The sequence below is a fragment of the Temnothorax longispinosus genome, chromosome 2 (assembly GCF_030848805.1).
Source record: "Temnothorax longispinosus isolate EJ_2023e chromosome 2, Tlon_JGU_v1, whole genome shotgun sequence".
Lineage (NCBI taxonomy): Eukaryota > Metazoa > Arthropoda > Insecta > Hymenoptera > Formicidae > Temnothorax > Temnothorax longispinosus.
Window position 1 is genome coordinate 4,831,962 of NC_092359.1, and position 467,089 is coordinate 5,299,050.

The 467,089-nt window shown below is 40.8% G+C and overlaps 12 protein-coding genes and 2 long non-coding RNA genes across 19 annotated transcripts in view; 6 read left to right on the top strand and 8 right to left on the bottom strand.

Annotated features, from left to right (window-relative positions):
• LOC139807928 (uncharacterized) overlaps window positions 1-39,040 on the top strand; it is an 89,405-nt gene extending 50,365 nt beyond the window's left edge. For both annotated transcript variants that reach the window (XM_071769439.1, XM_071769437.1), the window contains exons 2-7: window positions 19,526-19,638; window positions 26,104-26,151; window positions 26,458-26,931; window positions 27,012-27,293; window positions 27,415-35,188; window positions 35,474-39,040. In XM_071769439.1, coding sequence (XP_071625540.1) covers window positions 19,548-19,638; window positions 26,104-26,151; window positions 26,458-26,931; window positions 27,012-27,293; window positions 27,415-35,188; window positions 35,474-35,579 — 8,775 coding nt within the window. In that variant the 5' untranslated portion in view covers window positions 19,526-19,547 and the 3' untranslated portion in view covers window positions 35,580-39,040. The remainder of the gene's footprint in view (window positions 1-19,525; window positions 19,639-26,103; window positions 26,152-26,457; window positions 26,932-27,011; window positions 27,294-27,414; window positions 35,189-35,473) is intronic.
• A 3,452-nt stretch (window positions 39,041-42,492) lies between these two features.
• Window positions 42,493-398,388, top strand: Mib1 (mind bomb 1). Its single transcript, XM_071797793.1, has 15 exons — window positions 42,493-42,744; window positions 43,202-43,549; window positions 43,629-43,829; window positions 43,906-44,025; window positions 44,105-44,434; window positions 44,541-44,688; window positions 44,785-45,026; window positions 45,112-45,309; window positions 87,220-87,371; window positions 392,840-393,059; window positions 393,328-393,638; window positions 394,027-394,204; window positions 394,688-394,889; window positions 395,783-395,940; window positions 396,448-398,388. Exons 1-15 carry the CDS (start codon window positions 42,643-42,645, stop codon window positions 396,586-396,588), a joined length of 3,051 nt encoding a protein of 1,016 aa, XP_071653894.1. The 5' UTR covers window positions 42,493-42,642; the 3' UTR covers window positions 396,589-398,388.
• On the bottom strand, window positions 55,080-64,201 carry LOC139808705 (uncharacterized). The gene is made up of 3 exons (XR_011730928.1): window positions 63,721-64,201; window positions 55,730-56,160; window positions 55,080-55,618 (listed from the first exon to the last, which is right to left on the bottom strand). It is a non-coding gene; the product is annotated as an uncharacterized lncRNA (long non-coding RNA).
• LOC139809010 (uncharacterized) lies at window positions 373,923-375,052 on the bottom strand. Its single transcript, XM_071771602.1, has 3 exons — window positions 374,725-375,052; window positions 374,607-374,617; window positions 373,923-374,525 (listed from the first exon to the last, which is right to left on the bottom strand). The coding sequence occupies exons 1-3, from the start codon at window positions 375,050-375,052 to the stop codon at window positions 374,316-374,318; spliced, it is 549 nt and encodes a 182-aa protein (XP_071627703.1). The 3' UTR covers window positions 373,923-374,315.
• Window positions 377,951-379,309, bottom strand: LOC139808020 (uncharacterized). The gene is made up of 2 exons (XR_011730777.1): window positions 378,364-379,309; window positions 377,951-378,259 (listed from the first exon to the last, which is right to left on the bottom strand). It is a non-coding gene; the product is annotated as an uncharacterized lncRNA (long non-coding RNA).
• Window positions 398,389-398,493: 105 nt separating the features above from the next.
• On the bottom strand, window positions 398,494-402,904 carry Dlic (dynein light intermediate chain). 2 transcript variants are annotated; one of them, XM_071797795.1, is made up of 10 exons: window positions 402,740-402,904; window positions 402,477-402,550; window positions 401,960-402,076; window positions 401,616-401,846; window positions 401,183-401,393; window positions 400,906-401,094; window positions 400,699-400,813; window positions 400,474-400,590; window positions 399,629-399,794; window positions 398,494-399,564 (listed from the first exon to the last, which is right to left on the bottom strand). In XM_071797795.1, the coding sequence occupies exons 1-10, from the start codon at window positions 402,832-402,834 to the stop codon at window positions 399,449-399,451; spliced, it is 1,431 nt and encodes a 476-aa protein (XP_071653896.1). In that variant the 5' UTR covers window positions 402,835-402,904; the 3' UTR covers window positions 398,494-399,448. The 2 variants fall into 2 exon arrangements, with proteins under 2 accessions (XP_071653896.1, XP_071653895.1); XM_071797794.1 differs by having other exon boundaries at window positions 400,450-400,590.
• Window positions 402,905-403,165: 261 nt separating this feature from the next.
• Mrpl15 (mitochondrial ribosomal protein L15) lies at window positions 403,166-404,758 on the bottom strand. Its single transcript, XM_071797799.1, has 5 exons — window positions 404,623-404,758; window positions 404,108-404,259; window positions 403,867-404,032; window positions 403,627-403,786; window positions 403,166-403,537 (listed from the first exon to the last, which is right to left on the bottom strand). Exons 1-5 carry the CDS (start codon window positions 404,725-404,727, stop codon window positions 403,236-403,238), a joined length of 885 nt encoding a protein of 294 aa, XP_071653900.1. The 5' UTR covers window positions 404,728-404,758; the 3' UTR covers window positions 403,166-403,235.
• Window positions 404,759-404,940: 182 nt separating this feature from the next.
• On the top strand, window positions 404,941-407,738 carry Wwox (WW domain-containing oxidoreductase). Of its 2 annotated transcripts, none has more exons than XM_071797798.1 (7): window positions 404,941-405,079; window positions 405,208-405,272; window positions 405,465-405,701; window positions 405,768-405,963; window positions 406,040-406,225; window positions 406,303-406,558; window positions 407,147-407,738. In XM_071797798.1, the coding sequence occupies exons 1-7, from the start codon at window positions 405,006-405,008 to the stop codon at window positions 407,345-407,347; spliced, it is 1,215 nt and encodes a 404-aa protein (XP_071653899.1). In that variant the 5' UTR covers window positions 404,941-405,005; the 3' UTR covers window positions 407,348-407,738. The 2 variants fall into 2 exon arrangements, with proteins under 2 accessions (XP_071653899.1, XP_071653898.1); XM_071797797.1 differs by having other exon boundaries at window positions 404,942-405,084.
• A 252-nt stretch (window positions 407,739-407,990) lies between these two features.
• LOC139825235 (glyceraldehyde-3-phosphate dehydrogenase 1-like) lies at window positions 407,991-409,587 on the bottom strand. Its single transcript, XM_071797800.1, has 4 exons — window positions 408,999-409,587; window positions 408,781-408,882; window positions 408,413-408,667; window positions 407,991-408,121 (listed from the first exon to the last, which is right to left on the bottom strand). Exons 1-4 carry the CDS (start codon window positions 409,071-409,073, stop codon window positions 408,014-408,016), a joined length of 540 nt encoding a protein of 179 aa, XP_071653901.1. The 5' UTR covers window positions 409,074-409,587; the 3' UTR covers window positions 407,991-408,013.
• Window positions 409,588-414,376: 4,789 nt separating this feature from the next.
• On the top strand, window positions 414,377-421,572 carry LOC139809122 (fatty acyl-CoA reductase wat-like). The gene is made up of 4 exons (XM_071771795.1): window positions 414,377-414,434; window positions 419,530-419,669; window positions 420,869-420,998; window positions 421,223-421,572. Exons 1-4 carry the CDS (start codon window positions 414,377-414,379, stop codon window positions 421,456-421,458), a joined length of 564 nt encoding a protein of 187 aa, XP_071627896.1. The 3' UTR covers window positions 421,459-421,572.
• A 1,323-nt stretch (window positions 421,573-422,895) lies between these two features.
• On the bottom strand, window positions 422,896-430,633 carry LOC139808500 (uncharacterized). 3 transcript variants are annotated; one of them, XM_071770550.1, is made up of 10 exons: window positions 429,237-430,633; window positions 427,897-428,322; window positions 427,408-427,795; window positions 427,027-427,255; window positions 426,824-426,923; window positions 426,155-426,734; window positions 425,257-425,446; window positions 424,804-425,173; window positions 424,366-424,732; window positions 422,896-424,219 (listed from the first exon to the last, which is right to left on the bottom strand). In XM_071770550.1, the coding sequence occupies exons 2-10, from the start codon at window positions 428,189-428,191 to the stop codon at window positions 423,838-423,840; spliced, it is 2,901 nt and encodes a 966-aa protein (XP_071626651.1). In that variant the 5' UTR covers window positions 428,192-428,322; window positions 429,237-430,633; the 3' UTR covers window positions 422,896-423,837. The 3 variants fall into 3 exon arrangements, with proteins under 3 accessions (XP_071626651.1, XP_071626652.1, XP_071626653.1); XM_071770551.1 differs by lacking the exon at window positions 429,237-430,633 and having other exon boundaries at window positions 427,897-428,391; XM_071770552.1 differs by lacking the exons at window positions 426,155-426,734; window positions 426,824-426,923; window positions 427,027-427,255 and having other exon boundaries at window positions 429,237-430,630.
• A 1,067-nt stretch (window positions 430,634-431,700) lies between these two features.
• Window positions 431,701-435,618, top strand: Tango6 (transport and golgi organization 6). Its single transcript, XM_071769535.1, has 8 exons — window positions 431,701-431,937; window positions 432,048-432,150; window positions 432,229-432,466; window positions 432,543-433,067; window positions 433,174-434,373; window positions 434,442-434,646; window positions 434,935-435,086; window positions 435,158-435,618. Exons 1-8 carry the CDS (start codon window positions 431,892-431,894, stop codon window positions 435,461-435,463), a joined length of 2,775 nt encoding a protein of 924 aa, XP_071625636.1. The 5' UTR covers window positions 431,701-431,891; the 3' UTR covers window positions 435,464-435,618.
• On the bottom strand, window positions 434,442-466,344 carry Rab3gap1 (RAB3 GTPase activating protein subunit 1). Its single transcript, XM_071769534.1, has 14 exons — window positions 465,864-466,344; window positions 465,170-465,452; window positions 464,952-465,088; window positions 464,632-464,845; window positions 464,022-464,427; window positions 463,386-463,597; window positions 438,635-438,692; window positions 438,434-438,524; window positions 438,208-438,352; window positions 437,677-437,857; window positions 437,498-437,597; window positions 436,708-437,027; window positions 436,293-436,496; window positions 434,442-436,091 (listed from the first exon to the last, which is right to left on the bottom strand). The coding sequence occupies exons 1-14, from the start codon at window positions 466,057-466,059 to the stop codon at window positions 435,864-435,866; spliced, it is 2,775 nt and encodes a 924-aa protein (XP_071625635.1). The 5' UTR covers window positions 466,060-466,344; the 3' UTR covers window positions 434,442-435,863.
• Haf (leucine-rich repeat and fibronectin type-III domain-containing protein hattifattener) lies at window positions 458,280-463,367 on the top strand. The gene is made up of 6 exons (XM_071769536.1): window positions 458,280-459,216; window positions 459,456-459,771; window positions 460,113-460,693; window positions 461,237-461,669; window positions 461,964-462,140; window positions 462,225-463,367. The coding sequence occupies exons 1-6, from the start codon at window positions 458,527-458,529 to the stop codon at window positions 462,506-462,508; spliced, it is 2,481 nt and encodes an 826-aa protein (XP_071625637.1). The 5' UTR covers window positions 458,280-458,526; the 3' UTR covers window positions 462,509-463,367.
• Window positions 466,345-467,089: the final 745 nt, after the last annotated feature.

Here is a 467,089-nt window from a genome sequence, read left to right on the forward strand (position 1 = left end):
CGTCGTCGGAGTAGACCGCTTCGGCGTTCTTTCCGATGATGATGGAGAGAGACACGCGTGAATAAACGGGACATTCCTGCGGTGGATCGAATTCTCCTCTCAATCTCACGGAAACCATGACGGCGACGACGACGACGATCACGGCGACGACAACCATCGGCAATGCTGCATGACGCGGCGCCTCGCGTTCGAGCACGTGCAACCGCTGTTGCTGTTACGTTCGCGGTCGATTGTTGCTATTTTCCTGGACGGTGCGCCGCGATCTCGTCGTTCGCGAAGCAATCTTGCTCCACGCAAAAACGAACGGTCGGCAAATCCGTCACGGTCGACGTGCGTCCGATAGCTCGCCTATCGCGTAACGATCAACGGGCGTGATATATTAAATCGCCTTTCAACGGAAACGCGAGGTTTCTGCGATGAACAGTTAACTCTCTGCATATCGACCATAATAACGCTGCGATCCTCGTAGCCAAGTGCGAGATGTTGCGTTCTAATACACAGTACTAGTTAGGAGGCTTACAATATCTGCGTCGCTACCGTAACTTTGAACGTTAGAACTAATGTTTCTCCAACGATTTTATTCTCGCTCTTTATTTCTTAATGTATGACTGAACGTTAACTAGAAAATTGCATTATTTATATGTCGTGGAAAGCTTTTTCCACGTACGCTACCAAGTCATTACTTTGGCACTATATTTATTTGAAATTCAGTCACTAATTTGTTTAACTGAATTAATTAAAAATTACCAAGTTGTGAAAAGATTCAACGTCTGAGAAAATTTTGCTTGTAAGGAAAAATGGATTCCGCAGAATCCATATATAAAGGGAAATACCGGGAATACGCTACAAAGTACTCATTATTGAACGTTAATTAGGAAGATCAACCTGTGTCTACAACAATGTTCGCGCGCTTGTTACGTAGAACGACGAAAATGAAACGTGTTAATGGAGTGTAAATAAGAATCGTGTCTTGGCAGACACGCGATCTTAGGAAGGGCAATAACCGGAGAGAGAATCCGAAGTTTGTTGGTCCATAGATAGACGGTGAGAGCGTCCTTAAGCCGCTGAATGATTATTTTGCGATCAGCCCACAAGCCAGCAGTGCTGAGTCGCGCAACTTCTCGATAGGACATTCGCTATTTCCTTTCCTTAGTACTGTTATCCACATACTCGATGCTTCGACTAAGATTTTGCTGGTTCATATTTTTTTATACATTTTTTTTATTTCATAACATTTGATTATTTACATTTTATTCTGATAAGTGTAATTTTTCACTCGACAAGTCTGTCTTTTAAATAAATTTTCCTCGTTTTTTTATTTACATTATATTTAATCGTAAAAAATCATCTTGCAAACTAAATAATAATTTGTAAAATTAAAGTTTATGAAATGAATTAACGGTTCACGATTTTTTCCATCGGATTAATAAAAAAAAAATCACGCAGAATATCACACCTAAAATATCGAGGTCTTATAATGGTATCATTAAATTCTATGCGAAATGTCGTACGTGTCTACGTCAGGCCCGCTTTAGATTCTCACTTGACCGAAAGCTCGAATCGCATATTCACGAAACGGTAAAAATGAGAAAGGCGAACGGTGTGTGCCGAAGCAATGTATTCGTCATGAGCACACGCTACAATAAGTTTCAAAAGGACGAGGCGCGTGTCGGATCGTCGCCGTCGTCGGACTTTGAATGACGGACGCTTCACGTGACTCTCAAAGCGATCGATCGTATGAGTGTATTGAGCCGATAATCTTCCCGATAAACAGTGTTGCGGATAAAAAAAAATAACAACAACGGGAGACGCTTGGACGGCCGTCGGCCTCCAGTTATAAAAGAACAGCGCGTTACAAACAACGTGTATAAAAATACCGAGTACATCTATAGGCTCGCTCCTATAGCGCGTGAAATGAGCTCGCGGATTCAATCGCACGCATCAATTCTTCGGTCACGTAGGACAATACCGTAGAAATCGGATGGTTTTGCTGAATTTAGTTGATACTTTGGGAAATCGATCAAAGTCCTGGGACGTTGACCCGCAGCTCTGCAGACGAGACGAAATAGGAACGTGCGAAAATACCATTTGGAAATTTGGTATTGCAAAATGCACTCGGTATGTGTGTGTGTACCTTCGATCAATAAATCGAGTTGGACATTCAGTCGTGAAATATGGATGATAAATTATCGGGTTTCTGTTATCCGCACAACGAGGTGTGACACTGCTCCAGACACGCAAGAATTTTGAGCATCACGTACGAGAGCCGTGCTCTATCGGCTGTCGCGGTATCACAGACGCGACACTGCTTCTAGTACGCTCGCGGCCGTCATTAAATATTATTACGCGAAACACTTGTCCATTCTTCTCGACGTTTATCAACGGTATTTTTTTTTCCTTTTTATTTCGCCCATTGACGTCCGAATGGTTTCTCTCTCGTCCGATCGAAATATCGCGAATGCGCGTCCGGTCGAGTACTTTTTTATTCCGCGTGTGTTCGACCGTTCTTCGATATCGAATGCGGTTTATGACTTCTGTCCGGTAACCAGTCATGTACTCGATAAAAATCGGCTACTCGGTCTCGGCGAGATCGGAGAGAATTTCAATGCGCGCACGAATCGCGCCCCACGCCACCTTGGAACCCGTCCCACGTATAATGCACGATCTCACGAACGGTTTTCAGGACGCTAATCGGCATATAGGCGCGGTTTGATTTCCCCGTTCATTCAATATCATTTTTTACGCTTCGTGATTTTTTCGTGATTACGATAAAATGTTAAGTAAGTACGTAATTAATGCTAGACCAAGGAATATACGAATTATAATCAACAATGTATTATAATAAAATGTATGAAGAAAATATGCGAGAAAAATTATTGTATACTAAAAAGTTATAAGCTTCTATTTTTTGTAATGGTTATGTTACATAAAATTATTCTGCAATACGCTATTTATATGCTATTAAAAAAGATAATTTATATAATAATTTGGAAAATCTGTTGTAACATATAATTTAAAGAGACATATATATTATACATAGATATAATATGTATGTGTGCATTGATTAACTAATATGCTAAAGGATTATGTAGAGTACAATTATATTGTAATACTACTAAAATATTATTTCTTAAAGAAATAAACACAAGATACGTGGAGATAAATGTCACATAAATGTCATATAAAAATGAAAAGTCATATCGCTTGGGAGGTCACGCACATTCACTCAGTTACGCGGTCGAAATATTTGAGAAATACTTTTATTTCGGTATAAACGAAAATAAAGGTAAACCCACAATTTACGTTGTGGGTTTTATTTTTTCTTCTTTTAGCGAACCTGCACCGTTGGCCTAGTTCCGCTAATAATATAAGAGTACCTGTCGGCCTGTGCGTCGGTCGACCGTCGGAATTGTCACCGGCAACTGGTCGGTGACCTGTCTGCGTCTCTCTTCTTCGCGACACGCGCCTCCTCCGTTCCTTCTTTCGCGGCCTGTCCTTTCTCCTCGTGAATCAGCATGCAAACAGGGACAGGAACAGGTCGCGAATACGAGTGCACGCGACTCGCCGATGACTTATCCGCCAAATAATTCGTAACATCCGCGTCGACCTAGTAGCGATAATTTATGAGTGGGACGACAGCGTGGATAGACAGTGCAGGTATACTGCTACCGAGCATACTAACGAATACCATATAACCGTGAGATATGGGCCGATATACTATGTTAACTATGTGGATCGTCGCAGGTATCAGCGGCCTGTTAGCAGGTTGCCGTTGGTGTGTCTGCTCTTATCGAGCACGATTACCCTCTCACGACTATACTTAGTAGAGGTGGGTTAACGTCTGCTCGATATCGAGAATTAATCTCCATTGGTAATCGGTTTCTTGTATGGTAACGGTAAATTATCCGTCCAGGCGTTCAGCCACTGCGCTCTCGCTGTTCACTGTTCACTCTGTTCTTGATTATCGTCGTGGGGTTTGTAATTAGCCGGTTAATTCGCTATGTGACACGATCATATTATCGCGACGTTCAATACGCGTGAATATCCTGAAGGAATGCGAAAAATAGAAAAAAAGAAACATATACAGATTTATCCGCCGAAAAAATAGAGCGTGACTGTGACGCACGGGAAATCCCCGCAGAGCGCTGTCACTACTAAACGCTCGTGGTCCTCGCCTACCTACAACTTCCTACGATTGTTGTCAGAATATTCGCACGATTATCTCTTGCGAGGCAAATGAGATAGATATCCCGGAGAGCGAGCTAATCGAAAATGATGTAACGAGTCACGTTCTATTTTCTTCCCTAACTACTCGCCATTTATAGATTGAAAATGAGAAAATCATCAAATTTGTTTAATTAAGTTTTAGAAACATAGACATAGATAAAGGAATTTCATTCGTAGTTTAATTAAAGAAATGTGCCAAACAAACATATTTTTTTCAAGGAAAAGGCGATTCTAAATTCGTCGAAAAGCCGATTGTTTAAAATATTATTTGCAAATTTGGGTAATTTTCTTCTTTTTGTTAATTGCCACTATTGACTCATCCTCATGATTTTACGAAAACTGCTTGCGACGCTCTCCCGCACGAAACTTATTGGTATCATTTGTCCTTGACGAAGGGGATGATTCGCGACAACCCCTCACTTTTAACTTTCTTGAGCGGTTGCTCGTTCCCGTGGAAAGAGGAACTGTCGCTTAACGAGCACAATCGTTAATCGTCCGCGTGTAGTATACAGGCGAAAGTCGCTCGACCGTGAAGAACGAACTCTGGAACTCGTGGCGTTGGTACCCTCGATCTATCTATTCTGGTATACGCGACGGAGCCACGACCGTCGCTGCGCGTGACGGCCATTCCGAGATTAATAACGTCGAAGAATCTCACCTTCTTATTCTGCCTCTCATTGGCGAGTGGAGCCTCCACGGTTTCGCCGACTCCTTCACCGCCGCGGCGCGGCGGACAACGAAGGAAGAGCAGAAAGGAAAAAAAAAGGAAAGAAGAAAAAAAGGACGAGGAAAAGGGGGCAAGGGAAGAGAAGGGCAGGGAGGAAAGGGGAGGGAGCAACGGGAGGAAATGCCGGCCTAGTGGAACACGATCTTACCTTGATGAAGACCATTTACGGAGCCTTGTAATAAGATAGTAACAGACTGCAGCTCCTCCTCGATCGTTCTATCTCGAACGTATGAAGAATAGCAGCTCACCTTCTTCTCTCGTTTGCTCTTCCCTTCGTTTCCTTGTCCTCTGCCGCGCTACGCCGCGCGCCGCGTCGCTCGGCCTGTTCGCTCATTCTTTCTCTTTCACTTGTTTTGTTCTATTTCGCTTCGTTTCGCTACATTTTCTAGCCTTTCCCCGGTAGACCGCGTCCAGCTGGCGGTCGCGGTGCGCGCAACGCCGGCTGGCACTCGGTGGGGTTTCCAGAGGGATATTGAGGTAGAGAGGTTCGCGAGAGAGGCTCTTCCGGGTTTCGCGTGGAGGGCGACGCAAAGCACGACTCCGAGATGCCGAACCGCATCGGGTTGATCCAAACGTTGCTACAATATCAATGTAACCGGTCCGTTTTCAATTGCAGGCACGCACTCGAGGTAACCATAGGTACATATCACAGCAATGATCCCTCGTCATAATTGAGGATCATTGAGGACGTACCTAGCGATTGCTCGAGGTTGCAGCATTAGACCGTCCGGTATTCTGAGATCGACAATCGTCATAAGGATATGAATCCCACAATGATCGTTAAATCATCCAGGATATATCTCCAGCAACGATAGATATCAAGCATACTTCTGATCATTTTTACGAGATATGGATTTAATCTTCTTCGTTATTAGCATATTGAGTAGTTATTAAGCTAAGACGGTAGCGTCAGTGGGACAAGGACTAATCGGGATAAAACCAGTCCGTCACGTAGCGTCCGCGCTACTTCGCACCGCAACTTAACGACGTGCCGTTTCGTGGGTGTCCCCGGCGGCGATTATCGTCGTTCCGAGGCTTGACAACGTACGAGCCTCGTCGACAGGATTTGTCGTCCCGCGAGCCCGCCTCGGAGCTATAGGCCCGCAACCGGCCAGAAGTCGGCGAAGATCATATCTCGCGTCTACACCGGGTAAGACAACTCCACTGGCAACTGGCGCTGGGTGGCTGCTCCTCGTGGTCCGCGTGGCCTCGCATCCGGTTCGCCATCGTTATATTATTTCCCGTGTGCGCCTTGTCCCCCTGGACTAGAAGGTGATCTTTACTGGCGTGTAGCCGGGTGAACTGGCAGCCTCTCTAGCGCACTATTTATTTATACAGAGAAGCGAAGGTGATCCCCTGCACCTGGGCATAGGTCACAATGACGTTCCGTTGTACGCCTTGAGCACGAGCCGAGCATGGTCGTCACGCTCTTTTACTTCATCGATCCTTCGACACCTGAGGCCGCAATGGCCGCATACGTGATTGTATCTTTGATACGCTCGAGAGCTTGATTCACGAGGAGTCTCTTGTGAAGCTTTCTTAATTATTTTCGATTTTATTTAACGGCAGAAAATGCTCGTTTGCTCTCGCGAGCTTTGCTCGAGTTATTTGTTCTTATACTGTCTTTGTAAGGTAATATCATTATAAAATCTCGTTTATCGTTTACCGCAGTAAAATAAATTTGATTGATCTCTTAAAGGAGAATCGAAAGAAAGAAATGATATAAAATAATATCCTGAAGAGTAATTTAATCTCCCGTTATGTGACCAGAGATTCACATTTTAGGAAAATAAATAAAAGTCGCGACATGTACTCCAGACTTTCGCACACACTCGTGAGCGCTTCCTAGAAGTTAAGAATCGTTCAGCGATCGTCCTGCATTTCCTTGTACTGGTTTCCTAGTCGGGACGTCGTGTCGGTCGATCTGGAAACCTCGTATAAGAAATCACTATCGTGACTCGCTAAGGCCATCGAGCGTGTTACTTCGGTAAAGCCCAGGCAGGCACAGATGCGCATGTCTCCTCCTGGCAGAGAATAGAATCACCGTTTCTTCAAACGCGCCTCCTGCCCTTGCGCTGTCCCGTCATTATAGTTCCTTCACCTCGGCATTACGTGGAAATCTGCACGCCGAGGTCACCCTCCGTGGGATTTTTCCGAATCATTTATCGTGGAAATATAGTATTTGACAAATCTGTAATTATAACGTTCTCGTAAAACGTCTCGCTGAGCAGGCGCGCTTTATCAAATCCTCCTGCGTCTGCAATCGAAAAGGCGAAAGGAAGGAAGAGGAAGACGTTTGCCGGCGCTGAATACACTTCCACTGTGCGGCTGAAAGTCCGAAAGACTTTCCCATGGCACATTGGTGTTTGCCCAACGTCGATTCGCCCGCTAAGTGGCGTGGCACCCCGACTTGTTAAAGGACTCCGCTTTTCCGGTTCATACGATACAACGACGCTCCGCGCGCTGCCGCGTCGCGTCGCGCCGCGCCCAAAGCAAACTCGGCTGTGTTTCAGGGATTCCGTGTAAACGGCAAGGCAAACAGGCGATGAACGCCTTGCGCGCCCGCGATGAACACCAACTTGGAGAGTTTCCCCGATGTGTACACAGGCACATCGAGGGCGAAGAAAAGAACTCCTGCTCCCACGCGCGGCAACTCGTTCACCGCTCGTTCGTCCGCTCGTCGCGCAGGGAGACACGCTGTTATGACTGCCATTATTATTGTAATTACTTCAGAACCCCTATCTACACGCAATGCACCGCGGCGCATTTGCATGAAATTCTGCGCTTCTGCTGGACGTAACCAGCATGTCGAGATAGGCTGTGTTTAAGAGAAGTAGCATAAGTAGGATAAAGGCTCGCATATACCTTAAAAGCCTGCCGCACCAACGACGGCAAGTTTCATACGAAATGTAACCAGATTTCCAGATCTGTGCTCGAGAATATTCATTGTAAGTACTCGAAGAATATACCGGATAGGCCAAAATAACCTATAGGATTAGCTAAGACAGGAGCCCATGAATTTATTCGCCCGGAAAATTATCACGGTAATAATCATAGGCGCGTCCGGTTCGCGGGCCGCTTTTACTGTTTTCTCGAGGAATTATGGGACGCGGTCCATGAAGCCCGTATACGCTTCGCATCGCGACGTTATCGACATCTGCTGATAATTATTACACTGTACGGAACTGACATGTTTATGTCACGTCGGCTCATTATATTTGGCAATTATTTGCCACATAAATCAGGGATCTACGTACGCGGCCGGCAATTTCCGCATTCGATCTTGCGGCGCGAGCGTGTCGGCAAATATTTGCGATTACTTACCCGCGGTCATTCGCGCTTCATGTTCCTCGGTACTTCTCCTGCCTGGGTCCTCCCATTATACTCGGTTGAGATTCGAGAAGACGTTAAGATACTCTCTCGAGAGTGCTATAAGATAATCCACCATCCTCGGAACGTCCAATCGACATTCTAGAATCATCGAAGGCTACACATAGTACACATACTCGATGTACGTACAATCATACAAGTTTATCATTCCACAAAGTTGTATAATGTTACGATCAAAATAACATCCAGAAAAAAATTATTTTACGTACAACATAATGTATTTATAAGCCATCGTAAAATGATAGAGCGCTTATGAAAATAAATTCTCTCTTCCGGAGTACATATTCGATCTTATACTCCGTACGCGTCACCTAATTTAGAAGAATGACGATGGCGAATTCCATCGATAGCGGTGCCACCGACAACCCTATTTACATATATTTAATGTTTTTTTTTCTGCCCGAAAGAATTATCATACCATTTTGCCACGCCGCACGCTATTTGGAGTGATTCGCGATCGCGTTGGCCGAACCTCGCGGCAGAGCTTCTCATTTGATAGGTGCGAAATGATGCCTAACCACAGAGAGGCCTAACATCAACGATGGATTGATGGTAGCGTTGGGCTACCAAGGCGATGAAAGCTCGCGCTCGCGAGAGCAGTTCGCCGTGATGCGTTAGAATACCGAGCAGCCGCGACGGCGGCGGCGTCGGCATCTCCTGCCTGGCTACGCCAAAGGACGGGGAATGTCGGTACCGCTAGTTTGCATAATAATTAATCACCGGTGCTCCTCATAACGGGCGATTTCCGCCGCTCCTTGAGATTGTAGCTAGGCTACGGCAACCAATAATATCGCGGCGGCGGCGGTGGCGGCGGTGGATAGCGGACGAACCGGCTCTTAGCGAAAACCCGAACAACGGAGGAAGGAAGAGAGAGATGCATCGACAGCCGGCGCGGGAATAATCAAGCATTAACCAGTACATCCGTGCGGCGTTCGATTAGGCTCGAGGATGATCCCCGTCATCTCTGAAAGGAAATCGGCGAACGATTAACAGAACGGAAAGATAGCGGGCACGCAACATATCTCGCGCGGAATTGCGCTCCCTTTATTCGCGAAGCGCCTCGGACACGTTAGATTTCTCTCTCGAGAGGAATAAGAATGGAAGTGAGAAAGGGTACCCCAGTTTGCTTTTTCGTGCCTTAGGCTCAAAATGTATGTTACATTAACGCAGTTCATCGATGTTCATCGAGCAACCACGCCTTCATTTGGTGTCAGAGTTAGATCCGGAGCATTGTTTCTTCGTCGGGCTTTAAGAGAGATTCCTTATCGATATCTACCGCACGATATATCATTCGTTTATCGCTATCGGGACGGCATTCGATACAACGAGCGTAAAATAGAATACATGGGATTAATCGTATTTCATTCCGCCGGGGGTTACTGTTAGCAGGATGTACCGGTTCCTCCGTTGGTGATATTACATATACGTTTGATTAAACGGCCACGATTATGTTCCTACGATAATTAAGTGGGTACCGTTGTTGTTCGGAATCTCAGATCGAAGATATTGTTCTTACCGTAATTACGATGGCGCGTTACATATTCATCGACGCGATGCCGTAACGCATACTCGTTTTGAAATTTTGCCCACGATCGAGGGTGTGCAAAAAAATGATCGCAACGCGCGATGCGATTAAGGTGTCTGGACGGTATCCGAAGATGCAAAAAAATTCTAATCGAGATTCATCGCGTTGGAATTTTCGACTGGTCCATTAAATCGCGTGCCTTTCCAAGAATCTATTAACTCAAACTTGGTCCAGCTCAACGGCCATTATCACGGGAGTATCATCCTGAATTATGCGCCTTGCAGACGAGCACGAGATGCTGCCTTGTTGGGGGAAGGGTGTGCGTAATTGATGGGCTTTAATGGGCTGAAGATTATAACGTGCCGTGTTTTAATTACCGTGATCGTAGCGTGTCTTCCTGTTATTATGCGGCCTGATATGAACTGGCGCGATTGAACGCGCCCTAAACTTTATGATTACTCGCGACGCACTCTTCCTGCCAATAAATGTGACGGCGACACCATTCTGCTCGCCGCGATCTTCGATTAACGATTACTCTCCGCGGTAATAATTTACCACGCACATCAGCTCTCGATCTCGCGTGGACTTCTTACGTAGTAATTCATGGTTAACGTACTCCTAATCGACGTAATTGCCTTGCCGAGACGAAAGTACGAGACTAATAATTCACATTCTTTAACGCGTTTTATTGTATATATTATTTATACGTCGTATATTAGAAAGTCGAATTATTATTTAATTTTTTACAAATAACTTTAATTTTAATTTTAATTCTGATTTTTTCATTGCGATAACATACGTTTATTTTATAAAAGTAATCTAATATAATTCTAATTGGCATTACATACAAAATGATAAATTTAATAGACTCTGATAATACTTTAAATGCTGCGTAACTATTTTCGCGGAAACAATATTTAGGAGCATGTGTAACGAAAATGCAGCGCGCAAGAATGGGCGCTACGTGCCGGATAAAACAGCCACTTATGGATTATCCGTGAAGAAGTCGTTGCATTCCCGAGGCTTTCTTCGTGTTTACACGAGCGTGGCATTTCTCGCTGGAAACTTGCCGCTTGCTCCGTAGGTTTGCTCTCAAAGGGCCCGTTCGTGAGTAAATGGTGCGACGAACAGGAAAAGACTATCAACATGGAAAAGGAAGCAGCATCGTCGTAAAATCATTTGTCAATAGTTTTGAAAAGAAGAGGATAGGATATTATCCTTTATAAATTTAATGTCATCTTTAAGCGTGACAAAACGAAAACGAGGAGCTTCGAAATGCAGAAGAGTTGAAATATCCGCGGAAAGGGAAAACGAAATAGGAGGTAAAACGGAAGTTGCTTAGCTTCGCGTGAATTTTTTAGAATGAAGGGGAAAACGAAGAACGGACCGTGTAAGTACGTCTCGTATCAACCAAGAAACTCAGAGCATGACGGACGAACGAGGAAGATGAGATTACACCTTCATTAATTTTTTTCTCCTCCGATATATGTCGGAGATATACGCAGGCGTACGGAGCTTAGACGAACGTAAAGAAGTAACTTACAGCCGAGTTATGTGCATGGTATTAATATCTAGTTAATTGCGTAGTGGTGAGAGGCGTATCTTACGCTGGTGAGTAAATATAAAATGAGTAAATATAAAATGCAATATTCCGAGGTATTTGAATGAGAGCATGTTTAGATCGAGTTCGTGTCTGGAAGCATCGTAGCTCGATTGCATATATTTAACGTACTTTACTAGTATCAGCAGCTCTATTAGTAGAAATTTTACGATCAAGCGAAATGTCTTGATCTTGTACTAATCTTATGATTTGTGATGACATCTGTTAAACCAAGCTGGTCACGATGATCACAATGCTGATGAAAAAAAAGCTAATAATATTATTATATATTTAGCTTGCGATGTGATAAATAAAAGTATCAGGAATATTATTTATTTAAAAATGCTGGCTATGTTTAAAAGAAAATTAGCATAAATTACTTTATTGGTGCAAATGCCTTGAAAAATGTAATCATAGAATCTTTCCGAGCGGTACAAATGTATATGCGTTTATTAGCTGCGCATTTGGCGGGAATGAAGAGAGGAAGCAGAAAAAAAGAAACGAGGAAGATGCGTATCTCGCGAGGTTGTAGGCGAGGAAGATGCGTCTTTCTATGAGATATTACGATATCGATAAAGAGGCGTAGGTATCTTGCGATAATGCGCGTTATTACGTGCTGCCGAGCAAACCAGCAATCGATGGAACGACCGATCGATCGATCGAGGGGACGTTTCAATCGCGACCAGCGGATGATAGGCGTGTACCTATACCCTGTATCACAATGAGTCCTCTCGAGTTTCTCATAGCACAGTTGAACGACTGCTATCATAAAAAAATGGGATAAACGAATTTACTGCGTAAAAACCGATTAGCCTATATACCCAAAAGTTATTTTTAGCTGGATATTCTGATGGCACCGCAAAGAATATTAACGGAACTAAAATTACGACTGTTTGGTGTGTGTGTGCACTATGTCCCGCTAAAGACCAGAGATCATCCTACCGGTAACAAAGTAGAGAGCGTGTCTCCACAACATTTAATTTCTTATTACGAGATTTCTACCGTACTATCGTGGTTTTCTTGTCTTGATTATTTCGAAGATAGCTCAAGCATCTTTGAGCACTTGTTTTACCCTATTCTTTTATTTTTCCTCCACGTTCCGATTAAATCAAATTAACATCTCGTATAACGCGATAAATGAATTTAACTCACAAAGATTTGTCTCAAATTGAAAAAATCTGTGGCAAGTAGCGGATTTAACGCCTTCCTGTATTCGCCATAGACTGACGGGTAAAACATGAAATCGCGCGTTTTGACGTCTGAGATTAGTAGCAGGTAAAATGCGAACCGCCGCGCCGTAAACGCGCGAACGGGCCTGATATGGGCGAGGGTTGCGCCGCGCCGTCGGGGACCGCGGGAGAACACGAGGAGTCCGGGTGGTTTATCCTGCGCAGCGCGTAATTCTAGCTCAGGTAGGTTTATAAATAGAGGCCGTGTACGTGTTGCTGACCTGTTGCTCGAGAGCACCCTCGTGTGAACGTCGGGGCCCTGAGTAATCGAACCCCGTTGTTCCGAGAGTGCCTTCTCTCCTCGCCGCCTCACGTACCGTCCGTTCGTGTCCAAAAGCACTCGCGCCGAGCCGAGCTGAGCTGAGCCGAGCCGAGCCGCGCGCGCCTAGGAGAGATCATTAGGCGTAATGAATACCCGATAGTCCCTTAACTCGCAATATAATCGCCTCGGAGAAACTCCAAACACGATCGCGGGCATTCGGTGTTCTGCGCGCTCCGAACAGCCTCACGCCGAGCATTCCTGCGATAATGACCGCTCCGCGCGAACCACGCTGCGAATTTCAACGATGACCACCATGTAATCGGCGAGGAACACGCGACCTCACAGCTTACATGGAAACACGTGCGACGTGTCTTATAACCGCGCACAAATGAAATCCATACGGGACAGCGCGGGACATGGGTCGCTAGAGTTCTCCGTGTCGCGATCTCTCGCGTCTCGATGACTTCTCCAAATAGCAACGGTCAGTTTCAAGCTCGAGAGATTGCCCGCTGATGATCGCGTAACAAGGTCCTCGCCGTCAACTTGTCCTGCCGCCGGCCGCACGCCGAGAGACTGTTCAGTTTACCTGGCACGCGGAAGTCACCTCTTCAGGGACCGCGAGGGCTACCTCGAGCGCCAAACTCGGCATGCGACCATATGTACCATGCGGCATGCGATACAAGCGAAAAACAAAGAAGCGAAAGAGAGAAAAAGGGAAAATGGGGAAGAATACGCGGCATAGGCATTTTCCTGTTAATTGTCGTAATTAATCGTGCAAGAGTTCCTCGAGACAAACGGAGGTTGGAGAATATCTCTAATAGTGGAAGAGTCATGAAATTTCATCGTTCATTCTGCAATCTGCACGGCGTCAGTCGTAATTACTCGTAACACGTTTGATACGCTACGGATTCGCCTCTTTGATCCCATGATCCATCCGTTCACTATTTGCAGCCGTAAAATTAGAAATGTGCGCTACGTTCGTAGACGTGTGTTTCCTCCGCTCGTTTGTCGAGATTCACTGTGTATCAGATACAGTGAATTCGTCCTGCGCGATCCTCACTCCGACTTCCTTCGCGCCGGCATTCAAAGCGCCTTCCTATTAACGGAACTAAAATTACGACTGTTGCACTATGTCCCGCTAAAGACCAGAGATCATCGTACAGTACCGGTAACAAAATAGAGATCGTGTCTCTCACAATATTCTTTGTACGCGCGGCTATGTAATTTTATACTCATTGAAAGATTCCACGTTTCCTTGGCATGCCGATTTTATCGATAGCTGTCTTTCGTATTAGTTAAACCTTGTCATTCAGAAAATTGCTTGTTCTTTTCCTACATAACTCTCACGCAAATAAAAATAGTAACCAAATTGTTTGGCCAATTTAATATAAATGCTAAATTTTGTAAAATATGAGATACACACACATAGATTCTTCGTATTAATTTGAAAATCTCAAATTACGTAGGTGATATATACTCATTCCTGTAGAACTCTCAAGGACACGATAGAGACATTATTTATGTACGCTAGACCGACATACTGTTATGCCAATAAAGCGCTCGGGATGGACCAGTACTCGCGCTGTCAATTATCGGGTTTTTAGTCGTCGAAACTTGCGTAGTCCTCAAAGAAGATGAAGCAGCACGTCGGCGGCTCGAGCATCGGATATCCCTTTTACGAGAGGCGGACAGGTCCGTTATTCATTCCCCGACTCGTACGATACCAACGTGTACGAAGTACCACCTTGCCGGAAGTACGCGCTTTCAGTCGCCGAGCATTTGTTGTCATAAATTGTTAACCGCGTCATTACTCGCGCGGACGTCGTAAATAAAACAATGTTGCAGTTGTACAAATCAATTTCAGAATTTTCAATGGGCGTTTCGTGGCACGCGGCGGTAAGGAAGATCCGCGAGCTTAAACAAGAGATTAAGCAGCTTCTTTACGAGAAATGTGTATTTCGTTACGTCTCTCTATAAATTGATATGTCCACGTCGCACATTCGCGCAATCAGTTCCCGCTCCTTAAACTACGCGCACGAACGCTCGCACGCATATGCACGCACTCACGCACGCGCACACCGGTTATCGAACTGCGGATTTGCATAATGTGCAACGCGAGACGCGTGATTAAATGAACTGCACGTGCCGATGACGACAAGCGCCAAAATACCATGCTCAATCGTTCTGTATGCAGATCTGAGCCGTCGAGCCGATTCTAAACGGTGGCGGTGATGCGTCTCCTCTCTGAAAGTCGGTCGATCTGACTGGTTCCAATCTGATTAGTGAACGCGAACGGCGAGCAAAACCGGGACACGGCATCCACGACGCGAACTTCGCCCACGGTCTCCTTTGCCGGTCGGTTGTATATAAGGAGGTTTGTTCCCAGGTGAAGGTAATCATATTCCGCGTTCCACGATAATGGTGAACGAACGCAGCCTCTGGGCTGTAACGGAACCTCTGCCACCAGCCTGCACCCCGGCCTCTGTGTCGGACCCGTGTGGGTGCACCTATAGCTTAGCTGCACCTCCATACCCTCTCTAAGCCAAACTCCTATGTTGCTGCAATTATCGCACGACCGGCTGTTATCTCGGCAAGCACCGTCCTCCTCCCCCACGATCGTTATCGTTACCATCTTGTTCCTAAGCGCGGACAAGGCGGACTAGCCTTTGAACTTGACCTGACCTCGTGACCAGCCGCAATCGGGCCTGGCACCGGCCGGCAACGTACAACGCGAACGCTAATAACAATTAATTTGCTGCTATCCACAATTCAATGAATACTTACTCCGCCATCGGCGGCTGGAAACCTCACGTGAAAAAGGATCCCGTTGCGGTTGCAGGAGCTCGATAGCGATCGTTATTATTACTCGGTGTGAGGGTTACCTCAGCGTGAACAAGCCGGAGAGTAATACGCTCGCGGGATAATCACGAAGCATTAATTAGTGTATTAATTAGAGCGGAGGCGTTGCCTTACTTCGCGTTTAACGTACTACACTACTCACTCTCGTTGTTGTTGCTGAGAGTGGTATTACTCGCCGTTCTGAGCCTCGTCCAACGTAATTTATCGTGAGCGTGAAAGTAAAATCGGGCAAGGCTCTCTTTGCTTCGACATTCGTTAGCGTTGCCGTTTTTGAAGTTCCTCGTAAATTATTGTCGACAATACCATTCTCGTCGATTCAGAATGCTCGTGCTGAGAAACCTGATGACTGTTACAACCGGATTGATCATAAATTATCTGTGACTGTGCTAACTGTTCATGCTCGTTAAATGTGCAAGCTTATTTGAGAAGAACTCTTATTTAAAAAAGTACATTAGTTTTATGACATATTTCTTAAAATATGATTCAATTCTTCAATTGAGTAATAACTTCTTTGTTGAGATTTATAAAAATTAGATCATTTTTAATAGACGATTCTTGTAGGAATTGTCTCTAAATAAAATTTATATACAAATACGAGCTCCAGTATTTGGGAAAAATATGTAATGGAGAAGAATAGCGATGTTTTTGAATTCATTGCGCCAGATATTAAATATTTAGAGAACGGAGAAAACATTTCTTTATATTTTGAATAATTCACGCGTAACCGCAGTAAATTATAATCGACAACTCGGAGAGGAGCGGATCCCGTTACGAGCGGGCACTCGAGCTCTGAGTTACGAGGATTCGGAGAGAGTCAGTGGTTTCCAGCGCGTGCATACGTAGCACGTAGCACGTATACGATCGGTGGTCGTCAGCGCGTGCTGCAACCGGAAGATGTCATCGCCGGCAATTACGACCGGAACGAACGCAAATTTATCGGCGACAAACATGCCGCGCGCAGCTCGCAGGCCAGACGCGACGCCGCCGTCTGCAACGATGCACTTGGATGCGCGTCGCGCCTTGTAAACGCGCGCATCCGAAGACACGGTGCCTTCCGTCGCGGCGCGGCCGTACCGAGAGCGCAAGTGGAATTAGTCTCGGTTCGACGGACGCGCCTACCGCTCGTTTCTGGACGAGAGCAAGATGGAAAGTAATGCACCTTACGACGAATCAGGGTGAATCGACGAGAATGCCGATCGTGCCGATCGAGGGAAAGAGAGAGAAAGAGGGAGACGAAGACCGGCCGGTGCCGGAATGGAGCCGGGCCGATATTTCCATTCACAACGCATCACCACACGGGTGTGTCGTTTCTGGGTTGCGAACACGGCCCGCACGCACCTACCGAACGTGAGATACGGCAGAAATGTGGTCTTATCGGGAGTCACTTCTCGGAAGAACAGACGAATGGGTATGAAAATTAAAAGAGATTAATGACTCGCTCTGAGTATATTATTAAAAATCCCTTCGCTTAATATCTTCAGAGATTTTATTTATTAAAATCCTATTTAGGAAAGAGATCAGAGTTGGCATTTAAATTATATCTTGAGGACAGAATTGGGTAACTTTAAATTTGTATGTATGTATATTGCAAGTGAAGTGAAATAAGAACTTGGACCATGTAAATTTAGAAGCTATAATTGTTTCGCGGATTACCGCGAATAAAGAAGCTGCAACGACAGTCGAGTATTACATTTGTAAAGTTCGCGGAAGAAATTCGTATTTCTACAATGCTCATGCGATCCGACCCTGGCCAGCACTCGGGCTGAAGCTATAGAGGTGCGTGCGCGTATTAGCGGTATGCGCTCGTACCCATTCACCGAATTCCCCTGTTCAATGGGCTGTACCGTGAATACGCAATGACGTAAGGGTCCCCGTTGCTTCGCCAGATAGTCTCAACGCATTGCGGACTCAAATGTCCGTGTCGCGGCGTAGCTCATAGCGCGGAAATATCTCGCGGACTTATCCATTGGTGCGAGATTCATTACGATCGGCCGGGATGTAATTTACTGCGCGGCTAGTATGAAACGGACGTTAACGAGCGAGCGCGAGTTTAGGTGTCGCGACTCGCATTGCTTCTTTTTCCATTTCTTCTTCTTCTCCTCCTCCTCTTTTCCTCCTTCTCTGGACTACAATGAGCTGCCGGTGGATGTTCCAGGGGAAGAGTGGCAGAGGAGGAAATATACGTAGGGGAAAAGATGAAGTCGACAGGTAGAAGAGAAACTACCTACGCGCTCTCGCGCGCGCTTCTCTCTTTTATCTCGGTACCGCTTTGTATTAGGCCGCTGTCGCACGGTTGGTATGCGCCGCCGGCTTCGCCAAAGTCCTTCTTTTCTTCCTGCCCAGAGATTCTTATTTTTCCTCCTCCTCTTCCGCCTCCTCCTCTTCCTCCTTCTTTATCGCGTTTACCAGCTAACTCAGCGCTCCTAAGTAATTTCTTTCGGTCAAGAACCCGCAGATACGATCATCGCCTCTTTCCTCTTTCCTCCCTCTACATTGGAACGAAGAAATGTAAACGCGCTGACATTCAATTTTATAGCGCCCATTTGAAAATTGAACTTTTATCATGAAAATTTTTTTTTCACTCACGCTCTTTTTCGCGCGTCTATTCCCTTATCGGGCGAGCGAGGCTCTGCACCATCCCGCTGGCCAGCGGTATATGAACGAAGGAGGTTGAGCACACAGCGGGCTCGTGCAAACATGCGTGCTCATTCCCACGCACCCACGCCTCTCATAGCTGGCTTACGCTCCAGGTAGACAGACGAATCGCATTTAGCCTCCCGCCGCGACGCGAATGCGTCAAATGTTTTCTCGCGTTGCGAATTTCGCGTCTTGACACCGTGATACATTGTATACCTTAAGGCTAATTCTACCAACACCGATTAACTCTCTACAGCGTTTAACCGATTAACTCTGTTCTTTTTCTCGTGACTGTCTGTTTTCCTGACACTGATTACATACAGATATACTAATATATAATTATTAATATATTGTTATTGCTTTATATTATACATATGTTCATTTACATAATTAATACTTAGTCCATTATGTATATTATATCTTATATTGTTAGTCGCGTATGAGATCGAGCTGTGTGCGGCCTGCAGGCTCGCGAGAAGCGATCGGTCAAAGTGCAGAGGTGCGTCTAGCTCCAGACGCGACCACTGTGTCCGTCCAGCTGTCATCCTGTCAGATCAGGGCGAGAGTTACATGGTAGAATGCCACGTGACGAGATAGATATGCCTTTAAGCCGCCTCATGATAGAATAGATAACCGTACAATGGCTCGTTATACTTTCGCGCGTATGCAGATAACGTGAAAAAATTCTCAAAGCCGTCTGAGTAGGTTTGAATCTAAGCGATGAATCGAGCGATTGCATTTGTGATCTAATACTAAATGATATAAGGCGCCACCCATGTTTGCGTTAGAGAATTTTAATATTATTCATTGGCAGTTGATGATTATTGAATAATCGATTATGTAAATAAACTTCAATTATATTTAAACGAAGACATATATGGAGAATACTTAGTATTCTGTAAGTAACAAATAACTTAAACTTTAAATAGAATTTCGTAATCCTAGCTTCTTCTTAAATTAGCTCTTAACCTAGCCCGACCGCACATTTTATATGTAGCCGCACAAGAGACCAAAGTTTATGTTCGCATGGGTAATGTAAGCTAACGAAAGCATCATTTACGTGTTGCAGGGTACGGAAGAAGAGTGCCGACATGTCGGCGTTGAACGCCGCGCTTTGTAGACGCGGAATAATCCTCTGGCTGGCCGCCGTCCTACTGCTGGCGTCACGATCCACGCATTCTGGTGAGTTTTTGCAGAAATGCCTCAGTGTACTTCTAGCTCTCTTTCTTTCGTCTGGCTTCAACGCCTTGGACACGCTTGAGCCGCCGTACAAAACGTGAGTCATTTATTTGATAGAGAGACCGTGAACGCGCGGACTCCCACGAGGAAATAAGAGGTAGACAGGCAAGAAATATTTTCGCTCGCCCGAGAAGACGCGATCGGATTATTTCTGCTTGTGGCTTGCTCGAAGTCAGATTGTATTCCACCGGATCATCCATAAATGCTGTCCATAAATGTAGCAAAATATGCTGGAATCGTAAAAAAAAAAGAAAAGTTTTTGCTTCCACTTTGATGTTGTGTTTACTCTTTTTACACTTTGAATACTGACAAGAAGTTGAATATTGCGGTAATAGAGACCAAAGAGAAAAAGAGAGTAAAAGTAATCTCGGATGAAGATGAGAAAAGTCTTTCTCGTAACTCAAGCATGTTTTATTGCATTTATGATGGAAACTAGTTTTCTGAAGGGCAAAAGAAGAGTGATTCTATTAAAGTACGCATATCTCGCGATAAATAGAGTCGGGCGTAAATGCGCGTATACCGTGCATTGAAATTAATTTCTGAAAATCAGAGTCGAGAGCAGAGACGATCACTTCCGTGACCGTCTTTCTTGTACCGTCTGGTGTGACTAACGCAGAGTCGGCCAGCCAATGTTTGAATGAGCGAGCCACGTTCTGTCAGGCCGTCGAACCTATCCGTGTGTCTCCCTTCTTCTCTGGCAACGGGGAGAGCATTACCTCATAATGCTCACCTCTGGCATCGGTCGTGTCGAGGCCCAAGGTGCTTTCCCATGGACCTGGCACACCATATTCGTTCTTCGACCACTCTCGGGTCGCCTTTAGGCGGTCGGTCGCCTCCTTCCTATCGTGAACCTCGTTCCGCCAGGTTCCGCGAACTTCTTCCCTTTACGTCGAGCTGGTTTAAAACGGTACGCCTGGACCTCTCTCGAGTTCTGGTATCGATATCAGAAGAAGACGATCCAGTTAAAACGGGGCCTTCAATTGTCGTCGCTCGTGTCATGAATTATTTCCGGGTATAGAAAAACGATGATAGATTCAGTAGCCGCAGTAATCGACCGCAAATTCGTAAAATGCGTCTCGGTGTCGACAGAAAACGTCTTCGTCATTCCCGTAATTCGTTATTCGAGAAAGTAATTTCGCATCTTGTGGTCAAGAGGCTGCAAAGAAGACGAACCTATTTCGCACAGGCGTCATGACGCTCGATCGATTGATCGATCAGCCGATAGGGGAGCGTTCTCAGAAAAGCTATGATACTATGAACACGACGACGTGCAAAAACGTTGCATCGTCAATGAAGGCTTATTGAAGATGCGTCAGTTTTGCCTCTCCCCTTCATCAATCGGCCGTCGGTGTTTCAGCGAAGAGCAGGTGTGGTTAAACCGACGGAATCGATTGAATTCCACGACTCACCCGGCGTGTCTTCCCTCGTTCTTCTTTCCCTCCTTCCTTCCCTCCGCTTGGAAATCGCTAGGCGATTCTGTGACTCTCTATCGCATGCACGCTCGTATCCTTTTTGTTCCTCGGGCTTTTCTCGAGCGGGCAGCAAGGACGATCGAGATCGACGCGTTCGATCACCGGCGATCCATCAGGCGGCGGACAAGTTTTACTGGATTATGTATCTTCCTTTGGACGCAGCGGGCATTTGCGAGATACTTGCATTCAAAGGAAATCAGCAATATCGCCGGCTTCGAGAGGCAACAGGTTTCCATTGTAAAAAAGCGTTTACCTATCGTGTTGTATTACCACTCGCGTAGCAATAATTTTCTTCTCAAGTCGACTGTCTCGAGATTATCAGAATTACTTGATATATTAAATTGCATTTGACGGACTTTTCAAATTGGATTTAAAAAACAGCGAAAAACTACAAGCGACATTCGTCTCTTATGATTTTTTGCAATCGTGTCAAATTGTTACATGTTTGTGCGATCATAATTATTATGCGCGATCGGAGATATGGCAGTTATTAAGTATCGTATAGATATCACTTCTTAGTAATATATAAATAAACGTTATTATCGAAATTCCTTGAGACAATCATTTATCACACTTGACCAGAATTGATGTTCGATCGGTATTAGTACGGCTCGTGAGTTCCGTTAATTCCCTTCGTCTCTTTCACTTCGTTCAAAATTTCACAAATCGTTTCTTGCATTAGCATCGAAAAAAAAAGAAAGAAGAAAGAAGAAGAAGAAGAAGCAAGAAATACGGCACAATAAAATTTATTTTTTCGGTAAGCGGAGGAATCAATTTCGGAGTCCCACCCGGAAGTGATCTAAGTCTCTGAAGTCAATCGAGAGAAAAAAAACGCGTCTCGGCGCACGGTCCTCCGCGTAGCGGTTCCTCCAACGGCTGCATCCACGTGATGCTGTGTGAATTCTGGTCAAACCTGTAAGCCCTGAGGAGCAATCAGTCGACATGCCCACATCAGGATGTCATTGACCGCGTACCTCACCGTTCGCCACTTACGGTCCACCGTACGTTATATATCCACCGGAGTCGCATCTGACCCCTAAGGCGTTCCATATTTATGCTTAATGCTTAGCAAAGTGTCGTTATCGTCGAGTATCATCAAACTCTCTCGTGGCGAGCTCGACGCGTCGCAACGGCGCGGAGTAGAATCCGGATGGTATTGCACGCGGCGCGGAGCGCAATAAAAATTCGCCGAGATATATGGTGACGTGGATCGCATACAGTTACGCACATATTAAATCTACTCGAGTGTCTTGTGCGAGACGTAATTGTACAAATCAATCTATAAACCTGCTCGAAAGACTTTTACACGTCCGAAACTGAGCGCTCTGCATAGATCCTCCGAATTACGGATCGCGAATGAAATCAGATCATACGAAATTCATCAGAAATGAAATCCCCGAAATAAATCTATCGTGCACGGGAGCAAAATAATGAGAGTGTTAAGGGGATCTAATGTGTTTTTGATAGCGAGTGCGAATAAATTTCGCGCTGTCAATTCAGACGAGAAAGAGCTCTCGCCCTAAGAGGGTATAGAAAGGACCCGTTGTAACCGGTACGTCATAAGAGGACTCCACTCCCTCGTCCTCGCGCGCGTACTCTTCAGAGCTCTTCTCTCTTTCTCTCTCGTCTATGTACCTTCTTGACTACTTACTGAGATGGTGAGGTCAGCAGCGGTCATTCGACGAAAGGTATAACGGAACGCGTGGGTGCAACGTCAGCGTGACACGGATTAAATCGGTCGCGATAGATTCATTTTGGAAAATGGGTGTTTCGCTTTCGCAAGGCATAATTTAAGGGCGATATCCGCGTATCCACGGCATCGCATTCAACGTCGGCTAGATCCAATCGCACATACGAAACATTCTCGCGCAACGAAGTGAATCGCGGTTCAAAGATCTCGAGCCCCTTATCGGAAATGAGTGTTTCTTTCCCGAGTCGGGAATTATTCTCATTACCGGACCTAACGGTGCGCGGACTCGCATCATAATGTAGGAAGTGGCAATGAACTCGATCCCGTGTGATTGGGAAGATATAATTTATGATTGTCCTCGAAAGGGGTACCACCGCGCTAGAAACAGTACGGCGCGTATTACGCCAGAACCGGTCGGCCAGGTTTCCACCGCGTTACCTTCCCGATACCCATGACATTGACATTAACATTCTCGTCGATACAAACAAATAGCGTTATTTTTCTGCTCCTTCCCCGTACTTAGTTGGAATTTATTTCGATAAAGTTACACGGCGAGTGGGTTGTGTAATTTCCGAGTAGCTGGCGGTCTTTCGAGATGGGCTTTGCCGAGGAAAGTTCCGTCATGACAAGTCTTTCATCTCGCGTACGCACACGCGCGCGCGCGCACGTGCACACACACAGGGAAATTATTCCATCATCTTTTTCATCAGTGTGCGAAAAGACTGTCTTGGTGAGCGCGCAACGGAGGAAACCGCGACCTTGGAGAATGCGTAATGCAGAATTTCGTGCACGCAATACGCCAGGGGCTGGCTGCGGTGCCAGGTGTTCATCGGAGCGTGTGCGGTTGATGGTAATGAACTTTCGCGAGGCAAGGCCGCCGGGAATGATTTCATAACGCGAGCGCAACAGCCCCGTGTTCTCCTGTTCTCCGCGGTGTGTAACAGCATCGTTCGCGCGCGCGTACGCGGAGAAAGGAACGGGTCAGGTCGCGGCACGTTGCGGGAGGAATCGAGAGGGTCGCCCTCGAAGCGGGAGCGAGACAATTGCGGGTGGGGAAACGACACACGGAGAGGAAACAGGAGGACTCGGCGGTACGTTGACTTACATAATGACTCCCCGCGACTCCTCGAGATACACGTATATGTGTGCATGTGCACGCGATATGTATAAGCGCGATCCTCTGTCCTTGATTACGAGCGAGGCGGCCGAAGAACGCATAAATCTCGCGCGCGGAAATTATATTCGAGGGAAGATACGTTTATTGTTGATACCGATAAACTCCCCCACATTGTCCTTTTTCTATGTGACCAAGATTGATTTAGAGTCTACGTTCCGCATACACCTCGAGAGAAATTTGCGCGAGAGATCTTTAGAGCGTACCTTAGCCGATGCACTTCCGCGCGCGGCTTTGTACAATCTGTTTTATTCGGAACTGCATTTTTGCATCCAGAGGGAACGGAACATTATCTCGCCGCGTGAGATTTATTGGACGACTCTCACTGCACTTCTTCCGAGAGAGGTAATGCGCGATTCGCGCCTTTCGATTTCGAAAGGGTAAGAAATAAATGTCAAAAACCGAGCGGATCGACGATCGAAATCATTGTGCTTCATCGCGATGCAATTTGCCGTTATTACAGTCGAAATGCGTCGCGATTTTTTTGTCAGCATCTCCCGGTTGTATGTGCTCAATGTCCCGTTAGTCCGTCGACGGTAATTTATCGTTACCGGTGAAGAAGCGAAGAAAATGCTTGCTCGCGCGGCAAAAAGTTGTCTTTCAGTTTTTGGTGCGCATCGTCGTAAGACTCGATGGACCGTTCAAAAGATGCGACAATTCTCCGCTGATTCCAGGAAAGAATCGAATCGATGATGATTGCAGCGAACATCTTTCTCTCTTCCTCCTTCAATTTTCTGTCACGGTATCCGATAAGCTTCTTTTATTCAGTAACAGTCCAATTGTCTCATTATGCGTTTAATTACCACGAGTGCATACCGTTGTTCGTATTGAATGATCATATTGTGTCGTTGTAGTTAAACGCTCGCATAATGAAGATCACGTACAGAGATTACAATCGTGTACACGAAGCCTCGACACCTTGACCGTGGTCTCCGTGAAGGGAGGTGCGACGTAATAATTTAGTCTGACCATTGTGCGAGACAAGAATCGTCTCGGTAGGCCACGCGTACGTGATGGGTTCGTATAACGTGGAGGCACGCGGCTCGGGCTCCGGTTTGCTCGTGGGACTGACGAGACACAACCAAGCCTCCATTCAACCATCGTTGGGCTTCCCGGTACAAGTTCAGTTCACTGGAAATCACCTGCATCGCGGAATGCTAATTCTTGAATATCGCGAAACTCGCTTCCATGTGTTATGTAAAGGTACATTGATGGATAATGAGTTCTTGGAAAAGATGTATGTATCGAATATAAAGTCGATATCTAATCTTGGAAATGTATTAATAAATTTTAATAAAATAATATTTTTTTTATATATGTTTGGATAAGTTACAGCTATCTTTTACGAAAATCTAAATGATACTTTTTTCATCCGTACTTTATATACGTTGCACGGATGTCGTTTAGAATTTTTCATGTAATATAAAGCTAAATGCTACTTCGAAGATGAGAGAGCAAGAATGAGGGCGGTCGGACCGGTATAGATAAGGCTTATTGTGCGATTTCTCGGTGAAAACATCTCAGTGATTGTACTTCGGGAGAGTATCCTGTCATGTTTCAGGAACAATCGAACTCAAGTCCTGGGCGCGACACTCCAATTTCAAAAAGAAGATTGCAAAAGGCATAGTCGCGTAAGAAAAGAATGGGCTCGCAAAGGGAGACACGCGATTATTGTACGCGAATGTCCGCACGGATTGCGCGCAAGAGGAAGAGCCAAATGGAATTCACTATTCCATGCGCACTCACCATGCAACTCATATGACTAGGGCGAGGGTGTTAACGAGAATTCGCCCACGTGTATTTCGCGCCATATGACGCTTCCACTCGTTCCGTTGTTAAGCCCCGGTACACCCTCGAGAGACGACGAATGCGTCCCGCCAGTAATTACTATGATAAACTGCACGCGGGAGACGCATTGACGTCCACCCCTGCAAATTTCCCCGAGCTTATTCGGCAATCCCGTTTTATGCTTTTCATTAACTTCAACTTCACGTACACGCCCGCGCCCGTAGTCTACCTGTCGCGGCAAGCTCGATCGCATAGCACTAACAGTTGTGTTTCTTTCATTGCAGCGCCGGTATATGACCAAGATACCACACAGATTGCAGAGTACGATGGAGGTATGTATATCACACCTGGTTTTGTTGCATTTAATTAACTGTCACGTACGCCAGCAATGTGACATTAATTGTAATTTGAGAAGTCCCACGCGTCATACTTTAATTCAAAGTCAAAGGATTAAAAGATAATTATTATACATGATTTTTATACATTATAAAATAAAAAATTTTTCTGAATTTTCCTAAATTGAATTTATTCGTTGCATTTCACAACAAATATAATAATGTTGCGAAAATTATAATTGCGTTGTGTAATTACGATATTTTAGAGACTCGGTATCTAATTAATGTTAAATTATTCTCTAGTCACCGCTGGATGTTACTTCAACTACCAGCGGTATCAAGAAGGCGACAGGATCATGACGAGTGAACCATGCCTGAACTGCACATGCCACAATCGGATGTTGATGTGCTACTTGAAGGTCTGCCCCTTCACGAAAGCGATCGGTCAGGATTGCACGGTGGAGAAACGTCCGGATCAATGTTGTCCCGTGATCAACTGTCCGGAAGTACCGGTTCAGTTGTTAACGTCGACGACAAGCGCACCGGCGACCTCGGACTCCACGGAAGTCGGTTTCCACGACAATTATGGCTGTCATGTCGACGAAAGGTTTTACGCAGACGGCGCTATGCTGCCGTTGGATCATCACAATCCTTGTGAGCTTTGCTACTGCATTAGAAATAGAACCACTTGCGTCATGCAAGAGTGTACTTTACGAGTGGCTGGATGTAAACCGGTCTATCAACCGGGTGTATGTTGCCCGATCAAGTACAATTGCGGTAAGTAATTGCGTCGTCCTATGATATCGCGGTGTTATTTCGTGCTGGAAAGTGCTCATAATTATTGATTCTTTGCGCAGAATACGATGAGGAACCTAGCACCACGGTTGGTCCAACTCCCGGTCTCATTATGACCACAACGCTACCTCCTGGCGTGTTACCTCAGTGTTATTATGAGGATAAAGTCTACGAAGACGGCGATCTGATTTATTCCACTCAACCTTGCCAGCATTGCTATTGCTTCCGAGGCGAAATCGCTTGCGCGGTGCAAAATTGCGGAACGCCGATGCAAGAGCATGGAAAGAATTGTACAGCCTTACCGCCACCGGAAGGAGAATGTTGTCCGACCACATACCAGTGTGGTAAGTAATTTCACGTAATAACTAATAGTTGCGATGTATTATGTAACTCAACGATCTAATAGGCGTTATTAGTCAATGAATATTACGCATTAAAGGATATGCTCGTGTATGCTTATTACAGAAGAAGAAGGAATTACCACGGTACAAGATGAAGGTGAAGAACAGCTTCCGGAACAAGTACCACGTGACCAAATTACCGAATCCCCGGCGCTGATTGACCAGGAAGATCAGCAAGTGAAGGAAGAACATCCTCAGGAGGAAATATTCCCGGGTATAGACAATAATATACCGCAAGAGGGAGAAGAAGAGAAAACTCTTGAAGGAACTATCGAACATATTACTCAGGGACCCGTTCCGTCTACCGAAAAACCTGAACAACAACCTGAAGAACAGCCCGCAACATTACCAGCAGAAGAGATAGAAACTACTACTATTGAGAAAGAATCCACTCCTTCTCACGAACATGTTACCGAAATTTCTGCTGAAATAACATCGGAAGAGCCAGGATCAGCGGAAGTGCCCTCTGAAGTAAAAACAGCAAAACCGGAAGCGCCTACGACAGTACAAGAAGCTGAAGAAAGTTTAGTTACTGAAGCACCTGCCACTAAATTACCGGAAACTTCATCTATCGCGGAAAGCTTACCAGAAGAGGTGTTAACGACAGAACATGTACCTGAAGAACACGTAAGCACAGAAGAGAATATAATTGAAAAGGAACATGGTATTTCTATTACTGAAAAGGAACAACCGATTGAACCTTCCATTACTGAAGCAACGCAGACTGAAGGTCCAATAAAAGAAGAAGAAACTACTAGCCCGCAAGAATTATCAACGCAAACACAAAAAGAGATAACCGAGGTAGAGAAAACGACAGAAGAAGAACAAATTAGCGTAACGCAAACGCCGGAAAGACCGGAGATTTTAACAGAAATCATTGAGGTAACATCGTCAACTGAAGAGCCTGGTATCAGCACTGAATCGGTCAGCAAGCAGCCAAAGGAAAGTGAAAGTAAATCAGAAACTATTCCAGGTGAATTCTTGGCAACGCAAACGGAATCACCGAAAGAAGAAGAAACTGTGACTGTCGCTCATGAGATATCTAGTACTGAACAAATCATCACTGAGAAAGAAACAGAATCGTATCCAACGGAAACCGCTGTTACGGAAGAGATTCAATCAACTGAAGTAAGCGGTCCTTCTACAGAACAACCTGCCGAAGAACAGAAACCAGTAGTATCTGAGGTTGAAAAGGAACAACGGCCGGAAGAGACATCTGAGCATGCAATTGAAGAGCAAGCTACTGTCGCCGCTAAGAAAGAAGATGCCGGGTTGACTGAGAGTCCAGTGACGGGCGAAGGAGAATCAACTCCAGAAATTCCAATTCAAGGTCCAACTGGCATACCGATTCCCGAACGAAGCCCAGAACAGAAGGCAGAAGACCAGAACGTGTATCATGTGACGGAAGACTATCACGGTGTTACGCATCCAGAAATTAGTCCCGATAATCTTATAACTGAGTCTCCGCAAAAAATACCTACAATGTATCCCCCACAGGAACAAGATACTACGCTAGCCCCATCAGAAGGAACTGTAAAACCGATTGTGACGGAAGGTGCTGAAGTATCGACGGTAGGAACCGCGAAGCCGATACTAGAACAATCTACAGAAATAAACTTATCAACTCAGCGTAAACCTGAAACCACTACAATCTCTGAAGAAACGAAAACGGAAAGCACACCTGTTGTCATCGAAGTTCAGGCTAGCACGGAATCTTCTGCAACTACTATCGCTCAAGAAGTATTAGAAGAAGAAGCTAAGAAATCTAGTGTGCCAGAAGAGACAGGAACTAAAATACCACAAACGGAAATTCAATTAACAGAAAAGACTCCCAGTAGTGAGGAAATTCTTACAAAAGGACCTAGCGTCGAAGAATCTAGTGAAAGTTCTGAGGAAGTCAGTGGCGAGAAAGGTGAGAAAGAAGTGCAACCAAAGAAGGAAGAGAAAATAGAAACGCAACCTCCAATCGTAACAGAACCAGCTTCCGAAACACCCGCATCAATCCCAGTGGAACATTCGACAGTGCCTTCGGATCTTGAAAAAGAACATGCTACGGAAGGTGAACATGTTACTACTGTAAGTCCTTCTGAGCAATCAACGCACGTGCCAACGCAAGTCGAAGAGAAAGAAACTGAAATAGTTCCTGTTGAAAAAGAACCAGTTACTGAAAAACCAGTTGAGGAACGTGTTACAGAACATCCCGTTGCAACACCAGGCATAACTGGCGAAGAAGAAAAAGAATTACAAACCGAAGAACCTGTTTTGAAAGAGGAGCAAACCACGGAAGCGATAAAGACGATAGGAGCTAAAGAAAAACTTACAACGCAGATACCTGCCGTCGAAGAAAGAATAACTGAGCAACCTGAACAATATTCTACAGAGAAAGCTTTGGAAGAAGTTGTTACAGAAAGCCATGGTCCGGAGGAAATAAGTACGAAAGACGTGTCAACAGAAAGTGCAGAACAACAAACTGCAATAACGATAACAGAAAAAGCACCATTTAAGGAAACTGTAGAATTGAAACCAACGGAAGTTACTCCAATTGAACAAACAGAATTGCCCGTTGAACATCCCACCGAAGCAGGTGAAATTGAAAAAGAAGGTGAAGAAAAGATTTCTATGCCTGTATCCACGGAAGTGCAAACAGAAATTCCTGCAGTTGAAATTGGAGTCACTGAGACAACGGCCGTGGAAATAGAAAAGACTGAGCCATCCGTCAGCGGAGAATATATACCAAGTCAGCCTTCGATTCCTTCAGATCGCAAGGAGGATCAGGGACCTATTGAACCAGAACAAATAACGCAGAAACCAGAAAAAGAAATAACTGAGACGCCCGAAGAACCACAGAAGCCGACAGTTCCTTCTGAAGAGGAAACATCTCATATTCCATCTTTGGAAGGTGCTGTTACCGAATCTGTTCTGCCCGAAGAAAAACCGGCCGAGGGTAGCACAACTGAATCTGCTGCTGTTAGCGAAACTGTTATACCGGAACAGCCTGAAATATCGAGCGAAGAACCGGAAAAAGTCGCAACCGAACCATCCAGACAGGAGGAACAAACTCAGGAACCAATCACTGAGGAACAGCCAGAGGTACATGAAACATCCAGTCCTGTACCTCACGAAGAGTCTTCCATAAATCCTGAAATTCCTGAAAAACCAGTTGAAGGCGAAGAAGTTAGTAAGACAACCGAAATCGCAGAAGGAGGTACGACAGTACCAGTATTAATTTCTGAGGCATCAACTGAGCTGCCTGGATTTGAAGAAGCTACGAAGCCCGAAGTTCCTATCGAAAAGGAAATTACACCTGCGACTGAATCTGTATCTCCAGAAAAAAAGCAACCGGAAATACAAGAGCAAGTCACGCAACCATCGATAAAAGAAGAAATACCAAGTAAGGAAAAAGATGAAACAACAGGCCCAGTTGAAATATCCACTGAAGAAAGTATAACTCCTGAAACATCTGAAGTGCCGATTATTAAGGAACAACCACAGAAACCCGAAGAAAAAATTATTAAAAAAACTACCATCACGGAGGTGCCTGTTCATGAAGAAAAAGAGGAATATTCAACGGTTGCTCCAAAAGAAACACCTGAGGTGACAATTATTACTGAAATACCACCAAAGGGAGTACTTCAATATACAACGAATATTCCTGAAGAGACTTCTGTAGAAGGAGAGAGTACGTCGGAGATCGTGCCTCGTCCAGCGGGTATTCCAGGAGAAGGTAACTGCCTCGTTGAAGGACAATCTTATAGCAATAATTCGGCGGTTCCACCGGCAAACGCGTGTCAGACCAGTTGTCGTTGTATCAGCAGCATTGTACAATGCGAACTCGTGCAATGTCCTGCCCCGCCAACGCACCTATCGAATTGCATGCCAGTTCACACGAACGGTGAATCTTGCTGCCCAATGTACGCTTGTGATTTTACACCGACTGACAAATTGGAATCTGACAGTCATGTAATCGAACCTCATGTTCCCGAAGCAGAAGGAGAAATTCAGAAAACTGTCCCGCCTACGGAGATATCAACAGAAGCTGCGGCAGAATCGAGTACGTTAGCTGGTGAGATTAGTACGCCAGAATCACGACCCGTGGAAATTACTGTTACTCCATCTGAAGAAGAGATAGCAACTGAGAGGCAGCAAACCACTCTCAAACCTACTGAAATAGTTTATGAACAGCCAACTACACTTAGGCAACCTATCGAGCAATATCCTGAGGAACAAACCATTAGTCCGGTGTCTGAAACATCACAAGAATCTGCCAGTCAAATACCCGAAGAAGAACATACCGTGCTACCTAAGGTAGGAGAAACTACCGAAGGCAAAGTTATCGAAAAAGGTATAACAGAATCAGGAGTTTCGACCGAGCAACCGCAGGAGGAGATTGGGGAGAAGCAGGTTACTGTTAGTGGCGAAGTAATTACTTCCACGCATGTACCTATAGAACAGGAACCTCACGCCACCGAAGAAACTGTTACAATTCCAAAAGAGAAAGAGTCTTCTGTTCCTGTCGAAGTAGAAGTTACGACCATAGCCGCTGGTAAAGATGAAGAAACTATTACGCCAACCAAAGAGGAGAAACCTACTGAGGATAAAGGTATCGAAGAACAACCTACGATTAAACCAATTGAAGAAATCGAAAAAGAACAACCAGAAGAAGAAAAAATTCCACTAAAGCCAACCTCTGAAGAACCTGTTATTGTTGAGGAACACGAAATATCTACAAAACCGGAAGAAATTGTGACAGGAAAACCAGAAATTTCAGAGGAACAACAAACTGTCAAACCAACCGAGTATGAGAGTACTTCCGTTCCTGAAATTCAGTCGACGACTGAGTATAAACCCGAGAGTGAAATACAAGAGACAGTCACATTAACTGAAACTGAGGCACCAGAAGCCCAAACAAAATTGCCTGATATCGTTCCAAGCGAAACAGAAACACAAAAGCCAATTATACCTGTTGAATCAACGACATTGATACATGATCATACGGTAACTGAGGGGGCGCCGATAGAGGAATATACGACTATAAAATCTTTGGAAGTTTCTACGGAAGAAAGCACGAAGACGGAGCCGGGAATTTCAACTCAAGCTCCTGTAATTGAAGAAGAGCACGTTACCATTCCTGTCTTGCCTGTTGAATTGCCTGGTGAGGAAACCACCACTAAACTAGTCGAAGAATCTACTCCTGCAGTTTCCCATGAAGAAGTATTGCCAGGAATAACGGAAAACGCAATAGAAAAAGAAACTACAGAACACGCTGAAAAGCATACAGAACCATCGGTTACAGAACCATCGGTTACAGAACCATCGGTTACAGAACCATCAGAACCCGAAGAAGAACCATTAGCCACAAAATCTCCTGAAGAAAAACCATTCGAAACTGAATCTCCAGTCATAACCGAGGAACCAGCCAAAACTACTGAAGCAGAAGCAGAACACGAGAAACCTACTGAAACCAGCGTTCCTCACGAACCAGAAAGTACGCCAGTCTCGGTTGAGAAGCATCCGGAAACTACACCAGAAATTGAATCTCATACGCCTGAATTACCTACCGAAAAACCCACTATAGTCGAAGAAATATCAACAGCGTCTGTATCTGGAGAAGAAGCTGGCGAGCAAGCCACTACATCGATCGTAAAAGAAACTGAGCCAAGTCTGAGCGAAGTGACTAAACAGCCGATTATTCCAGAATCCGAAACACCAGTTGTAGAGGAAGAACACGTCACCGTCCCGATCGAAGAACAAACTCCAAAATCCGAGGAGTCTCCTGTCGAGGAACAAACTGTTGCTTCTCCTAGTCCCGGTGAAGAAGAGATAACGGAGAGTGGTGTTTCGACAGAAGTGGCCGTACCGGTAACGAGTCAAGAGGAACAGACAACTGAAAAGGCTATAGAAATTGTCAAACCAGAAACGCAATTGCCCGATTTAACGGAGGAACATACCGTTATTCCTGAAATTTCCAAGGAAGAGCAGAAACCTGAAATTGGAATAACGGAAGAACCTGGTAAAGAGGAACCGACTACGATTCCGGAACTAACGGAAGCGGACAAGAAAGAAACGGAAGAAGCTGTTAAGGAGGAAGCTGTGACGCCTGCTAGTACTACAGAGTACAAACAAGAAGAAATTGAACCAGTTGTGAAAATTCAAGAACCAATAGAAACAACGACTCTTCCAAAAGAACAGAAACCAGAAAAGGACAGTCAAGTTACCGAGGCTAGTTTACCGGAACATCCAGTGAGTGAAGAAGCGACAACTGTGGCAAGTTTGATACCCGAAGAACATCCAACGATACCGGTAAAGACAGAAGAACAAAGCACCCTTGAACCTGAATATCAGACAACGTTATCTACTGCAGAAGAAGAAGTATCGAAACCAGCGACTGAGATTAGTGGAGTGGAGAAACTTCCACCCGAAGGAGAAACCGTTACAATTGAAAGTACGGAGAAGCCGGAGGAACCTGTTACGAAACTCGAAGTAAGTTCAACTGAAAAGCCTGAAGAAGTTCCATTCGAAACGGAAAAGCCGGCTGAACCAGAACCGGAAACAGAGTCGCCCGAGCAAGGTGAAACTACTACGAAAATAATTGAAAGTGCAGTGACAAAAGAAACATTACCGGAAGAAGTGGTTCCAGTTGAAGTAACTCCAAAAATTGAAGAAAAACCAACAGAAGTTTCTACAATAGGAGGAGAAGAAGAAGCACATGTTACGGAACCTATTTCAGTTGAAACGACTTCCGTTCATGAGGAAGAACAACCATCGATAATCAAATTACAGCCTACTGAAAGGCCTCTTCCTTCTGAGGAAGAAACTCCTGCGGGAGAAATTCAGCCTAGCCAACCTGAAGAAGGAGGAGAAGCTCATCCAACTGTACCCGAAGAGAGTCATCCGAGTACAACTGAAGAACCTCAGTTTACCACGGAACATGCGCCCGAAGAAGTTATTACGATAAAAGCAGAAGAACAGCCAGCAACTTCTTCAGAAGCTGTCACTACTGTTGAGGGTCCAATCAAGGTTTCTGATGTGAAACCAACTGAATTGCCTGAGGAGACAGCTACCGTCGGACCGGTAGTACCAGAAGAACCTGAATCTCAGATCCCGATAAAGTCCGAAGAAATTCCGCAACCGGAAACGCCAATCGAGGAACCTATCATAAAGACGCAGCCGTTACCTACGGAATTACCAAGCGGAGGCATTACGGAAGAAATTCCCGAAGAGGAATCTATTCATCCACAAGAAGGCGAAGGTCATCCTCACATCGTTGACCATTTCCCGGAGGCTACTCCGAAACCTGAGACCGATTATAACTTCCCCGAGCAAAGACCGGCGACCACCTTGGCTCCCCATATTCCGGAATATCCTGATCAACCCGGAATATCGGGCGAGGACACTCATTTCCCCATGCCCGGTGGTAGCTATCCGAATCCCGACGACGATTATGGCGAGGAGGATTATGGTGGACCAGGCACCTGCCGATACGGCGGCAAGGTCTACGTTTCAGCGCAACAGATACCCAGGGACGACCCGTGCGACTTCTGTTTCTGCTTCAGGAGCGACATTATCTGTCTTCAACAGAGCTGTCCACCGCCTATTCCGGGCTGTCACGAGGAACCAATCAGCGGTTTCTGCTGCCCCAGATACGAGTGCCCTGTATCGATGGCCACGGCTCTTAATTTGACCACTACCACCACCACGACTACGACCACGTTACCACCGCTCTTCCACCCGCACGCTTACAAAGGTTCCGCGAGACGAAGTGGCTGCCAGGTTCGTGGCCAGGCCTATCGAGTGGGAGAAGTTATTAAGTCGGCGTCTGGACCCTGTCTCCGCTGCATGTAAGTTTATGAAAAAATATTTCTCTATATATTCCCTACACTGAGAATATATTTACTTAATATAATACATATATTTATTTAGAATTAGATAATTTTACTTAATTTAAATAAAAATATTTAATTCTAAATAAATATGTGTATTATATTAAATAAATAAGCTATTGGCAGCAATCTAAATAAACATTTTTTTTCTCAGTGCAGTTACCTCTCTATAAATTGCCTTTTATATTACTCTATGCGTGTTATTTCTAAAATAACCTAACGCGAATTGTTGTAAAATTTTAGTTGCGGAGGTGACGGTAACATGAATTGTGACCCACGAGTATGCAGTCCGGAACCGATGCTGAGGCAAATGATTGCTGCGACTACAGATGCCAAGAAGAGGAGATGAGCCGCCGAGTTAAATCATGGGATTCATCTCTACAAGGAAGCACATAGGACGAGCACGAGGACTAGAAAGTCGACAGCAGGAAAAAAATCCAGTGTTGTATAAAAGTGAATTAAAATTATTCTAAACTGTCTAAACGTCGCGCGGAACACAGACAATAGTGTGCTTCGGCGATCACGAACTGAGTGGCCAAAACGTAAACGTTTATATTAATAATATTATATTATGTTATATAAAAAGAGAAAGACCGACGGGGTGAGAGAGAGAGAGAGAGAGAGAGAGAGAGAGAAAGTAAAAGAGAGAAAGAGAGAGAGAGAGGAAGGAAGAAAGCAATAATACCGGTCAAAGAATCGTAGGAGATTAATTGTGTATCGGTGCTAATATGCGAACACGGAAGAAAAAAGCAGCGTGAATGTAAAAAATACAGGCAAAAAAAGAAGAAAAAAGAAAAAAATCGTGATAATTCCGCGTTCTATTTCGCGTGGGATATTTTATACATGCCCTAAAAAGACAAGAAAGAGAGGAAATTACTGAACGTACGAGACTTATGACTGTGCCTTTGTCAGTGTCGAATATCAGCGGCACTGCTTTCGTTTCGGCAACGAGCGCCGTCCGCAGCCACGGTCATCGTCGTCGGTATTAATAAAAAAAAGAAAAAGGAAACACGAAGAAAGAGAGAGAGTTGCAATCGGCGACTCCTAGGTGACGGGAGAAAAAGAAGGTGAGAAGAAATGCGACGAATGCGTTTTATACGACGCACATGAAACGAAAAAAAAAAAAGAAAGAAAAAAGAAGAATAAGAATAGAAAGAAAAATTTAATGCGCCGACCGAATGGGTCATGCAGTGATACTGAAACAGCGGAGGATTCGTATATGAATCGTACGAAGGATACCTCGATTCGCAAATCGTCTAGCATAGCTAGAAGCTTTTTTAAATGTTTTTTTCTACCGCAAACTATACATACGTCCACGGTATCCCTCCTACGACGTAACGCCGTAAATTGGAAAATATGGGAGAGAAATGAGATTACGATATCCGCGGCATGTCCTCACGGCTTTTACGGTGTCACTGCGACAATCTTAAGCGACGACGATATATGTCATTATTTGCTACGCGTGTTCTGAATCGTTTATTCAGCTGCTACGTGTGCCCCGATGATCGGGACACATTACTCAAGTTTGCTGACATTCACGCGCACTCGGACACGATCGAGATTAATGGATCGGCATAACCAGAGCCGACCGTGCTTCCAGTATTTTTAAGCCGCGAGGATCCAAAGATCCTTTTCTTTTCAAGGAAGAACTTTCGATCGAGCCATCTTTTTTTCTTCTTTTTTCAATCGATCCGTCAATACCATACATATATAGTGCCAACGATCGTGTCCTAGTGCGCGCGCGAGTATGTGTATGTGCGTGAGTGTGATGCATGTGATATGTTAAAGAAGAGATAGAAAGAGAGGGAGAAAGAGAGAGAGAGAGAGAGAGAGAGAGAGAGAGCGAGAGAGAGAGAAAGCCAGAGAGACGAAAGATACACGCATCTCAAAGCTCAAACAGCGGCTCGCGCGGAGGACCGATCCGAGAATTTGCTTCTCCGGCGAGCTGGCGTCATTATACATAAATATAGATATAAATATATATATAAATATATATACATTTATATAATTCTTTATATACACTGTACCCTCCTCTGATAATAATACTTAATGATAACGATGTTCTATACGTTTGTACGAAAGTATAGCTGTTAAGAGAACGAGATGAGAGATAATCGCCCGTACCGGTTCTCCAGTCTCAAAGTATCGCGTTAGAAAAGAGAAAACGATAAGAACTTTCGGGATCTCTTTCCAAGTCAATTATTTATCTCGGTAGCGATGATACTCGACTCGCACGATCGTCGTCTAATAACGAAACCAACGTCACGCTTTGAGACTCTGGAACTCCGTGGGCTCTCTTTAGTGTAATTGTAATAAATAGAACGAATGTTTTATATATATATATATAAATTGTCGCACGAAATACTGCGCATACTGTCTGTATAATAATCGAACGAAGACGAGTCAACGTTCGGTCTTCCTGATATCAGCGGCCCGTTAATCCTAGTTACTCGTTTATTAATAACTAAGCCCGTATCTGCCCCTCCGGGAGAACAGCTTCTTGCGAAGAACTATTATGAACGTGTTTTTCCTCTTTTTCTTCACGTAAAGGATCTCTTTCGACTTGAAAGACCAACGTATTCATGGAGCTTCCACGACAACTTGATCGTGATATACAAAGTGGCCATATTATTACTGTCACTGTTCTCAGACGTGAATGAAACAAATCTCTCATGCAATAATCGATAATAAATTTTTTGATATACGAAACGTTTTTGTGTTTTATGATTATAATGAAGTTACAAAAATGATAAGCCAGCTGCGACGTTCTCGTGGAGAAAAAGTTGAGCCGAAAGTTTTCAAGTACTCGTATATAAACTTTTGTAAATCTTTTCACAATCGGGCGAATGTACGTTCGAATAGGTCGAGAAGAGAGAAAGTATCGGTGTCATAACTCTCAATTAACTGAGATAACGTTGACGAAATAAGCGCGCGATTTTCGTGCTTGTCTTCCATCGAGATGAAAATTTATCACGCCGGCGAGCAACGCGAAAGTAACTAAAACCTATTTGCTCAAGGCTCATTGAAAGTTTATACGTGGTTGTAGTCGAGTCAGTTCTTCCCAAGCCAATATTCACTAGCGATTGTAGTCCAAACCTAGTATTTATATCTCGATATCAACCCTTTTCCTCTTCCCCTCAATCATAGCGAGATCATAATAATAATCGAAGGTAAATATGAGTGTCGAGTGTTTACGATAAGTACGATATTATGCATGTAGGCGTAAGGTGGACGTACCGTGCTGGATATACGTAGAACGCATGTAAGACTAGCGTCAAAGACAGGCCGGGCGGCAGCGAGGAGTCCGCACATATCTACGTACGCATCAAAGCGCACGAAGCGAACAATTCCTGTTTGTTCAGCATCAACTGCCTCAGCGTGATCGAACGATCGAAGGTTCTCACGTTGGGAGACTTTCTCGCGATCCGACATGATCACAATGACGGAAGGCTTTGAATCGGTATGCTCGCGCATAAGCGCGCATAATCTAATACGGCGCGTGGCGCGGTTGACGAAATGACGAGGGACGCTTGATCCTTCCGACGGATTTCTCGACGCCTCTTTTTTACACGTGAGTACGATCGCAGTCGCGAGCTGCTATGCGGAATGTAACTCGACATCGTTCGCCGCGTATTATACTATGTGATAAACGGGATAAATGAGAGCGAGCCGGGAGAGAGAAAGAGAGAAAGAGAGAGAGCGAGAGAGAGAGTCCCGGCGGTGTCGACTGTATGGAAATAGGCTATAGGTTCGACAGTACGTGCTAGTATAAAGTGTCCTTTTATATGAATAAAAGATTTTGTATGTCAACCCTGTGTATCTCTGTGCGCCTCGTGCATTTTGTGCAAATAACCTGCCATTCAAAGATTTTAGTTTCATCGAAAATAATATAACAGAAAGTAATAAAAATAATATTAACTATTTTATAAAATTTAATTAAATCGCTTTGCAATACTTGGCAATTAAAGGTAAGACTGCATATATCTCGCGGTGAGGCATTATCAATTTGCTTTTCACTAAAAAAAAAAAAAATTCTGACTTACCAACCCGATGCGCAACAGGCGGAGTTACTCAGCCACGTAGCTACGATGATACTGTAACATAGAAACATAAGATTTAAATTAAAGAAGCGCTCAAAATAATCAACATTTCAAAAGATAATTCTTAATTCATTATATTGGCCTCTAATCATCTTTCAATAAAATATTTAGCAATGCAATTACTGTTTACCGAAAAAGATTTTTATAAGAATAAAATTTTAGATAATTTCTCTGTCTTTAATTACTTTTAACTTATCGAAATAAAACAATTCGAATAAATAGAAACGAATTATCAATTTTATAATGTAGCTAAGAGATGATACTTACCCCAAGGTTGCTCCGCCGGTGGCCGATGTCTCTCTCGGACCTCCTCCTCCTTTCAGGACGTCAGGTCTCTCCTCCTTTCTCCTCTCACCGCACAGGACACTCGCGAGAAACACTCGCGGATAACAAATTACTGTCGCGCGCGGACTAATTATCACTTATCAGTAAAAGTCTTTCTCGCGCGATGATACTGTACGGCACTCCCGTTTATAAAGTCCATGAGAAGAATATTCCGTCAAGTACGCCGTAATTTAATATTCTTCAAATAGGCTTTGAAAAAGTCTTTTAGTCCGAATACTTGTACGGCACTCCCGAAACAAACGCGACGAACCGGCTGCGGTTCGTTTGATCAATTAAATCGGCGGACGGAGAGTACGTTAGCTTCCCCGTTTTTGGATTTTTATCCAAGCAGAACGAGAGTTTTGCTTGGGCAAAATTCTCGTACTGGGTACTGGGTCTTCCCACCTCGCCAAGGTCGTACCCATGGGGAAGGAAATACTTTACTCTGTAATATAAAAGCAGATAATATAAAATTAAATTATACAAATATGATATATTTCCTAAAATGATTTCACATTTTCTAACACGGATTTTTCGGGAAAATTTGAAAGAATCGTGACGCCGATTGCCCCGATTCGTTCCGCGTTCATCACCGCGTTACGTTAATGACGACGAAATAATGTTCGAAGATGTCGGTAACTTACTGGCGCGACACCACGCGAATCAAGTAGACGGCTAGTAAAGACACGCAGTTAATTAATCAAAAATACAATAAAAATTAAATATCGCACGCACAGTACGGGATCGAGCACGATAAATCTCGCGAATGTAAAACTTTACTATTAATACCTCGCACGAGAAGTCGCGGATTGTTAACTTACGCGCGGCACGACGAAATACACGAAAATAAGAAATATTAAATGAACTGCGGTGTTGTACGTATCACGGCGCGTGCTATTACTCGAATTACTCGATAGGATTTCACGTTGTCACTCTTTTCGAAAAGAATCGGAGATAGCTCGCATTACAATTCCGGCACAGCGTTCATGCAAAGCACGACACGTCGAGACTGTCGAGAGTCCAGATGGTGGCGAGACCGCGAGACGAACGATTATCGCCCGTGAATGCACAACGAAACGGCAAATCACTCACAAATCACATAATTACAATTGCAATTGCCATACCTTTGCCTCGACGCGGACGTCTCCGTCTCGAGCGATTCACACGACACATTCCGATTAATTCCGACACTGTCCGACAGACACTTTCGATACATTGCGAATTCGCTAATGGCTTGAGCGCGTAGTCGATTATTCCCGCAAAACGAGGAGCAGGAGTGCCAATCGCAGGAAAAAGCGCGTTCCGAAAAACACACAGCTGACAGCACCCACAGCCATCAGCATTGAGCACGGCGACGGACGGACGCACGGAGCAGCGTGAGCACGAATACTTCACAATAACTGGCCGAAATTTACCGGGAGAATGACCGAATGATTTCCGCAGGTAACGATACTCCGAACACCGAAGAAAACAAGCGGCAAGGCCGCTCACCGACAAGCACAATCGATCGCGCGCCGACCTCGAAGGTACGTTCGTCTGGATTACTGCCGCTGCGCCGCGCCGCCGCGCCGGCGGCTCGGAGCGGCGGAACGTGATTGGTCAGATCCGGAGGCTCGACTCGCGAGCCAATCGCCTTCGAGTCTCGCCCGACCGTGCGGCGGCAACGGCGCGCGCAAGCGGCGCAAGTAATACACGACATGTTCAACGTCGGTGCGAGACGTAGTCGGTCCTGTAATTTCCTTCTCGTGAACGAGAAGAAATAATTTGGTTACGGGGTGTTGCAAGCTGAACGTACGCCGGATATTCCGTTCCTTCTTCGTGTCGACTGAAACGAGTGAGATCCCGTCGCTAGACGAAATGAACGTCAAATGCCGTGCTGGACGCCGTACATATCACCCTGCCGGCTGTGATTTGGCGGGTCTCCTGCAGTGCGCCGACGCTGGTGATTGAATGGTGAGTGAATTATACATATGTTAGAAATAAATGATTCGCAGCGCGATATACATTCGAATCTTAATGGAATCGTTGTTCCGCGTGTCGCAGTGAAACGACCCAGTGAGAAATGACCCGTCGTATTGACGTCTATCGACGGGTCATTTCTCACTGGGGATAACCTCGGAATTCACATCTCCTGTCTCCGGACTCCTTTTCGGTTTCTTCGAATGAGTGAATCGCGCGGGAAGACGCTTCAATAATGAATAACTTTTGAACCTCTCGTGCGGGAATTAATAATTAATTAAGTGATTAAAGAGAACGATCGCGCGTTTGACATTCGCATTTTGCTTGCCGCGATCGCAATAACGATCGCGAACGAGGGAGCATGCTCCGAAATGCGTATGAATATCGAGTATGAATAAATTGTATCGTTTGTAAAAATTTCGTCGCAATCGTTCTTACAGCGCGGTGATCGCGCATACCATAAAAGATGATAAATCGTCGTCGTCAAGATACTTAAAAATTATAAAACATTTTCTGTTGCTTGTTTCTCAAATATTATTCGTTTTGCTTACAAAATTTTCCATAAAGGATAAAGACCTATTGTCTTGTATTCGAGTATTTAAATTGATAAGAGTTTGAGTTGTTTGAAGTTCCGTCGAGTTTATATTAGGGCTGCCAACATCAGGAAACGAATTCTACATTTTCGCCGGCTACGCAAGCAGATTCTGCTAAAGATAAAGGTATATACGGACTATACGGAGGGATATTGCTGTTTTATGCGGATTGTTCAAGAGACAAATAAGCGAAAATGTAAACGTACGCTTCTGTAAAATAAACGCAGTAGGAGAGGCGTAACTGGAAAAACGTTTCAAGTCGGTAATCGCGAATATCGGGTGAAGGGTTACGTTCCTAGACGAGCGCGCGTTGGCAACGCGTGTTTTGACGCATTGTCAAAGTGGTGATATATCTCTCGGTGTTTGCGCTGACAAGAGACATCGTGTTCCGCGATTTTTCGAACGAGATACGCGAAGGAATCGTTGTCAACGAGCGATGGAGGCCGGTGCGAGTACGGGTACTCGTACGACGCGTTTTATGATGGAGGGCGTCGGCGCCCGAGTGATTCGTGGACCGGAATGGAAATGGGGAAAGCAGGTTAGAACTGAGAGGTTAACTGAATTAAACGCGATATTTTCCGGAGCACGCGATACTCTCCTTCCGCGGAATTACTCGCGACAAATGCTCTCCCGCTCTCCCTATCTTGTGACGACAATTCGAAAATTTTTTCGAAAAAAATGTGTCTGTAAAAGACTAATTTAGTTTGGTGTAAGGTTACTCCGATATTGTTTATTTCATGTAACATTTCGTAAATAATTGCATCACAGGTGCATTGCGTATTTACTTAAATTACCATTAGCTTTTACAATATTATGTACAAAATATATGTAATTTTTAATGGGCAGATGATTGTACAATAATGGGAGTAACATCTGTATTTGGAGTCATGTATATTTTACTGGCAAGCATAGCCATATTGTTAGAAAGATTTCTTACATTAGCAACAGAGATCTAAAGGGTATTTTAATTATTATGGTTGTATCGTGTTTAATAGGATGGCGGAGAAGGTCACGTGGGTACCGTCAGAAATTTTGAATCGCCAGAAGAGGTTGTGGTTGTCTGGGATAATGGCACAGCAGCTAATTATCGATGTTCCGGAGCCTTTGATCTGCGTATACTGGATTCTGCACCAACAGGAGTGAAGCACGATGGCACAATGTGCGACACTTGTCGCCAGCAGCCTATCTTTGGAATAAGGTGGAAGTGCGCTGAATGCGGCAACTACGATCTTTGTTCCATTTGCTACCATGGGGATAAACATCACCTGCGACACAGATTTTTTCGTATTGCTACACCAGGAAGTGAAAGAGTTTTGCTAGAACCTCGTAGAAAAAGCAAAAAGGTATAAACAATGACTCTCAATTTTATTATTTGGAAATCACTTACTATGTTGTGTTTTGTTAATTAATATTTTAATATAGATTGCAATTCGTGGTATATTCCCTGGTGCAAGAGTTGTTCGAGGTGTGGATTGGCAGTGGGAAGATCAAGATGGTGGGAATGGTCGTCGCGGAAAAGTTAATGAAATACAAGACTGGTCTGCAGCTAGTCCACGCTCAGCGGCTTACGTTATTTGGGATAATGGCGCTAAAAATTTGTATAGAGTCGGTTTTGAAGGAATGGTTAGTATTATAACATTAATTGCTTTATAATAAAAATAGCTTTATATTGATATATAATGTATAATATATATTTCAGGCTGACTTAAAAGTGGTTAATGATGCCAAAGGACAAACAGTATATAGAGATCATTTGCCATTATTAGGTGAGCAAGGTCCAGGCCGAACGGGACCTCATGGTCTGCAAATTGGTGATCAGGTGAATAGTTTATTCTTTATTTACAATTTGTTATGCACAAAGTATGTAAAAAATTATAACTATTTCTTTATATCTACAGGTTAATGTTGATTTGGAATTAGAAATTGTACAGTCACTACAACATGGCCATGGAGGTTGGACGGACGGCATGTTTGAATGTCTCGGCACTACCGGAACGGTCGTCGGTATTGATGAAGACCATGACATTGTTGTCTCTTATCCAAGTGGTAATCGATGGACTTTCAATCCTGCTGTACTCACTAAAGTCCAGATACCCGTCCCTGTTACTAGTTCAAGTTCCGACAATCAGACATTTGCTGTCGGAGATTTGGTTCAAATTTGCCATGATATAGAAAAAATTAAATTACTCCAGCGTGGTCATGGAGAATGGGCTGAGGCAATGGCTCCAGTAAGTATTTTTAAATAATAAAACTGAAATTTTCATTTTTGTTTATTTTTATATTTTATTAGTCTTAATTCTGAATCAGCATTTAATTCTGAATGATCTTTTTTAGACCTTGGGAAAGATAGGTAGAGTACAGCAAATATATCATGATGGAGACTTAAAAGTAGAAGTTTGTAGTACATCATGGACGTATAATCCTCAAGCTGTCACAAAAGTTGCTAGTAGCGACGGAAGTGTTCCAGGAAACAGTAGTGGTGGTAAGTGTACAATAAACTGAACTAATTACCTATTTCATAAATCATATACTTCGAATTTAATATGTACTGTAATGTGTGTATTGCTTTATTTTCTAGAACGGTTGTCAGCATTATTAAAGAAATTATTCGAGACACATGTCTCTGGTGACGTCAATGAAGAATTAGTAAAAACTGCAGCGAATGGCGACGCTGCTAAATGCGAGGAATGCTTAAAACGGCCAGAAGCCGATGTTAACGGTGTATTTGCCGGCCACACTGCCTTGCAAGCTGCAAGTCAAAACGGTCATTTAGAAGTTATTAAAATACTTCTCCGGTTCAGCGCGGATGTAGAAATGGAAGTAAGTATTTTTTTTTTACAAATTGAATGAAGATATCAGATGTACACCGGACTACATTTACTTATATCGCGTTTTTGGAAAATAGGACAAAGATGGTGATAGAGCCGTACATCACGCTGCTTTTGGAGATGAGCCTGGTGTTATGGCGCTTCTCGCTGGTGCCGGCGCCGATCTAAACGCTCGAAATAAAAGGCGTCAGACAGCTCTTCATATCGCAGTTAATAAAGGACACGCTGGTGTTGTGCGAACTTTGTTGGAATTAGGCTGCCATCCGAGTCTACAGGTAAGTGCATGCAATTTTTGTCATATTTCATATTTGCACCGATATTCTCTAGCATTCGTTTTCAGAATGTTGTATGTCTTATTAAGCGTTTATTATGTATTATACGAGTTGAAAACTATGATTGTATCAGACATATTTTGGATATGCAATTAAAAATATTTTAATTATAAAATTTCGCAAATAATAATCTTATTTTGCTTACATAAGCTTACGTAATATTTAGGCAATTATAACATTTTATAGTAATTATTTACAATAAAATCATAGAGGTCATTTTAATATTTAAAATACAATGATGATGAACGATAATGTTTCTATTTTCTTGCTTAAAAGTTTATCATACTATATACATATAGTAAATTATATGTATTAATTATTAACAATGTATTAATATTTTATTAATAATTATGGTTAGAAAAATTGCATAGAATCAACTCTGATACATAGCTTAAACGAGATATCTGTTTATTCAGTCACGAAGTAAATCAACGACTTAGAGAAAACCACGGGTTTATTGTAGGAGATTGTACTGGAATGAAATCTCGTGAAATATAACCAAAAGCGGAGGTTTCGGTGGTGGGCCGCAAGGGAGGATAAAGGAAAGAGGGTGGGGGTTGTTTATTTTATTCTTGAACTGTCTGAACATGATATATTTGTGGTATTCCGCCCTCCAATGATTTATGCCGGTCTGAAACTGCGTAAACGAACACCTCCTACTACAACCCTTTTTCCTCTTCCAACATTTTGCTTCTCGTTTTCCTTCTCTCGTTTCCGACGATGTTCAGCTCTTTTCTGAGGATGTAACCTAATAGTACGATGTTTGTTTAATATATAGCCAGTTTAAGTCTTTTATTTTGATAAATCCGAAGCTTTATATATCTTACAAGCCTTACAAAGAGATTTTCTTAAACCTTTCTTAAAATTTTCGTAGTTTACTGTTATATTATTTATAATTATTAAATTAAGGAAATAGAAAAGAGAAAAAGAAAGAAGAATTTTTACGAAGTAGTTTTTAATTGAGTATAGATATATTATACTTGCAAGTTTACATGATATAAGATATAAGACAATGATCATACACATATTGAAAAGATAAATATTTATCTTTCTTCTTTTTCGTAAAAGCATTTTTCATAAAGCACTGGTACATGCAACGGTACCGTGCAAACGCGGTTTATTTGGAATAAAGAAAATAAATTTGAGTCTGAGGCGTGAAGGAGACGTAATAAGGGCAAAAAGCAAGAGAGAGGGAGAGAGCAGAAGGATTGCGAAAAAGGAAAAAAGGTGTTGGTGGGTAGTGTTGAAGAAGGAGGGAGATTCCAATCAGGATATATCGGCATATATATTACCCTTCTTGCCTCGATATTTGAGAGCAAAGTCTGCGAAGCTGGCGGGTATAGCCGCACACAGCTGTATTTTATTATTGATGGCATCGGAGATGCTTATAAATCTTCCTCGCGTTGAATGGTCAACCGTGTGGCTGTTTATTGATATTGCAAATGCTTAAAGCATTGACATCACATTTTCTCATCTTCACACCCGCGGTTGTACTACATTTAGTTTAGTTTCTTCTTGTATCATATTCGGTTTTATCGTTTAGATTATTTTACTCCTATAATTTTATACGTCGACCATTTCTCAGCGTTTTTTGACACCGACGCGATATTTGCGCACGAGTGCCGGATATACGAATGTGAATTAGTGTTAATTCACCTTTGTTACACGGGTATCTCCTCATTTGCAGGAGACTTAATTAATTCAGTTATCTGACTCGAGGAAGCCTCGAATTCCACCTGCGTTACGAGTGTCGCGGGATTGTGTTTGAGAATACGTGTTGCGCATAATCAAGACACGCTGTGTATATTTGGTGCTCCAGCAATGGGGTATAACACTGCGGATCCCTATTTCCCTTCGAAACAATTCGAAACCTGAAGACAACTAGAAACGTTTTCTGCGATAAACAACATTTACGTGTTTGGCATTTATTATATATATAACGATCGCTTTTTCCATTTTTTAAATATATTTCTTCCAAAATTTATCTAGAACACTAAAAAGAATTCTTAGTTTAAATGATTTTTCATTCATCTTTTTAATTTAGAAGCAGACAATTTTTTAATATAAAGTAGTCTTTTGATAAGCATTTTATAAAAGAAATTTGTTTGAAGAGTTTGTTAGAAAAGTACATATAAGTAATTACATTAAATTATCGCAAAAGCTTTTTCTTATAGCGCTCGCCAACAGTTTAGAGAAGTAATTAAGAAAGTTAGGCAATAGCCTTCTCATTTTCATAATCACCGCACAAAATGGTATAAATTAACAGTAAATGTAAATCAACGATGTTTTTACGCGGTGCCAGGGTGTATTGCGACCGTCGTGAAATACCGTTCATATATTTCATCAAGCCAGGAGCATAAGACTCGCGAAAATATGCTTGCATTAGCGCTCGCAGAATTACGGTTCATGTCTGTTTCTTCTCAGCTATGCTCTTATTCCACATTTACAACCGACATTTGCATAATTGCACTTTTTAACAGCGCTAAGAAATTTTTTGATGAAAAATTATTTAGGAGTTGTATTGTTGAAACCCCAAGCTTTTAAAGAGTTTTATTATTTAGCTAATTTTTATAGGATTCTTTTATGAAAATCGCAAAGTTACAATTGATGTGATGTATTATCATTTTTATTCGACGTTTATATATAAGTTTTGTTCTACGGTAACAGTTCGACGATTCTCTTGCGATCTTATTTCTTTCTTTCGCAGTTTTCGAAAAAAAAAAAAAAAAAAAAAAAACCCCTTTTTTCCGCGTTGCACATCGCCGAGCGTACTTTTCGCGAAGAAATAAAATTTCAACGATCACGTACGTATGTACCAGACAAGAAAGAGCAGACTTTCGCGTTCAGCACGTGCGCGAAATTCCGACAAGTCGATCCGACAATACCGGCGTGGGCGGCGGGAGGGAATGGGAAGGGCGAGGAGAATTTTTGCGATCGCGCTATCATCCTGTCTGCTTCGTTGAAGGATCGGACTAATCGAAATACCGGACGTCTTTGGAGCTGTTACGTGTATAGGTGCTCCCTGCGGGTGTAGCAACCTCTTGTTGCTACCGTTAAAATCGGGCTAGTCATCCTTACGGCTTCCACTGTTCATTTCGAGATATCCGAGGAAAAATATCGACATGGTCTAGCTTTTATCTGCGATATCAACTTCTCTCCTTCGTCCTCTCTCCTTTTTTACGATTATACGATTGAAAGATAATCGGAAAATTATCGTGAAGGTCTGAGTGAAAGAGATCATCTGTCTACGAATTTTATTCTTGATATAGTTAAATAAAGAAAATAGATTTTTGGTAATGTTTGTATCGTACATGACAAGAAACCGATTGTGTCCGATATAACAATTGTCGACGGTATGTATTGCGTGCATTTTGGCCAATGAGGATTAATCGCTTTGGAGAAACGTCGCTCTCTCATAATTCTGTACAACTCAATATATTCGACATGACGTTTCAGCCGAGACCATTCTATTTTACGAGCGCAGTCAGAACATACTGTACACGCTATAATTGAGTTTAATTGTGTTCGCTATGCGGCTAGTACCGTTGAATAAATACCTGAAACAAATCGTAGACAATCCGTGCTACGTGAATTCGATTGAATATTATCAATAATAACTGGCGCTTCGATTTGTTACAGAAATTCCTATTTGTTTTAGCACTCGTACATCGTACAGTTATCCTATCGAACCGTAAATAATTGCGCGATTTATGAGATGAATTTTTGATTCCTTCGTTAATCGTTTCCTTCAGGCAGTAGTATTCGCGAGAGGAAAATTCTTGAGGAATAACACAAATACAATTCGGTAGTTCTTTACTCCATCGTGCGAATAATGCATTCAATCGAACCGATAGTCCTTGTGCCGATGCGACCGTCTTATACGTGGAGAAAAAGTGGTTGGTTTCGGAATGGGAGATGCGACGCTCTGCGCGCGGGGGGTTGAAATCGGAGAAAGAGTGCCTATAGCTCTGTGACCCCTATTACAAATCCAATACCCACCTAGTACGTGTCTCCCTCTTTCGCTCCCTGTCTTTCTTTCTCTTCTCGATCCATCTCGATGTTACCGCCTATAGCCGCATCCTAGCTACGACGTTGCTATAAAACATATTCGCTGACAGAGACAATATTCCCTTCGGTACTGCAGACTCGACAGAAGTAACGTTCTCGGGCCACATATTCACGCAGAAAATGCCTGCTTCACTCGCGTAAGAGCGATCGCGCCGACATTTGATTGTTTGCGAACATAATCCAGCAATCCAGGAATACCTATATACGTTATTGTATTTAACAATATATATTGTGCTACTAATAAAAACTAATGGAGTTACTTTATACTATTTTATTTTGCAATTTTTCCGCACTTAGATTATAATGGCGGTACAGAAAGATATTGTGTTCAGTTTTCTTTTTGTCTCTTTTTTCATTTTTTTGCCTCACTGATTTTTTATCATGGCACATTGTTCCAATCTCATTTTATTCTGATATTTTTTATAGCAATATTGTTCCCTTTATTTCTTAATAAACTATTCTTTATTTATGTGAAGTTAGCAATCTATTTTCAGGATCTTGATTAATTTATAGAATTCTGGTTTTTCCCAATAAACTTCTCTAGAATCATTAGACATTTGAAAAGGATTCTTAGCGATTAAATCATTAATTTTACAAGATTTATTCTTCATTTTTCAGTACTTTGTATTTTTTATGTATATGTTGATTTAATGTCAATATAATTGTTCAATTAGAGACAAATAATTTTTATGTTCTTCAAAAACTTCGGAAATAAATATTTCGTCTACATTGTATCCCTGTCTAAACCGAAAAGCTCTTGAGGCCGATAGAATTCAGAAGCTTCTTTTTCAAAGAATGTGATATACTTCTATGCAGCTGCTGCGTACTATTCCCAGCATGCATTGCCATTCGCTTCCTTCCGGAATAGCGAACTACCTCGTTGGTAGTCGAAAAATGCCTCGGTCCCAAGCCAATCCCTCAAGAAGAACATGGACAGAGCGTTTTAAATAAATACCTGAATAGATTCCCCGTGTAAACGGATTTAACACTTCGCTTTTACAACGTAGGAGATACGACTCGAAATGTATTCTTGCATTTTGCATGCGTTTTCGTGAGCAGAATCTCGTTCTGATTGCAGTCCTTTGATACGTTTGTACCAGACGTAAAGCAGATATATGATCTGTTTTCCATTTCTAAAATCGCGCACTTAAATTTGATGTATCTTTTAAATTGTTGAAATTTTCCTGAAAAATGCACGTCGTTGATAGAACGTAATTCGCTGAGCGGCTTGATCTTCGGACGACGGAAATGAATGTAATCCGAATACTCATTGATGGTTAGTTCATGTCGACATTTTTGTTTGAAGTTGAGCTAGTATGTATTCGGTTGATGTAAGGGATCATGACAAAAGCTTTCCTTTATACATGTACCGTAGCTAGCGTAATGTCGGGCTTAGAACGTCAGTAGAAGAGGGTCGTAAAACGGGAAGCGTATTACATGAGTAGTAACGAAGCGGGCGAAGTACACGTTGATTATTTTTACAGTTACGGCTGTGTTCTGCGTTTCTAGACCACGGGTTTATAAAATGGATATTTCAAAATAGCTCTGATGCATCGCAGAAGTTCATTATTCGATACGACGCTATAAAGGCGTAGAGTGTATTCTCTTCTCAAAATATCAGATTGATTAAAAAACCGATCCTCTTTTGTATGATCCTTGTATTAAAAAGAAGAACAAAAAAAAATAGAAGAGGAATACAGTACATGAGGATGGTATATGAATTTTGTTGCATTTCTCTCTTCGATATTATATTGGAAAATAAAATTATAAAACGGGATATTTCTGCCCGTACGATGGATAGGATGGCTGGATAGATTCGTTATTTGCTTACACTCGAAAAATATGTCGAGAAATGTTCGTTAAAGACCACAATAACAATGCGACTCGCGTTGTTCGGAGCGACATTAAACTTGCCACGGTGATTAAGGGGTGGTTCTGCCTGGCGACGGAGGTAACGCAAGAACAAGAAACAGCAACAAACTCTTAGGCGGTGCCTGCTGTACTCAAGTACTTAGGCGGAGAGTCCCTTCGTGGAATAGCGACCGTGCAAGTGACGGGCTGCAGCACTCAACCTCCAAAACTTAAGCGTGTTTATGCTAGCCTCGCCACTTGCGGCTCTCCGAGGGGTGATTCGGCAGCTGCCTCCCAAGGATTAACACAGAGTCCTTCGAGACGTCGCTTTGATAACACGCGAGTGGCTTTTTCATAAGCAAGCTTGTAATGACCATCGGTTTTCCTCCGCGCAAATTATTTCGCTTTTGTAAAAAGAATTGAATCTAGATTTTTATTCTATTGTTATGGATATATTACTGCGATCGATGATATGTCTATTTTGCCGAGTAGATAAGTTTATTCAGTTTATTCGAGGTGTAAAATTAAATATTTGGCAAGTTTACGGGCAAACGAGCAACGAGGAGAATTCCGAATTGGTGAATAATCCTCGATTCTCTGGTTATGGGCCGTGACATCATATTCGAAGTTTCGGATGAAACTTCTGATACAATGACAGTCGGTATTAACATTCGATATTCCACAGTCGTAAACCTAGGGAAAGGTCTGCGGATGTGCAGCAGCTTTCCCTCTGTTACTTCTCCCTTGCCATTTCTCTCTCTCTCTCCTTTCCCTTCGATTTGCTTAGGTATTCGTAAGTGCGTTTATGTGTTAGCACACGTTTATATGACGCTATTGTGTATTAACACGGCTTGACGCGAACTCAACGAAGTCTAGAAAGTTAGCTCGTAAATTCCGCCTGATATTCGTACATGGGATGCGTCATAGTCTGCGTTATCGATGATACTAAATGAAGGTTTGTAACTTCGATAATAAAATTTTGCCTTGTAGTCGCGTAACTTGTACGAGCTAACACCCGAGCTATTGCGCATTTGCATGCAAAAATGAATGTGGCGCGAATACTGCGTGTACGAATGATCTATACCGACGTGTATTGATTACATATACGACGTGGAAAATGGTAGCGAAATTTATATTGCCACATTTACAATTTTATGTAAAACCATAATATTGCGTTAACCGAACGCAAGAGTTATACATACATTCTATACAGATTTGCAGTATTTGCAGTAACTTCGAATTTGCATTGCGCCAGAACCTTTGCGTGTTGTTCTAAAATGGATCGAGGCAGATTGCCTGAAATAACAATGGTATCAGGAGATAAAGTATTACCGCCCCACAGCCGGTTGTTCTATCCTTTTCCTCTGGTGTCCCTCGTTTCAGTCCCTCTGTGTGATCGCCTGAAAATCACATTTTAAAACTTTTTAAATTTTAGTTTACGCATGTTAAAAATTAATATTCTTTTGTCGAGAGATTTTTTTTATTCCACCATGTTATTGCAATTAATTTTATTCTTGCTGACATTTTAATTGAATTATTTATTCGTGTTCGTGTTCAAAAGAAGAATTAGGAGAGTAGAAGTGCTTTATCCATGCTATATAATTGAAATTTATCACATTTTCTTTATCATGGAATACGGATTATATATAAAATGAACGAATAGGTTTGGTCAGGACGACTAAATGTTGCTGAGATTTGTGATCGTTTCACGTAGTGCTTTTATTTCTACTCAATTGGTACCCCGATACGATGTAACATTGCTACATGACAGGATTTATTCGCGTGTTGGACATTAAATGTTTCATTGCGCGTATCTTTAACGAGATTGGAGCAATTTGAGTATTTTACAGGGCCTTATATTCGTCTTTCGAATTTCCTGGCGGAATTCGTGCAGGTAATCAAATTTTATAGACACGAACACGGTTTCTCTCTCCCTACGTGCTTTAGAACGAAGCAATTTTGCGAGAACAAAGAACGTATTAATATCTTTAAGTGAAACTCAAATCGATTTTATTATGCTACGCTATCACGTACTAAATCCATTTACTTAATTGATCAAAGTTATTTCGTTAATTAGAAATATTTGTATTTACGATGATATTTAAGTTTTATCTTGCAAACATGTTCAAAAGTAATCTTGGTATCTTGATTTATGGATGTATGCGTACCAATATGACGCATAAAATGTAAACACGGGGAAAGTTTTTAAGGGCTCTCTCGTTCAATGTTGAGGAAGTTTATTTGCCTTTTATGTGCCTTCGGAGTCTCGTTGTTCGGGCTCTTGCGCTACACAGTAACAAATTGTCTCGGTATAAGTATACATTCTTATGTATGATGAAAAGATGGATAATAGCGGCACTTGAGATTGATAGTATTGTAGGTACTTGACCTCTCGATTTGTTTTTGCATCTAATTCTGTAAATACGCCTTGATATTTTATTCGCCTGTGTGAGAATATATTTAATTTCTTTTATTTCTAATAATTGCAAAAATACATTTCTATATTATCGTTCCTTTGCAAAGTTTTAAAATGAAACGTACATCGGCATCATTAAAAGTCTCGAGATTATAGTTTCGTTCTGTTTTTTATGCGGCCTTTTTGCACCCGCTACACTCGTGCAACGTTTCATCGAGATTTTTATAGCTCTCTTGAAAATATTTCACGTACTAAATCCTTGAGATAATAATCTGCTCGTTTTTGAGAAGTATTCTTACATTACAGCGGGATAAAAATTCATGCCCGACGAAACTCTTAAACTAACTTGCAACTTTGAATATCGTTACGTCACATTGGAGTTGGCAAACGGGGAAGATGCACTATCCCTAAGGAGATGGCATAAAATTGTCATGTATGTCGAGACACCACCTCGCGATCGTTTTGCCACTTCGTAGCCCAGAACAACTGCTAAACACTTAAGAAGTTTACGTAGACTAGTAACATACGAAATAGCGTCTTGTTTGTTAAATTCGCGACTCACGTGCCTTGTAGCACGTGCTGTAATTTAATGTCTTATTCTGAAATGCCATTGCTTTAATCATATCTTATTACGCAGTTCCTTGACGAATTTATGTAACTGGATTTTAATGACAATAATACAATCAAAATATTGGAAGTAATTTTCTGTTACAGAGACTTATGTATGTGATCAATAATTTTTAAGGGTATTTAAATATATGGAGCATTGTTCTTAATTATTTTTTAAGAACATGTGACATATTTTATTTTTTAATTGTTTTTTTCTATTACGTTCGCTGTGTTTCGACTTTCTTTTTATTGTAAGTAAACAAGAGAGAAAATTCAATGGAATGCACTAAAGCGAAATAAGAGCGCGCGGTTTTATGAAGAAACGAACATTCGGAAATATGCATTAGCTTATTGTGACGGCTAAAGTCATCGGAGGGGTAAAAGCGAAATTTATATATCTATCTCTCTTGTTTTTCATGGTGAAACTCGGGGATTAAACTAACCCCGCCGGCTTCTTTCTACATCGACTTCGCGCCGCTCGCTCTCATCTCCGATCCGGCGTCGTCTACTCTTAATAGGCCATATTATCTCTCATCCGGAAAGCTCGGGTAATTTTAAAAGTTTCCCTCGTATCGGCCCCATAGTGATGCTCCTGGCGCTTTCCCGGGGAACGACAGATAAAAGCGTAGTGAGGGTGGACGAAGAAACGTGGCATTGTGTATGCAGAAAAAAAGAATGCTTTAAAAGAAGAGAGATACTCATATAGATTTTTAGTGTATTAAAACAATTTTATTAATTTTTATTAATTTTTATTAATTTTTATTGCGCGATAGTCAGACGAATTCAGTGTGTTAAATAACTTACAATTAGATTAATGCACGCCAACTGGCATCCAGATATATTTAGCGATAAAAGTTTGTATGAGACAAGCATTAGTAATTTTATCGCATTTGTACTTGTTGAATTCTCTATCGGAGAGATGTACCGGGCACACTCAAGATAAATCGTCGTCTATATTCTCTTTGTCGAGTAATTACATCTGCTCTGACTTGTGGCATGCTGCGCAGTGATACGCTAATGTTACGTAACCAGCAAGAAAGACTACTGTCCTATTTGTCTGTACGACGTATCCCATGTTGGCGACGGTCCTTCTTCGTCTTGAATTCGCCGGAGGCTACCTCACAAAAAGCAAGAGATTCGTAGACGGTGTGTGTAAAGAGAAAAACAGCGTGTACGTTGATACACGTAGCGTGGAGCGAGATAGGTCAAAGATCCGAGGAAGATGCGGCTGAGACGTAGACGAACGTTGTAGGTAGCTACCAGGTAGCACATCTTCCCGCTTGCACAGCTTGAACTACGTGCGCAAATCTACAAACGAGTAGACGTATACAAACCAGAGCATACGCTCACGCACCGAGCTGACGCTATTCCGCCGGCAATGCTTCTGCATTATAATGTTTGCGCCCTTGTTTATTTTACCTTGTTTATGCTGTTGTGGTCCGTAGAGGAGTGCCTGGCATTATTTTGCACGAGAGATAACTAATATTACTCCCTTGCTCTCCTTTTCTCTCTTTCTTCTCGACATCAATCTTCTTAATACTCTTTCGCTGCGCTATCTAACTTTTCGTTATTCCTCTTCGTTAGATGTCTCTCTCCATTTCGCAGATACAAACCGGTGTATACGTATACAATGCTGCAAAAAAAATATTGATTAGAATTTTTGCAATTATAATAGGTAGCAATTTTAGAAGAATCTACTGAGTAGACTTTGTCGAAGCTGAAAAGCTACTTTCCTCTCTAAGTATAAGACGACATTCTTCTCGGTGAAAATTTAAAATTCCCGTTGATCCGTCGGGAAATTCCTTTCCTTCCCGTGAGGTATGTTGCTTCCTTCGTCGCGTTCATCGTGCCTCAGTGAAATGAGAAAGAAGAAACATTTTGAAATGCATTGAACGTCACGTACGAAGACAAATGTTACATTGTTAAGTCTGTTCCAAGTCAATGTCGGCAAATCAACAGTTTTTCCGTCATATTTTATCGGGACAAAATTTCGATTCATAAATTTTCCACGTGATATAATATACATAGAATGACTCACATTAAAAGCACAAAAAGATACATAAATTGTATTTGTTTCACATCGCGGATGCGCATCATGGTAAAGGACACACGATTACATTTACAAACGTGAAAATGATAGCACGATAATTTTTGTTTCTCCAAATGCGTTGTCGCCATAACTCAACGATGCGGGATACGATCGTGTATCCAGTGCGCCATTAGTTCCCGAGTGTCTAAACACTTTGGGACACAGTGGTAAATGGCAGACGGTAGTATAGCGCAATGGATCGTTTAACTAGGGTTTATCGGTAAGTAAGCAAGATCCACATTAATATTTCATTCACTAATGCGCGACGTTAGTCGAGGTTCTCTCCGTTCTACCACATGTAATTTAGATTTATAGCAGTAATGTTATTTTCTTTCTAAGCAATCGGGAAAGCTTATAATCTTTTTTTCTAGTCGAAAGATTTTGGGATTTTAATAACATTCTAGTGATATTTAGAATATTTTTTATTTTGTTCTTGAAATTTATTATTTTGTCAAATATATTCTTTTTTTTATCGCTGTTTTTTTTAATTTATATGATAAATCGGTTAGAAAGTTTGCTAGGTCTGTCACGTAATTGTGAATTTATAGAGTATTCTTTATCGATCCCAGCGGCATCTTCGATTCTACCCCCTTTTCCGTATTAACGCAGTAATGTTCGTTCCAATCTTCTTTGGCGCAACCGACTTTTTCAGTCCGGCAGCACTTATTTAGCCGAGACTTAACGTGGATTAATGCGTCCCTTACGGGGACGATGCTCTGTATCCGTGGAATCCCCGCGTGGCCTTTTAGTTGACTTCCGTAGACGGTCGTGCACGCGACGACGTAAATTTTCGGAAGTTTCTCTCTCAGTTAAGATTTACCAGACCCATCGGATCACGTCGGCGTGTCTCCATAGTTGCCGCTCCGAACTTCTTCCGTATCATTTACAGAAGTATCGTTCAAACGGCGATTCGAATGTCGTCTTCTGACATGCATCATCCACCGGCCCCGTTGCCATCGCGGACGTATCTGCGAACTTTTGGTGACTTCCGTTAGAATTCTTTTTACGTAACTGCGTGCGAGGACTGACATAAATTCTCGGGCAAGTTTCTGCGCGTACATCCAGTAGCATCGGTGTTTTCGCAGGAACTTTTTTCTGGATTTTCTCGGTCCGTACGGACGAAACTGATGCGAGTTTCATTCGCAGGCCTGTCGACCGTTGTTCGAGACTCTTCAGGCACTCTTACCCTCGAATATCTTCTTTCGGGGTACGTTTCAGACTGAAACGTTGAGAAGGCGAGAAAAGTACGGGAGAAGTGGTCGTTGTTTGCCGGAAAATGGAACGTTTCGTTCTGAGTGAACTACGTAATAGTGTTCTAGCGTTTACAACTTCGCTCGCTATCTTGGTTTTTACTCTACCGTTTTACTGATTTTTTCCAGCATCGTAAGTCATGTGTATATCACATGCTTACTCTTTTTTATTAAACGTACGATTATTTAATCTGTTTTTCATGGTTTAAATTGGATGTCCGGAATGGAAAACTAAATATTATCGAAACGGTTATGTCACGAGTAAAATTGTTCAATAGTTGTTTGAGAATCGACCCTCAAAATGTTCTGCAACTTTAAATTTAATCGATATTAAATTTACGTAATTTTGCTAACAATCTTAATCCATTAGAAACGAGAGGTCATTTTATGTTCACACATACACATGCAGTATGCACACACACACATACATAGAGATAGAACGTACTTTTGCACCTGTACATTATCGCGTGCATTATCGTGAACCAATCTTCATTCTCTCTGTTACCGTTAAACCATCTGCGGAATTTTAACGTAATGTTACGATTAGAATTTACTACTGCCAATGAAGAATTTTGCTATGACGCAGATCGACGAAACGAATTGATTCCTGCGTATTTCTATTTGCATTTTTTCTTTTTCTTTACTTCTCTGTTTCTATATCTGTTTGTCGTAAGGACATTCGGATAAGGTATTCTTCGAATACAGTAGTGCACCCGTATCGGAAATGAAATGAGTAGGAAAATCGAGTGAATTGAATTTGAATTCACTTTTCGTTAAATTATTCGTATCGTCGCAGTCAAGTGATCAGTGCCGTAAAACTGAACCGGCTTTGTAAGTCATAAACAAAATTGAGGTTCATGGCTGCATCTAATGTCTTATACACATGAAAAATTGAGAGATTTTTTTAGCTTACATTTATTAGCGATATGAATTTATATAAGTAAGTTTTCAACATTCATACTGATTAGATTGAAGTTATGATATTGAATGATGTTATTAGTCGCTAAAGTTTTCGTAACAGGAACAGAGAAAGATAGCGGTAATATGGTATGCCAACTCTTATGGATGGTACCATATATCTTTGCTCGAATGATTAAGGAGTCACAATATCTGAGAAATTCTACTTGTAATATTCCGTATTTGACAAACAGGATAACTATATATTGTTGTCAAGAGACACGGTAGTGTCTCGCGTCAAGTACACGCGCAGCGCGAGACCGCCGTGACTCTTTTACGCACGAGTTGCATATTTATTAATCGAATACATTATTTTTAAGTGATGTTTTTTTAAGTAAGAATTTAATTGGTGTAATATAGGCTAACATACAAATTTTAGTAATCGTTTGACGAGAAGATTTAACAATAAAAATATTCTGTTAAATGTATGACCGTAATTATTTATCTAATAGTCTTAATTAAACTGAATTTTTTCTTCTTTTATTTTTTACAAGTTTTACGCAAACGCAATAAACGATTTTGTCTATTTTTACTTTTTGTTTTATTACTTTTCGTACATTACGTCTTACAATAGTCGAGGTTACACGAATAACGATTTAAGGATGTCTCCTGGTTACGCTTCTCATCCCCTGATTTCTGAAACAAGATAGTCTTCTCGAATTGTAGAAATCTGGCCATGTTCGGCCTTTTTTCCAGATATAACTCTGCCGTTGTGGATGGACGAGGAGACCGTTCCTTTTTCTCGTTTTTTTCCCCCGTAGTTCCTCCGCCGTGTCTTCTTCTTTTCGCCCCGTCTTTCCATCTCGGCGAAGAAACAGAGGGATGCGTTTATCTCTGATGAATTTATGCCTCTTTTTATAAGGACACGCCGCGTTTCCGTTCGCCGAAACCTCACTACACACTTATCCCGCGCCATCCTCCGACTAGTTGAAGTATCCGGGCTTCATTTCTTTATGCCAGACTATCGTTGTTTATTCGTGTTCCGTGAGGCGGATCGCGATTTCGAGATAAAGGCTCGGGAAGCCGGATAAAGCTGGTCCGCGGGATCAGGAAACTCCCTGTTTTTCAGCGGATTCTTAAAGGGGTGAATTTATTATGGGCGTCACTCTTGGCTCGGTCTTGGCCAGCTTGATACGTGATGTACGAGATTGCTTCCGCGAAAATTGCTTCCGGATATAGGAGCTCGGGATTTCGTAGCTAAAATGACGACCTATGTGGACTCCTTGATAAATTGACGTTAATAATCAACGTACCGAATGCAGAACGCGGATTTACGGATGGTTTTAAAATTAAGAATTAATATTCGTTTACAAGTTTCATCTTTGCATTAGTATGCGCAAGTAATTGTTACCGCGTCGAAAATTCTGCAAATGAGTTACCGCGTTATCGTTTTATCATTTCCTCAATTAAAACTCGTGGGTATGGTATTCTCACAGAGAGAGAGAGAGAGAGAGAGCTTTTATCGGGTCAGCCGTCGAATGGCTGCATAATATCTCGGAAATTTACATAATGCCGATAGCGGCTGCGAGCGAGCCTCTTCTTTTATATTACTGCATGCCTTTCTTCTAGCAAGCTGCCGTAAATGGAGCTGAAGTTTCGCGTGTCGCCAATTTAGGACTACGTCCCATTATCGATAGTTTGCAGTCTGTAATTAGTGGAAGCGTCGTTATCTTTGGTCCTGCCAGGCCGTTACGCCCTCTCGAAGACGAGGTCGGTACGGTGACTAACAGGAATTTTAGATTAAAGATGTCCCGTAGTCAAACTAGTTAATAAAAAGATTAATGCGCGCGTAGTAGCTGAAGGCAGACGCGGAGTTTATATTAGCTTTGCGAGAAATCAATTTTCTCGTGCCTCTTAAATATTTTCTTTTCGATCTATAAATATCTTCGTTAATTACTTGGAAATTGTTTAGTGTCTTGCAAGTTTCCGGACTTACTCATTCACTCAGCAAGTGCGTATTTAAATATTATCAAGGAAAGTAACCATTAAGATATTACGTTTTTTTTTTTAATAATCTTATATTTTATCTCCTTTTTCTTTATCTCTTGTTCCATTGCTTTATTAATTATTCACGTAGGTTCTTCTACAAGATTTTTTAACGGTGAAACTTTCCGTTTTTCTGCGGATGTTATCTCATGTCCATGATACGAGGCAAATAACATTTTCGGGTACACCCGGTCGGAAGTGTCGTTCAATCTACCCTCGGTTAGATCGAGCTTCTCTCGACTCCTCCGAAACAAAGGATGCGCTCAGCGGCTTAGTGTGTTTCGCGTCTTAAAGAAATACATCCGCGGATATATACGATTTCTATGAGAATGGTTAGCCTTCTCAAATGCAATTCGAGAGTATACGCTGCATCGTCAGCATTGCTTCGTTTTCCAGTCGATACGACCGCGGCCTGAAACGATGACGACGACGAAGACGACGGCGGGGACCAATAGCAGATGGCATTCCATTCGGTCAGTCACGTACCACGTCCAGTACGAGGTATTCTCGTTGATTCGGATCGTGGAAAGAGCCCGATTGGCGTTCAAGCGCAACCGTTACCGCGCTGTCGGAATTACGGTCTGAGAGCCGTTCCGGGGCTCCTGCCACACGTTCGTAACAATAATGGTAATGATATCAACCATGTGCCGCGGCGTATGGCGCGATGTCACGGGTCGCGACTCGCGACACCGTGTGGCGAATGTCTTTCGGATTAGGAGAATTGGATAATGTCAAGCGATCCGGCCTCATAAACGACTTCGAGCTGTATCTATATAATTTACAATTAGAGTAGCTTCGTAGCGTCAAGTATTCGACTGTGCGTTTGTGTGTGGCGTGATGTATGAATGTGTCGATATTATACTGCGAGAGAAATTTGATCGAATATCTTCCTCGGTTATCGCGACATAGCTCGGTGTGCAGCACAGCTCGATGATGTGCGCATATGCGTTTGATATTAAAAATTATTATTTCTCGTAATGGTATGCGGTGGTTCTCTTTCCACAGTGCAATTATCGGTTATCGACTAAGGGTCGAGTCGATTTGATCTCCGCGGTTAATTTCTACGCTTGTGCTCGGTGTATACGTATGCTTGCTCCATTTTTTCTTCTCTCGATAGAGCACAGCGCGTTATGGGCGCGTGCAAACATACTGGATGAAGATTGCACCTTCAGCTTCGTGTTCGAGTTTGCTCTCCGGGTCTGCACGAACACGTACATTCCTGACGAGTTTGCACTTGTTCAACAGCGGCCAAGAGTGATGCACAATTGCGCTATAGCGTCACCGGTAGAGTTTTCCTGCTAATTACGTCGAATGTTAGCCTAGTCCGGTAATGCACGCGTGCAAGCTCGAAATAATCTGCCAACTTTCCAACGTTGCTCGTTTGCATTCTACGATCCATTCATTCTGCACCGCAGCCGCGTTTGCTTTCGTCGTGGAAAATCGCGGATCGGTGGGTCGCTCAAAGTGAACTGTTGCGCGCTCCCAATTTGCAGTTACCGAGATTTAGGATTCCACGAGAGTCATGGGACGATGCCTGACGGTGTTGACGCATACGAGGATCGACGAATTTATTTCAGGCTAATTAAATCGCTGATTTTCCGGCAAGAGCACAGTGAAGTTAAACCGCAAAGTTAATCTCGTGAAAAATGTAGAAAAGGAACGTTGTTATTTCACACTTATGACAATTCACGTTATTTTATGTAATGCATATAATGATATATATATATTTTGTTGGGACGATTAACGCGTAATGTTTTAAGATATAATTATTTTGCATCACAAATTCGTATTTTTTTTTTAGAATAAATTAGACTGCAATTCAAATTCGCATTCTCGTTGAATCGATCGATTCCGCAAACGTAATGTTTCGAATCCAACGTGAAAATTATAATACGCCATGTGCGACGCGCATTTACGTTTCGCGAGGGAATTACTCTCAATTGTTATAGATAATTCTATTTGCTAGTTACATTGTCCGAGCAGTACTAATGAGATGGGCGAATCGAAATATGTTTCGGTAACAAATTGTACGCTCGCAGTAACCGTATTACGAAATTATCGCGAAGGTAAATCAGACGGCGTTGTATCGTACACTGTAAACGTGTCGTATCCAACGTCGTTTGCGTTTCGTTTGCACCCAGACTGACGCTGATTTAGAGGCGCGCGTCGTACCGTTGCGAAGTACTTCTCTTTATCTTAATACCGTAGCCGGTAATCCCCGTTGCGCGCACACCGATCTTCGGGCTCTCGTCCATTGTTGCGATCGAACAAATAGCTTCCTGATGCCACGCGATCCATTCAGCTTAGCCCAATTCGCTCGAATGGGCCCCGGAGTTCCTCTCGGCGCGGCGATACGAATGGGAATTGCTTACCGCATTCGCAGGAACGACGCCAGCGGTCGCATAGAGGCGCACGTTAAAATCGGGATGTAATTGTCGTCGAATTCAACCGCGTACATTCGCGTCGTCATTTGTTCATTCGTTAGAATCCCCGGTCTCTCCGGTGTCGCGCGCAATTTCCCGATCTCGGACGTGGCCGAACTACCGTTTCTCGTTCAACAGAATCATCGGACAAGCTGAATTTTCGCCTTTAAATTGAATCGGACACGCGCAGTAATCAAGCGAATTAAAGATGGAATTACAATTTTTCATATCTCGTCATTGTAAGATTTTATTCCAGTATTGAAATTAGTTGATTTTACTGAAATGATAATTACGAGAAAATATTCATATTTTAATTTATAATTAAAAATACAATCGATTTTTCGTTGATTCCGATTTTATTTTAAAGTAAATGAAAATTTTTCTTTCATTCGTACAAAACGTAGTATCAGCTGGTTACGAATTTATATCTTGATGTTTATCAAAGTAAAAATCTTTAAAAAGCATGATTTTAGTGATATTTTTGAGATCAAATTTAGAAGCGAAAGAGAGATTGAAGATAACTTTGCGATAGGGCAAAAAATACACATGTGTAAAATAGAGGAAAGATCTCTCGTGAAATGTAAGATAAAAAGAATCCAAAGAAGAGAAAGAGAGAGAGAAAGACTGGTCTCGAAGGCCCCAGTCACGTGGAGGTTTAATCCTGTGCAATAAACTGGCCCGTCACCCCGTGGACTGCTGGTATACCTGCGTCACTATCCGTTACGTCCGTCGTTCCATCAAGCAGAGCCACCGTTATCTTCTTCCACCTACTCCCGTCTCTACATCTCCTTGCACTTTGCACCCTGTTGCGACGAATCAGTAGATCCGTCGGTACCACGCATGTATCCTTCGGGTTCCTCGGATTACCTTCGCATTCCGATTGTTTCTCGCTAAAACAGACCACCGAGGTTTTGCTGTAATATTTATTTGATTATTTGATATCTTTAGAAACTCCAATTTTTATTTCTTATGAAAGATAGTTGAGCGGTGTAATTTGTATGAAGTTATTTTAGAACATCATTAACGGAATATAATTGTGAAAAGATGCTGTAAGAATTTTTTAGACGTGAATTTTTTCCACGTAAAGTTACGTTTCTTGCAGAATAATAGAACATCGAAGATCAAATAATACTTCTGTCAATATTCTATGTTTAAAATCTCATAAGTTTGAAAATAAATATCTGATTTTTCTTAATACAGAATATGTCTAAAAATCTTTTTAGACAGATTCTAGATCTTAAAAGTTGATGCAAAGACAGAGAGGGAAATACTAACAATATTTGAATTAACACTTGATGAGATTAACTTGCTTCTAGATAGATCCTAATTGGAATAAGATTAGCAGTACAATACTATCCAAATATAATTTCGCTAATTGCACGTTGAAAGCAGTTGTCACCATAGTGTAGCGTTACGAATCGCTAGAATTTAGCCTTGTAATGTTATAGCTTCGAGCTTCTGTAATGGCGTAACCCATTCTCCCTTGGATACAAGGCATGGTTTACTATTGCTTTGCTGCACATAGGATTATCGGGTTACATTAATAATGCGTAGCAGCATGAGCGAATTGCGGTTATGTAGAATTGATACGGATGCTTCACTTATCTTTTAATTTTTGTTACCATAACAGAATCATGCTTTTTATGTTTAACTCCATATGGAACAGTATAAAAGTAGCTTTTTCTAAATTCATAATGAAGGGATTAAAAGTCAGATTTTATCCAATTTCGAATTTTTTAATTACACTTGATTATCCTCTCTTTCGATTATCAAAAAACAGTAGTTCAACGGCTATAATTGTGATTAAATTTTATTAATATTTATTAATATAGTAAAACGGCGGTGCACTTTAAATTTCGATTCGTCTTGCGTATCGATTTACATGAACACTAGATTAAAATGATAAAAAATCATGTACATTGCATTATGTAATTCAATCACGGTCGGAAATAAATACCATCGAAAATTTTGCAATTTTGTGGAGGTGATTATTCCCTCAGTCGTCGCACCACCGGTGCAATATCGTTATCGAGATTATTGTATCTTAATAAACTACAGAAGTATCTTAGACAAGAAAGGGAGAGAGAAAGAATCGCTTCTTTTTTATTCTTTTTCCGCTCGTTTCGCCACTGTTACGCTGGCTCGTCTGCGACAGCGGTCGGCGAGTGCGCCGGGCGTATTTAATTCTCAAGAAAATGGTCTGATCGTTTGTCACGTCACCTGACATTTCCTAAGTCGCTAGAAATGTATCCGGCGAAAATAATGAAACCTCTATTTCATCTCTTTTTATTTCATTTCGCCTCGTCGCACCGGCTCGTCTCATTTGATCTATCATTGGGGTCCGAGATATTTTGGGAAACATGATAATCCTGTCCCCAATTAGGGTGACACAGATATGCATCAAAAGAATTAATCTTGATCTTCTCTTTATAAAATTAAAATAATCTGTTCTCGTATTTTTCTCCCTCATTTATTTTGAGATGGGATTGTATTTAATTATTGTATGTATTTAGTTAACACAGAGTGAGTTGTTTTTTAATAAAAATGTTGAGATACCAACAGTATAGAAATTATAGATAATAATCAAAGATAATTATATTATTCTGTAAATGAAGTTTATTTTATCATTTAAAGATGAATCTATGAAGCTTATCGTTTTTTAACTACAATATAAAAAAATTAATATTTTCTTTTGTTATTCTAACGTTTCTAACTTAGCGCGACAAATAATACAAGTTCGTATTTTTTTTCAGTTCTAACTTTGTTTGGCAAGTTTCTATTACATGCAATATATCAGATTATTGTTGTTTTGCAGAATAAAAATGCAATGTTCATATAACGAAACGCAAAACGGTGCTTTCGATAATTCTCCGCGGGCTCTTTATGTTTACGTGACGCATCATGCCGAGCAAATGTTAAATTTTACCGTATTTGTCGTCATTAAGCTATTACGTTCCAACACTGGAGTTTCGCGACTGGTAATGTTTTCTACTCGACATATATGAGGAAAAGTGGATATAAAATACCGGCTATTTACTCTACCGGAAATTTAATCTTCCCACTGCCTGCGCTTATGGTTAACAAATATTAAAACTCTTTTATCTGAAAATTCCATCAAGAATATTGCAGAGTTTTTATTGTTATACACATAAATTTATGGAAATACCTTTTTTCTTTTAATAAATGAATGTTGGTATACCAATCTGTAATTGTCCTCTATAAAGATAAAAAAGATTGAGACTAAACGTCGTAAAGTACATTACAAATAGCCGATTGCGACTTGATATCGCAGCTCGGACGTACGTGATTGCGAGTAGTGCACAAAGCGATACCATTCCGTTGGCATTCGATAGTTTCGTTTTGTCATCTGGTTTCCAAAAAGTTACCGACATTGTCGCTTTATCGCTGGTTTATGGACGCTTTTACGTCCGATATGCCGGAGATTGGTTCTTCGTCCTTATCGAGAGATAGTGGGACGAGGATAGACCGTCATAGAGATGCAGCGAACAGACTGCAGTCCTGCCGGAATCACTCGGCGATCCGATTTGGCAGTTTCGTGGGGAAATGGGAATTCCAATAACCGTCGTCTTACAATACTGACATACTGAGAGAAGTCACTCGGTCTTAATGCATCATAATTTTTAGATTTGTCAGTTTTTTCATCGAAGAACTTGCCCGTTTTCCGTGACCTCTTCTCTCCGCTTCTGGCCAATTGTAATTGTTAGAAAAGCATCCTCGCTTTCTTATGCGAAAGCAGATGCTCGCTCTTTTAGTTACGCAAAGCAAAAAGATAGTTATTGCTTCGTAGAGAAGAGTAAGAGCTTTGTTTTTCGGTTGGCACACGTATGTAATAGTGGATATAAGCAGTAATACCAGGATGAAGGGAAATGAGAGAGAACGCGAGAGCATATGGGAGCAAACGCGTTCTAAGCTAGACATCTTGGCATGAACGCGTTGCATACTTTTCGCGTTATAATATTTATAGTAATTTTACTCTCCAGTTTGCATTGTTCCGTAATGGGCAATATGCACTCTCCGAAATTAGTACATAGAACGCAAAAATATCTTGCCTTGCCGTACTCTTGGCTCGATATAATTTCCGTTTGCTCTTTGCCTTACCTCTTCTTTTTTTTTTCGCCTTGACTTTTCGTCGTGCTCCAACTTTCCCGACGTGACAATGCACCTGCTGACGGATAAATGTTTCACGCAATAGAGCTCTGTTGAAACTTTTATATTCCCGAAAACCATGTCACTCCCATTTTCATATTTTTCGCTCGAGTCAACGTGGACTACGTACCTTTTTTAGCACAATGTTAGATCGTGAATACGGCTTGCGTCTATTTTTAGAATTTGTGTGCTGTTTTTCGAAAGATTGAACGAATCCATTTACAGCTCTCTCTCTCTCTCAGAACGATTCAGTCCATTATTTTTCCTTAATAAGGTAATTCAGCGATCACTTTTCGAAAGCTCGACTGGACGAGACGAGGATAATCCTGACAGAGCAGGTTCTCAAGCATAAACAAAGCGATCCTGTCGCATCATTAGGGTGCTAGGTTTGAATAACGGTCGAACGGGGCCGTTTTACTGTCCGGTTCTAATTCGGTAACTCAATCTTTGTCAAGTAAATCAATTTGGGCGACGTTGGAGCCGCATCAGTTTACCGGCTCATTGCATCACCGGTCCCTTTTACCCTTTTGCTCGTTTACTCTTCCCTTTGGTCTGCTGTTGACCACCACCCAGCCAAAGCTGCCGGATTTTGCTGGCATTAGCGTTAGTCCTCATCTAATCAGAGACTTCGACAATCGCGGTTATACTGTAATTGTCCGAGTTTAACCTTCTCTTATTCTTTTCCGTACTTTTCAATTTTAATTAATTGCATAACGATGTAATACAATTAAAATATATTTTTATTTATAATTTTATAACATAATTATTTAATGTGTGCACAATTATTAGAAATTAATTACTTACTGACTTGACTTATTTGAACATGAAATTTACAATAAAATTAACATAAGTATTTTTGTTCTTTTAATTTTTTAAATTATTTATCAATTAATTTTTGTCATTTTGTGAGAAATTTTATTAATTTAACCTAATGAGTTAGTTTTACTGAAGTTTCTCTCAATATGTAAAGTTTGATTTTATCATAATAATGACGGCAGTCATTAATTTAGATAGCGAGAACGATCGTCACGGAAATAAAAGGTCCTGATGATGTAACGTTATTTACGCGTCGGTATCCTATCGTTTCTTCGTTCTTTTTATCAACCTGTTAGCTTCGCTCGAGATGAATCCATAAAGCACCTCTAGACAGAGGCTGCTGAGTGAAGCTGACGTGCGCGAAGGGTATTCTGGGTGATTTACGACGTTTAAAATTAACGGCGAGTCTCGCAAGGTAGGAGACGGTAGGAAACGACCATTTTCTGCTGTTGTCGGTACTTTTCTTGCTGCTCGAAATGTCACGCAGTTCCCGGCTCTCTAATTGAAAATAAGCGAGCCGAAAAACGTACATTTCTTTGTTTTCTATATAACTCGCTGCTAATTATGATTCGCGCGAGAGATAAAGAAAATGTTGCAATTTTGAAGCAATAACGTTTAATCTTGTTAGATTTTAGAAAAAAATCAAATAAAAAACATTATTTGAGCATGGAAACTTGCACTTGTTTAATGAAGGTGAAAGTATATTTAATTTTTTTTTAAGTATTACGTTAAACCAAGAAAAATGTATCTACATTGTTTTTAGAATTGATCTAGAATTCTGTATATGTAACTCGAGATTTTTCTTTTCTTTGTTTTTTCCTGCAAGATTACGATAATGTGTATACTGTGATAACTTGGGCATCGATGTCAATTTGATCGGCGATATATACGTTGTATGTGTAAGTTAATGTTATAGACAAGATATTGACGCGCGACACGCGGTTAAATGCAACCGTATCGTCGTACACGCGCCGGAAAGAGGATAAAAGAAATAGGGGATGATCGATGGGCGAGGTGCGATCGCAGTGAGCGTACCATGTGGGGTTAACGAAACGAGAGTAACCCCCGGGCAATTACACCAGTTAACTCGAGCAAAAGCGTTAGCCCAATAAGCCCGTTGATTGTCTCGAGTTATCCCGGACTACTCCCGCAGGGGACGGGTTTATCAATTTTTATGACCTGGCCGTGGAGGCAGTAATATCTGGCAACCTGATACAGTTGTGTAATAGGACCGCCAATGACCGGAACCCCGCCTCGTTTTGTCGAACCAGTATTCAGGAGCGAATAATACAGTATACTTCCAACGAAACGTTTCCTAGGCCATAATAGGCGCTCACGCCTCACCATTTACATTCTTCGCATCAATTTCTGCGATGCTTTAGTTACATGTCATTGTTTGCGTGGTAAAGGCTGTTATTCTTCGAAGTAGCGAGAAGTCGAGATGTCGAATATCACGTTGCTGTGTAACAATCTAACCACCGTAGTATGCAGTTATATGATTTTTTGATATGACGAGGAAAAGAGATATTTTTTAAATTCATTAGGGTTTTTTGATATGATGAAAAAAGAGATTTTTAAAATTTATTAGGGGGACACTACAATAATGATTTCATACCTTTTCTTCTTTTTCTGAATTAAAAAGAGATTTTTTAAATTTATTAGGGAGACATTACAATAATGATTTTTACTTTTTTTTTCTTTTCTGAATTAAGCGTCTCCCATGTAGACGCATAAAATGGTAACGATCATGCCTCCTCAGTAGAGCGGGACGCATTGTGTACCAGGGCGATCCAAGCGAGCGTTACTCTCGCGCACCATAAATTACGGCGTCCGAGCACGTACAGAGGCGTTTCAGAAATTATTCAACTGTCTCCGCGGGATTGCCGGGCAAAAATACAAAGGCATGATTTATATTCGATCGTGCTTCTTATGCATTGAATGTTCGCGATGCCGGGCACGTGCGGCTAAAGAAATGGAAAGAGCGCATAGAACGTGTTCGCGTCTTCTCGTTTCTCGACCTCACTTCCTATTACAGCGATTTCCAATATTTGACCGAGCTTATGCCTAAACATGGAGCAATGACCGCGTTGCTAAACGTCACCAAGCGAATCTCTTATGTCGAATTTTTAACGTATCGATGACCAATCGAATAGGCGTGATCTATAGGATTAAAGAGATTAAAAAACAAGTGACATAGCGTTGCGAAACGAAGATCAGAACGTCTTCGTCCACGCCTTCTCGATGTAGAGAGTATCTGAGAGTAGACGGAAGAAAATAGGAGAGAATCCGAAAGGCGGAAGATGCGGAATAGGACGAGACAGAAGTGGAGAAACATCCATCGCGCTTGCGGAGTGGCGTTACGGAGGCAGAAGTGGCTACGTAACTTATACTCTGATTTGTTACACTTTATGCATCGTAATGTTCGCTACTCCATAAAATGTTCAGCGCGCGGAAAGACAACCACGGCATGGATCCTCGTCTGTATCGCGAGTTTTCGCGGAAAGGGTCTCATTATTTACTTAAGGTGCACGACTTGCCTTTTACTCGCTTTTCGTCGGCCATATCTACGAAGAAAGAGAGTGTCGGGTAACGTCGATGTCGAAGAATGTAGACAAATTACAAACGTAAAATATTGATTAGATTTTATAGACACGAATTTATCTTCAGTAAGGACTGTAAGTAAAACTAGATTGTTACGGGCTATTTAGGATATCAATAAATTTTGGTATTCGACTAAAATTAGTCGAATTTATTCTTGATTAAGAAACGAATAACTGAAAAAAATATTTAGTTAACTAATAAAAAAAAACTAATATTATTGGATTGGCATTTTTTCTCAGTGTACGGCTTTTAGATATCTTGGTACGATAAATTTTTTTTACATTTATATTTTTTACAATAAATATTTTATTAATTGAATAAAGCATATCTATTTTAAATACATATATTTAAAATTAATATTTTATTAATAAATAAAAATATAAATTTAAATAAATAAAAAAATAAATAAATATATATTAGGAGGCTCCTAATAAATATTTTTTTGGATTTTTTCTCAATGTATATATGGGAAATATAAAATGCAATCAAAGCTTAGGAGACAATGGATGAAATCGGAAAATAAGCGAAAATCTAAAAAATTATGGTATACTTTATTTGAAAATATGTATATTATACAGATAAATTTGTTATTCTTCACAGAGAAATGGAATTTGCTGCTGGTTTATAATAATAAATTGGCATAGGAAAAAAAGGATTAATTAGAAATTTGTGGAATTAAATTTTAATAATTGTACAATCCATTTCGGAAAAATATTTGTGATTCACGAGGCACGACGAAAATCCGCAGAATTGGAGAAATTTCCATCATCACATCAACTGACCTATTTTTTTTTTTTTTGAGAGCCTGTCGAATATTTTCGTTGTTAAAATGGACATCACCGCGTGCGTTGGCCATAATACTCCTGCGTGTTATGCGAGCAATTCGCACGATCTACATCGTCGTTTCAGCTCGTAAAATCAATTCGGCCTTTATCGACGGATTAGAGTATCTCCCCTGATTCGAGAGCGATAGTAACGCTCGGGTGGACAAGCGGTGTCACCGTGTAAACCATACAAATCGCACGCCCGTATAACAATTCACGGTCCAACGCCTCCTCTCTGGTTGCACGCTTTACCCGGCTCGATTTTTGACACGAAAACATTATAGGCGTTGTGCTCATCGGAGCGTTTATCGACAAGAGAGGTCGATCTCTTGCTCGCCTTTGAAGCTGACGCGCGGTGGCTCAACAGTCGTACTGGCAGTAATGAGCGACCTTTCTAAACATTTCATTACGAGTAAAAAACATGATGTAGATGATTCACGCCGAACATATGTGAATATTTGGATGAAAGATCTTGAACATTATTTTTAATTGGTTGCTATAATATCGTTTTTTGTCACAATTTGAATTTTGTAATCTATTTTGCAAAATGAATACGAATTGCATACGAATAGTATAAATAAAGCGATGAAAAAGCATCGGTCAATCTAGACCTGACCACAGGGAAACTCTTTTCCTGGTGTTTTAATAATTCCAATAATCGAGCCGGTAGAATAGTTAGGCAAACCGCAGTTTTCGCGATACGCGGTCGGTTGGCGGTCGCGATTCACTTTCTATTATTTTCTCGATGGCGCAGCGGGAGATTAATGTAGGTTGAACACCGGTGCGGAGAGCGTGCCTGCACTACTAAACCATAGTCGTAGGTAGCTCTCGGCAGCTAGTGGCAGTCGGGACTAGCAGCTATAGACTCGTCTAGTTGGTAGCTGCGGCGCGTCTCGCTCGTTATAACCACAGACTTGCTACTGGTCGAGGGAGGGTGGGTGGATGGAAATACAGGGGTTGGAGAAGCCAACTGGAGAGATGTATATAAGTCCTACATGCGAGGAATAAACATTGCATGCTGGTAGCGTCCACGCCCCACGTCCAGGGCGCCTGTAATATGTCGGTTAGGTCAAGCGGATTCTGTCGTGCGAACGAAACGGTGGCTATGCTCCGACTGTATATAACCACAAGGTGTGACGAAGTTGAACTGATTTCAGAATGGTCAAAGGTGTGACTAATTATTTCCACAGTTATATACACGGGCGAGAACACGCGGGAATATCGATTTGCAGAAACACAACCATCAAGCCGTTACAAATTCTTTCCACAATATTGTTGACTTTATAAGAAGATAGTTGAAAATTTATATTTTTTAGTTTATCTTATACTCACGGCAACGATAGATTTCTTGATGTCGAGACCTTTATCGCGTTGCATATATAGGCGTACCGTCATCGAATCTTACGCGCCGAAACTGCCGACGTGATAGAAGATCGGTAGAAATCTTCTGTGCTATAAAGCACGGAAGCTTCGAGATATTCGTCGAACTAGCGCTCGTTACAGCCTGACGCCTCGTCGTTGGCGGCGGCGGAGACGACGGTGAGGTGGTGAGTGGATTTAAACGTTCACACTAGATTACGCAAATGGGACGATAATGCGGCGAATCATTTCCGCGCGGAACCATCGAATAACTCGATCCACCTTCCACGATAGGTTTTTTACCCCTCCCTACTGAATGTTCTCTCTCTCTCTCTCTCTCTCTCTCTCTCTCTCTCTCTCTCTCTCTCTCTTCCTCCCTCTCTTCCCGTTTCAACCTGAGTCTTTCGACAGGGATCCTCTCGATGTCGTACGGTGTTACTTACCGACTTGCATGGAAACGACTTGCCCGGGTCGCTTCAGAATTCCATGCAAATGGTAACGGCCTCGCCGTTCCTAGACCGTCCGAGACCATTTGGCCGGCATAACGCACGGCCGGGACAACTTTACGGTGTCTAACATCGGGGAAATGCAGCTGTTTTTATTTTGCGAAATATTCTTGGCACAGATGCGCTTTCGTGGCGATAAAGAACGATAATTCCAGTTCGTGAACCAATATGATACATCTACATTATATCTCGAGATGAAACCATACATTATCCTTTGAACATTCTAATGATTTTATATGACGTTTCGCAGACGAAAGTTTATTTCGATGTATGCGTTTTAATAACTCTGCATACGTTTAGAGAAGTATCTTTCAAAGCGCAACATCCAGCGTAACGCCTTTTTGAAATCCGTCGAACCGCATGATATGGAGTAGGGTTACGAAGTTCGGGCGCACATGCTGCTATCATGTTCCGCGCAGAAAGCAGTTACGTTAAAGCGTAGGAGGTGGGTGCAACCTACAGAATTACGTATGCAACTAGGTGCGCTCACCAAAACGACTTACCTGAAATTTAATGCGCCAGGTTATCTTTTGGAAACTCCAATTTCTATGGATTGCCTTTACGATCTTCTTCATGACCGCAAACTGGATAGATAATCGAAGTGATTAACGTTACAAGCATATAAACGGTATCATTACGACACAGAATTTCTTAGAATTATTACTTGCAATTAATATATATATATTCGCGATGGTGGCATATACGATTCATTTTAGTTTTTCATTTTATATCATTCGCGCTTGAATGAGCTTAGCTTTTAGAAATATGGAGGGACGACGAATGTGCCTTCGATCACGTAAAGACGTTACTTTGATCGAAGGAATGGCCGTCGACTTTACGGAGAAAGCCAACAAGGCATTTTTCGCGGGAGAGCACTATTTCATGCAGATGGAAGACTCTCCGGAGGATGATTTATTCGTTGCACGTAGGAAATACCGAGGGAAATGGAACTTATACAAGCCGAACGACGGAACGTATCGTGAATGTTCTTCGGCATATTTTTTTTACGATAGATTTGTCAGGGGATATAGTTGGTTATATTCGGCGGTTCCAATTCTGTCATGCAAATTGATAAATATTTTAAATTCAAATTCTTTATCGGCTTATTTTTATCTCGACTGTAACAATAGATTAAATTCTACAATAAATATGTTAAATTCCCAGCTTTAATGGTGCTTTTTCGTTTTTTTTTTCATAAAATAATATATTTTTAGAGACTCGCCGCAGAGAACAAAGAACAAATTTTCCTAGTTATTCAGCATCAACGAAACGTAGAATATTCCTCGTCTTCTATCCTTATATGATACATTGTCAGTTTCAGTTACGGTTGTAGAACGATGAGATATTCTCACGATGCATATAAGTCAGAGAGACTGCAAGGATGATAAATCCCACACGTGCCTTTAGGTTGGCCGTGTTATTGCTGCCGAGTACGGGGCGAGATGAATCCGGGGATGACGATGGTCTCGCGTGTCTTGTAATTCCGTACATTCGCGATCGCCCTTCTTCGTCGCCGTCCTCTTGGACCCTTCACCCTCACTTCGTCCCTTTTCGGTAGATCTCTCTTGGCTGCCGGATATGTCGGCTATCCTGATATTCGTCCCGTGACACTCAAACGCCCCGAGTACCGTCGTCGGAACATATACAGCTCACGTACCGGTTTAATATAGGCACGACGGTAACACTGGGACTGTTCCATTTCGCGCACAGTACGCGCCGCCGCATACATGCGTTTGTCAAGTGGTAGGAAGGCGCCGATGTGTCCTCGAGAAGAGCGACCAAAGGACCTCGCCAAGACTCTCGCCATTATTATCGTCGAGCATTTCGACGACCCGCCACGTACGTGCCTCCGTTCATGCGACAAGTATTTGACAGGTGTCAACGGTCCAGGCATGCGAGAAGCACCGAAAGTAAAATCGACACGGTTGAAACATGGAATTTCTTTACGCAGCACGCTTGCGGTTACCGTTGAGCTCCGAATTCTTTAGCGACACTAAAGACTGTCGCGTGTCACGTATGCTTATACGAGTTTAGTAATTTGCATAACGCGACACGCTCACGCGCCGACGACAGATCCGCGGTTTTTGAGGCAATAGTTGAGGCAGTGTCATGTACCGGGACTGTAAATCAGACACTGCCGACGTGACCCTCGCTTCGCGGCTCACGGGAACGGAACGCTGCATTGACAGCCATAAACATGTCACCGTGGAACATCTCTGGTGCGGGCTCTGATGTATTGCGTATTATTTTGGTTATTGGCATCCGCGAAGGGACACTCGGCCCAAGTATGATTTCCCAAATGGACTCGCTCGCGAAATGTGACGATTTATGAAATGTTCACGTGGAATTAATTAGTTGTTGCATTATTGTACTCATTTTTAACCTTATATGAATGCCAGTGTTAACAACGAGAAAGGAATGATAGTTTAGTTTTGCATTTGGTCAGGAAGCAGATAATTAATTGTTAATTAGATCGTAAACATCTTTCCAGCCGTGAAAATTTGTCGGTAAGCGGTTTGCGTGAATCCGGCAGATTACTTTTGAGCAATGGTCGGTTGGGCATCTACATCCCGCGGCGATTATAACACCCGTGGAATTAAGCAGTATAAAATATTCATGGGTAACCTTTATGAGCGGGGGCTATGCGCGAGCGTATATTATTTTATTACCTAGTGGACGTTGCATAATGTTCACGCAGCACGTAGGCGGGGACGCGGGGTCGATTGTTACGATGTCCTCTATTGTTTTATATATATTATAATTTGTCACCGCGCTGTCCAACCGTCCAAAGCATCGCCCATCCTACCGACCTAGCCGGCTCGGCATTTTGCCAGATATAATTCGACTTTTCAGTAGAGATTCACGCGTGTTTGCGCGCCGCTATAACGTTATATTCGTTCGAAATCTAATTCCGTGATAACAAATCAACTTAATCGGAAACGTGGTATTAAATGGCCGAGATAGATGAACACAGACCGTTGAATTGCAATAAATTTAGATACGTTTGGAATATTGATCACTGTGCAAATGTAATTGCACTGTGCGTTATTCAATATCATTTATTATTAATGGATCAATTGCGGATATGAATTATTGTACCGTGCATGCGAGGATTTGTCTCGCTCGAAATTATGTTATTCCGAACATGCGCTACGCGCGTTATAAGTAACCAATTTTAAACTTCAATTAATTGTGATTACCGTAGAATGGTGTTGTGTTCCAGAAATGTTCTTTTTGTCTCCCGAATACAAATATTGCTATATACGCTACAATATTTCCGTCAGCCGGATCTGCCGGATAGCTGCCGCGCCGGAACTCCGATTCCGATTTCCGCAATATTTGGACACATAAATTACAATTTGTACGTAATGAGATAAATAATTTGGTCAGCTGTTGTACGACGAATCGATATCGGTGACGATATCGGTTTCTTTTTGCCTCGCAGATCGTCAAGTATCGGTCGGATGTGGCGACGCATAAAAGCTCGACGCAGAGAACTGCTACGCGGCGAGAGGGTGATCGAAACTAGAGAACCTTTATAGGGGGGGGGGGGATGAGAAAAGACGACGCGCGCGCAGCTCGTGTAGAAGTTTACGTGTGCGTATAAGGAGGTGGAATTGTGTGCGAGTGGGTCCAGTTAGGTGCTATTTTACGGGCAGTAACTGCCGCCATAAACATAGCAAACACAGCCAGGGCAGGCCACGCTTTTGGCCCCATGGTCTCAATCGGTACAGCACACACTCTCCTCATACCTCTCTCGCCACCTTTTTCCAATTTTATTTTATCCTCACCAGCAAGAATGTCTAATCGCTACATTCGCCCGTCCGTCCGCCCGCTCGTCTCTTCGTCACCGACCGATCGGTCGGGAGATCGCTGCACCTGGGGGTGAGTTTGAAATGAACTCTCGACCCCTTTCGGACTGTCCCATCAGAGAGGATTAGATTTTATGGGTCGTTAGTCGGAATGAGACTGTCTATAATCGCCGAGAACTTAGAAATAGAGCGTGGCTGATTTTCGAGGCCATTAGTGTTTAACTGGCCGCCATTCAGTACGTTGTGTTCTTACGTGAATTTATCTTCTCTTTTGCAAAGATTTTTTCAGATTTTCCAATTACGCGATTAAACACTGCTATCGTGTTATGGAAGCTAAGAATTTAAGGTATAGAATTTTATCACTTTTGTTGGTCGATAGCGGTAACAATATTCACATATTCACAGGGTTATAACCTTTGAGATATTACGGTGCTAGAATTCGTAATATAAAAAGCATTAGGGTTAAGGTACCTTTTTACAGTTCTGGAAACGAGGTCAATTGCATCCAGACTTAAGCTTTGTTCGTACGTGACGCAAACGTTTTCAGCGTTCTCCAAGATACGATAGGTTACTCCGGGAGTAATTCTGGCTGTGTGACCCGCCGCGTCGCCCTCTTGCCCGTCGAGTTATCTCTGCAGTATCTGCCGCATAAATCAGGAGCCGTGGATTACGAAGCTAAGACCGCGGAAGTAACGGGATTAACGTGCATCGCCGGTTAAGGGCGGGCGCGGGCGCGTTGCGCTTCGTGGTGTGGCGTAAACTCCATAATTAGAAGGATGAAACGCGGCTGCGTTACGTGTCTATGAGCTATCACTTACCCGCTTGTCCGAATTATGTGTATCCGCTTGAAATTTTCCGCGAGCCATTATTCGCCAGTGATTATTTGTGTAATCCGAACATCGCAAAGGCATCTGTAGCCCTGTGGCTCGTAGATGAGAAGCGTATAGATGAGAAGTACCAGGGGCGATCTATCCCTTCAGCACTGAGACGAGTTTGTTTCCTTACGTAAGAACCGTATCGCGCGACCTGGTTTTCGTTGTTATAGTACCATGTCTCCGGAGTCGCGCGATACTCTGTTGGTTCTTGCCATTAGACCGAACTAGCGGTCTATTCTCGTAAACACCAACCCGCGTTTCTTATCCCGATTCTCTCGACTTTCTAAAGTAATTTTGGAATTAGCTGCCGAAACTGTAGATTGCGAGGAAGCTCATTCTACTTTGAACGGCGGAGTTTGCAAACATATAAACTTAGTTGTCAAGGTGTTACTTCAGCTCGCCCACTTTCGGCTGATGAGAAGTTTCTGTCGCGAGAGCAATGCAATTTTCGAAAAAGAAGCAACGATCGGTAGTATTTTCTTAGGGGCTAATGTAATTAAAATTTACGACAAACAACGATCGGGTCTCGACAGCGAGAATAAAGACTTAACGGCGATGTTTCATCGATTATTCCGTAGTCCGTACTCCGCTATCGAAACAAACTAGACACTTATATTTATGTCATGGTTATATATCGACGATAGAAGCATTGCGGGAAGATATAGAGCACAACAGGCGTGGTCGACGGTTAACAGTTGGGTCACGTTGTTCTTGCAGTCGCAAATACTTTAATCTCGTGCTCATCCTACCAGTCGCTTCGCGAGCTTTTCGTCCGCGCCGAGACTTCCTTTTCCTTCGTTCGCGTCGCGTGGTGAGAATGTCCTCGTCTAGCCGATGTCGGATAGACTCAAGGTAGAAACGAGCCGGTAAGCCTCGCTTCTTAGCCAGCTTGGAGAATAACGCGGCGCCCTCGGCGCTCGAAAATCCTTCTCGCGTGAGCATCGGGGTCTCGCGTGTATTGTTCGATCCCCGATGTATGACCAGAATTAGAGATTTACGCGAATTCGCCGGAATTTATGTACGTATTCGTGAAAATTGACGCTGAGTTAGAGCTCTAGTACCGCACGCTAGGCGGTGCGGTAAACTATAAGTTTCGACATTTATAGCAGAGCTGAAATTTATGTCGCGAGTCGAAATCGCGTCAGCGTACTTTATTAGCGCGACGAAAGTAATATATTTGAATAGGGGGTGGATCTAATCGTATAATTGTCGGGACTCGCGTCTCTTCCAGCTAGATGGTACATTCTCCATTATTCCGACGAAAAGTAAATTGCAATGGTTTGGACGGTTACCAAGAAACGGTACGAATGCGAGTTAGCGGCAGGGAAATAGATCTCGAATACGCGGCAACTGCACGAGCAACGTGTAAACCGGGGTTTCTGGTTTCAGCGGATTATTTACGATAGTTCGCCGTAACATTTTTCAGAAGTTTAATGTGGCGAAATATTCACGATTCAGCGCTCTCCCAAAAATTCGAATGGAAAGGTTCATGTTTGTGTTTTCAAAGTTCTGACATAAAATCTTCTTTATACTGTTGCGTAGCGATACATTAGTGCTTTGTTGCGAAAGTATTATAGATTATGATACATATAGAATATAATAACTGATTCAGAAATAAGTTGATCATAATATACAGATTTGTATTTATCTCAAATACAAATGTTTGTTTAGCTTTACTTGCTTACTCTAATGTGTATGTCATTTTTGTTTAATTTCTCGGATATTGACATCAATTTCAAATTAAATAAAACAGGTAAATATCATCTTAGAAAGAGCGAAGTAAACAACCAGAGGCAATGAAACTCCCGTGTCCGTTGTGCCGTTGATCTTTTCTTTTCACTCTATCTCTTCTGTCGTCCTTTACTCTCCTGCGCCACAAACGGACCACTTCTATTTCTCCGGTCCAGGTCGGTCACCGTTTTCCAAGACCCCTCCACTCTTGACGCTCGAGAGAATAATTTAGAGAGCACTTTGGTGGTGACGGCGACGGCGACGGCGACGGCGGCAACGGTGGCGGTGGCGGTGGCGGTGGCGACGACGACAACGACGACTCTACCCAACCAGCAACCCACTCCGACCGAAGATGTCTTTCCACTCGCTTTTCCACTTTCTTCCTTTTGCCGCGCCCGCTTTATGAATTGTCTGGTCCGAAGTTATGGCCCGCCCGGGAAACCGTAAACTACCGGCAGCGCCGTCGCGAATCAACCGGAGGTGGACTGCCGGTGACGTTCGCGGGACCCTTTCGCAGAGAATCTTCGACAGACTTCCGGTTGCTAGCGTCGGTTGCACTTTGCTAGCGTCGGTTGCACTATCAGCGGTATCGCCGTCTTTCTTAGCGAGGGTTACCTCGACTTAGAATCGAGTGATCGTCAAATGTTCTTCGACTTATGGACAATCCCGACCTCTTTCTCTCGTTTAAAATAATCATTTAAAATAATCGCTCCGACATTTGTTTGCGCGTTTCCTACAATATATGACAAATGCGATTTATACACAGTATCATATTAATCCGGATTATATAGACGAGAGAAAAAATACATTAACCACATGCAATATAACGCGCAATGCGTAAGCGTCGCGATCGATCATTGCGCAATTAAACGTAGTAGAGAGCGAAGCGAGATGACATCTGGACGTTGCAAGCTTTCTCTGATGGATGACAGTTCTTGCTGCTTTGGGCGACGCACCGATACTCGATGATATTTTGATAGCCAGATCGACGTTGACACAATGACAAGTTTGCTTCTGATGCGCGAGAGAGAACGCGGCGGTGCCGCAGAGTAGTATCGCAGAGAGACAAGAGCATGACTAAACCAATACTTTGATGGATGATGCCATCACTCGAGCATGACATCAATACGAATGTTTGAAGGAACGCGCTGTCGGAAAGAAAATAGGTGTCGCGAGAAAACATTTTTATACCGCCACGCGTTTTATAAATGTGATGTACGTATTATTGCAAAGGGATAAAGTCTTGTTTTACATTTTTGTATTTGTTTTGTATTTATCTATTTATAAGATATCTCGATATCTCACAAAAATTTTTACTTTAGCAAATTTTTTTTGCAAATTAAAGTGTTAGTACATGCTAAACATTCATATAAACATGTTGCGTCTCTGACAACGACCACGATTTTAAATTTACTTTTTCTCGAGCTTATTCGTTAATTAATCTTTGTTTTTGCGCGTGCAATGCTAAAGGGGGATCATATTTGTCCGATCACTGGCGCGGAAACGCGTGACATACATCGGCGCAACGGTCTCCGATAAAGTTACGCGTCGTCCGTCTCTCTATGACTCTCGTTTTATGAGTACGGAAAAGAAGACTGGTCAAAGAGAAAGAGAGGAGACGATGGTTTTCGTGACCACGAAATATAGTCGGGACCCTTTTGTCGCTACAAAGAGCGAGCCCGCGGCGAGGAGCTCGGCGGAGCGAGGGGCGCGTTAATACTAAAAGCAATAAGCAAGGAGTGGTCACGGTTTGGACGGGGTGCGGATACAGGGTTTTCCGAAGTTATTGTTGTGACCACCACTATTCCGCCCGGCTAGCATCTCCACTACCCTTTCTTGACTCGCCTTGCTAAATGAAATTTTGCCCCGTGTGCGGAAGACTACGTAACAAAGATCGGGAAAAGTTTGTTGGCATCGAGAGAAAATTATACAGGGTATAATTTTCTGATCCTCTTGAGTATTTTTACATTAGCGTATTTCTTGAACAGGAAAACAGTTTTCGCTTTGCCGTTTTTTCTCGGTGTAAAATAATAGTGCATCCAGGTTCATAATAAATAAATATTTTTGCGTACCGTCGATCAACTCGCGCTCGCTAAAAATTTGAGTGATCCCGAAGTAGAGAAATGTCTATATACTTCTCTAGCGCATGCATGATTGTAAACCGCAGAAAATGGCGCATTCATTTGAAAATGATATCTTTTTGACGATATAAAAATGTTTTTTCATCTTGGTTTATTCTCTGCCTTTTTATTTTGAACCGATTTCACAATATTTTCGCTTGTATGATATTTTCTCTTGAGTCCAATTTTCCTTCGTTTTTCCTTTTTTTTTTATATCGCTGTATACCGGTGTATCGTACCGCGCGGCGATTCAGCAAGCACGACGAGTTACGGACTCTCTCTGTCATAAAGTGCAGAGCGGCGAACTCGCGCACGACGTGCTCAGAAAAAACGATCTCATCAGGATGTTTCGATTCGGGAGAATTGTATTTGGCGGCGCCGTGTCCGGGATTAAGCGTCGCGCGACTCGACTCCGAAAGAACTGGGTCATCGATCCCCAATATAATTTTAAATTAGCGCACATGGTCAGTATACCATATCGCGCGTATTGCCTCCCCGGATTCGGAAAAGATCAGTCGAAGAAACAATTTCAATATGACGCGTCTCACCTTGCGTTTCGTTTTCCCTTGTTATCCGGCTCGGCATTTCGAAATTTTTTATTCGCGACGATCTATCAGTTTAATCGGCTCCCGGCCGATTCGCGCAGTACACAACGAATCGCAGCATCACGGCATCGCCGCTCTGCGTAATCCTCGCGCCGGCAATTTATATTAATTAGCCCGTTCGCGCGCGGGACCATTCGCGCTCAACATAAATTACCGCTGCTAATGATGAATGTCAGATATAAACGTAATATTATGCAACCGTGCAGCTGTGTACGAGTGCCGCGCGTCCGGGGGTTGCCTTCACCCTCACGCTGCCAAGTAGATCCGGGTCGTTAGAGGCGCGCACCAGTCAGCCATACGTGACAGCGCGTACGTGTATGCACATACACTCGTCGCCAAATCAACGTTTCTGTATGATGATTACAATCCGTCGACACGCACAGTAACACGGCTACGATTCGACATTATCTCCAACCGCGGTGATTACAAATCATTGATCAAAAATTAGCGAACCGCGCAATGATTGCCGTTTTAATAAGTGCTTCTATTTGAGCTCATCTATGTCATTTGCTCGTTACATAATGTATCGCTATAGCTGTGCGATTTTGAAGCGTATGGCGAATGTAAATGTAGTGAAGATTTAAAGTACGGATGAGATATAAATAAGTTAATTTTTCCGGTATAATTTATGGTTTCCTAGCTATTATTATAGCCTATATATTATAGAAATTAAATGTTAACTAAAATCTTACATGACATGCTGTTTTATTCTCGTGATTAAATCTCGAATTTCTAACTGCATTGTATTTTAGTAATTTAACCTAGATTCGCTTGATGGGGCAATTAGCACAATCGCGACGTTCTGACTTGGCGGAGATAAGGGAAATACACGAGGAATTTGCGTAAGCGCAGATATCGTGAATATTTTGACAGATGTCTAGCTTTATTTAGCGTGCTCCGCTTACTGACGGACAAGGCGTCATAAACGCCTCCGTGCGCATTTAAGAGTCGAATAACAAGTCCGGGCACGATCAGTGTAACGAGTTAGCCAAACTCTTGTTTTTAGCACTTGCCACTTTTATCCAGCCAGCCGAAGAATCTTGCAGCCTCTGCATTTCCACAGTCTACTCGGAAATCCACCAGCCTTCTTCTTCTTCTCTCTTCTCCTGTCTCCTCCTCTTCCTCCGTAGGCGTTCGGGTCCGTACACGACCCGCATACCAGTTCTTGTCTTTGCGAAGCGCCTTTACCCGATTTCGTCTCGTTGGTGCATCGGCCAAAGGAATCCCCGGGCCTCCTTCTCAAAAGTGGAAATACTGGGTGGGAAAGGTTGGTTGCAATCAAGCGCGGGCACGGACTTTGAGGGTGCTCCATCCCGTTTTCTCACGGTCTGCATTATCTTCCCAGACTCCTGTCGCGACTCGAGCCTTACCTTACCCCTCTTCCCCCAAATCGAAGAAATCAGGGGCTGAGGTAACAACGGAGGTGAAAGGGACGCTCTTCTCTCTCTTTCTCCATCTCTCAGTACTCTTATCGTCCCTTCGTCCCTTCTCATCCTTCGGTTTTAGCGAAATCGATCGTCGTTGTGAAAAAGGAGTTAAGCTTACTGCGGGATTCGCCTTTGCGATCATTCCTAGTTACATTAGATTTGACGAGGATGCGGTCTAAAAGCTCGCTCGAGCGGATAGTCAAACACTAAAATTCGGTTTGACATTTGTTCGAATGGATTGCTTTTATCTGAGACTCGATAGTACGGAACAAGCTTCGTGTAATCATCGTCGAAATACTGAATTATGTGCAATATATTTGAAAAATGTTTCATCAATGGGAATATAAACATACATGGAATGCAATAGTAATATTCTGTCTATAAATCTAACAAGTAGTCATACAACAATTTAATTCAATGCAGTATATACATTTATTAGAGAAAGCGATACCTAGTATTTGGAATACCGTTAACTCTCTGTAACAATGGAAACAGCAGCTTCTTCGCTACGTTGCAATCGTCAGTCACGTTGAATGATTGTTCCTCCGATTTCGAGTGATGACCGCATTGAAATCCGAGTTCGCTTTACGTTTTGCTGATGTCTTAGAGCTCTCATTAGTTAGCTCGTCGTCTTCGACGAGCCAAACGGCGGGGGGCGGGGGGGGGGGGAAGAATTAGCGATGTCAATATTTGCGGTGCAATCAACTCGCTTCGGCTTCCCGTCCCCGTCGTCGATTTATCTCCCCCTCCACTTCTCCTCCGTCCTGGCTTCGACACCGACGCTGATTGTCATCCACACTTCCAGGCTGCTCGCCTGCGTTGTTGCTGTTGTCTTTTCTCATTTCGCCGGCTCGTTTACCTGATCTGTACATATATAGCGTCACCGACAGCAACGAGCGCCGACGCCCAGGTATCCGTTTTAGCCTGAGTAAATTTGAGGAACATGCTCTTTCGCGGGACGGATATCCGCAAACGTTTATTTGGTTTTCCGAATGTGCCTGTATCTTCATCGTTCTCAATTTATTAAGTAGCGAGTAGCATTACTTCGCGTCGCGTAAATATTTTTTTATTTTTATTTTTAACCGTGTTATCTAGCAAACTACAACGATATGTGACAAAGTTACGCGCAGTAGAATCCGCGTACGGACCATTTGTACTTCTTACATTTGACAAGTCTCTAGCAATTTGTCGGCGTTAGGAATGATCGAGCGTCTCGGAACGGATCGTGACGCCTGGGATGGCCGGCGGCGGTGAATCGCGACGGTCGCGGCGTGAAGGAAGAAGAGAAATGTTGAAATTAAAGTTTTCGCAAGTTATTTGAACGCTATCTGTGGCGCGTGTGGTATGAATCGAATGTCATTTGTTGGACTTAAACGAGTGGGCGGCGGTGAGATATAAAGAAGGAGAATTGCTGGAGAGACAGACGGAGTAGAGGGGTTATAATGCAAACTCTTTCCCAGAAGGAACTGCGGGGGCGTTGAATGGGAGAAGGACCACATCGGTGGAAAAGCGCGCGTCAGCGTCGCAAATTGAAAGTCCGCATTCAGGGACCCACTATTTTCTCGTCTCTCTCTCTCGTACAAATCTTTGTTTGCGGTCTAAGTCGTTGTAATCCTCAGAAATCAAGGATGCTGCCGATAGTCATCACAGTTTTCGAAAGGTAGCAGTCATTATTTATTGACGGATTGATTACTGGAACGTTATCTGTAATGTGATCGAGTCCATAAATGTTTCTATAAATTGTAATTTTTTTAGATACTGTAAAATTGCTCGTAAAATTGCTCGCTTAATTGCGTATTCATACAATAATTAATGCAATTATATCTCGCGATTTCTCTTGATTGCTCTTTCTTAGTGAGGATAATAGCCGAAAATAATGTACGAGATTCTGAGATCAGGTAAATAAGACAGGGTCCCGCGACTGTCGCACGATCTTTGCCCCCAACTAGTTCCATTCGCCTTGACGGCATTTTCCCTCGACCTCTCGCTTTCCTCTTCGCTTTGCCTCCATTTTCAGCCCTGCCTTCTCTCTCGTCCACCTTTGCTACTTCTCTCCCTCTCTCTCTCTCGTTATCTCTCTCTTTCTCCCCTTTACCCTCACCTAGTGGCGTGACACATGGCCAGCATTTATAGCGCGAGATAGCGCCGGCGGTTCTCGACAGCGCCGGCAGATTTATCCTCCACGGTTATTGGAGTTATACAAAGGATTTTTCCAACTGATCCCATAAAGTATCTGTGCCTGATGCCCTATTATTTACGCAGCCGGCAGCGGCTGATGCCGCGAAAGTGCGCTCTAGCTTTTCGCTCTTCCTAGTTTTTGCGCCGGAATGCGAGCGTCGTCATGAGCTTGTCGCAGATGCTATTTTACGCTCCGTCGTTTTCGATTTATCGTAAAAGCGGTACCTCATCGATATCGCCTTTTCATCGAGTGAATTATTGTCGTTGATGGGCGTCGACGGCATAGAGCATGCGAAATTATCTTTCTCTGAAGAGAATTTAGTAGATTCATTAGTTCAACGACGCTGAATGTAAATATATTTAACGTTATTTGTTATTCCAAACGAAACAATTATCAGTCACAGCGAAAAGAATATCTAGAATTATTGTTTCAAGCGCTTGTTAAAAGCTTTTGTGGCAACCATTCTAAAGTCCATCATTCTTATCACGCGTGTTTTTCAAACGCAAATACTTGCATTGTCTGCAAACTGCACGCGTTACACCGGCCCATCGTTGTAGTGTTTATCCCTATGCTCGCTCGTTCGTTCGTTCATCCATTTGTTTGCTAGCGACGAGTTCGTACCGCGTTGTTCGGCATTAATGGATGGCCCCTGTTTCCGTACGTTTTATCGCCAACTGAAGCTCATAGGTATCGTTCGAATCGTAACCGCCGGAGCCAAAACTGGCCGAAGCATTGATCCAGTTCTGTAGAATCCAGGTGAATTGTGCGGTTCCACTCGTTATCTACGGTGATCCTGTCTTTGAATTCTTTCGGGTTAAAAACGACTTACAATTCTGGAAAGATTAACGATACTGGTGGAACAGAGAGAAACGATAGAATCAGATTAAAAGCACGTATAAAATGAGACATACGTGCATTATATAATTGACATTTAACACGAATGGAAAATATTTTAAATATGGTTAAACTATTTTGAAAAACAAAATATTTTAAATGAAATAAATAAAAATCAATATTTCTCTTTAATTTGTTCAATAATACTTATAATCTCGTGTTACCAGTGATTAAAATTCTACGTTGCGTAACATATCTCGGGATATTTTATCGGTTTTTATTTTCGTGCACTTTAATTATCGGAAAATGGAATATACGTAACAGAAGAGAATATTTTCTTGCTTGCAGGACTCTGAAGGCGACACACCCCTTCACGACGCGATCTCTAAGAAACGGGATGACATGTTGGCTCTGTTGTTGGACCACGCCGCAGACATCACCCTCACCAACAACAATGGCTTCAACGCTCTGCACCACGCTGCTCTTCGTGGCAACCCAAGGTGAGTGCTTCAACGTTTTCAGATGTGATGCTTTTGTCCGCGACGCTGAATGCGCCGTCGTTCTAGAATTTAACCGTCAGGTAGCGAGAGCTGTGGCGAAGAGAGATACCAATAAACAGCTTGCGCCGGATAACAATTACGCGGCGCGCCTCGCTTCGTAGGACTAATGGATCACCGTGTCCATGTATTTTGAGAATCCGCACTAAAATGCGAGAAATATCGCGTTAATCTGACGCACGTTTGATTACCATTACGTTTGTGCGTTAATTGATATTTTACTTATGCGCACGATTGTGACCAAGAATTTTAATCAATATGATAGAGAGATACCAGTCTCTTTATCCGAGATACGAGCGTTTAAGCTAAACGTCGGTCGTGTACAACGGGTTTTCTGGTACGGGGCTTTTTTTCCGCAAGAAGTTACGAGTGAGATTTTCCAACGGCATGTCCAATCGGCTCGTTCTTTCTTCCGCCTTCTTTGTTCTCTTGTTCGACGAATCATAAAAGAACGTCGAACCACAGATGTTCCCGAAGCTGTCGTCGTCGTCGTCGTCGTCGTCGTCGTCGACGTTCCTGTCGTCGTCTCGACGAAGTCTAATCGATCCGGTCATTCTAGAGAGGTAGCGAGTCAATTTTACCTCGATTCTCACCTCCCGTCCTCCCGTTCAATTTAGCCACGCGGACTCTCGGAGCTTTTCGAGATTTGCCCACTTCTAGTTATTACTTCTCGAGACGCAAAGACGGAGTAACGAGAATGATACGAACAGATATTCCAATGAGGGCGATATCTAGTTTGAAACTACATTGCTTCGGCTGAAATAACATTATTTCGTAACGACGATTCGGTTTGCTTATCCGTCCGAAATGTCATCTTTTACAAAGGAGAAAAATAATACTAGAAATTAGAGAGTTCTTTACAGTTTTTAAAAAATAAATATGTGGCTCTGTCTTGTGGCAATCTTATTTTTTTTTATCGTTTATTATGTTTGTTTTCGTTCGAGAGAATGCGGATATTAACAAATTTGGAAACTTTCAACAAATTTACTCTTTTATACTTTTTTGTATCTCTCTTCTTCATCTCGTTTCGTCTGTCTTTCTTCTCGTTTTTCTCGTACGAGAGGTTTATTTCAACATTTTGCATCTGCTCCTGGATTCAGAAAATCGGGGCATTAGATGCATATAGTAGTCCTATGGTCACGATTATGGGGCATTTATTTTTAACCTTTCAGTCGGATCATGTAAATGTCGGTGATTCGCAGTTACTTTTGCTCTGCGACGATGCTATCGCTGAAATAACAGAAAAATTTTCACCGTGCAGCAAAAAAGAGACGATATCGGAATTCGCAGATCATTTGCATAGATTTCCTTAATTTTAAGTACATTAACAGTACCGTGAAATGAAATACCGTGGAATTAGAGTAAATGTAATTCTCGCCACAATAAAGATTTTAAAATATATATTTATATGTATATATTAGAACAGCTAATTGATTATATTATATCTTATACAAGAAACTGCAATCTTTATTAATTACAACATAAAGTTGTACTGATGTGTAATTTTATCTTACTATATTTTTATTTATATAAAGGTTCTTTTTTTAGAGTTGATTGCGCGATAAATTCTTATTTAGTCGTATTGTCATGTTTTAATTGATAATAAGGAAGAGTAAAATATCGTGGAACAAATTTCTCCGATAAATCAACTCATATTTCATACTTCTATTGTCATATCAATGTACATAAGACTAACGTGTATTGGTACGCGGATATTTACTTTGTTCCGTTATTATCAACTGGAAAAACAGCGACAAAAGTGATTTAATAAGGTCAAAAGGCGAAAGGTTTCCGATTAAATAGGCGATAGATTCGGATATCGCTTTGATCGAATGTCCCGATGATTCGGTATATACCACCTACATTATAATTCGAGACAGGCATTAGTGAGAACTCGATATCGTTATAATTATTCCTATCTCTCTGAGCGAACGATAAGGATAATCGTCCGAGGAGTATCTACATCGAGAAATGTCAACCTCGCCGCCAGTCACGTCATAGCTGGGGTAATTATATAGCGACTATCTTATGTAGGAAAGACGCTCGAGGGTGACTCGAAACTAATTCAGACTAGGATAGTCTGCGGTAAATGAGTACTCGAAACCGATGAGGTTTACTTTGCCTGTCATTATATAGACCGAAGAGCGAACGTTTCGCGGTGCGGAATACCTTCAAGTAAGGCACCGCAATCACAGAAACGTATTAGCGCCAAGATAGACGGAACGTACTTAAAGCGTGCCGTACTATCAAGGATCGTTTACTCTTCGCGAAGAAACAGTGATCTCTGATAAACACCATGACTATAACTATCATAGTATTCGCGCGCGTTTGATACAAGCGCGATACGGGTTAGTCGTTGTAAAAGTATAGCGTCTCGTATACGTGATTGTTCGGTCCGAATGCGAGTTTAAAGCATCAGCGTCGTCCGTGTTCATTACATCGGTGGCATTCCTAAAGTACATTTATAGATAAAGACGAATGTCGGGTGTATTCACTGCGACCAATTTCGCTCTCCTTCATGCCCCAGTATTCTTCAGTCTTGCTCCCGGTCATGGACGGGCCGCAGTCTTTCTTACGGCTCTCTCAGCTGCCCTTTCCTGACCTCTGCTCATGCCCTGTCGGTCTTTTCCCGCGTTTGCACTCGCCTTCCGAAGGAGAGCCGTCGGTTTCTCTCAAGACCTATGCTGTAGCGCTCTGTAGCCGAACGAACGGACGTCCGGAGACGTAATTTCCTGCTCTCTGGTGCGGCCTGCCGACTCCCGTTCTCCCTCCATTGCCCTTGCCTCTCGCCACGTCTGCCGCTTTGTAGGGTACATTCTCCGAGGGTTGTCGACGAAACTTCTCTCGTTTTCCATGCTTCTGCCCACGGTTTCTGTACGCTTCCGAATTAGGGTCGACCGGCCAAACGTGATTGCGAACACTCGCAAAGGCATTCGTGCAACATTTACAAAGCCTTGCAATTATTATAAATCAATCATATATGTTATTAATTATATCTGGTGACAGGAAAAGTCAATGTGTTATTTTTACCGAACAATAATTGAGAGATCGATGGATCGTTCTAACTAAAAAAATCTTTGCATTTTTAAATTATTTATATTTAGGGAAATTTGATTGAAATATCTATTATTAATTATTCAAAATACATACTCCGTGAAACTTCATTATTATTACACTAAATTGTTAATTATATTGTATTTATGTATATTATTACTAAATCCATTGTGTCTCTGCTAAACCTTTTCAAAGGATTATTGCCACAACATAATAAATTTCCACTCTACTCTGTGGGAGCAGAGCAGCGTGAAGTTACTGTATAATAAATAGTGCATCAGCGTTACATTATCGACGATGAGTATTCTATGAGCCATAATATTTTTAAGGCTATCGAAATACAGTAAACCCGATTGCAATAATGCTTTATCGTTGTAAAAATAGAGTACGGTCAATACGCGGGCGTTACAGTGGAAGGGCACTAAAATTTGCCGTTTATGCTATCCCTTTGTTATTGCCGTATCACAATAGCTTGTTATTCAACCGTGATAGTCTAATCATTATGCTCGCGGACAGAGATACAAACACGAGTTATATACTGCATTTTGCCACATGAATCGGATCACCCCCTCCGGCGTTAAACATTGCGGTACCATCCGCGTGTCGATCTCTGATTGACGTAAATCACGAAATTGATAGTTAAAATTGTCATCCTTTGTAACGCCTACCATTGTAAAGAAATTGTGTAACTGCCTCGCCTGTGTAGATTAACGCTTTGAAAATGTACGTATATACGTAAATATATACGAGTACGTGCACGATGCAATACATTGCACTTTCGCAAATTTTCAAAGAACGAAATTTTCTATCGACCTAATGCACATATTTTTTAATTATAACTTCGTTAATTACAGTTTTTAATGCGATCGTTACATTTTGCGATATCGTATTCTATACTTGTATTTTTTATCACCGACGTACGCGAGGTCGTGACAGTCCACGACGAAGTTATACCGCTAATTCGGCCCCGCTCTGATGTCTCGCGCGGCTTGATTATGTTAGTCACACACGCGGCACTCGGTGCCGTTGATCCAGTAACGTGCACACATCGCACGCCCGTGAGCCGCTTTGATCTTCCCTCGTAGAGCCGTATTCTGATTGTGACACGCCGAGTCAGAACAGCGCGCAAGATCCCCGCTCCGGCAGTCAATTCCGCTTGTTTTGTATTATTTCGTCAGGACGACGCGACGGTCACGTATATGTTCTGCCGAAGAGCTTTGCCAGGGGACGAGAGTCCAGTGGTGGCTCGTGATTAAAATTTTGTTACCACGTAGCCTCGTGACTGATTTCGTGCGGCTTTGTACATTAACGTGTCGCCTATCCATTCAGGTAGTTCAAGTAGTTACACACATCGAGGTAGGCTTCTCTTTAAACGTCAGACCGGACAGCGGTTGTTTATTCTGATCTCTACGCAAGTACACTTAATTATCGCCGACATTTCTTTCAATCTGGGCCGATTTGGTTACGCCTCGCTTAAACTGTCATCCCCGTTTCTTTTCTCCCGAAGGAGTAAAATACTGGAGAATTCATTCCACGCTATGCGCGGACTTTCGAGTTCTGGCAGGACTTTCGTGCCGCGTTTCAATTGGTATTCCCGGGCACGCTCGCGCGCGAAGAAATAACGGCAGTAGAAAGCAGTAGTAGTCGTAGTAGTAGTAGTAGTAGTAGAAAAAGAAAACGGAGAGAAGCACAGAGAGGAACGGCAGAGAAACTCGCGGGTATTCGGCCGTACATTTCGTTTCGCGCGCTAAGACGTTCCGATCGACAGCCGTAAACTTCGGAATAGTTGTCGGAATAATTAGCTTCGGTTCTCTCACTACTTGGATGCCCGTCGTAGCTAAGTCAGGGTTTTGCTCCATAGGAAGCACGGCGCGGAAGGATAGAAAGGGTTTGCGCGGAATGGTGCTAACGATAAAGGCAGGAGATAATCATTTAAATAGCTCGTCGAGCGCAAGCCATTTAATTTGCTTCGGCGAGGATCTAATTACTTCCAATAGTTTGTTAATTTCATTCGCCTACTTTGCCACCATTAAATAATTATTACGGCACAACGGTGGCGCGAGCGGGGGGGGGGGGAGAGAACGAAGCTCGTCGCAGACGATACGGGACGCTATAAGAGAAAGCAAGTTCAAGGAGTTCCGAAAACGACGACGACCCCCATTTCCGCATACGACTCCCGTGCGCCGCGTTAAGGAACGAGTCCGTTCAGTGCAATTCAATTCAGTTTGACTTTAGTCTTAAACGAAAAACTCTCTATGTTACATGCAATGTTACGAATTGATCTGAACCGATCGAATGCAGTCCGTTTGCTGCTTAGGTCATAATCGCGAATAAAGGGGGAAATGAAAAGGGGGCAAAGTTTCGCGAAGCGCGTATCATAACGGAATCTTGTATCTTATAAGCAGAATTTTATGTATTCGATTTTACAAGTCGCAGGTGTATGATGGAAATGCTTAGTTTATTTTGTGAAGTTCGTAAACGAGCATGCACATCTTTCGCAATTTCGAGTTAGTTTGGGTCACTTCACAAATGTTAACCGAAACGAAAGCGCTGAGAGAGGGAGAGAGAGAGAGAGACAGAGAGCGTAGAGTAATACCTGTAAGATATTCTCGACGCACGATATGCTCGCGTCTGTGTACATGTTATATTGGCGAATGTGCAAGAATGTCTAAGCTCGCAAGCAGAGCTTTCCGCGCGCGCGAGCACGCGCGGTACCGTTCTCCAAGGCTTAAACTACAATGGCACGCTAACTACAGTCGTAGTCGTGGTACATAATAATGCGATGGCACCACAGAGACGAGCACGACCGATAATGTGCGCCGCGAACGCGCGCGCGCGCGCGGGCGTGGGCGATTATGCATGTGCGCGAACGAGAGGCGGGATGCACCAACCGCGTTATATCTATATCGAGTTATAATAGTTCTCGTGTTAAATCGCATGAGAGCCAAATCGCTTGGAACTAACCCCAGAGTATTCCCGCACCTCCGCGATCTCTCTCGTTGTCTGTGCCTCACCTCGCCTCCTCCCATCTTTCCGGTCTCCCGCAACCTTTCCCGCCGGCCTTAGGATATAATGCTGCCGTTTTCCACTAAAAATTATGCATTCAACCGTTGTTGGAACCTTTCTTTCTCGCTCTGCTCCCGATGGCTCTCCGGCCATTAATTAGGAACCGTAAGAAGCCACGACTTCTCCAGATTCGATCGAGTTACAACGTTATATTCTCCAAGATATATCGCCGGTGAAACCATAAAAAGCGTCAAGCTCTTTCACGAAAACTTTTTATCGTCCCCTAAAGCCGTCTGTTCCCGTAGAGGTGTAAAATATCGCCGCAGTAGGAGTTCCCGTTAGTACAACAGTAATTTTCTAATGATGGAAAGGGTCCTCGTATTTTTTGCCTATTTCTGCCACATGTCTTAGAATTGCCGGGCTTAGAAAAATTTCGATGGTTCGAGTTTCAATTTATCACGCCTAATTCGCAACAATAAAGCGGCTATTTTTACTCTCGCCGCACTGTAGTTAGACGGAACATCGAGTTTCCAGGACCGTATTTTTTGCGAGAAAATTTATTTGCGCTCTTTAGTGGGACGGCTAGCTCGCTGGATACGCGCGTTGAGAATTACTTTCTCAGCAATGTTAATTACGACGATTCTACTATGGTGAGATTGATAGCGAATTGAGCTATTTTGCGAATATTCTTCCATAAGTAAGAATTATAGATTTTTCTTCTCAAAATTATAGATTTTTCTTCTCAAAATTTTGAATTTATTACTTTTTGAAGACACATATTGCACACACTTTCTTTAAAATTAATTAAATGACGTGATGTTTATTCGCTTAATACTGTAGTTTGTTCTTACTATATTTGACTAACTGTAATTTTTTGTAACTAAGATTACATTGTTTTCTAATTAACACAATTTCTAGTAATTCGCAATTGTGATACTCGTTAACATCATTACCGAAATAATAATCAAGAGTCTCATTAAACGATATAAAATAGCACGGTATTTCGTCGTATTTATAGCCACGGGTTCCTAATATTCTCTCAGCGAATACTCGTGAAGATTTTCGGCCGAATAATGAGACGCAATGTTCCTTGAAAGGATTCACAGGGTTAGAAAACATTCCGCGAAACGTACGAGCCACGACACGGTTTTCGTGCGAAGATTTGGCTTCGGATTAAACGACCTACCCTGAATTCGCGGCGTTCTCTCGTAAATTGCACCGAAGAATCCGATATTAACGGTAGCTAGAATCGCGCGCTCGTGGTATGGAACCTGAGCCGAGGTCGTGGATACACGAGGTCGGCGATTGCTTGTTCTGCCGAAGTATGGGAGACGGGGGAGGGTATACCGGGGATATGTATTAATGCCTCAGACGCCGATCCAGCTGACAAAGCACGATCAGTGCAGTCTGGCGAGTTCGAGGTATTCCAACAAGAGGATCACGATGGTTTTGAGCGCGCGGATACGGGTACATGCGACGAGATCGCCTACCCCAGGCATAGCTTGTAAACCAAATTCGAAAGATCCAGATTACCTTGCGATAGGAATGATGTCACAGAAGATACGAATAAATGAATGATTATTGTAATTAGACAAAATCTAATTGAGACATGCGATTTAACAATCAAATAATTGTATATTTTAGTATGCAATTCTTAGGAAGTATGCTATTCGTATGATTCGTAATTGCGAAATACCGATGCTTCTGTTAGATGGTGGGAAGGTCACATACATCTCACGTTGAATCAACGCTCGTCGACTTGTATGTCCTATGTACAACTTTGCGGGATGATTGTAAGAAGTGACGTCAGCGTTTATCAAATCTTTCGAAGGTTTCGACTTAGGAAGCCAGTTTCCAGGTCGCTAGACTGCTAAGCCGCTATTCCACCTCCTTTTTCTCTTCCTGTTCTTCTTAAATCCCTTTTCCTTTCCCTCTATTTCCTACGTCTTCCTCCTCCTCCTCCTCCTTAGAGCTTTTCTTTTTACTTTATCCCTCTCGCTTTCGCACCGTACGTTTCTTTTTCTCTCTACTATTTTCTCGGAAATTGGTTAGTTGCTTCCAATTCTGCGCAGGACTAAGGAAAGGAAGCGCGGAGCAGCATTCCTTTGTTTCTTCTACTTTGTCTTCGGCCCCGTTGAAACTTTCGTATCCGGAGTTACCTCAACTTTTTTTTCTTCTACACCATCCGTCGATCCTTCTCTTCTCCTCGCCTACCGCGCATCGGCATCGTCGCGAAACTTATTCGGTTAGCGTCTCCATCGCGTCCGCTTGATCGTCGACGAGCAATTCTGTGATCGAACAAAGGCAGTGGTTTTTATTTAATTGATTTATTTATAGTTTATTTATTTAATTGACTTTACAATTGATTTTTTAAATTATTTAAATAGCCATATTATTCGAAATTATACATGTATTCTCATAAAGAGGAAAGATTAATCGGCGAAGTTTCTAACATTTATTTAAATTTGCTGCGAAATTATCAAGAGTTTGGACGGAGCAAGCGCTCGGATAATTTTTCTGAAATTTTTGGAGTTGCGCTCTGTCACGTGTATCACTCCACGTGCGTCCGGTGCAACATCGTATTTCACGTCGTCGCACTACACTTGCGGATAAGTGATTTCGTTTTAAATTCGCCGCACGCGCCTGTAATTAGTTTAACTCCGTTCCGAGAATTTATTAAGAAGAGAAGAAGGTGCTGCGAGACACCCTCGCGCTCTTTTACGTTCCGCGCGCGTTGCAAGCCGACGCTGCTGTTGCTGCTCAACCCCTCCGAGGATAGCTACGTGCTCGGAGATTTACCTCGACTCGACCGAGCGCTAGTTCCGTCACTTCCGCCAGAATTGTCTGAGAGAGATTTTTAAAGTTCGAGAGTACTTCAGAGTCCTCATGTTGTACTCTACAATCGTGCCGAAGTGTCTACACGTGTCCTCGCGCACGCGTGCCTTGTTTGACTCGGCCATTTTGTTTCCGATTGTCTTTCTCTTATTCCCGATTGTGCATTATAGTACTGAAGATCCACAGGAAGGACAGAAACGTGGAAGAAAGACCAGGACGACGATGCGTGCATTTCAATTAAGCTATAGTTATAGCGATGCTTTTTTTCGTTTCGTCTTAACCTAAATCGCGAGTTTTTTTTCCTTGAAGATCGTCCGAAAAGGGATTTTACGTTGTCCGTGTACGTTTAGTAAATTCTTGACAAAGGTGCGAAGAAACGATGAATTTTTAACTTTCGAAAACGAGAGCTATATAAATGAGGCATACACAGAATTGCGAGAGCAGCGCGTCTCCAAATAATCCCTTTCACCCGTCGCCAAAGGAAATAGGTTTCCGAGTTCGCACGGAACATCCTCTTCAATATCTCTCTTTCTGTGCGCCCGGTAATAAATCGCCAGCGAACTAATATTCCTGCGGCGATATTGCTGGTAATATTACCATGGTAAATGATCTCGATCACCGGTTCTCGAGGGAGCCCTGCACATCGATATTAAAATAGGAATCCACATAGTTCTCGAGGAGATTTAATTTAATTTAACGTATGCAACATGGGTTATTCTTACAATGATCGATTTTACACTGCGTTTAATCGGAAATATTTTCGTTTAATTAAACGCGTTATTTTTTGCCGAGTTAGTTATTTATTGTTGATTTAGTTTCTGAATATCTTAACGACGTTTTCTCTCTCTCTCTCTTTCTCTTTAATTAGTCGTAATTATTATTTTTCGAGATAGCGCGTTCTTATTAGATAACCAGGTAATATATTTAACGAGAGGAACGATTAAGACGACAGCGATATTGCGCCGCGTGTTCGCGAAGTAATTGCATCCTCGGCGCGTAGCGCTTCTTGACTCTAAACGGATCGGTTTTCGTTCCTGGTCTTCTCTACTTAGGATACATTCAAGTGCCTAGTTAAATCCTCGTGATCTTAAATTTAAGTGCAATACCGGGAGTTGTTAAGCCGCGTTTTATAGGATCCCGTTGCTGCCTTTACGGAGGCGTCATTTGCCGTTTCTCGAATCTGAAGTAGGAGGGTGGGAGAGTGGACGAGAGTCGACGAAGGCGACGAAGAACGATGAAAGATATATAGGAAAGGGAGAAAGATCTAATCTCATAGAAATATCACTCTGCTGCTGCAATTTCGCAATCAATCGTTAATGCTCAAAGGGAACGCTTTCGGCTGATCCTTATCGTCTTCCTTCCTCTTGTGCTCTCCTTTGCTTTCCGCTCGCTCTCTTTGTCTCCTCGAGTGAAACGATTATTTATGATGCGCCACGTTAAATCGAACTCTTTTGCTCGCCGTGGCGATATCTTGGATTTCAGGATTGACCGAAACTTTGTCCCGATTATAGATCTAGTGGAGCGTAAGAAACGACGATCGTTTTAGGTCAACTTATCTACGAGTTTGCAGTTTTAGATGTGCATCGAAGATTCACGCGAGATTATGTTGTCAAGACCGGCAAATGGATGACTTTCGTTACGCTGATTAAAGTTTCGCGTGTTGTTTAGTCGGACGGTAATTACGTTATTTGCGTTCAATGCCGCAGAAGTTAACTGATAGATGAACAAAAGTATGCCGACTAATTCGTAGCAAGCGCGAAACAGTTTTAGATCAATTCGTTAATTCTATAAAATTATTTTATATTCGCTATTTTTATGGCGATTTTAAATAAAGTTGGTTAAACTCAGTAACAAGTTTGTTATCTAATTTTGAACGTCGCAAGACATTTAATAATTGCATGGACATCAAGAGTTCATTTGTAGGATTTTATTTTACCTAAAAATTCTGACGTTAAATTTTCTAAAATACCGACCAGCAAGCACGCGCGCTCATCTTTCCGCTCGGATGTTCTTGCTTACTTGTTCGTTATCGCAGAAAGCGATCTCCACCCCGGATGACGCGGAGGTGCGAAATGTAAAATGGGCCGTTTTATCAAAGACGAAATTCGCCCGGAGACTGAAATTTGTCCAACGTAGCGGAAGCCCTGGATTACGATGGCGGGCCTGACTCTTTCTCGCTCCCGTCCACGGCTGCTCCGTACCTTGCTCATTTTCATCTTCCTTCTCGCGTCCCGGTTTCTTACGCCCTTCCTTCTTTGAGAAAAAGGGTAACAAAGTGTTAAAGTTTTAATCCGAGAAGGAGCGCGCCGCGCACGGACGAGGAGCGAGAAACTGCGGGTGGAAAGGACCGTGAGAAGACTGGAAAGAATGAGAAATAGAGAAAAGAACGAAAAAGAACGGCGGCAAGAGGGGGACAGAAAAGAGGACAGAAAAGGGGAGCGGTTACAAAGTTACAGACAGCGAGAAGAAGACGAGACGACGACGGAAGGAGTAAGGAACTGCGATAGAACGGAGGAGAGAGGACGTAAGAAGGAAACGCGGGGCGGCGTGTTGGGGAGAGGGGTGCGCCAGGAAAGTCTTTGTAATCGCAGTTTTCTACTTTTTCCTGGAGTCGTAGCGAAGGGTGAGGTAGTCGAGCCTGGGAGAGGTGAATCTAGATTCCAGGTAAGTGGGTGGGGTAGATGGAGCGACGAGGACCGGGCGAGAGAGGGTAGTGCTGGTGGAGAATAGGGACAGCGGGGACGCGGAAGAACGGGGAACCCTCGGTAATGGTAAGGGTAGATGGGTCGGTGCAAGAGTGTGCTTGAACAGGGATTTACGGAATTTATCACTTGAATTCCCTGTAAAGGATTAGCAGACATTCCCTCGCTCCGGTGGAGACGTAGGGGGTTACTGCAGTGGGTTACCTACCCTACGAACTTCTTGGGACGATGGCGCCGCCTGCTGGCTCTGCGAATCCGATTCGCCCCACCCATATATGCCCCTCGAATTTCGATTGCGGTCACTGAAACGCATCGAGGTCCATTATTTTGTATCATTAATGTATACGATTTAGTTTTCACTGTACAAAGATTGAATGTCGTCATATTATCTCACTGATTTTTGTTAGGCTAGCTTCATTATAATATTTTATTTTGAGAAACGACAATGTAGAAGTCTAAAATTCTCTCTATTAAACTCTATTTAAACTTTATTAAACTTTATTAAACTTTATTAAACTTTATTAAACTTTATTAAACTCTATTGAACTCTATTAATTATACAAATTCTATAAATTCCCATAAATAAAAATATTAATGACTATGGTGATAACTTTTTTTTCCGTCGATGCATTAAAAGAGAAGACTGCATTGGTCTGATATCGTTAACAGCTGTCGAATCATTCGCAGCATCCGTAATCGTGGGGAGTGTTTGAAAACTGATCGTATTGAAATATCTTGCGATGTTATCGGACGATACTGCCGTTCCCTCCGCCTGCATGGTATTTCTCGAGTGAGTATTCAGCACCAGTTGGATTTCCTCAGGACGACCCTTCGCGTCGTATCGTCTGCATTTTACGAGTCTCGAATTGTCCGACTCGGAACTTTCTTCTTGGATTCCGCCACACGCCGCATGAAGCGGCCATACGAAGTTAGAATATCCAAGATTTTTCTTCATGATCCGTGGAATTAGAGGCGACAGGCAACGTGACAATTCTCGGCGATCTGTTTTCACAATTTTTTAATTTTATTTTCTCATTTGAGAGATACGATGTTGATTTCGGTGTACTTCCCAAATAATATTTTCTATAACGCTCAGATATTCCATGCGAATGCATTATATTGTAATTTTAGAAGACACAGTTTTAGATTGCAAAGATGTAAAATTTGCGTAATGTGCACACATTATTTTTGAAACTTTCGGACTTTTGACATTGATATAATTGTTTTTGTCCATTTCGTTGCAACATTTATATTTTTTGTGATACTATAAATTATAGATAATTTTAATTTTAATTAAAACAACATATAGCAACTTGAAGCACGCTAGCTTCGAGTTTTTTGTTCTTCTATGGATGTGTCATCGTGCGGCAGAAGGACAAAGTCATCGTGCCTAAAGAGCGCGATTCTCAGCGGCGTTGTGTGTCCCGGCAATTCGATCGACTCGACTCCCGCTTTTCTGCCGATTTGCTCTCACAACATCTCGAAGAGAAAATATCTGTCGGGAATAAGCGTCCGCGTTCCTCTTTTTTTCTCTCTATTTCTTTACCGTTCCATCTCACCCTGCGTCCGTATCAATCGACGACAGTCGTGACCGTCCCGGCGGAGGCTAAAGCAAACCTTGGCCCGATCTCTTTGCGCGGTCCCATCTATCCCCTAACGTAAACGTAAACACGATATCTATATACAAGGAAGACCATTCGAGCGGGAGCGAGGTTGCACCACGTGCCGGGGTAATATATCGACGGCTAATAAAATATGAAAGGCTCCCTTCTGTATACACGATTTCTTACCTTTCTCTCTTGTCGCGCGAGAAAATCGAGGGTCGAATGCGTCGAGAGGCGACAGGTGCTACGAACAAGAGGCGTCGTTGCTCCGGCGAAAATTCACTAAAAGGATGGACAGATTGTAAATTTTACAATTTTCTCAGAGATTTCCTTTGGATGAAATCCCAATAATATTAAAGTCAATCTTACGTAATGTTGTTACGTAAATTTTGTCTCTAATCGAAGAGACATTTGACAAAAGCCAGGTTTTCGGACAAAGGAACTTTTTGGAAGCTTACGCGTTAAATTTGCGGGATAATTATTTTTAAATTTATATTTCTTGCTTCTTACGAATTCGTTGAAATAGCGAGGATCGAGCTGGCGTGCGCGGAAAATGAAGAAAAGCGGAACTTCACGACGATAAAGTACCCATTATTAGAATTACTCATTGCTAAAAACGAGAGGACTAGGAGGAAAACGTGGTATATGCGAGGAGAGAAGTTGAGGAATTATTCCGCGCCGCGGCTTTTCTAAGCGACGCGTAATGCCGGCCGAGCTCGCCGAGTAATCAGGATGCGCGTTGCGAATTCCGGGGTTTCTTCGCGAACCAGCAACCTCGGAAGTAACCGCTCTCGCGTAGAGCAACGCACGTTCGAAACTAACACAATGCGGATACTTCTATCCTGTGCGCACTAAGGCGAAGGGGGAGAGAGGACAGGGATAGAATGTTACATAGAACGGCGTACATACAACGCGTATATAAGAGGAACTCGAAGTACGGCCATATCGTGCGGCAGCAGGGCAATTCGAACTCAAAAGCTTCCAAACATCTTCAATATAAGTTAGGGAACTGTACTTAGGTTACCTCCGTAACCAGGCCCGCGCATACGAAACAGTCCTCGAATAGTTGCGCGGTATTCTCCTTATTGCAAATAGTACATCGCTTCTTGCCCGTGGCCTCTCCTCTCCCGCCTCGCCTCCTCCCTCGCCTCCTCCCTCTAATTAGCTCTTGAATTAGACGCGCGAATTAATTGACCGTTGCGTTTCGAAAACGAACCGAGATATGTCGATGGCACGCAACACGGACAACATGGGTAGAATCCCAACGCGGGGAATGCGGACGCGGACGCGGGTCCGCGTATGCGGGTTGCGCGATTTTCCGAACGCACAGCTCGCGGGGCATCGGACTGATCGACTCGCCGTGGGGTTAATTTCGTTGCTCGCCGATTCTGCGCGCGATGTGTTGAAATGGCGTTGATGATGTTCAACACGCGCGGCCGAGTTCATTAAGTTTGACGCCCACACCGCCTGATTACGGACGAGCAGATTTAATCATCGCAATTTCACGGTCCGTCGTTCGCGGTCGGTGTTATCGTAAACTATCAGAATATTCCGGTACTATAATGTGCGTACCGGCCGGCCCGATTCAAAGATCTATTGTGCGCACGGCGACGCGTCGAATTAATTTAGCGTTCAACGAGAGCTCAACTCGATCATTAATCGCGATTAATGTAATCGATCCGCCCGTTTTGACGAGCGCGATTAATTACGTCCTTGACGAATCGTGTCTCGCAAATTAGAAAACGTTCTTCGAAACTTGTTAATGGAGAAATTACACGTGTGAGCGCGACTCGTGCCGATTCGTTACCGCGGCGTTCGCGTGCGATGACAGTGAGCATTTTCGCAGACAATTATAATAGTTTACTCTGTGCTAAGACTAGAAGCCTGTCCTTGGCGGCATAGGTGCATCGATTGCACATTTGCGCCTCTTTCTCTCTATCTCTTTCTCTCGCGATATATGTATAATAGCTTATGCACGCTCGGCTTGCTTGGCGTATATCCGCATTTGCATGGCTATGTAAATACACATTATAATGACAACCGGCCGGTACAGTATTGCCTCGGCTACACAGCTACGCTCCCTCACGGAGCAAACACGAGGACGGACCGTTACTCTTGCTTCCCGGAAGTAAATCGAAAATCTCACGAGGACGGAGGAAGATGCAATCTTCGGGTTGCTGTCTTCGGTGCGAAGGGGAAAATAGCACGCGATGCAATAATTTCGCCATCCAGTAACGAGGAGAAGCCGTGATAGGTAGCTAACTAAAATATTAAAGCGCTGTCAAAGAAAGTTAGAAGAACTTTCGCAGTAATATATTAAAATTGTCGTATAAAAGGTTTTCAAGCTTTCAAGTGAATATCCGTTAAATTACAATTTTTGCTTTTGATTTGCATATCTACTTTTAATTTAAAGTTTTTCTGTTCTGAATTTTTAGTAAAATGTTGTATGACATCGGGTAATTTTAATAGGTGTCTGCTTGCGCGTAACATTATACTCGAGAATAGTTTATTATTACGGACTTCTGTGTGTTATCAAGAAAGGGTCTCGTTTTAAATTATCATACATAATACCTATCACGCGCACTTATCATTCTGGAAACTTTGACTTTGGCAAGTTAGATACGCGAATCTACATTTTTCCCCGAGCGGGACACTTGCGCTCGCTTATCTGCATTTTTTAAAGAGGGAAGCGCGATACTTGGCGCTTCTTATCTTCGATATACATGGAACTGCACACGCCGGCCGAAGTCAAGAATATTTAATGGGGCGTGGAGAAGCACCGGCAAGCGCGCAAATAAATTCGCGGTGAGTTTATCGTCTGTGAAAATGTACTTTCGATTCCTCTCAATTTCACGAATCCCTCCGGCGCATTTTCGTATCAAACGCAAAACGAATTTTCATTGTCACGCTCGGCGGGGTAGAATGGCTCGCGCCGATCGTGATACATTTTCTCGCGGGGCCAGGCGCGCACCGATCCAGCAGATCGCCGATCGTGTTACTTCCAGGAGCTCGTTCGATCCGCTATCCGTTCGGCGTCTCAGTTAGCGATCCATTCCGCGTGGGATTCGCGTCGCTGTGAATCACCGTTTGATCGGACGACGGCGATTTGTCGTTTCGTTTGCTGACCACAGATCGCCGGAAGAATGGCCTCGGAAGTGCTACCCGCTGAAGTGTCCGTCGATTCCATTGGACTCATCCCTATTTATCTCCCTCAGGTTTTTCAGTCGTCTCGACGGGTCGTCGTGAACTTGCTTGCTGGCGAATTCAGAGAGGAGGGAACAGGGGAAACTCACTCGCATACATCGAACAGGAACTGTTTTCCCAGCGAGCGGGAACCGTAGACCATGCGGAGGTCGCACAATGTATCTTTCCTCCTCGTCCTCCGTGCTTTCACGAAAAGTTTTTCCGCACGCCAGCTTCTGGGCAACACGGCCGGACGGACGGCGACAAAACATCTATCCGCGTCGTTGACGTCCGCGTCGGCGTCGGCGTCGGCGTCGTGCGCGAGCACGAGCGCGACACGTGCGAGTTTTCTGTTTTGCCGGAACTACTTTCCCGGAAGAGCTTTTTGTCTCATTTCTGCCCCTTGCCGTTTCCTCTTCGTCGGTATCGTCGTTCTCTCCTCTTTCTACGAAAAGAGAAGCGTCCTGGTGAGTTTAAGAAAGTTGTTCCATTCCTGGCGCAAGTATGACACAAGTGAATCCACCGAAGCTTCCCGTGAAAGAGCACGGAAATGCTTTTTATCCGCGTTTCTGGCTTCCCTTCCAAGTCGCTCAGACGTCCTGTGTCTTCGTGAGAAACCGTCGAAACCGCGTATTGCACGTCGATGATTGGTTTGTTGAAATATAATTTACGTACACGCCGTGGCTTACTATCCGCGATCAAAGAAGTATCTGTTTTCTTTGGTTTTTCGAGGAATCGCTGATGATACATCGCGGACTTTGTTCGAAGAACTTGTTTGTCGCATTGTCGCTCGCCGGAATTCGCGCAGCTTTAAATTACGTAGCGTGACATTTGCTGTGTTCGCATCCTCCTTCACGAGACTAAGATATCGTCGCACGAGGTGCCTGGCTTACCGAAGTTCCATTTCGCGGAACTTGGAGTAGCTCCGCTGCCGTCGATGGGAATGAGGCGGGGGCGGCCAAGAGGCAAAAGCACAACTTGCGAGACAGTGCAGCCGGAAGTTCCACGCTGAGTCTGGCGAGAACTTACTTTTGCCGGTTGTTTCTTCGTCTTTCTCGTTCTTCTCTCAATCCTTCCATCAGTTTTCCTCTTTTGGTTTATTCGATTCTTTTTTTCTCTTTATCTCTTTTCTACGCACCGACGATCGTACAATTCATCTTCGAAAATTCGTTCTGTGTCATAGATAATAATTTTCACATAGTTTTATTTTAACGAATAACTCGGGGTTATGTACAGGCATGTATGTATACTCGGTTAACGGCCCGCAGATTCGCGCAATTACGAGTTCTACTGCTCCGCCAATTTGATCGCGTGCGATCGTCCAAATTACCTCGAAATGGCGCGCAGAACTACCGTCCGCGATTTACATGTAAATCGCGGGAACACGGTGAACAGCCTTCGTATTCTCTCCTGTCGTTGCCGGTTTTTCTATTTGTCCCAACGAGGTCCTCCGTCGAAGTGTTATAGCGTGCGAATGGAAAAAAGGGATATGCTCCTTCACCGTCGCCGCGTCGTAATAGAGAGATCTTTTCTCGCAATCGCGCGATTTAACGCTGAATACTCCGCGCGTTAGAGCGCGGCTTTCGTGCGGAGTTATCACCGGCGGTGATTTGCGGCGCACAGGATTCCGGTTCGCGGTCGGTCGATGCGAACGTGTAATGGGGGCCGTGGAAATTTTCGCTGACGTTATAGAAATCTAGGACAAGTTTTAGAGTGAGCGACTCTAGAAATAAGTATTTAACCTCGATCCTTGCCATATCCAACTATTCTAAATCCAGTATGCAAGTGGAGTAGATAGCTGATAGGAGATACCAGATAGCGAAGTGCAGCGTTGCATGCATCCACCTGCGACGGGAGGGAGCTGCCTCGGGGACGGGGAGCGAAGAGAACCGAGACAGACTCGTTCGAAGTAGCCTGAATGGACACGAAATAGGTCGAGTCGATGTTGCCTACGTGAGCTGCCTCAAGGAGAAACATTCGTAATGCTCGCTTTGAGGGCAGATATCGGCCGCCGCGAAGTAGCCGGACGCGGAAAAAAAAAAAAAGCGTGACGGAGGTTACTTAGCGATAACGTATCGGTTTAATGCGTTCATCGCCAAAGACTTTCTTCGTTAACTTTACAGTATTTATCCAAATTTCTTAGATTTACATAATTCTCTCTTTCTCTCTCTCTCTCTCTCTCTCTCTCTCTCTCTCTCTCTCTCTCACTCACTCACTCACTCACTCACTCTCTCGGTATACTGTAATGAAAGCGACCTGAATAAGTAATCGGTGCAAGATAAACGGTGCATTTTGTTGTACAAAAAAGAGGTAGAAAATGTGCTTTTTCAAGTTAGAACGTTCCGCTGCGAAACCTTCGAGAATTTCCACGTAGAAGATTCCGTTGTCGAGCTTACATAGTATCGCGAAATCGCATTTAAACTTATCGTCATTTTATAAATGTCGCAAGAAGCAGACAGTGAAGCGGAAATAAAAGGGACCGAGGAGAAGTCCGTACTTCGTGGAGATCGTGATCCGAAATAACAGTCACTTCGATCCGCGTGGCTTAAGTTCCAAACTTCGGAAATGGTTCTACTGCAGATTGAACCTTATATTATCTTCAGGCAAAAGGATAACGATTTCAAGTCTGGAACCTTCACTTTCTGAGGGTCGCCAAGTTGTAGAACGATAAAGACGTTAGAAAATGTCGAGTTAGTCTCAAGAGACAGTAGAGATTTCGCGCACGTGCGCAAAGAAAGAAAATGGCGCGACATTAGAAAACTAACATGAAAGTCGTACAGTTTTAAGAACGAAATCTTCTGTTATAGAATTGCTACGCTATTCTAGTGTGTTATATTATAGTTTGTAAATTGTACTTCCCTATGGCTGCTCTCGATCCTCGCCGCTTTCAGGATAGAACCGCGTCGTTTCTTAAACTAATACGGTAATCACCGTCGCGGAACGATCGTTGATGCCACGGCCGGAACGACAGTGGCGGAGGCAATGGCTGCGGTCGCCGGCATTAGGGGTTTTAGGGAGGCTTTGCAGGTTCGAGGGCGCAGAGATGTAGGCGGGCAGAAGAGGGAAGCAGAATGGAGGGCCAGCTCGGGATTTTGGTCGGAGGTCGGACCGAGCTTGCACTGTTCACGGCGATTAATTCATTGCCGCTTACCGCATACCGCTTTTTGCTCCTCGAATCGCTTGCTTCTCCTACTTGCGTCTGCCTTTCTCAATTCTCTTCGTCGTCCCACGCGCGCAGTCTTCGTTCTCCGCTCCGTTGTCCGGTTCTATTGCCGCGGCTATTCGAAACAATCTCGGTGTTTTCTTTCTCAGGCACGTATCGCAAGAACGTGGTCCATGGCTGGCTGAAGCCGCGTTAAGCCGAAAGTGGTGGGAATCGATGCGGCCCGCTTGCCTGTCTGCCACTCGCGATGCTCGTACACACACGCGTGCACACACGTTGAATTTAACCGGTCGCTTTGCTCGTGGGAATTTGAAATGCAAAACGGAAACGCGAGCGGACGCCGATAGCGCAGGCAGGCTGCCGCGTGGAATTTTCTGTGGTCGCGACGTCCCCGTGCGCTTTGCTGTCGGCGGTGGTATCGGTGTGGCGCGTTAACACTTTTTGATTTCGCCGATGCTGTCGCAATTGACGAGAAGTTGATTGGTACAGCGTGCAAAAAGTGCCCGTGTATCACGCTGTATTCGCTGATAAATCTATTGTTGTATATAAGTCTGGCGTATTTATTCTCTACAATATTTTACTTGCGTGTATACAGACACATTTATTCTTGCGCATTGTTTCTTCCCCTTTTCACCGTTATATGCTTTTAATTATGCGAAACTAAAATTATTCACATTCTAGATTAAATTATAATAAAGGAAATTATCGAAAGTAATTTTATTACTTTACCATAGATAATAGAAGGGTTAAGGATTCCTGCAGAACCTGGACGGATTAGTATCGATTTCTCTCAATGGTGTTCGTATCTCGATAGAATTTTAAGGGCGTAAAAGCGGGGCAATGAGAAAACGCGCTTTCAACGACGTATCCGTCAGTCGCATTATCGAGCGTAACGAGGGAGGGAAGGGGGAAGAGAGGAGGGAACCGGGAATTACGGTTTCATCCATCGTGCCACGACCAAGTCAAAAGAGAGAGATTTCCGGTAATTTCCGCGCCCTAAAACGTTTCCGCCAATGGCGCCAGATATCGCGGAATAGCGAGTGTGGCACGACGTGAGTTTCCTAAGGCCGCTGATTTCTATGAACCGTGATTTATCGCCTTTCAGGAGCCCTTTCCACCACCGCACCGCCCAGCGACGACGACGTGATTCGGCATCGAGCGAAGCGTGAATCATTTCAAAATTTCTCGTATTCCGTGGCGAAAAAAGCGCCACGATTCTCCTCGTTTCGTCATTTTCAAGCGCATCGACCCCCCGATAAATTTACGTCGTCCTGATATTTATGATATCCATAAATAAATAATTCCGGGACGCGTTCCATCCGAAATGTGTCCGCTGGACGCATAAATAATCGACGACAGAGGATATCCGTTTTGTAGAACGGGACATCCATCGCGATCGGGGAGCTATCGAACCTTATTTTTAAATATAAATAAACAAAGGCTGGTTGCCCAACCAACAATCGTTCGTCCGGAAGGCGATGTGCGAACTCGTAACGAAGTCGCGCAATAATCGCGATCAATTGATTTGACGTTAATGGAATAGACGTTTACGATGTGTCAGGTTTGCAAGATTGTTGGACATGTTCATAAAAATAATCCTGGTAATTGACAGTAAAAAAACTGTGGCAACAAATATTAATTTTATCCCCCATAATAGCCGTGCCATCGTGCTTTTTATCACTTCCCTGTCCCTTCGCGCCTTGATCAACGTATACAGCCGCCATGGCCCTTCGCGTCATTCGCGCGCCCTGTTTCAGCCCTACATTACGCCCTTCGCAATCTTCTCCCCTTTCACCTTTTTTTTCTCGTTCGTTTTGTTATCGTTATTTCGTCCCTCCCCGTTTCGTCTCGTCTATCTGCTACTATCTCGTTATTCTTTCCTCCCCCTTCGCGCCTGGTCTTTCGATTCCTGGGCAAATATCTCGGTTAGCCCGTTGGCAACTTCAGCTGAACGGTGCAATTTTTCACCCCTTTAGAAACACCCTCGATAAAAACTATCATTGAACCATATTCGTCTCCCAGCTGGCTTTGTGCACAGGGCCTTTTAGCCTAGCATATTGCTGGATCCACGCCGGAGATTTGACAGAGTAATGCAACCCTATGCACAATCAGTCTAATGACAATGGATTAATTAATCACTGCGTTGGAACGCTCGACGTACATTGGAGAAAGTCGGTCGTTAGGGAGATCGATTTTGAAGTTTCTATCTAAACGTGTTTCAAAGTTTTTTGTGCTTGACGATTTTATTTGCGCGAATATATCCTGTTTCGTATAATATTTAGATCACAAAAAATGCAAGAAAATTTATCATTTAACTGTCTATAAATATATCGTCAAGTCGTATCTAAAAATACTGTTTTACATTTTTATATATAAACCGTCATTTTATATCAATTATAAAAAATCCAAAAATATTAATTAATTTAAACGTACTTCAGTTTCTTTGGCTATTGAATTGAGGTAGTATCAGGTAGTCTAAATTAAAATATGCAATATTTAAAATCTTAAATTTATTGATTTTCGCGGTATTACCGGCTTCTGCGGATCGCGGGATTTTATACGGCACCTTCAGGGAAATTGACTCGCAAAGCGTACGTACTGTTGGTACAAAGAAAGAAGAGATTCATAAGGCAGGACTGCGGAATATCTCATAAGATAAACCAATATTATAAATTATTCGGATCCATTTCAAGGAGCCGCGGCAAAGGCGAAGCTCCGAGCGAGTGGCTTCCGCATAATGCGAAATGGTATAATAACTGGCACGACGGCGACCTTCCATCAGCCGCTGCCATCTTGAATTTACGGAAAAATTATCTTATCACCTCGTTCTTCATTTCTCGCCGCGAAATGAATCCCCGACCATTTTCGAAGACGCGTTTACCTTCGTCGGACAAAGACTTAGTGGTTCCGGCAGAAGAGAAGCGAGATCGAGAGAACGCATAAATTTTATTGCCGGTCTTCTATTATCGCGGGACGTATCCCAAATGAATATAAACCGCCGCTCGAAAAATGACATGCTTGATAAGACGGCCTCTTTAAGTTACGGTGTTGAGAAAAGCGCGTCGGAGCGCGACATCCATTGTCCGTGGCAGGAATCCCACCCATTGTGCATCGAAACAGTATCCGATGGCGGCTTTAGCGAATCTTCAGACACCGAAGTAGCTTCTGTCTCTCGCACGAAAGCGATTCTAAGACCTTTAGATACCGCGGACGCTGTTGCGGTGAATGCACATTGAACGGCATTCAGTTAACTACGGGGCAGCTTCTCTCGCGGCTTCGTAAGGGAGGGAGGATTTCTCAAGATAGATCCTGCGGAGAGGTCGGCCAATGCCGCCACAACACCGCAAGGCTCAACTCGGATGGTCGCATGGGGATTTGGGGTTTTACGTTGGTCAGGTTGCATCAACAAGCCTCGAAACCTTATCTCGAAATCGCCGCTGGCTCGGGCCATCCCATAGGATCGCCCCAACAGCTGCTCCGGTTCGCCGCGATTAACGACGGCTTATAAAACCAATGTTCCTCCGTCTCAAATTAGAGTACGAAGTACGGCCAGCCATCGCGAAACTTTCCGCTGGATCTGGAAATTGGATCCGCACCGAACTGGGAGGAAGGGGGGGAGGAGAGCGCGACCCAATTATACGAGAGGTTCTATCTCGGTTGTAGATTCGTTAACCGGCCGAATTATCGCCAAAGAAAACTTCGCGTCTGTATATATATCGCTACAAAGCGATATACAGTAAACGCGTCGCCTGGAATCTGATTAATTTTCGCGAACCGATTCAGGGCTAGTTGCAAATATTGTCCTTCCGTCCGGCACTTTTGTAGTCCTTGACGCCGCGCGAGAGCTTCGAGTACACCGGGAAAGAGTAGCGAACGGCTGATTAAACAGCACGCCCCATGTTCCGTCTCGAGTAATTAAAGAACCCCCGCGGAGCCTCCGGGTCTCGAGCACGCCGAATAAACTTCGTATCCCGGTTGCCAGGAACGAGAGGTATCCACCGACACTGCAAAGACTGCGATGTCTATCTGGTCCCACCCTCCGTTTTCCTCCTATCACCTTGGCTTGCCGCACGTCCTCTCTTTCTCTTTCCGCCATTTCTGCCTCTCTTATCCGCGCGCACGAGAAGTTGGATTAGATAAGTTTGCCGTTTAGCTAGCTGCGAATGGGCTTGGCTTAGCTGATCCGTGCCGAGTCTCTCCGATTTCGGTTTTGTTTGATTTGCCTCAGTTTGGCGCGAGAAACGAAGTCTCCCCGGCTGTCTGAGAGAAGTGCCGTCGCTCAAGTGGTTTCCGGCCTGTTATTGGCCCGGCAGCCTCGCGCGACGTCGTGTCGCGGGTTTTCCGCCTGCGAACTTTTGACTTGACGAATACCCCGGTCCCTGTCCCGGCGATACGCCGTATTCAATTTCCATCGATACGTAAGGGCCGTATTGCATGCGCGGTCTGCGGAAATCTCGAGTTTCCCTATATACTCGGATTGACCGGGTGTAGCGTGTAAAACAGGGTCGCTCACTCTATCGGATATATAGAGTGAATTTGGTTTCATTGGCTCTAACTTTCTATCTTTTTTACCATTTCTACGCACAACGAGCGAATATAAATATTTATCGACTTTTTCTAGTCTCGTCTTAGTTCGTGTATGATATCATCGAACTTTACAATAGCAGTTTACCTTTGAATACGTAGAATAAATGTCATCGATGGAATATTAAATATGAAGCAGGTAGACAAAACTGTTTTATCGAATACGAAATAAGAAAGAAACAGAGTGGTAGCAACATTTTTCTCTTTTCATAGAATGCAAGATTATGTTTTGCTTATATTTGCTATGAATATGCAATGAAACAAAGAAGTAAGAACAGTCGATGTTCTAAATTTTTATACAGTACCGAACATGAATGTACAGAACATGAATGTTACATTTTCTTCTCTATTTTTCATGTTTTATAATTTGTGAGTTTGTTTACACGTTTCTCGAGGTCTCATTAAAGAAATACGTTAGCGCAATTAATTTATTCCACGATCGAGTGACTAATCTTCTCGAATGTCGATTTTAAAGGCGGCTACGTGTAATTTGCGAAAGTACTAAAGGAATCCAGTCGGTCGTCGAGCAACGGGATTACTCTATGCTAACTAATCCCCGTGTGGTGGATCCTGCGAAGATGTCGACTTAATTTCTCGGTCCCCCGAGTAATTTGTTCCGGATAGCGGCGGGCATTAAGTAGATGTAGACCCATCTAGGCTCCATGACGGGCTTCCCCTCATGTCTCACCGCGCTTCGGCAGCTGAAAAGGGGTCTCAACGTATCTGCGAAAGTGGGGGACGAACGATAGCCAGGAGTAATTTTACGGGGGCCGAGCAATCCACCTTACCATGACCTCTCTTCTCTAGGACCGTCCTTTCTTATCTTCCTCTATCCACCTTCGTTCTCTCTTGCCCTCCGTTCGCCCGTCGCCGCCTCGAGCTCCTTTTCCTTCTCGTATAAGAGCTTAAGTGGTTATTTTCTCCGGAGATATGGGACGTGCACGACGAGCGATGAAAGCCCTCTGTAGGACACCGCTCTGTTCTTACCGCGAACAGGTGAAGATAGCTCGCGTACGCCATCGCGAGTAAACCGAGCACCGAATGTTATGTGAGATAGGGATAATGTTTCGTGTTTTTGCCAGTCTGAAAATACTTTGCGCAGTCCTAGACACGATGTCGTCTCTCGACTGACATTGTCGCGACATGATAAAATGTAAAGCTCGAAACATGCAAGGATTTGCTAGAAATGTCACAAGAGTATAATAAGGTGTAGTATTTGCATCAGGGATGCCTTGCGTGATAACATTGCGTCATTTTTTGTTAAAAAATTCTGGATTTATTAGGTTTGTTAATTATACATTGTTTTAATTCAAACTAATTATTGTTCACGATAGAATCATCGTGTTATTGTTATCACGACGGAATAATGCGATCTTGGAAAACGAGGCTGAATACCGTTAAATCTCGTTGACGAAGATCGACCGACATTTAGTTAGCATAATTACTCTCATGTAGGCCAAGCGCTATCGCGGCGAATCTCTCGAGGTAGTGATAAAGCGTGAACGGAAGGAGCCTAACGGAGGTCAGGGAGAGACAACAATGAGAGAAGCCCCTTATCGGATTCGCAGTCGTCGTTAATTAGAAGGTTTACGGCGGGAGGCGATATTCGGAAAAAGAAGTAGGATGGAAACGCGCGAATGCTGGCTGTTTCGCTAAAACATATACATATTGGCAAAAGGCTCATTGGCCGCGAGCCCAAGAGCGGATGCTTTCGCGGTCTAACTACGTTACTAATTTGATGTTACGCGAATTAAAGTTAATAAATAACACAGTTTGCGCGCAACCTGAATGCTACCGTGTTCTTGTGACCGGTAATGACTGGACATTACGTCCGCAAAACTAATTCCTTCGGTATAATAGCGAGGCTGCACGCCAAATCGTTAACGATGCCTGGCTCCGTATCTGCTTATTTTACACATATACACGTGCGTAGTGGCATATTGATTACGTTTCTTTTTATCATTCCCAGATTAGCGAATAGCATCCGTATACTTACGCAGAGCTGAATTAGCTATATTCTTGGGTTAATTTAGAATTGATCTTTTTTGCAAAACAAAATACTGAGATATTTTTCAAATTATAAACGGTTTAAAATTTTTCAAAAATTTTATGAGGGGTAAAAGCGCGATACATGATGCGCCTCAATGCATCTTATGCGTGGAATAAAAGAGCTTTTACTTTTCCTCTTCGTAATTTTGTTTGACTTTATATCTTCGGGAAATAATATTAAAAGTAGTAAACTCGATAATCTTATTCTTAGCTAGAATTATGATGGAGAAGAGGACTACACAAGCTATTGCGATAAAAAGTTCTTGTAAAACTGTATTTATGTGAGTTTCACGTCGACTTTACACTGATGGGAGTTTCAGTTTTTAACATTATCCAGGTTACAGCGTCATGCCTGAGAGCATTAGGAACTTCAAGATCCGCGACGTTTGCGGATTTACCATCGCCGTTGAATTTTAATATTTTAAAGCGAACGGATAACGCATTATTCATGGCAGGCGCGGCGCATAATGCGTATTCATGACGATGAATGATTAATTCGATTATTACGGGCAAGCGTATCGACAAGTGCATCACCGTCGTCGTCGGTCGAAGAGTAATTACGGGCCGCGCATTTCAAAACAGCCCGGTTTCTTGCATATTAACACGGCTTGTGCCGCACGGAGGCAGGAACGTTAATAATCACTTAACGGGCTTTAAAGTTACATCGCGCCAGCCTGGCTAGGAGCTTAGTTTTGTTCGAGATTTATGGGCCGAGCGCAGTTTCGAGAACACCCCAACAGTGTTATAGGTATACATGCGCCGCCATTTCGGGAGAGCCCGGTTTTCACCATAGCTTTAGCGGATACGCACCGGAACATTCATCGGGATTAGTACCACGGAACGGTGGTACCGCGTATACGTGTATACTTGCCATGCGGATCCTGCAAACATTTTCCGTTAATATATTAATTCTCAAGTGTCGCCGAAGGAAGCCGACAGGATGCAATAAAACGCGCACGGGTTGATTGTGTTTATGGTTGTCTTGAAGTTGGTTTTGAAAATCAATTAGATTTTTTCAAAATATTTTCGTAATGTTGCCACGATCAATTATCTAAATTTTGCATCCATCAGAAAACCTTTCAATTTATAATGTATATACACAAAATATTCTCGAAATGGTTTAAACGTGTTTTTGCAACACTCCCGCGATTGTTTGCCTCTGGGATCTCTCACGGTGTCGAGCGGTTTCAAGGGACGCCGTATTTACCTTCTCGAAAGAGGGAACAGGGAAGCTAGCTGCGTGATATGTCAAAACGGATGCCATGTAGATCGCCGAGTCTCCACATCGCGTTCTCTTTCGACACTACGCAACGCGTCTTGAGAATTCAACGAGTACCACAAAAAGGGATCCCGTGAAAGAAAGTCACGGTTTCGTCGGCTAGGCGTTTCGCATGGATGTGAGATGATGCATCGCGGACCGGTTAGGTAAACGTTGCATTTGCATCTAAAAGAGTCTGCCAGTAGTTTATATGAAAATGTAAAATGAAACAGTATTTCACATTGGATCTCTTCCGCGCTATGTTCTCTCTTTCTCTCTCTCTCTCTCTCTCTCTCTCTCTCTCTCTCTCTCTCTCTTCCTCTCTTCCTCTCTTCCTCTCTTCCTCCTCTTTTCTTCTTCGTTCTTTGTTCCGTTTCCTTCCGATCTCACTTCTCTCTTCTAAGCTGCTTGGCGAGCACTGTCTGCACGAACTGCACCACAAACGTAGCCAGTAGAATCAATTTTCTTCCTTCACTGGGAGGAATTGGAAGGTTACTACAAATATTTACCCAGACCTATTAAAGGCATGCAACGCGCCATCGCGGAAAACGATTGGTAGTCTGCAATCGATAATCGCCGGTCGATATCTTTATGCGTACTGTTTTTTGAAACAGCAGATATATCGTAATGCGAGTTTTTTCTGCAGACTTTCGACTGTGCATTGATAGCATGGGAAAAATATCGCCTTGTATAAAATTCATCCGCGAAGTGACGCTTCACGACCAAGATGGAAACACTTTGCGTTGTATATCTTTAGATACATACAGGTCGAGAGATGGAGTCGTTACCGGCGAGACACCATCTGTTCCCGGCAGAAATTTCATCCCCGCGTAAAAAGCGAGCGCAAGGATCGGGGAAGGGTGGATATAGCTAGCATCTACACGATGACCCGACAAAATGTTGTTGGCTCTCTGTATAGCGCCGCGGTAAATCCACCGGTTCGTTGGGTGCTACCTGATCCGAACCAAGTGGTGGATTTACTCTTGGGCTCTAAGAGGCGATAACTTGCGGTTATGTTATCGGAATTGCGCTTTAACGCGGAACCACCGGAGCGCGAATCGCCGGTACCTTATAATGGAAAATGTGGCGGGACTCGTCGCTACCGTCGATGTATCAATGTATCCCTCAAATCATTCGCACAATCACTACTGATATAAATTAACGAAGGAAATTTAGACTCTATCTGTTACCGTTACGCTGCGAATTCTTTTCTCTTAGAATTGCAGAATATCTAAATTTTGTGCATAAATTTGTATGAATTTTCTAAACGCGCACGCGAGAGGTAGAATCGTAAAAACGAAATATATTCGACCCTCGCAAAACGCATACGGAATACAGACGTCGTTGAAGTTAACCGGGGCAGCGGATAGCGCACGCGTTTCAGACATAATTGCGAGATGGCGTAGAAAAATAGGTGAATAGGTACGCGAAGTGGTGAAGAGAGTTTTCTTTGCTGTCCCTTGTCGACCGTAACAGGAATGACCCTCTATTACCCAAAAGCGCCCGAGGTAGCGCGGTGAGAGAGCGACTTTGATAACGCGCTTAACTAAGCGACTAAACGGATGTAAATCTATGCAGATTGCCTGCTGACAAAAATCTCGCGTACTCGAGAGCTCGCGCGGGCTCGCCTCCGCGGGCTGCTCTCCGACTCCGACGGTAGTTTCCTGCAGGCGGAGTGTGCACTTAAAGGACACCCTTGGGACGAATTAGGTCGCTAATGGCGCGTCGTCGGGTCGCGATAGGTACCAACTTCGGGGACGCTTCTCGTTGTTTAACGGCGCGTCTATTCCACGCGAATCCGCAGCGCCGTGTCTGATTCCCGCGTCCGACTTCCACTTTCCAGTGTCGCGCGCGCGCGCGCACACGCGAATTATCGCCGCTACGAGACACAACAATACGGAGTGTGGCGTTATTCGGGCACGTGTATATGTCTGTGAGCTCTTCGAGCTCGAGGCTTGTCGTACGACCGCATATTTCCGGCCCGATTGTCAGCGCCTCTCTCGCTACCGCGCGATTAAACGCGACCGAAGGAAGGTTTTCCTTTGTCCCGGCAAAATAAAAGGCACCGCGAATCGACGCTTTTTCCCACGGGACTCAGATCCTAGGTGATCGTTTAATTGGCAATCCACGAGGGAGAAAGGGCGCAGCGGCGCACCAACCCACGAAATAAAACGGCCGCCGGCAACCGTAGATACCGACTCCCAACCTAACTCGATGGCTCGTTCGGATTGGCGTGGTTTCACATGGGGGTGAGAGAAAGAGAGAGAGAGAGAGAGAGAGAGAGAGAGAGAGAGAGAGAGGGTTGGACCGGATAACAAAACCCGTGCAATGTAAATGTATGTAGATTGGTCGCTCTTTTTGCGGCACTGTGTGTGCAATCTAGCACCGTGGCACTTTCCACCCTCGTCTACTCTCTCTCTGTTCAGCCTCGTCCGTCTTTCTCTCTCTTTCCTACACATTCCTATGCTATCATTTTCCCTCTCCCTTTTCCTACACGTCCCTTTTATCCTCACTCGCTCTTTCCCGCTGTCTCCGAATAATCACCTTCTCTGGTAATTACACCCCCGCCTATCGCTGACCCCCGAGTTCCCTGATTTATGCCGCTCTGTTCGCTGACGTCTAACGACCTCCAACGTTACGTATCGGCATTTGCCTCGGCGCTTTCCCAATGCCAGAATCACCGGTGGCTACCAACGCTCCCGTCATCGTTCCTATCGGAATGCGATCATTCATCCGCGCGGTAACGCTAAACGTTGCCACGCCGTTGAACGCTGCACCCCGCTTTATTCCACCCCCAAACGTATCCCGCATTCGGACACGACGGCGCGGCGTACGGCGTGCAACGATGATATACCGTGAACGGATGTAGAAGCTATGCGACATTAGTCAGCTTTTATGGATTAAATTGCCCGTGGACTTTAGTCGCTCATTTTGTATGAAAAATAAGCTTAAAATTCTTATTTTGTTCTGTACTTATATATCATTATTTACTTTAAAACAGAAATCCATTAATCTGAATTTGATCGATTTTTCTTCATAATTCTTTGATCGATCCTCGTTCTCTCTCTCTCTCTCTCTCTCTCTCTCTATATATATATATATATATATATATATATATATATATATATATATATCTTTCAACGCTACGATTTAAGCGCGATGAAAATTTCATTGAATCTAATCACATTACAAAAATCTAATCTTTCATATCGTTACTGACGGTCTCTCAAACTATTGATTTTTTGAAACGCTCGAGACTAACGAATGCTGCACGTGACGTGAAAATAAGTCGTCGCCGTTTTTTCTTGGTAGGCAGTGTGAGATTCTCCTTTAAAGGCGATGCAACCTAGGTTGCCGTCGGAAGGTAGGATAACGTTGGTTCATTAATAAAACCTCTAGGAGAAGTCTAGCGAGAGAGAAAGAGAGATCGAAAACTCGAGGATTTGAGCTGGTAATCGGCAAATAAACGACATGGACACGCGGACTAACCAGTAATAACGCGCGCAAGTGGTTTAATCCATCACTGATATCGGTGGAAGCTATATTAATGGCCGAGCACTCCCGCGGACTACAAGAAACGATCATAATGAAGTAAGTGATCTGCCATGGAATCGTTCATCACGAATTGCGGTTAAACTTTCAATCTCTTAGTTTAAATCTTCTATGGAGAAGAGAATCTAAAGAGAATAATTGCATTTAAATAATGTAGTAAAGTTGTATTAAAATTTATCGAAAGACTCAAATGGAATCGAAAACTTTGATTTTATTATACATTGTGAATCATTCCCATGTAATCATACAAAGAATATTTTTTTTATATAGGCAATATTTTTTTATGACCTTAGAATTTTATTTCGTCGTCAAACTGTCGCTAATGCGTAGAGATCGAAAAAATTGTTCTGCTTTTCTTTTCTTCGAAGGTTCAGAATCACTGAACTCTGTCGTCACGGCATCGCGATTATTTGTCGGAGGACAAGAAGCCGCCGTCGAAACGCGTGCGTGTTTGCGTAATGGCGTTACCATGCCTAGTCCTTGACGTGTCGGGTATACGGGGCCCCTACACGTCGCGGTTGCGCTCCGAGTCCCATGGAATCCCAGAGTGTGCCTAGGAAGCAATTCGGTCCTAGGAAACTCCATCAATCAGCCCGCGGTGCAGACGGTTTAAAAGCAGTCACTTTCTCGGCCGACGTTACCGGCTCGTACTTCATTCGGTCTGTACCGACGCCCTCCTCGTGCTCCCTGTTCCTCTTCGATCCGCCTTCCTCATCAATCTACGCACCCATGCCGTCTTTCTCCCTTTCTCTCTCTCTCCCCCCTTTTTTTGAGATTTCGAACCGACGCAATTTCATATTTTGCATATTTTTTTAGGTAAGCTAACAAGTTAATATATGTTAGGTAAAGATGGAGAGATAGATAGGTGGATAGATAAATAGAGAAAGAGAGAACATTTATGTGTTGTAACATTGCCTTTGTTTCATTGTTAAACCAATTATTTTAGGAAGCAAGGAAAAAATATTTTTTTATGTAAAATGAAATTTAAGGCTATATATAATAAGCTACATAGAAATAAATCTATTCTTTTTACTTTTAAGAGAAATTTTTTAGCTTAAACTAAAAAATATTTTTTACTCCGACCAAACCGACTTTTTTTACGTACGCTTTTAAAGTCCTTTTGACTTGAGCGTTTATCTCGGTACATAAAGGGTAAGTGTAGTCGAAGTGCGTTTTATTGCGACATCTTGGTAAATTATTTTCATCTCGCCCTCGCGCATCTAAGTGAGAAAACGAGAGACGAAAGTGTGGCGGCGACGAGCAGGAGACGAGCCAATATTGGTTGCCTGTCGGTGACGTACGCGACTGCATTTACAAGACTTAATGGAGGAAAGGTTGTTCGAAACGCGTGCACGTACATATATTCCCGCGCACGATGGAAATATTCCGATAACTCAGCAAATCGATCGAAAATTTAATCTGTTTTAGCGAAAATTTACCAAATTTTGTTTCAGTTTATTGGAGATAAATTTATTTCGAGTTAAATGTAAATGTCGCGAATGAAAATCCGTAGGATTAAGGAATTAATTTAAAAAATACGATTTCCGAGAGATATTCTTGGATTTATAAATTGGAAATACCGGCAGATGTGACAACGAGGGAAATAATTTTCAAAATTTTGATTCAAAACTGATGTCGCGACGAGGATACAATCTCGTTACGTCGATCCGCCGTTCGGAATCGCCACGCGATAACTATATGTCTCTATATACATATGCAACGCCTGCATATTCTAGATAAATACGAGTTTGTAGAACTGCGCCGCTCTATTCGTGAGACCGCAACAAAAGCAATTACATATTGCTGGACGGTATGAATGGACAATGGGCACGCATAATGAACATATTGCATCGGCATCAACGGTGGTTAGTTGTGTCGGGCGACGCAGTAGTTTCGCTGAACCGCGCCGCAAAATGAGTGCGTGCCACATTTATGCGGATTCGTGGACAATTTGACCGGAAACCGCATTCGGTCGTACGGGTGTAGAATTTCGTAATTATGCGATTCACGCTTCCTGGACACGCACTTGTCTTTTCGTTTCGCTGTTATCTCGTGTCTCTCGCTTCTGATCGTGCCTCAGAAACTTTTTTTTTACAAGGATAATACGTGCCAGCTGCATGTAAGCCTTATTGCGACGAAACGCTATGCACGCGCAAATATAGACCATTAATTTTAGCACATGTACGTGTACGTGTAGCTCGGGTCAGACGTCTTTTTCTACTATTTTTGCGCCATCAGCGTCGTAATATCGCGCCGGCAGATCAGGCGTGTAAGGCATAAAAATTTCGACTCGCGAACGAGAGCGAGAATACAAAAATGAGACTGCTCTCTCGTCTGAAGATGGGATAACGAAGAAGGGATCGAAGATCGTTCGGAGGCGATGCGGGCGATCTCGAGCCGGGTGGAAATTCGAACGGACGCGAACGGTAGAGAAATCTAGGGGCGAGCAGAACGGAGAGAACGACGAGGGGAGAGGAATACGAATGCCGCGAGTTGTCAATTCTACGGATCTCTTTGGCGAATCGAGCTTTCGAGTTTCGTCCGTACCGAAGGGCGAGAGGGCATTGCAGCGACCGATAGTCGGCGATAGCGATAGTCGGTGAAGTCAAGAGAGACACGAGGGGAGAAAAGGGCACGGCATAGATCGCAGATAGCCGCAAAGGAAGGAGGAACTCCTCGGCAAGAAAACCACGATAAATCTATCGGCGGGACACTCCTACGACCGTGGATAGAGAGAGGCTCCCCGGCTATCTTACATCTATTGTAAGGTTCGGAACGGCCTCGTAGCCACTGCTATTGTGAGCGCGATCCTTAATTCCATCCGATTTCTATCGGCGCCGCCGAATGTAAAGAGGAAGAATCGAGTGAGGGTAAGGGAAAGAGACTGCGGCGCGCGAAATCCCTTAAAGCCAGTTTCACTTTCGAATGAGACAACGTCGTCTAATCAGCAGGAAGAATGCGCGTGGCATTGGCGGTTGAGAAAATTAGTTTCAGTATACTATAAATCTCCAACATCTTTGTGTCTCTTCGTTTGTTCGACATGAAATATGACAGGAAATAAAGACTTCTGAGACATTAAACCTGAGAGATGCGCGACGGGTGAAATTATCACCTAAATTTCTGTAATATAAGGGTCATTCATTTATTATTTGTTCGGTCTCGTTATCGTAGCAGAGAATACATAACTGGAACAGTGTAATTTTTAATAAGTAGTAATTATCGTTCGCACGATCGCAGCCGATTTAAATTTAATCGAGCATGCAGTTTTATTAATAAGAAATCATTGAACGGAGGCGGGGATCATAGAACAATGGCGACGATTTACTCCCTTGATACTCCCAGTTTCAGCTCAAGTTTTACCTTCGAAATCTTCCCCGCGCGCTGAGAGAGAAGCGCCGATGAATATGCATTTTACCGTAACTTTGCACATAAAACGGTTTATCTTATATACCGGTCTTCACGGACGCTCGTCGATTCGAGATTTTCAAGTGGAGAGGGTCTATAGCAGTTTGTAGAACGTACACCTCGAAGCAGGCTAGTTCGCAGCGTTCGGTTCGCATGATATACGACAGAAGTTATCCGAAGTCTGGATATTGGAATTTTAATATGCGTTACAATCGACCGATCCTATCCTCCCTCGGACCCTCTCTCTCTCCCAACCACCGACGTTGCCGCCATCTATTCCCCATCGCTGTCTCTCGTCGTCCTCCGACATTAGTTTGCGATCTTCTATCCTCTCTCGATCTTCCTCGTGTGCACGTCCTCTTTCCATGTCCGCGTGGAAAGTAGGACGCCATTAATCCAAGGATTCTTTCGTTCGAGCGCTACTTCGGCCGAGAGAGTGGATAAATCCTTTAAGCGCGCACGGTCGCCGACTGTTCCGCAACATTCGGCAGCGCGGCAGCGCAAAAATTTATAGAGAATTTCGCGAAACAAGAAAGAGAGAAAGAGAGAAAATGCCGGCGTTTAAAGTGTCGCTGAATTTTGCTCGCAACCGCTCGCTATAAAATAGAGTCATATATTTTTAACACATTTGCATCGTCGAACAACTTTTTAGATTACTAGACACCACAGACGCGCGCTTCGCACGCGCTATTTAGCTTTAACATTATGCTTACTATTACACCATTAACTCCTTGATACACACAACTGTCAAAATATATGATGACAGCTGCAAATGAAGTAAATGCAGCGAGAGAACTAATCGGCATCGCGGAAAAGCGACAACAATAAACTTCGATAGATTCGAGTATTGACATTACATGTCTTTTTTAGATATGATGATTCTTCGTTAGTCATCGCAATAGAATCTCTTTGAATAAAATGGGATATCTCTCTTTATGTTTATTCTAGCTATCTGAGGGAGATAAATTTCAACACATAATTTATATTATAATATATAAATTGTTTCTATTAATTTTTGATTGATCTCTACAATTGCATCTCTACAACTGCCGATTATGGCTAACATTTTGTTATATCAATTATTGAATTTGAAAGCAATTATTGAATTTAAATCGAGCTAAAGACAGAACTTCTCAATTCAAAAGATAAGTCTTTGATAAATCTTGAGAGTTTATATAATAACACTAAATACAACTTTTACATGTTGACCGAAGTTGACGGAAGATTCAGTGGTTCGCTCGGTGTGTTATGGGGGTTTTCTATTTATCGAAAAGGCGAGCGGTTTATTTCGGCCATAAATCAATTGTCCATGCATGCGATGCATCAGAATGGGTGGGTATGCATTCGGTATGCATAAAACGGCATTGGCCACCTCTCGCGCGTCCCAAACCCCATTTCCACTCCCACAACAGCCTCCCCTTCCCACACCAATCCTTTCCGCTGTTCCGGCGCGTCGACCTTGTTATATCGACAAACGTATAGTGCTACTGCTGGTACAGTACAACATATCTTTGACTGCAAGAGCGTGCAAAATGTAGTTGAAATTATCATAAAATTTCGTGAATCTAATTTATCCTAAAAGCTGTGCTATTCTTCACACGCAATAAATTCTTACACTGAAATATATTTTTATAACTGATTTTGTCTTAAAATTAATAATTAAACAGTTTCCTTTTTCATCGAAATGCGTTAAATCAAAATTAGGGAATGTGATTATGTATTATTATTTTATATCCGACGTATCGATATTACTCTTTTATTTGTTCGAAATAGAAATTTTGATATTCATAAGGGTACCATCGTTCCGGTGGATAGCCGTCTGTCTCGTCGTTATACCACCTTTCAATCTAGCGCGTCGCATAGCCGACTTTTGATATGAATACGTGGATTGCGATATGAAACGAATACCGGGCCGACGTTTTCTCAATGACCATTTATCATACGTGAAAGCACGTCGGAGAGCGACATAGGAAGATGCCCCGTCAGCCCCCGACGTCGTCGTCGAGGGGGCAATCTTCTCTTTCTTCCATCGCGTGGCGGGCGGCGTCTGCCGGGGGGGGGGGGAAATCAGGGCCAGGAGTGCGTCCCCTTCAATAAGGATCGATATTTTTGCGAGGTGTATACGTCAAAGCGCCGGTGAATTATGGGCATAATAACGCCGTGCCATCGACGCGGCGCGCGGCGGGACGCGAGAGAGGGAATAAGTGTTGTGCCGAGCGCCCTGGAACGGCATATATCAAGTCGAGGATTGGGCCAGTTAACAGCTCCGCCGCGGCTGTACATCACTTTGGGTACAATAAGCAAACGTGGATTTGATGTCCTTCGCCGGCATATCTGGAATTGCGATTAGCCGGCGATGCCGCGAATGCCGGTACGTGTCCGGTTGAATTTGCAGTATCAAGAGCCGGCCGAAAACAATGGTGCATCTGGGGCAGTTCGTAATTGCACGCGGTATCTTTGCTAGCTCGTTCGCGAGATGAAACTGCCGAGACGCATGGGCCGAGCGTGCATCGATCGATTCGATTAATTTCCGTTATCCCGTGATAACGACCGTATCGGTATTGCCACGAAGACTTCTAAATTAATCGGCGTTTCTTCTCGGCTTTTCGATTTATGTCCCTATAGCCGTGCCAGGGAGGAACGCGAGTCCTCCAACGAGCTAAGAAAGCGAACCCGAAGGTTTCCGTAGCGAGAGGTAGAGGGGGGGGGATTGTAATAGCGGTATAATGAGTTTTCTTCCGCGGCATTGTTTTGCCGCGAGTAATTCTGTGCTGCCAAGCTCCCGGTGTGGGATTCGCGTTTGCGTATCGCGCATTACGCGGGAGGGCGCGGCAAGACGTAGGACCAAAAACACGGAATTGCTACTGGACTGGTAGGTCGCAACGGGTATAGCGCGGTGCAACATAGCGCACGTCGCCACGAGTTATACCTAATGAGTAATACAGGTAATCACCATTATTTTTAAATCTCATTAACGCCTCCCAGTGTACATTATTCTCCGCGGCTGAACAAACACACATGGGGCCAGTTTGTCCCGCCATTTCCCCTGTCGACGTCGTCCCTTTTCTACCCGGGCGCAACCATTTTCACCTCCACACCTCATCCCCCGGCCTCGAAATTTCATTATTTAATACAATTGCAGCGATATTAAACGCATAAATCATGATAATGAGCAACCGGTGTTTCGCCAATAGAGGCCACGGCGCGCTGATTGGTAATTCTCGTATTACCGCAGCGAAATCGAATACCGAAAGTCGAGATGACTATTCGTTTCTCCGATCCTCGATTGTAGCACAGAACTCGATATCTCAAAGATATACAGTTTGTACTTCAGACAATCATATAAACGAGAAAATAAAGTTTTTATTGAATGAAAGAGAATCGTCTTGCAATCTTTTTGTTACACTTATCACTTTGATCTAGTATATATTTTGACAATTCAGTCGAGATACTTTTTATTCTATAACAATTGAGAAGTCTGTAAGATGTCCTAAATATGATCTACAACAATCGCGCAACTGTTAATAATTATATTATTTCTCTATAGGTTAATTTAAAATTACTTTAAATAGGTAATAGGATGTTATGCAAAAGATTATATCCGCAGATATGTGAGAGATCAGAAATTTATATTATTTATTATAACACTGAAACAATCGTTAACAATGTTTTAGCGAAAATGATCGTTCGCCCGTGTACAAGGTACAGCTAACGCTGACCATGTCCATCGTTACGGGCTTCCGATTTCGAGCCCGCGCGGATTTACTAGGTGACCAAGCATCCAAGTAACAAGGATCAGCGTAAATGTGCGAGATCGCGTCAGAGCTTTATCCGGTTAATTAACTGCCGGGAATTGCTGGTTTCTACGATACGCATGAATTTACAGCCAATTTCCAGCAATATTCTCAATTAGGATGGGGACGCCCGAGCGTAAATTGTTACGGGACCTGCACTGACTCGATCAGCGATTGATGGTCGAAAATAGCTGTCTCCCTTATGCAACCAGCTCGCACCCAATTTGCATACATTTCTTGTCAACGCTTGTATCGCGCGTCCGTTCTATTAGGATCTTTTCTGAGATCCTGAATATTCTAATAATAAAGAAAATTCCTAATAAGTTAAATATCTTAATAATATCTTAATGAAATATTAGGGTTTTCTCTGAGATTCTATTATTATTTTACGAGATCATAAATTGAGGTTACATTTTTTATTACGCATAAGCAAAATATATCTACATATAATTTTTCAGAAAATAATATATAACAATGTAATAAAATAGTTTGAGCATTTTACGAAAGCATTCTCAATTTTTATTAACGTAACTGTCGACAATAGATCTCTTGATGAATCTCGAACCAATCTTCTTTTATACGGGACTTTTTCAGACTTCGTATAAACTTCTTTAGAGAAAGTGACGATCAAATGGTTTATAGGCATTATTCGCATGTCGAACTTATCGCGAAAGATCTTCGAAAGAAATTTCATCAGCGGCGCGGAAAATCGCGGTACGGATAGCGATGATCGATAGGAAGATCTCAGGAGCGGTTCGGGGTTACCGATTGTAACGCGGAAAAAGTTTTGGTCACCGTTGACGGCCAGGATAATATACGGAAGCGCGAAAAATACTAAAAATTGCAGCTCGCTAAAAAGCTCTAAGTGAAAAGTTCCCAAGCACTGCGGCCATCGTTGTCGTCGACGTCAACATCATCGTCGCGAAGTGGCCCAACGACACTCCCCGCCACGTTACGAGAAAAACCATCGCCCCTTCGTTGCACTGAGGGTGAGACTATGCCGTCACTGAATGAGGAACGCTGGGCGGTCCAGGGATAAATATAAACAACTCCACTTTGGAGACCGACCACGTCGTACGACATAATTTAATACGCAACGAGAAGTTTTGCGCTTAGACACACACACACACACTCTCTCTCTCTCTCTCCCTCTCTTTCTCTCTCTTCCTCTCTCCCTCCTCCTCTACCTTTCTCTCTCTTTCTCCAATGGTGAAGATTTGTATTAAGGTTAGTATCTATCCGAGAAACTTGGTTGTGGACAGTTCAAACCACTCTCACCTCGTTTCCTACCCTTATAATTTGTTGCAACGACGAATCCACGACTAAATTAAATTATTCCCGAGGTATTTCTTTACGCTACTGTCTGCCACGTTGTCTTTTTATTTCTTTGTAAATTAAAGCTATTGAATAATCGATACCATTATTTTCTTTGAACATTATCTGCAACCTAAATTTAATAATTTTAGAAAATGTGCCAATATATATACGGTCCCTAGATCTTTTGTGTCTAATAATGCATTGTAATTTGCTGTGTTTTTCAAGATACGTATGGGTATCGGTTTTATTAAATTGATTATCAATTTAATTATATATTATATGATGGTACTATTCCAGCTTCAGCTTGAAACTGCGTTTCAAGACCGACAGTATTTTGGCGCGTAGTTTGCGAAGTAGACATTCTACATAAATTAACGCGAAAAATATTACTAGGCACAAAGAATACAGCCAGATCATTTGGCATATTGGCACATTTTCTATTTACTTCATTGTTATCTTCTTAATTGTCTTAATTGTTATCTTCAGTCATGTTTCACTTATTATGATCAATAATTTTATTTAGATCAATTTTCGACTTGTACAGCTTTAATGAGATGTATCTAATATTTCGCGCGTCCAAAGATATCATTATTCTTTTCTTCTAAAAAGCATTTATATGTATAATTATTAACTAATGAAAATTGATATCAATGTATTTTACAAAAGTGTAGGAATTTCGAAATTATCAAACACAAAACAATATTAACGCAATTAACGTCTATTTATTAGCGTATTGATTTAGTTTTCATATATTTTGCATCTCATAATCAGTCTATGAATAACAAAAAATTTTCTCTGCTCGATCATTTTATCGATAATACGATTTAGCAATGGATAGTAATTTAACATACCTAATAAACGGTATAAAGCCGCCGGGCGCGCAATAACAATTACAACAACGATGTACCGGCGCGGCAGTTTCGGTTCAGAACTTCGAACCGTAAGCTCGTTGAAAACTGCCGCGGCGTGGCTCATGATCGGTAATGCATATTATACCGCGTGCATTTACATACATATGTAAATATGTACACGCACGTACAACGCGTATGTACGTATGACTTTGTAGGCGTCTATTATGCAAATACATATGCAAATACGACGCATGCGAAATACACTGTTTCGCGTGCTCGTGGGAAAATGTATGGACTCGCTATTCACCGTGGTATTCGCTGTCGTATCCGCGATAATTATACTTCTTCGAAATTCATTGAGCTCGCGGGATGATCGTATTCTCTCTTTCGCGGTATCTCCTTTCAGGGAACGGAAGAAGGGGGGGGGCGACTGCATCCCAAATGCGATTGCTCCATCAAAATGCCGTCCGTGTCTTGGCCCATTATTAACTTTGTTTTAAAAATCGCGCGAACCCTACGCTCGGAGAATGTCGGTGATGGTTAACGATCTTTTTGGTCGATCGTGGCGGTGCTTAAAAAAAAAAGCTTCAAATTAATGGCTCTACGTGCTTAAACGCCAGTAAAGAAAAATGACGGCGCGTCCTCTTTCCCTCTCTCGCCGTCTCGTCGTCGCTTCTTTTCGTCTCGTCCGCATTTGCTCGTTATGCTCGTCGGTCCGTGGCGTCGGAACCACGAGCGAGTTCCCTAAAAAAAAAAAGAGCGACGAGAAAAAAATAATAAGAATTAGGCCTTGCCGCCATCGCTGTCCGCCTTGTTGTTATTTTACCGAGTTGGCTCGGCGAAATGAAGAATAACAGGTCTAAAGCCATACAAAGCGAAGACACAAGTATTGAACGTTATGCTCAATTACAAAATAGGGTGTATTTTGCGAAATGGAAGCCGAATGTGATCCGAGCGTCTAAGGAAGGCCGGAATTGCTTTTCTCGCGTATTAGAGAACAGAAAGAAGTTTAGTCACTTCAGGAAGTGGAAAATCGTCCGAGGGAACTCTACTTACGTATGCCAAGTTTAAATTGTGGCAGTTTCTTTTATCGTCCTCGTAACCGTTAAAGGAGCGGTGGTTTCGCGCGAGGGTGACGCTTTTTCACTTTTCTTCTCTCCGCCCTCTTGTTCCTTGCGTTTCGCAAGGCTTCTTCCCTGGATAGTGGTTTGTTCAAGGAAGACGGCCTGAGACAGAATCTATATTCTCGTAAATCTTTATTTTGCTACGTATGGGCGTATTTTTACGTACAAAAACCAATACCTTTGCAGAAAAAGGAAGGGAAGAAATAGAAATGGTGATTTGATATATAAAATGTAATACCGTAGATCTTGAATGGCAAGTACTAAATGAGTATATATTGAAAATGTTAAAAAATACAAGGTATTATTATCGCTATCGATTGTTCGTCAAAACATCAAGCGACGCATTTTATCTATTTCTTGTATGCGCTTTCGAAGACTGCGAGTTTCCATCTACTTTGGTGGAAACGAAGAATAACAACTCTGGAAAAAAGCTCTCTCCTTCTCTTTACGACGGCGCTGATCCGTGCGCGAACAAATGTTCGGTATATTAGTACGACGAAATGAGTTGTGCAAGTGTTTCACCTCGCGTAAGATCGAGTGCCGTAAAACAAATGGCAAACTACGGATTGCTGACGCATTTTCGCCCCCGCCGCGCCTGCCACCGACGACGAGTACTTTTCCATCTGCACGCTGAAAGTCTCGAAGTGATATTACCCCACGCGAAATAAAGTGTCGGGTGTGCTACGAGCGACGGTCAAGTATCGGAACGAGGTAGCAAGATGACGGAGAATCTTAGCGCTTTTACGCCAAGGAACACGTCTTTTTTTCACTGCGAACTTTCGCACATATCGCATATACACCCTTTCTCCGCATTTGCAGGGATACGTTTTATTTTACGATTTTAAATCTTTTTTTTTTAGCACTTTGTCTGCAATATTTTTAATTAGAATAATAAATGAAGTATAATTTCTCTTATGGATATTTGCGTATTATAGAAAACACCTGTGTGCGTGTTTCTATGGAAACATTATGACTTTGGCGTTCATCGGAAAAGAGAGAATGAAAAAGGAGGAGAGTGAGAAATCGTGTCGCATGTGGGTCGATCGCATGACCACGGGCAATTGCTCTTCCACAATTTGAAGCTTATCGACCTGACATGGGCCAAGTTTCGATATACAACGACTGCCCCGTTCTCCGTCAGCTAACAAAGGGAATTTTATCTCGTAGCGATTTAATTGCTCGCCGTGGAGCCTCTTTTTCCCTGTTCCAGTTAATTCGAAGTTTACGTGAGGGTGGGCGAACGCGGCAGGAGGAGGCAGAGACGGTGGAAAGGACCTTAAATGCAAGACGAATTTAGGTAGATTTAAATTTAACACGGTTAACGACCTTACGGCGCACTTTGCTACCCTCGAGGCTGCTTTACGTTCCGTTATCTCTCTCTCTCTCTCTTTCTCTCCTCCCTCATTTTCTCTCTTTGTCCGTCTCTCTCGTTCATATGCAAGTGCACACTTGCGCGCATCGCATTTTCTAGGGGCTCACGCCCCATAGAATTTATACGGTCTTCCGCATCAGCACTTTGGGACATTTTGCAGATTAGGACATTTCGCGAGCGACGTATTCGCCAAGGCGAAACGAAACAGTAGCTACTTTGGATTCATTAAAGAGACCCTCTCCACTTCGCGTACGGGTAAGGCAACCCCGTCGCGACACCCCGATTTTCCCCGAGCGAAGAGGGGGGTTTGTGAGGCGTGGAACGCTGTTTGGATTACCCTCTCGTCGAGCACGTTTGATTGCTCTTTATCATTAATTATTCCGCCATTTAACGTGCGACATTGAATTTTCAGAAAATATTCAGACCCTTTTCCGATTGCGCAAGGGTTAAATAATTCTTATTGCGTAAAACACGATTTATTAGACTCACGTCTCATAGGATTGATCGCGATTCCTCAACCCTTCGCCTCCATTGCGTAATTTAATTAAAATCAGGTCGTTTGAAAATATGGTCGAGCTGTGAAACGTTATAGACGACATAAACGTCATTTGCGTTCCTACTCGCCATTGAACAGAGAATGTCAATAAGAGAGATAGAGAATCAAACGGTCGCAACGGTAACGAAATTCGGCAAAGAGAAATTGCTTTCGAAAATGAGTGTGTCGTTACAACACAAAGGGTTGGAAAGAAGTTCTCTTCGCAAGAAGGAACAACCGGATGAAGAAAGGCATATTACGGCTACTATGATATCTTTTGTAATTATTTTTCTGCACACCTTTCTCCGGAGATATTGTCGATTTTTATGTTTATTATATTCATTATTTTTTATATTTACCGCTTAAGCTGGACAACAAGAATTTAAAGACATTGTGACGCATCGGGTGGCTGCATGACCAACTAGGTAGTGGGTTAAAATTTTAATCAAGACTTTTATGTGACCAGCACCGTAGCGCCGCGCGGTCGAAGTCTGAGAGAGACAAAAGACCTGTGGCAGAGAGAGCTGCTCCGCGTTCTACGATGCTGGTCCGTTGGCTGCTTCTTTTCGTCGTAAAATGCATATTGGATATTTTTACGACAACGGTAGGGAGAGCGCGCAAAGGCGATTAGCTGTTTTTAGAGACATCAGTTTCGCGGAGGGTGGATACTCCGCGTTTTTCGGATCAGGCGATTTCAACGTTGGGAAAAAACGGTCTCGCTTTTCCCCTCTTAAAGGTTAACCGTAACTTTGAGATTTTAATGCAGAAAAGCGGAAACGTACTTAACAATTTTTCTAATTTGATGAATGTTATATAAGAAACTCGTTAAAGAAATAGGAATATTTTATACGAAACTTTATATGAGTTTTCAACTGGAAGTTTTATTAGCAAATTGAATTTAAAACATTTTAGATATTTATCAACTTATTATTGCTCTATTTTACTTGATGCAATTATTTGAATCTAAATATTTTAGTTTGAAAGAAAATAAAAATGTCAACTAGCGATTTTAATTATCAGTCAACAAGAACGAGAGAAATAACGAATGAATGGGAAGAATACGCGGCGGACTCTGCGACATTTCACGATCGTCGTCCTCCCGATATTCTATCTCGGTCACATCTTGCATGACATCGCCATCGCGGCATCGAGTTTGTTTTACACGCCAGCTCGGCAGAACGTGACCACCCTCGAGTTACTAATATCAAAGCCCTTTATATGCGGTGATGAACAAAGGCACGGAGAGAAAAAAACGGTACGTGACAACGAGAAGTATCAGGGCTCGAAGGATTAACGCTTTATTACGAGGTCGGCTTTAAGTCGAAGTCTTTTAGCCAGTTATCCGGGCCAAAGGCTGTTTCTTTTGTGCATCAAGTTTTTGCAAGGTACATCAAACTCGTTCTTGACTATAATTTTTCACATAAATACAAAGTATTGTGTCGTGGGCGAATTCGAGGCGCAAGGATTAAAGTTTGATAACTTTGAGCGAATACAATACTGTTAAATGTACACTTAACACTTAAGAAGAAACTGTACCTTTACGTTTCGCGTGCCAAATCACGAATCCAAAACTGTCGTTTGCACGATAAAAGAAGAGCGCGTCCGTAATTGGGATACAGTGATCTAAGTGTATCGCTATCCCGTATTTTGAACATGATTTTGTAACTTTGATGTTCGCCTACAGTGTATAAAATATCGTGTTTTATGAAATTTCCAAGAATATACATTATACGCGACAGAGAAACTCGAAGAGCTGTTCCCTGAGCGCGTGCTATGAAACTACAGGGTATTGTACATTCGATACTCCGTATCGTTTAATGAAATTCTATCGACGCGCAGAATGTTCGGAAAATATGAGGCGCGACAGGACGAGAATTTAATATTCCGTAGGCGGGGTGGCCGGATTTGCAAATGTTACTACCATCGGCGCTGTGCGAAAACGTCGTGCGAACTTCTCCCGCTTGACATCCGAGAAACGCAACGACGCGCAGAAATTCGGCATGCGTCTTATGGAAGATGATTCCGGAGAGATTTAAAATATTAGCTCGCACACGAAGTTCGAGGGTAATCCTCTTGCGAATCAGCGTCATTTTCCGGCTTGTCGCGTCCAGGCGCACCGACTTCGATTCGAAACTTCGATTATCGCGTTTTCATTCGGCGGCAATGCGAAACCGTGACGCGGGAACTGTGAATCGCGCTCCTATAGTAGTCTGCCGTTCTTAATTATTCGCGCGAGAAAGCATCACCGCGAAATTATTGCCGCGGAACGCAACGTGCCGAGATGACACACACCGCCCGCAGTTACGGTGGCGGGTAGATGCGCGGCGGGTGATACGAGAAACACGAGCCGACGCGACGCGGAAAGCGGTGTCTTGGCTTGCTGATGCTGTTTCCCCGGTATTATACTCGGCGTTATGCACCAACAATTCGGGCCGCGTTTAATCAACTGAGCATCGCACCCCAATTGTGCAGATGCCGTCGCGCGCTTGCCTCGCGTCGCGTCGCGTCGCGTCGCGTTACTCACAAGCACCGGGTTTCACAGCATGTTTCGTGGATGGATTAAATTTTTGAGATACGCGTCACCTGCGTTGCTCTGCCGAGCAGGCATAATTGCACGCACCGACTGTCGAGATATTAATTATGGCGGTGTCACGTAATTTGTTTGTTATGATATGGGTATTTACTGTGCCGTTTTTCGGTGCCCTCGCTGCTATTTGAATTTGTTGAGGGACAGTAAAAGGACAGTAAACACATGAAAATTTCTGTGTCAGATTTTTTTCAAACATTTTTACAATTAAAATATTTTTACATATTATATTACGGAAAAAGATGCTGGATTTTAAAGATTTATTATCTGCCGCGACTGCCACCTTTCCTTAATGAATTGGTTTTCATTTTGTTCTAACAAGCATATCTACTCTGTTATATTTTTTTATTGTGGCGAAAAAGGTCGTCGACAATGATCATTCTATAAAGTCGCTGGGATATAACCACGAATTGATAATGGATTCGTAAATCGAGATAGAATTCAATTTCGTTGCATATGGAATCCCTTTTTTATAACGAGTTGGATCACATCGAAGATGAAACTTGATGGACCGTGTATACCGCCAATACATCCAAAACGTCTTGTTTGGATGTTTTTTTTATATTTCCATTTTTGTACATTTTTTTAATCATGCCGATGTATTATCGGCATCGCCAACTATAACGAGAAATAAAAGACACTTTTCTATCGCAGATGATAAGTAAGTATCGAAGATTACACAAGATTAAATGCAGCATCAGCTTTAACGATCGAAGAGAGCACTCCCTGAGCAATTTTATTTTATTCTTCTTTTTTTAATTACCCTCCTGCGTTTCATCCTCGTTTCATTTGAGGGAGGTCAGATATTTTCAAGGATGATCACATTGTCAATTCTTAGTATGAATCACGAATTTCTATTTTCCATGATTCGCCGAAGATGATAATGGACTGAAACGGTTGCAGAGATGCAATTCGGAGATACAATGAAGTCTCGAGATGAAAAGTCGAGGTTTATTATTTGGTCCTATTTGTCACACCTTTATCTTCGTATTTTATTATGTACCACGGCCTTTGCATTTCTTCTTCGTTCAATAATCCACGCATTTCACTAACTCTTACACACGCGAGTCTTGGATTTTCTTTTATACTCGCCGCTATTAGTCACTGCTTGCACAATCTCTCCCGCTCTTCTACATATATATTACATGCACAGCCTTTTTGATCTATCCCAATACTTTGCTTATTCAAAGATTTTCCTTTTTTGCGTTCCTTTGTAATTTTTGCCATACTGTGAGAAGAAATTCTATTCAGTGTGTTGTATCTAATGATGCATTTTTACGCATTTTTTTCACGATTAATTCAGTTTTGCATTATTTTACATTCTGAGTATAAGGACATTATTCATTTATAACTGATATTGCATTTTCTATAGAGATTCCGCAGAAAATGAAAATACTCCTATTGTTGTATTATAATAAAACTACACACAGCTAAATATATTTCTCCCTTATATAACGTATTTCTACATTTTGGAAAATAAATCTTGTAGCTTTTAAAACGTAGAAACTAGTTTAGATTGAAAACAATAATTTGCTTCTCATCACGAAGAGTTCCAAGATCAATCATCGAGGAAGACAAGATATAATTTCTACCCACCTACGGTACGTTAAGTACTTTTAGACAAAGCAATGAATTAGCAGGGTTGTAGAAAAAGGAAAGAAGAACCGATCTCGCAGAGGGAAAAGTTCTCATCCATCTTTACCGCGAGGACAGCATAATTATAGATTTTTAATCAGCCGATTGAAATGCAAATATCTGCCTATAGCGAAGGTTGGTTCGTAATGCTAGGATGAAATTGTCGAGACAGAGAGGGAGAGAGAGAAGAGTGGGAGGGAGGGGAGAAAGATAGAGAGAGAGAGAAGAGAAGGCATGAAATCCGTAATGCCGACATAAACTTTCAGCAGGGAGAGAGGAACGAAATCAATACTTCAATATCCGCAGTAATAGCAGCCGGAGTTAACAAGGGTCTGATTGAGCCGGAGTTTGCTCGCGAGTTAGCGATGTTTCGAGTCTCACGATCCGAGGAATCGGATTTATACGCCATTGTACCTGCTCGTTTGTCCCTTGCGGAGAATACCGTATTGCTTGTCCTCTCTGCCGTTCTCGTACTTTTGTTGCGGCAAAACGTCGCGTCGCGTCGCGTCACGTCGAATTTGCGCGATCGACGAAAATATCGATCGACGAAAAATACGCCAAGTCGAGGACTGGCTGCTCTTACATCGATTTATTTAGCACACCTGCAGCGCTATACAACGGTTTGCTTCGGGCTTGAGTTTAATGCACGCTCGACACGTCCCGTGTTTGTTTGCAAAACAGTATTTGCGAGCACCACGGATCGCCGGATCGGCGAGTTAATTCGGTCGATAATCCTTCCCTCGTTTCTTCCGTCAGTAAGGAAAAACAACCAAAGGGACATTGGCGAAGTTTCTGATTAATGGAAGGGTCTTTTGTGCTTTTTGTAGTTCGAAGCAAATAAGTGATCCATTGTGAGTAGCTTGCGAGATGGAAGTCGAATTGGGAATACAGACAAAGCAAAAGCTATGGACCGAACGGCTCGTCAGTTCATTATCGTCTTTGTAGCCCATATCCGATAAGTCCAAGCGAATAGCGGAACGACTCAGCATCCTTCAGCATTGATCCACTCCCGCTTTTGGAGATACAAAAACATTTTTAATATTTGATAGTAGTATTCTGGCACTGACCGACACATATCCGGGAATCTTCTGAGGTGCTCGCGCTTCGTCCGTACATCAGATGCGGAAATAAATCTTCTTTTCTGCGTGGAAGAGAACTCCGCGGACTCGGACTATTTTCAAAAGGATAGACGGGATATTTTTACAAAGCTCTTTTGTAGCGCAAGATATAATTTCCCCGTTATCTTGTGTAAGAAGCTATTTTTCCATAAAGTAGTATATATACCTACAATAGTATACTTTGGACATACCTTTCAAAAGCCAAGTTCATTATTGAACTGTATATGTTTCGCGTGTAGTATTTTTCCCCGAGTTTATAATACTTTGTTGCAGCAAATAATTCGGTCACTCGCTGTTTTTATCAAACGCAGTGACCAAACGCAGCAGCTAGCCGCGCCATCGGAATTCCGGTTAATTATTCGCTTCACTACCTCACCGTATATGCTATGCGGAACCCGTAATGCGAGAACCGTATATGCTATACGAACGAATGACGCCGGGCGCTCGGTTCTTTCCGTTGTTTTCGGATGGGCGATCCGGCGTAACTATGCCCTATTCGTTATGCGTCGCCGTAAGTCTCTCTTGCCGGACAGCGGCGCTTAATCGCGCGCAAAACGCTCTCGCATGCCGGGGAATAAACGATGCGAGACCTCGGGTTTACGAGCGTCGGCAATAAAATCCGCCGCTGGGAAGTAGAAAAATCGAGAGCAAACTAAGGTCATCGTCTCTCACGCGCCGCTGCTTATTTGCATACCTGTTTACGGAGTCGCTATGTGCAAACACACGGCGCGGTGTGACGCGTGACGGCTCAATTATACTGAAATTACTCCAGATTTTGCGCGCGAGTCTCGTGGCGACTTGCCACGAAGCGAAAGGGTGCGCGCTAATTATGGTAACGTGACGAGTCAGGCGAGTATTTTAACGGCTGATGTCTATAATAGATACGAAAGTTAAGAGAATTGATAAGAAAAATTAATCCTTGCAATGCAGCAACCAAAAAATCTTTTTTACTGAACAGTCGTCTTAATAAAATATATACAAGAGATTTTACGTTACTATATTTTTTATATTAAACTTTGCAGTATGTGTTTTACAATATATGAAAAACAAATATTAATTACACATATCCTGTGACCATGTGACATTTGATCTGCAGCTGTAACTGTGTCCAGTGATAATATGGAAAAATAATAAACACAGTGAAATTTTTCAGTAACTGCCTCTCAGTGCCATATCAACTTCAAAAAAAAACTGGCTTGTATTATTGTTAAGTCATTTAACTACCAACTCAGCTTGTTTTTTTTTTCTAAACACTTTTTACATTTATCCGGCCAATCTGGTCAATACAGCAGATCATACTGATTCATCATACTGATCATACCTTCAGATCATACATCTGAACTGATGATTCCACCTCGCGGCTTCGCGATCGTTCAAAGATAATAGGATTGCCGGCACACTTCCGTGAGCTTAGAATCTTGCGACCCCGAAGAATTTCCTCTCGAATCCACCCCCATCGTATTAATACAAATGCGCAAGTTGGCGGGAGAGAGATGGTTGGGATGTACGGAAAAGGTGCACTAGAGGATAAACGCGCTAGAGTCTGAGGAAATTGCATTCCCCGCATCAATCTCTGTCGTGAGGGGGGCCAGGGAAGGGTGCGGGGAAGGGACAGGGTAGTTGCTCGTGAAACGACGACCGGGGGCGAAGACGGGGAAAGGGCCTTTGGAATTTTTCAATATACCTATGCCGTAGCGCATTGCCCTCCCTCTCTCTCTCTCTCTCTCTCTCTTACTCTCTCTTTCTCTTTTTTATCTCTCTCTTTCTCTCTCGTATTGTTTCACATAATTACGGGTACGAGAAAAACTAGCAGCCGTAGCACGCTTCGGAATCGCCGGAAAGATTTCGTTTTTCTGGATCGATGACTGCACACTCGATTCCGCGTGCCTGCCGTTTGTTCAAAAGAACGGCGCGAAATGTTGCGAAAAGCTCCGTTCGAGTTTGTCCGTGCTTTATCCCCTCATGATACAGCAGCTCTTTCTTTTTTTCACTCTTTTTTGCGACTTATCTGTCTTTTTCGAAATATCCGTCAATTTCGGGAAAAAATGTGAGACCAACAGAGATTGGATATGACGAAGTCACGTAACTACATCAAACACGTAATGCATCGGGGCGACAGCGAAATGTAAAATCGAAATGAATACCGAATATCGGTGAATCCGGAGTGTTCCGTTAATTAACGGTCTTTGAGCAACGGAATTACTATTGATGAGCTCTCGGATCCCCGTGATGGAAGCGTCGATGCGACCGCAGTCTCTACTAATATAGATCGACGAGCATGGCTCTTGCAATACACCTCTACCTTTCGACGGAATAACGATTGATTCACATTATAGTTTTATTTATACGAGCAAGCTTTCCTGCGATATTACAGACAAATTCCTAGCGAACTTTTAATACTTCTTTCGAGACATACATTATTTATAACCAGGAGGTAGATATACTGGCGGTTTTCCATGATATTCCATTCGACGTCATTTGTTTCACCTGCAAAAAAAAAACAGTGGGGTTTCTCGGCCACGAAGAATAGGGAGCGGTGCAGAAATTAAAAAGGCACGAAAGCGTGAATAGGCAAACGCGACGATAGGTCACGACGACGGGACTCGAAGAAACGGGCGGAATAGCTGTGCAATATGCGCGCGGCGAGCCGGAGGGTGCACCGGAGTTCAATATCGGCACGCACACACGCACGCGATCACACGACATCGACGTGAGTGCGAACAGAAGGCGGGCCGAGAGTCTCGGTTTGCTTTTATTGTAATATGTGTCGCGACGATTATTGAAAAGCGCGCGAGAAAGTGTTTTCTCGCGGCGGGGGACGCGCCACTGCGTGCTGTTCTCCAATCGCGACCACTCCTGACCGAGAAGTTATTGGCTGTGTTTCTTCTTAACGCCATCCAATATCAAAGTTAATATTGCCGCCAACAACTCCTTGAACCCCCACCGCCACCGCGCCCACGGCACCGCCGCCGTCGCACCCTTCCCAGGCCGCGTGATTAGGCGAGGTCCGCTCTCGAGTTTCTCGCTCCCAAAGCTCCCGCCCCTGGGGTAAAACTTCCGCGACTCCGTGATGTGTTACTATAACCCCGACGTGGGATGCAGGGGGAGGATCGGGGAGCGAGTTTTATCGGATATATTGGGAAATCTTCATCAGCCGCGTGGGAGCTTAAGAGTCTCGTGGCTTCGAGGGTCGACTTCGTAACCGCCGCCGGTATTACGTGCGAGTTATAAGTTACTGATTTTGTGTGTTCCGCAAATCGCCCCCGCGATGCCGATCCCCTCGCGAGAGAGATGTTGTGACAGGATTTCATTTTCTTTCTTTTTTTCCAAAATATGTCATTAAATATTGCTCTAATACTAATTGATATAATCTATAAAATGCAATATTTTATATAATTTGTTTGAAAATTGTATTTATATATTCTATCGCGACCACAAGAAATGAATACTGCACGCTTATCGAAGATTAGTATTGTCGCGAATAATACTCGGAGGATAAATATAGTCTTCTTATGAATATCCATCACGTTTCATGAGAATTCTCCTTTATCAGCCTCATAAATGACCGTCGGTTTAAACTGACGGAAACTCCCGGGGGCGAAAAAGGGTGACATATCACCATTCGTTGACGTGCCAGTTCGCGTTTCGCATACGGTAATTCCGATAACACCTCTAACGACACTTTTGTAATTTCGGCAAAACAATCCTCGGGGAACGAGAGAGAGAGAGAGAGAGAGAGAGAGAGAGAGAGAGAGAGAGAGAGAGAGAGAGAACGCGGCTCCGCTGCTGTTATAATGAGCAGCCATAAGCACGTAACGCAGCGTGAGGCCACACATACTTCCGCCGCCACCGCAGCGGGGCCTTATGTTACGACTTACGTTAGGTACGTGCTTACGGCTTACCATTACGATCACGCGGCAGCTTAAGACGCGGCGGCTAAGCTAAGCACGACGGCACCGAGCACGTTTATCAACAAACAGTTCTTGCAACAGCCTGTTCCTAATAATCTCTCTAATTTATCAACCCTCTCGCGAAACGTGGGACAACTTTCGCTCGGAAATTTCTGGCGCTACGTGTTCCGATAAGTTATGCGCGCGTGCAACGGGACCGAGCGTGCCGTCCGTAAATCACGGCGTTACGTTCCACACATTAAGATGTAATTCGACTTGTGAGCCAGTCGCACCGTGACCGTTTACGCTCGAGTGAAAAAAGATACCTTTGTCCTGCTATGTTTACCCGATTTGTCTGACAGTCTGCTATATCGTAACTAATTTGATAAAATTGATAATATAAAATACCTTATCGTTTTGACGATGAACGGATGGTATTTTCTTAATGCAAATTTTGAGACGTGACTAATAACGCAAATTTTCTACAATTCTTTCCATTGATCTTTTTCTCTCTCTCTCTCTCTCTCTCTCTCTCGTAGTTTTTATCTTAGGCGCGATACCGCCAGCTCATCAGAAACTCGTGATCTTCGTTATCGTTCTTCGCTCGGCGGAGTCTCGGACGAATAGCGAGAAAATGTTAAAACGTGGAAAGAGTCGGTGTCGCTTAGACCGAAGAAGGAACGGAGAAGTCTAGGAGAAGACTTTATCTAAACACGACGGGGTGTCGCGTGATGGATCACTGCCAGCGTACGGCTAGGCGGATTCAGCGGAGACCACACCGCGATCTTTCTCTACGAAGATCACTCGAATGCACTTCGGAGAGTTATCTAGCCGTGATAGCGATAACAACTTGCCGTGAGCGTACGAGCCTTGCTTCTTCGTCATTCTATGCGGCGCGCGCTCGCCTGCGGAAACTTTTCGCAGTAAAACTTAGATGTAGTCCCTGTAGGCATCTAGTTTCCAACGAGGATTTCTCTTATGTCGACTTTGGGAGCTCGTTACGTGGTGAAGTAATGAGTAGACGTTTCAACTCACCGTAAAGGATGATTCGCGTTTTCTTAAGCTGGTTTCCCGGCTCTCTCTCTCTCTCTCTCTCTCTCTCTCTCTCTCCTCTTTGTCTAACGCGTGTCTTGTTGAAATGATTTATCGATTATATCTGCACGATATTGTACAGCAGAGTTCGAGTACGCGTGGGTGCAGTTTTCTCGGAATGAAGAACTTCGTTAGAAAGAATGTGTATGCCTACTTTATTACAAGTCCGTTTGGAAATTGAAAAAGTTCCCGATATAACGGCATATATATAGACAATGCTCATTGCTGCAGCTTGCAAAGTTTAAATTGATTATACTTTCGGCTTCGGGAAGATTCATTCGAGGACAAGTTGATAGTCTCGAATGAAACGTACAATGAGATAAGCCTCGCGTATGTTGTAACAATAAGATCGTAGACGAGGCCGGCCGGGAAAGAAAGTATTGTATTTGAGAGAACAATAGATTTCAAGATTGCCGCAGTGCCCGACGTTAACATTTGCTTCGATTCCGTTGAACAAGCGAATTCTCTAAAGAACGCAAAAGTAAATTCCATTTCCATGATCCACTATAATTGGATTAAATTTTTCAGTGCTTGTACGATTTTTTTTCCCTTGCGTTATTGCGCGTAGTTATACATTTGCGTGGCTTTAAATTCTCGGCACACCGAGTCCAAGGCTTCTCGATATAGGAACTTTTAAAAATTATAACTTTGTACATCTCAACATAACGAAACAAAAATGCTAATCTTTGAATACGATTTATTCGCCAAAAGCAATATCATTCGGCGAGCAAAAGCTTCCTTTTCTCGTGCGATTGCTTTTGATCAATTCAGTCGATTGCCAGGATACACGCGCTGCTTTGATACTAAGGCCCGATGACTTATTCATCGTGTGCTTTTTGCCGAGTTTATACCATCTTTAACGACTAAGTAAGTGCGCAAAGCGAAAGAAAATGGTAGAAAATCCGAGACTCAGTCACGCCGCCACAGTTGCAAAATACAAGCTATCTTCTTTTAATTTCTTACTTTGTCCTTTTCTTCATTAATTGTAAGTGTAATTTTATAATAATTGCAATCCTATGAGATATTTTTTTAGATTATTTGAGAGGTTTTGTAAATTTTCCGATATGCTGCATTTTGAAATATAGTTTGTGTAATTTATGTTCTAAAGATTCACAAATTCACAAATATTATTAAAACATTTACAAAAATTCTGTGAAGATACGAAAAGTTTAATAACGAATAATTAACTCCTTTGATGCTCTTAAAATACCGAAAAGCTCCTGAGTATATTTGGCTGTGAGTATGTTTATTGGGAATTGCATGCGGAGCGTCCAAAACATAGTTTCCATAAACGCAAAATAAATGAAACGGAAAGAAAGAAAATTTGCGCGCACAAACACACGCATGTTTCGGTGATCTCGCGCAAGAACATTACCGAATCGACGAAGCCTCAGACCATTTATTTAAAAAACTTACTCCGAGGATGGTAGGTAAGCGAAGGGGACCGCTGCTGGACCGTTTCGGACTGACGTACGAGTATTACTCTGCGGCATAATTGCGCCGTAACTCAGTCGACGCCTCCCAGCGACTGTTCTAATAACGATGATACCGTGGGACGAGCTAGCCAAGGGAATTTTTAACTGCGGTGAATTTGGTTAGTACGCGATGTACGATCCCCTGGTTGGTTCCTCCACGCAGACGACGCAACCCTCCCACGCGATTCTCCCACCCTATTCCACCTTTTTGACAGAAAAAAAATCTAGAAAGTTTCGGAAAAGCGTCTCTCCCTTAATGGAAAGCAGAATGGTCCAAGTTCCGACCTTCTCGTAGAAATTATTGCCAAGTTCGTGGACGCTCCTTTGCCGTTATAGAGGACCAAAAGTGGCCCGGACGAGGGCAGGGTGGTCTGGGTTAAAGGCCGGCCTGAGGAAAATAACGGCGATAAAAAGCCGATCGCTCTCGCGGACTATGCATTTCCTCTGCTTCCGCCAGTGCCTGTCTAACGTAGTGATTTATTGAGAGAGAGAGAAAGAGAGAAAAGGAAAGAGAGTCGACGATTGGATATCGATCATTGTAATTCTCATATATTCGTGAATGTCACGAATAGAGAGCGATTGCTACACACAACGAATCAGAATGATTCTTAATTTAGGATATTTTTTTATCGCTCTGGAACTGAATGCCGTAAGACAGGAGATTTGTTAAATGTGTTCGCTATTGAGTCACGGTGGCGAAATAAATGGACTGAAATAATCGCAAAATTTTCTTCTTCTGCATATTCCGTCGAACTTCAGTAATTCAGGAATTTTCGGAAAACATCTGTCGATGCCATCGATCAGGGTCCGCTCGCTCGTGTAACTGGGTCAACGGGTCTCTCCTAGTTTCACGATTTTGGTTGCGTTTCAGAAGATTCTTGAAAAGCCGTTACGCAAACAACGCGAAAGAAACTGGAAGAAGGACATTCTTTTATTTACGTAGAAATTCGCGGAGACTTGGTGGATCTTTAATTAAGCTTAATTAATATTATGAATCTTTACAGAAATACCTTAGTAAGAGAAGAATAGGAGAAACGCAAGTTATTTGTCAATTTGTAAAATTTTACATTTCTAGTTTGTTAATCATTCTTAACGCTGTATATCGGTAATAGAAATATATATTACATAATATACTTAAATTAAATTTACGCAAACGCATTGCTAAAGAAAACTGCAATTCAAGAATCTGCGACTTGTAAAAGCCTCATGATTTTGTGGCGATATAATCGCCATCAACATTCAACTTGGTCCGCGACAGCCTTCGAGGTACATTAATCTCTGCGGCTGCAATAGAGAGAGGAGGGGGATAAAGAGAAAAAGGAAGCGTATCAACGTGCGAGGAATGAAACTCGCGAGGACTGATCGATAAGACGAAGAAAAGAGAGAAAGAAAAAGAAAGAGAGAGAGAGAGAGAGAGAGAAACAGCTGCAACGGTAGCGGCAGTAAGGAAAACTTTTGCTCGGCGCGGATGCAGGGTGTCGCAAAAAGAGACGTCACGTACGCGGCACCTGACTACCGCGCCAGGACGCATCCGGCACTATCGTCGTCGTCGTGGTCGTAGTCGTCGTCATCGTCGTCGTCGTCGTCGTCGTCGTCGTCCCTCCTCCGAGGAGTCGTTTCCACCCCATCGAGATCACGAGGAAAGTACCGTCGCTAGCCGGGCTAATTCCGAGCCTCGTCTCCAAGTCCGTTCCCGTCCTCCATCCGTTTCCGCCGTTCGTTCGTAAAGTATCCTGCTACGTGACGTCGCATCGCGTACAGTTAGCGGCAGAAACGAGCGGCACCGCCCCGATGCTTCGACGAGCTGTCCTCTGCGTCGCTGGTCGTCGACGAAACAAACTGCCAAGAAGAATGCACGGACAAAAGCGTAACGAGGACGATCCCGTGCGACATTCGCCTCGAGGCGACAGACAGGCGAAATAGTCCTGCATCCTTTGCACTCTGGTAAAGGATCAAGGAGACACATTGAGAATGATGTTTTTGCACCCAAGTGAAGAAGACACGATAAAAGTGTTATTTATCCATTATATTCGAACATTTTGCGAGATTTGGTGTTTTTTTTTTAATTTAAACTATTTAAAGGAATAGCTCCTACGGCATACTTATATATCAAGAAGAACGAGCACGCTGAGACGGAAACGAAACGACGCATGATTTTACGTATTACACGAGTCCTTGAAACGAGAATATGAAATGTAATCTTACGGGGATTCCTTGCCGCGGTTTCGCCATCGGCTGAATGAATGCTGATTAGACTGCCAGACGCTTGCGCTTGCCCTAAATAAAGTTCGTTATCGCGCCGGTTCTTTAATATGAATGTCGATGAAAATGTAGAGAGAGATGGAGAAAGAGCGTTCCTTGCGCGCCCTTCTTCTTGTAACTCGTCTCCGACTGTAATGATGTTACCGGAGTTCAGAGACAGAGTTTATTCTCGCCGCGCCGCCGGGAGGAGTACGTGGCAGCCGACGGAGGCAAGGTAAGGTAGGTAGGTAGGTAGGTATCTCCTTCCTGGAGCTTCTCCCGGTGTTTTATAAGCCTGATGAATGTGGATTAGACTTCTCGGGCGTTCCCATTCTCTTCAGCGCCGCTCGTTTTGTCCTTGCACGTCTGGTTTTCTTCTTTATCATCGTCTTCGCCTCTTCTCTCTTAGCTTCTCCCTCCTCCTCCTCTCCTCTCCTTCTTCCCCCGTTTTCTTCTTACACGGAACTCCTTCAAGATTATGCAGATCCGACATCCTTGCCACTATTTTCTTGCGCCACCACGGCGAGAAGCTAATTTTTGCACTAACCGTTCGGTTCTGAAGATAAATGTTGGCTGGCTGCACTTCATTCTAAGGGAAAAAACGATCGATCGCCGCCCCGTCGTATTTAGGTATTGAACGACTATCGAGAACGCTTTTAACCCAGGTTCTACGATCGTCCAGCAGATTTATGCATGGCCACGGGATAAAGAACCACCTTGGGTTTCAACGTTGCGCTCGTGTTCTTACACTGATACAACGAAACGATAATTTTCTAAAAAGAGAAAACGAGAGAATAGAAGATACAAAGATATCCTGGGGCTATGTGTATCGAGCGGCAAATAACATGGCCCGGAAATCGATAATCCACTACCGGACACTGTAGTCGGTACTCTCCACCGCGGAAATCCCTTGAAAATTCCGTTCGCTATAATCCGGAACAATTGGCGGAAAATGCTTGGGAAAATCAATTTACGGTTATAAACCGTCCGACAAAATCCGGGATAAATGCGTACGATAAAGCCGTACGGGGAGGACGATCTTCCACACACCATTGACGATCGCGGCGTAATTAGCGACGCGGCCGACGATCCCCAATCTTTTCATTCTCTCCCCTCACTCGCTATTCTGTCCAGTCTTCCTTTCTCTCGCGGCAACCGTTCACTTCAATCTTTTCAGGAAATAACGAGGAGTCCAGCTATCCGGCCGGATGAAAAATGCTCCTTGAAACACGAAGTGGGCGACACCGGCAGATGCCGGTTAGAACGACTCTCGAGGCAGAAGACAGATGTCAAGCCGTTACGTGAGGTCCCGCTAACTACGTAATTACATCATTCCCAGCTCGCCGGACCGCTGTCTCTTTTGCATCTCGACTATCTCTCTCTCTCTTTCTCTCTCTCTCGGCTCCTGTCCTCCGCGCGTGTCTCGCGTCCGTCCGAGAAACGCTAAAATTACCAAATATTCAGGGCAGAATTGCTGACGCGTGTGCTCTCCGACTGCCAACGACTCGCTTCACTCTCTCCGACTTGCCGCCGTTGTCGCGGACACGCCGCCTATGCGAGATTAAATGAAAATTTCGTTCGCGGAGAATCCCTCTCGGATTCGGGTGAATCTCAGATATGCGGTGAAATATGTTGGCGACACATATTTCGTTAGATATGTTTGTTCTTAAAATTATCGGACAATCTCTTGCTAACTCGAGTTTGATTTTTTTGCTGAATAAGATTTGGCTAAATTTTACTTTAAACCTCTTTTTTTTTTACCAAAAAGTCTATTTTTTATGATTCAAATGTTTTATTTCAATATATTTTTATGATACTACTGTTTTGTCTGCGATATGTTCTCCGTTTTCATCACGAAATCGTTAAGTACTACAAAAGTTTCTTTATACGCGGCAAGCCTCTAATTACTTTGCGAAGAATTTTGCAACAATTATGCCTTCGTCTGGCAGAGACAACGATTATACGATCAAACAATTAAGTATGGTTACTTGCCAACGACTCATGCATACATGCATGAAGTGGCTAAGTGCTGGTCGTGTAATCATTAGCATAATGATTAGCATAATTAATGCCGTCGGGGGTTAGTTTACCGCGTTATCGTCAATAATTAATGCTGACTTATCTCCGGCGCGCGATGATAATATAGCGAGCATTAATTATAACCCGTAGTCTTAGGACGCGCGAGCGCGCAGTCGGTTGTCTATAGTTCCAGGATCTTTCTGCGAGTCCCCGAAATCTCAACGTAATTAAATTGCAAACGTTCACAACGACACGTTGGACAAAAAGCAACTGACACGATTAAAAATGTTGATCGCGATCGATCTCGTTAGTTAATCATTCGGAAATCAGCTTTATCATGCTTTTACTCGCCGAGGAAAGAAACGTAGACGGGATTGAGTGCCCCGGGATTGATTGCTCAACGACCGATGTTCAATGGCGAAGTTAAAATGAACATCTACGCCGGCAGGACCGGTTGACTTTTCCGGTTAATTAATTTACACACCGTGTGCCGAATTACCGCGTAGCGACGCGACGTGAGCGATGGCTCCTATCGTCGGGAGCCGATAGGATCCCGTGCTCCAGATGCTAATTGTTTGCCCACTTCGATTAATTAACCGGCCGTTTATCAATGAATAACTGTCGCCGATTGTAAAGTGTAATTAATTGGCCGCATGACGTAGCCGCCGCCACCGACCTGCTCGTAATTTCGTGGAATTGTCGGCTTTGCTCTCTCCCTCATTTTCTCTCTTGTCCACCCTTTCTCCAATCTCTCGCACATTCCCACCCTCTCTTGCTCTTTCTCTCTTTTCCTGTCTCTGTCTATTGGCAAAATTGCAGACAACTGTGCTTCGCAGTCGTTTCCGCGCGATAGCATCGATACCCAAAAGTTACGAGCGACATCGCGCGATAAAATCGGCAAATTGTAATTGAAAAATCGCCGGCGCCTCTATTCCTACTAATTTATAAATTGTGTTGCTACCGCGCCATTGCCTTTAAGCTGATTAAAGCCATTAATCGTTGATAAAATTGTGTATACGCTGTCATTTGGATTTTGCACCGCTCGCATGAAATTCCTCAATATCTGATAAATCTTCATGCAAATATTTATGCGCATAAATGAAGCCGGTATTTAAAAACATATGCGAACACTCTAAGTACCTATTGTACAAATAATTTATATATATTTCGTTGTTTAATAACTTTAATAACTGGAAAATTCTTTATTTTAGCATTCTTGACGCATTGATCACATACACACACACAATGGTTATCGACAGTTCATATAAAACTAATGCTCGAGCTTATCATTATAAAATACTGACCATTTATGAAAAATATTGACTCGATAAATATATATCGAATAATGCAGCGACCCAGGATATGAAATCGCGTGAAGTATAAATAACGCGCGCCAGCAAAGATATAACCGTAATTCTTGCTCGACGTAGATTCCGTTCCATCTCAGTCGCTTTAAAGGATTGATGCAAATAACGCAAACGTTTCGCTTCTCTGAAAATCCTCGCCAGGGAAATATTCCTAGTGAATTGAATGCTTCATCGTTTAGTATTATCATATACTCGCGCGTTTAATACCCGAGAAGTTAACAACGGCTCTTCAAGAAGATTACAGAAAATGCATCGAGACACGCGATTAATGATTCTTCGTTGCGCGCTTTTGTGAAGAGATATCTCAAAATCGCGACTGTGACTGATTATCGCTGGAAGAAACCGCTTCGCTTTACGCTTTATGAATACATCTATAATGTAACAATGCGTGCGGGCTTTCAGTTTTATCCGATCGTAGGAGAACTTCCGCCAATTCATCCGCCACGTCCGTATATACAGCATGCCTGCATGACTCGCGAGAGACCGGAGATTCATAGGACAGACGTATCTGGCGGATGTTGAAGAGTACCTATGTCGTTGAGAAGAGCAACGCGGACGATAGTCGGGGCGAGCCACGGGATCTCGCAGTAATTAGGCAGGTTAATCACCCCCGGCCACGTTATCTTAATGGTCGCCGTTATGCCGTGACGTCGCAACTACCCCTTGTCTGTGCTGGTATAGTTTAATTGCTCCGATAGGTTTCGTGCCATCTCCCGGAGCAGAGAATATCAGACCGATGTCGATGGGTCGTCCGCAATGGGCGCGAGGCGTATCATTTTCCGGTTCCGGTCTGGTATCTGTTGCGAAAACAATTTTTGGACTGCGCCTGCATTAGGAATTCTGTCGCGCGTGCGACGTGAGTAGCGTTACAAAGATGAATCATGATTCGCTATCGTACGTGTCCAATACCGGATTCTTTCCAATTTTATTCGAAATCCTTCAGCACCAACAAGAACTAACTCTTTTGATATTACAAACGGTCAAAATTATACAAATGCAACATATAAGAATGATAACATTTGTATACGAATAATAATATACCTTGATTTTCTTGACTGTGGTTAATAACGATAAATAGATTATAAAATTGAACCAGATGCTCTGAGAAAATTACTGACAGTCAAATGTAATAATGGCTTATAAAAAAAGAATAAATATCTTTCTTAATAAATAAAGATTCAATATTGATATAATTAATAGAGCGTTATTGAATGCCAACGGATTTCACTGAACATTAAGACGTATCCGCTGACACGTAAAAACGACGCCGCTGTCTGCCGTTCATCGAGAGACCAACTCGCTTACACGTAAACGCAATTAACTCCGAGTCAAGTGAAACCAGGTCAAACGTAACGTTACGTCGGCACCATGCTGTAGCTAGATGTTCGAAGTTCCGTCGCAACGAATCACTGTATCACTATATGCAAAGGAATTATCTACTAATTTACATTAATGTTGCGCTTTGTGTCTACGATAATAACCACATCCGACGATGCGCGGGAATGAAATAAGGGATAAAATTATGCGGTAAAGTTTTCACGGATTTTGATCGATGCAATTTGCATTTATTATTCATGATTTTTTATCGATTACTTCCTAAATGCACCGAAGTGACAGATTTATTTGACCGTTTAACTTGCGTAATAAAGCTATGAATACGAGATGGACACGAGTTTACGCTACAGGAAAGATTGGACAACGTTGATTAAATTCTATCGCGGATTGTTTCAAATTTCCATCTCATTATCACTGACATCCCCAGACCGGATCACTGCTTATTGAAACGGGCAATATCATTCAATCTCAGCTGGCATACGTTTGGTGCACCGTTTGTCAAATCACTTATTCTGGAAACTATGCTACCATTATCGATATTTTAATTTTCGAAAATATAAGCTCACTTGTTGTCATAAAAAGGTAATCGTGAAATCAGAGAAGCACTGAAATATCAGTATTTCGGAGATTATCTATATAGAGAAACTAAGAAGAGTTGTAAGTCAGGAAGCAATTTCATTACTTCGTCTAGAATTGCTATCCAATTTAAAAGAAACTGCTATTTTTAAAGCGAATTATAGCCCACTGATATCGAAACGAATAGCAGACGAATAGCAAAGGCAAGCTCTTATTGGATTTTATCTCACGTGCGTCCTATGAATAGACATTAGAAAAGTTAGAAATTTGTAAACCCTAATGCTCTTTTCGATATTTGTACTCTACGTGCATACAGATTGTTCCAAAAGTTACAAATTTCCTCTTGGCTACAAATACTAATTTTATTTTCTGGCAAAAATAATCAAAAGATTAAAAAATTGTTAAGATGATATCCAATTGGATTTTTGTTACAAGTATTAACTCTGCGGAAAGTTTGATTGACTTTTCATACAAACGCGTGCTCCGTATAGCAGCGCAATTTTTGCATCGGTCGCATTTCTCTCGCGCACAGCGCAAGACAATTCCGTTGAATTTCGAGTCACATACGCCTCATGAATCGACATTTACGAAATTGCGAAATGCAGAGAGACCGCCTGTTTTACCTCGTTGTGTGTTTGCAACTTACTTAGGAAAATAAACTGCATCGCTGGCGCGTACAGCAGACGACGCGCTCTTTTTGCCGTGTCGCGCAATTCCGGATGAATAAATAATTCGCGGAATTTCGAATCGTATGATGCTTCTTACGGGAAGGCGTAACGCGAGATTCGGCAACGCCGAGCATTAGCATTTGCGAAGTCGACGTTCGTGTTTGGTTTGTTCTTGTGGCATAAACGCACCTTTAAGTTTCTCATTTTGCAAAAAAAAAAAGAAGAAAAAAGGATGGAAACTGGCGTAACTCGCGCAGAAATGCCTTCTGTTTTTTTTCCGGTGACATTTGCGCGCAGATGTCCGTCATAACCCGCAACCGTATTTTTCCGCGGCGCGACAGCGCGGCGTTTCGTAATAATAATTCTGGTGAAATTTAAACAAGAGATTTTATTTTCATTATGCGCCCGGGCGTTGGAATGATTCGAAATGAAACACCGCACCCGCGGACTAGACCGTTTTATGAATATTAACAGCGCGACGGTATCGCAATGTTGACAAGCGCGCATCAACTTTTGACAATAATTTCGTTCATGGACGAATATCGACCGTAATTTTTCTTGATCCGCGAGAACCGTACGAATAAAACTTTATTTTTCAATTAATTCCAAAATTATTTCAATTACGCCGCGGAAAAGAAATGATTTTAATGCAAACAAATTTTCGGAGTGCACGTTTTATTTTACAATTCCAATATTTAAGGTTGGTTAGAACAGCGGTCCGATGGCGCCATTTTTCTCTTTTTCTCTTTTTCTTTCAATTTCCCGTTGCTCCTAGAACGAATGTTCGATTACCGTAAGTTTACCGTGGCAGGAAAAACAGAGAGCCAAAATCCAAATTGTGTCGGCAGAGCTTACATCCCTCTGCCGAGAGTTAAATCTTCTTTTTCCGATTCCAACCAAGGTTCTTCGGAAAAGAATCTTGTCTTTATCGCTCGCCCGCGCCTTTAAGTCGCACCGCTCTCCTGGAGCTACTTTAATGACCGAAATAATGATTGAATATTACGGTAACGGTATTTAACTTCTCCCGCGCGAGAGCGGGTCGCTAGAGATGAGAAAAGTTGAAATGGGAAATGGAATTGGATGCATAACCGCCTGCCCTGCCTGGAGTGGAGAACGCGACGAAAACTAGAGAGATTCAGGCGGACTCTCACACTCGCCACTTCCATCCTCGACGTAGCTTTTTCGTCCTCCACGTTTATACCCGTCGTCCCCTGCGCCGCGTTACGACCATAATCTGGCGCCCCCCCTCACACCAATAATGTCACCCCACCGAAGGGGCGCGAGTAATTCTTTCGACTTGAACGTTAATTGAAGGCGTTGCCAGCGTGACACCGTAAAAGTTTTCGTATTACCGCCTACAGCGTTGTGAAAAACCTCTCGGAATTAATTTTCTAATGAGTTACGATTATCTGGCGAATACGTGGAGAGAATTTGGAGTAATTAGTTGTAGGAGCGGCTATTCTCCATCCCAGCTGCGCCATGCTGCTCCTTTTTTTTGTTTTAATTATTTTTACTTTTCTCATCTACCGAGATTTGCACGGTAATTTCGTCGTATCTTCGAAACAGCGAATAGATCTTTCGACTTTAACGAAGGTTAATTGAAGGTGCTGTTAGCGCAAGGAGAAAGTTGCTTGATTTCCTTGCCGTGATTTTTTAATGAAGACACAGATCACAACCCGCGTTTATTAAAAATGACAGGGCGAAGCATTATAGCGGTATCGCGCGCTAATATCATTAAATTTGCGTCTTCCATGGGCTTTTTTCTGATGTTTTATGAATAGAAGAGAAATAAATATTCGAACTTCTTAATTAAATTTTCGTTCGCAAATCGTCTTTGTGTTAAGACATTAAATGTCTACGCTTATGATTGATCGTGGCAAAGCACGATTAATATTACGCTAAACCACCTCAAGACTTACGTGCAAGAACTTATAACGTCAGGATCACTCGACGTATCACACTAAAACCATGATCGAGGATAGAACACAAGCGGCTCAAAGGGCAAGAGTTGGACAGTCTATTCTGACTTGGGATTTAATCAAACGAGAACATATAACGATGATAAGTTAGATGTTCTCCTAACTTAATTAACTAATATGCGCTTAACATATAATTAGATATAGGTACTTTACATGAAAATATACTATTCAAAGTTATTTTTAATAAAAGAATACGATAACTTTTTTTCTCTATGGCTTGGGTATATTTTATAGACGATAACCTTTGTATTATTTGTCTTGAAGCCAAAATTCGGTAAATAAACAAACGTTGTTATTCTATTAATTTAGAAATAGCTTCTCCAATGAAAGAAATAAAATAATAAAAAATGATACAATTGCCCGAATAAAAATTCGCGAATTGGAGAGAAATTTTTGTTCGATGAGAATTTCTTAACGAAGGGATAACTTTATGAGTTTTAAAAAATCAACTTTTATAAGTTAGTTCCACTTGTAGTCGAATATTAATTATCTACATGAGCCATGCGAAATCATTAAACGTCAATGTCTTCAGTAAACCTCGAAGACGAGGCCCCCCGTCCCTATATCCCCATGTCCCATCGGTCCTAAAAGTTCACGGAGATTATCCTAAACCGGGATTATGGCCGTCGATATATGACTTACCAGCGAGCGTCACATCCGTTCCCCTGCGGATAGCATCAATTATTTTCACATTTAAGAGATCGTAGGAGATCGTTATTATCAAATAGACTTTCCTTAAAGCCATTATTATTATCATGCTCGAATCGGGTAGTTACTAATAATGTCGCATTATATCACTAATTTCGTATCCTAAGCATATTAAAATTATGCACTCAGTTTTTGTTGTTCAGTTTTATTAATTTATTATACGCTTTTTCCGCGCGAAAGAGTACATTATAAATTTCTGTAGTAAAGATTCCTGTGATAAATTCACGCTGTTTGTCAATGTATATCTAATTGTCTATTTGCCGTAAATATTCCTATTTTAATTTTAGGCTCAATTTATAAAACATTTAATATTGGAAATTAAGAAGTTGAAAAGCATCGTCTGATTGAATTTTTGAGAAAAAAAATTATTTTCTCCAGTTTCAAGAAATGTAACTGGTTTTACAACTTGCACATTATATTTCTCGCGCAATTACTACTTTCATAAATCTGTTCTGGTTTATTATTTTTCTTCGTTCCTCGCGTAACAGAGTCGTAAAATAAGTAGAAAGATACATATGTATATTTTTTCATATTCTCGTTGCAATGCGCGTTCTGTGTATTTATATTAGCAAGATTTAATGTGTTTTTTGCATATTAAATCATCTTAGCTCTTGTGAATTCGCGTGAAAAGTTTTTCTCGATTCTTAACAATTTGCAAGTATCGAATGGTCATAAATCTCATCGTGGGGAAACGATAATCGCGAACCGCTCGTAAATCCAGTGGACCTCATTTTCCAGGTATCTGTATCTACCATGAAATATGTTTTTCCATGGCCATTAACATGCTTCTAAGCAATCTACGGCATAACATTTCTGCTGAAATATAAGGTAACATAAACACCTTTGAAAGCTCGAAACGTAATTTGTTTTTTTCCATAAAACCGTTCTATCCTGTTTACATTGATTTGAAACGCACTTTAAAAAATGCCTAAAAAAACAGGCCGAAAAAACCTCTGTTACGTTAATATTTTACTTTGCAAATAATCTCATATGCGTAATATAAATTTTTATAATATTATACGTGATAATTTTATAGTGTATTGATGTTTCCACGATAGTGTAAATATTTTCTTGGTTTTTCGATTCTGCCATAACGTGAACAAGGGGGAAAAACGCGCGTTTGTGATTACTGTTTAAAAAGCAAGATATCGTTTTAATTGCTTCCAGTATTGGCCGGCGTTTACATTCGCTTTGACGCGAGTGTAACGCGGAAAAAAGAAAGATAAACGAGCTTTGGCTGACAGCCGGCTCAAAATTTCGTTTAAAAAGATCCAATTTAATTCCTGAAAATGCGTGGTTACGTGCGCGTAAGCCGACTATGTGGCGCGGCTTTCGGACGGATCTTTTCAAATTTACATCGACGTATTAAATCACATTGAATTATGCGCTATCACGTAATACCATGTGATCGTTTCGAGTTGCCATCGGCGCGCCCGAATACGTCTGCATAAAACGGTGTTGCACGATGAACGCGCTATTTAAAGCGTCGCATTTTGCAGAATTGTAATAAAGAAATTAAATGTGAAAAGAAATTTATAATTTATTTTGCTGTAATGTTAACGACATTATAATGTACATTATATGGTACACATTTATTGCCTTGTTCTTAATTTTTTCAAAGATTGAAGTTTTTATTTATTGAGAGAGAGAGAGAGAGAGAGAGAGAGAGAGAGAGAGAGAGAGAGATATGTAAATTTATTGTTAATTATTTCTACGTGGCTACAGAAACAGTTATTGAAGATTTTTGTATGCTTGATCACAGATCTGAATTATAATTGATTGTGTGATAAATAATTTATATCATTTGAAACAAGTTATATTTGTTAAACTGCAGTACTATTGTAGAAGGATATTAAATTCTGTTTACAGAATATGTTTTCAAAAATACACACAAAAATTAAGTAACTAGCAAAAGAATGAAACAAAAATCAGTGAAGCTTACACGTCTTTATAAATAATGATTTTATTGATATGAAGAAATGGAATAGGGATTCAAGTCTGTAATTGAATTTCGTTTGACTAGATGTGAGTAAAAGGAAATGTCCTAGATGGAAAATATAAGACACGTCGACATTGGTAGTAATAAAAGTCGTTGTTACCCGTATATTACTACGTTTCAGCAGGTAATTATAAGGCAGTTAAATTGCGCAGCATATGTCGCAGGTAATCTTGTGGAAGGACGTTGCCGTGCATGGTAAGCGCGTATAGCACGGCGGGTTTCCGAATTGTCGCGGCAGTTTCTTGATCCCGAGGCTAGCTTCGATCCCGCCTGTTTGGCAGCATGCCAGACCTCGGTGGACCAGGAACCGGACGCGCCCGTGCAACGACCGATGTCGAGCCTTGTTTCGCCACGTGTCCGGAACTCGCGCGACTCACAAGGAGAATAAATTCTCCAACGGACTGCGGTAACGATTGTGACGACGACGGCGTAATTCTCCGGCGAAACGCATGAATTAATTAATAAATCGAAGTAGTGTGCGATCAGGTCTCGCATTGTGAATATAAGAATACACGTAATCCGTTTGCGCGGGAGGATGATTTTTAAAAATCGCCGACCCCTCACGGTGCGGTGGGGCAGCCGGCCAAACTTTTTTCCTGAGAAAGGAACGTTCGTTGTTACAACCGCCACGCATAAACTCCTCTTTACTTACGTCCGGCTGCTAAGAGAAACACGGTCGCGTGGCAGTTGCTCGGAAGCCTGTTCGTTTCCCTCGAAACAGGACATCGCCAAAACTCGAGCGATTTAATGGTCCAAGACTCCGTTACATGTATCGCCGTTACTCTCCGCGCGCGAAACTTTTTCTTTACGGTGATCTACCTCGCCCTCGCCGAACTCACGAAACATGCCCCATTTGGAAATCAAAGTGAGTTACTGGTTTCGGCAAAACTTCTCGGTGGAATCAGCAGACTTCTCTACTTTCTTTATCCCTATCCTTGAGAATATTATTATCCTAAAGTACATTTGTAAATCGCTAACAATATAATAAACAATTAGACTTTTATTTCATCCGACTACAATTGGCAAATAATCATCGTGACGATTCGACTATTGGTTTTAGTCCCTTAATCGTCAAGAGGATTAATCGAAAATGAGATGCTTATATATATATATAAGTATCAAAGATACATTTGATGAAGATACATTGTATAAAGTATACATTTGTAAATCGCTAACAATATAATAAACAATTAGACTTTTATTTCATCCGACTACAATTGGCAAATAATCATCGTGACGATTCGACTATTGGTTTTAGTCCCTTAATCGTCAAGAGGATTAATCGAAAATGCTTTTATATATATATATATATATATATATATATATATATATATATATATATATAAGTATCAAAGATTATGAACGTCTTGACGATTAAGGGACCAAAACCAATGATCGAATCGTCACGATGATTATATTATTTGCCAATTATAGTCGGATGAAATAAAAGTCTAATTGAATATTATTATCACTTAGAAATCTTTATGGTCATATTTATAATCATCTCGGCAACATAAGTTTTTTTCTTGGCGTCTGGACTAAATATGGCTAACATTTTATTTATACATGAGTATATATTTTATCTTGTTTATTTATCGGAGCATGAAGTATTTATATAAAGAGATGATTAAATTTTAAATGGTTAACTATTTCAATATCAATTACGTTAACGTCTGTAAGTAAAGCTTAATAAAATCGATTAATATTTTAATTGCGGATATATTTGTAAATTTCTTTTTCTCCAAAGTTATTACTTGCTGTTAATGGTACATTATTTGAGTTCCGTCCGCTATACCTGAATTTTATTCGCGGCAATATTACCCACGAATACTACCAGTCACGTCTATTTTATTTCTCGACTTTTCGCCTCAGTGCTCCAGAACGACATCGATGCGCTACAGCTGAGCGAAACAGCTCCAATCGTTTTCGCGAAACACGATGGTACCCAAAGTTCTTCGATTTAATGTGCCTTGACTTCGTTACGTATTACTATTGTTGTACGCCATGGCCGTTGCGCTCTTCGTTGGAGGCTGTAACAGTTGTTAACTTCGTGAAAGCGCGGCTTTTATTGTCGTTTGAAAACAGGCTTTGTTTCGAACTTACATTTTCTCTCGAGTGCATCAAGCATCCTTGAATAGCTAACACTTGTTCTCTCGTATCCATCGTTAAAGTATCTTAGTATTTACGATTACGATCGCGCACGCGCGACCGAATTACTTCAAGTTTCCTGCAAAGCAGTTTTTAGTATTTTATCGTTATGTGCTTTTGAAGAAAAATGCGGTTATTCTCTGTAAATGTCTCAGATTTCTACAAATCAGATCTAGCTAAATTAATAAAAGACTTATTAAATAAATCAAACTGACTTTTCATAAATCAAGGATTAGATATTATAGTATTAATACAAAGGGATGGTTCTTAAAAAAAAACCAACGAACTACACTTACATCGCCTTGAGTTGGGATATCCGCGATATCGTGACAAGCGATTCACGAAAGAGAGGGCGAAAATTGTTGAGGGGGACAACTGCAGACAAGCGCGGAAGACGGGGAGCTGAGACAGTGCAGCGGCGGCGGCCTGGTAGCTTTGTCTTCGATGAACGGTAACTGGGGAAACGGTAACGTCCGACGGACAACAATGGGTTATTGTGTAAAGGTAGAGACGTGCTAGCATAGCGTCTCTACCGCTGATATACAACCCCGCCGGCGTGCAACTCCGGCTACGACACCGAGGAGCCATCCCGAAGGGCATCTAGGTTCGCCAACGGCTAGGACGAAACCATGCAGCATCTCGATGCAAGACAGAGAGAGAGAGAGAGAGAGAGAGAGAGAGGGAGAGAGAGAGAGCCCTAATTACCATGCTACATGGTTAATCTTCGAGATCCAGAATGGCGACGGGACTGGGAACAATGTTCGCTTCCCTCTCAGTCCACCCTCTCGCCCCGTTCATTCCGCTATCTCGCGATAGCTGTAACATAAATGCTCCTTTACAGCACCGAAGGACTACGACGACCTCGATTAGAGGTCCTATAGCTTTTCACCGTGGACAACTCAATGTTTCTGGGAATGTCGATACGACGCGTAGCGTAACTTCGTATTTAAAAGATTCAGCCTCTTAAAAAGGAAAATGTTGATTTTGTATACTTGGTGTAATAATAATTCATATGTATGGGTGTGTATGTGTATATGAGTGTGTGTGTGTGTGTATATGTATATCATCTGCAACTTGGTGAGAACTGTTGGCGGAATTTTACGTACTACGTTTCATCTCTTCCCTTTATTTATGTTACTCTCTGCGGTCGGGACCAAAAGGGTTGCCGCACTCAACGAGTAATTATTCAAACAAGTGGTATTACCGTCTATCTCTCAGCTATTTCCACCTCTTTCGCCCCGCGTACCAAGGGCGAAATTGGTGGTGCGAAATATTCGGCTCGCCGGAAGACGTGGATGCGGACTCGCGCGGAGATGTCTGCGCTATATAGAGCCAAACAGCGGTGTACGCGTGATATAAAGTTAGGGGAAAATGACGGGAAAGGGGAGAGGAAGTAAGTTACAGTTATACCGGCTAACGTTGCGAATGAAGAGTTATGCCGAGCTCTCCTTGACTTACTGGCTGGCTCAGCAGGGATTAAAACGCCTCTAACACGAGGACCATCTTTATTCACCCTCCCATGGGCCACCAACCCTATTGCGAAGCTTGTGGCGTTGGCTGGCATGATAATGCACATCGTCTAATTTCGCAAAGTCTCGCTCGCGCGAGCATACTCGATAACTCCTTTGCCTCCTGTAATGCCTACACAATTCGCGTCGAATCAGAAAGCAATGTTTAATGTATATTTGCCGTGAGAAATGCCAATCAATTATAAAAAAAATTAAGAAACGCGATATTTCTTAATATAATATTTGTTTATTTCGCAAAACACACGCGCCGAAGAATTAGATGATTTTACACTGTAAAATCATCGTTTTTCTTCTAATGACAAATAATTATAAAAGAAAATGCTATTTTTGGAATTTAAAAGTAGTAGTGCAACGTAAATTCTATCCATTTTAGAAAATGGAATTTGAGAGCCTCACAAGCATATGTCGGACGGTCTTCTAACCCCCTTCGCGTCTGTGTTAGCCGATGGTAATTAGAGTAATCGCTAGTCCTGGTGATAATAAGAGGCATGCCGAGACAATCTTGCGGCTTGCACGCTCAGATTAACCCGACTGTGTTGCCCGTAGTGTGTCGGACTAAATTTTGAGGAAGCGACTTAGGGCGCAACGCCGGCACATACAGTTAGCAGAGCAATATACTTAATTGGACGCATTTTAGAGACGGAGAACCGTTAGCCACGGATTTAGAATTTATTGCACTGACCGTACTCTCCGTTAAGAATGTTATTTATATTGCGTATCCGCCATCCCTGTGGTATAATATAGCAAATTAATAATTAATCCCACTTTTTGACAAAAATAGTTTTTAAATGTTTGTACATATACATGTATGTATATGTATTACAATCATACAAAATTTTGAAGTATATACGTATACTATATAATTCACAAAGAGATACATATATTTATAAAATATTTTTAATAGTAATAGTCTCAGAATTTATATTACTAAAGCGACCGAAAGAATGTCTCCGACGGATTTAAGTTGCGTTCGGAAAACTGCAATAAGGCGATGCAAAATAATTACAGAGAGGTCGGCGCGTATACGCGGGTGACGTACGCTTGAATACGTAACAAAGATGATGAATGCTTTCTGGTTTCCATTTCCTCGATTCCCGCCTCGCTGATACGCCGGTGCCGGCGCGCATTACCATAAAGCATTAATATGCCAGACTCCACAGAGGCTGTCTGCGAAAGTGGCGTCGGTATCTCCGTGGAACGGTGGAAGAACTTGAGACAGAAAGAGAGCCCGCCTGGCTGTGCTAGATACGTGCGGGCGAAGGATCCTTAAAAGACACATCCATCGGCAGTTTTTCACGCGCGGTACCTATCTGCCAGAGTATCTTACCAAGCCTGCGATATAAATGCATGCCAATGTCGCGTCTTTCGCGAGATGGAATGAATTTGTCAGCCGGTCGTAGATATCGCTTGAAGAGTCGGTTCTCGCGTCCAAGACCTTCTCGTCCTGGATTGGATCTTTTCCGATCTCACCCATCGGGTGTCCATGAATGGAAAGGGAAAGATCGATCCGCGTGATAACGCGCGTCTCGAAGGATCAAAGATCAAGTAGAAAGCTTGGAGCGACGAAGAAGTACACACGGAAGACAATGACGATGGGATTCGGAAATGTAGAGAGAACCGCGGAAAGCGGAGAGAACTAGCTACAGAAAGAAAGAGAAGGAGAGGGAAAGAGTGTGAGAGAAACTTGGCAGTGAAAACAGGTTGAAGAAGAGACGAAAACGTGAGAATCGAAGAGACGAGAGGACAAACGCACACAGTAAAAAATAAAACGTAATTTTAACATTTTTTACATGGCCCAGAAAGACCACTCTAAATTTTAAGTTAAAATAACTCATTCACCATGTGTTACTTTTTGACAAATTAAAAATGTTAATTAATTGACACTATACTTTACATTTATATTTGTTCTTTTGATTTTATTTTTCAAGTTATATTAACACATGATATTAATTATTTTACAGATTTTATTTAAATTATGTGTAGATTTCATTTAAATGATGTGTAATAGAAACATTTAATTTTAGTAAATTTAATTATTTTGTATGTCAAAGTTTACGATTATTTGAAAATTTACGTTTAACTTTTGTTTATGTATTAAAATAACTTTAAGACATGTTGATTTTTTAAAGTAATTGTGTTAAAAGAACTTAAAATAATATTTAATTTCTAAATGACATATATAAAGTGTTAAGTTATCACGTTGACATAAATGTAACACATGAAAATGTTAAGAAAAAAATAACATAGCTGTTGTATGTTAATTTTACATTGAAATAATAATCAAATCTTGGTGACACAAGAAAATTTTAACATATGGACCGCTATGTACACACGTTTTTTCTTGTGCAAGGAGTAGACGCGGAAGAAAGGAGTAGTCAGGGAAGCCTAATTTCGCAGTTTTTGTGTAAGAGTGCAAAGGCTGGCTCAATCTGACTCCGCATTGGCACGAATGAACTTGTCGATCGGAGAACGACTTGTTCCTGCCTTACTTATCGAGATGAAATCCCTCTCTTTCGTTATCATGGCTCCACTTGTAATCTCGAGTCGTGCATTTCGGCTTCCATTTCTGGAGAACACTGCCGCCGACTTGTACGTTTAGCGTTACGAGGTGCTCGCGAGTCGGTAACGGGAATGAAAAGTAATTGCGCGAAATGGGGTAACCGTTCGTTGAAGCGTTACGAGACCTCGTTCCAGATTTCCGAGCTCGGCCAAATTAAATCGATCGCATTAGCGAAACTCGCGGTCGATTTCCACATTAAGAAAATAGAGCGGCGCAATTCTTCTTCATTGACACGTGTAAAAATGTAAATGAACGGAAAAATGCCGTAAGTGGGTTAATTTGCGAGATCTCTCCAAAATTAGGCAGTGCATGCAATAAAAAGGAATTTTCGAATTTATTTATAGATACATAGTACTCTCAATTAACTACATCAACACACATGGATTAATATTTTATAAACATATTGGATTATACAAATATTTCTCCTAATTAAATTAAATTTGGAATTTTCTATTTTTTCTCCTTATTCAAATTAAAAATTATTAAGTTGTATTTTAAAAATATATCTGTGTAAATTGATCAACGATTTATAGATGAAGCAAATAGAAGGAAAGGAGATATCTAGTATAACGCAAAACCCGATGGGATATTAGACTTTAGTGGTAGTACATCGATTTATCGACCATAATCCTTTCACGGCCGTGGATTGTCGACTTAGGATCATTCGGAGCTGTAATATCTCCGGTGGCCCGACCGCCGTAACAAACCTGTCCAAAAGAAATCCTCAGACGCCAAAATTCTGCGGCGGATACGCGAGATCCAATAATATCAGCGCGATATCTCTTAGTATTAGTGCGGCAATGTCGATCCAAGTATCCTGGCTACGGCCCAACCGACCATTGCCAGCAGAATAGAATTATTTTCTATCTTTCGTCCCGCGTTCTCGTCTCGCGACGAGAGAGAAACCGGCTTGAATTATGAACGCGAGTTTCGTTCTCACGAGACAGATCGGCCGCGTGAAGCCAGGCGATATCTCGGATTAATATATATCGAATTTATCGAGCAATATGAATCTAATGGATAGTAAGTAGATATTGCCGCGCTGGTTTCTACGGCTTGGACTCTAGATACGATAAAATTTGGACGATACGCGCGTCAAGGCGACGACGTTCGAATCTGGCGTGAGTCCAGGCGGCAATATCGAAAAGTGAGAACACGAATGGAAATAGAATTTTGTCATTTATTTGTATGTGTTTTTTTTAAGACTAAATTACAATTTAAATTATTATGCCCGTCATGTAAATTATTATCTTTATTGTTATTATTTATCTTGTGACACTGTGATTTATCACTGACGCTGACGTTAAGACTCAACTTCAAAGATTTTCATAGATAAATCAATGAATTCCGATAGTGTATTGTACGCGACACTTGTATACATCTGCGAGATATTCGATAAAATATTAACAATACGCAACAACACAAAGGGGGCTGGCGTGAATTCAAATGGTGATTTCGGGGGATATGGAATTGTTTTCTCTCGGCTGTACGTCGTTCGTTTCGCGCTACGGGAAGCGATGTCGCGATGGGTGGCCATGCGTGACGCGGGCGAGAGAATGTCAAGCCAGGTGCATAAATCGTTCCGATACATTTGATTTCTCCTTCCTCCGTTCGCATTACAGTGGAACGCGCGCGCGATAACCGATCCGGCGTGGCCCCGGTTTCGAGCAAGTTGCTGCGGAACTGGATATCGCTGGTAGAAGATTCCGAATGTCATCGAAACGGGAAAGGGTGGCTGCGCGTTGGAACCAGGGATGGGACTCTGAAGAAGTCGCGAAAGAAGGCGCATGAATTCCGCTGCCTGTCTCCGGACCACGTCATTCACTGCGAATTAATTTTTTTTTGCCAATGATAATGTACGAAATAATGTACGAAACGTCATTGACATTTTCATCAATGAGGAATGTAATCCCATGATAATTGAAACATTGAAAATTTTGTGAACACTGTAATTTAAATAAGTAATTTTATAACTCGCATATTGCGACTTGAGAGATTGAACTATATCGTATAAAAATATAGTGAGTGCTCTAACCATGACATTTAGAAAGCATTCTCTGGTAGCACTATTATCCGTGTTAATTCAGTTTTGTTATAACTATGGCTTAGATCTCTTTCTACGTAGTTCTCGCTTCAATTATTATATGCTGCGTATCTCGGCATCGCTGAAATGGGTTGTAAAAACAAGAGACAAATGCTTTTAGTGAAGATAAAAAGCGAAAGTGTTTGCTACAATTTCTTACAAAGCAAACACAGTGCACAAATATTAAAGTACTTGCTCTAATTGCATTGGTATATTTTCCCCGAAATATTTTCATCGATAAGTAAAAGTGCAAACATTCGTCGAGCTTTATTCATAAATTTATTTTCCGCTGTCGCTGAAGGGACAAAATGTTGTTCATATTTCCCGACAGCGTTGATTTTAAACACAATGTCAAAACGCAGTGCCGAAACGTTGCGATTCCGTTCTCTGAAAATGCTAATTCGGAACTTTTCCGGCTGTGACTTCGCGCACCGCTTTCGGCAAAGGCGCTTCCGCGTTCTCGTGCGGAAAGGCCGCCTAGTTTCGAAGTAGAACGCAGTTATTCCGCGTTGTCCCGCGTTCGCGGCGGAGAGAGAGAGAGAGAGAGAGACGCGTGATGATTTAGTTGACAGTTTTATGGAACGGCGTGTAGTACGATGTGGCAACGAAGATAAGTAGGGCGCGAATGAAAGGGCGCTCCGGCGCCCTATCCTCGTGCAGGCAGCAAATAAAGATCACCGCCATCTCCTAGCTTGGAGAATGCCAGGACTTGATGAATTTAGCTGCCGGCGACGACGACGCGGTGTTTCCGGCCCTCTTGCTTCCGGTTTCCCATGTTTAACACTCTCGTATGACACGGATAAGCGCGCGTTTCCGCTAAGATCAAGCCGAAGGTTTTACTAGTTCGGGCGATGTAGCTGCAGTAGGATTCTCGCGCATATGTTCGTTGTTTTATACTTTTTTTTATTAACATAAGTTTGTTACTTGGTAAAGATATCAAGTCAAATTTTATCATAAAAGTAGTCCATTTATTAAGTGCGATTATCTTTTAATAATATTCTGTGATTTTTCTAGCTTACATGTTAAAATTTCTTTTAGTCTTGTCTAAGGAATAAGGTATCTAGCACATTTTTTATCTCCACATTAAGAATCGCAAGTATAAAATTCTTATATGTATACTTAAAAAATATTATACTTTAAAATATTCTTATACTTTAGAAACAAGCTACTATGTTGATATTTACTCGACCATTTGAATCTTTCTCATTTCAACGAAGATTGTTCGACCGCGAGGAGCGAGATTTTACTGGCTTTTATCTCGCAGCAATTTCTTTTCGGAAAAATTCCCTCTTTTCGAAGAAGTTCGCGGCACGAGAGGAAAGAAAAATCGATCCAATAGGAATCCACCATCGGCGCGGCGGTGGGATTGCTAATGAAAATAAGCAGGGTCGTCAGCTAATTGCACAAGACGGGTCGGCGGTACTCGTTAAGCGGTTCCACCTTAAAAATGTCCTGTTAAACGGCACATGGCCCAGTTCACTGCTGCGGTGGTATCAACGCGGGCACCATCGCTTGGAAACACGTCAGATTTACGAGGGCAGACGAAGTTAATTATCTAGCGGTATGCCGGCAAAATAATTACCGCCACAATTACGTCGAAGGATTTTAGTTCCTTTAACCGAAATATCCAGGAATTTAATAAAATATTTGTTTCTGGTGCCCGCTGCACCATCGCACTAACTCACGATGAACGAGCCCCGATCGCCCTCGCAATAATTCCTTAATTAAATCACAGTATTTTGCGAACAATTTTTATCGGAATTTACAAAACTCTATTCACGCATGAAGATCTAATCTATGTGATATTCAATTAATAGTTGGAAGTTCTGACAATTGCAAAAAAAAAAAACAAATAAATTGACAATATTATTTTGATAATTAAATATGGATTCTTTAGACATTTATATTTAACTCTATCGCAATTCTTAATATTACCTACTACACGTTTGCAGTATTCAACTCTCGATGAGTAGTACAGGTCCACCTATAGCGAGACAATCTTTTACTACTTGAACGACTCGAATATTTTATACCTCTATTCTACTGCAATTTTCTACTGCTTTACAATGTTGGTCATAATTTTTATATTAGTATAATTCGTTATAACCCAAGAAAACCCTGTCTCCAGTATTTTTTTTTTTATAACTATACAAGATCAAACAATGAAATTTTAACGTAATAGATAATGAATTTTTAATTAGGTAATAAGTAATAAGTAAAAAAAAATCAGTGAATAAATGAAGTCTATAGAAAATGCGCGATATAAGAAAAGAAATTCAAGGCAGAGGTTAAAAGAGACTCTGAACATCCCAGGGAAGTTAATGAAGCACGACGGTAGAATGAGAAAGCTGTATGCCGTGGATAATTAAACCGAAGGCGCTGTATCTGTCTACGTCTAACGGCCACTTGAGCGCAAATTGCAAGGACGTACGTCTGGCGTTCGCGCATCCTCCGAATAGTCGATTTGACATAACGGGCTCGTAAAACGGACGATTAAGCGAAGATTAACTTCTCGAGTAACGAAACGCGTTAGTCGCGGACAGGGGAAAACCAAAAACTATCGCTCCCTTCGTTTACTCTCGGTTTTCTCCGATCCCCTTTGCGTTTATGCCTATCGTGCTATACGAAATATCCCTACGGATTTAAAGGATTTCATTAATAGGGTTACTCCGTTGTGTCATTATAGGGTCGTAACCGTTTCCTATGTTAGGTCTACCTTGTATATAGAATGTTGTTTTTGCTTCCAGGTGTTTTTTCTCAAATTTTATTAGCGCATTTGATAGATTTAATATGTATTGCAAAATATACTTCTACGCAAGTAGATAAGTAATAATGAAACTGATAATACGACAAGGCAAAACGTTTTCAGTAATAGGCCCATATAGGCATTTCGTCGAGAAATAAAAAAGATTTAACATTCAAGATTAATAAATTGTATTTACTTCAAAATTTTTGTAAGGAATTGATGGAATTGAAAAAAGTGAATGATTGCTCTGTTTTATAATATCCACTGTTAAGAATGATTGAAGTTAGAAGGTTGATTATAAAAGTCCAAACGATTTTTAGTAATAAGTGAAATAATAATTGTTAGACGAAAAATCCTCTCGCTACCGTTCGTCTGATCTTATCATAATGTATCCCTGATGTTGATTTAGAATTAATGAAAACGCACCTGAGAATGAAAAACGAAAGAGATCGAAAGAGGATGCGACGCTAACTTTACTGTTTTGTAACACATACGATTGTTTGGCATAAAAAGCCATAATTCAGAAAAATCGGGTGATTTTCTCGTCTGATCGTTGCGACCAAATTTTCACGAGCGCGACGAAGGAAAAGGGCGAGGAGGAAATGAAAGGTGGCCGTACGTACCGAGGCAATTCGTCCCAAAATAGTTCTTTCTCCGGTCGGATCTTGTCCACGTAGAAGCACCGCAGAAGTAGACACATAAATTTCTCTATCTCCGCGCTCATTACAATTTTATCTTTGCTCCGTTTGATTTATTCCGAAAGTTTAGTAACTTTACCATTGTGTTCACGGACCGAGGAAGATTGCATTGTGCGCCGGGGTACCTAGGAGGGCAGCAAAAGGAGACCAAGTTTCGTGCACGATATGCTACCGAGTCGTAGGAATATTTCGTTGTGCCATGGTTTAGAACGTGTTTTTTTCCTCCGTCGACTCTTGACTTGGCTTTAATTAAAATCTAAAAGGAGCCACGCACGTGGAAGCTGCGAAATGCAAAACATTTCTCTTTAATGTTTAAAAATTACTAATTATGTTTGAAAAAACTGGAAGAAAAATGTTTTTTAAAAAAAATATTTGTTTATCGGCAGGTATAAAAAGATTAAGTCGAGAAATAATTTCATACAAGTACAAGAAACATTTATTACGCATATTTTATTTTGATATAAAATAATAATATGAAAAAATTTGAGTTAAATCAGAATAGGTTTTATCTTTTTTATGCACTTGTCTTAAAATAGTCAGTTTTTGACTTTTTAGTCAAAACCTGGCAACGAAGACTTACGTATTCGCATACATTGATTCGCAAGAAATATAACCGATAGTCGTTGGTACAAGCAGTGCAAATTATCTCTCGATTTGCTGACTCTAATTACTTGCAATCACGTCGTTCGAGATCGATACGACGCGCGACGTGTTCGGTGTATACACGTAGGCTACAGAAGATTATGTCGATTATGGCTCGTAAACGCAACCGTAGTTCGCGGACCGCGCTTAAACTGACACGTCATCTTTAACGACCCCGCAGTCGTAAAAGCGTGTCACTGTTACTTTCCATCCGGCTCCCGGAACCCGACGAAACAATCCCTGTAAATCAGCCCTCGCTGTCCGTCCGAGCCTTTCTCTCAACCGACCGGCTCATTCGAATAGCACAATACTTCGTAAAATATGAATGCGAGAAGGGATTACGGCGAACGCAGGAGGAAAAGGGGATTCCGAGCTTGGTCCCGGCGAAGGTCGTCGATAGATCGTTGTACTTATTAATTATTACATCAAACTCCTAATTACTAGTCGCGTGTAACCGCATCTAATTATCGAAAGTAAATCTTAAAATTTACATTCATGTCCGTGAAAGAGAAATTTTTACTACATTGCTATATTATATTTTACTTTTTACTACATTACTATTGTATTTTATTTTTTTTGTGTTGCAGGTAAGAGATATAATTAAACGATGATTTTGCGAAACGTCACTAACATCACATGCGGTAAGTTTTTTCTGATAATCAGCATCCGGCGATTATCTTGGATGAATTTCTGATATACGGTTTTCTTCCTCTACTTGCGAATCTCTCCCTATTCACATCACATACCCCCGGTTCACGTCGGTCGTTACTCTCGATCCTTCCCTGGAATCGTATGCATGTGCACGTCTACGAGCGACAAATCTAGGACACCATCTGTTGTTAGCGCGAGAGAAGTGGAGAGAAGGACGTCCGTGGCAGTGCCGCTGACATAATTATGATTAATTATAATACCCTACGCGCTGAATGCCAGACTACGGCGACACGCCGCCGCCAAGTCGTACGTGCGCTCTAATGTAGTCAACCGATAAGATATTCTCCATCGAGATGACTGTGTCACGGAAATCGCATTAGAAACGTAGCGGTGCACAATTGAGGTGCGATTTTATACGGCTGCGATGCTACATCCCTTTTTAGAGATGATAATTATACTTCTTATTTTTCAATTGAAACGCTTATTTTGGACGGCACATTTACCGAAATGAAAAATTTCACGAAAATCTCAAAAAGGCTAGGCCGAAAAAAGATCCTGAGATATATACTGCAAGAAATAAGTAGGTCGCATTGATTTGAACGAAACACCGTAGCGCAGTAAAAATAATTTTTATAGGATGTATTTTTTAATATTGATAACGGCAGCACCGCGCGCGGAATGAATGATTTTGACCATGCCGATATCGAAAATACATGTGATCTACTCTCTATTTGCGTATCGTTATTGCGCATCACCAAAACCCGCGACCATTATTGTATACTCTATATGTACCACAATTTATTAGCACGGCCTGCCCCAAGCTCGTATACATTCCTACGCTATTTAAATCCATACGTACATTTATAACTCGTATATTCACAGAGCGCTTATTAATTGAATAATAACGACTAGATATTTTCGCGATATCTCTTGCGCGCGTATTATCCGGGACCGTATTTCAATGGCGTTATCGCGCATTTCGAATTAATTTTCGCTCACGTACTTTCATTTCAAGAGATGTACTACGAGTTTCACGTATTGATTTCTAAATTCGTCTTAGAATACAGTTTTACCTTTGCGTGTGTTGCAACTGGTGGTACCAGCATATTTAGACCTTTGATTAGAACGGGTCGCCAATTTACTGTTTCGAACTTCAATACGATTATCAACTGTTAATACCCGAGTTAAGTGGCTTTGGCATCTAAGTGCGTGGAAACTCAGTCTCGCCGCCCTCTCTGCATGCTAATCTCTATTGATTAATTTCATCGATCGATTACAGACTTACGAGAAATAATCTGCCGTATCGACTTTTAGCAAAATTTCGTCATTCACCTTTGTATTTAAATAATCTTATTAGTGGTTCAGTCATATTTGGTTATCAGTACTATATATATTTTATGTATATAAATTTAGTGATACAAGAATCGTACTAAATAATTAAATATTAAATATTAAATTTTTATGTTAGAATCTCAAAAATGCATCATTTTTTTTAACTGAAAATTCTATGAAATTAATAGAAATTTATTAAATAAATATAAAATTTGATAAAATATTAAACAAGTTTTTATTATGCATGGTGAAATAAAATTGTGAAATAAAATATAAATAAAGTATAACAATAAACATATAAACAAACGTATAAACAAATAACGTATAAACAAGCAAAGATCGTGTATGTATTTTTTTTTAATAATTTCAAAAATTTGTGCTTTTTAATATTCAATGATTCACGCATTTTGTTTGTTACAATATAAGGAATAAAAGTTTAATTGCGCATTCAGAGAAACTACAGGCATTTATGAGACCTAGCCTAAACGCCTCAAGATTTTGCGAATAAGTGAGCTTTAAAGCGTCGCTTCATCCCTAATTACAAGACAAAGGAGCAAATGCTATAGATTAGCTCATTAGCAGAACGCTTGTCTCGTAATACAATTAATTCATCCCAAGGCAACGCCTCTCGCATGTATCTCACCCCGCGCCATAGCTCGTCTTTCGAGGAGAGTAGACGATAGCGAAAGAGATCGATAAAGCGGACTCAAGGCAATTAAAATCGATCATTGTACCGACGTGTCTATTTCAGAACCGGGAGAACGTTGCACAATCTCGTGTTTTTATGGTACTGAATAATAACAAATTTTCTCGGTTGGATAACAGCCATCCGCGCGTCCGGCAGAGCTTGATTAATTAATCATGGACGAGCTGGCGCGCGAGCCCAACTATCTTCGAGTTATTACTCCTCATGTTCGATAATAAGAGTCTGATATTGCAGAGTGATTTATAGCTCGCACATTTGCTTGGCAAGAATCGTGGCTTTTAAAATTCAAATGACAATGAGACGGCGCGCGGGCGAACGTTGTCGTGTTCGGCAGCGAATGAAGCCAAGCGGCAACCGTTGTATTCCGCAGGTATCACGCCGCATTGTTACGCGAATAGTAGCAACGTTCCGCAATTAGTCAGCGGTTGATGTACTCGTTTGCTTTAGTATTATTGCGTCCCGTACAATATCCGTCGCTCTCCTTTCGCCTGGCGCCGCACATCTCTCCCGATATTGCATTACTCCGCGCTTTCGAAACGCAACTTACCTCCCTCGCGGAGCTACTCCGCCGGATTACGAATCAACAAATTTCATCGAGTGTACCCGCCGCGGTAGCGTAATCCACTGTGCCGTGCAGAAACCGGCTGATGCCCGGCTGCCTTTTGATGTGCCACGGCAAAAGCCATCCTAAGTGGATCTTTGTTACATTCTACCGCGTCTCACTGTCGACGTCCCCTGGAGCACTCTGGCATTTCGCCTTTGGCATCGATATTTGTACACTTGTAACTCTTTGAAAATATATGAAATATAATCGGGTGAAAAATAAATCTCAACTCTGTTTTCGAAATCTAAGATAAAGGGGTTGTTTTAATTATTATTAAAATTAATTATTGTCTCGTAAATATTGACGTTTGGATGAACGAATAACTTTGAAGTGATAGCAACAAATATTTCCAATATGAATATTTCAACTGTAATCTCAAGAATAAATAGACGGAAATATAAAGAAAAATCAACGATCACGCGCGCGTAAGTTTTAGTAACGAGCTATTTCGATGCTGGCGCTGGACGTAATCGAAAGAGAATTCAAAGGGAATCGAGTCGATCAATTGAACGACAACTCCGTGAGAGGCTTAATTACCTGACGTTAGCGAAAATCTCAATTTAACTGTTATTTTTCCGGCTTGTCATTTATCTTGCCGCGGTTCTTCCGGCGAGCTGGGCCCTTAATATTCCCGGGCGTGTAGAGGCGAAGGAACGTTTACGGCGCCATAGGTATTCCGGGATGCTTTTTTAAGTCCGAACATTAAAAACATCGTTAGCTCGTTCCGTGAGGAGGGTCGGCTGAAGAGTGTGGAGAGAGAGAGAGGGGCCGGTTGGGAATGTAATTAAGTGCGGTCCAAGATTTACTGCCGCTGCCTCGTAGACCCGTAGCCGCCGAAGAGAACGGCGTAGTCCCAGCAGCGGCAGACTCTCTCTCGAGTGTCCTTTTAAACGTTAGGTTATGAATTTAGCAAAGCACGCGCGATGATAGAAATTATTCGCCAAACTCGCCCTCTCTTCTCATGTCCCCGTCCGAATTTTCATTTTCTCTGGCGGAAATTTATCGGCGTGAAGACTCGTACATACGTAGAGCGGGGAGAGGTGATGGAGGCGATTTCCGAGGTCTAACGATGTCTATCAAGAACACGCGTTTAGAATAACGCGTTTTACATTAACTGGGAGAACTTAAGTTTGTAATAAAAAATTTTTGTTGTTGGCAACACAAAATTTAATTTGGATAAAAATAAAAAATGATTATAACGTTAATGCATTATATCTAGCATCGTTATTTAGTTGCGATAATTTGTTCGATTTTAAAATAAATTTTTCTAGTCTACTATATGGATGATACCGTGACATACGAGTATTAAAGCGATCTTTTCCCAACATGTAGTACGTGCAGTTGTTTTCACGCTTGACGCTCAGCGTAGGTAAAATCTATCATCCACTTTACTATTCCGGTCGACCGGCCAACTAATCCGGTGCCCAAAACATCTGGGACCATCCGACTAAGAGGGCTCACTGTGAAACCTCACGAACTTTCGCTCCCTAATCATTATTCACCGTCAAGGCTTAGGTCAGCAAGCCGAAATTTATCAAACATCCTTTGACTACGATTTATCATTTGATGCACGATCTTGATACAGTTAACTGTAGACAGTTAAGAACATATTTATGTCTCGTACATCGTGTCTTTATGATTAAATATAGACGGTTCATCTTTTCACGTGTAACTTAATTAACTCGGAGAGAAACCGAAGAGAGAACGAATCGACACTGACGTTATATTTAATGGGTATCCAGCAGCAAGTAGCGATATTCGCTTCTCGATGTGAAACGAATATCTACTACGGGCGTCAAGTTTATCGCGAGGTGCTACGCTCACCGACGTCTCGAAAGTTGTAACAGCCACCGTCGCTTTTCCGGGAGCAGCGGGGAACTTAGCGGCGTCCTGAGCCGGCCATAAATCGTGAAAGAAATTCCGAAAGTGTCGCCGTTACGCGGTACTCGTCGTGTTTCCTACCGTCCGCGAGAGCACCGTGGGCCCCGCCGTTTTTCGCATCGCCAGGGAAATCGGTCTCGCGCGGTAAATACTGGAGGATCGTCCGGGAACGATAATAGCTTAGCGTTGCCGCGTATGGCTAACGCGTCGTCATAACCGTTATCCAGTTATTGCTCGCTGCTCTCTTTTCACGGCCCAGGTAGCCGCCCGCGCGTTTCCCGAACGCGCGAATCCTGCACGGTGTTACTTGTTTCCTTCTTTTTCTTACTCCTTTCGCGAGGGTCGGGAAAGCGGTCGTAGGTAAATTTGCATGAGACGCCACGGAATCGCTCGGCACGGAATTAACTCTCGTTTTAAGAGCGTCATAATGGCGCGTAGTGTCCCGTGGATGCGTTCTCGCGCGGCTTCTGCGATGGTGGTTTAACGGCGACAGTAATTATCGAGTAAACGAAGCTATCACGCGCGTTCCTCGAAGTGGCGTAATTAGATTTTTATCGGCGCTTCAAGCGGTATATTCGTGTGCGGAATGTTTAAGGAGGAATTAATTTAGCGGCAATTCAGAGCTTGTAAAAACGTGTCCGGGATATTCTGCTCGTAACTCAATAAACGCAATTTACACGATAGAAGAGAGAAAGAGAGAGAGAGAAAAGTTATCTCAGTAGAGCTATTTGTGACACGACGAATCTTGGATAATTGTAAAATCGAAGAAGAAAACTAATTAAATCGAGAAAGATAAACTTAATAGAAGAGGCGAGAAAGGTTTCTATCGTTTGAAATTAAAATTATATCGGATAAAAATTTCTATTATCAGCGCACGAACCACTTAAAGGATTAACTATAACTGCCTGGTGTAGCTTCCGTTCGTTTGTACTTAATTCTCGGCGCCTTATGCATTTTATCGCTGCTCGGAGGTTACTCTTAAATTTCACGACTTCGGCCTGTACGTGTCTTAAATTAAATGAATAATCAAGGTGAGGTCGAGAGAACAAGCGAACAGTACTCGCGATGCATCTGCGACTGCGGCGGCGGCCGATATGCAGTTTCGCGCATCCGCGCCGCCACATATCACGCAACTTCGCTCACTACTCACCGGCGAGAGCGGCTTTGGGGCCTCTCTGTCGCCGGAAACGCCGTGGTACCCCACCGTCGTCGTTAGAACTTGGATAAGAAAATATTCGGAAGAGATTCTTCCCGCTGCTGTACACGACAGCTAGGGAGATGTGAAAATGACGTTTGCCCTTTCAGATCGTTAGAAAGGATTTTCTCCATTTATTATTCTTTTATTGGCAATACAAATTTGTCATACTATTTTTTATTTAGTTACTTTTATCATAAAAAAAAGCAGTTGTGTCAGTTTAATAGATGCAAAAACCTGCAGTAATAAGTAAATATTAGACTATTTGGTCAGCCGTGTCGCTAATATCATTTTCGCAATATTTAAAATTTAATAAATTTTGTTTTATAATTACGATTAATTTAACTTGATCAAATAAATTATGATTTATGTTTGGCAAAAAGAAAATATTGCTGTACGTAATGGAGATATAGACGCCGCTTTCACATCAAAAATTGGATTGGTTGAGGTCGCTTCGATCTCGGAAAATCTAGCGCGGCTGAATACGTTATTAATGGTATCCTTAATTCGTACAAATTGGATTAATGTACAGGAGTTCGTTTCGGTTTATGTGTTAGCTAGTCTTCGCATGTAGGAAATAAAGGGAAATAAAAGAGATCTATACATTCGGGACCCGTATGTACATGCGCATGTTGGTCCATGTGTGTAAATGTGGATCTAGAGAGAATGAAGGAGAGGGGGGGTAGAGGGGTTAAAGGGGAAGAGAGCAAAACCATCGGAAAATGGACCAGTTGAGCAGAACGAGAAGGAACGACGTGGTTCGTTAACGCTTTCATTGGAGAGCGATTCTTCACAAAGCCAATATAACGGGGCTCCGAGTTCTCATTTACTGCCTCACGTATAGATAACGCGATGACTACGTTTATCCGCTGTAGGCTCCCGCAGGCCATATGGATTCGCTTAAATCGTCAATGAATCGTTCATTGCTGATACATGGCTGACATTTTGATGAAGCTTTTTGAGTTTTGAATCGCAAAATATCGCTAGATGATTTACTTCATACTTAATGCGCTACTTCATCTATACTACTTGCTTATATTGGACAAAGATGTCCGTTAAATTTTTAAATGTACGAAATCTTATGTTTGCGAAATAAAATTACGCGACGAGACCGGCGCGGCGGCGCAACAATAGAAGTTTCAAGAAAAATGAAATGGATGAGGTGAAGTAAGTGATAAAGAACTAAAATAATATCGCCATCGTCATGTTGTTATATTTTTAATGGAGAGATCATGGGATGAAATATACGTCGTCGTATTTCAGTAAGAAATTTCTACGGCAAATTACATCTACGGGCCTTTGTGTGAGCCATTAATAACGACTACGCGAAATATAGCGAGCGCGGTGAAACATGATTCGCATTCGGATGAACCTTCGTGTAATAACGGCACGTTAAACTCGGAACAGATAAAGCCGGCGCTAAAGTTGGCGGTGTTCTTCGTTAGAGGATCTCGGGGGGGGGGGGGGGGGGAGGATAGCGGCGGGTTAAAAACTTTTTACGGCCGTTGTAGATCCACTTTCTGTGATTTTACGTGACGTTTTTGCCCGGACGACTTTCAAAGTCGAACTCACCGCGAGATATTACCACGTATTTTCCATCACGAGCGGTCGAGGTGCGAGTGTGGCACGTGATTGCGACGATCTTACTTCGATTGATCAATCAGGATGCCCATTCAGTCGGCAGCGTTCTTTCCACAATTATCTTGATAGCTTACGGCTTACAGCGTCTCGAGTCTTTTCAATTTTAAGAAAAACTTTGCTTAGTTACGAACAAATTATAGAAAATATGTAACCGACAAACTATTGCAAGATATATTCAGTAAATAGTCCATTTTACTAATAAACCAAAGGAGATAGATTTCATCATGTTTGAATGATCGGTTTGCTAAAAGGTGATCGCTAATCTGTGCCTATTTTTTATCCAATTGGTGCGCTTATTTTATATAGAAATGTAAAGATACAGTTTTAATAATATTTTATTAGCAAATAACTTGTGGAAGAAAGCGAGCCATAAAGCGTTTCAACATCAACAATCCCATTATTGCGGTTCTGTTTTTATATAAGAGTTATTTTTTTTACTGTCAACGTTGCGACATCATATTGTTTTATCATCTCCTGTTTTTTAGCATCCGCGGTCTGCAAAGGGTAGCGATGTTATGCTTTCACGCGACTGCGTATAGGCTTTAAACAAACAAAAAAGAAAATTGAATGTTGACTATCCGGTCGATGCGTTCGATTTTTTTTGTAATAAACAAATAGTCTTCTGCAGAAACATTGAAATAAGTAAATGATATTTTTCTATGTTTATAACTTTTGTAAAATGATCTAACAGAAAATATAGTTCATTAAAATGTCTATAAAAAATTATAATATATCTTGGTCAAATTTTATGCTAAAGATGTTATCTTTGAAGTGAATTTTTCCAAGCAAAAGGTATATTTGTTTAACAGATTTTGTATTAAAAGTTTATTAATTTATCTCAAAAATATTTCCTACATTTTTTTTCTCGGAAATAATTCCATGATTTTTAATATTTTATGAGAAACTTACGGCACAGTCACAGCATATGCCCGTCTTTTATCGCCGGGTTGTATCGTTAAAGTCTCGCGAGAAAAAATCGACTTCTGCGATTTCGCAGAATCTCCTAGAATGATGTTCATCGAATGCCATAATCGTATTCGATATCACCATACAAGATGGGCGATATGGGTATGCGTCTCTGTGTATGTATGTGCGAATGTGTGTGTTTAAGTAACGGCGCCACGTTACGTCGCTTTACGTTACGGCGTCGGTTGTAACATTATTCATAAGTGGAGGACTATGCACACTTCATAAACATAACGCACACCAACCACGGACGCGCGACACTGCAGCACCCTGGAAATGTCCACACTATCGGCAGCATTGTGATAACGCGCGGGAGCGAGGTACATATAGAAAGCGATGCGCTCTGGGAAGATCGATGATAACGCGTTGCGTGAATACCGACCACCGCTGTATTGATACGTATACAATAGCAAAATCATGGGAATCCATTTATGTTTCGCATAATTCACTAAGGACGAAGGAGATGACTATTATCGCGTTGAGAAGCGCTAGACGTATACGAGAGTGATGTAGCTACAAAATGAATATTTCCCCTTTTATGTACTGAACATTTCAAAGTGGTGATTATTTGGATTGCTCTGGAATTCGAACAATAACCTTAATTGTTTTAGGATATATTACAGTTCTACATCTCACAAATGGATTTGAAATCATATTTAATATGTAGAACGTCATACACACAATAATGTAACATCTGACGTTGTCACATGGGGGGTGGGGGAAGCGTGGTATCATATTAAATTGTTATTCCAGCGGGATGCAAATCGTCAAGGCAATTTGGGTCGAGTACCATGATTACTTAGGCGAAACTGCAAGCGCCGGGTAAAACGCAACTGCTGCCAGAAAGTAGAATGGTAGACTGTACTACGTACGAATGCCTCGCGCGAATACCTTAGGACTTGCTCTTTCATTTCTTGAAAGTATGTGTATACGACTTCCAGAGCGAACTATAAACCCCCCCCCCTCCCACCGGAGCTTATCCTCTCGGTGACTCCGAACTTCATCGCTCGCGATATTCATAACCATCTTTTGTCGTGCGCCGTCCATTGTCCATCGCTCTTTGCTCTTGTCACTCCGCTCCGTTCACCAACGCGGATCGCTTTCCCGACGAAACAAACAGCCTTCATCGGGGCTACTTTTATTAAACCCCGCGTCACGTGCCGCAAACTCTAAACCTATACGAGTGCGCGACATTACCGCGAGAAAATGTCACATATAACGCCGGCAGACGTACGATGTATTTCCCATGTGGGATACGAGGAAAATATTGACTCCGGAACTTTTCTTACGCCCCGAAGAGAAAAAAAAACACGGCGCCGCGCGGAGAAGGTGGATATGTGTATGCGTAGCACGGAGTGAGAGACGGGTGCAACGACAAAATCAACCTCGCTCGACGACAAATATGGATATTGATGTTCCATTTGGTTACACGTGTCGCAAATTGCGCGCGACAAATTCTAACGCCGCTAACTAAACGGATGCCGTTATCCGTGCTGAAAAAAAAAGTGTCATTTATCGTATTCATTAGATTGCATTTATTTATGCGGCGCGCTTTCGACGTGAGTTTGCATCAACGATTAATAAATTAAAAAAAAAAAGAAATACAATGCCGGAATGAGAGATGGCATGAAGAGATTTCAGAGCAGATAAACGCGCCGTACGTTTTAATTGTCAATATGCTCCGCTCCATAGATTTATATTCCGCATAATAAACGTTTTCCGTGACACTACATCGTTGTTGCAATTCACGCGCGATGCGACGCTCATTGCAACGTTGTTTAATTATTCCGGTATCGTGAAACATGATCGCGGGACATTCTCTATTTACCGAGAGCGTTAATCGCGAGTGACGCCGGCTATACGGCAACTGATTTGCAGAAACTATTTTTCTTGATTATTACGAGAGAACGATACAACCTACGCCGCCGCGCGCTATCGATAGCCTTGTGAAATTTAAGCGTTTCTGGCACACGGATGGCGAACTGCTTTCTCCGGGTGGAATTTAGTTTAAAGCCCGGTGAAATTTATCTGAACTCTTCACGCTGGCCACGGGCGCCGCGCCGGAGCGGCCCGTATGCCCGGGATGAGGCCATAATTTTGAGAAACGCCTCCCACCGGTTACCTCGACAATTCTCGGCGTAATGTCCGCGACAATTCATTCCCAAATGGCCCGAACGGCAATTCTTAGCCGGCTTCGTGCACAAATCTTACGTACACACCGAGCCCCGAGGAAATACATTTAGGTCGCGCAGGTACGTTCCCACCTACTAATGCCCGATTTTACGTTCGTATCTATCTACCACGCCCACGCAGTGCTTCCGGATAAATTCTCCGGGAATATTTTCACCGAAAACATTCCGTGCGACCGCGACCGCCGCAGTCACCGCCGTTGCCACCGTCGTCGCGCAAGAAAGAATCGTATGTACGTTGTACAAATTTTTTTCGTTTCTTTTTTTAGAAAGACGCGCGCCTGAAAATATCACAATCAAATCACATAAATGTAGCAGACGTGTTTAAGGACAAGTAGCTTTGAGGACACAGAATGACCTCGGCAGCTGCGAGGATATATATTAATTAACGGTGATTCTCGCATGCGAATGAATGATCGCGCATAAATTCTAAGAGGATGCATAACTGTGTGGAACGGAATATCGATACGCCGCAAATTCCATTCACCTTCGACATGTACGCGCACACACCTGTACGTACACACGTACGCGTACTTATACAAATGCCTTTTCGAATTAGAATTAACGCGGTCGTATGTTCAGAAAATCCCACGGTAGCTGACCTAGCTGTTAAGCTAACCATAAACCCCAATTACATGTATAAAATGTACACGTACGTATACTAATGCAACTGCGACGCGTGCATTTATATACGAATGCACGTAGAGCAAGCAGGTGTAACTGAGAGCGCGAGTCGGTTTTGGCTCAACGTTAAGTCTGAAACACGCGGGGATATCGTCTGGAGAATCCTTGTTTCAGCAAATCTCTTGGATTTCGCGTAAAATCTAACGAACAGAGTGATCCGAGCGACGTTAATCGGCGAGATATATATACGTCACGTGGGGATCTTACTTTGATAATTAATCAGGATAAGTAATATCGAGAATGTAGGAAGGCATATAAGAAAAAGGTTGTTTCTAATTAAGTTTTTAATTAGAAAAAAGATTAACTTCAAATATAGGTCAAGGAATTTATAGATGAAAAGATTGACGGTAGTTCCGGAACACTTTGTATACATAAAACCGGCGGAGGTAATGCTAACAAAGCGCGCGGCATAAATTTGTGCACAGTTACACAAAGAACGATTGCCAAGCGAGATGCAGAAGTTTGTTGCTTTTTGGAAAGTCCATCAAAGAGCTCTCCCTACTACAGGCAAATTATCGACATTCAGTATTTTGAATGCCGAAAGTTTTCATTTACGATGAATAGATATTCATCTTGGGCACTCGGCCGGGCGGTCCCCCGCTTGCTCTATTGTCGCCGTTTCATTTGAAACTTTTAAATTATTCCCCATTAATACTGCCGGAACTTTCCGCAGCCGAGGCTCCATTAGCCGTGTTAATATTGGTCCGGAAAGACCGTCAACTTTATACGACGCTCACACACATGTGAATTATTAATCCGAGTTGAGATATCAGACTAGAGAGTTGATTCAATTCCAAAATTATCTGCCCTCGAAATGCGACTTTCACGGTCGTCGAATCGATATCGCAGGCGTGATAACACCTTTCGCGACTACAAGTGATTCATGGCCGAGCCAGGTGATGCAATAAAGAAAGTAAACAGACGTGTTGCACAAATGAATTTTGACGCGAGTTTTTTGGAACGTGCTTTCGCATTAATTGTTGTTAGTTTAAAATTATTCGCGATAATTATCCGAATTTTAGGAAAAATGAAATTTATTTCTCATGTTAAATCTCTCGTTAATGATGAATGGACGCATCTCTTGTCGAATATTAAGGCAGTTGTCGGCTATTTTCGTTGCGACGGATCTTCGTTTTCCATCATATAGTGTGAGAAAACGTTGGCCGTATTTGTATAATGTTAATGGTAACAAGGACAAACGCGCGCATCAGAAACCATAAGTGATTTCCCGAGTGACATTACATCATTCCGCATTCCGATTCTTGCAAATAGTAGGACGGGACGGGAGGAGAGACGAAACGCGGAAGAAACCGGAGAAAAGAATATGTTCTTTACTCGTAGAGATAGGCGGGGAAAAATAGTCGAAATATCAGAGAACTGCGGAATGACGTTGCCTCCTGGGAAGACAGATGCGCGAGCTTCGAGAGGCTGTGTACCGAAACTTTGTTTCAAACCCGGTAGGTTGTTTGATTCAACAAGCTTCCCCGGATAACACCCCCCCCCCCCGACATTACTTACGTCGAATCTTGAATGAATATTGCATTTAGGATTGACGTTATCAACATTAAATAGGAGAGCTAAAAAAGAATTTCAATTAAAATTAAATATCCATATGTTTAGTACACTGAGAAAAAAATGTTGTAAATTTGACTAAACTCGTTTAGTTGTAGTGATTTGTTTAATGCAAATATTAATATATTTAAATCAAATATACGTGAGTAATATCAAGAAATTCTGAATCTATTTAAATATAATATTTTTTGAATTAACAAATGTTAGCTTGACAGCCCGTGACCGCTGTATTTAGTTGAATCAAATAATATTTCTTTGAATCTACGATTTTTTTTTCTCAGTGTACTGCTGTCTTAAAATTAATTTAATTGATATAGGGGAAAAAATGAAGCCTCTTTCTCTCTGATTAGAAAATTTTCGTTTACTGATAATATATTTTTGAAAATATGCAAGTCACAAAATTGTAAATGATAATTCTTATTGCGACGAATTATTTAGATGAATGATTAAACTTTCATGGTCCCTAGACGACGCTGCTTCCTTCTTATCGGTCGAAGATCTTTTCATACGATCGCGTTGATAAAATATGCAGGATCAGAAAAAGACTATGTCTCGCTCCCGAGAGCCGAAACTTTCTCCATTTTCCGATATGAATTAATAAATGGCAACGGTAAGAATGTAACCCTTGAGATAAGAAGATATATATTGCGTAGTAGGTAGAGAGTTTGGGATGAGGTAGGAGAACGCGAGTAATGAATCTGTATGCTTACAAAAGGGATACTCATTAGCTTTTGCAGTATACACGAGAACCGTAATAAAACGATTAAAAAATTCCATTTGGCTGAATCGATGTAATTTAATTTCCGACGAGCCCCGGCCCACGTTTCAACGTTCGCGCACACATTTCGCGGCTTTGGGCTTTAATACAGTCCAAGTAAGTTAGCGATGCAGTTACAAACGGCAGCGAATTTAACCAGCCACGCATATATTAACCGCGAATTTGTTGACCGTTCGTTAAATTGTAACGTACACTACGCAGTAATACGATCCATCGATCCCCCGCCCTGCTGTGTCGAGCCGTTTATCGAGCCGTTTATCGAGCCGGGTTCTCGAACGACAACGCTTGGCAACGAATAGCGCATTAAATGAATTAACTTGGTATTCACCGGATATCGACCGATCGCAGGCTCAGCCACACCTACGCGTTGCATTTGCTCGTCAATTTAAAGTTGCTCGTTAGTTTGTCAGCTTTCAGCCAACTTGTAACTGCGCGTTGCACCGTCATCATAACCATCTGCATAATAAATAGCTGCCGGTGATGCTGGTGGTGACGAACACCAGGAAGTTAACCGAATAACTACGGGTTTATCTGCTACTTATTACTGCAAGTATTAATTTGTAATTGACTCAACTGTTACGGTCATCAGTTGCTTATATAATTCAACGGTTTTTAGATAAAGGAAATTAAATGTCCAGCTTTAACTATTTTTAGATGAAAATATTTAACCAGAGTCGGAAAATTATTTATTATTTTGCAAGAATGAACTACTGGAGAGAAACGCAGATATAAAAAAAAAACGCAAATAGAAAATTTTTTGTTGTTATTACCGGAAAATTGGATTAAAGGTGGGTATTGTTGGGCGCTATTTTTAGATGCTCCCAATAGCACGCGCGACAGATCTGCGACGACACACACGAGATCGTAACTACAAACACGTACTTCAGGATGCTATCATGGCTGGAACATTCCAAATTCATGGAATTTCTCGCTGGGCGCGTTAGCCGAAGATTGGACAGAAACTCAATGCCATAAGTTCCGCTCTGGTTGTGCTTCTTTATGAATATTTTAAAGTGATATTCTAACCGATATTTAGGTCCTGCCATCTTCGTTATCGTTTCCGACACCTCGAGCGGGAAAGTATTCATGTTTTCCGTCGATAATTCTAGTTTAAATCTACGCGAGTAACTGTCATCTAAAATTCTGCATATTTTTTGAAGTGTCAACGTCGCTTCTTATATATTGTTAGAAACGATAGAGTAATTATATACAGTTATAATTTAATAGTTCAAGAAAAGCTTAAATACTGGTCAATTATGAGAGTAGAACAGATTTTATTCAATCGAGATGACAATCGAATGAGGTCGGTGACAAAATGAGGCGACGATATCCGTCGCACGGATAAACGGCGATTATCGCGTTTTAATTAAAGCTTTATTATCCGGTGGCGAAAACTTGTTATTGGGTAATTATTCCGGTGGCAGGAAAGTCTACTTAGCCACGGCACTCGTTGCGGTGCGCCGGAGTAGGTACTTAAATCCTGATGTAGTTTGGATGGAGAGAAGCCACCACCCGTTGTCAAAGAAATCTCTCTCTCTCCCCCCTCTCTCTCTCTCTCTTCCTTTGTTCCTCTCATGAACCTGTTGTTTCTCTCACTCTCTCGTTTCATCACGACCACCGTCTCATTCCAAAGTCGCCGCTTGCCACCATGGCCGCTTAACATCTCTGAACTTTAAATTGGTAGAGCGCATTCAAGAGCGTTAATATCTTCCCGCGGGAACCACTCAGGTGCCTTGCACCTTCGATGTTTCGCGAGAAATCCGCAGTATCCGGCAACGGCGATACGTAGCACTATTTTCCAGGCAAACGGCCCAACTTCGCACGAGACTTTTTCCCAAGAATTGTAGCGTTTATAATAAACAGTAATTTAACATTGGCGTGTGAGTCAAGGAATGAGCGTTTATAATTAAAAATAACATTTATTCAATCACGGGAACAATTGAATTCACTTGAAAAATGCCACAAATTACATTTTTGTTAAAATTGAGTTATGTATACATAATATGCGTGTATAATTGTGGTTATTCCGTTATTTCAATATGCCAATATATCTAAAACTCCGCCGAAATTTTCAAAGTTTTGATCGACTATTTTTACGCAGAAACAATTCATGAAAAGTTCCTTTTTTAATGAACAAAGATTTTTAGGGGAGCTTAAGAGTATAATCAAAATTAAGTAGCTGGCAAAAGCAAGAGTTTTCAATTTACGGGAGCTACGAGTAAAGTTTTCAATTAGAGTTCACAAATAGGAATTAAACTTCGGTCCACCGAAACGAGGGTTTATCCGCGTTAATTTCGAGTTACGCTAAGCCGGACGCGCGACTCGCTTAAAATTCATATGTATTTATATTAAGCCGGGTTGACAGCGCGTCAAGTTCGCCCCAGAAACCTTATACGTTTGTAACGTTGCCGCGTTAACCCGGGCGAAGGAAGATCACCAGGTAGCGTCACCCGACCCTGATTTACTGGCTGATATTTCCGCCACGATGTTACGAAGTGGCCGTATTGGTACCTACCGCAGCGATCTTTATGAACTCACAACCATTAAACTCGATATTTATTCAGGAGAGGCGTAAAATTGTAAATCAACCCCAAAATGGGATGCTGTGAAATTTCATCGCGGTGAATAATACGGCTACTTTAAAATGCGCCGCGATAGCACTAAATAACGCACACGCGTACAAAAAAACAGCATATTGTGAAAAATATATTTTATGACAATGTGTTATGCGTATATCGCTATATATTTTTACTATTTATACTGGCATATTTTATTCTGTTACTAAAAAATAAAATTTTTAACAGCGCTCCTGATATTTCTTGCTTTAATCGGGAACGTTTATCGGTTATTAATTTGTTATAATCCTCTCTATAATCCTACTCGGCAATGAGCTAAACATTTTTCATAATAATTCCTCCGTAATCTGGTCTTAAATTATTCAACCGTATCAACCAGCTCGATAAGATTAGCGAAACGATGCGTCTTCTGTCGTAGCTTCTCGATAATTCCTGATTACGAACGGAGCGTGGCCGGCTGGCTGTGCGATTTAAAAGAAATTATAGCCATCTTATTTACGTTGTCCGGATATCGGCTTCGGGTCGCACTATTTCATGGGGATTTAGGGTGTGCAATTAACAGATAAAATCTCTCGCTATTTTTCTGGCTCTTAAAAGCCCCTAAAAGATAGAGTTACTTGCCGTGGCCCGCACTCTAGACAAACGCAACAATTTATACAACATTAAGCAATGTCAGAACCTTTTTTCCTACCTAGTTGCCCCGTGTGTGTGTGTGTGTGTGTATGTGTGTGTGTTCTTCCGTTCTGCAAAGAGGTCCGGCAAAGCGACCCCGCGTGATTTAACGAGCCCATTAATCGTGCGTCGCGAGTGTATCTCAGTAAAGTAACGGGGTAAGACGACACGATGGATTTAAATTGTCGGGATGATAGCGCGCTGGGATAACGGGAACGTCGTTATCCCGTTAACCCTCTCGCCGGCGAAAAAGGTGCATCCAGGGGCACGAAGCGATTCCCAGAAATACCCTCGGTCGAGGGTCGCAGACGGGGGGGGGGGGGTGAAGACACTCGGTTCTCAGAACATTCATCAAGTATCTCATTTTTGACCCACTCGACGAGTCGAAGTGGCGGGCAGAGACTACCCCCGGCATTTTCGAGGATCGTAATGCGAAAGTATCAAGCGAGCTATTTCTTTCGCGTCTTCGTCGTTTTGCGTGTCGTCGGCGAGCCATTTTTGGTGTACACGTCGAATAGATTATCTCGTTTGTTCGGTGTGACTCCGCCGCGCCGTGTCGGTACCAATCTCGCCGAAACAGAGAGCACGACATTTTCGCCCCCCGTTTCGCGCATTGTTCGCGCACACCTCCACCGTTTAATATACGCTCGATCGGCGCTATTCACAAATTTACGCAATACGCGATAGGAATAACGGTATCGAACGAGTAAAAGCATCAATGACCTGTTAAATCGGAACGTTTCTAGCCGCGATCAATCCGGTTTCTCGCGAATTCATCAATAATCGCGATATCCCGGGGAACAGTTATCGGTGGGCCGTGCGATTTACAGTTTGCGTCGCAATACGTTAATAGTCTACAAATGGTCAAGCTATTACGGTGCAGATATAAAAATATTTTTCCCGGCCGTTCACGGAGCGAAATACATCCGGAGCGGTATTACCGAGAGCGTAGAGAAGATCGAACGTTTTATAGGGAGAGGAAAGGGGGGAGGGGGTCATCAGCCATGAGACTTCCTGTCGTCGGGACCGGGATCCTTGAGACAAATCGTTATCATTTCGCGTCCGGAGGCTATGATTTTTCAACGATTCCGACTGGACGCCATCGACGAAACGGCGGCGCATAAATCCGCGGTGTAGGAAATAGTTTTCACAGGCGATCATACGATCGAAACGATATACCGACGTGCTTTCTCAGAACGTCGCATTGGTGGTTGAACGGTTATTCGGATATTTCCTTATAGATGCAAGGAAGAAGCATTCCGATCATCCTGGACGTTTCAGATGACTATGCAGATTGTGATAGAAGATACATGGACAGTAACAGTAGTAACACTGGTAAGAATAACAGTGGATCCGTCGGGATGATGAAATTTTCTGAACATTAAACTCGTCAAACGACAATTCCACTGAAATAAAATTTGCTTAATAAAATTAACTAAAATGAGATTGCAACTGGAGTGAAACCAGATTCTGTTTTTAGTCAAATATGTGCTTTGAAATGGATAAAGTTTCAAGCGAAAAGTACGACTGGAAGAACAGGCAATTGTTTAAGCCGAGACTTAAAACTCTCGTTTAACCGAGACAACTAATTGTCGTTTTATAGTTATACTGATATTTGCACACCTATTACATCCTCGCATTTTTCCGCGATTTATTTTAACCTGCTGTATTGTCGTGAATATATATCGAATAGTTGGGATACGATTCTATAGAATTTTTTCATTTAAACTCATATTATGATTTCGACATGTGTACAGCTCTTGTATTGCTTCATCATATCGATGAAGCGAAGTGACTAATCAAAACGATCCAACTGAAAGTGATGCTCTATTTCTAATTTGAAACATTTTTCGAATTTTGCTCTTTGAAAATGGTACATTGCATTGCGTAATGATTCGGCTAACAACAGCTCCAAGAAAAACAATCTGCAGAAATGCGAATAAATTTCTCTCGCCACGACACAGTTATTCTGTTCCATGTTCTACATAGATATGCAAGTAACGCGATCTCCGACTGTTTACACGAATGCGCGTATATTTATTGAGGCTACCGCAGTTCGTGACGATAGTTTACTTCGCTAAAATATTAATTAAATTTGTTTTCCAACCATTCGATAGCTCTCATCATCTTTCATCATTATATCTCAGAACTTTTTAATTGGATTTGTCAATCAAATGTCCGAATTATTTTAATATGTATTTTAATTTGACGATACCAATTTACAAAATAAGTCGGTAATTTCAACTGAAAGATGGTCGCCTGTTTGTGAGTCGATTTCGTCATTTTCGTTTTGTTGAATTCGGCGTCATCGATGATTTCCGTATCATTTTCTCCCGAAACTCATCTCCATCAATGTGACGAATGACGTTTGACAGCGAAAGAGGAGAAAAGAGTGATTTCTCTTATCTTTGTTCTCAGAGTTTTGTCATAGAAATTGCCGTCGAAATGATCGACTACAATTGTCGCGTATCATAGTGGTTAGGCATTCAGCCAACTCAGGTACAATGAACTTGCCCGATCCGAACCACCCTCATTCCTTTTCCAATAGAATAGTACTGCTGAATTTGACGCATCCTCGTGACACTAGTCCGGTTTTCCCATAAATGATCAATTTTTTAACTCGATATGTGAGTATCGTTTGGTTAACATCGTATTCCACTGATACGTCGCGTTTAATAAACTTCTAAAGATTACTCTCGCCGCGTAGCCATGTATTTCCTGCTTATTATATTTGCATTACATCATGCAAAATCGTGTTACACGCTTCGAAGGACGCGATGTGGAGTGTTCTTTCTGCAGTTGCAATGTTGTTATGTCGTCGGTTAGATTATATGCTGTTGCGAATGGAGTAACGTAACGTCCACGTAATTATTCCCGCAAGGATATTTTTATGTAGCTGCAGAGTACGTTATGTAAACATAATCGTGAAAAGTCTAAATTTAATTAATACATCTGCAGTTTTCTATTTATACAACTGTGATACAGTGAGATTTTTATAATCTATTACTATTTTGTACTAAATTTTTGAATTTCGAAAGGAATGAAATTAATATGACGTTAACAAATAAAGAACAAATTTTACTATTTTAACAAATCAGAGAAATAAAATTCTATACAGAAAATTTTATGATTTTTTTTCTTTTTCTTGTATTAATTTTTTGTAAATTGTAGTAAATTAAAAAAGCTAACAGTGAATTATGTCAGTTTTATTTTACATCAGTTACAGAATAAAGCTGAGATCGAAAGCATACAATTGTATAATTCGGTATTATTATAAAACTAAGGTAAATCTAATTTTTTTAAATCTAAGTTCTAAGTGAATAAAATTTGTTTATGGAATAGTTGATTGACTATTTAAATTGTCATTAAAACAGTTGATTATATTATTTGCATATAACAATTAAAATTTGCTGTGATTAATATGCTTGTCTTATATTAAGTACCCAGTGTTCGGAATATTTATATTAAAAACAGGCCAATTTATAAAGACTCTCCATCGCCGGACGTTGATTTTAATCGACGGTTCTCTTTTTTGAACATCTATTTTTTTTAAGTTTTTTAGCATTTATTATTTTTGATAGAATTTAATGTAATTCAAGTATCTCTAAAATATTTAATATAAAAATATTTAATACTTAATAATTTATACAATATGTAAAATATATAATAACTAAATATACAACACATTTAAATTTCACCACGAATCAGGTGAAAATGACGTGAAATATTCAGAATGAATGACGTGAATCCGAACGAGATGATAAATCTCCCGCACAATCAATATTACTGTCAATATCGCGCGATATATGATTTTATGAACTTTTACAACGATATAGTTTTATAACAACATGTTATATATACTATATTGCACACATATCTAATGCCATAATAAAATTAATAAATAAATTAAATAAGTAATTTTAATATGAAACATTAACAATGTATCATATTTACAACAGTACCTGTATATTGTTATAAAATCAGGTATTTTAGGATTTCAATATTAAACAAACGAGAGTTTTCATTCGTTTTATATTAAACGTAAATTGATAATCTATGATTATCAATTTCTGTTCCGCGATGGAACATTTTAGTGGATCACGTCATATTATTTTGTTTTATCTTATGCAAAACCAAGTTATTGATGAATATATTGTTCCATTATATATATATGTATATGGAATAAATAAAATTAATAACTGTTACTGTATTTTTTATTAAAAAACTTATGCAAATCATGTAATTAGTTATTGGTTATTAGATATTGTATTGGTTATGGTTATGTTATTGGTTTGATTGGTTACATATTTGAGCATATTATATTTTAATTATGTTTTACATAGAATTTTTAATAGAATAAAGCATGATAAAAGCTCGTTATGATATCATTGCAGGCAAAATGCATATCACAAATAGCTGCAGCCACTATAAAAGAATGCACAGGATTGCAGAATATAGCGTATTTAAGAAAATAAATTGTTTTATGTACATACCTTCAAAAATAACAAAAAAGATTCGCATCTCGGACAATTGTCATGAATTGATTTTATCTATTTAGATTATGTATCTATCACAGAGAAAATATCTTCTTTTATTCTTTACATTCTTTAGAATAACTTCAATATAAAAATATTATATATTTTTTTCTTCCTTTTCAATTAAAAAACTTTAAACAAACTTTGAATTGAAATAATAAAATAATTGTTCAATAAATTTATTCAAAAATATAAAATCTCATTTTTTTTTTTATAAAGCTGCCCCAGATAGCTGGCTATAAAATTACTGCAATTAGGTGTATTTCGTCTAATAATAAGTTTAGTCCCGAATTTTTTTTAATTATATTAAAATGTATTTTAGTTTTAGATTTAAACTAAAATTTTATCTTGTAAAGACAGTTTATCTTTTTCTGATCATTAAGAAACATCGGAAACTTATAAAAATATATGGTTAGTACCTATAGTAAAATTTAATAATAAAAGGAAGCAATAATAATTTTACAGTCATATATTTTTATAAACTTCCAATATACATATATATGGCCGTAATATTATTATTACTTTTTTTTATTATTATCGACGTTAGACAACGAGCTTCGACTGCGTTTTATTCGATGAATTCTCGCTCTTCTCGATATTATGTTATTCTTACCTTTTGTGCAAAGTTTGCATTGTTAGAGCATCGGCAAGATACAAAAACGTGTCCGAGTACTTTCGCCGTTCCTATGTACACGAGTGGCGATTTGCATTTACGGTAAAACCGGGAGCTCGCCGCTCGAACGAGCGTTTAAATATTTTTATGCCGGGGAGAACTTTAAAAGCATTTCCAATTAAAAGTTTGAACCGTCTTTTCTGCATGTAGCTTCGCTCTTGGACTTCTGCTCCTCAAAGATTCATCACCGCGTTAATAATGCGATATATGAATTGCGCTCGGTCGACTAGCCTCTCGATATTCACATCGATAGATTTTCTAGTTTTAAATTGCATTACACTCTTGCGGCTTTTAAAAGAGCTCGAAAAGTTGCGAGGAACGAAATTATAGGTAATGAAACAAATTACTGTATCTCAGAGCTTAACTTAAGTACTTTAATTTAAGAAAATAACAGATATATAGAACTTTATAATATATTACAGTATTATATGAGATATTAATTTTTCTTCAAAGTATACAAAATTCAATTTTTCTACAATTTTAGAAAAAACAGTAGATGTATGTTATTTCTATTGTTAATTAATTCCTATTTTGAATATAACTGGAACTGTATCTGTTTGGTATTTCTCAATATATACATAGATATACATATGTGATCTGTAATTTCAAATTAAATTTTGACATTAATTCTGCATTTGTATTAGGTATCGATAAAGTTTCATTTCTGTATTGCATTTGTATATTATATATTATGTCCATGACAAATTATTTTTTCTTTTTGTTTTGAAAATTGATATAAAAATATTCAAGGGCATGATACGTATAGAGACATTTGCGGGCAAATTTGAAATACGGACTTAATATACCTATTATTTCCGAGAATATATGACATAATGAGTCTTTGTTCTTAATAATATCGTTCTGATATTTAGCACATATTATTACGTTTGAATAATTACTATAATTGGAACGTTATGTCAATAGTTATGATATATAATTATCGATTTTTACTCATACAATGTTAATTAATTTGACTTTATTAATTACGTGTGTTTGTTACTGCAATCCTTAGTTAATAATGCATTTAATTAATTAAAGCTACAGATTGTAACTTTGTCCACTAAATGGGATGAAGTCACGCTTCTGTCGACAGTACCGCAATCAATTTGAATTTTACAAAGAACAAATTCCGAACGAATGAAATTATTATCCCTCATTAATCAGTAGCAACCCGATTCAAATTTCCAACGTTTTTCTCGAAATGTTCTAATTTCCTTCGTATAATTTAATCGTGCTAGGCGACTCGCTCATTCGCATTCGGTAAACTTCTATCGACGCACACAGGACCTGCTTTACTAATTAAAACTTAGTAAAAGCGCGCGAGCAAAAATATATTTCCATTTTCATTCTCGAATCCCGTAAAAACATCCGTGACAAATAAATTCCCGTCGGCGCGGCGCGTTACAAAGTTTAGAAGCGCAGCCAACGTAATGACGATGCATGTGCATTATGCATTAAACAAAAGCGTCAGACACGGGGCGCGCCGACGGGAAAAGTGTTAAACATCGCCCGGAGCCAACGGGTTCAACGAGTGTCCTCGTGACAGAAGTACCTCGACGATATAATGGACGTCTCACCCGCACACGCCATAAATGGAAGCAAAAAGCGTTTTGTTTTGCATCGCTCCCCGTGGCGTCATTTCGACGAACCGACTTGTCGAAAACTGTAACCGGTGTGTGCCCGATGCGGCCCGGTTCGATCACATAGCGCATAGCGGAAAACATAGCGGAAGGATATCGGATCGGTCGTTTTCGCGAATGTTATCGCCATGAACGTCCACAGGCGAGCAGCAGATAAAAGCGCATGTAAAAAAAAAATTTATCAGAGATCATTCGAAACTACCATTAACGGTTAAGAATGTGTCTTCTGACGTGCACGTTTTCAAATTAATTGAATGAAGAGGTAATTTAAAAGGCGTGATACGTTTACATTAAAATGTCAGATATATAGAAATTATTTCAAGAGATGTCACCGCTCTTGTTAACGAAACGATCTTCTCGAAGTAACGGCACTTCCGCAAATTAGTCGTTCGACAACCCTTTGGCATCGTTACGCATCGCGCCGGCTGCAGCCCTTTTTTCAAATTACCTTTTTGATTTATGCCTGCGCGCGGCCATCGTATCCCCGCGCGCCCGCTTTTCCCATTTACATGCAGATGCCACCGCACGAACGATGTAATTGGACGTAGTGCGCTTATGAAACAGGAAATGCAAACGCGCTTTGGAGAACGACGAGCACTCGCGTGCTCTCGAGACCCACGTCTCTCCCTCTCGTGAAGAATCTCTCGTGAAGAATTTTTTACTCGTAATTTAATCGCAATTTTTTAATCGTGATTTCTTTACTATCGAGCCATTACTTGCTGAGAGAATAAATCTAGTTTCCATGAACTTTTAAATACTTGAAAAACTTTTTGAAATCTTTTTACCAATCTCATGCAATGGATCACGAAGAAAATCACTGAAAGCTTTTCAAGAGGTAACGATATTGTTTGATTCTGAAACTACATATTTGCACATTTTAAATGAATAAAAATGTCTTTGTTGAAAAGCGCTGAAAGTGAATGGACGGAGCTCAGCGAAAGGGAAACGAATGTCAAAATAAAATGTGTAAATTTCTCGAGAAATTTTTGCACGAACGAGCTGTGAATGTGTGCGTTTATATCGAAAGAAAAGTTCTCATGCAAATTGCCGTCATTTTCGGGATAAGCAAGAAGTAAAGGAGGCGCGTAAAAGTAAAAAGGCATAATATCGAGCGTCGCGAAAAGACAAACACACTCAAGAAGCAAATAGTTCTTACCTACCGCCCAGCAATGCGATGTTATATTAGACGGGCACGAGCTAGTGCACTGATAAAAAGAAATTTAATTGCGTTTAATTTCAGCAACACGTCACGGCGCGTAGGAGAGAAATCAATTAAATGTAGGTTCTGGCTGCATATAAAGAATGCTCCAAAACTCGCTCACTTCGTAGACACTAGCCACTTGAATTGCTTCGATCGTTTTTCCTATTTGATCGCCACACACGCGCGAACTTTTAGATTATTGCCACGCAGGGGCCTAAGGAATTTATCGATAGTTCTAACATAGTTTCGGAGAGATATTCAGCCGTTTTTCACGATGCCAGTTGCAAAAGTCCCTGCTGGTCGATCTGCTTGAAACGTACTGAAGAATTCGCAAACTCTCCCGCGGGACGCTTCGCGATTCCGCGCTGCCGTTTTCGCACTCGGGGCGTGAAGCCGCCCTCAGCCCTCAGCGCGCTCCTTCCCCCCTGCACGCTGATTTATTATTCGTAGAAAATTTATTCGCGGCGGTCGACCGGTCGCGTATACGCAACCAGGAGCGTATGTGCGTTGTACGCGCGCATATACGCCGGGCCGATAACGATATACCATCGCTCGTGTATTCGGTCGGCCGTGTAAGCGAGAGGACAAAGGGAAAATCTGCCGCGCGATAAATTCCGGAAATCAATTCGATTTGCGAAGCACAGCGCGCGCGGCAGCGGCAACGACGACGGGCGGCCACGGCGGTATATAGCGTTCCAGCCGACGGACGTGGAGTGGTGCGAACTAATATAATGGTGGGCACAAGAGAGAGGGTGGGCAAGGAAGCGCGATAAATAATAATTATTGCAACCAAGCTCGCGGCTAATGCACGATGCCCCCTCGGCCACCGCCGCTGCCCTCCAGCTAGCACAACCTTCCCTCCCCTTCGGCCTCCTCCGCGCACGCCTGAAAATATAGCGCGCGCGGTGAGTGATAATTGCATTTCGAGGCTGGTAACGGTGCTGGGAGGTGGTACAATTTCCGTTACATTGTACGCGGTTGTACTTTAGCCCCATAGACTGCTGCCATATAGCGCGGCTCGCTTCGCTCATCCCAAATTGTTATTATTTGGACACGTTTAACCGTAAGGGCGGTATACATGCGGACGTTTTCGAGAAATTGGCGCGTCAAGCGTGTGGATTTTAAGTGCTTTAAACGCGAGAAAATTGGCGCCTCATTCGCGTGACGGTGATAAAATTAGAGCATTATTATTACGCCCGCACTCGGAATTTGCTCGGCATCTATAGAAAATTGGATATTGTCAGCAGGACGATACAAAATCTGGAATCATATTAGATACTTAATTTTCTAGTAAATTATTTTTTTTAATTTCAACCAAATTGATTAATTATATATGTGGAACGCTCCGAATTTTTCTTACACTCTGATTTTCGGTATGGAAAAATGCATTTCGGGATATTTTTCGAAATAGCAGGATTCTGTCGAGTGGGTCTGCAGACGTTATTGAATTTGAAGCACCTCGTTGTCCGCTTTTCTGATAACCGCGGCTTGAGAGAGCTGCTGAGAACGAAATGCGAAGATCTGCGGCGCAGAGGTGGAATAAAGGCAAGTTTTCTTATGGAAATTCAGCGAAGTTTAGCCGCGCGCACGAAAATATGACAGTCGCACGACCGGAATACGTGTCTTCGCTAAATTCATACGTCATAATTCTCGCCGCGCTTTCTTACCATCGCTATTTCTTGTACCGTGCCATTTTATAAATGGGCATTAAAATAGAAAGGCAGCAGAACGAGAGATAACACACGCGATACAATTCGCGATATTATTCTTGGATTATATATGCTTTTGAGATAGATCTGGACTATATTCGTCCTCAATTTCAACGTTTGCACCATGAATTGTAGCTCTGCAACCTGCGACGGAATCGGGTCGCGATGGTGTGCGCGGCGGTTAAAAGAATCGCCGTGTCTTCCGTTTGCAGAAGCAAAAAGGACTGCTTGCGCGGAAATGTATATCCGATTTAACGAGCCGCGACAGCGCGAGCGGCGGAGAACGCGGTCTTGCTACCAGGACGGTAAAGTTTCGTCTTCAGGAACAGAATAACAAGTTCATCCTCGCGGTCGACGGAGAATCCGGAACACAGTCTCTCCTTGGCTTGGATATTACCCGCGAGGCCGTCCGTAAGCGAGCAAAGAATATCGTTTCATTTTCCTAAGGCACACCGCGGTCATAAATTCTACGTAGCGCGGTACAACAACCGGCCCGAAGAAAGAGGGTGGCTGGATACGTGGCTGGCGAAAGGAAGCGAGAACGAGGACGATTGGGGAAGGAGAGGCTGCGTGCTCGAAAGATAATTAAAATGTCTTGGCGTCCTGCGCCAAGGCGCGAGTTATGGCCCGAAGTTGCCACAGTGGCATAAGCGGGGCATCCGACGGCTTTGCCGGAGGGGGGGAGGGGGGGTACCGGCTCGCGCAATTCCCGTAACGGCGCGGCGCGAGTTAACGAGCTGTGAACCCATGAACCTTGTAGCAGCCTTTGCGGCGGAGAATGCTGCGCGAAATGCGCGTTAGATCTTTCGGATTCACCGGGATCAAAGAGGAAAAAGGCATTCTCTCTTTCTTTCGCTCTCCCTTTATAGTAATGTGTTACAGTAATACTAAAATTTTAGAATATGACTCTATTACGCTACTGTAAATATTTTTTTTTAATTTATCTGATTTCTTTTTTAGCTGTTAATGGTTTTCTTTTTTCATTATATTTATGATCAAAAAACGAGAGGATTCAGATTTAATGACGCCCTACATTCGCAACAGTCTACTATATTTGCAGCTTTTAACGCTCAGGTTTTCAATATTATGTACTTCATACATTTCACACGGAAGAATTTAATGAAAGAGAGAAAATAGCAAGTTATACACAATGCAAAAGCCTTCTCTTTCTTCGCGTGCGTACCCATCCCACGGAACAGTGTCCTAAATCTATTCTCTGAAAACGATAGAATTGACGCCAGTGCGGTTTAGTCTGATTCCCTCAACAGCGAGAGTTAACGAGCTGTGAATTCGCCACCGGTGCTCCGTAGGAAGAGAGCCGGTGCAAACGGCGACGATCTCGCGTCTGGGACAGGCAACAGAAAACCAGTCGCAATTGCGAGCGGGAAGCACCGCAAAGCGTGCGGTTGGCAAAGGTGAATAGTTATAACGGGACGTGAATTCATAAGCGCTACGAGAATCAGTGTCTAGGAATAAAATGCTGAATTGATATTGCAAATAATAGGAATTGCAGTTTTAATTAACGTTTCGCAAAGAGAGGCTATCGCGAATTAGATCGGATAAATATTGAAAATCGAAAATCGGATTGAAATCTTCTCGGGACGAGCAAGACGATTATTTTAAGCGGTATTATTATTTTCGGAATTTTACAAAACATTATAAGGATTTGAGGTAATTCGAATAAAAGGCAACTTACATCATCGCTTATTCTGCACTACTTGCTACTTTCGTAGAACTGAAACTCCACGCAGCTTCCGGTTTGCACGAAACTCTTGAACGTAAACGAACCGCACACCATTTCCGCAAGTTCCAACAACGTACAAGACATTAACAGAAAGTAAGGCTCCCATATTATAATACTGTCAAAAGAGAAATTTGTGCGCGACCGCACGTCGTTCATGCCAGAGAATATGTACAAGTTATGAAAGTGTAACTAAAGCAGAGCTATGAATAACACAGTGGATCTTTGAAAATAGGACGGAAGGAACAGGTTCCTTCGAAGGTTCAGTAATTCGATTATTTTATTTGAGAATTGTTTCTAACGTATTACACAATTATGTTGGAAGTTTTCGATAGCCCGCAAGATAAAGATGAAACCCGTCCGTCAGTTTGAGTTTCCACGACGAGTTATCGGTTCCTGCAGAATTTCCACAACAGTCCGGGTTAACGAGCCGTGAACGCGTGAACACACCGTAGAAGTGTTACTACGTGATGCAGAGAATCCAGTAGGAAGCAAACCTTTCTGCTAAATTGAGCGTATATAATGATAATGGTGGGAGACAAGGAATCCATCCGAGGTGACGGACCCTTTTGACCTAGATCGTTAGAACATTAATAGAAAATTCATTAAGGACCAACCAAAATGTTGTCTAAAGTACCGACGCGACAGGATGCTCTATATCATTAGGTATCATTATATGAAATTGACTCAAATACCTGTATCGCATTTAGAAATCATTATAAATATTGCGGTCTCTAGAGTCAAAACTTAACGAATTTGCGTGATATTGACGAGTATATTAGCATGACGAACATAAACGTTTATTTTGACAACCCGTATCAGATAAAGGAACAGTCTAACTCTCGTTACCGAACCGTTAACATTAAAGATATCTCTCATTAATTCTAGAGATCTCCCATGCCTAATTATAAAGATCACAATATGTCATGAATGTTTTATGAGAATCTATTCTACAATTTGAATAAAACAATTAGAAGTTTTTTATATTTATGTATGTTATTTTAGAATCTCTTTTTATCATAGACAAGTGGCAGTTCCAAATTGTATAAAATCGGATATATTTTTATTGCGGAAATTTAATCAATACATTTTAATGTAAAAAATGTTTACACTATATATTCACTATTTTATCAGCAGAATAAAACGCGGACGAATTTGCTTGTTGAATTTTCAAACCGCACCGCATAGGCATTTTATTTAACCAGCTGTATTTTTGATGTTAGAATGAAATGGTTACATGAAAATGGCTGATTCAGTGAAATTTTCAATTACAGGCGCTCGTACGTTATCGCCTCTATCGAATCCTCTATCCGGAAAATGTCTGATTAAACGGACGCGTTATTGCGGTAAAAAAAAAATTTGTAACGCTAACGAGTTGCATATTGAGGAAGACTACGTAAAAAGTATGCGGTATATTACTACGGTAGATTACTACACTGCATTTCTCTGTGCAGTCGACGTCCATTATCGAGCCATTCAATCAGTCATTCCCAATATCACACGTACCACCTAAAGATATTAAATCATGCGATGCCGTAGTACAATATCGTTACTACGTTCCTCCGCATCACTTACAATCTAAAGTTACGTCGATCGTCTCTGTCAAATAAAACGCCGATATTTTTCAACATATCGATGAATCTGTGTTACGATCTGTAATTATGAAAAATACGTGTCTATTCATAGAAATCAATGATCGTAGAACCCATTATTCTCCCCGATCTCATTCGATAAAAGATTATCCGCGATTCGGATAATAGCGAACACGTCGCTCTTCAAGTAAAATCCGAACGCAATGCAATCAGATCATTCTCTTTTTTTATCGCGCGATATTCTGTCAAGCACAAATCTCTTATTTCGAAAGGAGATGTATCAAAGCAACAGTCAGGCAAGGAAGAGTATAAAATATATTTTTGTGGTTTTTTAAGAAAAATTTTAGTGTATCAGTATTTAACATACGTAATTTGAAAACATTATTTTAATTTTTACAAAATTTTTATAACATTTGTTTATATGTTTATGGATTGAATCGATTCTTTGACTGAGATTTTTTTATACATAAATTATGAAAATAATAACAATATATAATATATTTGATAGAATTATATTTAATTGAATAAAAAATATATAACTTTTATTCTAAAGACATTGATATACGCGTTGTTGTCGGACGGGATTTGCCTGGCAATGGTAAAAGGCTCTTTTACAGAGTACCTTTCGACCTGACGAAGTTGTACATTCGTTCGATCGGTAGCTGCATCCTGTGTGATTTATCGCTAGCCTTATCGCCGTTAGCGGCGGCCCTTCGATAGCGCGCTGATCGTTTCCTATATTTTACAGCCGTCATGATTTATCGTTCGTTTCGCGAGTTCCCCGGCGCAATTATCAGTAACTCCTGCTGCGCAACAGAGATTAGAAGCCGCCCCCGATCGCATTACTCGACTCGCGATTTTATCGGCTTTAACTATCGACGCAACCCTGGCTACGATTATAAAGTGCTTCACGGTAGCAAGCTGAGCTGCAATTTTTCCAATCGTACCAGCTAATCTTTGAGTTTTCTTCCGCGAGAAGGCGAAGACAAATTTCGATAGTGTATTAGTGCAAATCCTAATGTGTTCAATGATAATTCTAATGTTATTAACAATTAAATGTATTCTGTATACTCTTGCAAAGAGATTAATTAGCAAAAAATTGTTTACAAGAATGAATATCTATTAATTTTGATGAATAATTTTGATTCTCTCCGATTTAAATATACCCAATAAATGCCGCCGCACGATTACTTTGGGAGAAAGTAGATCATAATTAAATTATTTTACACAAAAAATAGTGGTTAATAGAATAAAAGCGCACGTAATGCCCGTTCTCTTATCGAGCGAAATGTCGCGACATGTTCGACTCGTGCTTTAATTAAACCTGCCAAATTTATGTTCGGTAACTGAATTTCCTGCGGAATTAATTTCGAATAAAGTATACCGCTTATGTCGCACAACGCGTGGCGTACATATCTAGAGTATTATGTACTTAGCAAGCGAATCTAATCCTATCATAATGTATCTCGTACCGAAGGTACATTGTTTAAAGTAGTCCTATGAACGTAGAAAAAATATAGTTATTTTTTTTTTTCATGTATGAATTTTATCATGTACGAATAGTTTTATCCCGAAAATAGTTTTATCAGAGCGAAATAATTAAAACAATGCAGCCGAGTTATTTAAGCTATTTTTGAGCTACGTATTACTCAAGAATCGCATAATTAAAATTAATTGAGTTCTGAGGAGAGAAATAATTACATTCATTACATATATAACTTCATCCGTGCAACAGTAGTGGACAGATATGTGAAACGTGGCATTTGTCGATATAGGGTACGGCACTATTAGGTAATGTTTTTTGTTTCCGGGTATATTTCCAGCGTACGAAACAAGTGGATCTCCTAAATCTTTTGTCGCTCGTCACGATATCAGTAGCACGTCCATGTGCCGCGAGAGCCAAGCGTGGAAAAAAGGCAACTCGGTACGTATGGAAATTCTTTGACGGGAAGCGAGCCAGGAATCGAAGGGCGGGTGCAGGACGGCCGAGACATTATCTATGGAAAGAGCAGGAGAGGTCGTTATGGAATGGTGGTGCGCGAGCGGTTCGATTCTACTGCCTTGCCCATAGCAGAAAGAACACCGGTGGCCCCGCTTTATCCACAGGGCCGGTTTAAAGCTACTGTGCGATCGTTGTAACTTGTAACTACCGAACGCCATTTTCAGAATGCAAAGCTGAGAGTACCAGTCTCGCGAAAGGAAAATAAAAAATAAAGAGCGAGGGGAAAAGAAAGAGAGGACGCGATCTCTTGAAGTCTGAATAAATGATGTCCTATAAAGCGATTGAACTCTTTATCTTCTTTTCGTGATCTTTCACGTTTCAAATTATTCGCTGGCGTTACACATATATCCAAAACAGTTCAAACCGGCCCTGCGCTAACCCATCACCCCTTCGCCCGCTCTCTAGCGCCGGCGGAGGTTGCTTTAAAATATCTAGGTGGTGTGGTGGCGTGATGCCGTGATCAGCAGGGCGTACTACCCTCCCGAACGTGCAGCGGTTCTCATTCGGGAAATCTCATCTTTATCCGCAAGGTCATCGCGATCGCTACGTTTCGTTTCATCGCTGCCGCCGGCGATTATTAATTCTACCATGGCTTACGTAATAATATCTTTGCTGTCGTTTTTCTGCCACATCGAACCGTTCATTCTAACTGGCGATCAATCGATATCCCTAGCATTATCCATTTCTATCGGCTTCCAATTACAATGTCAATAATCTGTCTATCTATCTTTGATATTTTTTTCTTACTGCACTGCAAGTAATTCAGTTTAAAATTTCATGCTGATATTAAATTTATCGTGACAAAGCTATTTTTGACAGAAACCGTAGATTGACTTCGAATATCAAAGATGGCGATTGCAGTGTCGCGGAAAGTTAAATCTCACGCCCTGTTATTATTCATCGCGTGGGCAGTTTTGTTTATGGATCCTACGGAATAGTCATTTTTGACTAAGATGGATGTCCGGCATTAAACGCGAAATGGAATGGCCAAAGCTATGCGTGGCTGGCATCGCGAACCGGCTTGACCCAGAGTCCGTAATAAATTATCTCGATTCTGATAGGGCTTTCTATATTCGTATCCATTTTTCAGGGTACTCTAATTTTTTTCCGGTATATCGCTTTTGTTTCACATCTCTTTCTGGCCATTCGCCATCGCGCCTCGGTATTTCTCCTATCGACGAACGCGCGTCTTTTCGACGCGCTCAGACACGACGAAGTGCATACTTGCGGCATGCAAGTTATAACGTATTCTCAAACACTCGAGACGAAGTCAGCGGTAGTTTCAACGCGCGAGACCGCCTCTCGGCGTAGATAACGTATTGCAGAAATATGAGGATTATACGAGATCTATCTCCGCCGTGTTTCACTTTACTACGCGTTACAGCGCCGCATGTTAGCTGCTATAACTCCGCGGACGTTCCTCTCGTATGTTTAACTTCTTCGAGTTATTATGCGGAAGTAACGCAATCTATCTCTACCTACGTAAACGGGAATACATTACGCACAAGCACGCACCGAGTCTCTAGTGCGTGATGCAACGGCTTTTATCAGTATCTCTTGCGATGAAAGAGGGTGCTTCAATTATTTTTATTAATTATTACACTTGGAAGTTCGCACGCTCTAGATTAAAATTTACTATTAATATAGTATTTTTCTCACATTTAGTTATTTAATATTATTTAATAAGTTTAGACCAAAAAATTATACATATACCGTTATCTATGCTATTACAAAATAACAGGGTCTCTCCTAAAACAGATTAAATTAATAAACGATTTGTTACTAAGAAAACTCCAAGTCCGTTGGATAATTGAAGAAGGGGCGTAACCCCAATCAACGTTCGATTTCTGCCCATCGACGTAAGAGTATAAATCGAGATCCACCAACAGACGGACCAAACAGACGTTACATCGAAAGGACGTCAACCTAACGCACCTAAGAGTATTGCGAAATCCCACGATAATCCATCACAGGAAGGAACAACCCTTCACCCGTGCTAACAGCTTTGCGATTCTCACGATGACGAAAACGACGAGGACGAGGACGAGGGCGAGGACGACGACGACGACGTCAGCGGCTCATCCTTCTCTCCTCTGCCTTCCTCTCGTTACGACGCCCGTCTTCCTTTCTCCGACTATTATTCTATCTTCAACACTCACGTATAAACGCAATACACGCACACACACACGCACGCGCGCGCGCGCGCGCGCCCACACACACACACACACACACACACAGGCAGACACGTACAGTTTCGCGCAATCCGCGTCGGCAGAGAGATCCTGCAAGTCCGCAAGCTATACCTTCCTGGGTATAACTCGGGGAAGGAACGGCTGCCTTGGATTATTCAGCGCGGAATGGACATCTTCCCCCGGAACGTAATATTAATATGTCCTCTTCTGTGCGAGGTGGCGCGGAGACAATGGCGGAGATTGTGTTGAATACAGTAATCAGAGGGCGGATTGCGAGCCCCATGGGACTTCGCCGCGTCTCCTCGCTCGGTTGCCTCGTTGCTTCTCCTCTCTTCGTGCCGCCGACCGTCGTCGTTGATCCCGCAGGAACGACCTTACCGACGAGAGGGTGCTCCCCGACGACGACGCTCGCTTCCTTCCTACCTACCGTTTGCCTCGGTCTACATACGTTAGACCCCACTTAAACGGTTTTCTTAAGATTTGCTCGCGCCGCGCGTGTGCCACTACAGGATGCTGCAGTTAATTGGAAACAGGAAGGGTCGGCGAATTTTATTGTGTCCCGAGAGAATACCCCCGTGAGAGCTGTAACCCTTCCCCGTATAAGCTTCAATTATTAAAGTGAAAGAGAATCTGAATTTTTCACATCTTCCACGAGGTTTTTTTATATGACCACAGACATAGACCCTTGAGGAATCTTCGGGGAAAATTTTTCTTCGCGTTTAATGGCGGATAGACGCGCAGTCCGTTCGGGCTTTCTTCGCTAATAAATATCGCTATAAATCAGACAAATATCATATTGGTGATTTACGCCCTTCATTAGGTGCGCTATAATATAACACAAAGCTACTAAATCTTAGTCCCCATGACTCACCGTAATTGATTACCGTGCAGATCTTGTTAGCGACAAGTCGAATCTCAGTGACCTATCGATGGCGCGGCGCACTTATCTTGTATCTTCGCCCATAATTGAATCTTGCTAGTGCGCTCTGTGCTCGAATATTAATTACCAAACCGCGTGACGCTGATTTACTGCGCGTTTGTTGGTCAGCGTCTCCCGATGTTCCGCATTTACACGGAACCTGATTGATCTAAGTCGCGATTCAATCGTTACTTTTTCAAGTGTTAACAGTTCCGGTGCCACGCAACGTGATTGTAACTGACGCGTCTTAATTACGAGTGAATCAAACGAGATAATTAACGTTCTCATCGACGGCGAAATTAAACTGGCAGAGTGCACCAGGTCGCTCCTATAATCTTCGAGCACAATTAACCCGCCGCGACACTGACTCCCTATCGTGCTCGCGTGATACGCGGTAATGGAACAAAACGAGATATTTCAACAATTGCGAGTAGACTCTTGGTGCTCATGGCAGTTTACAGGCCACGCGGCATATATGATCACGATGCATACGCGTTTATGCAGTGTGCATACGGTGACACGGCGGATGTGGAGAACGCGGGACGGTGTCGGAACGGTAACGAGCGCGCACAGCCTTCGGGGAGCAGTTGGCGCCCTCGAGGGTGGCAGCGCGACTTTATTGCAGCAATAAGAGTTATCACCCGGCGATAACTGCCCCCATAACTTCCTCGCGCGATGAATACATTCTCGCGTGCTCGCGTTCTCTCTCTCTCTCTTCTTTGAACGCGCCTCTGCGTTGTTCGTCGCTACAGTATCTCGCAGCATCTCGCGCGCGACACACTTTATCCGCGCCATCGTCCTCCCAAATTGCCTCTTGCTTCTTCTGTTTCTTCTCCTTTTCCTCTTTGCCTCGCCTCTTTATTCTGCTACGGACAACGAGCACGATCCCTTCTCATTTTACCTTCTACCCCTCGACGCAACGTCCTCATCCGTCTCACAGCACTCGCGCGACATGCGTTCCGACTTATTCCACCGGTCTACCGGGTAACAGCTGACCGTTCTCACATCCTTGGACGAAAAATAAGCAAGCTCGAAACCCGCCGGGAAAATCAACCAGCTGGTCGGACCACCGTTGTCCTTGATGCGGAAAATACAAGATATCTTGATAAACGTGCGTAACGCGTGGCTTTTGGCTCCTGGATAGCTGCGCAATTTTTCTGCGATAATAACTCACAATATGTCTATATATTAAATTAAAAATATGCGAAGTTGACAGATTTAATACGATACGACATAATTTACTGACAGAAATAATTCGATTTCGAGAGATATAAAGATATATTTTATTTATATCTTTACATATTTATTATTTATATTACGCACATCTCTATTATGCCTTTCTCTATTATATTTAAGGAGAATCTCCTTCTAAATATCTATTTCCTCGATAAACAATATAATCCACATATGTATGTATCTCAACATCTCATCTCTAGAGTCTTATAGACTTATAAGATGATCCTCGTAGCGTGATGTACCTCCATCATACGCTCAACTTCTCGATCATGTATATACGTGAGGCGCAGAGGTGAGCTTTATTTTATTTCACGCGAGCGAGAAAGCACGGCGGATACGAAAGTGGCGGTATCTCGAAGCTCGCTAAGTTCAGGAGACATGGATACGCGCGCACATGAAATCGCAGGTGTTATCACGTGTCGACCGACTGGTTGTATCGGTATTAACGACGACAAGTCGGTGGCCACGCACGCAATCGCAACAGTCACGGGAGATTACTTTTTCTCAAGGTAGCCGGCCGGCGAGGCCCGCAATTAGTACCACGAGAAACTCTACCCGATTAGAACAATCTGATGTGTCATGGAAATGCCGCTTTTCACGCTGCGCAAAAGTCATGCTTTTTGCACCGATATCATCGGCTCTTATTAATGCGTAACGTCCCATACGTAACGAAACGACATTCTGCATCCTAATTATTGTATAAATACAGAATTGTGTCGGATTTTGATATTGGTTTTTGTACCGATGCGATGGTCAATTTATTTTGTATTCAGCATTATTTAAAGAGAATTTCTTTATCTCGATAAAATATTTATACTGCTGTTGTTTACCGCGATAATATTACAAAGCGCGGCTTGTACCTCTTTCCCATCGACGAATTCCATCAATGTAAAAACTTGATATATATATATAAATCGCACCTTCTATCGTATTTTTTGTAATAAAATTCACATCGGGTTGTTGTACAATAATTCCGCAAACATATGCAGAATTAATAAACCTCTCTCTTCTTTCTGCAGCGCGGTTTTAATTGGCACAAACAGCCAGTGTCAATAAGATCAATTTAAAAATTGCTATCTAATTGAAACTCCACTCGCGAATTTATTTACACCGTAAATGTCATTTGCGAACACACGGCAAATATAACCGCGAGTATCAAAAATTAGATCGTGCGAATCAGAGATCGATCGCTCGGTTGCCGGGGAAAAATCGAATGATCTCGTTATTCCGAGCAAGATCGTAACACACCGGTAGCCGGTTCCAGACATCCTCTCGCCCGCCTCTTCTCGTCCCTTTGTTTCCGCACACTCTTCTTTCCCATCCCCGACGTCGAAATTGCCGGCGAAATATTTCGGCTTCCAATGTTGCGCGATTAATTCGAAAAGTGAGGTGCAATATCCGAAATTACGGCACACATTTCTCTCGCACCGGCCGCAATAACGAAGAGAAAACGGCACAACTGGTAACAACGTATTGCGCGATTAACGGAACTGCGAGACTGCGGGCTATGTGTGTATGTGTGTGTTTGCCATCGTGCTGCACCGCCCACGAAATTTCCGATTTATCTGGAAAGCGCACATCTTGCATACTCGCTAACTCCACGAGCCACCGATCGAACTTAAACAATTTTAATGTATGTAATATAATATCAAGGAAAACAAATATATCAGATTATATGATATCAAGGAATCTATAAAATTTATATCGTTGTTTAAGCCACGAATTCCGACAATTATGTGTAAATAAATTTCATAATGTGATATACGAAAATTCATTATCTTTCTTTTAAAATTATAAAATATAAATGTATTAAAGAACACTTTTTAAAAATCGGGACTAATATGAGACGTATCTTGTTAGAGTCGCTTAAAATGTCTGATCTCCGTATTTTTATAGTACCATATATATTACCGACTACAGTGGGAAAAGTACTATATAGGATCGTAATGATACCGGCGTTCAGCTCCGGTTTAGTCGATATTAAAGTCCGACTTTATATTGACAAAACTTTGGTAGGTTACCCCGCGTGCCATTAGTGTGCATTAGAAGTCACGTAATCGATAACGGGTGTCGAGAAAGTAGCTCGGTAACCTCAGACAGAAGCGTTAAGGAACGAGAAATGGCAGGCTTGAAGTCTTCTTCACCCATCGCTCGTACGTTGAAACGTTGTTAATAATAGACGGGTGTATATTACAGGCAAGCTTATATAACTATTGTCTGACGCGCTGTGTTATCTTCTGAAAAATGTTCCCCGTTTTTAACCCGATGCCCCATCTCTCGCGCACGCCTCTCCGCCGTCCTTCTTGTCGGCGTTCTTGCGCAAAATATGGAAATACAAATATTTAAGTATAATTTTCACCGTAAGGCAAAATAAATACGCCATCTCCTCGCTTTCCTTTCGCGTTCACTCTCACACATTAACTCTTGGAATAAATATGTAAAAGTCTTAGCGCGCCGAGAAATAACCGTACCCTCAACCCTTTTGGTAAGTTGACCGCGTTGTAACTCAAACACGCCGGCTAAAGGAACTCAATTACTCTTGGTATTAAATTTTCAATGCAGTACACGTCTCGAATACTGCTCGATCATAGCAAGCATCTTTTTCAGCGACTTGTGAAATTTTCGCGTGGATTATAGATATCTATTAATAGTTTTATTTGATTTTATATGTGGAAAAAGTTAGCTTATTTGATCCAATTGACATGCTGTCAATAACGCTTGACATTTTTGCTTCTAAAAATTGATCACTTTACTTAGAGATGATACGTTGAAACGTATAATGTATTGGCTCTTACTTATCATAGATTGATATATAAGAAGTTGCAATATTACGTCGAGACGACGTGATTAATATAGATATGTACGATGAGCAATAGGATAATCGACGATGAGAAGAATGTGCGAATAATTTTAAAAGATTTATCTCCTGTTCGAAAGGTGATACTGTGAGGTGAAGAGACAGATAACGCGTACAATGGTATGCGGGCACGGTGGTGCTGACCCCGATGACACAACAAAGAACAGTGGAAGAGTGCTTTCTCAGAATCGCGGCAACGAGCGCGGGTCGGGAACGATCGGGTAGACAATGTTTAAATGCTTTTCGATACGAGAGAGAGATGGAGGTTTCATCAAAGCGCGAATTCCTACAAGCTCGAAAGAGACCCTCGTGGAACCGATGCCCGTTCTTCGCCTACCTTCAGCCACTGTAGAAGAGAAGGGGAGGAGGATCAGCGGCGTGGATGGCGGAAGCCGGTCTCTCCTGGAGGGAGATTCGGTGTGTCGGGAAGGGAGGATTTTCTGGGCAATGGTGAGAGAGAAGACTCGCGGAAGACGAGCTACGAAAGGCAGAGACAGAAGGACGCGAGCAGGGTTGAGAAAGGATGAAGAAGGATCGCGAAAGATAGTCAGCGAGAGAGAGACGCACGAAAGGTGTTTCTATGTATGTGTCTCAGAGTCTGTTTGTCTGTGAGTGTGTGTGTGTGTGTGTTGAAGGGTGTGCGTGCTCGTGTAGCGGATAGAGAACGGCGCTGATAAAACCGGTTGGTTGAAGCGAGACGAACAAAAGGGGTGAAACGACGAAGAGCGTGCGAACCCCGAAAGAGGAGCTCCGCTGCGGCGGTGGCGGCGGCGCGCGGCAGCAGCGGGGGCAGGTGCGGGGCGAGGAGGAGGAAGAGACGGAAATCGCGACAAAGACGGGACCAGCCTCTTCCAGAAGAGCGAGCGAGAGAGAAGCGGGGACAAGGAAGGGGAGAAGAGCAGGACAGAAGGGGTGAGAACGGGAAGAGAGAAAGAGAGAGAGAGAGAGAGAGAGAGAGAGAAGCAGAAACGCCGCGAAGAAGATCGACGACGGGAAGGGGTGGCAGAAATCGTGCGCGCGAGATGGGACGAGAGTCTCCCCCTGTGCGGAACGGAGATAGGATTCTGAGGATGGCAAAGGTGGCGGAGGGGGGCGGGAGGGGGGAGTGTTTCCCGCTGTACTCGACTGGCGCACGAATGTGAGAGAGATGGCGACGGGGAGGGAGCCGGCGCGAGGGTGGCCGAGGAGGGCGACGCAGCGAGAGGGGCAACCAGTGGGATGCGGGGGGAGGGGGGGGGCTCACGGGCGTGCTGGGTGGATGGGTGCTGGTACGGTTTTCAAGAGGAAAGAGAAGGAGAGGGGTGAGAGCAGCGAGTGGTTGGTGCATTATTGATCCCAGTGTATGCGGACTGGGCAAAAAGAGGAGCCTCCGGCTCGGCCCGAGAAAGAGACGGAGCGATACACCCCCGGCGTACGGGGGCGAGAAGGAGACACCGCCGCGCAGACCGATCTCGCAGACAGATATTAGAAATGCGTTCGCCTCTTACCCGGCATGCGGCGGCACCCGCTGACGAATCCGCAAGAAGAATCGAGGAAAGAGGAAGAAAGAAAGATATCCATCCGCGATGCGGTGAATTCACACCTGGCTGGATAATTCGAAGTAGGTGGCGAAGCATAGGGGTTAGCGAAGAAGGGACGGCGAGAGGAGTGCCAAGGGAGATCGCACGAGGAATAATCCAATCCTGAATGTTCCGGCGATCCTGGATATCCCGAATACAGTGAATCGCGTTTTAAGTCGCGGTATTATCCGGGGATGAATTATTCAGGGAAGACGATAGATACCGTTCTTGTTTCGAGGTCGCTCTGATGGAACTCGTATATATATCCTTTATGTGCACCACCGATACCCGTAGTCTCGAACACGCAAGGAATGGCGAGGGAAAAAACGATAATGCGACGCGTTACGTCGTTTTATTGTATGGTGTGGCGAGCGCCGGTTTCCCGATCGACGAACGATCGAAAAGGAGGAAAGGAGAGAAAGAGAGAGAGAGAGACGATTAAGTCTTTAATGGCGAGAATCCTTTTCCAGCAAATGTATATTTGTCCTCCACGATTCTCTTGTCCTCGCGAAAAGCGCTTTACCCGTTATTCCGTCTGTCTCGACATAATCTCGATATTTTTCTAGAAAAATCGCGATCTCAACAAAAGCGGATGTGGTCGAATGGACCGAACTCGCTTTGTTGCACAGGTATAGTAACAACATTATGGACATTGTGATTATCTTTTGTTTGTTCATTTCGTTTTTAAATAAGTTACTATTTCCTGGATTAATCCTTTCGCTTTCAGACACGATGGACATATTATTTTCTTTTCACGAAATAATAAATATTTATTATCGCTACATACATACAGATACTAATTATACCAGTGACATTTCTATTACAATTTAATTATTTAGTCTATTCTAATGTCAGTTTATTTTAATCCTAATTCTTTGTTTTTATAACTTAATGATACATTACAATAAACTAAGCGTTTTATTTCTCACAATCTATTAGTTGTCCGGAAAATTTGTTTACGTTATTAACACGAATCTGTAGCCTTTCCCATTTTTAATATGGTAGCAAAATAATATTTTTATAAGCGAATTTGTGAAGAATTGAATGAATCACCGTCTCTTAGTGGCATGACGTTTCGTTAATAAAAAGGTTTACTGGATTACAATATCTTTTGTTCTCGTAGAATCAGCCTCGAGTGATCTCTATCGTTCTCTCGTACGATCGAATCTGCAACGAGCATTCAAAGCCTCCTGGAGTGTCCAGCGCGCGATCAATCACTGATATGAATCACGACTGTACCGGTATACGACACTACCGGTATTCTTTTCAGTTATTTATTATACGTCGAATTTAATGGCTTCGCCACGCGCAATCGACACAGTTTCAAAGAGTAAGTCCGCCGTTATCGATCTCGCCGTCGACATGCCGTTCGATCGACGTTGTTGCCGATAGGAATGCCGGCGCGCGCGAACGTTACCGGGAAGAATTATAGAAAGCCTTTGTCAGGGAACGCTATTCATAATGCCATTCACGCGCGCGCGTACTATGAAATTTATTTAAAAAAAGAAAAAAAATTTCCCCGGCCAGAACTCATTAATCAGACCGATGGACATTTTATACGACCGGTGAATAATTCAGGCCATTACCGTCAGCACGTTTTAAACGTTCCACAAATGAATGCTGGGAATTCTGCGAATTCCGGAAATTTCGCTGGAAACTCATGTGCGACCGGACATTTCCGCGCACAAGTGTTCGGCCTCCCGCGAGTATCATGTCGAAATTCACGCAAGTTTTCCGCCGTCAGTTATTCCCTGCCATGGATATTTGACGAGGCATATAAAGCCGTATCACGGTCATAATAGCCCTCTGATAAAGGCATTATCGAGAGCCCGGGCGTCGAATGGACCGCGCTTAAAATGGCACGCTTGCGGTGTCAAACGCACGCAAAAGCGAAACACCCGACGCGCGACGGTCCTCTTTTTCACCTCTGATTAATAAAGCGGGAGAAATAATTGTTATTATTGCAAAAACCGATCGATCTGTTTCATCAATCCCCGACTGACAAGTCTTTTCGTGTCTTCGTTATAACGTACTCTTATAGGTACGTATTTGATACGTATATATTGACGGAAAGTTATGCATTGCCGAAAACGATAAATAACTCGCGTTCGATACGTCGTACGCCGTTGCGCAAATGAACAGCGCGTTTTTCGAACATGGCGAAAGTAAATCGACAGCTTCCGAAATACGTCGCGAAAAATCTCTCGCTCTGCTCGGCTCGGTCGAGGTAAACGCTGATTTTTCTCCTTCCTCGGGATAATCCATTTCTGCCTCACGGCCTTTCAATCTGGACGCGATAAGTGGCGAAGCACGGCGAAATGGATTTTCCTGACGAATCCGTCCGGTGAGTAAAGATGCATAGCTTTTCTATCGTCGTCCTTTCCCTCCCCTGCCGCGCAAGCTTCCCTAATTAAATTCATTAAGTAATTAGCGCCGAAACAATAGGGATTTAGAATAAGGTGCATCGCCGTGACCATTGGCCCGCCGGAGTGCACGCGGACCATATTTCATGGACTTTTAAGCAGTGTTCCCATGTCTGTTTCGAAACACAATAGAGCTACTTCGCTTTGAATACGCTTATCTGCACTCCCTGCATCCGTTCTACCTGAAATTTATAACTGGTACGTACCTCCTGTACGAGTCACAAGTTCGGCGCTAATAGTCGAGTATTTTCGCATTAATATTCAAATTTCAGATTACATTCTTCCGAGCAATGTGTTCACGTATTTTATTTTGACATGTAAATCCACGTGCGCCTAGTTTGACGTGAAAATTTTATTGCTTCACTTCTACCTACATTTTCATTAGTAGAAGGCATCGCGTATGTGTATGTGTGAGTGTGCGTGAGACATGTCGCACGTCGTATATTAAAACGTATTACACGCAACGCTATTTGCATCACTGCTGCAGGTTTGCATCATACATACATTCAGCAACGTAGAATAAAAATTTTAACTTATTTTTTAACTTATTTCTCCACTTATTTTTCCACTTATTTTACCCAAACAATTAACTAATTAGTTATTATTTGCAAATTTTTTCTTAAAGACTTTCGTTTCCAAAATGTCCATCATGCAAAGAAATCATGAAAAATTCATTTTTTACTCAATATTTCGATTCATATTGAAATTTCAATGGTTCCGAAGCTATGCTGATTTGATTCGAGCTCTATGTAGTAGGGAGAATATTAAAATGCATCACGTGTTAGATAGATTTATATAAAATGTACGCTGCTCGTAGCACGAGAGTGAACAAACGAAAATGTGAACGAGACATTTGCAGTCGATACATTTTGCAATAGAAAAGGATAAAAACAATATCGGATATCTTATACATTTTTTATGTACGACCCAGTTTTCAAATACTGCGCATGGCTGCAAAACGTTATGAATTGCTATGCTACGGCTGCTATTCTTTAACAACAAAATATTGCGCGTGTAAAACTTGCCTGGATTAAGACTAATGCACGAATGAATTTTTCCTGTCATGCAATATATCAGTTTAACTTGATTTTTCGTTCAACATTTCGCTCGACACACTTATAGAAATTTGCTCGTCTTATATTTCTGTTGAATCGCACGCGTGTAAAATTCATTTTTTGACGTACACTGACGCTTGTTTTGGCATTTACTATTACACGCACTCACGATATTGCGTTTTTTTTCCTTTTTTTTTTTTGTTTTCCGCACTGCGTATCGTCAGTATCGTCAGTGTCTGCGCGGATGTTTTTGAAAACGTCGACACGGCGCGGCGAACGAACTCGACTTGGGAAGTATAACGACGAACTCTTGTGTCGAGAGCAAAGAGTTCTAATGAATGAGTTCTTTCTGCCCAACCGTCCCTTTTATTTTCCCCCGCGGCAGATTAAACGCGGCGCCTATAGTTATAGTGCCAGCGCGATGAAGCAAGATACAAAATGCGCTACCTACTATTATTTATATTACCGATATTGGTTACTGATATCCTATATAAAAAAGCCGGTAATATATTCTATACAAAAAAGTATGAAATATAACTTAAATATATGTTAATCGATAAATCAATGTCACGCTAATTACATCTCTTACCTATAATTCATTTTTCGTCTATCGATTCATGCACATTGAGTTTTGTGTACGCTGTCTAAGTATATTTACGAAATGAGCACGAAAGCAAATGCGAACGTAGATAATTGAAAAAAAGGAAAAAAATTGTACGGTGCATGCCATGGTTCCCGAATTTTGCATAGACGTGCTTGTTATTTTTAACCCACGCAGATCTGCGTCCGTTCCGGTAACTGTTCCGATTTAAGGTAATGGTCGTTTTTACTCCAACACGCTTGTATATTGCACGCTACCATTTAATACACCCTGCGCCTTCTGCACAGAGATGCGTCGCAGCGCGTCTACATTTAATTCTCGGCGCCGAGCCGAGGATATTAGGCAAGCTGTGCTTTACAAAAGATTTTCCTCCGCTCATTCTGGAGAGAATGCAGCGTGAAGCATAGGTAAAAAATTTTTCGAATAACTTTTGGACTGCATTAATGAAGTTTGTTTTAATCTCACGAAAATCACAGTGGAAGATAAACGCAAGAATAATGTTATTTTTTAAACAAATTTTTCATCATAAATTTTCAGTGTCTCGTAACTTTCACTTGAATCATAAAAAAGTGGGAAATACGGATCTGGTACTGTTTGCTTTCTCTCGAAATGCTGACAAACGCAGGCCACGATGGCAAAGATATAAACGGAAGCCAGCATGTAAAACTAGTCGTAGGTGCGAAGTGCGGACTTTACGAGCGAGATCTGCGCCGAACGACAGGCAGACCGAGAGGGATGGGGACGGTCCGTGTCGCGGTCACGATGATGGATCAAATAAACGAGCATTTCCATAGCGATTCTGTGTCCAACATAAACACTATCGTTTATCATTCGCATGTTGCGCTCAGCCACTTTCATCTCTATTTCATTTTACGATGTCGAAGATCATCATTTTCAAACAAGATTTATCAGCAAGTATGAAGTCCAGAAAAGTTTTTTTTTTTTTAATCTGGAGACGAATTAAGTTTTCAAGAACAAAATCATTATTTCTGTTTATTAATATAGGTGGAACGTTTTTAGAAAAATGCATATCATTATAAAAATGTTATTTGTATGTGCTTATATATAATTATATAAAAAATTTTGAGATTTTAGAAGGAGAATATTAATTGTTAGAAAAATTAGCTTCAATATTTCATTACTTAGCAATGCATGATTTTATGTATCATATTAATAATAAATTATATTAAATTTATTGAGAGAATCTGTGCAATACGCTCGTTTATGTCTCACGTCTCGATCTCGTATGTTTCGATTCTTCTTTTCTCGCGTTCACACAACGAATGGCGAATATACAATCGAGAGAAAACGCTGACATACGTCGATAAGGACATAGAAAGTCCGTGCAAATTCTCTCCGAGGCAGGAAGCGGATACTTTACTAGCGAGGTCTCGCTATGAATGACAATCGCTAAGGTAAAACCGACGTCAACCGAGGGCAGAGGGTAAAGAAAGCCGAGGAGGAAGTGGGAGCTCATAAAGGATGATCAGCTCGTAAAACTGATCGCTCCTCGATAACCTGGAGCAGCACGATGGCAACCTCAGGGCTGTCGGCTTTATCTTCGCGGTACAACAGGTTAGCTAGAAAATAAGCAAGGTTCGTAGCCCTGCAAGTGCACCACCATTTCACCCGCCCCATTAAAGGATCTCAGAGACAATCTCGAAGAATATTGACCGGGTCAGTCGATACGAATATACATAATTCGATGGCGCGATGCATATCTTCGTCAGATAAGTGGTTGCAATTGTATTGCACTCGATTGTATTCGGTGCACGATAAGAACGACATTCTGGTGTGTATCATCGTGTTTTTCGAGTACGTACGACTAATTGGGGGGGGGGGAGATTGAACGAGCACGCACGCTCCACGAAATTCTCATTTAATTCTCGTCTAAAAACGATTGCCGGATAAAAAGACAGATATTAGAGTGTGGTCGCGGCGGTTAGGTAACCAGAAATACGCGGCCGCTTAAGACTGCCGAGTCACGTTCTCGTACGGGGAATTAAATAATGCCTTAGCGCGGTTAGATAGTAGAAAAATGTGCGGCACGTTCGCAATTTTATCTCCTGATTTGTTTACTTACGTTTATTCTCGTATTCCTCCTGGGAGAGAACGTGAATTTATTCAGAAAGACGATGGTGGTCGGGGGAGGAGGATGTACCGGCAAAGGGTGTGGGAGGGAGAAAATGGCAGGAGGTGGCGAGGGTACCGAGGAGGGAGGGGAAGTTCGGTGAGGATGGAGGATGGTGTTAGTCACGAGTTGGAGAAGCAACCGAAGGCAGCCTTTGCTCCATTTTTAAAATTCTTTACGACCTTCTTCGATGCTCCTCCGCTTTGGCTGTAGTGCGGGTGAAAGGTCACGTAAACGACAGAGGGAAAGGGCAATTTCCCTCCCCTCCCCTCTTTCCCCCTTCCGTTATCTTTTTTTACGGGGTCGCGGAATGTGCATACCAGGAGCGTGTATCCGTATCCGGTAGACGTTTGTCAGACCGTTTCCGTTTTTACTTCCCGGCTTATCGCGCCGTTACACGCGCGCGCTGCTTTTTGCCCCGATCATTTTGACTTTTGAGAAATGCAAATCGTATCATGATTCGATTAAATGCGCCGTTTTATGGTCGTGTTTTATTAACACGAAACGCCTATAATTCGCATCCCGCTTATAATGCAAAATTAAATTGTTATCACGGTCCGCTTATTACGATTTAATAATTATTTTATTCGCTTCATGTAAATTCTGATTAAAATGCTCCCTTGGAAATATTATCATGTTTGGTTTATTTTCGCCATCATGAGTGTATGTTATTGATTATAACATAAGTACGTCTCTCTCGATGGCCACAATAACGTCTGTAATTGAGGATATCTCGAGTTAATTATTTTTACGATATCGCTCTTCTTTGACCATACAATCCTTTGTCACTATACCAGTATATGCTTAATATTGCTCCGAGAAAGCTTTTCGACACTTCTTCCACCTGACTGATGAAATTATCGTGTTCAGGAACATTGCCCTGCGATAACGCTGTCGTTGCTATTACGAGTGAACTATCGCTATGTCTTCATAACACTCGTTAGGGTCAACGACCTGAAAGTCTCCGCCGAACGCCACGAAGGTGTTCGGCATGTTGCGAGTAATTGCTGCAGTTGCAGCGGCAGCGCCGGCGTGAATACAGTAAACTCGCTTGAAATTAAATCAACGTGAGATCCTCGTCGGGGTCGGCAGGTCTTGTCGGTGTAGTCGCGACGTTCCACGGCGCATCACGCTTACCTAAACCATTTTGTGTCCTGGTCGCTTACATCTCTGTAAGATCATCGTCATGGCCGGCGGGACGACGAAGTTTCACGGTACAAATCGCGGGACACCTGTGACCCAGGCGATACGTAAACTTCGTCGGATCAGGGTCCGTATATAGCTTCCGAGATCGACGTTGATCCTTGCTCGACGTAAGCGACCGCGGACCTTCGTTCTCTTTCACTTTCTCTCATTTTCGAAAGAACTCTTTTTCACTCTTTTACTCTCTCATTCTCGAAAGCGCTCTCTCCCTTATTCTCGAAGGCTCTACTTCTCTCTCTCTCTTTTTTCTCTTTTTGCGAGAAATATATTGAATTCACAGCTTGTTATTTATAATTCCTTGTTACAAAACGGGCTAATATACAGCAAAACGTTTTGACGTTAAATATCGTTGGATTCGCGATTCGTCAAAGTTGACTATCGATCAAGCCTCCGTCGTGGCGCGAGCATGACATTTATAGCAGCAAAGGGAGACTGTGGAAACATTTATGCAGACAGTCGACGCTTTCCCGGTTGATGTAACACCCCTAACGGAACGCACGTACGTGCATTTCTATGACTGATTCACGAATTTGCTGATATGCATGATTCATGCACGCATACGAGTTCGCGACATCATACATGGTTCTATCTCTCTCTTCCTCTCTCTCTCTCTCTCTTTCTCTTCGGATGCATCCCTCGACTCGATTTAATGAAATCCGCGATTAATTTCTTGCTGTTTGATCTCTTTAATACACAGCATTTGCGATGTTAAAGTTTGATAACAACATAATTCAAAATTTATAATTATAAATGCGACAACGACAATTTAATTCGCAACATATTTACTTTGTACAAAACTTAACGATATCGAATGAATCCTGTATATAATCGCTAACAATTATTATCTTATCGTACAATGTAGGAATCGAGAAAGTATTGCAGAGGAGACTGCATCGGGGATTTAGCGGAATTAAGAATAACATCATTAGAGAGAGGCTAAAATGGCCCGACGGTTTGTGCAACATTTCAGTCGAAAACGTTCGTTCGCCGAGTCTAATTACACGATGCCGCGCATACAGCAGCTGCACGACGCATTCCGGGATGCAATTTCTGCAAGTTGACCGTATAACGGCTAACTCATTTCGCCGCGATGAAATCGTGTAATTATCTGCAAAACATTACTTTCATAAACGTGGCGCGATACACTTTGCAAATGCAAATTGCGATGTATATTTAATTGTTTATGAGAGGGGAAAACATGAAGATAAAAACAACTCTTATACTTCATTTTTCTGACCGAGAAAAAAGGAAGAGAGAGAGAGAATCTCTTTTAAATATTATAAAATAATTGGAAAATACGATGCTTTGTTAAATATGCGAAATCAACATTCGATATCGATCTCAGGACTACGTTGTATCAGGTTACTTGCCGGTGCAGTTCCGGCAACATAACTCGAATAGAAGGATATCCGCAAACATCCTGTGGGGAATCGTATTCGAAAGGAACATATCGCCGTTCCCGTAGCCCAATGATATGCCCCAGGCATGCATACGTTCCATCAGCCGCGGCGCATATCTCGACGCATTTCGCGCATGGCTGATCAGCGCAATAGATAATTTATCCGCAATATATCGGAGCTACGAGCGCGGATGCTGTATATGGCACCCGGGTACAAATCGGTTTATAAGGAAACGACGAGGAAATGGTCGTCTAACCGAAAATAGTGGTATTAAAATATTAAACGGGAGAAACGATGCATTGAAAATAATATCAAACGTTATTTATTATTATTTTCATAACAAAATTGAATTTATTGCAATAATTAATATTAATTATTGTAATGTTTTGGTTTGATAATTAATATTTAATTAATTTTATTGGAGGGTGTTTGCTTGCTATTTATATTCTTCAAATTACATAGCGATTGTTCGACACACGAGGGCGAATTTCTCAAATTATACTCAACTTTATTTCCGTCATTTTATTTCCAAATAGCTCGATTTCTAAATTACTCGATTCGAATGGTGACTGAGGAGCGGTGAACGCGAATGCTTATATCTCACGTTACGTTCATTGCCATTTCTGCAACGCGAGTAATCGTGACAATGTTCCTGAAACAGAGAGCGATTGCGCGATATTCCTGAAACGGAGTTATGTGTCCATTTGTATATGTACACGTGGCATCTACGGCGCATCAGTGGTACATCTCACGCATAGTCGATCGATGCCACGGATATTCCTCGAGGCACGTAATTTGAACGTAGGTGAAGCGCGATTTGCGACCTAACGTAAGAGATGACAAGCAAGATGAGCAGACACGTCCTCACGTCTGATTGTCACGCGTAACTAGCTGCACACTACATCCTCACTCTACATTTTATACAATTACATCGCTTTATCAGTCCGTTTGCTGTCCGGATGCTGTTAGTCGACTGAATGAATATATATGTGATACATAAATTACGAATTATTCTTGCAATATAATGAGATCTAAAAGTAAATAACGAAATATCAATAAAATATAGAATTATTCCGCGTTATCATCTATAACGCGTTCACGTGTATCCCTCAGCATCAAGCACGCGCTCGCCGCACGTAATGCATTTCGTGTATCGATTGTACGAGATTATCCTGTGCTGTGCGGCGGAATTCGGACCGATCTTGCGATAACTGCAGTTCATTAGCAGCTCGAACCGGAAGCACCCGAGGCGGCACATAATTCGAGCTTCCTCGTGCCGCACGCCTCGCGTTGCCTCGTCGTGCCTCGTCATGCACAAGGCCATACCGGTAACGCGAGTCGTGGAGCGCAAAGCACACGGCCGACAATGACGGTGATACTTAGGACGACAATCCGGGGATTGATTACGTACGATTAACGTGGCTGCGGTGGCTGCGCGCCGCCCGAGCCGCGAGATTACAACGCGGCCAATTATTGCGCCCACGTTTTGCAGCCCTATTATTACGGTTTTCGTTTCGGGATTATTAGATTTAGGTTCGCGATAGACCGATGATTGACGCTCATCAGCTATATCTAGAATTTCGAGTGATATATACCTAACGAACGAACCAAGTCACGCTATATCTGATACTGAAGGTATACTCTAATTTGAAGTCGTAATTGCGCGCAAAGCATGGAAAATATATATATTAATCAAATGGCATTTATTATATATACTCATTTAGAAAATGAGATTATGTGTAAGACAAATAGGCTATGAAAGATTTAAATTAAGAAAGTATAAAACAAACACATTTTAAAGTATTATAATTATACATTAGCATGTTTTTTATTAAATAATTAATAAATTAATTAAAAGATTGCTACATGACACATAAGATATTCCCTGTTCTCTTATTTATTCTTATATATGACGTGCATATTGAAAAAAATTTGAGTATTTATTTTTTTTCAGCAGTTTCTATGATATTTAATTCTGGAAAGAAGCTAAATAAAAATACTTAAAATAGGATTTTACTTATAATTTTATTTTACTTTTTTCTTTTTTTTTCTTGCAGTATTTATCAAAGCAATAATTCAAATTTAATCAATTTTAACATATTTAATACTAAAATTACCCAAATAATATTATTAATTTGTCATAATGTCACATTTTTATGATCTCTATTTTATTTTCTGAAAATCTGTGTATAGAGTGCTAATAAAAAACTATGATATTTTTATCAGACTTGGAAATAACATATTTGTTAGATCATCATTTATTACTTTTTGTCGAGTTTAGTCTATCTATTAGTATCTATTATTTTTCTTTTTAGACTCACAAATTATTCTTAAAAATTTTAGACTATAATTGCTATCGCGTAATTAATATTTTGTCGTATAATAGGACATTAAAATGTGTCAATAAATGATATATTAATATAAGCCCTATTCTATAAGCTTCATATGTGTGCATTCTTGCATGCGCAATAAATCAATATCGTGCACATATAATCCAGGATTAAATATCACTATTAATCTATTCTAGCCCATCTATTCCAAGGCAGTAGATATCTATGAGATATGGCATTTTTACGTGTAATATTCTTATATTCTTAACCTGATACACACGTCAACATATATCTAACCATATATTATACATGTATATTCGATACAATTTTCAAAGATCCATTACCTCAAATTAAAATAAAATATGATTCATGACTCACCGATACGATGTGCAGCAGCGGAGTTGTAGACTACGTTGTCATCTGTAACATACAAATATTCAAATTATAGCAATGTCAAGAATAATTAATTATTTCAAATAATGATTGTTATGCGGTAAAACAATTATTATGAACGATAAATTTCGTAACAATTTTGTTTCGATTAATTAGATAACAGAAGAATGATACATCACACTTACCCTATAGTTGCTTCGCAGTTGCCCGATGCCTGCCAGACCACCACCTCCTCTCAGATTTCTTCATTGAATACACACCCGCGAAAACACAGTTAATTACGATCACGCGACAGTTTTACACTCCTGAGTTTAATTATATACAACGTGCATTATATCGTAATTCGATGGAAGAATAACGTGAAGAAAGTTAATGAACAAATCTAAAACGGTTGAATATTTTAACAAATTATTGATATAAAAACATCGTATTTATATCGCTTGCAGGTCGATGAAATTAAAAATGACGTTAAAGTACAAGGTTGAGATTAATAAATACAGTTGTATTTATTAATTAAATTAGGACGTTTGTTTCGAAGCCGATCCATTATGTACTCGCGATATTCCGACGGACATTAATGTCCCAAAAGAGATTGATGGCTAATTGTTATTTTAATCGATCGATTTAATGATTCAATTATCACTCTGCGCTCTCGCGATACAAAAATAATAGGTACATTACATTTGAATGAATGAGAAACGATAACTCTTAAATATACGTAAAGAACGACCGCATTTCGATGAGCAATATAGGCGGCACTCGAATATGATCTCTAAATATCCGTAAAGTACAATCGTATTTTCTCATGGTACTAATCGTGAACGTGTTTCAACTTTCAACGGATGATAACGCGAGCGCGGCGGCTTGTGCTGCCTGTAGGCTCGAGTGTCGGTGCGTGAATGATAGCGCGACCTTTTATGTACGCAACAGTCCGACGACTTTGTGTACGTAACAGCCCGGCGAGGTATGTATACTCCGCGGGAGATAAGTGTGGAATTTTTCTGTGTGTTGACCGAATTAGATATACGTTAAATATTTCGTTCTCCCGTTTCGAATTAATTATATTATTGATCAATACTATACAACCCGCGACTTTTCCACTACTGTCGAATTATTTGTGATTTGTATATTTATATTTTATATTCACACTCCGTGCTTTCAACACGAAAATGATAAGCACATTACATCTAGATCAACGAAAAGTTCGATGCGCACGAAATGAAACGCGTTTAAACCCAAATAACTTTATAACGAGATAATTATCGCCTTGTAAATATCGCGGAGGAATAATTTTTAATTGCCATTCCACTACGCGATTTTTATTCCAAATTAATGAATCAGGTGAAATATTATACCCGTTTCGACAGGTAACGATGGCCTCGACATGCTTGCGAGAGTAAATTAATCGCACGGGAGTACAGTGGCTAAATGCTCGTAGGGAATGATCGCTTTTGGCGTCTCCTAGTACCTGTCACTATCGCGTTTCGAGAGATAATGCGACAACATACGGAGCGGCTCGCGCTGCTGCTTGTAGGTCCGAGACTACGCGAGAATGCGTAACACGTCGACTTTTATACTTTATATAAAAAGCAAGCATCGTGCATCATGTATTAGCCTGTTTACCTCCCGCGAGATATTTAACGTATTACAAAATAAACGTACGCTAAATATTCCGTTTTTTATATTACAAAATAATTATTAAACGGTCGCGCGGCTTTTTGTTACTCCACCGACGATTTGTATAATTCAGCATTCTTAATCCGAAAATGGAATTGTTTTTATAAATCGGTAAAAAACATAAAGAATTAAATAATTGGTAAACACAGTTAAGCTTTACTGTTACAGGATTGATTGTTGTAATTTATGTAGTGTTTATATGTGTAAAAACAAAAGGAAAGAAATTCAGTTGAACAATAAAAATCAGAAACGTCAGAACTGTGAAAATCGACAATCAGTACGTATAAGTTGCGAGTTTGAACACGTAAATTCCAATATAATTGATCGTTAGTCGATAATATATTTGTAGTTTAAACGTTTTTGAAATTTTTATATTTGACATTATACTCGACCCTAAATTAATCTGCGCTAACTAATTATTAAATTTATATTAAAATATTGTAGTAGCAATGAGATAGTCTGTACAGAATATTTTATTGTTAGATACATGATATGATCAATGTAAGAAATATTGATTTGGCGAGAAGATTGGATTCCTAAAATGTTTGACGTCAGTGTCTTGTAACGAATATTCTTGAAGTAAAAATAAAATAAAACGGTATTCCAGAGATACATCGAAGAACACGCGATGGAAAATATATTCTCCATTCTACAACAGTGAAGCGAGTTTCACGGGTAACGTAGATCGGAAGAAAACTCGTTATCGCATTCTTACAACGCACGTACGACGCAATCGATACGCATCGCGATAGGGACGAAGTTTATGGCTCCCGCATGAATTATCTCTTGCGTGCCTTCCCAGTTTCTTCGGCGCATAACGACAAAACGCCGATAGGCGCCACTTTGTCTCGGGGATCGATATCGCGACGGTGGCACCGCCGATAGAGAATATCGCTTTTGATAGATTAACCGCTCGCTGCGCCTTTGTTATCCTACGCGATCTAACGAGGTGCGTCTTTGAGATCTGCAGCGAGACGATGGAAGCTGCATCCGCTCGTTATCAACCAGACGGGGATGGCTAATGCGATCGGAAGTAAATCGAGAAACGAGCGATTCGTATGATTCGCTTTTGTGTGCGGTAACACGTTTCGAGTCGATTAGAGACTACTGTTAAAGAAATGCAAATGTCATAATTGAAAGAAAATGTTTCTGTATGCGTGAATTGCATTTATATATACGCGCTCCTACTCCATTTATTCATTATGTTCATTTTAATAAGATTCAATGGCTTCCGGAGAACTGTCAATAGTATTGCGTCTTTGAAAAATAGCGCCATAAGATTGTAGTAGGAAACGAACGGCGACACGATTTTTTACGACGTGATTATACTCGCGCGAATTAATCCATCGTTTCCATTTGAAAAATCTACAATGGGATCGTGCGAATAAGTATATAATAAAGTAGAGAGACGGAAGCCCCCCTCGTATTCCCGTCTCATAAATCGCTGCTTATCTCGCGCAACGTGATCCACACGGAGCCATTATCATGCTAATTCACGATTACCTGTCCTGCACCCCTCCGTACTCGCTCACGCCTCCGAACCTGCCGTTACTATCTGGCTGCGCCTGGTTACGTTAAATTGGGATTGATGTCGCAACCGTGATCCAAGAGTCGATTACGATGACGTGCTATTAAATTGGCACTCTCAAATATAATTGTGCAATCAAATATGTGCGCTTCCTACTTGTTAATAAGATACGCGTGCATGCTTCGTATGGTATAAATTTTCGATATTTTTCCCTACAAAAACTTATCAGTCTTATTATATGAGAAATTCTGTTGTCAGAAAGATGTTGAGTTTAAAGCTAGATATGATATAAATTAACTTAAATAACTTTTTTCTAACACGCGTATTCGACGTACCTATACAAAAAAAATTGCTGTTAAACCTATTTCTGAAGTTTTCTAATTTTTTCTTGGTTTTCTCGTTTAACTCCCTAGCAAATCAAATGTCGGTATAGAAGAAAACTTAATTAAATATAAACACTTAACTTATTTACTGGAAACATTAATTTGATACTAAATGCTATAGGTATATCTACATTGCAAGTGTAGGTAATGGTAACTATACTTTTAAAAAATGTGTGTGGTTATTATTGCTAATCGTCGCCTTGTAAAGAAATCGAAAATTTCTGTACACTAACTACCTAGTCTAAGATTTATTAATTATAATATCTAAAGAGAATAAGACCTAAAAAAAGAAAATTTTCTAAGAATTTTTAAAATATTTATTATCATGAAGAAACAATTTGCGAGAAAATCAAATTTTCTTCTTAAAAGATGAAGAGATTTGGGTAGAAGATTAAATTAAAATTAAAATTAGAATTCAACGTAAAATTTAAAGCTGCTACGAGAGACAGAGCAGTTAATCAAAAGCTCAGCTATTCCCATATTCTTACGTCGTTCATCGCGACGTCCATTCACTGTTAATTAAGCGGATAATTAACATGGTCGCGCTCTTTCTCTATGTTCCGAAAATCTAGGATCCTCGTAAAGCCGCAAAAATATAGCAATTAGCCCGTTGAGGCAGATCCTGTGCTATTCGGTTCTGTTGTTGTAGCGGAGCTAGGGGCGAAAGTATATGACCGAGAACGAGTCAACCGAGAAAAAGCTCCGGGCAATTTCCGACGTTTGTTTTGTACGTGGCTGTTTTTCGCGCGAGCTAATTCCTTCAATTGATTAATAAATATCTCCTCTGCGGACCTTCTATTATCCGCATTCTAGAAATTTCGCCTCATTTTTCTTCACTTATACTGTCGTCAAGGCATTATTTCGCGCAAAAATTTATGCACGTTATTATCGAAATACTCCTTTGGTTTTTCTTTCTCCATTATTACATATATATGCAGTATATTAATTATTTAAAAAATATAATATTAGATACGATTATTATATATCTTTTTTTTTTAACAATTAATCTTTTGACAATTATATTCATATAGTGATGTGAAAACTAAAACATGTATATCATATATAATCTGACTGCGTACCATTTTAAACCATATTAATTCAAAAGGCTATGCGCACCATTGTTAATTAATTGCATAATTAATAAAACTATTATTGAAGTTATTAATATCCACGAAACGCAATTCGCGCGTACAATATGCAAGTCGCCAATCAATTGCGTGTGATATCGAATCAGCCTATCGATTTGTACGAGGTACCTCGTGTAATATTGATTCACGTATCGGTTGAAGTTACATGAGCATCGAAGCAGGGTCGTGACACGTCGAGAACGAGATATTATCCACACGCCTATACGCATGAACCCCGAAGATGAGCGTGCGTGCGTGGCGTATAAGCATGGATACCGATTATTTATTCGATAGCAGCTGATGCCGGTTTCCGCGTTAAATTCCACGTTTCAGGCTATCACATTTCTTAGTCGTGTGAAAGATACGCGTAGGGTGTATCAAAAATCGCGGCAAAAAGAGAAAATATTTATATTTGAGTCTATCTGACGCCGCGACTAGCCGTTTTCCTTTCCTTCCCTTTTCTTCCTTCTTCCGTTCCACTCTCGTTTTAGGAAAAAAAAAATGATTTAAATCTCGCGACTCCCGCAGGCTGCAATTTGACGAGCAATATCATCCGTGCAAGAAGAGGCGCGTCGAGGTTAGCCGGATTCTTATTACTGTCGGATCTACCTAAATAAATTAAGGAACTAAACGAGACTGCTGGATTGCATTTTGGCATCGTCGGACTGCGATATTTATGCGATTGTAAATAAACGCTATTTATTCTAACAGTAGCTATTTTTTTCAAAACGAATCAATATTCAATTCTAAATATATAGTGACAATTATTTATATATTTTTTTTAATATATGAGAAATTCTGGCTTCTGTAGATTTTCGCTTGCCAAAAATGGTATGTGTTCTTGCCAAATATGTTGATCTTTTTAGATGTGTATAAATGTACAATCGATACCGCAGATCGTGACTATCAGTTTCCAGCTTCAAATGTCGAATCCGCGGGCGATCTTTACGAGTGTCATACCGGAAGCCAAAGAGCGACGGTACAAAATCCGCCAGGGAATTTCGCGTTGACAATGAATTACGGAAAACAGGCAATTTCGCGGGAACTCGTACGGACCGACTTGCTGCGGGGGAGGACAGAAAGGGTGCTCGGGAGTGGGTCGGTCGGGTGGCCACAAAAAGTGCAGCCAGTGGGACGACAAATCAAATTTTCGCTCCGGCTGCACGGAGCCATGGCCCATTGTTGCTTTTTATATGCAAAGCAGGGTTAAATTATGGCGGGGGAAAGGAGGCGAACGGTGGCGGCGGATCCTGCGGCCCGGGTCAGACCATTGTGCTACTTGCTGACCGGAAGCATCATTGTACTACTACTACCGTGAGAGCGGTAACCGCTATTTAAATGTATTTCGTCCACTGTTCCTAACCATGGCCGAACACGCGCGGTGCACTCCGGCGAAATACTCGAGATGCACTTTGCCACTTCTCCTCTTAACTCGATGTATCGTAACAGTAAATTATGACGGGAAGACGGAACGACGGCAAATTTCTACGAGAGGCAAAGATAAAGGTCTGGCGATAAAGAAGAATATATTAGAACACGTCGAGCACCCCATTTTATTAAAGTTTTTTTCTGTTATAAATGGGTTTCATAAATTTTATTTTCGGTCTTATCTACTTCTTGCATATTTGTATATCTATGCTTTTTTTTATTTAGATACTTTAGGGGAATATTTATATAAATACTGTGCGTGTGTTTTCGCTATTGCTGTTGTGACACCGCATGCACTCTACCAAAATTGCAACATAAGTGCATGTTTATATGATCCACTATAGGGAAGAGTACAAACGCGCGGCGTTTTACGCATTTTTGCGATTTTGGTTAAAATGTTTGAATGGGCAACCCAATAACGTAATAAACGAAACGATATAAATGCGAAGCCATGTTCGCTGGAAAGTGCAGAACGATACAATTTGTCTGAAAGTAAATCCGCCAGATTTTTTGTCCGCGGCAATGGCGTTCAAAATATAGACGATTAACCCGGTGAATTTTATCAAGCTCGATGTCTCACGTCTTTGAAATGGGATTGCGCCACTTTATATATTAACGCGAACTCGTTTATTCCTCGAGTTTAATGATAGGCGATAATTAATCGTTAGCAAATAGCTTTAGTTGAAACAACTTCCCGAACGTGCTACCGTAATCACTTTAAAGCCTCTTTGAAGGCCCTTTTACGATCGCATACCGGAGACCGATAACGCTATATTAAAATTGACGCGGTGATACGATTAATGCAAACGCAGTTGGAGCACCTGCAGATCGATCGAAGCGGCTCGTTCGTTTACACGATCGACCAGCCGACACACTCAGTATCCCAATATCACGATCCACTTGCAACATGCTTGTTGCAACACACGCTGCGGTTACGCGCATCATCGTCACCGCCGCAGCCGCCGCGGCCGCCATCGTCATCCTCTTCACCCGATCATCGTCATCATCGCGATCATCATCGTTATTGTCGTCATCGGCGGTGGCATTATCGTTATTATCGGTCGGTCACCGTTGCGTTTCAACGGCGCCCGCGGGCACCCGCCGTATTTATCGATTGAATTTAGCATAATCCCGTATTCTACGGACGGCACATAACTGGCCGCAATTCACCGCTCAATTCCATATACCGCGATGCGTCATGCCGCGTGCAACGCGTGGACAAGACTTCTGCCCACACTGCGTTTCACGCACAGCTGTGGCCACATTACAGTTACGAGGAAGGCCCAGTTTGGTCGCGCGAATTATCAAGCTTGGATGGATGTGCCAACGATGTAAGAGATTAAGCGAGGAGAGAAGGTTTTTGTATGGTCAAATTGAGAGAGAAGACGAAATTTGCGAATTTATTTCAGGGAAAGAAATGAATGGACATCAGTTCTTCGTAATACAAAACTTACTAAAAGTATACAAGTTTTCTGTTATTGAAAACAGGACCGAAAATTTCGAGTTTTGCCCCAATTTTTATAAACTCCATTAAGTTCAATCTGTGGAGTAAAGTGTCCTGAGGAAAACTAGACCAAAAATGGCAGATTGTTTTTCTTAAAAGTTACGAAATCGTAACCAAACACGAAAACACTCGAAATTTTCGGTGCCGTCTTCAATGATGGACAACTCCAATATTTTTAATAAGTTTATATTACAAATTAATTTTCTACATTACAAATATAGTAGCAAATAACACCTAACGGAGACCTGTGTATATTCAGTCTTTTTCCTGAAACAGATTCGCAAATTTCGTTGTCAATTTGACTATACAAACCTTCTGTCCTTTAAGGACAAGACGTTTGAAATACGAAAAGGCAACAAATTGCCGAACGTCATTCCCTCCTGCTCAATTTGTAAGAAAATCTTGCACGCGCGCGGCGCACAAGAACCAATATATGTGTCAAAAGTGTGAAGTTGAAAACAACTCCGATGCCGTTTCCGACGAAGGAAAGATTGCCGAGCTTTCTAGAAAACTACTAACTATTTCATTTTAATATGATTTAATGGAGGGATTGTGTTAAACGAGTTTTCAACGTTTTCGCGATTTTCTTATTGCTAACCCAGTTTTGCGAAGATCATTGAGATATATCGCGAGAGATCAAATGCTTTCGCCTGAAAAGTTATCAGTTGACATTTTGTAATCTTTTTTTAATATTTTTTTAGAATCTTTTTTAGTGTTTTACACGACAATACGCGCGGCTTAATATCTTGAAGATTAATCGTAGCGACGCGCGTTTAACCTGCAGTCGGAAATTTGCAAATCGCGTAAACTAGTATTCTCCGCAAAAAGGAACGAAGAAGAAAGTCGATGCTCGCGCGGCTTGGGTTTTGGGATGGTATATAGTACGCGTTCTCGCTCACAACATAACTCCCGCAAAATTTACTGGCTGCAGAACCGTGCAACCCGCCACCACGATTTACCTGCACTTTTATCGCGCCGTATATATAGAAATACACATGTACGTGTATATACGTATATACGACGGGGGAGACCCAGCTGTCGGTTGCACGAGCTCGTAAGTATTTCCGTACACACAGTTCGCAAGTGGTATTTGCACGCCCGTGTACATCGCACGTATGTGTACATAAATACATCAAAATAAAGGAACGAGAGAAGAATCAACGAAAGGCAGGAATGCGATTTCGTGCAGTAGGTCGAAAGCCGCTTTAACTGATATTAAATATATACCTACGTACACAGATTAGAAGATATCGAAATTACGTACCAAATATAGTCGCAAAATTCAATCTGCGCTCTTTGATAGCGCCGTTAAAGTTTTCCGGATATTGTGAAGTTTATTCGCCGTTTAGTGGAGCCGCCAATACATGGATGAATTGTGCGATCCGTGGATTTTTATGAGTTATAGTGGATCGACGGTAATCACAAAATTTCACGAGTATTTTTATATCGCTCGCCCGTGCAAAACGCATGTGCGAAATACATACGAGTTATCGATGGGGAAATTTACGGCCTATTTATGGTGCTTTACGACTTCGCGATATCTGATAAATTGCAGCGGTACAGCGCTGCTTCTTGAATGAAATTCATCCATCGAATCACATCCATCGAATTAATACTCTTTTTTTTTGCGTTTCGTGTTCCACTTACGATAATGGGAAGTAAAACAATAAATGGATTATTGGAACAAGTTAAAATTGAAAGAACTGTTACGCCGTAAAAATTAGTTGTAGTATATTATCCAATCGCATTGTATTCACAAAATAACAATAGCATTATAATTGATCAAGACAAGTTACTTTAATCGGAGCTTGAAGCGATAATCGGAATTGAAAGTTCAAAAATGATAACACATGCAATTAACGATAGAGCGAACGCAGGAGTGACGAGCATTCGCGTTTCACGTTTAACCAAACGATAACGCGCGCTCGCGTCAAACGCGATTTTCTGCCGTGCGGTTTAATTACTTCACTTGCATGCTTTCACTCGCGTGGCTAATATTCTGTCAAAGAGCATCACCGTATCTATAATGTTCGCGAATTCCTGCCTCCGGGGCTACCCTCGCGATAACGAGGATCGAAGGTGGAGCGCTAGAAAAAGAGAAGAGAGATGCAGAAAGAAAGAGCAAAAGGGAGAGGGAGAAAAAAGCATCGAAACGACGCGGACAAAAAATCGCTCTTGTGCGATTGAAATACGATGAACGGTTTGATCGGGTTTCCGATGGACGAGCGAAACTCCACATAAAGTTAATACTCACAGCGGCTACGACACGCTAAAATACACACGTGCGCGGCTATGTATATATCACGCGGATTTTCTCATGGGATTTCCAGTCCGGTGACGGAAGTCGGTCGAATTTTTTTTTTGTTTTCCTTTCTGTCGTCCGTTTCCTTTTTTCTCTTTTTTCCTTTTTTTTGTGTGTTATTTCCTATCAGTCGGAGAACTGAACGGATGATTATTGGGTTTCCAAACGGAGTACGCGACGCGAATTTATTTTTAGATTTCCAAGGCACACAGGCGAGTTACCTGTAACCGTAACTAGCGTCCAATTACATCGAGAATCTTTATATTAATCGACGAACGCGTTAAGCGGGCCGATATATATCGGCAATTTGATTTCTACTTGGATTTTTTTTCTAATATTTACGAACGCGCGTGCAAGCTCGCTAATTTCACAGAGCGAAATGGTACCGTGAATTTAGCTTCTACACGGCAAATGGTTTGCACGTTTCTGCCGGCGATTGCGTTACAGTTAACGAATCATTCCTGATTCTGAAACGAATAGTTGGCTCGTCGTTGCAACGTTTCAGAAAAAAACGGATGCAAACTGAATCGACAAAAAAGACTTAAAAACAGGCATACATGTATACGCGAGAAAATAATGTAAACGACGATCGTGGGGAATAATACTGAAATATTACAGACTACAGATATCGTTATAAATCATTTTTTTTATCTTTTTTCTGTTTATCAGAAAATTTTTAAAGCTCGTCATATTTTACTTATTTACTTTCTCCGACTGTTTTTTAACTTCCCCCAAGTTTCCAAGTTTACTTGTCATAAGGCCGCCGGTGGTATCGGCGATACCAGAAGGTAACGGAAACTAATCCGGTCGATGTGGATCGTACTCCCAAGTTTTCGATCTTGCCTTAACCGACGAGTTCGAGCGCGAAACGAGCGCGGGAGAGTTCGCGAGATGCATTAAAGCCGCGCCGAACTCTCGCGCCGAAACTTGCCAGCGGTACCACCGCGGTCTCGTTTCATCGTTTTCGCCGATCCATCCACCCCCGGCGGCGGCTGGCTTTAGGTGCCGCGACGGAGTGTGTACATAAACGTGAAATCCATTAACGACATCGCCCACACATTTGCGCACATACCTGAGATACCGTCTGTGTACACGCGCACGCTCGCGCTCGCGCGAAAGACATATTACGGTCGTCCTTCCGACGTGAAAGCGTCGTCAACGGATCGGGACGCGTCGTGTTAGCGAATTATTTCCTCGCCGTATAGTACAAATGTCCCTTGCGCGGATCACGAAGAGAAATTTCGGTAAGTCGATTTCTCTGAAAATTTTAAAGTTGATTATAGATTGACTTTTCAAGCTGTTTTTCTTTTACGACAGATTAGATCTGTCAAATCTGTAGGAAATAAACTTCTTAATAAATCAGATCTAAAACCTAAAAATAAATTCTTGAAATATTTCTAAAAGCTTGAATGACCCAGAAAAATATTAAGCGATATTAATATCACTTTGGAGTGCTATTAACGATTTTCATGTATAGGCTGCTTGCATTAAACTGATTGTGCAGTAATATTTCCAACGCAACTGATAGCCGCGTCTGACCAATATCGGCCGCTACTACTTGCGCTGCATCAAACTGACAGGCCGCAAAAAATACTGAAAGAAAAAAATTATATTTTTTGTTCCTTTTTAATCCTTTAATAATTTATTCTTTTTTCTCGCGCACTGAACACAACAAAAGATTTAATAAAAAGGAACAAATAATGTGTAAAAAGTAGAGTCACGGGAATCGCCGGAGGGTTCTTATCATTCACAATGTCGAAATTGCTGCAATTGCGAATGGCGCGACGAAACTTTGAAACACAAACGAATTTTACCAGAAGCATCGCCGAGGGAATGCCAGCTTTTCATTCGGTCAGCTTCAGGCGAAATATCATTTCGCGGCGATAAGCTGGCGCGATGCGGCCGGGGCCGGGGCCGTGCGCGCGTAAAACGCGTATGTATAACGCACACACACCCGTGTGCTAATATCTATCCGACCGGCCGTGGTATATATTATACCGTCGCGGTTTCGTATTTGCATCGCCATGTTGCGATGATGTTATCTCGCGAAATTGCACACCGCGCCGTGTAACGAATGCAACTCGATTCGCTTCGCGGATACAGATAGATATTTTTAATACAGGCTCATTACAAGAACTGTACGGAGAAATATATGGTAATTACACATGCCTACGTGTAATACAAATCCAGTACGTCCGTTATTCGAGGAAGAGGGTTAAATGCCGTCTATACGTCATCGATACGATCACATCCAAGCCGTGGGGGATATTTCGAATTCCGAACGTCGGATTAAAACGCGATCGCTTCGGTCGAAGGAGTACTAAATACCAATCCGTCCGAATCGGAGATTCCTTGGGGAAACGTTCCGATCGTGCGCGTTTTCACATGCGTTTGACCTACGTGTGCTGCTGCCCGGATTCTCTCTTTCCGGTGCAATTTATTCCCGGATCGGGCATACGTCGAAACGGAGGCATTTGAGCGACACACGTAGAGCGTCGTGGACATGGAAACGAGATTTACAGGTTCCGTCAAAGACGCGGCATTTGATGAACGATAGACGACGACGAGAAGGACAGGTGTAGGACGGACCCTTCGGTTTTCGATAGCGTGCTATCGTTCAGTTTGCTTTCCATAAACAGGAAAAACCAACGCGTACCAATCTCCCTCGCCCTAACCACGCTTCACTCCGGGAAGCTCTCTTTTCCTCCCTTTCCCTCTCTCTCCTCTCTCTCTTTCTCTCTTTGACAGCTCCAAAAATCTCGCATGTGTACCACCCACCAGTCTACCGCATTTATCTTGGTCATCCCTATCATGTGGGAGAGAGAAAGAGGGAAACAGAAACTAAGGGTGAGAGGGATGGAAATCACCCCCGGAATGTAAATCACCGGCATTTCGAAAGCCTCGCGGGGTACTCCGGATTTGCGGTCGATCCGATCTCATTTATCGGCGCGCCGTCATTTTTCTCGCTTCCAAGTTGGATCGCCCTACAGACGACACGTTCATTAATTTATCGCAATTAAACGCGCTTGCGTTACATCGTGGTACGAACTGCGTGGCGTGTAATTTCTCCAACGATGCGTGAGAGCCGACACCTGTCGTGTACAACGCGTTCTATCTTCAAAGCCTCAGATTTAACGACGGAATCTCCCGTGGAATTAATCTTGATTGAACAAGTCTTTCTCGGCTATGTCAACAATTCATGTTAAATACCCTCGCGATGGGAAGTACCTTCTCGAAACATTTGTAATGGAAAAATCGGTCCGAAGAATCGATCGAAGGATTCGTGATTAAAGTTTGATGTAACTAAAATGAAGTACCCGTATAAGTTCTCTCTCTCTTTCTCTCCCTCTCTTTCTCTTGAATACATACGTGTATCATTACGCAATTCGTAGTAAGGTATTAACATAGCACTAGAATACATAATTTATCCCCGCGGACTTGGTTCGTGTGCGCCTGCTGGATCTCTCCCGGGCGAGTCAATATTTGCCGACGTCATGGAATTTCCGCTGGTGCAGCGTCGCGCGACCAGGTATCTGATAGATACGCGAGCGAACGTTAGCTTTGCCAGATACGTCGCTGTTGCGAGCCGCGACTGCCGGTGAAGCGTGTAAGACGATCCTGATCGACAGGGATCGATCTGTATCTGGAAACGATCCGAATTCGAGTCGATCTGTATCGCGCGAACGCGGAAGCTCCCGACCCGACGTCGTCGCGATAACGATTGAATTCCGAAAATTAGTTTGGGAGACTCGGACGTATAGACTCGGACGAACGGACGGAGTCAAAAATATCCGGGTGTCGAAGCGCTTATTTGTATGCATCCTGCTTCATATAGCCGGCCGCATGTAATTATAGCAAATTGCAATTGCCGGTCAACCGAGTCGTGCGAATCTGCGCATATGCGCGCTCGAATCAACGTTAATCAATAACGATGAATTGCTGCCGATAAATTATATCCTGTGCAATTACAACGAATTACAAAAATTAATTAAAAACTCTGGCCCGGTGCCCCCGCGCCCTCGCCGTAATCCCTTTTCCCCGTTGCACCCCGACGCACTCGGCTTATTTGTAAATCGCATTTTGCGCGTGATTCCAAGTTTATTTCCCGAGCAGATATTTTTCGCGTGTATTAAATTAACGTATAATTGCTGTTACACTGACGACGCAGTCGTTCCATTTCATCATTCACTCCGCGCGCGCTTCTATGCAGTAGAAATAAAATAAACACGCGGTGTCCGTCGAAAGCAATCGTCCGACCCAGCGGATAATTCCACTCAACGTTCGAGGATTTTTTTTTTTTTTTGTAAAAAATGAAAGAGATACGAGCGCTTACGGAATAACGGTCGTATCGGATTTCCGCGTTTGTTTTACCGTATTTGTTAAGTGCGTACGTGCGTGAGCGCACCGTGCTTTTTCGACTTACTCAAACCTTACCTCGCGTCCCCCAGGAAGAATAGACTCACGATCGCAGGATACAGTTCATCCATCCGTCCATCTCTTCCTCCTCCGTGCGGAATCGTGCCGGCGCGGCGCGTCGAAAACGAGGCCGGCGACGGTGACAAATAATTCCAGGGTCCATCACTTTTCCGGCAGCGACAAGGGGTAGAGAAACGTGCATTCGAACGTTCCGCCCTTCGACTGTATTTGTGACTCGTCGAGTGGATCCGCACCGCGGCTCGGCGCGTCACGACGCACATACGCGCGCGAGTATGCGTTCGTATGTGTATATATACGCGATACTCTCTCGTAAATGCGCGATACTCCCCCGCGATTTACATATTGTCGCGCGGCAAAAGCCACGCCGCTCGCGGCCATTTCTCGCCGACCTTCTTTTTCCCGCGAAAAGTTCCCGCCCGCTTACTTTACCGACGCGATCCTCCACCCCTTCATCGATATGCCGAGGCAATCGCCTCTCCGTTCGATCACCTTCGCTCGACCTGTGTGCTGATTTCGCGCGGAATGTGCAGCCACAGCCTGGAGGAAAACGTCGTCCCGATAGAGGGATATTCTGGATATTCACCGTCATCGTCGCCTCGCGAACGAGAATATTTCCCATCTCGGCGTCCTCGATCGCACGCGTTCTCTAAGCGAGTTTCTTAAATATAATTAGTATCCGCCACAGACATGCGACGTTTCTCTATGAAAATAGGTGAGAACGATGTTACCGCGCGCGCGCGCGCGCGCGCGACGGATTATCGGGGAATATTTTGATGACGGATTTTTCTTCGTGAAAAAATATGGGCGAGCGTGCGATGTATTTCGTTTTCTCTGCTTTCTTTTGTGATGATAGATACCCGATATGTGCTTTCTTTGAAAGGATCCTATCTTCCTCTTTTTTTTTCTTTCTCCAGTTTTTTGTTTCCGCGAGAGCAAATAAAAAATAAAACATTTTTTTGTAATAGTGAAACTTACGTTTAATTAAGAAATGAAATGTGGAATATGTAAAGTGTGTACAATATAATTAGGGAATATAATGTTTAAATTTGTAAAGCTGTGAGAAGAAGAAAAAATAACTGTCGAGTAAGAAGGAGCATTAATCTAAACGAAGAGTTGCTTGTTCGGGTACGAAGGGTGTCAGCTGTGAGAGACGCCCTAGTCACACCCTCCCTTTATTCCCTTATTCCTGCAACCGTTTCCAACCAAACCGCCGCATTACTTTGCGCTCCAGTATTATTAATGTACGATTTCGAATTGACGCATTTACGTCTCTTTTTCACGAATGTGTTTCCTCCTTTTAATTTACCTTGTCCTCGGTAGATCCGTAAAGCCCTTGTGACAACAAAATTCTCAATTAAAATCTGGCTTGTTTTTTTGCTTTCATCAATCTATTTTCAGAGAGACAGGAAACAGAGATTTGACGAATTAATATTCCGCATTTAATGTTAAGAATAGTTAATTTCTTAAATTTATTTATGTTGCATCCCGTCAAGATCGTGTTTTCGATCTATTTGTTTCATTAAGTATGTCTTTTTGTTACTTTAAAATAAACACGTATTTCTCTTGTTTCAGGTAAGTGAAGTATCGAAACCTCTGCCGAGGATGCATTTTGACATCGTTGACGCGGTGAGTAACCAGATTTGTCAAGATACTAACCCGAGAACGCGAAAGACAATTCTATCGCGTTCCATCAACGTGCATTTGCATCAATCTTTTATCAGAGTGTCTATATATGACAGCGACTATTTATCGTCGAAATGACATTAATCGTTCTCGTACCGAAATATGCCGGCGCGTTCGCGTTTTTCGCGAAATAAATATTTTAGCGAAACATTTAACGTTGTGGGGAAATTAATTCGCGAAACTGGGGGAAAAAATTGGGAGAGAAATGTACGCGCTTATAGGGCGTTCATTTCGCGTATACGGCCGGAAAGGAGAAATGATTATTTTACTTCTGACAGAAATAAATAGATCGAGTATTTTATACGCGGAACTTTAGTGACGTTGCGCATATTACGGTATCGCAAAGTTATTCTGCTCGCGAAACGCTGGAAGCGCGATTTACTGTTTTGTGGAAAGTACTTTTCCCCATTTGCGTCAAAGAGAGGGTTGGGGGAGAGCGCCTGAGAGAGAGACAGAGAGACGGGGGGGAGAGCAAGTGAGAGAGGAGGACAGCAACGTGTTAAAAAGCGAGTAGAACGAGGGAAATGCACTCAGAGCAGAGATGAGAAAAGTTTTGTTGACTTGGCTGAAATTTAATTTCGACTGGAATTTCGCGCAGAGTCCACCGACATTTATATTAGTTCAAGATTCGCTCGCGTATCATTCTGCCGATTCATTGACCACCCTGACAAATTAACGATTTTATTCAAGGTAAACGTACCTTCGCGTCTTCCGGTATCCATTCCAGAAAGATAAAGCGAAATATTTAAGAATATTTTTACACGCGGTCCCGCTCGCTATTTTTAATTCACTTTTAATTGAGCACATACGCCGTTTATTTTTGAAGAGGACTTCTCTCTCTCTCTCTCTCTCTCTCTCAATCGTAGAATTTTATTTTCATTACATGAAAAATGTTGCGCGCGTACTTCATCGCGAAATCACGGTGACGGTTCATTTAACCCCTTCATGCCCAACCGATATCGGTTTCGATGCAAACCAGTTTCCAGGACCAATTTTCGTTGTTGTGATAACATCAACTGTATGTTATTTCTTTATGAATCAGTTGTTTTTGAGCTTAATAAAAAGAGAGACACACTATTTGCAATGACATTCAGTGCGTTCGTACTTGATTGTAGTTTATTTACACGTCTACAAATACAAACACGTAATTCTTCTTTCTTTACGTTATTTTATTTACGCGCGAAAATAAAATTTTATATTTTATATCGGAGGAGAGAGACGGGGAGAACGAGAATTCGAAATTGCCGCGTACAAGTGCAGATACGAAAGGGTTAATTATCTGTGGCGCGATGCTTCTTATCTATGTGGAAGCCTGTAATGCCGCTTGATCGCTCTGGGCATTGTCCTCTCCGGACACCGATGCTGCAACGGTGGCATTTGTGCGCCCCGCGGGATACCGGGCACCACGCGGCGCGAAGGCGGTTCGCGTTCTCGGCCAGCAAGACTATACGCTTCAACGTGGTGATGACGATTAATTGATCGCACCTCGGACAAAGGGCGAAGCAAAATGCGTCCCGCGAAATATCTGACTAAAACGCGACCGTAGCGTAGTGCCGTTGTCGTCGATGTTAGATCATCGCTGCGAGTCCGCAGCAGTAAAGTCACGTTTTACGATCGCAGTTATAACGTGAATTAGAACGCCATGTCGTAAATACTGCGGTACATTTTCCCCTGGTTCTCCAACGATGCGAGCAACAACACGCACGCACACACACGTCGCTTTGTAAACGTATAAATCATGTTGCGTATTTGCTAAAGAGATTTTTATTAAGCTTCAGTAGTGCGCATGATATAAATTTTTATATTTCGTGTTATTGGGTCGGAATGCTCGGATTGCCATCCACGCTATTTGGAAAGCATCAGTCGTAGGCAGAATCTACAAAAGGATTCTCCGTGGAAACTGGTTCGCATTTCCCTCTGTGAAGGAAGGAGCGACGGGTAAATAGATAATAAAACCTTATATATATTTCTTACTTAATTCCAGGAGAAAAGTTAATTTACAGGATTTTATCTTGAAGCTTAATCATGCCATCAGATATCTAACATTACAGATTCACAAATCGTGAAAAAAAAATCATTGCATCATGTTTTGCTTTGGAGGTAAAAGGTCGTTTTAAAATTTAATAATAAACCTCGGTTTCATGACTATGTTGCTTTTTCGGAGACATTTCATACATGTTATGGGCAGGGGTCGAAGTTTTCAATCCCGCGAGACATCAGACTCTCGCGCAAAACGTAATCGTCTCGGATTGAATTTCAGCCGCGGTCGGAGAATCTGATTCAGAACAGCTTCGACGCGACGATGGGACGGGTTGGCGGGGTGGCAATCGGGTGGTGGGTAGGTGGTAGGCGGAGGTTGTAAATGCCGTCGTATTTAGGGAACCGATCCCACGCTCAAGGCTAGGGCTCGGCTGGCAGGCAGGCAGGCAGGCAGGCAGGCAAGCAGAGCTCGCGTGTCTAGACCGGAAGTGGTTCTCGTGTTAGGCGTGGCTCCTTGATATACAACCCCTTGTATCTCACGCAGCAGCAGCTACCCGAGTGCCCCCGCGTCGGTATGCTTCCTCCTGCTGCTGTGCACGTACGGGATGTCCAATAACCTTTGCCTAACCCCTTGAGGCGGAACGAAGTCGATCGATCTCGAGTCGGCCGACTCGGAAGTTATCCGGTGACCACTGATTTCTGTTCTCCCCACGGTAGGAAGAAGGGTTGCTTTCGTTTTGTCTGCCATTCATTCTCGTCGAGAAATCCCGCGCTCCGCCCCTCTCGCGGTGAAGTTTACCGCTGTAATTCAGCATCGATCCAAAATGAGTCGCAGTTTTTAGAAACACTCGCATAACAAAACGACCGTAATCGTTCCGACGATCAATTCCAGGATGTTGAACGTTAAGAATATTTCGAATCATGGCGTAAATTTCGCTGAACATTGCGAGCCTCGAGTGGCGAAGCTACTCGTGCAGCCTGTATATGATCAAGGAAAGTATATGATCAAGAGTTTAGTAAACGAATAATTTCGTTGTACTAATTATTACATCATATAATATACCGTTATATACATACATATATCGTATAGCGTAATATTACCCAATTACCTGATGGTGCGATCTACTGTAATAACAACGTCCTTGTTCGTATTGACATAGTGATCAGCCGCAGCTGTGAATACCTAGGGCATTTATCGACCAAGCATAAATTGTCTGCATTTGATTTGTCCCATTATCGGGTTATTTCCTAAACTAACAATCGTGCTTTGCGTCGACCAAGTATGTCGACACTAATTTACTGGCGAAACATTTAATTAACTTTATTCAAAATCAAATCCTTATAAAATACACAATTTTTTATTTATTAAATAGTTCTCTATTTCTCTAGTTCATTTTTTAAATTTAATTATTTGAAAACAAAATATTGAAAATGAAATTACTTATCAACAATTGTTAGATCATAATGTGACTTGTTATTTATCATGCCACTTCAAAAGTCGTAGCTAATTCTAAATAAATTAAATTATTATTTAAAAGATACAATTCTCCTTGAAATTATCTGTTTGCGTGTTATTGTACAAATAAAAGAAGACTTATCTATCATAACAGATGCTGGGAGATAACGAGCTAAGTACTGATGTTGAAAAACTTGTCGTGTTTATTAATTTAAATTGATTACAGTTGAAAAAATTTATCATCCAGCCTAATTATATCACAGTTGCTTTATCAAGTCGATCTTTCCTCATTACGTGTTCCACATGATGCATCCAATTAGCGAACGTAATTAACACTTTTTTCATATTTTAAATACTATATAGCTTAAAGTTGTATCATGTTTCGATCATGCAATAATTCAATGCCTATTATTATACATCAGGTATAAAAAAACTTTACCGTAATATTTGTTAAAACTCTGAACGATCAAAGAACCATTTAGCATGCATCTCAAAGTTCTTAAATTGGTCAACTACTCGAAGTTTGACCTATTCATACGTTTGTAGGTTTTCTCAATGATTTTGTATCTTGAACGTGAAATACAACTTGAGGTAATTCGAGTTTCCGAGATGAAATAATCATTTATTCCGCAACAAAACGTAATTGAATAATGCATAATGGCGTGTTCGAGCCGCGAGCTCCGTCGAACGGTACAGAAATTGTTTTAACCGGAGAGAATGTCACATTGGTCGGTTGGTCACAATATATATCGTAATTTGATAATTAATAGTAACTAATGCCTTCAGTTATCGTGCCAGTAACACGTATCGATACGCATAATTTTGCGCTCGCACGCGCGTACTATTTGGACTAGAAGTAATTTGTCGCATAATACGACTTGTACTTGCAATACACTATGGGTATTGTGCATAATGCTATAATGATCGCCCATTTCAATACATTTATCGTCGTGCGCTAACTTTTGGTAGTCTATATCCAGCACATATTACAATTCGTCTCTACTAGCATTTATATCATGTATCGGAATATTAGCATCTTATCTGAAAACAAATAATATATATTTATAATAATAGTTATGTATAGATTATATTTTATTAAAATGGTGAAATCAATGATCTTTCACTGCAAACTATGTACAATTCCGCTCATTACGCAATACAACATCATACAAATCATGACGTTCCATGATAATCTTTATAAAAGCTACTCAGAATAACGAGATGTATCAATATTGGATACTTCGTACTTCAACAAAGAGCACTGGGATCAAGATTAATAAAGTTTCATGAGAAAACATATGTCACATAAAATGGAAAGATATTTCTCAATAATTTTAAAATAATAATTCTAGAAATATGCGAAAAGTATACATTTTTTAATTTTTTAAAATGTTGAAACAATAGGATGTGCTAAAACGATTAATTACGATTTAATTCTTAAACTCGAAGGAAGCTGCGACGAAATTAAACGTTCGCCTGCAGACGAGTTGAAACTGAGATCTCGGTCGGAAATCCGGAAAAAAAGCGCGTTTTGCTACAGGATCGCGTCCCATGTAACTCATAATGCGTGTGCGACAAGGGCTCTTCTAATTCCGGTAGCCGCAAGAAAACTGGGACAACGCTGTCGGCGGTACTTATATCATCCCCATTTACCGTCGCACCGGCACCGCGCGCCGGCTTCGCCTTCGCCACCGACACGGCAGGCGACATCACCGCGGACGAGATTACATTACTTAGAGGCCCCTACTTTGCGGTCTTGTGAAATGCACTCAAACTAATTTGCGCCCGGGAGCTCAGCACCATCCCCCTATCTTCCCCTCTTTTTTCTTCGCCACTGCCTCGCGCGGTGGCTGCGGACGCAGATGAATCCTTTTGACGCGTTAATCCAACTTTGCTCTCGCGGCTTTGGACTCGTTTTGAGCGAGAGCGAGAGGAAGATGGAGAAGAGAGCGAGAGAGAGACCGTGCTTGTAAGTGGTTAACGAGGAAAAATTTAAATTGGTCATTGGGAATGTGTATGGGTCGAATAAGCACGCAACTGAGAGACCTTGCACGGTCTTTCATGTTTTCAACTTCTCCTATCTTCGCGTATCTTCCACGTTCTTCAATGTTGTTGAGAGATAAGTAATTTTCCGTTATGTCTCCAAATTTCCTAAGTTTATTGATACACGTATTTAGTTTACTTCCTTCAAGAGTTTTTTAAAATCAGACTGTTGTTCAAATTACTCATTCTTATGTCCTCATTACATAACTTGTTACGTAATTGAATTTATTTATATTCTGGAATAACTTCTGCGGATTGATAATAATCTAATTAAAGAACAAAATTTATTAGATAATTCTATTTGTCCGCATATTCTAATCATTCCATATGTCGTTTGACATATATTAATTTAATTTCTTGATTTATGAATCGAGCGCGCCTTTCTGTATTTTTAATATTGAAAAATAATCTTGGGATATCTATATCCGAATTTAAAATATCTGCCAACTTTATCTGCATAAAAGCCATTAAGCGCGATTACACCACATTAGCAAATATTCCGAGAAGGAAAATGGAAAGAGAGATTAATCGCTTCGCTATCACTCACCATTCCATCGACGATACCTCCCGACGCGTTAGGATTATCAAACTACAGTAAATGCGTTATCGCTTTCGTCGATGAGTATCAGATCGGAGTAGTGAATGTCCGCGATTTTATTCGGAAACTGAATATCGGCTGTCCGAGATTTTTTTCGGTAAAAGTGCATATACGCGCATCAATAATTAACCTTTATTAACTTGTCGCGCTAATGAAACGTATATCGGGGTGAAATTTAATTAAAACAGGTATTTAGGTCGAGTGACCATCTGACTACCATTGACATCATCATTATCGTCGTTATCATCATCGTAGACGAATTAGAATATTAGCTTCTTGCCCTGTTTTCGTTCCTCCGTGACTCGGAAGATGCCACTTAAATCCTTCAATTACCATATCTTGGTGATGAGATGGCCACTATGTGAAGAAAAACGAAATTTTTAAAACATAGGAGCCGTTCAATCATGCCGTTCTACATTATCGAACTTCCAATGCTGACTTTCAATTGTTGCTTGACTGAGTGTAATTAATTCGTAATTGTTATTCGCGAAAACTAAATATATCGTAAATCGTAATATTAATGTTCTGTTTTCTTCTTCTGTTATTTTTCGTTTTCTTCTGTTAAAACCTCTACGAAGTTTATATATCGCCCATAAAGCGAACAGTGGATACACATTACACAGTAATCATTATACACGAGAAGGATCGTTAATGTCCTTTCCTCTCTTTGCAGTATAATAGAATTATTAAAAAAGTATTCGACAACTGTGCGAAGCCGGCGACAATAACGCTACGAGAGGTCCGCATTCGACGCCTGAAGTGCCGCAAATTTATACAATTAAGTCTAATAAACGCTGGAATAATTAGAAGCGTAATTGTTGTTGCGAGGAATAATTAAAAAATAATTGCACTTGTCTCCTACCAACGACAAGAGACGCGTATTGTTTTTTTTTTGCATTCGCTGCGCCATTCCGCGTTTTATCCTTTTACTATCTCTGTGTTCGTTTTCGTGTTCCCTTTTACCGTAATTCTATTTAAATTTTAAAATTATCTTTTGTTAATGCATTCTTTATCTAAATTGATCTGAGATGCTTAAGAATGCTAATTAATGGCTAATAAGACTGTTTTGTATAAAAGATTTTTTTTATTTCAAATATTTTTTATGTGTGAAATTATAGAGCGAATATATTGAGTCGAAGTCTTTAAAGACGTATGTTTGTCCAAGTATCTTTAAAAAATGTATGTATATGTTTGATTTTTTATTTTTTATAAATTATAGGTAATATGCGGAGAGAGAGAGACAAAAAATACACACATATATTTTAACAATATTATATTTACTAGGTATTATGCTTCTAGGATTCTTTTTTGCTTCGAGGATCATTATTTATCTCAGTTGCTATTATTCGAGATACGTGCAACGAATCCTACTTATCTAGCGTACTTGGCCTATTTAATTTTTTATTCTTTACAATTAATTTTTTTTTCTTTGAGAACATTCTATATATTAACATTATATTTCTACGTGTTTCAAACAACTTCTTCCCAGAGTATAACAGGTTTTTATTATTTTTCTTCTCATTAATTTTTGCCCCCTCAACTTACTTTCGGATTTGTTGATTTACTATGTTTGCGCGATATATATCACATGTCGCAATAGCAATTTGCTGCACACTACGAGACTGCTCGCCGGAACAGCCCGCTGTAGTTTCCAGTACCGAGAGAACCGGCCACAAAAGGGGATTTAATGACGAAATCCGGATTTAGTGAGGCGATTCTGTCGGATATAAGTGCCCGGAGAGTCGTAAGATCGTTTATATACTAGCCGTTATTCGTAGACTTAACTTTTATACAGGCGGCAGTTATCGCGCGGAACTACGCCGCTGCAGTAAATTTTGAACAAACGCCGTGACTCAGGGAGCTTTTAAAGCTCACGGGAAAGTATCGTTCTGACGAATCCTGTCGATGGCTGTAAAGCGGACGTAGACATGAAACGTCGTCGCTATAGCAAGCTCAAATGAAATTTCGGATAATATGATGGATCATCATTCATTTGTCAACTCCGTCAAATTGATTCTGCATCGAATCCCCAAGAGAGGCTTAAATATATATAAATCTTAATTTACATATGTATACATAACGCTTCTTACAATTATTTTATTATTTCACTGATATCGCAGATATCTTATATGTAATTTTTCCTTCCTTTCATTCTCTCACTCACTCGACGCTCGACAAAGAAATTCGAAGTTAATAATACTTGTCCACCTTAGAGAACGATAAAAGCGAGCACGGTCGAAGTCTCAAAGTGGAACTCAATGGACCAATATTTTAGAATTCCACTGATATTCCTTACGTTACACGTTACCTTCTGCAAAAAGCCTTTTTGTCAAAACGTCGCCGATTTGATATTCTTGCCTGTCCTGTCCACAAGTGCTCGATAATCTCAATCTCGCCATACACAAGAGCACGCTAACACAGCCATTTTATTGCCTGCGTACCAATGACGAGCGTTTACGATCAACTTATGGATCTTTATTTCCCATACCACGTGTGTGAACCAGTACGCTTCCACGTGCTACTAGAATATACGTAAAAATCGCACACAGTTCAGCTTACATAACGCCGCTTTAGTCTTTTCGAAAATGTATGCATCTTTACTATAGTGTCTCGTGAACTACTGTCCAAGTTGTCCGGACGGTTGGTAACTGTCACTTTGTTCTCACTGTCACGAACTCACTAACTGGATGAACCGCGGCGGCGATCGTATGTCGTGTCGGCGATCTCTCGGGGTTGATGTCTAATGTCAACTACAGCTGGTTGAAGGGGACCAAATGCGTCAATTGGCGATATATTTGACCCGTGTTCAACCAGCTAAGCTTAACATTACATGGGGGCTCTCGCTTGCGTCCATCTTCTCTCTTGCTGGTTCGCGTAGGCTCGCGTAGCTTCCTTCCGAACGAGTCGCGGAATCCGCGCGACTTCGCGTTACCTCTTTACGCTCACTCGCTCTGTGTGCTCTGTGTGCTCGTCCATCCGTGAATGTCGAACGCAGAATCGTCGGCGCCTCTGATTCTGCTCGTGACATTTTGTGCCTCCCGATCCGTACTAGCCGATAGCAGCGCGCACCGCGTTACATTGTGGCTAATTGCTGACCTTTACTTCCGGACTTTACCCGACATTATGACAGACCGTCGACGTTTGGGATCGACAGGCGGGCACGGCGGTCGGTCGAAGAGGAAAGAAACGTATCGAGCGCACAACGACCACTTGAAGAAGTATCGTTTCGTTATATTTTTGTTCTTTGCATTTTTTGAAAATGTCCGTACGTCGGTCGTCGAAGAAAAAGAGAATGAAATTCAAGCAAAGTGACACTTCCGAAAGTTACACAAATATCAATGTCTACAATCCAAAGAGCGATCGATTTCGGACACGGTTTGAAGTGGATTGACTGAGACAATAGCATTATCGTATACGTTCGTTGCGGAAGGGAAGAGAAGCGGGATCAGAATCGTGTCTTTAAGCCGCGCCGGTGCCTTCCGGGCGACCATTAAGGGTGTCATTGTGCGCGGCGACAGAACGAAGGGAGGTTATTGGCAGGAAGAGGGACATTAAGACGGCAACAATGGACCTCGACTCGAGCCGCCGAGCCATCCTCACCGTCGTTCTACGCCTTCCGTCCTGCCGCCCTTGCGTTACAGACATTTCTGGAATCTGCCGATACCAGGTCAAGCGAGCTTGACAGAATCTCACGTGAAGAATCAGCATGGAATTTCGAGAAAATCTTTCTTGACGCGCCGAATATTGAAGATGGTAACGTTTGTGAAGCATGCTACGGAAAAAGGTATCATTTCATATGCGACAGAATGGATTCCAAACGTCGACGATCGCGCCGTTATTGCGTCGAGAAGAAATCGGAGGGAATGACGCGTGCGCGCGCGCGCGCGCGCGCGTGCGAATAACTATTCTAGGCCCGGCATGATGCGCGAGTAACACGAGACGCGTGCGTTTAAATATATCTCGCGACCATGCACGAAGTCTTGTCGCTGGTCCCGCTCGTCCGTGGCCGTCGCGCGTTTCATCGAGAGTAACGAATTTCGAGCCGATTATGGCAGTATGTTATACCGCGGAAAAAACGAAAATCAGCAGCGAATGGAGCGAAGCAGAACAGAGGGTGAGGCATGAGGAGGAGAGGATTCTGCGCGATCCTCGCGAACGGAAGGAGAGTCGAGGGTCTCGATAAAACGTCTCCGCTCGACCAACGTCAAATATGGCAATGCGATGCGCCTCGCGTACGAGGCGTCGTCCATTGATCTCGAGCTCATACCTTGATGCCGATCCTCCGGGCTCGCCGAACGCCCTGGATTCTGCCCTGAATCAGTTTCCGATGCAAAGACGGCAACCGAGAGTTTCATCACTCGGAAATAGGCACAACACACCATGTATACCAAGCTTCGCGTTCTTCTTCTTTCGTACGAAACTCTCGCGACACTATGTTACAGCAAGACGATAACCACCATCCACAGTCGACCATCGTATATCGTCGCCGAATTATTGAATGTAGCACTGCACCATTCGCGATTACGCGAGCCGGCGCCGAGTGTCGTCGTCGCGACGCGAATATTTCAGACGCTCGCGCGATTCTCTCGCGAACGTCCCGTTTTCGCGTATTTTTAGAAAAATTATGCAACGACGCGCGATGTTTTATGCCAGGGCGCGCACCTGGCTTCGTACATACATACTTCACTCCACGAATCGGATAAAATAGGCTCTCCTTGGATTCATAGCTCGATATAGGGTACAAAGAATGTCGATAACAAGCAAGGTCGTTGTCATCGTGAAGAAACTTTTACACCGTTAATACGATAAGCGCAACAATATTTCTTTTTGCATCTACTTGATGTTGTTCTTCAAGAGGTTTGCGAACGGATCGAGGCAACAAATGGAAAAATCGCCTTAAAGAATCACGGGAGATATTGGACGGTCTTCGAAGTTCTCAGTTTCGTTGGACGGTTCTGCGGCACTCTGCTTCGTTCGCTTCGTTCGCTTGGTCGATGATATTTTCGTCGACGACGGCGAATCGCGACTGCTGCGTGTATTATGTGTACGCGGATGTGCGTGAGTTGTGTGTGAGTAGAAAGGAGAGGAGAGAGAGAGAGAGAGAGAGAGAGAGAGAGAGGGAAGGAGAGGATAGATGAAGGAGGGGCGGCGACGGAATATCTAATACCGGCCTATATCCGGAGCGAGTCTTCTCATAAGATCACTTTTTTCCCCGTAGCGAATTTCGCGGTGTTTAGTGTCAAAATCTGTACTTGTGGCAATGATCAATCTGCACGTTGATTATAATTATAGCCAATTATTGTTTCGAAAACATTGCTACTCAAAGAGATTGACAGCGCGCGGTGCGAAAACACCAATTACGCTAACGATTGAACTGGCTCGAATTCACGAATTAACGGAAGTTGGCTGACGCAACGTTAATATTCTAGATATTCGACACGCGAAACTGACAAACTCTCGAGCGAAAAGGCTCATATTAAGCGAATTCTCATGCAATATTCCGCAGCGGAATATGCATACGCGGGTAAATGTCGATAGGTAACGGGCTCGATATCGAATACCGTATTTTAAGTTCCATTCAACTTTTAGCCCGTCGTCAGTCCGCTTTTACCGTTTCACTTTTATCCAGTTTCGATTTTCTTGCCTCGTGTCCGACGATAATCGAGCCGTCTCGTCCCGTATATCGTCCCGTAACCGAAGTACCGAGCTTGGTGACGATCGACGAGGAGAGAGACGACGAGAACGGCTCTTCAAGGCCCGACTCGCCGCGGAGAGATCGGTCGGGATTTCTATTTGGATGACACGACGTTATACCGCGGACTATAGGAGCGCGCAAAAATAAGCGATCTAAAGTTAGACGCGGTCTTAGGACGTTGCGCTAATTCTAACGCTCGTCCATCACCTTCGATTCTCAAGATACGCATCGGGTCATCTCTCGCGAGTAACCTCTATTTTTCGAAAATATTCTAACGATATCGTGGAAAGATGTCAAGAGCAGACGATTATTTTACTTGCAACCGAGAACCGTTCATGTAAAAATAAAGTCGGTGATATCTCGCGAAGGATTTTTCCTTCGGAATAAATAACGAGGGAACGATCGAAAATAATAATGAATTTTTAACGCCTCTCAACCGAGAGCAGCCTTGGCGCAGTTCACGTTGAATATCGAAGAAACGACGGTCAAAGTTGAATTGAAGGATTTATCTCGGCTCTCTTAATTTTTGCTCTAACAAGAAAAGTTTAGGCTGCTAATGAAGTTGAGTTTTAAATTAGTCTCGCAGTAAAGCAAGTCGTTTGAGATTAATAATTCAGAGGCGCTTGCTCGGCCGGGTGTAAAAGCGAACGGTGACGAAGAGAGCACAACCGGATGAGTAATTTTGTTTACGCTCGGAATACTTTGCGGATACGATTAATCGAGTCAGTTAGACGGATGATTTTATCGAAGGAATTCAATGACAGATATCACTGCTTATTATTTTGTCCGATGTTTGATTTCAAAAATCCAGCACCGACTGTTCAAATAGTAAAAAAGCATATTCCCTCTAAACGTGAGAATAAAACAGAGAAAGTATTTCGAAGACGTATCTGACTGCAAACGATAAGCATCGAGTTCCGATAGACTCCTACGCACAGTTATAAAGCCGAGAGATAGAGTTTGAACAACTTCCGTCGTTGTTAACTTAGACACGGTTTCGAACTTCCGATTAGTAGGGTTCCAATATCCAATGAGCACGAGCTCAAGCTCTTTGAGCGTCAGAAATAGTTTCCGACGCTTTTTAACCTTGACTCGAGCTGCAACGAAAGACGTAGGCGTCATACTTGAGGAAACAGTTCGATGCGCTCACAGTTCAGATTACTACCGTGATTTGAGACTTTATTGCGAGGAAAGGGTAGAAGCGCATCTCGTCGACGTCCGTCGGACATCGTCCGAAGCGTCCGCGTGTTTTAAAGTCGACGTGCCCTCGAAGGCCAGCCGATATCTCTTCAACACGCCGTTATTATTAGACTGACAATGGACAAACTCCGTGCCCAACAAGTCCTCACGCCGCGAGTCGTGCTATTCTTGTCAATTCGCCACTGACTGTACGCACGAAAAGACGTGCCTCTTGCCGACAATTCGAGGCTCGTTCCGAGATCACATTTGTTATCGAATGATCGAAGCGAACGCGGCTTGTAACGATCGCGCCCCTTTAAGAGACGCCTCAAAACCCTCCGGAATACGGCAATCTTCGATGTTTGACGTTTTCCGTTTACGTCAATCCTATCATTCTTGTACATCTCTCTGGAGAGCCGCGACTTATAACCAGTTGCGCATAAACAAATGTGCTGTTCTTGAGACGCGTCGAAAAAATAATTACGAATATTTTATTAGCCGAATATTATATCGCGATCTTTGTTTGAAACACACGCGTCGTTTCGTAATGCACAGTCTACGGCAGTAAATCGTCTGGTCGGTTTTTGATGGCATATCTATTAGTGTGATACGCGTTCGACCACACGCTACTGTCTCTCTTGCGGCACGTCTGACTTGACGTTACCGTCTCTCCTTGTGCCGTGCTCGGCCGTATCCAGCGGCGTTTCTACTGTCGCGTGACGTTTCTACTGCGGCGCGCGGTGACCCGTCACGTACGACCACGCGCCGAGTGGTGGCCGTGACTACTGGTCGTAGCGGTCTACCGGGGAAGCGCGACCCTTTAGCTTCGTCCCTGTCGAGGGTTCGTCGTGGATGTTGGCTTCCACGCTGGGCTACGTCTCCTTGCAGCCGCACTCTGCCGCAGCTGCGGCACCGTTCGAAAATTTGTAGGATGCGTATGCGTGAGTATACGTGTGTGTATGTATGCACGGAGATAAATGTATGCATCGGAAGAGGGAAAAAAAGGGACATAGAGAAAATAGGAAGATAATGCATCAGAGTAAGGCAGACGGAGAACGAAAGAGAAAAGAGAAGATGAGAAATGGACAGAGAGAGGAAAAGAGAGGGAAAGAGGAAGAGAAAGAGAGGAAGAGAGAGAGAGAGAGAGAGAGAGAGAGAGAGAGAGAAGCGACGATAGCGAGATCCGACGGTCCGATCAGAACGTGAACGTACTACTTGGTGGGCGTCCGGGCCCGCACTGTGCAGCCGACGGCAGGCGTCGCGACGCTTCCCCGCCCGAACATGCGAGCTCCGTGCTATACGGGGGGTAGGGGGTGAGAGGGTAAAAAGGAGGGAGGGAGACGCCGGCGCCCCGCACGCCTGCGTACCAGCGTACCACGACCCTTCGTGGCAGGAACGCACCAACCCTGTCCTATCCACCCGAATACCCACCCATTCCACGCGCGCACACACTCGCGCACACGTACACACAGACGCGCACCACCGCTTTCGCCCGCTCACCCTCGGCTCAACCCCGCCATACCGCTCCAACCACCCACCCCCGGCGTGCTCAAGCAAACCGACCACCCACACACACACCCGACTCTCACCCTACCGCTCCCCTCCATCGTCCCACGCCCGTCACTATGGAAAATATGAATTTGGGTCAGATACCAGCCGCCGTGCCCTAATGAACCTTTAATGTGACCCATTTCTTCCTTTCCTCCGCTCGTCGACGTGAAACAGCTCTCTCCCTCTCCCTCCCGCGCTCTCGCCGCTTCCCCGCCCTCATCTTCTTTCGTTCTTTATACCTGCGTGCGTCTCGTCTGCTATGGCGCACGCATGTTTCGAACTTTCTTCCGAGATCTTTCTCTCTCTCTTTTTCGCGTGCCACTCCTATTCTCTCTGTTCCGCAACCGAGCGAAGGACGGTCCTAAGGGTCGTCGTCACGGCTGAGTTTGTTGGCACGATTGCGCCGCGTCTGGCTATTACGTTGTTGAACGACACCTACCTACCACCCTTTGCGCGGATGTTAGCCCTTGACAATTGTTCTTCTTGCTCCAGTTACATATTACAACTTACACCGCACGCTTGTATTCGTTACGCATTCTTGTGTAACCGCATCCAGCTTCGAGAGTTTTAGTCCTTTCACACAAACGCATGCGTTGCACATGTTATATGACTAAAATATAACTACTATGATGTTATTTTTACAGTATCGTTGCGTAATACTTCTCTCTATCTTACGAAAGTGTAAAAAACACGTTGTGTGATGGTGCGATAAAGGTTGAAATTTATTCCACATTGTTAATTGTGGGACATGAGCGCGGATAACGACGATCACATTCAACGATCTATAATTAAATATTGCATGACCGTCAGCGCCGATACTAATATTGATGCGCTATTCTCGGCTAATATTTCTGAACTTATTTGCTCGTGCTTCGCATTCCAGCGTATCGATCATCTCATATGATTTAGCTTGATAATCGAAAGCGAAAAAATTTATCTCAACTTTATCTCATTAACGCATGACTGAATAATTTTCGTTAAAAATACACATTTTCTTAGAATAATGTATTAAATTTTGAAATATCTGAAGATAGTATTGAATTCCAAAAATGTATAGATAATATATAGATTTGAAGGAGCATTATCTCTCAATAATAATTAGTAAAATAAATATCTCGACGTTTACTTACTTTCCTTAGTTATTTTAATATTTTGCAATCAGGAGAAATTGCTTCGATGCGATATAAGTGAAGGCCAAAATATGACGTGCAACGATGGCATTTTACGAATGGTAAAATATTTGTAGTGTGTGCAACGACGCTCGTGTAAAAAAGCGACGATGTGCTTTTAAGATTAGCTTTATTTTTTCGGAAGCAATCTGGACTGAAAACATGCGATCGCCGCGTTAAAAGATTTAAAGTCATGGACCGTACGTGCGCGCGATCGTCGTAAAGGAGTACTTATACGTTCGAGGATCGTATTTCTCGAACATTAAATTCAGCTTTTGTCGGACAAAATGAGTGAATATCACCCTTTTGCTAGATTTTACGAAATTTTTTTGCTTAATCATAGTTTTTTTAAATTTCTACATTTTTAATTACATGTCACAAATACATGCAACAAGATACTTTAGAAGCGGAATATTCTATTCTATATTTAAGAACGAACAGAAAATCATTATTGCAATTGCTTTAAATAGATTTCAATTAAAACTAAACTGTGGTAATTTCTTTGAACGTTTCCTGATGTACATTTATAACCGACTAAAAGTCATATTTTGCCTGCACAGAGCAAACTTCCGATTCGCAATTATGTATATTTGTATCTCTTTTTGTCGTTTTCTCATTTTGCTACAAAGTGATTATTAGCGCATATTTAACAATTACTTTTTGCTTTCCTTTAAACATCTTCTATTTATAGTAAGTAATTAAGGAGCGTATACACATCGACAACGCCCTATTATCGATAACGTCGACCGATTAGAATTGCATTTTCAACGCGTTTGCAGTGGCCTGTTGTATCGAATTAAAATCTGATGTAAATCACTTATAATTATGGTGCGTCGCGTGTATATTACACGACACGAGAGTTTACTCGGCACGCTATGTTCGTTAAATATGGCTGATGTAGGGACGAAAGAAGTAGATGTCACGGTCGTATTTCGCGATAAAAGCTTTGCGATCAGAATTATCAGAACGATCGATTAGTTCACGCTCTTTTTCGGCAATTAAGTAAACGAACTCGTTGCGATGTATTCCCTCTCTTTCGTTTGACATTTCGCACAGTCGATGAATGAAAGCGCATCAGTGAATGGGACATGGGTTGAGCATCGCGTGACTGTCGAGCCACACATCCAAACACAAAACACATGTACATAGGACACACACACACACACACACACACACACATGGTTTCTTTTTGAGGAAAATGCATGCAGAAGATAATTCACGAAGATTTGACGTGACTGCAAAATCTGATTTTCGAATAGAATCTTACGTAACGAAATGCAAATTCGACTATTCAATTATGAATGTGTAAAAGATTATGACTATTAACATTTCAAAAGAAATTAAAGCAATTATATAATCCATGCGATGAGATAACAAAAATAACAACACTATTATTCTCTTTAAGAACAAAGTTGTATTTAACTTAAACTTTATAAATTGCTGACTTATTTTATTCATTTATTTATGAACGTACACGAGAGTTACGGGGATATTGCATTCTCATTTGCTTGACTAGAATTATTCGAGAAAAATAAGGAAGACAGAGACAGCCTAGACATGGTACAGTGGAAAACAATGGTCCTTAACGAGTCCGTAAATAATTGATTTGGAAAAGTTACAGAAACAATACCAGCATCCCGAGCTAATGCAGCGTACAATATACCAGTATACCTTCCACCCGAATCTATTTTCCTATCTATCTCTCTTTCTCTCTCTTCTCTTTTTCCCTCGACCTCTTTTTCCTCTCTTCAAAGCGGGTTATAAAATCCATTATCGCCGCGATAAATATTAAACTTCTCTTTTCGCTTTCGTTTCTCCGCGTGAAATTGCTCTGCGCCGTTAATGGCCTTGTTATCGATTCGCGCCGTCAAAGAAAACACCTTTTGCGAGGGTGAGCCATGAGGCGCGATAGCGCACCCCGCAAATAATCCGTCTTCCGTCGAATTTGTGCCACGCGCGCTCTCATTAATTTCTCACGTCCCGAGCGACGGAAAACCCTTCGGATTCGCATTAAGACGCTACGAGCCGAGTCGAAGCGTGCGAGACAAAAAAGTAACATTTGAGATAAGATGCAGCAGTTACGATTCCCCCGATTCCCGTAATAGCGCGTATAAAAACGTTATAACACCATGATTTTTTTCCATTTTCGCGAAAAAGCTATACATGCATGTATAAATTGATATAATAGATATTCTATAAAAAGTATGTTATATTTTGTTCCTGCGGTATAAAGAATGTTACTATTCATTGCAAGATTGCAACGATGAAAATATATATAACGTGACAGGCTTCATTTAAATTTAGTTCATGCAAAACGATGTCGCTACCAAACGGACAAAATTAAATTAAACGTCTCAAAGACGGCTCAAAGTCGGACATCTGCTTTCGCGAGAAACGTAATATCGCGCTCTCGTATCTCGAGTACCCGGTAATCCCACATCGGGTCGCGAGAAATTGCGTTCTTTTCGGCGACAATTTCTTCATCGTTGTGCCCGACTAAGAACTCTCGATTCCTCCGGAGCTGAGGAGGAAAGGGGAAAAGGGGGAACTAAACTCGTCGTTACAGGGTTAATCGTCGTTCCGTCCTTAATCACTGCGCTCGATGGCACGGATATTGTTTGACAATTTGTCATCCGCACTCGACGTTTATTGCGCTCTCGCGCACATTTATTACATCGGCGCAGTCCGATCTTGCGGCGGGTAATTATGAGTGCCGCTATCACTGTCCGTGCAGTATACATCCATTCATTCCGTTCGCGGCGCAATGTAAAAGCTCGCGCGGCGCGGCATGAAATATGCATCGGTCTCCATTGATAATTATGCAACCTGATAACGCGCGCGTCCGGACTCGCACGGGCATTTCCATTTCTCTCTTATTAAAAATAAAACCAACAGGCGCACGCTCGCCATCCTCTGTCGTATTTCTCGTTCTCCACCATATTTACCGCCTTTATCTCTTCGTATTTTGTGCGAAAATGCGCCTGATCGTTGCTTTAATTCGATTCTCATCTTGCATATTATGATCATGGATGACCAGGTTATTGTTAAACTTTTATCTCTTTTTACCTTTTTTATGCGCTAATTAGCTATTTAAATTGTTTTTACAAAGCGATATAGTACACGCTCGAGTTATCTACTTGTCCTATTTTACGCGCTTTTTCGTTCCTGTTCTTTACATTATTATATATTCCGTTTTATTTCTTTTTTACGCAGATCCTTTTTCTCTTAGTTTTTTTCATGTACTTGCTTTGCATTTTTCTTCTATGAACTGACTCTCTTTTGTTGCTCGCCATTGCGTCTCTCTTGTACTCTATCCTCTTTCGGCTCTTTTACATGTATTCTTTTCCCATCCTCAGTCTTCTCTATTTTTTAATGTACAGTGACACAGTCGTGAATCGTTTTATCGTCGACGAAGAACGCTCTCCCAGTCGGAACTTCAATTCAATCGCATCGTATGTCCACAAAATGATATACGCGATGCATTCCCGTTCGCATGTGCATGCACATAGCGCGACGTAGGCACGAAAAGGAGAGGATAATGTTTCGCCTCGGCTTTATCTTGGCTTTGTCGATGGCACGTTCGTTACTTTAACGGGCTCGCTCCTTTTTTATATCTTTCCGCTGTTGCAAATACGACGTCGGACAAAACGATTTACTGGAAATTTAAAAACGAATTCAATTTCATAGAGTCGATTCGCACTCTCTCTCTCTCTCTCTCTCTCTCTCTCTCTCTCTTTCTCTGACATTCTTCAAAAAATCGATCGCACTTTACATTTCTATTCCTGAGCTAAAACATCAGTCAACGCACCTACTATTAACTTCTTATCAAAGTTAAATCCACAGAGAAAGTGGTTCAGGTAGACTCACGACGAGGTCGGAGGGCGTAATCTGTGACCTCATTACGTTTCAACGATGAGTGGTGACTTTTCATCGACCTTTCGCGCGGATACAAAAGGGGCGCGCAAGCGAGCCATTAAGTCGAGTTAGCGACGTCGGTACACACCCTTAGGAATCAGGTGGGGACGTGTCCGATAAACGTAGGCGAGCACAGCACGAGTCGAGACCCTGTCGAGCGACTGTACGAGTGGCAGTCGGCCACCACCGACGTGATTAGCTAAGTGATTGGAACCCCACCCTGCCGGTTGAGGGCCGATAACCCATTACGCCCTGTGATTCCCTTTCTTCCGCGCGCGACCAAGGATCTCCTTCTTCATGACTACGAATATCTTATCGGTTGCTTTCGACAACGGCATCGTCGATCGATTGGTTAACGGGAAAATTCACGGTTTTGTCAAGCCGTATTCTCTTCAAGATTAAGTTAATCGACAAACTATATTGTACAGCTTGTTTGCTGTTAATATTTAAAATGTGAATCTTTCGCAAAAGTTGCTATAATGATTTGCATCGTTACACGACGCTTGTAAAAAATATTGAATATAAACGTTAAACTTTTCACGATGGAAACAAAGATTGTTTTCTTAGAAATTTTACACTTATAACAAATCTGTCGATCTCTCAACATTGTTTCCTATATAGTACTCAATATCATCGTTGATCTTTTTTTTAGATTCTTCATCTTCCTGTCTTTATTTTTTTTTATCTTTTTTTTTTTATTTTCTCATGCTTTCAATTGCGACCCATGTAACTCAGGATACATTACCGTTTGTAAAGAGGACTTGATTTTACCGCGACTGTTTACCAAATCACGCGATCGATCCCGTGCATGCGGTGCGCCCTTTTCGAGCTGTCCGTTCATCGTCGTACATCCCCTTTAGAAGATCACGTTACAAGCCGGTCGACCCACAACCCGATAGTTACCAATGTGTCGGCTGACACTTTTCCACCGTGCGATAATGTTACGAACAAACTTGGGCTCCGCTCGCGGAATTAGATCGTGCGCGTCGGATCATCGCTTTAAGTTTCATTCAAATCGCGTTGTGGCGCATGGGTGCAGTCGTTTCGATAAAAGCTATCGATAAAATCGTGGACTTTGATATACGCGCGACATCCTTGAAACCGATTATGGCGCAGACTATGATGCCACACGTCGCATTGTTCTCCTCAAACTACACGAATCCATTCGCCATCCAATTAGCACGTGTATCTCGCCATGCAATACGACTTCCAATTATTAGATTTATTACATTGTCAGCCATCGGCCGGTGGGCGTCATCGTCTTCCGTGGCCAATTCTCGGCGCGAAACGCGATTTACAATTACGACGCAGCCGAGGTTTGCGAGCCCGCGCGAGAGCTCGTCCCACTTTGTCTCCGTCGTTCGCCTTCGGAAAATTATGGATTCCGCCGATTTAATTTGATTCAGAAGTTTCGCATCGGCGGCACAATTAGTTTACCTCGTTATCCCCATAATATAATGAGCTAAGTTTGCGAGCAGTCGATCACGCTCGAGCTGCGAAAGTCACTCGGACAAGAATTTCAAAGCCGTCATTCTCGTCGGCGGGATGGTCGCTAATTTTACACGTACGTCACACCCGAAACTACCGAAACGTCGACTTACAGTTCATTCTGCATTTGGCAAAACTAAGGAAATAACTGTAATGTATTGAGAAGTGCTCGCGCATTAATTTCTACAAATCTATAAGATTCAAAATATTATACATGTTAAGATGAAGATCGCAAATCTGGATGGTGAAGAAAAATGGAGATCCATCTTGTACGTCACTTTAACTAAACATAGAATTAAAACCAAATTAATCTCTTCACTTTGAGATGAAATCTCTGCATAATGTTTCCTACGTCACGGTAGAAGCTGCACGGCGTCATAAATACTTGGCGACGGCGGTTTCGCGCAACAATGCAATTGCTGGTCGCATCTCATTTGCGACGCGGGGCAAATTTGTAATCGTAAGAAAGGGATTTGGGACGCGGGCCAACGCGATAGTCGTTCGATCGGTCGGTTGGCCGGTGGTTTTGAGAGATATGCTTAATAAAGCGTCGAGCGCGCTCGGCGACGCTTTCTGAGCGCGACGGCCGTGGGTCTAATATCAACGTAAATGCGACTGTTTTGTATGCTAATTGACTCATATACATACATATGCTACTCAACCCGCATCGCTACCCGCTAAATAGATAGACCTGATGCGCCGAGGGTGCATAACGGCGCTCCGCCCGGTACTCTCGCGCGGAGACACGACAGGCGCGCCAGCGGAGCCCATTTGTGTCCAGCAGCTTGTAACTCCGTGTCAACCTTGCGTCCACATACTCCCGCCAGGATGTCAAGCCAGATATACAATTTGTTAGTGCCGCGATATTAGAGAGAAGGAGAGAAACAGAGATCGAAGAAAGACATGCGTACGCATGTTGCTCCGCATATTTGCGTTGTATCGAACATACGGTAGCCGAATGAATTATTGCCGAATAATTAAAAAAAGTAATCAACTAATTTTTTGAAATATTACAGTTATATCGTGACACAAAGTTGCTAAACATCCTATTCCTCTACTTTTATTTAGTGTCTTTCATATTTTAATATGATGAGTAATGTTGTCTAATATAACTATAATTTTATTTATATATAAAGAACACATGTACACACACACACACACAATACATATTAAAGATTTTATATTATGTACATATACAAAATACAAAATATGTACGTCTACAAAATATAAAATCTTTGATAAATATGTATTTTGTGTGTATGTGTGTTCTTTATATATAAATAAAATTATATTTATATTAGACAATATTACATACTTATCATACTAAAATGAATATATATATATATATATATATATATATATATATGTGTATACATACATATACTTATATATAGGAAGAAGTAAGAAAGATAGAAGAATGACAAATTTTACATACTTCGCGTCGTGCGAGAAGTTTCAAAGGGCATAGACATTTACATTTACGGAGCTCCATAGCAGTTCGATGCTATTACACAACGAACGTATATACATCGAAAACGCCACGAGTGCTTTCCAACGGATGTACACGCAAACGCGTCGCGAACAAGTCACATGTGCCGAATGCAGCTCGCTTTTACTGAGCTCGCTGGCAACTCGATGTCGATGTTGTTGCATTCCTGTTTTCATAAATGCATCCGAAACGTCAAACATACCGTATGCGCCGTTTACAGCCGTCGTAAGTTGGAAGAGCGAGAGTGTTGACTAAATAAACCATACTTCTCCGACGTTTCCACGGCCGCGTTTCCCGGATTGTACGGCTAACCATAAATTTACAATTTCTCTAATGACTTAAATGGAAGGCTAACATTTGATTTACCCTTGGTATTTGATTTAATTAACAAACGAACTTGTAATTATTTAATACTGAAATTAAAAAATAAAATATATCTAAATATATCTAGAATTCACAAAAGTGACAAACATTACGAAATTCTTTACGAGCGTGTTTTTTCTTCTTTTGCATATAATGATATACCTATGATCAGTCACTTTGTTGATGAATTCAATTTTGACAAACGATACGAAAACACATTACTCAGTTTCCAATGTTATGTTTATTGCCCAAGATTTATTTAATAGACCGTTTTTACCAATTGCCATGTTTGTTTTAATATTCAGCGGTATAGAGAACTATTTGACCGAAAACTGAATCAGCGCGTTACTGTTTGTTATACAACCACGATAGCATTACGAAAGCGAATCGTAGTTTATATCATTAAAAACAGTCGTCGCATCGTCGGTAATTTGAAGATTATACAATTTATCAGGACGAGAATTATGCTGTAATAACGCATCGTAGAACATATTTGCCTTGAATAATTCGAGATTTTATTTACAGAATACATCGCATTTAAATATATTAATTTAAAAGAAACTCTGTCATTTATAATACTTTTTATATCAGAGATATTAATTAAGTTATATATAATGTAAAAATTTAAAAAATAGATGTATTTTCTCAAGCTTAATAGCTCCATGTTATTTTAGGTTAAATTTTTTTCCAGTAAATACAACGCGCTTTCAATCACGTTACATGTGACTTACTGATATACATTTTTAAAATTAAATTTAAGTAAAGGGATCGTAACTTTGTGCATTTTATACATTAAATTAGATAATAATTAGTAACTATTACACAAACTTTTCGTCTATTTTGAAAAACACAGTGTGTCCTATCAAGCTATTTGACGTCAGTAAACGCGAGCGAGAGCAAAAGCGAATATGTCAGCACAAAGTCGCCTCATTTTACATCCCAATAAACCGGTATTAGCTGCCGTAATAAATACTCGGCGCGCATTGTTTGCGCCGATAGCAGCTTCATCCGTTTGTTGATTAAAGCCGACGTATAATTCTTGAATAATTCGAAATGAACCCGCGATTATCTGCGATTAGTTACACTGACGCGTATTATGAACGAGAAGCGAGTAATTAATGCGAGTCGGCACATTAATTTATCGCAAGATACGCATATTCAAAGAACCGTGTAATCCGTAATACGATCGTCCTAAATATCTTAGAACTTTTGAGCTACATAATAGCGAGCAGTTGCGGCTTAAGTCGAAGAGAATTGGCCGAACGAACCGCCTCAACGGATTTACTCTCTGGCGCTTTATGAACTTTATAAAGCCCAAAGGCCATGAACTCGGTTCTATCCTCATCATTGCTCGTCATCGACAAACACGCTGCTTTGAATCGTGATTCATCCGGGTCAGCTTTTATCCCCGGCTACCGATTCTGTTGAGTGCGCCGATTTTAACGATCACCATAAAGACCGATCGAAATTTATAGAATAGGCTGTTAATGGTCGATGTGCCATTTCCCGACTGCAATCTGACTCCGGACTTGCTAGATCCACTGCAGAATTTCAAACGGCTCTGCGCTACGCGAATGGGATCCATTAAGATAGAATATTAATCGCTCCTACACGATCGTATCATGGCGAGATGTAATCTCTCGTCGTCGTGTTCTTTCTCCTTTACTCGGGCAAATATAATCTGCATTTTAATCTGAATTCACACGATGATAGTAATTCTAGTTAAATATTTAACACGTTTGCTGCGTGAAGATATATAGTTCGCTTAGCGCGACAAGATTTTCCAGATTTTATCTCGATATACGTGACACATATATATAATATGTAACAACTTTAATCGATCATTAGGAGGTTTTAATTGGCTCCGGGCGCGTGAATGTGGACATATCGATGAAAAATAAGTGCGCCGAAACGCATTGAAGCATAAAGTATAAAAGATTAATTGATCACACACAATGTACTAGCGAAATATAGTGATTCTAATTCAGAGAGCGGTTAAACGTCGATCAACGTGTAGCCACGCTCCATCAGCGGCCGGCGCGTCTGACCACAGCGTTCCGTTACTACTGCCGCGTCTCTTCGGTCGTTCGGCTCGCAGCTGGCTGATAAAAGTACTCCATAAAATGCTGTAATGGCCGTAACTGCATCGATGCGGGGAAGGGGTGAGATGACGGGTGGAGAGTGCCGCTCATGCGATATTCTGCCTTTCCCATGTCATTACGGCAATACGCGACTTTATTCGTCATGCGCTATTTCGGGCCGTCTGCGTCTGGATGCATCATATTCATGCACGCGTGTTATATTCAATCTACTTTAGCTATGATCGCTAGATGTATAAGTACAGTTCTGTCATTCGTCCTATTTATATTTTGGAATAAAATTAACTATTAATTACATCCAACTTTATGGGGAAATATGTTACGTTAAATGTAACATGCTCTGATATAATTAATTGATAGAAAAAAATTGCAAAAATACAGAGAGAACTAATTGCGCGATCCGTATTAAAATACGGCTGTTGGCTTTGCCTGTTTTCTAAGAAAATTCACGTCTACAGAGATAACGATAATGTAGCGTTCCCCCATCGAGTTTCTTTGTGTTTTCTCCGACGATTGTGTTTGCGCGGAGTGTATTTGATCAGACCGCGCGATACGCACGCGTTACTCTCTCACGCCAGCTGACGAAAATAAATCGCGAAAACACGAAAACACGCTTATCTTGTGCCCAATTATAACGTGTACGCAATCGTAATTAACAGTAACATCTGGCAAAAGTGTCGGGGTTTCTATTCTGGGAAAGATCTCGCGGGAGCCGCGTCTTAACTGGCGGAATCGTTAAACATTTCTAACGAAATTTAAACTTTGCTCGAGCCTCCTTCAGAGGCACGCGGGCGCGCCGCTATCTGTATACGTCGACAGAACGCAACGGTGTAAACAACCAACTTTCTAATTACCCACATCTGCTACCGGCGGACGCGATTCTCTCTTCTCCGATCTCAAGTTACCTACTATAGTTTGTCTGAATCGACGCTGAACTTTATACTCGAGACAGAACCTCTGAAGCTCTGAGAGGTTGCGCGATCATTAGAACAAGGCTCTCCGGTTCGGTTCATATACGAATTGTTCGCAAAAACGAAGGCTCGTTTCGGCCAATCTTAAGCAATTGAACCGAGGTTGCAAACGCAGTTTGTGCGTTGACAGCGACGAGCGACGTCGCACTGTTAGACCGTTAAGGCTCTGTTCCGACGAACCCCCAGCCGACGCCTATCGGCTGGTGCGCAAGCTCCCTTGGCTTGCCCAGAGAGCCTGAAACACGGAGCGCCTCGTGTCCCTGAACACTTTGCTCGCCGCAAGCGTAAACCCGTCCTCCACCACCACTACCGCCGCCGTCGTCGTCGTCGCTGCCGCCGGTAACCGTCCTCGATCCTTCTCTCTCTCTCTTTCTCTCTCTCCGCCTCTCTCTTTTTCTCCCCCAACTGCCCACCACTACCGCACAGCACACCCTGCAGACACGAACGGGCTCGTTCTTTCACCCCGAACAGTCGAGAGCAACGACGAGTTCTCGTAGTTTTATTAAGGCTTGTAGGGTGTTTAGGATGTTGAGTGAAGTGACGCTCGCGACTGTCGACTTCTTCTGCCGCTAGTTTAACGCTTATATCATGAGGGCGGGATAACACGATCCTGGTACCGCTGCTGCATTCAGTAAGCAAACCGTTTAATACTCTCTACTCGTTGCTTTTTATCCACGTGGAAATTGGCGCAATCGGTTTTCGATCGCCACGATACATATAAATGTTCAGAAATCGAATTTCCCAGGTCTCGTGATGAAAAATGCGAATTAATCTCGAGTATATGAAAATACTTTCGAGAATACCTCTATTCGCCTTACGCGCGGTACTCGGTCATTTGCATTCAATGTCAACGCAGTCGTACAAGACTGACCCACGTGTACTCGCATTCGTCGAGCATATCTATGAGATGAGTGTGCTTCTGATCCCTTAATGGTTCGTCCTAGATCGTTTCGCAGAACGGCGGCGAGGATTCGCACGCTCGGTTAGGTCGTTTGTACGCGTTAAAATCACCCGACGTCACGCGAATTGCCATTCTCCGTCACGTACCGTACCGTGATTTTAGCCAAACCGAGATAAAACAGGGCCGGTGTCTTACGTGTCCCCCGTATCTCCATCTAGTTTCTCCTCGTAAAGCGTCGTAATGGGTACATGCAGTCTCCTGCTCACGCGCCACGATATAAGAAGTTTATCCTTGCATTTTCACCCGCGGGAAAAGGATTTGCCACGCCCTACAGGACTATGACTATAACCATTATGCCAAGATGCAACGTGCTCGTTCTCTATATAAGCTGAGCATATATCTTATGACAATATTAATGCACTGTGCTCAATAGATTCGCACTCATTGATCGAGCTTCTTCGATATCTTAAAAATCTGATATCGAAAAGCAGCAAAGTCGACCAGAGACGCATTAACTATTTAAAATGCTTCTCGAACTTGCCAAGTAGAATAAAATCATGTTAATGCACACTCTGATCGCACATATTCGTATCCGTTCGCAATCGTGCCCCCTTGTAAACCGTTTCGAAGCGGAAAAAAAAGATGAGAAGGGCTAGGTAACGACAGGGAACGATGGATAGGGATGGATACGAGGAAGGGAGAAATAACATGAAAATGTTGGCCCCACTCCAAAGAGCTTGCCAAGTCTCAAACGACTACTAAATCAAAATACCTAGCTACCCGGGGCCGGTCGGCGCACCAGCCGAGTTAAATTTTATTCCAAATCCTTTTATCGTAAAACCTATTTCCGCGGAAAAATGTAAATCTTGGTTACCGAGCACCCTGGCGTCGTCCACCTTCGTTCAAATCGCGTACCGTCCGCCATTTCTTCTTCCGTGTCCCAACTCTCCGACGATACCGTCGCGTTACGGCCTTCTTCCGCTCCTCGTCGGAACGATACTTTAACTTTTCCCCGGACATACTTAGAATATATTCCGCGTGATACATGGATCCTATTGTTCCGCGTGAAATAAAATCGCGCGATCGAGAAGCGCTCGCATTTACTCGTTCACGATCGAAATTTCTCACATGATACGAACTACTTCTATTCTAGATTATATACTTTATAACATAGCCTCACAATCCTTTTGATTTTATAGTCAACATTCCATAACATTTCCGTAATATGTCTCTTAAAACATATTCGATTCCCGATAACACAATATGGAGAGCCACTAAATCTATTTCTCTTTGTCATGTTCTTATTTTTCTGAGGGAGATCTAAATTTTTACGAGTTGCTTTTATACAATAACAATTTTTTTTCGAGAAATTTTTTATTATTAGTTTTGAGTTCTGCGTTTCTATCAATTATAAAAAGATTAACCTGGAGTTCTCTTTTTCCTAACTTATTTAAGACTTTTAAAAAAGAGAATACTTTAAAATTGAGAAAACTTTTCTCAATTTAGTATTACATTTAAATATCAGAATATGTTAAATAACTTGAATTCAAAAATATCTAAAACCCAAAAAGTTATACATTATTAGAAGAAAGAAAAAAGTACATCCATGATTGGGGACGCTGTCGATAAAAGAATTCTTAAACTCAACGCGCGCACCTGCCGCGTGATATTTGTAAGATTAAAGTCGAACGCGAAAGATAGTGGAGCATCGGGTGCCACGGAAACGCGACAGTGCCAGGGAACTCAAGGATGCCACAAAGCACGACTTGGAAAATCCCCAAGATCCCCCCGCATCTAACGTTAACTCGACGTAATCGAGTCCACGGTCATCGTGTTCACCGTGAAAACATGTATAGCGGAGGAAGGTCATCGGTTCTCGGGCCGGGATTAAACGAGCTCTCGAATAAAGTCGAGTTGTACCGATTTCGAGGTTTTTTCACGCCCACAGAGGTGACAATTCGAGATTCGAAGATCGGTCGAGAGGAGCCATAAAGTACGAGCGTTCTCGAGGAACTTGCGGCACTCGAAGTGTTTGAGTCGGATCGAGTGTTTTAGCTCGCGCGGAGCTTCGAGTCCGGTCTTCGGGCGTCTTTCTGGTTACGAAAACTGCTGCTTTTAAGAGGGATTCTGTAAAAACGTATTAACTCCGAGTCGAGTGGAATCACGTTAGGTCGTTTCTCCCTTTCTCCGTCTCTTTCTCTCACCTAGGTTACTTCAAATTTCGTCCCCCTGGACAAAATATATTCTTATCTTTAGATGGCTGTGCTTTCATATATAGCATCCCGAGGCGAACCAACGAGAAACAATTTCTGTAGATTTGCGTTGTTTTGTTGCCCGCAATTTGGTCCCACGATAGAGCACCCCGTGTTTCGCGTCGAGCGTGTTGAGCGAGTCACGAATGTAAATTCTCGGGAAAGTTTTGACCGGCGGAAGGAACGTCCTCACGTACAATAGCGAGACACCGGGAATACTTGGGATAACAAAACTAATATTGATTCGAATCTATTTTCATTCAAGAATTAACGAGACACTTCCAGTTATGAATTTCCTCGAGTTTTGATTTACCGCAGTTTATCGAATCATAATTCGATACCTGAATTTGCTGGTATATTCAATTACTTAATAACTTCATCCAATTTCGAGATATGTTTGCTGAGTTTATTAATGTAACGTGGAATCGCAACGATATAATTACATTTTTAAGTGTAACCATTTTTCATTTTTTAATATCTTTTTTAAATTTTGCATTTTTTAAATGCACTGCATTATGCACTTATTTAATTATTTAAAGTCTATTAGTCTAAAACAATTATATTTTAAAAACTGCTATCTGCGAATAATCAGTGCCATTTTATCTGCAACATATCGCGCAACTTTTAATAAGATGTAACATTCGAGGTCTTTGCTGCATCACTCTCTGAAAGAAAGAAAGAGAGAGAGAGAGAGAGAGAGAGAGAGAGAGAGAGAGAGAGAGAGAGAGAGAACAGAGTTCGGTTACGTCCGCAGGAAGAAACAATTTCGACGAAGTAGCGATGTTTTGCTACCTTCGCCATCTCATCGTGAATGCAAATTCCCGCGAGAAGTTCCGATAGAAGGAGCTTCCGAGTACAACGCAAGGCAACAGCGAGGCGCTTTTGGTGGAGAGCGGGCGGGGGTGATGAATTTTTAATAAATTATTCATTAGGGGCGGAGAAACGCGCAGCCGAATTGTCGGCTGCGAAGAAACCGATCGAACCGGGCGCGTCCATTAATCGGATATAAAGATGCGAGTAGCTCGGCGGCTCCTTATCGCCCTGACGGGATGGAGCAGAGATGGAGAGAGACGAGGTAGCGAGAGACGAAAAATATATCCGAAGCGGCGCGGGATAAGGGCGAAAAATACGTCTCGGCCATCAATTCTTGCTCCCCCTTTCTCGAGCCCAAGCTAGATGGATCCCATTCATACGTGGGTGATTAATTGATCAGCGACGGCTCGCGGAGAAATCGTTCCGATGATCTCGATGATCCCGACCGACAATCGTGCGCATCCGCAGATGCATCGCTCAAGGGTTCGCGAAAGCGCGAGTTGTTACGCGAGAAATTTTAATTCTCAACGTTACCTCCGTCGTCGACGCTACAGGCGCGTCGTTGACGAACAGTTAACCGATCGTTCGCGAGATTTTCTTTCCGGAAACCAGGAAATCTTAGCGAGAGCACGCAAACGCGCGAAACTACTCGTCGATTCACTATGACAAATTAATCGTGTACTACAGTGATTGATCGCCCCGATGCCCCCAACGGACTAATGCTCGGTAAAAAGTAACGTTTATGGAAAGTGGATGATCGATCAATCGCTGTCCGCGCTCGCTCTCACCGGCGAATTTTAATTTTGCGTATTTGTTTACGTGGGAGTTCTTGCGAGCGGAAGTGCATTTGCATCGTTACAGAGGCGCTCTCTCTCCTCGCTTCTCGTTCGCGCGCAACGAAACAATTTACTATACCCTTAGACGTCGCGCCAATGACGGATAGGTGGTGTAACGGAACTGCCACGATCGAAGGAACGGAGGCGAAGAAAAATAGCGTTCGTCTCCGGCAGCGTTCGCTCAAAAATGCGATTATGATCGAAATTTCATTATCGGGGCCCCTCGCCGTCTTCGAAAGCTCGTCAACGCGCGCCGGCGTGCCACGTTACATAACCAGGAGGCTATATCGGAAATCCCCAAAGTGTACTTTAACCATCCTCGAAAAATTCTCGCGTCTTCTTCCAAGTCCGCCTCTCGCCGCAAGTAAAGGCACTAGGCGTTCTTTTGCAAAAGGTACATCGTCACAATTTAAAAAATAAAAAAACTAAGTGCGATAGTTTTCCCCTTGTAAAATATATTTATTTGGCATCGTTGAGGAACACATTACGGTTCTGTTTGACGAAGTAACATTGACATAGCAAACGTTAGGATCAATGAGCACGATTCTCGCGAACAAATCTAACTTTCAACAGTTTCGCGAAATAATGCTTAGATAGAAGTTTCTTTGCTAAATACGGTAGTAAACATATTTTCGTAACGCTTCGTTACATATATGTAGACATGAAACTTTTAACGTCGCAGAGTTCTATAATATAACGGCGTGTTTAACAAACAGAACGATATTCTTTATCAAAAAGTGATATACTTTGTTCTTTACAAAAATATTGTTTTTATTTTACTGCAGTAACCACGATTTACCACAGCGATTACTCAATTAATCGTGCTAATTTTCATGGTGACCTTAATTTCATGGTCCGCGAGGTGCGAGAACAAATCTGTCAGCCTGTTTTTTCTCGCCACCAGTGTCCCCGTGGGTTTCGGCGCGGGCGGCGTGGACACTCTTGGCGCGGCCATTCATCAGCGTGAAATATTTTATTAAACAACCCGTCGCTTTTCGCTCCCGGCGGCCGGCATACAAATTCGAAGAGCGTGTCAAGCAGCGGCCTCGATTCATCACAGCTATACGTCTGCCGCCGCCGCCGCCGCCGCCGCCGCCTGTGTTCTCGGACCAACCGGAGAACTTTGTATCGTATCTCGCATGATTTGTCTTCCGCCTTGTGTTCTTGATTACGCGTTTTAAATCCCCGTTAATTTTCCGCCACGACGCTGCTCAATTTCTTTCGGAGAAATCAATCGTTGCTGGATTAATCCAATTTGCAGCGAAATGGTACGATAATTATGAGCCGAAGCTGCGAAAAGACAGATGGGTAGCGCTGATAAAGAAATTTGCATCTTCTTTTTCTGCAAAGAAATCTTTTTTAAATTTTTTAACTTTAAACTTCATCATTTCTTGAGATGCATCTTAAGAAATCTACATCGACATTAATTACTAACATTTTTGATGTACATTATTATTTAATGTATATTATTAATTTTTTAATGAACAAAGCGTTTCCCGAATATAAAATGATTAATTTACCTAAACACATTTCTTTTTTTTATCCTTATATGACTTAATTTATAATAGGTTTTGTTACACTACGAGAAAAAACCGAGGAAAAAACATTTCTGGCACAACGTGAAAATAAAGAAGACTTTGCGTGCTAGGACAATCAAGAAAGGAACATTGACACGATTACATGATACCGTCTAATAGATGAAAGGACCGAGAAAGCAAGAAAGAAGCAGGACGCCGCGGCGCCCTGATGGAGCAAAGGCGAGGTGTAGACAAGGGGAGCGAGGTAGAAAGAAATGGTTAAGGCCACCGAGATTAGGGGCGAAGGGATCGGGTCTCCAGGGCGAATAGAATAGAATAAGATTGATGCCGGCGAGTAAATTGAACGTTACGAGTGACGACAGTGCGACAAAGCCCGCAAATAATTCTCCTCGGCGGCTGTAATTTATTTTTCGCGCGGAATGGAGGCGGCGGTCTCGCAAGGTGCACCGCGGCCGACGGAAGTGCCTTCGTCGCGGTACGATTTGTTCGTTCGGCATAGCGGAAAGCTCTTCGGCTGTTGGTTGGGATTGAAGGGTCTGGCGCGATAAAGGAGGTGGGCCTGGGCTCCGCAGCGAGAACGGATTTCTTTCGTGCTTGCGAAAGGAGAAAGAATTATGCACACCCGCGATACGAATCCCCGGGCGCATGCATCGCATCCGGTGCAAATTCGGACGCGTCGCATAAGCGATTTACATTCTGCGATTTACCGACCCTGACACTTAAGCGGGAGGGATCGAGAGATTTCCAGAATAGTTTTCTATATACTCTAAGAAATGTGCGGTAAAACGGACCCAAACCCCTTTTAACGCCGGAGGCGTCAATGTTAGGGAGGCATTTTACGGAAACGCGTGTTTTTTATCGGCACTTCGCACCAGTGGAAAATGGAGGAGCGCTCTCGGACAGTAGACTTCGGTATTATAAAATGAAGGCTGGAACGTAAAAAGTGGAGCGGAAGACTTTTGGACCAAGTCCAAGTTTTCCTTAGGTTGCGCTACGAAGTACCGTAAGGGAATAAATTCGGCGTGGCGGCGGTCGAAGGACGTTGCGAGGACGCCAAGTCGACTCCTTCGAGGTTTTCCCGAAACTTGGAAAATAATTGATGACACGTTGCGAGGTAGAATTCGAAATCAAGTCGGATTAAAAGATCAGAGATAGTGCCCGTGGTTTTCTATTTTGGCGAATTTGCGAAGACGCAAAGGAGAGATAGGGAGGGAATAATTTAACGAGAGAAGTATCATCGGGTCGGAGCTTACTAATGTAAGCGATAAGAACAGTTTAAACGAATTCAATGAAGTCGCTCGTCTACCGTGAATTTAATGCCGGCAAAGTACCGAAAACAAAGAAAAAAAGACCGCCGAAGAAGGAACGAATTAAAGAACTCAAAGTGAGGAAGAAGATCAAAAGAGAGTCGGCGACAGGATCTTGGTATTCCATGCATTCCCTTGTAACTTTTATTCGCGAGTGTGTGTGAAAGAAAGCGTGTCCCGAAAGAATCAGAAAAAATAGCACAGGGAATGAGTTAATTTTTCTGAGACTCTCGTCTTTTCCAAAAGGAAAGAATTTTGTTAGTTAACACGTTACTTTATATCGCTTATTAAATGCTTTTTCGCTACCGCTCAAGTTTCTAACTTAAGAAATTTCGAAAGAATCTCAGAAGCATCCAGGACTCATGAAAAATTCAGAAAAATTCTTTCCCTTCATAAATAAACGAGCCGGATCCGGAAGAGTTAAAAACCTGAAAAATCGTATGCATCCGTCTTGCCGTTTGCAAAGGCGTTTCTAGGAGAATGTCGCGGAGAACGGTGGCGTAGGAATTAAGAATACTTCTCAAGGAAGATTTCGTTCTAGTTCAGGAAAGAGACGAGATGGTTTCGCAGCGGTAAAAATTCCAAATTTTAAACCAGCGAAATTTCACGCTCGCGAGATTTTCAATGGAATCGGGACACCGCTGTCTCGCTCTTACGAGAGAAACGTTTGAGCGAATGAAGAAAACTTACTCTAATGTCGACGTGTCTCTTGAATGTGCAGTCAGATAGATACGACAGGTGGGTCGAATCACCCAACTGTGAATAAAATCGTGAGTGGTTTCGATTTAAATCGTAAATAGGAAACATTTTAGATTTATTTTTCGTAAATTATTTCAAGTGTGATTTAATTTCTAAAAGAAAGCTTGCGAAGAAACGAATTAAAAGAACATGAAAAGGATATACAATACATTTCACAATACATTTTTAAGAACACATAGATAAATTAGATTGAAAATGGGAGGTCACAAATCACACTAAAAATCTTTTCAGCAGAAAAGTAATCCAAAATTCTTAGGAAAAATTCAAAGCATATCTGGTCCTGTCTTTCATATCACTTCTGACATGATTGAAGAAATAAAGGGAGAAAAGTTAAAGAGAGAATTAAATGTCGGAAACTAAATACCGTTCTGTGCTAAGAATTTCTCGAAATGTATTGAGAAGGACAGAGTCGAAATAATTCACGCGGAATTCTCGATGTCGTTCCCGCGGTTACTCGTCGAAGGATCGAAAGGAAGAAAGAGTACTCTGAAAATGTACGAAGGCGAGTTCTTTTAAGACGAGAAATCAGAGCGAGTCTTATCTAGATAGGCCGCCATTCCGCCTCGAAGGAGAGGAACGAAGGAAAGCCCCATGCGACAAAAACTCACGGCACGGCAAAAAGGAAGAAGTAACAGGATGCTGGGAAAGAAAAAGGAGGGGAGATAACTGCTGTATTAAGATTGCTAATCTAAATGAACGCTCGTTCCGGTCCACCGGCGGTTTATCCGGCACAACGACCGTTCTTTTTAAAACGTCTTAACGGTATCCTCAATGATCGTTAGTCCAAGTTTTCAACTGCCACCGACGCACGATAATCAATTTTGTCAACCTAGCTCGGGCAAAGTCCGTTTCTGCAAACGCGATATAAGCGATCGATCGATACATCACCAATTAACGCAATTCGCGTTTAATTTTTCAGCAGACGACACAACTTCTGCCATAGGCGACCTGGACTAATCCACCAAATCCACGAGGCAACGGTAATTACTGCGGATTATTGCCGGTTGCCTTGTAGCTAAATCCGTGTAACAAGCTACATTCAAATGCACACAGCGATGAATGTGTTTGTCATCGTAGCAATTATATTTACTATTTACCTGTAAAGCGTGAAACGAAAATCGAAAAGCACTCAGTAGCAATAATATTAGTAAAATATTTTTGATACTAAGAAATATATAGAAGAAATTTAAAAATTCTCTCTTTTCATGAATTATCTATATAAGAATAATTATAAAAACTTGGAAAATTTTTCGAAGAAATCGGCTTTGAATGTCTCGCCTTGTCATTTAAGAGACAAAATGCGATACGCAACGTCGATACGGCATTGATGTTGGCAATCTCGGTGAAAACTAACTTTCCGGAACGAAGGCTTGAAAGCGGAGCAGCCTGCGTACGAGTGCGCGAGCTGCGAACGAGTTATTTAAAATTGAAATATCGAGAGTGCTTCGAAGAAGCAGTTTAATTGAATTTAGATGTATTCCACGATCAAATACCGTACCGTCCGTGCCGCGTGATCCGCGACAATCGGCTGGCTATTAAATCCGACCGGGGCTCCGACTTTAATTTCGCCGCGTGCGGAACGGGAACGGACGCTTTTACCGCGACCGCATCGAATAATTTGGCGAACGCACGTTGACGGATATGCGGGATTGGAAGCGACGCCGAGCAAATAGAATCGGGCGTGACGAAATTAATTACTTTTTTCCCCTCTCTTACTTGCTCGCTCGCTCGCTCGCTCGTCCCTCGGCGCTCCGTTTCGTCGTACAACTACTTTGTCTAGTGATCCTCTTTTCGAATCTCCAGTTTCCACCGCGCAACGTTATCTTGCAACGTCGTTTTCCACTTCCATGTTCATTCCCATTAGAATGATTCGCTCGGCCGTTTACTCGGCGGCTTCTGCAAGTCAAACCTTGTAATCGAACCGTATCCAGCCAACATTTCCATTGTTAGTCCAACTCGTAACGAAATTAAAGAGAATCCTTTATCTTGCTTGGTTGACATTCGTTTGTTACTCGTTGAAAAATCGATGAATCGCGTTCGAAAAGAGCTGAACCATTAACCAGTAAATTTCGATAACTTATATTTTTATAAATATATTTTACGTGATCGTTCGAGATTGCTATTTGCAAAAATTAAAATATGCTGTTTTGATTAACTAAATTAATAATTCTGTTTATACGGAAATTTGTCATACACCTTGCGGTGATAACATCAATGCTCGTATCAGTACACATTCGAGGCGCAATCAATAAGCCATTGTTGAAATTTGTAACCGGATCGTATTGCTTTTTCGTCTTCCTTAAAACTTCCTCGCGCCTGCTCGGGTGTGCTGCAAGTCTCGACGCGCTTTCTTACGCTTCCGCTTCGCAACGCACGATCGTCGAGAAAAGACGCCGAACGGGAAGGCAGCATGTCGGGGGAAGGAAGGTAAATTCGCAAGGCAAAGCGGTGGCAAGGGGTTGGTCGGGGAGAGGGGTTTCTCGCAGAAAGGACCGAGCGAGCTATGAAATACGACTCAGCTATCCTCCAACGCCAACCACCGCTCGACGTTCCTGGAGGCGTCGGCAGCCACCTAATGCGGATACAATGGTCGACAGTTGTTGCCGGCTACGGTGCTTCTTGCGCGTCGCTTTTTTACGCCGCGCCGCGTTGAGCGCGTCGGGCCAGCTGCGTTCCTTCTTCGTCGCGGAGACGAGAAAAATCTATCCGCAACGCGGAGATAGGCGCGCGCCTTTTGCAAGTACTTCGTAGTGTCCTCAGCAAAACAAAAGGGAATCTCTAATTAGACGGCATTATCTCCCACGACTTTAATCGTTCTATAATTGTTGCTCTAACTCTTTCGTCTCTATCAAACATGATGGATGTAAGATATCAATCGGAGTAATATGGCACAATTTGGGAACATTTGATGATGAATCAGAAAAACGGTAATTATTTATTTAATCCGGGCACGGAAACGTGGTTTTTTTGCGTAAATCATCACTTGGAGTGATTCTTACACCCCAATTAAAAATTACTGTTATTAATTACATATTTGTATATTTTTTATTGTTCTGTAATTTAATATTTGAGGACAATATGTACATAGATTTACTTAACATTTTCTGAAAAAAGTAAGGAGAAACCAAAAGAATTAAAATATGAAAGAAGAACATTAAAATTACTGTAACGTGAGCTTCATTTTTTCGATACTGGGGTGTAAAAATCACCCTAGGCGCCCATTTTTCCTGGTTAATATACATTATGAAATTATAAAGAGCTGACGACCGTCAATTAAATACCGTCAAAAAATACGACACCGCTGGTATCAGAGTTTAAACTCACAATTATTATAGAACTAAACAGTTCTAATAAGAAGTCTGCAAGTTTGAAAGAATAATTCGTTTCATCGCAAAAAGACTATTTCCGTTTTGTAGTAGGAATAACAATAACGAATGTACTTTATTACCTTGATATAGAACGAGATATACCGGTTGGAAGCCCAGAAGGCGTTTAAATCACGAGGGGTATAAGTGAAATGTATAAAACCATTACGGTTATCCCGGGCTAAAGCCGGCAACGTCATTAGGATCCACCCGATGGTCGCGGCCGTATTGTTGCTGCGCGTTCGCGAGCTGCCACGTTCCATTTTCACGTAACGCACACACATTTCCCTGGATAGGGCTATCCCTCGCGGTCGTTTTATCGATACGAACGACGCCCGCGTGCCTGCAGATCGCCTGATTACGCTCTCCCGGAAAATCATCAGCGAACTTCCTCAACATCCTCTTCGTTTGTGCCCACTTTGCTTTCTCCTCCTCTCCCCCCCCTCCTCTCTCTCTCTCTCTCTCTTTCTCTTTCTCTCTCTCGCTTTGTCTCTATTTATCTCGTTTCACCCTTGGAAACTTTGCCATTCACGTGAGCATGGCCCGCAAAGTAATTATGTAGCCGACGAAACATCTATCGTGGAATGCAACGCGACTAGAAATACGTGATGAGGTGAGGGAATTAGATCCTCGTATTTCTGTCGCGCGAAATCTTCAAAATTGTTGCGAATTACTAAACAATCTAATAACTGATAAATTAGTTTTTGATAATCGGTTATAAATTTTCTCATGACTCTTATCTCTCACAACGAAAATTGTGAAATAATTGCACGGGAAAAGAGATTTCTATTAACAAAATAGATATATATTGGATCAGAATTATTCTGTGAGAATTATCACTCTTCGTCAAATTAGGATTTAGTCTTTAGAAAAATTTCGTCGAAAACTTACGTTAAGAATTCAAGTCATAAATTTCAGTTTCCAGCCACCTTCTTAGAACGTCAGCCGATGATTAAGCCCCTAAGGTTTGTCTGAAGAGCAAAAAAGAACGGTGGATAAAGGGGTAATCCATGGTCACTTAGAAAGAAAATCGACGGGAATGCGGTTTCTTGCGCGATTCTTTCTTCGCAAGCAAACAGTTACCGCGAGACAAACGCACGCAGCATCATCTTCCGTAAACGACACTTGTTGTCGCTAGCACGACGTCACGCGTCGATCGCGAATAGTTAAGATAATCGTCATGAAGAGAGATAAAAACATTCGTGATTCGCATCGTATCTGCGATGGACGGTAATGTTTCCGTATCGACGAAAAGAATCTTTCCTCTTGCGGAAAATGTCGCCCGATTTTTCGAAACCGATATTTCCGGCCGTTTAAATTTCGCGTTATCGAGACCGAAGTTTCTATCTTCCATCTCATTTTTCGACGAAATTTGGACTCGTTGGCCGAGCAAACACTCGCGTATGTTTCTTTTAATATTCCTGTTTGTATATATTTCACGTAATTCGCGGCAGACCGGCGTTATTATATCGAAATAGATTCAATATTGTATCGAGGAATACGATACGAATATTGAATATTAATTATTATCAAGAGATACGGTAGTGCCTCGCACCAAGTGTATACGTTAAAAAATACGCTACCTGATATTACAGTAATTATTTTATATTATCTTATATCGCTTTATTATTTTATTCATAGTTTCATTATTTTTTAATATTTCTGTTCACAAAAACCACATATCGAAGAGTCATAACATCTTCCAAACTTTGACACAGTCATCTCGCTCCACAAGCTTAGCGAGAGCCGCTAAATTGAAATTACGCTAGAGCGAGAATCGGTTACGGTCGCATTCCTCTCGATGACGAGCTGAGGAGCGGCCAAGTGAAAATCATCCCCGTCTCTCACGGAATGACTCGCTTCGTCATTTTATATCGCGATTTCGAGGCCTTGCTATCCTCGATAGTATGATTGCGCGACAAAAGCGGAGCGTTGACGAATAGGCGAGAAAAGTATCGGCGCGATTCCTCGAAACCGCAACTCTTTCTCCCTATCGTTCCCCTTCGTTCTTTCCGTCCTTTCTCGTGCCAACAAACAAACGGCGTTGGTAGCAGTCCCGGTGGTGGCATCCCCCATCGTACACACAGTGTTTTATAACCAACGCTCCTCCCGGCGTAAAAACACACACGATCGCCAACGGTTAACGCCAGAACGTCGCTGCTGAATGTCCCTGCACTTTATTCCTTGCTCTTCCTCTCTCTTTCTCTCTTTCTCCTCCGATGTTGTCGTTTCTCCCGGATTTTATACGACCGCTATCCACACCGACAGCCCCCCTCCCCCCGCCCTGCGCCTCTTCCGCTTTTTACTGCTGAACAATACACAATTCTGTCCTTCCGTATAGAGATATATCCCGGGTGAACACGCGCTCTAGCTTGCTCGCGAAATGCGCCGCGTCGCGCCGCATCGAGGGTGGCTTCGTTTACATTCGAGTCTACTGTTCATCTCGAGCACGAGCGCACTCGAGGGTTGTTTCGAGTGATCGAGAGCGTATATATTGCACGTGCAATGGGGAGCGTATTAATACGGAAGCTTTATGAATATCGGATCACTTGTTATCGCTTTCGCACGATGAATTTTTTTTGTTGGAGAACACTTTGATAGGTATCGCCTTCTCAACTGTTGGTGCACAATATAGATTCTAAAAATCTTTAGAAACAACCTGACTACAAATTTCTTAAAACTTAATTATATAATATGAATTATATAATATAACCATATTTTTTTTAATTGTAACATTAATAAAGTATATTCTAAACGTTAAGTATAGAAAAAATCTTAACATGAGAATATCACTATTATAATAATTTCCGATTTATAATTTATAAATTATAAATTAACATGATTAGAGTGGACTAATAATATCGCGTAAAATTTAGTCAGACTTATAACTGTACCTGCATACACATCGATTTATTATCTACCATTGGTTTTTACAGCTCAAGTAACATCGATCTTTATCGTTCAACTGATTTTGCTTTTTAGTCATTTATGGTAGCAGGTATATAATAGCAATTAGTTGATATTGACAAATTGCTCATTTTAACTGTTAATTGCTGTTTTAACCGTGCGAATTTTATTTAATCTTCTGTTAAATGAAATCTCAAATGATGAATTAATATAATTTTATTTTAAAAAAATTATTAAATCTAACAAAAAATCCAAATTTTTAAAGATTACAGTTTATTTCTATTTTAATGAAAGAATTTATTTATTTTTTTTTTTTACAAATTTTTAATGCTTGGAAAGAATAAAATTGCGTAATTTTAATAAATCAAAAAAATAAGTCATAATATTTTTTTTGTGACGGTTTACTTTTATTTTCGTGATTTATTAACACGCATACACAATTTTATTCCTCTCGGAAAATTTGGAAAAAAAACTGTTAATTTACGATTAAAATATCTTTTTGATTAAAACAAAGACGAATTTTGTTCTTTAATTAAACTTTTGATTTAAGTTAATTTATTAACAATGATGCGTGATTAGTCCACTTATCAATATTAATTAGAAATGCAGGGCACAACATTTTTACAATACATTTATTCATTTAAGAATCGAAACGATCGAAAATGAGTTTAAAAATCTTTCTTTTGTAACATTTACGATCAGCTTTTTAATGTCTGAATTGGAGAGTATCTCGCGCTCCAAATTTCTCGTAAATTCAAATGTAATTTTATTATATCTTTATATATCTATTCTAGATTTATTCCTTTTAGATTAGATTAGCGCGAAGTAATAGAGACGAATCGCCAAACTGTATATGGCGAACGTCGAGCCGATAAGCTGCGTTGTGAGCCACTGCGTGTGTTGCCGTACCATCCTTCGAGACGCGATAGCTGCTAAAAGAAAATATGATCGTTCTCAACGAATGTTTAATGAATATCGATCGGTCGGCGTGATTAGTTATCTCCGACGATTAATAACGTGGAATCACATCGAGTCGACGCTTTAGTAAAGCAAATATAATTTCGCGTGATATATTCATCGGAAGTAGAAGCCGAATTGTTTTCGCGATATTTGTGGCAATATTAGGGCAGAATAATACATGGATTACCGTCTCGAGCGATTGAAGTAACGGAAAGCCGTGATACATTACGCGTGATTTTCGAGCCTATAATTTCGAACAGTCCAATCTATCGATTGACGAATGTGCAGAATAGATCGAACCCGAATCGAACAGTGCTGTAATTCACATTTAATTAGTAACTGTAGCAATTAATCTCGCGCCCTGGTATTTATCAAACATGTAGTGTAAATCCGTCGAGTTTACACACATCGGTGACTCGTTAAAATTCTGTACCGTTTTAAATTTATCCATGCCGTTAACCATCTCCGTGTTGTAAAGTAATAAAATATATTGCGTCGAGGGTGATTAGCATCGGGAGTGTCGTGCAACGTGTCGCGCGATCGTAATTAACCGTATCTTCGCGAGTGAGTGTTTTGTGAGTGCCATGTGAAGGGACAAAAACCTGAGAGGAGGAGCAGGTCTGGGGGACATCGGGCGACAGCGGAGCAATCATGATGTGACTTATACTTTATTATTTACTTGTTATTTGCGGATTGTATATGATGATTTTCTATACGCGTAATAACAATTTTGGAAAATATTAATTATTTTTGGCGTTGCTATAATGTGGATATATATTTTCAGTTGAACGCAATTTCAACGTAGTTTAACTCCGCTGCTGCACATCATATCGATGAATCAAGAATTTTAATTTAATTTGAGGAAACGGATCTGCGAAAATTGCAACAGATTAATATCTGCAAAATATAATACAGAACAATTGTTAAGTATAATTCTTTTCCTCTCCTAAATATCTCTTTAATAAAATTTAAGGTCTGCCTCTTTATCAGGGTTAAAATGGTTATATAAATTGGTGCAAATATATATTACATATATTACAAGCAAAAATAAAAGAACAGAAAATATTTTGCATCCAAATAGTACAATATAACTAACTTATTTGATAAAAACCCTAATAATATTATTGATTTTATCTGTTTTTACAACGCACTAATTTATTCTCTTAATTTTCCATAGTTTATCCACTCATTGATTTTATATTATTGGAAAATAAAATGACGAGAAATATAATAAATATTTTGTCACAACAGAAGAACTGATGTTTATTTAAATTATTTTAGAAGTATATAAACAGTTATATATCAATTATATGAAAATATTTGATACTCTAAATTTTCAATATGTTTTTCAATATATATCAAAAATAATTCTCTGGAAATAAAATAACGAAATTTTTATATTGACATAAAAATTTGTAAAGATAGATAGAAAATATGAAAAATGAATATTAATAGCAACATTAAAGCGTATGGAACATTACTGCGTTATTTCTCAATGAGTATTAAACATGATATACTGAATTTGGAATGTTGTGATGAGTAACTGACTGAAAAGTTTATCTTATTTTATCTGTACCTATTGATAAAACAATATTTATAATTATCATGCCTTTACTATCTAATGCGTTCTTGCGTTAAACGATGTCAATCTGCTATGAATCAGTATGGGGTACAAATAATACGTTTAATACTGAAGATATAATACTCATAGCCAAAAGAAAAAATTTTTGAATTTTTTATGGCATAAAAAATCAATTATAAACAAAACATTAATTAGATAATAAATCAATATCCATCAATTAGTAAAACAAATTGATATATGTGCGTTAACACAATTATGGGCCATGCAAAATTTATGAAACCGTGGCTTTAGATAGCTCACAAACTGAAAAATGTGCAGTTTTCAACGTTTTCATATTAAAATTTTCAATTTTAATTAGTCTCTAAAATGCGCTTTTAAAGTACTGTAGAGATGTGTGGGATATTATGTATAAAAAATACACTATATTTTATTTTAAGCTACTTTTTCATTATTACATAACCGAAGATAATTTCTTTTTAGAGCCGAATACTCATAGAACCGAGAAGGAAAGGATTTTTGAATGCAATTTTTGACTTTTGATAATAAATCGTAGATTATACATAGTTCAAGGATGACTTGTTCCACCGGTGCGTGTTCCGGATTAATTTTTATTTATATTCCAGCTACCCCACGACGTTATTCTACTCTATGTTTTAGCAGGCGAACCGCAGCTCCCCGTAAATATCGCACGAGCGCACGCATTTACGTACATTCGCAAACTGCAGTTTGGCAAACGTCCACTTCTAAATTCGAATTTACGTGAGTTCGCGGTAAAGCTGCGCCCCGACATTATTTTAAATCACCGTCTATCGCCCGTATATCGATCGCGCGCGCTCCACTTCGAACACACACGCGAACAACGTAACAAATTAAATTCACGTTACACGTGTGTAAGCTTCACATTCACCGCTTTTCCGTCGCGCGTAAAATTAGCCCTTTTGTTCCTGGCGTTTCTAACTATGGACTTAATTTGTGTTAATTTCATAACAATTATCTTAAATATACCTATATTTAATTCACACACACGTTTTAACTGAGAGTCATAATATAACGTTATAACTGGTGTCTATAATTATTTTTAGAAAACTTGCATTAGAGCGAATAAAATAAATCAATAAATGCTAGTACTTTTTGCGAACTTCTATACTATTACTCGATTTGTAATATACACAGACACAAATACAGTTTTAGAATTTAGAACTAGGAAATGGGTGCGTCAGAAGGGTTAAATTATAACGACCTTTTGTCTAATAATGGTACGCAGGTGTCCGATTGGCAATTTTAATCGATCGTTAGACACAGCGCAAATAGTATATGCGCTAACGATTGTTCGATTTGAGATATTTTACACGAGCACAAATACAATTCCCTACGAATACAAATATTCTACGTTTCCGCAAATACACCAACAAGCGCGCCATGTATGCTTACGATTCGCCGCTTTGTAAATGGCCCACCTATTTACATCGTTGTGATTTGTGCATCGGAATTCGTTTACGATCTATTCTCGCGACTCGCATATACTCGTACATATGCCACACGCAAAAGGTATAACGCGGTAAATCCGCGTTTTTTGCAAAAGGAAAAAGAGAGACGAGAGAAAAAGTACCTCGGCACGTACGCAACCTTGTCTGGCTTATCATCGTGACTTATCGGTCCACCTTTCACCGACATGGGTAGTGTTCGAGAAAGTCGTTATCCGAGAGCAACGCTTATCTCCTAGCTGCTAACCCTTTTACTCGCGTGGCAATAGCCGTACGAAGATCGCCGCAGCACTAAATCTGCTCCGCGATTTGCCGCGCCTCCATTCTCCTCGCGTAAACGCTGCTTTCACGTAACGTCGCTTGATTTTTCTCGCGCGAATTCTGGACGGGAAAAACAATACGCCATTCTGCATCTTCCAAATGTACCGACCAACGCGCAATCTCGCCCGATACGATCGCGAATTGCATCGCCGATAAGTAGCGCACAGTGTCGTGTTCGAGGGATACTCGAAACAGCAAAGAACGATTGTTCTCTTCCTTTTCTGTTCCCTTTTTTCTTCAATTTTATCGGGCAGGCAATTAATTCCAATTTAAAGATGAATTAGTCCGACCAATTGCACAGCAGTTTCCAAGATGTGATACATATGTATAAATTGTGTATGTATGCGTATACATATTTTCTATCAATTTGAGTGCCATGTCATTCATATCTGGGGGACGCGTACTGCAAAGACCTCGTCATCCATTTGTGAGTGACGGTCTTAATTACCCGATTTAGAATAATTTTACTAAATGTTTAAAACATCAAAGCAATAATATATTAAAATAATACATTATATTAAGTTCAATGCCGAAATCAGCTTAGCACTCAAAGTGATATATACATATATATACATTAAGTCACTGTATGCATGTATATACTTTCAAAAGATTGAATGCTCTCTGGATATTTTGTGTTCAAAATCAAGAGCATCTCAGCTTTCTATCGTGAGATTTTCTTGCTGAAATGACGCACGACCTCATAAATCAGAAAATAATTATAGTAAAACTTGACACGAATTTATAAAATATAATTTACAATTATAACATTATATAGGTAATTTATAAATTTTAATTATTTACAGATTTTAATATTACGATTCCCCGATTTTTTAATTTGACCAATGTCATTCTTCGCGTACATGGCAACAAATGTTTCTTGAGGCAGAACTCTTCCCACGAACTCGTTCCATCGATGGTGGCTATGAGTTATGGCTGATAATTATTTGAAGCCTCGGAACAAAGGAGGGTCGTATCGTGGCAGAGGGATTAGAACGGGAGAAACATGTAAGCCGCGTAAATGATAACGGCGAACATCACGCGGAGCAGTACGATAAGACTTAATTGCGGCCTTGTTGTTCTTCCTCTCGGCCTCCTTCTCGTTTGTTCTTTCCCCATCCTGACGAATAACCCAGTCTTTCGATTTTCCGCCGCGCAACGATCTTGTACGTCTTCGAAGGATATTCGTTTTCCTCAACGTTACTCGGACTTTTCTTTGCTCTCGCCTGCGAAATTCAATAAAATACGAGAGAGCGTTACTCGCCAGTAGTTTCCAGATAAAGTTAGGTCCCACACCGAACGCGATGTGCCCTCCGCAAACGATCGGGATTTCACAAAATCGGAAAATACAAAAATGCCAATAGGATAGAACGTGAAATTGTTTTAACGTCCATCGCGCAATCAACTGCGACTGAAGAGTAACGCGAGTTTCCCGCGACAGAAATCACGCGTTGGTTCGCGTGTTTTTAGATATTCGTTTCTTCATTCGTGCGAGATGTACCTACTGGTTTTACGACTAAAGATAACTATCTTATGTTAAGTCGTTTGCGTATTTCGCGCAAATCTTGACCTCTCATCTTTCTGGGGTATGTAGTTTTTTATTTGACATCACTCGAGGACACGCCGGAAGTTATGCACTTTATCATACGTTACGTAACATGGTCGCATTTCAATTAAATTAAATTGCAACGCGCATGCCAAACTTTCCGCACGCGCGCGCCCGCGAAATGCTCTAACCGCTTTAAAACGGTCGTTCTCCTCTTCGCCCCCGCGTCCGCTTTATTCCATTTTGTACAACGTCCGCGCTATGTCCGCAGGACAATAGCACGGAAGAACCGGATCCCATTGTAACCCCCTCTTTCCCTTTCGACTCCCGCGGCTACCAATTTAAAATTAATTGCAAAACTCGCGAAGAGCGCGAAGAGCTTCCTGTTCCCTCTGATTTATACTTGCGTTTCCTCGCGTCAAAAATTCCGCTCACTCTGACCGAAGGCTACTCGTTTTATCCCGGTCACTTTCAAATTTATGAACGTCAAAATGTAAAATATAAAAATAAATTTACAAAATCGAAAATAATAAATGTTTATTGAACGGTTTATTTTAAATTGAAATTCCAACTGCGCGTTATACGTGGATAAATTCTGATGTCAAAATTCATCATCGAAAATCGTTCGAAAACGGAGATGGCCGGTCACCATGGCAGGATCTTCAATTTTGCGAACGTCTCTCGGGGTCGATGGAGATCCACTTTTTTTTTAACGTTGAAATCGGATCGCATGCAGATGCAATCGTCAGGTATAAATCCGACGTGATGCCGTGCTGGTTTCGCCGAGTGCACGTCGTGCAATTCGATCGACTCTCTTCACGCGCGCGAGTTGTCCGGAAAATAGCTGGAAAAAGGCGTATGCAAACGCGAGCCATTCGAAGATACGCAGATGTTACCAGTGATACCGATGCGCTCGATCGTGAATCGGGATTTTTGCGACCGTCCACGCGATTTAGGAAATTATAGTCTCACGTTGAAATTAAGCGCGGACGCAGTTGTTCACTTCGAATCGCAGTCGATTCATCGCATCTTTCCGTTTCAACCAATATCCCATAGGAGGAAACAAAAAGATTAGTCCGGACGGAAACGCACATGACGAAGCTGTAACAATAAATAAATGACGTCGATACGTCCACTCGAACGAGGTCCCGATACAGGCGGATATTTGGTTTTATAAAAACGCGAATAAAATCCGATTATTTACGAGTGGAATCGGAATCCTGCGATGCGCGATGTAACTGTACGTGACATTTTTCCGACGCGATATAACTCTTTGTAAATGCCGCTTTGACATCGAATTAAGTTACGGTCTTCACGTTCCGATTCGTATTTCGTTTTTCGAGTTGTCTTCTCTTTTAAGCTCCGAGTTATTCGCATCCAAACCCATACGCGACGTTAAAATTCTCATTACTTTTCATTTTTTACAATATATTTTATTCAATTCTGTATTATAGAAATTGCAGATATTACATTCTTTTTAAAGTCAGAAGATGTAACAAATAAAAACTTGTGATTTATGCTTATAGACATGAATATTTTTTAATAAAATTTTCATTGCGGATGAGTAGGTATAAATTTTTTCGAGACTCGAGCTTGTGACTAAAATGTATGTATGTTTTTAAATAATAATACTTTCAGGAATTCTTGAACTCCAATTTTAATCAGAATTTAAAAAAGTTAATATAGGTAATATATATATATAATGAAAAATTAGAGACTAGAGACAGAGATTGAATGAATAATTTGTTTAATAAGTATGGCATAATCATATTATTTGCATTACGAAAAAGTGCTTGATGCGGAAACTATAAATCGGATATTTAAATGAAAAGCGGTGATTAGAGAAGAGACGTAATGAAATATGAATTAACGAGCGAAGATTCTATCGTTCTGATGAGAGAATCGCGCGCGCATTTATTTCCACCTCTTCAGCAAAGCGATTCTAGAGAATGTCAAACAGCGCACGGTACGAAATACAAGAAGAGTGTTTCATATGTCGTTTGGATTTCAAAAAAAGTAGTATTCTCATTTATCCCTCCGAAGAAGGGTGCATTGGTAATTAAATCGCACTGTCGACGTCACAGTAATGAAAATTAAATCACACGAATGTAGATAATGAGATTTATTTTTACAAAGGCTTCTGTAATTAAAGTCTACTTTTTTTTTATCAAGCAACATGCCTGATAAGTTTCTGGAAAAATATGATGTATGTGATGCGGTCTTCTAACTTTTTAATATTTTAGTATTGATTATTTTAATGAAGTCCTAATTTACGTCGGAAATTCTAATAGAGATTATTTGAAATTATCTAAATTATAAAAATTCAATTCTGTTATTTTTATTTATAATGTGTTTATTAAAAATCCAGGGACTTTTGACACGGTATATCACGCGGGATTACGCGCAACCAACACGCTGTATCGATTTTGAAGGGATTTTCGCAAATTGGATATTACGTTGTATATGAGTGCGCGATTGAGGATTACGGAACGATAAGCTGATCGATACGTAATTGGAAATATCTGGTCGCGCGTTCAGTTTCGGTTTCAGGCCGATTTCATAATCTCAACGCAACAATGAACTTGTCGGCGTCGTTACACGCTCGACTTGCCTACTTTGTTCGTGCGGTAATGTCTATTAGTGAATCAACGATCCGTACTATGTGATAATTAGCCATGCACCGGCATGCGATGCAATTGCGACTTACATTTCGCGAAAACGGTTGGCTGTATAATACGAGATAAAACTTAACGCAAATGCACCCTCATCCCACTCAAATGAATATTAACAGTTGGTTTACAGTTGATTTTAATACAGAAAGAGAGAGAGAGAGAACGTCAAACATTTAATAGAATACATGACAACTAATAATTTTGACTAAGACTTAAGTTTATAAATAATATTTTTTTATAATAAATAATTCTTAACATCAAATATTTCTAGTATCTCCATTTTTACTCTATTCTATAGTAAAAATGTATCTTCAGTGAATAAAGTTTATTGTAAAATCGATATTGTAACGACTTGCCATAAAAACCAAACCGTGAATAACTTTAATGAACAGTCACGTCTTCCGAGTACATCTACAGCATCTTACAGCATCAAGAAAGAGACGCAAAATTTCGAAACTTCGTGGAAATTCCGGGTGCCAGACGGAATGCTTTGAATTGCAGTCGAAGCGAAAGTTAAATCGATATGACTAGCATACTGTCGCTCGGTGACGTATGTGGTTCGTTTCATCCTACCCAGCAGCCTCTCATCCTCACTCGAGTTCCTTCGATCTCTTTCACTAAGATCAACCGACAGCGATGCTAGTCGATCAATTCGCTGCACTCGTCTATCTCTAAACTCACTTGGAAAAGGGGTCACACCGAACACTTCCTTGCGTCTCTTCTTCGTCTTATTCGCCTTACTATCTTGTAGCTCCTTAACTGCTTGGAAACGCTGATGCCACGATCGTCTCCTTAGAGTTCTCTAGCTCACGTCGCAGAAATCTGCTGATCCCGGCGACTTCCTTCTCGAGATATTTAAGCAGATCAATTACATGAAGAGACATTCTAAACTTGCCTGTCGCTCGCGCGGTAACATCAGATATACAACGAGAGACCGCTTCTATACAGATTATCATAAAACTGACGTTTACTGTGACGTTGATGAGAAGAGAGGCGAAATCGGGGCTTGATTCAAATGATCGTTTATATCATAATTGACATGTTTTTCAGGAGAAAAACAATCTGTTTTTTTTTTTGCGTCATATAAAATTTTATTTATTGTTTTTTTGCTGGAAATGAAAACACTCTGTCGGCGATTTCCGCTGTACATGATCGGTACACGGTCGCTCTCTCATAATTTTAATGGATACTTCATAAATTTCATCCCTGCCGAAATTATTCAACGGCGCACTCCGCGCTTTATTCAACGGGTGAAAAAAAAAAAATCTCGCGAAATCATAAATCCGAACTCGGGCGCGTGGAAAGTTTCGTCGGCTATTCCGGATCCGGGCCCGCCGAGCGTAATCCCTCGCAAACGAGCTGACATTTTACAACGTATCGCAGACAGGTCATTATTATTCCGTATCGAGTGCGCGCGTCAGTAGACATTGTCTATTCTCATCCGATCCGACCGGTCGCGATGTGCTCATCTGGCTGACTCAACGAAATTGCAATAAAAAGGAAGCAAGAGAAAGAGCCATGACAGAGTGCACGAAGTGCCTAACTCCGATACGCATCCATAAACGCGTTTATCGTCAGGCAGCGTCGGTACCGGGCCGCGAGTGGCACACAGCCTCGCAGTCAACGTATACCCGCGGGTCATTAATATTCAAGAGACACTAGATCAGATTTTATTCACACCAGCCATCATAAACCTCGGAATTGATGTCCTCGCGGATACGTTTGCCCCATGTCCCGAACGGGTGCGACGAGTAGGACGGAACCGTGGGACGGTGCCCTCTTGACTTCCGCGATACTGAATGGTATAAGCTTAAAAATTTTATTTCCCTACGTATTTCCCTACTTACATTCTTAAAAGACGGAATTGATTGTATCGCGAAGCATATTGATATTTATATATCACAGAGATAAAATTAAACATACGTTGCGTATATAACGCGAATTTAAAATAACGTGTATTAACTTTTTAATACTCGAATCGGATCGAATGGATCGTGATCGTGGATTGGATTTTGAATCGAAAATTTCTGCATAATCCGTTGCACAACCGTAGCGTACAAAAATGTTGAATTTTATGATTTAAAATTAAATTTTAGTCCGCGATTGCAATCTCATTTAGGATTAATATCGCCTCAATAGCATCGATGGCAAAAATTATTATTTATATTCATTTACTCTTTTATTTAGTTTTTTAAAATTTACATTTATGAAATTAATTGTGAAATTTTTTAAGTAATGAATTTAAAAAATGTAATTTTTGTACCCTATACGTCTTCTTTCTTTATACGGGATGACGGTAAAGAAATGAAAAGGCTGACGACGCGATCGATTGAAATAAAAATCGCCAGTTTTCCTTCTCGAAATGGGATAATGGCACGAGGGGAGAAAATGACGACACGAGGCACGAAATAAGCAGCACCAGACCCCAAGAGTCTCCGACACGAGCCCGCAATAGCATCGGCGGCAGATTCAATTTAAGATAGCCGCGAACTCTGGACTCTGAATGCACTCTACTATATTAGAGTTCATAGAAGTTTAGTGTATAGCACAGTACACTGCCGGTGCGGTGCGATGGGAGTCGAGCTGAATTATGCCGCCGCAACCTTAACCGCCCCTACGATATCCACTCTACGAATTTATAATTTCACATAAATGGACGGATGGCGTTAAACGGCGATTAAAGCTACCACGATGTAATCCCTCGAACAGTGAGCTCCTGTGGGAAATTCTCACGGAAGCTTCTTCATGGAAAATCCGCATGATACTACCTCGGCGGTTAGCCCAAAATTGCTCAAAATTATTTTGTACGATTAAATTTTTCCTAAATTATAAGTAAATTTCACGCAGCATGAGGAAGTAACGAAAACGAATTACACACACAGCCGCGCGTTCTTATAAAAGTAATCTTGAATCTTTAAATATAATTTAAATATAATTTAAAGATTCAAAGATTTTTATATATGTGATGTATACACTTAAGAATTAAGACATTTGAAATCGAAATCTGGGCGATCTCCAATATCGTTTTGCAATTATCCGTTCTTGTACGTCGATGGGGGGGAAGTGGCTGACAAGATTAATAGTAGCTGCTTCTTGTAACGTAAATCCTCGTCCCGACGCAATTTCCAAGGGAGATCCCTATTTCGACTCTGCATTCTCGAATTGATCAGAATTTTAAGTCCGCATGGTTTCCACGCGATTTCTCTTCTACCTATCTACTTTAGAACGAGTCTTAAGACGGTACCTTTTAGGAGAGATACCCTGCGCGCTGACCTCCGTCTTCATCGCGAAGAGATTGGATCTCGTTTATTTAATCGAAATTGCGATCGCGGTTTAGAGACCGCGTGCGATCTTTGTTGCCGGGCCAAATGCGCCAAGAAAAGATTGCTATAATAAGGGAGCTATAATAAGAGCGAAATAATGAAGACTACATATTAATGCATTATATGCATTCTATATAGAATCCACTAATATTGTTACAGCTATTTTGCAAAAGTGTCTCACGAATGTATATTAAATATTTATATAATTTAGATTAACTGAAAAATTCGCGCATGCAAAAAAGTGCAGTTTTTATATTGCGCCCGTTAATAACTCTATTAAAGCACGGATCATAATAAAGTAATCCTTTTTCATAAGACTACAAAACTTTCCGGAAATGTTAAATAACGATAATATAAAAGAGTGATAGAGAGGAGCAAGGAAAGATGCGAATTGTAAGAAAAGCGCGTGCGGAATGCAAAAGCGGAGACATCGGCGAGCGCGCAAGCGACGAGCTTCATGAGAAGGTTTCACGGTGGGAGCTCGCGGCTCCTCCTCGGCACGCTCGAGCAACCGAGCGGAAAATCGGAAGTAGCAATATAGGCTAGCCAAGACAGAGCAACGGCGTCCTCGGGGTGTACGGTGCCGGTTTCAATTCGGGTGCCTCCGTGCCATTCGAAAACAGCCATTAAAGACAAACCTGTCCCCGATCGAGTCGATCGAGCTCATCGAACCTTTCGGAATTCTATACCGTCGCTCCCTCCCTCTCTCCCGCCTTCTATCAAGCCAAATACGCGGTAAGGATAGAGATGGGAGTTTGCATAGGATTCCCGCTGATCTAAAATTCGAAAAGGGCCGCGGAGCGGACGATGACGGATCAATACACGCGCACCGGGTTCTCTTCCTTGGTCTCTTCGCCTTTCCTCCCCCGCCCAATCACCGCGAGGAACTCACCGCGATTCCTTTCGTGCACTCCGCCCCGTATAATGGGGCCACTATATAAGCTTTCTCCCCCCCCCCCCGTCGCAGTTGATCCTTTTATATGATAATTGCAACGTATTTGCCACAGACTGTGTATAAACTGACGGGGTTTTATCGGGAAACGAAGCGCCGTATTGTGCTCGCTAACGCGGACTCCAACGGATTCGATACGACTTTCTCGCCGCCGCGGCCGGCTTTAGCTCGCTCTGAACCCTCCACTCGTCTGCCCGTTCTGCAAATCTTCCCATCGGACGAATTCAAAGGGGGAAAAACACCTTTACGCACCCTGCATTTCGCACGCGCGTATTATGGCTGTGGAGCTTATCAAGGCAGTCGCATATTGTTTGAAACTCATTAGGTACAATTCTCGCTATTGACAGATATGATCCAGTATGACTGAAATCATTACAATTCTTAATACTTTAATGAACGCAGCAAATCGCTTACTTGGAAACGAATACTATGGGCTTGTTTATCCTTTTCTTTTAAGTGATAGAATCCTTCTTTGCACCGCCATCAAGATATTAGATAATTAAAGATTTAATAAAATAGTGCAACATTAAATTTAGTTTCCAAATCAGTATTAAATTTTTCGATGAGATATCTTTTTTGTTCGTCTAACACCACAGATCATTCTGGCTGGGCCAAAAAACGAATAACGCGTCTAATTTATCTGCAGCGTCGCTTAGAAGCGCACTTTGCCAGCGCACTAAATATTCATGCAATGTCATCTTAGGTGCTTGGTGACGGTAGTTTAATGCCCCGAGGGTTCTAAGCAATTTCGAAGAGAAGATTATGTTTCCGCGGACAGAAGCGGCCGCTGAATGAAGGCGCTCGCCGAAGTGAGAGGTTTCGCGAGGAATAGGGTGCGAGGATGGGCGGACGAGAGGAGTACGCATTGCCGGAGCAGGGTAGCGAGCAAGGGAGAAATGCGGGAAAAAGTGAAACTAATTTTCGTTCGAGCCTGAGCTTTCACCGGTCTCTTCTTTTCCTTTCCATCCGCGTCGGCAGCCCTGCCGTCTCTTCTAGCCATCCCTATACCTGCCCTGCTCGCCTATCCACCTCCCCTTCGTCTTTGGAAAGTTTCCTCTGCTTACCTAGCAGGAAGTTGGTATCCGTGGTACGTTAATCCCGCAAATAGATGACTTTACGAAATAGTATGGGGGGAGGAGGGCGAGGTTGTCTGGGAGATCCGGGCGTATTCCACGGTAAAAAGGATAAAGCTCTGTCTCGCAACTCCTCTTTCTCTCTCTCCCGAAGAAGAGATACCTCGTCGCTCCCTATCGCCCGCAGTATACTTCGGGCACGGCGTTAGGGCTGATACCGTTCGTTCGTTCGTTCGGATACCAGCCGCGCGTCATTATCTTCCGCATTCGCCTACGCCTTCGCTCTTTCATACACCTCTCTACGTATTGTCAAGGTTACTGCGTATTTTCGGGACTGAGTTGAAAATTTTGCGAGCTCACGCAAACTGCACGATCGTAACATAAATAGTCTGGATAATCGAATGCTGTGGGATCGTAAAGGTTGGCAAATCGAATTATTTGCGTACCTATATATGAAAGTGCGAGAACTCACTATAAAGTACCTTCAAAATTTTTCGTTGAAATTTTGATTTAAGTCATTCAGGTAACAGTTCTATAATGTAAGATTATATTGTTTTCGTCGTTTGATAATAATATAGAACTTCGTGTATAAAGCGTAACAATTTTCACACGGAAGTTTGTTAGAATCCTTTTTCTATAATACGTATCGTGATCTAGCATATATCTTTTCAACGATTATTATTATTATAAGCCTAAATTCCGTAATATTCTTCGCAATTCTTCGTCTATACCTATAATTTTCGTCATTAGGACGTCTTCGTGGCTAAAATCTGACCTTAAAGCATGATACGAAAACTGTACCGAATTCAAGCCGTTTCAAACTCTGTAAGGTACCATTGTAACCAACCGAACAGGAAACCGACAACAAAAGGACACTCCTTGCGCCGCGGGCTCTGGGCGTCTTTCTCGGAGAGAGTTGAGAGAAGCGTGCGAGGCGGATAACAGCGGAAAGGGCGAGTTAAGCGAGCATTTAAACAGTCTGACAGTTAAATTTAGACTATCCCCTACTGTACTATCATATCCAAAGCCTCTGATCTACAACAATCTCGAGACTTGAAACCAGTATTCCCTCCCTCCTCTCCCTCTCTCATTTGGTCCCGGGCGTCCAATTTGCATACAATTGCACCTGTGTTTCATTAACCCGTACATATTTACACGCACGGTACAAGCACGATGGTACAAGCGTCCAGTCGCGTTTACGAGATATCGACACGTTTACGCGCCCAAAGCAAAATCCGATGGGATTGACGATTGACCATCTCGCTCTGAAAGAACCGGCAGCCGCAGACTTGTGCGTATTTCAAAACCCGTCTGTTAATTGGACGATTTCACGTATAATACGTACGATGTGACATGACGCAGCTCCGTGAGAAAATATTTGTACATTTCAACGTGTTCGCTAACGAGAACCGTATATCTTTGCATTTCATTTTTTGTTCGTGCAACTGAATCAAAATTGACAAAAAGATTTCCTTTGGCAACATGACTCGTCTGAGACAATTAGAAATATTAAAAATATTTCTAATTTCGACTGTGCGTGCATCACTTTTTGTATTTGAAAAAAATCTGACTGTAATTCGACGGCAGCGAAGGCAACGCAAGATTATATTGCCGGAGAGAAACGTTGCTAGTAAAGTCTTAATTGAAAATCAGATGACAAGGTTTGTCGGCGCATTTGATTACTCGTCGAGCGTTTCACCCGACATGATTTTGCGGCTGAGGTTCAATGTAGACACATCGCACGACGGACGAGTTAAAGGCGCGCCGCGCGAAATTACACTATAAATTATATATCATTTCCGCGTATACGTCCGTGCATTTGTAACCACTATAAATCAAGGGAGCTCCAGGTAACGGCGCACACGTACGTTATGCTTTCAGCTTGCATCCGGTAGAATGCGAGCAGTCACTCCCGCGCCTCTCCCGCGGATAAATGTCTTTTTGGTCTAACCGTCTTTCCGAGCACGGCGATATATTTCTCGCAAATTATTTGGAAATTGTGACGCGTGATATTTGCAGAAAGCGGTTGAAATCGAGAAAAGATAATGCAACACTCTCGAGAATTAATTGAAAGACAACCGATCCCGATTGCATATGTAACTCGCCATCCGATTTTATTTTATACTAAATTACGCGTTGTAAAAGTAATGTGTAAATTACTATAATTTTGTACAATATTATTGGCACTAGACGTATCGAGTGCCGACGTCATTTCCAGGGTCGTATTCCAAGATGTTTTACGTGTACTTCCGCTTTATATATCCGGCAACGTAAGTATCGTCCCATCTATTTGCTTCGCACGGCGAGTATCTACTCAATCTGTCAGACTCTCCGATATCTCTCCTCCGAACACATTTGCGTTAGCAGGACTGTAAAGCAGATGCAAATACGTCGGTATTACTGTGCTTCCGTCTCCCGTCGAAGAGCGAAGCATATAAAATATTTAATACCCGACTGAGATACAGACAGAGAAGACGACCGCGTGTCTCATAAATACTTCTTTTGCATGCATGTATTTTCCGCGAGAGTCGGGGAGTTTCTTTCCTCGAGAAAGAAATGAAATTTCGGGAAATTACAATTGATTATCGATTACTCAAAGATCTCCGTAATGTCTCGCGCAATTTGTACGCATGCATCGAAGGACTCGATATTCTCGGAAGAATACGGATTGGAATGGTAGACACATAAGATCGAAACTCTCCCGGTTCCGCGAGCGTCGCGATTTTCTCAATGTTTGCAATATTTCAAGGAAACCCGTCACCTCTCCCGCCGCAACAATCTCACGGATTGTCGTGGCGACAATCGCCGGCGATATTAAGCGATAAATTTCGAAACAGACGGCGTGCGCGCACCAACGTTGACGGCAAAAACAATAAACCCGAAACTACATTAATCCTTTGTCTCGCGATGACGAGCAATTGCTTCGGGGCTATCCTTTTGTCCCGGTTTCGATCCTTTTCGACGCAATAGCGAAAGGATTTTTCCGAAGAATGATTCTCCTCTCGTCTCGGTATCGGTATTTAATCTTGGACTGTCTTGGAGTCTTCACTTCGCATTCTCGACACCTCGAGCTACGCATTTCTGTACGTATTCGCGAGCGCATGTCTATGTTTACAATAGCCTCGCCGATGTTTTTTTTTATCGCACTGCGAATCAAGCGAAATCTTGCACCTATATCTGTGATCTTCGAGCCGCTCCGATTCGAGCGTGACGAAAATGAAAATTCAAAATTTCTAAGACAGCTTCTAGCACGTTTTGGCATGCACGTTTTTCGAATGATTGATTCGTTGCAAATAATTCGTTACAATTATTACAATTGCACAACGCATTATCAGTTTAATTAGTTTAACTATACTTTATCTAAGCACATTATAAATTTGATAAGTTGATTCTGTACAAAAGAAATGAAGTGATAACGATTTCTAATTGAATATATTTTAGAATTTTTTATATCCCGAAAATGTATAAGATAAATGATGTCTCTCCCCTCCCCCTTCTCTCTTTCTCTCTCTCTCTCTTTTCACTTTTGTTTTGTAGTTTTTACATAATTTCGATCAATATGAATTGTCCGATAACTGGACAAGAGTGAAACATTTTATTTAAACTTCACGTAAAGCTGCGCACAATCTTGGACATTGCGAAATCCTTCTTCGAAGGTAAAAAGAAAGTCTGAAGCGAACCAAATCCGGTATGCGTCCACTCAATCACCTCGGATTACATCCGGGGCGAATGCACTTCTTACGACCCTATGAAGTCGCAGTGCTAAGACGTTAGAGGCCGGATTTTCGCTCGCGCTCACGTTCGCGTATGCGCGAGGAAAACTTGCGGAGAGATGACGAGGGTACCTTGTCAAAAGGTACATTGTCGTAACGAGTCGTAAAAAAGGCCCTAAAGGCTAAAACACACCGTAAGATGACCGGTCGGTCATCCAAATGGAAAAAGGGTCTTCGACGGGTGTAAAAGCTTCCACGGAATGTCGTTAAGAACATAACGTTGCGTTGAGTACTTTTAATAGAATGTTAGAGACGATAACAGACGCGGAAAATGTTGAGAGGAACGCGCAGAACTTTATTCACGTTCGTTGAATTTTGCATTTACGTGAATAGCAGAAGTTTGAGAAAAAAAACAGGGTAAAAATGAGGGCGGTGCGTATAGAGTAAAACAGATTAAGCGTTCTATTGCGCAAAAAGCTCGGCATAATTTAGGAGAGTTTCAGTTAAGTAGGACAAACTCGTAGAGAGTGTAAAAGCTTTCCGCGAAGTTCGCGTAAAACCTCAAAATCCTATTCTTTAAATTTCTTAAACGCACATCTCGCAAAACACTCCGTATAAACGCCGAAATTCATAGTGGCATTTTTACAAGCGCGCGCGATGTATGAGTATGCGCCTGTCTTCGCGTATAATATACAACGCTATTCCGACTTTAGCACCGCGCGTGCTCGCGTGATTCTCTCAGATATCCTGCAAGGACACGTTGGCGTCCGAAATAGGAAAAGTGTTGGCGTGCAGCCCGTAATTTGGGCAGCTTAAAAAAAGATTTATTAGAAACGGGAGAGCGACGTAATAAACTCCGCGTCGACTATCGACTTTTTTTGCATAACGCCGTAAGGAAATTTGGGGAATCGATAGAGCGTGATTTCCTCGCGGAAGTGAAAAAATAAAAAATGAAATTTTTCGCACATACTCGCCGAATCCTTTCTGTCGCGAGGGTTTTGAATTAAAGTGAGAGAAATATATTTAGATATTTTTACTCGATAAATTATAACTATTATTTACCAGACATTGAATTCTTATGACATGAAGTGTTCGCGGCGAGCGCGATACGCGACGACGGTGAACAAATATCGACGTGGCAAAGTGAGATGTGGCGCCTGCCAGACGTTAGTTGCCGAAGTGGGGTGTAGCTCGTATTTTGCGAAAGTTAAGAAAAATGCTCTCGTGCACGTGCACGGCTTGTGTATATTTTATGCTTTTCTCGCGACTTGCTGAGGTCGGTCGTGCAGTTTCCCGTCGTACGCGTGAACGTAAAGCACGGGTTGAAACTCGTTTGCGTGAAAAATTCTACGTGCGACCTCGAGAATAGTATATAACTACATATATTCTACTTAATCGTAAATTATTTCAATAGCCAGTATGGCTATTTAAAGAACTGAAACGACTTGTGATGACAAAATTAGAGTTCCATATGGCAAACAATAAAAATTTGTATTTTTATCATTTAGACACGCCCGGTCCTAAAACTATTATATTTAAACATTATATTATCTTAGATAAAAGTTTGACTTAATTTACTAGAATACAATTATGTTTAATCTTGCTGCTTAAGTTTTCTAAAAATGTTTTTAATGCTTTTAATATTATAAAAATGCACAAAAGACACGAATTTTTTCGGAAAACTCGGACTAGAAGATGGGTTCATCCACACACGTGCACTCCCATAAATAAGCTTGCTTGCAACTAAGGCCCTTACTCCCGACATCGCGTGATTCGAATGTTCGCGTAACAATGTTTCGAGGACGAGTAAAGCAATTGATTTCTACGTGGCAAAGTTCCAGTCGGGCGAGAAACGGAATCGAGGGTTGAAAACTCTGTTTCCACCCCCGTCCTTCTCGCCGCGTAACTTCCTGTCGACCCTTTCGAAAGGCGAAAGCAAATTTGTCATCGGCTCGGACAAGCAGCGACGCCGGACCGTGCGTCTCGCATCATAATTCTTCGACATCCTCTCCAATTCCCCGGGCCGATTCGCCGATTTGCCAGCCGATGGCGGCGGCACAGATCGACGGCTGCGAGAACTTTTGAACCCGGAAACTTTCGAGCGACTCGGTGATTGCCCTCAGTCAAAAATGTCGATTAAATATACCCAGGATTAAAATCAATTATTTAAAATACTACGTGAGATATAAATTGAAATATCAGTTATACAAAAAAATTACATTTCTTCTCGGCTAAAATTAAGTGAAAATTTTGTAACATATTTATCTTAATTTGTTTATTTATTTTAAGTTTTGTAATGTTTTACACGATTTTTTTATACGGCTATAAGTACCATATATAATGTATATAAATGCTTTATTTTGCGAGGCAGATCTTTTATTACACTGATTTAAATTACGTACCTTCGTAATGATCAGCGTGGAGTTAATAATTGGAAAGCTACTCCGTGCTTACGCAGCTCTTCCTAAACAAGTCAATCAATCACGCAGATTAAATCCTTGTCAGCAAAACTCTCGAGGTGGTCGTAAATTTTAAACACGCGAGATGCAGCGTCCTTGGCTGCGATCGATACCTCGACATCGGCGTCCCTCAAGACGCCTCCTCACGTTAATAACGTTATGCGCGATAACCGTTTACGTATTAAAGATATTATTAGATTTGCGAAAGTAGGAGCCACTTAACTCCTTAAAGGCGCGCATCGTCAACTTGCTGCAGCGATCCTGTAGTCATCTATCTTTTCTAAACAATAATATTATCAAACAGGAGATATTATCTCAACCGTGCATCATACTCAATTTCTCCGATTCTGACAGTAAATTTTTTGCGAAGAAAGATATCGAGGAACGAACAGAATCTTTGTTAATCGTTTAGTCGCGCGAAACGAGTACCTATATATTGCGTTAATATCGCGGCCGGTTCCTAGTGGGACCCGTCCGACTGGAACCTGACCGGGGGGGACTTGGAATCCCAGAATAGCTGGCGGACCGAGGATAGTTTGTTATAATTAGCGGTCCAGACGGTGACCGCGATACCGTATCGTCGTTTCGAGCCGTTGTGGCGCGCGATGGGGCTAATGCCCGCATTCAAACACTAATTCCGACCGAAGTGCTGGACGAACTTTAGCATCGCGCTTTCTACTTGAGTTCGCTATGGCTCTACTGGGACAATAGCGGATGAGATCCGGACTTAACGATCGGCTTCGAGTTCGTCGCAATGCTGTCCGCGGGCGTGATCCGAAAGCACATTCGAAATTCAGGTTAATACCGTGGTACCTTGTAGACAGTATAAGAACAGTGTTTCTTTCGTGAACTAGTATTTTTATTGCTATAAGCAAGAAAAATTAGTCTTCTAATATAAAAACACTTAAAACTTTTAAAACGAATAAATAAAGTGGTCAAACAAAATTTTGAGAGAAAGAGAATATTTTATATAATTTTCTAATCTCCATAATGACAAACATCTTATTTATTTACATAATATGTAAATAAATTTGTATTATAAATTTGCTCCGTGTATGGTTATTGCGCTATATTTTTCAATTGTGGCGAGCGGATATTACTTATGAAAATGATTTGTATAGGAATATCTTCTGTGTGCGATAAATCATTCCACATAGTGCGCCGGACTACTCTAGAATGCATAACGTAATATCCGGAGGAAAGAAATTGTAACTTGTCAAAATTCGCTGGCTTGAATTAAATTCCACACTCGGATAAAGGCCAAAGATCAACTTAGGATGATCGTCATGACGAAATATAACTATTGGATAAAATAAAAACAGCGATCGCATCTTAAAAAGAATTCTTTTGTTCGACGTGAAGTCGCAGGCGAGAAATGATTTGCAATCGCAGAATCCTTGCGATGCGCTTCGAGATTCCATTTCCATCTGACGATGGCAGCTTATCGCGATTACGAGAGAGAGAGAGAGAGAGAAAAAAAGAGAGAAAAGTGGGAAGGGGACACGTAACAATATTAATCTAAAACTTGGCCGCTGAAACTTTGCCCGCCGTCATTTAATTTTCTTCGAGTCCCACCGCGCTCGAAAAAGAAGAAGGTGTGCCCCGCAAGTGAAGATTTCTACATCTCCCGGTATCCCTCTCACGTCATCCCTCGTCTCGGTGGGAGAGTGCGCGAGGTTAGACTCTGACCCTTATTTTAAAGTCCTCCTACCCGGAGCTCTTCTCCGGGACCTCTCGAACCCTTCTCGCCTGCGGGAGCTTCTTCGGCTCGGCTCTGCTCCGCTCGATCATTTAAAAGTACAATTTGTCAATTTCTTCGACGGTGCGACGTAGCATGTAGCCGGTGAGAAAGAGAGACCGTGAAGATGAGACAGAGAGAGAGAGAGGGAATGAAGGGAGAGCGTAAATTGCCGTATTTTCGAGCCGACCTGTCAATGAGCCAAGATGAACTGCCGGCCAATTTTACTAATTAATGTTTACCGACGCCTTCCGGTTAACGTCGTAAAAAGTTCAGTCCACTTTGCTCTTTTTCCCCGCTTTGTCAGCTTCTTTCATCGGAGTTGCTACTGCTACCGCTGCTATTGCTGCTGCTGCTGCTGTTACTACTAGTAGTAGTCCTCTTCTCGTGCTCTTCTTTTCACGGCGAAGCCTTCGACGGGGATTTTTTGTTTCTCGCAGAATCCTGAAGACCACCAAGAAAATTCCTTCCTCGGACGTCGATGATTAATGCTCGGTCGGTGACGTTAAGATTGCCAGTCAGTGACATAAGATTTTTACCGGACCGAACGAATTTCAAAGCTGATTTACGAGATTCCGCATTATATCACATTCGACGCGTTATTGGCAGTTAATTATATTTAATTATTAATCCACGATGAATGGCTCGTTGACGAAGGCGAGCTTTTATTTTATATTTCTTATTTTATATTTACGTCGCCATAATTATCGTGTCAAAGCTGAATTATTGGTGACATTTTATTTTTAAAGTTATTTACGCAATAACAGCGATGTATACAGTCCGCTTTTAATTTATCGTATTTCTGTTCTATTAAAAAACGGCAGCTAATTATTCATTCGTACTTTCAAGAAAACAAATTACCTTAATTGCAGTGATTTCTCCCACACCGAGCGCGAAGACGAACGATCTTGAATATTCTTAATATTCTTAATTAAAATTAGTCCAACCTTCTTGTTACTTTGATATTTTATTTTATTTATTATATGGCGATTTAAATCAAGCTCAAATTTCGCCGAGGAAAGATCAGAGTCTCCGCGCTTCCAAAAATACGATCTAATTAAACGTCGTAAATTATATTAAAAATTGTTAAACTAAAACTACGAACACACAATCATACAAAATTCTTTTATTTCTTTCGTAATAATGTCGGTGTCATTCGGCATAAATTTAGCATCATTCGTGAGATATTTGTCTCGAAGTCGCGCGCGTATTCCACGAGTAAATTTAACGAAGGCAGGTAGTTCGGGGATTTCGAATTATGGCTTTCGTGCACAGGGTGATCGGCGCTGGGGGAGAGAGAGAGAGGACTGGCGAACTTGCCGACATAAACTTACTAACCGACGTCGGCTGGACGACCATAAATTTCGAATCACGCTGCCTCCCTTCCTCCGTTTACCCTCCCGGCTTCCTCTTATTCTTGGCATCCCCCGCGAGAACCTGCCCTGCCACACGGGGTCGGCAGAAATTCCGCGGGAAATGCCTCCATCCGCGCGCCCGTGGTTCGCGTTTCTCATTGATTGCATTCTTTTGTACTTTGTGGCAGTATGAAGTTACTGACTGTCGGTCGGAAACTTAGTTGCTGGTGGTCGGGGTGGTTACGAGGAGTGTTGGCACAGGATATACGGAAAGGGGCAGAAAGAGCGTTGGAAGTAGATGGCGGCGGAAGTTTTTCCTCGTAAGTTCCGTTCGCGCGAGTTTAGGCTCTCGTAAGAAGAAGAGGAATGGTTTGGTAGTGCAGAGTGTAAAAGAGGGGGAGAAGGAGGGGAAGAGGTCTCGGCTAGGGAAGTTACGCGAAATTAGAGAGCCGATAAAAGAGTCCGGGATAAATGGCGGACGAATTTCATTAGGCAACTGTTCGGTTGAATATTCTGTCGAGTCTCAGCTCGTCTCTGTCCCTCCTTTTCTCTCTCGGCCCTCTTTATCCGGATGCCTTTGTCCCTATCGCAGTCTCGATGGAGCTCTCTCGTGGCGGTTCTAATTGATAACTCACCGCCAGTCGAGCAAAACTTTCGGTAAATACAGAACGAAGGCGATGCACCGCCCAAGTTCCGTAGCAGTTGAGCGATACCGGAATATCGATCGCGGAAATGTGATTATTTAAATTACGACGTCGGATTTATTGTTACTGAAATCTTATGCGTCGTAATCTAGATCGCCGGGAACTCGTCACGAGAATATAACCGTGGAATTTTAGAGAGCCGCCGAAATTGTATAAATCAGATTTCTCTAGAAATATCTCGCGAATAGATAAAACGAATTTATTACAATGGTCAATTTATCTACTTTAAATGCTCAAAGCGTGCGCATCACTAAACGAAGAAAGAACGGACGTTTTCGGATTTTTATGAGATAAAAAAATCACATTGTTAAATGGTTAAATCGCATCAGAGACATTCGGTCGCAAGTTGATTGAATCACCGCGTTTTCAACGCCAATGTCCATGTCGTAAAATTCGCGTTATCCCGCGCAACAAATTGCAAATTATACCGCGCTCATTATGATTCATGGAGTATTCCCTAAGCGCAGCGACGGTGTATACGGCCGCTCGTTCATTCGCCCACTCTCGACCGTGTATTCCCCGCGCGCGGGGCGAAAGACGCGGAAGAGCAACAACGAGCGAGCCGCGGAGTTTCTGCCGTCGTCATCGTTGCGGATGTGCGGAAACATTGAAACCCTTTTACATTCCGCGCCCGCGGTAATCCAGCGCCTCGCGGGGCGCACAAACCGGGTAACGCGCCGCTGTAAATTTTCCAAGGAATTCTTGCGAGTTATTCGCTTTCGTGCACGCGCCCGCTGCTTTCAAGCGAGATGATGTCGGGCGCAGCCCCCGAAGGCTTCTCATTAAAATTCGTTGCACGCAAACCGATGCAACGCGTAACGCTAGGTAGCACCCATCCTTTTCTATTTCGGTGCTTCTCACAAACAAACGTCATGAGGATGTGCTGTACAAAAATTCGGAAATTACATTTTTATCCGCAATGAGATAATCTTGTTATCTTTGTGTTCTTTGAAATATAACACATAAAATGTTCTTAAAACGAGATACCTATTGATATTATAGAAAATTAATGTACCCATTTAATAAGAGTGTCAATTCCGAAAGCGAGCGTTTGCTCTTTAAGTCCCATGATGCACGGAGATTGCCGGCAGGTTTACAACCGCTGCTGTAACCATTTTATCCTAAACAACCGACGCTCGTCCGAGGTCGTCCTAAGCGTCTTCGCCAGCAGGTGCACCGAAACGCTTGCACGCGCGGCGAGTAAGTGGCGCATCTTTGTAACGACCGGCACATACAAGTTTCGTCGATAGAAGGGAGGTCGTTCTAGAGCAAGCGGGTCGATCTTCCGGAGTTGTGCAAGAGAGGTGAGAGAGAAGGAAAGAGAGAGAGAGAGAGAGAGAGAGACAACAATGTGATACGTCGATGCTGTCCATGCCACGGATGCTGTTCCTCGCGGTGGGCAAGCGGGATGCGCGCATGTTCGATATCTCGCGACTGCAATTCCCGGAATTAGCAGAATGCGGAACGGCCTCCACGAATGATCGAGCTTTGACGCTATTCCCGTTACGATCGGGTTTCCTATCCTCCTTCTCTCCCTCTCCTTCTCTCACTTCGAGGCCAACCGGATACATAATCGCGACTAAAGCGAATCCGACCCGAATCCCCGTGTCCTGTACAACAGGTTGCCATAAATCCCTCGCGGCAAGCAGACGTGGCCGTCATAAATGCGATATTAATTCAATTCGAATTAACGTATGTCGCGATATACGTTTGTTTCGCGCCACGAGTGACTTTCATAAAGATTATAGACACGCTAATTATAATTTAATCGAAGAAAAATTATTTGAATCAAAAAGTATAAATTCTCTTCAAAACAAGCAAAGAACTGATTTTATTATCGAAATATGGGCAATGAACACTTTAGGGATTTTCAGTTTTATATATTGCGATATAAAGATTGTAATAATTGTATTAATGTCGACACGAGAAAACAGATGGCTGTATTTAGAGTAAACTTTTGCGACGAAAATACACATGAGGTAATGAGTAAGCTAACAATAAGCCAATAGTCTCCTTTCGCAACGTCATCGCGTCTTAAATATGGATGCTTAATTGTGCGCTAAGGAGAAGCCCATTGGACCTGTGCGCGCCATACAACAGGTTGCCATAAATCATTCATTCGCCAACCTGTCTATTATGATCCCCGTCCATTTGGGTCGCGCTTACGTCAATAATCAAACGTTGACGTTATTAGGATAGGATGGAAAAATTAGTAAAGGAAGAGATTCGGTTAAATACAGCGGCAACTCGATCACAATAATATTTGTTCTATAATATATAGTTTTTTACTAAAAGAATACATATCGTAATTTTACGTGTATTCTTTTAAATTATTTAAACAGCTTTTGAAGAAATTGATTTATCTTTTATACCCTTCATAGTCCCATATATATGTAACCCAACACCGCCTAGTATTGTAACATACTTTTCTACCTTTTGAACGGCCGAATATATCGACACGGTCGAATGATGCTCGTCGGGGAAATATCTCGTCCCAGTGAACGAACGTACGTAAATCGCCTTTGGTAATTCAGTAGAATAACGTCGGACTCATAAATCCCATAAACTATGATATACTGCCGGCGTACGCTCGGCCAGTCTCTAACGCGCGAAAGTGCATCTACCTAACTGGAAAAGCCAATATCAATTGTTTAAGTCTTCGAATGGAAGCAGAATAAGCACTGGAAGTTACGCTTGCCATGATAGAGATTTAATGCGAGTTTTTATACCTCGTATACACTATTTGTACGTGTCGAAAAGTTACAACTTTGGCAAGAAAAAAGAGAAAAAAAACAGAATGGTACATAACAATGCTCACGTTAATGTACAATTGCAAAATTGTTTTTTGAACTTTTATGTATCTCGTACACGCGAGTTAAGTTTAGCAACAACTTTGGCGGAAAAACATGGTCGAAACATCGACGATGCGGTTGTAGCATAATAATTGGTACGATAACAAGTTATACTCTCGAAACAAACTACAATTCGTTATCGTGACCGCAGCTCAGATCGCGGTTTGACTACGTTATCGCGGCTTGCAAAATTGTAAGCATATTCGCCAGTTTGTACGGTAGTTTGTCAAGACCATTAATACTACTGTCGTACTTTTGATCGCATATTAATATCGGCCCCACGCCAATGATACGAACGATACGAGCAAAACAAAATTGCCCCGGTCCTGGAAACGAGGAAATCGCATTAACAAAGAACCACTTCTGCGTTGCATCAAGTTTGAATCCATAAATTCAGTAATATTTTTACCAGATGATCTGTGGACTTTTTTATCAGTCAACTTTTTTATCAGCGAAAATTTCCGGAAGCTTTCGATTATATAAATGTCCAATGGAAACGAAAGTTTTTTTTACAAATTAAAGTTTAAAACAATAAATAACCCGCAGAGTTTTATTTCTCGGATAACTTCAGATCAGCTTCAGCTTACTTACAATTAGCAAAATTTCATTCTTTAGTTTCTCTTATCAAGACATATAACTCTTGGTGATAGGAAAGTTGCGATAAGCAATGATTTCACATAATATTTTCGAGAGAAATAAGGTAAATTACTTTGAAAATATTCGGAATGCAGAAATTATTAAAAAGAAGTGTTAGAGAGAATGCTTTGAGTCGACGGTAAAACTGTATAATATTCTGTAATCTCGCGAAGACGATATTACTAGTACACGTCACGCTTTCGTTCCAAGTGGCAGGCTGACATGTCGGGATTATATTGAGAGAATACATGGGTGATTCTACTTTAATTAAATCTTGTTGATACGATCGATAATACCACCCTGTTTTCTAATAAAGGGGGCTCCACCGTGCAGAATACCTACCGACAAGCAGGGACTGCCTGACGCAACGCAAAATCTCATTAGACCTTAGATCTATCCTTACCTCAGTCAATCGCACCACCTGACACAGAAACTGCGGTTAACATTAACGTGACGCTGTTAACGCGCGGCTGATCAGCTCCTCTTCGCGCTGCGGATTCCTCGCAATTTGCAAATTTCGAGTTACAACGAGACAAGCGTGTTCGCGCACCGCGAGAAAATGGCGAGACACAGAAATTAATCCGTGTCACAGTTATCATCCCATCTGAGACTTGCCGACATTGAGAGAGTTCGCACAAAATTAATCCGAAGAATTAGATTTTATCTACTTATATGTCTATACTATGCAGCTGTACTTTCCAAAACCTCTCTCTTTTCCATTTATATTTACAAAATTACCAGAAATCTTTTCTAATATTTTTTCCTTCATTGAAATATTAAAATTTAGCGTTATAGACTTAAATCGGAGCACGAATTTTTTAGAAAGTTTAGTCCTGAGTTTAGTCTGAAGAGGCTATTTTAATAAATTAGTAAAATTGATTAATCACGAATTGGAAACTAGAGCGAGGTCTACGTTTCCAAGTAGTTCGATGCACCCTTAATTCGGCGTCGGCCGAAACGAATGGAAATAAAATGGCAGATATAGCGAAAGCGCGAGAGAAACACGCGGTCGAAGAGGGTGCATTCCAGGGGTAGAGAATGAACGGCAAAGGGAAGCAAAGGGAAACGAAGAGAGCGAGAGGGAAAGATAGAGTTTATGATACTTCCCCAAAGCGAGGCGTATCGATCGCCGAATAGAGCCGCGGTTCAGCAGCAGACCTATTTCCTCTGTCAGGCCTGTTTGCCAGTTGCCTACACGGTGTTTTGTGATGAGGATTTTGGCGGCCGGCCAAATTCATTTCAAATGGACGTATTACATCATGAGTTTAGCGAATCAATGTTTTGTTGGCACATAATGTGACTACGTAAACGCATGTCATCGTGCTAGTACAGTTCGCATATATTTATTAAAAGTAAGCTCTCCTCCCTCAGGATATATTTATTAAGAGTATTCAAAGTAATATTTAAACTACGGAAAGACATGAGAATCACCTATTATTCTGCTGGAACGAAATGTTAAAGTAGTCCACTGTTTGTTGCGATTTTCAATTCTCATCATATTGACTTGCTTTTTCTAAAACTAAGATGCGGGATTTAGAGTAAGGATTAATTTGGAACTTACGGGAAAGTTAACGCTTGCCTTAAACTTCATATTAATCCAAAGGAAAGAAGTTAGGAAGAGTAGAAGATACCTAATCTGCTTTAAACCAGCTTCAGTCTTGATGGAAATCGATTTATCCATTTGAACATGAACTTCAAACTTGATTTCTACGGTCAAGACATCGCGGAGAATGTAACGATCTCTAGAGAGAAAAGGTAAAAGTTTTACAGTTAAAGATTGATGTATTTGAGATATTTTAATTAATTATTATAATAAGATTAAAACAAGTAAATTTTACCTCCTTTATCTCTAAATGAGGTCAAAGTAAAGTTTGTTCAAAAGCGCGAAGATATCTTGAAGACAAAACGGATATTTTAAGTTTTGAACTTATTCAAGTTATTCTTATTCAGGTTATTCTTATAATTTATTCTTTATATATATAAATAATACAAATAATTTTTTGACATATAAATCCCGATAATATATCTCTCTAAGATTACGTGATAATTTTGCGTGTCGCTTCCGTCCATCTGAGAAATCCGGCAACGCCATGACAGGCTCTTTCCATAAAAATGGAATAAAGATGAAACGAAATGTTTCCTTGATCGGATACGATACGAAATGCAGCTCCGCCGACTGTTTGCTCCCGCATAACTTTCGCTGTCCGACACCGTCCGTTACGTTTCAAAGAAACTGCCTTCCTGTTTACTGCTCTATGTCGCGGGCCATTCGCACAATTTTCGGGTCCCGTACACGAACGAGGATTCGTAAATTCTACCGATAATGGCTTTCACACGATACGTGGATAACAGTAATTTCGCGAGAAGAACGAGCTGAATCGTTAATCGACACAAAGTATGGCGCCACACTATAGATAACTCTGAATAATATCTACAAAATTCATAACGACCGAATCCAAGATTGATATTTTTTTATCAACGTAATCGTTTATTTATCAGACATTTTTCATTACGTCTTAGTTAATTATCCATTGTTCATTAATTGTTTTAGTCATAAAACGTAAAATTTTGTTAAGCTCACTTCAAAATAAAATGAAGGTGATAGTTTTGTTATCTATTTACACAGACTTAATGGATCATGACAATTCCTAGATTTTCAATAGAAAAGATAAAGCACACACACACATCAAATTTTTTAGGCGCGAAAAGTAAAGTAGATAGGAATCTCGGAGGTACTTTTTTCCCCGCAACGATCATGAGTCTTCATCCGAGACATTCATCTTTGCTCTCATCAATTTTTCAATTTTGCGTCGGCTTCGTCCGACGTGATGCACGTTCAGAAAGTCTATTTGCCCTTGATATAGATGGGAGTTGCAGCGAAGTGAATTTACCGGAAGAAGGCACTTACCTCGCGTTACATCGATGGTAAGCCTTCTTTTTTTAAGTCGACAAATGTGAATCGCATCTTACTGCGATGCACTCTCCTTTTGTTTCTCAATATCAAACTTCCTTTTTTCGTTTTTATAACCTACTTTTTTACTGATTTTTAGTACAGTATGTAAAATATAAGGCAATAACATGACCGTAAATATCACGTGTTTACGAGAATAAAAATGTCTTTGTATATAAAAAATAAGAATAATCAAAGTCTCGAGCCAATTTCCTTTTATTTTTGGAAACAAAAAGGATTATTTCTTTTTACCTGTCTTTCGAAAGAAATTTTAAAAATTCAAAAAATTATTAAAATAATATTTTTACATGTGAAGTTTTCAAATATTTTAGTCAATAATATGTTTTTCACACAAATCATGTGTTAATCCACTAGTAATCCAGAGCTTAGTATCTTTATAACTTAAGGTAACATTAGATTATTTCAAGTTATAGTAAGCGCTAACTTTTTGAAAAAAATAAAAATATTTTATGGGAAAAGGTACATTCTAGACATCAAACGAAATCGAAACGTGATCATTTTTGGCACTGCAACTAACAACTAACGAACAGTTTCTGTACAACCGGAAGTCGCGTCGTGTGCAATTTTTATTTTATTTTATGCACACGTTGTTCCCTCGAAAGAAGCGCCGCAACGGCGGCAACGTGACCGTTATTAAAAGGTTCGGCATCGCCAGATTTCGTGAATCTAGTGTTGCCGGCCGATAGAATTAAATTATATATTCACCATCAGAATCGAGTTTTGCCCCCCGAAACGTCGCGTCGCGTCGCGGCGCAGCATGGCTTTGCCCGCGATGCTCACCCTGGCGCGGCATTTCTGTTTGTTTCGTTGATTTATGAAGCATGGCGGGGACACAAAACACAACGAGACTCTCACCCCGCACACGCTACGTGGCCCATCTCTCTCTCGCTCTTTCTCTCTCTCTCTTTCTCTCCCCCGTTCCCCCGTTTCACCACCGTCGACTGCATCCTCGCAATGCCACAGCAAAATAGAACAACGGTGCGGTGACGTCACGTGTAACCACGCCTATGCTCAACCTGTTCTCTCTCTTTCCGTCTCTCTTTCTCTCTATCTCTCTAGCGGAACTACCCCCGGGTGCATCGCCGCCACCCTGCTACCCTCGCTCGCCACGGTATAACGCAGCCACCAATTCACTTTGTGCAGTTTTATGCATATTCATTCGGCGTCGTAATAGCCCCCGCCATTAATTCGTTGTCCCGACCCCTGTGCCCCGGCTACATGTAAATCCAATATGTCGGGTCCGTGTAACCGCGACTTGCATCCGCTTTCAGACGCTCTCGCAGAGTTACGAAACGAATGCGTTTACCGAATTATCGGGGAGGAATTTTATATAGCTTATTACAATTTGCAATCATCGATAAAGTTCACATAGTTATGAAAAATTCTTTTGATATAGTGAAAGATGAATGAAGATTGTAAACATTAACATTGTAACGCTAACAGACAAAATGGAATTTAAAGATTAAAGGGTACATATCTTCGAGAATAGAAAAGAGAGAAACGAGATAGACGTGAGAAGATCACGGTAGAAAGAAGGGAGCTCATTCTAAGGTTTCAAACAGCACGACCGTTATCCGTTGTCGGACTCGTTACCCCGAAGTAGCCGCCGTTGCAGAGAAAGACGGCTACGGCGTCTGCAACGGGCAAGGACAGTCTAGGAAATTTAACGAAACACCGAATCGATTTGGTCACGGAGCAGCTGGCCAGGGACAGAAGCAATCAGAAGTCAGGAGGAAGCTCGTACCGGAGAATGAGGCCGGTCGGTCCACCCGAGGGGGTAGCTGAAGGAAGAGACCACGAGCGAGGGTAGAGAAGAGGACCAAACTGGGTATAGGTACACGGTAGAAGGAGCCAGGTTTCCGAAGATCGAAGGCGACCGAGAAGAAGAGTGTTAACTGGTAGGACAGAGGAGAGAAAGAGAAAGAGAAAGAGAAAGAGAGAGAGAGAGAGTGAGAGAAATGGTTTAATACGAGATAGGAAAGGGACAAAATGAACGGAGGTTAGAGAATGGGTTGGTTTAACTCGCGCTATTTGAGATAATTGATAGCCAGGAATGGGCTCACGTTCCCTGCTTCAGTTGCCCTATATATGTTGAGAGAGAGAGCGAGAGAGAGCGAGAGAGAGAGAGAGAGAGAGAGAAAACGCTGCATCTAGATGCACACTCGGATCCGACGCAATTTCCTCTCTCCAACTGGACAGAGAGAAAGAGAGGGCGAGAGAAAGAGAGAGGACTACATTAGCGATACCAAGCCACCATCGTCGACCGTCAGAGAATTCCGTTTACGAATCCCGGGTACGCGATCTTCTTTCGTGATTCCGCGTCACTGACCGGAAAAGGGCCCCGTTGAAATATTTATTGCGGACTCAGAGGGAATAAGAGCGCAGACTGACTCGGGCGACTCGATTCTCACCGCGCGCGATGGGCTAAAAGCGATGTCTTGCTTAATAACGCGTTGTAACATCACAGATGATACGGGAGGATTATTCCAGAAGGAGGAAACGCAACCGAGCGCGAGGATAATCGGCATATTTTGTCGAAACGTCAGCGAAAGAACGAAATTTTCGGAAAATTTTTATGGACTATCAAGGCAGATTTTATATGAATAACACATAACATTCTTAAGCATGGGAAAGGAAATGAAATCTGCAAGGATTATGAAATGAGTTGCGAATATGGAAGATATATCGATTTAATAAGAATAAAATTATTATCAATTGAATATTGTCATGGCGTTGCAAGTTTCGCTCAAAAAGATAATATAGATAATTTTAGAATCGCATTAATATTCAAGAGTAAACTAGCAATTTGCAATTGAACGTAGGAATTCTCGTTAGAGAAGATCAGTGAATTGTCTTGAAAATTTTAGTCCATTGAAATAGTGTCCGTATTTTGTATAGTATCTTAAGATTCTCTATTCTTTGATCTTTAATTTCCAACAATTCTTTGATTCTCTAATTCTGAGATTCTCTAATCCTTTAGATTCTGTATTCTTTGATCTTTGAATTCAAACAATTGCAGAGTTTATTGGAACTTAATTTAATGAACTAATTAAGAAATTCGTTTCTACAGTTTTCTTACAATTTCTAATATCTACGATCGACATTACAGAATAAAAATAACAGATTTTATTTAACGAAACATAAAAGCGTAATTATGTATATAAAATTTCCTTTCTTTTGCTTCCTATTATAGAGAACACATCGATTGTTCTCGTTTCGAGGTATTGGTATATTTCATGATCGCGCGATATATTAACTATGCAGTCGGGCCATTATATGACTCGGCGATTATTCGCGTTGAAATTAATTGTTAATAAAGTAGCCGTTAACTGAAGCGTGCGCGCGGCACACAGAGAGTGCGAGTTTTCAGCATTTATCGTGGACGGACGAGGTAGAAAAGCGCAATGCGGGCCAGGAAGAAGGAGGAGGAAGATAATGAAAATGGAGGGTGGAAAAAGGACACGGCATCTACCGATAACGTAACGATATTATCCTCGACGGAGGACGATGATTACCGGCACAAAGAGATATGCGGCCGGTATATTCCGTGTAGCCGGCAGTCCGTAACGAGACAAACTACTCCTAATTCCGGGCCCGCCCGCTCGCCATTGTGAAAGTGCTCTTGCTACACAACGGCGGCTTCTCTCTCGCTTGTTGTTGCTGGTGGTGCGTTGTTGCTGGATACCGGCGGTGAGCAGCAAATTGGATTACACTATCGACACCCTGCTACCAGCGGCTACAAGGTAACAAGGCCGCGCGCACATAGAGAAATCAACGTTCTTATATACATTCACGATGTCATTTTCGAAATCGCCGGACGTCATTTTGTTACTTCGCGATCGATCTCATTCCCTTGGGAATCTTTTAGGACCTATTCAGAGAGAGATCTCTGAATTTTTCGTGCACCGTTCTTATGTAAAAATTTCAAGGACTTCTAGACGGGGAATTTTTGAATGAACGAATTTTATGATAAGAGATAATCTTTATCAAATAAATCAATTTATTAACTTAGAAGCTAAATATATGAAATTAAAGATTATCTCAGATTTTTTTAGATGTGTACGAAAGGGTAAAGCAACAAAAATTATGATTCAAGTTGATTATCGGTAGCATAATGAATAATTAACTGCGAAAGTTAGTGCATAATCGTACTAAAATACCCCTCGATAGTTCGAGGGATAATATCGCATATCTCGAGAAGTATCTCGAAAATGCAAGGCGCGATCTGACTCGAGGACACGAAAGTATCCGCCGGGATTCTAATTGAATTTATCGTCTAATTAGAGTATCTCTAAGATTAATACGCAGATTTAATTTCGGAACGTAATTGAAAGACTATTCTCGTCTCCGCGTACTTTCCTTCTATTAATAATTCAGCGATGAAGATATAGATATATAGATACAATATGCATAGCCGCACTCATCGCTCTCCTTAGACAATAATTGCTTTTATCTACATTTATTAAGATAACTCGATGACAAATTCGCCTAAGTCCTGATGGTAACTTCATCTCAACACTTAATACGCGAAGACCGAGAGAGTACGAGACACGGTCACGCCTTCACGAGAACATGAGAAGAATTAAATTGAGACGAGAGAAACCACATTTAAAGATAGTTATAAAGTTATAACATGTCATGTATTAACAACTACACCAGAATTAAGAAAATCAATTAATGATTGATTTAACCAAAAAAGAAACTTGTTTATTGTATAGTACCATTTTACAATGGTATATTACTTGGAAGGAAAATGTGTATGTAAATATTTATTTGAGATATTTTACATTGCCTCAGCTGTATTATTCTCTCTGAAAATAGCTATTCTTTGGATTCTGATTAAATAATTCCTCGTGGCATTCTTGCTTGCGGCGAAGTGTTATTTTCAATTACAGCAAAAGCAGCTATTTATTAAATTCTACACATTCAAGTCTTCTCTTTGTGAGTATTTGCGTCAATGCGGAAAGTGGGTCGAGCATATTCTCTTTCGATTGAATCGAACAAAATAGGCGAAAGTTTCCGTATACAATGTATAAACTCTTAAATTGAACTATTTAAGATTATCTGTTCAATTTTCAAGAATCGACTTAACCACACGGTACAAAGGAACCCTCAAATTTTATAAAAAATTTCATCGGACTGGAAGGGCAAATGGTGAATGCATATTTTGCTTTCATATCTTATCTTCAAAACAAGTTTATCGCTATGTTGAGCACGCGCTCGCACAAATCCGCAAAAAAAATTTAGCTGCTGCATCGTGCTTCTCTATAGTTGCGTATGAATATACATCAGTTATGTTATTTCACGAATTATTCGCGTTATATTCCGGCTTAAATTTACTTCGTAGCTATCATTCTCCGTATACGAGACTGAATTATTTCAGTTGGTAGTATGTTAACTATTTAACCGGTTCCATGCATTATACCGTGTCTAGTCTCTCAAAGTCTCCCTGTACGCTCTTCAAGGATATAGTGCCGAAACTTACGATACATGAAACAGACGTATCCTGATTTAAGAGGTACACGTACCACGATTATTCCCTCAGGTCACTCCAACCGGACGTTTCGAGCGGAATATTGACCGTATCAGAAATTAAACCGCAACACCGTCATTCCATCCCCGAGAGCGTATACATCCATCGTTTCTCTTTACGACGGGAAGGACTATGCGCGTGATGATCATTCCGATGCACATGAATGTACTAAGTTTTGTCGAGATGTCCCCGGGTTTAACTAACTAAAAATTTACGACGTGTAAAATAGAGACACCCTAATTCGGGAAACGGGGGCATCGTGCGCGACTTTACCGCTCGGGCTTTCTGCCCGGTAGCGGAATACGGAAGGCTACTTGCGTTCGGATAAGTGGATAGTTCGTTCTAAGTAGCCGTATCGGCCAACCACTACCATTTCCGGGATAATGACCGATCCATGCGGGGAATGTGTTGAACATCAACGTGTATTAAAGGCGGGTTGCATAGCCGAAAGTTCTAATCTTTATCGCGAGTAGAATAAAGCAATAAACGTTGGAACGGAGACAACCGATATCATCTGACTTGACTTGGAAAACAAATAAATGAAATGGAATCGACGTGATAGAGGGCCTCGTTTTAAATTTAAATCACGGAATGGATATTGCCAAGATATTAAAATATTTACCGATACGCAAGTGTTTTCCGTTACGTTTCCGGCATCACGCTAATCGTGCCCCGTTCCGCGGCTGATCGATGATACGTGGGGCTGTACAAATTATAATTCGATATCATACATGTAAACGACTATATTGGATTTTATAGATAAATAATGCATGATCCGGCTGGGTTCTCTAGGTCGTCCCATATTGCGCCATGTTTACGTTTGTCCCGGCGCAGACGTCGATGAATATTCATACGCTAGTTTATACATACCTAATTTACCATTTTCCGTTGAAGCGTTTACCCCCTCACCCTCTACTCCTCCTCGGTCGATCGGGTCGCGGGCACGTTCATCAGACCGATAAAAGTAATAACCAATCTCTCTATCTGTGACTTTCTCTCTCTCTCTCTCTCTCTCTCTCTCTCTCTCTCTCTCTCTCTCTCTCTCTCTCTCTCTCTCTCTCTCTCTCTCTCTCTCTCTCTCTCTCTCTCTCTCTCTCTCCCCTCTCTCTCTCTCTCTCCTTCTCGATGTATAACGCATACTTCTCGTATAACGTCGCAGACTAACGCAGGCCGCATTTTGTGCACGATAAATTGCTAGCGCAGTACGGTAATAACGATGACACAGAGTAGCAACTACGCTGACTACGACAGGTTCGACCCATTTTCTCGCCGGGCGTGTGCGCGGCGTGTAAAGTAGAAACGTCCCAATTTGGCGCGAACGGTCCGCCGGAGCTCGGCTTTACGGCCGCACTTCCGGCATCATAACCGGAAAGTGGCTGGAGGTCACTCTGCGCGGAACGGGTAAGTGGACAGCTTTGTGCGGAGGTGACCAGCTGTATCGGAACAGGCGAGTTGGATATTAAACCGACCGGGTCCCGCACGGGCGACTTACGGGTCGACCTGTGCCAAAACCTGCGCACACGCCCGACCTCGTTCTCAACGCTAAACCTCAGGACCGCGTATTAGCTTGAGGTCCTTCCGGCGAGTTATCGCCATCCGGAGAAGAGCTACTCGCGAACCGGCCGTATGTCGATGGCCACTTTGTCGTAAAAACACTAAAACGTCCTGTTTAGTCTAACACATGGTCGGATCGAACGATCGGAGCAGATGCCACCGTGATTAAGTGACATCGCTGATACCCTTGTGATCGATTTCATTCTCAAGTAACGTAGCCGTAAAATTCCTGAACTGCATGAAACAATCTCGATAATTCTGTACACCGACTATCTTTCAAACAGAAATCGCGGCTGGCTATGATCCATATTCATAAAAATTTTATTACAAGTTCTTCGCTGGGAAAATAAGTAATGTAATTTGTTATCTTTTTAAAAATATGAATTTCAAATAATATATGCACATATATAGATTTTTAATATGAATAATATTACAACGAAAAAATAAAATCAAAATAAATAAAAAGTCAGATATTAGATTTTACGCTTCCCTGAAAATTCATGAAATTTCTAGTTAACACGATTTGGAATTCAGATTCTCAGTTATTATACTTATAGTTTAACGAGAATTGATGAATACATTAACACACTTTTCTAACTTTATATAAATTGTGCGCATCACACATGCGAGTTACTTATGTATACTTTTGTCATGTATGTAACGTGCCCTTTGCACTATTTTCTGAAAGCAAGGTACGATTTACCGGTCCGCTTTTTATTGCGCGGGTTTACTTGTATTCCCGAGCATACGAGAGTCGGAAAAATTGCCGACGTGCATCACGAGAAAGGAAACTGGCGCGTCGGTGCTTATACGCTCGTTGCATACTAGTCCACGTGATAACGTTAACAAAAAGGCGTATCGCGTGTTACTTTAGATGCGATCTTCCCCCCTCCCGCATACGCGGTTGGAAATATTTCACAAATATTTCAGTCTCGCGGATTTACGTTGGCGGTCGCGCTGTAGTTCTCGGGGAGACGCCGACGTAAGAAAATGTAACAAGTTTATTCTCCCCGCTTACTGGAGCAGACTGTTAAGGCGCATACCGTGAATTACCATTCGACCCTGTCCCTCGTGCTTGCAATTTGAAAAGTCTCCGTCTCCTCTCGCGCCACGACGAACAAATTGCGTTAGATAAAAACGAGTCCGTTTTCCCGACTAAAATTAACTATATACCTTCTTTCCCGAGACGCGCGACAAATTTCATTGTTCCATGCGCTCCGCGTTACGCTCTCGAAAGGGGTCAGAAGAAGCCGCGATAGTGCTCGTCAAAAAGTTTCTCACGCGCAACGGAATAAAACGGAGAGGTAATAATGTTATCAGCGCGATAACTTTAACGAAGTAATTACGGCAGCCATTTAAACACCGTTTGTTAACTGTAGCCGTTAAAAGAATGAATCATCGCGTGAGCAGCGCGTCTAACGATCGCGTGCTCACCTCGTGGAATCGTCCGCGGTTAAGGTCTCTTTTTTTTTAAGATAAGCTACCGTCGCTTGTCGCTTTAACGAGAACGGAGACGTATCCCCGCAGGGATGACTGATCCGCATAGTGGCATTGACATTTGGATCTAGCAAACCCACGGATCCGAGCTCAGTACACTGCAGCACTGCAGACGGACATATACGCTCATATATATACACACGTTTTGAGTGATGTAATAAATAAATGTAATAAATATTTGAAAAAGAGTGCAGGGAAGCAAAATAAAATATAATTTAAGAAGAATAAATAAAGTAAAAAGCCATACACGTGTTCAATATAAATGGAGCAAAATAGTGAAACTTAAAACTAGCTTTTAATCAATGTTTCTTAATATAAATAATGAAGATGCAATCTTATACAGATTTTAACGTTCTTACTGATATCTAGACGAGCATTATTGAATGTTTGATTATGTCGTTTATATGTCGCAATTATTAATTTGATTTCTCACTAACAATAAGATAAATATTTGATATCTCTTAAATTCTCAGATTACATTTTCTCACCAAGATAGATATTTAATATCCCATATTACATTTTTATCTTATTTATCAAGAACCTAATTTTGCGCGATGCTTAAAGTCGAGTTGAAATCGAAAATTAAAGTTAATGGAAATTACGCAACCCGATGAAATAAAAGAGAAGCAAAATCTGTGCAACCATCACTTTTTTATGACGGAAATTATGATGCTTGTTACGGAAAGTAGCTGGCTTTGCATAAAGGTATAAAGTTGAATAACGTCGTGACCAGCGAGTGAGCGAGCGTGATAACTTACGTCTTTGCTTTATACGCCTTCTGCAAGAAACGATCTCCGTCGTATTATTTCATAAAACCGTAACGCACGGAGCTTGCGTTTCATATTTTTTCGCAGTCGACTCGCGGGAATCTCGCGCGATATTCGACGAGCTTTATCTCGCCGGTGAGAAGAAAAAAAGGCGGCGCAACGAAAGCGCGCCAAGTCTGTCGATGGGGAGACGAATTTATGTTCTAGCGGGCAAAGAAATTAATATATCAACGCCGCCGGAGAATCTTTGCGGCTCTTTTCACCCCGACGCCGCGATACGTCTGACATGGAAAAATGGATCGAGAACGATCGCACTCGGTATTGATACCGTTCTCCTTCTCACGAGGCACGCTATCCCACGGACCACGAAATTCTGACATCGATGAGAACTTCGCGCGTATGCAGAAAATAGATAAGTCCGTCTTTTTGTCATTGCGGTCATAGAATGCTTTTAAATTCAACCCCCTGTACGATTTTTTCGGGACTCGAAAATGAATTTTGCAAGGTTGAGTATCAGCCAATAAGCTGCAGCAGCAATATCGAGACATCGCGAGGATGTATCGATCGATGATCGGACGAGCGAGCTAGAATATCTCGGGATATTGCACGGGAAGTTTGGAAAGATACATTTGTACCCTCGACACCATGTAGTTTGCACGGAAAGATAAAAGTGCAAGACATTCTCGGATCATCAGCATAATCCCTTTCTCGCATCACGTATATCGGTTTGCCTCTGACTTATCTTTTTTAAGGAATCACTGCACTGAATCTTTTTCTCGTTCGTGATATAGAAAGAGATATAGAAGGAAAACGGTCCGTGGAAAAAGAAAAAAAAATTACATCCAGTTGGACCGTAACTTTTCTATCGGGCGCAGAATCTCGGACGAAAAATGCTGACGTTATCAAAGATTTTTCGTATGAAGACTCGTTATAAACCAACCAGAAGTAATGGCACGTATTTAGGGGTATTTGTCGATTCATTAAAATTCTTTGCAAAAGTGCGCTTGGTTGTTATCGATAAATTTTCCCTCGGTCAAAATGAGAGACAGATAATCCGAGAAATTAGAGATCTATCGATGATTAGAACATGGGCTTTGTATAAATCAGGCTGAGCGGCTTCACGACGGAAATGGAGAGCCGCGCTTCTCAACGCTGATGAATACAAGTGAAATTCGTGCAAAGGCAACATCGTCCGAGGATAAGCACGTTTGAAGGCAGTCGGTCGCAAGCCGAGAGATCCCTTTAATCTCGCGAAACCGAAGACGATGGAACGCGAAGGATTCGCCCGGCGGTTATGCGTATGCGTAACCATGGGACTCATGGGAGTAAATATTGACGCAAACGCAAGCCGCACGGCATACATTATGGTGATTATATGGCCGTAACAACAGCCTTATCTGGGATCTCCGTTACACGCACTTAGTCCGCGCTTGGTCCAACGAACTCACGTAGAATTATCTATTAGGGAAGAAATCTATATGAGGAGAATTTTTCTACATCAGGAAATTATTCGCAATTTGTATCGGATTAGCTTCATCTAGATTTCACCTTACTTTACAGTGACACCTAAATAAAATATTGCCTTCGCAGCGGGACACCAGAAAGTGATTGAAAATTCCAAGGGGGCCCCACGCCGTATTATAGCACGCCTTTGAGTATCACGATTATGACGATTAGATCGGATTGATCGAGGACTACCGTTGATCGATGGTTTCGTCCAGTGAGGTGACCGTGAATGAATTTTATCGCGCTCGTAGCGGCGTACGGTCATAATAATGTTGACCGCTGCGATGATAACGCAGTACGAAAGGTACACCTGGTATACCTGGTCGACCGATATAATAACAGCGAAGTATGAATATTCAGGCCTCTCGCACGTTCCCTACCGCGGAGAAGGTTGATATACATATCGGTGTGTCGGTACACGCATATATGAATCGAGTATGCCGCGGCGCGATTCTGTCAGCGACGTAGTAACAAAAGTTAATGTTTTCACTCGTTTCCTTCGGAGCCGTTTGCGGGAGTTCTGACGGCGACATATGGGAATGTAACGTATAGCGTTATTATTCAGCAGACACGCTTGTGAATATCGCACCCTCCGCTTCGCGCGATAATGCTACGTCACAATCGTTACGGAATAAATAAGCCTTGAAACGACGCCGCGTAATCCGCCGAGGCGTTATCGTATCCCTAACTTCCGAATTGCATCTATCACGGGACAAGCTAAATCGCGTTAGTCACAACTGTTAATGCGATACGGCGGCTGTAAAAGGAAAAAGAACGACGGAAGACTTTCAGAGGTTCTCTATGACGATATTTTTTTCCAAGAACGGAATGTACGAAATGTTTCGCCACTGATTCCATTTTATTACGCACTAACCATTATTTTTTTAGTTACGCTAGCTTTCAACTTATAAATTCTTTCCTTTTCATGGCACATAAAAGCTGTTACATTTAAAACTTATGTCTTTATATTTCTGCTGCACATTCGCGTATATATCTTTGTTGATTTTACACTGTATGTTTTAAACACACATACACATGTATATATCTTTCCTACGCGTTTCTCGATAAGATTCTATATAATGCAAATTTCTCCGAGTACTGAATTATTTATCAGAGAAAGAAATCTCGTATTTTAATTTATGAAAATGTGTACGAATAACAATTATGCAAGTACGTTTAGCGCCAATGCAAATTCATCTTCGTTCATTTAGTCTTTTCAGTCAAGCGCCTTAACAACACGAGCAACAGATTAATCGAGTGTGTATTTGTAGCGGACATCGATGCGCGATAAGACGTTCGTAATATGCATCGATCCATCTTTAGTCCATCCACGCGTAGCCAATCAGTTCGTCGTCTTCGCTTGTGAAACGACGTATCTGACAAACGGTAATTAATATACATCGCGTCCGATATCCCAACAAGTAAAACTATTAATCGCCCCGGATAAGACAGCTTGTTCGCTACACGCGGCACTGGTAATATCGAATCGTTAACCCCCGGACGTCACGCCTCATATAACACCCGTCACACATTTAATGTTAAACGAAACTATTTAAATCTGAATTTTATATATTTTAGGGAACAATAATATGAGCCATAAATAAATCTCCCATTTTGGAAGACAGCTGTGTAAAAGCGCGTAATGCAAACTAATTGCTTTCAGTGCGACTGCTTTTGTGATTTTATAAAGAGAAAATTTTTTACTTTCTCTTTTCCTGCATGCGTTAAGATAAATAGCTACGATGTGTAATTCACTTTTCATCAAGGCGGTACCCTTTGTATCCTTACGTCCGTTGGCTACTGAAGCAACAGATTAGGCAGCTGTGTATGCTTAGTAGCAGAATGCGCACAATGTATGTAATCTATATCGATCCATCTTAGATGCATTGACACATAACCGATTAGACCTCCTCGGCCAATGAAATGATGTATCGAGTAAACTAAAACATCTTCCCAGCTTGCGGTTCCTCTCAGGTTACATCGAGTATTATTAGTCGAGCATTACAACGATCAATATTAGTCTATTTAGTAATAGAACACATTGATATTTCAGGCCAACGAATAACTATCAATAGGAGACAGTTGATAAAGATTATAAAAATAGAAGGAAAAAATGTTTTTTTTTCTTCTAAAATTGCAATGATACATTGAAAGTACTTTTATCCTATTATATATTATAAAACTTATTTTATTCATAATTATTCTCGATTTCTGTCAATTTTTGTACCACTTAATTACAATAACCTTTATGTGACATAATTTCTTTGTGTTAATATAAAATATACTAATATCGAATTATTTTATTTCAATTTTCATACGAAAAATTAGAAAAACGTGCTCTCACTCGAGGGAAGCTCGACAGCCCCGTCACAGCGATCGTAAATCAGTGATATCAGAATGATGCCGCGGCTTCTCGGCAACACGAGTGATGGAAATGGAGTAAGGGTACACACGTAAAAATAATCATTCTACAGCCAAGGAAAGCACTTACTTATTTTATTTTATTTTACTTCTTTTAAGTAAGTTTTCTTACAGCAAAGAATATTTCCTTACTAATAGTTTTCAAAAATATCTTGATACAAGTTTTTTTTTGAAAACCAGAATATTGTTCTGAGTAAATGTAATTCTTACAATGACTTTATGGTAGATTTGCGAATACATGTATAACTTTATCAAATACTTAGTCCGCAAATCTACCATAAAGTCGTTGTAAGAATTACATTTACTCAAAACAATATTCTGTTTTTCAAAAAAAAAACTTGTATCAAGATATTTTTGTAAATTATTAGTAGGGAAATATTCTTTGCTGTAAGAAAAACTTATTTAAAAGAAATGAAATAAAATAAGTAAGTGCTTTCCTTGGCTGTAGAAGAATTATTTTTCTCCGTGTAGGCTGACTGGGCATATACCAACCGTGATTTTAGTTATCATTTATTAATCAGGATATCGGAGAAGCCACGGTCCCATTCAGGTATCACTATCACTGATTGTGAGTGTGCGTAACCTTGTGTAATAAAAATGTAATATAAATTATAAAAATATTTTTTCTAAGCTCTAGAGAGAGAGAGAGAGAATCTATCCATTTCGGGGCAATAGATTGCAATATATATTACAATATATTAGTTTATTCGTAATATACTTGCCTCGACAAAGAAAGAAAAAAATAACTCACCGGTCGATGCGCAACAGCGGAGTTAATATCCTGCGTTGATCTGTAACATACATAAATATTTTCATATTAAAACAGTGTCCAAGAATCGATACTCAAAGTAAATAATTATTATATCGCACTCGTTAAATATTTAAAACGTTATTTTAACGAATATCTGATTTTTAAGTGCTAATACAAGAAACGATCGCAGTCACTGGCTGCATATTTCCGCATGAACTCATTTGCATAATTAATCCGCGAAAAATCGTATGCAAGTAATGCGACCGTGCGAGTAAGAGAGAGACGCGACGTGATATCTCTTCTCGCATATATATACGGAAATCGAACTCCGAAATTGCGGGATTGCGAAATTGCGGCCGAAGTTAAACCTCGAACGAGTAATGAATATCACGTAATGGGCGAATCAAGACGCGCTTGAGAAAGTGACGGGAATTCGTTATAGAATAGCAAAATAATAAATGAAGAATAATTACTCACCTCATGGTTGCCCCGCTGTCGCCCGATGCCTCCCAGGCCCCCCGTCCAGCCCGTCCTCTCCTCGATCCTCCTTCGTTGGTCCATCGACGCACTCCCGACACACGACGCGGCGTCGTTCACGCGCGAAAATCGACGATATCGTCGCTTGTGATCGCGCGACAGTTTCGACACTTTGCACGGCACTACCGGTATTAATCTCGCGACCCGGCGCGTACTCTGTTACACGGCAACGGAAAAATTGTGGCGGAGAAGCTATAGGAACGACGCCACATGATCCGCTTGACGCCCGTGACGCTTGCCGTCCCGCAGGTAGACGCTAAATGGCGTCGAGAGAATTTCGTAAATCGCAGTAATCGCGCGGCCAACTTCACTCGCCACTCTCGCCGGGAGCAACCGTCGCGTCGCGAGAACGCTGCACTTGCTGCTTGTGACGCGATTTTGGTTTACTCCGGTTTAAATCAACTATTTATGAACACTGTAGCTATGTCCCACGATCGTCGAATATTAAAACGCGATTGAATACGAAGTTAAACGTGCAACGTTAATAGAGACTGTGATCTGTGATCGATAATTAAACACGTCGCGGCGTTACTCGATTTAGAATCCGCCCGTATCCTTTATCCGTGTTCCGAAAACTTCATTCTGAAGACCGCGCGAGATCGCCCGAAAGAACGTAATCGAATGCGATATACCTCGAATGCGTATATCCGTATAAATTCCGCGAAGCACATGTATCAAATGAATATTCGATAGATATATCACACATTTTTCGTAATCTGAATCGGAGCCGGCGACTCGTGTATTACTCCGGGCGATCCGAGAGCGAGAGCAACGACGTCAGAGCGGGCCGCGAGCGCCGCGGTAACATGAGTAAAACGGCGGTAGAGGAAGGTCAGGAAGGGAGCAGGGTGACTAGGCACGCGCGCGTTTGGTATGCGTAAACAACCTGAGTTCAGCCTACTCCCCCCCCACTACCACCCCTACTTATGTTACCGCGGCGCGCGCGACCCGCTGTGACGTCGTTAGTCGTTATACTCTCAGCTCGCGTCGCGAGGTTAATACACGAATCGCCGGTGCGGCAGTTGAGATTACGAAAAACTGTGAAGTGTGATACATCGAATGTTCATTTGATACATATGTGCTTCGCGGAATTTATACGGATACCGAGGTATATCGCATTCGATTACGTTCTTTCGGGCGATCGGTCTCGCTCTTCTCCTCAACCGTCAACGTGTCGTGCGTTTCTCGTGCAGTCTTCAGAACGTTTCGACAAGCGGTTCGTCCTGGCCGTTTTTGGAGCAGTACTGCTTGAAGGCCATTACATAGGAAGAAGAAGATCTGCAGAATGAAGTTTTCGGAACACGGCTAAAGGATTACGAACGGACCCTAGAGTAACGCCGCGAGTGCCGCGACGTGTTTAATTAGTGACCACAGATCACAGCCTCTATTAACGTCGTACGTTTTACTTCGTATTTCATCGTGTCTCGATATCCGGCGATCGCGGGTGATGGATACAGTGTGGGTGATAGATACAGATAGATAAATCGATGATTTAATCGATGAGTTAACCAAAATTGCCTCAGAAGCAGTAAGTGGAGCGTTCTCGCGACGGTTGCTCCCGCCGAGAGTGGCGAGTGAAGTTGGCCGTGCGATGATTACTGCGATTTACGAAATTCTCTCGACGCCATTTAGCGTCTACCTGCGGAACGGCAAGCGTCTGACGGGCGTCAAGCGGATCGTGTGGCTTCGTTCCTAGCTTCTCCGTCATAATTTTTCCGTTGCCGTGTAACAGAGTACGCGCCGGGTCGCGAGATTAATACCGGTAGTGCCGTGCAAAGTGTCGAAAGTGTCGCGCGATCATAAGATATCGTCGATTTTCGTGCGTGAACGTCGCCGCGTCGTGTGTCGGGAGAGTGAGTGCGCAGACGGAGATGCGATAACGGACCAACGGAGGAGGATCGAGGAGAGGAGGACGGACTGGATGGGGCCTGGGAGGCATCGGGCGACAGCGGAGCAACCCTGGGTGAGTAATTATTATTCATTTATTATTTTGCTATTCTATAACGGATTCCGTCACTCTCTCAAGCGCGTCTTGATTTGTCCGGTTACGTGATATTCATTACTCGTTCGAAATGGATTCTCTCTCGAGACTAGAGCCTAGAAAATATATTTTTATAATTTATAATCCTCGGTCCACTTTTCACTACACAAGTCTACGCGCACTCGGTGATCGTGATACCTGAATAGAACCCCGGCTTCTCCGGTATCCCGATTGATAAGTAACTGCGAAAATCGCCGAGCAAATGAGCACCGTGCCATAATCCAGAAGTGACGGGACAATGAAATGGGATAGCGACGAGGACGAGCTTTAGCGCTAATTGCCCCTACATCACGCGCGCGGTGCAGAAAATTCCTTCTGAATGTTGTTCTTTATCTCGCACCTCCAACATCGGGGCGCGCATTTGGATGGTGCAGATTCGCCGTATATAGACTCACCCCGAGACGAGATCTTGAAATTAATTGCGGTAAAGGGGAGGGGCGAGATCATCCCCGCGCCGACCGTAAAATGCGCCGCGTCGCGTCGGGCGAATCTCGCGAGCGCGATACTACCGCGTTTGTCTTGCGAAATTCGCCGTTTGAGTCGCGTCGCGACTGCTCATCGACGAACTTACGCTCGCAGAAGTTAGGAATCCTTGTTTGTTCTGGGTGGTTTGCTCCATTTACAACGCGCGGATAGAGACAGATATGCGATATTGCCGTCTCACTGTCAGGCAGTTTGCCCGCCTCCGTATACGCTTCAATACCTTTTGGAATCAATTCTCAGGGATTTTACAGTTAAAAGAAGGACACAGGGACAAAAAAATATTAATTAAATACTCATATAAAATTTTTAATCTGTAATTTAAGTATTTTATTCGAACGTTTCAAAGTAAAATATCGATACAGACTTTCCTCTTTACTTTCTTCTTTCTACTTGCAAATCACAGGCTATTTCAGTTGTACAATTATAAATTTAATTAAGATATTGACGTCGAGTCGGAATTTAAGCGACGTATTATCTAGAAACTTTAAATTATAACAAGCTATTATTACGGCACAAATTCGAGAGTTCTTCATACAACGTTAAAGCGACTCGAATTTATAATTATGCAGCAAATCATGAAAATTGAAAATAAATTTCCATCGCACGCGGTCGTCATCGTCAGAGTAACCGACCATAGACTTCAGAGCCTTACTATGCCCGTCCGTACGAGGGCCATCCAATTTGCGAAAATGATTTTTACCGTGCAACGATGGGCTCTGGATGACGACGAGAGAGTGGTCCGCTTGTTCGTAAATCAAGGAAACTCCGTTTCGGCGCGCGATTGTTAATTGCTGTCGTTGCGCATTGTCTGTTGTTCTTCGCATCATCCTTCGGCAGGTGAATCCTTATCGAGTTTAATGAATCCGCGCGACTTGAGGCAAGCAATCAACTCGCGATAAAATCGGAAGATAATCGAGAAATCTAGAGGCCATCGAGTCGTTGAGGACTGTCCGGTTCGGAAGCGGTTCCGACGAAAAGTAATCGTAGCGACAACGGTAAGGGTAGTATTGGAGCGGGGAGAAGAGTCCTCGAAGTTCAATGTAGCGATACGATCGAATACGCTCCTTCAGCGCATTCGGGGAATGAATCGCGTCCATACAAATCGGCGTGGCTGTTTGGTGCATCTTGTCCCGGATTGCTACGGTTCGTTTCTCCTCTCTCTCGGTCTCGATTTGCGAACACATCGTGCATACAATATTCAATCAATGCAAAATTCACCATTTTTTCAATATTTGTTGATTTCAATACGTGTTGATTTCAGAGAGCTAGGAAATCGAACCATCATGCAAAAGTCAGTTCTTACGGTATTATATAATAAACTAGTCATCAATTGCGATTGCATGTACATATACGTGATAAGTGACACGAATAAAAAATCTGTTAGAAAGCTATTGATTTGTCTGGATACAATGTAATTAACATTTAACGAAATTTATCAATTAAGACACAGATGAGATATTGATTTGTATCTCAGAATGTATTGGCCACTCGATACTTTTCTGTCAATTTCAAATTTTTGGCGGAATTCTTGTTATATTTGGTTGATTGATTGGATTTGGTTGATTGACGTTTGTTGTGTATGTGCTGAAACGCTAGAAAAATAATTTTTCAGATATAAAATGGATTTATCGGAATCTTTTCACTGTTAAAAAGTCCGCTCTCTTACTGATTCATTTATTCGTACTATTGCTGCTACAATCAGATCGCAATACAAATCCCGGTCGATTTTAAAACCTACTGGAAACTTGATATTACCCGTTGATTTTCTAACTATTTGCAATTTCAATTGCGCATATTTTATGTAAAAATTTTTGCACAGTCTATTGTTATGTCAATATCACAATACAAGATTGCAATTGAAAATCTTTTTCAAAGATATATGACATAGTGTTTCCCAAACATTTAAAAAAATAAATTTTAACAAAAGATGTAGAAAAATATTATATCTTTTTAAACCGAGATTTAAACTTTCTTTTCGATACTAGAAAAATTATAACATACAAGAAAGAAATACAGATTTTTTGAAAAGGTTGAAAAGTCGCTACAAAGTTTCTTTTTTCTTTTAGATTGTGTATAGATGTTTAAAAATACTTGACAAATATGAGACGAATTCTAATATTTTTTTTACACGTTCCGTATATAGTTTTCTATTAAATCGTTCGCTCTTTCCGTCGAGATTATTCGACTAACAAAGTCCTAACGAAGAGAGAGTAGAATAAATTGCGGAGCGAGTTGCGGAGTATAAATTCGATTCGCGTACCAGTGGCGTTTCCAAGTTTTTGATCTTCCAAGTTTGCGAGCGAAGCGCATACATACGAAGAGAGCGCCTTTGGTATGCGCGCTTAGTCGTGCGCCACGCATCTCAAATCGCAATGTAATCCAGAATTGGCTCCACCTCGAATTTCGACGCATATTCGATATGCGATGCTAATGCAACTTTTCGCCCGCACCACCGTCATTTTCGAATTGTATCGATAATAAAGCGTACTCGATCATCCGCGACCGAAATCCTTCAACGCGAAACTCGCGTGTCCCTCTCACTTCATTTCTTTTGTTTTACTTTCTGGAACTTCAAATTTTAATCATTGAGATTTTATTTTTAATTTTATTTATCGCATCGAAATGAAAATAGAAAGTTATTTTATCACGTTCAGTTTAATATTCTATAAATCTTTCTCTATACATATATAAATTTTATATACTTATACATAAGTGCAAATAATATTTTTATTTCTTTAAGATGAATTGTAGATTCAGAGGAAAATCGTGAATGACCGAGCTGTTGTGAACTAACTTTTTAGCATAGCGCGCTGAAAATGGAGCACAATCTCAAGTTCCTACGCTGGAAACGTTTTGGAAATTCGATACCTCTTCGCCGACTTTCCTCTGCTATACTTCCGCTACCATCAGAACTTCTCCGCACTTTCCCGTCTAAAGGAAAGTGCCGCGGTCTTTTCCCTCGGAAACGCACTTCTCTGATAGGGGCAAAGTTTTTTCGTTTGCGGCGAGCGTTTTGTCAAAATCTTGTCGTCGGGTCAAATAGTTGGTAACATCGCTTTTTTCATATAGAAAAACGATACAGTCGGAGACCGGGTCTCATATAAAATGTCACGAGCACGTTTCATTCTGGCGAGTCTTTAAAAAGATATAACGGCGCGCAATAGAAAGACTTTTACTTCTTTCTCTCGGACCTCGAATGTATCGCAAATATAATACATCTTCACGATGTAGAGACAGAACATACGAGATCGCCGGAACGTCCGACATCCGCGGGATAAATGTACGACGGAACTGGAAACATGCAAAACGGTACATCATCCTGTCTCGCCGGCGAACAAACCAGATCCGCGGACGAGCGATGGATGCTTCGCCGGCGAAACAAACCGTGCGTCGTGGGGGAATACAGATGGAATACACCTCTCTCCTTTTCCTTCCTTACCTCTCCCTTCATTTATCGACAAGCAGGCTTTCTGAGAAAATAAATTTATGTAATACAGAGTTACAAAATTTAAAATTTAGACTTTGTAACGTTAACGATTTTTTTATTTTTTTTTAATTTTAGTATATTGTGTAACAACTATTATATAAACCTATAATGTAGACCGGCCTCTGACAAGTAAGTGAATAAATTAAATCGATGTTATCAAGAATGTGCATCAAGAAAGTGTCAGAAAAAAAGAACTAGGTATTGAAGTCAAGCGAATCGAGTTTGCCGGACAAAACAAGTGGCTATCGGATCCGCGTAAATAATTCGCGAGAGGGTGAAATACGGACCGCTCGATATCGGGGGTCGAGGGACAGGACACACCATGGAGAGATTATGTTCTCGAATCGAGCTGCTGGTCGCGCGCGCACGTTTTCTCTATCGGACGAGCTCACTTCGTAGGTCGGCGAGGATCTACCGAGGTGAAAGAGAAAGAGAGACGTGTAGAACGCTTTTCCGTGCCGGGATAAGCCTGGAAAACAGCGATTTTGTAGCCCCGGCCACGTAGGCCGCTCTTAGTGGTACCGTGGATACTGACCTGAGTACTCTCTACCTCAAGGTACCCGATTCGGGCGTATATGGCTGAAGTCGACCGTCTACTTTCGCATACGTTCTCCGTAGTACCGTGGAAAGTTAGAGGCTACTTTATCGCATGGGCTCCGAGTGGAAAATTTAGTAAAGATAGCTGACCGCCACAAATTGACGGCATTCATTCTCGTAAACTGGGTTAGAGGTGGCTATTTCGGCCGGAGAATAGTAATTGACGGCGATAACTGCGGGGTGCGAATCTTTCTGAGCGGAATTCTCGTCGATCTCTGTCGCCTTCAATTTCCTCAATCGTGGCCATATCTGTTTTGCATACGTAATATGCAAATTTATGATTTTAGTTACTGTCATACATATACATCTTGTCCAGATGCATGTCCTGAATTGTTGATTTACGTCTGTCAAGCTTAAAATTGATAAATGAATTTGTAGTCTATTTATCTCTTCAGCTTTGAAATATTGAAAACAAGAAAGATAACTAATTATCGTTGCGTTGAATATTAATTTTGTACAGTTTAATTAATTTAATTTTAAAATAACATACGAATAACTATTCTACAACATAACTGTTGAAATAACAAATGTTTCACTTAAACTGCCTTCTTACTGCGGGCTATTATTTTTACGCGAATCTAATGGAATATGCGAATACCTGTATTATTTTCGAAGAGTTATATAAACAGTATATTTTTCCGAGGGATCGGTTCGCAGTTTATAACTCCATAAATCTATTATTCTTATATGAAACAATAAACAGAAAGTCAATATTTACTGACGATATTATATCTAATATATCGACATTTGATACAAGATATCTTTCGTTACAATAAACAGAACAACAAATATGCATTTTTCTATAAATTCCGTAACTGATAGACATAGGCCCGGGTGAATTTCATTGATCCCTGTTGTTACCGCGCGATCTGACGTTTCCAAATCATTAAGATACCAACGAACATCGCTAATTCAAATATTGTTTTACACGCTGACGGAACGAAGTCCTTACTCGCGCGACTCTTTCGCTGAAACGTCGCGAGTCGTTCGCGGTTTTTCGTCACGTCTCAAAGTTGCGCCGTTAGTTCTGGTAATTAGAGAAACGTCGGCTGACGATGACGGGACGGTATTATCTCGCGTATCTCTCTCCTTCTTGAAACCTACTGCGATCTTGACAGAGCGAAAACGCGCGAACGAGACTTATCCGCGCGAAGATACCGGCGTGCGTCAGAGCCAGACGGACGGAGTCGTTGTTTGGCGAGCGTCGTCGAAATAATCGTCAGTTGAGATAAAAACCGACTGCAGACAAAGCAAGTAAGGGGATGAAGGAGGAAGAGAGAGAAAGAAAATCCCCGACGACGACGATAACATGGAGCGAAGACGGGAAGATAATATCGCTCGCAAAAGAGTCGACAATGCCGGCTCGTTATTGCATTCATACCGTTCTCATTCGTGCGACGGGCGTCAAGCTGCGATGGACCAAAAGCGTGAGAGATCGGGAGAGAAAAAGGGAGACGGCAGAAGAGAACAAGCGGCGCAATAGAAACGAAGAGATCAAGCGCATTGCGAGAGCGCATCGAAGGAGAAGCTGCGCTCGGTTGCCTGCCCGTTCATCTCACCCGCGCTTCAACTTATTGAAGCAGATTGGCCTTTTTATGGGGGCGTAAAAACATGAGATAACAACGACAGGGGCGAGCCCTCGCGTTATGTCGTTGATGTAGAGGCCGGAGCCGTTCGTGAGTAGCTGTAAGCTCGACGCGGTGCTGCCGGCAGCATGAGAGAGCTACGCGGATGAACTTAACGAGGCGTTTCGCTTCACGGAGCAAACTACCCGCCGGAACTTTCGTAATATGCGAAATTTTTGCGCGTGCTCGCCTTCCAACCATTTCGAAAATGCAACTGCTTCTCTGCGAGATCACATAGCGTTAAACGAGAACGGCCAGGCTGAGATGGATCAATTTTTCCGACGATGGATATAGTTATTTTCGAGGCGTGCAAAGAATATGAGTGAACCGTGAGTTTTTAGCATCATACGATTAGAAATATGGGCTTTTTATTTTGCACTACATTATTAATCTGTTTCGGTGAAATATAAACAAATGTGTATCTAAGTTTCTATTAACCCTCCGTGAACATCGTTATTTTTACCGGCGGTTTCGTTGTTTCCCTGGGTCCATTTTGTCCAGCCTGCCGGATCCTGGCGAGTGAGTTCTCAGTACTAACAACTTTTTTTAGAGAAGAGAGGCCAGACCTCGCCCTCTCTTTATTTCGGAGATATTTGATAAGCTCAAAATTTCGCTTGTGCCCAAAAAGACCCAGAGGGGTGACGGAGGATTAAGTTTTACGAAAGTATATTGTTATTTGTTTTTAACCTAAACATTTATAGAAATATGAATTTATATTCATAAATTTTTGTGAGTTTTAATCGTTGATAATTATTTCTTTCGTTTTCAAGATACAAGAAGATGGGAGAATTTTCTGACTTGCAGTCAGTATCTACATGCAAAAATTTTATTGCTATAATATTTTAAAAATATAATTAAAGCTGAATCTATTTTCAAGACATGAGAAAGTTTAATATTTTAACATTTTTAAGATTAGAACGCAAAAAATCTTACTTAAATATGTCATTGCGTTAAATAAGTAAGTTTAGAGATGGGAATCAAAAATAAAGAAAATATATATGTATAATGCAGGGCGCAGTTTCTTCAATATTTCTAGGAATATAATTACAGTATGTTTAAAGTTAGCAGCTTAGAGCAACGATGCCCGATCGATCGGACGAGCGTAATGGATGTCGATCGATGGTGTCGCGATTTTTTAGCGCGTTCCAACGTTTTTCACGATGACATTCCCCGGGAAATCGGAAGCTGCTCGCTGCAGCCGCGACGCGCTCGGAATAGCGGAATGCGAGGAACTCGCGGAGGCTTTGAGGGAAATTGAATCGTAAAAATGCAGTATTCATCGTATGACGGAGCCCCGTTGAGGCGTTCACAACGGAATTCATCCTCTTGTCGGCGGAGATGTTAAGGCAAGGAGCTAAGGATAGCCGAAACGTATACAGGCTATCATTCCGCCATCAAAAAATCTTTTAATAACACGTTTTCTCTCCAGATGATTTGATTTTTTTTCAGCGAAAACTTGTAAAAGAGCCTGATTGCAGAATTAATTTTTAGCGAAAATAAAAATATTTTCACGAACTAAATTCTAAAAAAAAAATTAAGTGCAGTTTAGTCGTTTTCGACTAAAATTTTACCCTTTTCCTTTTTTTGTATTACTCAGATATAAAATTATTTGATGAAATTTGAGGCTGTTCTTGTTAAATCTAATATCGAAAATGTGGAATTTTGTTGCAAGTTTTTTCGCTCTCGTTAAAAATAGTATTCTTTAAATGCAGAAATCTTCTCTGAACAAAAACTTGGAACACCCTGTACATATTCTCACGACGTAAGCATTACAGTCACAATTGTAAAAAGACAACTTTTTCTCTCATAAATATTTTAAAGCGTTCATATTACGGTTATCACAAAACCGTTATAAAATCTTTGACCCGGAAATCCCTCAAAATTTTGGCGACACTCCAAGCCTTTACATTCCGTTTGCTTTGATTTCTCCGTGCATGAATACGTCCACAAACTTACAGAGATGCCGAGGCGTGACCGTTGTGATGTGCGTCACAGTTGCATCGTTGTTTTCGTGATATAAAACGGCTGTCAACGAATTTTAATATTCTGATATTGTTAAGGCAGAAATTAAAGTGACGAAAATAAATTATATATCAACTATCCTTTTAACTATATATGTGATTCTGAATATCAGTTACGATGGAATCTATCTTCATTTGCAATACGAAACATATATATATGTTTATCGTTTGATACGCTGAATAGAAAGAAGATTCACTTTTTATGTGAACGCGACCAAGACTAGCTTACGAATTCAAAATGATGAATATCGTGTTAGAATCGGGATCTTTGTCAATCTAGTGTATTAATTGCTCATAATGACCATAATGAAAGAATCCTATCCATCTTGTTATATCACGAAACACCGAATGACAAAAGAATGACAGAAGATTCAAGGTGATCAGCGTACCGCATGTACGCTGAATGAATAATTTATATTCGTGCAAGTGAGAGCGTTAAGTAGCAGGTGTTGCGGCTTGAATTCGTTGTTTACCACATCGATACCCGTGTTGTGTGTCCTTTTCTTCGTTGTTTTACATGCAACGTCTATGCATACCCCAGAGGATCGATCAGCATTAAAAGGATACGAACACTCGCTTTCTCATCAGAGTCGCTTCGTATAATTCCGCAATGTGTTTTGTACTTTGATAATTAAACGATCGGTACCTACTGTCTCGCATCTCGCGAGACAAGATGTTATCTCCTTTATTCCTAATCTATTAGGAATATATAGTTTTTCACTTCTTATATTATAACATAAAAACACAAAATAACACAAAATAAAGACTAAAGAATTTATTGTTTTTATTGTAATAAAATAAAGATCTTTTATTGAAATAAAAACTTAACGAATTATGAAGGATATTAGAATAAGGGGCTGAGATAAATCCATTCTATTTGTAAGGTTTATACAAAATCATCCCATATATCGCTTGGCTGACAATTCGCTCTGCATTGCTGTAATACTTTATTACGAAGCATTCGAGCATAAGTGGCTCCTCTTATTTATCCGAAAGCGAAGGAGACTTCGATGAGTCGCATTGGTCGGCTATAAAATATCGGTAAAAGAGCGTAATAAAAACGGTCGAGTAGCGAAATCGTGAGCTGCTTTATTGCCTTCGTAAACTCTAGCACATTTACTTTGTTTGTCCTATCCAAATGTAAATTTACAATTGCAAATACCTTAATTGCCCATTTGGTCGCTAACACACCGCGTATTCTTCTTTGATAACAAAAAATTTGACGATTGCTATTTAAAGTTGTATTTCACATTTTGAAGACTTATAAATCTTAAACTTTGTATTTTTATTTGAAAAATATCCCGTAGCTCCCTATACTTCCTCTGGAAATGGATAGTATTATATTATACGACAATTCTCTGTTTATATCGTTAAAATTCAGGGGATGATTTATGCGGCACTCAAACTGCGCATAATCCCGTGGTCTAATCGTGTGATCGCGCTCAGGCGTTTGACACACATACGGAATCGATTTCAACCGGCTTTTGGCGCGTGCCGATGCTATCAAGTGATTTATTCTGTTTACCAAAATGTGATTTCTCCGGGATATTCAATTATAAAATTGATTCGCAGACATCCGAAAGAATCGTGCTTGGCCACGCAATCGAGACGAAATTGTATTTTTAACGATTTTCCATTCTGGGATTTCGGAAGGACAGTATATCTGTCGGCGAAGCACGAATTGATCTCGCCCGGATTTCTCGGGAAATGAAAACGTCAGATGATTTATTCTGTTTACCGAAGGTTATGATAATCGCGCAAACAAACGTCCGTATGCGATAGGCGCGTATAGCGTTTCCATATAACACGCAACAACTCCCGGCAATTAATAAATGCCCTCGTTCGCCGGCATAAAGCTAATATTATTATCAATTTTTATTATTGCTCCGCGGGAAATTCGATATTCTCGAAGGGAAAACGGGGCCTCGATGACGCTCGCGCGACGTACCCGCGTCGGCAAATCGAATCGATTCCCGGCCCGGATTCCGGACAAGATAGAGGCGGACGAATGATTTAGTTCGTTCAGTAGCAAGGACACGGGACGCAACGGAATGTCAAACATCTCGCGGGCGAAATCGGGCGACGGAAGTGGAACAATGAATTTACCGCCGCGACGCATTTCCGCGTCGGAATTCGTGTACGTCCATCGCGATGTCCCGTGAAGTCGGATGATGAGTAATCCTCTCGAGTTATCTTCTACAGCACGTGCGAGAGTTCGTATATATCCCCGACTCGAAGAGAAAAACAAACGCAAAAACATATAGAGTGTCGCGTAATCGTTATCGCATTTCTCTCATTTCAAACTCTGCGTTGTAATTTTTTGTACGGCAAAGATATTGATCAAATTGAGTGACGCGCAATATATAATTATATACAAGAAATATATTATCCACAATAACTAACAATACTGTTGTCTTTTCTTGCAGGTAAGTTCGTAAGACCTCGAAGATGATTAATTACTCGAGCGCCGTTAATGTAAGTAAACTAATGTAAGTCGATCCCTAATTGATAAGCTTCCAGCCATCCATATATTTTTTGCGAGTGCCGCGTAAAGATTTTTTTTTCTTTGAAAAGGAGAGAAACGAGATACACACAGCCTCGTCACGGCAGTGTTTTATAGGGAAGGCCATCATCTTCGTTCCGTGATTTATGAGGATCATCGCTCGTTTCCTTCCCTCAGTTCACTATTGTTACGTCTCGGCAGTATTTTTTGGTTGACACCCTAAGTGGTGTTCTCGCGCATAATATACGTCAGGCACTCGTAAAGATTCCGACGGCAGGAGAAGAGCTCAATCATAGCGTCGGACACGCTCCCCATCGAAGCGGGAACCGATTCCAGCCTAACAAAATCGAAAAAAGTAAAACGCTATTGAGACGGATAACATTATCTCATTCGTGGAACACGCGCGATACACTAAAAACCATGTTACCGCGGATAAAAAAAACAGCACCTGCCACGAAAAATAGTACGATAACGATGATAACTATAGCCCACGGGAAACACATAAAATTTTTACAATCTGGCGAATATTTACGCAGCAAATCGGATTTTTTTTAAAGAGATACAGCAAATTCAATTGTGTATCTCGAATATCAATGCCATCGCGATAATTCAACTGAGAGGATAGAACGCATATATTGCAAAATACTGCAACGCTCACATCGCAGCATCGATGTACTATTTATAATTTCGGAATGTATTTGCGATGATGCCTAACTTAATCTCTTTTTTAACGGAGGTGTCTTTGCGATGGAGATAGATCTCGTTGCAATGTTTATCGGCGCGTCGTCATCGAGATGCAGATTATATCGCGTTATCGCTTTCTCTCTCTCTCGCTCGCGTCGATATATAAATTTCGCCGAGGCGTCGAAAAAGGTGCACGTCTATCAAAATGTAAATTACGGCGTACCCGCCGCCGAAGATCGTTTTTCCGACTTCTCGTCGCGAATTACCGTTCGATTCCCGACGGACGGACGCGCGCGTCGATGACGATCGGTCACGATCGCGTTGACATAGCGCGCAATGACTTTTTCTCCCCCTTTTAGAAAAGCCATTCGTATCGGCGTACAGTTTTACGCCTCTATGGTTCTATCATCTGAATTCCGCCAGCAGCGATCTGTTCCACCATTCTCTTCTCTCGACTCTGTCTCCCTCGTTCTCGCACCCTATCTATCTGTCTCCGTCTCCCCTTTTCCCCTCTCGCGTCCCGCCTCGCCATCGCGCTGTCGCACGAGACACTACGTAACTATTGTCCCATGAAATTGGACGTCATTCATGTACCGGATGTCCATGACTCTTTCACGGCGCGCACCGCATCGAACGCCGTAACGACTAACGACCGAGCACGCGAACCAACGGACACTGCTCCTCTGAAAGACCTAATTTCTGATATTCCGGATATAAACGCGCGTAATCGGATCCTGAGCAAACCTCGCACTAAATCGCGTAACCGCGGAGCCACAATCCGAAAATAATTTTAAAAAAACTAATAACATAGATTCACCTTAATGCGCGCAAATTATTTTTATATAGTTACTTACTTTTTCCCGAGCTATCGTTATAATCAGCTTTAAATTACATATCCCTGGAAAATTACATCAAAAGATAAGAATATTTTGAATTTTTTAATTGAGAGTTTTATATATTTATGAAACGTTCCTTATAATCTTTAATTTTTACGTTCGCTTCCAAGTTTCGTAGAGTTTGCCAAGCTGTCGCACGACCGAGACAACGCAGTGCGGGGTGATACGCGGTGTACATATATATACATATACATACTTATATACGTATATAATATATATATCACGGTCTCTCTAGATATTTGCAACATTGTTGCTCCTCCTCGTTGCAAGGTGCACGCAGCAGGGCTCGTTCATCACGACGATCTAATAACCTCCGCCCTGACGACGGCGTAGAAACGTGCCATCTAACGCTGGCTAGATGGACAGCTCGCTTTGTCGCAGAAATTACGGGATTCCAAGCACCAGCGAATTCTCCGCCTCTCCTATTCGACATCTCTCTTTCTCTCTCCCTCTCTCGTCTCATCTGCGGTGTTACTCTCTCCCTTTCGATATTCGCTATCCCCGGATTTCTTCTGCATGGTCCTCTTCGACGTTCGCCGCGTTCTTTTGTGCGCCTTCTATTGTCTACGATTGGAATGACCCCATCCGTGTCCACTTTTCGAGGACACCGTATGAAGCTCCATGCTTGTTCTATTCAAACCGCAGAACGACGAGGCTCGATGGTGGCCCGTTATACGGCTCTGAAATACAAGAGACTCTTTTCTCTACCCTCCTCTCTCTCTTTCTCTCTCTGTCTCTCTTTTGTCTGGCACGAGTGTTTACTTCCGTGCATTGTTTCTACGAGAAGACGAGATTTTTCCTACGAGCGAAAGCGATTGTACAGGATTGCGTGGAGTACGACGCAATCTGCGATGTTTAGGTTTTATAATACTTGGTTCGAAAGAGACAAAATCGGAGGAAATGATCGCGATTCGAAGGAATCAGGGTGCTGAGATAGTTGTGGAGAGGCACATACGGTTCTCTCTCTCTCCTCCCCTCAATGCGTAAAATCGAACATTCCGTAAAAAATTCTGTGATTTGTTCAATCTCCATGCGAGCCTGTCCCAATACACGTAAGCTTTTTATCGTGAAATACCGCAAATATATTTTCAACTGACATATCAGGCGTTGTCTTACAAATACACGCTTGAAATAAAACCCTTCCACATCCCGTGTTTCTGTTTCACGATGCGGAAAAATTTTATCGCTTCAAAATAAATTTGATTTACGTCATTGTCGCATCCGATCCTTGAAATAAGTATAATAAATATAAAGATACTCAGATTAGGCACTACGCGATAATGAGATGGCTACAAAAAGGACTTTAGATTTGTTTCGCGGCTATAAATGTTGTTTCCGATTCTTTTTATATAAAATGTTGTCATTTAAATTAAATCCAAAGCATTAATTTTTAATGCAAAATAGAAATAAAAACTATAATTTTTATATAAAATTTACTTCAAAATTATTTTAAACTAAATCCAGCGAATGAAAGACTCGATATTTTTAAGTCATAAAGCGTAAGAAAATAATGAGATGGGATGAGGTAAGTGCGTCGGCGCCAGTTTCCGCCATATGCGATTGAAAGATGTACGGGGATGAAATCTCGGGAAGGTGCCGAGTATCGATAGTATTATCTCGTAGTTAGTCGAGATCCTTTGACTTCCTCTCGGCACGCTGACTGGCATCGCAATCGGATTAGGAGCCATGCCGCATTGCGGGGTGCATCGGCGCATTTTCCGAGTACCATCTTTCGTTCTCACGCTTTCTCTCTCCTGCTTTCTTTTTCCATAGACCCCCCCCTTTCCTCTCTTTCTCTGCTCATCCCTTTCTTCCTTTTGCTCGTCTTTCGTCCGCCCCCTCCTATTGCATACCTCTCTAAGACTAGACTGCCGAGCATTCCACGTTCTTTCAGACCGCGTGGTTCTTACTCGTATTTGCTCCGTAATTACCAAGAAGAAATCCTCGGAAAAAGGTACGTCGTCAAAAGACCAGATCTCGACTGAAAGAAGAGAGAATCGGCGTCTGCCGACGAAATTTTATTATTTCCGCGAACGAGTGAGCGATTCTTTGGTCAAAATGACTCGGCTCGGAGAGTATTCCCGCGGCGATTCAATTTAAAATCAACAGGATAATCAGATAGCAATATTTGTTCATGTTGTATCGCTTCAGCGCTTCGTTTTCCTTTCTCGATTTTCCAATATCTCGCTGTCTTCATCGTCCTGACATATTCGATGTCCATTTTCGTCTCAATTATTTGCAAGATATTTTCGCGCTATTCACACGAAGTATGAAAAGATCACGGGTCATAACGATTATACATAATTTTCCGTCTACCAATGAACATTCATTCGTAATTCGATGCGTTATTCTTACTACCGTCCATTACGGACGAATGTAATGACGTTAATTGAAAGAGAAACTTGCAAGAAGTTGATAACTCGCCGACTGGAAATCTATGTACCTCGATAATAGATGCTGGGATTGATTTTTCGATTTCCTCGTAATTACGTTGTGAATCACGTGAATGTGATTCGGTCGGAGCGTTAGAAGTCGAAGTCCGGTTATTTAAATTATGAATTCAGAGCGAATTCAAAAGTTCCGTGAGAGGGAGGTGGAAAACGACTTCACCGGCACCTTGCGTCATGATTTACGTTCAATGAGGAGTAACCATTTGTAAAGTCCACGCCTCCAAACACGGTAAGACGTAAACGAGAAACTTGCAACTGAACTTCCGCGAATAAGCGGGAAAGAAGCATCGATGTGTTTACCGCGCAGCAAAAATGTCTGAAAAACTTTTCATAAACACGACGTTGTTTATCGGGAGATTCAAACGTTTTCGCAGGCCCTTTCTTTTTGAGCGCGCTGCAACTTTATTCTTTGACTTTGACGTCAAAAGGGCCGGTATAAGCACCCCAGAGATAAAAACATAAAGATCTCTGACGCGCTACTTTCCCGGATGGTATTTTATTCATTCGAAAAAAATGCGAAATAAAGTACGCTCTACTTTCGTTTTACCTCATAAACGTTCGCATAAAGATATCACGTGAAGCTTTTTACAAAACTGTTATTAATCTTTATGTACAAAGCTTTCTGGTAATTATATAATTGTCTTTAGAACATGATACTTTTCACATTTCTACGTTTTAAAATTATTTTAGAACTCGAAATAACAAAATTACGCGAAATAAAAGGTCTAACTGTAATATAAATTACACAATATGATTGTGTGAAACATTGAATGTTCGTATTTGTACTCAGTTCATCGAAACCTTGCAAAAATTTCAGCAAATATAACATGCGTATGTTGATTACAATACAGGCCCATTTCGGATAAAATAAATAAATGTTTATTTTATCCGACAGATATCTTAAACACGTTTTTTTGCTAAGATAGAAATAGCACGCTTGTTTTCTTTTCTCCGCCGCGAAATTTATGTCGCCATGTCGAAAAAGCGGGACGATGACAAATCATTTTTCCTCACGAGGGGGAGATCCCCCCTACACGTATCATTCCATACAAATCATTTCCATTTTTTACGACATTTATCGATATATTTTGATACATTGTGTATGTGTGGATATTATTATTAAAAATACGCTTAATTTCGTAACGTATCTAATAATCTTTATGCATTTTGTGATTGTATTACAATAAGCATTTTATATTATTTAATGCCTTTGTATTGTTCTCGATGTAATGTTTTGTATAAATTATGATCTTGTTATAGTAACGTTTCTCTTTTTATATCTTATTATTATGAATTAATTATTTCAATTAATTGAGATTGTGGAGAGAAAGAGAGGGATTCGAATTCCAATTGAAATACAGCAAATAATATTGGATTATACAATAGGAGATAATTAAGATACAGAATGTAGATAATACCATTTTTAATATAATATAATTGAAAGATATAATTAATTATTCCATTTGAAAGCAAGATAGGTGTTAGCTAGCGTCGTTTGGTCCATCTCCATTCTCGAAGACAAATTCAAGTGTCATGATATTCTAATGTTAAACGGAATATTCCTCGGCACTATCCGGAGCTAGTTAACCGTGTCGCGATCGTCACCCAGTATACCCTGCAGTCGTTGCGTCCGTCCGGGTGCAGCGGTGCCAGCCGGCGCGGAGCTGCTGAGTATTGAGCGTGGGATCGGACGGAGGGTGGCTGGCCGACGAAGGGGTTGCTGATGGCGCGAGGGTGGGGTGCCACGCTGTTCTGGTACGCCAACCCCCGCTCATGTTTCGTCCATCCCACCCACGCGCGTACTGTCCTGCAACCCTTTTCCGTCCGTGTCCTCCTCTTCGCGACCCTCGGACTCGTATTTATATCACGGGACTAAGCCAAGCCGGACCCTGACCATCCTCGGTTTGTACAGGGACCGGTTGGTCGAAGAAGCGTGCCATTAGACCCTGGTGAACTTCAAGACAAGGATACCGGTTCCGATGCTATCATTACGACGATTTGTCATCGTTATCTTTTGAGAGAAACCTGAGACCTTATTTTTACCTTCCACTTTACGCTATGACCTTCTTTCAAACTTCGTATCATTTGCCCACGAATCTAAAATAATTACATATTTTGAAGGAATAGATTACATTAAGCTACTATTTAAAGTGTACTTTTGTGTTAATTGTTACTCTTAAGAAACAATTCAAACTTCTTCGATAGATTAGCTCTCATTATCTCAAAAGACATTAGCCTAGTTTTGTTGCAAGAATTCTATATCATCTTTAACGTTTGTAAAATATCGTAATAACTCGGTTTAATTTTTTTAAGTATAGATAGAACAAATTATTGTACGTAACATTACGCTTAAGAAAGGAACATTACGGACGAATATTCGCATCTGCGTGAGATGGACAGACGATATTGCCAACAAGAGGAACATTGAAGGAACGTAAAACACGAAGAACGCTGGCTGCTTGCCTTCTAGCGAATTCTTAAGTGGTAGGGGGGAAGCGAATCTAAGAGCGCGAGGTAAAGTTGCCTCTACCTCGACCGGGTCTGTAAATCAACCGAAATGCTTGGGAATTGAGTTGTGGCACCCGCGGGGCCAACAGTGCCTTACCACAAACTACGCCTGCAGGGAGGGACGCGGTACTTCTAGTTATACATACGTGTCGCTGAAGTGCGGGGAAGGAACGAAAGGTGGTCGCCCGGGAACCTAGGTCCCGTCCATTGGAATCCCGACTTTACCTCATACCGCACGAACAATTCCCCCACTTTTGGCGAAAGTCTCGAAAATTCTGACAATACTCACGCGAGTAGGTGCAATATGATATCACTCGATATCTATTCGAAGAAGAGAATTGAATTTAAATTTTCGGATAAACCCCGATTTTCTCTATACAACGATGTTTTTCTCATTTTCCTTCTATTCTTAAAAATTAACATTTATATAACAATAGCTAACACATCTACGTTCCAATTTTCTATTTCCAAGTGTCTAATAGAGACTTGTTACGTCAATTATCGCTGTTTCTCTTTTCCTTCATGATGCGTATTTCGCTCGTGTTTATTTTTACTCCTACAATTCTTTTTTTTTGTGTGTGTGAAACTGTTAGCGAGCCTATTTTCTTTCCAATTCTAACGATAGCTTGAACCATTATGTAACTTTGCCGATGTTTTACTCGATTAAACGGCAGTATCTTTTAATAACCAAATTTTCTACGTTATCTGGTCCAGGTATCTCGTTTCGCAAAGCTATTACGGAACTTGGCTGAAATTACGGTCACATTCCGTAGATTAGTGTCCTATAAAGAACTTTTGCTATTTTCCAGTTTGACCTATATTCTACCACAGCCATTTGACATTCGTATTTTTCCATTCGATTTTAGTTTTTTTAACACTAGTGAGTACTCGAATTACCTTGTCCACCTATATTTACCTATCGTTATCATTGCAAAAAAAATACTTGAAAAGTTGCAATATTTTGAAAATCAAATATCACATACATTTATTTTTGGTTTTTTTATCAATAAAAATATCAAATATAGTACATACTTAAAAATGTAAGTTTTTGTCGTCGTTGAGAAAAACTAAATTGATTAAAAGTACAAAACATTTAGAATTATCCCGTTTCCGAGATTGTCGTTTTTTAACATCGTATATAAATTGAGAAATATAATCGCAATACACAGCGACCGGTCACTGGTCCGCGTAAAAATTAATTACGTCGGTGTGACGGTAATTTATCATCGTTGACACCGAAATGAATTTCACAGTGAAATATCCGCGAATTAGTCAGACGTAGAAGTAAAAATGAATGCGACAATCGAACCGGTTCATTTAAAATGAGGCGATGCATTGCACAATGGTCTGTACACAATGCTTATGTCATCCTATTTATATATGTGTAATCATCCCTAAAATTCACGTTTCGCATATACGTATGTACATACGTATAGCGTATTAGCATGGAATACACTATACAAGCATATAGGGTTCATATAATTAAGATATTAATATTGCAGCTATTTTAACGGATAGAATTTGTACGGGACAGCGTAAATAAAATTTACGATAGCCTAGTTTATGGACTAACTACTATATGTATATAGTTTGAAATTTGTAGCGTTTTAAAAGAATTTCATTTATTTACGACACGCAATTCTGTGCTCGTTATATTTCGCGGTACATTCGATTCCCTTTGTTAATAATTAAACCTGCATACTGCGTGCTACTGGCGCAGAATTAATGGACGCAAATATTGGCGGTACGCGAGTATGGCTCATCTGTCAGATAATTCGGTTATTATGTCCTACGAGCGGCGAGATAATTTTTTATTTTGTCGAATATAAGCGTTGAACGGGAGGACACTCTTTACTTGGCCAATTACGTGGTTACGTTAAAAGGGACTTTTATATTCGGTTATCAAATATTATTAACCCTCGCGCGCGCTATACACACAGATGCGATTTTACGGGCTCGCTATTACGGCACGCGCGTTTTCGCTCTTGTGCCCTGCAGGGTCACAAAAGAGATATGCAGAGTTCACACGAATATGTACTACTATACCCTACCACCGCGCACCACACACCTCCGCCGGATATATCGAACCCTTATGCATAATGCATTAAGGGATGACGGGAAATATGGATATATTACTCGCCAGAGGCCAATGTTATTCTCCCTCGCGTCTCACTGGCTAATGTTGATAAGGAACCAACGGAGCCACACAAACGTTCGCAACGGAGACGAACGACGTTCATTAAGGCGAACTTTACGATCATTGCCGTTATCCGACGACGTCTTAAAAGACGTGCCGCCGAGGTTGATGTGACTGCAGTGACTGCTTGAAAAGTCGCGATTTCGTAAAATCGACTTAAATCGGACTCGAACGATTTTGCACTTGGAGTAAAGAGAGCTTTTGAAAATAATCAGCTTTGGGACTGATCGAGATGCTTAGATGTCAAAGGCTGATAAATTTTTAGTATTAAATGTAAATCGAAATTTATTCTCTATTAGCGCAAACCAATCTCATCTTACGATCACTCGTAAAGATCGTTTTATACTAACGTACCGGACACTGCGAATCGTGATCGTAGTTCGTGATTTTATTCGCGAGAGATGGTTGCGAAAATAACGTGAAAATTTCTGCTGGACGTGACCTCGCGCCATGCAAATCCCACAAGAAATATTAACGGGGATATAACCGATATCGGGAGCATAACGCATAGATATTTTCTGCGCGAATTGGGCTATTTCGATGGGAAAAAAACCAAATGCCTCGTTGCGTATGATTTTTTCCTGCAGGAATACAAATCATCAACGAATTTGACGCGAATTTTGATTCTCCAAGTTCTGTTCGTTTTCGATAAGATTGACTCAATTAGCAAATCTAGCCCGTTCAATTAAACGACCGTTGCGAGTTTGAGCCTGTTGAGAAATGAATTTCGTCCCGACGGACACGCGACTCTCGCAGCTGCAGCGCCATTAGAAGATATGGCAAAAGTGCGCGATGGTCTGGTTCTGATCTCCCAGTAGGGACCTTGGTTTTCCGGCTGGCCACAATTCATCGTTAACATCTAACACGAGCTCGTCTCTACGGGCGAGTCAGTTTATTCAGCACCCGTACCATGCGCGCGTTTGTACCATGCAGGAATGATCGAAAAACATTTTTATCCGAAAAATCAACCTCTAACTGTAACGCCAAATATTCTTTTATAGCGATCGAAAAATATATGTAAAACATTTTATTTGGATCAAACAACATTTTTGCAGCTCAAATCTTATGAAGTTTGTACATGTGCATATATATGCATATTGCATTTATTATTTTTGATAGTGGTTGTAAAATGTTATTTTAACGTGAAACCGCAGATGCGAAAAGATCTACTGAAACTAGAATTAGTACGAAATACGCAATACAAATTGTTGTTTACAAATAAAATGTTTTATCATATTCCAAACTGCATCAACGGCAATAAAACAACATACGATATACTGACCACGATGCGAATATAATGTTTTACGTCTCGATAAAGGTAATATTTCTTCTGTATAATATATAAAAGCAAGTGTCTTTCGATTATCTCTAAACGTTCGTACAATCATACGAGCACGTTCGATGAGGCGAAAGCAGCAGTTTCCTACGGCGATCATTATTATAGCACGCATTTGATCCATTTTTCGCGTTATCACAGTGAGCACGATTCAACGAGCAAGCCCCACATTACGGCAAGTAGAAATCGGTAGGAATGAAAGAACATGGGACCATTGTTTGGATTAAATGAAAGAAGAATCTTGACGTGGTTTGCAATCTGCACAGAGAAAAATCAAAACGTGGCTGTTACTCACAAAGTACGTTGAAAAATGCGGGAAAATAAGCACGATAATATTATGATTATGACGTATCTCGTTGGGTATATCCGTTATAAATTGTAATTACGCGGGTTCAATAAATATCCGGCACGGCCGCAAATTAATTAGTCGAGTAAAAGCCTCAGGAATGATTCATCGGCGACATAGTCGGCCGAGCGCGGCCGATGTTTACACGCATCTGGCTTTGTGTCGACGTCACACCAGCCGTGTGTATTGGCCTGTAATTTGGACAGCTGATTCTGGATAACCCCCTGACCGATCGCGTTGACCGACCCGAAAGGAAATTATGATTTTCGTTGTTGATCATTCAACTAATCCTGGCCGGTAATTATCCAGCTCTGTCGCTTTTGCCATAATCCGCGGCGAGGCAAGCGCATGCAAATTGCAAAACGACGTCGGATATTGTAAACACGCTTCGACATACGGAATATAATATTTACGGCACTATTACAAAGTACATAAATGCGAGGGGTCGCGAAAATTTGCGCTATAGTGTTCTGTATCAGTGGTATCACGAAATATTTCAAATAATTCAGAATCTAGTTTTTTACTTGGCCAATGTTGGTCGAACGTCATTCTCTTTTGAATTTCTATGACAAAAAATTACAAAAGGGAGAGAGAGAGAGAGAGAGAGAGAGAGAGAGAGAGAGAGAGAGATAGAGAGAGAGAGAGAGAAAGAGAGAGAGAGTACAAATTCCGCAGTATGCCGCATTTTTTAAAAACGCCAGACAAATCCAGGCCAATCGAGATAATCCGTCGAGCAAGACCGAGCGCTCTCGCTTATCGATTTCTGATCCGATCAAATCGGAACGGATTTGGAAAACGGCACTCGAGCTCGCGCGACAACACATTACTCATCGGGAATCGTGTTTGTCAGCCTGATTTCCGCGCAAAATCCTCCGCCGGCTGCGACACGGTATAAACTCCAATGTATAATTGTCGCATTATCTGGTAATGCGAATCTACGATGGCGATGCGGATCGCGAAGTAGGCGGTCGTGAATCGCGCGCGTATTACAAATGGCAAAAGCCCGGCGGGCAGAGAGGGCAGTAAGGACGAGGGAGGCTGGGGTAATAGGGCGGTTCGGCGGTTATTAAAGGGGATCCACATTGTCGGTCGCAGCGATCGTAAATCTCCTCTTCCGCCGCGACGCAAAATTGTGGGAGTTAAGCCACGATCGGCTCTTGATCGAAGGAGCTTGGGTTACGTTACGAAACATGCTGTCGTGAATGATAACTGTCCGATAGAGACTGTACTCCGTAGCTGACTGACAACGCTGTGGATGCTGGATATCCTGTGACCTACTATCGCCACTCGCAATCGAGGTCGATCCATCGTAATTAGGGATAAATCGCGAGCGCATTTCGCCGCAACTCCGAAACGTAAATTGTTTTGCAAATTGCATTGTACCGGATGAGGGTAGTGATAAATAGATACAAATTGAACGATGTTATTGATATACATATAATAATATTTGTCGTTGGCAATTAGACTTTAATTGGCCTGCTTTAACAAATGTCATTGCTCGAAACAGATTTCATAATTGCCATAAATTCTCTGAATTTTGTTCCGTCTTTTCTACCGACACTCCGCGCGATCCACCCTTATAATATGAATTTCATTACTTTTTATTGTAATAATAAAATCTTATAATCAACACCATACATATATGTATTAATATATATATATAGAGTATATGTAGAAAAAGGAGTTGTGAATAATCTCTTCAATTTCTCCGATCAAAAATTTTTCTCAATTTTTTTGCTTGACGTTTGACGGTCATTTTATGAAACGCATATGAAAACAGTTTGAAAGAAAGTCTGAGATTTTCAACAAGTTGGCGACTTTTTAATATTCCCCGCATAATAAGCGGTCCCGCACCGTTTGCTTCTCGTTTTCGCTGAACTTTCAACAACCTTAGCGCGAGCGCGCGGTGTATATTAACGAAGACGACGACGAAGAAGACGAAGTTAGAGCAGGCGGAATGTCAAATGGAACGTAAGCCGGAGGTCAGGATAAATGAATTCTTTTTTTTTTATGATTCTCCTTCTCTTCGCCGAGTCTATCTTCTCGTTCTTTTCTCTCTTTTCTCTTAAGTACGTAATGTCATTAAAATGAATGCTAACTCTAGCATCGAAATACATAAACATAATATTAAGCTTGTTCTTTATAAGGTGACTTATAAAGAACTCCGCGGAAAGCTAACTTTCCATTATAAGATCTTCAATTAAAGTATCGAGTAATATATTTCGACTTACATTTACCTTTTAAGCACGGGATACAATTTTAAGATTGTTTCACAAAAATCACGTCTCTAAAACCGTCGCGATGCTTCGAATCGCTCGAGTTCCATTGTTAGGATTGTCCGGACAATTTATGAGATCCCATAGCGCACCTTCATCCACTCACTGCCTCGATCGTAGAGAGAAAAGGAGTCGACAACGGTTTCTCTTATTTTCCTACACGATCGCGGCGGCAGCTGTCGCCGGCGTTCTAAAACGGGCCCGCGCCCAATAGCCCTTCGATTCCCGGGGCTTTCCGTCGATCCAGCGGACGATAGCGCGAGCTGGCATGCCGTTGACGCGTCATCGATGCCTCGAAACAGGCGATAAATTCGGGGACCAAGGGCTGTAACATCGAGTTCGCGCATCGTCAGGCGAGAACAAGCACGAGTTCACTCGAAACTGCGGCGACTTTTACGGCGGCCATCAAAATCGCGCGATTTAGTTTTTTTATTCAACAAGATTCGCGGATGACGATGATGCAAGAAGTAAAATTTTCCTTCAATTTTTTTCTCAGTAACAGCCACACTAAATCTGAAAAACAATGAACAAATTTTATAAACCAGATCTACATGTAAAATCATTTATTTCCATCGATCTTTTATTATGCCAAGCACACCAAAAGGTCTTCTGGCGACGAACAAAGAATTTTCCCCGGGTTGAAAAAATTCGACGAATCCAAATTTGATTATCGGAACGTGCCGGCGGCGAGTATGTTGGTCGAGGGGTAAGGGAAGAAGGAGTAATCGAAGAAGGAATTCGCGAATCCGACGTGATTGTCTTCGACTTCAACGGCCACGATCGCTCGCTCTTGCTCTTCATTCCCATTCACGTATATTTCCCGGGTCACGAGTTTACGGTCAGAGCCGTAATCGAACCGGCGGGCCCCGACTGCGACTCCTTTCATTGCCCGCGTAAAACGTTTCGATTTGCAATTTCGCCGCACTTAACTGCCGAGCTGTCTTTCGAGGCCGTTTAGATAGAGAAGGTACATTCGGTCGAATCGGTCCCGTGCCCAACCATTCCTCTCGTACTGTCTATCCGAGAAACGGTGCACCACCCTCAATTCTATAATGGCCCGCTTTCGCCTCGAAACGCTAAAAGTGTATTACGATCGTGCATCGGCTTGCATGACAAATACCTGGCTTTTTACAAGCGTCCAGCTGACGAGGCAAACGCGTTGAATCGCGCGCCTGACGGGCGATTTCGATCATCAGTTCAATCGCGAACGGGAAAGCGATGTTGGAGTCAGCGGAAAACGATATTGGAGGGTATTAATAATTGTTAACATGAAAAAGAATTCACTATTGCAACGTTTGCGATACGATTAAATAGTCGTAATTGTATGACAAACTTTTTCAAAAATAATGTAAGCGTTTTTGTTTTTGTTTATACGCTACGTTTCTCGTTTATATTCTCGTGCTTTATTTTATTAAGCAAATATTTAATTCAAAATTATTATTTTGTTAATCAAACGTCGAAGCAACGAGGGTAAACAAAAAGAAAAGTTTTTCCCGAAGTAAGCTTCAAAGATGTACATAGATAGATAAATTAACAAAAACTTTGTTTTGTCCGCGAATTTTAATTTGAAACTTTCATACATATATGGAATGACGAAAATAAAAAATCGCGAAAGATGATTTAATATTACAAGAATACTCGACAAAGGAGTCGGTTCCATTCGAAGATCCGATCGCTAAAATTTGAAAAGGGATGGAAGGGAGGGAAAGTGGAAGATTTTGCGTATGCATCATCATATGCAAACGATAATGGGTACTATACACGATCGTATAGTGTCACCGTATTTTCCGGTTTCACGATTCCATTTTGCCAATTACGAAGGCGAGCATCGCCACTTGATTCGACTGTTTCGGGGGCGGGGAGGGTCGGAGGGCGGAAGGGAAAAGGAGAACTATCGAGCGAGGGCCAGCCCAGCGCACTAACTCCACTAACCGAAAACTCCGGGCAGACTTCGGGACGCCTGGACGAGACAGCGGAGCGCCACGAAACCGAGGGTAAACGGAAATGGCAGAGTCTTTCTGAGGGCGCCTCCACACCACCCTTCATCCTCTCGCAAGCCCCTCGCTCGTAAGTGGTACCGAGGGCGGGCACACCACCGATAAATTACGCCGCGGGATTATGGTATCGTTTATATGTCCAACGTTTACAGTTTGCGATATTTGCGAATCAGCTGCTTCGCAAGTAAATTTGAATTAGAAATTATGTGTTAAAAGAGTATACACATTTAAGCTCAATAAACAACTCCTCGTCAACGAGGAAGCGTGTGTTTTACTTTTAGAAGTACTTTAGTGTATTTTACTTCGCCTGCTGTATTTGTCATTGCATAATTTTAGCATTTATTATTTAATTGTAAATTATATTATAAGCATTATTTAAATATTTTATATTAATAATTTATATTAAAATATTAAAATATTATTTTTTTTAAATTTCCTAATAAATTTAACATTTTTGAATGCATCAGCGACATCAAAAGTAAAACCGTTTTTAATACGATATAAAAGAATTAATTCTAAAATGATATACTCTTGAAACACATTAGTGAAAGATATAATAAAGATGAAATTGATTGAAAAAGGATTAAATATGTCAGGTTCGATTATAGCTTCATAACAGCTGGATGATCTATCAAAATGATTAAAAATCACAAGACGGAATGTAAAGCTACACCGTAAATGGTTGTGAAATTGCACGACTGCATCACAGATAAATGGCGATCTTGCAAAAATTTGCAACTTCATACATCGCACTATTAAGATTTAAATTAATTTTCCGACGAATGTTAGGGAAGATGAAAGAAATAAGGTATACAATAGAAACCGACACATTTGACAGGCGTTTTTCTCAATCATGAGTTACTGATATCGTCGACATTTTAATCTTAATATTTAATCCTAATATCATCTCTGAATTATTTTTAACGGTGAAAATCATTGACGAGATATAATCAAAATCTTTTGCTTTTGTATTTTGCTATACATAATTATAAGGATGTCTATTTTTTTAGTATTATTCGAAAAATTAATTAAGAAAAATGAGAATTAAAAGTAAAAAAATTAAAATTTTTAATTTATATTCTTAATTTATCACTGCGATAGCACTACTCTTTTAATTATTTATTCGGACAAAATTTTATTGATGAAAAGAACGAAATTTTCCATATATTAAATACATTTTTAAAACATCAATTGCATATATCATTCTTGAAGGAAACTGCGCCATATGGCGGGTAAAATGGAGTAAATAGAAATTGCCTCGCGTTTTGCTACTATTTCATGAGAGTAGCACAAATATCCATTTTAGTTTAGTAAGAGAATTTCGTGAGAAACTCTGTAGTCTTGCGAATGGTAACTGCGATCGTCGAGATATGGAATTAGGTAGGTCATTCAAGATACTAGGTTCTGAAACAAGAACAATTCCGTGTATTACATGCGAATAGAAATTTTAAGGGAACGTGAGAAGAAATCTTATCTGGATGCAAGTATCTTAGGCTTGTACTTATAGTCATATTTCTGCTGAAAAAGTTAGCTGAAACCAATTTTTAGACATGATATACAATTTAATAAATAGATCTTGAATGTCAATTTGATATTTATGATATTTGCAATTGTAATGGAGGAATTCGGATAAAGTTTATCTTGAGATACTGCATGCCTCTGACAATGAGTTGTGTTTCTCACGGTTCAATTATTGATTTTTGAGTGTACGCATGTATATATCAATAGTTTTTAAACTTTTTGCGGAGATGATTTAGGAAGAGAACTATTATTTACGTAAAAAATTGGACTTAAAATTCAAGAATTTTTAAAACATTAAAGTAACATCTGAATATATCAGCCATAAATTTAATATTTATATGATATTTATTTGAAATTATTTATTTGAGGAATAAAGTTGAGAAATCTTTGTGTTTACTTATTCGAAAAAATATTTAAGGAAATTATTTTGTTATGTAAGTCTTTTTCTTTATATATCCGCAAAGCAATAACAAAAAATTGTGTAATTTTAATAAATTTAAAAAAGCAATTTAATAAAATTACATATTTTTGCGACAATTTATAATTTGATATTTTCCGTTTTGTTAAAATTATATCTAATATTTTATTTAATAAAATCACAATGACAATTTTTTTCCTTTTTTGGATAAAATCTGAAAATAATAACAATAAATTAATTTATATAAATAATTTTTCGATTAAAATAAAGATAAACTTCATTCTTCGAACATTAGATTTAATAATTCTTTTTAAATTGGGTTGATTAACATCGACTATTTAAAGTTGTTTAAAAAAAAAAGAACAATTCATATATGCTATTAACAGTATACATTTATATGTATATACATCCATCAGATTAAAGCAAATGTTTTCCTCAATTAGATTTCGAGTAACAAAATATTTTCATTTCAAAACGTTCTTTTAACCGGAACAGAATTAATTGTTATTTCAGGAAACGCTAACAAAAGTTTATAAAACGAGGTATAAAATATAGTAACAATTCATTTACCGAACAAATTGATTCATTGTCGATAAATTTATTAATCGTGTAAACCTTTTGGTATTTATTTACACGCGGGCGTTCTAATATAAGGTTTTTAATTTTATTAGATATAATTTTTTATTTACGTCGCCTGAAAACAAGACATTCTTTTTAATATTTACCGTTTATTGCGTATAAATATATCACCATATCAGTGATCGAATTGGTAAAACATCTTTTTCATCAGTTGATTGATTTATCGAAGTTAATTAAAACAAGAAAAAAAAATATTTGACGTATAGTTGTTTAATAAAAAAATAACGTTAAATATTTCGTTTTACGGTTTGTATTTGGTTTTGATATCTATTATAATATGCAAAACGACGCGACGTACGCAAGGTTACTGCCCGCCGTGCTGTCATTTGCGCGACGAACTTCGAGCGAGCTAGTAGAGACGCGTGTTACTCCGTGTATCACCGTGTTATCTGTCGAAATACACGGTCGCAAGTACCGGGAAACTAATTATTTCGTACGAATGATTGACTGAGGCATCAGTCCCGCGCGTAATTAGCTCCTACGATTTAATGACTGTATCAACTATTCTTAACAAAACAAATATTCCGCGCGATTTATTAGTTTTATTTCGGAATCGATGGAGATTATAAAGTATTGTTTTGTCGCGATATTTTTATGCGCTTGGGCGACAATGATTTCCTTGATAGTACCTAGATTCGAATGTATCTTGCATTGTCGTGTTTTTTTGAGTTTTTTGCAGATTTAAACGTAATTTGTTGTTTCGAATTAAATACGAATCACCTGCAGATATAACAAAACACCTCGAAATATATTGTGCATGCAGTATTGAATTTTGATTGTATATTTTTGGATGATCGCGTTTCGATGAAATTTCGTCGCGATTTAAAATAGTAAAATACGTCGCGTGCGATTAACATTGGGAGTGCCGTGCAAAATGCGGGCGATTATTCTATTGTGGATGTTTAATACGTGCGATTGTAATTAACTGTGTTTTCGCGAATGCTGGTGTTATATGAGTACAGCGAATGAATCTGAGAGGAGGAGGCCGGGAGGCGTCGGGCGTCGGCGGAAAAACCGTGGGATGAGAACATTTCATTTGTTACTTGCAGAATTAATCATTGAAACGATTTTGTGCGCGGACAACAATTTTTCTTTTAGATATTAATTATTCTGGACATTGCTATAATTTTAGTATAGGTATTTCTATTATACAGGACAACGCGCAGTTTCAACGTAGTCATAACTCCGCCGCTGCGCATCATATTGGTGCATGACAAATTATCTTTTATTAAGTTAATGGATCTGCGTGAAAATTATGTCAGATACGTACGATAAATGTATGAATATGTATATGAAAATTAAGAGAGCGTAAAAATTAGATAAATACAGTACTCGTATCTCATAAAGATCTATTATACCTTAAAATGGATGGGCTATTAGTAAAAATATTTAATCTTGGAATTTGTATAATTGTCAAAATAGGTATATTTAACAATTTATATAAGAAAAATAATTGATCACATCATGAACATATAATGCATTAATTATTTTATTTGATTAACTTTTTATCGTGAAATTGTACGTCAAGTAGATTGTAATGGATTGAATTTTTGAGTTTATTGTTCAAACAATGAATGGAAAATTAACAACAAGAAAAATGAGGAAAAAATAATTACAACTTGAATACTAATACGTTTAGAATATAAAATTTGTATTTAAATTTCTTTATGCATAATAAAGATTGAAGAAAAAGTAAGATATTTACGTAAAATGAAAATAAAAATAAATTATCTACAGAATATAATAGGGAAAAATTAATAATTTAACTGCCTCTTTATTTTTCTCTCTTCTTATAATATTTTTTAAAATAAAATTTAATTTTAGTACGACTTTTCTACGTGCACAGCTAAAGTTAAATATTGTATAAGCTGATACAGAAAACAATATTTGAAGATTTTTCCGATATACGTTTAGATATAAAAGACGAACAAAAAATATTCTATTGTTAAAGAGCATATTTCAAGCAATTTATCTAATAAAGAGAAATACACTGATGATTATTAGATTAATTTATTCTTATTATAAATAAACCAGTTTTATATTCTGTTTTGTCATAGCTTATATCCTTATTTATTAATAACTTACTTTTTTATTATATGAAACAAATGTATTTAGTAACATGAGAACTGTTACATTACGTGCATAATATTGTGAAGTATTATGTAACAGTCGTATAATATTTTAATGGGAAACTTAAGGGGAAACTTAATTAAAGACCATATATAATCATTTACTTGTGCAGCATATGTTTACGTATTAAGTAAAAAATCTTTCTTTAACAAATAACGAAGTATAAACGCTATGAGTACCGATGTCGTAGTGAGTGAATTCGAGGTCTATTAACTTGCAATATCGCGCTAAGAAATAAAAAGAAACTACGCGAATGGATTACACACGCGTCTCGTGCGAGAATCCTCGCGGACTCCTCGCGGATTTGCAAGACAAGCTAAAACATCCAACATTCTTAGCGACTCATGATTTATTAACGGCCTCCTGCCGCCAGGTGTTTGGGCCTTTCACCGCGTTGTGAAATATCGCACTTCCTGATTTAAAGTTGCAATAAAAAGGGAGGGAAAGAAATAGAAACCACCGTCGGCCTAAGAGCAGAAGTGCACACAGATGGCAAGGCATAAATTAAACCGCAATAAAACGGATCGCGTCAGCCTTTTCACTCCCCTACATTTCTTACCGACATTATCCCGACCGATGTTTGACCGGGAAGCGCAGGGGCGGTTTACCCCGTTATCGCGCACCGTACAGAATTTCAGTGCGGTATTATACGCAACGTTTATCCTATCCGCGATAATTTATTGGCGATATAAGACTCAACCGCTGGAGACGGATCGATTTTAAATCTCCTTTTTTCCGAGATCAACCCTAAACTTGGTGATGTATTCTACAGGAAAGGTATCTATATTTCATTCTGCTTAAACTTGTAATTCCTGATTTAATTCCTGAGTTTTTATATTTTTAAGCAATAAAATAGAAATTATAATTTATCAACAAATAATAATTTTCGCTACACCATATAAATTTTACAATATTGATGTCATAATCTGTAATCTTTATTGTTAATAGAGAAGATTAAAATGTGTATATGTTAATATATCGCAATTGATATAATATTTTATTACTCAAAGAATACAGTTACTCGTGAAATTGATAAAATGTTTTCAAAATTTTATGAAAGTTTTTAATATTGCAAAAATGGAGAAGAGGGAGCAGACATTAAAAACAAATTTTTATAATTTATATATTATTAGAAAAATATAAAAATAAAAGATATAGGTTAATCTCTAAAATAATAAGCTTCTATTAACAAATAATAATAGTAATAAATTATATTTTTCGAAATGCTTGATCAATTTCGTGAGTTACTACATTTTTCTGGAAGCAATTAGATTTTTGTTTTTGAGAAAATTATTTGTCGCGACCATATTTTTGTCGTTTGCGAACCTTCGGTAGATCCTCGAGGTAAGAACGAAAATTCTCGGTTTTCTTGAACGTATATATCGTATAAAAGAAGTGAGTTCTATTTCGTAAGAAAAAAAAACAGATGAGGATCTAACGGCAGCGAGAAAGCACCAATTTAAGTCGTAACAACCTGGTCACGATTTCATTTTCTCACCTCTGTAAACGAAAAAAGGTGTCGGTCGTGCAGGTTACACTTACAAAGACCTGGGAGTAATGTTATGAGCACCGTTAATTACCGCATAATCTACTTTTCTCGCTAAGACCGAATTGAGACTGATTTTTACCGTTATTTCCATCGTCGAGAGAGTTATAAATAACAAAAAGACCAGCCGTTAATTCTAACAATGTCTGCCAACGCATTTATCTTTTTCACTATTTGCTGTCCATTATATTTTATCGTCTAACGCCAATAAATAATAACATTTAAATAAAATACTTAAAAATTAACAAATTATATAGGTAAATAAAGCTTCCTATTATATCACAACGGAGATTTTTTATTTTGATATAATTTTTTAGCAATATCAAGATTATGTTCTTTATACATGTATACATACATATATATCGCATTTATATATATACATAAATGTGTATTATATATATATATATATGTATGTACATAAATGCGGTTCTATTCGTTTTATGTTATTCAAATACTGGACGATTTTGCTTCCACCACTAGCTATTCGTTCCGCCCGTTTCCACCCCACTATCCGATGACCTCATAAATAACGTTATTTATTCGCGAATTTGTTTTTGCTCGTACGCACCCCAGCACGATACGCTGGAAACGCCGACGGAATGCATAAATACGTTTTCCCGTCGTTTCCCATCGTCGGTACCGATTGGCTCGCGTATCGAACGCTTCCAATTGGCGAACCACGTGTCGTCCGTAAAATCGTGGAACCCAAACAAGTTTGGAAGTTTAATATCTCTCCTCTCACTTTTATGAGATACTTTCGCAAACTAATTTTGACTTTCGACTTTTAACTTTATCTAACTTTATACGGTAGAAATTTTAAACTACTAATATATTTTAATTCTTAATTCAGTTGACTTATATATGACCAATATATTGATACAGGTCAATATATGTATATCTGAAAAATATTTAAACTTTTATATCACTATTTATACGAGCATGAGCACAGCTTATTTTACGGTTTATTAACCGCAAAGGTTTTATATCATAAATAAATTTTTTATTTGAAGAACGCGAGAATAATTTACATGAGAAATGAAGCATTCATAAAATTTGTTGAAGTATGAACGCACACAAAAATCCCCGGAGATCAAAATAATCGACAAGAAATAGATAATATGGGTTACATTCCATCGCTTTAACCGTCGCTGAAAATCCGTCTTCCGCAATGATTTTCTAACTATCGTAGGTATATAGAGGCATTCTCCGGAAAAGCAGGTACTTCACGGATATTAAAGTACAAGTAGATTCAGGTCCCGCCTGACAGTTATTTATCAGCCATGAATCATTCATGAAGCCCAACGTGAAACGCGACTTTTTAAAGAGTAGATGATGCAGAGTTCGGACGACGTTACTCTGCAACAGTCAAGCATGCATTTGAACTTCAGCGATGGAACTATACACGCGTATCTGTCGTGGAAGAATTTGAAAAGAAAAAAAAGGAATATATTAGAGTAACGTTTATAGAGTAATGTCGAAATTGTTGCTCTTAATTATCGGAACTTTCCATCCCCGTTTTCTGCAATCGCCTATTGTCGGCGATAATACAATAATTCGTTTTCGCGCGCAGTGGATTAATCGGCAGATCCGATTTTTTCCGAAACAACGCGCCGAAAGTCGCGCGTACTAATGCCACGCGGATTCTGCAGCGAAATAAAATGTGTAATCGAGCAGAGACGCGAAATGCTCGAATCGCATGGCATACGAGATTGTCGATCAGCTAAAACTTTAAAACCGTACACGTTCCATTCGCTCCGTTAATCTATTCATCTGTTAATCCCTCACATTACGGTAAAATTTTCTTAATACTTGGCTACTTCAATACGTTAGGTACTTTTTTATCGCCATTTTTATGTGTTAGATGCGTACGTGTGACACAATTTTTTTCTGGGAAAAAAAGCATATTGTATTATTATTTTTGTAACACGTGTCCGTTTACCGCGACGAAACCGCACGTCAGCGCGAGTCGCCGAACGGCGGATAAATTTTATCATATACATATACAGAGCCGTTGCCTTCGTTTATCCGGAGCTATCGATCGTGCCGGCCGCGCCCGCGATGCACCATTCGCAAGAACGGTCGCGTTAATTTGCAACACATGCGGAAGTTCCGAACTTCCGATGCGCGAGGACGAATGGTGCGTGCGAATGCGGTTGCGTTCCGACTGCGCGGCGGGATTTCGCAAGTAGAAAGGGAGAGCGAGAGCGAGACGGAGAGAAGGGCGCGATCGCGCAACGATTCGGTATCGATCCTACGGACTGTATCGCCGAGCGGCATTTAATTAATGCGCTTTAGGTGAGCGTGCAGTTTTGCTAACGTCCGCCGATACGTACACGACGAATATCAATCTTAAGTCAAGCGAGGAGATAACCGAGTCCATAGTATAGTGCAAAACGCGGCCATCATCCCTCCGTATCGCCGATGTTGATGACGATCGTCATTGTACACGCTGGATGACGATGTCCAGAATCGCCTCGACCGGAATCGATCGCAAGTGATAAGCGCGGATATAATTGGTTTAGTAATAATGTATGTTCTTTTGCTAGAAACATTTATAAAAAACATTATATAAAATTTTAACACACACGCGTTGAGATACAAGGATAAAAGACAATTACATTGACACTTTTCTCGTAATTATGAAAATATAATTAGATAAAAATATTCTCGGGGAAACATAATATGTAAGCAAAGGATATTTCAATATCGCTGCCTATTTTTTCGCGCTTCTTATTTTACCTCCTTTAATCGCTCTGATTTCATTTCGATTAGCTTCGTCGATACGTTATTAAGTATGCGAACCATAAACGGCGCGAATCAATTTCAATGAATTTTTATAAAGTTTACGCGCGTTATCGCGGCGAAATGAATATTCCGCGAAGACACAAACGTCGGTATTAATAAAATAAAGGATCTATCCGGAGGATCATATATTTTTTATTTCGCAGTGCGAAAAAAATGACGTGAAAGGATGGAAATTGGCACGATCGATCCGGCGCTATTTAAATTGCGCGACGATTACTCCCGATAGCCGCGCATTGCGGAGACAAGTAGGCACACACCGGACAGACAGGCGGTTTTGAGTCATCGTCCCTCCCCCGTGATCCCTTCTCCCTTTGATTCGCGCCGCTAATTGATTTAATTGATTTTGCACGCGCTACGTCATTATTGATGCGTGTAAACGTGAATGCGGCCGTGAGCCCCCGCCTCGCGACACATTAAAATCAGCGATCCCATCGAGTTGCTGGGCAATAACGCACGATACCGAGAGACACGGTGGCCGTTCATCCAGCAGCGGCAACTGCCGCTTCAGAAACGGCCTCGCGAATCAACGATGCACGAACGCTCGTTGAAACATATCCAAAACCCCGACCGCGACACGTTCGATCGTTTGTCTAGCTAATTTTGCTCTTCCTTTTAATTTGCATTTTATTTCGTGATTTCAGTGATATTTAGCTTATTTTTTCAGCAGGTGATTACATATTTCGATAGAAATTAATCTTTAAGCGAAAAGGGAAAAATGTTATTCCGAAAAAAGAATTCTAAATTTCTGTGAAAGAAATCAACCCGAAAAGATTAGAAAGATATTTAACACACATACTAATGCGTTTTTTTTAAATATGTTTTGTACAGTCCGAAATTTATCTTGTTACGAAAAAGATATAATTATATCTTTTAATAACAAACTTACATTCTGTACACAGCGCGAATAATTGTATAAAGATAAAATAACGCAAAATTAATTACCAGTATGATATGATCAGCATGAAGATCCTATCCGCAAATAATATTAAAATAATGCAGTTGAAGTGCAGGTAAGGAACATCGCCGCGAGTAATCGACTTCGATTCATCCCGAAATCAATTACATTTGTGGCGTAAATGCTCGATCATAATTCAACACCGCCTGTTTGCCAGGCTGTCCATGCTCTTTACGCCTACATCGTGTCTCTGCCGACAGCAGAGATGATGCCTACCATATATGACAAGGCTATAGTGAACAGGTCATGTCTCGCTTATATTACCACATTTTCCCTCAAAATTGCAGTACACAATGTATGCAGAATTAATTAATTAATTAGCAGGCTTGTGTAAACTGATATATGAATAGATGTATACAGAGTAGTCTATAGTTTGCTATTTTAATGTTTATGACTTCGGTATATTCAGATATTTTCTTAGCGAAAAATAATACATTTCATATATATATATATATATATATATATATATATATATATATATATAAACGTATTATATATTTAAATAGATCGATAAATTTATTAGCTATAAGACGAATTCCGTAAAGACATGAAAATTAATGTACCTAATTAAATAGAAAATATATGCATAACATTAAGGTGATAAAGCTACTAATACACAAAAAAGCTTTATTAATTGCATCGTAATTAATGTTAACGACAAATACGCAGCCAAATATATCTCTCGGAGATTAAAGTGAATCACAAAATAATCCGCTAATCCAAGTCGCTCCGTCGAACACTGGCATGATGAAAACAATAAATCCTCGAGAAAGTTTCCTCCGGATCGACCAAACGGGCGAAGCAACCCGGTTCTCTTATTACGGTGAATTTCTGCCGCAAGTTGCTTCATTTCAAGCGTGCATGCCGTATAACTTACCACCAATAGAAGAAAGAGAGCATTAATTGTCGGTATTATCGTCTTTTATGATCACTAATTTTAGCGAAAAAGTAATTATTTTTGCTCGGAATTTTATGATGCTTGCAATTGCCGCTGCTTTAAATTAATATTTAGACATATTGATTTATATAGAATATATAAATATGATATATTATACAATATTTAAATATATTACATATGTATATACTTTGCACATATATAATCGTCCATATAAAACTTAAAAAAGAAATGCGTTGGCGCAGTTTCAAGTGACGCATCTATCTTACTGCATGTTAACTTTACGCGACGCGAAACGCCGTCTGCGAAACACAACGCGCAACTGTATTGCCATGAGCGCCGAAATGGCTAACAAGACCGAAATCAAGGAGCGGCAGCTCAGTTCGCCGCGCTGAAAAACGGTAATTAATTTCTTGCGATCTCTGTCGCACGACGCGAGAACGACGCCGGGAGAAGTTCTACCGAATCCGCAAGTCCGTTTTTATGAGGTGCACATCGGCGCGGAAACAATTAAAGGCAGTAGGATTCAGCTCCGGAGGGAATTAAAGGACGAAGCTCAAGTGTGCTGAGACGTCCTTCCTGAAAGAGTGAGAGAGATTCCTCCGCCACTGTCGATTATCCGCGAAGCGATCTGAGCCCCGGCACGGCGCAAGAAATTCCGTATCGATTGCATCGACACGGAATGTCCGAGAAATAGCGCAGTTTGTCCAAACAATTAGATACTAAAAAGCTGAAGTAAGGGAAGAGACGATTGTTTCTTCGCGTAAACTTCGTCTCGCGCGGTAATAATTTCTAAAAACATCGCAGCCCGTCGAGGAGAATCGCCAAGTTTCGGCTACGAAAGCATTGACGTCAAAGGGAATCGTGCGGAACGGAAGCTTTCTCGATGTCGTCCCGGTATCGATCACGTTTTTGGTCCCGGAGATGTCAGAGCGTCTTAACGTTCTCAAAACACGTCCGACTTGCCTGGCAAAGATCTAAGCTGAACCCCTGAGATTTCGTATTAGCTGCGCAGCGCGAATGCCCGACACGAACCCAGGCAGCTCTATGTAGGATTTAGCCTCTTTCGGTCTGCGGCGCCGCCGGGTTCCCGATGCTTGCCGAGCACTCGGATGACGTCCTCGAGCGGATGCAGGTCCTGCGGGAGAGCCAGCTGGTTCTTGTATCCGGAACACGCGGGGACCCGCTGGGTGTAGCACCAGCGCGCGGAGTAGTCTGCAAGTTTTCATTGGAGAATCAAGTTTGCGCGTTATCGATCATCGGACGACCCAGAGGTCGAGGACAAAGCGCACACCTGATCGATCGTTTTCTCGGGAGGAAAGATTACTCGCGACCTGTCGACCCCGAGGAGCGCAGCAACTCGTTCAATGCATTTACGGAATTTTTCCTAAAAAAAAAAAAAGACTTCGTACATATATAAAAATGTAAAGATAAAAAAAGTTTTTTTTTATCTTTCGTTTATTAAGTATCAAATGATTCTTGAACGAAACTTATATTCTCTCGAAGCTTAAGTACAGAGATCCATATAATATTAAAAATGTCAAGTTTATAAAACAAACGTTTTGCAAAATTTTCTTCAAGGAAAAATCTATTCTACTTTGTTCAGAGATGAGATCCATGGATGCAAAAGAAGAGCCGAAAATTATGGAACAATTTAGATATCAATCTAGATATTCTGTAGAGTGTAGATAGTTCACGTAGTATTTAAATTCTGATGAACTGAGCTTAAAATCATAATTTTCATAATTTTATAGCATAATAAAGTGAAGTATTATTTCGCGTCGTATATGAATCTGGTTACCCCAACGAGGCTGTAGAGTGTATAGTGCATCAAAACCGATTAGTAGAGCGCGTTTTGGTCAACTCGCGCTCGCGGATTCGAGTTAAAACCAATAACAATCGGCGTTGTTTTAAATTACCCCGTGGGAGCGGATGGCGATAGGCAGACGGACATCGCGGGTAGGAACGTATCGCCGTGTGTATCCATCTGGATCAACCGTACCCCAGGACCCATCTGGGATAGATGGTCTGGCTCCGGCTGCGTCAGCTCCGGTAATATCGTTACCGCTATCGTCGTAATCATATTTCGCCGTGCAAGACCACCCCACCAAACGAGATTACGCCACTGACGGCGAGGATAGCGAGGAGAAAAAGAGTGAATGAAAGAGAGAGGGAAACTGAGCGGAAAGGAAACTATTAAAATAAAAGGAGAAACGAGGGAGGGGAGGGAAATAGGGAAAGGAGGGAAAAGAGTGAAAGAGAACGGGGCTGCGCGCATTCAGCGAGCGAGGGCTTGGAGGGGGCAGCTTACCTTTGGCTCTCATTTACATCGACATTATGCATTCAGACCTCATGTGCCTTAACCCGGCCATGCGGGCTTGATTCAATCTCGCGAAACGAGCTGCGAGGTATCGCTCGGGGTGTACCGCGACGGGGTGCGCACTTCGCGGTCGAGGAAAACGGCGAGAAGGCGCGTTGCATGGTATATTCCCGACGCGCGCATCCGATGACGAGGCGAAAATTGGATATTTTCGAGGTGTTTCGCGATCGAGCGCGAGCGCCGAACGTATCATCGCCGTTTATCTACGTTTGCAGGCAATCGTTCCGCGTTCATAGTCAATCGCCCGTCGCGTTCTTTCCGCGAACGTCTCGCCGGTATTTTCATGTAGAAGGAACGGAAGTAAAGCGATCCCGACGTTTCCGTGAGGATTGCGTGTTGGAAATAACGAGAGAATCGATTTAGACGGCCACGATACTTCCGACAGAGATTAAAAAATTTGCAGAAGTTGTGATGCTGCATCATATAATAATAATTTTACCTTTTACGGATGCATTAAACGCTATAATTGGAAAACTGGTGAGAAACAGTGAAGAAAAAATAGGAAGCTAGCTGTGCATGTAATTTTTAAGATCTAAAATTCTTTTATTTTCACACTTTTTTTATTATTTTTTCACAAAATATATTTGAAATATAAAACTTAAGCGTTATTTTGCTGCAAAACATAGAATTTGTTTATCGACAGAAAATCGCGTATTTTTGTAGAGAATGATGAATTTCCCGATTCGGCGAAGGTGTGGCGAAACGTGCGAAAGATAATTCGATTACCGTGAGAGATCCGTTCGCTCGTGGTCGCCACTTTGTTGTTTACTTTGAAACCTCCCCTTCTCTGCCTGCTTAAAATGCATTGGCTCGTGCATGGCACATCTATCGGGCCAGCAACATTTGCTTTGCATAATTTTACGACCGAAAATTGATAATGTCATTTCTCGCGGTACGCGACGGTAATCGTTATTTCGTTCTATCAGACACGTCGACATTAATTAGAGTTGCACGCGCGAATTATCAACGATTGCACGCCGCGCTGAACGTCATTTCGCGGAACACTTGCCGATCGACACGAACACGAAACGGATGTAGAGCTGCGTGGAAAGCGAAATAACGGAAATAATAATTGAACATATGATAAGGGACGACTGTATAGGTTGTGATATTGATTTTTTATAATTAATTAATAATAAATTTATATTTACAAAACTATATTACATTTATATACTGCACATAAATATTGAAATAATAAAATCCATAAGAAAGTGTGTGCTGAAAAGATTACATAGCTTATGAGCACGTATATACAATTCACACATAGATTATTTGGTATATATAGTTTGCGTGTGTTATACTAATATTATTACTACAAAATATACATATTTCATAATTTTTTAAGTAAATTTGTATAATAGAGAGATTATATATAGTTTAGTTTTTTCTTATAATATATATAGTAATATAAAACTACGGCATTTTCTCCTTTGATTGTATAGTAATATAAAACTAAAAATAATAATATTTTAAAGATTTTTGGCAACATTAATTAATGTTTTATTAGTAAATGTTAATTAAAAATTAAAAATGAAATATAAATGGAATATAATAAAATATAAATTAAAAATAAAAATAAAAAATCCGACTCATTTAACAATGCGCACAAATCAATTATGTCCATTTTCATCAACTTTATTTATTTTTAATGCTTCTTTCTTTCGTGATGTTATGTTTAAGAGATGTAAACGTTAAGGCATTTGCGATGTTTGTAATAAGCAATGTCTTCTTTTACGGTATTGCAAACTTCCGTGGAAATTGCGGTTTTTATTTAAAAAAAAATGGAAGGAGAAGCGTTGAAAGATGGCATACCGGAGCAAAGCGCGATAGAATACAGGACGAAGAAGGTGCAGCGGGCGTATAAACCGGATGTCCCGGGCTTCCACGGGCAGCGTAATATCGTAAAGCCGATTTCGCTGCCCGGATAGGAAAAGGGCGGCGGCGCGGTGGCGGTAGGAACGGTAAAGCCCTTCCACATGCGCGTGTTTGCTCATGCGGATGTGTAAGTGGAATAAATTTCGCGGCAACAATTCGACGACGATCCCGCTCCAATCGGCGGATACGCGCGAGAGGATCCTTCGCCGGTTGCACGGCGGTCCCCGGGACCCAAACGACGATCCCCGCGCTTTATCGGGATCTCGGCTGGCTGATGGATTCGGCCCCATTCTGCTGTCGCGTTCTGCCCCAAATCTATTCCGTTTTATTGCCCTTCTGATACATAAATTTTTATTCAATTTGATTTGCCGCCATTGCTATGGTAATAGGACGGGAAGGGGTGCGCGCACAACTTTGCTTTCCCTCCAAATCTCCCTCTCTCTTCCTCTCTTCCTTTCCCTCTTTCTCGCTTGTTCTCGTCTTTCCTTGTCGTCACTTCCACGACCCGCTTCCACTCTCTCCTCCTTTTTCGCGATCAGCGATTACTTGAAAAGGACATTTCGCGGCTTTCGCTCACTCTAATGCGTCATTATAGCTCGGCGACCTTTCTGAAAGACGATGTTGTGTCATGCGCATTAAAGTCTTTCAGATTTACGAAGCATAATGTTTTCACTTTTTTTTTTCTTCAAATTTTCTTCTAGCTTTGATACTTGCAATACCGAAGAAAGTACTTTGGAAAGCCGTGTACTTCTAAGCCATGTTAATTATTTTTACGCTAATTTTTTCTTGATTAATAGAAAAAACTAATTTTTGTATATCACAAAGAAGAAATGTGCACTCAGTACGAAGAGCTTGTTTTATTACACGACAATTTGAAAAATCAAGTCTTATTATGACACTCATGTACGATTCTACTTTTTTGTAAGCTTTTATAAGAAGATAGTATTTATTTCTTAAAAATATCTGCATATATTTTAACATTCTTTGTTTATATCTTTTGAATTAACTTTCTCATACTATAATACTCTTTGTCAATACGTCATTACAACAGCCTTTTAATCGTTTTACTAACAATTATTATTACTAATTGAAACTTTACTATAAGACGGGATTTATCGGAAGGCAGAATGTTAAAGAAGTGTTTCTCATGCATCTTAAAAAACGGGACGCGTTTTCCCGACTGATCGAGGCGTAAATAGTCGAGGAATCTCGCGGAAGATCGAATTTGGATCGGTGCCCATGAAAAATCCTCCGCGATCGTCGTCGCCAGGAAATTCCGGGGTCCTTCGATTTTCACCGCGCGAAGTCGCGTCGGAGTGTCGGGGTGTTTATCGGGTCGCTGCTGCCGGATTTTCGGTATGCGGTTCACGGAGAACAACCCATCCCTGGCCAGCCCGAGCTCCTACGTCGCCCCGCGGCCCTGACGCGCAGCACGTGACCCGTGGAGCCCCCGGAAGGGCCGTAGACAGAGTGGCGAATGGTGGAGGGTAGTCGGAGGCGCGAGGGAGGCTGCACGGAGCGGCACGTGACACACATATTGCCTACCTTTCGGGAATCTCGAGCCAAAAGGCTTTTCTCCGTCCTCCTGCCGCGAGAGAGACGTAGTATGATAGAAAAACTAATCTACCAGATTAAATCTCTAATTCGCACCCGCGGTTTTCTCGCGAAGATCACGACGGCCGATAGAGCTCGAGGCATTTATGAGAAAAGCCATCTTTTATCTCGCGGTCACCGTGAATCAGTCAGCTTATTTTCATCGCACTCGCGAGGAAAGGAGAGAAAGGAAATAGAATAAAATGGAATAAGTATATTATATCTGAATTTTTTTTAAAGGAATAGAAAGAATTCCAGATATGCTATATGAAAGTATGAAATACAAAAGAATAATTACACACAGAATATTCTTTAACGATCTTTATTTTACCGACAATCTGTCGATCTCTCAGTGCACAGTCGGTGTTTCGTTTATTAAAATCTATCCTAATACAAATAACTTTTTATTTGTAAGCTATTGCAAATAAGATTTCCCGAGATTTATTTAGCTCTTTTAAAAATTAATTGAATATTTAAAATATGAAATATATAAAAAAATTGTCAAGAAAATTAATGGCGCTTAGATTGATACTAATATGGGAATTATTTCAAAATATGTATACTAGTGAACTGAAACGGCGAATTCGTGAGACGAATGTCGATGATTCAGAGCGACGACCATGCGATATATCGTCAGAGATGAGCAATATCGGATGGTAAGAGCGTAATTGAATTTGTTTGTTCGACGATTCTACTTTTTCTGCGGTGCGTCGACGTAAACTTGTTTTCCGATTAATCAACGTGTCACGGTGTATCTTTCCGCGGTTGCCTTACGTACGTCCTCGCGCCTTCGAGTTACGTAGCCGCTAACTTTATTCCATTAATATCGGCCGCGGCTGTTGACGCCCGGCTTTTTAGCGTACCCGAAACTTCGCGCAAAATAATTTATTCTCGCGTAGCTTTAACGCGCTGTAAAACATCTCGACTCGATGTTGTGATAAAAAAACTGTTAAAAAGCCACCTGATAACAACATTCTTCTTTTTGCTTCTTTCACTAGAAACACCTTTTTTTAAACTAGTGCGAGTCATAAAAATTCCGATGTCACAAAAATATGAGCAATTAGAAAAAATAATTTGGCGATTTATTGGATTATGTTTAAAGCATCTTTATATGTATATATAAAGGTACGCATGATAATCGGAGCTGGAATGTAGAATAACGTTCAAGAGGATTGCATGGCCAGACGCCAAAGCGCCTTAACGCTCGGCAACGTTCCTTACGTTTCTGAAACGCATTTCACCATGTTGCTTAAGTTAGGAGCCGCTGGATCGAGATTTGTATGTATTTATATTTTGTTATGCGCTTAATGCAAATTACTATCTGCCGGCTGGTTATTCAGCATGGAACAGCTCTCTTCGACCGTAAATCTTACTGATTATAGGACTTGCGATCTAGCATTTCAGTCTTATATATAATAACGACGATGATGGAGAAATTTAGCTGTTGCAAAGCGCAAATGAACCAAGTTCATAATTTATGAAGAGATAATGAACACATCATTTAAACTGACCGTAATTTGTAATATAATCAACAAAAATCGCAATACACTGTTTAAAATAATTGCAAAATTATCATGGGTAGTAATATTGTTCTACATCCTTATTAAAGTCGTATATCAAAGGTAGGAATAAAAATTTCCAGTAAAGGTAGAAAATACGAGATAAGATTCGTTATTAAAGTACGGAATATAAAGTGAATCATGCAGATTGCAGACCTGGCGACCCTTGCGCTCTGCAACATGCATTTGATGTCGCGACCGTGGAAACAATTCAGAGAAATAATGACTCCGTGAAGAATAACTCGGCCAAAATGAAATCATCTTCGATATCGTTGAGGAAAACAGGATGATTACATCCTCCGCAACATGGCCGACGAGGCCGGAAGCGTATTATCAAGTGAGTTTACGGATTAAATATTGAGGGCCGAGCCCAGAGATTTGACGGGCCATAATTTAATCCTTCTCATAATGTCGTATTCTATTAACGGCGGACGAGAATTGATGTACAAACCGGGATGAATTTTCCGCGCTTGATTTACATGAGAATATGAAATATGCATCTTTAATTCTCTCTCTCTCTCTCTCTCTCTCTCTCTCTCTCTCTCTCTCTCTCTCTCTCTCTCTCTCTCTCTCTCTCTCTCTTCCCCTCCCTTTCCCCCCTTTCCCTTCTCTTTCATTCTATGATTAAAATATCGAAGCATAGTTTTACTGCTTCCCAACGGGCAAAATAATTTTCCAAGTAACCGAGTTTCGGCCGAACTTAGTTCTTAACGTAGATACATACGCAATCTTTCGTATAAATATAATTTTATTTTTGCAAATTTAGTTATTTTCTTGCGAAAAACATTTGAACGTAATTTATTCCTCAATCCGTGAAAGAGGTCTCTTTTTTCGTGTTACTTTTATTTGAATTTTAAAAAGATTTAAGTCATACGTAGAGCAGGAAAAGCTTGCGCATGTAAGTTGCGCATTAAATTCTTCGTGAAAAAATTGTTGAAAATGTATCTTGGAAAAGCGGAGACGGACGCTTTTAGATCTTCGAAATGCGTTGCCGTGCTGTGCTTCGAATTAAATCCTCGGCTGAAAATTAAAGCTTTTACTCGGGCTCGCCGAGGTTACGCTTTAATATCGCGAAACATCGCGCGAAATAGCTAGTTTACGTCGGTCCGTTAAAGGGACTAATTGCGCGCGCGAATATACAAAAGTTCTTTAATTAAGCGAGACCACTGTTGCGGCAAATCATTATCGCGATATTAGTAAAAAATTCGAGAACTCTAACTTGCGTTACGCGCAAAGCACCGGCAGAAGATTATTATACCGTTATACTGGATTTAATGCGAGGTGCTCTCGTTGTCAGCCGGATATTTCGAGAGGTTTTCCAGGCTGCAATTTTATACCGTATTAAGCCCGCAGAAGCGACCGCTATGAACGATGCCTCGTAAGGTTTTCATCAAAATTGAGAATCGTGTTACGGTAAATCCAACGTATGGGTATTAGCTTCGATAAATTACAGAAATCGATAGTATGAGAAGATAAATTCTTATATTCTAGTTAATTGTCGCTGAAGAAAAATTATGGTAGATTACAATAAAACACAATACATTCAGGCGGAGTAAACTGTCGCTGTAAGAATTGCATCACGACAAGCTCACCCCGTCGCTTTTCGTCCTGTGACAAGGATAGATAAAATAAAGAACGATTCGCGCCGCTATTTGTTATCGGATGCATATCGATTATGAAGGCCGAGCGTGATAAAATATGGGTCGCGGCCGAAGACTGCGAGCGAGAGTGGGAATATAAGATTCATACGGGCCACCGTCATTGATCCTTATAATTCATCGAAAGCCGTTCGAAGCACACTCGCGTGAGATATTACCACGGGAAGTAGAAACTGCAGGGAGAAAATAAGCAGTAGTAATAACAGCAGTAGAAAGTGTTTATTGCTGTCCTAAAATAAGCCTTGTAAAAGAATAAGAGAAAATAAGCAATGAAAAATTCAGTAATGTATCTTAACAATGGCTATAACAGTAATTCATAGCCATTAATCTTTGCCTAGCGTAGAAAGGTAATTTAAAGTAAAATAAATATTGATAAAGTATTATATGCAGAAGATTAAGGAGTTAATTTTTGAGGACATTGAGCAAATTGAGTTTGTAAATAACGATAGATAAGTGAATCCCAAATAAAAGGTGCGCCGTTACAGAAGAAACATCAATAGCTATATTGATAAATGTTAAAAAAATTTAAATATAATTAATAAAAGATGTGATAAGCTAATATAGATAAAGGGAAACGTGCGGAAGGAATTCTGGCGATTACCAGAAATAGACAGGATCGCCTTCTTTTTCTTGCAAGGGGGACGTGGAAGATGGTGGGGTTGGATCCCGGGCCAAGACAATTCAATAAGCTCGGCGGAGTGTGGATTTTTCTGATTAGCCGGCGAAGTTGGATGGGTGGCCGTGCGTGATCGTCCTGCCGAAACGTCGGCGGCCGCCGCAGGAAGGGCCGCGTTTACTTTAAAAGTTCAAACGCGCGTCTCGAGCCGCTCGGCTATTCGTGTCATGCCCGGAGAAGTGCACTCAACATCTCCGACCCGGAGGGCCGAGTTTCAATCGGTGTCGAAGCGCCGCTTCGTGAGCCGCTTGCAGTCTTCGCCATCTCGGTTCCATCGATCGTTCTAGTGAACGATTTAATTGTGACATCGTCACCTCTCGTTTGAAATTATAGTGTAATCGTGAAATCGGTATCATAGTCGATGATAGGAAGTATTAAAGACTAGTTATAATGGAACTTTTATTTATATATATAAAAAATTTCATATTTTTAATTTTTTAATTCTTATACTTATAATATTATATTATTATAAATAATTATTAGAGGGAATATTCTTTCATCCATTTTTGGAACAAATCTATATTATAATTCAGTATCCCGAAATATGCGGGACCACGGCTCCTTCAACGAGTAATCAGGGTGTCTTTTCGGCCGCGTCTCGAGATGGCCAGATATATCGAACAATCAAGGGATAGCTAGAGTAAGGAGCGGGGAGGTATAAGCTTTGAGAGTTAGGCGGCGGCTCGGCTCCAAGAAACTAGGAAAGCTGACGTTTCGCTTACGTGCAGAAACTGGCAAGCACGTGGATATATTCTCTCGTCTAAATGGATTTATCGAGCGAGCATCGAGAGCCTCCCCCATTGAAAACGACGAAAATTGAACGGACGTACGCAAAAAAAAAGGAGGATGAGATCGAGAGACGGAACTCTCGAGTTTTACCATCGCGCTCGCGACGTCGCAGTGAGCCGGTTTTTCCGGACGCGCGCGAGATAGTCTCGACGGGAAAACGCGTTCCGTGACTCAATCTGGAGATCGTCCATCCGTTGACTTTGATAAACGAACATGGCGCGGGCGATTCTTACCGTAGGAAAGTTTCGTCCGGCTCGGGACAACCCCGAAATTCGTGAGGGCGAGCCAACACATTAGGTCAGCCTGCGATGTTTCAGCGAAACGCTAACGTTCACGTAATCACTCACCCTAAGGTAGAAGAGAACCAACTTTTGGAAAATTAAATTTATCTAGGTTGCGAAATAGAATGTAGCAACGCGAGTTCATAAATATTATTTGTACACGTATATATTTACCATTATTTTAGAGCGATTGTTTTTTATTCAAGATTTTATCACACATGCGGCGCACAGAAAACGTTTGTTGTGAAAAAATTGTTAAAGTAGTATTTAAACTTCTAGTTTAGCTCAAATGCTTCTAAAAGTCCAAAAATATTCTCGTAAGATTTTTAATTACTTTATCCAGATAAAAATTGCGACTTTATAAGATATGTAAAAGATTTATATATGTATTTAGATGTATATCCGCTTGGAGGATCCTGTAAATGGCCATTCGAGCGAAGGACAGGGGATAGAGAGAGAGAGAGAGAGAGAGAGAGAGAGAGAGAGATTTGTTCACGGAATGAAACATGTCGATATCGAAATTCGGTTAACTACTAGTGTTCGCAGCCGCAACGACGGGCGGCGGCCACTGACAAGACAGGAACGCCGGCAATTAATGGGAGGTGGGACTTAATTAGTACAATCTCAACAACGTCCACCTACCCGCGTCCTTTCTCGTTGTGTCCCTAAATACCGCCTGTTATGGGACATTCTCGTGGGGATAAGGTAATGTTCTCTCGGAAACCCGACTAAACGTGATCCTAACGAAGCCACATACTAAAACCTATGATTATTCAAGAAATAATATCTCATACGTAAATTTCTATCTGGAAAAGTATTACATTTTTTTACATGATAAACAGGATATTCCATCGACATCTCCTTCGTTTGCTGTTTCTTCGACCGACTTAAAATCGAATTAGTAAAAATTTCGCACATTAAACTTGAGACTTGCAAATAGACAACATATACATGTATGTACATATAATAAAACTTACAGTGAATTTGAACTATTTTTGTATCGCTGTTATTTTAAGTTCTATTAAACTCTCAAAAATTTCCACGGTATAATATGATCAAGACTTTTTTTAATGATAACATAATTATTAAAAATGAGAATATGGTATTTTTGAAGGGGTATGCAATAACTTACATTTCTCTTTTGCAATAAAGATTTTAAGAATTAAAATCAAAGAGAACGAGGACGTTACAAGTCTCTTCGCCTTCTCGCGCTAGCCGCTAATTAAACCAGTTTGATAAGGTGTCGCGCACTCGAGTCTTTCTGCAGTCCGACCGCATCACGTGGACGCGTAACAGTCGCTATTCCAATCGTCATAAATTGTCGCGCTGAACGTGACGATCGTACCGAATAGCCAATACACCCCGCGCGATTCTGTCATTCGACCCTCGTAGCCGCCGCTACCGGGTGCTACGTAACCAACGGACCCCTTTTCCCGGGACTTTTGACCACCGATTCATCTCTGCCATGCTGCGTTATCGATCCGCCGGAAACGTGCCAAGGTTGCATCCAAGCTATCCATGGTTATCATGAAGCGTCGCATAATGCACCCTTTAAATCCTCTCCACTATTTCCCAACCCTCGATGACGTCTTTGGAATGACTTTTGCGCGACTAAAATTTAGTATTTAGGTAAAACGATCTTTCCTCGCCTAACGATTTTAGAAATGATTTCAGAAATTCTTAATCAAAATCTATAAGCAGTTTCCCGGATTTCCAATCGACTTTAGATTAGGAAATTTGTAGACAAGGACGAGACTATATGGAAAAATATTTTTTCTCACGAATATCTCTCACCAAATTAGGTAGATTCATTTAAACGGCAGACGCGTTATTATTCGACGGTGATTAGCATAATCGGACGGTCCGTGTAACACGTACGGCAAATAGACAAAACGCGACGGGCGATGCCAATTAGCAGGTGCCGACGTTAATGCAAATGGCGGCATTAGCCGATAATACCGGGGGTAATATTATTATTTCACGGCAATAATATCAGCGTAATTCATTCGGCTTAATCAAGAACATTACTGCCACGAGAAGCGCAAATCTATTTTACCGTCGATAAATTCGTGCGCACCTATGCAAACGTAATGTACTACCCAGTGAACCTCGAGTCAAATTGCGGGATTGTTCGCCAAAATTCGCGAGACTGTTGCGTGAAGTTTATATAGAATAATCAACAACGATGTTGTAAGAAGATTATCGGAAATACATGTATGCAACAACATAACACACACTCTCTCTCTCTCTCTCTCTCTCTCTCTCTCTCTCTCTCTCTCTCCCCCTTCCTCCCTCTCCCTCTCCCTCTCTCTTTTATAAAATTATAAAATTATATCGGAGAAATAAAACACTTAATAATAGAATGTAATAGAACTTATATAATAATTATATATTATCTAATATATAATAATTATTTGATAATTGGAATAATTTTTCTAATAATATTTAATAATAACAACCTCTCTTTAATGATAGAAATAATTGCTATCGCAGAGTAAAACTCTTTGTGCAACAAACTATAATAATTTTCGGGAGGTTCTTATTTCTTGACGAGACATAATCTTGGGCTGGAATATCAGGGGAGGATCTGTGACGAATCTGTCCCAAAGTTACAACGCGAATCATAACTTGCACATTCACCTAATCGCGTTACATGGCGCGCTCGCTCGACAATCAGAATACGCTCTGGTTCTCGTTACGTAAACCATAATCGATCGCACCGCAGTCACTGACGTCACTGGCTGACCATCGTTATGACCGACACTGAATCTTTTTTCGAGCACCAAAACCAGATACCGCGCGATATGGTATTTCTATGCAATACGCGAGATTGCACCTGCAGCCGAATACGTCACCGATCGCCGCGCAACCGGGCACCGGTCGGCGGCCCGCACACCGGAAATAGACTCTGTAACCGGAGAACTTATTTCTGGAAACATGGCCGCGGTTGTACGTGGGGTCCTATTTCGGGCTCGAAAACAGCGTCCAGCCGCTGTTGCGTCCTCTTCCTCGCCCGCTCGCCCGTTTTCTTCCGTGTCTTGCCCTCCTCGGCGCTGCAATCAAATCGAGCGATTGAAAATCAAAGGGAACAAATGGAAAATCTGACGCGATTAATCATTAATATGTAAATGATAATTTAGCGAAAAGATATGATATCAGCTATCAACTCGGGCGATACGAAGAGGGATACGAAGATACGACGAGGTCTCTGTCATCGCGCTAAGAATGACGAAAGAGCTCGTGAGGGTAATAAAAGTGGTGACCACATGGTAGCGGCAAAGCCATAAATAGAGGCCGCGGAGGACCATATGTACGTGGAATGATGCCTGAGCCATATCGGTGTTGGTTACGCGAAAGCAATCTATTTCTGGCGGCTGGCTGCTGCCGATCCCAGAATCCATAGCGCGGAAGACGCAAGCCCGCAAAATTTTATCTTCGCACCGTTTATTACTAACTCCTTCACGCGGCACTATTATCTTCTCTGCCATTATCCTTTCGATCCTTGTTCCTATCCTCGCCCTTTCCGATCATCACGAGTCTCCGTTTTCGTCAACGTCGACGACAACTCCGGAAATCCCTCGATTCTCCGACGATGACTTCCTCCTCGCGACGACTCACCAAGACGCAGCTCCATACTTCTTTACATTCCATACGTCACATTCACTATGGGAAGTAAGGAAGCACGGAACGGTCGCCCGGTACTACAGGCAAAGCTTAGGTCATCCAAGTTCCGACTTGCTCTCGAAGTGAGAGCTTTTCTATTTCGTCCCAACTGCTGCCGGATACGACACTTCTCGCAACAATCTCCCTTTGCGAATGCACCGGTATTACGTAATTCGTACTGCGGATCCTGAAAGATCCTGAAACACACTCCAACGAGGAGTACCTGGCGCGTCGGGAGCGCTGGTACCCCCTCGTACCCCGGAAGTTCCTTTCGGCTCAGCACCTGGTTCCTTCCAACAGGGAAATTATTACTTGGCGGCCGATCATCGAGAAAGTTCCTGACTTCCTCGAGACTTCGAATCCTGCCAACCCGGGTGACCGCTTCGGACTGAATGCTACCAAAGCTTCTAGCACGGTCTCTTCGGAACGAGCCCTCTAAAAATGGCTGCACAGATCCCATTGGCCTTTCCTCTCGAGTGACGAGAGGAGCCGACACCCCCCTCGTCGTCGTCGTGTGCAGATGTAAGCTTACACTCGAGACGGCTACCATGCGACGGCTCGGCTCGGCTCGGCTCGGCTCAGCTTCTCGGCTCCCTCGCGTAGCGCCTCGCCGCGCCAAATTTGTCTTTACCCGAAAATAGTCAGTCCCACGGCTGCCACCACATGGTGTGACTATTCCTGGTCCAGACTCGAGTGATAACTTACCCAGGCCTCTCTGTCTCATTCCTCTCCTCCTCCTTCTCCTTCATCTTCTTCTCCTCCTACCCTTCGTTTTCTTTATCTTCATGTTCTTCTCCGCTTTCTTCTGCTTCTGTGCCGTACAAAGGCGTGCACGTGATCTCTCGTGTCTTTTGGTAGACGCAAACCAAAGGTGGACATTCAAAGCGGAGTGGAGAGCTTCGTTACATGGCACAGTAATTTATTGCGAAAAATATCACCTCAGCCAGGATTCGAATCTGAACCTTCCTACATTCTGTACGGGCGTCTAAACCATTGAGACGTGTAGTGATATTTATCGCAATAAATTTAAGGTGTTGAAGTGAATAAACAATAATAAGATCGACACCAATCTTTTTTAAGTTAACGGTATATAATCAAATCAGTAACTTCTACTTCACCAGTGAATAATTAACAGAAAAGATTTTTTTATTTGACCTAATTGGCTGTCTTTATTAATTAAAATCTCATGGTCGAAACGACGTGGCGATTATAACTGATCAAAATCAATGGTATTCGTGACAATTATAATTAATAAAAATAGCAAGTTAAGTCAAATAAAGAAAATTTTTTTTAATCTTCACTTTTTTGATAAAGTTAATGATCCTTATAAAAGATTATTTGAATACCATTTTATAACGAATTTAAAATTAAAAATTCCTGCAAAAGAAGCAGTTAATTTTATGAATTTCTCTGTGATGAAACACCGCGCGTAACTCAATATTTTTACTTACCTCGCGTCGTAATCAGACATGACACAAGGAAAGTTCTAAGCGACAAAAATAAAAGTTTCAAGAAAAGTTGTGTTTAAAAAAAAATCCTTTTTTACCCATTTGAAATACATACACCTTATGTTTATCTCGCATTTTACAAATGCTTTCGCAATTGAAATCTTTATATATATAGTCTTTAGTAGCGCTATCGTGCTTGACATTCAGTGATTTCTTCACCAAAAAGTGACTTTTTGAAGATATCATTACGTCAGCAGCCGTGTTGATGTTAACTCTATACCTCATCGTCAACGATTACACTCACCATATATCGACCAGATTGTAAATCCGACGTAACGGTATGTCGCGATATTTCGGGGGTGGGACATTTGGCAGCTGCCATTGGCGACCAAGCAGATGTCTAATTTCTGGTGAATTTCTTCGTGCGAAAACAAAGTTGGACCGCTGTCGACGTTAATTCTCGAGGTGTCGCGCCGTCGATCGTTAACACGATCGTTATCGGCAACGATCAACGTCAATGACGATTCTCTCCCGGTACTAATGGCGTTACGGTCGTGGACACCGTTAACAACGATGATAAATACAGTATCGTAAATGCGCGAAAGCTGAATTACAGGATCATACGTCTCGCGGTATTATTTATAGAAAGATATGCGCGACGATAATGGCTGCTGGCGTGCGGCCAGTGCCTCTGCGATTTTAGTATCGCGCACAGAGCGCGGCGATTAATATCAATTTTACACTTTACTATACTCGTCGTCGTTTATGTCACCGATCGATCACGCGACTACCTTGTAATCGCTTGCCTCTTGCATTATACCGTCGACGAATCTCCGCGTTGTAGTGCAAACCTTTTACGAGAGAGAGAGAGAGAGAGAGAGAGAGAGAGAGAGCTTTGCCAATGAATCGCGGAACGTCGCGCGGAAATCAGATGGCTCTCATGAATGAGACTCGAGCTACGGGATCAGCGCAAACTCGGTCCCACTATATTTGCGATATATCGTCCTCGTATCATCACGCTTCGCATACATCGTTGCAATTCGGTCAAGAATGCTGTTTTGATGATGTGATACCGAAATACATCCCGACAAACAGCCTCGCTGAGCGGCGTTGCAAATTCTCCGGCTCCCAAGTGGCGCGAGTCCAATTTTCGCGTTGCAGGAAAACGGCAGAAAAATGTAACGATAATTCTTATTTGAAAATCCTCTTGATATCCCACTTTGGGACCTACAAATCCTCTGTGTTCGGTGTGTTTATGTAAAAAACGCGCCGGTGTCGAGAATAATTTTCCAAGAAACTTTTACATTTTATTAGAAATGCCAAAATAAACTTACATCACTTGACAGTTAATGGACTTCTCAAGCATGATTTATTTTATAACATTTTTTATGAAAAATGTATATAACGGATTTTGCGTCATCGGGATATCAATCCGGATAGCGGAGATTAGAAAACTTGTCACCTAGCTTGTCGACACGTTACAACACATCTCGCTCCACTGCCTAACAGTCTGCGGAGACGCTCGTGGATCCTCACGCAAGTTGAACGTCCAACTTCCCTTCGCGGCATTAGCTGCTTGCGCGTCTGTCAACGACAGATTCCTCGGTGAATTCGGAATCCATTTTTCCCGGGGAGAAGTTTAACGGAGCGCTCGGGCTGCATATCTCGCACGTACGATATAAACTTACGGTGTCACTTCTACCGGGCGACTTTCCGAGACGAAGAACTTGGTCGCGACGGCCGACTCTCTGGCGTCTAAAATTACTGGCAGCCGAAGACGTTGCACATCCGCGAAAGTCGACGCGGTCCGGTGAGCCGTGCGAAACGAGTCTACGCGCTAATACCGTCTCTATTTTTGGGCGTCGTCGTCGTTGTCGTCGTCGTTTGTCGTCGTCGGCATCGGCGTCGGCGTCGGCATCGGCATCAGCGTCGGCGTCATGACGGAGATGACTTTCGAAAGCGCAAGAAAAGGAGTAAACGAGAAAATGTCGCTGCTTTTTCTGACCTTGCACCCGAGGATTATTCGGAATTGGCAAAGTTTACTTGAATGAACAGATAGAGTAAGGTGGGGCTATTTGAATTAGTTAAAGGAAAAATCGGGTAAAAAATTTTCAAGATAAAATCAAAGAGGCCCTCCCTATTTTGAAAATTGAAAAGCTCTTCCCCGTCTTTAAATGTTATCCGATTTTTCTTTTTCTCTCTGACCCAAATAGCCCCTCCTTACCCTATAGTATAAGTTATAATCCCGAAATTTGATAAAATAATGAGGCAAAGTGCATCTTTCAACCAATAATAATATTCAGAGATATTTTTTTCTTCTTTCCAAAATAAAAAATATGCAAAATTCTTTTGCGGTTAACATAACATTGACGTAGCTATAATATCTTTGTAAATTATGTTGAACGCGAATGTAACAGCAAACAATATTATTATTACTTTTTTATAATTTTTAAATAATGTTATTTTAATTTTGACCCGAGAGGCAAAATGAATATTGAAATCTTACACGATCTTCCGCTCTTGAAATTCATCTTTTGAGTGAAAATCTTATCCCGCGCGCTAATTTCGACTTTATCAGAATTTTAATCCGAAACTTATTAATTAACGTGTCTAACATGGGACCGGATAAGTTGTGAAGAGAATGACGTCTGATCGAATTTATTCCGAGGGGAAAATTTACTTCAAATTTTTGTCAAGGAGCCACTAGACACTTGATACATCCTCGTATCTATCGCCGGAGCAATTTAATGATTTTAGCATGCGGCACATGGCGGAGAATAATTAAAGAGAACGTCGTTTCCTTCGTTCTCCGGGAGGAGGAGGAAGACGGGGGAGCTTTTCCTTAGCGGAGGCGCCGCAGCCCCCGCCGCTTTCGTGTATCGGGTTACGAGTTCGTCGTTGAAAATAGCCTTTACTTGCGTACTAATGGCGAAGACTCGAAGTAACCCCGACTGAGATACACGGCGCAGGTCGAAAGCCGCGCACACTCTCTCTCTCTCTCTTTCTCTCTCTCTCTCTGTCTCCCGAAAGAGAGTTGTCGGTTGGATCTCGCGCTAATGAAAGAAAACCGCGAGGAAACCTCGGGAAAAAGAAACGACCGCGAGTTGCGGCCTCGCTAATTATCGTTAACTTAGTACAGGAAAAAGATGAAACATCATCCTGTCTGGAGTGACGTAGTCTTCCTCGATTTTTCCCGATTCCGCCACGGTGTTTTCGACGTCCAAGGAGAAATCGCATTCTGGAGATCGAACATACACGCGAGTAATTTACATGCCGAATTCGATACATCCTCTTTTCTTATGTCAGAAAGATGATAACACACTCCGCGTCTCTCTCTCTCTTTCTCTCTCTCTCTCTCTCTCTCTCTCTCTCTCTCTCTCTCTCTCTCTCTCTCTCTCTCCCCCCCTCTTTCTCCTTCCATCCCATCGAGTACATACACCCTCGCTCTCTTTCTCTCTACAATCTCTCTCGTTGCAATTTCATTCTCATGGCATTGAAACAGCCGCCGGCGCTTCTTCGCGAATAGACAAGACGATGGCGATAGCGCGAGGTACCTAGGAGATTCTCGATGCCGTTGGAATTCTATGCACGGCCGGGAGGATGGTATTTACTTACATCGAATCATGCCCCGAAATTACTTTTACCCCCTTTGGATACGCCACGAACGTTTCACTTGCAATCTCTCAAGCCCGCAAGAATCCGCTTGTTATTAGACCGAACGCATCCAGGCTTCTCCAGAATTATTTTCAAGTGTCTAGACGTTATTTAGGAAATTCTTGACTTCTGACATTAACAGCTGAAAGAGCTGTACATGTATTGCTGGAATACAGCAGCGCTCTTTTCTAATATCCGGATCATATCTACGAAACTTTTGACTTTTGCGATTAAAGAAACATCCAATGATATTGGAATAACCTCGTTATTTTTTTGAAAAAAAAATCACGAAGTTCTGAGATAGCTGAGTCTTATTTGCGACTTTTTATATTTCTGATATTTGTGACTAAACAAATCTTTGATGATCGTAGAAAATGTCGTATAATAAGATTTTTTCCTTATTAGAATTGAGAATAAATAAGTTATCGTTATTTCAAAATGTTTTTTGCATTGTTAAAGATATACAATTCTAAGTACATCAAATGGGGCTTCTTGTTTTTCGCGTATAGTGAAACGTTTCTTACACATCACAATCCTTTGACTCCTTTAGAGAATCCTCACGAAATACTTTTTTTCTGAGAGACGATCGTGCAATTTTTTAAGAGGATTCATATTGTCATCGAAATCTAATGTACTTTTTTCCTTGAAACTATCATTTCCACGCGACAGATATCTTAAAACAACGACAGCTCGCGTTTTCTGTTGTGAGAAAAGTCGAGAAAGTTTCACTGTTTATTTGTTAGGTTGGAGACACAAATGAGTCTCGGTTTCGATTCCGGCGAAGAAGAAGCCCTTTCAAAATACTTCAGAAAATACTTTCTGGCTCACGTTATGTGGATTTTTTGGAACTTCCTATATATGCGGGAAGAAGCGGAAGCTGCGACAGGAAGTTGGCGAAACGCGAGAGAGGAAAACATAAAGGGCCCGAAGGAAGCCACTTTTCAGGCGTCTAGGAAATCCGAATAAGAAACCTAGAAGCCAACCCCCGGTCATGGGGGCGGAACGTGCTCGCTTTTTGTCTCGTGACAAATCTGTGTAACTTTATTCGAGAGCGTCGCAAGAGAAGTTAATGCTGTTTGTCTCGCGGTAGCTCGGGGGAACGCGCGAATTGCGCGACCAAAAAGTTTGCGAAACACCGAAAACAGGGTGAACTACCTGACGTGCCCCGCTTTGCCACCGGAAGCGGACCAAGAATGGACGTTTCTTTATTACGTCCTCGACGATCCTGGTTTGTATTATCTGATCCTTTTTATTCTCTTATTACAATATTTTCAACTATTGATAAAGATGTATCTATAATTTTCTCTTTTATAATCGTATTACATTAATAATATACTTCCATTTATATTTTGCGAAATTTATTAAATTCTTAAACTTATAAAAAGGGATATGTATTATTACATTCAAATCTGTGTTCATGATGATATTATAGAAACAAAAAAGAAAGTAATTATTGGGGAGTGTATGCTTTTTTTATTCGTGACTTCACATAAAAACTGTCGAGGAACTAACTGGTTAATGGGGGTTAATAGGGAATGGATTGATTGACTGAGCAAAATAAAGCATTCACGCTAACAACGACCTATGCGAAGTTACAGGTATATGTATGTACGAGCAAAAAACGGGCGTTTATGCGGATAAACTCTCGAGTGTGCATTGTGCCACGGAATTTGATATCGTCGGATGGATATAAACCTTTTTTTTTTTTAAACGACACTTTCGCGTTCATCCTTTTGTGGACGCGATCCAGATCGGCATTTGTGCCAGAATATGCGTATTCGAAAATATTTATCGTCAGAAACACCGAATTAGACGGAATTACATGATTTTAATTACGGTGGATGCGTGTGATAAAATTGTAATAAAGTTTAATTTGATGTTAGATAATTCATTATGTGCACGTTGAGAAGGAACAGCCTCTGTTTGTCGTAATTAATTACTCGTAGTAATTAATTACTTGTAGTAATTAATTCTTAAGTAATTACGACGAAAACATGCCAAAATTCTTTCATATCTATGATGAAATTCGTCGCAGAGCTCAGCAAACGTATCCGTCGTCTTTTTTCTCATTTTCTTTTCTATAACTTCTGGAGCTCCGCCAAAGCGCGAGAAACCGGAAGAGTTGCTCAAACTAATGACAAGAGCGATTCAAAACACTGTATTATTATAGCCATTAAGAGTCCGATCGCAGCCTCCCTGTCGCTTTTACTTCGGGGAGACACGGGGGCGAGCGCTTTGAAACTCTGCACGAGCATCCGAGACAGCAATTTGATGATGCAGTAAAACTTCCGCGCACTACGAATTTAAGGCGAGCATTAATGGGCGTATTAATTAAGAACGCATTAATTCCGATATCACTGGGAAACTTTGCGCATATCTATATGCGATCTCGCGTATTTTTTTTTATGCGCTGCTACCAGGAAGAGACTCATTTTAAGGTCTACTTAATACGTTCGTTATTAGTTCGTCATTTTGAAAAAAAACGTGCATGAGAGATTATTTCTTATAAACTGCAATATAAAACCGCAATTAATTAAATAGTTTTTACTTCGACATAAAAAATTATTCTCTCATCGCGTCATTCCAAAATAGTGATAATAGCATAAATTTTAATTTTAACATAACGTCGTCGCAAAATAACGCGAACCGGCATATATAAAAAAACTTCTAAATGTATTAATATGCAAACTATGACAGAAGACATCCCGCATCTCGCCGTTTGAACATTATACTTTTTCGTATCAATGTCATCATAAAAAAATCACATCCACGCGCTCATAGCTGGCGGAAAAAGACAAGATATAAATTTACGAGAGGAATGCGGGCCGTGATTTTGCCATCTCGCGTGCCACGACGCGGGAAAGAATTATTGCGAAACGATAAGGGACAAAAAAGAGACTTGGATGCTCTCCCAGCTCGTATAACTGCACGGTGACGTAAGTCTTTAACGATGGTGATCGTGCGGAAAATTCTTTTGTGTCCGCAGAACACGCTGTCACTATTAACGATCATCGACCGTCATCTCAGGGAGGACAATGAACCGAATTAATTAACGCTAAACTAATTATCAAGTTTCACAAAGGCGATTTAACGTATCGTGTTTTAAAAGCGTTTGACACGTAACTTCACGTTTTCAGTGCCGTTGAGGAAGGATTGAAATAGCGTGTCGAAAATGACGACAGATTCATTCGTAATCGAGTCCGACGGGCGAATCGCGAACTTACGAGGAGCGCGAGAGACGTAAACAGCCTCCAGCAGACGGGATATGTTTCAGAGCCAAAATATCTCTTCCTCCGCACCTACCTAAGGCCGACCGACTAAAGACGGATAGACGTGTTTTCGTCGGAGGAATCGAATAAGCAAAATAAACGGGACGGAATTCATTCAGGAAAAACGCGGCGTCGCCGACATCACCATCCGTCGTACTTCATGCCGGAATCATTTTCATTCCTCGTACTCTTCCTTCTTCGCACCCCCGCCCCCCTCTTTTTCGGCTGAAAACTTCTCACTCTCGATTCGGGCATATACATTTTCCTAGCGGCAAACAGAATTGCTCAATATTAGCGGTCGAAATCGTATACATTTCGCGAGGATGCAGATAATTTCTATATAATAACGAATTTAAATGTGATTAATGTAGATGCTGGACGTTATGCCCAAATATAGAATTGGCAACAAAAATTGTGAATCGAGTATCTATAAACTGTAGATCATTATATGTTTATATATATAGACATTCTAGATCTCTTATGACATGAACAATTACTCAAAAATTATCGAATTATATCATAGATATATTAAAATGATTAAAAAACGATAATTGCCAATACAGCATTACAGTGTAACTGGTTTTATTTTTAACAAATGCATACGCGAAAAAGCCGTTTAGCGCAATATGATTTGAACATTATTGTAGAAATTAATAACACAACACGTTCTCTCTCTAAGGTAGAAAATTTTTTAGTAATAACACACGCTGCAACGTTGCATTTTGAAAGTAAAGAGATTATGGATACAGTTTGGCAATTTTACCGAAAATCGAGTATCCCTGTTATGAGTGCTTTTACAAGAGGACAGAAAATCATGATTAAAGAGATTTATTCGTTGCCAATTTATTCGTTTATTCGACCAGAAATACCATTTAAATGTGGCTACAGCTAATGGAGGTGTTTAAACTCTTTCACAGTTTGTTAAGCTCTCTTTTTGCACCGCAAAAATTACAATTTCATGAGAATATGAGGATACTACCAGGTGCTTGTTTTATGTACATAGTTAAAGAGTTTAACGTTTACGCGTGTTGACGCAAAATATACGGAATTCGGATAGAGATTAATTTTGATCGTAATTATGTATGAAGAAAATAAAGCTAATAGCGATAACGTATTAATTTGCACTACGTAATCAACGATGTTAATAACGATAGTACTAATAATATTCGCGGTAAGATAAACAACGTTCGTTAATAATTACAATATGAAATTACTATGGACGGTAAGATGATTGTAATACTTGTCGTACTCGGCATAAGATGTCATATATAATGGAACTTTGGCACAAAGATATAAATAAATACATTTTAAAAGCAATTAGCAAAGAGAGTAATTATCAAATTACTGTAAAAGTATTAATTATTTAGAAAATGTTAAAGATAAATACGATAATGCTGTAACTTAAAAAGCGCTAATGAAAGACTATAGAATCAAAAGATTAAAAAAAATCTTCTAATTGCACTCATTAAATTACGATTTCGAGATGTTTAGCGTTGGTTCCCAGCTTTGGTCCCGTCAATCGTTCGATCGTAATAAAATTTATATATTTGGGAATTTAATTTTCCGCTTCGACAGGCATCCCCGTGGAAGTCCTCTAGAGCCATCCGTGCATGGGCATGGGGAATGAGCTCGCCGCCCTTCCCTCCCAGCCCGAATTAAAATAGCCGACGAGTGCAGCTATCACGGGTGACCTACCCCGTGGTGCACCTGCGACTCGTCTGGCGGTGCCATCGCCGTCATATTTTATGCCAAAGTCATTTCCATCGCCGCGGAAAAGTTCCACCTGCCCCGTCCGCCCCCGCGCCTTTTGCAATAACTTTTAAAGGAACTCAGAATTAATATATTTTTTTCAGGAAGACCTTGGTGCTTTCTCAACCGCTATCGCTCTCTTTCTCTCTTTCTCCCTTACCCCTCTCTCCCCCTTCCTTTTCTTTTCTCGGCTAGGTATTGAACGCATAAATTACACGACTTTACCGAACGCGATCGAAGTATTTTCTTCCTTTTCTTTTCGTTCTTTTTTTTGTGAGTTTTTTTTCTTTTTTTTCTTCCACGTAAGTTCTCTTTTGTCATGAAATTTTTTTTAGCATTGCGCTTTGTGTATGCGATTATTGTTCTGCTCTTTCTTACGTCAATACTCTATCTTTCAGTTCATCTTTATACTTAATTCAAGGTTTCTCGTTTTAGTACACGAACCGCGATCTACTCACTGCATAATATATTTGTATAAGTTAGTTTACACATCGTTACATTTACACTCCGTATGTAATTTCTTATGGCAAAAGCGCGCCCAAGGAAATAATACACTTTAAAATAAGTTTAATTTAATAATTCTATTATTAATATATCTCTAATTCTATTATTTATATCGTTGCATAAATAATAATAATTCTGTCAGATATTTCCAGAATTAATAAAAATTAATGTATTGTTATTATATGTATAGTGGCTAGCAATTAGCATTATATTACAATTCAAATAAATTTATCATTAATAGTTATTGATTGATTAATTAATTTGTTATTAATTGCTATTAGAAATTGTTTTACTACGAAAGATATGTTGTATAAAAGACATTTGTTTCACCACTGCAATCGCGAGATTCAATCTTTATCGTTTTCATTTCTTATATCGCGACACCTTTCTTTTTTTCCCTCTCGCTAGCATTTTTGTTCTTCGATCGCAACGCCGTCCATTCTGGCACCAACCCGGAACGTTCCAACCCCGCGACGTCCAAACTTTACGGATAGAATTAGTTGGTAGTTGTGATTTAGTTTTGGTTCGATTACCTGCCTTCTCGGTGCTCGAAGTCCCCCCCCCCCGTTTCAACCCCCGCGGGGTCCGCCGACTAATCCTTTCATAGGTACTATCCTCGGAGAATTTCAATTTTCATCACGGCGGCGGCTGCGAGATTTCGTTAATAACCCTTAGCCCTTCCAAGATAAGCCAATTCACATATACAAATTTGGCAAACGACTTTCATTTAGATAATGACTTTCAAACATAATATCTTTCTTTCAGTAGAAAAGAAATAGTTTTCAATTAGCATGCAAAAAATAAGAAAAAATATTAAGTTAAATTTACAGTTTAATTTATACAGCTGTTGTATATTTTGTCAAATCCTTTTGTTACAAAAAATGTAACATTGCACATTAAAGTAATAATGGCACTGCGAAATGTTGTGTATAAAGTAATAAAGAAAGAAACTAGGCTAGAAATTGCATTGATGCGAGATATAAACACGTGAGAAAAACGCGTAAATTCTGACATTCGTTTCTCTAACTTTTCGCGGAGACTTTACTTGGTTTGTTAGTATTTACGGGAATGCTCTATTCGGGACACCTCGCGCGAAAGAATCGGAAATGCCCGTCGAAAGAACAACGTCACGAAGTGGCAGCTTCGGCAACGAGGCCGGGGGAAAAATACGGAGGAAAAGCGCTCCAGTAAGGGAGAAACGAAATTAGAAGGACGCGGAAGCACTTTGAGAAGTTCCTCGCTTAATCCGGATCTAACTTCCGGTATTCGGTACTCACGGCAAATTCCAATTTTCGTCGGACACTTTGCCGATGAAGTTTCGCGAGACGACGGCGCGGCGTGGAAGAAAACTCCCGCGCGCAGGAGATTTCGATTTTTCTCCCGTGAGTTCCCTTTGGTTTTAATCCCGCCACATAAAAGGAGAAATAAAGCGAAAAAAATGAAAAAAAAAAGCGAGAACGTGACGGGTCGAAGTATTAAGAAGAGGAGGAGGAGGAGGAGGGGGCCGACAGTATCGGGGGCACCGGCTCTTTCGCTGGGTGCGCCAACTCCGATGGAGGTGCCCGGAAATTGCGTCACGGTAGCGACCAACGTTTCTCATGGTTTCTGCATATTAGAGCGCGTCCATCCTCTCTCCCCCTCCCCCTCCACACGATATCGTCCCGTCACCCACGAACGGACATCGCCGATTCGAACTGGCCGTGCGTTCCTTCCTGATTCACCGAATCGGCTGAATTCGCCGAATTTAAACTCAGAGACCCGATACAGAGGCTGTACGAAAGCTTATATAATCACGCGATGATTAGAGCGTCTGTGGAATTTCTTGAGATATTTACTCTTAGAATTCGTGATTCTCTTCGCAGTCTTTCATTATTACGCGTCTTTGCAATTGGACCTCGAATTAGAGTTCCATTAACATATAAAGGCCCGCACGAGATTATATAATCAAACGTGACGTTCTAATCGAAATGAAATGAAATGAATCAAGCATTGTGTACTTGCATTTGAATTCGTTTTGCGGAAGTATTTGTTGCAGAGGATGAGAAAACGAATTCAGAAAAAGTATAGAGTGCAAATTTTCATTGTTTATTTTATATTGTCTTTTTCTTTGACGAAGAGAGAGAAAAGAATCTGCTGTCGTCGAATATTAGAAACTAATTTATCTCACGCACGATCGACGGACGGGAAAGGCGCGCGGCGCGAAAATCGGAGCTCTAGTTTATTGCGCAAAGTTTTTGATCGAATCGGATGTCGCGCGAATGACTGAAAGAAAATCCGAATACTTCGGAGCCATCAGCTGAGGAGTGCCGCCGTCGCGTCGTCGGGGCGGGCAAACGAAAGGGAAGATAAATGGAATTCCGCCGGAATTCCGCGAGGCTGCGGCGGATAAATGTTTTAGGGACTGGAGGCCCTCGTGGTTTCTCAGTAATCCGTCGGTGAAATGCCACGGGAAGACTCTCGCCGAGAAAGATCGCAGCTTCCGATTTTATCTTAGCGCTAAATGAACGCGAGTGAGCCATTATCCTATTGCGATCGGAGGTGCAATCGGTTGAAAGAATCGCACTTCTGATATATAGTACAATGATTGTCGTATTTCAATAATGTTGTTTTTTTTATATCTTCAAATCAGGAAGGAATATTTAGATATTTTATTTCTGAAGTATGGTCGTGAATAATAATTTATTTATGGAAAAGCTAATGGAAAATCACGATAAGTTGTAAGGAATAAAATATAATGTTACGAACACATAGTAAGATAACAAGGTACAAGAAGCAATTAATTGGAAGGCAAATGGAGCTCAATAAAAGGACTAAAGAACAAAACAAGAGAGTAATTTCTTATTTATCGAGAAACTTGAAAAGATCGACATTCTTCTAATTGGCGATTAATTGAAATATAAGCAATAAACGCATGTCTGATAATATGCATGTTCTGTCAAATAAAAGGCACGTGCACATCTTCTGGAAATAAATTTGAGACGAAAAAGGATAAAAGAGACAGCTTATGCAATGAAACTTGCTTCATTCTCCTTTTATATTTCATTCTGCGTTTCGCACATTATACTTTCATTATATTCTAGTCTACTTCCTAATGCTCGATTTCCTTTCTAATTATACATATCTATCGCTAGAACGTACTTGACCAATGACATTGCGTTTTCGTAGGCTATTAATCCGCTGATAATTCCCCTTCCCTTCCTTCCTGAGTCGGACACGAAACAATCCCGCGTTTCGACAATGATAAGCGGAATTATTTCCCGCCGCGGCTCGCTCGACTCACTGCGTGGCCGCTCTCGAGATCATCCTCTCTATATCTCTTTCTCTCTCTCTCGCTTTCTGCATTCGGCCTCAAAATCCTCTCGATATCACTCGCGACGGACGGACGGAGGAATCGCAGCTGCGAGAATTCGCGACGGCAACGACGACGGTGGCGGCAGGCAACGAATACTGAAATAATCGCGAGTCCGCGCTATATTTAGCGAAGCGTTGCGTGCGGACGGAATGATTCCGCGTGCGATCTCGCGCGCCTTTAGCTCATCCCGACGACGAGCTTCCATTCCGCGATCGGCACGACGAGGAATTACGCGGTATCGATCGTCAGCGATCCGACGATGACGACAACGAAGAAGCGTCCGGTCTTTCTCTGTCTCTCCCTTCCCCCCTCGGGTCAACCGCTCGTGCTCTCATTGTCATTTTGCACACGCTCGTGTCAATTATATTTAGCGTGTCACCGCGTGATCTCTCACTGACTCACTGCACGTCGCGGATCGGAACACGGGAGACGGCGCGAGCCTCTCGTCGGATCGGACATTCGCAGCTCTCCCATGCAGCTCGGGAGGAACAGAGGCACGCGTGTGTGTCGTTTGGGGCCCGCCGTGGCATCGGGTTCTCGGTAGACTCTGCCGACCGCGATGATGCCACGGCCGTCGCTGACTCACTAAATGCCCGATATATGCGTGCGCGAACCGCGCGCGCGAAGCGAGTCCGACTCGCGTCTCGCTCGTGAACGTGATCAACAGTTTTATATCCGGAGATTTTATTTCAAGTCTCTTCAAACACCGTAAAATTGCGCCTGATTTGTCTCCAACCTGTCAAGATTAATCTGCTAATACACGTCTGATTTGCCAAAATAGAAAATATTGAAAAATAAAGCTGAAAAAAAATCCAACAGAGAATTTTTAAGCTTTTGTTAAAATAAGGCGTTTACGAAATTAAATTTACGAAGAGGTCAATAGCAGAAAGAGAACGCACACGTTTTTTACTGCACGTGCAAATGCAGCGTATATATCTTATATACTCGTATATACGCAACAATCTATAATCTTGAAATTAAATTATATTGTTAAACGAGGAAAACTTGCTTAAATGAAGCTTTTTATATAGTTCAACCAAGAAAAAAAATTAAAATGAAAAGTTAAAATTTTTATAAGAAGATTATAGATTATAGATTGTTAAGTTTTGATTTAGCTCTTCTCTTTTCCTGTATCAAGAAAATCCCGTGCGAATCGATGTTTCGCCCTCAGAGATCATCTTCGTTTATAATCTCTGAGCTACCGAATGACGTCGGTGTCTCTAATCCCGACACGATACGTCAATAAACGGTGATTTGAAGTCGTAATGATCAGCCGCGAACTGGTGTGTCAGCGTAACGGTATTAAGTAGTACGTCGGGAGTGCCTAACGACGGTTCATTGATGCCAATAAAGGAATAGAGACGTCGACGGCGGACAAAAGTCCTCGTCGACGAGCGACGGGAAATTAATCGCGGTAATAATATCGCGCGTCGCGCGATATATACGCCGTCTAAAGTGAGGCGGGAGTATTTATGCGGGTCCGGGCCCGCGACGATTGCGACGAGTTTCGTCTTTGAGTGCCGCACGAAATGCGACAGGATGATATTAAAACCCGGAGACTGACAGGAGAACGCAATAAGCAGAGCGTCGCTCGCTCGCGCTCGCTCATTTCTATTTATTACATCGCGTGAGGCTGCCGTTGTAATTGCGATAATTATCGGCGTCCTTAAATCAACGTCGCGACGCCTTTCATTCATGTACGAGATCCTACGCAAAACTCAACGCGAATTTTGAATGGAGGACAATAAATTCCCTCGGGCGACGTGTTAGAACTAAACAGGAAAACACAAAAGTCAAAATTTATATCTTTGTATCTTCCTAGCCGATATTTTGTAACTTGGTATACTTATTGTTTATACATATGTGCATACCGCAATATATATCATTTGATTTTAAAATACATATTATTTTATGTATCTTATTGTCTTAGATCGATTAAGAGTCATTAAGATGTAATTACCCGTTATGAGAGTGGACTAATTATTGCATCTAAAAGTGATCGAAATGATATTTATTATTCAAGATACAGATACATATATTTTTTTAAAATTCCTTTAGAAGCAACGCTAGTGAACCAGGCGACCTTAATCGCCACATTATTCCTATCGTTTCGCTCGTAATTATTTCAGCAAGCCGTGAAAATTGAGGCGGGTAGGAAAAAAAAGAGCCGCGGTACAACGAGAGCGGAATAAAATCAACGGGGGAACCGGTCAATGACGCAATAAAATCGCGCGCGCGTCGTCGATGCCGGGCACGAGTACGTACCCGGACATAATTGGCAAAGTAATCGATTTATGGTTATTAACGCGGTAACGGTAACACTCGCGATCATTTGCATATTCATGACAGGGAGAGTCGGCTGTGACTCGCGGCCGCTGTCGCTGCTGCTGCTGCCGCCGCGGGTCGAGGTGCCGCAATCGCACTTGGATGCAAAACGCGCATCCCTTAGACCGCATTAATGAAAAACGACGCCGCTTACGCGCCATAAAAGTTTGATGGTCTCCCACGGAGCGAGACAACGACGGTCGACATCTATAACAGCATCACGAATTTAACGCGGATATTATTACTCCCGTACGACTCCCGCAAGCACATTATAATACAATCGATATATGTAGACAATAATTTTTGACAGATCATTTTACTTTAACGCTAAGAATAAAATAAATACGTGATTAGGATTATTAGACACAAATGACCATTAAATCATGCTTCGCTGATTTTTCTTCTCGTAGCATTCTTCATAATTTAATTTGTCATGAAAAAAAATATCTTTTTTTTTGTTTATTTTTTTAAGTAACTGTTACTTGTACTCTACAACAACACAGAAATATTATGAGCCTATTTACTAAAATTTCCGCAAACTCCTGCAGTCGGATTTCTGATTCCGCGAAACTATCGTGACGCATAACTGACGAGGCATCTCTCTGAAAAGATGGGAAAGAGAACGCGGGATGGCCTCCTGAGCCGTTTGCGAGATATTTCGAAACATATGTAGGAATCACATGTGTGATGAGACACACACGTCTATCCCCCTCATACCACAGCAATGGCAACCGCCTCGAAGAGGTCCCCTCGACGAATGCCCTAAGAAACAGCTGTCCCTGTCTCTCTTCGCCACCTTACCATGGGGTCCCATCTCTACCATATCGAATAGTTAGAAATATACGCCAGATACACGGAAGTGTATCGTCTAATAAGAAAACTTGGGATAATATTGTAAAGATGCAAGCAAAAACGAAAATACATTGTATCATATATTCTCGAAAAATTTCTTTTGTGGTGTATATTGATATATTGATATCAAAATATGTTAAAATATAATTAGTTGAAAATAATCATAAAGGTAATAAAATTGAGCAGTCTATAAGAAAAAGAGGATAATAATAGAACATGCATTGTATACAAATGAAATAATCGTATAAAATAGAACAAAATACGTTGCAGAAAATAGAAAACATGTTCGTCTTTATGTTTTATTCAGAACGTTTCTAGAGAGACGTGGAAATTAATTAGGGCAACTCGTTACAAGATAATTTGAACTAAAATTGCGAGTGTGGCGGGAAATGGATTTTCCGCTTTGAGGATGCAATCGCGGCTTTTTGTCTTAATGCCTCGCATCTCGTTTAATTTCAGTGCGATGCGGGTGCTGCTGTCGAAATTGCCGCGACCCTGGATCGTCGACGAGAAGAAAGATGACGGTTACACTGCCCTTCATTTGGCTGCCCTTAACAATCACGTGGAGGTTGCGGAACAATTGGCACGCGCCGGAAAAGCTGATCTGGATCTGCAGAACGTGAATCTGCAAACCGCTCTGCATTTGGCGGTCGAGCGACAACACACGCAGATCGTCCGGGTACGGATTATTTTCTATTTTTTGCTATTGTTTATTTGTTATTGTATATTTTCGCGAATACCTGCGAAAACCGTTCGCTCCAATTTCGACGCTTTCAATTTGGAACATTTTTGTAAAAAAAATTGTGGTATTTAATGGTAATCAAATTTATAATAAACACTAGAATAAATTTTTTTAAATCGACATCTGGTAATGGATAATTCGAGTCGTTGTTCTTTCGCCGAACGAGGATCGATAGTTCATTTTACGATAATTTATCCGATCGCAGCTGTTGGTTCGCGAAGGCGCGAATCTGAATGTCGCCGATAAGGATGGAGACACGCCTCTGCACGAGGCCCTACGACATCACACGCTGTCGCAATTGCGGCAGCTGCAGGACGTGCAGGACGTAGGACGGCTGCTGATGGGCCTGGGCACTCAGGGCCAGGACAAGAAGAGCAGCTCCTTCATCGCATGCTTCCTCGCGGCGCACGGCGCCGACCTGGAGCTCAAGAACAAAAAGGGCCAGACACCTTTGGACCTTTGCCCGGATCCGAATCTCTGCAAGACTCTCACCACCTGTCACAAGGATAAGGAGTCGTTAGTACCTATTTGGGAGAGGAGAGGAGCGCTCTTTCGAGCCTCTTTGCCCCTTAACTTCAAACTGTATTTTATAAGAACGCCCCCATTTATTAAAAAATGTTGAATATAATAACCGAGGTATAGACCCTTTTTTTTCAAGATTTTACTCAACATAATAATCTGTTAGTGGAATTTGTAGGAATTTATCTTTCGCAAAAACTTTGATTTATTTAATACGATTTAATAAGAGAGAACAAAAGATTTGATCGCGAAGAATTGAAACGCGAATTCGTACAATTGATTGCCTCGTTACGTGCTCCACGTCTAATTCCCTGTGCAATTACACCATACATCGCCGTATCTCTTAGGATAATAATATTCGGTAACGTGTAGCTACCCTTTCCAGGCACGACATCGACGAACCCCCTGTCCCATCGGCGGCGATCGACGAGTGTCTCGTATGCTCCGATGGCAAACGAGAGATGCTGTTCGGTCCCTGTGGGCACGTTGCTTGTTGTAACGCCTGTGCGCCGAGGGTGAAGAAATGTCTGATTTGTCGTGAAAATGTTCTCTCTCGAGTAAAGGTAAAATATTGACGCTATTATTGTATTTTCCTATTATTAGAATGTATTATATAATGCCATTTTTACTTTTAAAACTTGCTTTTTTAGTAACTACTTTTATATTAATATTAGATTTATAAATTCTCTGTCAATTGTGTTTTAATAATGTCCTTAATAATAATTCTTCTCCTTTTCGACGGTTGTATGAATTTGTTTATAGAAAATGAACTTTTCTCTGTGAGAGAAAAATCAATTTTATCTTTATACATCAGCAATACATTTCCAGTAGCTTTAATTTAATCTTCTGTAAAGCCGCTGAAGTTTTAGTCGCGCAATAAGTTACTCCTTTCATCGATATGACTCGATACAGCCACGCTGTCACTTCGTAGACCGACGATTGTTGACCGAATAGTCCCGTTCTGTCCTGAAAATAGATCCTCGAAACTCTAAACGCGCATTCTACCCATCTCCTGCCTTGGCGCAATAATGGTCGTTTGTTCCCAGATCGAAGAATGCGTGGTGTGTTCGGATCGCAAGGCGGGCGTGCTGTTCCGCCCGTGCGGACACATGTGCGCCTGCGAGAGCTGTGCGGCCCTGATGAAGAAGTGCGTGCAATGCCGGGCCCAGATACAGCACATGGTACCGCTCTCGGTCTGCTGCGGCGGCGGCGGTGATGTCACCTACGTGAAGGGGTGCAACGCCTCAGGTACCAACGTCCCGCTTCGCGCAGCCTCTCCTCGCATCTATCTAATCGCACGGAATATATTGAACTGCTCCCACATAACGATTAGATAGCTTCACCTCTAATCTCGCTTGGAATATACACGGACTATTTTCAAAACCGTATCTGCACGGTTCACGCGTGCATTTTCTGCCTTCCAATAATTAAGATAATGAACGGGATCGAAGGGTGAATCGGATTGAAGATCGCGGAAGAAGGCCGCGAACGGCCTGATTTCTTTTTTCTTTTTGCATGAACAGTCACCTGGAGTGATTATTACATCTCAATTAAAAGTTATTGTTATTAATTACATATTGTATATTTTTTATTGTTATATAACTTCTTAGTATTTGAAGGCAATAGATTTACTTAAATTAAAATATTTTGAAAAAAGTAAAGAGGGACGAAAAAATTATTAAAAAACGAAAACATTAAAATTGTGGCGTGAGCTTTATTTTTTCGATGCTGGTGTAAAAATCACTAGGCGCACGTTTCCGGGTTAAAACGTGGTCGCAAAAGTAGCTAACACACGTATCTATATCTCTGATACTCTTCGAATTATTAATGTAAAAAGTATTTCAAAAATTATAAAATATATCTAATTTTTCTATATTTACTGACAACCCATAATGCAAACTTTTTGATGTAATCTATTGCATAACCGTTTTGTATATTAATTCCGATGTTTTCTCTAGTTAAAATATTTATTTTGCTATTGATATAACGTTAATTATATTGCGAGTAAAAATATGAATTGCGATAAGTAAATAAAAGCATCGCTTAGCGATGCTACCGTTGCGTTGTCGGGGAATTGGCGAGACTTTTCTTCTTTATTTTTTCTTTCTTCTTTTTTTTTTAATAACTATTATGTTTCGAAGGAACAATATCCGAAGTCAAGGCGGATCCCGAAGAAGAGCCGACGCCCTCGAACAACACTGGGGCTGGGGAAGCTCTCCTAATGAACAACGGCAGCCGAGATACTTCCCACAGCGACATACAAAAACTACAGCAGCAATTGCAGGACATCAAGGAGCAGGTACGTGTCCCTTCCGCGTCTCGCTTCGTTATGCGCCGCTTTAATGAAACGAATAATTTAATTTGTGTCGAAGAAAGAAGTCCGCACCGCGCTCCGTACAATTACCTCTCGCTCTCGAAAAACCGGAATACGTTTTCTCGGGCTGTATTTCAAGCCTTCTTGTCGCGAGTACCGCAACAACTTCAACCGTGGCTCTTCCTAGTTTTTACTTCATTAGTTTCAAGAAAGATTCAAGAACTTAGATCATAAATGAATTAGAAGAATTCGATTAGAAGAAATTAATTTTGTTTATTCGACTTCGAGCGGGATTTTAAGAAAATCTAAACTTTCTAAAAGATACAGATTTAATGTTATAAATAAAAGATATGTGACAAAAATCGGAAACTCCTGGAAACCATTCGAGTGTAATAGCGAAGCTTGAATAAACTGATTTGCTCATAACGGGCTACTGAATTCGGAACACCGTGCAGAATATTTTGCGAAAGTCCTATTCTCTTATTGTTGCAGACCATGTGCCCGGTTTGTCTGGACCGTCTGAAAAACATGATCTTCCTGTGCGGACATGGTACTTGCCAAATGTGCGGCGACCGGATGTCGGAGTGTCCAATATGTCGCAAAGCGGTAGACAAACGCATTCTACTCTACTAAAAATAAAAGACTGTCACCGGCCGCATTGCGCGCTTAAGTTTTTCCGAGAGAACGATTGTATGACGGACGAATTATAATTCACGACGATCCACGACACTTCGCGAGAGAAAATGTTTCCTCTTGCGTCCCGTTTATTTCTGACAGCATCATGCCAAGTTGAATCGCAAAGTAACGTTGTTTTAAAAAAAAATCATGATATTCAATAGCGTAACATTGAAGAATAGTGAAGATATTAAATGTCTCTCTTCTCTCGAGCTGCGGTTTATAGATAAAAATGTAAACTGATTGATAAACGACCCGCGATAAGTATAAGTACGCACAATTATTATTTATTATTCACATCTCTAATAAGAGAAACTCGTTGCATGATAGATAATGTATTATGCTGTTGAAGTTGCGTTTATATGTAGCCGTACGGCTATTGATACGTAGGTGTAACATATTTTCAATAAGCTTCCTACAAAAACCTTTATTTACCATTTATAAATATCTACTGTCGTCTTTCTGCATTGATAAAAAATTCAGAAATTGCTCAGTAGACGTTAAAAAGTTCTTCCGAATATCAGTAGAAATAATAAGTTTATATTCATCTTGAATAATTCTCACATAGATTGCCAAAATTAATAATAAGTATAAAAATATTGCATTTTAATTGTTTGATTTTTCAAAGTATACAAATAAAAGAAGAAATATAATAAGATGATTTATCGTTGTTGAGTAGCTATTATAATCTGCTAATATACGTGATGTTACATAAATTGTTAAAAATATTTTCGATAACAATGCAGTGACGGATCTACATCTACAGCGGCAAAGTAACGAAGCTATATGTTCAATTTCTTTTCTCAACTTTATAATTGATATATTAATTATATATTTGAACGTAATAATTATATTAATTGACATAAAACTTATATTGATCATATTTTCGAAGTTTTAATATTTCAAAGATAAATGACTTTTAATATATAAATTTATATTAATAATATTGTTTATATATCAATTTTGACAGTAATGAATATATGTACATATATACACATATACGAAAGATACATAAGATATACATATACATATATGTATATGAGATACATATACATATATGTATGTATATGAGATACGTATATATATGTATATATTTATAATTTTATATTTATAGAATGGATCTTTTTTCAGAAATATTAGCTTTAGCTCTAAAAAGTGTAGATTTGTCACTGATCCTATCGTATACCTATGTCTTATGAAGCTATAAAGACATATATCTTCTTTTCTTTTTTTATGTCAGTTTTGATGCATTTCTTGTATATATTTCGTGTAAGCGCTTTTGCTTATAAATAATTGCCGAATGTGAATGAGTGAGTTTTATGTTATTTGATTCTCAGTTTGTAGTCAAGTAATTGATGATTAGCTGAATTTCAAAAATTATTTATATTGGTATATATCACGACGCTCGATAAGACGTAATTTTAGACGAAAAATATGAAGTAATGAATATATAAAATAGAATGATTTATATTTGAAAGCCATTCCTATTTTGACAGTATTTCTAATACTTATTTTATTACTGTCTTTCTCGAGGTTTATTTCAATATATATCACTATATAATCATCAATATACAATGCGAATTATATGATATTATAAATAATATAAATAAAATTGTGACAACAGTCTGAGCTGCGATAATCATGTCGCAAATGTGTCCCCATACAGGGGACAGGGAAGATTATATTATCGCATTATCATTGATTGCTTCGATGTATTTTATCTAGTATAATGAAATAAAGGAATTTTGTATATACAAATTCGCCGTACGAATTCCTTTATTAAATGTCATTCAATAGAATTGTAATTAAATTGTATCATAAATTAATTATTGCTCGAACTAAAAATAAGTGTACGAAACAAGATATACGAAAAATTATTTATTTTCATCGAGGATTTGAATTTCATATACATAGAGCCACATTTATGTTGATAATCGAATGTACATATCTCTGCTCACCTGCTTTCTTGAGTCTACGGATAACATACTCAGCTAGAAATCCACAAAGGAAATATAGAATTTACACGCGCGATATATGGACATCTGTTCCAGTCTCGTACCATTATTTATCCCTAAATCTGAAGACTGCACTGCGTCTTCCATTAAAAGGATTCTCCCATTTTATTTTATGAACAATTCGTATAAAAGACTATCTCATGCATTCGCACAACACTTTCACAACGCTAACGGCACTTACGTTGTCAAAATTAGACCGAATGCAGTGACGAGCCAACATGGAGATCTATCTCGCAAAGAAAATCGATCGAGTATATAAAACATAAAGAGTATTCGCTTATGAAAAAGAGAAAGAAGATGTGCATTCGTATGTAAATATATAGAACGATAAAAAAAACCGCGTTTCCGTTTCCACGTACACGGGCGTTGCTAAATAATTTACTATGACCAGGCGCTAAGACATGTGTGCGTAAGCATATATATCTCAGTAATATTATTATATTAAATATTTTAATTACACATTAATTTAATAGCTTTCTAATTGTTTTCTGCTTCGTTATTGATATTTAGTCGATTACGACATTCGAAGCTGTCGCAAAACTGCAAGACAGATTATATGTATATATTTTTTTTAATTTTTCTCTTTTGCGATGTGATCAGGTTACATTATCATCGATTAGATTAGAGCTAAATTTTACCTCTTCGCAATCCACATCTTACCATTATATTACGATCGCTCCCATTATAACGAGTGGGCTACAAGGTATTTCAGATTTGTGTTGGAATTCTGTCTAATGGCAACGAAGCTTCCGATTTATCATCTTCATTGTATCAATGGATCGCGAAGAAAAAGCGCGCTATTTTTAACATTCAGACGACGAGTTCAGGTTGGGTGGTGAAAGTTTCTTGGTCCGAGTAAGACGATCTAACTCCGCTGCTGCGTCATTACACATCGTTGCCTTGTCCACCGGTGTAGCATCTGAAGCACGAAATGTCTCTTTCAGTACATTTTTATTATAAGTAGAGGTTATTATTATACATACCAAGTTTCATGGGACTTGTTCCTACGCTACCCGGCGCTCCCGGTGAACCAGGCTGCACTCCAGTCTTCTTGTAGAGAAGAGAATTGAAGAAATTAGCTAAGACACCCTCCCCGGACGGTGTCGCGCCGCTACCCTTGGGATCCAGTTTTTTGTTCGGTGACGCGACCTATTCGCAAAATCATTAGTGTCTGTCCATTGTTGAGAAAAGGAGTTTTACTACTCGTAATGGACAGATCATACCACATAGATTAGAACATGCTTTCAAATGTTAACTGCAATAACCACACGAGATGACGGCTGGAATTGAAATTACGTGGAGTGTTAAACGACACATGTACAGTGGACTATCGGGAATTTTTGTACATGATTTATCGCCATGATTTATCGGCTTTAGGATTAAATTACTGTATGTTAAATGGAATAAATGACTTTACATGATGAGACACTTTTGTCACTATGTTAATGAACTGCGACTACATTGTCATTCTATGAAGTGAATTCATTAGATACATTAAGCAGGTTTTCTAAAAGGCGCGTAAGCTCTTAATTCACGAAGAACAGAAATACATTTACTCTTAACATCAAATAAATGGATCTGTACAAATGAACGAAACAGTTACGTGACAATTATGTATAATGAATGAAATAACTGGCACAAATGTATGTCGGGTTACAGACTTCATAGTTCCGTATGTAAAAGATGAGATTAATGAATCACTCGCACGATTTAATAGTTGCAATGAGAAAATGAGTGACAATGCTGTGGTTCTTTGATTTGTCACGCAACATGAAAAGCATGCTCCATTTGTAAATGGTATAACCTGTATAACTGGTCCAGGGCTTGCCTGATTCCGAGTCGTTGGAGAACGAGTAGGGTCTTTCAAGCCCGACAGAGCTGCTTGCTGCCGCGCAAGAAAAGCTTGCTCATCTTCCGCCTGAACCTCCATTTCTCTCGCAACGCACTATATCAATAACAGATAAAATATTCAGCTAGTACATTTGCATCATGTCAGAAAAGTTGTATATATTAGGGGCGCAAAGCAGTAATACGAAGCGGTACGATAGCATACTTTTCGATTCGTTGCTGGCTGTGCGATAACATCGCGATAGTAATCGTTTGCCTTCATGGATTGTAAATTCTCGTGCAGAATACTAATCTTCTTCATGTTATCCCAACCAGCAGGTCTGAAAATAATGCGCAATGCAAATAATTTTAACATATGCATGCATGAAGAAAAGAAAAAATTTTTTTTGTCGCGTCAATCAGATGTTCTTACATAAGTACTGCATCCTTTTCGACGACCAATGCCGGTGTTCTGAACGGTAAAGAGTAAATTCTATGCGTTAAATATTTATAAAGCAAATCACAGTTTTTGTCTTCCTTTGCCGATGTGTAGAAGAGACCCGCGCCGTATTGTAAGCAAAACCGCCTGATCCATTGTTGCATGAAGTCGAAGTGCTCGTCTCTGTGAACAAAAAGGAAATAACCGATGCGAGATTAATGTTTGTTAAATGATTTGCATTACCACCTTGAATTTTTCACTCGATACTCACTTATAATCCTGTTCCTTTTCAAGAGTGGACATATAATCAGTTTTCGTTATGACTACGACGACGTCTAGGCCTAAATTGGTTGTAAGTACTCCTTCCGGTAAGGGTAAGCCTTCGGCGGTGTCATCATCCAGATTACGACTTGTACGTCGCAAAGGACTTCCAGGATCAAGTTCATCTCCTGGTTCTGTATAGTCTTGCCACTTCTTAATATCTATCAAAATAAAATGTACATAACAATGTCATGTTTCTCAAGAAGCTCGACATTTACTTTCTACTGGCAAAAACACGCATTGCAAATATTAGTCTTAACTTTGATCATTAAAAATGAAAAAAAGCGAGAAGTAATCAAAGTGACGAGCGATATTTACATTATTAATGGCGTTTACAAGCAATGGTATAGCACTACATATCACATCCGTTTTATCCTACTTACTAAGCTGCCTGCATCGTTGCCTAGTATCATTATCTAAAGGTAATTTGTCAATGTGATCGCCTAACAATGCCGCCCACGATTGAAGCTGATCGAGAATGGCCCATGGCGTGGTCATGGCAGCGACTAACATAACAAGCGTATGTGGAAACCTCTCTTTGTTCAGAGCATATCTCAGAAGATTTGCGTGACCCGGGTCTCCATCTAGAACCCATACGGACAGTCTCGTATGATCTGCAAAGAAATCAAATATCACATTATTTGTCCAATTTCAAGCTGTAATTAAGCAATAATCCAAATATCTATCTTATCAATCATCTAAACGATTATCTTAATTTCATGCTAACCGTCTCTGTAATCATCTCTCACGTCGATATATGCAAATTCTAGCCCAGAACCTTTCTTCGGGTCCTCTACACCTTGTAGTTTAGCTATAAGCGTAGTTTTCCCGCTCTCATTGTCACCTGAAAAAATATGTAATCCTATTTCTACAAAAATCAACTATAAGAGAAAACGTAACATTTACCAAATTATTGCTGTGTATTATATTTGCCGTTAATAATTTGTCGAAGGAGACAGATACGTTCCTTTATACAACGTGCTCTAAATGTATGGGCACAACTGAACGCAGACAGCATGCAGAATGCATCTTGTCGATATAACCTTACGCGCTTCGACAAAATGTCACACGCGAATAAATGAAATAATCGCGACGAGAGGACGGATTTGTCTCCTACGAGCGAGTGGCACAGATATGACGACAAAGCGCTTTTTCCTGCCGATGACACACGCGTCAAGCAGCGGAATAGCTACTTAATATGCGTGCTACATCGAGCGATCGGGGACCCGTGCCGAGTATTTTACCTAGAACGAGGACGTTTTTGTTCGACGGCAGCTTGTTGTTACCGCTGTTTTGCACTTCCGCCAGGATAGACGACCTGCAAAGCATACGATAAATGTCGAGTGAGGCACGATCGAGTCAAACGCGTAATTTTTCTCACGCAGCAAAGATGTGTCACGCGAAGCGCATCTCATGCTCGCTCTCTTTCTCTCAAAAAACGAAACGGCCGTTTCGCGGCGTGATCTCAATATATTACGGTTAACGTCGCGCGGGCTACGGCACGTACCACAAGTTGTCCTTATTCTCGATGTCCTCTTTCTTTTTTGTCTGAAAGCCATTGCTCTGCACCATCGTATCAACCATCGTCGCTGCCATTATCATCCATTTGACAGGCACAAGGATCAAGGATATCGATTGCAAGTTGCAAGCGCGCGAGCGGCGGCGCGGGTGTGGTGGAGTCGCGACTCGTCGCGAGGTCGAGCGTATCGCATTTCGATTCCGATTCGACCGGCGCCGAGTAAATCGACCTCAGCGATTGTCGAAGCGCGCGTTTGAAATTGCAGACACGCCGCGAGATCTAATCCCGTGAGATTAAAAAAAAAAAACTTATGATGTGCGCTACATGCGTTACTTTATTCTACCTAGTGGTTAATTATGTACGGTATTTGATAATATCACAATATCATAATTTTAAATAACAAAACGATTGTCGTTCGCATAAAGTATCATTTATTAAATCTAATTTATTCACATTGCAATTGTATGTATCTTCGTGCCTCGTCTCAACTCGCGTAGAACTCCTTCAGATACTCGGCCTTCGGTTTCAGTATGACCCTATCCTTGAGACTGACCAGCCAGCCCGGTTCCAGACCGTAAAACATTTGCCGCGGATCCTTGCGCTCGCACAACATCTCGTAATCGGGATCGTCCTCGATCTTCGGTAATTCGTAGCCGTACTTTTGCGCCAGCACCAATCGTTCGTGAGAGATCTTCTCGGGATCGGCCAGGTACCCTCTCGAAGCGGCGCTGGAATAATATTCTAAGCAATCCGTCGGCGGCGGAAGCCTACGCGGTATTGGTTCACCTATACATTATAGAAAAGGAGTCACGTATAAAAAACAAAAAGGCACTTAGATTATTTTCCAGAAGTGAAAGGTACATCCTTAAAACTACCTCTGTTGAAGAACAATTCTGTATCGGCCATGGCATGAAGGCAGTGCGTGTCATAGTAGGCGGTTGTAATTACACCACCATTTCTCTCAATCGCGGCGATCACAGGCTCGCTGGCCCACTGCACCTCTATGTTTATTTTGGCATTAAAGCAATGTGCCCCCTTGAAACAGAGAGTTCCCTTATTACATTCTCCGAATACACAATATATTAAAATCTATATTGTAAATCACGAGACATTACCTGATCTGTTAAATGAACTCCGGCATGTTTATAGTGCACATTTATATTGTACAAACCAGTGTTTATCAATGATACGAGATCGATTGGTCTACTGATATCCAGCCGATTTGTGTCGATATACATTTGCAGCATTTGTAAAGAGAGCGGTGGATATTCTCGTCTCAAGCTGAAAACGCACAGGATTTCTTTTCTTAGAAGAGAATCCAACATATATGGTTTCTCATAAATCCATCAAACTTACTGATGTCCTTTGTAGTAAGGTTCCTTGCCGAATCTCAGATAAAAGGGGGTATTGCCAGTCTCGTAACCCAGACGCAAATAATTTTGTCTTTGGGTGGCGCCCTTGTTTCCACAACCATGCTTATTACCGCCGTGTTGACCTCTACCGCGTTTCTGTACATGAGAATAATCAAGGAGATTAAAATAAAGTAATATCTTAGCGTTATATTAAAAGTGTACGTGTAAGTGTATCTTGTAATGTAACTCAATAATTCTTATTTCGTTGCACGCAAAATATAAATATATAACTATATGATATATAATGGCATATAAATACTGTATTATAAATATTATAGTTACACTATTAAATATTATAATTAATAGATCATAGAAAATGAATTGAGTCTGACGTCGCAGTGTCACGCCGGATTAACATTCTAATTGCATAAATTCGTGTATTTAAACTTTCGTAAGCTGAAAAATTGTGTCTTCTGCGTTTTTGCGTTACAATTATCCTGTATAAAGACTACATCTTACAGGCTGTTTCGTCGAGCCAGGATTATTTTTTATGTTTCCTAGCGACAGTCTAGGTAGCACTCTCAACATAGACAATGCCAGATCTTTTCCTTGCTTCCCAGCCATGTCGGTGTCAGTAACTCGTCGTTAACCAATTCTACGATATAAATAAATTCGTATTTAATAACTGTGCACGCTGATATTGAAGCATCCATAAACTTTCTAACCTAAAAAACTATCTCGCGCGACATCCGCCATTCACCTGCAGTCGGGCGGTATCGATTGGAAAGAATGAGAATGAATGAGGTGTAGACGGTGTAGAGTATTGTAGAGAGTGCAATTGAAAGTGACAGGTGACAGGTGACGGGAGGTATTTAACAAGCCAAGGATGGTGGCTGTTTTGAATGATTCCGACAGCGAGGACGAGCTGCCGCCTGGTTGGGAGGAGAGGACGACATTGGATGGAAACGTCTATTATGTAAAGTAATTATATGACGAGTGCACTTCCATGCGAAGTGGCCTTTGATCTCTCGATGGAAATCAAAGGTTGTTTTGCGCATCGTGCAGCCGGGATAAGAACGTAATTAACGAGATACCGTGTTGCAGTCACTATACCAAGGGCACGCAATGGACACATCCTAGAACTGGTCGCAAAAAGATCGTCAACGGAGGTATATGTCTGATTTCTCTATTATTCATCATTTTATATCAGATGAGATGAGATTGATAGCGTTAAAACAAAATAGTAGAACAATATGAGTATCATGTCATTAAATCATATTTCTTAACTTATTTGAGAGTGTTTTAAAAGTTAATAGATAAGTAGATAGAAATAAAACACAAGATCTTTAAAAATTAAATAGATTTGCCAACTGGATGGGAGAGATGTATATCAGATGACGGTAAAGTTCTATACATTGATCACTCAAATCGTACAACAACCTACACCGATCCACGATTAGCATTCGCTACCGAGTACAGAGAGATGTCTCAAGTATTGCGACAAAGATTTGATGCAAGTAGCACTGCCCTGGCAGTGTTACATGGCCGAGATCTGCGCAACAAAGTTGCTCTCGTTACAGGAGCTAATGCAGGCATCGGTAAGTGAGAATAGTTATATAGCAATTATTCTTATCCTTTAACTAATTAACACTTTCTGTATACAGGATATGAAACAGCCAGATCATTAGCTTTACACGGCTGCGATGTAATATTAGCTTGTAGAGATGTGGAAAAGGCTAATGAAGCTATAAGGCGTATTCAACAAGAGAAGGATACTGCAAGTTGTGTAGCTTTAAAAATGGACTTGTCATCACTGAGCAGCGTACGTGAAGCTGTCGAGGAGTTCAAGCTAAAATTCAAGTACGTTTATAACGCATAATTATAAATTATTTTGATATTACTTTGTTACTACATGAAATTTCTCCTAATCTTTCAGGTCTCTGCACATTCTTATATTAAATGCCGGCGTGTTTGGAATACCTTATCAACTTACAGAGGACGGTTACGAGACGACGTTTCAAGTCAATCACCTGGCGCAGTTTTATTTGACGCTTCTGTTGAAACAGACTATACAGAACACCAACAATCCTAGGATCGTAGTGGTTTCCAGCGAATCGCACAGGTTGTATCTCGATATATTCTCCAATGTAATATTAATTAAATCGAGAATTTTTGTAACCAGATACATTTTTTATACAGATTTTCATTGATACGGACTGTAGAAGACCTTCATCAGTTAACTTTGTCTCCACCGGCATATAAATATTGGGCGATGAACGCATACAACGTATCGAAGCTCTGTAATATTCTATTTGCGCAAGAACTGGCGCGGCAATGGCCCTCCGTAAGCGTATTTGCTTGTCATCCCGGTAACATGGTGTCTACATCCCTATCGCGTCATTGGTGGCTATACCGATTGTTGTTCGCTTTAGTACGGCCGTTCACGAAATCATTGGTATGTGTATGATATAAATCTCATAAATTCGAAGTATAGGTTCCAATGGAAATCCGTACGAATATAGAAAACGGGCTAACTTTTACATATCTTCCAACCTTGAATTGAATCGATTTAATTAGGTGTAGGGGGGAGGGGGGGATTTTACTACTCCAACCGGAGCTGTGTTTCAAGTCTGACAGATTTAGTCGGCGCGCAGTCAAGATATGTAAAATAGAAATAAAAATAAAACTTATGCGCATTATTTACCGCGCCTGGTTCTTAGCCCGTTTTCTATATTCGTACGTAAATCTCATAATTTATGCAAAGTGCTATAGGTTTGAACTTCAAAGAATGAACTTTAAAATAACACAAAAAGATATAAATTTGTCCATCTTTTTCTTTCGTACTCTAACATTTCATACTCGAATGATATATTTATAAGAAATCAACGAAATTTTTCAGGTCTAATATAAGCTTATTCAGAGTTGCATTTTTCAATGCTTCATTCTTTGTATTACGCGCGTTGTATTACGCGCTTCTGATTTATGTTTATATTATAATCTTGAAAAACAGATAGGATAATGAATTGAATAAAACGCATTGCAGCAACAAGGAGCGAGCACGACAGTATTCTGCGCTACTGCACCCGAGTTGGAGGGTGTAACAGGTAGCTACTTCAACAACTGTTGTCGTTGTCAACCAACGAATGCTGCGCTGGATCCTGCATTAGCTGCGCGATTGTGGACTCTCAGTCAGGATATGATAGCAGATGCTTTAAAAAGAGATAGGGATAATTGCGGAGACTAAAGCATTAGCTTTATAGATCAAATCTAAAGAAATAGATACTAATATTTTTATATTATACTATAATATAAAACCCGAGTGTTTGTCTGTCTGTCTGTCCGCGAACTATTTATTCGTTAATGGACCGAATTTCAACGCATTGTATATGAAGTATACTTTGCCTAAAATGTATAATTTTTCGTTGCCGATCTTTTTGAAAACCGGTTCCGACATTTTTCCAATTTCTCGGGAAATAATTGACCGAATCTTAAACGGGGATTGCCATGATGTGTATAATAATATGCAATTTGTACATTTGTAAGAAATAATTAAACTATTGGTGATTTGTAGTAGATTGGTAAAGATGGAAGAATATTATTGTTGGAATTTGAATAAAAATGATAACAGCACAATACGATACTATTTTTAGCTTTGAACTTTCTTATATTCGTTGAAAGATCATGTAATCCATTTACTGCATTGACCCACTCTTCCAACAAGCTTCGCTTATCTCTCTGGTGAAACCGAGTGCGTTTTTTTACATCAGTGCAACGAGAATATATGTTACGCATGCCGGATTTTATAGGTCAGTTGTCTGGTGAAATCAGCAACCGCCAATTACCTGAATGTCATGTCGCAATGAAACGTTGGGGATCGGTACCCTGAACGCGATGGCTGAAATCTTGCCTTTCAACTCATGGGAATAATTTTGGTTAATGACTTGGCCGCGCCGATCGCGGTCGGAATGATATTCTGGAGTGCGCTTCTACCGTCCCTCCACATTGCCGTAGGTCGAAACTGCAACAAAATATAATCGTGCAAAGCACACACATGAAACTTTTATAACGATTATTTAGGTTCTTTAACCCGCTGTGCAAGAATAAATAATTATATATATATATATAAATAGGACAAAAATATATTCTATATTGCGCCACAGATTTATAATTGAATGACCGGAAAAGACGTGCATTTTTTTTATCAATCTTTTATTTTTCACTCATGCTCATCGGATTAAATAAATAAAGAGAGAAAAAGCGTAAAGCAGCAGGAGGACTTATTTCTTAGAACAAGTCATAATTAAGGAACCTTTTCTACTGGACCGTCCACGGTATTTTGAGATGCTGTTACCGCGTGTATGCTGGTGATCATCGCCTCGAGGACCTCGAAGTCGTGCATGATTTTGACGATTGGAGCTGCGCAGTTCGTGGTGCAGGACGTTGCAGAAATGACACTGTCTCTCTTGGGATTGTAACAAGTGTGATTGACTCCGAAAACGAGCATCGGTGCATCGATCGACGGTGCGGTGATGATAACTCTTTTTGCACCGCCGTCGATGTGCAACTGCATAATATACTATTTTTATTTTTGATACAGATACGCCGGGTAACTTTAACATATAATATAGGATGCTGCTGAAGATTATAGAATACTATAAATAGTTTGAGGAGATTTACATATTCCTTGTCGCTTGTGACATTTGCTGCGGTGCTCCGAGCTTTCCCGTGATTCCGTACACTATAGTAGCTCTTGGATTTCCATGCGCTGGACATCTGCATCTAAAAATTCAGAATAATTTAAAGTTTATATTCCGCGTTTGTCATTAAATTTTTAACATTATTCTATCCCAAAATAAGTCCATTGAGAATCGTTATCGAATTAATGCGCTACCTACTTTATAATGGATTGACACACGTAGACTCGTCGGACAGATATCGTCACTGATATCGTTATCCTCCCCTCCCCTCATATTTTTTACGTTTCTTATATATTTTTATAAAGCCGATAGAAATTACTTTTACTACTTTAACAATATAAAATAGCATTCTCTAAATATTATATTTATGGCTGGTAAGATATTATTCTTAGATAAGTAAAGACATAATCTATTTTCTTAAATAAATTTATTTCTATCATATTTATTAATTTGTGATAGAATTAAATGTGCATTAAAACAGTTTGCGATTTATTTGACGACGTCACTATTATATTACTTCTTTTTATATAAAGATTTTTAGATATGCCTTACGCATATATCTAGTTTACGACTGGGATGAAATCACTTGCAGAAGATCAATGACGCGTCGTCTCGGCAGCATCTTAAATATTTCTTTAGGAGTGATCGTCTAAAAGAAATGGTAAATAAGTAGCACACTGTCTGGAGCGAATTTTAACCGGTCTTTCGATTAAAAATGTTGCGGAGTAACGTTCTCCACGAACTCTCGTGCTTCATTCACGACTTGATAAATCTACAACCAGTTCGTACTTCCTCTCCTTTTACTGCACGTGTTTATCACTTCTTCAGGTCTTTGATGAGGTGGCTCTATTATCCATGTGTTCGTATTCATATGTGAGCAGGACTGTATCAATAGAACTTTGTCGAGCTACGTTTAGTGCTGCTCGCTGTTAGCCTCGTTCAGACTAAAAGATAATTTTTAAAATCCCGATTTTTTAAACAAAAATCTGACCATTTAAAGTGAATCGAATTTGTTACTTAAAAAAATGTTAAATAAAAAAGTCACTTGTTAATACGAAAAGAAAAATATAATACTTTATTTAATATATTTTTACGGATGACCTATCAAAGAGATTTTATTCATATTAAACATAGATTTTTTAAATGTAATATTGTAAAACCTTGCCGCTCTTTTTACCATTAGAATTTTTTAATAACATATTAAATTTATTAAATAACATTTATATTTAATAATTTTCAACTGCTTTATGTGTTGTGAAAGTCTACAATTGTAAAATAATAATAAACAATCGCGGATGTGTGTGTGTGTGTGTGTGCGTATGTCGCGTTTAGCAAACAATAAGTTTGATTCATGCGAATCTACATAACAATGAATATTTAAGATATCTTTCAGTTTTTTTAGCACCAATGAACCACTTGTCGGATGGATAGAGAATATATGTTTCGGCCACTAGGCCTTATGGCTTCGCTGCACACAGGACGCGGAAACGCTTGCCGCGCGGCAAGAAGCGACGCGGTAGCCGATCAACGTGTTGTTTTTCCGTAAGAATCAAAAATTTATTGGCTACCGCGTCGCTTCTTGCCGCGCGGCAAGCTTTTCCGCGTCCTGTGTGCAGAAGCCATTATGATGCTTCGCTACTTGGAATCACAAGATTTTATCGTTATACTTTCGATTCCGGAACAGAAATATAGTGCCCGTCGACTTTGCGGTAATTTTTTAATCGCTAGTGCGTGGGACGTCTTTAATCGATTCAGGTATAAATGATCAGGTACTTGACCAACATCTCCGTATAGCTAATTTAATCTAAATTTTATTTCTTCTATTTTGAACATTGTCACCAAATAATGGCATAATAATGGTTCAACCTCATAAATTGTTTAGATTGTTTTTTAGACACTTGTTGTGATTGTTGTGATTTTTATTAAGGCAAATATGTTTTCAAAGGTCAAAAGTGAAATTTTTTGCGCGTCGAAATCTTTAAATATTTTAAATTCTATTTTCTCTCCGAATCTCGAGATACGGTTTTATAGTCAATTGTGCGCCGACCAAAATAGATCCTGTCTCTTTTCGCTATAAATTCTTTACAGTCATTTTGATGCTTTAAGGGTTAAATCGAATCAATTTAATTAGAGCCTAATATTAGACTACTAATTGTAAGATCCAAGCTCGGACTATAAATGGCATTTTATACTAATTTGATTAACAAATAAAGTTAACAATGGATATTGAATACGCAATATTATCTCAAATCTATTATATAAATTTACATTCTATATTATAATGTACAATTATTGGGAAATAAATGCATTTAAACAGTTGAAAAGTTTTTTTCAAATATAAACGTGCAAGCCTATATAATAATATTTGTTCCACTCGCGCTGAGACCTTCAGTGCAGCGCGCGTACGGCCCAGAACGTCTAGACTCTAGGGCATCACAGACTAGACCGAGAGCTGGCTACGAAAATACCAACGTCATTTCTTTAAGGAAATTTTCAATGTGGCAATGTGGCAATGTTGCAAATTAAGAAAAGGCAAGTCTGGCTGCTGGCCGCTGGTGCGTTTAGGGGGGGCGTACGGCCTTAGGTGTAAAATATCAAGGGTAAAAAACGTCATATCTGTAAGGCTAAAATTTTTTTGCTTGTACTATATAATATTGTAAATAAGTACTTGCAAATGTTGTCAGACCTGTAGGTGGAGTCTAAAGTATTGCCAGATCAGGGTATAACTGCTTAAGACTTGATAACATTCACGTCATTTCTGTAAAGTTGAAATTATTTTTGCTTATTGTATACGTGTTTAATAATCTGTATATGAAATGACAAACAAAAATCTCGGGTCTAACACCGTGCCAGACGTCGGCGTCGTCGAAAATCTCAGTATCTATGGAATGACTATAAATTGCAGGCAGCAACAATTAATTTTATCACTTAAATTTTTCACGTATTAAATTTAAAATGTTTTCTGCTAATAACAATAATATTTACGAACATTTTTTACGGGGGGAGGGGCACACAAAAATTTCGATTGATGATGATGATGAAAATGAACCTATAATAATAGCGATGACGGTGATGACTGCGAAGCATTTGATGATTTATATGAAGATTATAGCGAAACAGATGATTAAAAATTGTCTACCATTTTTTTACTTAAATATAAAATAAAATTCAAAATTTCCATTTTTGTAATAAAACATAAAAAGAATTTATTATTTTTATTAACAGAACATTTCAAATTTAAAACATATGTAAAACATATGTAAAAAAAGTTGAACATTTATATCCTACGATTTGTTTGTCGGAGTCTGTCAAGGTTTTAGAACCAAAATTTTTGTGTGCCCCTTCCCCCGTAAAAAATGTTCGTAAATATTATTGTTATTAGCAAAAAACATTTTAAATTTAATACGTGAAAAATTTAAGTGATAAAATTAATTGTTGCTGCCTGCAATTTATAGTACATTCCATAGATACTGAGATTTTCGACGACGTCTGGCACGGTGTTAGACCCGAGATTTTTGTCTGTCATTTCATATACAGATTATTAAACACGTATACAATAAGCAAAAAAAATTTCAACTTTACAGAAATGACGTGAATGTTATCAAGTCTTAAGCAGTTATACCCTGATCTGGCAATACTTTAGACCCCATCTACAGGTCTGGCAACATTTGCAAGTACTTTACAATATTATATAGTACAAGCAAAAAAATTTTTAGCCTTACAGATATGACGTTTTTTACCCTCGATATTTTACACCTAAGGCCGTACGCCCTCCCTAAACGCACCAGCGGCCAGCAGCCAGACTTGTCTTTTCTTAATTTGCAACATTGCCACAATCGTTTGAGGTTGAAAATTTCCTTAAAGAAATGACGTTGGTATTTTCGTAGCCAGCTCTCGGTCTAGACCTGTTATTGCTCAAATCTCGTGCGGCTAGAAGCCGCCTGTCCCTCTAATTGTAAGAAGATTTGTTTGTACGTTGGTAGTAAAAACCCGCCGGCCGAAGCCGGAGGCCTTCGAGATACCATAATGTACGCCTATTTAGATGACGTTTGGTGGTCTGTTGGTGGTGCTTGGTAGTCCATTCCCGATGATTAGTAGGCATATAAATATAATTAATAATGCGAAAAAATACATATGCGCGTGAAATTAGCTCCCCTCTTGTAAAACTCGGCTTTCCAGACTGCGTATAATCATTATAACTGATATTCGTTTGGTGGTCGCGTGCTGACGTTTGGTAGTCCAATTCCGTTGGTTGTTAGTCAAAACTGTAATTAATAATACGAAAAAAAGACATACGCGCGTGAAGTTAGTCCGGTCGGACTAATTTAGAAAACTTGATAGATTTTATAAAAATATCGATTTAATTATTATAATAATTGCAAATATGTATATGCAAAGAACGTAAAATATTTTACGATAAACCTATTTTTATAAAAATATAAAAATTTATAATAAAATTGTATGATCACATTATTATCAGCTATATAAATTGATAACATCAGTTGTACCTGAATTTTTTAAATGTTGTTAGCACGCACACAAAACAAGGTGTAATCTGTTAAATTTTTGTCTATATATTATTCATTTTTTATTTATTTTATATTTTTGTAACTAAATATTGCTTAATTAGGGTAAACTCGGGTATGATGGCCATACGGAAAAGATGGCCCATAGCTGTAATTTCTCCAATAATGGCTAAACAGTGCATTTTTGTAGTCATTCTCAAAGATAATCGATATTTATGGTAGTTTATGTGCGTACACTATTCAAAATAACAATATTGTGAATATTATATCATATTTTTACTTTCGACTGCCTGCAAAGTTTTTCATGTGTCCGCTAAAAGCTGCTATAACATTAAATAAATTATAGTTAAGCTGCCGTAATCAACGTTACACACATAATTAAGCTATGTAAATTGTAATTTGACCTATAATTTGTATTTCTATTTTTCACTATTTATTTAAAAATACTATGGTTATCTTTTCTGCTATGGCCATCTTTTCCTTAAAAGTCAGATAAGATGGCCAATGCATACGTTGTAATACTTTGATAATATAAAATTTATGTTAAGTGTTTTCTTCTTAATTTCGACAGTTTTACGTACTTTAAGCTTCAGTGAAGGAATATACCAAACACTGTTAAAATATAACAAAAATAAATGTATGTTTATTGCATTTTAAAAAACTATGGCCATCTTACCCGAGTTTACCCTATATTAAGCAAGTGTGTGAAATATTCATGAGGTACGATTTAGGCGATACGCATTCGACGACTCTCCTTTACGTTATGTTAATAATAAAGTTGTAGAAATGCTGGGAATAAAATTTTTTTCTCAAGAAGCCTTGACTTTTTATTTTTCCACGAAAACGGGAATGATCGCATAATTTATAAGGCTAGATTCGGGGAGCGCGCTATTAACGCTAATTACTTATTCTATCCTTGTTTTACACTTGATGAGCGATAAAGACAAAATGATTCAATAGCGCTAATAGCACGCGCTCTCCGAACGCAGCCTAAAACAACAAGTTTTCTCTTACAGTCTTCAGTCTTCGAAGTGGCAAGCAGTCGTCAACATGGCAAGCAGAACACCAATACAAACCTTTTACGCCGGAGAGGCAATATTCATTACAGGTATTAATCTATTTTTGCTTGCAAATTTCTTTAAATTTCTGTAAATTTCTCAAAATTGCGACATGATAGAATAATTTAGCAAGCGGAATCGTATTCAGCGTTTTTGTTCTTGTGCTTTTGCTTTCTCATAGAGGAAGCTTTTTCGTAAAAAAATTTTTTTGGAAAAAGGAATCTTTTTTAGACAATTTTGTATGAGGGCCCCTTTTTTATTTTTATTTTTATTTTCTCATATTTTTTATTGAACAGTGTAATATTTTTAATAAAATAATTGATGCTATTTAATGTTTAATATTCTTAAAATGTCTTTGAAGCTAATATTTGTTTATTGTTTGTTCTTCATCAGAACAACCGAAAAATATCCCATAATTAAGATATCGACAAAATTTAAATTATATTTATTTTGAATATTCCTTGAATTTTCAAACAACATTTTGTGCTGTCTCGTACATATACAGGGTGCCATGTAATATGCGGACCAATGTTTGTGAGCAGGTAGAGCGGATAAAACTGATTTGCGAAAAGTCCTTTACGTTTTGTATGCTTCTTAATAATCAATGAAAAATTAATTAATAAAATACGCGAATCAAGATGCGTCCGTGCTATTCGATGAGAAGCTGCAGCCCAACGTTCAGGTAGCTAAACGCGTGGCGAGACATCGGAAGTAACGCTAAGTAAATAACAAATGGCTATACATGGAGCGACATTCGTGCACAGCCATTGTTATTTATAAAGCGCTTCTCCTAATATTTCGCTACACGTATAGCAACGTGACACCCTGTATATGTCACTGAAAAAAAATGCTGCTAAATTAAAAAAAATGTGGTTGCTTCAATTAAACGTCGACGTCACGGGCTGCTAGAAAAATAAATAGTTCATTTAATTGTATTTGCTATTGATATTTATTTTAAAAATGTATATTAAAAGAACAATGTATGAATTTCAATTAATGATATAGGATATTGCATTAAACGTACATTAAATTGTAAGAACGCTACTAAATTACGAATTGAATTACATTGTAATCTAGGATAATAATATATATGATTGTTAGAATGACGTACATACATTATTCTTTCATTATAAATTTTACTGGAATCAACTCATTTGAAATTAATATTAATTAATTTTAAAGTAATATACAACAAATGTTGTATTGTATCAACTTAAAATGGAATAAATGCAACCGTACTTCTACTTAAATCTTGTACAAGTTATATTTTATTTGATTGATCATATAATCCAATATACAAATTATACATTTAGTTGTTTTATACGTACGATTGATTTAATCATTGTCGCTTGCCCTGAGAATAAAAAAGTGATTGTTTTAAAAGTATTTTTATTTGTAATATATATCAGTTTGTTTTAAAGGTAAACACAAAATTATTTGATTACATTTTTCATACAGATGAAGCTACATTAGGTATAATTATATATTAAACTTAAATATATTTTAATTGATTAAATATATTATTTAATATATAACTTATACGTTTCGCTCAATTATATTAACTATTAAATGAACCATTAATGCTTGCTCTAAGAATAAGAAAACTGTGGTTTTGAAAGCAAGTGAATTTATTTTTTAGATCATTTAATATTATATGTAATTCGCAGAATTATTAATGTCTACTAATGTGATTACCAAATAACATGACAGTATGTTTGAAACATACAATCGTTGCTGTTGTTTTAAATAGATGTAGAATTCGTAAAAGCTGTTTTTTTTTCTTTAAAAAAGAGAAAATTATAAATAATTTTTTATTTAATGTAAGCAATTAATCCTTACATTAAATAGGTAAAGAATAATTGTTTAATAAGCGGTATTATTTGACCAAACTGACGCTTTATATTAATTCAATCCTCGACGTTTCGACACTCGTTTTGTGTCCTTATCCAGAGTACTAAACCTACGAAGTCATGTTACATATTAATATATCGCAACGAGGAACAAAGGACGTAGGAACAAAAATTATATACCTATCTCATATTAGTCGCACGTGAATTTCTCGCAGTTTATCACTTGGTCAGATTTCGATGTTGTCTAATTATTAAAATGAAGGAGCCGCGATCCATCCTGAATTAACAATGCGATGTAGCACAGGGTTAAGAGGTAACCGGAACGAATAATATATCGTTGCGATATATTATTATGTAACATGACTTCGTAGATTTAGTACTCTGGATAAGGACACAAAACGAGTGTCGAAACGTCGAGGATTGAATTAATGTAAAGCGTCAGTTTGGTCAAATAATACCGCTTATTAAATTTCACTGACAAAGAAAAGAAGTTTTTAATAATTGTTTACATTGAATCGAAAATTATTTATATTTTCCTCTTTTTTTAAAGAAAAATACATAAATAGCTTTTACGAATTGTACATCTATTTAAAACAACAGCAACGATTGTATGTTTCAAACATATTATCGTTTATTTGGTAATCACATTAGTAGACATTAATAATTATGCAAATTATACATGTAATTAAAGTAATAGAATATGATAGAAGTTTTAACATTACATTATTTTAATGTGGCAACATGGACAACGTTACAAACTAGGAATTGTGTTACAAATAACGCAAAATACAATATCGTTACATAATTGTGAAAGGTGAGAAAGTTAAAAAAATTAAATGTTTTTTTGTTACAAAGAACTTTATTAGAATTATTACAAAAACACTTACATATTATCACATAGCATACTTAAATACTATGAACAGTTTAAAGCACAGAAATATTGTTTTTACCCTCAATAAAATTATTATTACAAGCTTTATAGATCACAAAAAAAAAAAACTTCTTAGACTAATCGCAAAAAACACTTTGTATATACGTACTTATATAATCACATCGCATAGCTTAAACTATGAACAGTTTATCTCATATGCGTAAAAGTGAAATTTAAATTGTTCTGTTTTTAGTTCCTTATCACCACCGTTCATAAGTTCGGGAACGCTTGCGATTTTCTCGTCTCTCACGGAAAGTTAAATTTAAAAAATGTTGAAAAAATTTACGCGAATTAAGCACATTATAACAAATATTTTTCTCCTTTATGTTTCTTTTGCAAATTCTTTAGTTTTTAAGTTAAAAAACATTATATAAAAAATGATACAATAATTTCTCCCAATAATATCGAACTTCTTGTGTAAGAACTCATTTTTTATATAATGTTTTTTAACTTCAAAACTGAAAAATTTATAAAAAAAACAAAGAAGAAAAATGTTTCTTATAATGTGTGATTGTGTGATTCGCGTTCAAAATTTTTTTAACCTTTTATATAACTTTTCGTGAAAGACGAGAAAATCGCAAGCGTTCACGAACTTATGAACGGTAGTGTATATAAAGAAAGTTTCATGTAAATTATTTAGCAATGCAAGAGTTAAAATTACTGAAGAGAAAGCTGAATAGTGAAGGGAAGTGTTTAAAGCGCTGGAATATAGATTTTACTCTCAATAAAATGCTTATTACAAGTTTTATACATCTCAAGTTTTGACTGAGCCATAAATTTCCAAGACTGTGTGTCTTCTATCTCATATGCGTGAAAATGAGAATTAAATTGCACTGTTTTTAGTTCCTTATGTATAAAGAAAGTTTCATGTAAATCATTTTTAAAAATATATTAAATATTGCCAAATTTGCTATTAGTTTTATCTGTTTGGTTTATAAAATGTTCCATTAACCTTTATCCAAGATAAAGATTTATAACTATCAAAAGAAACAAACGGTAGTATATATTTAAAATTATTGAAAAGGTCGATATCCATCAAATTTTCATGTAAGATGACACCCTACTCTAAGCGATTTTCAAACCCCTTATTTGAGATAAATCTACAATTTAATTGTAATTGATGTTTCATAGCTAATGAATATGCAGCATTGATGTAATAGCATTTGCAGTCTGTTTAAGTTCTTTATGTTTTGCTTCGAATCGTATGGACAACATATATTTGAGAGGACCTATCTGTTGCATAACTCGTGGATAATGAAGTAAAAATATTTTCAAGCATACTCGCGTATTGTTCCTCGATACCACCGATAGTGCAATATACTACTCCAAGCTTATGTAAACCTCGATGAGTACCTAATGGATTATTTATCTCCAATTCATCGCAATAAAAAATCAAAGGTAATACATCGTTGTTATGCAGTTGTTTAATAGAATGCCATATTTCATTTTGTAATATACTTGTTATTATTTCGTTCTGTTCACTTTTTCTAATGTTTGACATTATTTTGTCATATTTTACATCAGGCAACTCTAAAAAGGTTTTTAATATTTTTTTGAGGGGTATAATGCACATTTTTCGATTTCTTACGAGCATGTGTTTAGCAGTATTCATAAGTTTAGAATCAATAAATGCACCGATGCATATTTCTTGCGGTACTATTAAAGAAATGGTTTAAAATAAATCAATAATATTTAAGCGCAATATCTGACAAATAACTGATTTGTAGCAATATACACAAAGTATATACAGATTAAATAAATTTATATTTAAATCAACAAGATGGTGCATATATAGTAACCATAATAGCATTAACTGTACCGTTGATTTCCTTTAAGTATTTCACGCAGTTGAAGTGACAGCAGATGTAGTTACATAGATTACATGGTATTCAATTATACATCAAGAAAGTTATTTAATTCATATGTAATTATAATAAAGAATTATATTAGGGCGGCAGTGTGGTCTAGTGGTAGAGTGCCAGACTCGTAATCTGAGGAACCAGGTTCGAGTCCACTAGAGCCATGTAAACATGGAATGTTTTTCCGGAAGCTGCGCCCCTCCGTGCAAGATGGGCTCTTGTGCGGAGCAAACTGGGCTCCAAATTTTACAGAAAATAAAGAATTATGTGTTTAGGATGAGTAGATATATATATGATTGATATAACGAAATATTCCAACTACAATGATATTAATATCTGATGGATTATGAATCAACTATCTGATGCATTTCGTTCATTAATATTGAAGTTGCATCAACCGATTTTATTTCAATTACGCACTGATGCTGTTGATACAACATCATTTTTTTTTTCAGTGATATATACACGTACATAATGTATATCACTTTGTTATTTTGTTTTATAGGAGGGACTGGTTTTGTTGGAAAACTTTTAACTGAAAAACTGTTACGAAGTTGCCCCGATATTTCAAGGATATATCTGCTGATACGTTTGAAAAAAGACAAATGTCCCAAAAGCCGACTGGACGAGATGTTTGAGAAACCTGTGAGTATCTCGAAAACAATATCGAAACATGATGTATATTTGTAAATGATCGTTATTCAAATCTGTAATCCATAGCTTTTTGACCAAGTAAAAGAAGAGGTACCCAATTTCCGCAAAAAAATCGTACCGATCATAGGCGATCTCGAGACAGAAGACTTCGGATTGTCAGAAAATGACGAGAACATTCTGATAAATCAGGTAATTAATTCAGATTATCAATATCATTAAATTGTCTATACTACTACATTCTAATACAATAAATAATGTATTGCATATTTATAAAAGCATTACATTTTACATTTATCTAATTATAATTATCGATGCAATTAAAAATAAATTCTGTACCTTATTCTACTTAAAGCATGTATATTTATTATAGGTATCCATAATTTTTCACATAGCAGCAAATGTGAGATTTAATGAAAATATTAAAACTTCTACGATGATAAACGTTAATGCCACCGCCACCATCTTAAAACTTGCAAAGCGCATGCCAAATTTAAAGGTGATTCCTTTATCTAATATGTGTTCCAGTATAATAATAATTAGCAAAAAATTATGGTAATTATTTACAAAAAGACCCCACTCGCCAATGACCTTGTTAGAATGTATCCGCTGTAAAATTAATACACACAATAAACAAAATTTTTACAAAGCGAAAACAATTAATTGTATATTTTTCAATGTATGAATTATTCTCTGCTTTACATGACTTTCCTTCGTTTATAGTTACCCTATTTCCACATACATATTGGTCTTCTAATACTCAAAATAGCTGCTATATATTTTTCAAACTTTTTTTGTTAATAACTTTTTAATAAAAAACGACCACCGGCTAAAACCTTTTGAAGGTCACTCAGGACCTTGACAACATATGTCAAAATTAAGGTCATTGGCGAGTGGAGTCTTTTTGTAAATAATTACCAAAGTTATTTATATTTTGCAATTTTTTTACTAATTTAAAAAAAACATAAATTACGCTTAACATTTAATTTGCAGTCACTTATTCACACATCAACAATATATGCAAACTGCCATGTAAAACATATTAAAGAGCGATTCTACTCGTATCCAATCAACCACAAAGACCTTATCATATTCACACGGAACTTAAATGAAAACATAATGGAGGAAAAAATATCTAGGTAATTCTTTGATGCTTAATATAACATAATAATTAAATATATCAATAAAGAAAGATATTCTACCGTTTGGCTAGAATCATGTCACAATGGCCGAATACATATACATTCACGAAAGCGATTGCGGAAGGACTTCTCAGAGACGAAATGGGAGATTTGCCAGTAGGAATATTTCGACCTGCAATAGGTAACAGAATAATTATAAAAACCAGCAGTTTTCTTGCTAAAGAATTTATTAAATAACATTTATATATAATTATTTTCAACTGCTTTGCATAATTGTGTGCTATAAAATTCTATAATTATAAAATAATAATAAACAATCGCGGCTGTGTGTGTATTGCGTTTAGCTAACAATAAGTTTGATTTTTGCGAATCTACATAATGGGGAATAATTAAGATCTCTTTCAGTTTTATCTAGCGCCAATGAACCACTTGTTGGATGGATAGACAATATGTATGGCCCATTGGGGATCACAGTAACTTCGCTACTTGGTATCACAAGATTTCATCGTTGTAATCCTGATATGAAGGCAAATATAGTGCCTGTCGACTTCACCGTTAATGGTTTAATCGCTAGTGCGTGGGACGTTGGTAATAATCAATTCAGGTATGATCAGGTATTTGACCCACATCTCCGTAGCTAATTTACATAGAATTTTATTTTTACTATTTTGAACATTGTCATCAGAGAATAGCCATCATAATAATGGTTCAACCTTTTAAATTATTTAGATCATTTTTCAAACATGATTTTTAAGTGCTGGTATACAACCTTGTTTTAAAGGATATTTAAGCTCTAAGCCGTAAGAAATTGACCAATCACAGTAGAACATGAGAAAAATACTCGACGGTGATTGGTCAATTTCTTACGGCTTAGAGCTGAAATACCCTCTAAAGCAAGGTTGTAGACCAGCACTAATGATTTATTATACGTACATTTATATTATTTCTTAATGCTTGTAACAAACTAACATCATGAAGATATAACAATTGAATATGAAAGTTAACAGATCAGAAAAGTAAAAGAATTAGAATTCAGTTGTTATTATTCTTTACCTATCTAGAATATCGCAAATATTCTTTTATTTATCTATATATATCTGACAGGCCCACCAACTACTTTTTACATAATTATAAATATTAACTATAATTAAATAAAACTATTTCAAAATACTGTAATTTGTGGGGAAAGGGGCATATTTTTGAAAAGCATGGAACTCGGACAAATATATGGTATTTAAATACGTTAATTACTTACAATTAGGTATTACCGTAATCACATACACATATGAACATTAGGATATGATTATAAATGACTCTAATATGTAAAGATGTATAATGTACAACGTAATTGTGTTTAAATTTATTTTGTAGGAGAAACAAGGATACATTTATTTACAATTTCGTGTCACCAGACGATAGACCTACATGGAATAAATACCGTTATACACTTCTTGAAGCAAACAAGATGTACCCTTTACGCAATGCCGTATATTTCCCCTTAATGATTTACTTTAAACGAAAAATACCTTATAGAATTTGCGTTTGGCTGGGTCATTTCCTTCCGGCCTTATTTATAGATGCTATAAACATCTGCATAAATCGTAGCCCAAGGTATCACGTAAATTAAAGTGTTGTTCCTATTGCTTGATATATATATATATATATATATATATATATATATATATATATATATATATATATATCAAGCAATATATATATGCAATATATATATCATAGTTGGCATTTCTCGAAACTAAATAAGATTTCATCTATAATATGAAAAATTATAATAGTTTTATATGTATTTCAGAATGTGGAAGTCATGTAAGAAGATCGACATATTTTCCGACGCGACCCAACCGTTTTGCACTAATGAATGGAATTTTTCGACTGACAATGTTCAAGCGATGTGGAATCGTTTGAGTGAGGAAGATCAGCAATTATTTAAATTTAGCATGATTGAATTCGACTGGACAAAATATTTAATTGATCTTTATATGGGCATACGTGTTTATTTATTAAATGAAAATGATAGTACTTTAGAAATGAGCCGCATCAAGTATAAGAGGTAACAGATACTTTTTAATTTTTCATTAATTTTGTTGGTTTAAGTTCAGTTTTTGTTGATAAAAAAAATCTCTTTAATTTTTTAGATTTTATTGGACGCACCAAACGTTTAAAATTGTTTTGATCTTTGCCATATTTTGGATTGTTTGGATCGTATTTACAATTATGTGTACATAAATTTACATATTTGTTATATATGTATATGTTTCATATGTATTATTTTTCTTTATATTACAAATACTTTAGGGAATACTTTAGAGAACTTCTTTCTAATGTTGTAAATCTTGCCAAATATGTATATAACTCAAAGTAACTTTTAGACAGATTTAGTTATCGTTAACTGTACCGGAAATAAGTTGGCGCTGGAAGTTCATATTTTTTAATAAACTATAGCTCAAACGATTGCTCCCTAATTGCTCCCTCAGAATCAACAATTGTTCCTCTTTAAAAATTATTTTTTGAGATATTTAATAAAAACAAAAAATTTCTAATTTTTATTGAAAAACATATTTATAATAACTCTATGCAACTAAATCCGGCATAGAACGATTGCTCCTTCATTGCTCCTTATTGCTCCGTCATTATTTTAATGATTTATTGCATTCTTTATTCAAAAATTAACAAATTAAGGGTCGACAGGAGTAACACGGATTTTTCAGATACCAAGGGTTTAGTTCATCTATATGTAAATAAAGGATGTACTGGAGGATGCTTACGTTCGCTTATGAGATATTTAAGCGAAATTCAAGGATGGATATCTTCAGAATATATATGTAATTATATAACAAATGTAATTGAAATTAATTTTCAATTCCATTACATATGGGATTTATCATGAAAAAAAAAAATAGGAATAATTTTGCTTTCAATAAAATTATATTCGAATTTAACACATCAAACTACATAATATATTGTTAAATTTCAGCCAAATCGGTAAGGAAGCCACTTATTTATTACCATCCCCACCATTCCACATCTTCTTCATACACTCCCTTTTGATATTCAAGGATAGACACGTGTGGATATTTTTCCTTCGCCTGAGCAATGAACGCCTGCCTATCACGTGTGTCGTCGTCGGGCCATTTCCGTATAACATAGATTGTTTGCAGTTTAGGACACTGCTCAAGAATTGCGAAACTAGATATATCCCACAAGTATAATTGTCTTAAGTTTTTACACAGTGTCAGTCCTTCGTAGACACACTCATTGATGGAAGATTGATCTGTGTGTAGATCTATCAAATTGACTTCTTCTAAGCACTGACAGAAGGAAAACAATCTACGCCAGCTATGCTTATCGATTGTGTGGATTGTGCCATCTCTGTTGCTGTAGTTCCTGGAACAAAAGTCATATTATTATGCGGTTTTTCAATCGCAATAAGAAAAACAACATAACCGTTTCATGATGTTTGCAAGAAATTTAAATACACATTTTGATAAAAAATAATATGTGTTTTAAAAGAAAATGTAGCACACACGTACATCTCCATCATTGTCAGTTTTCGTAAATTCTTGCATTCAGCGAGGGCATGAATACCTCGCGATGTAATCATGTGGCTCGATAAATCTATTATTTCCAAGTCTGGACACGAATTTTTTAACTGTATTGTAATTGCGTCCAAATGTAGTGCTTCGAACGGTGTCTTGTCCCAGCCTAACCAATCACCTTGACGAAGAAAAAAGTTTAAATTTAACTCACGCATCCGGCGAGTTTTTTGCAGTATTTTGCAAAGAGGTTCAGGTCTTATATCTGAATCTCTAACGTCTAAATTCACTAGAAATTCTAGATTTTCGAGACTCGAAACTTCTTGGTCCATTCTCCCCAGAGGACAATAACTAAGATCCAATACTAAAAAAAAATGTATATATTGGTCATATACAGTTTATCTGTAATCTTAACAATCATATTTATTTATGTACCTTTCAAATTTTTGCATATCTGTGAAATTTTTAATAGAGATAATTTGTCAACAAAATTGCAGTGACTTAATCGTAAGTGCGTTAAACAATGGCCGCAACTCTGAAGAAAGTTTACGAAATCCAGTTCAGAAATGCAGCTCGCCGTAAGATCCAACTGTTGTAAATCTTTACATTTAGATGCAAAATAAAACAGAATTTTATCATAACAAAAGTATGAATCCTTAGAGTATTCTTTTTTTAAATTTCTTAAGTTCAAACTTCTGAAGAGAATAGGATCCTGTGTTAAATTATTTAGGCGTTTATTTACTTTGCTCATACGGCAAAACGACCTCATATCCAAGTATTTTAATATTATTCGTATTGTTTCATCCTGCAAAAACAAAATATAAAATTTTAATACATAAGATTATATTATAATAAATTATTACAAAAAATAAACTTCGAATATTTTACAGGAAGCGCAAAAAAACTGTCCTCTTGCTCCTTGGATTCTCCCGAAGAGAGTTTGATATCTTCTATAAATTTTACATAATTCCAATGATTTCTTATTAAAGGGTGATATCCCTGTTTAAAAGATGGCATATCTTCCTCCCGAGATACTTGCTTGTGTGCGAGCTTGCTCTTGTGACTCGTTGCTATGCCGCTGCAAATAACATTGGAACACAAATTATTTTATTGTTAACACTGCGCGGACAGCGTGTTTTTAAAAGCGTTTCTATTTTACGAAAAATCTATAAAAATTCATTGTATCATCTTTAACATTTCAAAAAGTGATTTCTACATAGACCGGAACTGTTGCAATTTCTTTTTTAAGTGTCGAAACGTCAGGAGAAAACTGTAAAATGCGAGTTTTGATAAATAATAAGATATTTTTTGAATGTGTGGCTAAAAAAAAAGTTGTTCAAGGGTTTTATAGTTCAATAATGGTACTTGAAAGGAAAATACACAAAGAGAACCCGCTCAAAAAAGTTGAATTATTGAAGCACTTGAAAATTGGTAATTTCGGTATACGGAAACAATGTTATTTGTTTGGAAAAGGTACTTCTTATTTATTATTTATAAGTAGAATCAATAAAAAAAAAACATTAAAGACACGTAAAATGCAAAATTACTTATTCGTGGACAAAATTAACGAGGTAGAGCCAGTAATGCTAGACGGCAGACGGAATAGCATGCTACAGCATGTGGAAGGCACGGCTGTGCAAGGTACAGCGACGCACAAGCTCCACCATCTGTGTAGCCGACATGCCGAGCGTAACATGCTGTTCCGTCTGCCGTTTAACATCCGAGGTGGACACCCTGGGTTAAGAAAATAAAATAAGATTACTTAATGTCGACAAATATACAATACCTTTTATAAATAATGCAATATTTAGGAAATTCTTTTTGAAGATCAAGTATATCCAAGTATGCATTTTCATAATCACGTGTTGTATTATGAGGGTCAAACAATACAGAGGAATGCCAAGAGGGCCAACTTTCTGTGTCTTGAAAATTGTCTTGAATTCTTGAGAATTCTTCACAACAACGAGAAGAACAAAATCTCTCTGAACAAGAATGTCGTTGTGCCCGAATGCGGTGTAAAAGATTAGTTAAGCTCTTATCTTCAGGATTTTTAGGAAGAATCAATTTTGATGTACCGATCAGCATCACAGCATCTAGCTGTGTGCAAGAGTTGGATGTGAATTGTAATCTGAGCATCTTGGTTTTAAAGTTACAAGATCGTAACGGCGGAGAAAATATCCGTGATTCCGAACGTCTACGTTTGATTGGATGACAAATTTCATAGAATTGAGGCGGTCCAACCCATAATGGAAACCACCGACACTCATCTAAAGAATCTTGAGCCCAAACTTTAGTTACGTGCCCAAAATTATATACTTCATATATAGAGATTCTGATTGGATATACAGCTTCATGAAACTCGAGATCTTCAAAATAAAAAATTTAATTATAACCTTTCCTGAACACAAACATTTTCCTTAACAATATCTTATTTATCAAATCAAGTGTTACATACCAATATGATGAAAATAATAATCTTTTTGATCCTCTGGTACCCAAGTATATGGCATTTGTTTCTGCCATGGAGATATTGAAATATCTAAATTATACGTCTCCTAGTATTAAAGAGTAAAAAAAAGTACTGAATATCACCAAATGTTGTAGCATAAATTAGATTTTGTGACTATATACTTTTTACAGAACAGAAAATACACATACCACAAGAAAATCTTCATGGCTTGGAAAATTGCTAGGTATTCCAATTATATTATTACGAATATTACTTATGCTAGCAGTATTCTTACAGTTCTTTGTGGATGTATTGCTATCCTTTACAAATTGATATATGAAATCAACACAATCCTCTCCTACCGCTACTCTGTCAGTATAAGGATATCTGACATCATTTTCGCAATGTGAGGAATGATTATTGGATGTCATATTCTCTCTTAAAAAAGATGGAAAATATAAAGTATAATGGTAAATATGCAGAATAAGTGGCCTCCTCACCGATTTCGTTGAACTTAGGCTTAATCGACGCGTTTTTGCACAAAACGACCGATTAGGGCGTCTCACCACGTACATCAACTTTGGACTTACTTGGAGCTGACGTTGTGCGCGTGTACCGCTTGTAAATGTTCCTCTTTTTCCGCATGTAGCCGTTTGAGTTCTTGCTCCATCTCAATGATGTTCTTACGGCTTTCGGCAGTTTCTTGGGTGGCGTTTTTTATGAGTTCCGACACGAGGCTTTCTTGAAGCGCCAGTTCCTTATTAATATTTTGCACCTCGTTGTTTCGCTCCGCTTGCCGTAAGGTGTGTTCCTCTTCCTTTTTGTCAAAGTAATCCAAACTGTCTTCGACATTGTTCGATTCCTCTACACGTACACGTTCCGCTACATCCTCCGCCACGTGTGAGACGCAATTTTTGGAGTTGGATATTTCATAATTTATAAGCTCTTCAGATGCTTTCCTTTCATCATTTTGGATATCTGTGCGGGTAAAATAAGAGAAGAGTTACAGACCAACCTCACACCAAAATTTATAATTTGCGACAATTAACGCAACGGTTCGCGTTGCGAAAAGCTCTTACCCAACATCCTTTCGTATATCGCTTTTAGTTTATTACGCCGTTCGTCATCGATTTCAGAACAAGTATCGAAATCTTGTAAAACTTGCTTGAATTCATCTAATAATAATGTCATGGCGAATCTATTTTTTTCTCGAGCTTGTTCTGCCATTTCCGCTCGTTCGTGCATAATTGCAATTTCTCCTAAATTCAAATTTAATTTTTCCAGCCTGTCTCTGAGTTTGTGCTGCAATACACGATATTTCTCCTCGAGTGCCTCATGCTCCTCGGGACACGTTATGCCGAGTTCTTGACTCATAATAAGGGCCAGCCGCAGTTCCTGAACCACGTTGTTCAAGCGATTGATCTCCGTTACTTTCGGATCTTGATTCACGATCGGCTTGTTCTTTATCTTGCGCGCACGATCAGCAGTTTCATCTGAATCATAATCTGCAAATCGATTTTTTATAATGAAATACGAATAAGATACGAATGGGCGCAGCTCTAATTAGACAGATAAACGGACAGGTTAGACAGGAGAAATTAGCATGCGAATACCAACCGGCTGGACTGACTAATATATATATATATATATAGAGAGAGAGAGAGAGAGAGAGAGAGAGAGAGCGTAACGTTATCACTCCTATCGCTATTTAACCATGTTTGTTACATTTATACATTTTGCTGTAGTAGCCTCCAACATGAAATAATATTGTAATTATAGTCCGAGTTTTTACACTGATGTACAACACACACTTTCAACGTCTTTGAAAAAGTCTGTCACCAAGGGATTCTGACGGTCGTATGACCGTTGTTCGTGAAAATACACCAAAGAAAAAGAGGAAAACAAGTCAAGTCGGTATTGCAAAGTTGCGAAACAAATATTTAGCCGCGTTACATGTCATTATACAAACAAATAATTGTTGAACGTAAGATAACGTTTCGACAAAAGAAAGATACGTTGTAGGAATGATACAGAGGAATAAAAAAATAAAACTACTATGTATATTCTTAAAAAAAAAAAAAAAAAAAAAAAACCATCATTAGTTGATGATATTGGTTCTCCGAGATCGCCGACACTTTTATAATAAACTGCGTTCATCGCTTTTGCAGTGCCTTTGGACACCTATCAAATGTACTGTTTGTGCGATATCAATAAACTGTACATTGCCTAGTGTACTGTGCAAAATCAAAAAGGAAATTACGCATGTTTGGTCGCACTAATATAAACATCCGTCCTGGACATTTACGTACAAACTCGAAATTTTTACTCGCGTTTGTATAAATTTTCCGAGATGTTTGTTAGTCTCACAATCAGAGAATCCAGGGGAATTGAAAGAAATCGTTTTGTAAGACATGCTTACCTTTATTAGAGTCGGTCTCGACTATCGAGTGCTTTCGCAGTTTTCGCACGGAGCGTGACAGAATGTGACAGAATCAGACAGAACTAAGGACCGAGCTAAGTACGCATTCGAAGAAAATTCTACCGGTCTCGTACACAAGACAATGCGAGTGCGAGGTGCGAGGTCGTGCGAGGGTTCCCGGCTGTTTACATACTGTTAACGCGAGATACGGACGTATACACATAGATGCGTCGTATGTGTATACTATGTGAATTTTTAAAACGCTATAGCGGGGAGCACACACTTCTGCACAACGCATATTGCGTAAGCATAAGAAAATTGATTGGTCCATACACATGTGCATAAGAAAATAGACCAATCAATTTTCTTATGCTTACGCATTATGCGTTGTGCAGAAGTGTGTGCTCCCCGCTTATAACTTTACAAAAAATGGACGTAGTAACTTAGAACTTAGTAACTTAGAAAAATCCATGCTATAACTTAACAGTAATACGACTCATTTAAAACGAAAATCCAAGCGAGTTATAATTTATCGAAAGCGTGCGTGCACTGGCATGCAACCGAAAGCGATTTTCGCTACGAATTACCGTGATCTCAAACAATGTAATAATATAAGCATGTCTTACAAAACGATTTCCTTCAATTCCCTTGAATTCTCTGACTGTGAGACTAACAAACATCTCGGGGGCCAATTGCTCTAGATGGGGTAAAGCGGGGAACACATACTTTATTTGCATAACGCATAATACGTAAGCATGAGAAAACTGATTGGTCTATTTCCTTATTCACATGTGTATGGACCAATCAATTTTCTTATGCTTACGCATTATGCGCTGTGCAGAAGTGTGTGTTTTCCGCTTGAAATGTGGCTAGATGTTGCGATTCAACGATAACAAAGTTCGTGCAACTTTTTTTTCTTTTTTTTTTTTTTAGAATATACATAGTAGTTTTGTTTTTTTAGGGTCGATTCAAACACAGCCGTGCCGTACCCGTACCGTATCCGTATCGTTAACATTAGACAAGGATAGAGACAACATTAGACAAGGATGGAGACAATAGGTATCCTTGTCTGATGTTTCTGTTTCGTGCACGGTACGGATACGGCACGGCTGTGTCTGCATCGACCTTTATTCCTCTGTATCATTCCTACAACGTACCTTTCTTTTGTCGAAACGTTATCTTACGTTCAACAATTATTTGTTTGTATAATAATGACATGTAAAGCCCAAATCAGACTAGCGGCTCGCGGCCGCGACTGCGATTGCGATTTCGTCCCTTGACCAATAAAAAAGAAACCGCGGCTAAATATTTGTTTCGCAACTTTGCAATACCGACTTGACTTGTTTTCCTCTTTTTCTTTGGTGCACTGAGAAAAAAAATTGTTAATCCCAAGAAATATTTAGTTCGATACGTTCAACTAAACATTTTAGTTAGTTAACTAAATATCGGTTGTTTCAACAATTTATTTCGTTTCTTTAATCAAGAATTAATTAATTTAACTAATGTTTAGTTAACTAACTAAAATGTTTAGTTGAACGTATCGGACTAAATATTTCTTGGGATTGACAAATTTTTTTTCTCAGTGTGTGTATTTTCACGAACAACGGTCATACGACCGTTAGGATCCCTTGGTGAGAGACTTTTTCAAAGACGTTGAAAGTGTGTGTTATACATCAGTGTAAAAACTCGACTATAACTACAATATTATTTCATGTTGGAGGCTACTACAGCAAAATGTATAAATGTAACAAACATGGCTAAATAGCGATAGGAGTGATAACGTTACGCTCTATATATGTATACATATGTATATATATATATATATATATATGTCAATGGACACTGTATGTATGTACAAGAAGAAACAACAAGGTGTGTCAAATAAAAACAAAATATATATATATATGTTATAAAATAAAATGTAAAAATTTTATCAATATATATATTGACCACATTATCGTATCATTAAAAAATTGTGTTTATCATAAAAAGTGTTATATTAATTTAAAATGTTTGCATAATTTCTTTGTGTGTATACTTTTATGCGAGAAAATTGTTCTATATATATATTATATGTTATATACTTATTTTACATTTATTCCTGACTTATTTTATATATATATATATATGTGCATTATATATAACATACTATTATTATTAGTATAATATTTTATATATTTTAGTATTTATATATCATTATTTTGCATCATTAACAATAATTTATTTATTATATATGTAATATTTCTTAATATTTTAATTTCTTTCATTTTTTTACGCGCGCATTGTTAACATTGTATGTACATCGTTAACAATAATTCTGCATAATTTTTATTAAAACTAACAGACACGATTGTATCTCGCGCCAACTACGTTAAATTAAACCTCAATGAACAACGAGTAGGAAAGAGAGAGATAACGAAGAGAGAAGTGAGACAGAATACTGGTTTATTTCGCGCATGCGCACTTCATTTTTCGAGAAACCTAACCTGATGATTCACAGAACACAAAAATAAAATAATATAAAGGAAAAGCTGAACAAATACATAGGTTTAGCAACGTTGTGTTATTGTGGAGATACTTTTAAAAGCAAAAACTGTTCCTTGAAAATGGTGTTTTGAGACAGTTGGTTGATAAAAATAAGAAAAATAAAAGAAAATGGATTATCGCGAAGTATTATCCACTTTGATGTCCAGTTTTGATGGTTAGAATTTAAAGATATTTTACTGATAGTAAATCAAATTAATATTCTGATTAAGACAATTAATATATACAGCATTTTTTAGCTAAATCTAATTTATATAATAATTATAGATCAGGCTACAAATTTTGATGATAAGGTGGAACGAATAATTCAGAAGGTAAAACCGCTTCTGTCAGAAGACATGAGACAATCTATCAAAGATTTTCCTATAAGGTAAAATTTGGTATTGTGTGTATTGAAGTACTATATAAATTATATATAAATTTCTATACATAAAAATTCTATTTATAGAAAACAATACCTTCACATATTAAGTTACATATTGCGTGGTATTAAACAAGAAAATGTAAAAGTAGATACTGATGCACCTTTTAACGTGAGCCAGTATCAGTCTTTGAAAAATGCTGTGGAATTTATAATATTAATTGGAATTAAGCCCTTTCTATTACCTGGTGTAGGTATAGATATAGATAAATTATGTCCCATAGCTTCAACAATTACTCAGGAAGAAGACTTGAGCTGTCTGGAGGTAAAGCATTGTGTAATTTATATATTATATAATTTGTATAATCATTTTTCTCTATTATACGGACTTTGTGTTTCAGAAATATGAACGATTATGTTTTTCAACACACTTACTCCTAGATTTTTTCGATGATCTCAATTTACGACCGGCTGTACTTTTAAGAATCGGTCCTCTAATAGCCGCTCTATTACAATTGTCTCATGCTCCGCTAGCTAAACCATCGAACGAAGTTCAGCCCATGAATTTAAATAACCAAGAGTTTTATATGACAGTGGAGGAATATCAAAGGCTACAGAATCGTCAAAAAGCATTTCACGCTAAATTTATTTCCCTATTAAGTAATTGTCCACGTAACATATGTTTTCGGGAATTAATGGCAATTTGTGGAGTGCAAAATACACCAAGGTGGCTACGTAGAGAAACTCAGAACTATCTAATTAACATGCTTACGCAACCGGATGGAGTATCATCGTTAATCGCCACAATTTATAACGATGGTTTAGACCTGGGTGCGGATTGGAAAAAATTAGATACGCTTTCCCGGCTGATAACAGCAACTCATGGAAAGAACGTCGATCAATATTATGAAGCCGTATGTCCGCAGGTAGGCTAGGAGCTATTTAAAGAAATAATGTATACAAAATACATTATATCTATATATATTTGTATATATAATACAAAAGTAATTCAGAATTACAATTTTTTTTTAGATTTTAGATCTGTTTTCCTCTGATAAGTTCAAGCATGGCACAATAATTGCAAACTGCTGTATTAAATCCCTGTATGATTACAATCCACGTGCTTGTCAGAAGTATATTATAGAAGTCGTTTGTGCACCTCTAACAACGAAGAAAGAACCACATGTTATAAAATCTGAAAAAGAGGTTGAACGGTGTATAGAAATATTAACAAAATGTTTTTTAACGGAGGACGCCAAGTTCAAGCATCTACCTTGCAAAGTTATTTTGCACGTTGCCACGCCTCTATTTTGCCTGTACGATAAAGTCCGCGAAAGTGCTTGCTCATTAAAAACGAATTTACGACAATTGTTATTAAAAATCTTCGAGGAAGATACAACGCGGGAAAAGCTTTATTCAGCTTTTCTAGGACACGATACTTCAGCGGGATTTGGGAATTATGTGTCATCAGAATTTGGACCGACTGGCGGTATCGAGATTATTGGTTTGAATGAAAGTTTGGACTACGAAAAACTAGCTGATACCATTTTCGACCTAGTGTCCACCGCTAGAGACTTATCTCCCAGCTTATTTTGTTACATGTTAAAGTTCCTGTCAAATCAAAATAAATGGTCCTGCGAAATTGAACAATCGAAAACATTGGAGACAGAAGATGACAAAATAGAACGCATCACGATGCAGTTAGCGGCTCATAAACTTCTGTCACAATTAGCCAGCACAAGTACTGTTCAAGACGCACAGGTGAAAGATCCCGAACTACTGCTGTCGTTTATAAAATCGTTGTTCGACGATTATACAAAAAGCCGTTCGGATAAAACCGAAGAAAACGAATGTGAGATGCTGTACATCAGCTTAATGTGGATAAAAATGATTCTGCTTGAGAAGAGTGCAGCGATCAAGATCGATCTCTTCAAAGATTTTAAAACATTTTTGGAAGATCACCTGAAAAATTCCAATATGCCGACGCAACTTAAATCATTAATCAGCGAAGTGGTTGCCTGTATCACGACACATGATTCCCGACCCAGATCCGAAAGGAAATACTATCAAGACTTGTCCAGTTCGTCGGACAAATTTGATGAAGCCTTGAAGGATCTCGCGGACCCATTACTTCCTGTTCGGGCGCATGGTCTTGTGACACTCACGAAACTGATTGAGACTAAAGATTCTTATGCTATTGCGCGTAATGCGATCATTTTGCGTTTATTTGAGGTAAATATTTCGATCGCTCGCTTACTACGCGTTCTGCAAGTTTGTCTCACTTATATGTTTGGTTACAGGAGAATTTGAAGCACGAGGATTCGTTCATATATCTGGCATCTATCAACGGACTATGCGCATTAGCAACTGCATTTCCAGAAAAAGTTATAGAAACGCTGATGCTTGAATACATTGATATGCCCAAACGTGCCGCAATCTCGGAAATAACTGTTGAAACTAGGATAAAGCTCGGGGAAATACTAGTCAAGACAACGAGAGCCCTGGGTATATAGAAATTCCTTTTTTATTATTTTCATATATACAGCTAAAATTAAATTTCCTATAAATCCCTTATCATTTTAATTAATTTTATTCTATACGGAACATGATTAAATTTTACGTGGTAACAAAATTTTTAATAAATTATCGTTATTCAAAATACTGGACATAAGTCCGATAGACGATAGAAGAAAATGAAACAGGACGTATCAAAATGCGACAAGAGCGAGTCATAAGATCTTGAGGCAAGTTTTTAATAAGAATCAGGAGTAATCAAAATATGAATATTTGCAGGTGAAATGAGCGTGGTTCAAAAAAACACGCTGGTCAACGGTTTTTTGTGCGCAATCCGCGATACGGATCCCTTTGTACGAGCCTCTGGTCTCTCTTGCTTAGGGGAACTCTGTAAAGTATTGAACTACCGTCTGGGAAACATTCTCACCGAAGTACGTATATAAGAAACTCGCAGAGCACAAGATACCGAAGAGATCTTTAAACTTGATCTTAACGTTTTCAGATTCTCTACTGCATCACATGTATATTGAAAACAGACAAAGTACCTGAATGTCGGCGTGCCGCTGTGCTGGTCGCAACGCTTCTGTTTCGTGGTCTCGACCGAGACTTGTTGAGTACCTGTACCAGCGATATGATCGATCTGTACCGCGAATTGCGCATTTTGCGAGACGACAAAGATCCCGTGCTGCAGCTTCATGTTCAGTTAGCCTTAGAGGAGATCGACCGCATCATGCGGGACTCTCTATTCACGGGATTTCCCACGTTAAAAAAGACGATATCGGAGTTGGATTCAATGTCCATTCGGTAACGCAATAAAACGCACATTTGATCTTATGATCGCCATTCCACTCCCGATTAAAATAAAAAAATAATAACTAAATCTAATAAATATTTTCTGTAAATGATATACTTAGGTACCTAAGATACACGCGACAAGACAAACGAATAAATTATTGAAAAATATCGCATGTTTGCATCATGTACTCTATTTCTTGTACCTATTTTCGTCCTTAAAACGAACGCGAAATCGAAAGATATCTAATATATCGGGAAAATTAACTACGTGATGATCGTTCAACAAAAAGAACAAAGCGAACGAAATATAATGCATAATCCAGTCACCGTCGCGGCAATTCAAGGACGCATACGTTTTTTTTTTCTTGTAAAAATTACTTAAATCCTATGACGACGACACCGTCCGTTTGACATTATAAGAACGTTGTATCTTCGGAAAAGAATCCAGCTAAACGAATGTGATCTCGTTTAAGGCAGACGTACAGCCGTTGCGGCTGCGGCGTGGAAGCTGGCGAAGGTCGCGGCATTATCGCCCGTAAAATAAATTCTTTGCACGATGGTTCGGGAAACATTCTGTATCGACTATCTTCCGCACTTGTATCCTTATGGGTGTTACTGACGGACGTCATCATATGAGCAGCCTGAAACAAAGCCGAAATATTTTATGTTTGAATCATAAATTCTCTCATATATGATATAGGCTACGGTCAACGTGATGCTACAAATGCTTCGAAGTATTCCTCTTCTCTTTTCTTTCAATGAAGAAAGAAGGAGAAGAAGAACGCTCCAAAGCATTTGTAGCGTCACGTTGACCGTAGCCATAATAATATATAAAAATATACCTTTTGAGCGTCGCGGAACATCGTCGTTATTCGAGCTCCGATGTCACCTCTGGAAGCGCCGGGCACGCTCACCTCCTTTCCCCGCATCAATTGAATCAAAAAGGACGTGAATTCCTTGGAGTCGTTGTTACCGCCCAGCTTGTGCTGCAACGAATTTACTTGCGCGACCAGCGCTTCCACGCTCTCGACGTCGCGCGTAATGTCCTGAAGAAATTGAAATTAAAAATTAAGGTATCTATACCTATCTGTAAAAATTCTTACTTATATATACGCAGCCTGTATATAATTTATTTCAAATATATTTATATGCGCGCATTAATATGTTATATATAAACATTTATGACAAACACTGACTAGTTATAATCGAAATCGACCTAACAAATGACTATATGATCGAAGATATGTCGAGTCCTACCTCATACACTTGTAGCTTTTGATGAATTGGCTTCGTCGCGTATTGCAATTTGTTGAGTATGCTCTGTGCTACATCGGGCAGGCTCGGTAGAGCTTCCTGTTTCTGTGAGGTCAGAGTATAGAGCGCGGCGTGCATTAGAGTCGGCAGCAAGAGCTGTGCAACCTGGCCTATTCGTTTCGAACACAGGTAATGCAGGGCCTTCTCCGCCTCTCGCGTGTCGTCGAACAGTCGTTTCTGCCGGTGTGCGGGAACTGGCTGCGCCGATGCCCATGTCGTTGACCACGGATTATCTGGGATCATCATCCGCGGCGACAAGTGACCTGCGTTTCGAGATTCAATATAAAAAAATATTGCAAGCGTTGGAAATAAAAAAATTACATTTATATTTCAATTGCAAACTGACGTCCCTCGGCATTTTTGTTGAGAAAAAATCGACTTTGTTGAATTGAATGTTGAACAAAAAAAAATCTGTCATTAAAAAGGTATTTAGTATTAAGACTTTCTGTCTTGACTTTTAGCTTGTAAATATTCTTAAAAATAATATGTGCAACCTTTCACATCGCTATCGATCTTGGCGTAGAACCTGTCTCGAAGGAAATAATTTCCTCAGATATTATAGAAAGAGAGAGAAAGAGAATTATAATATTTCTTAGTAGTCAAAGTCTCTTCGATTACTTGACTGAAATAAGCGAGGTAAATTAATTATAGATAACGAGGATTGAGCGGTGATATCAGTTTCAAATTTAGAATATTCTTCATAATTTTATATGTATTAGAAAAAAATACTGACCCTTTCCTTGTCCCCATTCGTCAATACCTTCTTCGTCGATCCAATCCCTCGGGGAATACCATCGAATAAAATCCTCTAGCACCGCGCCAGGATTTGCCGCCTACGTTATATTATCATAATGAAAATAGATGTACTCGTAAAATACGTTGCCGGGTTTAGGCTCAATGAATTATGCATACCTTGAAGGATTCCATGTCGGATAACAGGGATGCGCTCATCATTCGAGCCCGCATCTCGGAGGCGTACTTGTCTGTACCGAGCTGCATCATCACCTGCGCGTCCTCCTCTAGCTGGTCCTCCGTCTTCGGTACGGGATCCTGCGTGATTGGTAGATAAAGAGGGTCTCCAGTTTGAATCAGCCTACGCATCATCAATTCCCATCTCATTAAGTTACAAATCGTGCACTTTTCAAGAGCTTACTTTATCAATATTTAATATTCAGTTATTGAAAAGACGGGAATACTAGCGACTATTGAACGTAGTTTATGCGATATTTTTTATACTAGCATAGTTAGTATATTAGTCAATAGAAAAATCTCATATATTTTGATACTACTTTTTTTTGTCTTCAGCTCGTAAAGTTGAAAAATTTCTATTTTATAAATCTAGGAAATATGTCTCTTTGATAATATGTAAGTAATTCTAGGTTTTAAGCAATTGACGCAAATCTCAGCCAATTTGCGGTCGCTATCTCGTGAAGAAAAATCAACCTGAGCGAAGGGTGTTTGGCCAATCTTCCCGCGGGTTTGTTCCACAGCAGGTGCTTCGCCTTCAATTGCGGCTTCGTTGACGAAACCTCCTCGCTCGCCAGCTCCTCGCTCGTGCACTCAAAGAATTCCTCATCCTCCTCGGACTCTGCGACAGCCAGACCGGGAATTTTCAAATTTATGCCGCCGACCGCATTGTGTAAAGCATAATTAAATCGCTAATGGCTACCTGTCTCCTCCACATCGTCCATCTCCGTGCTCTGAGACCTGTGCGCGTTCTCCTCCCTCGCCTTTTTCCTCGTTACACAGCAATTCATCATCTGCGCGCACAAAACGTAATAAAGAACAAAGCCAATGGGATTTTTACCCAAGGGAAGTACATATAAAAGTTACATAAGCGTTACATAAAATATTTGGCAATTCGCGTCACCTGTAACTTTTGATGCAGCAAGCACGTGCGAACGGAATCTGGAAAGCCGGGCCCGACTCTAAAATGAGATATGAAAACCGATTGTATATCGTGAAATAACGAGATTGTCTACGGAGAGAGAGTCTTTCATTTCATTGTCTTTCATTTTGGAGCACCTATCGCACGATCCCACGCGTCTACATTTTCCGGCAAAGATCAACTTTCTAAACGCCATCGACACGAAGACTATAATTATAAACTTGATGTACACGAGAGTGTTTTACACGCGTAAATTTATCGATATCGGGGGCGCCAATCTACAAATGCAGGACAAAGGATCGCCGTGGTCGCGTGAGACGGAGAGATGTGTTGAACGCCGAAGTCAAACGGGCAGGTTTGAGGTGCCGATCGTCGATTCAGTAATCACTTGCCTCCCGCAAGTATAATTTCAACATTTTAACATGCAAACGCGTAACGGTATTTCGTATTTCTGCGATCGACGAGTTGTACTGCATATTCACGTTCCCTATTACCGGTGATAAACATTTAACTATATGCTTATTCCATCTATCGACTTGATGTTATTAGAATCATTAAAATTGATTCCCGCGGCGTGCGTTAATAAAATGATGGAATTGTAATTAATCCTACGGCCTTACAGTTGTGAGTTCACTTTTATTTTTAAGATTTGTTTATTAAAAAAAATTTTAATTAAAGTTTATATTCTGTGATCGGCACTCAAATCGCGACACGACGGCAATAAATTAAAAATAAAGAGCCGATCATTTCTTAAATTTTTTTTTTCGAAGATTAGGTATCCAATTTCTACAAATTCCTTTCGATTATCCTTATCTCGTTTTTACAGGTCACAGCCGTTTATGAACCGAATCGAAGAATCTAAATAAATTTCTTTAAAAAAAATAAAGATTTAGTCGAACGTGTTGATTACATCAAATCTCGCGATAGAAAAACAGCATGCGGCGCAAATAGCAGCGCATGCGAAGCTAAAGACACAATTGCATCGGCCATCGGAACATACGCAATGCGCTTACAAAATCTTGTCGCGTATAGGCTGGCTTGACGACACGATAGCCAGGAGGAAGCAACAGGTGAGCGACAAGAGAAGAGTGCTCGTCCCCTTCGTTTTATTGCCTAAAAGAAAACACGGGGAGACGCATTTACACGCTCGGTTAGATTTGAACAATTTGACACTTGTGTATCGCAATAATGAAAAATCTCAAGTACCCCTTGCTTCGAAGGATTAAATGTCATTCTACGAAAGGAAGGAAAAGAACTTGAAAATTTTAAAACCGTATTTATTTAATATGATAATTTGTATAATCATTTCTTCTCTTTCATTTATCGAATACAATCGGAACGAAATATTACATAAACACAAAACTGCATAAAAATTAAAGTCATATTTTCTTGAAACAAAAATTGAAGTTATTGATGAAACAGCGTTGGTAAACAATTATAATTGAAGATGTTTAAATTACGAGTTTTCGGTTAAACACTCCCTTTTTCTTATTAAATCTTTTTACACATATTTTTGTAATAGTACAGAGTATGCTGCAAATTAATCATGTTATATTATAATTTTATTTACGGAATATATTCTTCGACATGGATATACAGAATGATTTAAGCATCGTCGGACCGAAGGATACTCGATACCGGACCTGGACCCTGGACGGCAGGACCGCCGTCAAGGGTCAACTCCGCCCTCTCGACAAGGTTTTTCCACCGGCGGCAAACCTCGTCAAGACGCTTATAATCCCATCGGGGCCTACGGGGAAGCCTACCGCCGAAGACTCGACCGCCCTACCACCGGTTGCGGCGGCGTTGGCACGAGACAGGATTTCTACGGGGGCCGAGGACGGACGCGGCCGTACCGCTTGGTTCTTGCAGTCGACTTTAAGACCGCGATGCGACGACGGTCGAGCTAACGGTCAGGAGAAGCCGGAGCAGTCTTCCACGTCCGCGCGCTCGCGCGACTCGCAAGGTCCGCCGACCCGAAGTGCAAAATCGGACTTCCGTTTTCCTCCTTGTTCTCGCGTCTCTTGGGATATGATCGACTCGTAAGACGATTTCGACCGGGGCTTCGTGCATTCCGACTACGCCTACGATCCTCGAAGGGTCTAAGGGAACGCTCGCTCGCTCTCGTGCGAGCGTTGCGTTTATAATACACGCGGCAGTCAGGTGAATTCCCTAGCAAGGTGCGGCCGGACTTCCTCTTCGGCACCATGGCCTAAACTGCTCGTTCGTGGAGAAAAATATAAGCAACTATGAGTGAGTAATGGATATTCTCTCTTAACAAAAGCTCGCGTGCCTTGAAAAGCGTTTCGTGCCCGGGAGAAGAGAATTTCTTCATTTAATATCAGAATTCAATAGCTTTATATCCAGTTCTATATAAAAAGATTGTAAAACCGGAATTCTCTTTTTACAACTCCCAATGCGCTCGTTTTATGTTGGGCATTACAGCGCAGCATTTAAGACTTACGAATATATTTGAATCCTGAAGGAAGATTTGCTGCAATTTACATGAATTTACGCGAAATTATTGAGACTCTTTAGGGAGGGATCTCTTTACAAATATAAAAGAAACAAATGGGAATTATGTCACAGTGATGTAAACATTTGTCGTTCGTAATTTTGTTAGTATTTTAGATATTATTTTCAGACTAAATGAAAGCTAAATTTCACAGTCGAAGAATTACATTTCGCTCATTTATATCCCAAATTTTCTTGACTCGTTAATAGTAACGGTATTATTAGTTCGCTCATGGTACCAGGAGAATTATTTCTCGCCGGATTACCTCGAGGTACCGGGCCAAATAAGCCTGTATTGGAGAAACGGGACGATTAGTCCGAAAACCCAGTTTTTCAAAGAAGACTCATAAAGATCCAGATTTAATGCACTCGCATATACTCAAGTCGAGTTAAACAAGGATGCATTTAGCCATGCTAAAACTTATGCGTCTATGTACTTGTCCATTTAGATTGCAAGTATTTTCTATTGCGATAGAACTTTCTTCGAAAATTATCGATTCGTAAAATCTTTTTCTCATGACAAATATAATGAAATCGATATTAGATTTACTTTCCTTTGCCTCTCAGCTATAGGAACATTCGTTAGTCCGGGTTGCTCTCTTCCAAGCGCCAGTGTTATACTATTCTTTATGAAACTACAGCCGCATCGCGTGGCGGCGGACTCTTCGAAGGGTTAATGCACCTACACGCGTATCTTACGGCTATCGTCTTCAACGTACACCGTCCGACCTTGAACCGTACTATAGATACACGACGTACACGCTGGGTTCCTCCCATATCCAGACAGGATACTGAATAGTTCATGCTATGCTCGAAAAGTTCGCGCCTGCATCCTGCATTTAATTCTTTACAAGGCCCGAAATCAGAAATTCTTCGAGAACGAGTTAGTTAACTCAAATGACATTATTGGAAAGACATAAAATGTAGGCTTTTAGCAAAAAATCCATATATATTGAGAAATATTGTACTTTTATGTCAATTACACTGTCTAGTTATTTGTGCATAAATTATATAAAGGAATATTATTAGACAGTATACAATGCTTTGTAAAATATTAAGGGGCTATCTTACTTTAAAATTTGTTTTGCTTCCAAAAATGATTTGAAGTCTTAAAATAAATGTGTAAAAAATCCCAAGCGGATATTCAAAATATTCTTCGAGTTTGAAACGAACTCGTGTACCTATACGTGCAGGTAAACATTACATCCATACAATTAAAAAGAGTGACGAATAGAGCGAAAAAGGATTAAATTAAAACTAAAATAGCCTTCGAAGATGCTAAAAGAGAAAGGTCCATTGTATGGAGGGTGACAAGCGATAAGATGAAAAAAATTCATGATATGACTGAAGTAACAAGTCAAACTTTAACACATTTTTCTTGAAACTATGTTTTTTCAGACGGTGTATACATGATATCTCAGGCTGCAATTGACGGATTGTCTTGAAATTTGTGACATACATTCAGAGAAATAATAGTTTTCGCCTGACCGACGATTTTGTTCGTAACATTTTTTGTTTAAAAATTATAATAAAAATTTGTATGCCAAAAATTGTAAAAAAATTCAAACACTTTAATCAAATTTTTACTTTTTCCGCAATCCAAGCCTAAAAAAATCTTCACTTTTTAGGCTGGTAGTAGAATAACGCTAAACAAGATATTTCTTATCTGATTTAAGTTTCTTGCTTAAATTGGACAATTAAAGAGTTTAGTGTTTAGAAGGAAACAAATTAACTCGTCAAGTCTAAGACTGAAAGTGGATTCTATACAAATAACGATTTTATTCTTGCCTCTCAATTTTCTTCGATATCTTTCATCGATTAAAAATTCATACAAGAATTTCTACACTTAACGTTTAAAGACGTAGTAAAAATAACGAAATCGTGAACGAGCTGCGGATTATTAATCACGATATCTTCAGAGATCGAGAGAGCTAACTAAAATTACGTTTATCGCGGCAAATCAGGAAGCCGATTGCCAGAATTTATATAGCAGGCAGCTGCGACGGGGTATTAAAATTCTTACAAAGTCACGAGAAACGCGTGGAATTTCTTAACATTGAGAGTAATACAGGTTTATCGAGGATCGCGACATCATCGAGATACTTTGCATAAAGCGAATGAAGCGATCCGGGACTGAAAGAGACGAAAGCGTCTTCGTGATTCGTTTTCATTTCCGCTCGATCGGTCGACCAAGTGATCGGGAACAATATCGCGGATCTGCATCTTCGGATATCGAGGAAAGGATGAGAGATGCGAAATTTATATGCGTGATATAAAAGAAGCCGGATAAAAGGACGAAAACGAGAAGCAAGATAAAACAACGAGAATAGAAAAAAAATCGGATAGCGTTTCTTACGAATTGCATATCCTCTTATGTGGTATTGCTAAATTATCAAGCGTGTTGTGTCGATCGTTCTGCGCGAGTAACAACATTACGTAAACGTTGCATAAGTAGATCGGGAAATATTTTTATATAATAACAAGTGGAGAAATATATAAGGTGAAAATATACAGTCTCCTCGATAACACTGTTCGGAGAATTAGCGAAGTGGTTCAGTAAATCCACGGCCATGTTATACTGTCCTCGTAATTTTTAAGGTCGATAATCTTATATGTTCATCAAATAAATTAAGTATCAAGTCAATTAAATATTTTACGAAACAGTTAATTAAATTAAGAATGCAGTTAATTATTGCGAAATAAGACGTTCAATTAAACTTAAAATAATCATAGTGCTTCACGAACATATAAAGGTAAGATGTATATATGTGTGTGAGAGAGACCTTCAATTTATTATTAATTATAACTGTGAAAAAATAGTATAACGCAACAAGTAAAAGTCATATAATGCATACGATATATTCAAGAAAGCTACGATATATTCATCAGCGCGAAGCGATGACTCTTTGCTTCGCATTCGCGCGTATTCTCTTTCGCGAAATGTTCGAGAAAGGTATAATACTGTGAGTTATTTATATACGGAAATTACTTTTACCGGGAAACGTTTATAATAGAAATGTATCGACACTTTCACATGCTAAACGGCCGAACGTTAGAATTTTCGCGAAAGCTCGCCAGGTTCAATGCACCGAGCGACTTTTGGGATCGCATGCGAGCGCGAGCAACGTTAACCGTCACGGTCGGTCTGACGGGAAAAATCAGGGCGTATGGTAATGGCGTCCAGTCTGGCAACCATTACGGAGAAATTGCCGAGATTTACTCGCGAATCGGCCGACGAGCATGGCAATGGTGGTCCGTTTGTCCGCGAGCCGTGACCAGCGGACCATGATGCTCTCCTGCCTCGATTCCCGCATCATCCCTCTTGCATTACTTGCACTTCCTACAGCCGCCACGATCGCGAGACTCGTTTAAAGCACTATAGTATATTAATTGAATTGTTCACACTAGCAAAATTTTATCAATTATTTCTCATAAATAAATGTAAAAGAAGACCTTATTTTCTCAGTGTAATTATGTTAACATAATTAAAAAAAGTAGCAAGCAATTAAAAAATTTATTTCTAGAACATAACTGAATATGTGTAAAATGTATGTCAATTTATTCTATCAAGTATAAAGTTTTCGTATAATTTGGAAAGTATAATAAAATTAAAACACTTTCAAACAAAAATATACCTAGTCTGAAATCGTAAATCGTCAAAAGGAAATGGTTGTCATCATCGCGATAACAGATGTCAACTCGTTTTGTCGCTCTTTAACGAACCATGCCGCTCTTTTGCGCCAATTGCAATTAATGAGCGTCATTGTTCGCGTCTACCATTTAAACGTTAAAATATACACTTGAATGTAACGCGGTAGCTTTTTTTCTATATCCCATTTCGTGACACTTCGTAATATTAGCAACGATTCAAATTAATGCGAGTCAAATACTCTAGAATTTAATTCCATATAGTAATCAGATACTAGGAAAAAATATTGGATAGTACAATCATTGTAAAAAATCTCCAAAACTGGTGCATCTCAAAAGACTATAATTATCCTAATTGTTTATACATATGTAGTCAGTCATATTGAAATCAGTTTCCAAGGATATTGCGATATCTCAATTTTGCATAAAATCTGAAATGGCAATGGAAAATCTGAAAGGATTCCTAGTTAAATTGGTCTCTAGTTGATATCTAGTTAAAGTTAAAAAAAACCACCGGTTCTAAAATGCCGTGTGTAATATGAGCGAACGCACGTTTCGTTACGATTTACGATTGCGTATAGCAAGAGCCAACGGCTTTTCTATTGCGGTCTTCGTGAGTTTTATCCACGAAGTAACCCTTCGAACGGCCACCACAATCCGCCTGCGATCGGGTTTGCGCTTTAGAAAGGCACGTGCACCGGTGCACGGCACGCCAGTGCCGTGGTCGCGTTTCTCGCATACTTCGTTACGAAGGAAACCACAAAGAGCTAAATTGTTCAACACAAAGCCCTCGTAGGGATTTCTTTCTCGCGGACAAACGAACAGTAGCGTAAAATTCCATTGAAATTTCCTGATTATTGTGCGTATTATTAAAGTATGTCGTATAAGAGCTCAACATAGTATTGCTATTACAAGTATCCTGGACGATTACCATCTCATCCAATCGTCATATTTATTTTTCATTTCACATAAAACTTGTCTGGGAGATAAAATCATCGATGTGCGTGAGGAAATGCCGAGAAAAATTGTCGGCGAATTATCGCGCAGATTATCACCTAACCATCGAGATTGTCCCGGACCCTCGGCGAAGAAGAAGAGTGTAACCCAGCGCGACCTAACCCACATCCCAGAGGCCGAGGGAAACCGAGTTAACGCCGTAGCTCTCATTTCCGGAACCGCTTCTCGACTTCCGTCGCGGGCACCGTCGAGGCACCTGCCGCCCAATATAACTATTCCGGTCACGAATCGATCGATCGAACGTTCACCCGACGATCGTAACTTCTCCTTACACCATGTCTCTCGATTTAGCGAATAAATCCCAGAATAAATCTTTCGGGAATACATAATGAATATTTGTTTTAACAGAACCTCAAAGTTTAAGTATGAAGCATATGATGAGGATATTAAAAATCGGATATGTAAAATCATCGCCGACAAAGGATAAATCTTTTTCAGATCGACTAAAAAAGTTGAGAATTAAAAGATGTCCGGTGATTTATGTAACGTGAACGCGCAACACACGCCTTGGAGATTTCAATGCCCGCGGCTAAAGACTGGGGACAAACTCGACACACGACGCGTCGCGTTCTGATTCACAGTTCTGCGCGAACGGACGATTGCTCTGTGCGGCGGCGGATTTTAAAGTCGACAATTAACTGTGCGACGGGCTAATTCATGTTTCCTCGTTATTGTGTCGACCGAGCCACCCTCGGGTCCGGTATTGTGCGACAATTCTCACGGCCCGCGGCGTTAGCGTATATAAAGTGAAGCGTCGCGTAACCCGGTGCAATTCGGCGCGGACGAATTCTCTTCCACGAGAGACTGACAAAGAGTGCGAAAGGCGTGTTTATCTTTCGCGGTAGATTTACACCGGGTCAGTAGGGGAGTAAGAGCAGAGTGGATCAGTCGTTTTGCAAGCTATCATTGTTATAGTCAAAGAAATTGCGAGTTACGCATTGTTCGCACGTCGCCTTTCTGAAACGTAACGCGCGCTTTCTTTTAGCATAGGTGTTCTTAGAACGTGTAGAATTTCTCAACATTTACAGACATTTTAGAAAATTGATTCTGAACTTTCGACATCAAATATTTCGACATTTTAAACCTCCAATTATTTTGTATAATATCATAATTATATAATAATTATTTTAACATAACGAAATACATTATTCTGTAAAATAACATAACGAAATTAAACAAAATATTCAATCTTGTATAAAGTTTGACTCGCCAAAAAACGATTATAAATGTAGATCTTGTATATATAAATGCTAATAGAAATTTCTAAACCAAAAATATTAAATATAATTTCAAAATTTGTACAAGACTGCTGTTTTCAATGTTTCAAACTAAAAACAATCGATGTGAGTCAATAATTAATTTTGGCATAGTCGTTCAGAGAACGGCGGCTTGCTTTATGCTATCAATATTCGTGCGTTGTCGACGTTATGCAAGTCTTAGCTGTCAGTGATTAACTTATCGATTAATCAGTTATCAGAAAGGTCTTCAAACAATGGCCTGAACGTAATGGTTCCGTATGAGAATCGGGCATTGTTGTCGCGAAATCATCGAAAGACGATGGAATGTCGAAATCCTTGGACGACGTTGTGGACGATGACGCTTCAGAGAGAAAAAAAAGAGAGGACAAGACCCCACCGATAGGTCCCCATTCATATGTCACTGTTTCTGATGTCGAAGCCGCGTATGTAGTATGTACCTGCCTGCGCGTTTCGGCATTATGAAATTAAGCAGCGCTTGAGAAATACTACGAGCGAACGTCATTCTGTCGTGCCCCAGGGCAGCTCTCGTACGTATACCTTACGAAAGCAAGCCTGCCATAGAATAATGAATCGAAAATGACGTTTACAGCGTTATATCTCTGTAAATGTAGTTAGACAGACATTCACGACATCACACGGTTCTATAAAATTAAGTCCGCGCGCGTGCTACTTTTTATAAATATTATTTTATTATAGCATCACGATATATAAATCAATATCTTATTTTTAATACAACTTAAAACGTAAAAAAATTGTAAAAGTGTCGTCGACTTATTAATTCATGTATGATAACATTACAACAAGATATATACCTACTTTGCCGCTATATTTTCGTAATAATATTATATATATAATATTATTGATATATAGTCTCTTTCTTTTTTTTCACGTTGATAGAATAATTACAAAATCCCACCATCTTCATATCCTAATCTGTCGATCGAAGGTCGAGACGCGTCACCAGAAAAATATTCCAGATTTCGATGAAGCGCGAAGACGGCGAGAAAGCCAATCAAATCTCTTGTTCTCGCGGATCAACGATCGCGGGGAAAAAGGCGCGACGAAAAGGGAGGAACAAGGATCGAGGCAGGCCGGGACATTCTCGAGTGAAAAGCGAGCGTCGATCGTGCGCGGCCGGCCGTAACGCGATGATCATCGGAGTACAGTGATCGATGGATCGAACAGATATGTCTTGCCGAGCAGAACGAACCGAGCTATACATAACGTGTTCCCTCCACTGCGTCGTTTGCTGAAATCTGGATAATGCGTGCATTTTTTCCTCGGTAACGGAGCCTAATTCATTGCGATTATCGTTTTAGTTACTTAGAGACAAATTGCTGAAATAATCCATTTATTGTTAGAGTATAGTCATGGTCGCGAATAAAAACATGAACCATTTTTAATTTGCCATTGTGAGCAGAATTAATTAATGATTTATAACTCAGCACCTCGATATCTTTTCATAGAGAAGAAATTATCAAATTTATTAAAAAAGAATCTTCAAGCGTTAGAAGCAGCAAAAGACAATATATTTCCATGGAACTCTCTCTCTCTAGTTCAATATTTTTTAATAATTGTTTGTGGCTTTCCTCCATTTATCTTGGAGAAAAAATTTATCTGCTCGAGCGTAAATTTCTTAATGTACCATTTTCTACATGTAATTTAAAAACAAACTAGTCCACCAACATTAGCAATGTTGAGAACCATTTAGATCGATCCGGAGTCGTTTCTTCGTCGGTATATGTCTTCGCTTTTTGCGCGGAACAATAGTTGACAAAAAAAAAATCGCGACGCTTTGCCTTCTTCCGAGTCGGAGGCCGTGAAATGTTAATTGTCGCGGTCGACAGCGATCAGCCACGATTTCGAGAGCCGCTCGCTCTTTTTACGGAGGCATTCGGAGAAGAGACAGCCGCGACGACTCGTATTTTCGCAAATGAGATATGTCAGCAACGGCGAATTCGTCGCTAATTTGCGGAACGCGAGGAGAACGCGCACCTAATCGGCGACGAGTCCGAGATCGCTTCTTAACTCGCGGCGGCTTAATCGTCGGCGAGCGAATCACACCACGCCTAGAATACCAGAGATTTACGGAAGCGAAACTGAAACGCGAATAGTTCCTTAATTGTCCGTCGGCAACGCATTCGAGATGTGACGGTAAAAATTGAGGGCTTTCGCCGCGATAAGTATAATTGAGACGTTTAAGATAAAGGAAGGTATACTATTCGGTGTCGAGAATCATGTCGCTTCGGTTACAAACCGGGTCGAGAGTTTCACGAGAGTCACTCTGCAAATAGAATCATCAGTCACGAGACTCGTTGTGGAAATTAAAAAACTATAACTGCATTCCTTGTAAGTGTGTGTGGTTTATCCTGGAGTATAAATTTAGCACATACCGAGAATTACTGAGAGAAGTGGAAGAATTTTAATTTTCGCATTTTCCATTCGAATTACGGCTTAATATCAGATGCTTAGATGTAACATTACATACTCTAGACATATGATAACCTGAAATTTAATAAAAATCCGCTGAATTCCGCTGGATTCAACGGCAACGAAGTTGTCGTCAAGCGGCCGATTAATCTCGACGCGGCCGCGGCGGGATGCCATTGACGAGGAATGGCATGCGTTACAGTCGCGGCGCGATTCGCTCGAGGGAGCTCCTCGTTGTTCGCCGGTCCGTTGGCCGCGTATATGCGTGTCCTGCGAGATGGAGCAGGTAACAGTACTTAGATAGTCGGTTGGCATACTGTGCCGACTGGTAGCGCGGACCGTTACAGGCATATGGAAAGTTCGGCGGGTCGTAAAGTAGCCGCGTGCAAAGTGCATATGGGGGACCCACGTAAAAATCCTGCACGAGAAAGCACGAGGAAGAGACCGCGAGGATATAAGCTCCCGCGGATATTCTTTCAAAACTGGATCCAACGACGTGTGTTGCATCCAAGATAAATTGCGCCGGCGCAATCCCAGTTAATCCTTAGTTAACGTTACCTTGTGGGATTTCCTATCCTTTTCATACGTTACTTCTTTTATGTTTTTTTTTTCTTATCGAATAATATTTGTCAGAGCTCTCGACTAGTTTGAAGTAAAGATGTCTATTAAATATAGATAGATGGTAGATATGGTTGGATTAGATATAGACAGATAGATCCGCTGGAGTGTTTTGCTGTCTGATGGCTCTCAGACCTCTGAAGTGGACATCTAGTCTCGCAGATAGAAACAGCAAGCGGAATAATGTTGCGGCTTGTTCGCGCTTGTGTGCGCTTGTAAAACGCAAATGGTGGAAACTCATGAAGAAAGACACAGTGGAAGGCGTGCAAAATGCCATTTACAGAGAGGATTCTATACAACCGGAGTCAAGTTTCGCGAAGTTTCTGCGTCAACGAAGGATGTATCGCTTGTAAATGTCGAATGATCGTAAACAACGATCTCTCTATCTGAGAGAATTGCATACGAACGAATTCACATTTACATCGTACGCGCACACATTTATAATCTTGAGTTTCAAATCATCGGCTAAATATCTCTTTTCAAAGAACACAGTTCATTAACTTCAATATAGTTTAAAAGTATTAATTCAGATTGACAGATATCTCTAGTTTTTTTTTCTAATAAAGTAGATGAAAGATTGATTAAATTTCAATTAGCTTTAATTAACGTTTCTAAATGAACTACTTGTAGAAGCTTCGTTCCGGATATCGCATTTGCCGCATGAAACATTTTTAGCGGCTCTATCATTGCGGAATGATTACGATGCGTAAGGATGATATCATCTTACGTCTATTTATATAAGCATAAAAAAAAGTGCGAACGCTTTCTGCTTTCGCGAGATAAGACGCAAGATGCGAGAGAAACGGCTCCGATGTATTTACAGACGATTGCGGCAATCTAAATTAGAGCAGATGTAAAGTAGGCGCACTTTCTCCGTATTTGCTTAATTCGATGCGATTCCACGATAACGCCGCTGGTAGTTAGCCGAAGTACGGCTGTTAAAATCGATTTCGCTTATACGCACTTTCTTACTCTTCCCACCCCCCGCACAGATCTAAGGTTCATAAATATCTGAGTTCGAAAACAATTAGACAATTTTTTCTGAAATTTGATAAAATTGGCTTCTCTAAATGTACATTTCACAAATCACAATGTTATAGAATCGTATAATTTCTCTCTAATTAAAAAATTGGAAAATAATTTAAGAAAATAAAATAATTAAAAATATATTTATATTATTGAATAAACTATTAATAAAACAGTGTTCTATAAAACCTAAAAATAATAAAAGATTATAAGTAAAATTTTTTAATGTTATTAACATAGACCGGATACAATAATTAATTTTTGCCATTTTTTAAAGAGGACATTAGATTGCAGATCGCAATTGTTCGAATGTTAGGGGAGATATACATCGCATTTTAGAGAAAGTGTTATATGCATTGTCCGATACAAGGAAAAATGCGACGTATTAATCGTGGGAACCTATCGTTGATCGTGGGCTAAACATTGACACGAGCTAGCGTTCGCCAGCCCTTGATCACTATAATATAATGCAATTTTCTAATCCGCAGCTCGCATAAATTTCAGCTAATATCCGTCGTGTAGAATAAGAGGGGGAGGGAGATAAGGAGGGAGAGATAAGGAGGACCAGAAACGAATAGAAAGAGGGAGAGGGATAGAGAGTGGCAGAAACGGAAAGCCGAAAGAGAACGAAAGTGAAAGGATCGGATTCCGTGGCAGGTATAGGTGCATGCGGCCGTTGCACGTGCGCACTTGCACGCGTTTGCGCGTGCCACGTGCGAATCGCCGGAAATGCCAGTTTACGGAAACCATACCGATCCCAGAATCGCCGGGAACGCGAATCAGTCGCAAAGAAACGTTATATTGGTAACGAGTTGCGAGGAAACCTTCGCGTGTGGCATCGGTATGCATTGAAAAATAATATATTTCGCGATCAGATTCTTTCGCGCGCCTACCTAGATATCGATCGAATAGATTTGTAGTTATTATAGCTAATTGGTTACGAGTATAATTAAGGCAATTAATGAAAATTATATTACTATAATTATATCATAGATACGATAGAATTAATTTGATGAATGATATAAAATTTTGAAACTGGAAGGTAAATGTTCTTCGTGTTAATAGTTATAATAGTCAAAATCATTAATAATTTAAATTCCTCGACCGATGTTAAATTAACCAGATTTAACTATTCAATCTTTGGCATATTGGATAATCGAGGACGTCGCTCGCCCTTGCCGATCCGCGCACAAGCGTACATCGCGTTTCGCCGCGAACGGCGATTTCTCCACGCGATCGGTCGCATTCTTCGGTGAAAGGTTATTCAATCGGCCGGTCAGTCTCGCCCGAAAGATGTCGTAACGCTGTAACGATCGACCGACAGGTTTCCCAGGGACAGCCGCGAGAATTCTTTCGCTCCGTGAGTAATCATGCTGTCACGCGAAGAGGAAGCATCGCCATTTAGGGAGATCTGGTCCGTTAAAGCCCGTCAAATTAATCATACTGGTTCGAAGGAATATTATTGAACGCAGCGTACTTTCGCAAGACACGTACAATAATGCAATCTACTGTATCTCTTAAGGAACAATATATCTCGATGAAAAATGTTTCAGTCAATCGCATTCAACTGGCCGTATAATAGTCAGAGTTTTGCACAATTTTTAAATTGAGGAATAATAATTTTATATAATCTTTAGCTTAAAATCAACATCGTAAGTCATTCGATGCGTTCAGAATCCTGATGCCAGATGATTGACAATAAATTGATGGTTTAGCACAGTCAAGGTCCCCGACGAGGTAGATGCCGGTAATCCCGCATTGTCACAGTCTGATAATCTTCCGCGTGCACGCGATCGCGATCCGTGACTCACTCAAGCCTTCCAGGATGATAATGTCGGCGTACTCTGTATATCTTTATAATGGAATTGCACGAGAAAAGAATTGCGGTTTCTAACAAGCTAAATTATTTTATTATTCTATATCTATTTATAAGAAATATCAATTCATAAAGTAAAAAAAAAACCTGTGGGTGAGAATCCATGAACTTAATCGCATATATTCTCTCAATAACTTTCCCCACGGATGGAAAACTATTTCCATCGTAAGGAGAAAAGTTTTTAAAAGAATATGCGATTAAGGTCTCGGATTTGCCATTTGATTATAATTGATAAATATCAGATGACTAAGCGTTTCTATGTGTACAATCGTCACTGATGCGTAAGGTCAAAATTAGCATCAGGAAGAGAAAGATGATCGTTCAGTCATACTCTGATAACGTTCACGCACCAATCACCGATCGCTGGAGTGATGGAGGCACTAATTGTGCTCATTACGAGTTAATTATTTCAGCGGCTTGACCGCGTAATTAAGTGATACTCCCGAGATTATCTCTCTCAATATTAAGAAGAAATGCACTGTACGCAGAGTGTATATCATTAAGATATATTAAATTAAATTAAAAGCATGTTCCAATAATTTCAAAATTCCGCTATTAAAATTAAATTTCTACAAAATTTTTCTAATGAAATTAATAGGACAAGGATGTTCTTCGGTTAATTATACTTTTTCTTTCTGGATTATAGAATTAGATTGAACCGGAAACTCATCAGAGATCGCTTTTCAATGCTCCATAATATATATATATATAGGAATAATCTCTTCACGCGCGAATCGTTCGTGATGGCGAATAATAATCGATAATGAGCCACGCGCGCTATAATTAAAGATATAGTGCACCACGCTAACTAGCAATCCGTTCCCATTAACAAGTGTTCCGGCGCCGTAACGATGGCCAGTTTAATTAATTCATTACTCGCACCTGCGCGTTCTCGGTTCTTGTTTTTCTTTCTTTTTTTTCCTAGTCGCTAAAGAGATCTAAATCGCCCACTGCGCTCTGAAAATTCTTTACTTATCGCAAGATCGTTCCGGATATCGAATATTACGAGCGCAATTGAGATCTGCCAACCAGAATTTGAACTTCAATTGCAATCTCGTCACACATATGTAAAATAATATATTACATGATACTTAAATAAAATATAAATCATATAAATATTTTGCAAGGTAAAGAAATCCTATAATTGGTTTGATGATAAAGATATATAAGTCAGGAATAGAGTAAAGAACGTAAAAAAAAACTTATTATTGGTTGATTATTTGAATTAGTGAAAGAAATGAGGCTATTAAATCAATTCTACGAGGGCAGCTCATTACGAGAAAGAATGCAGGATATCAGGACGAAGAAACTTGAATTATCGCCGTATTTTGATATAACAAAAATGGTTCAATTTTGTTGATTTTTTTATCCAAACGGTAAAAACGTGCACAATTCATAATTTCATAATTTGTAATTTCAGTTATTAAAATTTGTGGACTGTTACGCAAGATATCCTTCATATAATGAAGAACAACAGGAATAAATTAGATAAATCAATTAGATAATTAATTAGATAAATTAATTCACCCTGGCATCCTACATTCCGACATACATAATAGCCTGTTTTCATAGGGTTGCTGTTTATTTTTGCATAAATTAATCTCCTCGGAATTTGAACTCCAGGCATTCCCTGGTTTACGCTCGTATACAAGTATAATGACGTTTTACTTTAGACTAGTTACACGCGTTGTTGTTTCTCATAATATTTTCCCAGGCCGGCTCGCCAGGTGTTTTTTTTTCTTCTCGCGGCACGGAGGAAGGAAAAGAGCGTGATATCCGCGATATCCGCGTCTATCGGAAAAGAGCACGTTTACGTATTTGCGCGGAAATAATCAGATCGTGAGTGAAAGGTCCGCAATGTTCCTTTCGTCGACCTCGAGCGCCGAGATCGGGAATGTGAACATTATATAGCTGCACACTTGCGATCTAGGTGACTCCGCGCTGCCACACGAACTCTTTTTTTTTAATCCGGAAGTCGATCGCCGAGATACTTATCGCCTCGCCGCGGCGAGCGCGAAAAATGTGAAAGGTGAGCCGTTTTCCCAGATTTTTACGCCTGGCCATAATTGTTGCACGCGCGTTTATGCGAGAACGCAAGAGTCGGAAGTCGATCCCATGAAACGGCGAAGAATATCTATTCGGCTAATTACCCGCGAACCTAAATGGCTCGTGCAATTAAAACTGGGCTAAATAGTTCCGCGAAACTTGAGTAGATTGATAGACGTTCTCGACGTGGCGTAAAAAAAGGGAGGGAAAAATTCGCAAGCGACAACAATTAAAAAATCTCTCAGAGGAAGGTACTTTTGTAAGCATTTTATTTATGTGGGAATATCGCGGAAGAGATTCCTCAATATTCATCACGTTCGCTTCGTCCTTCATAAATATTCTTATAAACGCGCTGTCTTTTGCAACGTTATCGGCCTTGACACACACCGAGGCTTTCTCGATACTCGAAAGGGATGTTCCCTCTCTCTCTCTCTCTCCAGCTGTTTTCGCGATTAACGTGTCGCACGCGAGTGTGACATTTCTTCTGGCTCGACGATGAGGTAATGTGTCTCAGGTGGAAGACGCAGACCTACTTACGCCTATTACCTGTCCGCGTTCCTATCTATCCGCGGTTACAGATGCATTACCGCAATCGCGCGCAGGGTGCACGATATATGCGCTCACGGGAATTCATGGGCGTGTTAACGCGGGCAACGCGCGTGAGACCGGGAAAAACTCGAAAGTCCGGCCGCGTGATGCTACAGAGAGTACCGAGTGTTGAAACGGAAATGCGGCGTAACATGTAATAGTCCAACAGTCATTATCGTGATGCGTGCGCGTATAATATGTGCGTGGTGCATCGACCTGCTGAGAACAGCAGCACGCGTAACGCGAGGAGAAAAATCAATCTTCGGCCGACAGGAAAAGTCAACGTTCGCGTATCTCGAGAAATTAAGAAGAGCTACAAACTGGAAACTATAAATAAATATGACACATTCTCCTTTATTCTTTTCCTCAAGATTATCTTGCAGAATATGGAATGTTTCAAGAATTTATGCATTATTTAAAAGAAAGTAAAGATAGTATCTATATTAAAAATTAAATAGTTAGGAGACGCCGCGCTGAAGGTCATTAGGCCACTCGTGGCGACACGCAATTTGCGAGACACGATAACCGTGGAAAATCGCGTCGGAGTAAGAAAAGCCAGCGTGACCAGCGCTTGAGAACGCCTCGTTGAACGAAGCCCGAGCCCATAGACCGAACCCGTTACGAGTCAACGGCCGAAGCGTTACGCGTGATACGTGTCCTCGACTCGATCTCGCTATCGATAGCCACGCACCTTACGGTGCACAAATTCCTGCGGGTTTCGATTATGACAACTACTCCAGCTGACGTGTCTCGAATCAAATTTACCGTTCATCAAAACGAAGATTCACCTATCAAAATTGTTGGTCTCCCAAATCGAGAGTCCAGAAACCAGACACGCGAAAGAAAGCTATGTATATAAAACAGTAAAATCCGTACTTTTAGATTTGAGTATAATAAAATGTATAATAAAAAATAGAGATGGCTCTAGGATTTTCACATAGCTTTGCTCAAAAATACAAAAAAAAATTGAACATGCTCTTAAAATTGAATAATTTTTTAAATTTTTAATAATGATATGTCCAATTTTTGTTGCTTGCTTGACCTTTTCGAACCTGTCTCTACCTGCTGCGTCACAGAAAATAATCTTTGGTTATACCATTACCCATTACCATTACGTAGTTATTACACCAAGCTGTCATTAAGAAATTGAACTGCTCGGTTTCTCTCGTGAAAGTCCAATTACGCGGAACATTTTGAATCAAAATCTGATGTAATAGGGATATAATTGTAATAAGGAATATAATTGATTTCTATTTACGCGAAATGTAGTCGTTTAACCCTTTAATTCTGTAGTTCTCATCGTGCGCGTTATTTCTTGAATCTCTAAATATATAATTATATTTATATAAAACTCCAATTTAAAAATTTAATTGTTGATTTTCAAATTTAAATCGCTCAAATAACAAATGGGACCTATTTAAAAATGTTAAGTGCGTCCTAAGTGTCTCTTAATATAGCACGGTTATAGCACGAAATTGTAATTTCTCTCTGTCTTTTCGCCCACGGCCCTACAATTATTCTTCGATACGCATTTGGCAGATTAGGTGTCGCTTTAATGAATGGTTTCGGTCGCTCGTATATGGGGAGAAATGGATCGTTCTCGTCCGTCATCGTAACGAACAGCCGTGTACGGTCATAACATACTCACAGTGCCTTTCAGGAAATTCAATTGCTCTACACAATCTGGCGATTGTGTGTATAATTTAGGAAAGAACGTTTACGAGATGTTTACAGAAGAAAACGGAAGATTTCCCAACGCGAGCACGCTGTGAATTTTCACCGGTGCCGGGTTAATAGAACGTTACGCGAAAAAAAAAAGAAAAACACGGAATCGCATGCTCCGTTTCGTCGATATCCGCGAGGGAATAATGTCGATAGAATACGAGAATAATGCTCCGACGAAAATGACCGGATGGCATTTCACGTTCGTGGAACGGCTTGTCCCAAGGCGAAGGGAGGTGCGAAAGGCGTCATAATGAAAAGCGACATAATTGCGAGAATGCACAAGCCGACGGTGTTGCGACACGTTTCGAAATCACGCGTGTACCCACGTGTGGCCCAAAGGAATTGGCGCTTTCTCTAAGGTGATGCGTTCCCTACATCCCATGTTACAACGTTACAATGACAATCACGCTATTCGGAGAATTTCAGAATGCGACTCGCATAACACAAGCGATAATATTATCACCTTTTGTAAAATGTTACATAAATGGTTATGCCGCCATGCTCTTTCACATCTTGGAATTAATAAGGTCTTTTCGTATCGCGCAAATATTCTCGTATGTTACGCAATACATGATGTAAAAAGTTATTACATTAATTTAAAATTCAAACATTTTCTATTCAATAATTATTTGTTTTATTCTTTCGTATTTTTTACAGACTAAGGCCGGTATTCATAGTTATTTAAGACCGTCTTAAGTTCAATCTTAAGATGCCATGAACCAATCACAGAGCCGTATTAGCGTCTTAAGACATTACTTAAGACGATCATGAAGACTATGAATAACGGCCTAAATAATTGTCATTACAATTTATTTTTCATAAAATTTTTTATATTTACGAAAACTTAACAATCGGCTTGCCGACTTACTCTGTAGATTATGTAGACTCTGTTTATCATCGTTTTATCATTTTCTAAATTGTTTTTGTTATCCTGATTTTCAGATGCAATTCCGAAGGAGCTATTGTTGCTGCTAGCAGGCGCGTTCGTCGTCGCAGCAACGACATCCGCCTGTCCGTGGTCGCAACACGCGGTGGATCTCGAGAGTTCGTGCATCTGCGACTACAATCTAGCCGGCGAGCTCTCGGTGCAGTGTGACATCGTCGACTATGAACAGCTGCTGTCGGCGATGCGGCGCTACGCCACCAAAACGCCGATCGATCTCTTCTACATCAATAATAGCACGATCGGTACCCTAAGGAACAACTCTTTCTCCATCCTGAAGATCAACAATATACAGCTGTCTGGATGCCGCATCAGGAGCATCGAACCAGAGGCCTTCAAGGGCCAGGAGAATCACATGAGGAGCTTGAATCTCAAAGATAACGAGCTCACGGAAATCCCCGGTATCAACCTGAAGACCCTGAGAAACCTCACTGTGCTCGATCTCTCAATGAACAAAATTACAAGAGTCAACGATAATGCCTTCGCCGGCATGAAACTGATCACGCTGAAATTGTCCGACAACGAGGTCACTCTCGCTCCGGGATCGTTTCGTGGCCTGGAGAGAACTCTGAAGAATCTCAATCTCAAAGGAACGCGGCAGAAGAAAGTGCCGGAAGCGCTCAGGGGGCTGAGGACTCTGGCCTTCCTCGACCTCTCGCAGAACAGCATACGCGAGCTTCCCGGCACATCCGGAACCAAAGCTTTCGAGGGTCTCGATTCCCTCACGGGATTAAACCTCGAGAGAAACCTGATCCAGAATATAGGCCCGGAGGCGTTTCACGGTATCAGAAACACCCTGAGCTCCCTCAGCCTGCTGAACAATCTCATCCCGGATTTCCCTACGGCGGCTATCAATAGCATCCACGACCTTAGAGTAAGTAATCAAAAATTGTATACAATCCGGTAAGCCATCAGCTTTAAAGACAAATATTCGAAAAAAAATTATGATTTGTTAATAATATCTAGTATTTTTCTGCGCAATCTTTCAATCAATTTTTAACGGAACATCCTGTTAAGTTAAGACATTCATTTTCCTCTAACTATTATCAACTACTTCTTTTTTACGATTGATCAAGCCGTATTATTTTCAATGAAATGAGTCGATTATCTCAGGTATTGGATATCGGATTCAATCTGATCACCGAACTACCGGTCAACGCCTTTCAAGGAAACCCGTCGATCACGCTGCTAGCAATCGACGGTAACCCGTTGTCCACGGTACCGGAAGAGGCGCTCGCCGAACTGAACGGTACCTTGCGCGGTCTGAGTCTGGGCGGACGATTCCTCGTCTGCGATTGCCGCTTACGTTGGATCGTCGAATGGATTAAGACGCGAGACCTGCAGGTCACCAGCCGTGAGCGCAAGCCGCAGTTCTGTGGTAGTCCGCAGCGACTGCAGGACAAGAGTTTCTACAACCTTGATCCCGACGGTAAATCCTACGTGCATCCATAGATTTCCTCAAGTTTAAAAAATTATCCTCGCATCAAAAGATTAATATTTATTCGAACAAAAATTAAATTAAATTTTCTAACTTGGAAAATTAGTTCATACAGGAAATATAATTTTTCCTTATTGCGAAAAATTAATTAGTTGAAAGATTTAAAATAGTCTTCATTTTAAAAAATGTAATTCTTTTAATTCAAGAAATTAAGAAAGAATTTTCTCAACTGTAAGATTAATTTGAAAGGAAAATTACTTAGAATAATTTCTCGGGATTTAAAATTCAATGTTAAAATATTATATATACATTATAAAAACTAATTGTCGCAGACATGAATTGCGAGCGACCGTCAGAGATAATCGGAATCGGAACGGTGGAGAGCGTAGACACGAGAGAACCGACGGAGACGGCAGTTGGAGATGTCGGTACTCATCTTCCGACCATACGACCCACGACTTCCACGACCGAACTAATCACCAGCACGACACTATCCACGACCACGGTGACAGTATCGTCGACGACCGAGCAGAGAAGAACGGCGCCGTCGGCACCACCCTCGACCTACGTTCCGACAACCCGTCCGACTGCCGCGCGAACCGGAAACGTCGTGGTGGTGAGAACCACTCCGTCGCCGCCAAAGCAATCGCAGGAGCATATGCAACAGCATCAGCCAAGACCGCCGCTGGTCCTGGGATCGCCGTTGTATAAATCGAAATCGAACGAGAAGGACATTGTCGTGAAGGATGTGCTCAGACAAGACAACGCCGTTATCATATACTGGGACACGGAGGCGACTAACATTCTGGGCTTCAGAGTGATCTATCGACTGTTCGGGGATAATAGTTTCAAGCAAGCGCCGCCGCTCGAGGCCAGCGAACGAGAATTCAAGATAAAAAATGTACCCTCCCAGGTAAAGTTTTTTTACTAAAAAAATATATTTAAAAAATTGAAACTAAAGAGAAGGGGTAACTAATTGGAGAAAAAATTTGGAATGTTGATTAATTTGTTCGTAGACTCACTTTTGTTCTAATAACTTTCTATTTTAGAGATAGCTTGTTTTATTTTTTGTTAATGTATAATCTTAATCAAGAGAATGCATAAAGCAATTTTAGTAAATCGCGATGAACCAAATTAGTTGAGTTTGCTAATTAAAAAGCACTCTGAATTAAGTTTAAGTTTGAATTAATTTAATTTAAATTCATTTTAATAAAATTTACATTAAAGCTAAAAATATTTAAAATCTAAATTATATAATAGATAACAAGATTTATAAAATCCTTTAACAATAATTTGTAAACGTTAACTAGTTTCCACTTCTTGAAAATATCCAAGACTTTCAATATTCAGATCACGTTTTATCTGAGACAGAAATTAATTCAAGTCACTTTTCAACTCCATCAGATTCTTTAATTAATTTTTTTTTTATTAATCTATTCATGTCAATCAATTGCAGGAATGCATCGTGGTTTGTGTAGTCTCGCTGGAGGAAACTAACATCACACCGGCAAATGTGCCGTATAACCAGTGCCGCGAGGTCAGAACGGAGAACTCGCCCACCTCGAACATGGACAAGATCACGATCGCCGCGAGCGCGGCGATTTGCGCCACAATTGTCGTCGCGGTGATCATCTTCGTGGTCGCGAATCGACGCCGCGCTCGTAAGCTACACACTTTGCACAGCATCGATCAAACGAAGATGGGCGGCCCGATCGCCGGGCTACCGGTCAATTGTTGCTCGAACGTGGGTCCGACCCCCAGCCCCGGCGGACCCCTGTCATCAATGGCCACCTTGAGTGCCTACAACGCTCAAAAAGAATGGGATCAAGTGTCGGCCTACAGCAACAGGAGCATACCACGACCGAGAATTTTCCCTATTGATCGACAAGGTAACTTATTGTCTCTCTATTGTTTATAAATATTTGCTATCCATAGAATTTACAATCTTTTTTATTCTCTCGAAGTAATTTTATTTTCAAATCTCAAAATAAGTCATCAATTGTATCTGATTTGATCCTAACTTTAACGTAAAAAACCTTTTTAAAGATTTTTATCATTACTTTTATCATCTTTGAGAAATATGTAAAAATACTGAATGGACAAATACTTATAAGCAGTAATAATTTCAAAGTTAAGTGTCTTACGTAGCAAGAATAAGATAAATTACGCGGAATGGATTTCAGGATCGATCACCAGGGCATCCTGCATCGACGACGTGCGCTCTCAGACCGGACACTACAGCAGCAAAGTGTCCGCCCGATCAATCGCCGACGGCCAATCTCAGCACAGTTTCTCCAACAATTCCACGCGGTACTTTTCTAACACCGCGCTAGCTTCTAATCTCGTCAGTACGAGACCAGGTCGGTTTCGTTTTCGTAGCATTTGTCACTATCCTTAATCGTCTAGCCTTCCATGTTGTTTAACGCATTTGCGTCCCGTTTCAGAATTACGGCAATCGCGCCAGTCGCTGGCGGCCGCCTCGGACCGGATGTCGCGGTCGAATTTCACCAACAATCATCTGCCACCGCACTCATCGGCCCGGCGGCAGCGACCACGATCGCGTAACCGTAATCTGGACCCAAATCCACCGCGACCTGGCAGCCGATACAGTCTGGCCGACTCCACGCATACTCTCAACAACTACGACGAGAACAACTGGACCGACCACGACATGGATATTTACATGGCTCGCAACCCTACCACGAGGAGCGGCCTCGTGCCGCTCTAAATATCCGTGGCCTCCATATCTCGTCGTTCATTCTTGCTCAAGCGTGTTCAGCGGAGTTCAGTCTCAATCTTAACGAACTGTTCTCGCTCGTGCGGCGCTTTTAAATCTAGATAATCTTGACAGACGCTCTGATCGAGAAGAGCTGGGTCTCAAACGCGTCAGACGCCCCTTTTTGGAAAATGTTCGTCGCGATGATATAGTAATACAGCAATATACTTTACAGAACTTCATATCAAATATTGAAGGAGTGACTGAGTCTATTAACAGAGTTCTGATGTGTTTAGTGTGATAGGAAAACATTTCTTCGGCATTTAACACGTTCGAAACTTATTTGGTTTCGATCATGACATTAACACAGTGCGACAGGCATTACCATGTAATGCTTGCGTAAACGCGTGCAATCAATTAGAATTGCGAGTGTTAGGTTGAGAAGCGGCTTTTTTTAGATGTAAGTTCTGTGTAAGTTCTAAGCAACCTTATGTAAGAATACTCTCTTAATTACCAAATCGTTGAAGCGAGCGAGCCGAGAGTGTTCTTTCGGACGGTTCGAGCGCACGCACTTCCGAATGTTTATTTTTATCGATATTTCGCACGAACGGACTTTGCGATTATGTCATCCAAAGACTGTAATCGAAGTGTCTGTCTTTAGAGAAATGCTATCGCGACCAAGTGAACCAACATATTGTGAGAATGATGTCGATGATTCCTCATCGTTTTGAATGAAAGACAATAATGTAATAAAAGACTCTGAAAGTTTTCCCCATTGACTCTACCTTATTTTATAACACGTGTATTCGCACGTGCATTCGCATGCACGCGCATCAATGACGAGAGCAACTCGTCGTATGACAAATAAAGAAATTACTTTACTACTTACCCAGGTATCAGGATACTCCTCTCCCAGCGAAATCTGATCTCCTGCACGAACTCATGCCAGAGCTGGGCCAAAGCGGTTGCTCCGCCAAGATTGTGCGTGCAGTGCGCCGCGACGATTGATAGACGCCACACCAAGCTGTCCATCGCGCAAGTTTTCACGCCCTTCCACTGGTCATCTTCCACACCCGCAGTGATATCGTTGTAGGGGAACTTCTGCAAGGATTTTGAATCAACGATTATTATGTCTATTCGAATAGATCTTTCACAAAAGAAACTGAATTACCAATTTTAATTATTTTAAAAACATTCGGGATACATGCGAAAAAGGGACATAATTATTAAACGATGACCTTTTATATTGTATTTACTAAATTATTATTTTTATAATAATTTCTAATTACTAATATATTTCATAATAATACAAATTATTATAAACATAATTAGTAAATTAAACAAATTAAGAACTTAACTATTATTTTATATGTTATATATTTATGACAGGTCTATCAAAATATTTTTTCACTATTGTGAAGTTTAGTTTAAATATGCTTGTCCCTTTTATAATAGAATATAATCATAAGAACTAATCCGTCTATATAAAACGAAGTATTGAGATTGTAATGAAACTTAAGCGTACCGAGTTTTCATCTGCATCCGGAAAAAGGAAGTAAAGTATAGGTAGCAATATCTCTTCCGAGATTGGACCTTCGATGTTCTTCTTTTTCACGCTCGATCTGCCCACAACGGTTGAAATCGTGGGTATTCTGGACTCGGTGAGCACATTGAAGGCCGAACTCAGCATCTGTTCGTCATCGTGAATGTAAGACGCGCTCTCACCCAGTAGTTCCACCATGGTCTTCTGATTATTGCATAGATACAGAAAGTCTGTCATATATTCGCTGAGTAGACAAGCCGGCAGGGCTACCATTTTCACTTGCACAGACCATTCAGGAGCGAGTTGCGGCTCGAGATCCGAGTAACCTTCGCTATCCACCACCACATTGTCTGGCATTTGCGGCCACGTAACAAATAGGTGAAGTTCCCTGAAAGTATTTTAAAATAATGTATACCACACATAGATTGTTAGAATTTTTTATAATAATCAGGAGGCATAGAGTTGATTTCAGAAGTAACTTTATAATGGATCTTTTATAACAAAAAAATTAATCAACTTATAGCAAGCCTTTTTAAGGTCAAGAAAAATGCTTTTTCTATGCTCCTGACGATAACATATTCAATCTAAGTACCCGACGGGATCGAAAGTCGCTCCAAAAGGAAGTTTACCCAATTCGGCCACGCCTAACGTTTCTCCCTGCATGAAATCGAAATCCGGAGGTTCTTGCGTCCACGTGCTATTAGTCCAGTCTTTTAATAGATAAGAAAATCTAACGGACACCATTACGGAGTCGATCTTTACTCCGCAGCCCTCCCCAATTTTCTGCTTGAAAAGAGCAAGTAAACCTGTAAATGATATTTTTCTGTAAAACATTTGTTTTTCTACGAAAATTGCAACTAGAGAAAAATATTATTTAAAGATAGATTAAATAAAAACATAGACGATGCATACCAGTGAGATATCGGCAATGTGGTGGAACTTTCTTTAAGTGTACCATATCGAGATTCGCACACGTTCCTTTACCAGCACAGCAGCCGAGATACATTTTCTGCCAAGGTTCTTGTACCTGCACCAATGCCGGTACGTAACTAAAATGCATAAAAATAATAATTACAAAACTCTCTAACGTCAAAAATACAATTCAATCGTATCGCAAATCGGCTACCTACCAATTTGCGTTGTTAGTCGCAATTGTTAACGAACTGAGTACAATCTTGATTCGAGTTTCATCTGTCAAACTCCCTTTTCGAGCTGGTATTAAAACAAGGAATTCTCTAACTCCATAATAACGAGCTATTTCCAGGCAATTATCATTGAGCTTTACAAAATCATTGGATACATCCAAAGCGTCCTTTTGACACTGTATCCATTCTTCTTCACCTTCCTCCTTTGCCGCATCCTCCTCTTCTTCTTCCTTTTCTAGCTTGTAGTGTTTCAGCAAAAATTCTACGTCTGAATGATAAAAATAATTCATAAATAATAAATTAAGTTATTAAGGAAGCAATCAAACAATTAAGAATAAAAATAACATTTAAAAGATATATATTATATAATGTAACAAATAAAAATTAATTTCACAGAGTATATAATATTGAATCGATAGGATGTTATAAATCTATGTTGTCTATGTACCACTAGTATTCAATAATCTATGCAGAATCTTTCGTATAAAACGTTATACATACAAGTACAACACGCGGTTCTTTAATCACAAATTACGATTCAAGATTCGTATAACAAGGGTGTATTTGATGCTCCCTTATAAAAAATCTTTTACTTATTGCACACAGGCTTTTGACGTTCGGCCGTCCGTAACGTTTCCTGTGATATATTTGTCAAATCGTATCAGACACACACACGAACCTGCGAAGTTCAGCTTCTCCGAGGCCTCGTGCCACTGACAGTTGACGAAATCCCCCGGTTTGAGGGGGCTCGCGACCTTCGTATGCGGCAGCCTCCATTCGTGCATGATCTCCTCGAGTCGCGCGATGAACACTTCCCATTCGGAGACGGTGGTGAAGTCGTGATGATAAAAGTCCTCGATCTCCACGTGATTCATTTTCGACGGCGCGACTTCCAATCCGAGGTGGCGATGTTTGGAATGTTTACATCTGTTAATCGCGCGAGCCTTCGCTTCCTCCTTTCTCTGTGGATATCCGCCCTTATCGGACCACAATGCTCTTCACCCTTTCTTTATGCAGTATAAATTCCAATTTTACGTCAGAATACCACTCGGTAATCTCTCAATTCTCTTTCTATCGAGCATAAAATCCTGCGAGTTTCGTAGTCGTGCGCCTTTGACGTTTCTACTTGTTTCTACTGGCGACTGGCGACTGGCGACGACCACATCAGCTGATCGCCTTCGCGTTTGGTGGTTTTCCTCGCAGATGACGTTCGAGTCTGTCTCCAGGACGTGGCGACGTCTTGCGGCGGTTAGGCACTTTTGAATAGAGAGATTTAAAAATGGTAGAAAATGGAAAATAGAAAACGGAAAATATATACAAATAAGATTTACAGAATTAATGATAACACTTGCAAATAATAAATATACAATTTAACATTAGAAAGTCTACATTTGTCAGAATAATTCAATATAAAGCAATATATAATCTCTCATTTATTATAGTTATTTGCAATAATGATGAAAAGATATGATATTTTATTCCTGAACAATATAAGTCACTTTTGATACAACGCAATCGTTTCTTACGGGAAAGTGAGGGTGATCGATGATAATAACGGACGGAACGCAATTATACGAAATTATCTATATGTTCAATCAAGGAGTTGACGGCCGCCAATTTGTCTTATCGCTTCTCGAGTGTGTCGACGTGTGTGTAATCACGAATCGCGCGTTTGCGCGAGTAATTATCGATTACATAATACTTCTGCCCTTGTCAACGGGGAGGAGAAGCCGTGTCGTACTTTCGTCATTGTTATCGCGTAGCAACGGCGGAATCCCCGCGTCGATTTGTGGCACTCGAGATTTCGATATATACCTGTCACCTATCATCGTCGGGGGGGAAGAGCTCATCCCCTTCCTCCTCCAGCGTGTTGTCCCGCCGTTCGCCTCGCCAACCAAAGAGGGA

Coding starts and splice junctions, on each gene's coding strand:
- Haf (XM_071769536.1), top strand. CDS start 458,527: ATGCGGCGCTACGCCACCAAAACGCCGATCGATCTCTTCTACATCAAT. Junction 459,217..459,455: donor ATAGCATCCACGACCTTAGA/GTAAGTAATCAA, acceptor CGATTATCTCAG/GTATTGGATATCGGATTCAA. Junction 462,141..462,224: donor TCTCGTCAGTACGAGACCAG/GTCGGTTTCGTT, acceptor GTCCCGTTTCAG/AATTACGGCAATCGCGCCAG.
- LOC139808500 (XM_071770550.1), bottom strand. CDS start 428,191: ATGAGTCAAGAACTCGGCATAACGTGTCCCGAGGAGCATGAGGCACTC. Junction 426,735..426,823: donor TTATTATTTTCATCATATTG/GTATGTAACACT, acceptor TTTATTTTGAAG/ATCTCGAGTTTCATGAAGCT. Junction 425,447..426,154: donor TATTGCATTATTTATAAAAG/GTATTGTATATT, acceptor TGTTATTTGCAG/CGGCATAGCAACGAGTCACA.
- Mrpl15 (XM_071797799.1), bottom strand. CDS start 404,727: ATGGCTGGGAAGCAAGGAAAAGATCTGGCATTGTCTATGTTGAGAGTG. Junction 404,033..404,107: donor CCTTACTACAAAGGACATCA/GTAAGTTTGATG, acceptor GTGCGTTTTCAG/CTTGAGACGAGAATATCCAC. Junction 403,787..403,866: donor GAGTTCATTTAACAGATCAG/GTAATGTCTCGT, acceptor CTCTGTTTCAAG/GGGGCACATTGCTTTAATGC.
- Tango6 (XM_071769535.1), top strand. CDS start 431,892: ATGGATTATCGCGAAGTATTATCCACTTTGATGTCCAGTTTTGATG. Junction 432,151..432,228: donor ATCAAAGATTTTCCTATAAG/GTAAAATTTGGT, acceptor TTCTATTTATAG/AAAACAATACCTTCACATAT. Junction 432,467..432,542: donor AAGACTTGAGCTGTCTGGAG/GTAAAGCATTGT, acceptor TTTGTGTTTCAG/AAATATGAACGATTATGTTT.
- Wwox (XM_071797797.1), top strand. CDS start 404,990: ATGGTGGCTGTTTTGAATGATTCCGACAGCGAGGACGAGCTGCCGCCT. Junction 405,964..406,039: donor GAGTTCAAGCTAAAATTCAA/GTACGTTTATAA, acceptor CTAATCTTTCAG/GTCTCTGCACATTCTTATAT. Junction 406,559..407,146: donor GGCCGTTCACGAAATCATTG/GTATGTGTATGA, acceptor AACGCATTGCAG/CAACAAGGAGCGAGCACGAC.
- LOC139825235 (XM_071797800.1), bottom strand. CDS start 409,073: ATGAGGGGAGGGGAGGATAACGATATCAGTGACGATATCTGTCCGACG. Junction 408,883..408,998: donor GTGTGTCAATCCATTATAAA/GTAGGTAGCGCA, acceptor CTGAATTTTTAG/ATGCAGATGTCCAGCGCATG. Junction 408,122..408,412: donor TGGACGGTCCAGTAGAAAAG/GTTCCTTAATTA, acceptor ATTTTGTTGCAG/TTTCGACCTACGGCAATGTG.
- Dlic (XM_071797794.1), bottom strand. CDS start 402,834: ATGATAATGGCAGCGACGATGGTTGATACGATGGTGCAGAGCAATGGC. Junction 402,551..402,739: donor GAGAATAAGGACAACTTGTG/GTACGTGCCGTA, acceptor TATGCTTTGCAG/GTCGTCTATCCTGGCGGAAG. Junction 399,565..399,628: donor AACAAGTCCCATGAAACTTG/GTATGTATAATA, acceptor TTCGTGCTTCAG/ATGCTACACCGGTGGACAAG.
- Mib1 (XM_071797793.1), top strand. CDS start 42,643: ATGGAGGCCGGTGCGAGTACGGGTACTCGTACGACGCGTTTTATGATG. Junction 44,689..44,784: donor TCCAGGAAACAGTAGTGGTG/GTAAGTGTACAA, acceptor TTTATTTTCTAG/AACGGTTGTCAGCATTATTA. Junction 87,372..392,839: donor GCTCTTCGTGGCAACCCAAG/GTGAGTGCTTCA, acceptor GTTTAATTTCAG/TGCGATGCGGGTGCTGCTGT.
- LOC139809122 (XM_071771795.1), top strand. CDS start 414,377: ATGGCAAGCAGAACACCAATACAAACCTTTTACGCCGGAGAGGCAATA. Junction 419,670..420,868: donor ACGAGATGTTTGAGAAACCT/GTGAGTATCTCG, acceptor CAATAAAGAAAG/ATATTCTACCGTTTGGCTAG. Junction 420,999..421,222: donor AATATTTCGACCTGCAATAG/GTAACAGAATAA, acceptor GATCTCTTTCAG/TTTTATCTAGCGCCAATGAA.
- LOC139809010 (XM_071771602.1), bottom strand. CDS start 375,052: ATGGCAGAGAAGATAATAGTGCCGCGTGAAGGAGTTAGTAATAAACGG.
- Rab3gap1 (XM_071769534.1), bottom strand. CDS start 466,059: ATGAATCACGTGGAGATCGAGGACTTTTATCATCACGACTTCACCACC. Junction 464,846..464,951: donor ACATTGCCGATATCTCACTG/GTATGCATCGTC, acceptor TATCATTTACAG/GTTTACTTGCTCTTTTCAAG. Junction 436,092..436,292: donor TGTTCCGCGACGCTCAAAAG/GTATATTTTTAT, acceptor GCTTTGTTTCAG/GCTGCTCATATGATGACGTC.